The 576,716-nt window shown below is 33.1% G+C and overlaps 1 protein-coding gene across 1 annotated transcript; it reads left to right on the top strand.

Annotated features, from left to right (window-relative positions):
- Positions 1 to 153,797: 153,797 nt before the first annotated feature.
- On the top strand, positions 153,798 to 458,282 carry LOC118186274 (two pore potassium channel protein sup-9-like). The gene is made up of 4 exons (XM_085823322.1): positions 153,798 to 154,051; positions 226,071 to 227,434; positions 436,662 to 436,979; positions 456,824 to 458,282. Exons 2-4 carry the CDS (start codon positions 227,152 to 227,154, stop codon positions 457,339 to 457,341), a joined length of 1,119 nt encoding a protein of 372 aa, XP_085679448.1. The 5' UTR covers positions 153,798 to 154,051; positions 226,071 to 227,151; the 3' UTR covers positions 457,342 to 458,282.
- Positions 458,283 to 576,716: the final 118,434 nt, after the last annotated feature.

Here is a 576,716-nt window from a genome sequence, read left to right on the forward strand (position 1 = left end):
TTTGTCACGCACTTTAAATTTGCTCCTTTAAATACGCTTTTGACCAAGAACTAAACGTCTTAAAATTATTTACTATTCATAGAGGCTTTTCAACTAAGGTTATTGAGCAAGTAGTTAAAAGCTTCTAATCCCACTGCCTTAAAAATCTCTCCCTTGTTTTCAGAGATTATAAGAATTCAGTTATCATTCTTTTCTTATAAATATATAATAATTGCGCGTATTTTACAGAAGTTTAATTTTCGAGTCGTTTTCTCTTCTATCAATAAAATTCGCAGTTCCGAACTTAAAGAACCCTTCCGAACATGAGTTCTAAGGATTCGTTGCCAGTTGCGATTTAATTTACATTAGCCAATACTAAGAACATAACTGTACTAACATTTCTCGCTAATGTACATTAGGCATATGTTAGAAAAACGAATCGTATAAATTAACTGTTGCCGCTGGTCAGAAAATCATATTTTCCGTTTTTCAGCAGTTAAAATTATTCAAAAGCATTTTTCATTTGCGAATTATATTTTCTTTATGTGTTCAACATTTATAAAAACCTCTTAGTTATAATCGAAGATACTAATTCCAATCCATGTTTTCCCCTCGACTTTTAAGAAAATTATTACATGTTTTCATATTTCATCCACAGTTGGAGCCAGCAGCTTCATTTTTTTCCTCTTGATGTTATCTTCTGAACACAGGGTTCTCTTTCTCCATCTGCACTCCTGCAGTTGAAGATAAAGGCCCTATGTTTACACCCTCCAAACTAGTTCTGCAGATTTACGAAAATCATGCTGATTCTTTTTGCCTTAATAGTGTTACGAATTTGGTATTTAAAAAGCTAATGTTAGTTCAATTACAAATTAAATGGTTTTATTTCTCGCGCAGTGCAGCGCGTGACGAATATTAAAAGAAAGCTAAGCCGGAAAAATTAAAAATACAAGAGCGCGTGCGTTAAATAAATAAATATCTCTTTTTGATTTCGAGAAAGTGCTGGAAAATTCTAGCGCGTGATTTTAAAATCTTATAAAAGGAGGAAAACGTTTCAGTTTGTAGTAGTTGCTTAGTTTGTTGTTGTTTAGAAAACTGCCGTTGTTGATTATAGCGAATTCGCGGATTAGCGTTCTTTAGCTGTTTTGAATTACGTTCTATTGTACATTTAAGTAGTTAAAAGATAACTACTGTGAGATATTGTGATACTGCATGATAATTTGAGAACATTTAAGCATTTCTGTTGTGATAATAATAAATTTTTGTTCATTTTTCATCGGACTTGTGCATTCATTTCATAACGAACCCGTACGCACGCAACAATTTTTGGTGTCAGAAGTGGGATTTTGAATGCCAATCACAAGAGCGATGGAAGAACAGTTAAAACAATTCATGGTAGCCTTTGCTACATTTAAAGAAGAAATGAATGACTCTGTTAAAGAAGAAATTAGGTCCGTTAAAGAAGAAATGAAGTTGGGCCAGGAATCCGTTAAAGGAGAAATGAAATTGGGCCAGGAATCCGTTAAGGAAGAGATGAAATCTCTTAAAAATGAGATGAAAGCAGGTCAGGACGAAATGAAAAGAGAAATTACCTGCGTAATAGAAAATTAATTTGAGGCTATGGAAGGCAGAATAGACGCGGTTGAAACTAAAGTTGGACAAATAGAAGAAAGAGTTTCTTCGGTAAAAGAACAAGTAGAAGAAAGAATTTCTTCTGTAAAAGAACATATAGAAGAGAGAGTTTCTGCCGTCGAACAACAAATTGATGATAGGGTTTCTGCTGCCGTCGCCAAAGAAGTTGACAGCCTAAAGAAGTGCATAGCGACGGTAGGAAACAATTCTGAAGGTTTCAAATTTTTATCGATGCCTACTCGTTCCGTTCTGAAACTATCTACATATGATGGGAAGACCTCCTGGCAGGTGTATAGGACACAATTTTCTATCGTTGCGGATGCGAATGGATGGGATTCCCAAGCTAAGGCCTGTCATCTCGCCGCTTCTCTGAGAGCAGACGCAGCGGATATCCTGCAGACGCTTCCCGAAAATCAAAGGCTAGATTTCGAAGCTCTATCCGGCGCTTTGGAGCTGCGCTTCGGCGAGAAATGTTTAAAAGACTACAGCAGGCTCCAATTAAAATCTCGTCAACAGAAGCTCACCGAAACGCTTCAGGAGCTCGCCACGGATGTTGAAAGGCTGTCACATCACGCCTTTTCGGAGTGCCCGACAGAAACAAGGGAAATCCTGTCCCTGCAATACTTTATCGATGGCATCCGGGATCCTGAAATAGAGAAAGCTCTTCGAATGGCAGATGTAAAGGATGTAAAAAGCGCTCTGTTGTACGCCGTGAAATTGGAGGCAGCCCAGCAAGCAACTCTTAGAGATCGCTACCCAGTCAGAGCTGTGCGAGTCCACGACCCAGGGGACCAATTGATGGCTCGTTTAGATGATTTATCCAGGCAAGTCGATGCTTCGATACGGAGTAGCAGTGAGAACAACGTGGCTGTAAGATGTTGGAGATGTGGTTCTGAAGGTCACCTACGACGGCATTGCAGAACACCCCAGGGCACGGATAATAAAACGGATGAGTTGACAAGACCAGTGAATGCTTTAAGACGGAATAGTGGTGAAACGAAACCGACCCTAAAGTGCTGGAATTGCGGTGTTGAAGGCCACCTACGGAGGAACTGCAGAACTTCCCAGAGCATGGAAAATAAGGCATACGATTTAAACAGACAATTAAATGCCACGGGAAGGAAAAGGACTGACAAGAAACCAAAGTGCTGAAACTGTGGAGCTGAAGGCCACGTACCAAAGAATTGCAGAACACCCCAGAGTACGAAAATTGAGACAATTTCTGAGCAACAACGCAGGAAACAAATTAATGACCATTTCAAGGAACGGAGGTTGCCAGATAATGAAAAACCCTGTTTTAAAGCGCTCAAGATCTCTATAGTGAGTGGCAACAATAACGGACTGTCCATCAATGGGAATATCGATGGAGTTCCTTGCAATATGATCATTGACACAGGAGCTAATGTTACCATCATTCGGAAAGATTTAGCTGAACAGTTTAAAGATAAACTTATTTGGACGCCATCCTGTGTTACCCTTCAGACTGCGTCTGGTGACAAGATCGAGATAGCTGGGAAGTTAAACGTGAACATCACGTTTGGAAGTGCCGCCTACCATCACACGGCTTATGTGTCGGATATCACAGATCCATGCATACTCAGATTGGACTTTTTAAGGAAATACAATTTTTCCCTAGACTTGAAAAACAACAAACTGCTTTCAGCATCTGATGGCATGACTATCCATCCTCAAAAGGGATCCTCACCTAGAAATGCCGACGCCTTGTCCGAAAGACCCAGCTCAGGAAGTTGCCGAAATCGTACTAGGGCCAAAAAGAAACGCAAGACTACCAGCTATTCTCCATCCCAGATGCTCTTCGGTCGAGACCTTCGTCTGCCTTGTGACCGCCTGTTTGATCGCCGTACGGATGCTCCTTCATCGCCTGAGGAACACATCCAAGATGTTCAGGCCCGTTTTGAAGTTATGCACCGTTCCGCACGAAAGCGAGTGAACTTGGCGACGGAGAAGGTGAAGACCACATACGACACGAGAGCTACTGGACATAAATTCAAACAAGGAGACAAGATGTGATTGTGGAACCCGATTCAACGAAGAGAACTCAGTTCTAAATTACAGTCACCTTTGGATGGTCCATATACAGTCCTGAAGAGACTGAATGACGTCATGATTCGTAAGTCTTCGAACTCTAAACCTAAAGTCGTTCATTACGACAGGTTAGCTCATTGCTATGGCTATACTACATAATTGTAAATAGTGTAAGACCATGGTCCTTTATGTTTTTAAATGTGTATTTGATTTGATTTGTATTTACTATTTGTTTTGTATTTAGTATTTGATAGCATTTGATTTGTTTAAGTTAGTTATTGCACTTATTGTTCATGTTGTTTGATATTGTGATGTAATGTTTATGCCACAGTTGTAAGTTTAGCTTCCTGTCCAGGGATTGTACTGCCCGGGACGTGCAGTCCTTGGGAAGGGGGCAGTGTTACGAATTTGGTATTTAAAAAGCTAATGTTAGTTCAATTACAAATTAAATGGTTTTATTTCTCGCGCAGTGCAGCGCGTGACGAATATTCAAAGAAAGCTAAGCCGGAAAAATTAAAAATACAAGAGCGCGTGCGTTAAATAAATAAATATCTCTTTTTGATTTCGAGAAAGTGCTGGAAAATTCTAGCGCGTGATTTTAAAATCTTATAAAAGGAGGAAAACGTCTCAGTTTGTAGTAGTTGCTTAGTTTGTTGTTGTTTAGAAAACTGCCGTTGTTGATTATAGCGAATTCGCGGATTAGCGCTCTTTAGCTGTTTTGAATTACGTTCTATTGTGCATTTAAGTAGTTAAAAGATAACTACTGTGAGATATTGTGATACTGCATGATAATTTGAGAACATTTAAGCATTTCTGTTGTGATAATAATAAATTTTTGTTCATTTTTCATCGGACTTGTGCATTCATTTCATAACGAACCCGTACGCACGCAACAATACCTTCAATAATGCCGGAATATATCATGAATATCCAGGGCAGTTTAAACACTTATAATCAAATAGTTTATATGAAAAACAAAAGAGCAATAGTTGTCCGATGTTCGAAGTTGGAGTTAAAGGGCAGGAGTGTAACGCCCAAGATATTTTATAAACATATCTAAGTTCAGAAATCAAGCTGCATTCGTAAATCTACTAAAAAGCCTATTCTCAAAGATATAATTTGGATACAATAGCTCAGTTTCAGCGAAAGATGCAGCTTTTTAATATGATGATGATTTGTTGTTGTCGTTGTTGGGTCTCTGATGAAGCATATTCAAATAGTCCCGTAGACAAAAATTATAGAGACATAGGATTTTTGATGCTGAGGGACATGAATAATGAGCAATGCCCTGGCCGGTACTCGGACCTCTCGAATACTCTCCGAGTGTGCTGACCATTACACCACGAAGGCCTGCTAAGAAGGCGTTTGAAATACCGTATATACTCTCCCTTTTAAAGGGCGATTGGGGATTAGGGGACCCAGTCGCCAAATCCCGGAGGTGGAGAATCATCATCCACCACGTTTTTTATTTCGGGCGCCACTGTAGAGTCATTACGTTATTTCGAAGCAGGAGATGTGAAAAATGAGCAATGCTCTCGCCGGGACTTGAACTATAGAACTCTCGAATACGCGTTGAGTGTGCTGACCACTACACCAGGAAGACATACTAAGAAGGCGGGAGAAATACCTTATAGTATATAAAGGCTTAAATTAGCATCGTTTAGCAACATTATAAATTAACATTTGCTACTTAGTTTAAGTTAAATAATAATGAAATATCGTGTAGAAATTTCTTGAAATTTTAAAGTTATTGCATCAAGGAAATGCTTGCCAAAATATATTATGACCTAATAACAATATTACATTTTACACTTATTTTGTTTGAATTGGATTTTTGTTACAATGATGAAACAAATGTGTGACCTTTCATTCTCTGGTTTACTTATTTGTACGTAGTAAAGGAAGTTTTGTAGTACAAAATTTTCCGGTATGATATTCCAACAAAAATATTCACCTTGACCTCTCCCGAATCCATTTGAATGATGTTTTTGCGTGACATCTGCACATCTGCAGAATAAAATACTCTTTTCCCAAAATAGATCGTAAAATGGATTCAGAAGAGTAGTTTTCATGACTTTTGTACGTACGTACGTATGTATGCATCTTGTATAACTATAAAACAAATAGCCTCAGAACATTCACATTTTGTACATGGGACCTGTAGTTGTGCATCTCCTTTTTGGTTGAAATCGGCCGTACCAAACGTATATATATATATATATATTCAATCTGTTACCCGGCTCGGTAAGTTCAATATTTTTATTCTTTCATGTTGAAAAATTATGCATTTTTTAAGAGTGATTACATTATGTTGTTCTTGTGTTTCGCTTAAGGCTTTTTTATGCCTTTAGTTAATCTGCATTCATTAGTTGTAGAATCACCAACAATTCTGAAGTTCTTTAAGTGCTACTAAGCCTAACGAAGCTTCCAATTTTTTACATTTGAATTTTTTAGAAGAATAGTTATTTAAGTCAGTTTCTACGCCAACTTTAGTGTCTTTTTGCAGAATGGGACCAAAATAAAATTGTCAGTTTTGGGCACCAAAAAATCTGCCTTCTTGCCCGCTGTCCGAGTTGGTTGTTTTTGAATAGAAACTCTTAATTTTAAATGTTAAAGTTTTTTTAGCGGTTTTAACTGTATTTCGTGTTTTATGTTTTTCTATATTTTATAATTTTTAATGAAATATTTCGAATTTTATGTATTTCTGCCTTGTCGCGAAGTCAGAACTGAATTAATTGAATGAGAAATATATCTCTAATGAAATTGGAGGAAATCAATTTAAATGAAATGCAGCAAAAATATGTACAATTTAATACGCTATACAAGGAATTCATGTTGTGTTCTGAACGTCCGAAAAATTTATCGGATATGTTTCAGCTTGCATACCACATTTCAGCATTATTTACAAATTTGCTTATTTCTTTCAAAGGTAGTTTTTCCGTCTTTAGAAAGTCTTCATTTGATTTCGAACCAAAACAAAAAAAAAAAAAAAAAAAAAAAAAAAAAAAAAAAAAAAAGAAATTGTACATTTATATTTTTGTAGCCACAAAAAGGAATAAGACCATAATATCTTATTTCAGTAAAAGGAAATTTGATGATTATCACGCGAACAAAAGTATTTCCTTTCTTATTTTACGTACAATCATTAAATTTTTGAACTTCTACTACGCATGCGCTGATTGTATAGAAATAAACAAAGAATCTCTGTGGTTATAATTATCGGACTATCTCAATTAGCATAAAAAGGAACAAAATGATGATAGATATTTTTGCAGGTTTAGACTAATTTGAAAACAATTTAATTATTCTGAATAAACACAAACAAATTAACTTTTATTATGTCCGATTATTCTGTAATTGCATTATTAAAGATGAAAAAAGGTATAAAACGCGAAACTAAATTTCAGGATATCAAAATACGCAATAATTAGGAAAAAACTATCTCATTTGGCTTTAAATAAAACAAACATAAACAATAAATCTATCGTTAACGCAATTATAAGCCTTTCCACTGACAGTAAAGCAAAAATATTTCTTTTCTTAAGTGAAAATAAATATTTTCACATTCTTATGATTTACATTTCTTGTTATTATTAAGTATTTTCATATTGCGGACAAAAGCTTCGAGAAATGTTCTTGAGATATTAAATTATTTCGAATATTTGTGCCCATTCATTTCCATGCAGAAGTACGTTTCCTTTATGACTTTGATCTTTCTTTTTATTCAGAAAGATTATTAGTCTTTTGCAGCTTCACCGGAATTTTCTTTTTCTCCTACTTTTGGAATGATAATGAAATGTAACGGCAAAGGAAAGAATTGTGAAAAACCTTTCATCTTTGGCGTTTGAATTATAGAGTTTTTTGCACATAGTATATTTATTGTAAAATGTATTAATTTTTATTCCTGCGTTCTTAGATTTAATTGAATTCGAATTTAATTTTGATTTGGTATTTTTTTCTTGAGGACCTTTTGGATTTGTTTCCTTTCTGTTTTGAATTTCTGCGTTATACTAATTACGTTATTAAGAGCAAAATTGACTACTGAATTATCAGTTCTTAAAAAATAACAAAGGATAAAATTTACTTTCTCGTAACATATGGTATATTTTATCATCTATGCAAAATAAGATCCAGTCTCGCATTCTAAATCCAGTTTAAAATTATGAGGATCATAATCTCATACAGAAGGAGAAGTCTTCTAACGTCCTTCACTTTACTTCCTACAAAGCACAGCCGAGACATGGCCGAACGGATAAAATTGTTTAAAACTGACAATTTAAGCCGTGTCCAAATCCTGGCAAATCGAATTGCTAAATTTGTATTTTTCGCTGTTTTCCCCAAAAGCAAAACAAATAAGAATCAGTCGTGTTCCTATTTATTTCTGCGGTGTCCGACCCCTTAAACGCGTAGTTTTTACGTTGTTGTATAATGTATTTCTATCGCCTTCTTAGCATGCCTTCGTGGTGTAATGACCAGCACGCTCGGCGCGTATTCAAGAGGTCCAAAGTTCGAGCCCCGGCGAGGGCACTGCTCATTTTTTCTCTCCCTTGCTTCGAAATAACCTAATGTCTCTACAGTGACGCTCGAACTACAAAAGATGGTGGATGATGATTCTCCAGCACCAGGATATGGCGATTGGGTCTCCTATTCCCCAGTCGCCCTTTAAAAGGGGGGTATATAAGGTATTGCTCCCGCCTTCTTAGCATGCCTTGGTGGTGTAAAGGTCAGCACGCTCGGCGCTTTTTCGAGAGGTCCAAGGTTCGAGTCTCGGTGAGGGCACTACTCATTATTTATCTCTCCTGCTTCGAAATAACCTAATGTTTCTACAGTTTTTGTTGTTGTGACTTATCTCATTTGTCTGTCATTATAACATCAGCACGAGCCCACGAAATTCATCGCAAGGTATGCAATATTGCGCATGTCGCTCGCAAGAATCTTGAGCAGCATACAAGTGACAGTACAACTTTTTTAAGTTCTGTCCCCACTTTTGATTGAGAGAACCCTGGAGAGAGAAGGGTTGATAGACTCTTCCCCTCTTACTCTATCACCAGCCTCTCAAGAGGGGTTTCCGCTCGCCGAATATTTAGAGTTTCCCCAATTCCGCGCAGACACTATACACTTACAAAAATCCACGCGTTCTACGGAATTCGAACACAGGCCCTTGGGTACGACAGTCAGCGTCGCTAACCACTATCTCGGCTGGACTTCAGTTTTCATGTTTTCTTGCTGTATTGAGTTAAACAAACAAACAGGCATAATATATTCTAGATTGCACTTATCCATCAAAAGGTTGTCTATAAAGTATAATGAAAGGATCTTATTTGTGAAAAATTTGTTACATCCTGATTACAGTTCTAAAATGTTGCAAGCTGTCCAAAAAGCGTGGCGACAAAATTTATGAACGTATGTTAAAAAGTCTGGCATATTATATAGCAAAAAAGAAGAAAAGAAGATTTAACAAAAAAAGAAGAAAAGAAGATTCATGTTCGCACATCAACTACTCTGTACTCATGAATACAAATCAAAGCGCTCTTTTGAACATTACGCTTGTAAGGTATTTTTCTCCCTCCTATCCGCATATCTTCGTGGTATAATTGGAAGCATACTTGACGCGTATTCGCGAGGTCTAGGGTTCGAGTCCCGGCGAGGGTTGTCGTAGTTATATAAAAAAAATAAACAAGCTTAGTTGGGAATAGTTGCACTAAGAATAATCGTTTTGTTTGGGAATACATTAATGTAAAAAAAAAATCTGATGTGGCCACCACATAAATTCCTTACACAGAATATTAGATTATACGGAGTTTTTGCTGCATTTCGTTTAAACTTATTTCCTCGAATTTCATTAGATGTATTTCGCATTCAATTAATTCAATTTTCCCTTTCGCGGTGTGGCAAAAATACATAAAACCTCGAAATATCTTTATTAAAAATTGAAAAATATAGAAAAATTATAAAACATCGAATACAGTAAAACAATTAAAAATATATAATTAAAATTAGAGAGTTGCAGAAACTGACTTAATTCACTATTTTGCTAAATTTCAAAAGTAAACAAACATGGCTGCTATGGTAAAAAAAAAAATAGGCTTATCTTGCGCTATTTATATACCGACTGTAACAAATACGGAGGTACACATCTACATGTTATAATAGTCATATATGCAAAATTTCAACGTTCTGGGGCTACTCGTTTTTCTGTTATGCGAGATACATGCATGCACAAGTAAATACGTATAAACGTCACGAAAAAAAAAAAAAAAAAAAAAAAAAAAAAAAAAAAAACTCTTCTGAACTCGTTTTGGGGGAAAGAGTGTTTTATTCCGTTCTTACGCACAGGTAACATGCAAAAACATCGTTAAATTGCATTCGATAGCTGTAAAAATGGATATTTTCATTAAAATATGATACCCAAAAATTTTCGCGATTACAGTACTTCCTTTACTTCGTACAAGGAAGTTAAAACATATTTTCACAATTTAAATTTATAACAAACGAACCTGGTTGGAGGATGAAAATCTTTAGCTTGTGATGAAGATTTGTGATCAAGTAATTTCTCTCCAAAGTTACAAACTTTATCAGTACTGAAACCCTATCACTGTCAAGCTATCAATTCTTAACAATTAAATACAGCGAATGAATTGTGGATTGGTTGATTTATTTTCATCGAATGTCCTCTACTATATTTACAGTATTTTTTTATATGTTATTCTATTTTTCTTTATTTATTGGCAGCACTGATCTTATCTCAGTTATTGATAGTTTCATTCTTTCTGCGTTTATTTTTGTTGAAGAAGTCGACGATAGGCAACACAGAATTTATTCTTTAGTAATCATCATATATACTCGTATTATTTCTATATTAATATTATTTCTGTATTAAAGGATTTTCCCTCTACCTATACAACGATATTAAGCCAATCTATCTCAAAGAACATCGAGAAAGATTAGGAAAATAGCTTAGCATAACAGTTACATCAAAAGATATAGTATAGTCTAGACGATAATAAAATACCGGAGAACTTCCGTACAAATTACAAGCTTAGCAAGGGTAGAACTAGTCTAGACAACGGCATCTAAGGTACTGATATTACAATACAACACTTCGAAGAAAGATTTATTTATAAACATGTCATAAAATCAGCAAAAAATTAAAAAAGAATTGTATATCAGTTAAGTATCATATTGCGTTTGAAAAATATTCTGTACATAAAAATTTTAGTAGAACTAACCTAGCAATGGCATTTAAAGTCTTAAGATTACAATATACGTTTTGAAGAAAGATTTGTATACAAAACATGTCATAAAGTTAGTAAAAAGTGAAATTCTATATCAGTTAAATTTCATATGGCATTAGAAAAATACTTTAAATATAAAAAATTTAGTAGAGCTAATCTAGCAAAGGATTTAAAGTCTTGAGATTACAATCCGACACTTTGAAGAAAGTGTATACAAACATGTCATAAAGTCATTAAAATGTTAAAAAGAATTCTATATTAGTTAAGTTTCATATGGAGTTAGAAAAATATTTTATATATTAAAAATTACTGCAAATATTCATAAAAGGTACTAATTAGATATATTATGAATAAACTGAATTTTAACTTAAATAAGACAGATATATTATTAAATAAAGATAAGTAAATGTTATAAGGAACTGGATTTATTAATTTTAAATCCCTTAATACGTTAACGAATAGCTGCCAAATTAAATGCGAAAGAAAAATTGAATATGCCTTGCTGAATAGGAACACACTGGCATGTATAAAGTAAGATAAAAGTAATTTCTCTTGCAGTGAAAACACATTGCTTTTAAATTATAAAATTGATTGATTAAATTTTACATTGATCTTACGCATAACCGAATGGTAACATATTGGCATATGAAAGTAAAAATATTTTATTTCGCTTAGTGGCAGCACATTGTTCTGAAATCGCTGAGTTTGTTATGTTGGCATTAAATATAAAATAAATGGAAAAAATTGAAATTCAAACTTCAAGGTGGACATTTTCCGATAGAGGACTACACTTATTTGAAATTTGGGGGCTCTAGATGCGCCGTCTTTAGACAATGCACCAATTCTTAATAATGAATGTACATGAGAAATTTTATATTTTTTCGCCGATGGAGTATGGAAACTCAGTTTTTACAAATACCGAGAAATGAGACAATGGGACATCCTTAAATCAGCTTGAATGGTATGTTCCTTTTTATGTCTAAACTCCACCTTTTCTTTCCCATAAATCGAAAGTCATATGATCTAATGTAGATGCAAATGGATTTCTTACTTTGACCTCTGTAATTCAAAGTACTGATCTCTCAAGCTTGCATAGCCGCTAAACTAAAGCTTGTAGTTGCTGTTGCTATCCATGAATATGATGTCCATGAATTTCGTGGAAGAATGGTTGCCAGTGCCTCAAAGAGGTGGACTTCTATTTCAACCCCAATTTTGAGGGACAGTCCCTCCGAGGGTGGTTCGAGAGTCTCCGACCCCTCTGCCTTACCATTAATCCCCAGATAGGACTTTCGGCTTGCCATATATGTAGAGTGCCCCCCTGCCACAAAGTCACTATACATTTATAAATATCCATGCCTTCTTCGAAAAAAGCTTCTAGTAATTGAGTTAACTAAAACCTCAACTAAGCATTTCGTAGGAGCCATTAACACGACATAGTTTCTTGCACTTTTTTATTGAGTTCGTTTAGGTGTTCAAAATTTATGTGAAGAACCCAGTAATCGAACCCAGATCTTCGATTTTTGCAACCCGTAATTGTCTACCAACTTAGGTGAATGTTGAGAATTGTCATCAAAAATAATTTAAAATATTCTCTAAATTAGAGGACAGAACTCCTCTTTCGATGGGCAACAAACATCAGTATGAAGACAAGAAGATTGATGGTCTCATCCCACTTAATCGCATAAAATTGAAAAAAAGATGCGGCTAAGTTTCAAATTCAACTTTTTCCTAATGTCATGACAATTTGGACTTTAGAGGTAGCTATTTAACATAAGAACTTTTTTATTGGTAAAACAGTGTATTATTTGAAAATCAGATTTTCAGATTGAACTTCGGAAGCAAAGCCTCAGACCCTTCATTTCATTGCAGCTGCGCCATCAGCAAAACTTACATAATTTTTCCATAAATTCTGTTTGTATCGAAGTATTCGTTAATAACTTTCAAACTACTCCTTCAAAACTGTTACCGCATAACTTGGACTTCATATTTAAATTAAATATTTTTGTGCAATTTCTTCCAAAATGGATTCTAAAGGAATGTTTTCTTGACGTCTGTACGAACATACGTATGTATGTATGAACATATTTTGTACAATTCACGAATGGTTAGCCGTAGAATATTAAAATTTTGTATATGGGGCTATTATGACAATCAGTTGTTCAACTCCTTTTGTTATTGCAATCGGCAGTACCAATATCAATATATATACTGGTTTATATGTACATATAATTAATATATATGTATATATGTGTAATATTACATACCGCTCCATTATTGTAAAAAGACGACTTGGAGAAAGAAAATTGTAACTGATTGGCGGTGGTTCTAGGCAAGATGCAGCAGCACTGCGCAGTTAGCAAGATGATACACGAAGACCACACATAACGATAAATTCCCCACATAATTTTATTCCTTGATAATGTACATCATCACTGTGGGTGCGCTGTGCACCCTGCCCAATTTTGTACAGCTTACATTTCTTAAACAATGAAAGAAAATTGGAAAAGTAAACTCTGCATGGTTAGGGGCAGCGAAATGAAGCAGAAGTGCAGAGCGAAGAGAAGGAGTGGTCACGCAATTAACCTTTTTATACCGAATTCCATTTCATAGAGCATGACAGATTGATGTCCAGAATGTCGGGTTCAGATATCGTGGATAAGTGCGCAGTACAAATTAGATGACTAATATTTTTCGTTTAGTTAGAAAAATTATTGCTTTTTTATATTTAGAATGAAGGCAGGCGTTAAAGGGTGATCTTTTATTTGAAAGGTTTTAGAAGATAGATATTTTATATTTTACATGTATACAACTCATCAGAATACAATTCACCCTACACACATATATATATAGATAGATATAGATATACCGAACCTCAAGTTTTTACTCGGTCTTTATTTTCGAAATCGTTGGTCATACTTATATACTTTCAATTATAAAAGTAATTTGAATAATTTGTCATGTTTTTTCAATTATTCAAGTTTTGTCAATGTCGAATTAAAAAAAATGACGAATAACGAAATCTAACTTTTAATGCGATTTCCCACTTTCTATACATATATTTGAGAAAGATTTATTTAGTTATGAAGAAATAAATTTTAAGAAGCCTACTCTCTTACGACAAAAATAGACCATGCTACTAATATCAAAATTTGTAGTTTTTGATGTCATTTTCAACTTGCCTTGAGAGATCGGTTATTAAAATTAGGATAATTCGAGGTAGTTAAGTTTAAATGTAGTAGAGGCAAAAATATGTATAATTTAGTAGACCGTACAAGGAAGTCATGGGGTGACCACGTCAAGTTTTTTTCTTCTAAATTTCTACTAAAGTTGGATGTAGTATAATTATTCCGGTTGCATACTATATTCAATTTACATGATTTTGCTTAATGCGCTTTAGTTGATGGATTCAATAAATTAGACGAGACTTTTTTCTGTGTAAATTTTAGAAATAGAATATTTTGCTTAAAATAAAACCCTGAACTGATATTTGAGTTTAATAGATCGTTATCACGAGAAAAGCACTAATGCTTATTAAATGCTTAAGAATTACCTGAATTTGAACTTAGGAGTAAGGGATAGTCAGAACGGGGAATTTATGTATTTGAATCTGAGAAAAGTTTACATTCTACTAAGAAAATAAAATGAAAAGTATCAACTTATCGTTTTCTGAAATAGCAAAGCTCTCGTCTGATCTTGAACTATTGCTTTACTGTTGAAATAACATTCCACTTTTTTTCCAAGAATTTAACTAGATATTGTGTTCATGAATCTTTTCTTTGTTAAAATTGAATTGCCTATGCAGATAAAAATTTCCGTTCTTCAGATTCGATGAAAGAGCAAGGAGCAGCAGGATTTTCCTCCCAGCTTTATAGTGCCATTTGAATATTTTGCTTCACCCTTCACATAATACTATCTCAAGAGATATCATTTGCATTTCTTCCTGTGTAGGAAAATATTTGGGTTAGAATAGATAAACCCGGTTAGGAAGAATTTTCCTTACGGTGCCTCTCTTAGCCAGTCTAAAAATTGCTTTCATTTCAAATTTGAATATATCCTTCATATTGTCTTTAAATTCATTAAATCCTATAACGTTATGAATTAATGTTTTAATTTTAGGGATTTCTGTCGTAGCGTTTGCTCGACTCGTATATGGGCGATCAGAACACTGCATCAGAAATTTTACACTAATAAATAACTTATTAAAACATTAAAAGCATGCTGTAGATACGGATATTAAAATTTAAAGATATAAAAATAACGATGTTCTAAAAATAATTGGATAAATTTGGTAGTCAAAATATTGGAGCCACTAATGAAATTTTTTAGAAATTGAAAATTTTGCAAAAAATGTTAAAATAAAATGACATTTGATACAGAACTAGCACATCGAATAAACGTAACAACACATTTATTATAAAGTATGAAATAGTTTCGTAAATTTAAAACATTTCTAAGCTATTAAACCAAAATAGTCTGCGCTACCTCCCCGGAATTAGGACTCCGTACTACTAGCCAGACGTTTTCTATTTCAGAAAACGATAAGTTGATACTTTTCATTTTATTTTCTTAGTAGAATGTAAACTTTTCTCAGATTCAAATACATAAATTCCCCGTTCTGACTATCCCTTACTCCTAAGTTCAAATTCAGGTAATTCTTAAGCATTTAATAAGCATTAGTGCTTTTCTCGTGATAACGATCTATTAAACTCAAATATCAGTTCAGGGTTTTATTTTAAGCAAAATATTCTATTTCTAAAATTTACACAGAAAAAAGTCTCGTCTAATTCCAGATACACAATGAAAAGGAGTTGTGGTAAGGAGAAGGAAAACATATAGTTCAGATGCCGATTTCGTACACAAAGCGTTTCTTCATGCTAGTTATATGAAAGGAATAAGGAAACAATTCTAAAATCAAAGGTAATCGAGAAAGCTATTTTCGGTTTACTAATTAATCACAGATCCTCAAAATAAAACGATTAATTTAGTAAAAAATTTTGTTAGCCGAAAAGTTGATGCGCAGTTAAGAATCCCAAATATAAAACAATAATAACAGGGTTTACTCAAAACGACCAAATTAAGGTCACTAAATATTTTGTTTCGTGTTCCGAAGAAATAGTTTCAGCTGAAGGGCAATTTTAGAGAATTAGGTCTAATCTACTTAGAGCTTTGTATATGTTAATTCGCTACTACGTTTTGGGATCTTAATGAAGTGAGAAGCCAGATACATAATACGGGGTTAGAATGATAATACGGGACCATGGAGTAGTTTAAATTTTTGAACGCGATGATAATACGGGGCCATGGAGTAGCCACTCCATGCCTAAGTTTAATGTTTTCTTAACATTTGAATTTTCTAAAATTTTAGTAAGATAAAAATCAATGGCTTTTTAAATATCAAATAATTTTGTTCTGAATTAGAATAGTATATTTATTAAAAATAACTAAAGGGACATCAGCCCAGTAGCGAAAGAGCGGCAAAGTCGCTGAACACAGGTAGCTCCGCCCTGGGTTCGATTCCAGGCGAACGGGCTGACTGCAAGTGTGCTTTAGTGGTTTTTTTCCATGTGTGACGTGTATACAAGTCAGTTTCCGTTAGTAAATCCTCCACAAAGGCATCCATCTCCTTGGGCAGATAGCTTTTGCATACTTTGCTTTGATTAAATAAATCAAAGCAAAACGAGAATCAAGGCTAACGTATCGAATCTTGATCATAATTTTTAAATGAATAAAAGAACGTATAATTTAAAAATTTAGTCCAATTGTTTCGAAATATAGTTGATCATAAGTTGAAATGTTTTGCACATTTATTCTTTAAAGAGGCAGTGATTTATGAAGATGGTATAATTGGATTGTTGGCAACTAATTATTTCTTCATATTTGGTGATCCAGTGTAACATTAATTGCTGCATGATCTAATCGAAATCGACCTTATTAGTAGTGGAAGAAATACTGGCATTATTGCTGATGAATTTACTAGCTTTTATTGCAGCAAAGTTGAATTTTCCACAGTGTAGCCAGATTAATGAAGCAGTATCTATAAACAGAATTGGAGACAAGGACTAACAAAAAATGAGAAATAATATGCAGCTGATTCCTTTTCCTAGGGGTTCTCAACCGGTGGTACGCGTACCACTGGTGGTACTCAAGAGAAAAATAGATGGTACTCAAAGAAGCAAAGTATTTTTAACTAATTAAATTCAAAAATTAAAATCCCAACTTCCATCCTGACTGACTGTTTTTCTTTAACACTTGTAAATTTATGAGATCTGAAGTTTTGTTCAAGAGTGGTGGTGGTAGTAGTACTTTATAGTGGTGGTACTAAAGATTTTCAGTTTTTGTTTAGAAGGTACGTGTTTGTCAAAAGGTTGAGAACCGCTGCTTTAGACTCTTCGCAGTGTATTGATTTCTATATGAGGAACATTTGTTTGTTGGGCACACTCTGAAATTTGGTACCTAATCGATTTTGAATGTTTCCACATTTTACTCTATAGCATCAACTTAACATCAACATAACAAGTACGTAAGAAATGAGGGTTATAAAAGAATTTTCGCTGACTTGACAAAACATATTTCATAACATTCATGAATCCGTTAATGTAAAAGATTTCTAGTCACGAAAAAGATATTACAAGCAGGAGGAAATTTTATTTAGCTCCCCACAAAAGCCATCTATCCTCAAAGCAAGTACTTTACATAACTTTCCATAATCAATTCCGAGTCGCTAAGATAACGTCGTCGTACACGAGAGATTATTCATAAGTATTCAGGACTGGTGCAGCTAAAATTCGATCTCATATCTTACAAATTTAATCCTTCTAAGAAATGCAAAATTTATTAAAGCTTTTATTAGAAAATTAATAGAGCAAAGAAATTAAGTCTATTGTAAGAATATTTCCTGTTCATTCTGAAAGTTTTATAACTATGCATTTTAAGTGATTCTGAGAGCCATCGTTAATAAGTAAAGATAATTTCAAAAAATTGCATTTTTAATAAAATATATATCATCAGAATTCATCACACAATTAGCATTCTCATTCTCTAAAATTTTATGATATGTCATTAGATGTTATATCACTTCGTGAAATTTGCTTTAACAGCGTTTTTTTATTCTTTCAAGATTCATGTATTTGTAACTGCTTCACGGACTTGAACTTTTTTTTAAAAAAGGAGATTATTGCTAAATTAGGATCTATTTCGATTTCTTAAAAAGAAAAAGATTAAATGCCCATTCGAAACTATTCTCAAAATGCTCTCATAAGTGTAGTTTTAAATATAGCCGACTTAAAATTCTCACTTTACGGCTAACCTTAGCAAATATTTTCCCATTTCCTTATACGAATTAAGTGCTTGGACAGTTTCATTAATGAATAGATAGTGTTCACATGTGACAGATGACGGAGGACGGGGACAGCTGGAGTCTAACAAAGGTAGGCAGGTATATGTCATACGCCCTCCACTATCTTATACCGGCAGCTCCCGAGGTCCAGGAAAACATAGTGTCCGCAATAAACCCGAAGAATTCAATAATTGGACTTATTGATGCAGTAGAATCTTGGCGTACGTGGCAAACGCAGGCTAAAAGTTACTTCGTAGCCAAGTATCGAGTTGGGTGGCAGAAGAAAGGTTCTGCTTGTATAGAAGCATAAATAACATATTTTTTGGACAGTGGCGTAGCTAAAGGAGAGGGAAGGGGGGACATCTGTCTCTGGGCTCAGCATCCAGGCGGCACCAAATTGATGTTAGAAAATTTTCGAATTAAATGTTTCTCATTCTTGACAGTAGAAGGGGACGCGAAATCTTCAGTTGTTTCCGGGCGATGAAAACCCTAGCTACGACTCTGCTTTCGAATCCTGCCAGACTGACAAGAGAGATATCTCTCCAATCTAAATTCAAATTCCAAAGTCTAATGAAGATTAAAATAACCTTTCTATTAATTCAAAAGGCGTTAGCCCAGAAGGACTATGAATTTCGTTTTGGCATTTTGCATCGAATTATTATAAACGGCGTATCAGTTCTCAAATTATTGCCACCAAATGTTAGAGCCTTGCATTATGTTTAAAGAAATTAAATAACGAAAAATTTGCATAAATGTATGTATGTTTCTCGCATTGTGATAAAACAACTGTACCTAGAGCCATCCAATTTTGAATAACGTAATCTTCCACTCAAATATGGGTATCTGGAAGCCCTAATTTGAAATTTGTTTTATCATCTATTTGTTTTACTAGGTATTTGTTTTTATTATCTATTTCCTATTTTTTAAAACTTGACGAATTTTTGATTAACAAACTCAACGATTTCAAAGCGAGGAATGTCAAAAATGTACAAAACATTTTTTTTCCTCCAGCGCTCGAGACTGTGTATCGGAAACACTAAAATTATGATCTTTTAAATTTTTTTGTGATATTGCTGTTGAATTGAATTCTATGGCCTAAGTGAGAAAAACGTGATATTTAATAAATAAAGGTAACATACGAAACGTTAAGAAATACCTTTTGGAAAATCTGGGAACTTTCAGATTTTTTTCTTTACATTTTAAATTTAACAGTATGCATCACTTGTACTACAAGATGAAGCTCCACCACTTCCAGATTGTTAAATTACATAGACTGAAATTCACATTCAATTAATGTAGGCCAAGTCTACTACACACAGTATAGTCTACTTAAACTGGCTCAAGTAATTAACGGCGTGTATTTAATGCTGACTAGCAAAATGGATAATGCGGTAATAAACTTTGGCAGAGCTCGCAATAGAACATAAACTCTAAGTGAGACTGTCAAGAGCTGTTACTCTAAAACTTACTTTCGGCTTAAATACTGTACGACTAATTTGCATTCAGGCGAATATTACACAAGGATGGAGTTAATTCATAATCAATACTCAGAATAATCGGTTAATAAATATAAAATCCTTTTGCCAATTCCTTCTCGTATTCTTTTCTCAAATGTAAGGCATTCAAGTTATTCTTCACCTTGATTCTGCCCTTTCATTCTTCCTCTTTAACATCCCTACTAAGACTAGCTGGTGTCAAACTACTAAGCTACTAAGACTAGCTAGTTTGCAAGAGCATGGGGAATCAATCCCCATGCTTTTGCAAACTCTCTTCAGGATTTCTCAGTGAGTTAATGCTCTTGTATACTCAATGAGTTAATGCGCAATCTTGATGCAGCGGTTCGTTAAAATATTGTATTTCACATTTAACTCTTATAATCTGCAGTTTCCGTATGGAAAAGTTTCCTTCCAAGAATTAACTGATTGAAAACTTTAGTATTTATAATAACAAATAAAAAAACTGAATTTCGTTGGTATTCGATTCTTTGTTTTTAAACTCTATAATATTTCCTGATTTCGTTTCTCCTTCATACCAATTGCTCAGTTTTCATCTTGAATCAGAAATTCTTATTATAATGTTTTTCAGTCTACTGTCTGAAGACTGAAACAAAGAAATAGTTTTGACTGAAAACCTTTCTGAGTTAAAGGAAGTCCGCTTTAATACAGTCTGAACTAGCAAAATTTTAATGCATGTCTTATCCGTAATACGAGAAATTTCGTGACTACCGTCATGTTACGGTTAATGCTTTGTTATTTTAAAGCAAGTTCTTCAAAAATCATTTGCCATTTTTTAAACTTCATATGGCTGAAATGTTTTACTTGCAAAGAGTTTATTTATAACACAAATAAATCATAAAAATAATGTAAAATTTAATATTGTTGCGTTCTTTCTTATTCTTCCACTATTGTTACGATTTTTTTCTTCCTTCACGTTCGTTACGGGGTTCGTGCGGATTTCGAGGGAATAATAGCAACACTACTTGATGGAATATTGAAACAGTCTTTATTAACCAGTATTGTCAGGACAGCTTCAAAACACGTTTTACAGTCGTCGATGAACTCCTATAAACACGCTGACACGATCAGCGACACATCCGTCAGGTTATCAGGCTATCACTGTGGAGACAGCTTCACTGCAAAGCACCAGAATACAGCTTCCGACTCTGCTCGGTCGTTCTCGGAACTCCACGTACTCTCGAGATTCCACGCTACAACTCGCGATGCACTCGACGGCACACAGAGCACGGCTCCCGACTCTTCGGTTCAGTCGTTCCCGGAGCTCTCTCGACGATGCACACGCTCTCTCGACACACACGCTCTCTCGACACGCTCTCTCGAACACGCTCTCTCGACGATGCACTAACCGCGATACAATAAGAGACTCCTTCAGTGAACTCGACGGCCCACTCGGCACTCGCTGCCCGGCTGTCAACTCGATCGACTCCGCAGGTATTGACTCGCTAGACATTAACTCCATACTGGCTATCTCGCAGTCCAGACGAAGCACTCTTACTCGCCTTCTAGATGAAGCGCACACTCACTGACTGCGGACCAGCAGGGTTTATATAGCTTTCGGCCTGTGTTTGAGAACATTCTGGGCTAAACTGGTAAGAATTCGTTCCAGAAGATTCTTCATCCGTTCATGGGATATTGCCAATTTTGTCGCGAAATGCACGATTTCTCGACAAATGTGGCAGCCCTGCCCTTCCTACTTTTTATGGCAACCCTAAAACTGCTTTGCGGGGAAGCCATCTCACCGCGCCTTGACATTTCGTAACAATATTTTAATGGTATTAATTTTATATTTTAATATTAGTAATGCTATTTTAATATTTTAAAAATTAATTTAATTTAATGATTATTCAAAAACGTCAGCTGATTTCTTTAATTGTCTGATATCTAATAGTTCACATAGCAAAAATGGAAATTCAGAAGTGTTAAAACGATACCTAAATACAGGTGTTAAAAGGATCAGTTGCAATCTGAAATCGTTTCTAATACTTCTAGATTTCCAGTGTTTCAGTGCTAAGTCGACTGTGTTTGGCTCCAAATGATTTCGTTCTTCAGTGAAAGGGGTTGGCTTAGAGAGATAATGTGAAGGAGTCATGTAACTTGCATTCTTAGTTATATTAGTCCCTTTCAGGCGCTGTCCCTTTACAGAAGTGGTCGATGAGATCGAGTTCACTGCAGGCACTAAGAGACTACTCTAATTTTATTTTAAACTTGCTTTATTGAACAGGATTATCAACAAAAAGAGACAGAACATTTTTCGCTTTTTTTATGTTAGCATGAAAGCGACTTTGTTAAAGTTTCCTGAAAGTTTTTTTTTTACGTACTGTAAGTACCCTCTAATTTTAAGTAAAGTGGATGGCTAAGCCCAAAAGTAGTCTTTATGGTGACATCAGTGTTGTATTTTTTCTCTTTATTTTTTAACGCTACCATTTTCAAATACAATTATATTGGTCTTCTAGAGGTTTTTCGTTTATTTTTTAAGAGTGTTAAGGTGTAATAGCATGGAAAAAAATGAAGTCCGTGTGCACAGAGTAATGGTTGTTAAATGGAACAGTAGACCGTTGATGTAGCTTTTCTTTTAAAAGTTAAAACAAAAAGGTAATGTGATGTCATTAGACTATTTTTTTACTTTCTTTTGGAATGTTCTTTAGTTTGCTTTAGTTACTTCTAAAAAAAAAAAACGGTGAAAACAAAGGTGAAAATGTTGAGCGATAATAGCCAGTCATTTATTTCTCTTTCCTTTTCTTACTATTATTGTTGTTTCGATCTCTCCGCGTTTATTGTAACTTTCCCCATTTTGGCTGTAACGTGGTTTTGTTGGCTTAGTTACCGCAATGCTTCGGAAGCCCAAAGCAGAAAGAAAGAATAGAAACTAGTTTAGGAAAGATATCGGCTACTTTGCGACGTTTCTGTGGGAAGATTATTTCAAATTCAGCAGCTGTCTTAGTAGCCGCTTTTCTTCCCCTCAGTGCTACACGACAGCAAAAATAATTTTTAAAATAATAATTGAATAATTAATTTATAAATAATTAATTAATAAATAATTTTACGACTGCTAATAAATAATAAATAATACGACTGCTGCAAAAGAATGAATCTACTCATTCAACAAAACACGTAATTTTTTCCTTTTTTTTACATACTATGCATTATTAAAGATTTAAGTGCTTATTATAAAATTTAAAATGACCGTTTGGAGAATGGGAGCAATAGCGATAGGTAAAAATAAATGTTTCTGCAAATAAAGTATTAATTGTCAAAACACTGTAGGTTTTACAAGTATGATTTAATAGAAGTCAAATTAAATTCTTTTTATTCTGAAGGAAATTTGACAAAAACTGCTATCCTAAAAATCTTACCTTACTGAAACGAACTGTTAATTGCATTAATATAATCTAATGTATAAAGCAAGAAAAATTAATTTAGCTGTTAAATGCAGTAGGAGAATGTAATCCAGTAAAAATTGCTAAACGTTAACTCATAATTCATTCTTTAGGCTAATTTTTCTTACTTTGTTTCTTAGGTCCGATTTAATTTATATGATATTTCCTTTCTGTGTCAAATTTCATGCATATAATTTTCAAAATAATTTCTTTTAGAGTTCACAGGAAATATTGGCAATGAATTCTCTAATTAACGTTACAGTAATAAAAGCAGAAAAATCTTATCTTTCTTCGTGTAACAGTAATCATCTTAATAAGAGTTTGGGGAAATCAAATAATGGTAAAATTATAATCTGAAGAATCCATATTCTATATTCCCTTCTTATCTACTGAAAAGCAGTTAGTTTAATGTGTTTAATGTAATAAAAATGAGATGAATATTCTTTCCAACAGATCCAGTACCAAGCGCTTCGTCTTGCAAATATTGGGTCGTACCTTTGACCCAATTGGATTCATCGGACCTTTCATAGTTCAACTGAAACTATTACTTCAAGAGCTATTGACAGCTGGAGTGGACTGGGATGATGAACTTCCCTCTTCACTGGACTACAAATGGCAGTTGTGGTGCAGCGATGTTGAACATTTGAATAAGGTCGCAGTTCCTAGATATTATCTTTCTCAATTCAATTTATGTGATTTTATTTAATTTGATATTCATTCTTTTTCAGATGCATCTATAGCGGCATTCGGGGCAGTGCTATATTTGAGAGCACTCACTAGAGACAATAGAGTTATCACTAGTTTTATCTGCTCTAAGAATAGAGTCGCCCCTCTCAAATCTATCACATTCCCACGTTTGGAATTGCTAACAATAATTGTACATGCAGGATTGACGTATAATGTGTTCTTTCCGGACCTCCCTGCTTCATCTACGACAATAATTTTCTGACAACGACGATGACGGTCAGGAGACGATGTGGTAATCGAAAACGTCTTCTCTAAAGAGGAAGACAGTTGATGATAAGAAGAAACCTTTAAACTAGTAGGTGTACTGTAAATGAGAGCAGTTAATCACACGGAGCGGAAAGAAAATGTCTCTCACATCCAATTAAATACGGTGCTAACTAAAATTTTCACCTTTCACTTATCCAAATTGTGTTAAATACCGTAACTTCAGACGCTTTGTTGGATGCTAGGTTTCAAAGTAGGTTTTGGGCAGAAAACGTTTTAGAGAATATCGACTATCCGATGTGGTGGGAACTAAGATGATAACGGCACAGGAAAAAGATTGTGAATGCTTAGGCAGAGTGACTAGATTTACAAGTTAAAAACGAGCACCGGAAAGTGCTATCTTTTGTAGTAAAACATTTATAGGCAAGTGTAATACTGGAGCTGGTTTTTTTTTAAATCTGCTGGGGTGAAAATTAACTTTCAGAAAGGTACTGTGCAAGTCGATATGAACAAGCTGATTGAAAAAGAAATAGAACTGTCGGTCTTGGACGTGAAGTGACTGAATCTGGAAGAAAAACTAGTTTGGAGTTTTATGCGTGGATGTCATGTTATGTATTCTATTAATTTTCTTTCCAGCTCTGTTTAAAAAAATATGAGTTTGTTAAAAAGCTTCCATTTTATTTGAAAGCTAAATGTCTGCCCCCTTTTTTTTAATGACAACTGAGCTAGGTGTAATGACTGCAGCCGAACACAGCTCACAAATCATGACCGTTGTTTTTACGATGGCATCACAGCCATAAGCGATGTACTCTGGAAGAAGCAACAGCTCAATCCATTCGTACTTCACATTAATACTCCTTTTTTCGAAGAAAAAGTTCCTCCTCTTTCTTTTGACTCGCCGTCGATTTCGTCGATGCATTCCATCCACAAAAATGTTGAGTTATTTTATGGGGTGGATATTTCACTATTCGCATTTGAAGGAGGTATTTATTTTGATGCTGTCTGGGTTACATTATGAGAAACAATTTTGAAAAAAAAAAAAAAAAAAAAAAAAAAAAGATAAATATCATACTATTGAGATACTGGAATCTCTAGTAAACAGTTGCTGGAACGTTGTTATACAAAATAGTATAAATATTATAATATAAAATTAGGCTTTAGCATTCCCATTGCACATCCAATGTTTTTGATTGATCACCTAATATCCCATACATAGGGAGAGAAACAGAGAGCATTGAAAAATCAGTTAAATTGATTTTTGTCCAATTGTTTAGTTTAAACAAAATATAATGATACTTGAATTTGTTTGAAACTTCAGTTTATATTGAGTTACGACCTGTGTTAGTAATTTATCACTCCTGAAATTTAGAAACGTATCATTCGTTTGTTTTCATGTGACATTCTTCAACTTATTTCTTAAATTTTTTCATGTTACAGGAGTTACAAAAAAGCTTTACGTTACAATTTTTATAATTCATCACCTTTATTTAGTTTAAATACACCTTGCACAAAAAAGGGGACAGTTCTATATCTGCCTTTCTAGTAACGAAATTTAACTTGAGTTTTTCATGTCTCGAAAGCGGAACTTAGGATATATAATAGATTTATATATAGCATTTTTAGCATAGGTATTTGGACACAAAATCCGACTTTTTCTGAAGTGGCATATCTATTTTCCCCATCTGTTCTACGACTCAAATTATATGTAAATATTAAATTTTGTGAAATTTGTTGAGAAAAGCACAGAAAAATTTAAAACTTTATCTTGGCCCAGTTTTTTTCAGTTTGCTCCAAAGATAATTCATTTGGAGAAATTCTTAATTTATCACAACCTGTTTCGCTTTCCCTTTTTTCACTATGCATGAGCGGAAAAAAGTGCGCCATTAATTTTTTCAAATAATTTTAACAAACTGTGTAAAGTCCATTTGGCGCACAAACATCATCATTTTAATAATTCATTAATCAGCTATACTTTGGGTCATATATTTTCTTTATTGTAAACAGCGGCAGATAATTTTGAGGATAAACAGAAAAAAATATTTTACTTAATGACTTTAAACAGCAGACAAACGTGCTACAATTTATCAAACGTATTCCCGTGTACAAAAATTAGTTGCCTTTATTTACCTTTCATTAAAAGATTCAGTCATGGTTTCTTAATGTCAAGATTAGTTACAGTTAAAGGATCTCATCTGAAATAAGAATTAGGGCGGTTTATGCGTATATTGAGTCAAGGAATAGTAACTGATTCTTCTTAGGAAAATCTACTGAAATATTGTAACAAGAAACATCTAAACATATCTTGATTAGTTTGGTCAATAACATCATTGAGGTTTTTAGCAAACTTTGTGTAGCCTTATTTTGAATGTTATCAACGGTGTTTTCCGGGGATGCAGATTTTCGGCAATTCATTAGCATAAACATCTTTAGGAAATGTATGTATTTTGAATAAGTAGAATTTTTTAACGCAAAAAAGAAAGTGTGTACTTTGTTTTTGATATTAATTTGCTATTACTTCTTTCGTAAAGGAAATATTTTTGAGCTGATGTCACTATAAGGTATTTATCCGCCTTCTAAGCAGGCCTCTGTGGTGTAGTGAGCGCGTATTCCAGAGATCATGGTTCGAATCCCGGCGAAGGCGTTGCTCATTTTTCCTCTCTCCTGCTTCGAAATAATCTAATGTCTCTACAGAGGGGCCCGAACTAAAAGAGTGGTGGATGATAATTCTCCACACCCAGGATTTGGCGATTGAATCCCCTAAAAACCACAGTCGCCTTTTAAAAAGAGGAGTATATAAGGTATTTCTCCGGTCTTTTTAGCGTGCCTTCGTGGTGTAGTGGTCTGCATTCGAAGAGCCAGAAACCATAAGGAGATATCTGAGATCTTATAGATATCACAGAAGAATATTAAGAGGAAACACACACACGTTGATATCTTGGTTAAAATCAATTTAAAGGTTTGCAATACGCAGAAGAGTAAGAAAACGAACTGCCATTTTTGGATTCTTTAACAGACCTTTGCATGGATGGAAGCAAGTTTAATTTATTCAGTTGCGATGGTGAAGATAAGATTTAGAGAAAAAGGAAACATGAAATCAAACTAGAAAATTTTGTTCCTATGGTTTAAGCATAATTTGTAAACCATAGGCACCAGAAACTGGGGGTATATATTGAAGGATATCATCTGAATATATTGAACGTTAGTTTGCTGTCTGATAAACGGATTAGAGTTGAAGGTCAAAAGGACTTTTCACCAGGATAACGATTATCAGTGCACTGCTTGGGTCCTGAAAACTGGTCTCTGTTACCACTTTTTACATCAACTTCATTTACTTTTAAAATCGCCTGGAATAAATCCTATTGAATATACATAAAAAGGAATAGGAACACGTAATTGAGAAATTTAGCAAACAGACATGGATCGCAAAAAGTTCAAGGCAATTTTTACTAAAGATATAATAAAAAATGTCAAATTGTGAATGAAAAAGAATGAAAAATTGGTTTTATTGCTTAAGCCATTTGTATACTTGAGTCTTGTTACAATGTATTTTGGGAAATAAATAATCATTTTGGTGTAAACCTTCGTTCTTTTAGGATAATGTTTGTAAATATTTACTATCCATATTACTAAAAACTTTAGAATTTGTGAGTATATAAGTTCGCAGTACTTGTGGAAAGACGGTGACAGATTCACAAAATTTTAAACGCATGTAGTTTTGTATCTGAGAATGTGCAACTCAAAGCCAAAAATTTGAATTTTTTATTTATTTCATATTTTTCGCTAATTTAATAAATTTTACATTGAAGAGATTCATAAAGTCAACGTATATGTTCTTGTGCGTGCAATTTATTATAGTTATACATGCGCTTTTATGACTGATCTTAAATGCGGTATATTAAAATTTGAAAACTAGAGAAAGAGTAAGAATGAGAAAAGTAAACATAAGAATACTTTGTTGTGTAGGATTTTAGTGAGTAATTCAAAGGTATTCATTACAAAGACATTTCTTTACTTGCCATAATATATTAATATTAGTTTAGATAATTTATTTTACTTTTTAGTACATAAAAATATCTTCCGGTTTAATAATTAAATACACTGCTCTCGCCAGGACTCGAATCCTCGACCTCTCGAATACGCAATCTAGTATGTGTCCAGTTACGCCCCGAAAATATACAGAAAGGAGGAAGAGAATGGCTTATGTAATTCCCCGTTTAAAGGGCGACCCATTCGTAAAATCCTGGTGTTGATGAATTGTCGTCCACCACCCTTTTAGTTCGGGCACCAATGTAAAGGCATTACGTTTTTCGATGTAGGAGATGTGAACAAATGTGCAGTGCCCTCGCCGGTACTAGAACCCTGGGCCTCTCGATTACGTGTCGATTATGCTTCCAATTACACAGAAGCCATGCGGAAAGGAGAGAGAAAATACTTTATATTCTTTTATTTTGATTGAAGAATTTGAAGATAAGGAATACAGCGATCGTTTTGTAACAGTTATCATGTATTTTATTTCTGTTGTAAAATTCCTGTCAACTATTCGTCTATGAAATGAATTGTCAATGTCTGAATGAATGTCAACAAATGAATTGTCTATAAAAAACTGCTGCTTTTTTATTTGTTTAATTTCTTTTATGCATCTTTTTAGATTCATTATATTATTTGAATAAAACATGTAGCAATGATTAGGTAATTCTTCAGCTGATATAATTTTTGTGTATTCTGAGTTATAAAATAAATGAGATGTAACGTCCTTAAGTGAACCTAGCGCGAGAATGTCGCTATCGTAAATAAATTTTAAAGAATGCATTTATTCTATTGTGGCATTTATTCTGTTGACGAAGTAGATTTAATTCAGTTCAATAAGTTTAAATGAAATGCAGGGGAAAAATGCGTACAATTTAATATTCCGTACACGGAAGTCGTGTGGTGCATACATCAGTTTTTTTTTTTTTTTTTTTACTATAGCAGCCATATTTGTTTACATTTCAAACTTAGCAGAATAGTGAATTAAGTCAGTTTCTGCACCTTCAGTGTGTTTTTGCCGAGTGGGACAAAAAGTAAACTTTCAGTTTTGTGCACCGAAAAATCTGCTCTCTTGCCCACTGGCCGAATGGCTTGTTTTTGCTTTGAAATCTAATTTTAATCGTAAAACTAATTTTAATCGTAAATCTAATTTTAATCGTAAAAATTTTTTTAATTGTTTTAACTGTATTTGGTGTTTTATCTTCTATATTTTTCCATTTTTAATTAAGGTATTTTGAGGTTCTATGTCTTTTTTGCCTTGCCACGAAGTGAGGACTGAATTAATTGAATGAAAAATCTATCTCTAATGAAATTCGAGGAAATAAATTTAAATGAAATGAAGCTAAAATTGCGTACAATTTAATATTCTGTACAAGGAAGTCATGCGGTGAAAACATCAGATGTTTTTATACATGTGGTTCATGTTATAATAAGAATAAGAATATTCTAATGTTATAAATATATTTATGTTTATTCATATAGGCGTATGCTATATTATAAAAAAGATTTAGTTCGTTCTAATGTCAAACGTTAAAGGAGATAATAAATTATAAATATATATGGTAAAATGTGTTGTATCATAAACATTCTAATAATTCTGAGGCATTGAACTGGGAAGTGTGAACAACGGATAACATTAATATATGTATGCCTTATGTGCCAATCATAATCTACCTTTCCAAAATAATTCAAAACTTAACATGAGAAGCGTAAGATTAAGAAATTCATTAATTATCACATTTATTGCAAGGATTAATCATTTTGGTCTCGAAGCCATTCTGTGGAAAATACATTCTACGTCGAATATAATTAAACGAATCATGTTTATCTTAAACTTTGGCTAATGACCCGTAAAAGATCATAACCCTTAACGATCAAATTATTAACTCTGATGGAGTGGCGAAGGAAATGTAAATGAGAATTAATAAACTTTAATTATTAAAGAGAGAGTTTGCTGATTATTCAAGATATAAGTTAAACCATTTTGCGTCCTGAGAGGCAAATATTATTATAAAAAGGATATTAATTTTTGAAATAATATGCAAGAGATGGCCAACAGAAATGAGTGTAGATTAGCAATAAATGAAGGAAATGTGTATTTGGGTACGGGTAACTGTTTTGTATGAAGTTCTAATATATTTATTTTGTAATTAATATATGCTAAATTTAAAATTAATATGGTGACCATTATACATCAAACAAACATTTGTTTTATTTATCTATACATATAATAAAAGAAAGAGTTTGTATGTGTGTGTCTGTGTGTGTGTCTTGTACTGCGCATAAGCTAATATGCGCAGGGCTACGAAATTTAGTACATAGATGCATCTAGACAAAAGCCAGTGCACCTCGCCTTCAAAATTCGAACCAGTGTCTTCAAAATTCGAATAAGATTTTTTTATTTTGTCTTTTTTGATAAAATCGCATCATTTTGAATAGTTTCATTCTTTTAGAAATGTAGTTTTGGCAACAGTTTTTCATTCAATGTTTTGTATATTGGACTGCTGACTGTTGAAAATCAGTACTACTGCCACTTGGAAACATGAGGGCGATGATGCTGTGCAGTTTTTATATTTAATGTTTCTCTTAGATACTGGACGTTTGTCGAGAGAAGGCAACGAGAAGTTGGTTAGTTTATTTATTAGGATATTTAATATTTGTATTAAGGCATATTGCTTATTTCATTGTAATTTTTTTATATGTAATACATTTTTATTGAAATTTCTGTCTTTATTTTTGATGAAGTTGTTCTGCAGAGTAAAATTCTGTGCAGTTTTTAAATTTAATGTCTGGTGTTCCCTTTAGGCGTTTTTCTGGTACATTTAAAAGCCAGACGAAGGCTGGCCGCATAGCAGCTAGTTATTACTAAATGGACGTTTGTCCCGAATGGGATCTTAGCCTCGAAACAGGATTTTACGTTGAAACATTATAAATGGAGTATCACGTTTCACGTTGTTGCTACCAAATATTATCGCCTCCTAATATATTAAAATAAATTAATTACTGAAGAATCTGCTGGCACGTATGCATATTTTTCCCATTGTATAAAATCAACGGCACCTAGAGCCGTCAAATTTTGAAAAACCTAGTCTTTCACTCGAGCAGGGGAACCTAGAAGCCCGAATTTTGAATTTCAAATTTATTTTATTAATCTAATTCAAAATTTAAAAAAAAACTAGTTTTTAAATAAAACTCAGCGATTTCAAAGCAAGCAGTGACAACACCGTGCAACACATTTTTATCTCCAGCGAGCGAGACCGTCTGTAGGAAATTCTAAACATAAGGTCTTTTTTTATATTTTGTGATTTTGCTGTTTAATGAAATTTTACGGGGCGTAAGCGCCAAGAACGTGCATTTAATAGCTAAAGTAAACATACAAATCGTTAATAATAAAAAGACAGAAATGTTTTATAAAGCCATCCTAGTAAGAAAATTGAACATTGATATGCTGAGCTGAGAATAGACTGAACACTGAAAACCGTAGGTGAACACTTAACTCTGCATCGTTGGAATACCAAGCATCTGCTTTCAAAATTTTTGTAATTTTGCTGTTGAATTGTATATGGTGTAAGCGTCAAGAAAATGATAAATAACAATAAACTTAAAAGGCAAAAACAAATAACGTAATGAAGCTAAAAAGACAAATAAATTAGTAAAAATAGCGTAATAAACCTAAAACGACAAAACAAAAAGTGGAGATGAGTGTAACAGCTGCTGGTAGACTTCGAGCTCTGCGATAGCGTAAAAAACCTTGAGAAAGCCTTTTGAGTGGCCTTTAAAATCTGAAACCTTCCAGATTTTTTTTCACTGTGTTTGGAACGCCTGAGTGTAGAAAATAATTAAGCTGAATTTTGCTGTCACCATATCATCGCTTCCAAATGTTTCCAGAAAATGTTACAACTTTCATCACGCCGTATTACGCATTTAATTTCCTTTTATCATTTAAAAAAATTAATTTTTTTCTAAAATTTTGAGTTGAAGGTTTCCCAAAATGGCAGATGTGATTGGATAAATGACGTGCTTTAAATCTAGTTTTTGAGATGGAATTGCTTCTATAAAAACATTTGAATATTGCGAGTATTCATTGAGAAAATTCAAAGTATTTAAAAAAGTCAAGAATGAGCGCACTCTGAGATAAATTATATTTCACATGATAAGCAACACGTCGATCAGTTCAAAAATTTTATCCTTACGTATCATCGTTAACTAGAAATACAAATGAACACGTTCTGAAATCATTGAGAGTCTGGCAAGCAGTTTTAGAAGATGATTCAGGTTTGTGATGCGTTCTTTCTATAAAAGATATTTTTCTAAAAACAACACTGAATGAGGAGATGCTTTCTCAAGGCAAAAGAATTTTAAAACGACTTCTTTCCTACGATAGAAATGGTTTTACGTTTTCTTACAAAAGCAACTCAGAAATGAAGAGAATGGTGATCAAAAGCTGAAGAAAATTAAAAAGATCATATCAGATTCGTCAAAGGTGATGTTCACTACTTTCATATTAATGAAAGGACATATAGGTATTGTTCACCAAAAACTTAGAAATTTGTAAAAATTATAAAACACTTTCATAATTCTTCGTATGTAAATGGACTTATGGCGCTACATATAGGAAAGAAAAATAAATAATTTTCTTTTTTAAAGAGCATTATGTGTTACTATAGCTAAACGGATGAAAGAGCAAAGCGCTTATCAACCATAAGAATTTGATAATTCTCTATTATATACTTCGGGAAACTTATGTGCTTTTTAGGCAAAACTATAATGGAGAGAAATACATAAAACATTTTTATTTTTATGATTATTGTAATACATGAACCTAGAATATCACATATGAAATTTCCTAAGCTCACAAAGAAAGTTTGCCAACATAAAGCTGCAGATATATATGAGAAAGAAATACACACATGATTTTATACATTTAGAAACAACTCTATCAGTAAAAATCAACTGCTAAATAATGGAATATGCTGCAAAAAATAATTATATGTAAAATTTTATACATTATAATATTTTCTAGAGCATAATGCGAGTCGCATTAAAGAAAGAATGACGCAGTGGAATGGGAGCCATCTACTTCCATTTTTGGTCTTAAATTGCGCTTTTTTTACCCCTTTCCTAGCAATTAATTTCAGTACAGCAAAATCAGAGCAGCTGCGTAGACCACGCAAGCGAGCAGAACGGGAAGCGACACGTTTAAGATGAAAGCCCAGTTCAGAATGATGCAGTAAGTACCTGCGTCATGAGCGTTATGCAGTAATCATATCACATGGGTTTATTTTAAAATGGTCGAATTAAGAGAAACTTACTATAAGCTGTTAATATTTTTGGGAGAGAAAGGGAAAACTGCTTTATTAAAAGAGATAATGAAAGGGCTATCTTAAATTTAAATTAGAATTTTTATTTAAATTTTTTCGATCTACCATACACATGCCACCTTTTTCAAAGCAAAACTGGCTAAGAGGCAGTAAAATCGTTTTTTGGAGTTAAAAAAAAAACGTTACGACAGTGAAAAGAGAATGAAGAAAATATATTCTGCAAAACACAAATCATAAAATAAATAATAATTTTGAAATAATTGCAGAATATAAATTGTGAATAGTGTACATTCCCTAAAATTAAGCGTAATTTTTAAAATCCTGCTGTTATTTTCCATATTCATATACAAAATCATTTGAATCATGCCACACATGTACCTCATTCTAAAACTAATTTTAAAATTCTTAATAATTATTCAGACTATAAAACTAAACTATAATTACCACAAATTTAAATAACCTTCCTCAAAATAAAATATTTCAAAAATTAAAATTCGTTACTAATGTTATTTAATATAATTATTGAAAAATTAAGTTCCTAATACCATAAAACCGTAATTGATCTGTTCATTAAAAAAAGTTTTATATTGTAGGGGTTTATTTAAATTTCCTAATAGTTATTTTTATTTTTGAATCTTTTATTTAATTTTGTTAATCTTTTAATCTTTTAATTTCTTAGTTCCCACCTATAATTCTCTGCCAGAATGAGTTTTCAGGATTGCGTTCTATATAAATGAGACAGATCCCGTATTTATGTTGAAGTGCCCGTCACTTCAGTAGAAGAGCTTAGAATTTCTTAGTAGAGTATGTTCTGGCTACGTCGCGTTGCTTTAAACCAAATCGTACTACTCTCGGCCGTATTTATTTATTAAGGATATCGTATTACAATATTTCACCGATTAAGGGTGTTTTATTGCTCTTGGTTACATTTTGCGTTCACACAAGTTTCGTGGGCCAAAGTGTTTACCTTGGAGATACAGATATGGCGATAAAAGTCTATGCGTCATTCATTCTTTAAAATCCTCCTTGAAATACAATATTACGGCTTATAGTTAGAAAGAGATCTTGTCAGGAATACAAAAATGGGCTGTAATCATTCAATATAGCTTTTTTTCCTTCTATTGCTAGAATCAATCAGCATTTACTCAAATCATTGTGGCTCCAGCCAGTTAGGGCCTGTCGCGAGACAACGTTGGGTCCCCTCTTTCGTTTTTTGCCCTAAAATGTCAGCCAACATCCAGTCAGAGGAAGACGCAGAACAAGAAAAGCTAGCCCCAGATCTTTACTGCATCCCTTTTACAATTTCAGACAAAATCTGATTTTTTTACTCCCGCAGAAGCCTTGAAGAAAACTCTGTTTTATCCCCACCAAAATTCCACATGTTGAAAGATACAAAAATTAAGCTTGACGACCCGGATGACTTTTATCATTGTTCTTTTAATTATTTTCAGTCCCCACAAACAAAAGGAAGCACAACTGCTGCTACAGAGACTGTTATTTCAACACCTGCAAAGTGAGTAACCCAAACGTGTGAGAAAAAGAAATTTGATTACTACTAATTTCTGAGAACAACACGGAGATAAGGTGTCTCCTGCCTTTTTAAATGCCACCTCAAAAATTCATTCGACGGCCCCTTCATTTGAAAAAACCATTTATTTATCACATGTACCATCCATAAAGCAAAAGCGAAGCAAAGAGGCCAATTATTTCCTTTTCTCACACCCAGTAAACGAAGCCTCCTGTAGCGACGGATACTTTAGCAGCTCTTTCTCATTGTAAATCCTATTCGTAAGCCACCAAGACAATCTGTTTAGGGAAACTGATCAAATCTTTCGAAACCCGCTTCGGTCCAGATATTCCGAAAAGTCATTCCATGCTTCTTCGGAGAGAAAATCTAACCATCGAAAATAAATACACCTAAAGCTTTTAGCTGCCAAAAATAAATATCCACTACCATGTCAGCGAATTATTTTAATTAAATAAAAATCTTAATAGCAAGTAAATAAAAACCTTAATAGAAATTAATTAAATACTATTAGCACAATTAAAATTTGCAACACAACAATTCACATAGCATAAAATCAAAATGGTTGGAGCGGCCATAGTGGCTCTTACGTGCCACAGGAAGAGTGGCCAAGGAATGCTTTGATAAGCGATGAAGAAGAAATTGCCAAAGCAGTAGTTTCATTTATACGATTAATGTCAATACTTATATGATTTTTTAAATAACCGTCTATTAAACCACAGAAAAAACTTTAGGCTGATGGCTTAGATTTATCGATTTGTGAATAATTGCAAAAACAAAAGAAATGTGAGCTTACTAGATTTGAACTAAATGATGCAGAAAAAGTAATTATCCGTTTCATATAAATCAGTAATCTCAGCGGAATGAAATATAAAAGGCTAGAATCTCTAAACTCTTTTTGGCTTCATCTCGGCATTATCTTTAAGAAAAAATTATTGGATTTTATGTCAGCGTTTGTCTGTTATGAACTTGCATTACTTATAAATGCTATTTTGTCAAAAATGTGAATCCTCCAGCGCCGCCATTTCCAACAGATCGAGTGAAAGTTTTTGCTGCATTCTAAAACTGCTTAAATTAACTTTGCAGTTCCTTTACTTCTTCAAGACAAAAAGAAAGCGGGAATTTGTCATTTTACATGCGCAGTATACTTCATCGCTTTCATACTTCATCGTCTTGTTTCAAGACATGGAAGACTCTCAGTAACTTATACAGACAATGGAAATAATTTCATTGATGCAAGTAATGCTTTTGCCTTAACAATTACGAGCGTATTATTTAGAAGTTTATACCACCTGGTGCTCCATGGTATGAAGGATAGTGGCAGTGCGTCATTGGTATCAGGAAAGGAATGTTTAGAAAAGTCCGTGGGAAAACCAGTCTGAACTATGAGGACATGTGCAATGTTAGGTGAAACTGTGAAGTTATACTTAATGATGGACTTTCAACGGTTGTGTCGTTAGATCTAAATCTTACAGCCGTTCACCAAATGCCGAGCGGTAATGTCGCGAACCACTGGTAATTTGGTCTGGGATTCGAATCCAGGCTAACCAGGTGGCTGTATTTGCGATGTTTTCGGGCTATGCGTAATGTGTATATGAGCCAGTTTCCATTAGGAAGTCTTCCACGAAGAAATCCCTGTCTTAGGCAGTTTATCCTCGAGTGCTTTGACAAAATTAAGTAACCAAAACTAAATCTTACAGCCATAAATACCTCCACATTTTTTAAAAGAAATTCAAACTTATACAGTTCCTAATTTCAAACATGATATTCATACCAAGTTTTCAAAGAGCAGACTGGGTTACATCCAAAATGCACCAAGAACATCTTGGAACTTTAAAAGTATCAAACAAGAAGGCATCTAGAGTTTGATATCTTAAAGGAATAGACAGAGATACAGAGATTTACTAGGCAGCGATGCCAGAAAAAATATTTTCGTTTTTTGGTAGAATATTGGGACTGTTTCCTGCTACAGATGGTATAAGTCAACTTGCCAGTGTAAAACCTCAATATGTGTACTCATTTCGAGCGGTTCAGAGTTTTTATCCAATGGAGACTTCGTCGGCGGCGGAGCCTTTTTCAAATATCAATAGGAGTTCCAATCTGAGTGACACCTGTAAGGTTGTCTAAAATTACAAAGCCTGAGAAAAAACGTTTTTCCCAACTGGGAAAGCAAAGAGCTGTCAAAAGTTACTAGATACGGAAGGAAAGTTCAAATTTCAGATCGCCTGGATTTTATTTTTAACTTCTCTTTACTTTTCTTATTAATTAAGAGATAGCATTTTACATTTTTTGCGTTTTATATTCTGTTATTTTACTGGTATTCTTCATCTATATATGCAATTGTGGTGACAGGAATTTTTCAAACTTTTTTATTATTATATATTTGCAAAATTCAATTTAATTTTCACATTGCAGGTGGAAGGATGATAAATCTCTCTCTATATAATCGAAATACCACTGACTCATCACCAAAACTATACAACTTGAAATTTTGCATATTTACTCATTCCACGACGTAGACGCACACTAAACGGATTTTGCCTAAATCCTGTCCAAAATGGATTTTTGTTATACAATAGAAGCTTTTCATACATTCAAATCCAAGTTCAGAATTTTCTTTTATTGTTGCCAAAACTAGATATGAAATACAATGTTGCCAATGAATGGATTTTCCTTTAAAATTATTAAATTGGTAATTAACTTGCATCTAACCAAAAAATACGAACATTATTTATATGATAAGATTAATAATAACATTTATATTGAACTGTTATCATAAGTTTCGTGAAATAAATGTTTTTATTAAGAGAAATAAATTATTGTGATGAAAAATAAAAATGTTGTTGTTATTTATAAAAATTGCCATAAACAAAAAATCAAGAACAAATAATTATAATTGATTAAAAAATTTGATAACAAAGATAATAACGTTTATTTTCATGAAACCTATGATAACAGTTAAATAGGTATAAACCTCAGTTTTATGTTGGCAATTTTTCGTGATGTAGGTCTACTCGGGATCCCGTCGCGTTAAATAATGGAGACGCATCCCAATACACAGTAACTCATGAGTGATGTAAAAATCTGTGTGACAGATTCTCTGACTGTATATTTCCCGACTTTAAATTAAAAAATATTACATTTAGACATTTCGTCCATATATGAATTCTAGGTTCGTATTCGAATAGATAGTGTGTCCAGCAAAGCTGACGGGTATCAGCTAGTGTTAATATAAAATATAAAATGCAAGATAAGAGGATGATAAATATTAATGCACTTGCATCATCAGTGCGCCATAATTGTTCTTCACGTTAAACATTTTTTGTGGCAACAAAGATATCTCACTTGAGAGAGTTGTTGATTACTTTTCAGAATTAGGAAGAGATTAGAATAAATGTTTCATCTTTGATCGCATTAGAGTTTTTCTTCAGAGCCTTACTAGTTTTAAGTTCTTAATAGAATTTATTTTGACTTGCGAGTCGGTTTGGGAAAAGAAGAAACTCCTTTGGAACAAAGAGTGTCCCTGTATTTGTCTTTCTTACAAATATACAGTTTTATTCCGATCTTGTAGAAACTTGTCAGACTTGACCTCCAAAAACAAGAAGAGGTCTATATAAGATTTCTCAAAAACCGCCGCACGGGGCTCGCATTATTTACATACATATATTTTACGAAATTGAACGAACTTTTGATTGAAAGTTCAATGATTTTAAAAGCTCTGTATTGCCACTCTTCTCTGAGAGTAAGATATTTGCGTTTCAAATTTTAAAAGACAACTCCATCAGTATAAAAAAAATGCTTTTCCACTCAAGAAAACGAAATATTTTATTTGTCTTTCGATTTTAATAAACAAAGTTTAAGAAAACTGCTTTGCAGTTTCCCAGAATAAAATATTTTTTGAGCGTCTTATTATAGCGTAAGAAATTTAATTTTCATTTAAAATTCATTCTGTTTTAATTATAAAACTAAGCGCGATATAAAAGCAATAAGCATTAACACATTTCAGTTACTATTAATTAATGGCTAGAACCTTTAAAATACAATAGCTGAATTCAGTAATAAATATCCCTTTATATAGTATATCCGTTTGTTTGCTTGTGCGTAATGTGGATATTATCCGATTGCTTGTTCGTTTGTTCTTTGCAATATGCATATAACGAAGAGTGTCCATTTCTTTGTTTGTGTATATACGTCGTTCATACAAATCTACACTTTTATTCCGATCGAGATGAAATTTTCAAGATTCACCTTCAAAACAAGAGGAAGGTCATTGTGCACGTGAGATTTCTCTGAAATGTATTTAAAGCAGAATTTAAGTGACCGTTATGTACGTTTTCTCCAAAGTTTTCGAAACCATGAAGAAGCAAATTTGAGGGCTTTTTTTCAAAAGCTGATTTTCAAAAAAGACATAAAGGATTGAAATCTTTCAAACCACCGATCAACGTATAGATACTAATTCATAATTACATAACTAGCTTAACCCGAAAGGGGTTTTCTCCGTAACATTGCCATATTTCTAGTCATAGTCTCTATTGATTCAGTAATCAGGAATGGATAGAAATCAAATTTTGCTTGATCCGACATAATTTTAAATACTCCTGAGCCCCCCCCAGAAATATTGTTACACAAGTTCCCACCAAACCTGTGCAACGGAACAAGGCTTACCTTGAAGAATCTAATGTCGAACATACTATAGAGGCCACCATAGACAGCGGGTATGCCGCAGTTGAAGATGTATTCATTTCTCCTCACATTCCGTTGATACTCAGATATTCAAATATGCTGTCAGAGTTCAAGCGATTGAAGTTTCCTATCTGCTATGGTTATCAACAAGGCACAGTGATAATGAGTTTGTATAGCTGGTATTAACTTCTAAGTACCATGTATCTTAGAAAGACCATGTGTTTCATTTTACCACTTATACATAGCTTGTTCATGAGTCGGCATGCCGTATTGTTTGTTTGTTAACGCTTCGGACGGCCACAGAAGAAACATTGTGTACCCTCAAGCTTTGCAATAAAGATGCGAAAAATAATGTTTGTTTTCTATCTAAATAAAATCTGCAGTTTTATTCGACTTTGGTAAAATTTTCCGCAATTCACCTTGAATGAAAATAAGAGTAAAAAAATTGTCAACTTGAGATTTCGAACAAACTACCACTGTCTCTCTAAATGAAGCCACTTTACTCTGCCCAACGGCCGGGCAACGTCGGATACTTTAGCTAGTGATAAATAAAGAGGGAAAGACTGGTTAAGGTTGTTCCATGTACCTAAAGAAGTGAATGATAAATCTAAATTTAAAAAAATCCTATTGAGATTTAATTGCAATCATTATTACGGCCAAATATAAAATTTTTTGTTCTTTCTTTTTTAGTCTCGCTGAAGTGTCTGGAAATTCACTCTCGTTTGTCTAGCTATTAGCAGATTATGTTTATTTCGAATTGTGAACAATTGCAGCTATGTTACTTTAACACCTCTAAGCTCCCCCTTCCTTAGTATTTTCCTTTTTGTCTTTTCTCATTCTCATTCTTCACATACCTTTTATAATGATAACGTTTTCTTACTCTTCTCACACCTTTTTCATGAGCAGTAATTATAGTGTTATGATTTTGTCACATGATACCTACTGTGCATGTCTGACAGATGCCAATTTGGCTACATAACGTTTCAATCCAGAAACCTTACAGAATACCCCGTGAATGAATTTTCGACCAAAAACAAAGTTGAGAGTTCAATTAAAGAATGTGTAAGAGTTTAAAATGTGAAAAAAGTAGAGAAATATTTTCATCTAGATGTCTTCTAGGAGGGAATCTCGAAAAGTAAAGGTACCCTGTACGCCAGAGGAAAAGAAAAGTTTTGGTGAGCAAGTTGGCAACACAGGTGTTAACCTTGAACCGTTAGCTTTCTCCTCGCGGTCGTTCGGCATTTCAACGTTTAATCTGGTTGGAGTAGGTCGTGTTTAAAATGGCTGCGCCGATTCAGAATCCCGCCAAATGCGAAGTGCGCTCCGTCATACGATTTCTTTAGGCAAAATGTCAGCGACCAGCGGATATTCACAAAAAAATTGTTTCTGTTTATGGAAACATTATGAATCGACAAAATGTAACGAAATGGTGTCGTCATTTCTCTGAAGGTAGGACCGATGTTCATGGCGAACAAAGAACAGGTCGGCCATCTGTGATCTCTGATGCCCTTCTTCAGAGAACAGAGGAAGCAATTCGTGCGAATAGACGTCTCAAATTGAAAAAATTGCATCAGATCATACCGGAAGTGTAAATGGCAACTCTTTATGAAGTTCTGACTGTCAAGTTAGGGTACAGGAAATTGTGTGCGCGCTGGGTTCCAACAGGCGGCAACCTTCTATGACTGTGGGATACAAAAGCTTGTGCACCGACTTAACAAATGTTTGGATAACGGGGGTGATTATGTCGATTACAACAGAATTATTTTATAAAGTATATAAAAATTATCTTATGCCTTGCAACAGACTTTAAAAAAGTAGAAACCTTATTCGATGGATATAACGTGAAAAGTATTTTTATTGAACTAAAACAAACTCATAAGGATCAAAACATTTCATTCCCTAAAAGAATAATAAACAGTAAAATCGCAAGTTAATCAGATTCCCTACTTCCTCTTCCCTGAGCAGCAAAAATTTTAAAATTTGCATCACGAAATTAACCTTGAACAGAAATCTCTCTAGCAGCTCAGTCAAAGGATTTGGATAAATCAGTGAATCATTTCAGGTTTTACTATTCAATGATCATGTACATTATATGTATACATGAAAGACATACTCGTTTTCCTAGAGCTGGAAGTCACATCTGTTTAATATAAAACATATAGTAAGTTGGGAACGAAGCTAAAAGAAAAAAAAAATGTCTGAAAGCTTTGAGATTTTATATTACGTCCAAGGAGGCAATTTTTTTTTTATCATTTGCATACACATGTATGTTTTGAGAACATTTGGGCCAATGTTCCTTTGGGCTAAAAATATTTTAAAAAGGCCTACCTCTAGAATTTCCGATATACAGTCTCGCGCACTGGAGATTAAAATGTTTCTTCCGGTACAGTGTTGCCATTATTCGCTCTGAAATCGTTGAGTTTGTAAATAAAAATTCATTAAAGTTTTACCATGCATATTTTATATTATTTAATTTATTTGAATATAATACTGGACAATAACATCTAGCTTCAAGAATTTGAAAAGGGAGGGCTGTTTATAGTGATTCGATGCAAAGTGCCGTTTCGAAACTAATAGCCCTTCTGGCCTAACGTCCCTTTTGGCTGATAACATAAAGGTGCTTCCTTTTATCAAGGAAATGTAGAATATCGATCCTAATATCCTAAGCGGAATGTTGCTAACGGTTGGTAATGTTTTCATTAAAACCTGCAGAAATTCTGGGGAAAATATGAAACATATTAAAATGTTTCAATTGAAGGTAAACGTGTAGTTCGTTATATCCGATTTATTTATTCTCCGAGGTTCGCTATAAAATTATAAATTGATATTAAGTGTATAGGAAAGTTGAGGGGACCAAATGCTTCTTTCGCTATATTATAATGTATTTCTCTAGCCTTCGTAGCGTAGTGGTCAGCACACTCGGTGCGTATTCGTGAGGTCTGTGGTTCGAGTCCCGGTGAGGGCATTGCTCATTTTTCATGTCTCCTGCTTCAAAATAACCTAATGTCTCTACTATTGTAGAGACCAGGGGATTCGTTGTAAGTCGGATTCCTTTTAGTCAGTTTCCACTGTTCTAAATTTCAGCTATCCACGTGGGTACTGGTGTGTTAGACGGCTACTAGTAACGCACCAGTACTGGTTTTTATTTACTCCTGGAATTAGTCCTAGAACAGAGTAAGTCTTTTTCGTTCAAAAACGAGTTTCTGTTACGCATTTATAGAGTTAATTATCAAAATGCATTGCTTTATCCTACCCTTTTCCCTGTATTTTACAATTTACATATCATTTTTTTTTCTGTCTTTCTTTCTTCTAACAATACACAAAGTAACTACAGTCGGTAAGTTTGTACATAATAACGGTTTGATGTTCAGCAGGAATTTTCTTTTAGCCAGAATTTTTATATAATCGTAATATTTTTTACTATGTTATATTTGTTGAAATAAAACGGTGTTGAGTGTCATGTCTTCATAGATATCTTTTTTTAAATAACGAAGACAGATGAATAGGATTCCTTGAAACTTATTATTAGAAATTACAGCTCTTACAAGTAAGATAAGTACCTACCTATAGACTAAGCAGGACAAAAAAGAGATAAAGCTGAGTCACATAAGGAATATCGCAGATTATCAAACTCAATTCCAGATTTAATTCGAAAGCAAAAATCATCGAATAGAAAGCTCAGTAGAGTGAAACAAATCAAGAGTCTCGATACTGCTTATTCAAGGCCCTCCACAACCTCTTTCTTCTAAGATTATTCAAATATGATTTTCTAAAACGTCCATAATTTTGCTAAATTTGTAAAAACCAGGGTCATAGGGAAATTATTTATCAGAAGCCCATTATCCTTGTTGCACTTGAACTATCCTTTGAAATTCCTCGTCAATCGACTCAGCATTAAAATATGTATTATATAGTAAACCCTCCAGCGGCCGAGCTGTACTTTGTATTCGGAAAGAAAGTTATTAAATATTATGAAAAATGAGATATTTGTGGAATGGAAACCAAATTGGGAATTGTCTAGAAAAATAATGGTTATATCGGATTTTTGAAAATTGATAAAAGGAGAAAGCTGTTTAATAACACAGATATGAACCAAATTATTACTGTTCACGGGCGATTCCTAGCATATTTTAAGAGATTTGATCTTCAAGAAAATAAAAAGTATCAATTTTGTAAAGTAAAAGGTAATAACTGCCACTTCCTTAAACCTTGTAGTTTTACCAGAGACATAGCTCAGAGACACCAGTTTGATATAAATGGGGATGTTGAAAATTATGAGAAATCTTAGCAAGTAGCTGAAGAAATTATGATGATAATTAATCAGAATAGAGAAGCGATAGAGATTTTGATTGGATAATTTGATGGAACACGGCTGGCTCGCTGTTCTCCGTTATTGTTTGACGGGTTTGGGCACTGTTATGGCCTTACGGCTGGACTTGTTTCATTTCTGGAATTTTCACCCCTTGTAACAACAACAACTACAACCAGCGGCAAATGAAGCTGCACAGTGGTAGTTTGATCCGGGCTTCATGTACCAACGAACGGACTGGCTGCCTGAGAGTTTTCGTCATTTTCCCCATGTGTAACGTGGATACGAGCCCGGTTTTCCTAAAAGGTCCTTCACGAGGCAACCCTCCCCATCCGTGTCGTGCCTTATGGAGAAGCCGGGAATAAATGAATAATATTATTATATAATATACGAAATAAACCTTACAAACAAAATAAGTGGCCACAAGTTCAAAATGATTTTTTTAATGGGTGGCCGCTTTATTTAATAGCCATTAATCTTAGGCCACTACAAGGGAAGTGATGGCCATTAACCTTAGGCCACTACAAGGGAAGTGGTGTCCATTAATCTTATGCCACTACAAGGGAAATGGTGGCCATTAACATTACGCCAATACAAGGGAAGTGGTGGCCATTTCATTACGGAGGCATCTAATAGGTTACCATCGTTGCCTTCTACGAATGAAAGGACAGTTACAATCATGCCTTCTCCCGGATTCAAACCCGGGCCTTTAGGTACGGCAGTCAGGGTCACTAACCACTGTATAGTAGAAATTTATTACTTTAATGAAAAATTAGTTGCAGTTTTTTTTAACATGTACATTTGTAGTATGATTGATTGGTAAATATTCTAACTGTAATAAAAAATTAGTTGCAGCATTTAAAACGTGTATTTTTATGGTATGATTATTGGTAAGTAATATGTACTGAATAATTATGTATTTTATGTCTATTTTAGTTGGGAATTAGTTTCTGTTTTCCATTAGACGTTTTATTTTAGAATATGTGCTTTATATTGTTGGAATTTGTATTGACTGGAATTGTTTAATAAATCTGTAGTTTTGCACAATTTATAATTGTATTGAAAAAATTTAAGAATTAGTTTTCTTTCCTTCATTTTTTTATCATATGGGAGCCAAGTTATTATTTACAAAACATTTGCTTCTGCGGATAATAGTAAACTAGTGTACATATTGCAATGAACTTCCCAACTGCAATTTCGTGATTGCTTTGTGAATATCTGCGGCACAGTGTGCAAATTGCTATGGACGCACATAAGTAGGTGTGCAAACTGTTAAGGACACGAAGTTATGATGCACAAAGTGGACAAGTAGTATTTACGTGAGCAATTAACTTAACAAAAGTGTACTTCGAATTTATGAAAAGTTAACTTAAAACTCAGTTTATATGAACATTGAATAGTCTACACAAAATCATATACTTTGGGCTATGGGACTATCAATTGCCTGAACTAATGTGACTGACCTACTCTGTGGATAACTGCAAAAATAATACGGACACACATCATTAGGTGTGTAACTGGTACGAAAAATGAAGTTATGACGTATTGAAGAATACATAGGTTTAAAAACTGGTTAATATATAAGTTCCACTCTCCACAACATAGATCCTATGCATGACAATGTAATTATTAATTGATTGTATATTTATTTTTCATACGGATTATTATGTAACAATTATTGTATAGATGGCATTGTGAATTTCGAATTGTATTATTACTATCATTGATTTAGTGAATGCCGCCGGCGGTGGATGGTAGATTCTTTTCCGTCGCATGGACATAACTCTGATTGGTGTAGAACCTTAGGTCAGATGTCCATGCGACGGCGTTTCGGTCACTAACCACTATATCGACTGGACAGCAATTCAGAATGAAATAAAGCACACAATAAATAAACATCAACTCAATGTATAAAATGCACTAGGTAATTAAAAACACAAGTAAGTAAGGTAAAAATGCATAAACTATAACATGTAAACAAATTCAAATTCTAACATGAGTTTGCAATGACGCGACTTTCTGTTATTTGTGTTGTAGCAATTACACTGCTATATTTCAGTAACTATCTGGCCTGTAGGAAAAAGACAATTATATTATCAGAAATTTTTGAAACTGGCCAACTGGTATTCAATCAATCTAGGACACAGATTTATCAAAAGATTAAATTTTAATTAGTTTAAACAGCTTCTAACCGAAAAGTTTCCTAAAACCTGTTCTATTTGATATATTACCTAAAACTTTTATGTTTTAAATGTTCTCTCGGTTAGCTAAGAAGTGCTGATCGCATCTTCGATGTAATTTTGTACTTTAAAATTTTAGCAAAAAAAGTTTCCTTTTAAATATTACGCAACACGGTTCTCCATCTCAGAAAATTGCTTCAAGGGAATTCTTTGCACAAAACGAGAAACATGCAAAAATACTGACTTCCAACTTTTCTCCCGGCTGCTGTTGAAGTTATTGATTTATGGCTTATAAAAAAAGCGAACATTTTCTACGAACTTGGGTGGTGAATTTTACGAACGGCAAAAATGAAAGGCACCAGCTGTTGATCGCAAAATCAAAATTGCTCGACACATACAAGGAGTGGTCCTTTGATGAAAGGGAACTCGTAATATCAACTAACGGAAACTATGTTGTATTTTTATATGATTCAACTTTCCGTAGTGATGGAGTTTCCTCTGAAGTACAAAGTTACAAAGATTTCTTTTTTTAACTATATTTTATTTTACTTTGCAGTTCACAGAGTATAAAAATATGTTTGGAGCACGTAAAAAAGTATTTCGAGAATCAATCTTACTTGAAGCTTAAAAAATAGCGTGCTTGACAACTATTTTGCACATTGCGTCCAAATACAATTTCTTTCACTTACGTAGAATCTTCCGCTCTTGCCACTGCGTACTATGGCGGGGTGTATCTGGTCGTACGTGCGGCTGGCAATCGGAAGATCCAAAATTCAAAAATTTTGTCGAAGCTTTTGAAATTATAATTCATATTTTGTCTTTACTGCTAAAATTTATACAGAGGCTGTTCGCACATTTTTTAGACGATTTTGGTAAGCGGTAATAAAAATTCGTTTGCTGCAAAAGAAGTAATTGCAATCGTACTATGTTTTTAAAAGTAAAATTTATCTTCTGTGGCTTGAAAGTTTTGTTTTTATTCAAAATGGCGAATATAACAAAGCAGTGGTTCGAAGGCTACATTTACGCTCTTTCCGAAGAGAAACATGCATACTCCGTTATCCAAAAACGATGTGAGAGTCATGGTTTTGTGATATCCAAAGCGTCGATGGGTAATATCATCAACAAGAAAGGAAAAAAAACGTCAAATTGGAGCCTCAAGTGGGACAAAAATTCCAAACAAGTCTCCAAGGGCATCTTCGACTATTGCAAAGGTACGTTGTTTAATGTTAAAAGAAAATCCCCCTAGTCAAAGGACAATTCCAAAGTCATTAAAATGCTCGGTGTCCACTGTAAACAAAATGATAAACGTTGATTTAAATCTTAAGAAAGCGAAAAAACGCAATGTGCATCGTCTTCTTCCAACGCATGTCGCTCAACGCAGGACACGCTGCAGAATTCTATACGAGAAACACTTATCCAAAGAAAAATGGAAAAAAATTGTCACAATAGATGAAGCATGGGCGTATTTAAATGACTGTAACAATAAAAGAGCCATTTATTATCATAAAAGGGGAGAAAAAAATTAACTATATGGTTCAAAGAATCGAAAGAAAGTTTTTCTAATGGATTCATGATTGTTGTTGGTTTTTCTTATAATGACAAGTTAAAAATAAAGAGAGTGCAAACAAATGTCAAGATTAACTCCAAATACTATCAGGAACATATTTTATCGCCATTTTTTCTGAATGAAATAGCATCGCTTTACCCACAGTGCCATCCATCTGTGAGACTCCATCGGGACAAAGCTAGCAGTCACAAATCAAAGTCCACTGTAAATTTCCTAAACGAAATGGAACAAAAAACTTTTATCAAGGCCATAGCCTTCACTGATATCCCTACTAAATCTCCCGATGTGTCACCCATGGAGTTTTGTGCTTTCGGACTTTTAAAAACTGCATTATCCAAACGTTGTCCCAAAACCCTAACAGGACTCTGGAAAGCTGCTGGGGAGGAATGGGGTAGAATACCTCTTCTGCCACTTCAAAAGACATTGTTATCCTGGAAATTTCGGTGTCGAAAGATAGCTCAGAATAAGTGATGTCAAATAGAACATTTAAAACACAAGAATTTTATGTAATTTAGTTTTGTGAATACAATATACATCGTCTAGAAAGTGTGTGAACAACATCTGTATTTAACATCTCTTTACACACTTACTGAAACTATGTGTGAATACGTTAATCGATATTATGCTGCTATACCGTGGATGTTCGAGCTTTGTTTGAAAATTTCATTGTATTTACAGAAATATATTACCTGAAACTTTTATGTTTTAAATGATCTATTTGATAACCCTTATCCTTCCCTATCTTTCTAAACCGTGATTTCTAAGATAATAACGCCTTTTGTAGTATCGGGAGAGGTATTTTATTTTATTCCTCTTGCCCTTTTTTAAAGTGCAAAAGAGCAAAAATAAATCAGTGATACATCAAGCAATTTAATAGAGATACGAGTGAAGGGTTTCCGTTTTTAGAAATCAACAGTGAAATTTGCCACGTGGTTACTTGTTTTGTCTTTATGCAGTTCTCTTGATTGATGGCTCCGTAAGTGAAGAGTAGGCATTTCATATTTAAAAATTGGGCATACAATTTGTTTCTGATAATACGTGGAGTTAATATTAACATACTGGACACAATGGGTCGACAAAATGTGTACCAAGGGACTAAACACCGGGGACTAGACAGGACTAAACACCGGGAACACTAGCTTAGGGACTAAACAACTAGATATTATTATTAAATAAGGTCGTATTCTGAGACTGAAGAAAACATGTGACTGCTTGTGACGTCATTGTACGCCGAACATTTTTCGTTAATGTCAGCATTTTAAATATCTAGCTGCTGTTTTTTGTGTTAGGTTAGGATAATTGACACGATATATTATTGCCACGTTAATGAGATACATTCCGATGACCTCATTGGTCACGTGGCTTATGTATACCTTTTGTAAACAAGCAATGCAAATGACCTCAGAGATCATGTGACTTATGTACAACTAATGCAAACAAGCAAGGTCATTCTTTCTCTTCTTCTCTTGCGGAATGTTTCTCAATATTTTATTGATATTGAGAAAAAGTTGTTATATTATATTAAATTAAAATCGTGACGTCATACGTATTCGTATTGACCTGAAGTGCCCGAAGTTTGTATTTCCTGGTTTGGCAAAAAAAAAAACAATTAATTACGAATTGGTTGTTGCTTTGAAAGAATGAACTGATTTCATTCACATTGAAATGTTTTTATGCACTTTCTTTTCAGGCGTACATAGAGCTCATAAATTTTACTTTGGTTGCAGCTAGCAAATTTCTATGCAGCACATTAAATTAATAGTTCATTTTATTTTCAGTTTTTCAGTATACAGAACTTATAAATATTGATTTGGTCGTAGTCCGCTCATCTGGCGGAGTTGCCCGCTTGTAATAATAATAATAATAATAATAATAATAATAATAATAATAATAATAATAAACTGAAAGTTTCAGATTTTAAATTACAACCAAAGGGACGTTCTTTTAACATTTTGTGGGTTGCCTTTATTTATTAAATATCATGTTCTTCGCACTTAAACCATAAAATTCAGTTCAACAGCAATATCGCGAAACAATTTTAAATTGAGAATAGCTTTAGAATTTCCGATACGCAGTCTCACGCGTTGGACATAAAAATATTTTTTTTCTGTACAGCGTTGCCATTGCTCGCTTTGAAATCCTTGAGTTTGTTATTCAAAAATTCGTTAAAGTTTTACAAAATATGAAATCGATAATAAAACAAATTCCAAATTTTAAATGTGGGCTTCCAGATGCCCATATTCTTAGTAGGATTACGTCATTCAAAATTGGATGGCCCTAGGTTGCGTTGTTTTATCACAATGCAAGAAACATACATACATTTATGCAGATTCTTTATTATTTAATTTCTTCAAATATAATAAAGGGCGATAATATTTGGCGGCAACAGTCTGTAAAATGAAACGGACATTTAGAGTGTTTCGACGCAGAATCGCAAAAACGAAAACAATGGTCCTTCAGGAACAAAGCCCCTTTGGACTAACAAATAGCATGCAACGACAGCAAGTTATAGATAAACAACTCAGTTTTCCTATGTTATTAGTGCCACTATTAAGAATAAAGCATATAAAGAAGATAACGAATATGTATTTATGTGTATAAGGGATATGTTTATGCGTAAAAGTTTCTCTAAATTCAATAAAGTTTATTAATGTGTAACTTGAATAAGAACGACATGTACTACATATGTCACATTATCATATCACCATTAGACATGGCATATTGTGAAAGAAATTTCAATTTCTCTAAAGCAGTATTAATTAACCAAACATCATTTGCAATAGATAGAATGAGATGTTTTACGTATCTGACCGATCATCCTTGAGTTCTCCAGATTTGATCAAGATTTAAAAATTCAAGAAACAAAAAGTCTGAAAGCTTTCATATTTTATATTACGGCCAAAGGAGCGCTTTTTCAACGCTTTGTGTGTTACTTTAATTATTAAATATCATGTTCTTTGCACTTAAGCCATGAAATTCAATTCAAGCAATATCACAAAATAATTTACAAAAGAGTCTATCTTTAGAATTTCCGATACACAGTCTTACGCGCTAGAGACAAAACTGTTTTTTTTTTTTTTTTTTTTTTTTTTTTTTTTCATATAGTATTGCATTGCTCGCTTTGAAATCAATGAGTTTGTTAATCAAAAATTCATCAAAGCTTTACAAAATATGAAAAACATATATTTTCCGATTTGAGTGAAGTATTAGGTTTTTCAAAATTTAATGTCTCTACGTACCGTTGTTTTTTCGCAGTTCAAGAAACATATATGCATTCATACAGATTCATTAAAGTTTTACAAACTAAAAAATAGATAATAAAACAAATGGGAAATTTGGGCATCCGGGTGCCTATGTTCGGGTGAAGGCTTACGTTATTCAAAATTTGTTGGCTATATGTACCGTCGTTTTTTTTACAATGCAAGAAACATACATACATTCATTCAGATTCTTCATTATTTAATTTTTTTTCAATATAATGCGGGGATCTTATATTTGGTGGCAACGATTTGAAAAATGAAACGCCCTTTATAGTGAACTAACGGAAAATGCCAAAACGAAATTAATAGCTCTTCTGGGCAAATACTCGCTATAGTCTAATAAGATCACGGTACACAAAATGGAAAGAAACTCGGTTTTTAAAGAAAACTAAAGAAAATCAGTTTTTTCCCCTGCATTTTAAATCAAACATATTGTAATGAAAGGAGTAAAGAAAACTTTCGTTTTTTAAAACCTACGGATTTTAGTTTCATAACACACTTAGTTAATTAAAATTTTTGGAACAATGTTAACACAGTAGCAGACATATCTTTTAAGAAATGTCAAAAGTCTTGTTTATTTCCAGAATAAAAATTCTTACTCTATATTCCTTTTGTTTCCAAAATAAATAAAGCAATGAATCCTTTCTCCGAGATAAAATAAAGCCGTTTTAACATAAATCGCTGTGCTGAATAGCAACTGTACCTTTGGCTCAGGATAATCCTATGGAGAAAATATATAGCAGGGATTTATTTAGGAACTTGGTGAACACATAGCAAATGTCAAATTGGGAGCTATAAACAATTTTTCGAAAGTCTCACAGGCCAAAAAAAGTGTTAGAGAGTTAACGTAAAGAACAAGAAATAGTTGCCTTTAAATGTAACTGAATCTACTTTGGATCTGATCCAGATATTGATTTCTTATTCTGAACATAAAGAAAAATCTACCACAGGAAAAGAACCTAAAGCGATTCCAATTTTTCCTATGAGCTTTTAGAAATTTTAGAAATATTAGATTAGAAATATTACAAAGCTTTTAGAAATTTTAGAAATATTAGATTAGAAATATTAGAAAGCTTTTAGAAATTTTAGAAATATTAGATTAGAAATATTAGAAAGCTTTTAGAAATTTTAGAAATATTAGATACATACTTGCAACAAAATGAATCATCTGAAGAACATATTTGCGGATTTTGTTTTTGGAGCTGTTTACGCCTAATCAGTAGTATATACATTTCAGAGAAAATCACATTTTACACAAGGTAAATGAGTCGAACCTCGAGGCTTTCGAATACTCGCCGAGTGTGCTGACCATTACACCACCAAGGTAAGAAGCCTGAGAAGCACCGTATACAGTTAAGCTCATTAAGTCGAGCATTAAGATCTCTGAAAAAGTTACAGGAAATAATATATGCACACAATTAGTTCGTATTAAAAATATTTATACAAAGTTCGAGCAAAAGCAAAAAGAATTTTTTGTCCCTTTCATAGATTTTGACTACTAATCGTGTACCAAAGGCATTTATTAAAACATTCTGTATATACAGGGTGCGTCAGAAAAATGTATACACACTTTGAACTCTCATAGAAATTTTATTTTCGACCTTACAAGGTCAAATTTCTCGAAATAGTAAGGTAATGCTCCATTTTGAAAAGTAAGTGTACTTTCTGGTCAAACTGAATATTCTAAACGGAGTTTAAAGTAAATCTTCAAATGGTAACCTTCAGCATGGATAAATTTCTGAGCACAAGTCAGGGCTGATTTCGTACTTTGCACCAAAATGTCCAATGAGATTTCTTACACATAACCTTGACGCACTTTGGGATGAGATTCAAGTGTGTGCACAGAATTCCCATTGGGCATTTTGGTGCAAAATACGAAATCAGTCTTCACTCGTACTCAGAATGTATCAAGTTGAAGATTACCGTTTGAACATTTACTTTAAACATCATTTACAACATTCAGTCGTCAATCTAATATCGTCGATTCAGTAATTAGATTTAAATTCCGTAATTGTTCAAAAGGAAATAAATGCTAAGTTTTTTCGATTTATATTTTGTGTAATTTGAATCCCATGTTATATATCTATCTAAAATATTTTTGCCGTTTTATCCAACCCAAAACAAGCAAGCGAAAAACATTTTAAGAATGATAAATCAAGCATTTAATGATTTATCATTCTATTCGAATACAGGGAAACATAATAAAGAAAATATGTTCATGAAATCCTGTACGAAATATCGCTGTTTTCTATTTTCACTTCAAACGAAACTAGTCCCTAAACTATGTTTATTCGGATTAAGGAAGCTTAAATAAACTTTCTTTCTTTCATTTCTTTGTTAATTCAAACCTTTTAAATATTTTGATAGGAATAAGTTTCACATGTTGAACTGAATCAAAGGTTATTATTCTCATGGAAGTAATTTAAGATACCCATTTAATAAATGGTGAGTACAAGCATTAATCTCCCAGACCTTTTATTAGTGCCGCAATATTCCTGCTCAGTAGAGTATATTTATTCTGTATAACAGACATATCTTTTCATCGTGTATTCTCACTGATTAAACCGGTCGTCGTAATTGCGCAATCGTATTTGCGCAAAAGTATTTACCGGAACAAAGTGGTTATTTCCGAGAATACTGAAAGGGGATGTGTATGAATAACAGTCACGTACAGGTTTGTGTTTTAAGTTTTCTACCAAGTAGTATTCTGAATGGAAATATCTTACGAAAATTGTTATATTTTGATAAGAAGTTCATCATTCATTGTTCAAGTGTACGAAATGTACTTTACATCAGTTTTAAGCACGATGCATTAATTTGTCAATTTATATTTCTGAATATTTAGGGTGAAAGTTTTCCTTTCGGAACGCTGTAAAATAAGAACTACTGGTCTGAATCACCTGGGATTTAACCTGAATACACCTAAAGCAATGGAAATTTGTTTAGAAAAGGAAACGAATACTTCCTAAAGTGCACCAACAGAATAGTGAGTACTTGTCAGACATGGAATATCTTGTGCCCAAGGCGAAAAATATTAGCCCCTAGAACTCGCATGAAATTAATCAGCATTTACGCGAGCCGCGTATTAAATTCCCATTGTTCTTCGTCTGAGTGAGTCGTTGTGACTCTGTTATTAGAGGATCGCACATTGCTGTCAGGAAATTCCGGACGTTAAAATGATTAAGTTCTGGTCCAGTCCCTGTACCATCGGAACATGATTGATTAGGCGTGAAGCCTTGGCAAGCAGTGGTTTGCAAAGCTGCAGTGCATCTGCAGTTTCCATATCGTTAATACACGCTTCTTAGCACGATACGTAAAATTCTACGAAGCGTGCCTCAATGTTATCCATACAAAATTATACATGCTCAGAATTCGCTCTGTTGAACTGCAACAACAAGAAGATTTTGCTTTACAATTTCTTTCTTAGACGTGGACAATGGATGGTCAGGGAGCATTTTCTGGTGCTGTCAGTTTACAAAACTACTGTATTCATTTCCATTGCAGTTACTGCTTCTTCTTTCTGCAAAGGGAATAGTGTGTTGAGGATTCACAGTAATGTGTCGTTGGTCCATTCTTTTTGGAGGAAATAAGTCCTGCTGCCTTGAACCTGTTGAGTCACTGGTCAATGGCGTGAGTCTTTTTTGCACAACCACATTATTCGGGAACTAAAATAGCGTAAGTGTGTATAACACATTCTGTAGCAAGATACCACTCCTCCAGATATAGCAACATTAATAACACAGCTGATAAACATCCAAGAATGATCGTCTGTTCATTTTCAATAGTTTGGTCACCAAATTCACCTGTCTTTAGCCGTTGCGATTTGCGATTCACTTCATTGTGTAGTGTTGCCGAATTGCGAGGTTGGTGAACTTGAAGGTACGCACTCTGTACCACGTCCATAGCATCGAGCTAATGTATTCCGATCTGTTGTGGACATACTCTTTTTCCGCCTTCAGCTCATAGCAGAATATTGTCGATTGCATACTGAACATTTCTTGCACGGGTTACAGATGCTTATTTTATGGCTTTCTTTTTACGATATTTCCATTGAATCTTAAATCATCTACTATTGAATAAAATATAATTTCCTCTAGTTGAATATTTTTGGGGGTTTGATAACATTAACGAGTTTGATTAGTTCAGCGCCGTCTTGTATACTGATAGCATATTTTACTGTTCCAAATAAAATGCCATTGCATCACACACATTCAGGTCACATTTTAGGTCATTCTGACCCATTCTTACGCTACAGAATTTTAAAATAAGAACTTTAATCACCCTGATATTTCTTATATTATTTTCTTTAATTTGTAACATGTCCTTGTAAGAGAAGTCACAAATATATGAAATACTTCTTTATCTGTATATTCATTTATGTAACATTTATGAAATCTGTATATATTTATATTCACGTATAACAATCACGTGAAATTGTATCTAATATGGTTAATTCTTTTAGAAATGGAAAAGGCAAATACATTATAGTGCATCTTTACGCATGCTAAACGTATAGTATTCACACCAAATGTACTATCGTATGGCTCCACACTACTCTAATGTTAACTCCTAAATTCGTAAATAGAGTCAGGTGACTTATCGTCTTGTCTTAACTTTTAAGTAAAAGATAAAAAGCTCAGAAGATTTAAAATGAACTTTTTATTTATTTTTCAACCTAAAGGCTACAAAGGCTAGTAACAATAATGAAAAATCAAATCTCCACAGCTTACGGAAAATTCCAACAAATGTTCGGGTAAATGTATTAAATACAAAGTAACTTTCGCCTACTAAGCTTGGACTCAGCCCTTTAGCTTCACGAAGTGATAACAACTAACAAAGCTAAAGACGATTTAAGCAATTCAAATCAGTCGCAGAGAGAAGTAATACAGCGGCGGTCAACGATAGTCGCTAAAGGTTCTCTGTTGAACTCAACAACCTCTGTGCTTATAAACATAATTTCCATCTTGCTAGAAGCCGACAGATAAAAGACGAAGTGAAAGTACAGATAAAATAATTAAATAGTAATAACTGATTAATGTATGTAAATTTCGACAGTACGAGTCGCAGTTTAATCATAAAATGAGGTATATAAGAGAAGGTGCTTTTGTCAAACATTTTTGATTTCATATTATTGATAAGAAGCTTAAAAAATTCTATGTTAACACAAGAAAAACCTCAGTCATAAGATTTTAATAACTATTAAGTTAAATTCTAAGCTGCAGGTAGTTTTATAAATTTAAATTTTGTCTTTTTTCTACTAGTAATGTAAAATAACTAGATCAAACCCATTTTAGGTGTGAACTTTTGGGTATGCATTAAAGTCCTTGTCCCTGTGTTTAAGATACTTTGGTCTAGTTAAGTGAGGCATTTTTGGAAATCTTACCATTATAGCTAATGAGACAAGTTTTAAAATCTATTTTTCCTCAAACTTTACTCTTCAGTTCAGTTTTCCATTGATAAACGACATGAAGTGTTTCGATTAATATAATTTATCTAGAAATCTTTGTAAGTTTCTTTTGTATTCACGACTTAGCTTATTAGTCTGTAAATGCGATTTTGTGTTGTTTTCCTTTACCCCTTACCTTTCACGTTTCACTCCAGGCTATTGGAGGCATTGGGAGTTCTAAACAAATGTGGATGCAGCTTTTAAAACGTCTGTGATTTTGTTGTTGAACTAAGTGTATGTGCTGTGCCCTAAGCGCGAAGAAATGCTTATTAATAAAACTAAATGGACAAAACAAATCCTGCAGAGTTACAAGAGCAGAGTGTTAGATTGCGAGCTCAGCGAGTGCGTAGAAAGACCTTAACACAGCCTTTTGGATGATGGTTAAAATCTGAAACTTTTCAGACTCGAAAGTCTTCGTCCTCGACCTCAGCTTGTCTGAAGTAAAATATGCACACTCCAATATGTCATTTACATAGCAAAATATAAAAGTGATAGATACGCTTTATCGCAGTATTGAAAAGTTGTTCTGTACAGCTGGGAAAAATGTACCAGACAGAAATATGATTAAAGGTTGTTTGGGAAATGTGGTATGGAAAATAAAAGTAAAATTTGAATTGGAAACTTAAACATTCATTTTTTCACATGTTGTTAATAGTATTTGTTTATTTTATAGTAAAAAAAAATTAATAAGACATTTCTGTTGTTTTCCGGAAAAATATTCACACATTTCTCGTTATCACAAACGTACAGCTAAATTTAAAAACGATATGAATTTCTTTTTTCATTGATCACATATAACATACTAGATCAGCCAATAATATTTGCCTACCTTCTATGTCTGGCTAATCAAAAAGTAAACAGTTCACTTCCGGTGAATTATTCTAATGAAATGTCTCGGAAATTCGGAAGTGTAATGTTCTTAATTATCCGAAAAATAAATAATTTAATAACGAAACGTTTCTAAATATAAAACACGATGCATCTGTAATTCCAAGTAGAAATCCTGTTCCTTTGTTTTATTAATGTGCCTACTTATGTTATATGTATATGTGATTACGGCAAAGCCTCGAGGGCTGTCTGCCTAAAGGGAGGGATGCCTTCGTGGAGGACTTTCAAGGGAAACTGGCTCGTATACACGTTACACATGGGGAAAACCACGAAAACGCCCGTTCGAGGGATTCGAACCTCGGACCGAACTACCAGTGTTCAGCGACTTTACCGCTCGGCCGATGGTGGGCCTCTGCTTATGTTATGAGTAGTCTCTTTGCGTAAATTTATACTTAAATCTTTCTTTATGAATTCATTAGTCCTTTAAACTTGTTTTCAGCTGCAATGCGTTTTCAAAAACCAATGGCAACTAGTAAGTAATAAATAATATCAGTAATAAGAAAAATAAATATTTCTCTTTTTTCATTGTGATACATGTAAATCCTTTGAATAATATTTTGTAATTTTAAGTTAATATGGCCTCAAAATTGTATCAAAATTTGATAAATGCAAACACATTTAATTTAATTAATTTGTATTTCATCATTCAGTTTCTTTACTTACAACGTCAGATTCATGTAATTTATCAGTTTATTTAAATTACAATAACAAAATGTTTATGTCTGAAGAAATATCGTTAATTAAGATACTTCTGTTATCAGAATTTAATTGTTTGAGAATAATGAATTGGCGTAATTGCTGCCAATTAAAAGTGCAAATGCGATACAAAGAAACGATCGTAATTAAATTTTCTAATTTTTATTACAAAATTTTATAAGTTATTATCGTAAATGTTATTATTAAACTCAGATTTATATTCTTATAGAATTAGTTTCTTGTTTAGATTAAGGTGATGTAAAGCACAATTTTATAACGCAAGCATATTAAAAATCTGTTTCTTACTTTATGATATTACATATTTTATTGTTTATTATTTAAAGTGAGTTTAGAGAAGTTCTCTATTTACTGGTTTCCTCTTTTCCATGATTTTGTTAGTAGCTCCGAAGCTTTTGCAGTCCTGTGAGACTTAATTTGTTCTTTGAACTTTTAAAATTATTATTTACCTGACTGTAGTTTAATGTTCTATGTGTCATTGTATTATTTTGTTTAAGTATGATTACGTTATTTATTGATGTATTGTATTGCTGATGTCACATTTTTCCTTTGTATCATTATTATTTTTAAGTATTATTTCATTTGTATTATTATTTAATTATTATTAAGTTGGTTTTTTTCTTTTAATAGAAGTATTAACATAGTTTAATTATTCGTGGCACATTTTAATATTTTTATTATAACAGTATTTGTATTTTATATTTTTCCTTTGCTTTCTCCAGACCTAGGTATTATGTTCTTATTGTTGAACTGCATCTCTTTGTACTATGAGTTGTTTACTTATTCTGTAAGTTATCATAAAATATTTCGTGGAACACGAGGAGTTTTGTATTTATTTTCTTAATTAAAAAATATAATGTTCTTTCCTCATTAAATTTACGCATCGTTTATTGAAAGAGATATAATTCCGTCTTTAGAAAAATATTTAGGAGTAAATTAAAAAAAATTAAATAAGTCAACTGGGATGCATGCAGTACACGTTTAGTTTTAGGTCAAGTGCACCTAAAATCATAATTATCTAAATTTCATAATTAAAAGAAAATTATTTTTCTCTATATATCTTCATCCAATAAATGCTGTCTTAGCGTTGAATAATTGAAATGAAAACTCGCGTTTCAAGATTCTGCACCACCTAACTCCTATTCCTATACGAATCTTATAGAACGCAGGAAGAGTGATTAGTTGAAAGAGTGAGATAAGTTCCTGCACCGAAGAGACACCGTTTCCATGGATACGATCCAAAGCAAAGAAACGATCTCAAAGAGTAACGAATCAGTTGACAGGATTCTCTTCGAATGTGAAAAGGAATTCGTGGTGAAGGAAGTAAAAAAGAATATTACAGTATTTGTGAAGAGCTCTTAACAGTTCCTTTAAATAGAATATTTAATTTTTAATATGGGTCTTTCGTAAATAAATTTCCACCATTTGATTTCAGTCCTCAGTTTCGAATCGCTTTCGCTGCTGGAGTTATAAAAATTTCAAAAGAAAACTTCGATTATTTTTAAATAAAGAATAATAAATAAGATTTACACATCAGCATGATGATAATTTACTTCTTGTCCAACGAGCTTATAATAAAAAAGGCTTAAACAATCTTTTTCATAAGAAAAATGAAATTAAATTTTATAAAATCTTTATTTACTCAAAATGATAAATTTTACATTAAAAATATATAAAAATATATATCAATGATCATCTTAAATGTAAATCCTGTACGTATTAAATATGAAAAAATACAGTCGTAAAAGTTTATGCTTATACATAAATACATTAAGCAATCTTTTCGATTTCATGACAAGTCATCAACATGAAACATGATGCTTCTTAAATCTCCATATTGTTCTAAATAATTCAGGGATTTTTAGGTAGCATTCCTTAATTGCGTTCTTAGTTCATGGTAACACAAAGTACTGAAATTTGCAGAGTAAGAATATCCACATAACAGAATGTATGATAATGTTACAATAAAATTTTACAACAATTTATATTTTTAAACTTACAGAAATAAAATTAATAATCTATAATTTTCTCCATAATTTTTATTACGCAAATGTGATAGTGTCTTTTTAAAAATAGTGAAATAAACATGTAACATTTATTTTAAATAATTCGTTATTATGCTAATTGTTTTTCGTAACTTTTGTTTCTTTCCTCTGTCTCGCTAGAACACTAATTAAGTATTTAAATATTCGGTGAATTTGTAATGTAGGAACACAACTTCGACAACACAATAGGAGAGCAGTTTATATTCAAAGAGGCTAATATCTCTGCCGCTGTAAAATTTCGTGAGTATGTTATGATTTTCGCTAGTACTTAAGCTTAAAATTCGCTAATAAAATTCTCTGGAATCGGGCTGTTAGGCATCTAAGTCTGTTTATTGCGTTGTACATATTGTTGCGTTCTTACGGATTCGTGGATTTGGATTGATTAACGAGAACACTTGCTGAAGAATGAAAACACAATTCATTAGCCAGTATTACTCAGGACAGCTCCAAAAACACGTTTACTTTGGTCGACAAACTATCACAAGCACGCTGAAAGAATGATCAAAGCAGCCTTTATGTTATCAGGCTATAACGGTGAAGACAGCTTCACGGCTAAGCACTAGAAAACAGCTCCCGACTCGGTTCGGTCGTTCTCGAAACATAACGTACTCTCGAGACTCTCCATGCTACATCTCGCGATGCACTCGGCGATATACTCGATAGTCACAACGATGCACATTCGCGATGCACCAACACGCGACATACTGACGAGACACTAGACTCAGTGTCAGTGTGTCGGTGTCCGCCGATAACATCGCGGCAAAAACATCGCGGACGAAAACGTCGCAGAGAAAACAACGTAAGGCGAAAACGTCGTGCTACAAAACATCGTGGGAGAAAACATCGCAAAGAGAAAACATCGCAGTTCTAAAACATCGTGGTACAAAACATCGTCGTCGAAAATAAAGCGGTTCAAAAACTTAGTTAAAAAACATCGTCGTCGAAAATATCGTGGTAAAAAAATAAAGTATCTACAAATCATCGCGTGAGGATAACATCGCAGACATTCGTTTTTCAGACTTTAATAACTGTAAATGGATATTCCCATAATAATTTGTGAGCGCAAGATAGAAAGAAGGATAATTTGTTTTTCATATTTTATATTAACTAATAAATTGTTGCTGACAAAATAAGAAAGAAACTTAAGCATAGAAAATTAATGCAACTTATAGCACTTAATAGAATTTTAAGCCGGCATAGTTAACTAACAAAAACCATTAATAAATCATTTTTTATAAAATTTTTACTGGTAATTGTTCATATAAAATATAATCTATAAGTTGCATTTAATTTTCTATGCTTAAGTTTCCTTCTTACGTTTTCAGCAAAAATTTATTAGTTAATAAAAAAATGTGAAAGTAAAAACTATCCTTCTTTACATCTTGCTCTCACAAATTATTATGGGTATATCTATTTACAGTTATTAAAGCCTGAAAAAGCATGTCTGCGATGTTATCATCATGCGATGATTTGTAGATACTTTATTTTTTACCACGATATTTGCGACGACGATGTTTTGTACCACGGTGTTTTAGAACTGCGATGTTTTCTCTTTGCGATGTTTTCTCCCACGATGTTTGTAGCACGACGTTTTCGCCTTGCGTTGTTTTGTCTGCGACGTTTTCGTCCGCGATGTTTTTGCCGCGATGTTTTCGGCTGTAACCCAGTGTGTCGCGTGTTAGTACTCACTGCTACTCCGCGTACAGGCAGGGTTTATGTAGGTTTCGGTGTGCCTTCGAGAACATTCTGGGTCAAACCGGTAAGCATATTTCACAAGTGCACATCTGTGTAGCCACCGAGGGAGTGGCTTCTAGGATGGACCAATGGGAATCCAGTAATATTTCTGTAATGTCACATGACCTTTCGCGTGCTTTAAGAATGAAACAAGATGGTTGATAATATTTTGTCATGCGATTTTCTGTACAAAAGCATCGTCGATTTCTTCTGAAAATTTTCATTGCGAAGTTAGATCAAATATAAGCAATAGTGAAGATTTCACTACCTGGTTGAAAAAATTTGAAATAAATACAAACACATGTTAGATACTCCGCAAAAGTATTCATGTGAAATATTATTTAATAAGTGGTAGATAAAATGAAGAAAGAAATATGTAATAAACATCTGATCCCAAATGCTATCTTTACATAAAAGTATGCATGCGAGAAAAATATTTACATCAATTATATATGTAAATAGAAGTCAGAATTTTTTATTCTAGTGTCTATATGAAAAAGATGTTCTATAATAATGCAAAATTTTATTCAAAGTGAACTTTACTAATTTGCATTCGTATTCATTTCGTGTGTTAAATTTCACATTTAATAACTGTTCACTCTTAAATGTACTGTTTACACAAGAAATACTCATCAAACAGAGTGAATTTATCTTATTCACAACGAATATATTCAATTTATTCACATGTAACTTTTAAAGTTAACAATGGATATAATCAGATCAAGCACAATATATATTCTGAATCTTACACTTTAAAAACCAAAAGAATGCAAGCACTGAAATAAGGAAATACATTCATTGTAACAGTCCTTCTCAGTTCAATTAAAAATTATGTCAATAATATATATGTGAAAAATACGCTCAATTAAAAATGCGCTTGAATTCTCTTAATCCACAGGTGTTAGTAAATGCATAATATTCGACGCTAATTGCAGCTTGAGTCCTTTTTTCGATGTAAAGAGCGATAATATGCCGTAAACATCCATCCAAATATTAATGCGTGATAAAAATCGCGAAAGGGAAATGTCAGCGATTCATTAAACTCATAAAAACGAAAGAACTAGGAGATTTTCTACTATTACGCCATACATTTATGACTGCGAAACAAATGCAAATTAAAACGTAAACTTTCGCTCACATGCATGAAGATTTAACGTCACAAGAGCGATAGAAGCTCATTGGTCTATTTTCGAAACCCCTCCCTCAGTGGCTACGCTGATGTGCACTTGAGAAATATGCAACCGGTAAGAATTCGTTCTAGAATGTTCTCCATCCGTCTATGGCATATCACTAATTTTGTCGCCAAATCGCCAAATAGGAGATTTCTCGCCAAATATGGCAAGCTAAAACCCGTCTTACGGGGAAGCTATTTTACCGCGGCTGGGGATTTCGTAACCATACGTATATGCATCTGTGATTCGAGAACTTTGAAAGTATATTCCTTCTGTGTTAACGACTTTTCTCTCAGTCTGTTGCCCTTTTTAGACCCCACCTCAATAGATGATCAAAACAGGACACCCAATACTCCAGCAATTCGTGACTTTTTTTAAATGTCTTTTCTCCTTCAGCTTGGAAGTATTACATACAAGTATAGAATTTCATTTCCATAGGAAATGGGCGTCTTTTGAGGGTCGAAAATGGAATCTTCTAGATAACAAGAAGTGTCCAAAACTATTGGAAAAAACTGAATCTCATTTGTCAAGCTGCATGCTTACAAAACATGACAAGCTTTTATTAGCCAAGAACAGAGAAAGATGGAGAGACAGAGTATACGGCAGTAAGTGAAGAGTAGAAATGGAAGAGGTAGAGCAGGGATGGATGTTGTAGAGCTGGGATACTAGTTAGATCTGAGGTTTTGTCTTGTGATTACCAAAAACAGCCGCTAAGTCTAGTGACATTTGCAATATGGCCTCTTGATACTTTATTAGTTTACTGGATTTCAGCAGGAGACTTTTTCGCTGTATTTATCAGTTCCTTATTGAGTCCGTTAAAGCTCCTTACACATGCGAGTTCCATCATTTGAATAAGTCCAGTTGTATGGTTTATATTAATAGTATTTTTACATTCTGCTATTTGATTAAATGTACCCTTTAGTGTTTAATAAATGGATTGGGGTTGAAATTTAATGTTTGTTGCTCTGTTGCTGCTTTTTTAGCTTATCTTTCTTTCCGGCATTTAGCTTGATAATTTTTATTTATCACTTTTGTTTCTAGTTTAAAGATTCTGCCTTTGAAATTAATTCCTGTAAAGTTATTTGGAGTAGCATGGTATCTTAAATTAAATTTCATTTAATTATTATGATATAAGAATAGAGATTATTTATATAATTGAAAGATACTTTACTTTCTTCATATTTGTTAGCTTTACAATAACGTATAGGAATAATAATTGTTTAAGAACATAACGCAACTTAAGATTATTATTTTTTTTGAAGGATCAGTTACTTAAAGCAGTCACAAGAAATTCTGTGTAACTAAACAAATGTACTAGAAAGTCTTCATTTTGTTATGTAGATGGCCCACATCTTCATTCACTGCTGTATGCTATTTGTCTCTATATTTACTCTGTCCTTGGTTAATAAAAACTTGCCAACTATTGTAGCACAGCAGCTTGGTAAAAGAGAATCACTTTTCCCCAGCGCCATTGGACGGTTCTAGGGTTTCAAGAGACCCCGTTTCTCGACAACAGAACGAACCTTTTTCTTAAATGGAAACGACATTCTGGATTTTTTGAGATTTCGAAACTGTAAGGTTTCGAATAACCATTTCGACAGAAATTTCTCCCTGGTTTCTCGAATATTCTTTGCCTTTCTTCCATCAGTTATTGAGGTGGCTTTCAAAGTAAGATTTAAGTCATTTAGCCATAGAAGATATAAATTCTGAATGTTTTCGAAATTTCATTTGAACTGTTCTCATCAACCTACAACAAGTATTGGGGAAGAAACGTCTCTAGAAAAAATAACTGTTCTCAGAGTATTCTCGAACATTCGATGTATTTATTATTCGAGTCAGATTATTTTGTAGAGACATTAGGTTATTTTGATGCTAGAGATGTGAAAAATGAGCAATGCCCTTGCCGAGACTTGAAGCTAGACCACTCGAATACGCGTCGAATGTGCTACCTTTGCACTACGAAGGCATGCAGAAAGGAGGGAGAAGATACCTTATATTTTCACTATTAAAATTATTACTGTTTTTACTTCCTTGTACGAAGTAAAAAGGAAGTATTGTAATCGCCAAAAGTTTCAGGCAGCATATTCCAACGAAAATATCCATTTTGACCGCTATCGAATGCAATTAAATTATGTTTTTGCGTGATATCTGTACGTAAGGACAGAATAAAAGAGTCGTTTCCTCCAAAAAAATTATAAAACTGCTTTAAAATGAATTCTGAAGAGAATTTTTCGCAGCGTCTGTACAAACGTACGTACGTATCTCGCATAACTCAAAAAGGAGTAGCCTCAGAACGTTGAAATATTGTATATAGGTCTGCTATAACATGTAGATGTACACCTCGTATTTTGGTTGCAATCGGCCGCACCAAACGTATATAAATATATTTTTATATATATCCACTCTGTTACCCGGCTCAGAGATCTCAGTTTCTTTACTCTTATATATTTGTAAATTGTACACTTTTTGCTTTAAAAATGATTGAATTATGTTGTTTTTATCTTCCGGTTAAGGTTTTTATGCCTTTAATAGATATGTAATATTTTTAGAACTATCAACAATTTTAAAGTTGTTTAAGTGCCGCTCATCCTTTTTTTTGATGGCGACCATTGATTGTTTACATTTGAAACAGCAGACTAGTGGATTTGTTGCCAATCTAGAGAAACTTAGCTTCGCAACAAGAAAGATAACACCTTCATTTATTATTGCCATTTAAATCATGCTTAATTCTTTCTGGAATTTTTTCGAGGAAATAAGTGTTTAAGATTTACTTTGTTATTTTTAATATAGATATTTTGAGTTTTTATGTATTTTTGCCTTCTCGCGAAGTGAGAACTGAATTAATTGAATGAGAAATACTCAATCGTCTGTGAAAAACTGTTCTTTTTTGTTTTGTTTGCTTAATTTCTTTTATACATCATTCTAGTTTTTATAGTATTTGAATAGAATATGTGGCAACGATTAGATAATTCTATTCTTTAAATGATATAAATTTTGTACATTATGAGTTATAATATGAACTAGGTAAAGTACTGGTAAGAGAATCCAGCGCCAGAGTGTCGCTTTGGTAAACAAATACTAGAGTGAATTTTAAAGAATGCATTTATTCTTTTGTTGTTTTTTGCGTTGTCGGCGAAGTGTATTTAATTCAACCTAATAAGTTTAAATGAAATGCAAGAAAAAATGCGTATAATTTAATATTCCGTACAAGGAAGTCATGGGGTGTACACATCAGATTTTTTTAATCTTATGAAAAATTCTTAATTTACATGAGCGCAGTAGTTTTAACAGTAGCATAAATTTTATTTTCGAATTGCTTAGTTAGAAACCTTTCTCCAAAATTAAGAATGCGGGATAAGAATTTATCTGAATTACAGCCCAAAATACTTTTATCAAAAACTTTAAATGGACAACTAGGTCATATGTGTTTGAACAGGATTTATGTATCAATTACTTTTATAAATAACGTTAAAAGGTATTCCGATTTATTATTACTACTATTTATTATATATCTTTTAGCTATAAAGGGAATTTATTAAAAATTTATAATCAAGAAATTTTGATTTTTAATTTAAATTATGGCCACTTGTATAGAGAATGACACAGCAATACATATGCACATAAAGACATACATTCTCGATTATGCATATAAATATGCGTGCACGTGTTTTTGTGGTAGTAGTCAAATTGTGCAGGGGAAACGTAAAATTAATACCTCCCCTATGGCGAGTAGAAAATTTAAATCTTCATTCATTCATTGCAAACATTAACCATAGACACAATATGTGAAAAATACAAAGCCCATGAGAAAGAATCACTCTTTGCGCATTTTTGTGCCTTTTGAGTAGAATGTAACGTTACAAGAAAAGTAATACAATCAGCCTCTAATGAATCAAAATAAAAGAGAGAAGATCTTTTGAATCAGAGTTCTATTAACAAGCAAACAAAAATCAAATTGCTTGAAAAAATTCAAAAGAAGGTTGAGAATTGTTTGGTTCTTGTTTTCGTATCAGGGACACAGAAGCAGAAACAAAGCAGTTATAACCTTAGAATGGTATTCATCATGTTTAGGAACGTTGAAATGAAAACTAAAGTTGAAATGTTTATTGAAAGGAAACGTTTTAATAACGTTTTACGTTACGTAACGTTACATAACGAGACGTTTTAATAAACATCTTTAAATTCAATAAAAATTTCTTTATCATAAATATTTTTAACATTCAAGTCTGCCGACTACAAGTTAGAAAATGTCTGACGAATTAGTTAAAAAAAAAACAAATATAGGGCAGGCAGAATAAAAAATTGTGCACGTGATTAAAAATCACAACATTGTAAATAGTCCTAACATTGAAATATCTAAAGAGATCCAAACAATCTTTGAAATATATTTTGGAACCCTGAAATATAACTGCAGAAGTATTCGATACATGGTTATGCAGATAGACCTTTCAGAGAGAGTGCAGGTTATAACAACTGGATTTGGACAAATACATGAACTTCTATAACACGGATTACTAAACAGGCTAAGCCGCCGGAAATTTCCGCTAAGAGCCGGAAATTATATAAAAATCTCTTTCTTGATGAAGGTCTTAAAAGTATACTTTTTTTCGTTTTACAATAAGTTGATAAGGTATTCTCCCCAACCTTTCTGCATGCCTTCGTGGTGTAACTGTAGCACATTCAACACACATTTTTCATTGCACATTTTTCACAACACTTGCTTCGAAATAACCTAATGACTCTACAAATGGCTAACTTAGATAAGTTTAAGGATATGTTATTGTTGTGGTGGTGTGACTTATCTCACTTGTCTGACAATAACATTAGAAAAATTCCACGAAATTCAACATGTCAAGGAAAGCAAGATCGCGCCTGTTGATGGTAAGAGCCTGGAGCTCCATACGGGTGACAGTACGAATTTCGGTCAGCTTCGTCCCTACTTTTGAGGGACAGCACCCACCTCAGCCTTCTCCGGGATTCGAACCCTTCAGTACCTCAGTAGGCTTCCCTAATCTACCGTCTAGGTGGTATTTGAGGGTATGATGTATAACAGTGTGTTACAAATTTTTCTTTTCCAGTATCGTACTATGTCTACATTAATTCACGTTATGACAATATGTCTATTCAAATATTCTAGTGTTGAAATATTTTTCATCTAAAAAAGTTTTGAAAAACATTAGGAAGGCTGCCATACTGTTTCCCTTTTGTGCAACTGAATGTCATCAAAAGCTTACGAAAGTAGACTTCTATCAATATGTTAAGCGCAGAAGTCAACGACAGCCAAAAAATTCAAATTTAATTTGAGACAGCAAAGTCTTCCTTTTGTTCTTGAAATTCTCGTTTGATATTTCTTAAAAAGTTTAATGTTTGAAACAGTTTCTCTAAATACCAGAAATTACTAGTCAATTATTATTACATTTTGCAAAACGAAGTCATTGAAGTGCTAAGCGTTTGGTTTCAACGTTATAAAATGCCTTACCTACGATTCACATTTTAAGATGCTGAAAATACTAGTTAGAGTCCCAAACTCTAAGATGATCGCATTTAGTAGTAATGGTCATCTCGCGTAGTAATAATCATCGCGTTTAGTAGAAGGAAAGCAAAATTTGTTGTAAGACAGTGATGCCCAACCTTTGGTCTCTCGCGAGCACATTTTGGCCTATGGCGAGTACATTTCCAAAAAAATCAACATTTTTGTTAACCATATTTCCAATCTTATATGACACATCTGAAATATTCATTTCGGATTAATAATAATATTGGTTGAATTTTATGGAAATAAGAAAAGCGGAGATCAAAATTATTCTTCAGTGCATTTAAGTTTTCCAAGTATTTCTCTGTTCCAATTGCCTTGTGGTTATTAATATGGCTTGATAAATTCTGAAAAATAGGTGAATTTGTTTTCTTTCTGATTTATCCACAAATTTAACTTTATCTGAAGAGTAGTTACAGTCCCAGTCAATTGAAAAAGAGTTTTTTTCTTCTCCCTCTAGATCTTCGTTCAGTTTGTTCAGTTTAGCTGTTATATCTGTGAGAAAATACTGATCGGATAACCAATTATTATCATCCAATTCTTTATAGATTTCGTTTCCGGACTTTAACAATTGCTTTATTGGCGAAAGAAATTCTACAAACCGTTGAAGTACTTTTCCCCTGCGGAGCCATCTAAATATCGGAATGTAGCAATAAGATTCCATTTTCGCTATTAAGTTCATAATTTAGCAATCAGTTATTGTATAACGTCTTGCAAGATATCTCCTATGACTATAAATGCTTACCATATTTTAACAATTAAGAAATATAAATGAATGGTTATTTTTAAAATATTTTTTGTTCGTAGTACCTAATCGGGTTGGCGAACACAAGGTTGGGCGCCGCTGTTATAAGGGAACTGAAAAATATTGGTTATTGACTACATTTTTTACTAAGGCCATTTTCTACCAAGTATAAAACATGTTTATGGATATCGTAGGCTTACTTCATGTGTTTATGTACGTAATATCGCAATTTCACATATTCTGTGGGTAACGTCTTAAATTTGTTGAAAAAATATTGTACACAAATGTTCATCTTATTCAATTTGTACGTTCACCAGAGACTTCGGTAAAGCAACGTGAAAGAAATTTGAGCACTATTGTCTATTGGCTCTGTAGTCAAAAAGACTGACGTCTGAGCAACTCGGAAACAGAAGAACAGCGTATTTAATTTTTGTTACAGAAATGCGTACTTCCTTTACAAAAAAGAAAAAGAAAATTATTTTTAACCGAAGAAAAGATTATTAAAGAAACATACAATTTTAAACGATTTCATTTTTTGTGTTATAATTTCATATTAGTCTTGAAATAAATATGTTTTTAAATATTTTATGCTAATAAATTGTTGCTATGATAAATGTTTAATAAATATGTTTCTTTTTTAATTAGCGCTGCAGCAAATTAAAAAATTACGATTAAGACATGCTTCTAAAACGATTTATTTGATGGCTGGTTGCTTATCTTAATGTCTCTTTTGCACGCATTTGCTTGAATATTGCACAGCACACGAGAGCCAGCTGCCTGTGGGAGCGGATGCCTTCACAGAGGACTTTCTATGGGAAATTGGTCGTACTCACATCACAGATGGGGAAATCCAGTCATGGAACTACCGGTATGGCTTGGGTTCAAACGACCTGTATTCAGCTGTACCAAGCCAAACGCTTAGCTACCTGTATTCAACCGTCTAAACCACTCAGCCACTGATAGTTGTCTGAAAGCTAGGTCCTTATTCTAAATATGAGCCGAATAGCGTGTACTTTTATAGCATATATATATATATAGTATTTCATGAAGTAACTCTGTTGTACGTTCAAAATATATGTCTTAAGAACATGGTTGTTATACTATATTACTATGCACTGTTTCAGCACATCATGTAGAACGTACTTCTTATCACACGCTGGGAACGTTTCGAAAAATAGCAATGCATCCTAAAAGCCCAGTTGAACTTTTTAGCACGTCGTGTAAAGCGTACTTTATGTCACATGTTGGAAATGTTTAGAAAATATCAGTCTTGTATGTTGAAATGCGCGTTCTTAGAACACGGTTGTAACGCTCGTCATTTTAGCATATCATGCAGACAGTACTATATAAAGTACTTTCTGTATAAATTGGGAACTGGGCTAAAAGTACCAGTGTTGTACACTGAAATATGTGTCCTAAGAACACGGTTGTAACAAGCACAACTTTAGCCCCTAGTGTAGAATGTCCTTCATAGCACATTCTGGAAATATTTCGAAAAATACTGATATTCAAGGTTGAAATGTATGTGCTAAAAACATGACTAAACACACATTGCTTTAGCACGTCATGTATAACGTACTTTATAAAACATGATGGGAACGTTTTAAAATGCTCCAGTGTTGCACGATTAGATGTACGTTCTAAGGACACGGTTGTTATAAACACAGCTTCAGCACGTCGCGTAGAACATACTTTGTAGTACATGCTGAGAACGTTTCGAAGAGTATTAATATTGTACCTCGAAATGCAAATGCTAAACCACGGCTGCAACGTGTCCCAGTTTAACACGTCCTGTAGAACGTCTTTATGCTACATGCTGGAAATGTTTTCAAAAGTATCAGACTGTACGTGTAGAAAAGCAATCATAGTTTAACCAATCATGGCAATCAGCAACCATCCATTTATTCCCAAAATAGCCAATGTACGTGCAGATTTGCGTATAGATCTAAGGACACGTTAATCTTTAGCACGACTTGTAGAATGTTCCAAATGGAAGCAATACATACCGTCATTAAAGGAATGACACGCTCCCAACGTTCTGTGTTCGTTCCGGTGCTGAGTGGGAATACATTCTAGTTCTAAAGCCCTAATTTTTCTGTTTACTAACACAGAATACCCCAGTAACTATGACATATCATCATATTAATAATAAATAAACTTCAAATACCCATTCTTTGCGTTGCACTCATTTCAGTTTATTGAACAAAATTCCATAGGCAAGGAAGTGAAACCTCACGAGTTATTTATGCACTATAAAGTTTTTGCTATACTTGTTATAGATGTATGAATTCGAGTTTCATAGCAATGTAAGTATTTCGATATTATTAAGACTATTATCATACACTGATAAATCTGGGCGATTCATGTTCATTATAGAGAACGAAAGAGATGATAAAAGACTGATTTATTTAAGTAAGACAAAGAATGCGAAAACTTTCAAGACATCTTAAATTCATAATACGAAAACTTGGTAGCACTAAAGGAAGTTATATTTTTATCTAGTTAATACAATAACGTAAGTTTAAAATTTACTTTCTACGTTTATGCATATTTCAGATTTTTTTTTCCTGAGTCAAAAGAGTTTCTGTGAGCATTACGTCTCCTCTCCTTAACGAGCTTATGCATTAAATGCCATTTAATTGCATTCTGACTCTCAAGAGAGGTAATCATTCCATCCTATTAAACGGAAAAATTTCAGTTTTACAAAGCGGTTGTACCATGTAGATAATGCTGCAGAATTTTTAAAATAGAAAATTAAAACTATCGCTCAGTAATCATGTTTTACGACACAGGAGGGAAGGGGAGGAATTACCAGAGATGAGAATTCTGGCTGTGATGGAATTATGGCGAATAAAATGGATGCGACCTAACGAGGAATAAAAAGCGTATTTTATGGCGAATCTTTGCAAATTGCGTCTTGCTTCCCAGAGCATTTTGGAGGCCGTAAATAAAGCAGTTTGTGCTTTTTATGTCAAGTAGATATAGCTAGAAATTAGGATTTTTTTCAAGTCATATGAATGACTCGGAAGATATAAGCATTCCAAGTATCGAATGCATAGACTGATTACCACAAATATTTATTTGTTTTTAAATTTGAAATAAATCTTCCAAAAATAACCATCTTGGAGTTGTATATATTGGGCTGACCACAACTGTTATTTTGTGGTCAATTTTAGCATGGGGTGAAAATTTGACATTTTCGATCTATTTTACTTTTTACTGCCTTGTGCGAAGTAAAAAGGAAGTACTGTAATCGCAAAAAGTTTCAGGCAGAATATTTTAACGAAAGTATCCATTTTGACCGCTATCGAATGTAATTTAACGATGATTTTGCTTGACGTCTGTATGTAAGCACAGAATAAAAAATTCTTTTCCTCCAAAACAATTATAAAACTGCTTTAAAATGAATTCTGAAGAGAAATTTCCGGGATGTCTGTACGTACGTACGTACGTATCACGCATAACTCAAAAACGAGCACACTCAGAACGTTGAAAATTTGTATATAGGACTGCTATAACATGTACATGTGCGCCTCGTATTTTGTTTGCAATCGGCCGCACTAAACGTATATAAATATATTTATATATATATTGTTACGAAATGTCCAGGCGCGGTGAGATAGTTTCCCCGAAAGCAGTTTTAGGTTTGCCATAAAATGGCAAGGGAAGGCAAAGTTGCCACATTTGGCGACAAAATTGGCGATTACCATGAACGGATGGAGAACCTTCTGGAACGAATTCTTACTGGTTTAGCCCAGAATGTTCTCTAACACAAGCCGAAAGCTACTGCTCCGCAGTTAGTGAGTGTGCTTCATCGAGAGATGTGAGTGCCTTGCCTAGAGTGCGAGATAGTCTCGAGTTAATCAGTCCCTGCGGAGTCGATCGAGTTGATAGCCGGGCAGCGAGTGCCGAGTGGGTCGTCGAGTTCACCGAAGGAGTCTCTTAGTGTATCGCGGTTAGTGCATCGTCGAGAGAGCGTGTTGAGCTCCAGGATCGACTGAACCGAAGAGTCGGGAGCCGTGCTCTGTGTGTCGTCGAATGCATCGCGAGTTGTAGCGTGGAGAGTCTCGAGAGTACGTGGAGTTCCGAGAATAACCGAGCAGAGTCTAGAGCTGTACTCTGGTGCTTTGTAGTGAAACTGTCTCCACCGTGATAGTGTGATAACCAGAAGGCTGTGTCACATCGTGTCAGAGTGTTTATAGTAGTTCATCAACGACTGTAAAACGTGTTTTGGAGCTGTCCTGATCAATATTGGCTAAATAAAGTGTGTTTCGATACTTCATCAAGTGTCGTCGTTACTCACTCCAAATCTACGAACCCCCGTACGAATGTGAAGGAAGAAAATAACGTAACAATTGGTGTCAGAAAAGAAAAACAAAACAATTCTAAATAACGTAACAACTATAGTCAGAAGAATAAAAAAACGCAACAATATCCACTCTGTTACCCGTTCTCAGTGATCTCAGTTTCTTTACTCGTATATGTTTGTAAACTGTGCATTTTTGCTTTAAAAAGGATTGAATTATGTGGTTCATAGCTTCCGGTTAAGGGTTTTATGCCTTTAAGAAATCTGCAAGCTATATTTGTAGAATTATCAACAATTTAAAAGCTATTTAAATGCGGTTAAGCCTAATGTTTAAATAACATGGCGGACATATTTGTTTACATTTGAAACAGCAAATTAGTAGATTTGTTGCCAATCTAGAGAGACTAAGCTTCGTAACAACAAAGATAACGCCGTCATTTATTATTGCGAATTAAATCATGCATAATCCTTTCTGGAATTTTTTCGACGAAATAAGTGTTTAAGATTTGCTTCGTAATTTTTAATATAGATATTTTGAGTTTTTATGTATTTTTGCCTTGTAGAGAATTGAGAACTGAAGTAATTATTGAGAAATACGAAATCGTCTGTGAAAAACTGTTTCTTTTTGTTTTGTTTTCTTAATTTCTTTTATACATCGTTCTAGATTTATTATAGTATTTGAATAGAACATGTGGCAACGATTAGATAATTTTTCAAATGATATAAATTTTGTGCATTCTGAGTTATAATATGAGAATAATTTTTATGAAATTTTAAAAATGCCTTACAATACATCCTGCAAGAGATCGCTCAACCAGAGCTCCAGTCAACTAAAATGCTTTTGATCCCTACTCATAGATGGCGCCACACGAGCACCTAATTTATTCAAAGTTTACTTATTCTACGGACGGCGGTACGGGAGACTCCGTCGCTAGTAATCTCTGAGTTCTAGCACAGCATGTGTACAAGTACTTCCATATTATTGGATACAACTTACTCGAAAATTCCAGAAAGGATTATGCATGATTTAATTCGCAATAATAAATGACGGCGTTATCTTTTTTGTTACGAAGCTTAGTCTCTCTAGATTGGCAACAAATGTACTAATTTGCTGTTTCAAATGTAAACAAATATGTCCGCCATGTTATTTAAACATTAGGCTTAACCGCATTTAAATAGCTTTTAAATTGTTGATAATTCTACAAATATAGCTTGCAGATTTCTTAAAGGCATAAAACCCTTAACCGGAAGCTATGAACCACATAATTCAATCCTTTTTAAAGCAAAAATGCACAGTTTACAAACATATACGAGTAAAGAAACTGAGATCACTGAGAACGGGTAACAGAGTGGATATTGTTGCGTTTTTTTATTCAGTCATATATTGTCATTATTAGTCAAGTATCATATATTGGTAAAGGCCGTTAATGGTTGATTGCCTCTTACTAAGTGATAAGACATAGACATAGTTACAATATGAACGAAATATAACGCTGTTAGGTGAACCTAGCGCCAGAGTGTAGCTATGGTAAACAAATGTAGTGAATTTTAAAGAGTGCATTTATTCTATTGTGATTTATGCGTTATCAACGAAGTAGATTTAATTCAATCCAATAAGTTTAAACGAAATGCAAGAAAAAATGCGTATAATTTAGTATTTCATACAAGGAAGTCATGTGGTGTACACATCAGATTTTTTTATTTCCATAAATGCAAGAAAATGGCTGAGACTCACGAAGAGATATGCGAAGTTTATTCTGTTAGTTGCTTAATTGAACGCATGTGTCAGAATTGGTTTAAAATTTTCCTTCTATGGATTTCCACTTGAAGGTAATCAACGTTCTAGCCGATCATTTGAAGCTGATGATGACAGAATTAAATCCACAATTGAATCGAGTCGTCATATATAACTGAGGGAGAGATTGAAAAAAGTTTAAATGTATCATAGGCAACAATTGAGAATCATGAAAGATGAGATGTCTTGGACTATTTAAGAAGCCACATGGATTGAAAGAAATTCGTTTAAGACAACGAACCACTATTTGTGATACACGTTTCAAACGCAGTGAAGGGATTCTTTAAGTGAGTTATCACTGGTGATGAGAAATAGATCGTCTACACTAACAGTGATTGAAAAAGATCATGGTCCAAATTTGATGAATCAGCACAAATCATATCGAAATTTAAATCACATTAGAAAATGATTATCCTGTCTATTTGGTGGGATTACAAATGTGCTAATTAGTCTGAGCTAATTCCATTCAACCAAACGATTGTCTGAAATTTTTTACTGCCAACAGCTCATAAAATTGAAGGAAGCAATCAGAGATAGAAAACCAGAATTGGCAAAACAGTAACTAATAATGTTCCACCACGGGCAATGCGAGACTCACACATCTCGAACGCAGCACGTACGGAATCACTGAAACTTGGTTGGGAAGATGCCACATCCCCTATATAGCCGCAGCCTTACACCATCAGTTTATCATTTATTTCGAAGTTTACAAAACTTCTTAAATGGGAAAAATTTCAATAATAACGATGATCCGAAATCGCACTTGGTTGAGTTTTTCTGATGATAATGACCAGAAGTTCCATGAGCACGGAATCATGAAGTTACCAGTAAAACGGCAAAAGTTCATCGAACAGAATGGCAGATGATATTTGACGGATTAAAGTTCATTTTTTGTATAATAGAATTGAATTTCGCACTGAAAAACTGAATTTGTTTTCTTGCAAACCCAAGAGTTCAAACATGCTTTCACTAACAGTATTTAATAACGGAGGTTCCAGCACTCGTTCTTGACATCCTAACAATATATCGGTTTTGGGCAAATAAAGTCCAAAAGTTTGTGATCCTCTATTTTGTATTGGGTAATAATATATCATGGAAACTTTGCAGCTTAATCTTAACCAATTTAAACTGAATAACGAATAAAATATCTTTCAAATGTATTGATTTGAAAGCATGTAAACTTGTCTGTAAATAACAACCTTAACATTACTTTCTTGAAGTACCTTAAATATATTATCAACAGATTTATCTACGAAGAAGACGACAGTTTTCTTCGTGGATAAATTATAGATATAATGCAGTCATTAGGTCATTTTGAAGCAAGAGACATGAAAAATGAGCATACCCTTGACGGGACTCGAATCACAGAGCTCTCGAATACAAGCCGAGCGTTCTGACCATTACACCACGAAGGCATGCTAAGAAGAAGGGAGAAGTACCTTATATACTCCATCTCTTAAAGGGCGATTGGGGATTAGGGGAATAAATCGCCAAATCCTGGCGGTGGAGAATCATAATCCAACACCCTTTCTTAGTTCGGGCGCCAGCGTAGAATCATTAGTCATTTCGAAATAAATAAAAGACATGATAAATAAACAATACTCTTGCTGGGACTCGAACCGCGGACCTCTCGAATACGCGTCGAGCGTGCTGACCATTTCATCACGAAGACATGCTGCGAAGGCGGGAGAAATACCTTATAACTTATTATAAGAATAATTTATGCTAATGCCTTATTTCAAGGCTTAACAATCTTGAAAATAACTGTTCCTTCAAACATAGTGAAAAATTCGTTTCAGCCGTTTCTTTAGATTAGAAAAATTAAACAATATGCGATAAATATTCTCCTTTAAATAGCGAAAATATGCCTCAGTCAGAAAGGTTATAAACGTTTTAAATATCTTTCTTTATGCTCTATATATTCTTTTTAGTAAAATGTTTTTGTATAAAATAATAATAAATTATAATAATAATAATAATGCTACGAGTACCTGCTTCGGTTCAGAAGTTTGTGGTGCTTACTCTCTAAAAAAGAAATGCTTTGTATTTAAATTATAATGAATTCAGTCATTCAAATAGTTTTTTCAGAAAATAGAATTAGATACAGAGGATTTTCAATATTTTCATTTTTGGTCTTTACCGTCTTCATGCTTCAGAAAAATTTCTGAATTAAGAAAGAAATACACATATTGCTAAGAAAAAATATTTAGCTTTAGAGGAAAAGAATAACAAGGAAGTTTTAGCTTATCTCTTTGAAAGGCTAGATTTCGTGTAATACAGCAAGAAAAAAAAGATTGAATAAAATAAATATTATTTGCTAGCCCAAAGGAGTGTTAGCCCAGAAGATCTATTAGTCTCAAAACAGGATTTTGCGTTGAATCACTGTAAAAGTCTGAATCACATTTTAAATTGTTGCCACTAAGTATTAATACCCTGTATTACATTTAAAGAAATTAAATAATGAAGAATTTGCGTGAATGAATGCGTGTTTTTCTCATTGTGAGAAAACAGCAGTACCTAGAGTCATGAAATTTTAAATAACGTAGTCCTCCATCCGAATATGGCAAATGGAAGCACGAGTTTTTGAGTTTCGAATTTTTTTACTGTCTATTTTATATTTTGTAAAACTTTAACGAATTTTTGATTAACAAAAACAATGATTTCATAGCTAGCAATGACAACACTGTACAGAATAAAAAAAAAACATTTTTATCTGCAGCGCACAAGACTGTCTAAAGATATACTGTTTCTAAATATTTTAACCCAAGGTAACATTAGCTCAAATGCGCTAGAAACGTGTATGTGTATGTAAATAATAAAACGACCCTTTGTGTGCAATATAAAATCTGAAAGCTTTCAGATTTTTTTTTTTAAATTTTCCTTTTTTTTATTTGCTATTGTTCTGAATAACATTTGCAGCAATCAGATGTTTAGTCTTTTGAGGTATCAAAAATATTTGATTGCCTGAGTAAAATACTACATTTCTGGCTTACTATAAAAAATTATGTTTATTCGGCATAGAGGAAAAAGGTACGCTTTGATTCACTCAAGGTTTAACAAATAGACACGCAATTTAGGTAATTATATTTCATGACTAAAAATGAGAATAATCAAATCATACAAAGTTTTTTAATAATCATTTATATATGCATATCTCATTTTATACATTAAAAAATGGTAAGGTATGTAAACAAACAGAATTTAGCTTAAAAAGGGATGAAAGAATTTGTGATTTTCACGTAAGTTCTCCAGTGGCGTTCCATACATTCACTTAAATGATTAATCACATAAGGGAATAATTGTTATTTTTTCTAGAAATTGATTTTCACCTTCTTTAACGTAGTTGGAGGGATACATGTATAAATATAGCACATCCAAAATCATTTCAAAGATTTTTTTATATGTTTGGAAAAGTATGAGTATAATTTCCACTTATTGCGAGCGATGCTTTCGCTCTTGAGGTACTCATCCAGTAGGTTTGATTACTTAGGCGCGCATTTTGATCAATAAAGATAAATGTCAAACTAACTGCTGCAGAGTAAGTCTCATAATGGAGTGAAAGGGTTCATCCCGGTACCTCTGAGCCGTCACAATACTTGCTGCAAATAAGTGCAGCTCGGCAGAACTGGCTTAAAGAAAGTCATATGATATTTCATGCTCCCTTCAACAATCTCGATAATTTCATCCAACAAAAATGCAAGCAGTGCACCAGAGAAAATTTGAATAAGAGCACAGAATAATTCAAATAGCATTCAAAATTTCGTATTTCAAAGAACTGAAATTTACGAAACCTAATGCATAAATTGCATACAGAAATGTATAGAATTAGGATGATTTTAAAAAAAAATTCTGACTTTGATTTTTAGTCAGATGTATGGTCATCAAATGGGGCTTATTCTGTATCGGAAACTGTAAATTCGATATCAAGAATAATAAGGTTATCAAGTATTTGCTCCCTTTTTTCCGCATGCTTCCATGATATAACGCAATAATTCATCACCACCAAGATTTAGCAATTGGGTAACCTCAACCCCAGTTGTTTTTGAAAGGGAAAGTTATAAGGCATTTCTCGAACCTTCGTAGTGTAGTGGTCAGCACGCTCGACGCGTATTCGAGAGGTCCATGGTTCGAGTCTGGCGAGGACATTGCTCATTTTTCATCTTTCCTGCTTCGAAAAAACCTAATGTCTCTACAAAGTAGGATATAGGGAATTTTTTCTCTCCTTCCAGCGTGCCTTCGTGGTGTAACTATGACTATACAAATAGCGCCATAAATAAAAGGTGGGGAGCAATAATAATTCATCACCACCAAGATTTAGCGATTGGGTAACCTCATTCCCAGTTGATCTTTGAAAGGGAAAGTTATAAGGCATTTCACCAGCCTTCTTAGCATGCCTTCGTAGTGTAGTGGTCAGCACGCTCGACGAGTATTCGTGAGGTCCGTGGTTCGAGTCTGGCGAAGACATTGCTCAGTTTTCATCTTTCCTGCTTCGAAAAAACCTAATGTCTCTACAAAGTAGGATATAGAGAAGTATAGGGAATTTTTCCCCTCCTTCCAGTGTGCCTTCGTGGTGTAACGGTAGCAGACTTGGTGAGTATTCTAGAGGTCTAGAGGTCCGGAGTTCGAATAATGGTGGGGGGCACTGCAGATCTTTCACATCTCCTGCTTCAAAACAACCTAATGACTCTACAAATTCATGAATATGTTAAATTCTGTTGAGGTTGGTTATGGAAGATTATCAATAATAATCTCAGTCCAATAACATACAGAATTCCGGTTTAGCTAGACACAAGAGTTTTCAAACGTTACTTCTTCATACGTATGTGACACTAGAAAACTGTCCAATTAATTATATTGAATTTGCAAAATCTGTATCCATCACTGTTTCTTGAACAGTTTCCATATCCTTGAGCTAATGAAAGAACTGTAAAGGTATGTTTTGTTTTAGCTGCAGCGCTTTAACAGCGAAATTTTTTATTATATATATATAGCATAAAATATTGCTGCTATCCGCCAGAGAGAATTTGTGCTTTCAAGGACGATTTCATAAGAGAAACTGGCTCGTTTATACGTTACACAGGGAAGAAACCACGAAAACTAACCTTGCTGCCAGCCCATTGACTTAAGATCAAACACAGGTCAAATTTCCAACATTCAGTGGTTTTTAACCACACTTCAACTGATGGAGTCTGTCAGGTAGTCATATGCATTAGCTGCAAGTTACTGCATTAGCTTTGTTCTTGTAATGTTTTTAAGGCTGACACTTCTCACACATTTTAATGTGTGAGAAGAAGGAACTATGTGAGCAATTAGCACGCATATGTTTGTTAACTGCTCACATAGTTCCATTTTTAGCGGGTTCTCATATTTCCACATATGCTTCTAATTAAAAATTAATGAAACAAAATTATTTATAAAAGCACTCACTTGAATACATATATCTATTGTTTATGCTAAATGCAAAAGCTTTATTTGCGTGGTAATTAGCATAGAAACACGTAAAATATTTGAGATTTTTGAATTATACGGTAAACGTAATCGAAAAATCATATTTAAGCGAACGTATTACGTACCGAACTTTGATGCATTCATTAAACTTTAATTTAGACCAAGGTTAAAATGAGACTTAATCACCATACTACAATTAACTTAAAGCTTTTCAACAAATTAAATATGTTTTGAGCGCTTTCTGTTTCAGGAAAATTCAAAGCCTTTTTGACTCACGCAGAAGGAATTAGTTACGTAAAGAGTATCTCACATTTAAAGAAAATTAAAATTAATTCCACAAAGTCTTCCGAACTCTAAACATAAAAGACCCATGTGAACAATTTCATTAGACTCTAATGTCTTGATAATTAGTTCCCTTGTATTCTTTTTTAAATTCTGCGACTCGAGCTGAATATTCTGGAAACAGGTAATACCTTCTGATAGTCTTTTGCTCAGGGATATCCTCATTAGAAAATAGAGCACATTTAAACTAGACTAAAACTTTCTTTTTCTAGTGCCTTTTCCGTGGATTCCCTATAGCTGCACATTTACGTTTTAGGTGAAGTTTAAAAAAGAATAGTTTTCAAATATTGTTAGTTGGTATTATTTTTTCAAAAAATGCATTTACTCAATAATGAATATTATTAATAAATAATAAATGTTAAGAATTATGCATTTGAAATTAAAATGATGATGCTCATGTATTTTTCATCAATTAGCTAATGCTTTTAGATTCTGCACATGCATTGATATCCCCCATTTGCATGTAGATTTATTTGCAGTGCTTAGTGCAATTTAAAATAATAATTTTAATTATATTTACAAGCATAATTTGCTTAGTAAACGTTTATGAATATTTATGAGAATATGAACTCAGAAAATGCATCTTACTAATTTATTAGTCCAAAGGGACTTTGTTCCTGAAGGACTATTGTTTTCGTTTTGCGATTTTGCGTTACTATAAGTTTACTATACGTTTACTATAAATGTCTGTTTCCTTTTCAAACTGTTGCCACCAAATGTTAGAGTACTGCATTATATTTGAAGGAATTAAATAATGAAAAATCTGCATAAATGCAGGTCTGTTTCTTGCAATGTGATAAAACAACGACACATAGAGCCATCCAATTTTGAATGACCTAATCCTCCTACGAATATGGGCATGTAAAAACCAAATTTGAAATTTGTTTTATTATCGATTTTATATTTTGTAAAACTTTAACGAATTTTTGATTAACAAACTCAAGGATTTGAAAACGAGGAATGGCAACAATCTTTGAGGGGGGGGGGAACCTTTTTTTATCTCCTGCGCTCGGAACTGTGTATCGGAAATTCCAAAGATAGGCTCATTTTAAAACTATTTTGCGACATCGCTATTGAACTAAAATTTATGGGTTAAGTGCGAAGAAAACGATATTTAATAAATGAAGGTAACACACAAAACGTTAAAAAAACGCCCCTTTGGACGTAATTTAAAATCTAAAACCTTTCAGATTTTTTTTTATTTGAGTCAAGATTTACTTTTATTTTTATTTTTGAGGGTAATTTCATTCTATGCCCTCAATGTTGTTGTCTTGTCTGTGTATTTCATGGGAAAAGGGTTGACAGAGACTTAAGGAGGATGGACGTTTCCATTCCAGTTTTGAGGAACAGCACCCCAGGGGGTGGTCCGAGGGTCTCCCAGCGCTCTCCTCTGCCATCAAACCACATAGGAGGACTTTTGGCTCGTCATATATTTAGAATGCATCCATGCAGCAAAGAAAATATACATTTACAACCATCCATACCTACTCGGGAATTCCAACCCCGTCTCTTCGAAACCACAATAGGCCCCCTAACCAATAAACCATCTGGGCGGCTATGCCCTTAACGTTACAAGTAAATATTTTATTTGGATTGTGAAAGGCTAATCAGGTGTCTTTATAGGAAAATGCGCAAGGTTTAATATCTTACAAGTTCAAATGTGGGGAAAAAGACTCTTAAGAGAGAAGACAAACACACAAATATAAAAACACTGGATTTGTGGTCTGCAAAAATTATCCAAACAGCTTCCGTAACTAAAGTAGATTTTCTTAAAGCTTTTCATATTTACAAAGAATTATCTTTTTTAGTAAGTGACCTTAATTCCAATCCTGTCCTTCCCAACGCTGTTTAAATTCTATTAATATATAATTTTTTAATTTTCACTACTATTTTAGCAGACAGATGGTGCTAGGTTCTCATTCTCTTTACTTCTTTTGGGTATGAATACAACCGTAGTTTTCTCTTCATTGTAGATTTATTTGCTACTGATGAAGAGGGAACCTATACCTGCTTGACCTCGAAATCGATAGAATTTTGACTAGAATCTACGCCAAAGATAAGGTTTTTTCTTTGCCTAATTTTAAACACTTAAATTTCAAAAATGAGCATTTCTTCTTGCTCCTTAGTAGCAAATGGACGAACGCCTCTAGAAACTTCTATTTATTTTTTCGCTTAAATAAAAAATCTGAGCCTACAGTATTGTGACGGGACAAAAGTTTCATACAGACTGAAACTCTGTCAGAAATTCAGCAGAATCATTCAGTCTACGTAGTACAAAAAAGTCTTCATTAGGTTTGAGAAGATAGAAAAGCTATCCTAAAAAAATAATCTTTTGAGAAGTATATAGGAATACGAAAAAGGCAAAAACTTATTTTTAATTCTTAACGGCGATGTTTTTTAATTATGCTATAACCTCTCGTAGACTTGGTTAACATAAACAAACGAGACCTAGAAGACTGTGTGAATAATTGTTCTGAAGCCTTATGTATAACAAGTCCAAAGAAGGATGTAAGGAATAGTTTATTCACTTAATATAAGTTTTTCCCCATTTGGGCGTACACAAAAGCCAACACTTTGGGCTTAACTCAAACAAGTAAAGATGAACTTAAAATTAAGTGCAGTAAGTTTAGTCTAAACGGTCTCAGGATAATTTAATGTGTAGGAAAGCTCTGACTCGTAAAAGACGGCGTAAGCAAGCCGAATCGCTAGAAGCAATCAATGCCACAGAAATCTAATCGCTAGTAATTCAAGATAGCAACGTGGCCCTCAAGCAGGCATTACACGCTCTAAAACCTTCCCGTAAGTACTAGTTCTTTCTACCTCATTTGGATGCGTGCTTTCTAGCTTATTAACATTCTGGAGAGAAAGCATGGATGAAAATAAGAATTAAAGGAGACTTGCTTTGAAATAAAAACTAACTGTTTGATATATTAAATGAATCTCCACAAAACGTTTCACAAAGCTCAAAATGCATATTTAATTTCATTAATATTTAATATCATGTTATAATGAAAGATGCTTTAACTACAGCTGTTACTCTTAAGTAAACATGGGAATTATTTATTTAGTGTTCTTGAGACATATTTGCATACATAATATAGAATATTTTTCCTGTTTTGTTACAGAAGTAAATAAATAAGTTTGATTAAATATGTTTGTGTGAGAAATAAAATCCTTTAGTCTTTTTTAGGTTCTAATGTACTTTACGAAAGTTTGATTATAAATTTAAACTACAGTTTGTTAAGAAATTTGTAGAGTCATTAGATTATTTTGATACTACAGACTTGAAAAATGAGCAATGTTCTCGCCGAGACTCGAGCCTGGACTGAATACACGCCGAGTGTGCTACTGTTACAGCCCGAAGGCATGCAGAAAGGAGGGAGAAAATATCTTATAAAGTATGTTAGTAAACTGGCAAGAAATATAAAACTTTTCAGCACTTGTTGAGTATATGAATGAGAAGAGATTTAAATCTATTTTAATTTTACCATATAAAGCAGCTTTCGTTTTCTATAAATTGTTTATGAATAACGTAGTAGGTATTTACCCCCATTCTGCCCACGCATATTTCTGTCAGTAGATAATGCATATTCAATTAAATATATCTGAAATTTTACATGAAAATAAGTCATAAACGGCTTTTTTTTAATATATATTTTTTTTATACCTGAAATTTAGAAATCGTGCTTAAGCAACATACACTGAATATAAATTTGAGTAATTTAAAAAATTGTACTTTTCGAATTTTCTATTTTTTTATTTCATTTATAACGAATATGTTCAAAGTTACAAAACACCAGTGGAAAATATATTTAGAATCAACGTTTAACTTTGGTTGCACGAGTTCTTCCTCATTTACTAAAAAAAAAAAAAAAAAAAAAAAAAAAACTAATTTACAGTATTTTATGTTTTAGATTACCCTTTTTCTAAATTATTCAGCCGAATAGAGTAGAGACAGGTACACCTAAAGCAACAAAGCTTGGTGCCCATGTTATGGGATAGTTGAAGGTGTGAGCCTTGAAGCTTTTAAAAATTAGATTTAGAATTATTAATTTAATGCTGAAAGTATGCTTTCCAGAATTCTTTTTGTGAATCTTTGCATTATTAATTAACAAATTCTCAGACTTTCTCTGTCTGCACAATACGATAAAACATAATAGAAAGATTTCAGATGAAGTTTGTTTTGAAATTCTGACATAGTTCAAAGGCGAGTTTTAAAAAATAGCTTGAATTTTTTACTTAATTATACCTCCTTTAGATTTAAAATCTCACACCCTTAAATCTAGAGTAAAGTCTGTCTTTAAGTTTTCTCTACTAACAACAATCTAGAGCAATTTCAAAATAAATAAAAAATTAGTATAACTCAGTCGATCAATTTTTTTGTAATGCCATATGATAAAAGAACATGAATTGAGCGAATTTGAACTTCTTTTCAACAATATGGTCGAGTGTAACTCGAAGCAGTTGTTTCCGCTCTTCGGAAACTTAGTTGGTCATCAGGCGCCTTTCTGTGATCAGAAACAAAATCGTGGTTTCGGCCAGCAGACATTTTCAGACTATTTTACTCCCTTCGGAAGATGATAGCGTTTTGTACACAGGCGGTTTCGCAATGTGTCGCCAGTCTATGCCATACTATTTTTAGTTCCTTGTACGAAGTAAAGGAAATCGCAAAAAAATTCCGAGTATCATATTTCAATGGAAACATCTACTTAGACCACTCTCGAATCCATCTGAATGATGATTTTGGGTGACATCTGTACCTACGGACAGAATAAAAAACTCTTATTTTTGCAAAACGGATTATAAAAGGGATTTAAAATATATTCAGAAAAGAATTTTTCGTGATATCTGTACGTGATATCTGTACCTAGCAAAACTAAAAAAATTACTAAATAGTAACCGCAAAGCGTTGAAATTTTGTATATGGGACTACTGTAACATGTAGTTGTGCATCTCCCTTTCTCGTTGCAAATCGGCCTCCCAAACATTGCCATTCCGTTACCCTGCTCATTGAGCTTACATTTTTAGTGTTATATATTGGTAAATTGTGCATTTTTTTCTTTAAAAGTGATTAAAGTATTTTATTCTTATGTTCCGGTTAAGGTTTTTCAGGCTTTATTTACTATGCATGCAATAATTGTAGAATAATCAATAATTTAAAAATTTACGTCGCGCTAGGCCTAACGAGGCGTTTGTTCACATTTTAAACTCTTAGTAGAATAGTGAATTGAGTCAGTTGATACAACGAAATTCAGTTCCTTTTTTGCCCGGTGTGATGCTGGATTTGGTGCACCGAAAATTTAGTTTTCCTACCTGATTACCGAATTTCTGGTTTTTGCATACAAATTGCAAAGTAAATTGTAAAAATCATTTTTCTTTAACTGTATCTGGTGTTACAGTTTTTAATGAACTTTGAGTTTTTATGTAATTTGTTCTTGCTGGGATGTGCGAACTGAACTGATTGAATTAAAAATATATTTCTAATGAAATTCGAGGAAGTAAGTTTAAAGCATAAAATGTGTATAATAGAATAGACCTTACAAGGAATTTAAATGGTGTCCACATCAGATATTTTTACTTCAGTATTTGTATGACTCTAATATATATTATTCTTCTCCTTTTAATATTGATTACCTCTATGTAATTATTAATCATACAATTTTTTCCTTGCAGAAAAGAATTATTTCCAAAGAAATCAGGTTAACTAGAGAAGTGATACTCAATTTTATAGTAGTAATTTGCTTTACTCCCTTTCTATATTAAGCTTTGTATACAATATTCATTTTACTAATGTATGTTTTCTTTGTCTGTGTTTTACGGCTTACTTATGTCAAAACAAAGACTATCAGCGCAAGCGGCATATTATTAAGAAAATGCATGTTTTTCACACATTCTTCATTATACATTATTAAAACGTACATATTTTTTACACTTTATTCATTACTCTCTTCAAAGTATCTTCAAAATTATCTCTTTTATGTACAGAATGTCTTCATTAATTACAGTAATTACAATTATAATATCATTTGTGAAAAATGATGCCTCGAATTTAAGCAGCTCTGAGTATTTTGTGTTCTACTTTTAAGCAAATTCTTTTCCTTTTTACATTTTGAATTCTATAAGCATGCAAAACGATACAGGCAACGAGATTTTATTAAAACATTAGATATATATTATAATACTAGAAAGCCCGGCGGTTATACGAAATGACCGCTGTTCTAGATATTATAAATTGTAATTAAAATGATTTGTGCAAAGGTGTCTGCTAATTCAAACTGAATTACCCAGGGCAGGCGGCGAGGACGTCCCTTTGCTTACTGCCCCACGAGGTTTCCTCCTTCTACTTGCTTAATTGCTTAAAGTAGAGTGCAATGAAGGAAACCACTGGCGGTACATTTCTTAAGAGCCACCGCTAACTCAATAAACAGACGTGATTTAAATAATAAAATGTTAATACACATGTCAAAGATCTCTTTGTGCAAAACATTTCTTGTGTTGATCTTTCCAACATTTTCAAGCTCGCTTTGCAGAGCGTTCTACGTCCGATCTTTCACGTTAGAGTTCTACGTCCGCTCTTTCTTCACGTTAGTATTACATTCGTTCTTTCATGAACTATTCAACAGGCAACATAAAGTTGACCGTGTAAAAATGAAGGCTCAGGTAAAAAAGACTTATCAATGGTCGTAGCAAATGCAAGTTTTACAGGAAATTGTCTACGTGCCCTGGGCCGTGGCAAATTCACCCTATTGGCTAGTACCGATACGCAAGTAACCTTTCTTTCTATCTTTTCACCGACAGCGAGGCAGCCGGTCCACTGAGTAGTTAGCATATCGGCCAGGTAGCCCCGCTGACGGAAATAACTTGATCAACATAACACACTTATATATACATATTGTGCTCAAGGCGAGTGCTGGGGGCAGTGCAAACAAATGCTGGACGAGACGATAGTGCAATGATGAAAGAAGGGTGCATTGCGGGTGAGAAGAACAGTTTCAGTTACATATTTACAGAGTTATGGATAGGTGATTACAAAAGACATCCACAACGTGAACAATAAATGAGTACAATGCAATATATGAGCAATTAACAAAGTGACTGATAAACAGTAAAACGTAATATCTAAAATAGGGCTAAATTCTAAATAGCAATACTAAAAATGATAAGAAGTAAAATACTAAAAAGCGAAATAATACATAAAAGAAAAAAAGGCAAAACAGTGAAAACAATACATAAGTAAGGCAAAATACATAATTCAAGGTTCATAAGTCAGGTTTACAGTTCAAGGAGATAAGTATATACAGGGAATAAGAAAAGCCGAATAAGCTAACTTAAGATAAAATTAGTTCATTACAGGTACAGAGCATATAGGGGCTGTGCTGGTGAAGAGGATGGCAGGTGAGAATTACTCCAGCCTGTCTAAGATTTTGCTTGCAGTATTTATGCAATCACATACGCGTTTCAATGCATTGCGATTTTTCGAAGTAGCTTCGGCCCATGCATGGATGTGATTTGCTACTGGATGGGTAGCTTCGGCCTATGCATGGATGTGATTTGCTAGCCTAAGATGATATTTGGCGGTCTCCCTGCAAGCGAAAACTATTGGCGACAAACAGACACTTAAGCCGCATATAATAAAGACATTTATTTATTTCATTTTATCTGTTTTTTCGTCGTTGCCGGTTTTTGACGGTTTAATATTTCCGAATTTTATTATATATAGATGTTAAATTTATTTATTAAATGTTAAATGCACGTACTCTTGTATTTTTAATATCTCCGGCTTAGCTTTCTCATCACATTCGTCAGGGCCCACCAGCGGCCGAGCGGTAAAGACGCTGAACACTGGTAGTTCGGTCCGAGGTTCGAATCCCGCGAACGGGCTGGCTGCATGGGCGTTTTCGTGGTTTTGCCCATGTGTAACGTTTATACGAGCCAGTTTCCCTTAGAAAGTCCTCCACGAAGGCATCTCTCCCTTTAGGCAGATAGCCCTCGTGTGCTTTGCCATAATTGAATAACCCAACATCACCTTCGTCACGCGCTGCGATGCGCGGGAAATAAAACAATTTACAGTTACGCAAGCAACCAATAAACTATCGGCGACAAACACTTAAACCGCATATGTATAAGATTTCATTAGTTAAATCAATTGATCACACTATTGCTTTTGAAGTCATAAATATGAAAATAAGTAACTACACCTATAAGTTATTTTCTCCCTTCTTTCTGCATGCCCTTTGTAGTGTAACGGTAGCATGCTCGACGCGTATTCGAGAGGTCCAGGCTCGAGTCTCATAGAGGACATTGCACATTTTTCATGTATTCTGCTTCTGAAATAATCTAATGGTTCTACACATTATTTGGAAAATAAATAATTATATTAAATTGGCATTTTTATATTTTTAAGCCTCTTGAAAAACTGATGAAATTACATGCTTATTCAAGTGACTTATTTGTCAAACTTATATTATGCATCAACATTTAAATGGATTAGGTTCTTGGATTATGAACTTAGTTTACCATCACATGATCTGAGACGTTGCGCTAAAAACGTAATCACTAGAGTTCATTAACTCTCATGCGGCGATCTGGAATGTAACTGAAACATTAGCATCTTAAGTAAGAAAATTTTTACATGTGTAATAAATTACAAGTAGTGATAGATCAGAATATAAAAACTGCTTTGTAATAGTAGAGTAGCTGAGAAAAAAATTATTAATTGCACGTTTTGTTTCTTTTGCAAAATTTTAAATGTTCGTAGATTGAAACTTTTCTTTAATTAATAATTCTCGTAAAAGCTGATAGCAAAGCAGAACCAGATCCAACTCTTTTTTTTTAATACAAAGAATTGTATATTCTTAAGAGTTATTCCTAATTAGTAACAAAGAAAAAAATCAAAGCATAGTTCACTAAATCACCCAAAATAGAGGAAGACGGCTATTTCTTTATTCACCTCATTCAATTAGTAAAAATTTAACTTCTTTCTTTACTACCTTGATTTCATGCTATCGTTGCTCTGCATTCATTTCTTTCTTGAACTCAATTTCTAAATTTTAATGATTAAGAAGGAGTCCTATTAAAAGGCATTTAAAGGGCAAATAACAGCAGTTAATGAATTATAACTATTTAAGAGTATAGTAGAGAATGAGAGGTAATGAATTGCTTAATTGTTCTGCTTTTGGGTTTTATTTCAGTTGTTAAAGATTTTATTCTCAAAAGAACATTTTAAGGACATGTGTTTGCTACTTTTTATGGATATATACTTAACTTATTATTAGTTAGTGATTTCACTTACTTAGGAAAGAAAAATCAACACACAGTTAAAGGATTAAAGGCTTTACTGACTCTAATTGTATGTTGAAGATAAATAATCACTCTTTAAGCGTTCGCTATATTGCGCGTAAGATTTACGTCGCAAGTGTAAATTTATTTTGCCTTATTTTTGTGAATTTGTAACATAAAACCTTTTACTGATGTTCAGGTCCACATACTTTAAGCAGAAATCAAGAAAGAGAGTAATTTTTCTGGCACAGAGACACTGCTTTCCAATTGTGGAGCAAGCAGCTCTACTTCCAATATTTATTTAAAGCTAGTCAAGCAATCATGGCCAATTAAATATCTTCAGAATACTCAGAACAGTGAAACAGAATCTTAAACAGACATTGCATATAATGGAGCTACGCTACATCTGTTGCTGTTGTTGTGACTTATCTCACTTGTCTGATAGTAACATCAGAACACGCCCTCGAAATTCTTCATGGCAAGGAGTGCAAGAATGCGCCTGTCGTTGGCAAGAGGCTTGAGCTCCGATATTAAGACTTTACTCAGTTCCTCCCTCAATTTTGATGGAGAGCAACCCAGGTGGACGTGTCCGAGGGTCTGCCACTCCCTTATTCTTACTCACTTTTCCAGTCTTCCTCTTAAGAGGACTTCGGTTTGCCGCATATTTAGAGTGCCACCATAACGCACAGAAGCTATATATTTACAAACATCATACTTTCCCTGGATTCGAACCCGGGCTCTTTGGTACGGCAGCCAGCGTCGATAACCACTACCCCGGTTGGGCGGCACACTTCATCTCAAATTGAAAAGTGGCAGTCCACATAAGTTTAAGTGTAAGAAGGGAGCACCTTCAAAGCCATCACAGCCTTAATTAAAGGCAGAAAACGAATGCATTTTGCAAAGTTTATTTTATTTGCAAAGTTTATTGTTGTTTTAAACTCACGCAAAGTTTATTTTACTTAAATCTTTGTCGTTAACTTGTAGAGACATTAGGGTATTTGAAAGCAGGAGACTTGAAAAAATAGCAACGCCCTCTCCGGGAATCGAATCACGGACCTCTAGAATACGGGCCCAGCGTGCAGAGCACCACACCACGAATTCATGCTAGGTTGGCGGGAGATATACTTTATATACTCCCCCTTTCAAAAGGCAGCTGGAGTTTTAGGGAACCCAATCGCCAAATCCTGGGTGTGGAGAATCATCATCCACCACCCTTTTAGTTCGGGCGCCACTATAGAGACATTAGTTTATTTGGAAGCGGGAGACTTGAAAAACGAGCAACGCCCTCACCAGGAATCGAACCATAGAACTCTGGAATACGCAGCCAGCGTGCAGACCACCACCACACGAAGGCATGCTAGGAAGGCGGGAGAAATACCTTATAAGCTTAAATAAATTCAAATTAATACGGGATATAGTTAAAAGTATAATTCATTAGAAGGAATTTATTTTAAAAGATCCGGTTACAATAACAGTTAGATTTAGCTAATATATTCTGTGCAGAATTCTTGTTTATAATTTAAGATAGTTTGAAAAGTAAACTTGGAATTTATACTGAGCAAATTCTATAACCTGTCAGTTATTTGGATCTAAATGAGAAATTTAATAACTGGAGATAGAAATCTTGTAATTTGAAAAATGTAAATAAACAAACACATCTGCTTTTCAATTATTAAATTTCCTTAAATATACATACTTTACTATATTTTATATAAAAATACCACTGAATTTTCGCAATATTGAAAATGCATGAATAAAGCAACTAGAAGAAACATGGAGCAGTTCTTTTTTTTGTGTGCCCTGTCAACTTCGGAGATGGCATAGCTGTACCAAATAAAAATACCAGCCAGGGCAGTCAAGTTTTTTCTCAAGAAAATTTAAGTGACATGCATAACATCGATGTTTTTGTTGGCGGCATAGCTTTTCATCTCAGGTTCCTTCGAAGTGAATTTAAATTTTCCGTTTACTGACGCGTGTAAAAGCTTTTAGCATAGTCTTTCTGGTCTCTATTTCATGCACTGAATTTGTTCAGAGGGGCAAAGCGCAAATTCAGATTTGGCTTTCAAATTTCGGATTTCAGTTGTGAATGTTCGAAACGCACTTTCCGTATTTATTTTGATCTGTTATACTAAAATATTTCATAAATTCTGAATTCTTTCAAAATTTGTTATAGTTTGGTAATTTTTCAGAAAACAAGGTTTAAAAAAAGTAATTATATTTAGTATAATGCTTTATAATTTGTTATATTTAGTATATACGGATAACTTATCGCAGTTAAAAATAGAATACGGAGTAAGTTGTTTTTCACTTGATGAGATGGATATGACAAGAAATTTCATCATGCTGTTTTTTAGAACCTTTTTGCAGAATTAGATTCACAGGAGACAAAAGAAATGGTGTTAAATGATTCAGAAAAAGAAAAAGGTAATCAAGCTATAAAATTATTATGAAAAATTGCTCGTCGTAACCAGTGTTTGCGATTTTTACGTTGAAGTATAATGGAAATAAGTTGCACATAATTTCAGCAAAGTTTATATCAAATGCGAAAGAAAACCATGTACTCATTGGATCCAACAAAATTTTGAATTTAATAATTTACTATGTAGTGCATAGTATCAATTAATTAACTGACTATATTCCGATACTGTCAGTCGAAATCACATACATAACTAAAACATAGCAGAATGGTGGGGAAAAATTAAAGAAACCGCTATAAAAGATCAAACAACTTGAAACATTTTGCAGTTAAGAATATGGAACTTGTAAAATATACTTATTTTCTTATGCCTCACCTATTTTCAAAGTGCACAGGTGCCTATTTCTGCAAAATAAAATATAAACAAGAACATAGTAAATGCAATGCAAAATGGAGTGGAGAAAAAATGGAATTTCTTTACTTGTAGAAAATATTAATAAGGTGTGTGATTACCCCTTAAAGAACATGCGAGCTTTACAACGATATTAATACATCGCTGCAATATATTATGCAGAATGTTTAGCGGCACTAAATTGTATTCAAGGTGAATGGTATATTGAAACTCTGGGCAAGTGCTATTTGTGGGCTGTGATGACATGCGCTAGCCTAATAGTACACACCAACATATTCTAGCGAACTTAAATACACACAATTATATCGGCCACTCCATGCGTTAGATTTCTTCACCACCAAGATAATGAGTTACTACTTTAGTTTTTTTAAACTACCTTTATCATACATTAGGGGGATATTATTATCGTTTGGATTCCTAAATAACTTCGCATAACGTTTAAGAACTTCATCTTTGTATATTCCAAACTTAATCTTTGCAGTTTGGCCATGTCTGTATATTTCAGTAATTATAGTTGCACCGATGAAACTGTATAGGCCAGCAATGCCAGTACAGACGTTTACAGGCATGTTGCCTGTATCTTTCCTACTACCATTGCAATGCATCTGGAATTACTCTCCAAAAAGAACACAAGACTCATTAGTAACCTGTACAGTCCATTGTATTTCAATTATTAATTATTTCAATTTCAATTATTAATTAGTCCACGCTTATTTTTGTAACAGTGCAACCGAACGCATTTTGTACCTAAGTCAGTAACAGGGTTTATTGCATTAGAGCCTTTTTTGTGCACCCTGTCATTCACGATACACTGCAGCGAACTCCTTTAAAATTTGGGTGACGTCAGTTGTCTAAGTGTTTTAGCAAACGTTACCAAATAAGGTTTCTGACGTCAGGGTTTTGGACTTATGTTTCTAAATATATCACCAGTATTTCTTCATATTATCCGTATTCTTAACAGGATTTTGTCTAATTTAGGTCTTTACAAACTTGTGTCAGCATCTCTAACACTTAACATCCTTGCCAGTGTCTGAACTACTTCCATTCCACCACGTGCAAACCATTTCACACAGCCTGTCAAACACTTTATAGCCGACATTTTCCATCTTTTACAGAGAAAGGATTCATTTCAATACTTGTACAATCATTAGAACTTTGGAATACGAAATCTTGTTGCACTCCTTTCCCACATGTGCTGAAAGGAACGTATTTTAGAGTAGTGAAGGTGAATCCCATTGGGCTACGTGATAACGTTTATCTAAAGTTACCAACCAACAACTTTTCATTTTCATAATAAATATAAAATTCCTCTTTTGTTTTCATTTTCATTTTTCCTACCAGTGCAAGAACATGATGTATAATAGAATTCCGATACAGTCACATTGGATTTTGATGATGAAATTTGTTCCATCTGCTAAGTTGTAAACTCATGGTAAATTAATCCTAAAGACTAAATTAAATTAATCCTAAAGTTTTAAAATTTATGTTTAAAAACGTTTTACATGCCCTTAAAAGAAGGCATAATGGAAAAATATATTAAAAATTGAGGTAAGACGATGCAATTTGTTCATTCGGTTCCTTGTTTTAATTCAAGAAGGATACGTCTTTTGCATCTCATATTGAAAGTGTTCTCAAGTAAATGCTTTCTTTTTCGAAATGAAGAAATACTTCGAGTGCAGGCGAAAAATTTCTGAATTTTAAAATTTTTTACTTTTATGTTCTGGTTTGTTTGTTTATATTTTAAAGAAGAAAATATTTAATAAAATACATTTTGCTTTCGTTTTTCTTCCATTCAGTGGTGGAAGTCATAAGACAAGCATACACTAATGAGCTACAAAACAAAAGTACTAAAGATTTTCTGAAAGAAAATGGTATTTTTCTTTCATTTAAGGAGAGTATTCTTCTAGACACCACACCCTATACTAATAAATATGAAGCATTTTATTTCTTGCTGTTGTTCAAATGCAGTCCAAAGCATGGTTGTACTCAATATATTAAGTTTTCCCAAGATATGCATAAAGTTTTCTCTCTGTTAGAAATATCAACTTTATTACGCTTCTGTTCAGTTTAAAAGCGTTTTATTTGTTACCTTTCGTGAGTATAACTTTTAAAATTAGTCCTTCGAAAGCGAAGTCTTTGAAACACGGACAGTAAACCCAACAGATTATCCCAAATTGATCAAATTATCCGGAATAAGTGAATAAAATAGAAAATGTTGCTCTGCAGGATGTTTTTAAGGCAATTCATATTAAGGTGCACAGCTATTGACCAATCATGCAGGAAGCAAACCTATTATAACCATTGGTGAACACATGTTTTCTTTTTTTTTTATGTTGTAGTCATTAGGTTGTTTTGATGCTGGAGCGGTAAAAAAAAAAACTCAATGCATACGAGCCGAGTGTGCTATCATTACACCACGAAGGCATGCAGAAATGAGGGAGAAAATAATAATTTTTTTTTAAATCTTTCCTTTTAAGGGGAAAATAAAAAAAAGGGCGATTGGAGATTTTAAAGGGAAAAAGGACGATTGGGGTTTAGGGGACCCAATCCTTTCAAAGTCTCCATACCATACCATTATGTAGTTGCAGTACATTCTTCATTATAAAAATGGAATAAATGTGTTTCATGGTTACATAAAACCTTGCTATAAAATAAATTTAATGAAACAGCAGAGACACTTAAAAACGCGCTTGTAATACTAAACTAATTTTACTAAATTTAACCAAAGGTTAGAACACAAGTAGGTTCACAAAATAAATCAAAAGGAACCACAGACTTTTATTTGATGACAAAAAAACGTGAAACAAAGAAATTTAATGAAATAAAGTGACTGAAAAAAACCCATTAAAAATGCAAGCTGTAGTAATAGGAAACGAACGAAAAAAGGATGAATGTCCTTAAGTCATAAAAAAAAATTGTTTAGCATTTCTATAATTCATTTTGCGGTTTTGCGTTTTTAGCTTCCTTAATTATCTGTGTTTCTTTTTCGAAAATCTTTTGTTAAATGCATTCACAAAAGAAATCTCTAGGGAATTCGCTTATGAAAGACAAATCTAATATATTTTATTCTGTCTGATTATGAAAAAAAAGTGTGTTGTAATGTCTAACCGACTGGGATTAAACAACTGATGCTTTTTATTTTCTAGTCGTTGAATTGTTCGTAAAAATTAGGTTTCTCTAAAGAAATATTTTACTCATGACCGACAGTTTAAAAAATAATTAATAAATAAAAAAAAATATATTTACTTGAAACTATGAAGAATTTAAGGAAAAGGTAAACTGCCACTTCACCTTGAGACAATATTAAAATTTAATTACACTTATGGAACGTAGAAAATTTTTTTAGCAAAAACAATAAGAAGCAAGTAAAAGCGTAATAAATACGAATAGGAATTTTAAACAAGGTATGTCATATAACCGAAATTTATTGTTAATTATAAAATTTAATGTTTACAGAATGAAGTGGAAGAATGAATCTATAATTTTTTTATATTAACTGATATTATAATTAAAATGATAAAACAAATATTGGTCTTAATTGATTTTTAATTGAAAGACAAATGCTATTGCTAGAATAGAAGAAATTAGGATTATAAGGTTTTATACTGTTATTCTGATAATTAATTAAATACATGTTATGTTAGGCGTAAGTGCAGGGGCCATCTATTTTTTATCCTAAGATTTTTTTTAAGTGAATAAAATATTTTTTACAGTATCTATCCAGGTTTAGGTTGTAGTGCAGCGGAAACCCATTGTTTAACCATTGGTAATGTGGGTATTGTCCAACTGCACTATCTATCTTTATTTAAACATTATTATTTTTTTTTGAAGAATTTTGACATATTTACAATTTTTACATACGGTTACAACATAATTGTGACATATGGTGCCTTTCGCACTCGAATACATAATGGTAAATATAGAACATAATTGTAAAAACAGAACATAAAGGTAAATACATAACAAAAAAGGTAAATATATAACATATTAATACATAATGGCATACATATAACAATACAATTTACAAACATATATATATAGCATGATTATATACATAAATGCAAAGAGCATTTTCTTCTGTATATGCAGAGATTATGAGTGCATGCAGAAATCATTTTGTATATGAATTATTTTTCAGAATATTTTAGGCTTTCTTTCGTTGGATGCAAAGATGTGTTGCATGGTCCTCTAGACTTTTTGTAAATTCTAGTCTATGTTTGTGTCAAATTTGTCCTTCAATTTTTGTCAAGTAGGTGATTTTGTCAATTCTAATTTAAATTTTTGAAACTTACAGTGTGTTATTATTTGCTTATCTCGTGTTGCACAATTCCTCTCCTCTACTAAACGAGGAATATGACTGAGAGTTCTATTTTTTTTTTAGTTGTTTGATTTTTAATGCTATTTGCAAGCACTGATGTCTCAGGAAGTTTCAAGTGATAGGTCGCCCCTTTCCCTACAGATATACAGTATTTATCCAGAAACGTTACCTTTTTGGACCCTCGGTGCCGTTTTGTTTACGAGGTGCTACTGCTGTTCGCTGCAACCGACATCGCGAGCCCTGGAACCGTTGGTGGTGTCATCAGTTGTTCCGTTTTCTATTCGTACTTTGGTAGGTCCAGGATTTAACCCACTGCCTGGATTATACATTAAACATTTAATATAAACATTGTATATATGGTTATATAAGGAAGACATTATTCTTTTCACGGACAGAGTCGAGTACGTGGCCAAGGCAGTGCTATATGCCATTGACTCTAATTGTCTTCCTATCCCTACTCCTTCCTATCTGTTTTTGTTCTTGTTTTCTTTCTCTCTTTTTAACACTTGCCCTGAAAACGACAACAACAGAACAACACAACAACAATAGGAACACTTTGGACCTGTGGCTTAAATAATATTTTTGCCAGCTTGGGTTGGAAGTGGGACATGGCGTTTAATCCTTTGCACTCGAAGTTTTCCTCACAGTCTACCAAAGTTTGGCGTTGTACTCGTTGTACTACACTGAAGATCATGCGATTAGAATCTATAGTTAAGTTTTAGTTACATATGATTAAATGTTTCATTGAATTTTATTGAATAAAATTTTCGTTGAATTTATTTCGTTGAGTATTTAGTCATTTGCTTGGCCGATAAAAAAATGCTATTCATCATGGTGAAAAATGTGATATGTGTATGGCCAATGAACCGACATGATCCCGGTAACCTAAATCACAGTGCGACAACCACATACTCGGTCTAATTAAGCTTATGAGTTCAATTCAATCATGTATTGGAGTAATAATTGTAGTGCTTTTTGAATGGTACTTCATTTTAGTACAGTAGGATTTTATGTACTCTCCATTTGCAATGGTACCTTTATAGTTTAAGTTATGTAATCAAGTTCATGAGTGTTTATTTAACATTATTGGCGCCTTGAAAATTCTAATTAATTAATTGGCTCCAGAACAAGTTATATTTAACAATGGTGCCACTCAAAGTTGAAAATGTTACATTTGGTTCAGAGAAAGCTTAAAAATATTACATTGGTGCCTTGAAAGAGATACGTAATACTAATTAATTCATACTTCATAAGGCATTTCTCCCGCCTTCATAGCTGCCTTCGTAGTGTGGTGGTCTGCACGCTGGGCGCGTATTCCAGAGGTTCCTGGTTCGATTCCCTGCAAAGGTGTTGCTCATTTTTCATCTCTCTTGCTTTCAAAAAAATTCCTAATGTCTCTACAGTGGCGCCCGAACTATAATTTTGGTCGATGATGATTATCCCTAGCCAGGATTTGGCGATTGGGTCCCCTAAAAACACCAGTCGCCCTTTAAAAGGGGTATATAGGGTATTTATCCCGGCTTTGCTTCATACCATGCCTTCGTGGTGTGGTGGTCTCCACGCTAGGCGCGTATTACAGAGGTCCGTGGTTCGATTCCCGGCGAAGGTGTTGCTCATTTTTTCATCGTGCCTGCTTTCAAAAAAGTACCTAATGTCTCAACAACTTTATTACGGAAATGAATAGTTACACTTATTCATCTACCATTTTAAAGATTAAAAATAAGAGATTCAGCATAAAAATTTAAACAAAGTTTGGGTATAACTTGCTCAGAAATAAGCAAAACATTTCATCCCTTTTATATAGATGGAAGATATTTAAATTACTTTAAAAAAAACTCTTCTTTGAAGATGAATATACAAGTGATGTATAAAGCCAAAATTAATATGAGTATTAATCTGTGGTTAAAATAAAAATTTAATATTTGATATTGTGCCATATAAACCCCTACTTTCCACACCTTAAAAATTAAAGAAAAAGAAAATAAGAAAAAAAAATGAATTAGAGAGACAGAGAGATCTGCTCTGTTCTGTTATTTTCATTTTATACGGATAAATCATGGATGTAATAAAATATCATACATGTACCGCACTGAGCTTTCTTTAGAGAAAAATTGAATTTGCACTGCGTAATACCCAATACAAAAGATAAAATTATTTTTTTTTAAATTCCCATAATGAAAAAGAGTAAATTTATATCGCATATACTTGTGTGAGTTTATCCGTGCTGTATCTGGTTTTATTAGAAATCATATTAATTTGTAAAAGTATCTAAACAGTGTGATAAATAAAACTAGTATTTAATTGCAGTAAATCACTTAAAGTAAATCTTCCTACATTAAAGAATTTCTCCCTAACATACAAGCATAAATTGAAGAAGAAGAAATTTAAGGTATTTTGACATTTAATGACTTACCTGCAAAATAAACTCGAAAATACTTTCAAAAATATAAAATATTTCATTTTATTCTTAATGACGAAGGGAGGCGAAGATTCACCATGTTGCCTTCATGCTAAATCTAAACATTTCTAAAATTATTGATCGATACAAGCTCGTAATTACAGAAGGTCTTATTCGTTTGTACGATATTACTGAGCCCTTGGGCGGAGTTTCACAAGTTTCTGTTTTTAATTTTACTTCATGACAGAGTTAGAAAGCAATTACCCGTCTCCTGAACTTTTATAGAATCTTTTGAGCCTGATCTTGTGTTAATCAAACTCGTTCTTTTTAGCAGCCGGAAAATGCTTGAAAGCTGGAAATGGTAATTAATTTCCATCATAATGATTAATCTATCGTCAAAAGATGAGGAAAATAATTTTTTGGGTCTCAGATTAGAAATTTTTAACTAAACACGTTATTTTCTGGGACCTAAATTGGTAACTGTCTCATTAAACGTCACTTTTTTAGTTGTTTTGTTGTTTGTATATCAAGGAGGCCATTGAGAGAGTAAGATAATTTAATACAACTTTAAATAGAACCAGGTCCTAAAATACTGTCAATTTGATGGTCTGTTTTCTTTAAATTAATTAGTCGATAATAGCGTAGCTAAGAAGAACAGTTGTAATGTGAGTTTAAACGGAGAATGAGTGAGAACTTTGAGTTTGAGTGAGAACATAATTATAGGATAAAGGTTCGGTTTCTAAATTTGTTTCTTGGTTATGTTCTATTAAATGGATAGTAATTATACTAAGCAGTTATAAACAGATTTTTTCCTTAAAAGCAGTTTATTTCTAATTAACATCTGTAAATTACTGCTAAGTTTGCCAGAATTAGATTACGTTTGAACACCGTTGAATTTTCGATATTCTTCTCTGAGTGGAAAAATGTTTTTGTTCTCACAACATATGTTTTTCAAAGCCTTTGTCTCTCCATTAATTCTATTATTTTCACTCAATCTTCTCTGAAAAAAATCTATTCGAAAATATAGAATAGTACTAAAGGATGTACTTTTAATCTGGTTTATTAATAGATAATGCTACAACTCCAGAATTATATAAATATATTGCTCGTTGCCTAGTTTTAATGTTGCAAATATTTTTCAGTAAGATAATTTTTAGTGTTTTCAGACATGAAATGCAAAACGCGTGACAATGGCTTTCCATGACCGTGATTTTTAACCTTTCTTCACATTTATAGGATTTACATTAGAAACAAAAACATTTCAAACAGGGCAATTTACACTGGTTTCGTTTTTCATTGGATCATTATATTCTGATTGAGTATTTCAAATTACGTTGTTGTGATTGTTCTGAATTATCTCATTTGTCTGACAGAATGACTAACAGTCTGGCACAGTAACATTATAACAAGCCCACGGAATTCATCGTGGTAAGGAGTACAAGATTGCGCCTGTCGTTGGCAATAGCCTTGAGTACCATGCAGGTGGCAGTACGGGCTCCAATTTTGATGGAGAGCCCACCGAGGGGGCGGGTTCGAGAGTCTCTCACCCCTCTTCTCCTACCCCCAAGTCCTCGAAAGGACTTCTGACTCAACGCAAATTTGGAGGGCCTCACGCCGCACGGGTACTATACATTTACAAACATTCATCTACGGGATTCGAACCCTAGCCCTTCGGTATGAGAATAATGTTCTCAGTTTTTTTTATTTAAAGAAAAAAGAAATCCTCGTGCACCACAAAGTATCACACAAGACTTACAAATTGTAAGTAAAAAAAATTTTTTTGTAAGCAATAAAATCAATTTTCAATAATTTAATGAAATTAAACACGAAGGAAAAGAAACACAAAAAAAAGCAAATGCAAAAATATATAAATGTATATAATAATCAATTACAATGTTTAAAACAAAAGTCAAAAATTCGTCAAAAGCTCGATAGGCCGAAGCTGAAGTTACAAAATGATAACATTTCGGTCACCAATGAATTCCAATTAATTTTAATCTGCATTTCAATAGATTTCTTGCATTACAAAGCAATGAGCAGTCAAAAAGCAGGTGGAAAACACTTAGCTGAAAGCCAGGATTGCAATAACACAAACTGGAAGACGTCAGCTTAAACCGTTCGAGATAAACTTTAAACTTACCATGTCCAGACAAAAATTGAGCAATAAGTCCTTACTTTTCAGGCTTTCAAAAATATTTGGGAAGCATGTTTTCGTATGTTGCCAGTTGAGCGGCCGTTTTTCAAATTATTAAATTGTGTAATATAAAATATATGAGTGGCAAGTGTTTACAAGTAGAACTTTAAGAAGTTATTAAGGCACTTTTGTTCAAAAAAATTCGACAGTGCACTGTAAATTATAAACAAAAATTACGAGGGTTGGACTTTAATAGTGGCAACTATTTATTTACAAGGAATACAAAAGTGATTCATGTCACCATGTTTTACAGTCCTTCAATATAGTCGCCAGCATTGTGTACAACCCGTTTCCAACGATGTGGAAGTCGCAGAATACCTGTAGCAGCGCCTGTTTTGTTGATAGTTTGAATGGACCAGTCTACTGCCGCAAGAATCTCAGGAACAGTTTGGAAGCGAGTGCCACGAAGTGGTTCCTTCGTTCCTTCATCTTAGGAATTAAGTCATAGTCACAAGGGCTTAGATCTGGGGAGTATGGTAGATGGTAAAGCACTTCCCAGCCCCATCGCTTGAACAAATCAGTCACAGCTTGCGCTGCATGCGGCCCAGCATTGTCATGCAAAATGAGAGGAGCGTTCTGCAGAAAGTGTCGCCGTTTTTTTCTCAGAGCTGGTCGGAGATTGTGCTCCAAAAATGAGCAGTAATAATGCGCAGTGACGGTCTGCTGTGGGGAAACGGTATGCGTTAGGATGACACCATCCGAGTCGTACACGAGAATCACCCTAACTTTCACATTGCTGGGGTTCTGACGAAATTTCGGACGTCGTGGTGACCCGTGATGACGCCGTTCGTTTGATTGTCGTTTCAGTTCTGGCTGGTACGATCGGGCCCAAGTCTCATCCAGCATAATGATACGGCGTAAAAAAGCATCTCCTTCACGCTCATAGCGCTCCAGGTGGGTTCGGGCAACCTCGTATCGTAGCCATTTCTGCATTTCCTTCAATTGATGTAAAACCCATCGTGAAGCAATTTTTCTCATGGACAGGCGTTCCTTCAGAATGTGCAGCACAGTTGTATGTGCTAATCCTGCTTGTCCGGCCAGCTGACGAATCCTTTGGCGGCGATCACTGTCCATTAGTGCGGCAACAGCTTGCACGTCTGCATCGCTGACACTCGGACGACATGGCCGCAGCATGTCTGCCACGTTTTGGCGTCCTTCATTGAATACTTTCACCCATCTTGCTACGGTTCTGTAAAGCAATGCAGATTCCCCGCAAGCCTCTTGAAGCCTTTGATGACACTGTCGTGCTGTACGACCTCTGGCACATTCAATTTTTATCCAACATCGTTGTTCTTGTTTTGAAAACATCCTGACAAAACTTACTTTAGACCGTGAGCTAATACAAGAATCCGTTTCTTGCGGCACTCCGCATGCGCGTGACATAGGCAGGACGAGTCTTTTTGCTGAGAGGTAAGGTAGGTATGTAGTTGAGTGTGGTATAGGCGATATTCTTTGGTTTAGTTGCATAGCTTTTTTTCAGCTGTGTTGCCACTATTAAAGTTCAAACCCTCGTATAAGGACACTAATCAAGTTAGTAGTGGCTAGCGCGTCGTGTAGTTGCACCACAGGTCCCGGGTTCGATCCCTGGGAATGTTTGACTCAGCCTTTCATCCCTTGAGTTGGTCGATAGAGTGAGTACCAAGTTCATTTGGGGGCTAAACACATGGAGGTAGGGAGTACCTCCATAACTAAACAGCGAGGGTCCCGAGACAAGCTGAACACTTGCCCAGGGTATATGCTGATGCATTTCGGGGCCCGAAGGTCAAGAATGCAGAAAAAGGGCACTGCAGGCAGTGGCCCACTAGGGCTTTTGCGTCCACTGAGTTTAGTTTAATGAAGTTAGTATTTTGGGGGCTCGATATTCATTTACTAAAAAAAGGTAAGAAAAACACGAAATACACATGGAAATAAGGAAATAAGTAAGGATAAATATGAAATGAAGGCTAGCAATACTTCCATTTAGTCATTTAAATGACTTAAAACAGAATTTTGACATAAAATTACTTTTGCATTAGAACACATAAACTGAGTTTTAATGGATATTTCATATTAGATTAATAGCTATCTTCATACGAAATATCTCACTATCTGAATTGAAGCGATACCACACAGTAAGATTTAAAACTCACATGCCCATATTGAATGAGTTCTAAATTATATATTAGAATTGTTTTTAAAATACTTAACGACTTGAATTTATTGTAAATAATATTGATCTATGGTAGCTGACATTACTACACTGGTCTGCAAAAATTAAGGACGAGACGGTTTTTTGAATATAACATTGTACAAAAGCTTTCCAAATCAACACATTTAATACCGTAAGATCCCCAATACGTAAGGACATGAGTAATGTAAGCAACACTTACTAAAAGAGAAATCAGAGAGATAAAAAGAAGCTTTATTGAAAAAGTAGCATGGAGCGCAATGCGACTGAAGGCCGAAACATCCCTGTGATGGGTATCCAGCAAGAAACATCCGGTCTTTAATAGGGGACATGATCTCCCCTGACTGCTAGGCAGGTTTCACAGTGTCTGCCCATGCTGAGAATGAGGGTGTCAATGAGTTGTTGAGGCATTGCTGCCCATTCGTCTTGCAGCGCCAATCGAAGCTCCGGAATCGTTGCTGATGGTAAGGTACGAGCTGCCAAGCGTCTGCCTAGAAAATCCCATGCATGCTCGATGGGATTGAGATACGGAGATCGTGCCGGCCAATCCATACGTTCAATATCCTCACTCTCTAAGAGCTGTTCGGCAGCTACTGTGCGATGACATGGTGCGTTGACGTCCATGAAAAGGAACTGCGGACCCATAGCGCCTCTAAAAAGACGCACATATGGAAGAAGAATCTCGTTATAATAACGGGTCCCGTTGAATGAACCTGCGTCGAAGATGTGAAGTTCTGTACGACTACCAAGCATGATGCCTCCCCATACGAGAACACCGCCACCTCCATACCTGTCCCTTTCAATGATGTTCGAAGGATGATTGCGGCTTCCCCACTCTCTCCAGATGAGTATGCGATGAGAATCGCTACTCAGACTGAATCTGCTCTCATCTGTAAAGAGTACTCGTCCCCATTCATTGTCTCTCCAATTCCGATGTTCCCGGCACCACAGAGAACGCCTTCTCCGATGGGCAGGCGTTAGAGGTACACACCGTACAGGGCGTCGTGCAAACAGACCACCGGGCAGTCTTCTGGCCACGGTAAAACGCGATATCGGTCGTCCAGTCGCTTGTGTCGTGTGTCTAGCGATTTCTCCCGCTGTCTGCCTCCTGTTTCTTCTGGCCTGTAAGGCAATATACCGGTCATCTGCGGGCGTGGTTCCTCGTGGACGACCACTACTAAACCCCCGGATAGCTGTTCCTGTAGTTTGAAATTGTCTCCAAAGTCGTGAAACGATGCTGTGAGCCATTCCGAACTCTGCAGCCACACTTGTCACACTGCGGCCTTCCTCCAACTTCCCAATGATTCGACCTCGGGTAAAAGCATCCAGATGTCGTCTAACAGATTGATTATTCGCCATTTCTCGCTGAGGCAGCAACTCGGTGTGATTTTAACTGCTATACGGCGTGCAATCTCTTTGCCAGAAATACTGATCTTACACCGACAACCTGCTTTATACCACTCAGACACTCCCCCATTACGTCTACCTGCATATCTGCGTATGTGCTACCGTACATCACCTTACTTAATCTCCTGATTGGTCTTTCTGTCCGTTCTGCCTCTTCGTTTGGCTGATATACTAATTTTTCGACTTCGTCCTTAATTTTTGCACACCAGTGTATATTATTTGTCGTTTCGGAATATCAGGAAATCCATTTCTTGGCCAAAATAATCCATTAAATTTGTTCCATTACTCTGGTTTTTAATAGATTTAATAGAAATGAGTTTTACGTTAAATAAATCTTTACTAGAAATGCAGAACTGATTCACATCACTTGAAATTAATTCAAGATTAAAATCAATGTATTATCATAACAACCATGTGATTATTTTTTCTGTTACATTGGTTGTATTAGTCTTACTCGGTTATATCTTATTGGTTATATTTTACTCATGTGTCTGGACATTGTGATTCAAGTAACTCTGATGCACTTGAAATATATAATTATGTAATTAAGCCTTCTTAACTATTTCCAACTGCTCATTGAGCATAATCTTTATCCTAAATAATATTAAACACTTGTTACATAACAAATTATAATTAAAAGTATTTAATTCTTAAGAACCTCGCTTTAAAAACCTTAATCATTAAAAGGTTTTAGTTCTGGAAGAATTAAACCGCAAACTGGTTTCCATGTTATTGTGCAGGAATTTTAATTACTAAAATAATCAGACTCACTCTACACTTACTTAGATTTTAAAAGATTTCTGACAAATGTGTAAAATTTGAGCATTTTCTCAAATTTACTCATATTTTGTAAACTTAGATTGAGTAAATGAATTTCAATGTTGAAAAGTTATAATTATGTACCTTTTCCTAATTTTATTTATGCAGACTTAATGTAGATTTAACTTAAAAGTTATACTCATAAATATATTTTTCAGAACTCTCAGATTTTTAAGTTTTGCTTCGCTTAAAACGTTCATATTAATTCAAAGTTTGAATTTTCTTTATTAATTATTCATATTTTAGAGATCTCATATAGAGACTGGAAATTCGAAAGGTGTGAGAAATTTTTTAGGATTTAAGCTCGGATTTGAGGAAAATCTAGGATTCGTACAATATATATTTTCTGATGTAAAGATATTGCATTACAGCTTTTTTCGCGTTCGAAAAATGCATTCTTTTTACTTGAGGCTACAACGCAACATTTACTGAAGCCTTTCTTAGATGGAAATCTTAGAGACGCTTTGAAGCTAATGCTGATAATATTTTCTATAGTATAAAGACATCAGTATCTTAAAGTATAGGTTTCTTATAGATTATTTTATTTGTCCTTCGTAAAATAAGCGGAAAATTTCAAATATATAAAATGAAGGGAAAATATAATCGGAGCATAACAAAAGAAGAAAGGCATCGAGGATAAGCTGCAATAATCGTCAAGCTTGCATGAAAAGTACTACATGCTAGAATACAGCAATAATTAGGAAAGCAACGAATGCGCACAAAGGTAATATAAATGACGCCATCTGCTCGTGCATGTGGGAAGAATGCACGACGGGTTTCTCATTTGAAAACTGCATCTGAAAGTTGGTTGTTTATGTAACGCTAGTATTACGCGTCGTGTAAGAAGAAGAAATCTTTGCCAACACTTGTCGAAATTCGACAGCAACAGGATCGTGTCTATTGGAGCATGGTTTCATGTTCCTCTATATTGCTTCTGGTGCTGTTCTGTTGTTGTTTAGGCTCACTTGTCTGACGTAGTCAGCCCAAGCCTACGGACTTCCTCGTAGCAAGGAGCGTTAGATTACGCCTGACTTTGGCAACAGCCTTGAGCACCATACAGGTGACAGTGTGATTTAGCTCAGTTCTGTCCCAATTTTGATGGAGAGCACCCCGGGGGGGCAGGTCAGAGGATCCTCATCCTCCTCCCCTTCCACCAAATTACATGAGAGGACTTTCTGTGGCACGGCAGTCAGCGACGCTAACCATTATACCGGTTGGACGGCGGTGCTGTTCTAAATCACATGATTGTCCCCAGGTGATAAAATCTATTCCAGGGTCCAGGAGTATAGTGAGCGCATTTAAGATCTCCATTTGCCCCGATAACTAATGTCCTAGAGAACAGATATGTTATTACCTCCATCTTGCGGGATCATTCAGCTACTTCATGTACCCTGAACCAGGAAATTGTCTTGTGTGCAGCACGACGAATATCCGGAAGGACAGTGCAATGATGTCTGCGGCATCTCAGACTGTCAGTACGGTGGCTATTTTTGCAGCACAGAGAGACGACCCTACAGTGCTGCGACGAACGACGGCACTGGACATAGGAGAGGCAATACATAGTCTTTTCAGATGAACTCAAATTCTGCGTATAGAATCTTGATGGAAGTACCCATGCGCAAATGCTTGCATTCGCCATTGTCATACGGATCCATTATCTTATGTGCTGCTATGGTGTCCTGCCATTGTGGGCACATCCCGGTCGCTTCTTGTTCGCATTGTCGATAATATGGCGTATAGGAGTTACATTTCTGACATATTAAGGCCTGTAACTATGCCCTACCTTCGAGGTCTGCGTGACCCAATCTTTCAATAAAATAATTATGGCCACGTGTTGCCCGAGAGATAACTTTTCTCGATGCAGAATGTGTTCGACTGTTGCTTTGTCCATCACATTTTCTAGATCTTTTATACCCAATGAAAATATTCTGGGTATAGGTTGCCGAGAGACTGGAACGGCATCACTTGCGGATGCGATTGATGAACTGTGACAGACAGTTGAAGCAGCATGCAGTAAATTACCTGTATATGTCAGTTCAACTCCATGCCCAACCAGATTATTGCCGCTGTTGTTGCCAGAGGCTACAAATCTGTATGCTGAATTATTCACGATATGTGTCAGAAATCACTTGCATGTTTACTTCGCATTATAATATATACGTACAGTAAATATGATTCTGCTATTTGTTTTTCTATCTAGCATGGCAATGATAATGGCAACAGTTTATTCATGATGCTTAATCGACAGTTCGAATAAGATAAATATTGTTAAGAACATGTGCTTCTACCTTACAGTGCACTAAGCTTTTCGGCTTTGGGACATAAAGTTCGAGCTGAAATTTGAAACATAAATAAATAAGTAAATTTCGTGATCACAATCAGTATACCTTTTTATTCATAATGGAATAAATATAATTAATAACAGGAATTTATCAGGATATTATAAAATTTAGAAGTTTCCTCTAATAAGAAATTTCTAGGTAGAATATTGCGAAAAATTATTACTTCTTACCGTTTATGTAAACTTGAAACTACTAATACACTACTAGGAACTTGGAATTTTACTTAGACTAAAGCATCATAAATCTGAAAAATTATTTTATGAGCACACACACACAAAAGAAAAGTCAGAAAGATACTTATTTTACTGAGCCATCCTAAAGCTTTGACGATATAATAACTATTCATAAAGGAATATGCATTTCAATTTCAAATTTTGCATGAAGTCTTAATTAAAATTAAATAAATTATTATTCAGTAGCTTTAATTATTTATGTATGCCAAATGAATGACGTATCCAGCTACACCAAGAATTATTGACGTAAAATGCATTATTCATTTCACTGGCATCAGGAAGTCTCTGAACTGAATCTATAAAGAACAACGATTTTCCTTGTGATACGGAAATAATCCTGCTGAAATTTTTATGTGGTCCTGCTTCTCAGATTGCTTCTTACATGTGGATTAAAATCCCTTATTAAACAATCCAGCCTTATCTTCTGCTCTTTATAAATGCAATTTAAATTACTTTACAACAAAGCTAAAATTAGTTACTACATTAGATCCATATAGAATTTCTAACTGTTCTGAAGGTAATATTCGTTTCTGCCTAATGTTGGTTAGATTTCATTTAAAGTTGAATAATGAATAAATTCCATAATGAAGAAGATCTGTTTTGTACTGTAAAACCTTGTTTATTACATATTAATTTTAAATAACAATTTCCCTTACATTTTTAATTGAGAATATAGCTAAAGTGAGAAAACGTATGCTGGCATTTCTTTATTTATTTACATGAAAGAATATTAAGTATGGAAAGTTTTCTTGCTTTACTTTTGGCTGCATTATTTTGTGTATTATTGACTGTGAATGAAAAACGGTGTACTGACATGTGTAATATTGTGGTTTTTCAGACACAACATTAACTGGTTAATCTGAAGCTGAGCAAATATGTATCATAAAATGAATCTAACATGAATAATACCAAAAGGTAATATTGAGGCTTTTCGAGGTATAAGCTAATCTTAAAAGTAAGTGCTAATCAAATTAACATTTGTGATCGCAATTTAGTAGAAGTACTTGCGTTGTGCTTTTACCTGTCGGGACCGTGCTCGAAAAAAAAAAGATCTCTCAGATGAATGACAATAGTTATACACAAGAAAAACATAATACATATTAAGGATTAATAAGCAAATTTATTTCCTCTCTAAAAGATAAGATGTGGTACAATTATTACCTTCTTTCCTATACAATCCAAAAAAATCCTATCCATCTCACCAATAGTTATTTAATGTCCATGGCTATTATTCTTAATTAATAATTACTTTCTAAATTTTCTAATTATCATTCAATTTATGTTAAAAAAATTTAAGTTGTGAACAGTGAATAAAATTCTATTAGGGAAAAACAATTAATAAGCTAGTGACATGCTATTAGGAGACGCCTCAATTTTCCAGCATGAATAAAGAGATAGAAAGAAACTTATCTGGCTGGACGCAATTTTGAAGGGACTGAGCTCCTGCACTGGAACTGGAAACGTTGATCGTTGCAAGCGGAAATATGGCAATAGTCAATGAGAAACTAAAATTCAGCTATACTTCCTGAGCGCTAGCAAATTCCGTGGCCGAAACCTGAAGTAGAACTACCCATATTCACCCAGCTCGTGGTTGTTAAAGAAGCGCAAGAAACTTGTGAATCTTTCAAGCACGTAGCTCATACGCTCAACATCAGAAAACCACATCTAGTCATCTCTAGTCAGTTCCATCCATTTGCCACCGCAAGTTCATACTGAAGTATCACAGAAACGCTCCGTCAAGAATATGACCTCCCATTCTACTTATTTAGGATTATGCAGGAGGAATAGGACCTTATTTCTGTCGAACACATACATTAAAACAACATAGCCAAGCTTTACGGTCTTAACCTCATATTGCGAACAGTATGATGCAAGATGAAGAACTCGCAGGAAAAACATTCACATGTCGTCTTAAGTACTAAGCAGACTCAAAGAGCACGAAAGAATAACCACTCACCCCTAAGTTGTTTCAGACAAAAGTGAAGTACTTTAGATTATTTTCTCAATATATTTCTAACACATATTTTACGAAGATAACAAAAACTAGTCCAAATTTTTCAAATATCCAAACATATTCACGGTCGGGGAGCATGATTGTACTACTCCCCCTAGCAGCAGCCGACGCACAAAACATAGTACATCTCAGACTTCAAAAGAACAACTTCTTACCTCGACGACGGTGAAGACAAAATTGACCGATATTCCAAAATCTTACATTCTCACAAAACAGGCTACCACAAAATCTAAAACTTTACACCATCCTTAAAGACCACAATTTTCACCTTTTCGCACAAATTGTACAAAGCAACCCGACAAAAAAGTTCCTTCTAGAATATTCGAAAGAATGATGCGGCAGAATTACTGTCCTTACCTGAATCTTTCACAAGAATACGAAGCTTTCCGAGTTAAATTTAATAAAAAGAAAAATATCATTAAAGCATTGGTTTTTCCAAAAATTAAAAAAAAAAAAAAAAAAAAAAAAAAAAATAGATAACAGAAGTAGCATTTAATAAATTTACTGATCCAAAGAATTAAATTAATTTTGATTTTTCCCAAATAAAAAATGTAATTAAACGTTTCTCATCATCATCAACACAACACATGTAAGCTTCTGTTTGAGACAAATAATTCGTATTGTATCTGTGCTTGTATTAAAATTTTATGCATTCTACTGCCATTTTTAACAGGGTGCTGCGAACTGCTTTAAATAGATTATTATTTCGTTCAAAAATGCCGTTTTTTGTTATCAACAACCCTCTGCTTATTAGCTCAAAAGCGCGTTAGCCAAGAAGTGCTATTAAACTCGAAACCGCATTTTGGATCTAGACACTTTAGAGCTAAATCTTTTCTCAGATTATTGCCGCCAAATATTATCACCCTGTCTTATATATAAAGAAATTAAATAACGAAGAATTTGCATTAAGGATTTTCGCATTGTGAAAAAAAAGGTACCTAGAGCTATTAAATTTTGAATAACGTAGTCCTCCACCCGCACAAGGAAGCCCAAAATTTGAATTTAGAATTGGTTTTATTATCTATTTCATACATTTTAAAACTTTAACAAATTTTTGAACAAACGCAACGATTTTAAAGAGAGCAGTGGTAATGCTGAAGAGAATAAAACATTTTTATCTCCAGCACGCGAGACTGTCATCGAAATTCTAAAAATGTGCTGTTTACAAATATTTTTTGCCCAATGAGTAGTACAATCATGCTCCCCGACCGTGAATATGTTTGGATATTTGGAAAATTTGGACTAGTTTTTGTTATCTTCGTAAAATATGTGTTAGAAATATATTGAAAGAATAATCTAAAGTACTGCACTTTTGGCTGAAAAGACTTAGGGGTGAGTGGTTATTCTTTCGTGCTCTTTGAGTCTGCTTAGTACTTGAGACGATATGTGAATGTTTTTCCTGCTAGTTCTTCATTTTGTATCATACTGTTCGCAATATGAGGTTAAGACCGTAAAGCTTGGCTATCCCAAATGCTCTCGAAACGGCTTTCGAAATGTGCATGTGTGTGTAAATAAAAAAAAAAAAAAAGTCCCTTAAGGAGTGTTATTATTTATTAATGTTATAGGTCTCTCAGGTATTAATTTGCAGAAGATAATATGAGCAATAGCCTAAGCTCTCGCTGGATTTGCTACCAATCATATTATAAGAGACAGTAGGAAATGGAAATTTTTCTCCTTTATTGTTAAGAAATTTAAATGCACAAACTATGGGAATATATCATTTCTATGAATTTCTGTTTCATTTATGTATTCTGTTTGGGATAAAAATATTGACTGAAATCTGAAGCATTTAAGCTTAGGGATAAAGCGTATCACGAGCTCATTTGCATGACTGTTATAAATTATGCTAAACTGAAACGGATATTGAATCAGATCAGGAGGAAGTTCGAATATATAATGTCTAGAAAAGTATCCATTTCCGTTATACAAGGTGTTTATAAAATCCCGGACCCAATTTGATGTTTAATAACTCATAAAATAATAAAGATAGATTAAAATTAATAACATACATGGTTAGATAGACTCAAAAATTTTCATGACCCTTGTCAATGAACTTCCACGTGTGCCCCCTTCGTCGCACGAAGAATATCAAGTTGATATTCAATTTCACGCCAGGTACCGGCAAGCACATCGGCATCCACAGAGGATATTGCGGTTGTAATTCTGGCTTTTAGGTCATCAATGTTCGACACTCTCCTCCTGTAAACGTTGTCCTTTATAAATCCCCAAAGGAAAAAGTCCAGCGGCGTTGTATCAGGTGATCTGGGTGGCCAAGGAATCAGACCTCCTCGCCGAATCCATCTTCCTGTAAAATGGTCATTCAAAGAACTACGAACGATGGTACCCCAATGAGGTGGAGCACCATCTTGTTGCAAAACGACATGTGGCTGAAACTTTTCTAGTTGTGGAAATACGAAGTTTTCCAACATGTCTAAGTATACGACTGCTGAGACCGTCTTTTCTGTAAAAAAGAAAGACCCTAGTGACTCGGTCGTGCATTAGTCCACATTACACATTAACATTTTGGGAATCCCTTTGTGCCTCACGGATTTCATGGGGGTTTTCAGATCCCCATATGCGCACATTATGGCGATTAACAATGCCAAAAAGATGCCAAAAACAAAAGAAAGAAAAATGCAATTAATAAGCAGACGATATTTAGAACAGTACAGATATTCAGACTGGAAAATGCTGAAAAATGGAATTATTTATATAACTATCACGCACAGACGATATTTACAAAAGTAAAGATGAAAAGGAAAATATTTAAATTATTCCCTCAATAAATGTCATACGTTTGTTTGTATCTTCATTATTTTATGAGTTATTAAACATCAAAAATGGGTCTGGGACTTTGTAAACACCCTGCATTTTGAGCAGAAATTATTTGAGCAAAATTTGACACGATAAATACTTTAATCAGGAGTTAAAGCGTCAAGAAGAAATAAAAGCAACAACTACCTTTTTTTGGGGTGGGTAGAGATTAAAGGTTCTGAATTCTCTTGCTCTTCGAATGGCTTTTCTGCCGTCTAGCGGAGCTCCTAAATACTAGAATTTTTTTCTTTCTCGCTCTTTCGACTTACAATAGGTATTTCTTAATGCGATCACGTATCTGCATGGCTATTTAGGCAACATTAACTGAATGTATCATTAAACAACGAGAAAAATATCCCTAAAAATAGCAATGAAATTTATTTTTTAATACAAAACTATCAAAAAGCACATACATAGATATTTTCGCAGCATTTTAATTAGAAAACGCAAACGTTTATTTATGAAATGTTCATAACATCTTAATGTGAACGTTTATTAAGACGTTTTATCTGTTTATTTTAAACTAATAGTTAATTCTGAGTTCAGTTACTTTTCTATCACTTTCGTTTCACCCACGCTTTTTATGCCAGAATATAAATGAGATAGCGAGCGTTTCTTCATATTGAGGGAGAAAGAGGTGTTATTTAAGTGAAGGTTACGGAAGTAATTTATTAGAGCGTGTTCTGCCTGTTCCAGGCTGCGTTTTACCGTGACTATTAGAGATTTGATTCTGTGGCGTTGAGTGGTTCTAGCCTTTTAGCTTTGTCTAGTCGGATTTCTACAAACCAGACCCTTTTTTGCGCGTTTAAATCCTGTGAGTCCTTAGCTAACATTTGAATTAGTTGAACATTACATATTTAAGCTAACCCAGAAGTGTTGGCCTGTGCAAACTCAAGTTGGGCCATTATTATTTCTTTGTTTTAAAATAAAAGGGTTGTTTTAAGCCTTCTTCTGACTTTGTCTGTCTGCAGTTTAAGGTAAGAGGATTATTCCTCTGTGGTCTTTCTAGAGGTCACTAGTTTATGCTACCGAAGAAAGTGTGACTCTACAAACTGTTTCATTTCTGGAAATTGTGACCCTTGCTATACCCTTGCTATAAACATTTCTGGAAATTGTGACCCTTGCTATACCAGTACCTTATTATTTGGAAAGTATTCCTCATTGGAAGAGAACACACCAATGCAAAATTTTAAACTAAGTATAAAAGGAAACTTAGTTTGTCGTATATAGTTTCAAGGATTTGAAGCGGAAAGAAAAATTCTGCAGATACTTTTTCCCCCTTTTTTTTTTCTGAGATTTTTTTCTGTTCGCCCTCAAAATCTATAGAGTTATTCAAAATCTGCGTCAAACTTAGACTACTCGTTTCGTCTAAATTAAACGGTTAACTGAAATCGAAACTAAGCTGCCTGGCAAATTAACCCCTCACCTGGCGATGTTTCGCTACCACTTCGCAGTTATTTTATCCGTTTTCAGTCTTATTTGGGAATTTTATCTTTTATTTGGCGACCTTACATCAGTTTAAAGTATTTATTCTATAATAGTTTGATCGTATTAACCGAACTGGTGATCGTAACTGGTGGAGTAAGGCCATGTATTTTAAATGCTTTCGAATACAAACGGACAGGGCTTTGATAAATCGATAATGATATCCGAAAGATAATATTAACCGCAATCAAACTAAGCTGCGTCTAATGTACTTGCCTATTTAGTTCAGTGAATACGTATTACAGTAAAACTTTATTTTTTTATTATTTATTACTGTGAAGGGGTCGTTTTAGATAGGGTCATAGAAGAGTCCTGTATAGTTTAAAAAGTATTTATTAATAGGTTTAAGTTACACACGGACATTACATTTAACTTTAAGAAAATTACAGAGCAAGGGTCTGATACAACCTATCAAGTGGGACGCTTGGCTTTTACTGAAGTACTTCTCTGGCTACTCACCATTGGGCAGCCTTGTTGTAACAGTTAATCCAACAGTTTATGTTGAAGGATTGGTTACATTACATTATTTCAAGACCAAAAAACGTTAGCCCAGAAGAGATATTAATTTCAAAACGGCATTTTGCGTCGATTCACTTTTCAAATTGTTGACACCAAATATTACCGCCATGCATTATATTTACAGAAACTAAATAATGAAGAATCTGCATGAATGTTTCTCGCATTGTGAAGAAACAAAGGTAAAGCCATCAAATTCTGAATAACTTAGTTCTCCAACTGAAGATGGGCACTTTGAAGCCCGAATTTTAAATTTCGAATTTGTTTTATTATCTATTTAAAATTTTTTAAAACTTTAACGATTTTTTGATTAACAAACTCAACGATTTCAAAGCGAGCAATGGTAACACTGTACGGAGAAAAAAAAATATTTCCAGCGCGCGAGACTGTGTATCGGAAATTCTAAAGATATGACCTTTTGCTGTTTTTAAATATTTTGTGATATTGTTGTTGAATTTAACTGTACGTGTTTTAAGTACGAAGAACGTGATACTTAATAAATATAGGTAAAACATAAAACGTTAAAAAATTACCCTTTTGGGCGTAATATGAAATCTGAAAATTTTCAGACTTTTTATTATTACCGAATTTTATGTTTCAGTACTTTTTATTTTCTTTCTTTAAACTGATTACTCAACTGTTCATTAGGAATGGTTGCTTCTGATGACTTTGAGGATGGGTGCAGTAACACTTTAATTAAACTATTGAATTTGTCTTTTGAATTCAATTCATACAATGTCTGACAAGGGTTAGTGCAACGATAATTGACATGCATAAGAGCACAGGACTCATAAAATAAGATAATAAAAAAATAAAAATAAGAAATTTAGAAAAAAGGATTTAAAATGAATAAATGACTGAAATAAAATCATTGCATAAATCTGAAAGCCTTCAGATTTTATATTACGCCCAATGGTCATTTTTTTTCATTTACAAACACTTACAGGTTTCGAGAGCATTTGAGCTAACACCACTAAGGACTAAAAATAATTCCAAAACAGTATATCTTCAGAATTTCCGATAGGCAGCCTCGCGCTCTGGCGAATTTATTCCCTACAGTTTCCTCAATGCTCGCTTTGAAGTCGTTGAGGTTTTTAATCAAAAATCAAAAATTCAGTCTTACAAAATATAAAACTGACAACAAAACAAATTCAAAAATTACAAATTCGGACTTCCAGTGCACATGTTTGGGTGGAGGACTATGTTATTAAAAATTTGTTGACTCTATGTACCGTTATTTTTTTACAATGAAAGAAGCAACATACATTCATGCAGATTCTTCATTATTTAATTTCTTTTAATATAATAGAGGGGGGATATTAATTGATGGAAACAATTTGAAAACTGATACATCCCATTTAAGTGATTCAACGCAAAATGCTGTTTCAAGACTTCCAAAATTAAGCCTGAACATGAAGAGTTCTTGGCAGTTATTTTCGTATTTTAAATTATTTGATTTATTAAATATTTGTTTTTTTTTTTAGTAATAAAAGAATTTCTCAAATTGAAAAAGCATTTTCTTAATTTTGGAAATTATTTAAAAAATAATGCGTTATCTTCGAGAACAAAATATATGTATGTTGCAGAACAATGTTATTTATTCGAAATTTTTTTGACACTCTAGTGTGTGGGTGTCAGCTGACAGGGAAAACTTGCCATAACAAAATATAGATATGAAGTTTATGACCTTTTTATATAAATATATTTTAAACTATAATTAATATTGTTTTAATGAATTTAACGTTTTTTAGGAAAAATTTAATAACAGTTACTAAAAGAAATATACTTTTTTTTTTTATTTTCTAGGATGGGGAATTCAAAATTTTACATGTTTCAGCTGTTCAGTAGGTGCATCTCCGTAAAGAGTTGAGTGTCACTAAAAACTTACAAAGCTAGACTAAGTGCAAATTTTCTGCATGCTATAATGCATTTATATTTTCATGATGTATAAATTCAAGTGATTGTATTAAGTTGAAAACGATTCCTTTATATCAAGAATTTTAACGGAGAATGCATTGTGTGGAACAGGTAGTCTTTTGCTGAAAAAATATATGAGCACAGTATTTAAGACATGTATTTCAGCAATAGTTTTAGAAAAATGTAATGTTTAAATTTTATGCACTTTACTTGATATTAGGATTTTTGATGTTGAGAGACATGAATAATGAGCAATGCCCTCGCTAGGAGTCGAACCTCGGACCTCTCGAATGTGCTGACCACTACACCACTAAAGCCTGCTAAGAAGGCTGGAGAAATACCTTATATACTCTCAATTTTAAAGGGCGATTGGGAATTAGGGGACCCAGTTGCCAAATCCTGGTGGTGGAGAATCATCATCCACCAGCTTTTTGACTTCGGACTCCACTGTTGTCAGACAAGTGAGATAAGTCCCACCACCACCACAACAATATATCCTCAAGCTTATCTAAGTTAGCCATTTGTAGAGTCATTAGGTTATTTCGAAGCAGAAGAAATGCAAAATGAGCAATGCCCTCGCCGGGACTCGAACCTCAGACCTCTCGAATACGCCCTTAGTGTGCTGGCCATTACACCACGAAGGTATGTTAAGAAGGCAGGAAACTATATTAATAGAAAGATGAATTTTTATTAGATTAGTAATTTGTTCACAAATGCACAACGATTTTTTATCACTCGAAGAATTTATAATTTAAATGATATGGTGAATCTAACTTCGAGATTTATCACACTGGTTTATCACACATATTAGGTTAATTAAATAATACTCTTCTTATTAATATTATCTGTAATAATTTTGATAATTTTAGCATACAGAGTTTTTTAATCTCATGTTGCTTACATGAAATATGTTATATTCAAAACTATCCTATTCCAGATTTGCTGCTTATCTTATTAACTAACTCCGTTTCGCAAAGAAGATAAAATTTTAATTATAAAAAGTATATAACGTTCTCTTTCAACATTCGCAAATATCGCATACTTATGCAAAAATAAAATTGCTAAGACTAATACATGAAGTTTGACCTTGGAATAACTTGTCACCATCAAATCTGTTTTAGATAATTTCGGTAATAAATTATTTTAAAGTGAGCAAACTCGTTAGATTATATAAAGTGCTCCTAAAATTAATTCGAAACTCGTTTAGGAGTTAGAAAACTGACAAGGAATGTAATAATTATCATAATATTTTTCTTTTCTTATTAAAGAACGAAAATTCATAGATAAATAAATCTTTGACGAAGAAGTTCTTTTAACCATGAAATCTAGCTTTTAATTTGTGTATTTCAGTTTCATCGTGGAACTGCATCATTTTAAAATTAAACTGATTTTTGACTTTTGTGTTTTTTTTTTTTTTTTTTTTTTTTGTATTTTTAAGTTTAATTAATGCTTAAATTTTGTTTGTTTAATTTATGTTTTGAATAATTGGTTTATAAATAAAAATTTTGCTGTTGAAAAGTAAAAAAAAAGTTATAGGGAAAATACATAATGTTTCTGGTTATAATGTTACGGTAAATAAATATTAATGATGCTCGGTAATTTAAAATTTTCTTAGTTTTGTCTATTAATATTAAATTCTTTGTTTGGAACAAGAAATAGTGGCAAGTTAGAAGGGTGCAGCCAGACTGACGTGGATCGACGCATCTGCCGACAAGCGGTGGAGCACCCGCTAGCCACTTCTACTTCCTGTAGCATGTTCAAGACAACATTGATGTTTTCATATCGACCAGAAACATTTACCGACGATTTTTGACTAGTGGCCTGCACTCGTGGCGTTCATTAAGAAGATTGCCATTGACCCCCATCACAGAGGCCAACGTCTGCAATGGTGCCGTGCTCGAGCGATATGGACGATGGAGTGGCACAAGGTCGTGTTCTCAGATGTGTCACGCTTCTGTTTCTTCAATAACAGTCTCTGCGTATGAGTGTGGCGTTGGTGTGGAGACGTGTCGAATCCGTTAGTAATTGTGGAGCGGCCCACCACGCGACAACGGTGAAAGAAGACATTAGAGAATCACTGATACATCAGTTCAGAAAGAAAAGACTGTGTTATAAAGTGTGTTTCAATTTCATTTGTACCCCCTTGTTATCAATGGAGGGTTTAATCCGGTTCTTTCTGGGCATCACGTGAAAGTTTGAAAGTTACCTGGATTAAATATTGAAAATACTGAAGCTGGTTCATGCAAATACCATCTTCTCTTCCTAAGTAGCTCAATGAATTCTTGGAACTTTAAGATTATGACTGCGTTTACAAATCACTTTTTAAATTTGCCTATATTTTCCAATGTTTTATCGATATTATGTTACACTGTTTTCTTCCAAAAATTAGATGTAACTCATAATTAGAAAAATCTTATATGATATAATACCTTCTTTGGAGTATTGTACGTACCAGAGATTGAACTATTGTCTTGCATATGTATTTGAGTAAAATTTAAGGAAATATTAAAAATGAAGATTTTCGACTTATGCTTACGTTGTTTCTGTATCTCCCATAGTACGCCTTTAAGAAATAATAATTGTTTTTGTACCTTTGACTTATGCTTATGTTTTTTTATATATCTACCACAGTACGCCTTTAAGAACTAAAATTTTGTTTTTTTAATTGTGATTTCTGCTTATATTGTTTATCTATCTACCATAGTACACCTTTAATAAATAAAATATGTTTTTGTAACTGTGATTTGTTCAAATAAAATTTTCCCTATGCAACACAAATATTTTCATGAAAATATAGAAGCATCGATAACAGTTTAATCTGTTCCTTTCCATTCTTTCATTGGATATACAGGCTTCTTTTAAATATTTCAGGGATCTGAATGTAACTGATTTTATGTATTAATATCACACTCTTTAAACATCTCACCTTAAATCATCTCCCCATTTCACCTTTAAACATCTCACCTTAACCTTAAATACTTTTGTTGTAAAATTTCACAATCGACATATAATGCTTTCCCATCTAGGGAAAGATTCCTTGTATAATATTAGAAGAATTAAATGATTCGAGAATTATTAGAAATTTCTATTTTGCTTTATCAACGTGCAGATCCACATAATTACTGCTACTTGCAAAATTTCTTCATTCTTTTTTTATACAGATTTATTTGCGAACAAATTTGCAGTTACTAATATTTTCCTGTTAGGAAATATTAAAGCATTTAAGGAATTTTTATTCTATTTTACTTTCCTCCTGTATTAAACTCATAAAAAATCAATGTCATTAAATTTATTACCTCAAAGGCAAACGGATCGTTTAAAAAACTGTCGGTAAAGTGCCAAAAGATGGTCTTTAATCTTTAACCGTTTGATGATCTCGACCGCTTACACATTTTTGCGTTGTACCCCTTTTCCCATGCAAGAAACGACTAATGCGTAATTTAATGCACATTAAAGAGGATGCTAAATTTAAAAACGCAGTTTTCTACTTTTGAATACTATGGGTTTTATCTACATTTGTGTACACTAAAGGGAAGCAAAACGTTTTCTTTGATTGTCTTATCTATATCTTGTAATAAGCATTTTTGTTAGTTTCAGCGAGATTAATACGTCATGTGTTTTTATTAATATTAAATTACTTAAATATGCATTCATGAATGTCATTCTACATAGAAAAATAAACATACTTTCCAGGTTGTTAAAAAACGTGGATATTTCAGCGACATGTTGAAATGTTTCGTTACTCTAAACTCGATATTTTCCAACATAAGCAATAATTTATAATTGCTATTCATTTGTAATATGATATCGATTAGCTAAAAGTCTTAGATATTTTAAAAGAATGAAACTTCGATCATCGCCGAAGCAGTTAAAATAAAATTAAAAGCAAGTGATATATAGCTATTTGTAACACATTTTCATGTACAACAAAATCTCTGGTAACCGGCTCAGTGGCACTTTGCCAAGCCTAAATTTATATCCGAATTTAGGGATATGAGGCCAAAAAAGTATGTAAACAGCTAGCTGTTCGTTGACTTAAATATTGAAAATACTTTTTTAATGGCCGGGCGCTTTATCAAATAGCCATTAATTATTTAATAGCCTTGCGTTACTACAAAAGCCGGAAGTTGTGGCCATTTCATTAATACAAAGCATTTAATAGGTGGCCACCGGAGCCTCCTATGTAAGGACGGACAATTCCAACTATGCCTTTCCCGGGTTTCGAACCTGTGTCCATCGCTACGGGAGTCACGGGGGATTGTATAACAAATCTGTAGTTTCGAACAATTTGGAATTATATTGAAAAAATTTAGAATTAGTTTTATTCCCCTCTTTTTTTAATCATCTGGGAGCCAAGTTTTTATTTACAAAACGTTTGCTTCTGTGGATAATAGTAAAATAGTGTACATATTACAATGAACTTCCCAATTGCAATTTCGTGATTGCTTTGTGGATAACTGCGATACAGTGTGCAAATTGCTATGGGCACACATAATGAGGTGTGCAAACTGTTAAGAACACGAAGTTATGATGTATCGAAGTGAACAAGTAGTATTTACGAGAACAATGAACTTAACTTTCCACCACGCGCGCTTGGCAATTTTACATGAGCACACGCGCGACGTATTTTTTACGATATCCATTATTTTACCGTTTTTGGCACGAGAAACTACAGAAGTGAGTGAATATTGATAATAAATTTGATAAGAAATAAAATATTAATCTTATTATTACAAAATACATATAATATCACATTCAAATATAAGTGACTTTTTTTAAGTTCTTATGTTAGTGAGATGGGAATGCAATGATGTATTTCATTACAGAAAATTTTAAATTTATTATTTACGAATTATATTTTAAAGTCGAAGCTAATTTTAATATTCACCAAAGACAAGTATAGACTGTAACGTTGCGCGCCTCCAACTTGCACGCAACCAAGAGGTGACTGTGACAACTGGATAAAATACAGAATCTTGTGAAGGGTTTAAGTCTCTTTTTATTCAACGTAATAAATTACAATTGCGTGCTCTTGACGCTCACAGATTGCGCCTACTTGGCGGTCAAATAAAAATAATAACCTGAAAAGAAACTAAAGACAAGATTCTAACTACGAGGCTCTCTAAAATAACTAACTCACCGCGTTTCACAATACCGCTGCTAATTCAGCAGACTTGAAGCTCACTTGAACGATTAACACTACTTCCCGCCAAGCACATAGGCCGAAACGCGGGGTTCTTCAATTTCTCGCTAACTACCTCCGCGCTCGTGAAGTAAGAATATCACACCGAACTCGTTTCCTTCTATTTAAATCAGAATACTTCCGCTGATAATTTGAATCCTTGCGCGTTCTACTAAAATTTACATATTCTGGCATTGGCAGTTCCAGGGGAAAGTAAGGCTTGACAGGAAAGATAGTTTAAACTTAAAATAAATGTTAGTTAAAATAAATATAAACCCTACAAGACAATAAAAAAGGAAAACACCTTGCTAGTAAGTTTAGCATTACTTACTTCTGCAAGGAAATTTAATTCTTACTGGTTACAAAAACGCACTTTAAACTAACTTTTATGTTTTTATTTATTTCTAAAAAACAGAAATAAAAGAAAATAAGGAATGGAAATCGCTATTGTTCTCACGTCCAAAGGTTTTCTTGTCTTCCTTTTCTTCATCAGATAATTCTTGAAGAACCCGAGCAAAATCAACTGGTTGCACATATCTTTTTGCCATGAAAACTGATATAAAATTTACAGAGCCATATGTATTCCAATTAAAATAATACATGGCAATTAATAACACAAAATTACAAAATATTTGAGAAAAAAATATTTTCCGAATTTTAAAACACGGCTACGCGCGTGTCGTAAATTTTATGGAAAAGCTGCCACGTAGCACACAAGCCGAGTTAAAAAAAAAGTCAAATGACTTCCTATTGGCACATTCCATGATGTGGGAAAGGGTAGAAAGGAGGAATAGAAATGAGCTTCAGACGTCTCAGCTTCGATATGCGAAAAATGTGCATTAAAAACAGAATTTGTGGTAAATTTTGCGCATACGCGCGTGCTGGAAGGTTAACAAAAGTGCACTTCGAATTTATCTAAAGTTAACTTAGAATCCAGTTTATATGATATATTTATATGACCATATACTTTGGGCTATGGAACTATCAACTGCCTGAACTGATGCGACTGGCCTCTACTACTAGGTGTGTAACTGATAAGAATATGAAGTTATGATGTATTAAAGAAGACATAGGTTTAGCAACTGGTTAACATACAAGTTCCGCTCTCCACAACATTGATCCTATCCATGAAAATGTAATGATTCATTGATTGTATATTTATTTTTCACACAGATTATTATGTAACAATTATTGTATAGAAGACATTGTCAATTTAGCATTGTAATATTACTATCATTGATTCAGTGAATGCCGCCGGCGGTGGATGGTAGATTCTTTTCGGTCGCACGGGCATAATTCTGATTGATGTAGAACCCCCCCCCTTAGGTCGGAGTTCCATGCGACGGCGTTTTGCTTACTAACCAGTATACCGACTGAGCGGCTTATTAAAATTCAGTTCATTCTAACATTCAGTATTTTGAAAACTCAATAGCAATAATAAAAACGTTCTTTACCGGGATCAAATAATATCTATTCTGGAAGCGCACGTACTCTCATTTATTACTGATTATATTAGGTCGTTGACTCTATAAAGAAATACCAAACCGTGTTATAAGATTAACGTATATTAATGTCGGCTTTCAGAAATGTAGAAAATGATGCTATAGCAAATACTTATCAACTATAATGCTACTGAAGTTATATTTGTCAAGAAATATCTTATTCAACTTAATAGTCCCCGCTAAAATTCAATTTAATAGTCCCCGCTGAAATTTTGAGTTGTTTAGGAATCTGGATACAGTATGTAAGAAGAAAGTTTCCCTACTTTATGATAATCAAGGACTTTCTAAACTAATTCTTTATCCGATTATTATCTGAAAACAAAATTCTGTGGAAAGTGGGAAAAGAACTGCAAGAATATGTAAGAAGAATGTTTGCCTGCTTTATGATAATCAATGACTTTCCACGCCGATTCTTTATCCGATTATTTGCTGAACATAGAATTCTTTAAAAACAGGGAAAGCAACTACAAGAATATATAAGAAAAACATTTGCCTGTCTTTATGATAATCAATGACATTATACGCTAATTCTTTTATCCGATTATTTGCTGAACACAAAATTCTGTGGAAAGAAAGAAAAGAAGTACAAGAATATGTAAAAAGAATGTTACTCTGCCCCATGATAGTCAATGACATTCTACGCTAATTCTTTAATCTGATTATTTGATGAACATAAAATTCTGTGGAAAGAGGGAAACGAATTACAAGAATATGTAAGAAGAACGTTTGTCTGACTTATGATAATCACTGACTTTCTGTACTAATTATTTTATCCGATTATTTGCTGAACATAAAATTCTGTGAAAAGAGGGAAAAGAATTACAAGAATATGTAAGAAGAATATTTGCCTGCCTTATGATAAACAATGACTTTCTACACTAATTCTCTTAACCGATTATTTGCTGAACATAAAAGTCTGTGGAAATAGGAAAACGAATTACAAGAATATTAAGAATATCAAAAAGTCTTAATTTTAAAATGATGCGTAGAATATCAGATCGGATTTTTAAGAATAATAAAATTGTGTAAGAGTTGCTTTAATGCACTTTTCCTAACTCTCATACTGTTACGAATACTGTATATACATAAACAATTTTAATGAAATTATATGTGTAATTGTATTTTTTTTCTGTATAATGTAACCTGAAAATCTACAGAGACGATGCTGTGACGGAAAAATCAGACTACAGGGGCAAGTCTATTTAACAATGAGTAAATGGCTGTCTAAACTGACGAGATATCGCCAAGATGACGATTGTTTTGGCAACTAATTTTTATCGCAATTACTTTCTACATGCAGCTTCAACCGTACCTGGCACTTAGATGTAACTTTAACAGCATATGACTTGCAGTAATTTCGAGAAATGGAGTCTACTGGAAGTTTCTCGGAGGCCAGGTGAAAACTATATAAGACCTAAGAGAACATAGTGTTCATTCAGAGCTGAAGCTGGAGTATTGAGATATCTTTGAGAGCTTCGCATATTTAGACGCGCTTTGCATTGCAATGTGTTTAACGCTCTTAGTAGTTTTAATTGTACTGATCGCAATCTGTTATACTGTGAATAGCTCTGCGAGTATTTTTGTGGATAGTTCCATAATTATTAAGCGTTCCTTTTGATAAAGTAAATTTTATCAAGCTGTTAGCGGTTCTGTGTGCTTTCAGACTTTACGAAGCAATATGTACGCAACAATACATTAAATGGGATTTGAGTTGGCATTATTTACCAACACGTGTTTACTCTCTCCAAATTGAACAGTTCTCCCTGTGAAAACAAAACTGGAAAAAATTTGTCTACTCATCTAAAACATGAACATGAACCAAACCCTTTTCCCTGCACCAGGATTTTCTAAATCCCTCCCCAGTGACTCGATTGTTTTATAATTTTTCTTTCTTGCTCTAGTAAAATGTTTATTGCTTATTGGTGAATTAAACAAATTTCAATTTTCATATATTTTTCCATTATTCTGAAAGTAACGAAAATACACACAAATATATAAAAACAATAGAAAAGTTTTAACGGGAAGTTTGATGTTGTTTAGGGAGGAATAAACGTGTGTCGCCACAAAACGTTGACTGGAATACGGCAGTAGATCCTAGCAAGGTTTTCCCGATTTAGTCTAAATTCCGTGTCTTCGCTCTCATCTAAAACATTGTTTGGGTCTGTTGCCGACTTAAACAGAATCAAGCCTAATCGAGTTTGGTGGCACCGCAGATAACATTAAAACAGGAACTAAACTAAGACAAAATACTAGATTTCAGTATCATGTGTTACCTATCAAGACATTAAATTACTAAATCTCGATGTCATCTATTGAGAAATTATAGTAAAGTTTCTTGTTACAGTAATATGTTTGGTTAGTAATTTCATAAATTTTATTCGAGTTTCGCTTTCGTGACCCAGTGCCGGGTCAAGAGCCGGCATTTGGGAAATACTGACTTAGACAAATAGCTCTCGCCTATTCTGCAAAGCGTATGCACGCAGTGGAAAATGCAATCTATTAAATAACACCAACAACTCATTCAGCGGAACCTGTACTAAGCCGTTCGTTTAAAAGACACCAGAAAACTTGATTCATAATGCTTTGAATTCCATTGCATTGCTCATCATTCCATCATCATGCTGATAGTGCACTTTATCTCAGTAAGCTAGATTATCAGGTAGAAAAACATGTTGTTGAAAACAGTGAACCAAACAAGCTTTTATTTCTAGTGTATTTTTAAACATTAAATGCGTAATAAAAATATTTTAATACTTTGTTTTTTCCTCTTGCAAAACATCATTTCATCAATATCAGTAGAAATATATTTAAAAATAATTGTTTAATTTTGGCAAGAATTCTTTTATTTGGAGGAATTTCCATATTTGTTTGCTAAAAGGTTTAAAAGGTTTTGCTAAAATATTAAGTTACGTTTTAGGAAAAATATAACCAAAGAAATGTTTTTAGTAGATATTCGAGATATATCAAGCAAATGAATGCACAAAAACAAGAGATATACTCTAGTATGATTAAAAAACTCTGACAAATATCATCTTTATTAATTTCGAAGGATATATTTCAATGCATTTCAAATGACTGACTCAAAAGTTTAAAATTAATCGACATTTTTCACATAAAAAATAATGCAAAACCAAGCTTGAATTTCGCTAATATTTAAGAATGACTTACACTTTTGAATATGAAATAATTAGTTAGCCTTGCGGAAATTGCTTTTAAGTGGCAAAAATAAATTTTTTGAGTAGCTAAAGGCAGTTCTGAAAAGAGAATAATGTACGCGAAAAAAAAACTTTTTAAATGATGAAAGCAAAATTATACCAATTTTTTTCATATATTTTACTATATATTAAAAATAACTGTAATTACAGAACGACTATGAACGATTTTGTTTTTCTAATGCGGTAAGGTACATGTGATGCTATTCTTTCTCGATTAACTGTTAAATTTACACTAATAGGTCTCAGTCTTTTTGCATGTACTTGTAAGATGCTTAAATGATTTTAAGCCTTATATAAGAGATTTATAAAAGAAAAATGTTTGATTGTACTTCAGAATTTTCATGAGAAATAGCGATATGAAAATTTAAAAAGACTACAAAAATAGAAAAAAATATAAAAATATTTTTCATATAAACAACCAAATACATGTTCAGTATATTTGCATATTTTATTATTCACATACAATTTTAGAAAATTTTGGTAAGAAAATTAAAGTAATGAAACTTCATAAAATATCTTATGTAAAGTACAAGCCAAACATCAAAACTTCTAATTTTCGTTTTCTTAGATGGGAAAATGTGAATAACAATAAAACGCTTTTCTTATTTAAATTATATTAAAGCAGATAATTAAATTTCCGAGTTATTAATGTAACCTAATATATTAAAAAAGACTTCATTAAACATAGGCTGCGCTGTATGTACACAATTTTTGATTTTCTGTTTTCTTGATTTAAAGCTCATTTTCTTTGGTTGGGATAGAAACACTTAAATCCCATGTCAAGCAATCCCCAACTTAGGATGGACTTTTAAAGATTTAATAATAATTATTGTATAAAAACTTAAAGAAACATACACCTAATATTTTCCCTGTAAACAAATACTTGTTGTCAGTCTTTCTTTAGAAAAATTCAGTTTGAAATTTATAACATCAAACAAATGGAAATTTTATTACGATCTGTCGGAGAATTCTGAGTGAAAGAGTGGAGTCTAAGAAAAAGCTATAAAATTCACCTTTGCAAAAAATGAAATTCTAGAACGTGCTAGAAAACACATAGAATTCCCAATTCGATGCAAATAAAGCTTTGCGATGTGTAAAAAGCAAAGCTTCACATTTTGTAAAAATGTCTGATGGAGTTTCATTTACATAAGACAGTTTTCAGTTTATTCGCTACTCTTAATAAAGCAATAAAATTGTAAAGCTTAAAAATATATTTAAAATATTTTTGTGATATTTGTTTATATAAGTTTCCTCAGAAAATGTAAGATGAAAATTACTAGAAAATGTGAACAAAATATTTAGCATTTTTTAACATTTGTTCTGTTTGAAACTGCTATTTTGCTAGTTTTAACTGATAATTTCTAAACAGGAATTATTAGAAAGCCGTTTATATATTAACGAAATATTTCGACTCGGAAACTGGGAGGAATCCTAAATTGTTAAGAAGTCGACGGTGGAATAATTTCCATTCAAATCCATAATAGGCCATATTTCCTATTCTAAATTATAAGGTATTTCTCCCGCCCTCTTAGCATGCTTTTGTGGTGAAATGGTTAATGCGGTCTGTGCGTATTTCAGAGATCCCTGGTTCGAGCCCTGCGAGAGCATTGCACATTTTTCACCTCTCCTGCTTCGAAATAACCTAATGTCTTTACAGATACTTTTAGTTCTATCACGGTAATTTCCTTGTTACCCCATTCTGTTACAATAAGATTGCGTTCCATCACACTAACTTTTTATTAATATGCTAGATTAACAGACATATAAACTTAACATAATTTACTTTCTTTTGCACAAGAAGTTCGTTTTGGTTTAGGACCAAAGAATTTACTCCCTGTAAACATATTTTAGATTATAATGAGAAGCTATTATATAAAATAAGCATAGAATTTTAATTTCTATCTAGATGAAAATCTAATCAGAAATATCCTCCTCCTCAGCAGTCTCAAAATAAATTTTCCTCCATTGATCCTTAAACACCATATAGTAACCATTACAAAAAGTCTATTTTTATTTAAACAATTACAGCGGATTTAATTCAAAAGCGATTGATTAATTCAAAAGCAATTAATTCATTCATAAGTAATTTGTTCTAACATACATTTCAATAGAGTTACAGGTAGTCAATTTACGACTGGTTAAAAAATTAGTTTACCTTGAGCCTGCTAACTGAGATAGTGGCTAGTGATTCTGACTATCGTACTGAAGGATCCGGCTTCCAATTCCGGAATAGGTATGGATGTATGTAAATTTATAGTGGCTATGCGGCATGGGGACTCTTTAACTATGCCATGAGCCGAAAGTCCTCTCGAGAGGTTGTGGTAAGAGAAGAGGGGGGCACCATTGGACCCGTCCCTCAGGGGGGATGTCCCTCAAAACTGGGGGCGGAACTCTATAGTCAGGCTTTCACCTATATATTGCTCAAAGCTCTCTCGACGAAATTCACTTATGACTCTTTGCCAAGATGAATGTTGTAGGCTTGTGCTTTGCCAGACAAGTGAGATTGGCAATAACAACAACAGATTATCTTGATAAATTTATAATATATTAATTCGATTTATAAATTTTTGATAATGCAAAAATTTTCTAAGGGAGTTTTTATAAAATGATTTTAACAGAAGTAAGTTCTAGAGATAAAGGAAATTAGGCATTTAGGCATTTTTAAGTCTTAGATGAGAAAATGCTATTGTACCTTTGAATTACATACCTAAGTTTTATTTTCAGACCGAAAGGGAAAAATTATGTAATATTTCCCTTGTCTTAAATTTTATCTTGCACCCTCCTGCCAAATCTGTTGAACCTAAACATGCAGAAATCATAAAAAATTACTTTAATTACAAAGCAGAGAAAAACAAAATTTAATCTTATTTAATTAATCGTAACAAATTATTGATGCCTGTGTTCATTCACGCAGTGTTTGGGCAATGTTTAATGAATAATAATTCATGTAATGAAAATGAGAAATTCTGGGTAAATATCAATGTCAAAATTATAGAAATAAATTAATGTTAACAAAAGTTGGCTATTATATTACTTCTTTAGTTATTAATCGAAGTGGAGAGTTTCAGATTGCTATTTTCCTCAGAGTAAGGCAGGGAACTATAGGTTTCAACACTGTGATAAGAGGATTTTCTGTAAATAATGAAGTCTAACTTTTTATACAAGCTTTTGTCACAGAGCAAATTTTTAAGTATAAAAATATTTATTACTCTCTCCGCATTTAATAACAAATTACGTATGTATTCAACAAAGAATTGGTCATCAAACATAGCGTTTTGTAGTTTACGATTGGCCAAAATTCAAGATTTTTCGACTAAGCTTAATGAATAACTGCGAGATAAAACCTCCTTGCTTAAAAAAACAGTATTAAATTTGCAGCTGTTTGCATGAAATTACTAATTGAGTATATCTACCTTTTTATCCACCAATATTCTCTAAAATTCTGCACCTAAGAGTACGGAACGTTTAGTATTTAACATATTAAAGCATAATAAATATTTCACAAATTTGAATTTTTGCTCTACGGGGACTTATTTCAACTGAAGTGCTTCCTCATACAGTGTTTAAAACGTACTAAAAAATTCCGTACCTTATTTTGAGAGACTTTGTCATTGGAAATTAAGATATATGTCATAATTTCGAAGCACAGTCGCGATGGCTGAGTGGTAGGGCGAGAGGAAGAAGTTGATACTAAACTGAGCCAATTATCAGTTTTATTTCCAGACTTTCAGGCACACTAGAATAATTCCTCGTAGACATTCCTCGTAACATTCCTCATAGACAATATACTCTTTAATCATAACAATTACGATAATTTCTTATATTCAATTTACACAGTTTAATAAGGGTGACATCATTTTAGACGGACAAGCAGAGCATAGAAGACACGTTAGGAATGGCGGAAGCTAGGAAAGGAACGCAGCAGAATAATGGCGTAATTAGTTGGCCATTTTATACCAAAGTAGGTGAGATTCTAGAGACAAGCTATGATTGGTTAATATTAGTTTTAGTTGCCCTTTTCCAGTATCGTTATATAATGTAGAAAGATCTCGAATTTGGAAGAACTGATGAATTTAAGGGGGAGAGCACCAAATCTAGAATGTTAATTGAGGTCGCCAATTATTTTTTTTTAAAGCAGCTATCTTATTTTGTTGTATTTTACATATACATGTTTAGGAATAAATATTAAATAAAATATTGTCTCTGTGTTTCAAATATCATTTGCACACGTTTTGCTTGGAACAAAATGAATGTTAGATTTGGCTCTTTGGATCAAGTATCCAGTTTACTGATAATATAAATGTCCAACTATTCAATGTCTACAGCCTTTTTTACCTTGAACAAAAAGGTTATATTACATGAGATTAAAAGCTTCCATGTAAAGTATTATTCAGAATAATATTGAACAATATTGAACGCATGTTTGTATAATTCTACGTTATGATATTAATCCTAAATTCATAAACCTATGCCATATTTTAGCAAGTGAAGACCGTCCGGTCCGTTTCCTGTCATATGTTTCCAGATCAAAAGTAGCAATTTACTTTATATCTGCAGGCAATCACCTGCTACGTTTCGAAACTTAAAAGCTAGCCTCAGTTCTACTTTTACTTCCCCACATTTCTCTCAGAAAGCTAAGTAGTAAGAAAACATCAGCAACTTTATGACTCGCGTGCCTCCTGGCAATTTTTCTTACGAAGAGAGTTAGGTTGGCTGATAAAACGTCTCACTTGCGTTATTTCTACAATTCCAATTTAAGATGCAGTCAGCCCTTCAATCGGAAATTGCTCAGCGGAAAAGAAATCGATATTCGGAGAATTTTCTTCTTGATCACTACAGAAATACCGTGTTGCAGACCTTAATAATATTAGCGAATGAGAAAGCAAAATAAAGACTAGCTTCCAAAGCTACATTTTTTTGTAGAAAATGTATGCTGTAAATCAGATTTGTGTAAAAGTTTTAATGGTATTGCAAAGAGGTGTTGTTTTTCTGGTTTTTTTCCTATGAAATAAAATTGAATTATTTAGGTACACTTTAGTAACGTAATTAATAAAATGCCTCGGATTATTTTTAAATACAAATAGTCTGCCATCTTGCATTAAGAACAGATAGTATATTGTATTTCAGGAGTGCTTATCCCGCACTTTAACATAAGTCGGTTTATAATAATGACTTTAAATCGGTAAAGGAAACGAAAAGGAGTTTTACGTGTATTTTAATGAACTCTCCTATATGTACCTTTCGAACTCACTTTTTTTAAATCACTGCAAATAAATTATTGCTTTCTGCTTACGCATTAGGAATAGCTTTGTTTCTTAAGCTTCAAAGCTTTGTTTCTTTGTTTATAATAATGACTTTAAATCGGTAAAGGAAACGAAAAGGAGTTTTACGTGTATTTTCATCAACTCTCCTATATGTACCTTTCGAATTCACTTTTTTTAAATCACTGAAAATAAATTATTGAAATAAATTTAATTCATTTACGTTCTTATTTCCAAAAAAAAGCAAATGTTAAGAAATCTTAACTTTTTAGCACTTAATATTAATATGTAAACAAAACTTTCTTGATTAGAACTACTTATCATCTAACACCTACCTCCTAACGTAATAAAGCAGAGATATCTTATATTAATAAATTTGGTTTTCTATGTAGATATTAGTAATTCATCGAATGAATTTATTTGGAATGATAGCAATGAAAACCTTTATTCCATTTCATGATTTCTAGCATTCAGAATTAAGATTGAATTCAGAATTAATTCAAAGTTAAGATATATTTGTTAAGCATATCTCAAGGTTACTCTAAACGCTTTTAGATACGCGCAGATAAAAAGTGGCAGAAAAAAAAAACCTTTCGCTAGAACATTTCGAAATTTTCTAGAACACTTTTCAAACGGTGGTAATAATTATCAAATATTATGTAACTACTTTGTGTAAATGTAAATATTTTGCATATTGTAAATAGTATGCAACTATGTATATGATAACGGATTCAGATAATTCTCACTCCGTTGACAAAAACAAAGTAGGAAGAGGAAAATTTCGTAATAACAGAAATGGTTTGCAGAATCAATGTATTAAGGAAACTCTACGTGATGTATACTTTGATAGAAGAAAAAACGACAAGACGTTAGTTAAAAAAATTAATTCAAAGCGTTTCCGAAAAATTTAAAGATAAGACTATTATTTACTTCTGATATTATATTGGCCATGTGCTCTCTCTACAAGACTTGCTAATGATATAGCTTCTACAATAATTTCCCATTTGACTGCACATTCTTTATGAAGAACTTGAATAGATAGAGAGCGATAGAACTGTATTTAATGATGGTTTGAAAGATGATATTATTCATCTAATCAAATTGAACTTTGGGAGACGATACCGTGGGATATATGTCTTCTGTACTTCAATGAACTGCAGTTCCGTCACGTGTTTCATCTTTTGGATGGAGTTACACAGGGCCCAAATCTTTCAGTGGGCATATCGAGAAAAAGTTCGCTGGCTGTGAAAAACTTCCACTGGTTTGCGTTGAACTTGTTATTGAATTCGTTTCTCTAGTCGATTAACAAGTGTTGAGCAAGGTTCACGTTTGTTTACTTGATATTTCTTCTGCTATAAAGCCAGGTATAATTTTAGAAGATTTAGCAACTCATCCTGATCCTCTTTTACACCAAAGACGACAGCAAATGGAGTTCTCAGACTTTACTTGATCTTAGAAAAACATACGCAGTTGATGCATTTTATTCCGAATTGTTATATACTTCTCTGTTTTAAAACTGAAACCAAAAAAATTTCACAGACTGCCCAAAGATAATTTTTGAGAGTATCAGAACATTTCGATATCTTACTTAAAATTTTCTGCATAAGTCATCAATCCAGTAATTCAGCGGAACGAGTGTTTTCTTTTCCAGAAGTTTATCCTTCTATTGCTAATCCCAAAAATTTGATTCTAGCAATAATTGTGGATGAAAGAATACACATCAGAGGCTAGGGCTGCACTAATTGCTGAAAGCTCAATTATTAGCCTAGAGGAAAACTATTCGAAACTTCACCGCACCAAAACTCAACTTCAAACGAATTATGTCAACATGATTTGGCGGTATATTTGCAATATCTCTCCTCTTCTAAGGAACATAACGGATGAGAACATTAAAAAATCTATTAAAGCCTGGTACATCGCTGCAACCGGATTACTAAAGCTTTCCTTGTCGCGTCCAACCTATAGAGTTGTGTGCTGAATTGTTGACCGAAGCATTTAAAAAGGTGTGTGGCACTGATGCAAGAGATGGCGTGATTAGTACGAACCTCCTACAGAGATATATTATACCAGAAGATTTTCTTAAAGACTGGTTTTAGTGTGCACTCTTTGAGTAACAAATATTAAAAATGGTAAATATAGTATTCATTGTTTTCTTATTAAAAATGGAAAAGTAAAATTATCAGAAATAGCGAAATACTTCCATTTTTACAAAACATCGTTCTTTTGAGCTTTTGTCGCAAACAACTAATATTTTGAAAATATAGTGGTTGGAGCAAAATATAGAAACATCCAAATAAAAAAACACACTGCTGCGACTAATACGGTGTAGGAAAACCACTTGCTTTCAAAACAGAGTGCAGTCTTCTCAGAATGGATAAATAGAAGTCCTGCATTGTTTTCCAGAGAATCTTATACTATTCTTCTGCAAAATATTGGCAAGTTCAGTTAACGAAGATGACAGTCAATAGCACTCACACAGATTTCTGTCCAAAATAGCCCACAAAGCCTCAAAGATATTGATATCTGGTTACTGTAGACATGGTAGACATGGTAGATATAAAAATTAATTCACCTCCATACTAAAAACATAGCTCTGGACGATGCGAGCTGAGATCACAGGAGCTCTATCATTTTCGAACACGGCATCACCATTGGGGAGCACAATTTATACCATGAGGTGGATGTGATGAGCCATATTGGTCACATAATCCTTGGCAGTAATGGGGCCTTTCACAGTAATGATGGGTCCCATGAAATTCTATGACACGGCTCTTTAAAACATGACTGAAACTCTGTCATGTTTCCCTCTAGGTAGCAAACAGTCTCTATCATACATTTTAGTTGGCATTCTCCAGTCGTCAGCTCGCTAAAAAGTCCGAAATAGTGTGAAGCAAGACAGATGACAAAATGACTGTCTTCCATTGCTCCAGGGTTTATGACTTCAGTGCTATTTTCTCCTCTTACAGGCATTTTAAGCGCTGATGATTGGCTCTTTTAATTGCAACTCGCCCCCAAATACCCTGTCTTTAGAGTTCCGTTCATATTGTTTTGGTGCTGACAGGGTTTGTGAACGGGACATTAAGTTCAGCAGTCACGTTTTGCTACTACAGGCCTCTTATGTTTCATCACAAGCCTCTGCCATGATTACTCAACATACATTTTGGACCGCGCTATGATTTAGCGGATGCAGTTTTTCTGGTTTTCCTGTATGAGTTACATACTGTGCCTCTCGAAAGACTAAACACTTTAGCTACCTTTTACGAAAGCATCCAAAAACGTACGAGCAGCAAAAATTTGCCCAAGTTCAAATACATTTAGCTTCAATGTGATGCACTCACAACTACACAGAACATTATCTCGATAACGAATGACGATTGCAACTCATTGATAGTTTTGTACAGGTGACGTTATTGAGCACACGCATCAGCGCTACAAACAGCTATTGCTAGAATAAACATTTCAATTCAAGGATGCATTTTCATGAAGTTTTTCCATATTTTTTGTTCAAACCCTCTGAAAGTGTTAAAATGACTTCGTCTTCGTCATGCCTTCACCTCACATTAAGAACAGAAGCATTTCGATAGTTTTTAATTTAGTAATTACAAAAAATTGATCAAAACCAGCAAATTTTCTCTATTTTTCAAATGTTTGAGTGCGATGCTCCAACGGAAGACATACTTATGTATAAAAACTCTTTATTTCATTTCACACACCTGGGCGATAGACAACTTTACTGGGATATAGCGATATAAATATAAGAAAAGGTGTTTTTTCGGCTCACTTCAGGGTAAATGTTTGAAAGCACAGATACAAACTTAGAAAAGAAACTAGTTTCATAGAAGAAGTAGTAAAATATTTTTTAACTTCATGGAATTTTATCTGTATAATAAACACATGATTTGAAAACGGAAGAAAATATGTGTAATTTTCCCATTTTGATACAGACTTTACGAGTTAAATAAATTTACAGAGAGAGAACGAAATTTAAAATTTATTTAATTTACGATAGCAACAGGGAGAGCTGCCAGCTTATGTAATAAATTGCCAGAAATAAATTTGACTTAACATTTTCAGAATAATGAATCTTTGGACTGGATAAAATATTTTATTACGGCTAAGCTCACTATTGCTACTGGATGGAAGCATTCTTTTACAAATGGGGAAGTAAAGTAACTTCTGCAGAAATTAATCTTCTGTAGAACACCTAATTTTTTAGATTACAAGACTGAAGTAATGAATAGTACCTCTAATTTCTTTAGTTTTAACGAGATAATGTCATTGCTACAGAAAATGGAATAAATTTTAAACACCTGATCGATGAGATAAAGGGTGTAACACATGCCATTGTAAATGACATTGTAGCGCTATTTATAAACCTTACCTCTTTTACTTTTCCAATTTCGTTCTTTTTTTTACCACCAATATTTGAAATGTTTAAGAAGATTTTCCCTGACACCGTTAAACCTTTTATATCCGATTCTCGCCTTCGCCATTGCTGCAATTTTAAATGTTTTAATATTATGATATTGCTAAGTTTTTAATTGCATAACTGCCCAGTGGTTTATTAATGTAAACATCCATAACTGTTCTTCAAAGAACAATGCTTTAAAGATTTTTGAATAAACTGCGCTGTCATAACAAAAATTGTGATAAAAATTAATAAATAAAAAATACAAATAATGCAAACTCTTTGTATTCAATATTTTTATCAGATGGATGGGGCTATTTTTAGTACGATCAGCGTTTACTCTTTTTTTACGGTATCGATCCTAACTTTCTGGCAATTTGCCCCATTCTAACGACTCTTTACTTCACAATCCCTTTTATTCAGCTATCATGTTTCCTGTTACCCTTTCTATTGATTAATAGGTAATTTTAGTTGAGTTCGAATTTTTCTGCTGCTTTGCATGAGGTTTCGTTAAAATATTTTTAACGTTCTTTTTGACTGTTAAGTGTCTCGCTCCATATCCCCCGTAAGCCTTGGAATTTATCCTGTTTCTGAATGTAAGTTCTATCTTACAGAACCTTCTCTGTTCTTGGATGATTTAAGAAACTGGAAAGAACTGCACTGGAAAAACTAACATAATAATCCTCTTTCTGATGTTGCATAAAATTTAAAAAAAAAAAAAAAAAAAAAAAAAAAGGTGTAAAACAAGAACAACCACTCGTATTTATAAAAGATTTCACCTTCTAAACTGAAATACAAGGAATATAAATATATAATTTAACTAACTGAAGCATATATGCTGATTGTAATTGTAAAATTTCTAAAACATTAGATATTCGGGGAAAGCACAAAGCCACTATTTGGTATATAACAGAAAATGTAAGCTAAAAGTTTACTGTGTAATTTAAGATATATAAAATGCATTGTTAAAATATTATATTGGATGTTAAAAACGTCAAATTTTCTTTGTGAATCCAGTGAATCCAATCTACTTTTTAATTAGTACAAAAAGTGTACTCGCAGAATTTCTTATACCTGAACGTTAAAACTTACTTTTGAGGTTGATTATTTCCACTGAAAGATAAAAAAAATACACTTAATACTCCATTGAGTATAAAATAGAGTTAACACTCACTATAACGATTCCTCACGTCCTACAGATCAACGATTAATGTAATGCAATATGACGGAAATTAATATAATGTAATAAAATGTAATGTCATATTATGTAATACAGTATTATGTGCTATTATATAATGTAACATAATATAACGTAATGCAGTAGAATATATTACTATATAAAATTATATAGTATAATGTAATATAATATGTGTGCATTTTAAAGCCGGTGAAGTTATGGTGTTGAGTACCCAGAAGCTAATAAATTCAGACACAACGACCAATGAGAGACCAATGAGCTTTCACGTACTACACGATCATAACACTTGCAAGTGATCCCAATCCTACTTCTTTTGGCGTACTCTTCAAGTATCCCTTCGAGTACCCGCTGGGGTACGTGTACCTCACTTTGGAGCCTCCTCATACAGATAACTATAATAGAATGAGTGGTCGTTATAACGAAAGTTTGTTTAATATATCACCAGCTGGGAGACTCTAGGAGTATTATATAGCAAGGATTTGTCACGTATTTTCATGATTATACTGAAACTGTAACAATTTTTAATCATTATACTGAAACTAATTTTATAAATGAATATGAATAAAACTGCACCGCTCATTTGTGAACTTATTTTGTAAAGACCTTATTTTATTCTAACAAATTATTTTATATTTACCATTGTATGTTATATTTAATCTTTCCTTTTCCTTCTGATTTCAGTGTTCAGCCAGAATACAAATTGTATTGATTTAGTATGCAAATCTAAGTGAGTTCAGAATGAGCATTTAAGCAGCGATATTAAGATTTCGTGAGGGGTAGTAGCGGAGTTAGTTCCGAGTTTATGCTGCGTTTGTTTTCAAATAGCTCTATCGTTGGTGTTAGCCACCTTCCTCAGATTATATTGATATTCTAGGCTCCGTACTGCTGTGTCCAGCCGATTTAGCGGTTTAAATGAATAAGGAGCCAGTCGTTTACCCATCTTAGTTTACTGTGATTTTACATTTTTATTTTCTGTTCGAGTTACTTAGCTACAAGTGGTGGTAATTATGAGCACCGAGTGAGTGCAAAGTTTGTTAAGTTTAGGTAAAATAAATAGGTGATTTAATTAATCGTCTTACTACACAGTTTATTTAAAATGTTATTTAATTAAATGTCATTACTACGCAGTCTTTTTACGTAGAGTGTACAGTGACTGCTCCCGAAAAGAACGCGAAGACTCTATAATGTCATATAAATTTCTGCATATAAGATTTTCGTTTTTGACAAATTTCAAAAAGTAAAGTAACTAACAGTGCACAAATATTAAGTAATTTTAATATTTAAATAATAATTATTTGTCAATGTAAAATGCACTAGTGAGACTGTAAGGATCTTAAGTTTTACTAACGTTTATTTTATTTTAAATCTTTACTATCACTTCTTATTTTCTACTTCCGGCCAGAATTATAAGCGTTAACGTATTTATGCAAAGTTTATCTGGCGAACGCCAAGTACTTAAGTTGTGGCTTTTTGCCAAGCGAGAGAGAGGAAGCAGTTAGTCGAAGCAGGCCGCTTACCTTAGAAGTTTTACTCAGTTGCTGGTTGCCTTCCAGGCCAGAGGTTTAATCCCCTTGATAACTTTAAACGTATTGTAGTGTTCACAGTTCTCTGCACTACATACGGCTTCCTGTTAATATAAGGCCAATCTTCCACGTTTATTATTTTACAGTTAAATTAGAGTTTAGTTTTATTTTTATATTTTTACGTTTAGACCGCAAGTAGTGGGTCTTTGTATTCCGAAGTACGGAAGTTATTGTAAAAAGAGAAAAAAATAAAGGGTTTTGTATACCCTTCTTGTGTATCCTGTCTACTTCCCACAGTTATTGAACATAGCTTTAGTAAGCTTTCTGTTCCGAGTCAGGTCCTTGCATGTTCCCGAAGAAAGTAAGACGGAACATTGAACCTGATAAGACATTATACAAAATGAAATAAGTAAATGTAGTGTAATGACAGTATGAAGTAAGTATTTAATATTAATATTTTTGCAAAATTTGTATATATGTAAATAATTTTAGGGAAATTATTTATAACTTGTAGTATTTCTTGTATAATGTAGCATGAAAAGCCTCAGAATGCGAAGCATCACGGAGAAAGTAGGCGCACAGGGGTAAGTCCATTTTACATTGAGGTAAATGGTTATCTCGCCAAATTGACGAGACAGCGCCAATTTCGCGATGGTTTTGGAAACTAATTTTTGTCGCTACAGTTTTGCGAAAAGTATATCGCCAAACGTCGTCATACTTTGCGATCATTTGGCGATATTTTAGTCTGATCTCTACAATCTGTTTCTGGTTCGATCTCTATGTAACTGTAACTATGTCTAGTCCTTGGTATTTAATTTATATATGTAATGTCTTCTTAAACGTTCGAGTCCTTTCAAAATTTAATTTTGCTATAGTTAAATACAGGGTGTTTCACATTGAATGGACACAAAGAAAGTATACTTGTGATTGCTGTAATTGCTTTATTCTGATAAATTAAATTTACAGTGAAACTATAGACATCCAAGTTTCTATAGATGTCCTATGCTTGCCCCTCCAGTTCCTGCCACCCTCGTGATAGCATAATGACTCGAGCACTTTCGTTATTCGCTCAGTTGTTATAATTCCTGGAGAAACGGAGGCACAATCACTTCATCTTTAACAAGATTCTATAGGAGAAATTTTCAGCCGGGATAGATCTTTGAATCTCGGAGGTCAACAAAGCAATGGCATATCTTCTGACACAGCACGACCAGTCCAGCGATAGGGTAGACTACCGTTCAGATACCGGCGTAAATTTTTATACCAATGTGGTAGAGTACTGTCTTACTGCAGAATGAAGTCTGAGGGAACATCCACTCCTGGTATATCTTGTTAAAATGAACCCGTTAATTTGTTTCCACGAAGATTAGTAATTCCCCGTTTTTCCACGAAGAAAAAAGGCCCAGAACCACAACTGTTGCAAATGACACCGAAAGCGTTCACCGTTGGAGAACCATGCTCACGTTCCATTATACAATATGGATTCTCTGTGCTCCAAAATTGTAAATTATGGTGAATAAACGTTGCCAGAAATGTGAAAAATGATTCATCCATAAACACGAGTCTGTTCATACCGTCAGCTTATCTTGATAATTATCACAGAAAGTTTTACGTAACGATTTATGTGAAGGTTTTAATGCCTCCAATATTTGAAACGTGTATGGACAGAATAGCAGACGTTTCCGTAATAAACGCCAGATCATTGAAGCACACTGAGTTCAGAATTCGCAAGACATGTTCATTTTGTGGGACTTTGTAAATACGTTTCATGACTCTCCTCGGTTTGGCTGTTGTTCATCCTGGGCGGATTTTGCTACACAAGCAGCCCATGTCCTTCTGCTTCAACCCAACTTTCGATGTTGTGACGATGCGATATTTCTTTAACCAAATTTCGTGCGAAAATTTGAACTACGATAAAGGGTAAAGTTTTGGCGTATTCCAAAATATAGTTGTTTTTCTCCTGCATGTATGGCGCCATTTTGATTAACAGTGCTTCAAATGGCGATTTCGTAACCGTAAGATGTTTCGCTGTTGAGTGTCAATACACGCATAATTGTAGTTTCAGAATTAATTTGTTTCAGCTTAATAAATCAATTACAGAATTCATACTATGCTATCATTTTTGTAAAATCAAATTTTTCAGTAACAAAATAATGATTTGTTAACATTTAACTGAGTTCCAATAGAAGGCAGAAATGGCATTTTATTTCTCCTTGTGCCAATTTTTAGCCTTTCCTTATTTGTTTATTATTAATGTGAGTAGTTTGATTTAATTTCTGCATTTATTATTAAATATTGAATAACATGGCATTTTCCGTAAAACAGATTATTGAAATTATTACATAAGCTATAATGCCTAAAAATATACAGCGATCGCAAAAAAATTTTTTACACTGAATAATAGAACTTTTATAGAATAAAATTTGAAGCTAGTTATTAAATTATCGAATTTTGGAATTTCTTAGTGAATTACATCATATGTTTTTTTGGAGCCAAAATCCTTAGCATTTTTGTAAGCATCTATACCTAAAGTGCTTTCTCATAACTAAAATATAGAGTCCTCAAAATTATCTCTTCAAGTACTTTGAGAGCAGATTCAGTTTAATATGACACTCTGTTTTATAATATACTAGCAGCTTCGCTGCCAGCCTTCGTCTGGCTTTTAAATGTACCGGAAAAATGGCTGAAGGGTACACCAAACGTTAAATTTAAAAACTGCGCAGAATTTTACTCTGTAGAACAACTTCATAAAAAAACGTTCTTACGTATAAAAAAATTACAATGAAATAAGCAATATCCCTTAAATATTAGTTATCATAATAAATAAATTAACCAACTTCCCTTCGCAAAATCTTAAGAACTCAAATGGTATAAAGGAGGTTAAGAACTTTGTTTGCTAAAAAAATCACTCAAAACTTTTCAATATCTTAAAAACAGTGAAATGAGCAATAAATAACATAAAAGAATACAAAAACAAAAAATTCTGAAAAGCAAAGTATAATTAATAATATTTTATCTGATTTTTTCAAGAGAAAAAAATTAAAATGAAATAAGCTATATCCCTTAAACAAATATTAATTATCCTAATAAAAAATTAACCAACTTCATAAGAAATACGATAAAAAATTGATGCCAAACGCATATTTCTAAATGAATGAAATTATTCAAAATGATGCGATTTCATCAAAAATCTATCAACAACAAAAGAAAGGAAAATTGTTGCCAAAATCACATTTTTAAAGATGTGAAATGTGAGAAGTGTACTCGGAAGCTTCACTTAAAGAATTTTTTAAAAATACAAAATATTATCATTTTTCCAAAAATTCCTTTTGTAAAAGCAGTCGCAAGGATGTAAGTTTAACATGTCCAAAAATCAAAGAAAAATAAACTGTAAATGTTTAAAAATAAACTTTTTTAGAAAAAATCCCATTGAAAAGGTGTTAGCTCCCTTTGTTAAATAAATTCGTATTTAATCAATTTATTGAAACATGAAATTTATTTTAAGTTCGTAAAATAGTTAAGTGCCTACGTTTCATGACGATGTGAAAATGGAGTGTGTAGAGTAAAATCTCGCTCTCCTATAGCCCATTATGTTTCAAAATGACGCGATTTCGTCACATAAAATTAAAAAAAAATTCTAATTCTAATTTCGAAAAAATCGCTTCGAGGTGCACTGGCTCTTGCCTAGATGCACTTGTGTACCAAATTTCGTAGCCGTGGGTCTATTAGATTACGCGCAGCGCGAACGAAAGACACAGACACCATCTTCCTTTTATTATATGTAGAGATAAGACATTAAAAATTGGAAGCAGGTGTTTAGCAGGGTGAGTGAGCAGAATGCTGAGTTATTCTCCAAAGTCAGACAATATTTTGCATCTCGGAAATTCCCATTAAGATTATTCTGATTAGTATTTTTCGTTTACTTATAGATAAAATATAGTTTCTTGTTTTGCAGCATTTTCTATAAGTAATGAGTTATCGCTATATATCGCGATACATCTCAGACAACGTTCTATCTTTTGGCGATTTCATATGCTATACCAATATTCAAATTCTTTGATCTATTTTGTGATCGCAGTATCTGAATACAGTGGATATTAGGGAATGATGAATGTATCCAGTACTAAAGTTTTATTGAATGATATACCATATTTATTTTTGTATCACAAATACATATTTAGGCCATGTTAAATAATATTTTATAATATTTTACATAAAGCATATATATATGTATTCCTTTATTTCAGATCATTCTGGAATTTAGTTTATACTTTTATTAGATATATCTAGTTAAGACTGATCAAAATTAAATTCTGGTATATATTTCACGTGAATAAATGAGAAGTCTTGTATATCTGATTTTATTTTGTTGGTTTAGAATTAAAACAAAATTTATTCATAAAACAAATAAGAACTTTTTTATAAAATAAATTAATAAAATAATTAATATATTTAGAACTCATAAAACATTTAATGACCTAAATGGAGAAAAATAATTTATTATATACTTTAATGAGAACAAGTTATTTAAATGATTTCCTTCACATATTTCATCTGCAGTTTTTACATAAATGACATAAAATCAAAGATGAAGTATATAAAGAGAATTATGTAATATAGTTTACCCATTAAAGTATGGGGAAAATTATTTTTATCTTTTAATTCCTTATATAGTTTAAGAGTTTAAAGTAATTAGTGTTTATAAAGAAATTTTTTATTTTATTTATTTATTTGTTATTTTTTTCTTTTTGCAGTCTCAATTATATGTTATAAAATTTGACTTGAAAAAACATGCCAATTAACGATTATTGGAGATACTAAGGCAACAAGAATCGGCGTAATATTCATAAATCCTGCAAATGTACTAGAACCGCAACTAGTTTCTCAAATTTATGAATATTACGCTGAATTTTGCTGTCTTAACGTCTCTAATAATAGATGCTATTAGTCAACTATTGAACTGAAAAATCATTTTTTAAAAACGAGCATTTGCCATTTTGCTTGCAATTTTAACAACGAGCTTGTAAGAATTCTGTTATTATTTATATCCTTTCGACAATTTGTATATTTACATTAAAATTTATGTATATTACCTGCGATAAATAATTAATACATTTGACATTAAACTATCTTGAACCATATACCCTCATTCTTTATATTTTCCAATGCATTATACAAATTCTTTAGTTATACAATATTCATATTGTATATATATTAGTTATACAAATTATTATATATAATAAATATATATAATAATTTAGTTATACAATATTCTTTCACCATCAGCTTGACAACGCAGTTTTTGAATTTTTAATCCTTCTTGTGATTTTACTTTGCAAGAGCAGTATACGCTTGACTTGCTGCGAATACTTGTGATATCCCCTATAAATTATCACATCTTACATGCATTCTGTCTGGCGAATTACGCGCCTAAGTTAAGATAAACTCAGTGGCGCAACAGCCCTAAAGCTGCGTTCAGACGAAGGCGTAAAGGGCATAAGTGTTTAAAGCCGAGCTCCGTTGCCAAGGCAACTAGTCTGTGCTACGTCATAAAATCTGGTTTAGGACTCATAGCATAGGCTTCAAAATTTTCAATTTTACGCCGAGTTTGGGATAAGCGTCGACCAATCAGAGCGAAGCTAAAACGAAGCGGCGTTCTACAGAAGATTTCGTGGTCACAAAACAGAGCGAACGCGGGGAAATCAATCGAACAGGAGAGCAGCGCGGGAAACTTGTAGACACATCCAACGCATGCGCAAATTTAGCTTCTCTCATTGGCCACGGCTTACACTCCATTCTCGCAGGTGTGAACGGAACTCCCGTATATTATGCCCTTATGACTATGCCTCTACGCCCTTTACGCCGCCGTCTGGATGCAGCCTAATGGGCCATGGCCTGCTGTGCCCTGAAATCTGCTTTCTTGACCTTGTGCCACGGGGTGCATCAACATATGCCCTGGGCAAGTGATCAGCTTGTTGCAGGACGCCCAGTGTTTAGTTCCCTAGCAAACTTCATACTCATTTTATCTACCCATTCAAGGGATGAAAGCCTGAGTCAACCTTACCCAGCCCGGATATCGAACTCCGGACCTGGGGCGCAGCTGCGCAAAGCGCTAGCCACTGAATTACGCGTCTAGTTTAAGAACAATTCTAGAACGCCACTTAATGAATACTTCATGTTTTAAATGACGGTGATAAAACAAATGTATGCAAAAGGTAAAAAAGAAGTAGTATGATGTATATTGCTAACTTCAAATTATGTTTATGCGCCAGTTATGAGAAGGAAGAAAAATTAAGGAGAGCAGAAATTTTCCCTTCTGACTGAGATCAAAGCTAAACAGATATTCTTCCAGATAATGTAGAAAATCGTCTAATTATTACCATCTTGTAATTTTTATTTCCAAGGATTTGAAGAGTTTGATTTATAATCCATAAAAATTTCAAAATTTTAGTTTCAACACATACGTTTCTAGATGTTAAAATTTTAATCCAATCGTCAACAAATTATGCAATTTTCGAAAATTCGAAAAAAGAGGAACAGAAATTAATTTTAATTTTCATATAAACATCATTTAAAAATATTTACTGTTTTACTCGATGGTGCAAAAGGCAAAATTCTGATTCTGAAGTTTTTTTTAGTTTGTTCCGAACTTTTCCGCCTTTGTTTTGTTTAATTTGTTTTAATTTGTCCTTCGTTAAACGACTATCTATGCAAAAATTATTTAAACATTAATTTCAAATTTTTAAATTCATCATTTTTATTTCAGAGCGAAGAGGTTTTTTTTTACATTCTATGAAATTTCAAAACTTTACAACTTTCAGACGGAACGTTTTCTGCACTATTCAACGCTGCAAAAAGCAACTTCCTGAGGTTTAAGTTTATCCATTAAAGGACGATAGGTGCGAAAATTTGTTTCAAAATTAATTTTAAACGGATCGGGATCGAATTGTGAAACAATTGATTTACATATTGTATTCCCCCAACTCCTTACGCATGTTAATGAGGTAGAAGCAGTATTTAATGGGAATTTCAGTCATTTCCGTAAACTAGTTCAGAAGTTCTCAGTAGAACGTGTTCTGTTTTCGGACCACGTCATTGCTTTAACCCTTTGCGGCACAGTGTGTCTAGCCTGGACACACCTAAAAACTTCCTTCTGTACGCACAGAAAAATTGGATGAAAAAGAATTTATAGGTTACTCTGAACCTTCTTTATTTATAGTAGATGTAAGCTCAACACAAACCAGTCCATATATTTTAGCCATGTTTAGTTTTTTAAGAGCCTCATTTTTCAAAGAAATCTTCCAGATTTTTTTTAGGGTATAAAAGGAATTGTTTGAAAAGAAATTTTTGTGTTATTTTTTGTCTGTATGCTAATCTTCTTATTCTATATTAGTTTTAAATTTGTACATTGAAATCTTGTCTAAAATCAAACGGTGAACCCTAGGTGTGCCCAGACCGGGCTCACGGATAATATAGGGCAGCTGAGAGTCTGTATTACATTGTTCAGAATCTATGTTGAATTGTCAAAAATAATGTTCAGCGTAATATGTTGCAAAGTATAGTGTATTAAGTGTAGCATTGAGTTGTAAATGTGCCTTAAGTACAGTGCAATGATCAACGCAATGCATATTATGAAATGTATATTGTAACGAGTATGTGTAGCAATGTGTTAAAATGCGATGGAGCCAGGAACATATTTAATTTCGCATGGCAGAAAAATCTATATTTTGCCCTTGTATGGCCATGTACTTTGCCCTTGTATTGTTTTCGGTGTGTAGCTTCAAATAGTTGCGGGTTCCGGACGATACCCGACTAGTCTATGTAAGCCGTCTGAGTGTCCGAACCTATTCTCACCTATCACCTATGACCTATTTTTTTTTATCAAAACTCCGACTTTAAAAGGTAGCGTGCCGGAAAGGGTTAAGCCTATCTTACTACGTTCGGTCCTAGTCTTACGTGCCTGTTAATATTTACCGGTGAGGTTTAATTACGGCCCAACTCGGTTAGTTATTTCTGGACAGCTTCGGCTAAGTTTCAGTTAGTTAGAATTTAGTTAGTTTCTTATTTTATATCTCAAGTTAAAGCCAAGCCTGAAGGAGGCTAACTATATTATTGAGTGGAATAAAAGGTATTTTATCCCGTCTTTGGACTTTGTTTTTAGAGTTGTAACAAGAACAGCGAATAGTCGGTATACTCTTCTACAATATGGTTAGTTGCCAAGGAGACATAATTTAAATAGAACTTTATAAGGTATCTATTTTACCATTTATCTGAAATGTAGCGAATAGAGTTTTTATCTCAGCCATTAATATAATTAAACTGATAATTTACAAATGATTTTGTTTATTATTCGAGAACTCAATAATGAAGTATACACGTACTTCGTATTCGTTTTTGTTTTGTCTCTTCAAAAAAAATAATATTGAGCTAAAATACTAAGTTATCAGAGAATCACTTCGCGCGAGTTAAAAATTTGGATGATAAAATTTCTTATAAAATTTACAGCATAAATATGCTCTTTTATGTTTTATATTCTAATGACATAATTTTTTTTCCAATGCAGGCATTGTAAATGCACTAAATATTATATAACATTTAATAATATAAGCAAATATGCAATATATATATATATATATATATATATATATGTAACAGCCAACTCTGAAAATCCAACACATTATGACCACCTACTCAATAACACTTTCCGCAGGTTTCCAGAGTTTAACTGGTTTAAAAATTGTCGGCAATTTAACCTAGAAAATCGTATCCGCATCATTTTCTGTCTACGTTTACATCTATCTCCCATATTATGTTTCGATAATTTATAGTGCGGTAAGGGAAAATTGTATGTTCTGTGAAAGCTAATGTCGTGCAGCCTGATTTGATTTTCTTATAACCGATTACGCGTTAGACTTTTAAATTAGTTTCTAAGAAGGCGAAAAGACGTTATTTCAAGATTCAAGCTAATGGACAGCTCACTTGTCATACAGGTTTGTACTTGAAATTAAATGTTTAATGTCTTGCTGCCTAGGGAGACAAGCACAAAGGTGTGCTTCACTGAACTATTAAATACTCATCAATCAGTAACTGAATCTATAATTTGGTACTTATCCGGAAAGGCTCTTAAGTTACATGATCACGTGAAATATCATTACAGTGGTTTATAATTTAAACAATTCCAAGACTAGCGCGGCCCAGTAGCATTCACAGAATATCGTGGAAGCAAGAAACAAAAGTCACTTCCGTCGATCCTTAAATATTTATATTTCTTCGCTTTCGTATTTACGTAATTCCGACAACTAAATTCGGAAAAATTGTAGCGAGCTTCCGTTCTGGTATGTTATTGTTCATAGCTTCTTAAAAGATGAATTTTCTATTTATTCACTATAAACAAACATGATCTTCTATCATTCATAATTATTCTCATATAAGAACTTTTCTTAATTTTATGAACACACTTTTATACATTTTATTAATTTTAATGAACACACTTTTATACATTTTGAAGTATCACATACTAACATTATGAAAACTTTTCATTTTATGTCTTTGTTACATTCGAAGTACAAAGGTTCAAAAATTTATCCCTCCCTCCTTCAAAAAAAAAAAAAAAAAAAAAAAAAAAAAAAAAAAAGGCTTTTTCCTACTTTGATTACTTCTAGCATCATTGCTAAAAACATTAAAATGGATTTTGTAGAGCCTAATATGTCTTTAGACTAATAAAGATTTGAAATTTTCTAATGATTTTTTTTCATAGTTTAATCATATATCATTTTTCTCCTATCACCTCTCTTAAGTTTTAAGTAAGGAACCGGCATAAATATTACATTGGAATGAAATTTTTAAGATATAAAATAAGACAAAGAAATTAAATAATTAATAGGTAACAGGCAAAGATAATTAATAGGTAAGTTCAGAGAAATGGTTTTTCAAATTGGACAATCACGGAATAAAATGTTTCAATAGATCTAGCAATTATAAAATTTCAATTTTCCTCTAAAATAAATAAATTAATTAATATTAATATTTCAAATAAAAGTTCAAGACGTGAATTTCCGACTACATTGTTACACCTCGAAGAAGAATTTATCATTAAAAATATCAAAAAGTTAAAAACATTAAAAATTCGGGAATGATAAACTTCACAAAAATATAAAAATCATTCCTATACCAGGTATATAATATACCACGCTACAAATATATTTTATAAATTACAGCTGCAAGTAGTAAATATTCATAACACTTTCTTGTTAAATTCTCTATAAAATAAATGCATTTAAATTTTTATTAAACAGACATTACTAATAATGTCATAAAGTCTGATATGTAAACACATTTCTTGCTGCACTTCAACCAAACTTATTTCTTCAAATTCAATTAATTTGAATAACAGAAATCTCCAGCCAAATTAAAAATATCATAAAAAATACAAATTTTGAAATAAAATATCCCGGTCAACTTTTGTCGTATAGGAGTCAAACTTATTATAATCTCATTTTTCGGTCACCCAGCTTTTCGAAATATAAATATAGGAAAAGGAAGACCCCATTAAACGTTGGATTTTTTTTATTTGTCGAAAACAACATATTTTTTTAATTTGACTTTTCCAAAATATGAATATTTGCATCATTTGAAACACACCTGTAACTGAACGTAAATAACTGTGACCAACGATTGCGAAAATAAAGGAAGAGTAATTACTTTAATTAAATCGTGTAAGGGGTAGGTAAACTGGCTAAAAAAAAAAATGAGGCCCATTAGAACGGGAAAATAAAATTCTATATTTCCCGTTCTACTGGGCCAAATGACGAAATTCAGATTGCGTTTCTCATGTCTCGAAAGCGTGACTTGGGATGGATATTAGATTTATGTATAGCTTTAATCTAATACAAGTTTTATTACACAAAATTGTAGTTTTGCTGAAAAGACATGCCAAATTTTTTCCGTATTTAGATTTTACGTCTAAAATTATGCCTAAATATTAAATCTTGTAAAATTTGGTGCGAAGTTTATGGAGAAGTTCAAACATTTATCTTGGCGCATTTTTTTCGGTTTGTGCTAAGAATGGCGAACTTTTTTTATTTTTGGCAACCTATTTTCCTTTCCCTTTTTATATTGTGCATAAGCGGAAAAATAGCCACATCGTTCTTACTTTCAAATAATTTTAACGAAGTGCGTAAAACACATTTGATGTTAAGACACAATAACACGCCGAATAAATACTAATTCAGAAGTCAAACAACAAAAATCAGCTCTAATTTACAAAAAATTTGTAAATTAACGCTGATTTTTGTTGTTTGACTTCTGAATTAGTAATTAACATTTGATGTTATTATCGCTTTCAACAAATATGGCAAATTTCAAAACGAGCCAGTATGTAATTTTATGTATAACGTAGAGCATTTTGGATAAAACACTCTAATATTTTGCAGATGTGCCTAGAAATACATTTACTTTAAGATGATATGATATGATACGATATGAGGGATGCTGCCCGAACCTCCTGGCAGACTTTACGTCGCCTTATGGCCTTTTTGCGGGCTGCGCCAGAGCAATCTAGAAACAACACCTTCAAAAAAGACCACCAACATTTTCTTTAAGATGATGGTAAAATTTTATGGGTTATAATACGAAAATGATTTCGAAATATTTTTAAAAAATAAATGATAAAAAATATGCGAATTATATTTGATAAAGCCTAAATTTCGAATTCTAGAAGAAGAAATCAACTAAGCTTAATAAAAATGATCTGTTGATAAATATATATCAAACTCAATTAACATTGAGAAGGTACAATTTTGAGAGCTAATTTTGTAAAAACTACTTTTGCAATTTGGCAGTGTGGCATAACTTGTCGTAGAAATGAAATATGGAAAAATATTGGTGTGTCACTTCAGAAAAAGTCCGATTTTGTGTCCAAATAACTATTAGAACAATTGCTATATATAAATCTAATACATGAATTAAGCCGCGTTTTCGAGACAAAAACGCAATTTTAATTTTTTCGTTAATCGGCCCAGTAGAACGGGAGATATAGAATTTTAATGAATATTCCCCCCCCTCCTTTTTTTACGTAGTGTACATAGATGAATACACGTTTGATATTGCCGACTGTAATAGAAAAGGAAAGTGCACAACTAGATGTTATGGCAGTATCATATACATAATTTCAACTCTCTAAGCTAACGTTTTAAGTTAACGCTAGGTACATGCATACGTACCTGCGTACAAACATCACGAAAAAATCCTTTTTGAATCCACTTAAAATCCATTTTATAACCCGTTTCAGCGAAAAGAGTCCTTTATAGTGCATGTGCGTATATGCGTAAGGCGAAACAAAATCGTTCAAATAGATTCAGGAAGGGTCAAAAATGATATTTCAATTGAAATACGACACCCGAACTTCTTCACTCTTACAATACTCCCTTCATTTAGTACGAAAAAGAAAAGTATTGGAATTACTAAAAAGTATAAATACTTAAATTATTAACAAGCAAATCTTTATGCTTTTAAATCTTTGAATTTCTTAATTATTCCTTAAATTTGAAAAATAAGTATTATATTTTGACAAATGGCAACAATCTAAGAATTCGAATTGCAAGCGGACCCTTGGGAGACAGAACATTGAAATTCTGTTTCCTGCAGTGGAAACACATTGCTTCTATATCTATCAGAGCTATAGCCAATAATAAGGCGATTAATGTTAAGAGATAAATTAAATATTTTAATCCAAAAGCAAACAGTCTAAGAATCTGCATCAAGTGTACTGATTTTATTCTGCTAGAATAAGGATTTTATATTTTAAGTGAAAATAATACACGACTTTCGAAATGTATTAAATTAATAACAGGATGCTAAAATTTTCTAATTAAACTCTTGTTATATAAATTTGATTTTGGAGACTTGAAAATTAATTACTGAAATTTTAAATTGTAAGATGTAAATTTTGTGCACTTTTAATTAGAAAATTTCAAAATCATAAAACTAATCGTAATTCATTTAATTATTTTTGTGTAATGGATTAAAAATGTACATATATACAGGTATAATATTGGACATGTATAAAAGCAAAAAGACAATATAAAGACATATAAAAAAGGTACATAAGACCTTCTTTTCAGTTTTGACAATGGTAAATTTACAGCTTCTTTTCAAACCATTGAATCAGTTTACATAATTTATGCATAAAACGACACAAAATTCTGAGGAAACAAAATGTCTTGAAGTTTTGTTACATTACTGAAATGACCATGATGATTAAAAAATTATGTACATTAATAGCATTATTTAATGTATAATTGGTATGAAGTGCTAACAATTAAAATGCAGAAAGAGAACAAGTTTGGGTTTACTCTGAAAGAAATTACTTGTTACATATAAATGCACTTTACTGCGTCCCTTTTTTGCGGGAATTCAATAAATTCTTTACTTTCCGGATTTCATCCGGCGAATACAACACAACACGACTGTATTCACACATTCTTCCTAGAGAAATACGTCCAGGAACATCCGGCATTGACAACTTCTCTTGTCCTGTTTTGAATCTGGGGAAAAGTGACTTCCCATCGCTCTCGAATCTCCACCCCCTTCCTTGTCAGAGCCATAATGGACTATCCCTGGCTCCCGAGCTTCCAACCGAGCTCACGCCGGTTTAGTAGGGTTGCAGAAGTGTTTCTAGGTAGGAGAGCGTTCCGCTGCTCGATTCTTTAAAGGAGCCCAGCAAAGGCTAGCTGAAGTTATGTGCAGTTGTTTTGGCGCCGAAGGATATTTTGGATAGTTTGACACTGTTTCTGGTTTTTACCAAAGTTGAGAGTTAGTTTACTTCCGGTAAAAGGCGTTTTAAGCGATGAGAGATTAAAGCTGTTTAGAATGACGTGAAAGTTTTTATGCAGCGGAAGATGCATGAAGCTTGTTTTCAAGTAAGTTTCTTGCATTTTTTTTTTTTTGTTGCTTTGAATTAAACTTTTCATTAAAATAACACTGCGTGCTTGGGATGAAATTATTTCTTGAATGTTTGAGTTTTCAATCATAAAAATGCACTGTAATTTATAAATGTATTTAATTAAATTTGTCTGAATTCAAAATCAGTTTACATCTTTATCATGAACATAAGAAAAGTTAGTTGTGCTAATGAATTACCATAAATTATGTCATTGTTTAAGCATAATGACATGAAAATATGTATACGTTTTAAACAATCACATATTACATTTAAGTACTTATTCATTGCTATTAGATTTTATGGAGAAGTGTATACAATATTACGTTTCGATTACAAACTATATAAATGCAGTTTTTAAAGTATTCACAAACTATATTCTGCGCTTTGTGTATTTTATATCTGAAAAGGAAAATATTTTAAGAATGTGCGCCCACCAATAATTAAGTATTAATTTAAGCTCGAACGTATTTGATTCGCACTGGATTAACGTCTAGTGGTTAAAAGACCCTAGAAGTGAATTTAAACCCGAAACATGGATTCCTTGCTTACTTGCTGTTCCAGCTTTCGAGTGGTTAAAACCGCTGAATACTAGTAGTTTGATCCGGGCTCGAATCCAGGCAAACGGTTTGGATGCAGGGCTGGTTGATTTCCCCCAAATATTGCGTAAATATGAGCCAGCTTCCCTTAAAAAGACCTCTATGAAAGCATCATTCATTCCCCTTAAGTTTTAATATTTGCTTTATGGTAATATAAATGCCAGCCAACTTCTTTATGAAACGTTTTGAGAAACATTAAGTCGTGAGCTACTGTCATAGAGAAGCTCCGGTGAAATTTGTTGTATTTTATTGAAAAGAAAAACGTTTCATGAAGCTCAACAAGACATAAATGGAGTATTTATTTAATATATGTAGTTAATATTTGTGTATGGAAACGTTCGACTTAATCTTAACTTGGAAGCTGATTATGAATTAGTGAGGTTTATCGATTTATTTTGAACTAATATTTCATTTTAAGTTGAAAAGCCTTTCCGTTAGTTTTAGAGCGTGTCCTGCCTATTCCAGGCCACGTTGTGCTGTGATTATTAGCAACTTGCATTAGCAGCGCTGATGTGTTCTTCCCTTTAGGCTTGTCTTGCCGGTTACTATAGACCAGAGCTCTGCTTGCGCGTTAAAGTATTTTATGAGCGGTTAGGCTAACCAACCACACACTGAAATTATTATTTGTTGCGTATTTCGTTCAAGCCCGAAGTTTTGTTTTTCTGTAACCCAAGTCAAGCCATTTGTTAATTTTATGCTTGAATTAAAGGGTCTTATACACCCTTCTTCTTATCTGTATTTTAGTTTCACAAAGGCTAGAAGTTAATTCTTCAAAAGTTCTTTTAAATGTTTATGTTCCCAAAACGCCACAGACTGTACAAGCTATTCAAATACAGTAATTAATTTTTAATTTTTTTAATTCAGTTTAATAACTGGATTAATCTAAAACTGTGTTGATAAAATACATTTATACAGGAAAATTTGAATTTAATGTAATGTATTTCTACTTTCGTCATTATTTTTCTCAAAAGATTTATTCTTTTCAAAAACGCGATGCCTTTATGTGAATGTGGCATAAAGGAGTAATGAGCATATTTTTAGCTTAAGACATATGCAGAGCTGTGCTTTCGCTTCTTTCTCTAAAATTTATGCTTTATAATCAGCTATCGAATTTATAGTCGCTTCTGTACCATTAGTTTAAAATCAATGAATAAAGCAAGAAAGTTTAGTTATCAGAAATACGGTAAACTCGGCTGTCGAAAGCGAATAAGGCTTACATGGGGTACTAAATTCAAGCCTCTATTTGTCCTACAAAATTCAATTGAAGTCATTCAATATCCGCAATTCAATTCAATGTACTACAATCAGCATAGGAATCAGAATCCATCCACTGATGACTATGGGCAATAACGTAAATGCAACACCCATGGATATTTGAAATAGGTAGATAACAATAATGTCTGCCTGAAAGCAAATTTAGAAATGTTTACATTACGAACCAATTTTATAAACTGTCCGGCGCTTTATGAAGGTGATGAGGAAATGTTAGGAAAGGAATATAAAATAAGAAAAATGATTCATTCTCGAAAACTCATTAATACTATTCATAAGTAAGTGATAAATAACAATGTTCACTATCCCGTTGAGTCAAATTTTTAAACTGTGATTAACAGAATAAGAGCATGAAAGTTTATAATATACTAAGTACATATCTGATTTTAATCAATATATTAAGAAAAGACAATTGGCAAAGAGAATACTGGTAGAGTACAATGTAGATAAAACAGTATTCAAAGTTATTCGCTGGATTTAAATCCAAAATAAAATGTATAAATAAAAGGCATGAAAATTCCCTCGGCAATTTCCGATAAAGCGTTTCGATTTCTGCAAGTAGATATATATGTTTGCGAGGTCTTTCAGACGTATTGCATGTAGAAATGTAGACTTTCGTTAAGAATTTATATTACTTACTTCTTGTTTTTTTTTTTTTTTTTTTCTTTAAAATCTTTTTATTTGTAGAGCTTTTCTTGATTGGAGTTTATTGTTTTCTAAATGCAAACTTAGAAATTTTGGATATAATTCAGTTTTTAATGTTTCATTAGTAGTAACTTTAATAACTCGAACGGTTTCGTTTCAGTTTATATAAACTAGTATAAAATTCAGTTTGTATAGTACCATTATTTTAGTGATTCAGATTCTTCACAATACGCCACTCTTATTCAAAGTATTAAGGCTGAGAGATGTACGAGATCTCCCAGGCGTACTCTACTTAGAAATGTAGACTTTTCCTTTCGCTAAGCATTTATATTATTTACTCCTTGTTTTTGATCATTTTCTTTAAAACCTTTTTATTTGTAGCACTGTCATTGATTCGAGTCTTCTAATGCAAAATAGTTCTAGTTTTCTAAATGCAAAATTAGAAATTTTGAATAGAATTTACTTTTTAATGTTTCATTAGTAGTTACTTTAATAACCTGAACTGTTTCGCTTCAGTTAATATAAACTAGTGTGGAACTCAGTATCTTGTATGGTACCATTACTTTAGTGATTTAGATTCTTCGAAATTTAATTGTCTTAGACAAATTATTAAAGCATAGGAATGTATAAAATTTTATGGAATATGTTTTTCAAAATTGATGAAATATTTCTTGCCTATTTTTATGAAGGATACTTAGATAAATGTTTAAGTATCTTTGATAACTAAACTAAGTTGTGTTTTAGCTATTTCTAGCTTAATATTCCTGTCCTAAAGACGAATTTCATTTTTGTGTTTTTTACTTAAGATCTAACACAAGAATTAAAATTTAAATTAAATGTTTATTTCTAGTATAGCTAAAAATACAATTCATTACTTTTTACAGAGTTTTGGAATAAAACAAATTAAAATATATACAATCTAAAAACCAGATTAAACGTGAATCATCCAGGTGCCAATTGGTTAGCGCCTTCTAAGCGCAAACACGAGCGAAGCCATTCTCCGAAACAAACTTAGCCAACCAGTGAGCGATTTAACATAGAAACGGAGTTGCTGAGTTTAACGATTTATATCGTCACGTTTTTAACTTGAAATCCAAAGCAAAAATTAAAAGTTGCATTAGAAATTTATTTATACTACAACCTACATTTATTTATACTACGACCTGCATTTATTTATACTACGAATGACCAACTACAAATTAATACTTGTAATACAAAAAGTTATTTACCTCTCCTTGCAGTATTTTCCATCACAAAAAAATTGAATAGTACAATAAAATACATAAATATCAATTAAGGGCTCACCAGCAGCCAGGCCATAAATTCTCTAAACACCGGTAGTTCGGTTCAGATTTAGAATCCTGGCGAACGGGCTGCCTACATGGGCGTGTTCGTGGTTTTCCTCAAGGTAATGTCCATACGAACTAGTTTCCCATAGAATGTACTCCACAAAGGCTTCCCTTCCCTTAAGCAGGTAGCCCTTATTTGCTTTGCCGTAAACAAATAAACAAATCAAACAAAATATCAATTAACCTAGTTTGAAATGTTTCGCATCTTCTAATATCAAAATATGACAAAAGCCAGAAAACAATTTCCGAAACTGGCTCACTCGCATGTGAGCTATTTATGACAGGAACAGTTTTGCTGACGCATTGACAAAATCTCACTCCTCCAGTTGCCGAGTGGTTAAAACCGCTGAATACTAGCAGTTCGATTCAGGCAAACGGTTTGGCTGCGGGTTGATTTTCGTGATTTCCCCCATGTGTTACTTAAATATGAGCCAGTTTCTCTTAGAGAGACCTCTATGAAAGCATCACAGAACCCTTAAGCAGATAACTCTCGTGTGCTGTGTCATATTCAAATAACCTAACTTCATCCTTTTTCTCTCTCAATTTTCACATTCGCTTACTATTTAAATGGCACCTATTTGTCGTTTAGTGAAAGTGTTGGGAGATACAAAGTAACAGGATAATATTAACTTCAAATTAACGCCTTGTTTAAAATAAATCTCACATATTACATATGTGTACTCATTAATGGCAATCGTAAGTCCATACTTTAGAGAAGCGTTTTGTAATGCAGATGTTAAAAATGGCAAATAAATTAAAATTATGAAAAAATTAAACTTTTATGCATTTGTGACACTAAATCGCATTCCCACTCAAAGTGTCTAGAAATGCTTTATCGTATAATCGTATTTAGTGTTTAATATTTCTAGAAGATAACTGCAAAATGCGAATGTGAATAATTTTGTGTATTGTTGAGAGCGAAAGCTTTCAAAAGATTTCACTAAAGGGAGAGATTAAATGGAGTTTTCCAAAAGGAACATGATGAGAACAGTAAAATATGTGCTTTTAAAACTAATAAGATTCAGAAGTCTAAACTGTTGTAAATCTGCAAGGAAGTATCCTGTTGAAATATTATATATAACTCTGAATTCCTTTAGATAATTTATGGTAACAGTTGATGGATAACCATAAAGTATCTAATCAAAAATATCAGTCTCAAGCAAAGACAAAATCAAAAAGAATTTGTTGAGAAAAAAAAAAGGCCATTGAATATCTTTCAAAAATCTCATTAACATAAAAGCACATTTATGCAAATCGAAATGATTGCATTTTAGATATTCCTTTTTAATATTTCCTCTCGAATTGTGACATTTATGCAAAATTTTAAGCAGAAGTTACAATTACATACTTTTAAAAATAGTTCATTGTTTAGATACATTAACACGCCGAACAAATATTAATTTAGAAATCAAACAACAAAAATCAGCGTTATATTTTCAAATTTTCACCGGACTGGTTTCGATGGTTTTACCGAACCCTCATCTTCAGCTGCAAACGCGCAAATGAACGAAGTAAGATATAATGATTAGATAAGATAAGATAAGAAAGCCTGGACAGGAGATAAGCTACTGGCGCCATCTGTTGATGAAACCAGAAGTAAAACATAATTTCTTTAAAGGCCAAAGGCAAAGATGGACTGGAATTAGGGTCGTTAACTAGAACAAAAAAATTTTTTTTGAATGTGAAATGCCTCTAGAAAATCCAGTTCACCAATGAAAGATGTTTTTTGAATAATTTTAGCAGCAGAAAAATTGAAAGAGGGATTTTCGGACCAACAATGGTGGGCAACAGCAGACTTCTTTGTTTCTTTTTTCTAACATATGCCTCATGTTCCTTAACGCGAAATTTTAAGGCTCTCTTAGTAAATTAAACCACATTGACAAGGAATCCTGTAAATACCCCAGGAATTCATATCCGGAATGGGGTCATTGAGTATGGAACTCGGAATTTTATTGATGGGAGAATGAACGACCTGAAAGTTAAATTTCTGCAAAATATGTGCAACTTTATAGCTAATTAATGGGAAGAAGGGAATGGCAAAATAATTTTTATAAACTCCTAGAACAAGAGTGTGCCTTTTGATGTGTTGAGTTGAGAATTTTTTAACTGCTTGATTAATAATGTTGGGTGAAAAACCCTTCTGTCAGTAGCTATTGCTTTTAAATAATTTAGTTCCTCATCAAGGGATAGTTTGGATGAGCAAACTTGAAGAGCACGGGAAGCATAGAAATAAAATGAAGCTAACTTTTGTTTATTGGAAGTGAACTGAATAGCAGGATCAGTGGAATTCATGGTTGAAAGAACTATATTTAAATCATCTTTATTACCTTCAAACAGGGTAAAAGTAAACCATACCGGGAAGTTTAAAGTTTCAAACAATTTTGATTCATAATAATGCATGTAGATATCAGCCAGGATGGGACTGAGGGGGCTTCCCATGCCTAATCACTCAGTTTGCTTGTAATATTTATTTTGGAAAGCAAAGGCCAAACCAGACTTCGCGAATTTCATTTCTCTTGCATGGAAATTGATGAGCTAGTTTCTCTTTGTTTGAAACAAACGCATTTTGTTTTATTTATTAAATGATTGGAAAGGATCGGAATTTTAATTAGTTTTTTCGTACAGCTGCCCTGTACTGTAATTCATTACTACAGCAGTTTAAGTACAGTAATTCATTACTACAGTAGGTTAAGTTGGGATGGACATAAGACGAGCAAAACTGTGTGAAGCCTAAAATTTGGGAATGAAAGTTATTTACCTGGACGTTTTTCTTCTTTCATATAATAGAGTGCGAACGAATAATTTAATACCTAGCTTTTAAAAAATGTTGAATAATCCTAAAATTTGCTGAATAGTGCGAAACACCGAATTCAAAAAATGCATTAATGAAATATACTTTATGCATAAGCCAAATCCAGATGTTGACACACTTGTTAAAGATTATTTTAACATTTAATGGCTGTGGCTGCAAGAATCGATAAATCAAAATGGGAAAACGATCATTATTTCAGAAAAGTCCTTTCCCCCCTCTACGTTTTATTCTTATTCTCTGATGAATATGAAGCAAAGCTAATTAAATCTGTCAGATTATAACAAACCACAAATAAAATTTTGAAAATAAAACACGCAAATTAATAAAATTTAAAAATTTTGAGAATAAAACACGTAAAATATTTTAAAATATAAGAAAATGCATTTTAAATATTATTTACAGTAAAGAGCATATCTATCTTATCTTATTATTAAATATATATTATGTATCTTATAAATGTATATTAAATATATATATTATGCATTTTATTAATATATATTATATACATAGATATTATGTTATCATATTAAAAAACGATAAGAAAAATATTTCGATGTATTTCTCTTATCGTTTTTAAATTGGAAATTTATTTTTTATTTAAGTAAAATAGTCTGTTGCCATCTTATAAAATTGAAGCTTTACTACTGGGATTGCACTAAATTTTAAGTTAAAAATTAGAATTTTAGAAGTTCCGGGCGTTTGTTGTTTCATTTCGTTTTTTGAGTGTTAAAAGCTATTCTAAAAATTATCAAAATATAAGAAATCTTATGCAGAATTTTCGCACCCCTGTCCGTGCTATCACTATATATGAGGCACCTCGTCCTCCAGAGCAGCTTAAGATCAAGTCTGGAATTCCTATGTCAGAATAACGGATTTTTCATATTTCTTGGACCCAAAAGCTTTGTAATCTTTATATATTTGAGTACATTTGATTGATATTCATTCCTTTCTGCCTGGAATTGCTCAACTGGGTCTCTTACTTGTCCCCAGTCTCCTTCATTATAAAGGGAATGAATTATCCTATTCGTGATTCCGTGAATGAGCAGTTAAAATGTCCTGCTAACAGAAGGAAAGTCTGTGGTTCGAATCCCTGTGTAGGCATGTGTTTAAAGTAGATTCGTCACGCTTATTTCTCAGGAAAACTTAATGTCTCTGAAGTATTACCGCTTAAAACAATTTATATAGAGAGACAGATAGATACAGGTACAGATATAAATATAAATATATATCTTATCTTCATTTATATCTTACTGCAAAACATTATTGCAACTACTAGATTTTATTTTAATATAGAACATAAGAGAAAACTAGAAATAAAAGATACTATGTATCGTAATATAGAAGACAGAAACTTACTTTGTATTAATAGCATAAAATAACATTTGTTGCAAAATACTGTTAAAAAATTCAGATAAAATGATCTTTTAAACATTTAACTTAACAGTTTTTAACTTTGCATTTTTGTAACACCAACGAAAATGAAAGATTTTATTCATTGTCGTCTGATAACATCGTATACTATGAGGGATACGATTTTTTTAACCCGAAAAATAATTAGAAGCATTAAAATATTGCTTTAAGGAAATTGTGAATATTGAATATTGTAACGCAAGTAACGCATATATTCAAGTATTCTTTTCAAGCGGAAATATATATTAGTAGCAAAAGTTTTGCGTTTGCTCAAGGAGTGTAAATATAATCTTACAAATCGATATTTTATCGATAAAGAGTTATCAATTAGAGTTCATTACATAGATTGCGAAATGTTTAATTAGATAAAATCTATATAGTTGCTATTTTTAATAAATATTTTCAGTCTGTCAGTTTCTATAAATCTGTAACTGCTGACACAAGCATCTTTGAAATGGTGGTGGGGGAGGAGGGAAAATGCCAGCCCAGTCATTAAATTCTTTTTATAATATCCCCTCGAATTCTGTGGAGGAAATTATAAACCCTTATATTTTCAACGAGTGATAACTCAATAAATGCTTTACTAATCAGAGGTTTGCTCTGTATAGACAGTATAAAACTAAGATTTTATACTTGCAATGCATTTTTTCAGCTTTTTGATGCATGATGGAAATGCATGTTGATGATGATTTATGGAAATGTATCTTCTAATATAACATGCACAAGTATGTACGAGTATATTATATTAGAACACTCTGCATTTTGAATTACATGACTACTATGAATTTTTAAAATGACAGCTTTTTCAAACAATTTATATAAATATTACACAAATTAACGATTACCTTTGAATTAAAAAAAATCTTTCGCACTCTAGAGTACAAAATTTATCGATGGAGAGCAGTAAGAGTTTGAAATATTTAATCAAATATAGTTTTAGTTTTTTCCCGAAGGTAGAAGTAAATGTCAGTAAAATATTTATATTTTTAGCTTTTGTCCGGAGTAGAAGTAAATGTCAGTAAAAGTAATCATAATTATTATTAAAACTATTCCACTAACGCAAATTAAAGTAACTGATTTTTTAATTTTTTAATTTTTTTTTTTTTTTTTTTTTTTTTTTTTTTTTGAGTAAAAAATAACATATATCGTGACCTAGTTACGAAGATACAGCAAAATATTTACGAAACAATAAAATTGTTTGTACGCTTAAATTTTTTTTATCTCTTTTGCTGTAAAAGAAATATTATGGACTGAAATAATTGATATGATCTAAAGTGTATTACAAATTATACGGCAATGACAATGTTGAAATAAATTTGAAATTAATCACAGTAAGATTAGTTCCGATATTCAAGATTTATAAAATATTTTATACTGGAATATATATGGAAATCCTTAGTCTTAACGTATGATAATCTACTAAGCTTCGTAAGCTAAGCCTTTTCGGAACTGATAATATTTTCTTTCCGCAAAGTTAATTGGTTTTTCGTGTATGATACCTTATGTTTGATAGGACTGGTGTCATATTGATAACATTTATCATCTCGAATATTCAAGACGACATCTGTTACTAATTTTGCGCTGATTTTGGCCAAGTTTATGTTCAGAAAGTATTTCTCGCAATCTGCTTAATTGATTATAACTGTCTGTTAAGATCGTTCACAATTCAAGACTTTATTTGGCAGTCTTTAAGAGTCTGTTTGATTGCCAGCACTAGCAAATGTAACGACCACGTGATTCTCTTCAAAAATACGTACCTCGTTCACTATTTCAGTTTCCGTTGCAGGTTAAACTACTTCAATGCGATGCTTTGTGTTTCGATACATTCCTATCGTGACACGTCTTGAATCTGCCGCTATTAAGACATATTTTAGCCTAAGACCAGTAGAGAACCAAATGTTCTTTCCATACCTCGAGTTCAGGGACGTCATTGCTTATAGAAGTTTGGAGAAGTGAAAGGGCGTAGAGTTTAATTGATTTTGATTAGACTATGAGTCAGTAACGTCACATGCTCAAAGATTTATGGTAGGAAAGAACAAACTTTGCAGTACAGTATCATTGCTTCAGTATTCATACGCACACTGTTGTGATTTCTTTACAACATGGAGTTTCGTTTTATAGCCCTGTTAATCTTTTTAAATTCAGTTGTGTTATAGCTCATTAAGATATCACCTAAAAAGCAAAGAGTTGCAAAACTTGTTGCTGATATTATTTAGTGGATATATAATTACATCTTTTGAAAACATTATATAAGGTATTTTCCCCGCTTTCCCAGCGTGCCTTCTTGGTGTAGTGGTTCTGCACACTGGGCCGGTATTCCAAAGGTCCGTGGTTCGATTCCCGGCGAAGGCGTTTGCTAATTCTTCATCTTGCCTGCTTCCAAAAAATACCTAATGTCTCTACAATGAAATTACTAAAAAAATTAATATGAAGAAACATTTGTAACGACAATGTAGCACAAGTGAAAGATCAGATAGTTAAGTGTGAACGACTTCAGGAAATAAAAGGAACAGATTATAATTTTTTGGAGGTGCTGAAAATGAAGGTTAGAAAGTTTGGAGTTGCAGAATAGCATTTCAACATCTTTAAGTTGTACTAATTAAACTTTTCTTTTGCATTTTCAAATTTATACTGAAAAGTGTAGTTGCATTATTGTTAGCAATTAATTAGAAAGAGAAATCGAAAAAATATTACATAACAGAATAGAAATATAGTTAATCAAATATAAAATTAAATAGAGTATTTTTAACTGGCTATTACGTTTCTGAAAATTGATATTTTTTCCGAAAAATGTTTGGGCTCTCTTTGAGATATTCTGAAAAAATCAAAAACAATGAAAAAAAATTGTTCAGGGAATTTTGGATTGTTCTGCTTTTATATTTAATAAAGTACTTTCTCTCTCACGCGTAATGGGAAAAGAAGATATATAATTATTTCAGAGCTTAAATTTATTTTCAAAAATAAATGCCTGGATAATGTTAATTCCATGCACAGCGTTACCTAAAATATAATGATAAACATGTTTAAAAATCGAAACCGCTATCTTTGTTACAAAAAATACCTTAGCAGTTTTTAAAAATTATATCGTCAAATGCTGAACTGATAAAAGGTCAGTTTTAAAATTTTTCATTTGAAAAATTATTAAATATTTGCTGTTAAGCTGGAAAATTATCCAGCTTAACAGCAAATATTTCTAAATTTCGTGCACATCTTTATCAAAGAAATAAATTAAAATATATATTTAACATCTAAATTCTAAGCAAAAAATGCTATAATATTTTAAATTGCTAATTTGAGAAATTGAAAATAAGTATAATTTGGCTTACAGCTTTTATTTGTGTAAAATACCGCATATTAATCGTATCTAGCTTGTTGCGTTATATTTTAGAAAAAGTAAAAATTGAAATTTAATATAGAATTACTGTTTTAGAAAAAATATTATTGCTTGTTTAAGTTTAAATGTTTCATTTTTAAAAATATTTCTGCTATATTTTTAAATATTTTATAATTTTTAAACTCTCATTGAGCTATAAAGTACTACCGAAAAAATATACTACCTACTTTATACTATCGAAACAAACCCATGCATGCTTGTATTATTAGATGTAATAAATGTTCTTGACTTCTGTGCGTATTTTGTGTTTAACTGGATAAGATATAACCGCTGTTCACATCGACGAATGCCCCGTATTATCTTATTTTAATTGTCTTGTGAAAAGATACTCGAAAGAAAGCAGCCTAATGACCTAGTGGACAACAAGCTGACATTTGATATATAAAACTGACAAGCATTTTCGAAAAAAAAAAAAAAAAAAAGAAAAATATCTAACTAAATTTTAGTTTAATATTAAAAAAAATTAATACAAATGCTACTAGCCTACTGTTCTGTTCGAAAGATATGCGCTGAACAGTATGATAGTTTCCGAAGCTAAGCTGTAAGCTATCCTTTCCTTACGCATCCCTTCCTTCGAGGAGTAAATAGAAAGCACATCCGGCTAGCAGTTGGCATATCTTTAGTTCAAATCCCGGTGAGGGTACTGCACACTTTTCATGTTTCCTTCTTCAGAAAAACGTAATGATTCTACAAAGTTATCTTCAACAGAAAGACATAATCGAAGATAATATGAAGCAAAGTAAATCATATAATTCGAAATGAAAACAGTTTTTGAATAGAAATAATTTTTGATGACAAACTTTGCAAAATATATACATCAATTATTAAGTAACTGTTATCGTCCGTTAACATTCAATAATTAGTTGTGAATATTTTATCCACATATTTAGGATAAAGAATATAAGTATGTTACATCCATGTCTGAATAATCTCTCTAAAGGTCATCTGAATGCAAATTAAAGATAAGCAAACTGCGAGTTAAAACAAATGGATATTTACTATTCTGCAGCATCGTTTCTCATGTCGATGTCGCAAAGATTAGGGAATAGTATGGTGGTTTTTCTTTCAGGAGATTTAGCAGTATATTTTTATTACTACTGCATAGAACCCGTTCGCGTTTATCACTTAGAAAATCTGCAGCTTCTTTCTGTGTTAAAAATGTAGCTTAGAAGTAGAAAAATCAGTTAAAGAATATGATATATTATTTTCCTCACTTGCGGGCACTTAGTCGACTGAGATTTGACCACTTTATTGAGGAATAACCTAATAAGGAGGTCACCGGTACCACCTATGAAGTTACGGACAATGACACACATGCCTTCTCCGGGATTAAAACCCTGGGAATGTGATATATATCGATTGTAGAGTCATTAGGGTATTTTGAAACAGTAGTACATGAAACATTAGCAATGCCCTGTTCGGGACTCGAACTTGCACCTCTTGAATATCCGCAGATTGCGTTAATGTTATACCAAAACGGTATGCTAGATTGAGGCAGAAAATTCATTATATACTCCCCCTTTTAAAAGGCGACTGGGGATTAGGAGACCCAATCGCCAAATCCAGGTGGGGACGGATTACTGTCCGCAAACTTTTAGTTCGCCAACGATTATACAGTCATTAGGCAGGAGTGTCAGGAGACGTTAAAAATGAGAAATATCGTCGCCGGGACTTGAATCTGGACCCCTCGAATACGCGCCTAGTGTGCTACTGTTATACCATAAAGGCTGGAAGGAAGGAGAAAAACCTTATATACACCCCCTTTTTAAAGGGTCCCTTTTTTGGGGGGGGGTCCGCAATCGCCCTAGTGGTGAATCGCGAAATCCTAGTGGTGACGAATTATTTTCCACCACCATTTAGTTCCAACAACACTTTAGAGTCATTAGGAGTTTTTTAAAGCAAGAGAAGTGAAAAATGTGCTCTGCTCTATCCTTGACTCGAACCTAGACCTCTCGAATACGAGCAGAGTGTGCTAGTGTTGCTATACGAGGGCGAGCAGAGTGTGCTAGTGTTGCACAACGAGGAGGGAGAAAATAATTTATAATACTTCAAATTAAATTATTATTTAAACTTTCTCGCTATTTGGAAATAACTTCAAATAAAATATTTCGTATAATTTCGAGAACTAAATATTGTGGTCGTCTTTCATAAGAAAAAAAGTATTTTGCTAAAATCCTCTGAAAATCATTTTGCGTCGCCTACTTTACTGTAGTCAACTTATTCATCTGCAATTAGCGGTATATAAAAGTTATATTTGGCAATTATTGAAATCGAATTACGTATTTTTGATATAACTACTTATATTTCTGAATTAAAAATATACATTTATTTCATAAATTGCCTGGGAGCCTAAAAGTGTCAATATTCAAATTATCTTTTGAATTCTTTCCTGATCTATGGTAATACCTTTTAAAAGAATGTTTGGAACACTTGAAAGTATGTGACAAAAGTCTGTAAAATAGAGAAAAATAATATATAAAATATTTGTAATCGTATGTAGAAGTAACATATTTAGATTTTTAACTGCACATTTTAATTGTGATAGCACAAATTGCAAGGTCAAGAAAACGTTTTTAAGGCATCTAAGAGAGTAGCGGAGAAAAGCGACAAAAAATAAAAGCGAAAACTTAATCTTTTATTTAATGTGATATATTAAATATATCACAAACTTTTTGTGAAGTAACATGTAAAACAATCTTTCTCTATAAAAATTGTATCTACAAAAATCCTCACACGGATTTTATTTTGGCAATCACTTGTCGCAGACATTTAAATCCAAATTTTTGACATTTTTAAATTAAAAAAATCCATTTTATAAAAATTATGAAATATAACTTATTTTTTTCCGATCCTTATAACCATTATACATCACTGTCTAGGGAAATTCTGTGAACGTTATGAAAAATTTAGCACAAAACGTTTAACTTCCGAACCATTGTAATTGATCCAGGTATTTCATATTTAAATCGGGAACCATATTCAGGGGACGTACACAAACTGAAGAGCGAAGAAAGTGGTTTATTTGTTTAGCCCAAATGAGTCCCAATGGAGCTGTTAAGTATCAAAATAGCAATTTTCGCCGAATCAGTTTTCAAATTGCTGCCACCATATATTATCGTCCTGTATTGTATTTAAATAAACTAAATAATAAAGGATCTACATTAAAGTATGTATGTTTCACGCAGTGTGAAAAAAGGTACCTAGAATAATCAAATTTTGAATAACGTAGTTCTCCACCCGAACATGTGCACCTGGAATCCCGAATCCCGAATTTGGAATTTAGAATTTTTTGTCTATTTCACATTTTGTAAATCTTTAATAAATTTTTTATGTGCGTCTATGTATTCTTAAATAAAAAATACGCTTTCCGATCTTTTTCTGCCTTCAAAGGCGGATACTAGCCGTTATGAGATCTGGCCACTACTAAGGCCGGAAAGAGTGATTACTTTATTATGGAAGGATCTATTTGGTGGGGCACCGTTGCCTCCTATGAAAGGACAGGTAATTTACATTCACACCTTTTCCGGGATTCGAACCCGGGTTTATCGGTACTGCAGTCAAAATCACTAACCGCTTTTCATCTTGGCGGCAAGAAAAAAAATATATATCTAACTAAAATAATATATCTTTTTTTAGAAAAAAAAATATATTAAGAAATTAAACAACGAACATCTGTATGTAGATTATTGTGAAAATTGTTGACCAATATATTTTCATTTTTTACTTCCTTGTACGAAGTAAAAAGGAAGTACTGTAATCGCGAAAGGTTTCAGGCAGCATATTTCAACGAAAATATCCATTTTGACCGCTATCGAATGCAATTTAACGATGTTTTTGCGTGATATCTGTAGGTAAGGACAGAATAAAAGACTCTTTTCCTTCAAAAAAATTATTAAACTGCTTTAAAATTAATTCTGAAAAGAATTTTTCGTGGCATCTGTACGAACGTATGTACGTACGTGCGTGCGTACGTACGTATCTCGCATAACTCAAAAACGAGTAGCCTCAGAACGTTGAAATTTTATATATAGGACTGCTATAACATGTAGATGTGCACCTCGTATTTTGGTTGCAATCGGCCGCACCAAACGTATATAAATATATTTATATATATATCCACTCCGTTACCCGGCTCAGTGATCTCTGTTTCTTTACTCTTATATGTTGGTAAATTGTACATTTTTTGCTTTAAAACTGATTGAATTATGTTGTTTTTATCTTCCGGTTAAGGATTTTATGCCTTTAGTAAATCTGTGTGCAGTATTTTTAGAATTATCAGCAATTTTAAAGTTGTTTAATTGCCGCTAAGCCTTTTTTTAATGGCGGCCATTGATGTTTACATTTGAAACAGGAGACTAGTGGATTTGTTTCCGATCTAGAGAAACTTAGCTTCGCAACAACAAAGATAACGCATTCATTTATTATTGCGAATTATATCATGCTTAATTCTTTCTGGAATTTTTTCGAGGAAATAAGTGTTTGAGATTTACTTCGTAATTTTTAATATAGATATTTTGAGTTTTTATGTATTTTTGCCTTCTTGCGAAGTGAGAACTGAATTAATTAAATGAGAAATACTCAATCGTCTGTGAAAAACTATTTCTTTTTTGTTTTGTTTGCTTAATTTCTTTTATTCATCATTCTAGCTTTATTATAGTATTTGGCTAGAACATGTGGCAACGATTAGATAATTCTGTTCTTTAAATGATATAAATTTTGTGCATTGTGAGTTATAATATGAACGAAATATATAAGTTAACTGTTATATAATTATTAATACTGTTAAGTGAATCTAGCGCCAGAGTGTCGCTATGGTAAACAAATACTAGAGTGAACTTTAAAGAATGCATTTATTCTATTGTGCTTTGTGCGCTGTCGGCGAAGTAGATTTAATTCAGTCCAATAAGTTTAAATGAAATGCAAGAAAAAATGTGTATAATTTAATATTCCGTACAAGGAAGTCATGTGGTGTACACATCAGATTTTTTAAATAGAGATCTTACTTACAGAATCTTATAGAATTCGTGTTCTACTAAACATTGGCAGGTTTAAGTGATGGCACGAAACTAATTCACAGTATTATATGCGTTAGTAAAAACGAAAAATATTGTACATTAATGAGTATTTGTATCATTGCGAGATTGTGATTAAAAAGCAATAAAAATTCGGGACAATATTAATGACATATTTTTAGAATTAAAAAACTTCTAAATTACTTATGTGGTGTGGTGTGATGTATTTAATTATGGCAAAGCACACTAGGCCTATCTGCCTAAGGGGAGGAATGCCTTCGTGGAGGACTTTCTTAGGGAAACTGGCTCGCATACACGTTACACATGAAGAAAACACCCATGCAGCCAGCCCGTTCGCGGGATTCGAACCTCGGACCGAACTACCAGTATTCAGCGACTTGACCGCTCAGCCGCTGGTGAGCCTAAATTACTTATGTGATAATTCTTTTGGCATGTCAAATGTAACAAAATTATAAATTAAAGGTCACTTGTAAATCATTAAAAATATTATTGTTGATGTTGTTGTCCTGTCCATATTACATGGAGCAATGGTTGCCGCAGCCTACTCCGAAGAGAGGTTGGACTTCTGGTTTTTTACCCCCAGTTTTGACGACGAGTATCTCGTGGGAGATATGGGGGGGTCTCCAATTCCTCTTCACTCCCACCAACCCACACGAGAGGACTTTCGTTTCGCCGCATATTTAGAGACTACACGTTTACAAACGTATATCGACACTATATGTTTACAAACATCCATGATTACTGCGGGATTCGAAGCCGTGCCCTTCGGTACCGTAGTAGGCTTCCCTAACCACTATACCGTACGGACGACAAAAAAATCATTGAATGGCTCTTTTAAGAGACAAATATCAAACACGAATTACTCTTATTTCTTTATTAACCAATGCGAATTCAAATCAATGCAAACTGAAAATGACTTTGCAAGTTTTGAATTGAAGTAATTCATAAATATTTGTCGTACCAGAATCAAACCTTCTGTGTTTTTTTAAGGAAAATTTATATTTCATAAATGTAAGTAAAGGCTTCAGACAAGTGTATAAACAGTTTGTTTTCGCAATTTTTGCAAAACGGACTTCTTTAAATGCAAAATACCAAGACAAGACTATTTGTGTCATTGAAAGCATCTTTACAATTAGAAGTATATTTATTTCTACTTTCAACGGATGCGAAAAGAGTTCGAATAAAGACATTTATGGACGCGCCGTAAATGCTATACATCTACATCCCATTTAATATTAAACGAATTCAACTAGAACTGTCTAATTAAGAAATGGCCCAGCGCAAATTTTATTTATGCAAATAAAGATCAGGGGATGCCAATCAAAATGACGCACGTTCATAAAATCGCTACATTTCAATTAATCGAGTGTACTAAAGAAAAGAGAATTTAACTTCCGTTTTGCGACTAATAATGAAAATGAAGGGAGGGGGGAAATGAAGTCTGTAGTTCGAGTACCACTTTTATAATCAGGCATAAAAACAGCTTTCGAAGCATAGAATTCTCTTACACAACAGGTTCCGTTAAAAATAGAAATATTTTATTGGCCTAATCGATATCCGAGGGAAATAAAGGATTGCCTTAAAACGAAATTGATTCTAAAGCAGATGAAATGTTAGATTTTGAATGGCAGTCATTTTGAGTTTTGTTTGGAAATGCATTTTCAGTTTTTCAATAAGATGGTAAGATTGATGTGATATTTACGACGTTTTATTCAATAATTTAAAGCTGAGTTTATGTTAATTTTGTTCACTGAAACTTGATTTTAGCAGCAAGCTCTCTTTAAATTTTTATTGACTATGTTACTTACTTTATAAATGTTAGCTCTGTGCTGTAAATAAAACTTATGAGATTGAAGTATAAAAATTAATGAAGAGTATTTCTTATTTTTTAATCTGCCTATTAAAATATTCCACTAATTGTTAATACTTAAAACGAAATTTACAAAATGCATTGAACTTAAATTTTTTATGTGTGTAAATAAGAGCTGTTTTATACGATTAGCGGCTTAGCTAAAGTTCTGCATTAGATCGCGTAGAAAATTACACGTTAAACTACTTTACCATTATTTTAAAACGTCATATTTAATATACGACTTCTTTATGCTCTAATGAAGTTTTGAGCATTGAATTTTGAAGAAATGTGACAAGTTCGCCAAGAAAATCAATAATATCCAATAACTTAAAAAATCCATACTATCTTCAGAGTACACTTTTAAACCCTGTGAGAGTTGTTTTAGTAAATTTATGCATACGTTTGTAACAAAATAAATAAAATTGTTTTTTGGAGGGGTAATATCGCCGTATAATTGAAACATAATTATTAATTTTTCTAGTAAAATAAAATTTGACATTTACAAAAAGTACGGTTAATAATTACAAGGAGTGCAAGATTGCACCTGTTATTGGCAAGAGTCTTTAGCACCACACAAATTTGCTTAGTTCCACCCCAGTTTTGAAGAAGAGCACACAGGGAACACTCTTCTAAGGTTTTTCCTCTCCTCTTTCCCTTCCATTAACCTCTCGAGAGGACTTTAGGCTCGCCGCATATTTAGAGCGGCCCCATACCGCACAGACTTTATGCATTTAGAAACATCTATGCCTTCTCTGGGATTTGAACCAAGCCCTTCGAGACGGCAATCAGCGTCACTAACCACTATCCCAATTGGGAGAATTAATGCATTTCTTTGTGAAAAGCCGGTTTCTTTATTTATTATCTTCATTTGCGCTTCATTATCTAGTATTAATTTCATTGACATTAACAAAATCCTTTGCTTTTGAAGAAAATGAATTTATTTGATAAAATTCCTTCGCGATCAAAGTTTTTTATTAATATACTTTTATTATTGTGCATTTGAGTTTAAAAATTTGGTAAATTAAAATTTTAATTCTAAATATAATTAGAAATGCTTTATTAAATCTGTTTTTTTGGGGGGTTATATATATGTATTTTCTCTATCCTAAAATTAGAAGTATGTGTATTATAAATCACCCTGAAAGATATAGTTTCAAAATTAATTCCTATAACATAATTTTTGCATCATACTTACGACGCATATATTCACACCGTGCAAAAAGTCTTTTCGTCAATAATAATATTAAATTTTACAAATGAAAGCCTTAATTAACGATCGGAAATTCAGAACTACAATTTCACTAACGTCCATATTTCAATCTATGTATCTCAGCTTTTGTCTATAATTAGCTTGATGTTCCCCGCTTTTCTTTCTTTCTTAAACATACGATGCAAGTGTGAAACGTACAAATTTAACTGCAGAAGATGAGGTATGTTTCTGGATTTAGATGGATACTTCCGCTTTAAAAACATTTTATCAAGAAACAAAGAAGTGTTAAAAGCCTTTGAATGCAGTCACATATCTATGCATAAGCTGCATTATGTTCTGAATGATGCCGATTACTTTTAAAATGACGCACTTTAGATTCCTATATTATAAACAGTTCTATTTTTAGGAGAGAAAAGGGAAATGTCCAATTTGGAAATGCCAAATTAAAATGAGGAATAATAGGGACTATTGCCAAATTAAAGATTTTATATTGATTCCTATTTTATAACTTGCATATACATTTATGTAAGTTATAAATGTATATATAACACATGTACAATAAGTTTTAGTTTCAATGCAAACGTTTTAGTGCATCTCAGTATATATGTATATATATTATTGCGAAATGCCCAGCTGCAGTAAGACAGCTTCTCCACTCAGAAAGTGGCTGGGTTGACAGATTTGGAGATATTTGACGACAAAATTGGCGATATGCCATAGATGGAGCGAGAACATTCTAGAACGCATTTTTAGCGGATTTTCCGAGAATATTCCCGAAGGTATTTCAAAGCTATATATACCCTACCTGTCCTGGGAGAAAGCACTTTAGTAAAGTATATTGAGTTCAGAAGTTAGCTTGAAAGCGATCGATCGAGTCGGGAGCTTTAGTGCTTTGCCGTGAAGTTGTCTTTACGGTTATAGCCTGAAGGCTGAGTTTTGATTGTTTAAGCTTGGTTGTCGTAGTTTCTCGACGAGTGTAAACGTGTCTTTGGAACTGTCCTGTGTAATAATGCCTATTGGCGAATAAATTGTTCATTAAATGTTGTCATCAATTATTCCAAATCCACGAACTCATTGAACGCAAAAGTATATATATATATATAGAGAGAGAGAGAGAGACATACAGAGAGAGAGAGAATAGAGAGAAAAAAGATAAACAAACTAACCATAAGTGATTTTATGAGACCATTTTCGCAATCACTGATCCTAGACATAAAACATATTCATATGACTCATTCTTAGGTTTAAAAAACAAAGAAAAGAAAAAGAAAAGAAAAGAATTTCATAAAATTTCGAAATGTGACTATTTATACGGCTTTCCAGTCTCTGTACATTAAGTACCGTTTATACTCATTTTAAAAAATAAAACACAAAACGATTGACTTTCATACTACAAATGTGACACAGACTTTTAATATTAAAATTTCGACCGTTTTCAGGGATCTTACACAGATCGATTTGTGAAATCTTCATATTTGTTTGTAACTAGAAATGATTCATCAGTTAGAAAACGTCTGACAGTGATAGATTAAGAAACAAATATTTATATACAGAATTACATAAAAAAGTTTTTATTTATAAGTATAATTTTTTCAAGAAGGAGAAACGATTTTTCTGTTCATTTCGATTCCAGTGAGTGCAAGTTCGAATAAGTGTGGTTTCTATTTGTGCTTCCCCATCCATTATGCTTATGGTAACTTGATCTCAAATCCAAAAATAAATTCCTGCGATGCGTAGAAAAATTATAAGTATTTATAAGGAGTTAATCAAACTCCATCCATGTGATCTTGTGGCATATTATTCCATGAAATTTAAAACTTGAGTTCGATTTCTAATGAGCTCATATTGAAAGTTTAAGAAGATCCCGCTTCGAAATCCATAATACCTCTACAATCTTTTGATTTAAAGAGCATGATCAGAGAGTAATATTTTCTTTCGTTTCGTTTAGGCTTTCTACTAACAATTCAGTTCGGTTCAGTTGACGATGAATGCCAACACCTGGTCATTACCACTGGTGAACAGGTGTTGTCCCACATTTACCTTAAATAGATTTATTAGTCCAAAGGGGTTTTGTCTCTGAATGACTATTGTTTTAGTTTTGCGATTTTGCGTTGAATCACTATAAATGTCCGTTTCACTTTTCAAACTGCTGCCACCAAATGTTAGAGTCCTGCATTATATTTGAAGAAATTAAATAATGAAAAATCTGCATAAATGTATGTATGTTTCTCACATTGTGATAAAACAACGGTGCATAGAGCCATCGAATTTTGAATGACGTAATCCTACTGCGAATATGGGCATGTGGAAGCCCAAATTTGAAATTTGGAATTTGTTTTATTACTGATTTCATATTTTGTAAACCTTTAGCTAATTTTTGATAAACAAACTCAAAGATTTTAAACCGAGTAATGGCAACGTTATACAGAAAAATACTTTTATCTCCAGCTCGTGAGACTGTGTATCGGAAATTCTAAAAGTATGCTCAATTTAAAACTGTTTTGTCATATTGCTTTTGAACTGAATTTTATGATTTAAGTGCGAAGAGAGTGATATTTAATAAATAAAGGTAACAGACAAAATGTTAAAAAAACGCCTCTTTGGACGTAATTTAAAATCTGAAACTATTCAGATTTTTTTAATTTTTAAGTAATAATAATCGAACTAATTATATTTTTATTACAGTACATAATTAAGCAGCATAAGATTTCTACTGACAGTTCTGTTCAAGTTCTGATCACTCTGAAGTTAAATCCAAATGCTGATGGCAGAATTCTCCAATTTTTGGCATCACTCCTTACGCAAATTTATCCTCTTAAACCTCTTGACAGCCATTGTGGAATACTAATATTTAGAGTGCAAATCCGTCAGAAAAGAGGAACCTATTTCATTTTCTTCTCTCACAATAGGAAGTATGTTATCTTCCATTAACGCTGTAGCAAGGAATGCTGGAAAGATTTAGCATAGGAAATAACGTGTTAATTAAAATAAATGTTATCTTCGCTCCAACCTGTGTAAGCCAATCGTGTTGATGGTAATATATGCATAAATTATAAACTTCAGTTCATATGTGCGCACTCCACTGCTGGATGCGAATCTTTTCTTGACGGATATCTTAGAAATATTTCTCTAATTTGACATTTTACTGAGATATGCCTTATACTTGATGTTGCGAATGATAGTTATTATGTACTCGCTGAAGATCTTAAGGTACTCTCTTTCTTCAAACTGGTTGTCAGATATGTCGCTGGAAATGTTTCTGAAATGCACTTACAAATGTCAGTTGTCGCAGTTTAGATGGGCTTCGTAGTATGTTCCCACAAATTCATAAAGGAAATGGGGTAATGTTTGTTTCTCAGTCATTAGATTGATGCTGCTAAGAAAGCACTTATACAGGAAACTCAAGAGAAGATGTGATTAATTATGTGATGTGTGGACCTACTAATTGAAAAGACAGAAAGTGGCCAAAAATAGTGACATTACGAAATTCTGAATTATTATGTAAGTAAGCAGACTAATTTATATAAGAAATTCTTTAAACCTGTTGAGTGACAGTAAGCCCAAATCAAAATAACGCTTTTGGAAAATCTACGGACTCCTCCCAAAATTTGTAAACTTTTAAAGGAAAGGATTTTATAACAGGGGAAGGTTTATGGTTACTAGAATATGCATATAGTTAAATTGAAAGAAATATAAGTATTTTTATTTAAAGTACAACATACTTTTACAACCTTTAAAAAATCTACGTACATTAAAATGCCTATTGGAACAGCAATTTGTAAAATAATATATAAAATTATTAAGACATAAATTCATCATTACCATCAAGAAAAATTAATAGAATAATGAGAAATAAATCAAGGAAACCAAAAGTTTAAAAGCAAGCAATTGTGACCTAAATATAACTTAGGAAGTAATAAAAGAGTTTTGTTGCACATAATTAAAAATATGTCATAAACATCTGGGCACATACTGTTACAATAATAAATATGAAAAGAACAGTTTATAATACTACTTAGTAACGCCACGTCTGGTAACACTATTGTCTCAGGATATACTATAGCAACTATAATAGTAGTTATAGTCTTATAAGGTGTTTCTCCCACCTTCTTGGCATGCCTTTGTGGTGTGGTGATCTTCACGCTAGGCGCATATTCCAGAGGTCCGTGGTTCAATTCCCGGGGAAGGCGGTACACATTTTTCAATCTTTCTTGCTTCCAAAAAATACTTAATGTCTCTACACTCTCTAAAAACACTTATTCTAATGCATGTCATTTACAAGTTATTGCAATAAAAAGAAGCTGGAAGTAATTGATAAAGACACTGTTGGGAAATTGCGTCCACCTCACATCTGCTCACTGCAGGGAAGGAAGAGAAATGCAACTGTATAATTTAATCTCTAGTGAGGTTAATGTGGTTATCGCTGTTGTTATCCTTGCGGTTGTAATTCTCAATGTGGTTGTAGCTATAGCTTTAGCTATCGTGTAACGGTGTTTTAAGACCCGAATACTGATGTGGATGTAGTTATCGAAGATGCGAATGACAGTGAGAGTCCAGCAGAGTGTGAGATTCAAGTCCTGGCCAGTGCATGGACTAGAAATTATCATGATCAACTTAACACCTGTTTATTATGTTTCTTCCTATGCCGTAGACTGGCATACACTGTTCGTCTGTCCTATTAAGTCCTCGACCCATCAAATGTTATATTATTCAGTTGCAGCCTATGTTCTCTGTGACTCGCTATGCGACCAACACCCAACAAAAATGAGGACTCTCTAGACGGCAAAATCTCATAAAAATATAGAGCTAAAGTGACAAAATTTTGCGAAGGGAAATAAAAACTTTTCGTACTACCCTGTCTTTATTTATAAAAAAAAAATAAATTTTAATACTATGATAACATGTTGCAACACTGTTTATTTAAATTGGACTCAGATATGAATTTTCATAACAAGCGTAAGTCTAGACACACTGGAAAAAACGGACTCGAATCTTATGAACAGAAGGTTTAAATGATAGTTATGCCGCCCAAACGGGATAATGGTTAAAGACTCTGACTACCGTACCGAAGGGCCTGGATTCAAATACAGGAGAAGGCATGGATGTTTGTAAATGTATAGTGTCTTTGCGGCATGCGAGCAACGCCGAAAGGCCTTTCGTGTGGTTTGGGGGTACAGAAAGAAGAGTGGAAGACTCTCGGACCCATACCCCGAGGTGCTATCTCCCAAAATTTGGGTAAAACTGGGCAAAATAGTGCTGTCTACTATATGGTGCACAAGGTACTTCATTCTTATACTCCTTGCCACCATAAATTTATTCAGCTTGTTCTGTTGATGAAGTTAGACAAGTGAGATTAGTTACACTTTACAACAACAAAGACGGTTTTGTTTGAGAAATCTAATATTATAACATCATCATTTGTTATCAGTATCACATATTTCTGAACAATTTTGTAGCTTTAAGCCCTAACAAATAAAATTACACAAATCTATTATAGTGTCCATTATGTTAACAAAACGAATTAGGAGACCCATTAACGTAAATGAACAGAAACAAGATCTTAGGCTTATCGCCTACTATTTCAAAGTAAGTAACTGAATAATTTTATTTCAATAGCACACTTAAGTATTCTGAACGTTGGTAGAAATATCGTTATAGAAAAATGTTCAAAACTTAATGACTTTCATCTTCATTAAACTGTAACCAAGGCGCTGAAACATCCATGAAATTAATTCTTTTTTACGACACAAAAAGCTGAATTTTCACTGTCTTACCCATTTGAGAATTATCAAGAAAATCCACCGAGATCCACTAGTAAATGATCTCTAAAAAATCTTAAAATTATAGTACAAGTTTTAAATAGAAACATAAAAGAAACGAAATGAGTTTACATTTAATTTGCTTTGTTTATATGTCTTATAATATTGCTATGAGTACTAAAATGCTGTGAAGCAGTGTTGTAAAGACCAAGTAAACAACTGTAGATTTCATCATCATTTAAAAGTTTATTTTTTTCAAGATATATATATATACATACAAAATGCCATACATACGAATATTTAAAAATACACTTCAAAATACACTCCAAAAGCAGTAAACAGACAGATGGAGGGTGGGTGTTACTCAAGAAAAGCGTAGGTGATACAAAACTACAGACACAAAGAATTATTGCATCACACAATCAATGATTCGGTGTCTGTTTTCTGACAGTCTTTCCTCAGGGCGCTTTTGGCATGGTGATAATGAGGTTGCCTGTCATATTCTTCTGCTTATCTTCTAAGAAGGCATGGGTGTAAACTGTGTAATTTCTTTGCGACAAGGAGACATTTAAAATACTATCAAGCCAAAAATCCTCTCGAGGCATGGGAAGAGAAGTAAAAGAAGCTCGGATTTCAGAGGTTCTGAATTAAGAATAAGAAAGTTAAGAACTGTCAACAGCCCATAGTCTGAAAATCAAGTTGATCATTCGCCTCGCAGTCGATGCAAAATTCTATTTCTCAACCATCCTGTTAGCAGGGCCTCTGTTGGCTTGAAGAGCCGGCTGTTCTAGACGTTTTTGCGGATTTTAAACCTGGAGAAGTATATAAAGCTTTAAAATTTCCATATGATCTGTAGGAAGTTTGGTTGGTATTCATGTGTTGCATAGTCTGTTTCCAGTACGACCTTACGGCTAAATGTTGATTTGGATAGGCAAAATGAAGTCTCGCCCTTAATTCAAATCTGATCGAGTCCTGGAGAAGGTAGGGATATATGTAAATACTTAATGCTTTAACACTATGGGAGCATTCAAACTGCTGCTAAACCGAGAGTTCATTCGAAAATTAGTTGGTAGAATAAGAGGGAAAATAGAGATCGGCGGCTCCTTCTCGCGAAATTTGGAATGGAGCCAAAGAACAGTGAGATTAACTGCCGACCTGTTAAAACCCCAGTTTTGCTCCTTCATCGTAGCAAAAGGCTACCTTCCAATTATTGTGTACAACAGCGACGCAAATGTTGCAAGTAGTGATTTTCAAGATCCAAAGAAGCGATCTACTTTCTTAATATTACATGTAAATGTCTGTCATTTTCAGTATGTCTCTGAATGCTTTGGCATTAGTTGACGTCCTTATTTCTCACGTAAATATAGCTTAATAACTATTGGATCACATTTTAACTACAAATTGTCATTTATATGTATATATGTAAATTTAATGCATATGTGTTTTATTATCATATACGAATTGAAAGCCAAATAAGAGAATGCATAAACTATTGATCAGTAAAAAATCTATAATGTTTATGAAAAAAATATTTTTTAAATCTGAATGCTTCAGATTTTATATTACACCCAAAGGGTCGTTTTTGTCACGGGGGACTCAAAACGGGACTTGAAACGTTATACGGATTTTCATTCGAGGCAAAATACCGTTAAGCATTGTAACGTATTTGCGTTGCTACGCTACCAACATAATGCCAATAAGAAATGCAAAGAAATCTCGCGCATAAAATATTCGTGCTTGAAAATGCACTCGATGTTAATGTTAATGGGACGCTTTGAAATCGTTGAGTTTGCTAATTAAAAATTCTTTAAAGTTTTACAAAATATTAAATAGATGATAAAACAAATTCCATATTCCAAATTTGGGCTTCCAGATGCACATATTTGGATGGAGACTAACGTTATTCAAAATTTGATGTCTCTAGGTGTCGTTGGTTTTTCACAATGCGAGAAACGTATACATACAGTCATGCAGATTCTTCATTATTTAATTTCTTTAAGTATAATGCAAGGTTCTAATATTTGGTGTCAGCAATTTGAAAAGTTATTCAGAATTTTATAGGAAACCAACGCAAAATGCTTAAAGGAAGTTAATAGCCCTTTGGTATATAAATTCAAGAAAATACCATTACTAGAATTACTATCGTCTCTTTTGGTAACACCTTTACTTCAATTTCGGACCAAAACGTGATGATGGAAATTTGTTTCCTTGTTTTCAAATAAAGCGAATACCTCTGTAAAATATTCGTTATCTGAAAACGATGATTATTGCCTTTTTTACAGATATTTAAGCATTTTACGAATTGTTACGTTGAATACGTTTGGTTAAAAATTTGATTTAATGTTGTCAAGCATTGAAATTTGTCTGCTGCTTATATATACATTTTCTACATTTCAAACTTTGACATTTATCGACATTTATTACTCGGATTTTAGAAGCTTATCCTTAAATATATCTTCGGAAATCTTTGCATACGGAAAGGAAAGGATTTATATTCAAACATCTTAGATTTTTCTAGAAATGGCGATGCGTGCAAATACACGACTTGCGAGGATTTTGAATAAATCTTTTTCCAGAATATTTGCATGTTGTTAAAAGAATTCAGTATGCGAAAGGAAAACTATTGCTCAGAATAAATAAAGACTCCTATTTTTATAAAATGCTATCATGCAACATTAGTTTGTCAGTTTTAATAAGAAAAGAAATTTTTAAATACATTTTACATAATTTTATACCCATGGTTACCTTAAACGCAAATAATATCTTGCCGATAGTCGATAAAATAATCGATTTATTTCAAGGGTTTATTTCAATCGATTGTTAAAAATAAATCACCTTATTCGATTAATCGAACGAGTTGATTTATTTTTACCGAAGTGAAACTCTCATTAATCTACGGTACTAGTTAATTCCGAAAAAGGCTGAATTCCCGAAAATATCGGTTGAAAAGAAATAATTTCCGCAGTATTTTCTACAATTCGATTTAAAATTTCCCTGAAGTGAGATAGCTGCATTATAAAATAGTTTTGTTCTCCGAAGTTTTGCTAGATTCTCAAATTAATAATTGGGAATCATTCTATGCAGTTTTCGGCTTTATTTTATAGCCCTTTCAGTTAATACCTCAGTGATATATAAATATTGAAATAATTTTGAAACCAGAGTCAGGTTTGGGATCACGTGATGTTTTCGAAACTAGTAAATATACCTTTAGTAAAGCTGCATGAATTAATTTTTTGTATTGCTGAATGAGAAACATCCATACTTCTACAGTTCTACAGTGTTCTTTTGCGAGTAACGCCTGCATATCTAAAAGCTGCAAGAGAAATTTTGAATTTTTTATCATTAAAGTATACAGCTATGCATTCCATCTATATTTTCCATTTTTTTATCATTAAAGTATACAGCTATGCATTCCATCTATATTTTCCATTTTGGGGGAAAACCTTTGCGTTTACGTACTGCCTTAAATATTATCTGTGCTCAATTATATAGCTATTATCAATATTATCTGTATAACGCCGTGTACTCTTTGTTAACATAAAATTTACGTGACTTTGAAAGACTTGTAGAGTCACTAGGGTTTTTTTGAAGCAGGAGACGTGAAAAATGTGCATTGCCATTGCTGGACTCAAACCTGGAACTCTCGAATACGAGACGAGTGTGCTACTGTTAGACCACGAAGGCATCCTGGAAGGAGGAGAAAATACCTTATATATTCTCTCTATTAAAGGATGGCTTGTGGTTAGGGAATCGAATTGCCAAATCCTGATGGTAACGAATTATTGTCTACCACCTTTTATTTCAGGCACGATTTGTCATTAGGTTATTTTGAAGCAGGAGAGGGAAATATTTGCAGTGCCCCTTCCTGGACTCGAACCTGGACCTCTTGAATATGCGCCGAGTGTACTACCAAAGGCGCGCTGAAAGGAGGGAGAAAATACGTCATAAATTGTTCAGTTGAGTTACCACTAAGTCTTTTATAGTACTGCAGAATCAGGAGAAAGACCCTTTATTAACTCAAATAAAGTTTAACTGTCGGCACCAACTCGTGTTTACAGAAGTCAACACTTTTTGCTTAAAGCTAAAGGTAATGGATAAACTTAAAATTGAAGTTTAAGTACAGCCTATCGGCTTAAAAGTTTAACTATCGCGCATGGTAGCTCTAATCGAAGTCGGCGAAAATGAGCCTAATGGCCAGAATACCTAAACGCCGTAAAGTTCTAAACTCATAGTTAGCAATGTGGCCTTCAAGCAGGCAGTGCATGCTCTGATTTCACCATCCAACACCTTTCTTTAAATGCTTTCTTCTTTCTACCTAATTTGAATATCACGCGTGCTATAAATTTGCATTCTGAAAGGAAAATAAAAAGAGGCTTGATAGGATAATAATAATAATCATTTAACTTAATAATGATAAGTTATTTAACCTAAAATGATAAATAACTAGTAATGATAAATAATTGATAATGATAAACAATTGATAATGATAAGTCATTTAACTTAAAGTAACGGGTTGGAAACTGAAAATGGATCCTATAATCTAATAGTGAATTTTACATTCAATATTGGTCATAATTCTCTTTCAATAGTCTAATGCATAAATATGAAACTTTTACGTTAAATAATTCATACAAAAGGTCTAGACATCTTGCAAAACAGCCCTTTAATGTAGTAAAAATATATGTTTACTAGATTAAATTAGATTTTAGAAATATTCTTCATTTTTATTATGCATAAAAGAAGGAATAATTCTATATTCTTTTTGTACTACAGATTCATATTTAGAGGATATAAAATAAGGTACAAAAAAGAGAATTAGGATTCAAAATTGGACAAACCTATGTGAGCTACATTTTGATGGATTCTTGTCACTGGATTTTCCAATGCATCGAGCTTGAATGGAATTATTTTCTAAGCTTTTTTGGTCTGTGAAGTAAACAACAGAACAAAAATGCTAATACCAAATCAATATTTACACAGTTTTGAACACAGCATGTGATCCGAAATCCTGGCCTGGTTTCAAATTTATTCTATTGCTTTATATTAATTTCTTCCGCTTTCCTAGCGTGCTTTCGTGGTGTAATGGTTAGCACACTGAGCATTTCAGAGGTCCGGGGTTTGATTCCCGGTGAAGGCGCTGTTAATTTTTCCTCTTTCCTACTTCCAAAAATATCCTAATGTCTCTACAGCTTGTATTTCACTGTCTTATTAATTGAAAGGGCTATCATATTTTGCAAATATATACATTACTTGCTGGATTTTTTTATATAAAAATCCTGCTCTATAACTGTAGTGGATTAAAATAAAAGATTACTTGCTGGATTTTTTTTATATAAAAATCCTGCTCTATAGCTGTAGTGGATTAAAATAAAAATTAGGAAAATTTAAAATTAAAAAAATAAATTTATTAAATCTAGGTAGCTCTTCAAGTTTACGAGACAGCCTTTTTTAATTGTAAGTTTGACTACCCATTAGTGATTCATAACTTAGATGAATAACGTCTTCGAAATTTATATTTATAGTTCTACTAGTTTTTCTAGCAATTTGCTGTATTTTTGTACGTTATGAATTTTTTTTATATTTTATGTGTTTTAATTTATTTTGCTTATTTGCATTCCTTTACTTTAATAAGGTTTTCATTATTATTTTAATTTGAATTCGAAGACGTTGAATAGCCATGTCTGGGAAGTTCTTCAAAAGTATAAGACAACCTGAGAAAAAATATTTTAAAAAGCAAATAAACATACAACTGTTTGAAGTCTTACAGTGTCAAGAGGAACGAAACATGTTATTTGGCACTCATTAATCAACCCGGTTTAATGTTTGTTTTAAATATTTATCCTTTGACAAGTTTTGTTTGAAACATTAACTAGGGGTGATTAATGATTTCACAAAAGTTTTAAAAAGCATTTACATCCCGTATAATTATCCTTTCACCAAACTAAATTTTCATTTTTACTTTTAAGACATATATATTATATATTACTATATTTTAAATATTCCTTACCCTACACTTTTTCTTTAGATAAGATAATCTTAACCTTTGTTCCTTTTGAACTTAACGTTACATATAAATAAGTTTATTTTTCACATCTTTCTGAGAAAGAATTTAAATAATTTCTTTCCTACCCATACGGATCGTTGCAATCATATGCATATTATTTTTAATTCTCTGCATAGTTTTGTCAAGCATATACATTCCAGTCATAATTTTAAGTAATCTTTTTATGCTTCTCAGAAAAACGCGTTGGCTAATATTATTTCCGCAATAAATTCCGTATTTAAAGAAATCACTGTATTACATTAAAAACTTTTGAAGACATTTCATTGCTTCTAACTTTCAAATAAATAATTTTCGTATTACGTTTTTAGAAAAAATCAGCATTGTGAAGATCTCATATTAAGTCTTCCATTTTTAGTTTTTAGGATATTAATTTATATATTATATTTATTATCATTGTTTATTAGGATCTAAATTTGTGTTCATGGTAGGCTAATCTATCTATTTTCGTAGTCAGCATTATCTTTCTGAAATTTTAATTTAAACACTATGTTTATAACCAAAAGGATAGTTATATGAAACTGAATAAAATTGATTTTCCTGCATCTGGTTTTAAAGTACACTTTAAATAATTTACATTGGGAAGACGAAAGCTTAAATTCAAGCAACTGACAAGTATAAGCTGAAAAGTTAGGTATTATTTATGAATCAGTGCATGTGTTTGCATAATTTAGTATTTTGATAATTGCTTACGTATTTTAAACATTATATTCTTTTTATTTAAGAGCAATTCATTTAATTTTTTAAAAAATAATAACATTAATTCAACTTTGTCCTCAAATATTCATCTAGTGTACTATACAGATTTTCATTAGCACTCATTTCGTAATACCTTCGATATGACATCGTCTGATATTTCTTTAATGTTACCCAATTAGGTGTCTTAATACTGATCTCATTAGTTTTAAAATTAATAAACATATTATCCTACATGAATTATTTTGGGAATAAGTATCAATGTATATATTTTAATTATAATGAGTGAAAGCTTTTGATCTTTCACTTAAAATATTTTTTTGATTCTTTCCTATCTAGTACATATATTACTGTTCATTGGTAACTAATGTTAGGACGAAATTTAACCTTTTAGAAATAAAGAATTTGAACAAAATGGAAAGTCTAAATAGGCAGGCACTTAATTGCTAGCGGTATATCTTGAATTGAAATTGGAATACTTAATTACTAAAACGTATAAATGGAACCTATTATTAAACTATATATTACGTGACTAAACTCGTATTTCCGAGGAGCTGTTACAAATGCCTTATGTAAAGAAGTCAGCAGCTGGGGCTAATGTATATGTATGTCGGTACCTTCAGTGGAAACTGGGTTTAGAAACGAATTACTTAATATTATTAATCAAAGGGGAGAAAGGAAAATCATTTTTAAAAAGATCATCAATATTCCTAGCAAACGAATATTCTGCAGTCTTGGCGAATGTGATCAGTAGTTATTGTAGAAAGAAAATCCAGGAATAAATACATTAAAAGTAAATAAAATGTTATACTTCCGCAAAAGACAATAATCCTTCATGCCTAGGGTTTCAGAATGCTGTGTTATCAAGTGCTAAGCAATGCAAGATCATCAATTTTGTATGCACGGGGTAGCCATAGGAAAACCTCCTGATATATGAACCTGTCACAATCTATGTTCTTGGCCAATCGAAATGTAATTACATATATTGTTATTAGCAGGTATGTGCGAGAGATTGTGAGGATTTAAAGCAATAGAGCACTCACGGTTTCGGTTTCAGTAAACATAATTTGAAATTTCGAATGGCAGCACCCACGTTTTTTCTACGCAAATAGATCAACGCATCAAAAACCTTATAAATGGCTTTGGAACAATAAACGTATGACGAAAAGTGTTGGAGGAAACCCTTTGCAAAGTAGAGCATTTTAAAGGACCAGTGACAACAGAAGAGAGGATAGGGGGAAACTTTTATTGAAATCACAAGTTTCCATCATGTATAATGTTTTTAAATAGATCCATCTCCCGTAACTTTGAAGTTTTGTGGACACTGCGAACTCACTCCGATGGATTTCGAAATCTAAGGTGTATAAATCAAATGCACAAGATTTGTCAGAACTGAAGGATCCCATAAATCTTTAAGTTATACAGATTACTCCTGCAATGTTACTTCCCTCGTTGTTGTCAACAATCTCCTGCATGCAGTGCCCTATCGTCTGATAATGTGGACACTTTGAAAACTTGCAATTCTAATAAGTATTTTCTCTGACAAATATGTACACGAAAAAAGTGGGTGTTGCCATTCGAAAATTCCAAAATGTTTTCAGTGTAAGCTTAGCCGTGAGAGCTTTGTTTAAAATCATCATAATTTTAAACGTGGGTCGATAAAATGAGTATTAAGTTCGCTTGGGGACTAAACACCGCGGGTCCTGCGACAAGCTGACCACTTTTCCAGGTATATGCACGTGCAGCCCGGGCTCCATGGTGAAGAAAGCATGTATCAGGGCATTGCAGTCCATGACTCACTAAAGGCTGTTGTGCCACTTAGTTAAGTATAGAATATTTGTTCATGTGAAAAATAAAAATTATGTCCTAACCATGAAGCCAGTTGTGATTTGCAAGTTTTGAAGCAACAGTCTTTTGGGCTATGACTCAAGAGTGAACTGGATTTTATCTTGATCAAAACCATAATTCCACACGCTTTCATATATATATATGTGTGTGTGTAATTAAAAAAAAAACTTAAAATTTATAAATTAGAAGTTTAGAAGTAATAGATTACACCATCCTGGAAAAATTCTTGAAATCTTTTTAATCTTTTTCTTTTAATTTATAAATTATTTTAAGTTTTTGTTTAGTTAAATCTTAAGCATCTTTAATGTTTGATCTTAAAGTACACTTGTATATAACAGAATCTTCATGTTGTAGTGTATATATTAAACTGAATATGATTAATTTAATTTTTTAAATTTAATTTTATTGTTGTGTAAAAGCTGTCTTTTCTATTCCATATAAACTAAACTAACTCCTACAATGAACTTGGCGAAATCTCCCACAGGTGTAAATGAAATATCAGCACAGAAAAAGGGTAAAATCAATTCCAACTAATAACGAAAGGCACGATCTTCTTGCTTTACAATAACATCGTCAACACGCCGTGAAACTTAACGTAAAATATAAATCAATTCAAATCTAATTAGAATAGGGATGGATTAGCATGCTAAATATGCCTAACTTAGGTTGACTCACCACAACCTAACAGGCGTGACAATTATCCAAAATAGCCGAGGGGTATACTAGCGTAACAGCGAGATAACAAGGAAAAGTGGGCTGGCTTGCAAAACCCCGCTTTGAATAAACTCAGATAGTCACCCGTTTACTCACTTTACTTAACTTTAAATTTGCATCCTGGTGAGGGGAAGATGAGGAGTTTGGGAAAGGTATCAAAGTTAAAATAATTCGTTACTCAAAACAAGGGAAACCCTAGAGTTGAATAAATATAATTCGAATATCCGCGTATTTTATATTAACAGTTTTTTTCTTAATTTTTTTTTTTTAAGTTTATGAAGTTGAAGGCCATTATGATTACAATTTGCAACAGCAATTAGTTGGTTAAAACTTTCGGCTCATCAGTACCCATTCATTTATTTGGCCACTCGCAGATAGACATTTTGAATTGTGACAGCTTCATTTCCATCTGAGCGGCCAGGGTTCTCGCTTAGAAAGCACACATTTCCCAAAACTACTCTGAGAACAAATTATTTTTTGATTTTAATGTAAAACCTCTCCTGATATTTCATACCTGGATTTGTTTTCTTTTGATATATTGCCTTAATTGCTTTGACCTATTTTAATATGCACTTATATATACGTTTTTACAGATATCACAAAAAATATTTTAGGCCGTACATATACGGCCTTGCCGCTTAGAGGGTTCGTTCATACATATGATCGAATTTTTCCCTTTTAATACATTCCATAGTTTCATAACTTTAAAATGTCGTTGCTGAATTATTAGAAAAAGAACTTTATTATTTATTAAAGGATTTTATTTAGTTCACTATGATTGATTGTAGGATTTACAAGTTTTCTTTTTTTTTTTTTTTCCAAAAACGTTTTTCTTCGTGATGTTTTCGGTAACAATAGGTTAGCTTTGCAATCAGTAACGGCAACACATATTTTGCCTTTGTATAGAACTTAGCTCGAAAGTCATTGATTAATAAAGCAGTCACAGAATAATAAATTCCAGAGAAGCCAGTTCATATATTGCCAAATGTCAAATGTGAAAAATAACCAAGCCTTCTGTTTAGATCGTGCCAACCAGTTTTGAGTGTAGATTTATTGGATGTTTACTATGTTGGGGGATATAAAATGCTCCTGATAAAGGAAAAAATGGCTTAGTTTACTGTTAATACAACGGATAAGTACTCGAGATGGATGTGGTAAAAAATATGCATTTGACAATAAACAAATCAACGACAAAAGCAATGACAATGATAGTAGCAATATGATAATTTTGCACAAAGTGTATTAAATAATTATGCTACTGCATATATTTCTGACATGTTTTAAGCACGTCTTGAATAAGTTTGAAGTACTTGATTTTAGTATTTATTTTAATGGGGGTAGATCAAACGTTGTTGTCTGACTTTAAGCTTAAATATTTAAAAGCAAGTGAAATATATATACGTACAACGCATAAGTTTAAAAATGTTAATCAAGTTTACTTGTTAATTGAATTACTCTCTCCACCAATCTATTAATAATATTCTGAATTTTCTGAAATATATTTTTTCGGAGACATAAGTTTATTTGTTTCTTGATTTCAATTCACTTCTAGAAGCTACTTTTGCTGAGTAGATCAGTGTTTCCTGTGAAGCATCATAAAAATTACATTTAATGGTGTTAGAATAAGAGAAAGTAGGACAAAGAAAGTGTTTCATCTTCACTCACCTACTTTCATCGCAAAACATTACTTAAGCAATGTAGCTATATAAAGCATAATGGAAGAGTGCGCCATCTTGCTAAGATGGTATTTGTTAATACAAGTTTGGTTTTTTTTTTCAATGCAGACTTAAGTAGTTTCTTTAATGTAGCAAAAGAAGTTTCATTAATAATTTTTAATGTCTAAACTTTACGTACCGTACTCATGAATTATTAGTTACTTTAAAATATTTCTTTTTTCTAGTTTGTTTGTAAATTGTCTACTGTCTAGACACAATTAAAGAAAATATTAGTATTTAGGTTAAAATAACCCGTGGAGTAATGGTTATTAAAGAAGTCAAATAACAAGAATCGCTGCAATATTTACAAATATAAGGCTGTTTCTTGTTGCTTGACTTCTCCAATAAAAGATTAGTAGTTAACAAAATCTTTAAAAACTGTTAATTTTTAATTTCTTCTGACCGCTTAAGCCTAAACTGTAATGGCAACCTTTTATTCCTATTTATTACTAATAGCAAACTTTTACTCCTATTTATTTACTAATATTTAACCAGTTTGCATTTTGTAAGTATATTTAAGCAGTTCAACACTTTGAAAGCAGCCTTATGTATTTGAAGGAAATGGTCACTAACCCGCACCCCGCATGAGGCCTCCAAAGCAATTTTATACGGTCAGCGAAGATGAAAATATAATGGTCAGCTAAGGTTTTAATTATCTGAAGACCGAGTTTATTCTGTTTTCATTTTCATTTAAAACCGAATATGAATAATGCATCAGAAATTCTATAAATGTAGCTAATCAATTTACAAAGTGAAATAAAACTTATTCAAAGATTTGAAAACACGGCTTTGGTTAACTTTTATTCCTGCTTACCAGTCCCCCCCCGCCGGCGGTCTACGCAGAGAATTCTGTGAAGCTACTGTACCTAGGCGTACGGGGGGTATAAATATAGTGCGGTTTCAGAAGCGTGGCGGTTTCAGAACCCCAAAGGAAGATCGTTTCATACGGTTGGACTGAGGGAAGACTGGCCAGACTACTGAGGAGAAAAATGAAAATCCTATCAATTCTATCAACTTCGCCAAGCGGTTGGTCCGCCGGAGGGGGTGGTGGCGCTTTTGTGAGAAGAGAGGTAAGAAATCTTCACTCCGTTTAGTGTGGTTGGCCCATAGGAATAAGGATCTGAACACGTGTAGTACTGGCGGAAGCATTTAAACGACCAGTTTGATCTCCAGGTGTATATGTTCCTCGCATGGAGGTAGGAAAGGGAGGAGGGGCCATTCCGCGCTAGAAGTGAAGCACTGCTTTGAAGCTTGGGTCACCAGACGGGGCGTTCTTTGTTTACATTCAGAAGCTCGCTTGACAAGATTCTGATAGTATTTCGACACACGACAGTTCCATAAAAATCGAAAAAGGGACACTCTCGCATGAAAGAAACATTCATAGTGTGATGGATAATAGCAATTTGTATAGTTTACTGACATTTACGCAAAAATCACATCTTGGTTATTTTTCGATAACTAACAACAGCGATTTTGATTATGAATTTGTTTTATAAAATTCTAAGCTGTTGTACTACAAAAATATAGATTTTAAGAAAATTGCTAAAAGAGATCTGCCAAAATTTATTTTCTAGAAGATTTGAAAAGTTTGAAACTTGATGGCTAAATTTAAATATAAAATTATGTATGTTAAAATATTTGTAATTAGGCACATAGGTCAGATTAAGTTTTTATTAAATAGAGTAACGCATGCAATGGCTATCTGCCTAAAGAGAGAGATGCCATCGGGGAGGAATTTTGAAGAAAAACTGACCTTTGAGTGGGTATTAAAAATAATACTTATAATTTTCATTCAAATTATATTCATATATATTTTTTTATGTAAAACTTTCGGGTGTATGCTAAATTAGCGTAAATTACTTTACACGAAAAATATAGTGAATGCACAGAAATTAAAGTTTTGCACATGCCGGAAATGATAAATTATTTATACGGGTATTTATGCATGTGCTTGCAAAAAGCATGTATCTGCCTTTGACAAAATACTTAAATATTCATTAAATTATTTATAAATGTATTTGAAATGAAGAATTTATTCACTTATAAACAACTGTGAAAGTACTGTGAAGAAATCTAATGATTAAATGTATCTAATTTATAATGATTATAAATGTTATCTAAATATATAATAACCTTAATATTGAATTGTAAACAAAAATTGAAATCCTGTTGACAAATACGTTATAAAACTATTTAAGCAAGAATTGTTCGTATTGGAAAGCAATCTGTTAAAAGGTATTGTAAAGCAAATGCTATAAGATGCGCACTTAAGAACGTAATAGAGTTTTGGAATATGTATTGTTGAAATGAAAGGTAAAAAAAAAAAAAAAAAAAAAAAAAAAATCTGATAAGTATAATTAAAAGAATTATTCCCTTTACATTTTATAATAACTCAGTTACAAGTTTTAAATAATACTTAAAAAAAAAAAAAAAACTTATTTTATTCCCTTTCAGAAATGTTCAGAGAAAGTCAAATACTATTTAATACCTATTTAATTATTAGGAATTAGCGAAATACTTATTTAAAGTATTTCGCTAATTCCTAATAATTCTCTAATTTAAAATGAACCGAATAGAGCATTAATTATAAATTGACTTACATTTTTCGATTTAAAAGAAGCCAAAAAATCATGTCGTATTTAAGAAAGTATTTTAGGAAGAAGCTCTATAAATAGAAAAGAAATAATGCATAATTTAATTTTAATAATACAATAAACTCTGATCTTAATTTTTGTACCTTAACCGAATAAAATCGAATTACCTTAATTTTTTTTTTCTAATGTAATTAACGAAAACTTGTGAAAATATTTCATTCAAATTAAACCATTCTGAGAAAACTGTCCTGTGAAAAGTATAGCATTTAATTCCGTTCAGAATGAAATGTTGTTTAAAAATATGTTGTTTTCACATACTTAGGACTCTGAAGTGTTGTAGAAAAAGAAAATATATACATTTATATGTATATTTGCGACGTAATTACAAAATATTTACACCCGAACGCGTCAAATCCCATAGAACTCAATGGTAAATGACCCAATGTTTTGGTCACCACGTAGGGATCGCCGGTGCTTCAGAGCAGGGTACGGAGAAACTTGTTTAGGGCGACTCCTTCTTACTTCCTACCTCCATGGTTCCCCGCCACGGTGAAGCCTGGGAACTAGAAGTGGTAACCTCGCGGGACCAGGAGGTAGCCGAGGTTGTAGAGATATTCAAAGTATGTCATCTCGGATCGGAAGCCCAGGGTGGTAGCATACGTTAGCTTTTTCCTCTTGGGGAACGACGATTGACGACCCTCCCCTTGCCTAATATAGGGGCTCTCAGCTGGTTCTTGTTTGTGTAGGTTCTTATGACGGAGCAGGACGATAAATCTTTTATTCCTACTTGTCAAAAAATAAATATGTTCAGTTACAAGTTTTTTGCACTAAGAATAACCGCTTTGTTTAGGAATGCATTTATATATGAAGAGATTTTTTGCAAAATTGAAAATTAGTAAGAACATCCGATTAGCCGATGACCATTCACAATCTGTGATGAAGGTAATTTCTGCCTTAGGCAGCAAACAGGATAGAAACCCCATCCAGTGACAAGCTGTAGTCAGAAATAAAAAAAGAAGTTTCTAATTATTTACATACAAACGAACGTATTTTTACTTTCTTATACGAAGTGAAGGAGGTATTGTAATCGCAAAAATTTTAGGTATCATATATCGACGAAAATATCCATTTGAGCTATGATTTTGTCAAAAAGGAATGCAAATTGGATTTAAAATTAATTCAAAAGAGATTTGTTCTTGACGTCTGTACGTACGTACGTACGTATGTCTGTGTCTCGCATAACTTAATGAGTAGCCGTAGAACGTTGAAATTTTATATATGGGACTGCTATAACATATAGTTGGACACATCCCGTTTTCATTGAAATCGTCTGCACCAACCCTATACATATATTCCCCCTCTGGTACCTGGCTCTGTGAGCTTAGTTTTCATATTTTTATATGTTGGTAAATTGTGCGTTTTTTGCTTTAAAAGGGAATGAATTACGTGGTTTTTATGCTCCGATTAAGGTGTTTATGCCTTTAATTTATCTTCATGCAATGGTTGTAGGATTATCAACAATTTAAAAATTTAAATGGCGAGCTAAGTCTAATGAACCCCCATTTGTTTACATGTGAAACTCAGTAGAATACTGAATTCAGTTTCTGCACTTTGAATGTTTTTTGCCGAATGGGATTAAAAGTAAACTTTCAGTTTTGCACACCGCAAAAAATCTCTTTTCTCAAAAACTGTAATTTTAATTGTACTTTTCGCTCAATTCAGAAGGTAGCAAGTATTTTAAAATAGAATAAAGTTAGCTTAATGGCGTTTCAAGCTTACTTAACGCTCAAGCAAGCTCTGATCGTAAAAAATGGCGTGAACAAGCTTAATGGCTAGAAGTGCTAAATGTCATATAAACCTAATCACTAGTAAATCAACAACGTAGCTTTCAGGCGGGCAGAATGCACTCTCTCTAAATTCACTTTCCAAAACCTTCCCTTAACAACTTTTTTCTACCTCATTAGAATACATGTGCGCTACTTCATTTATATTCTGGCAACAAAGAGTGGGTTGAAAGAGAGAGTAATCGAAAAGTTACTTCGAAATAAAATTAACTTTTAAATAACTTAAATAAATCCCCACAATCTAAATTTAAATTTTACAAATATCGCTATTTCCTTTCTAAATTTCATTAATTTTATGTCCAGAATTTTAATACAGGGTGTTTATAAAGTCCCGGACCCAATTTGATGTTTAATAACTCATAATATAATGAAGATATAAACAAACTTATAGCATTTATTGATGGAATAAATTATATAATTTCATTTTCAGGTTTGAATATCTTTACTTTTGTAAATATCGTCTGCGATTGGGGCTAATTTCAGATAATTTCATTTTCCAGTCTAAATATCTATACTTTTCTAAATATCGTCTGCTTATTAATTGCATTTTTCTTTATTTTGGTTTTGGCAACTATTGCAGTTTTATGTTTACTTTTGATGTGTTTGTTCTAGTACTTTTGTATGTGATGTTTTATTCGACCGGGTATTAAGGAGAATGCATACACCACAAGAGAAAGCACAGATTTTATGGTGGTTCATAGAAACGAAATTCATAATGCAAATACTGTGAAATTGCAGAAGAATTTACCAAAAAGATCCTCCATCCAAAGCAGTATCTTGCGGTGGAAAAACTTTTTTCTAGAAACTGGAGGTATCGCAGATAAGAAACGTTCCGGACGTCCCTGCATAAGTGATTTTGATGTTGAGCGTGCCAGAGAGACATTTCTACACAATTATAGAAGATCTGTGAGATCAGAGGCAAGATAATTGGATATACCAATTTTGACGGTGTACAAAGTTATTAAGAAACAAATTAAGACTGCATGCATACAAATTTCAAATTGTTCAAGTTTTGGAACCGGACGATAGGCCTGACTTTTGCCACAGATATGCTAAGGAGGATAGAAGATGCTGCTGAATTTCTGAAGCGCATAATGTTCTCCGATGAAGCATCCTTATGCTAATTAACTTAATAGAAAAGTGGTGGTGGCCACGTCCTCCGTCACTATCTCACTATCTTTCTGGCATTGTTAATCGCTATAATGTGCGCATATGGGGATCTGAAAACCCCCATGAATACCGTGAGGCACAAAAGGATTCCCCAAAGGTTAATGCGTGGTGTGGACTAATGTACAACAAATGGTGCACCACCTCATTGGGGTACCATCGTTCGTAGTTCTTTGAATGACCATTTTACAGGAAAATGGATTGGGCGGGGAGGTCCAATTCTTTGGCCACTCAGATCACCTGATACAACGCCGCTGGACTTTTTCCTTTGGGGATTTATAAAGGACAACGTTTACAGGAGGAGAGTGTCGAACATGGATGACCTAAAAGCCAGAATTACAACCGCAATATCCTCTGTGGATGCCGATGTGCTTGCCGGTACCTGGCGTGAAATTGAATATCGACTTGATATTCTTCGTGCGACGAAGGGGGCACACGTGGAAGTTCATTGACAAGGATCATGAAACTCTTTGAGTCTATCTAACCATTTATGTTATTAATTTTAATCTATCTTTATTATTTTATGAGTTATTAAACATCAAAATGGGTCCGGGACTTTATAATTACCCTGTAGTTTCAGTAGATATTTCGCTTTAAATGTACTAAAACCACTTTCAAACCATTTTCTTCTCACTGCGCCGTGAAAAGAGAGTCCGCGCCAGGCTCATTGCGGAACTGGGTCTCCTATTAAGTTACGACATACGACATTTGTGGAATGCGTTGTTTATAATATTCGCAGTTAGTATGGGATCTAAGAGAAACGGTCTGTTGGAATTCCACTTTTTCAAGTTGAAAGGAGAGACGCTTGTGTTATTCTTGTCAGGAATAATTTTGATTCTATCCTTGACCAGATACGGTTTAATATAAGATTACGTCTTGTTCGATTTTTTGTATACATTTATGAATGAATTACAGAATTTAATGTTAAATTTTTCATGTGAAATACTGTTTTTCAACTCAAATATGCAATAAGGCAAATTATTAATATTTTCATTGCTTAAAAATTATGCATTAAAAAGAAGCCACACTTCTGAAAAAGGAAATATTTGCTTATTAATAAAATTTTTTCATCTAAACCTAATTTAAATATATATATATAAGTTTTTTAGTTAATTAACACTTGATTATAATGCAAGAAATGCTGGAGAATTACATTAACTGAGTTCTTGCAACTTCTAGTTTACTTCGAATTTAAAATTTATCTTTACGTACATAAAAAAGACATTTTCTGAAGTAACCAATAATTTTTCAAAGGACAGGTAAAAGGAAAAAAAAATTAAATAAAAATTAAAAAAAATCTGAAAGTTTTTAGATTTTAAATTACGCGCAAAGTAGCATTTATTTAGCGTTTTGTGGCTTAACTTTATTTATTAAATATCATGCTGTTCGCACTTAAACCATAAAATTCAGTTCAACAGCAACATCGCAAAATAATTTTTAAATGAGCATATCTTTAGAATTTTTGGATACGAAGTCTCGCGCGCTGGAGATACAATTTTTTTCCATAGAGGGTTGCCAATCCTCGCTTTGAAATCGCTGAGTTTGTTAATCAAAAATTCTTTAATGTCTGACAAAATATGAAACCGATAATAAAACAAATTCCAAATTATTGCTTCCAGGTGCCCAAATTCGGTGGAGGATTACGTTATTCAAAATTTGATGGCTCTAAATACCGTTTTTTTTGTCACAATGCGAGAAACATGCATATATTTATGCAGATTCTTAATTATTTAACTTCTTTAAATATAATACAGGACATTTCGTTTCCTTATGTGGTTTACTTGTTTCCCCAATAGGGCCTATTAATCTTGAAATGGGATTTCGAGGGGCTATACTATAAACAGTGGTTCATTTTTCAAATTATTGACACCGAATATTACTGCCTTGTATTATTTTTAAAGGAATTTAATAATAAAAATTTTGCGTGTAACTATGTACGTTCCTCGCAACGTGAAAAACCGACGGTACCGAGAACCATTCATTTTTTAATAAAGTATTCATCCCCCGAACATGTACTCTCGGAAGCCCGAATTTTGAATTTTATATTTAATATTTTGTACAGTTTTAATGAATTTTTTATTAACAAGGCTCAACGATTTGAAAGCGAGAAGTGGCAACACTGTATGGAATAAAACGTTTCTATCTCCAGCGCGCGAGAATATCTATCGCAATGTCTAAATGTATGTTCGTTTTAAATACTGTCATTTTGCTGAATAATTGAATTTCATGAGGTGCAAGTGCAAAGAACTTTATTTTTAATAAATAAAGTTAACAAAAGAAACGCTAATAATAAAAAGACAATAAAAATTTACAAGCTGCCTTATTACGAAAACTGAACATTGATATAATGAACTGTGCAAAGTCTGAAAGAACAGAAAAATATATACCAGCATTTAACACTGAATCGAGAATGCTTCTTATAAACTTTTCTTAATTTTTCTGTTGAAGTGTATATGACGTCAGTGCGAAGAAAACGATGCTTAACAATAAAGTTAAAATGACAAAAAAGAAATGGGTTAGCTGGAGTGAGTGAGACAGCAGACTGCTAGATTGTGAGTTCGGTGAGAGCGGGATGAACTTTAACAAATCCTCCTGGGCGATCGTTAGCATCTAAAACTTTATGATTTTTTTAAATATTTTTTTCAAATTTGTAACTCTTTTTTATACGTTTCAACACGAAAACATTTTTTATTCACGTGGAACATCCCATTGCTGTATTGCTTAAATCATTCAAATGCATGTAATGATAATATACGTGGCCTGTTTCATGAACTAACGAATTGTATCTAAAAACGTTCTTCTAAAAGTTTCTTCTCATTAATTAATTTATCACTAGTAGTCTAATGACGTACGTCAACTTGCTAACAACGACGTCAGACACAATCAGAAAATGGAAATTATAAAAATATACATGCTATATATGCACATTCTTCTGAATATATGGGAGCTGGAATATCGAAAGAACAAAGCGGCATTTAAAATACTAGCTTAGAAGTGTAATTATTTCATAATATATTCTTGTAATATTTGGTCACAAGCATTAGGAAAATTGTTTATACATGAAAAACTATTAGGGGCATTCAGTTGAAAAGGTACGAATCGACAATATGGATATATTGAATTCTTTATTCACGAGTAATCACCAGGCCAATTATTCGCTGTATCACGAGCCGAAGGATTCCGTTTTCCCAGAATTCCTGTAGCTGTGGCAAAAGCCAGTCCTCCTCTGTGTCTTTCAAGTCTTTGTCCGAATTGAAGAGATTTTCTTTGAGATGTTACTTCTCACTAAGTCGTTCACCTTGTGGATGAGTTCGGCCATGATTACCTTGTTTGCCTGGCCAGGTCTAGGGTCATCATTCAAACACTACAGGCCTTCAAGAATACTGGCACTCCACTTTCTCACTGACGTGTCAAACACGCAGTCTGCCCCGTAGAAGGCTACCATTTAGCGATGGATATCGGCCGATTTTTATCCCCTTCCAAAGTCAGAAATCTGATAAAACTTTGCTGCTCCACAATCGTCGAATTTTGCAATGTGGAGGTCAAGATGTCATCACACGCACTGTCCCATCAATTGGATGGAACACATAATTGCCTGCTTCATTACGGTGGTGCATGGGCGGGCGCCTGTGCATGTGCACAACCAGTCAACATTCTCGTCCTTAGATGTCTCACTACGTTATGCCAAAGCGGCGTAATCAAACTACAGAAGGTTTAGTATTACGAGGTTTCGTACCCTTTCATTTGAAAACCCCTTATATAAAACGGGTGCAATAAAAATTAGACAATAATAAGGAAATGTATAACATAATAAAATCTATTTGATACTGACAGAACGTTCTGAGACGTAATTAAGATTTGACTTGTCTCGTTTTATAACATGGTGTTATATATGAAGAATGACTAACGAAAACGTGCTATGGAAAATTGTTGCATTTCTTATCAACCGAATCGAATTCATTTTAACCTAAAATTGTGAAAAATATTAATTCTATTACGTGATTATTTATCTGTAACTGCAGTTGCAGATGACTGGTCCCATAATCTGCTCTGAGATACGTAAATGAGAATCTTTGTCATTTTTCGAACAGTTTTCGTATCATTATTTCCTCGAGAATAGTACCTGAATGAGGCAATAATAGTAATTACCATAATTGGGAGCAGACGACATTTTTAATCTTAATAAGAAAAGTACTTTTTCTTCCCAGCATTAAGAAAATACAATTGTTTTAAACTATTATGCTGTCCTTTGTTAACATGAGATGCTTTTCTTCTAAAATATTTACATTAGCTAGTTAGCAGAAAAAAATATCCCTTCATTATGGCTGAAGTATAATAGGAGCGCTTCTTTCAAAATAACAAGAATAATTTTTTCTGTTTTCTTTGTTTGCTGCATTTATTTGTTTTTGTTATTAGAGAAAATGGTTTAGAATCCTACGAGCACATGCGAGTTTTCTAAGTATAAGAATTACAATTTTAAGGCGAATGATATTCAAACAGAAAAGAGTATAGCATTATGCTGTCTATTCACATATACTCTTTATGTGCATTTCTAGTGTACCGTTACCTAGAATTAAGTGGGGAATTTTTTACATTGAGGGCAGCACAATTTTGAAAAATTGAAATACAAGTTGTTATATTCATTAATCTTTAACAAATTAAATGGAAAATATGTAAAAATCTTGCAAAATTCGTGAATATCTTACAAAATTAATTTGTTTACTTTTAAGGCTTAAAAAGAAATTTCTACCGAAATAAAATGTTTTTTCATAATTCTCAGGGTGCAGCTACAAAAGCCTCTACAGAAGCTCTTCGTACATTTTCAGACGACGTTTTATTTACAGAAATATTTCCCGCAAATCTTTGTGTTCTAAATGTTCCATTTGATAACTCTTATTCTTCATCAACTTTCTATACCGTAATTTCAAAGACAGTAAAGCCTTTTCTAGTATCGAAAAAGGCATTTTATCTCCTTCCTTTTCAGCAGCTTACCAGAGTCTAAGGAAGGTTGTAGGTCGACGTTTAAACAATTCGCTTTTTAAGAGTACAAATATCCGTGGATGATAAATCAGGAGATTTAGTACGGATATGAGTGAAGGATAACGCTTTGATATCTGTTTCTTGTTCCAGTTTTTCCAGTAAATTAACAGTGGATTATGATGTATGGCTGCTTGCTTTTTCTTGAAACAGTTCTATTGGCTGATGGTGCTGCGGGTAAATAGAAATTATTTCGTATTTAAAAATTAGATATAAAATATTTTCCTGATTATATGTGGAGTTGATCTTAACATTTTTCTCCATTCTCTTTATTTTTAACTTACCGTTATATAAAAAATAGCAATAGTCATAAATCCTTTAAAAACTTTCTTTAGGTTATTTGAAACATGTTTTAAGGATTTTTTCCTCCTCTTTAAAGATAATAAATGGATACCTATCTATTCCAGTCATTCAAATATATCCAAGATTCATCTGTTGTGATAACGTTTCCGATTTTTATCCGGACAAATGTTCCTCATAAAGAATTCTGCTCCGCTCTCTGAGTTCGGTGATATGTCGTGGAGAAAAACGATTCACATTCTATTTTTTTGCCTGTTTAAGTTTTAAATTAGTATTAATCACTTTGCTTACAGTTGCAACTGAGCACTTTAATAATTTTGCGACTGTCCTTTGACTTGGTAGATTTTCTTTTAACATTAAACCTTTGCAACATTAGAAACATTCCGTTTTTTCTTTGGATATAATATCTGGTCCAATTTCTCCACTTGAAGTCATATTTTGATTTTCTTCTTTTCTTTTTGACAATATTACCCAGCGTAGCTTTAGATATCGAAACACCATGGCTTTCACAGATTTTTTAACATGCGACATGCGACGGAGGACGTGGGCACCACCCCTCTACCAATATGGTTAATCGGTACAGCGCCACGTCCAATTTTATCTACTGCCTAGATACATGATATATAAGAACATACGGTGGTGCTACAGATAGACTGTGCAGAAGATACATATATATTCAAATGCCTAAATACATCTTACGTAGGAACATGGGGTGCATGAGATGTGTAAGAGGACATTCATAAAAACATATCTAAGGTGACACACATTGGGTGACGTACACATAGTTATGAATATAAGGTGTATAGGTGCAGAATGAGTTACATGTTACAGGATGTTGCGAGATATATGATACAAGATGCTGTAGATACAGATATATGCAGATGCCAAGATACATGATACGAGGTGCAGAGTGATGTGAGTGCCAGGATACATGGTAGAAGGTGCGAAATAAGATGCATGATACAGGGTTATGCGGGATATATGTTACAATATGCAGAAGATACAAATATTGGCAGATGCCAGGATGCACGATACGTAGAACATAAGGTGCAGTAGATACGTCAGGTGACAAATATAAGGATATGCATAAGGTGACAGACATACACATACTTAATAAAAGAAATTTAAAAATAGGCGACATATTATAGGATGATACGAGATATATGATACATATTACATTATGATACGAGAAATATGACATGCAATACAGGATGATATGAGATATTTGTTAAAACATAATGGGTTACATTTTATAACATAGGTTACGTATTGCAGGATGTTGCAAGATATATGATACCAGGTGCAGAAGATACTAATATAGGCAGATACCAAGATACATGATATATAATACATATTAAAGACTGATACGATATATATGACACATATTACAGGATGATACGAGATATTTGTTAAAACATCCAAGGTTACAAAGCAGACACGAATAATTTTCTTCGGAAAGAACACAAACCTAGCCTTACATCAATATTATCAGTGGGGATATGAGGTAAGCGTATGGCTTTGATACCCGTTTCTTGTTCTATTTTTTACAAGAAATTAACAGTGGATTTTGACATGTGGCTACTTTCTTTGTCTTGATGCAATGCTACTGATTGATGGCACTGTAAGTAAAAAGAAGATATTTCTCTTTTGAAATTGGGTTCAAAATATGTTCCTGATAATATATGGAATTGATTTTAATAGTTTTCTGAACTCTCTTTAATTTTTATTTGCTGTTATATTAAAAATCACCAACAAACCTAAATCCCTCTGAAAATCTTTTTCAAATTCTTTGAATCAGGTTTTAAGATTTTTTTTCTTATCTTTGATAATAGTAAATGGATCTCTTTTTATTCGGTCCTTTAAATATACCCAAGATTCATCTATCGTGACAACATTTTTCCGTTTTTGTCCGAATAATTGTTCCTCATATAGAAATATTCAGCGTCTTCTGGTTTCGTCGATACTTCTTGGAAAACGATGATGATGACGAAAACGAAAATGATTATATAACTGCCCTTTGACTTCTCGGATTTTCTTTAAACAATAAATTTGTCACCGTTGTACCATTCGAAACATTCTGATTTGTGTTTTGAACAATATTTCTCTTTGAAGCCAAATTTTAAGTTTTTCTTATTGACACTATTATCTATCGTTGCTTTAGATATTGAAAAATTACGGCTTTCAGAGAACGTTTTAATGACTAGTTACAAATAATTTTCTTCTAAAAGAGCACAAACATAACCTTCCGTCCTTTCAAGCAGGCGATTTATTTTAGCAAAACATATTATTCTAAAAATGTGAGAAAAACCCTTGTATATATCGACAAATAATAAATAATTTGTATATATAATAAAATAGTATGAATAAAGTTATACTACATATTAATACTTCAGCTAGCTCCAAACATTATTGATTAATGATATCGTACTGAAATTTCCATATAAGCATTCGGAACTTCTGGATTTAACTTATTAGCGAATTATGAACTGTAATTGATTGGAAATTTTGCTTTTGAGAGGGAATATGAAAATTAAAATCTCTTATAATTTTGAAAGCATTTAAACGTCTCACAAAATTTAATAAATAATAACTCCAATAATATTTGAAAGTTACTTTGTAACTGTTTTTATCCATAATTAATGTTAAAATAATATTCTCCATATTTATTTTGTTAAAATTTGATAACTGTATGTAAAATCATTATTCGAGAAAATAAATCCTTTTCATACCGTACAATATCATTGAACATTCATTCGTTTTTGTAGAGCAAGCAAATGCAATATGAGATATGTCCGCCATTGCAGACTGCTTTCAATCTGTTGCTACAGTGATAAGAAGTATATAGTAGTTTCAGAATCCTCAGTATAATCATGTCCATTTTTTTTTCAATTTTTTTGATTGTTTGAATACCAAACGAGCAATAAAATTACAAAATCAGCACAGTTTCATAAAATAAGTTTCAGAAACCAGAATTCAAGAAATTAAAAACTAAAAATATTTATATTGCCCATATTTTTAACTTTGCTCACCGAAAAATCTGCCTCCTTGTCTACTGCTCGAATTGCTTGTTTTTGCGTAGAAACTGTAATTTTAATTGTAAAAATTGTTTCTTTAATTGTTTTAACTGTATTTGGTGTTATATGTTTTTCTATATATTTCAAATTTTAATGAAAACATTTTGAAATTTTATGTATTTTTGCCTTGCCGCGAAGTGAGAACTGAATTAGTTCAATGAGAAATATATCTCTAATGAAATTCGAGGAAATAAGTTGAAATGCAGGAAGAAATGCGTATAATTTAATATCTCATAGAAGGAAGTCATGTGATGTATACATCAGATGTTTTTATTAAAATGTAGATACATATATTGACTTTAAATTCGTATTTAATTAAAATGAAGTTCATGAAAACAATTTAGAAAGAAAAACGATGTGTTGAAAGAAAATTCAAAAAAATGGTTTGGTATTTTTTGTTGTAAATTATTATAGTTATTCCATGAAGTGGTATAATGTAGGTACATACGGAAAATATCTGCTTAAAAATAAATGTACTCATTGAAATAAACTGAAAATTTATATTTAACTATGTAAGTTATTCTCTCCCTCTTTTCCTTCGTGGTGTGAAACTGGAAGCACATATGAGTCTCGTGTTCGGGAGGTCCTGCGTTGAAATCTCCGTTAGGGCACGGGAAAATTTTTTATGTTCCAGCATCGATACAATTTAAAGACTGTAACTAAATAAAAATGCATGAAACATTAAATAGTATATTAATACAGCATAAGTTTCGGCACATACTTAAAATATGCGCTTTTTTGAGAGAGTAATTTATTAATTTTCTGCGACAGGATGTCTTCCAGAGATGCTGGATCATTTTAAAAAGACGAATATATAGTCTTAATCCTCCTGTGACGCGTCGAAAAATGAAAGTTGAAGCGGAAGTCCATGTTTAATGGATACATGTTTTGTAGTTTCTATCGAGTGGATCGCAAAATCCGTTTCCTAATGCTGCTTTCAAAACAAAGTTTTATGCATGTATCTCCCTTCCTCTCAAAGCTCCTGATCCATGATGGAAAGGGCCACATATACGGTACGAAAGAAGGAAAAAACAGAGCTGCAACGAATAGAAGGATAACAGCGGTTATGTTGTGAGGAAAAAATCCAGTTACAAAATTGAATCACATTTCAAGGTAGCCATAGATCTGAAGGCTGGAGCGGCGTTACAACTGATGCTGATGTTTCAGATTTGGCATTATGTATATTTAAAGTGGTATATATTTGGCCATGTTTTAAAAAATACAATAGGTTATAAAGAACAATCTAAGGTAATTTAAAATAAGATTCATACACTTCTGTACATAAATTACTATATTTTAAAACGGTAAAATATTCCATATTGTTATTTAGTTATTTTAGACTAGAAAGCCCGGCGATCATACGAAATGACCGCCGCTGTTCTAGATATTATAAATTGTAATTAAAGATATTTGTGCAAAGGTGTCTGCTAATTTAAGCTGAATTACCCAAGGCAGGCGGCGAGGACGCCCCTTTGCTTACTGCCACACGGGGTTTCCCCCTTCTACTTGCTTAATTGTTTAAAGTAGAAGGCAATGAAGGAAACCACTGGCGGTACATTGCTTAAGAGTCACCAATAGCTACATAAATAAAAGTGATTTAAATAATAAAATGTTAATTCACATGTCAAAGATCTCTTTGTTCACATCATTTCTTGTGTAGATCTTTCCATCATTTTTGAGCTCTCCTTGCAGAGGACCACCCATTATTTTAAATTTTACGTCCGTTCTTTCACAAACTCTTGAACAGGCAACATAAAGTTGACCGTGTCCAAATGCAGGCTCAGGTAAAAAAAGGCCAACACGTTTAAGCGTTTGGCCTTGAGACTTATGGATGGTCATAGCAAAGGCAAGTTTTACAGGAAATTGCCTACGTCTCAATTGAAACAGCAACCCTGTGCGGTGGCAACTTCACCCCATTGGCTAGTACAGTTACGCAAGCAACCAATAATCTATCGGCGACAAACAGACACTTAAGCCGCATATAATAAAGATATTTATTTATTTCATTTTATTTGTGTTTTCATCGTTGCCGGTTGCATATTTCCGAATTCTATTATATAGAGATGTTAAATTTATTTATTAAATGTTAAATGAACGTGCTCTTGTATTTTTAATTTTTTCGGCTTACGTTTCTCATAATATTCGTCACGCGCTGTACTTCACGGGGAATGAAACAATTTACAGTTACGCAAGCAACCAATAAACTATCGGCGACAAACACTTAGGTCGTTTATCTCTTTGTACACAACATTTCTTGTGTAGATCTTTAAATAATATAAATTACATTTTTCTGTTTACATTTAATATAAATTTTTCTGCTTACATTTAATATAAATTTTTCTGCTTACATTTAATATAAATTACATTTTCTGCTTACATTTAATATAAATTACATTTTTCTTTATAAATTACATTTGTCAAGAAGGAGTTAGAGGAAGAGACTTCTCGCTACCTTACTTCACGCGCGCTTTTTAGTCAGTTGCTGTCCGCCTTTAAAGCCAAAATTTAGTCCTCTTGATACTGAAGACGTATTGTAGATTTCCAGTATTCTGCGTACTACATACGTAAAGATTAAAAGGCCAATCTTCGCATTAAAGGTCTTAGTAAAGCATTTGAGTTTAGTTCTTACTTAATTTAGTTAGTTTGTAGTTCTTATTTTTTTTACATTTCAGACTTAAGTACTGGTTTTTGTATCCCGAAGTGCGGGAACAGCTGTAAACTGTGAAGAATAAAGGGTAGTTAAATTCTTCCCACTTGTGTTGTATCTTCTACACTTTCAGAAACATAGGTTTTAGTAAACTCCGTGTTCTTACTCAGGACTCCAGCATGTTTGCCAAAGTACAGTATAATCTCGATTATCCGCGGCCAGATTATGCGCGGAGCGAATTATCTGCGCCTGCTGCACAAAGTTTTTTTTTTTTTTTTTTTTTTTTTAACAAGCGTAAAGCAAAGAAAACAAAAATGTTCACAAAACTGAGCGAAACATTAAATTTGCTAAACATCGCGGTTATTTATAGCAAAAATATCCCAGGCCTTCTCGAAACCTTCCCATCTGATGAGTAAGTGATTTCTTACTCACCCTTGCAGTGCCCGCTCCACGGCCCCCTCTCGTCTTAATCTTACTGATACGTCTTACTTAATCTTACTGATTTTACAGTTATGCTTTTTTAATTACATAATACATTACAGTATTAAAACAATATGTTTTAATTTTTCTGTGCATCCTTGACGCCTTTCATAAGTACAAAGCTCTTCTCTGTTTTCATTAACAAAATGCATTTTAGGTTAGTTTTGAGTGATACACTAAAATATTAAGCGTTAGTTAAACATTTCCTCCTGTTTATCTTACGTTTTATTGTACATATACATTTTCAAAGTTGGAATAACTGTTTTCTCTTTTGCTATACCCGTTTTTAGCTTTTTTCGGATTATCCGCGATTTTTGTTATCCTCGGCGGTCGCGCCACCCAATTCCGCGGATAATCGGAGTGTACTATAGTTAGAAGAAATAGTAGTCCTCATAAAGTAACCACAGTTTTCAGTTATAGGTATATAAAGTCTTTCTGGTTTTACTGTTAAATATAAATTGGGTTATTAAAGCAGATATTACAAAAAATAATGCTGCGTTGAATCAACTTGGTACAATTACTTAATACAATTACATAAATTTGACTTTGGTAAACCAGTTTTTTGCACTCTAAAACTATATTCCGTGCTTTTATTCTGAAAATAAGAATTCTCTAAATTACAGTTTGAACATTAAATATTACAAGTTATTAAATGAATTCAGCATTACTTGAGAAACTTCCAGAAAATAAGCATCATACTAGAAGCCGCAAAATTCTGTATTCCTTTATGTTCTTTCTTTTAAACAATAAAACTATTTTACATATAATCATAAATAAAAAAACTGTGAAAGACACTTCATAATCAAAAAAAAAAAAAAATATTTTCTGTGTCCTTTCGTTGGACTGCGAAAAGCACAGTTAAAAATTACCAATTATCGAAACACAGGTTTTTTTTTTTTTTTTTTTTTTGCTTCATTTTGTAATACAGTATAAGCTATACTGTTACGAATTTTGTACATATGTAAATAAGTTTAGTAAAATTATATGTGAAATTGTAGTCCATTTTAAATAATGTAACTTGAAATGCTTAAAAGGGACGAACCTCTGCCGGAAAAATAAGATTACGGAATGAAGTCTATTTAACATTATAGAAATCCGTACACACGCAATAACATAACAACATATAAGATTTCGCAATAGATTGATGATAGCTTCATAAAATTTTTTTTTACCAAAAGAAACACTTCACAGTTCTGGAACTTTCCACAAAAATACTCGTGCAGCTCGTCTTAGTATCACAAAGCACAACAATAGTTATACTTCAAGCTCCTAAAAACGTTAAACACAATGCAGTACAAAGTGCGTCTAAAAGCCGAAGCTCTCATGGATACCTCAATACTCCGAAATCAGCTCTGAACTACCAACTTAGGGCTGATACTTCTCTGGTCTCATATAGGTTTCACACGGCCATCGAGAAATCTTTAGTACCTTTCATTTTTGGAAGGCATATTCTGAAAGGAATTAATGGAAGACATACATGGTTGAAGTTACATTTAAGGGCTGGACAGTTATTTACAGGACATGTAGACATACAGTTACATACAGAGACCAACTAGTTATTCAATTACAGTATTAATTAGTTATACAGTAACTGGACCGAAATGTCACCAAACGGTCGCCACGTGTGACGACTTTTAAGATTTCTTCCCAAATTTGGCGACAAAAATTAGTCGCTTGGCGATATCTCGCCAGATAAGCGAGATTGATATTTACTTAATGTTACGTAGACTCGTTCTGCGTAATCTTCTTTTTTACAATAGATTTATACCCTTCCTGTGCAGCAAGTTATAGGTAGGCTGGCAGTGGCGGTATTATGCCTTGGGGAACGTTCTCACGGGCGGCTGTGGGACCTTTAGTTATGGTAGAACAGGCCATGAAAGCTGCGGAATATCTGAACAAAAATGAAGTGAAAATCAGTCGCATCCTTACATGGCGTCTATCTTCCCAACTGGAAATGGAATCTTCCAGCAGGACAACACCCTCGAACAAGGCTCGAATTGAGTGGAGTGGCTCGAAGAGGATGAATTCCAGTCAATGTCCTTGCCACCTAACTCGTCGGACCTCAACCCGATAGAGCAGATTTGGGATTTCATAGATTGGCAGCTCAGAGCTCAAATACGACCATGTTGGACTATCTCGTGACCACTGCTTATGCAACGCGTTACTGAGTAGATGATCATAATGTTTTGGATCTTCAGTATATCGAAGCAGAAAAATATTTCGATAGATACCTATCACATAGCGCTAAAGCAATTTAAAATGATTTAAACCTGACAGCAAGTATTCTGCATACGCACCCTGGTCTAATCACCTTTAAGCGATAGACATGCAGTCTTTTTTCTTTTGATAACTTCGTGTCTTTAATGCGAAGTCTTCTTAAATGGTTTTCCTTTTTGCTATCTCAAGTGCTATTTTTAAAATATATTCTTAAATGCTGGTTATTTGAAGTGCTTGAATATGAAAATATATCCAATTTGTATAAAAGCTTTACACAGCAATAACTAGCATATATTTAATTATTAGACTTTATATAATTGGTTAAACTTATTTTTCTCATCGTATCTAAAGCAAAACGGTTTACATAAATTTACATGAGTCTATAAGAACTCGAAGATTTTTCGAATATCCAGACGTTTGTTTTCTTTAAAACTCTAATATTATCTTGTACATAAAATAGAAACCAATCAACTCATATTAAAAAAATGCTTTTTTCTGAAGAACGTTAAGTATATTTTGCACTTATCACTTAGAATTTAATAATGTTAAGCTTCGTAAGAACAGTTTCACATCATAAGAATCTTTCACTTTTTCTTTATGAAAAATTTATTTTGTGAAGCAAATAAATGTTCTGTAACTTCTTAGCTAATTTAATTTTATATTTAATCTTTGTAACTGACTAGCTTTTACTTTAATGTGGCTTAACGTAATTTGGTTTTAATTTATTACTTCGAAGTTGTCCATTGTTTTCAAGATTTTAAGAGCTAAAGGATTTGATATAAGTTGTAACTGTATTTCTAAATTGGCACCTGGTAATGATTAATCTCTTTTAATAACTTTAAAAGCGAAAAGCTATTGATTTTTTTACGTTTTCTATGTTACTTAAAGGTGCTTAAACTTAATCGTTTTGCTGATTTTTTGGAGAGATTTTTTTATCCTCCTTCCTGTAAAATTACTGAATCTATAGTTTCTGGTTTAGCTGGTATATTCGATAAGTAAAAATTTCAAAATTGCAACGAATTTGATAACTAGAAAATATGTCTGAACTCCAGAAAAGTTCGAAACCATTTTTCTAATTTAAATCTGTATCGAAATTCCAAAATTCTGGAATATTCTTATATCCATTTTCGAAGAGGAAACTTTGAATCAGAGTGACATTGTGTCGCAAAATGTATGAAGTACATCACGGGACAGTTCAAATTGGGGCCTGACTGCATAGCTAGCAATTTGTATGCTTTTACCCCTAAGCCATTGAAGTATAGGGGCCGACGTTTGGGGGATTTCTGTTTGTGACCATGGAAAAGAGGGACTAGCGATTGGAATAATGTTGTTTTCGAAAGTGTGAAAACATGGAGCCGTGACTTGCACTTTACTTCGGACCTTGTCCGGAGATCTTGGTGTCGCGATGGCAGAAGAAGAGAAGGTTTCAGACAAAATTATGGTAGACCCCCTTTTTGACGAATCGAAAAAGCACCAATATTTTCTATTGGAGGATGGTGTCTCTTTTTAGATTTACTTTATTGAAAGGTGATGAGTTCCTCGCCAGAGAAGAGTCGTCGTCGCCTGGCAGTTCACGAAGCCAAAGCAGAGGGTACTATATTTTGAACAGTGAGAAAGGAATAAAAGCCATGATGTGAACAGCGACGCTGGCTGGAAAAGGGAATTTCTATCTTGCACTTTTCTGACCAAATTTAATTTTGCATTTTTCTTCCTTAGATGCTTTGTATCGGAGATCCTTAAGATATGTTTCCGGTGAAGATATGTTTCCGGTCCTTTTGAGAAAGGAAATGTCACCCTGAACTTTCCCTTCAGAACGTATAAAATCCTTTTCTTACAAAAATATCTCTAAATTTTATCAACAAGGTTTAACCGGAGGATTGTCTGCAGATACTAATTTTAAACTGTAGGGAATTAAAAGTAACTAGTTGCAGTAAGATTACTTATAACTGATATGTTAAATTATAAATACGGTGTTTTGCAGTTGGTTTGAGTAGAAATTCTTAAGAAACGAAAAACGAAATAATTATATATATATGTAAGATATAATAAAATACGACGGTTGTTCATCCAAATAATTGGTAACCCCAAAATTGACTATTCTAAATTTGGTGTTCTTCCCCGTAAGTTCATCTTTTTTCCCAAATCTGAGACCTTTCCAAATTATATAACGCTGCTGACAAGAAGGATCTAAAACCAAGAATTAACCAACTGCAGCTCAATTATACTTATGCACCTACTAAGTATAAATACTTCTTCGCAAGCAACTACGGCATTCCTTTACCTAACTTCTGCATGAAAACATCTCTACGTTGCTATGTCCTCCTTTGTTCTTTATCTAAGATGATGCAATGTGTATAGAAAAATGATTGTAATTGTTCATGTTCAAAAAGTATATTGTCTATAAAGAAATGATTTTGATGTGTATAAAAATAAAGATGGTGATTCGCCGAAATTAGTTTTGTCAACGTTTCCACTAAGCCATGACGACTACGCTAAAATTCCAAAATTATTTAATCCTAAAAAATTTATTTATAAAAATGCATAAGTGAATGATTGTTGAAAAGCAGGAGACATACTTATCAAGGGGAAGTTGCCTCCAAACCTAACTCTTCAATCATTCAATTCGTGTTTCGTCATCCATGTAGGCAAGGGTAAAAGTCAAATCAAAAGTAATATCAAATGTGGTGAATTACTAAAAAGAAATTTAAACAAGTGGAATTTTGAGAAATGAGCAATTAAAAGACAAGAATTAAAATTTAAAAAATTAAAAAAATAAGAGTAGAAAACCAAAGTTTAGAAACTCTTGCCTACAGAAACTTCCCCTACACGAATTATGCATATAAATTAAAACGAAACTAGGCATTATCTATAAACACAATACATAAATAATTGCTAAAAAGGCAAGTAAATAGTAAGTTATAATTTAACTTACCAACTAGTTTGTTTTTGGAAGTTGGATACACACACACACACACACACACATATATATATGTGTGTGCGTGTGTAATTACAAAATTTTATTTTATTTGTAAGAGATAATAAGAATTCTTACCCCCCGCCGTGTGAGACGGAACTAACTTTCCGTGTATTGTGTTGTCAGCCAGTCATTTAATGTTGTTTTAATTAGTAAACCTGTATATTTTTGACTCTAGTGAGAACCTTAATAACATGTTGAAGAGCTGCATTTAAAATTATCTTTGCAAGCATATTTCTATGACAAATATTGTTTTTGTTCTGTTTTGAAACATAATAAAAAAAAGCTACTGTTGTGAACCACACGTATTACCTGTAAATCTCCTAAATGAAATTGGTACTTGCGGAACTTTAAAATTACTTAACGATCTAAATAAATATTAGTTTCCTTTTAACTGAAACAAAAATTTTCAGTTAGTAGTTTTAGGTTTTGAAAAATCATTTGCTTACCCTGGACTATTCGGCTATAGCTTTTAATTTTTCCACAATCCTGTACTTTATTTACGCTATAATGTTCGGACATTGCTCTCTTACTTATTTACTTTTGTTTGAATTGTATGGCCTCTTTATTAATGTTGCACACTATTCAGATAATATAACAGATAATAAATTATAGAATTCAGATAATAAATTATAGAATATAATTTCAATGAAATGAAAAAGTTACCACTTTTCTTTACGCAGTGCATCATAACAGGAAAAGATAGGAAATTCTTACAAGTATCCATTCTGTAGAATTTATTATTAGCAAAATAAAATCTATTTAAACGAAACTGTAATTAGGGTATTTTCCCTGAATTTGTGCTCGTGATTTTCCTGTTCTAAGGAGACAACCTTTGGAATATTTAAAACACGTCTTAACTTCTTCACATTCGGGATGGATCGGGTGATCCTTCCACCCTTTATCAACGATGGAAAATCAATAACACGAGTTCCAGATTTCTCAAGCAAGAAAATACTGTTGGCACGCAGCAAACTGTTCTATGATTGTACCAATAACTATGCGCATACATTATTTTTAAACTGCTAATTTAATTTTGAATAAATTTCTCTCTTGCTCATTCTTTTATTTAATATACTGTAATTTAAAGAAGCAAAAGCATTTTAAGTTTGCATTATATATTTTATTCTTTAATAAAACTGCTTTTGTTTTTTATATTAATTTTTATTCTGAGTCATGCAGGGCAAGATATCGTCAATTTGAGACGCCATTTTGGTTCCCATTGATCGGTCACCGGTCGATTTAGTCTTATCTAAATAAAAAATAATGCCGCATGAAATGAATTAAATCCTGCAAAGATTATTCGCAACAGAAAACTGTCTTTTTAATCTCTTGCACTACTGCTACTAAAATCCTGACTGTCGTCGTTTATGATTGTTGCTATTGTTGAATTTTTCAATTTTTGCTCTGATTTTTCATAATTATTGTTTAATTCATCTGAATTGCTTTATTTCTGCTCATTATATATTTCAAGGTAGGGATACGAAACTTCATTTACTACATTTTTGACTGTCAAAGTTTGGATCTATGCCTCCCTCCTCCCAGCATATCTTTGTGGTGTAACAGTTAGCACACTCGGCACATAATCGAGAGGTCCAGGTTCGAGTCCCGGCGAGGTCATTGCACATTTATCACTTCTCCAGCATCAAAATAACTTACTGAATCTACAATGGCCCCCGAACTATAAAACAAAGGTGGTGGATGATGATGCTTCACCCCCAGGATTTGGCAACTGGGTCCCCTAATACACAGTCTCCCTTTAAAATGGGGACTATATATAGTATTTTCTCATTCCTTCCAGCATGCCTTCGTGGTATAACGGTCAGCACACTCAGCGCGTATTCGAGAGGTCCAGGCTCGAGTCCTGGCAAGCGAATTGCACATTTTTGATCTTCCAGCATTAAAATTTAAATAGCCTAATAACTTTACAAGCTTAGCAAGAATTTGATTTAGCATTGTAAAGCATTCAAGTAAACCCTGTCCTGTAATTTTTATTTATTTATTTATTTTTTTTTTTTTTTACAGTTCAAATTTTTTTTAATCTTTTGTCTCGATTTTTCGAAGTTTTTCTTGCTCAACTATATATTGTTCTAATTCAGTCAGCTTATCTTTGGTTAGTTTAGTAAACTCTTGACGCCTTGTTAATTTTGGGAATGCGCAGATTTGCTAAATTAATAAAACTGCAAATTCAGATTCTCTCTTTGACATTTAAAAAATTTTTGAGGAAGATTCGTTGTTAAAATCCACTTTTACAGAAATGGTCATAAAATCTGTCTAATATAGGTGAATCGATGACCATCTCTATATTTGTAAACTTTTGTTGTCCTAAAACAAAAGACTTTGAATTTAAAATTACCGTTTCGCATTGAATTTGCTGATAGTATTGTAGAGGCATACAGTGTAAAAAGAAGCAGTACTTTAGGGTGTCGAATGGTGGTGGTGGTGGGGGGAAATTTTAAAATCCGATTTTTTTTTATTTCTACAGTTTCGTATTTCTTTATTCTGCAATTATAAAACCAACAGAGCAATTAACATCAAAATAGTAACTTCCAGGCTTGATCGCAACTATTTATGATAATTAAGCAAATAAGTTCCTTTTGGCGTTTTTATATTCCAAAGGGGGGTTAGCCCAGAAGGGCTGTTAGTTTCTAAACGGCATTTTGTGGTTAATCACTCAAATGCGATGCATCACTTTTCAAATTGTTGCCACAAAATATTATCGTCTGTATTATATTTAAAGAAACTAAATAATGAGGAAATCTGTATGAAGGTATGTATGTTTCTGCCAATGGTATAGCAATGTTAAAAAAAGAAACGGTGCCTAATGTCATAGAAATTTGAGTAACGTATTCCTCCACCCGAACATGAGCACCTGGAAGCCCGAATTCGGAATTTACTATTTTATATTTTGTAAAACTTCACTGAATTTTTGATTAAAAACTCAAAATTTCATACCGAGCAGCGGTAACAATGCAGGCAGTAAAACATTTTTATCACCAGCCCGCAAGACTATCTATCGTATATTCCAAATCTATGCTATTTTTAAATATTTTTAGCCCAAATTGGCGTTACTCCAATACTCTCGAAAAATGTATGTGTCTATGAATTTAAAAAGAAAAGAAGAGACCCATTTGGGCGCGATATAAAATATGAAAGCTTTCAGATTTTATTTTATTTATTTATTTTTGCTCCTCTTGGTGGCAAGATAAATATTTTTTTATGGAATATTAAAACAATAAGCAAATAGCGGGGGAAAAATCCCTTTTTCTAGAAATTCTTAATTTGTGAGGTTAAGGTATGTAAAAAAAATATTTTTGTCCTTATTTTAAAATCCTTCCCATTTATTAGAAGAATTACAAACTTTTAATGAATGCGACAGATTTAAACAAATCTTAAAACATATAAAAGCGGGTAGATCATTAATTTGTTTTATGCTTAAAGAAATTATGGAAATAACAACATCCTTTAATTGCATGTTCTTGTTATTAGCTTAAATGTCTAATGCTTTGTCAAGATGATCAATTCATTCCTTAATTAAGCCATTTAAGTAAGAATAGATTTTGAGCATTGTATTGCAGCTAAGGATGAGGAATATTATTTTAAATTATTCTTATTGCACTTCATAGCAATTAATTTAATGTCTTAGCTAAAAGTATTATTCATCAGAGTAAGTGATGCTTCATTTTAAATATCCATTCATCAAAACAAGCAAGATTAATTAAATTCTGTAAATGTACTATTCAGTGAAACTGAATGCTGATCATTGAATACGTATCGAATCAATGTGTATGGATTGCAACATTAAAAGTTCAGCATTTTGCAGTCACCTATGCTACATTTGAATCACCAAGAGAAAAGGTATTGCTAGGGAACCAGGAATTCACGGTTAAATTAAAATTCTTCTTCATGATGTATTCAACTTGGAATTACTGACAATTGTGTCAATAAATAAAAAAGCTGATGTGTTGTTCACCACATGAATTCCTTGTATGGAATATGAAATTATATGCATTTTTCTTGCCTTTCATTTAAACGTATTTACTCGAATTTCCGTAGAGATATATTTCTCACTCAATTAATTTCAGTTTTCACCTCGCAAGGCAAACATACAAGGCAAAAATACATAAAAACTCAAAATATCTTCATTAAAAATTTAAAGATATAGAAAAACGTAAAACACCAAATACAATCAAAACAATTAAAAAAACGATTTTTACAATTCAAGTTACAGTTTCTATGCAAAAAGCAGCCAGCAGGCAAGAAGGCAGATTTTTCGGTGCACAAAACTCATTTTCGTTTTGGTCCCACTCGGCAGAAAGACACTGAAGGTGCAGAAAGACTTAATTCACTATTCTGCCAAGTTTCAAATGTAAACAAATATGGCTGCTATGGAAAAAAAAGACTTAACCTGCACTTAAACGACTTTTAAGTTGTTGATAATTCTAGAACTAGTGCATGCAGAGTAACTAAAGGCATAAAAACCTTAACCAGAAGATAATAACAACATAATTCAATCATCATTTTTAAAGCGAAAAATGGAGAATTTTCCAGTACAGTGAAATTCGTTTAACACGAAACTGAGGGGACTGAAATACTTTTTCGTGTTAAAGGAATTTCGAGTTAAAGGTTATTGTCCCAAAAAATATATATTCAAAAAAGATAAGTTTATTAGATTACATTTTATTTACATAGATATGTGCATATGCATGTATTTAATAAAAAATCAATGAAACAAAAACCTCCACAAGAATTAATTTACTACAAAATTATCAAGTTTTTTGAAAACCTAAACATTTATTGAGGTTTTAGAAAATAATCTGATATTTTTCTTTGCATTGTCATTTTTAGAATCAAATCGTCAACAAATTGTTCGATGTTGCCCATTTTGTTATTCATTTCACTACTAGAATGTGCGTCTAAATAACTGCGTATACTTTTCACGAAGTTCCTCATTTCGAATGAAGTGAGAACAGGAGCTGCATTATTCATTTCATTTTCGTCGTCGGAATCTGCATCAATGACATTTTTTGAGCTTTGGACGAACTCCAAATATCTTTGTCTGCCATAATTAGCAGACACATTTATCTGCCATAATTGGGTGTACACACATTATCATCATCTACTGCAACGAATGCTTCTGATTATACAGTAGGACAGTCCAATAATACAGAAAATTTCTCAAACATTCCATTAAGTATCGGCTCAGTTTCAATATCCGTCTTCTCCATTTCTTTTAGCGCGAACCAAACTCACTGACTTTTACATACGCTAGGGTGTACTCGTGACTGAATTTCAAAGCCAACTGATGAGAAATGAGATATTTTTTGTGTGGCGTTTGTAGAGAGTAGCTTAGATAAGCAAAATTGGCTCATGTCAAAGGCTATTCCGAGGTTATTTCAAAGCCAAATTAGCCTGCTTTCTAAGAAAAGGTGAATCCATTTCTCTTTCATTACACACCTCTGTTAAATCTCGAAGCTGGTGTTTTCCGCATTTTGTTCATTCCCAGAAGGGAAAATATTTTTATATTAAACAATTTTCGTTTCTTGTTAAAAGAAACAAAATGCATGAAAATATATAGTAGTATGTCGGGAACATTCTATTATTTCGTTTTAACCGATATTTCGTCTTAAGCGTTTTCGCGTTAAACATATTTCACTGTATATAAGAATAAAAAAACTGAGCTCACCAATCCGAGTAACAGAGTAGGTATATATATATATATATGCATATATGCTTTTTGTGCGGCCGATTTCAACCAAAAAGGGAGATGCATAACTACACTTTATAACAGTCCTATATACAAAATTTCAACTTTCTGAGACTACTCGTTTCTGAGTTTACATACATACGTACGTACGTAAGTACGTACAGATGCCACGAAAACATTTCTTCTAAAATCCTTTTTAAATCAGTTTTGTAATTCTTTTTTTTTTTTTTTTTTTTTTTTTTGAAAAAGATGCCTTTATTCCGCCTTTACATACAGATTTCACGCAAGAACATCGTTAAATTGCATTCGATAGTGGTCAAAATGCGTATTTTCGTGGAAATATGAAACCCGGTATTTTGCGTGATTGCAATACTTCCTTTACATCGTGCAAGGATCCTTTACCTCAGCTACAACTTGTTGCTCTACGAAAAATCACTTTGTTTGTGAATACATTTATACATGAATAGCTTTTTTTTTTCCCACAGTTGAAAATTATTAAGGAAAGAACTCTATTGACAGATGATCATGATTAGGTCCGCGATGACCATGTCCGTGATAAGGAAAATTTATTGTAATTTCTCTCCAAGGCTACAAATTTTATCAGAATAGAAGCACTATCAAGTGTCAAACTTTAGTAAGAAATAAAGCAGCTTAAAAGTATTTACATACAAACATACACAATTTTTATTTATGCATCGAAGAAACATTTTTTATAAATAAGAAAATGAAACTGATTGTTGTTTTTTTATTCTTAAGTTTTGCCCCGGTTAATTTTCTCTAAAAACTTAGAACGTTTTCATAATATGTTTACTTTTATTTTAAATTAAAGTAAGCTATTTAATCATTAAATTAAAGATGTTAGAAAGAATTGTATTAAAGGAATGTTAGTTTAAGAATTTAATGATTCGTTTTCAAAATATTTGAATTATAAAGCATAACCAAGGAAATGCTTACGATTTCAGTTAGATAATGAATATAAATTTGAATTATTTCCCTTTATGATATTATGGTTATTTACGTATGTTTTAAAAAATATTTTGTAAGAGAAATCTAAAATTTGATTAAAATATGTTTAATTTAATAATAACTATTTTTTTATTTTTTTTAAAAATTCTGCCTCTTCAGCTGCGTTCTTCTCATGTAATAGGCCCGCAGAGAATCTGGCATTTCCGCTATAGTGGACTTGAAAAGCAGCTTGAGTTTTTTAAAATTAATTGTGCCCATAAGCCACTCCCTTTTTACATGCGTTTTTAATTTCTGCTGTTATGTTAAAATCATATAATGGTGAATTATATATAAACATGTCTACACATATCTTTGTGATAATATGTACTTTATGAAATTTAAAACTAAATTTAATTTCATGGGTATAACTATATGCTCAATAACATGTTTTCAAGAGGTGCTTGCGGAAATATTGCATCAAACGGCATGAATCTAGTTTATAAATAGAGGCATGCACTCTTTCTTGACATTTTTGCAACAAACACTTACTATTCTCAACATGTTGTTGCTTTCATACTAAATTATCTAAAATATTTTTGAGTTCTGAGCATTCATTGCTCTCATAATAAATATGTATTTTAGAAGACTAAAATTCAGCCATTTTCATTTGTAATAATAAGGGAATAGGAATTATTATCTCATTTAATTAGGATTGCAAATTAGCATCTGTAACAGTAATAAATTAGCTTATTTATAGTGTAAAAATGCTGGAAAGTTATTATTACTGTTATTTCATAATCAGTAGAAAATATTCAATTAAATGTATGGATGATATCCAAACTAAAATTCCGCAAATTGCAAATAAAGTTTGTCCGAGACAGATTATTACTTATGATGCTTTATGTAAATTCAACATTTGCTGCTATGAAAAGTTAATAACAAAATATTTTTATTACGGTGTGTTAGTTATGATCGCCCAATAGCGAAGTGGCTAACGCGTCGCGCAGCTGCACCACAGGTCCGGGGTTCGATCTACGAGCTGGGCAAGGTTGACTCAGTCTTTCGTCCCTTGAGTGTGTCGATAAAATGAGTATCAAGTTCGCTTGGGGACTAAACACCGGGTGTCCTGAGACAAGCTGACAACATACCCAGGGCATACTTTTATGCATTCCGGGTCCAAGGTCAAGAAAGCAGATTTCGGGGCACTGCAGGACGTGGCCCACTAGGGTTGTTGGGCCACTGAGTTAAGTTTATGCTAGTTATATTCATTCAAACCCTTCAGCTCCTGCTGTGGATGAAGCTAGAGCTTCCTTCAGTTTTAGCATCACAGTAGAAATTTCTGCTTCTAGTGTAGATATTTTGAGCACATGAATTAACATCACATTTTATTTTGAGAGCACGCATGTTTTTCTTCTTTTCCGAATTTCACAGATGCAAAATAGTGCCATAAGAAAGGCATCAAAAGCGCCTTTTAAGTATTAATAGATATAACATTAAATGTAATAAAAACTTTATTAATGCCAAAATGCACAGATAGAGTTTAACACTTTCGCATCGGTAGAGGTCAAAATCTGTCCCTCTCAAGCATCTGAAACGCCCGTGTATGAGAATTTCTTTTGTAATGGATTTCTTTTCCCCTGCCAAGTAGAATGCTACAACGTTAACAACTACCTACTTAAGTGAAGTGATTATTCCCTTAAGGTTCTTTGTGCAGTGTTCCCCATGGTGTGTATTCTCTTTTAGGACAAGATTGCTACTGCGAGCATCAACAGCTAAACGTTGACGCTAAACAAATTGCATTCAAATACGAGAGCTACTTTAGTAGGTTCAAAAGAGTGATTGCAATATCATTTAACAACTCTCAAAACCAATGAGACACGTACTAACGTGAAGGGGGAAAGCACCAAGGAGAAAATGAACGCAGGCGTTTAGATGATCTGTCGATGTCTGAATGCACGGGTGGTTCGGGTGACCTCGCTGTAAAAGGAGTAAAACAGGCAACAAGGATGAAAAAGAAGACGAGGAATTCTTTGATCAAACCGTGAATCAATCATATCAACCGTAAATCATGTAGCACGATAGAGGCCAAACTGAAAATTTTTGATTAAATACTAAATTTATGTACTGGCCAGATAGTTTTCAATGAAAAAGTGAAAAATGACCTTTATGGAAAATACTTTAAAATAAAGATAACAGTAATTTTGGATCAATCTTCTGCGTTACTTGACATTTGTATTTAAATAAATTCTTCACTTATTTTAATGTATAATCTGCAAAATTTGGTATGGCGCAAGATGAATATAAGGTAAATATTTATTTTCCATATGTATCATAAATATCTGTGATTGCTTACGCAAATTTTAAAGTAATGTAAATATTATTCGACCAAATTAGAATATATCATATTCAGAATTTAATGGCCATTTTGAAATGACATTATGGCAGATAGCGTTAATGTGCTCACTTTGTTTGCCGATTGTGGTTGTAATCTTTCTTGCTTTTTGTTTTTATTTAATCTAATGTTTTGACTGCAATATAAGCACATGTGTTTTTTCCATCTGTATTATATATTGAAAGGTTTCACATGAAATACCGTTGTACTTAAGAGAAGCTTGAATTATGCATATCACCTCCTTGCGATCTCTGACATTATCTTTCAAATGGTGCCATGTGAGCACTTCACGTAATAAAGATCCTGAGATAAAGCTAAAAAAAGCATCTTTCAAGTCAAGCGGTAACGAGAGTGATGATTAAAGTAATAGCGGAAATAAAATAAAAGTTAAAAAAATAAAATCCGAAAGACTTCAGATTTTATTTTACGCCCAAAAAGGCGTTCTTTTTTTTATTTATTTACATACACATATGCATTTCGAGAGCATTTAGGTTAAAAATATTTAAAAACAGCATATCTTTAGAATTTCTGATAGGCAGTCTCGCTCGCTGGAGATAAAAATATTTTATTCTCTACGCTTTGAAATCGTTAAATTTTTTAATCAAAAATTCGTTAATGTTTTGCAAAATTTGAAATAGACAATAAAATATATTTCAAATTCCGATCACCATGTTCGAGTAGCGGAGTATGTCATTAAAAATTAGATGACTCTAAGTACCGTTGTTTTTTCACAGTGCGAGAAACATACATAACTTCATGCCCATTCTTCCGTAATTAGTTTCTTTAAACACAATACAGGGCATTATTACTTGCTTGCTACAATTTGAAAAGGGATACATCGCTTTTAAGTGATTCAACGCAAAATGCCGTTTCGACACTTATAGCTCTTCTGTGTTAACGCTCCTTTGAGCTAGTTAGTGGTACTTAAGAGAACTAGTATTACTGCGTGTTTTAACATACAATCAATCAGTAATTTTCAGGCTGCGTCTTCTAATAATTGAAGCTTCTGATCTTAAGTCATAATGTTCTTACAGTATATTTGCAGTATTGCTTCATTGGAATCAAACTATCTGGAATTGGTTTATAGTTAGTGACCCCATTCATCACCAAGTTAGATTTGACTGAAACAAATGCAATTTTTTCGACTCTACTGATAAGTCATGTAATAGAAATATAATTAATCTTCTACAAATGTTTTTGAAAACATTGTATCTAAAATTCACTTTAAAGTCTAAAGAGAAATTTTCTGAAATTATATTGATTGAAGGATATGTAGAAATAAAAATATAACAATTTCACATTTTATTAAATATTTAATTTACAAAATAAAATATATGTTAAATGTCTTATAAGGTATTTCTCCCACCTTCTTACATTACCTTCGTAGTGTATTGGACAACATGCTGGGCGCGTATTCCAGATGTCCGTGGTTCGATTCCCTGCCAGGGCGTTGAATTTTATGATTTCTGCTTCCCCCCCAAAAAATACAATGTCTCTACAGTGGCGCCCCGAACTAAAAGGCTGGTGGATGATGATTCTCCATCCCCCAGAATTTGGCGACTGAGTCCTCTAATCCCCAGTCGCCCTTTAAAAGAGAGAGTATATAAGGTATTTCTCCCGCCTTCGTTGTGTAGTGGTCAGCACGCTGGGAGCGTCTTCCAGGGGTGCGTGGTTCGATTATCGGCGAGGGCGATGCTCATTTTTCATACCTTCTGCTTCCAAAAAATACCTAATGTCTCTACGGTTTTATAACACTATTTTATTTGAAGCTATTTCTAAACACACAAACAAAAATCTTTATTGTTAAAGTATTTATTATGAGGCAAATGTTTTAATATATTGAGAGTTTGGCAGTTCATATGTTTCAAAGTAAATTAAGATATATATTTGAAGTTTCGCCGTTTATTCCCGATTCAAAACATATATATTGAAACTAAGTTCTATCAGATTGTGAAAAGGAAAAAGGAAAGGAAAATTGCTTTTGAAGAAATCATCCGCATTGCGATCGTAGAAGAAATGCCGTCACTATGATAAAGCGAACTAAATTCTAAACAAATTCTTTCTCGAGAGTAAGAAAATTTATTTCAAGATTTTTAAAAACAGCCTTCTTTTTATGTTCATACTGGTTTCATATTCGTATTTCATGAAATATTTCTTCACTCTCGTATTTTCATTTCTGGCTCCATTTCTTTAAGTGTTCTTTTCAATCTTAGATTTTAATCTTCTCTGTGAAATTTAAGATAAAAAAAGAAATATCATTTTCATAAAAAAAAACAGCTTCACACAGATTTAAGAAAATTTTTATAGGAGTGAAATCGTTAGAAAATGAGATTGACAAAACAAAATTATTTAGAAAATAGCACTGTTCTTATGCTGTTAATATTATTTCTAAACTTTTTGCTGAATTTTGAAAATGCTTCAGAATTATTATAATTATTTATTTTTTATATATAAATGCAAACCATTTCTTTTTATAGCATTTTTCCACAGATACCTGTTTACATTCCATATTTTTAAGTATTTAAATTTTTTACAATGCCTTGAATTGATGATAAATATTGCATAACGCTTTACGCATTTTTACTTCCTTGTGCAAAGTAAAGGATGTATTGTAATTACGAGAAATTTCGGGTATCAAATTTCAAAGAAAATATCCATTTCAACAGCTCTTGAGGCCATTTGAATGATGATTTTTGTGGCATCTGTATGTACGAACGGATTAAAAGAATGTTTTTGAGGGGGAAAAAAAAAAGAGATTGTAAAATGGATTCAGAAGAGATTTTTCCTTGATGTCTGTACGTACGTATGTATGTATCTAGCATAACTCAAGAACGGGTAGTTGTACAACGATGAAATTTTGTATATGGGACTGCCATAACATGTTATGTACCTCCCTTTTCGGTTGCAATCAGCCGCATCAAATGTATATAAATATTTATTTAAAATTTTAAAATATTTATTTAAAATTTCCAAGACACTTTGTCAAAAAAATTTTTTAGCGTAAAAGTTTCAATTGTCTGTTTCGGCGAAACGCGTAATGGGGTTAGCTTGATTCGACGTTCAAACAATGAAATTTCCCTTGAAAAGCCTGCTTGGATATCGAATTGGGCTAATTTACCATTTTCCGCTTACTTTTTAACTTTTTCTGTTATTTAATTTTATTGTATTTATGTTTACATGTCTAATGATTTGCTTTTCATGTGTATTGATTTTTGAAAACGTCTTTAACCTTTTGGAGCGGCAGCTCTTGGTAACTTTTAGGCGAGCTTTCTACAATTTTTATTTTTATTTTTTACTAATTTTGCAGCATATTGCGCAAGATGTTTTCTTGACCAAAATTGTTTTTACTGCTTTGCTTGATAAATTATTTATTTACATATATATAGTATGAACACCTACTTTGTTACCCGCCTATGTGAGCTCAGGTTTTATTCTTATGTACTAGTAAATTTTACATTTTCAGCTTTAAAAGTGATACAGTTATGTTGTTCTTATATTCGGATTAAGGGTTTTATGCGTTTAGTTAATTTGCATGCAATATTTGTAGAATTATCAACAAATTAAAAATGTTTTAAGTGCTACTAAACCTAACGAAACCCCCCATTTGTTTACATGTGAAATTCTTAGTGGAATAGGTTATTGAGTGGAATAGGTTCTTGCACCTTCAGTGTCTTTTTGCAGATTGCGACCAGAAATTCAGTTTTTGTGCACCAAAAAATTTGCCTTCTTGTCCACTGGCCGAATTGCTTGTTTTTGAGTATAAACTCTAATTTCAATTATGAAAATTTTTTAATTGTTCTAACTGCCTTTGGTGTTTTATGTTTTTCTGTATTTTACAATTTTTGAATTAATGAAAATGTTTTTAGCTTTTATGTATTCTTGATTTGACGCGAAGTGGTAACTTAATTTATGGAATGGCAAATATATGTTTAATGAAATTCTAGGAAATAAGTTTAAATGAAATGCAACAAAAATGTGTATAATTTAATACGCCATAGAAGGGATTTATGTGGTGTCCGCATCAGATTTCTTGAATTACAGTCATTGCTGTAGATGCGTTTTGAAATTAAATGATTTAATCAGAAAGAACAAGCTTTAACATTCATGTAATATGTCAGTTTCCTATATTGTATAACCGTATGCTGTTAAAAATGTTTTTATAGCACTATACAAATGCTTTTAAAAATCTTTATTTCTTATTTAATTTCATATTTGTTTTGAATTAATAATTTATTTTTTTGTTTTCTTTCAGGAATTTCGAATTTCAGTGCTATGGAAGTGACTATGACCATACTGATTAACAACGAATTTATTCGGAAATTTCTCTAGAAATTACCCAGTGCCGTTTTAGAAGCAATAGTATATTTTATAAACATTTCTCTCTTTATAAAACAAAATTTAAAAAGATATAAATATTTTAGCATTGTAAGCTAAAATTACTTTTAACATAAAGAAAAAAAAACCATGTACTAGCTATCAAATGTAGAATTAGTTGCAAAAATTTTAATAATATTATTTTTCTTAAGTTTGTATATGTATAGTCATATTTTAAATGAGTCTAAATGCTTCTTCAAATTGGAATCTAACACTTGGATGCATTTGATAATTTGTTTTAACGAGATGGCTAGAACTAGGATTTGCAAGAGAGATTTAGTTGAAGATTTATTATCACATTAGCAACCTGTTTCAATGAAATAATTATAAAATTCATAAAAAATGCATATCAGTACCAAGTAATGCATTTTATCTTGGCGAATAAAGGCATTTCCTTTAAACATGTATATGACTACCTATTTTTATAACGTAAGTAAATGCGAATATACACAAATATTAAATCACGTGGGCTCAACATGTGCAGATTCATAGTAGCTACAAAGATATTTAATTTATGCTTAATTTGTAAAACGAAAGAATGATATATTGCTAAACCGCAATTAAGTTTTCAGGAGCAAAACGAAATGAAACTGTAGATTTTTCAGTCTGATCACTATAAGGGAACCAAATAGAGTATCTCTTTAGCTATGAGGCAAACATCATTTTTTATGATGTGAGAAACATTCCTTTGCATTTGCTTTAAGAAAATTTACATCCGTACTAATTCCAGTTCAATGTGAATGAAGTTATATCCTCCTGACTGGACTGCATGTGATACCATTGTACTAAAGATGCATAAGACTCCGCTTTTACTCAGTGAACGTTAATTTATAATGAGGCACTGGAACTCGAGCTTCCTTTGTTTCCTTAGAAGGATGTAATGAATACAAACTCAGCGTGATGCACGGGGAGTTACTAATCACTATGTAATCCATGCTTGAGGGAAGACCTCGAGAGGAATGAAGAGACAAAACGTTCGTACCTTATCTCTCATAGTATGTACGTTCACATACCTTCTTATCGGAGCAGCCATTTTCGACGCACTTGAATCCGAAAACGAACAGGTCCAGAGGAACACTTTACACCACGTCGAAGGCTTGCTCATCCAAAAGTATAACATCAGTACAGAGGACTATCGCATCTGGTCTACGGTCATTATCAAGGGAGTACCACACAAGGCTGGAATACAGTGGAAGTTCGCCGGAGCTTTTTATTTCGCCACCACAGTGCTGACTACTATTGGTAAGCAAATTATCATTGATGTAAGCATGAACACATTTCCCGCTTACTTCTATATTAATTAATAGAAAGTATGGTCTATCAAAACATAAATAAACGATAAGTAGACGAAATGTTCTGAATGAAGTGATTTTCATGATCTTCTTTCATTAAGCTTTGTTGAAACAGGGAGTGTTTAACGCAGGAAATCTTATAATGGTGGTCTATATATTAAGTTCTGATAAATTATTGATTGAAAAGTTTTGATAGCAAAGTTTTGATTGAAAAGTTTTGATTTAGGATAGGGAGAGAGAATTTCTGACATTTAAGAATTTTTCGCACTGAAAGACAAAAGAATGCTTAATTCTGACTCAAGAAGTACTCTGATTTAAGAAGCTTAGTATAGAAGGGCTAAAGAGTTTAAATAACTACTATGTATTTCAATTTTCTAATGTAAGTTTAGTTTGGGGTGGACTGTATTTTTTATCTATAAGTTGCTGTAAAAATACCTGAATAAATGACAAAGAGAAATTAAAATAGATTTTATATCATAAATAAATCTAAATAAATGTAAAACAAAATGAAAGTAAAATGCTACATCCTTTGCAGGGTTCTGCTGTATTTAGAAGGCTTGTGTGAATGTCCTGTAGACACTACTAGACTTAAAGCAAGTTATCGCTTAGTCAGAAACAAAGTATAAAGTTGAAAGAAATGTTGCAATAACCTTCTTTTCCACTTCAGTCTTAAAGGAACAGAATACACTACTTGCGCGACAAATGAACTTCTGAGACTCGTGGGTATTTAAATCAACATAAAATAAAGTTTATTTTAAATGTAGATAACGTAGCCGGAGACTACACATAAAATAGTCTACTTAACACTTGGAAAACCGAAGCCTTCAGTTACCAGTACGTTTAAAATACCCAAACGCCCGTTCCCGTCCATTACCCGTCTAGTCCGTTTTTCTCCCTCCCCGTCGATTAACGCACAAAAAGGTATGAAGATTTCTAATGACAACCTTTCTTCTTCCTTACAAAGAAGCTTCCATTAGCCTTTTAGGACAAGCTGCCTACAATAAAACTGCACAATGCATTTGAAGAAACTTCACCTGCTACTCCATATCTTAGGGGGAGGGATAAAACAACATCGCAATCTCGACCGCTTTTGGTGACCGTAGTCGATAGAATGACAGGCTGTCTCCGGCGTTTTGGCCTTCTTTCGGGCTATCTCATATATTTTAGCGGCGTATACTTTTGAACATCAGCTAGCAAGACGCTAAAGCCGATATACAACTTTGGCAGCTGGAGATATTAAGTAACAGCACGACGAATCTCCCAGAAGCTCTTTTCTAAACATTCACTTTCTCATGCCAAAATTGTAGACCAACTAATTTTCATTTCGGTGAAGGATATAGAAGGAAGAAGTTAAATAAGGCCATAACTCATAATAATTGGTTAAGCAATTTAAAGAACCTAACAAATTAATAAATTGAATGAAATAGTCATCTTCATACAAACACAGTAATTTGATTCAAAAAATAACATCAGGACTATAAAATATTTATGCATTTGTTTGTTAAGCATTTTAAGTAACGTTTCTTTACAAACCAAAAAAGTTATTGAAAGCTTAAATCAGAAATGTTACACATTATGTGAATTTTAGAACAATATTTTAATTAATAAGTAAAAAAAAAACACTGTACTTTTCTGCCACACGTAAACCGTGAGTTGTGTTAAAGTATAACTATTAAAACTAACAAAATATGAAGTGAGATGAAAAAACTGGGTAACTCGAATATCCTGTGATTTATTTAATACTGCTTCACCGGATTCTGTTTTAAAGGATTTGGTAAAAATTTCACTTTGAGAGACTTTTATAATCATGAATTCTGAGAAATAACTTTAAAACTTTCTCGAACTGTTGGCATTTATTTGAGCTTGTATAAATCTCAAAGGATTTATAAGCCAAAATATGCGCTACGAAATATGACTTTAGAATTTCAGATGAGTTTATGGAAAAGAAGAGACGGAATTATGTAAACATGTTGCATATCGATTGCAGATTAACCGCAAGTAACTTTCCCAGGAATGACTATTTTGGAATTTGTATAAATTTTAATTTCATTTACAGGAAGTATATACTCAACGAATTTTCCTGCCTGATTTCCACTGCCCTCATAAACGTCACGTACACCTTGTTACATAATAGATTGCCTCTGTTTGAGTAATAAATCAAATGTGTTAGCTTGAAAATTTTCTGCAATAATGAATCACATTTTGACATCGAATGACGGATCATCACTTGATATGAATGACTATGCAAACATATCAGTCGATAAATTGAAAGCAAATTAACGACGAGTTAAGTGTTGAACAAATAGATCCGTTTCTTGAGATAAACTGTTGGAAAAGAGGAAATAATGAAACCTGTAGAATTAGAATACCCACAAGAATACTTTTTGAATTTCAATGTCCAGTGCAGACAGAACGAGGAATCAAACGTATATTTTTAATAAATTAAATATATTAAAAAAGTTAAATCATTCTAGAGTATCTCTTTCTGCGTATAACAAACTCTCGTATACTTGCCTCACCTGCCTGTGAAGTTCAATTTAACACAAATAATTTATTTTCTGGCATAAATGTCTTTCACACTAAGCATTCTCTCATACAGCGACAGAAACGTCTAATCCTCTTTCCGTAAAAATGTAGAGTAATTGGCATTTTCTTGAAGCAGGAGAGGTGAAAAACGTGCAGTGCCCTCGCCTGTATTCGAACCCTGGACCTATCAAATATACGTTCAGTGGGCTTTTAATTACACCACGAAGGCTTGTGGAAAGAAGGGAGAAAATTCCATATCACATTTCATTAGAAAATATGCTTGACAATATAAAGCAGGCACAGGGACAAATATATTTATGTTCAGCCGCATCCAGACCATTCTCATTGTTTTATATTCTAGAGGGGTTTTGCGACAAAAGCTTTGCCAATGGATCTGTTGTTGCTGTTGCTGTTACCAATCTCATTTATCTGATAATGGTCAGCACATGCCCACGGCATTGATCGTGGCAAGGAGTAAAATGCGCCTGTCGTTGGCAAGAACCTGAGCACCATATTAATGGCACCAAACTTCAGCTCAGTTCCACCCCCATTTTTGAGACAAAGAACCCCGGGGGATTTCCCACCCCTTTTCCCTTACCAGCAACCTCTCGAGAGGACTTTCAGCATCTCCTCATGTTTAGAATGCTCCATGGCAGCACAAATTCTATGCGTTTACAAACATCCTTGCCTTCTCCTGGATTCAAACTCGGGCCCTTCCCTACGTCAGTCAGGGTCTCCAACCACTATCTCGGTTGAGTGGCTGCCAATAGATTTAAACACTAAATTTAAATCTCAAAATTTCAACCACTAATTACTTTTTCATCATTTTAATATTAAAGGTTTATCATATTTCAATTTGGCACTGAGACTCAATTTTTACTTGCAGCTCGCGTTTCAATTTTCTCCTCACGAACACGGGTTTGCTGTGCATTAATTAAATGTAAATTCAAAAAGCCTCTAGCCAAGAAAAGAGACTGATTGAAAAATCGTTTTTCATTTTTTCTCTTTATAGAAATATAATTAAGAATTTCCTGATTAAGATATTTTCTCGTTGAAATATACCTTATTTGTAGCTATCAGTTTTAATAACTGTGTTATTCCTTGATGTTCCACTACTGAAACAACTAAAATGGCTCACTAAGGAGTATCTGAAGAATTTATTATCCGAAGAACCATACTTTTTTCACCATACCTTTTTAAGAGATACCGTCGTTAGTTTTGAAAGGAATATCCTCGGCTGTATGACAGGTTTAATGAAAAATATATTACTTTATTTTAAACCCAGGCTTCAGACATCCTTTATTACCTAAATTTGAAACAAATAAACTCTAATATAGTAAAATGGAAAAGGAATATTTTCCATATGAAGTAATAAGAGAAACACGTGCCTTTAAATAACCATTACACGGTTATGAGATAATGTTCACATGGGAGAAGAAAGCGTGTTTTATATTTAAATAAGGAGGAATTTAAATATTTTTTGTTTAATCTTTGAATGCTTACCTCGGCTTATATCTTTAAACAAGGAGGAGTTGTGAAAAGAGCTTGTCTCATTTTTCACCTGCAAAGAAAGGCGAGACTTTATCTCATTACAACGTCAAAAATAACATGATTTTAAATTTACTTCATTTTGAAAGTTATGATATTCAAGGAGCGTTTTAATATAAAGTATATTTTAAGTAGCTTTCTAATGAAGTTATGAATACAATTCTGCTTGCAATTGCATATTTGTTAGGTTTTTAAATCTATAAAAATTGTATGTTAGTGACAGCAAAATGGCGTTCCCATTGCTAATGAGATTGATTCCGAATATTTGAAATTTCCAGTCGCATCTGATTTGTCCACTGGCACAATGAAGTTAAGGACTAAACATTACGTTATTGCAATGTGTCGCATATCATGATGAAATACACATTATAAAAATTAAGACACCCTTCTATAAAACATAATGTAATATTTCACATAATGTAAACTTCTATAAAAGTAAGAATACAGAGGCAAGTCTAATCAACGTTGAATAAATGGCTATCTCGCTAATTTGGCGAGATATCGCCAAGATGATAACTGTTTTGGAACCAATTTTTTGTCGCCAAATTTGCCACGAAATCTCCAAAAGTCGCAAAACTTGATGTGAGATCTCTATTTGAAACATTCGTTTCGGAATCAGATTGCATTTAAAAAAATTACAAACGTTCTTTAGGTGCTCTGCTCGATATTGTACTTAGCAATGGTGGCAGCCTTATTCTGCGTCAGGGTTCTAGTTCCAGAGAAAGCCTAAATATTTGCAAATGTATAGTGTCTGGGCTCATGGGGGAATATAAAACAATCCATAGATAAAAATTCTCTGTACAAGTTTGATGGTAGGGGAAGAGAGAACGAAACCTATGATCATTCTTTAGGAATATTCCTTCATTCTCCAAAGAGTTTCTTCCAAAACTACTACAGTATTTCCCCTTTCTCACATGTGTAATAAGTGCGGTTACTGTGGCGCAGCCTGGACAACATTCTTGGTGATGAGACGACTAATTATTCGATTGTTATTGAATTATTGAGTTTCATACGCATGCATTAAGTTGAAAATGCCTGGCCATTTTAAAAATTAAAAATAGCAACATATTTTTAAATTTTATTGCATTTTTAAAATTTTATGGTGAATTCTAAAATTTTTCGATGTTCCCTGATATTCGCTGAAGTTTGGAGATCGCTATTTTGTACTTATTTTACGTATATTTTGCATAATTTCACAATAATTGAAAAAATGACAAAATGTTTTATAAAATTAGGAATTTTACTTTCTCTTGAGAAATCTCCAAGACAGAATTCTGAAGAAGAAACAGGCATTTTAGCTGAGCACGAAATATTTATCTTCTTTACAATTAATGCATTTCGTTAGTTAACAGTAATATATGTTAATGATTCAGAAAGTTCTAGAAAACTGAGAAATATTTATGATGTGGACAGTGTGTATTTCTTTATTTATTGACAAAAATTAAGCTTTGCGGGACATTCACTTTGATAATTGAAATTTGATTAATTTCAAAGACACTTTCTCATTTTCCCTTTAACCTCTTTGCACTAAATACTTTGAATCTCGAAATGCATCCCGTATATTTTATTGAAATTAACACCACAGAAAAGATGGATTGGGATGTTACCAGCGTTTTTTTTAATGAAATTAACTTCCAAATTTTAGATTGGAAGTAATAATATTTACCAATAATTGCACTTGAAGAGTAAATACTTTTCGAAAACAGGCTTTTCAGAATAGTTTTTGAGAGGTAAAGGGTAAAAAAGAAAAGCTCATTATATTTTAATTTCATAACTTTTACCATTTGGTCCTTACGAAAAAAAGGCAATCTTTTTAAAAGAATTGTTAAATGCTGATGGAAAATATTTTCATTAAATTGCAGTAAGATAATTTAATAAAATTCAGCCAATATTTCTTGGAAGAAGACGTAAAAAAATATACATCAAAAATATAAATCATAAAACTCAATGAATGGGAAAACTATTCAATGAAGTAAAAGAGTTTGTGCATAAACAAATACTTTGTATCTAATAAGTGAAGCTTTAACACCTTAAATAAAATAATAATAACAATAAATAATGCACTTTTTAATAAAACACTTTTACTTTTCTAGTTTAATGAATTTTTTCATCTCTTCTTCTTCTTTTCTAATTGAGATATTTTTTTGTATCTTAAAGACCCCATTGAAGATCAGGATCATGTCACCTAATTTTTATGTCATTCTTTTTTCTTTATTTTTTTTCCCCTTTTCTTTTCTTTTTTCTTTTTGCTTAATTTAAAACAAATTGTTGAAGCGTATGGGATATTTAGTATGCAATTACTGAATACAGGGTATTTACATAGGTCATGTGTTATTTCTATGTTTGTTGTTTTGAAAATGAATTACAAAAATTCATGATATATGCCCATATCCATGGTCTCATAGGACTATTTCCATAACTAAAGAATTATACAATAGAAAATCATTTTAAATTAACATATGTAAATATGCTTCTTATGTTACTTGCAAATTATACAGATTTTCACTAATTTTTGTGGGATTCTCTTTTAAATCAGAGAATGAGAGCACGGATCTTGGCATTGTACATACCTTTATTTTAATAATAAGAAATAAAAATAATTGAGATAAATTAAGTAAAGATGAAGTTAACAGTATGCCGGATTCATATAATGATGCACAATCACAGACAGTCCTTTTACACAAACATTCGTGCGTAGCTTTAAATAGTATGATCATCTAGAGTCATCACAGCTAAAGGCGAAAAATTAAACGAAGACCGTCTGTCTTCTCCAACTCTTGAAGACGAGTGAGCCGTCTGCTCACATCTACGTCTGGAAGCGATCTACTGCTGTCTGGAATGCTTCGCGCTGCGCTGTACTGCGATATCGTCATGCTGGCAATTCTAATTCAGCATTGGGCGTTGATGATTCCCACAGCTTCGGCCAGCCTGAAGAGGCATCGTCCTCGATGTCTGTTGAGTGGACATCACTATCATGTACCTGCAAAGAGAAATAAAAAAAAAAGGAAAAGAAAAAGAGTATCAGGTCCTTAGGTTTTGAGCTGATACAACATTAATCAATTTGACCATGGCTTCATATGGTCAGCCGCAGTAAATGTCAAATTCGGTCCTTCATGGCATCCTACTTTTTCGACTTCATATCTGTCATTTGGTCTAACAGCTATGATTTTATATGGTCCATGAAACTTTGGTCGTAGTTTCAAACCAGTCCCATATTGAGTTCTCTGAATGGCTACCAAATCGCCAATCTTGTACAGTTTCGGTTTCTTACATTTTTTGTTGAATTGTTTACGATTCTCTTCTTGTATCTTCAAAATGTTGTTTTTCGCATCTTCTCTCATTTCATCACATTCTTGCATCAATTGCTTTAAATATTCTTCATTCAATATCTCACTAATTCTCAGATCTTCTTTATTCTTCATTTTCGTGCCTATGAGAAGCTCAAACGGTGAATATTTCGTTATTCTCGTAGTTGTGCTGTTGATTATCCTCTGAACATCTGGAACATACTTAAACCATTTCGTTGAATCCTCATGTGATAATTTTGACAAAACAGGAATCAAAATTCTATGGATTCGTTCAATCTGTCTGTTACCTCTTGGAATACCGGTAGTAATTTTGACCTGTTCTATGCCTTCTTCAGTACAATACGCTGAAAATTCTTTCGATGTAAAGGCACTACCTCGATCTGAAATGATTCTGGCTGGATTTCCAAATGCAGTCTGTTGTTGCTTCAATTTTGAAATAACTTCTTGCGTAGTTGGTGATTTCACTGGATAGAACCAAGTAAATTTCGTAAAATCGTCGACAACAGTTAGAATGTGTTGGTATCTCTTGTTCGTTGATGGAAGAGGTCCAAAAAAGTCGATATGATATGTACTCAAGGGAACGTTTTCTTTCGGTACAGAATGAAGAAATCCTTCTGCTTTTCCTTGCTTCTTGTTGTACAGTATACATTCTATACAGTTAGCAATTACTATTTCAACTTTGCATTTCAGTCTGGGAATATAGAATTCTTGCTCTACAGCATTCACGATTTTATCTACAGCAAAGTGACCTTTTTTTATGTACCTTCTGTATTATTTCAGTCTGTAAGGGATTCTGGCACTTCTAGCAGATCTTTACCATTTTCAAATTTGTACAAAATATCATTTCTCAAGAAGAATCCATTTTCTTCTTCCTTCTCAACTAAATTCTTTATCAGTTTCACATGTGCATCTTCATTCTGTTGTTGTGCTAACTGAATCTTCTCAGTTACATCGGATGTGTATGATGTTAAAATTAGAGCGTTTCTACTTAAAGCATCAGCATGTTTCATTTGGCTTCCTGGACGATGTACAATTTCGTAATCGAATTCTTCAATAAACATTGCCCATCTTGCAATTTTAGGAGTTAATTCTTTCTTATCTAATTTTTTCTGAAAAGCACTACAATCAGTTACAATTTTGAATTTACTCCCTAACAAATAGTTTCTAAACTTCTTCAGAGCTTCTATTACTGCAAGGGCTTCTAATTCGTAACTACAGAGTTTCTCTTTCTGCGGTGAAGTCTTCTTACACATATACTGGATTGGGTGATAATTACCATCATCAGACAATTGGAGTAATACCGCACCAAAGCCTTGACTACTAGCATCAGTATGAAGTTCTAATGGATATCCTTATCTAAATATGTGTAGAACAGGTGCTTGAGAGAGAATTTCTTTTAATCTGCAAAAAGCTTCCAGTTGTTCAGAATCGAACTTAAACCCAATACCTTTTCTAAGCAAGTCGCTAAGAGGTTTAGCTATTTTAGCATACTGAGGAATGAATTTGCGAAAATATCCCGTTAGTCCTAAAAAGCTTTGTAGTTGTTTACAGTTACTTGGTTGTGGAAAGTTTCGAACAGCAACAGTTTTGGAAGGTGATGGTCGAATAGTTCCGTTTTCAATTACATGTCCCATAAATTCAATTTTACGCTTTAAGAATTGGCACTTTTTGAAATTTATTTGTAATCCATATTCCGAAGCACTTTTGAATTCTCTTTCTAATTTGTCTAAACATTCAGCTTCATCATTAGCCGGTATGACTATATCATCCATATAAATAATTAGTACACCTTCATTTAGCAAGTCACGAAATACTGAATAAATATACCTTGGAAAAACATTTGGACTAATACATAAACCAAAAGAAGCTTTAAGAAATTCGTAGATATCATTATGTGTTACAAAAGCGGTATATTTAGTGCAATTTTCATCTATGTCTACATGGAAAAAGCCATTTTTCAAATCTAGTGTCGTGAAGACCTTTGACTGTTCTAAACGATGAAGTACTTCCGGGATTAAAGGCAGTGGAAATTTCTCTTTAATAATCTTCTTATTTAATTTCCGATAGTCGATGCATAATCGTTTGGAATTATCACGCTTGTTACACAAAACAATAAGAGCTGCGTAGTTAGAGTTGCTAGGTTTTATGATTTTTTCTTTCAGCCATTCCTTAATTTGATCGTCAACAATTTTTTGTTCCGCGAAAGACATGTATCTTCTATTTTGACAGACAGGAATTTCATCACATAAATTTATTTGCATCTTGAAGTCAGATTGTCTATTTTTCCGAGGCTGGTATGAATTAATTAAATTACACAGTCTTTCTTTATGTTCTATATTTGAAATATGCGATAAATCGATCTCGTTGACAGAAATAGCATTCACCAGATGTGAAAGGTAATTAAACGTCGATCTACTTCCGCTTTCGGGGTTTTTGTTTACATTAACAGAAACGCCAGACGATTGAGAAAGATCATAAACATTCTTCAATGACACAGCAATATTCAAATTTCCCATAACGCAACGAACGTTAGAATTTCGAGATGACTCAGCAGTTATCAAGTTTACATTACTTTTATTCCGATGAGAAATTATTTGAAGGCCATTCTCGGTAAAAGAGAAGTTAAACTGATTCAATGCATACAAACTTAATACAATTTGATTACATGATGACTTAACAACATAAATTTTCGTACGAAGTAAAAAACTATCAATTGAAATATCAGAAATGAAAAAGCTGATGGGGTACGTTTGCTTTGATTCAATTCCGTTTAATGTGATATCGCTACAATTTAAATTAGGAGAACCAATCTGCTTGTGTAACTCTACGCTGCATATCGTTACATCTGAACCAGTGTCAACTAGACTATCAACTAAATGATTATTTATTTCTACAGTCTTCATAATTCTATCCTTGTCGGAAATTCGTTGTAATAAAGCTGCTTGTTGTGTCTCGGGGTTCCGCTCTGGACAGTCATTTGATTTATGCCCAAAAATTTTACATTTAACACATTTTATATCCTTTGATTTGTTTACACAATGCTTTGATAGATGCCAAATTCCTGGCAATTAAAACATTTGACCTTATTAACATTAGATTGATTTCGGTTTGATGACGCAAGCTTACTTCTATCTTTAACTTGAGTGTCTACTTTCGGTTTCGGATTTTTAAACTTATCATTGTCCGATCTCATTTTATCATAAATTTTAAGCCTTTGTTTCGCAACCATATAGTATAGTTTTAATCACCACCGAATCGGGAATACCATCTATAACATATTTAATTAATGAAGCATCTTCAATGTTACCTCGCGAACACATTTCTTTCATTTTCAAAAAATACTCATCTAAAGATTCATTAGGCATTAATTTACGTTTACATAACATTTCATGCAATTCAACAGAATTAAAAGCTTTACCATATTCAGATTTCAAAAGCTTTTTTAACTTACACCAGTCATTAACCTTAGGTTCACTCTGAATAAATAGTTTCGCTTTACCTTTTAATGCTCTTTTAATAAAAACTAATTTATGCAAATCACTAAATTTCAAAGAATTTATAATATCTTCAAATTCATCAATCCATTTATTAACATTTTTATATGCATTACCAGAAAAGAGATTAACAATACTTTCAATATCCGAAAAACTAAGATGAGGTTTAAAATTATCTTGAATTGGAAGCTGCATACTGTTTTTTACTTGAGACTGATTAAAACCAGGATTGTCTCTTTGATTATCATCAAGCATTACTTCAGAAATTTTATAAATAGTTTCATCTTCAATATCACTATTTTCTTCATGCAAAATATTTTCAAATAATACAGATAAATCACATAGGAAAGAGACAATTCGGGTTACTACTTCCGATTTCAAACCTTCTGAATTTATGCATAGTACATTGCAAACTTTAATTAACTCATTCAAAGTAAAACTATACTGCATTGTATCTATTATCTTATTAAATTCTTCAGAACCTGGTTTAAATATAAAGCCAGAAAATTCACGTAATCTTTTCCGGTTATTTCGATCTCCATCAGTATTAAAAATAAGCTTATGCAAACTTTTGATTTCAGAACTTTTCTTTAAAGCTGCTTCCAATTCTGGAATTTCTACTAGCTTCATATTGGAAAGAAAGTTTTGTACTCACCCGACAGATTATCGTCGTCAATTGGGGTAATCCACACACTTTATACGAGTAATCCAATAAACCGAATAACTTGTAAGAATAGTTCACTCAGTCAGTTCGCAGTTCAGAACACAGTTCATAATGTCACTCGCACACTTTCGAGTTCGAGGCCGCACGCTTGGTCGCCACGTTGTGTGAGGTTCTCTTTTAAATCAGAGCATGAGAGCACGGATCTTGGCATTGTACATACCTTTATTTTAATAATAAGAAATAAAAATAACTGAGATAAATTAAGTAAAGATGAAGTTAACAGTATGCCGGATTCATATAATGATGCACAATCACAGACAGTCCTTTTACACAAACATTCGTGCGTAGCTTTAAATAGTATGATCATCTAGACTCATCACAGCTAAAGGCGAAAAATTAAACGAAGACCGTCTGTCTTCTCCAACTCTTGAAGACGAGTGAGCCGTCTGCTCCCATTTACGTCTGGAAGCAATCTACTGCTATCTGGAATGCTATGCGCTGCGCTGTACTGCGATGACGTCATTGCTGGCAATTCTAATTCAGCATTGGGCGTTGATGATTCCCACATTTTTATTAATTTAGTTTCTAGGAACTTCTAAAAGAATTCTTTTATTTTGACTTCCTTGTAAGAAGTAAATGAAATATTGTAATCGCAAAAAAATTGATCTAAGAGTTATTTTTTGTGACGCCTGTACGTATGTACGAATGAATTACGCATAAGTCATAAACGAGTAGCCTCAAAAACTGAAATTTGTTGAACTGAAATGTCGAATGTTGAATTGAATTTGTCGTTGAAATTTTGTATATGGGACTGTTATAGCATGTAGTTGTGCGCCTCGCTTTTAAAGTGTTTTTATGTTCCAGTTAGGTTTTTATGTCTTTTGGTGATCTGCGCGCAATAGTTGTAGAATTATCAACAGTTTAAAAGCCTAAGTGACGCTAGGCCTAAAGAAACCGCCATTTGTTTATATTTCAAACTGTTCGTAGAAGAGTTAATTAAGTCAGTTGGTGCACCAACTATAGTGTCGTTTTGCCCAACGAAGGCGAAAATTAACTTTGAATTTTGTGCACCGGAAACTTTATCTTCCTGTCGACAAAATCTCTCACTGTAAAGGTTGCAGTGAAAGCATTTTGAAATTTTTGAATGGGTCCTACGCGAATCGATCAGCACATTGAAAAAACATAAATGGCGGTGGAAGATACACGTATTACGAAAATAGCCGTCATGGAAAATTTGCAAAGAACGGCATCGTATAGGACCAATGACAACACAATAAAGGGAAAGGGGAAAAACAGTTATTGTAATTACAAGTTTCCAATGTGCCCATCTTCCAGACGAAAAACACCTTTCATGCGGGAGATTGCTGACAACAATAATTAACGTAACACTGCGGAAGGTATCAGTTTTTTACATCACGTTTTATGCCACCTTGCAATTCAGATAAATCCCATGAATTTGATGAGTACGCCTTAGACTTTGAATAACCCCAGAACCAGAAATTCATCAAAGTGTGGTCGGGGAATAGCGGTGGCCTCGAAACTGGAAAGTTGAGGGAGATGGTTCTATCCTCCAAAGTGCTGCTTCAGCGCTTCCCGAAAACATGTGGAGATGAGTAGCGGAGCGCCATCTTGCATCCATACCGTGCTATGAAGATTTCGCTGGTGAAATTCTGGAATTACGTAATTTTGCAAAGTTATTATATACCGAGAACTTGTGATGGAGAAGAATTCCATATCTGTGGAAGTATCCTTTTCGAAGAAGTACGGACCGAGAACGAATGTGCTTGCAATGTGTGCACACACACAGTCACTTTTTGTAACGGAGCTGGTGCCACAATGTGAGGATTTGGTCTACCCAATGACCGCAGTTCTTGGAGTTTGCGTTTTCAGTGAAAGATAAATGTGCTTTACCCATACATAATATCCTAACCACTAACTATTATCTTCATCACATCTACTGAGGAAGAAATTCGAAAAGTCGACACGCTGTTGCTCGTGTCCAGGTTGCAATAGCTGGATGCGCTGGAATCGATGAGGAAACATCCGCGGAACAGAGCGCAAGGGCTGTTCCGCGGATGTTTCCTCATCGATGAAGACTGTAGTTTTCGCTATATCCAAGCTGTGAGCAACACGTCCTGCTGTATGAAATGAACTCTTTTAGAATTATCGGGAAAGTGCATAATACTGCATTAATCATATTATGTACTTCCTCTACATTTTCATTTATTATGTACTTCCTCTACATTTTCCTCTACATTTTCAAGCCGAAATACGTGGTCATCCGGATGGCGGTCCTTGACATGTGCTTCTTGTTTCTTTTTTTATCAAATTACGTAGATTTTATATGTAACATGGGTCTCGTCTTAATCTATGATTTCGCTGAAAAACTTGCTCTGCTTCGGCATCATTTTCCTTTTCAGATAAAACAATTTCATCAGTTTACTCGTTGATTGCCTGTAGGTTTCAACTTGGAAGTTATTATACCTGAGCAGCTAACCCTTGCAAAATGAAGCGTGCGGTATTAAGGCCTATACTTCCCAGGCTCTCAACCTCGCCTGAACAATTGATTGAGGGAACAACCTTCTCAAACTGCTTATTAAATTTTTTCCACATTTACACATTGTGTTTTATGAATGGTGATTCTACTGCTTATCCCTGTGAAATATGCAAAGTGCATCAATGTACCTGTTCACCATGTCGTTATTTGTTCTTCCCAGTGTTTTCTTTTGCAAATGTTTCACGCCAGCAATATTTGTCTTGCGTATATCGTAACAACGCCATTTATGGTTTTTAAGTGGAATAATCATTTTGCGTAGGAAAAAAGTGGGTATTGCCTTTCGAAAATTTCGCCATTTTTTCTCTTTAACAGTAGCCGATATCTGTTGCCTTAAATAATCACATTCTCGAACGTACCTTCAAACAACAATATCTGAAATTTTATTTCGATTGCCTGAGCAAATAGACAACTAGAGTTTCATATACCGGGGAAGTTCTTTTATGAACATTTTGTACACACATGCACACACACATTCATATACATGTCCCGTTTTAGTGCAACGATTATTCTTTAAATGTCGTTAAAATTATCAAATTATCACTTATAATTATTAATTAATAATTGTGATTAATATCATTTATTTAAACCTGAGAAAGATGTGCTTATTAGCATATCTTACTCAGGTTTAAATAAATGTGAGGTGAATAGAACCGACCAAGATTCACCCACTGAATATGCACCATTACAAGAACCTAATTTAAAATGGTAGTCGAGCAATATATCAAATCAATTTTAATATTTAAAAGAGGATGAATAGTTTTGTTTGTCCTAATTTGGCCAAAACATATAAATTCCTATTTTTATGGTCGGTATTTCCTACTCATTTATTTCTTTAACATCGTCTCTCCCACCCTCAAGCAAATTCGATTGATACACTTCTCAACCTTAAGGATACAGTGAGAGCCTAAGAAGTATGGGCATTAATACCAACACCGTCTCGAAACGATCTAGAATGTGTTGTAGTACTGTATATATCATGCCCCTTTCTGCAAGTGTTAGGTACCTATTGAGGATAACTCTCAATTGTCGGTGTCCAGAGATGGTAGTTCGATGTAACTGGGCAGTCGGAAATAGTATTCTCGATCTCCACTTCTACTGCATAGAAAGCTCATTTTCCTATAACCAAACATTTTAAGGAAGCTCATAACTGACGCACGGTTCATAAAGAAAAGAATGAGCTTGGGGATGCTATGTTTGAGAGTTGCTCTGATGTTTAGTATGAAATTAAATACTTTTCTTCTCATAACTTCATTGTTCCAATTTAATTGCTATTTATTATAAAGATGTTGTGGTTAAAGAGATATTGTATAATTAATTTTATATGAAGACATATATTTATATAGAAATGACATATATTTATATGAAGACATATATTTATATGAAGACATATATTTATATGAAGACATATATATATATATAGAAAGATGTATTTATCTTTTATCTATATACTAGCAGCTTCGCTGCCAGCGTTCGTCTGGCTTTTAAATGTACAGGAAAAATCGCTGAAGGGAACATCAAACGTTAAATTTAAAAACTGCGTAGAATTTTACTCTGCAGAACAACTTCATTAAACATGTTATTACATATAACAAAATTACAATGAAATAAGCAATATCCCTTAATACAAATATTAATTATCCTAATAAATAAATTAACCAACTTCCCTTTGCAAAATCTTAAAAACCCAAGTGGTATAAAGGAGGTTAAGAACTTTGTTTCCTCACTCAAAACTTAAAAACAGTAAAATGAGCAATAAATAACATAAAAGAATACAAAAAACAAAAATAAAAAAAATCTGAAATGTTTCAGATTTTAAATTACGTCCAAAGGGGCGTTTTTTAACATTTTGTGTGTTACCTTTCTTTATTAAATATCATGTTCTTCGCACTTAAACCATAAGATCCAGTGCAACAGCAATATCGCAAAATAGTTTTAAAACGAGCATATCTTTAGAATTTCCGATACAGAGACTCACGCGCTGGAGATATAAATGTTTTTTCTGCACAACGTTGCCATTGCTCGCTTTGAAATCCTTGAGTTTGTTAATCAAAAATTCGTCAAAGTTTTAAAAAATAGGAAATCGATCATAAAACAAATTCCAAATTTCAAATTTGGTCTTCCACATGCTCATATTCGTTGGAGGATTACGTTATTCAAAATTCGATGACTCTATGTACCGTTATTTTATGACAATGTGAGAAATATACATACATTTACGCAGATTTTCATTATTTAATTTCTTCAAATATAATGCAGGACTCTAACATTTTATGACAACAGTTTGAAAAGTGAACCGACATTTATAGGAGTCGGACGCAAAATGCCAAAACGAAAGCAATAGTCCTTCGGTACTCAAGTCCCTTTGGACTAAAAATTCTGAAAAGCAAAGTATAATTAATGATATTCTATCTCATATTTTCAAGAGAAAAAAATTACAATGAAATAAGCTATATCCCTTAATACAAATATTAATTATCCTAATAAAAAATTAATCAACTTTCCGTTGACGAACAAAAATCTTGCAAAATTTTTCAATATCTTACAAACAGTGAAATAAGCAAAAAATAACATGAAAGCAACTCAAAAAACATAACATTCTGCGCAGAATTTCACTCTGCAGAACAACTTTATCAAAAAGAAAATCAATAAAAATGTATTATATATATATAATTAAATGACAATGAAATATGCCAATCTCTTAAAAACAGTGACATAAGAAATACGGCGAAAAATTGTTGCCAAACCCATATTTCTAAAAGAATGAAACAATTCAAAATGATGCGCTTTCATCAAAAATCTATCAACAATAAGACAGGAAAATTGTTGCCAAAATCACATATTTACAGATGTGAGAAGTGTACTCGGAAGCTTCATTTAAATTTTTTTAATACAAAATATTATCATTTTTCCAAAATTCTTTTTGTAAAAGCAGTCGCAAGGGTGAAAGTTTAACGTGTCCAAAAATCAAATAAAAATAAACTATACATTTTTAAAAACAAACTTTTTTACAAAAAATCCCGTTGAAAAAGGTGTTAAGCTCACTTTGTTAAATAAATTCGTATTTAATTGATTTATTGAAACACAAAATTTATTTTAAGTTCGTAAAATAGCTAAGTGCCTACGTTTCATGACGATGTGAAAATGGTGTGTGTAGAGTAAAATCTCGCTTTCCTATAGCCCATTATGTCTCAAAATGAAGCGATTTCGTCACAAAACATAAAATAAAAGAATTCGAATTTCGAAAAAATCGCTTCGAGGTACACTGGGTCTTGTGTAGATCTACCTATGTACCAAATTTCGTAGCCGTGTGTCTATTAGCTTACGCACAGCGCGAACGAAAGACACACAGATAGACTCTTTCTTTTATTATATGTAGAGAAGATGGAAAGGTGACTTTCTCTGTTTGATTTTCGTAGGTAGAAAGTAAGAGATTCGGATATGATGGACATATTCTTAGGAGATAACGTGACAGTGTAAAATACTATCGCAGTACCCTAGAGTATCCTGTATGCTTCTAAGCCTCTAAAGAATAGATCAGGAATAAATTCATAATAATTTATCTAGGTGCTATATAAGAAATTAACATCAGTCCAAATCGGATGTATGTATTTCGGTTTATGGCGGGACTGCCGTTGAAACATAAAGTTTCAAGCGGAAATATGTGACCTGTTATCATTTGCGATATTTTTCCCATTTTCAACTGACTTTAATTTATAATTTCATGAACCTTCGTGTTTATTTAACTTTCAACAATATTTTTATGGGGTTTCTCAGCAATAATCTGGGATACCGCTATTTAAAGCCAAGTAATACGCATATACTGCTATCCTACATTTAATGCAAACTTTTACGTGTGTTTGCAGTATAAGCAAAACTACACCATTAGCAGAACATTACGGATGAAATAATATACATATGTTATTTCAATTCATATTGCAAAATATTTGGTCTAATATGCGCTGTAAAAGAATTGTAAATTGCCTAAATATTATACAGTAATTCAGAAATAATTAACAAATTGTACAACAGTTCGCAAACAATTAACAAAATTAATTGGAAACTGCATCAATATTATACAAAAATTTTATTTTTGCAGTGATCACGTTATAGAGTTAAGTGAATGCTTCTAATATTCCTACAGATTAATGTATTTTTTAAAGAAGCCTTAAGTTTATCTGTATCCCGCGTTAAGAACACAAAAAAAGCTGACTAAGCCGTTTTATTCAATAACATTTTTAGGCATATTCCCATGGCCTCACCGAAATTGGCTTAAGTTGTTAGGAATATGTTGAAAGATGTTACTGAAATAAATGTTTTACCTGTTTTTAGCAGTCTATCCTGTTTAATTTTATTCCAACTCTTAGTTAAACATTTTGCTACTTTTAAGTTTCGAAAATTGAACCATTAGTAGGAAATAAATATCTTTATAATCATATTATTAGCCCAAAGAGTCAATTTATCCAAAAGAGCTACTAATTTCGTTTTGGCGTTTTGCGTTGGTTCACTGTAAACGGCGTTTCAAATTGTTGCCACCAAATATTACAGCCCTGCGTTATATTTAACGAAATTAAATAATGAAGAATCTGCATGAATGTATGTATGTTTCTCGCTCTGTAAAAAACAACGGTGCTAGAAACATCAAATTTTGAATAGCGTAGTCATCCACTCGAATAGGTGCGTCTGGGAGACCAAATTTGGAATTTGTTTCGTTATGTATTTCATATTATGTAAAACGTTAACGAATTTTTGATCAACAAAACGATTTCAAAGTGTTCCATTAATATTAACATTACGTGCATCTTCAAGCACAGATATTTTATGCGTGAGATTTCTTTACATTTCTTACTAGTATTGTGTTGGTAGCGTAACATTGCAAAATGTTACAATGTATAATGATATTTTGCGTCGAATGAAAATGAATGTTTGCATCACTTTTCAAATCCCGTTTAGAATCCCCTGTGAAAAAAACGCCCTTTGGGAGTAATATAAAATCTGAAAGCTTTCAGATTTTTCGTTTATTTCAATATTTATTTTATTAAAATTTTACTTTAATTTCCAAAACAATGCTTATATATAAAGTCGTAAGAATGTATATTACGATATACACATGCGCAGCAAAGGTTTCGCTAATGAGGAACTTGCCTGAAGTAAGAAATGAATAAAACCAAAATTTTAATTTTAACAAAATAAATAATTCCATGAAAATGATAAAAAAAACATATTTAGAAAGCGAAATTTTAAGACTGCTCCTAGGATTAAAATCTATATACGTGTCTCGGGTGATATGTCTTAATTTGAAGACCCCGCATTTTTTGCTGCTGCGAAAATGATTATGATTTCATTTACCTGCTACATCCAATACTTGAAATACTACAATGTTAAATCGAATAGTTTAAATGAAGCTAATTTCAGAAAAAAAGCTTCATTATGCATTATTACATTCTAAAATATGCGCATATTAACTAATGGAAATCCATTAAAAGAAGAAAGTGCGTGAATCAAATAAGAGTCATTTCAATAATAAAGGGAAATTAGGCTTTCAGGGAATATTAAGTTGAATTAAGATAGAAATATTACTTAAAATCAGCTTTTAATTCGCGACCGGAGGATATTTTGCATCATTATCATCCTCTAATTTCGCAAAATAGCAAGATTATTGATATCATTTTAAGTCATTAGAAAAGAAAGATGAAGCAATTCAATTTCACGTAATTAAAGAAACATTATTTGAGTTATTTTGCCTCCGCCCACTTGCGTCAGAAATTTAAAGGTAGTGTATTACAAGAGGTATTATGATATCCAAAAATAAATGGTGCAAATTTCTTATCTCCAATTATGCATTGTTATAAACTAGCCAGTTTCCAGAGTATTATTATATAATGTTCCTCGATATTTTGTCTAGATATAACGTCTAGGAACCTAGTGAACTAAGTAGCGAATTATCGCTGAGCTCCAATAGTTACTACAGAGACGTGAGAAGGGTTAAAATACCCTTTTATTTACTCAAAGAAATAATAACAGATGGCTCCTTCTTGGGCTTACAGGAAAGCCCCACATTTGATCTAGTTTAGTATTAGATTAGTTTCTTATTCTCTTATCTAAATCAAGATAAGAAAATAAGAAACTAATCTAATACTAAACTAAAGAGACTTAGCCGAAGTTAGACACGGCCGGGCGTAATAAATTCAAGAACGAAGGAATCAGAAGGCAAACACGCGCAAATAAGGACTCCTAAGCATTCTCTGAAAAAGTAATTAGAACTTCCTTTAAATACTTCTTCTAACTCATTTGCATTCAACGTGATTCTAAAAACTCATTCTAGTATGGTGTTGTAAGCGGGAAACAAGACTTAAAGGAAAGGTTTTCAAAATTAAACATAACTGTTATAAAATTAAAACACGCCTTGTGAGTCATTAGAACTTTTTTTGAAGCAGGAAACTGAAGAAATGAGCAATGCCTCCGCCGGGACCCGAACCACGGACCTCTCGATACGCGCCGAGTGTGCTGACCATTACACCACGAAGGCATGCTAAGATGTGGGGAGAAATACCCTGTACCGCGAATCACTTTTCAAATTGTTGCCAGCAAATATTATCGCCCTGTATTAAATTTAAAGAAATCACCTTATGACTTTACAATTATAATAATAGTTGAAAATTCCGAATCATCTGTAAAGAGTATCTGTAAAGAGTACCTAGTTGGCGACGCTGGCTGCCGTACCGAAGAACCCGAGTACAAATACCGGAGAAGGCATGGATGTTTGCAGATACAGAGTGTTTGTGCGGCACGAGGCACTCTAAATATGTAGCTAGCGGAAAGCGCTGTAGAGAGGTTAGTGGTAGGGAAAGAGGAGTAGGAGAAACTCGGACAAGTCCCCCTCCCAGGGTGTTCTCCATCATAATTGGGGGGGGCAGAAGTGAGCGAAATCGTAATGTCATATGTACTGTGCTCAAGGCTCTTAACAACGACAGACGCAATCTTGCACTCCCTGCCATGACAAATTTCTCGAGCTTGTTCTGATGTTACTGTCAGACAAGTCAGATAGACAACAGCAACAGAAATCCCGTGAAAGGTATGAAAAATATTTAAATGTTTCTATTGAAGATATATATGTAGTTCGTTATATCCGATTTATTTACTCTTCAAGGCTGGCTAATAGGAGTATAAATTAATTTAAGTGCCTAGGAAAATTGAGAGGACCCATTTTCCCCTTCGTTACATCCGAGGGTTCGTTATGAGTCGAATTCATTTCAGTCAGTTTTGATTATATTAATTTCAGCTATCCATATGGCTACTGGTAAATTGCTGCTTTTTTTTTAATGTATTCCTTGAATTCGTACTAGGACAGAGACAGAGCAAATGTTTTTTTTTAAAAAAGGAGTTTCTGTTACGTCTTTATATAGTTAGTTATTCAAATGCGTTGATTTATCCCAACTTTTCCCTTTCATTTTACACTTTACTCATTTTTTCTTGTGTTTCTTTCTTCTAGCATTACACGACGCAACTGCAATCAGTAAGTTTGTATTAACGGTTTGATGTTTAGCAGGAATTTTTATAATATACAAGCCAGTTTCGTGTAGCAAGTCCTTAACGAATGCATCCCTCCCCTTAGACAGATAGCCCTCAAGTGCTTATAGCCATAATGGAAAAAAATAAACAAAACCAGCTTCTTATAAATTAAAATAAAACTTATAGTTATTCTTTCAGAATATCCTGTATATAGAATATCATTTAGGAAAATACTTTTTCAAAACGATGAAGCGTTTTTATTTTACGTAATTAGTTCCTTTTTTCCCTGCCAAACTAGTTTTCTGTATAAGGATTAGACACTCGAATCCTATGAATTTGGACAAAGAATCAGAAACTCAGATATTCAACTTTTTCCCCTCACAATTTGGAATATTAACTAGGAAAATAACGTCTTATAATTTGTAAAGAATGATTTTGAACCAATAGAAAACCTTATTAATCCTCTAATAGTCACTTTAGCGCATCCAACCGTTTTCTTTATAGATTGCAATACTGAAAAAGATAGAATTATTGTTTATTTAACTTGCAGTTATATTGCTTGTTCTATTTAGAATTTTATTCTATTTTCTACACAATTTTTCCAGTAACTCAAACAATTAATGTGCTTGATCCTGCGGATATATTTGTCCCTAATGCTCTATACCGTATGATAATAAAAGACTGTATTTTGAATAATTAGAACAATTTCATTCTGCTAACATTAATGATTTTTCATTTGAAATTTTTCATCTATCACTTTGAATTTTTTAATAATTTTTACAGTAATTTCTTTTATCCTTAATAAATTTGTAGTCAGTTATACATAAATAATATGGTGTGTTGGTGTATGTGATTACGCCAAAGCCTCGAAGTCTATGTGCCTAAGGGAAGGGATGCCTTCGCGGAGGACGTTCTAAGGGAATTACGTTACATATGGAAACACGTTTACATATGGGAAAAACCACGAAAATGCTCATGCAGTCAGCTCGTTCGCAGGATTCGGATAGAACTACCAGTGTTCAGGGACCGCTCGGCCGCTGGTGAGCGCATAAATAATAAATAGTAATATGCATACATAACAAAATGTATAATTAAAAAAATAATAATGCTTTACTTTTTCAATACAATTTAAATTTGTATACAGGTGTAGCTATAGAGTTCTGATAGATGCAGGAATTTGTATGTAGAAGTATTGTTAAGAAATAACTGAGACATTTAAAGATAAATACTATGAAGTAACATTCAACATAGTAGTGAATGCAAGCAAAACACTGAACTGTTTTACAGGAAATGACAATGCTTCTTAAGTCAGTTTTTATATCAGGCAGCGTAAAATTCTAAAACGTTCTTTACTACGAATTTTGTGTTAAAGTATAATATTCTTTAACATACTATTATGTAATAGAAAAATAAATAATAGTTTAATACATTTCTAACCGAAAAATTTTAATGAAGCATTTTATGCGCCATGCACAATTCCTCAAGACATGCTTTCAAGAAGCCCTTTCGAGAAGTAAAAATTAACTATTGAAATTTGGGTGTATTTCTAATATCGCAGTGAGGCTCTCATAGTCATTCCTTTTAATTACTTGAATATTTTTTGGCAAAATTATACGGTTAATGTTATGACTGTATCGTTTCGATTTTACACTTCATTTATAAATTTGCTTTTACGTGTACTTTATAAATATAGACGTAATCTTTAAAATATTATTCTTAAATTTCTTTTTTTTATAAAAAACGTGTTTTTGATTTTGCTTGAATTATATGCTTTTAATATTAAGTAAGTTTCATTTGCTTTCTTCTTTTAATGTTTATTTTGAAACCAAGGAGTCGAAAATTTCCAGGAATTTATAATATATATGGGATATGTATTTTGGATTCGAAAATATTCGTCCTATCTCTACACTTTACAAGCTTAATACAGTAAATAAATTCAGAGAAAGGATTATAAAATAGCGCTATTAGGATAATACACATTTCATTTAAATATTGTAAGATTCCTGTGTTTTAATCTATAGCTAAAGTTGAGGAACCTTAAGGGGACTCATACACCTTAAAACCCATAAGATGTTTGAATAGGTGACTGTTGCAAGAATTGGGATAACTTATTTATTTCAAAAGCAATTACTACCAACTTTTTACAGCTGACTACATAATATAGCTGCTTTCTGAAATAGTAATCAGAAAGTTTGTGTTGCCACAAATATTTTTATAATTTAATCCGCTTTGTGACAAAATTTTTCGTCATGTTTCCAACTTGCGCGCACAGTTTAAAACATTCTGTTTCATAATTTAATTCTATATTTAATATGTAGCTTTTATAACATTTGGAAACTACCGTGAACCTAAAATTCTAAAATGTCATGTTGTAACAGACCTATTTAAGTGTAATTGAACTATTTTATTCACGCCATGAACTCATGAACTGTAACCGAACTATTTTATTTAATCGCCATCTCGTGGCGATGAATGAAAAAACGTCAGTCGACCTCCAGCCGCCATGATGATAACTTACTATGTTATGTTATTCTCAATGTTTGATGTTCCATTTGGTATAAGTTTCATTTTTATGTATATTTCTTTTGTTTGTAACCGTTATTGTGTGCTCTGTTAATAAATCCTTTTAAAGCTAGCCGGCATTAGTGTTTATTGAGGAAGGGCTACATCACAATGTTAAATTTTTATTTTATTTTGAGTTGAGTTTATAAAATGTACTTTATTAAAAAAATTTGTAATGTTTTCGTCCATAAAATTTTTCAATATTAAAATATTCATCAGATTGTTGGTTCAGTTAGAAAATAGTCCCCATATCAAGAATTCCATCAATTTTCAAGTATGTACAAATAGCCATTTTTAGAATATCGTGCGCGCAAGGTGGAAACATGGCGAAATATTTTGTCACAAATAGGATTAAATTACAAAAATATTTGTGGCAACACAAACTTTCTGGTTACTAGTTTCCAAAGCAGCTATATTATGTAGTCAGCTGTAAAAAGTTGGAAGTAATTGCTTTTAAAATAAATAAAATATCCCAATTCTTGCAGCAGTCACATTCGAAGATCATGAGGGGTTTAAGGTGTACGAATCCCCTTAAGAACAGTGCAGCGGGTAATAGCTTAGTTCAGAGAGATAGAAACGTAAACGTACGAAGGGTTAATTACCCTTTATTATTCCAAATAATGTTTAACAAATGACTCCTTTCTTTGAGTTTACAATAAAGCATTCACTGGGGCTTGAACTCAGGAAACTAAGAACTAAAACTTAACTAAAAGATACAGCTGAAACAATCAAGAATTCTAACAGGGTTGGCACTTTAATGCTAACTAACGGCGAAGCTATCAAGGGCCTAAAGTACGGCCGAGTGTAATAATAGCTTAATAGAGAGAGTAGCGTAAAAAGAGGAACGCGCTCTAGTCAAAATCTCTGGCTCTCTCACGAAGTCAGTAGAACTTCACAGTTAAATACTTCTCCTCATTGGCATTCAATACGTTCTGGCCGGAATTTGTAAATTGAAATTCAGGAAGGTAGGAAAGTAACTTTTAACTATAAATTAACTGTTAGAAAAATTAACATAAACCTTACAATATCAATAATAGAGACAAATGACAGAAATTTATGCGATAGAAATTTATTTTATTAGATTAAAAGAGTCTTCTCGAAACGACATTTTGCCTTGAATCACATAAATCCATTGTCTCGCTTTTCAAACTATTGCCACCACTGTTGTTTCAAACTGTTGTTGTTGTTACTAATATTATCGCCCTGTATTATCTTTAATGAAATTAAATATTGAGAATCTGTATCTCGCTTTGTGAAAAAACAGCCGTATCTAGAGCCAGCAAATTTTGAATACCGCAGTCCTCCACCCTTTGCTGCTGTATTAATTTTACACTGAAGGTGTAAAATTAATACAGGTACCTAGCTAGGAAAGTCTCATCCTGGGTTGAACACGTCGAAGCGTAGCCATATCGATTCCTGATACCACAGATAAAAACAAAGGCAGAAATGTCCCAGTTTTCAAAGTTCATAAAGCTATGATATGGAGTTCTAAAGGATGTGAGATGCAATTCAAAGGTGAAAGTAGGTTAAAGATAGCAGAGAACATAGGCACCTGCATGCCCAAATTTGGAGTTTTCAATTTGTTTTATTATCTATTTCATATTTTGTAAATCTTTAGCGAATTTTTGATTAACAAGCTTAACGATGTCAGAGCTATCGGTAGCTATACTGTACGGAATAAAACATTTTGTATCTCCAGCGAGCGAGACTGTTTATCGGACGTTCTCAAGATATGCTGTTTTTCAATATTTTTTGACTTTGCTGTTGAATTGAATTTTATGTGTCTCCCGAAAAGCATGTGATATTTAATAAATACAGTAAACGCACAATAAAAGTTAACTATAAAATAAATCTGAAAGGTTTCAGATTTTAAATTACGTCCAAAGGAGCGATTTCTATCGTTTTGTGTGTTTCCTTTATTTACTAAATATCTTCGCACTTAAATCATAAAATTCACTTCAATAGCAATGTCGCAAAATAATTTTAAAATGAGCCATCTTTAGAATTTCCGATACACAGTTCCCGCGAGTTGGAGATAAAAAGTTTTTTTTTCCCGTAGAGTGTGACCATTCACGCTTTGAAATCCTTGAGTTTGTTAATCTAAAATTCGTTAAAATTTTACAAAATTGGAAATAGATCATAAAACAAATTCCAAATTTCAAATTTGGTCTTCCAGATGCCCATATTCGTAGGAGGATTACGTCATTCAAAATTCGATGGCTCTATGTACCGTTGTTTTATCAGAATGCGAGAAATATACATACATTTACAAGATTTAATACAAGATTTAATTTCTTCAAATATGATGCAGAACTCTAACATTTGGTGGCAACAGTTTGAAAAGTAAAACGGACATTTATAGTGATTCAAAGCAAAATCGGGAAACGGAAACGATAGTCCTCAGAGACAAAGTCCATTTGCACTAAAAATACAAAAAAGGTTTTGTAAAACCCTCTAAGTAAGATAACTGAACATTAATATTATGAACTGAAAAAGGCTGAAAAAAAAAGCAGAAAATCTGTGCTAACACTTAACACTGCAACGATAAATCTAACTTTATACCACTTTGCTGCTTTTAAATTTTTTGTAATTTTGCTGTTGAATTGTATATGACTTAAATGTGAAGAAAATTAATTATGTTTAAAATAAAGCTAAAAAGGCCGAATAAATGGGCTAGTAGGAGTGAATGCAACAACAAACTGGTAAACTGCGAGCTTAGCGAGTGAGTAAAAAACCTTAATAAATCCTTTTGGGCGATCGTTAATATCTGAAACCTTTCAGACTTTTTAATTTCGATTTTTAACATCATCGCCGCTTAGCTGTTTCAGTCATTTCTGTTGCAAATAAGAGGAAAGCTTATAACAATAAGTATTGAAATCGAAATTAAGTAATTACTCGGCAAGACATCTTCATTTCGCACATATGTTCAGCCTGAATAACAGAATTTCGCTCAAAGAAAATTACTCTTAGCTATTATATTATTCTCTCTTGGAAATATGTAACATGTTTCTGTGTTATAAAAGATGCTGAATTTATAATATCTTAATCGTAACACAATATTCCTCCGTGAAGTGATAAAATGCAACACCTAATAATAAATCCTACAAATAAATTATTCGCTGATTTGTTGGAATTTAACGGCTTAAAAGCTTAGAAGAGTAAGTAATCTGATTACCGAAAGGAATTCACACGTGAAGCTCATAAATACTTTTGCACGAGGTAGTCGAGAATACAAATTTATACCAGTTGCGAAATTCTTTCGTCAGATTGTCTTTTATTGCAAATAACCCAGGCAACACATTGGGAGGCATTCGTTATAATTACTTTCAGTTAAGATTTAAATCCGCATCTTCTACGGTGATTTTGAATGCAACTTGGGGCAACAAGAAGTCGGGAAAGGAATTTGCAATTAAGAAGTGTTATTTATATTTGGTTAGATTTAAATAAGGAGTAATTTCATTAAAATTTTTTTATTCATTAAAATTTGATATAGACAGTATTCTAAAATGAAATGAAATTCTTTTTATTTTTTGATGGGGAGGAAACATTGAAAATATTTCCTTTTCTCAAGAAATTCAACCTATTATTTTGACTTTTTTATAAACTATCTAACCTAGTGTTGTTATGCTAATGTTTTCTTAATTATCTATATATATTAGAAATAAAGAGATTTAGAAAAGTTGGCGTTAAAGAGAATTCTTTTATTCTGCATTATTTAGAAAATTTGCATATATCGTCATGAGAAAATGCATCATATTTTTTTTTTTTTTTTAAATTTTAAATTAAGGAAAAATTTCATAGATGAAGAGGAGGCCATTGATACATTATATGGGAAATGAGAGAATTCGGATGTTGGTTTTTGTTTATATCATGTATTATGATATATATTTCACAGAAATAAAATTAAGAAAATCTGAAAGCTTTTAGATATTATATATTACGCCCAAAGGAGAGTTTTTAACGTTTTATATGTTACCTTTATTTATTAAATATCATGTTCTTCGTACTTAACCAATATAAAATTAAATTTAATAGCAATATCACGAAATATTTAAAAACAGCATACCTTTAAAATTTCCTATGGAAAGTCTTGCACGCTGGAGATAAAAAAAAATCCCTACAATATTGCCATTGCTCACTTTGAAATCGTTGAGTTTGTTAATCAAAAATTCGTTGAAGTTTTACAAATATGAAATACATAATAAAATAAATTCGAAATTCAAAGTTAGGCTGTCCAGGTGTCCATATTCGGGTGGAGTTATTACGTTACTCAAAATTTGACGGCTTTAAGTACCGTCGTTTTATCACATTGCTAGAAATATATATATATATATATATATATATTCATGCAGATTCTTCATTACTTAATTTCTTTAAATATTGTTGCATTCTACGGGTTCGTGGATTTGCAGTGATTGATGACAACACTTGATGAAGAGTCAAAAGATAATTTATTCGCCAATATTACATAGAAAGGCGCGTTACAGTCGTCGAAAAGCTACGCTACGAAAAACACTCTGAAACAATCAGCAACACAGCTTTAAGGCTATCTGGCTATAACGGTGAAGACAGCTTCACGCAAAGCACTAACGTACAGCTCCCGACTCGTTGAATCGCTCTCGAGCTGATATTTGAACTCAAGACACTGCTACTTAACTCAGCATATTTTAGATAATCTTACGGTACATTGCCATTCCTTTTACAGGCAATGTGTTTATAGCTTTTAACCTGCCTTCGAGAATGTTTTCGAGAAAACCGGTAAGAATTCTTTCTAGAATGCTTTCCCTCCGTGCACATAGATTGTTTTGTCGCCAAATTGACGATTTCGCGCTAAATCTGGCAGCTCTGCTATTTTTTGCAATTCTGGCAACTCTAACCCGAATTGCGGGGAAGCTATCTTATCGCAGTTGGGTCATTCAAAAGAATATATTGCAGGGCGATAATATTTGGTGGAAACAATTTAAACAATTTAAAACGTGACTTGGCCACCGTTCATATGGGCTAAAAATACAGCTGTAGTTTTTTTCCCAGAAAAACTTTCATTTCCTTAGTCCTAAAATCACTAATCGCTGGAAATAATTTGCGTGAAACTGAAGACACCGAAAAATTCATTTTATAATTCATATTTTTGTTAATTCTGATTAAATGCCATAACAAGCATTACGTAACAAAACTGCTAAAAGAAAACTTAATCAAATTAACTAAAAAATTATACACAGTTAAAATATGAAAGATTTCCAATTTTCTTTTTTTTTTCGATTGAAAAATAAACTAATATTATAATAAAGAGATATTTCCCCCCTAATTATATGCAGGTATAATCTGTATCATAGAAAAACAATTTTATCAATTTAATATAAAATTTATGGTAATAATTAAGTTAATATTAATTGTATAATAATTTAAATTTCAGATAATTATTTATAGTTAGAACATAATTTTTTATATAAAAATCATCTTTACCTTAATCAAAAGGTAGTTTTTTACCAAATTCTTTGATAGCTGAAAGATCTGATCTGTTTAAAATATAAACTTATTGCCTTTTATACAATAATAAGCTAAAAATAACCACCTTTTTTAAAGCAGATTTTCATGTACCCAGCGCTATCCAAGAACAAAATATTACTAAGTTAACTTCATATGAAACGTTAGATGCTCAGAATGTAGCTCCAAATAATTACAAAAAAATAATTACAAAAACGTTTCACTGACTTTCCTTTTACGGAAGCAACTTTGCCCTTTTGTAACATTTGGGTGAATGACCTTGTTTAACCGCAGCTTACTTGCTTTTCCGATCTCACGAAAAAAAGTTCATCGATTGACGTCAGATGCACCTTTCAGTTGCTCAGTTTTCCAAGACTTTAATGATTATCCTTTGATCTATGCCAGCTGTCTGTGGAATGTTGAACGAGTTATATATTGAATTATTGAAATCCACTTTGAAGAAACTACTGAATTATACTGTAATCAAATTTAATGGCTTCTAATGGTCTTGGTTCAAAAGTATAGTACATGTGTAAATAAATGAGCGAAAAATTTATAAATAATGCAAAATTAAAAATTTACTCTTTCTCACAGAGAAAAACTTAGCAAATAACGTTCTTTGTCGAGAACGTGAAAGTGGTAAAGGTAATGTAATTTTTATCAGGTTCCTTTACAGGATGTTTGGATTTAACATCTTGTCTCACAGTAACATCAGACCACCTCCACGAATTTTATCGTGGCATGAGTTCAGAATTGCGTCTATCTTGACATGGGTTTTGGCCACCAAAGTTATAGGTTAACAGTACGACTTTTGCCCAGCTTCATACCAATTTAAGCAAAATCTTCTGAGGGTTTCTCACTCCTGTTTGTTTATCATCAAGCCACTCGAGAGATCTCACATTCGTCATGCATTTTAAATATCTCCATGCCGCCAAGAGAAAAAAAAATCTGAAAGGTTTCAGATAAGATCATTTTCCTTTGAACGTTTTTCAAGCATTCTGGATTTCAGAGCACGATAAAATATCTTTATTGCTGCGTCCTAGTATCCTGGTCATTGCTTTATTTCTCTTGACGTCCACCCCACTTACTTTTTTACACGCCATACAGTCATTTGTGTTCCGCCCTTAGCAATTGTCCACCAATGTATGTACTATATACCCACTCACTTACCTTGCCTTTATTTTTGCAAACATTGGTCGTAGTCGTAAACTGCCAAATACAAAAGTGTTTCAAATGATGAAAATATTCATATTTTGGCAGTGTCAAATGATCTCCCTATTCGGTTACAGCCGAAAACATCGCGGCAAAAACATCGCGGACGAAAACGTCGCGGAGAAAACAACGCAAGGCAAAAACGTCGTGCTACAAAATATCGTGGGAGAAAACATCGCAACGAGAAAACATCGCAGTTCTAAAACATCGTGGTACAAAACATCGTCGTCGAAAATAAAGCGGTTCAAAAACTTCGCAGTTTAAAAACATCGTCGTCGAAAATATCGTGGTAAAAAATAAAGTATCTACAAATCATCGCATGACGATAACATCGCAGACATGCTTCTTTCAGGCTTTAATAACTGTAAATGGATATTCCCATATTGATTTGTGATCGCAAGATGGAAAGAAGGATAATTTTTACTTTCATACTTTTTATTAACTAATAAATTTTTACTGAGAAAATAAGAATGAAACTTAAGCATAGAAAATTAATGCAACTTATAGCACTTAATAGAATTTTAAACCGACATAGTTAACTAACAAAGGCCATTAATAAATCATTTTTATAAAGCTTTTACTGGTAATTTTTCATGAAAAGTATAATCTATAATTTTCATTTAATTTTTTATGCTTAAGTTTCCTTCTTACTTTCTCAGCAAATATTTATTAGTTAATAAAATATGTGAAAATAAAAATTATCCTTTTTTACATACTGCGCTCACAAATCATTATGGGAATATCCATTTACAATAATTAAAACCTGAAAAAAGCATGTCTGCGAAGTTATCGTCATGCGATGATTTGTAGATACTTTATTTTTTACCACGATATTTTCGATGACGATGTTTTTAAACTGCGAAATTTTTGAACCGCTTTATTTTCGACGACGATGTTTTGTAGCACGATGTTTTAGAACTGCGATGTTTTCTCTTTGCGATGTTTTCTCCCACGATGTTTTGTAGCACGACGTTTTCGCCTTGCGTTGTTTTCTCCGCGACGTTTTCGTGCGCGATGTTATCGGCGGACACCCCCTATTCCTATAATATTCGGGGACGTTTTATATTCATTACGAAGAGATAAATTTAGAAGGAATTTCAGAAAAATTGGCCGGGATAATTAATTTCAAAAATTGCATTTTTTGATATCATTTTCAACTTGCGTGGAGAGATCGATTAATTAAGTTAGAATAATTCGAGGAAGTAAGTTTAAATGAAGCCCAAGAAAAAATTAACATGATTTAATAAACCATACATGTAAGTCATCTTGTGTCCACACCAGACTTTTCTAAATAATAAATATATTGTATTCGTTCCGAAGCAAAATATTTAAAATATATACTCCACCAAGAGTAAATTTGAATACTTAAGTTTTATCTGGAAAGCAAATAACAGGAATAAATTCCTAATAACTATGATGTTTCCAACTGAGAATAATAATGTGTAACTGATTAAGAGGAATTAATGGTTCATTTTTTTAAGATCATGAACCAATTTTATCACATGATCTAACGAATTTTACTCACATGAGGCAAAGAGATTACATATTAGACACAGTTTTGCAGTTCACAATATTTATAATTTGTAATGCATTAAAACATTTTTATATTCTTTAAATGCATAGCGTTTACGTATCTTAATCTAGTGATTTATGTTTGATGAGTAACAATCTTTCTAATCCTAGCTGCAATTTTCAATCTTTTTATCTTTAAAAAAAGTTTTTAAACTTACTAGTGTTTTGTTCAAATCCAAATAGTAGTAGCTGCAAAAAACACTTCTTTGTGCCGATTGATTTCTTTTCTTTGTCGGTTATTTTTTAAGGAGTATCGAAAGCAAAAACGGAGTTTTCTGACTTTGCTATCTTTGACAGCACCTTCGGCTGCCAACTGACTTCTTCAATCACGTTCTTATAACAACCCTTTCCACTTTCTTGGCATAGACAGACAGGAATTATGATTGGATCGAAGTTGTTAGATTCGAGATCATTTTCGCCTCGTCGAGTTTCGAAAGGCAATCTTTTTCCGATAAGGGATCGCGTATTATTACTTTTATTTTTGTTCCGTTTACAAAGAAATTCAGTGATTTGAGAAAAGAATTCTTTCTTAACTTTTTAAAACTTTTTCATGTTACTATTAGGAAAAAAACATTTATTTTAAACTTGTAAAATTAGTCATGTGGTTAAAAACCGAGAATTGGTTTTAGCTGGTTTGAAAGGCGCCTTTGAGTTAGTTCTTCAATATAGTATAGTTCTTCCTTCTTCTTAGACACGAAAAGATGCTAGGTATAAACATACACACCTCGCACCCTGTAAAAAAGAAGACAGTATTATATCGCCCGTTCTAATGGGACGGTTGACGAAATTTAACTTGAGTTTTTTATGTCTCGATAGCGCGACTTAGGACATATATTACATTTATATATATTATTCTTCTAACTTAGGTATTTTGGTGCAAAATCGTACGTTTTCCTATTTATTTCCATATTTCGATTCTGCGCGTCAAACTAGGCTCAAATATTACATTTTGTAAAATCTAATGAGAAATTTTGCAAGAAATTTAAATATTTATCTTGGCGCTCTTTTGCCAGTTTTCGCCAAGCATACTTTACTTGGCGAAATTCTTAATTTATAGTAGTAACCTATTTTACTTTCCCTTTTCATTGTGCATTGTTCATTTTTATAAATTAATTTAACAAAGTACGTAAAGCACGTTTGGCGTTAATACCGCTTATAAAAAGGCAATATATAAAGTAACTTATATGTTTTGAAATTTGATTAAATACTATAATTTCTTGCAGGTATGCCTAGAAATACATCTACCTTACGATGATGGTAAAAGTTTTAAAGGTTATAATGCAAAACACACAATTTATAAGAGTTACAAATTAAAAAAGCAAATCAGAAAATATCTGTGAATTTCATTTGATTTGATCAAAAATGTCGAACTTTGAAAGAGGAAATCTGGTAAGTTTAATAAAAAACAGAGATGTTAATAAATATATACCAAACTGAATTTGCATTGTGGAGCTAAAGTTGTGAGAGCTAATTTTTTAAAAAACACTCTTACGGTTTTTACTAAAGTTGACACTTTGGCATAATTTGAATCATAGATTCAAAATATGGATATAACTGGGTATGTTATTTCAGCAAAAAATTTCAAAAATATCAGAAAAAGTTCAGTTTTGTGTCAAAATATCTACGTTAGAACAACGCTATTTATAAATCTAATGTATATCCGAAATTTATCATTAATCCTAAATTTCATTAATCAGCCCAGAGAGATATAGAACTTTCCTTCCCCCTTATTTTTGGAACGAAATATATATTTTGAAATCATTCCCCAAAATGATTTTGAAATCATTTTCTCCCAAAAATTGTTCAAGACAGGTAATTTAAAAAGTAACACTTGATGTTGTAACATAATGCGTTTGCATTTTTTACTGTTTCGTTATCATTCTTAGCTATATTATCAGCATGGAATAAACATTACGAGGGATCACTTAAAATTTCTTCTGAAAACAAGGCATAAGGAAAGAAATAAACAATAATTTTATAACATAGGGAAAACATCAGAATTCTTTTGAAAGGTTATACTTTCTCTTAGTCATGTGAACTTGACCACCTGAGCGGCATTTACATATCATTTGACATTCATGTTAGAAAAATGCCATTGACACATACACAGCAAACTTGTATACCTATAATTTGATCTTTAAACATTTAAATACCTGCACATTTAATAATTTTGCTTTTACATTGATTTCATATGTTCTCATTTACTACAACGCTTGAAAAATAAGACTGTATACATAATCATTGATACTGATGTGTTTTGTTATAGTTATTATCAAGTTTCGGTGTTGGTATAATTATCTGATACTGCTTTTAAATGTGAAGCTACATTCGATTAATTTCAAAAAACCCATATCGGATGAAATCTAGAAATTTGGGTAATATTCAGTTTTTGTATCCAATGATACTATCATCTGAGATTCACTATTTAATAAACATAATAATAAACATAATAATATTCACATTAAATTTTATTGACATTCCAGTGTAGAAAACTGAAACTATTTATTGAAGTTTGGTTAAAAAAGTCACAGTTTTAATTTTCTCTTTAAAATATTAATTTCGTTAGAGTAATTGGAATCATTATTTAGTAATAATATTCTTTATTAAGAATTGTGCCAACTAAAATTAAATAGCAGGGAACAATTTTAACTATCCATTTAAATTTGCAGATTATGTAAAAATATTTATTTGCGTTTTGTCATCCGTTTTGAGATACAGAAAAATGTAATTATTTAATTTGAAAATTGTAATTTACCAGAGCCTGAGGATATAATGAAAAGAAACTAGTTACTGGAAATGAATGCTTTTTTTTTAATGTATTTAGATATTTATTGAAATCTAGGAAATGAAAAAATAGTTATTAACTATCACTATAGTGCTTATTAGGAAATATTTTCCTATTCCTTCTCTATTATAGCAAATCTCTAGGGCGAAATATCATACTATTTATTCATACCATAAAAAATTTAATACTATATATTAAATGTCAAAAACTCTTATACAGATCCTTTCATTTAAAATTCGGCAGGTACAGGTGAAGTCAGTGCCTGACTCTAATTTGATTTGTCGCGAAATAATTTACAATATGGCAGATAATGGGCGTTTGAATGTTGAACAAGAGGTGAGCGTTGTAATGTTTCTTGAAAAATGGCGAATTTAGTGGCAACACAAAGGCGATTTCATGCACACTTTAGTACAACATGGGCTTCTTGTAAACAGGCCATTCAGAGCTTGTTGTGTCAACAACTGGAAGCCACTGGTTCTGTATTAGAGAAGATTTGGCAGCACCCAGGAAGTATTCTGATAATGGCAACAGATCTTCCTTTATACACTGAGTGAGTGGTTCGAGATCGGAATTGGCTCACAGTGCGAATGATGTTCTTGCTTTCCTTTATGAGATATTTAATGTGAAAGTAGTATCACATCTGCTTCCTTAATATTTTGAAGTTACGAGAGAGTGGCCTCTGCATATGACGTACATTAATTCATGTGATTTCTTGATGTTGGACGTTTTCAAAGATTAAGTATCTGCAACGAAGCATGTACATGTGGAGGAAATCAAAGCTCTTACCATGCGGTTTTTGAAAACCTTTGCTGGAAGATCAGGACGAATGCAAAAACTTTCGCTTGCAAGAAGTAGTGAATCACAACGGTGGACACATTGTGAACTAAGCTCACTTTTCATGCTCAGAGAGTTAACTATGCATTCATTTTGTAACATTTGCTAATAAATATATGTGCAATTAAAAACTTATGCAAAAAACCGCAATAACAAGATTACGACATTTCGTGGGTCCCTCTCCACATGCTTTAATAAAATGTCTGTAACAAGCTTTTTTTTATCGAATGGCGGGCACTTGGCCTTTTTTTAGCATTGACCACTCCTAAGGCCAGAAGTGATGGCCATTTTATTGTGGAGGCTCCTAATAGGCAGCCACCGTTACCACCTGTCATGAGACAGACAATTTACATCCACTCCTTTTCCAAGATTTTATCCAGGACCCTAATCCCTATACAGTCTGAAGGCATCTGTAGGAAACTAATCCGCAAAGGAATACTTATCTTTAAATATCAATCGAAATCAAAGCATATTTTATTTCCTTTTATCTTTTTGTTTCCTTGAAAGAAATCAGTAGTGTGGACAAGAACATTATACAAGAAACTACTATTTAAGGCACACAATATAGCAAAGGATTGAGGAACTATGAAATTTCAAAAGAACTTATTAAATTACAATACAGATTATGATTTTTGCAGATGAAGTTGTTGAAGCATTTTCCCCTTGTTTCTTTCATTCATAATTATTTAATGCAATTGTTTAATACCCAGTCAGTTTTACAGAAAGTAATTAGTATTCCCGTCAACACAAAAAGCGCCTAAATGGAAATTATCCATTATCCTTAAATCCTTTCACCGCAAGAAAGTCAGTATTATTTTAACTTACAATAGGCTCAAATAGCGGGCTTAATGCATATAAACAAAACACGTTATTTATGCACCAATCGGTAAGTAGCCTGCTTCATTTATTCATGTTACGTGCTTTCTGACGCCTAAACATTCAAAGAAGAGCTTCTTTAAAACATTGCAGCGAAATATGGAAATTCTCTATTCTGCGTCCAATTTATCTCTTCTTTGTTTCTCTTTTAAGATTTGTTTTTTCTTAAAAACAACCCTTTGCAAATGCTTCTTTTCTGGTAAGCTGTTATCGCAGAAAGTCACTGCGTAATTACTTTACTTGCATTTATTTTGCTTTGGAGCTGAGAATTTTTTTATCCATTATATATCTGTTAAGAATCTCAAACTTATTGTTAGTGCTTTTAAAACCTTATTTTCATATTTATTTCCATATGTCGTAGGTGAAAGTTTCTTTTTGGTCTTACGTAAGAAGTTCCAGAAGTATAACGCAGTCTTTATATATAGTTCTTTATTTATTATTATCGTATTATGTACTTACACTATGTTTTACTTGTTTTTTAATATTCTATGTTTAATTAATTAATTAATGAAAATATTTAAGATTTGTAATACAAAAGTAAAGTTCTTATGGTATATTTTCATCATTATTTAGCGATAAAATTCTCTAATATGCCAGTTTGGAAAGCATAAACTTATATTTATATTGTTAGAATAATTTTGGCAAGCAATAACTGAAACATTATGTGCCATATATTAATTTTATTACTTATAATGGAAAATTACAAAGGCAAGTGTAGACAGAACAGGCAGAGATGAAAGAAAACAGCAAAATTAAAAAGAATCCACAGTATAATCTGTAATTCTATTTTGTGTTTCGCCTCCCAACATCTCTTCGAGAGTGATTCAGCAATAAGCGCAGGGTAACTATTCAGATGTGAGGCATTCAGTTCTTCATGAAGGTTGCGCGCTTTGCAAATTGGGGTTGAGGTGACGTTCATTCGGCGCATATGTTTTAAAAGGCAACATAGCCAGTAAGAAGACGGAAGAAAGCAACAGGCTTCTTTCTGGGACATAAAGAGCGTCAAAAATTCTGTTAATCCATACTTTATGGCTGTTCATTTCTATAAAGTCTTTCCAAAACGTTTCTTTGTAGTAAGTTTTTATTTCTGTATTAGCAGTGTAAAAAGGAGTGTGGTTGTCAGTTACCTGGAGAATATTGGCCTCTTTCTTTGCAAAATATCTGCCTTATCATTTCCATGAAGACCACAGTGTGATGGAAGCCATTGCATGACAAATTCTTTGCCCTAACTTAGCTACGTTGTTTAGAAACTTCTGCTATTTTAAAACATCTTTAGATTTTGGTTATCCAAGAGAAGAAATGGCTAGAAGAGCAATTTTAGAATCAGAGAATATGACAACCTTTAAGAAATGTCCAAGTTGACATTGGAGTTGGAATAAGGGTATGCGTATGGCCATGATCTCAGCATCCAAAGCAGTCCTATTTCTTCCAACGCGATTATAAAATGAAAGAAGATAACTATTTTGTTCTTTTCTGTATGCAAACCAAACAAGCAAATAATATTTGTAAAGGAAAAGAGTGCTGACGAAATTTTCGAAACTAATCTTTGTCTTCTTGTTATAAGAGGTATAACTTTATTTGAAACTCAAAAATATGCATTTTCATTTCTACATTTTGTAAGATTTCATTCAACACGAAGACCGTTACACCTCTTTTAATACAGACACTTTAATATGAACAGAATAATGAAACTGCTTTTTATGGGAAATAAAATTTAAGAATGCGTACATTACTGAATATGCTGTTCACTGGATTCATACTACTAAATATCATTGATAGAATTAATCGGTTATATCGCATTCAGTTGTTACCATACGAAAGGGAAATATTTCATTTTTCAGGTAAATTTGAAAAGTATATTAAATTATAGAATATTTCTACATTTGTAACAAAAATTATATTATTTTGCGTTTTACTAGCCCTGTAAATAAACTGAAATCAGTTGGAGCTCTTAAGACAATTTTTTTATATATTTAGGTGTAATGTTCAAAAACGTTATGTATCATAATAGACTAATTAAGTTCAGATCTGTTCAGTTGACAATAAATTGAAACACCTGATACTAACGAGTGTCAGATTTTAGTCTGTCGGAAAGGGATACTATGCAGTATAATTAATGAATCTAAAAGGAGAAAGGTTCAATGCAGTATTTCACACACCTCACAAATTTTGTGAAGCTTCCTTCCTTTATGGTGTGTGCGAATGTCTATTCTGTAAACCATTTCTATCCCTATTCGCTCCAGATTTACCGAGTTCTTTGAATGATAGCCCTGATAATGCCTTGTTTCAGTTCCATTAAATCAAGGGGAAAATAGATGGGCCTCCATTTCTCTTTGGAAGAGCACTCTGTGAATGCTTCTCTTAAAAGGCTGTGAAAGGGTTTTGTGTCATTAGCAACGACTAATCCTGCCGGGATAACAGTTTCGAAATACAACCATTTGGGGTGTTACATCCGGAATTTCTAACATCAGTAAAAGTTTTGAAAATTCTCTTTCCATTACCATTATTTACATTATTCGTTTTCTTACGAATGTAGTGCCAAAGTAAAATGCGTGCTTCATTCTATGTCACCGCATAATTTTAGAGTGAATCAATTTACTTATGAATTCAAGAGATCTATTAAGCACATCTAGTGTAAAGCTTAGCATTTGTTACAATAATCTAAAGATTTTTTTCCCACTTGCGGGCTGCAGCTGTTTATAGGCATCGGCCACTACTAAGGCCGAAAGCCGTGCTCACTTTGGTACAGTAATTTAAGTACCAAACTGAAATTTCACCATTTTGGAAATGCAATAATAAACTTATTATTGCGTGCAGTCTCACATACTTGAAGTTTCTGGAGACTTTATAATTTCATGCTTAGTCAACCGTAATTTAAACTATTTTTGTGACTTTGATCTGGAAGGTCGATGTTACCGGTAAAATAAGATGATGTCACTTATAAAATCAGACTACGTGCACGGTGTACGCCTTGGGAAAAAATCACATTCGTTTCAGTTTCAGCTGGTGGAACCACCGTATTACTAACTGATAGAAATTTTAGCTCGTCTCTTTGGATTCGGCTGGAGAGGTTTCTCAGTTTTATTTACGCTTCAATTTTGATTATCTCATACAATCTGAAGTTTATATTTCTATTTTGTCAGGTATGAGAATTATTTTCCATTCAGGTATGAGAATTAATTTCTGAACCAATAGCAAATGCAGTTTTAGATTTTGACTTTGCACGGCACAATCGATATTTTCACTTTATTTTGACTTGTAAATGCGTGTATGTTAGCTAGTAGTAGAAGCACTGATGGTAGAAACTGCCACGTCCTCTCATTCGACCTATTACAAACAGAGCGCGCCGAGACTTAAATACTAAAACTATTCGCCCTTTCTTCGTTTTTGAAAATATTGCCACCAATATTCTAATGACGTCAGTCCGTGACTACAATGAAACTGAAACTTGTTGTTAGGTTATTCGAGATTTTGGGTTACATGCTGCAGTGGGTTGAAATTAAACTAATGAAAAGTTTTTTTTTTTTTTTTTTCTAGACGCTGATATGTATTTTACGACAGGTTTACAGATCGTGTTTTCTTGTGACAAACACAACGGCATCATGGACAATAAACTGAGAATAAGTTGGAGCTCTTAAGACAATATTTTATATATTTAGGTGTAATGTTCAAAATACATTATGTAACATAATGAGATTAGATTGTGAGATTAGATTATCTGAATATTGCAAAGTCTGTCTAAGGAGAGGGGTGTCCTCGTGGTGAACTTTCAAAAGGAACTGTCTTCGGAAAAAACCCAAAAAAACCTACTATGCAGCAAGCCGTTCGCTGGATTTTAACCTTAGTCGCACTATCAATTTTTAACGGTCTTAACCACTGGTGAGGCTAACTTCAATAACAAATTTTAAAACTCCAATTTATAATATCTACTTCTTCAGTTGCTTTTTGTAAGGAAAAGGCACTGAGGTTATTAGATGGAAGAAAGAGGTATGGCTAGATATTTGGAATTCATACTATTAATTAAAATTAAATTACACCAATTGCCATTTTCCTTTTTAATTTCCAATCCGCTTGCAATTAACACTATTTGATGTGTATTTTGTTCGCATTTAAAAATCTTCACAAGTATTTGTGATTAACCCTTTGCGGCACAGTGTGTCCGGTCTGGCCACACCTAAAATTTCCTTCTGTACGCACAGAAAAAGTAATAAAAATGGATTTATAGGTTACTATAGGTTACTCTGAACCTTCTTTATTTATAGTAGATGGCAGCCAGTCCAGTCCATATATTATAGCTATGTTTAGTTTTTTAAGACCCTCATTTTTCAAAGAAATTTTCCAGATTTATTTTAGGGTATAAAAGGAATTTCTTGAAAATAAATTTCTATGTTATTTTTTGGTTGTATGCTAATCTCCTTATTCTATATTAGTTTAAAATTTTTACCTTGAAATCTTGCCTAAAATCAAACGGCGAACCCTAGGTGTGCCCAGACCGAGCTCACCGATAATCTAGGAAAACTGAGAGTCTATATTCTTTGTTTCTCCGAATCTCATCGGTCAGTTCATTGACAACAATGCTCGTTTCAGCACTCTTTTCGAAGCTCTATTCAATAAGTGTGCCACTTTGGGCACACTCACAGAATTAAAACGATAAGTGCTACCTTCACAAAATTTTACTTGTGTACTCCTCTAGACCTACTTAGACTGCCTACCTTTTTTTTTTTTTTTATCAAAACTCCGACTTTAAAAGGTAGCTTGCCGGAAAGTGTTAAATATGAAGGTATAGAGATGTGCAGTGAATTGCAGTTATGCTCTCGAATTTCTTTTTTGATTCATTAAAGAAATGCATAAAATTAAACAAAATATCCTAAACTGTATTGCGATTTTATATCATGTATTATAAGTATTGTTAATATTGGGATACAGAAATATTTTTTCATGTTCATCTCAACACATAAATAAATAGCAGTTTATATGAGCTAGGACATGCTATTCAGAATAAAGCTAAATTATTATTTTTAAACAACATTTGAAAGTTAAAGTGTTATACACATTAAACTCTATTTTGTGCTTTTAGTAAGCTATTCAAAGTTAAACATCCTTCTCCAACGAAACACATTTCTAAACTATATTTGTTTCGATGAAGCTGAACAATCTTTAGTAGTAAATGATGCAACTCTTGACAGGTGTTTTTGAGTCAGTTGATCTGGAAAAACTGAAAGTAATGATAAGCTTGAAGAAAAGAAAGAAAGCCCAGATTTTAAAGAAAAAAGGAGAAAAAGAATTCTTCTAAAAAAATCTGAGATACATTCCTAAGAGTTTCTTTGATAAAGCTCTTGAATTATGAAAATTTTGTAGTAAATTACAGATAAATATATCACCAACTTGATATCCTTTTTAATAAATGAAGTGTTCTTTTAAACTGAAATTATATTTAATGGAATGAAATTAAAAAAAAATAGCTATTATCACTATCTTCCAGAAATTTAGAAAGACTTTATCTCTTTATATAAGGTTCCTTTTGTTACTATGTTTACAGTTTTAAAAAATTTGGCTTGCTGATTAGAAGGCAAATTATTTGCAATAAGTTAAAAAAAAAAAAAAAAAAAAACTCTGAAAGCTTCATATTTTATATTACGCCCAAAGGAGTGCTTTTAACGTTTTGTGTGTTATCTTTATTTATTTATTTATTAAATATCATATCCTTCGAACTTTAACGATAATTAATTCAATTCAACAGCAATATCATGAAATAATATTTAAAAATAGCATATATTTAGAATTTCCGATAGAGAGTTTCGCGCACTAGAGATTTAAAAATGTATTTTTCAGTGCAGTGTTGCCATTGTTCTCTCTGAAACTGTCGAGTTTCTTAATCAAACATTCGTTAAAGTTTTACAAAATGTTAAAGAGATAATGAAACAAATTAGAAATTCAAAGTTCGACGTCCAGGTGCCCAAGTTGGGTTGGAGGATTACGTTACTCAAAACTTCATGACTTTAGCTGTCGTCGTCTTTTTAACAATGTGAGAACATACACACATTCATGCAGATTCTTCATTATTTAATTTATTTAAATATAATACAGGATGATAATATTTGGTGGCAACAATTTAAAAAGTTATCAGGTTCTGTGTTTCTCCTTACTTGCTTGGGGAACATTGAGGAACCTGACTCGGAACAGGGAGCTTACTAAAGCTATGTTCAATAAATGTGGGAAGTAGACAAGATACTCGGGAAGGGTATACGAAACCCTTTATTTTTCACTCTTTACAATAATTTCCGTACTTCGGAATACAGAGACCAACTACTTGTGGTCTGAACGTAAGAATATAAAAATATTTAACTAAACTCTAACTTAACTTTGGAATAATAAACGTGGAAGATTGGCCGTATATTAACAGGAAGCCGTATGTAGTACAGAGAACTGTTAACACTACAATACGTTTAAAAATTATCACGAGGATTAAACCTCTGGCCTGGAAGGCAACCAGCAACCCAGTAAAACTTCTAAGGCAAGCGGCCTGCTTCGACTAACTCCTTCCTCTCTCTCGCTTGGCAAAAAGCCACAACTTAAGTACTTGGCGTTCGCCAGACAAATTTGCATAAACAAGTTAAAGCTGTTAATTCTGGCCGGAAGTAGAAAATAAGAAGTGATAGTAAAGATTTAAAATAAAAATAAACGTTAGTAAAACTTAAAATCCTTACATTACTTCCCGCCAGAGTTAATTAGTTTGAAACTGAGGTCTAAAACGACTTTGTTGAAAACTTTTAGCTCTAGAATCTAACGCGAGGCCAATCATTTACAAACATTTCTCACTAGAAACTAGAAATTTAAAAAAAAAAAAATTTGTTTTTACAATATCAGCTCCATGGCCAACCAATTTTTCATCTGTACTGCATCTAAACAGGAGCTTTTATTCAAATCTGGTTCCTTCCAGAGATCTGGAAGGAAAACTAGTTTAATGAAATGTTACACAATGAAATGGCAAGTAACATAAATATTTACATTTCTCTTAACATTCTTATTTCATTCATGACTTTATTTTAATTATCTCTCCCCGTGCTCTCTGACATGTGCTGTAAAAGAACACCAAACACGAATGTGTTTATGTATACGTGTTCAACACTGCCTCCTACAATCAAAACACTAACGTGTTAAAATTCAACATAACAAGACCTCGTAACACACCCTATCTTCAACTCTAAACCCTGAGGTACTATTCTGCAAGTGGCTAAATCTGAAGTGTAGCGTCAGAGAGCCTAACTACATTCATTCAACCTTTAACACATATTCACCATAATTTGGTCTTTTTTCAGTCACACGAATAAGTTTTAAAATTTTTTTTGCATTACTTTCACTTTTACCATATCATAGTATTTCTTAACATTTAAAATAACAGTTCACATTGTATATAAGAACATATTAACATGCCGTTAATTTTACGCATTTTAAAACATACATTAGTAGTACATTGTTAATTTCTATTCTTTTCCAAGCAAGTGCCAATTCTACATTGAAATACTACATTTCAAAAAGTCTTTCAGACTAAAACTTCTCTCTTGCCAGAATGTTTTAAGTAAAATTTATACAATAACTTTTACAATATTTAAGTAGTTACACAGTCCTATTATACATCAACTTTAGTTTTACGTGCGAGTAATTGAAAAACATAATACCAAAATCGGTAACAACTCATTTCTCGCCTTTTTGGCGATAAAGGTAGACCTCACATGAGGTAAAACTTCTTGAAATCTGCCACTTGCAGTAAGAATGAAAGATTAACTTAAGTTTGCAAAGTAACATAAAATTTTACTTACCTTTGTGATATTCGGACATTCTTTTCTGAGCCCAGTCCTGGAAGGTAGCGCAGATTCTCGTTTGATTTATCCTCCTTCTTGTGCGGGCTCGCCCTTCAGTGCCTTCCTCTAGAAGCTTTCTTTTTCCTCCAGTTCGGTCACCCTTGAATACCTTCTTTTTCGCCTCTGGCTGTGGTCTTGGCCGTTTGATGGCAGCTGGTCTTGGCGGAAACGGGACACTTCTTTCGCGTTCCTGCTTGGACCTCGTTGCTGGCCGTTCAAATTTTCCTTGTACCTTTTCCTCCGCCGCTGGTGGCCCTTCCGCAGTTCGGCGACATTTGCTGCGAAGAGTCCTGTCCGATGAGTAGATCTTCCGTTTGGGAGCCGGGTTATAGTTGCCGTTATTTCTCCTGGCTTTCTTTGCATTCGTCGTACTTCTCCCTTCTTCATTCTGGCGGTGTTCGTGAGCTCTCTTTTCTGGACGGTGGAATGGCTTCTTTTTCTTGTTACCTTAAATTTTCCAGCGGGGACACTTTCTTTTCAATTGCTCCTGCCTCCTAATGGCTTGCCCTTGTACTTGTCGTTGTTCCACCTCTGGAGCTTGTTCCTGCCGTGCCGGATCCTGCAAAAGAACTTTGAAAATTTGCATTTTATTACGATCATAGTAGGGTTTTATTTGATCAATGTTTGCGGTGCATGTTTCACCATTCCTGGCTTTTAACACCACTACAGCGTGAGTTATTTTTTCTATGACATATGGTCCTTCAAATCGTGGAAAAAATTTGGCGGTTTTATCTTCTGGTTCTGAAGAAAGTGAATGCTTAATTTTTAACACTTAGTCCCCTACTTTATAAGTTACTCCCCGTCGTTTCAAATCATAATAAATTTTTTGTTTTCTCTGTGCTACTTCAGTATTCTTTTTTGCTTCTTTAATTAATTTTTCTATATCACCCATTTTAAATTCTGTGGCTCTTTGTTGCACATAAAATAATTTATCTAACGGCGTTATAATCTTTCTGCCTAAAAATAACTCAGCAGGTGTTTTGCCCGTTGTATCATGTTTTGCGGTCCTAAGGGCGAAAGCAAATTCATTGACATAGTTATCCCAGCTTTTATGAAAATTTTTAACATAACTACGGATAATTTTCACTATATTTCTATTGACCCGTTCCGCTCTATTTGATTGCGGCCGCTACGGCACCATTTTTAAATGACGTATGCCCAGTTTTTTGCACATGTCTTCAAATACATTACTTACAAATTGAGGACCATTATCCGATATAACTTTTAGGGGCGCCCCGTATTTTAAAATATATTTATTTAAAATAGAATCAGTAACTAATTTCGCGGAGGCTCGTTTTAAGGCAACAATTTCGGTCCACTTACTAAAATGATCAACCATAACAAGGAGATAGCGACTTTTATTTAACTGACTTTTTGGGAAAGGGCCCAATAAATCGATGCCAATTATTTCATTTGGAAATTCGGATTTAATACTATTTAGAAACCCGGCCGGACGGAAATTAATATAATTAACTGCTTGACATGTTGGGCAGGACTGGACATACGCCTTTGTTAACTTTTGCAGTTCAGGAAAATAGACTGCCTCGCGTACGCGTTGTACAGTGTTTCGAATACCAGCATGACAAGCTAAAGGGCTGTCATGGAGCTCCTGCGGGATATTTAATCTAAGACTAGCTGGGATAACAGGTCGAAATTCGTTGTTGGAATTCGTAGTTTTTGTGTAGAATAATAGACCATCTATTAGTTCGTAATGGGCCGCCCTATTTCTTATCGCCACAATATCTTGGTGGCTAAAATTTTCAGGATCCTTCAAATACTCATAAATACTTCCAAACTCAGGATCCTTACCCAGTTCTGTTATTACAGTTTCTCGGGAATTTATTGTACACGCTGTAAGCATTGCAACTTTTACGGTATTACCCTGTTCATCTATTTTAATTCTTGATAGGGCATCTGCTACGATATTTTCCTTTCCGGGGGTATGCTTGATTACCAGATTATATTCTTGCAGCTTGAGTGCCCATCTTATTAACCTTGGGGATAAATTTTTCCCTGAGTACAATCTAGTTACCGCCGCATGATCAGAGTACTGTTATTGGCGCCTTTCCAAAATAGACTCGGAACTTTTGCACTGCTAACAGAACTGCAAGTGCCTCTCTCTCGGTCGCGGAATAGTTTCTTTGTGTTTGATTTAAAGTTCGGCTAAAAAATGCCACGGGCTGCTGATTTTGTGAAAGTACCGCTCTTAACGCATAATCCGAAGCATCCGCTGAAATTTCTAAATTCTCATTCTTTTCAGGAAATTTCAACACAGGGGCTTGCGTTAATGCTTGCTTTAACTTTTCGAACGCACTATTGGCTTCGGCCGTCCACGAGAATCTTGCCTTTTTCCTTTTTAATTTTAACAATGGTTCCGCAATAGCTGCAAAATCTTTTATAAAGGACCTATAATATGAACAAAGTCCTAGAAAAGAAGAGAGCTTCTTCGCCGTGTTTGGAGTCGGATACTTTTGCACAGCCATTATTTTTGATTCGTCTGTCTCGATTCCTTTCTGAGATATTTTGTAACCTAAATATTTTAATTCAGGGGCTGCAAATTTGCACTTTTCGACATTAACTTTTAGACCGGCCTCATTTAATAAAGTCAACACCTGTCTTAAATCCTGTACATGTTGGTCGAGATTATCACTAGTAATAATGATATCGTCTAAATAGATAAATGTGGACTTTCCAAGAACAGACCTTAACACAATGTCCATACATCGCTGAAATGTTGCCGGTGCCCCTGAAAGGCCAAACGGCATACGCAGGAATGCATAAGTGCCAGACTTGGTTATAAAAGCAGTCTTAGGCACGTCCTCAGGCCTAACCCCTATTTGAAAATAACCAGTCGTTAAGTCGTCATATATTTGGTCGACGTTATGTTCCTTAGAATTTCTTCAATAATAGCTAACGCATATACCGGATATTTAGTTATGGAGTTTATTTTACGGTAGTCAATCGGGAATCGCCACCTTTTTGGATGTGTCAATGGATAGTCATTATGTTTCTTACATAAACCCACCGAGCTAGCATAACTACTTGAGATGGGCGTTATGATCTTTTTACGTAGCATATCGCTGATGTGCCATTCTATAATTTTTTCCTTATTCTTATCATACCGGTATGCTTTGTGGCGAACTGGCATTGAATCTCCGGTGTCAATACTATGGTTAGTAACTTGAGTAAATCCTGGAATATCACTAAATAACGAAGCAAATTCACTTACCACTTGTCGGATTTTTTGTTGCTCTTCCTTAGGCAGGTGGTCAAGGTTTAACATTGGTGGTTCTGTTTTCTCTTCTCGAACTGGTTTCATCGTCAGCTTAAGGGACGCTTCATTAAAATCCAGCGTTGCTTGTGCCTCTGAAAGAAAATCTATTCCTAAGATAATATGTGCTTGCAGATTCTTTACTATGAAAAACATAACCTTTACTTGTTCGTCCTTGATACGGACGTATAGCGGTAATTTACCTAATCACTTACATCTTTCTCCTTGTGCAGCTAACACTGTCGTATTATCCGAATTATATATGCGATATTTACGAAAATACTTCCTAAAAATATCTTCTGCCACACAGGAACACTGCGCGCCTGTATCCAGGAGTGCGGTGGCTGGGATATTATTCACCAACACTTCAATCTTCGGAAGAGTCAAATTTTTCACCATTACTGTATTTAACTTGAAGGAAGAGGGGTTTTCTTGGCCTTCGGATTTCTGCACCCTCCCGTCAGCAGAAATCCGTTTTAGTTTAAATCATTTTTCATTTCCATGCTTTCCTTCTTTTTCCACTGGTCTTGAGACTTTTTTCCTGGATTGCTATTGAACTGTCGACGTTCGCCGGCTGTTTTTGAATGCTCGGGTTTCCTTGCCCACTGATTCGCTTTGCTTCCGTAGCCGTGTGCTTGACTTTGATGTGGTCTTGGCGCACCAAATTGGTTTCGTTGTTGATATTGGCGTCTTCTTTCAATGTCCGCCGTTCTCCTACTTTCAAACTGAATTGCTAGCTCAAATAACGTTTCCAGTGTAGTCTTAATTCAATAAAGTCTTGCACTTGGGGAAGTAACCTCGGCAAAATCACTTGAATTATCTCAGGATCCGGACAGTTTCCATACAAGAGTTTGAAGACGCGAATTTTTTCTTAAAATAAAGCTTGAGAGATTTTCGATTCTTTGCTGATATATGCTGAAAAGTTCCGTTTCTAATTTCGCACGATCCCTTACGACAGGGAAGGCTTTTACTAGGGCAGTCTTGAAATTTTCGTAAGTATAGGTGGGACTTCCTGCTTGACCCAAGAGACTTCTGCCGATACATTTGAACCAGTTAAGCGCTTGGCCCCTCAAAGCGCTGGTAGCTAAGGGAACTTTTTGAAACTCGTGCACGGGGTAGAGCATGAAGTGGTCATCCAATTTTTTCAAAAAACTGGTTACCGGTGAGTTTCCATTAAATGTTACTTCTGGTTTCATCGAAGGGCGCATGGTCTGGACGATGTAACCAAATCCTTCCAGGGCGGCAGCTGGCATTTCTGGATTCTGAGCCGCTTCTGCAGGCAGCACAGGTTCTTCTTGAAACTCGGCCATGGTTATTCTTCTTCGTTGGGCGCCACTATCAGGTTCTGTGTTTCTCCTTACTTGCTTGGGGAACATTGAGGAACCTGACTCGGAACAGGGAGCTTACTAAAGCTATGTTCAATAAATGTGGGAAGTAGACAAGATACACGGGAAGGGTATACGAAACCCTTTATTTTTCACTCTTTACAATAATTTCCGTACTTCGGAATACAGAGACCAACTACTTGTGGTCTGAACGTAAGAATATAAAAATATTTAACTAAACTCTAACTTAACTTTGGAATAATAAACGTGGAAGATTGGCCGTATATTAACAGGAAGCCGTATGTAGTACAGAGAACTGTTAACACTACAATACGTTTAAAAATTATCACGAGGATTAAACCTCTGACCTGGAAGGCAACCAGCAACCGAGTAAAACTTCTAAGGCAAGCGGCCTGCTTCGACTAACTCCTTCCTCTCTCTCGCTTGGCAAAAAGCCACAACTTAAGTACTTGGCGTTCGCCAGACAAATTTGCATAAACAAGTTAAAGCTGTTAATTCTGGCCGGAAGTAGAAAATAAGAAGTGATAGTAAAGATTTAAAATAAAAATAAACGTTAGTAAAACTTAAGATTCTTACAAAGTGATTCGCCGTTTATAGCGAAAGGCCACGAATGTTGCTTTGATACTAATAGCCTTTTTGGGCTATCGCCCCCTTCTGGGAAAAAGGCTATGATTTTTATAATATAGCGCTCTAATTTGTTCTATCAGTGAATTGATTCTCGTTGTTACTTTTGGAAACCTCTTCATATTACGCGAGGAAAAGGCTTAGCAACCCTTGCGTGATTCACATAACTCCTAGCAGAACATTTGTCTTATTTTTAATAAGAAGTCTTAACTGGAAAATAATTTTTTATCATAAACTCAAGGTTTCTTTGAAAATGGAAAGCGATTAACCCTCATGTTGCATTCTGTAGATTCCATAGCTACATTAATTCAGGCTTATCATAATCCAGTGAACAGTAAAGAATATATCAAATTTCTCTCTTTCCTCTATTCTTTGTTTTGTGAGTGTGTTTATGTGTATATGAGATCACATGTTCCAATATGGACATTTACTTCGTTTTTACGACTTCAGTTAGCAAATCACCCTTTTTGGGTAATGGTTAGGTATCTGGAATGGTTTTGGAGTTTAATTTCTGATAATCTATGCACAGTCTGATGGAACCATTAGGTTTAGGGACCAGCAAAGCAGGACTGGCATAAGGAGATTCACATTTCTTAATACCCTGAGCTAGTAAGGAATCTAGATCCTTTTTCAACAACTTATTAGTGTCATTTTTTATTGTTGTTCGGCAACAGGTAAACTTTTCCCAATCTGGAGTCTATACCCAATAAAAGCAGTGGATCTCCCTCTGGCTGAAAGCTACTTTCATATTTTCTAACAATGAGTTTATCCCGTTGTTCTTTCGTCAGATTTTTCCTTCCATCATGTCGAAATTTCATGGAATCAGTTGTTTGCAGCAATGCAACAGGAGTGTCAGGAGACTGTTGTTTCTGGAGATATTTCGTTCTGATATCTTAATACGTTTGAACTCACTTTAGTTTCAGATGCTTCTTCGTAAAAGGGCTACTGCTTCTGTGGATTTTAGCTTAAATGCCAAGTGCCACACTGGATGTTCAGCTCTATTCTCGCAACTTGCAGAAAATCAATTCTAAGTAACGTCATATTACCTTTCGCTGGTGGAAAAGCAATAAATTTCATACAGATTATCCTTCTTTCAATAAGATTACAATCGTAGTCAAAGCTTGCACATTTCTTTCCTTGCCTTCTGCAAATACCGTCGTGATATTTGTATAGTTTTAAATCTAAATCCTCGAACTTTTAGCAATTTATAGAGCGTTTCTCCTGCAATGGAATTCGATTCTGCTATATCGGCGGGAAAACCTGCTCATTCTCCACAGACAGTTTAAAAATTGAGCTGTTCCGTAGATTGAATAATTCAACTGAATTCTACTTTACACTATCGAGAATATCACTTTACGCTATCGAGAATAGTAGTTTCTTTTTTTTATCTTACTAAATTTATGGCATTTTCATTGTTTGAAACCAGCACATCCACAACCCTAGCAATTTATTCTGTCTTGTCTAGAATTGGTAAATTTAAATTTGTTAAAGTTTGCATTTTTAATCTGGTCAATGTTTGTAGGAAAAAGAGGTTTAAATTTTCTTTTTGGAGCAAATTTAACATTTTCATTAAAATATTTTTTTATTGGGAGCTGCATTTCTCCATGTCAAGCCTCACATTTTCATGATAATTGAGCTCTTCAGTGAGCTTTAACAGAGTATTCATTTCTAAACAAAATGTCCCCGAAATGTTCTTGCACATCGGAAGGTGTTCTTTTCTTTAGCTGATCTGCAATGATCAAGTGTTGTAGTTGCTCAAAACTAGAGATATTCAGTTCTTTAAACCATCCTTCCAAATAAGATTTCAATTAAAAAAATAAAGTTCTTCCATGTAATTTCTGAAGATTTTCTGTGTTGAGAAAACATTTGTAGAAACCTACTAGCTATAAGTCTGTATCGATTTAAAAACTTACATTTCATTTGCGTAATCTTTAGAATATTCTTTGTTTTCTCTACCAAAACTAATTGATTTATCTCAGGTGGTAATGATACAATTAAGTATGGGATGAAATTAGTTTCAAATATATTTACGAACTTCAATTGACGCTCAAACACTGTTAGAAGACCTATCTCATCTTCTTTTGGGTTACATTTTGGAAGAATGCGACTTAACTTAAGCTGATCTACAATTTTAGAAACAGATTCTTTCGGCATATTGTTATTAACTTTGAGCTCAAGTTTTAATATTACTAATTCAAATGCGCGTTCATTCGCTAATTTTTCTTCTTTTTCCGCCCTTACTTCAGTATCAGAGCTCCCAATAGCGCGACTTTTAAGTTATCTTTAACTCGTAGTCCAAGCTCTAAAGCTAATATTTTTATGCAGCCTTTGCCTTCTCAAAATAAATTTATGAAATTTTTTTAAATATTAGTTCCCAAAACTCAAATCTAACTTAGTGTTGTTTTCGTTAATAGTTAAATACTTACAAAATTAAATAATCTTTTACTCTGTAATAAACTATCATAAATCAATTAAACTTTACACAAAATAAATCTCTCGGCGTAGTTTTTATACAATAAAACCAAGACCACTGGATAAATCCTTCGTATGTCGGAATAGCGAAATCAAACTTTTTCATATAACCAGGGTGCTAATTTTCTTCCTTTAACGCAGGAAAATTTAGAGCAAACATTTGTGCCAGTAATTTGGTAATCATTTTAAATTTTCGAGGACCACCATTGGACTGCCATTTTCTTTGGAGTGTAGCGTTGTTTTGCAGCTTTTCTTTCCATCACTCAGCTTTGCCAGATCACACTCTGGCATTAGTCATTTGCAAGTCGAAATTAAATCGCGCCATTAGAAGTTCAACCAACTTCTAATGGCGCGATTTAATTCGACTTGCAAATGACTAATGCCAGATTTATGTAGTTCTCTGGCTTAGATACTTTTTAATTCCAAATTCAACTTTATATTATTTGCATATCCGCAAGTGACAAAAATCGGACTGCAAGCACATGTGGTGACTTCTATTGAAATTTATGTTTATTTAAAATCTTTACAACGCTTAGCCATATATACATACACGAAGAGGTAACAGTCTAATAGGATCAGAAAGACATACAGTTACTATATTACGCACTTAGAGTTACTATTACGCAGTTAAGACCTCACCTTGTGAGCAACTTATATCACAAAATATGCAGTCTGTTATCTCTCTACGAGTTTTCGCTTTCCATGAACGATAAGACTGTTGCGTTCTATATGTTCGTGGATTTGAAGTAATTGGTGATAACATTTCACGAAAAATCGAAACACAAATTTTTCTCCAATTTTACACTGGAGAGGTCCGAAGACACGTTTACAGTTGTCGAAAAACTACGACAAACATGCTGAATCCGTCAGAAATACAGCCTTTGGGCTATAACGGTAAAGACAGCTTCACGGCAAATCACTAACAGCTTGCGACTCAGTCGATTGCTCTCAAGCTAATATCTGAACTCAACCACTACTACTACACTCGAGATACTACTACTGAACTCACGATATTCTACTACACTACATTACACTGCTCAAGATCATCTACTCGTACAGGCAGGATATATATATAGCTCTAATCTATCTTCGAGTATATTCTGGGGAAAAAAGCTAAGAAAGGGTTCTAAAATGCTATCGGTCTTTCTTTAACATATCTCGAATTTTGTCGCCAAGTGATCGATTTCGGGTGAAATTTGGCTACCCTGCCTCTCCCTGCCACAATCTGGCAACCTTTACCCTGCTTTGCAGGGAAGCTATCTTACTGCAGCTGGCCATTTCGCAACAGTACATTTGCAGAAAAATTATATTCCTTTAAATGAAAATAATGTATTAGACAGAAAAAAATTTTAATATGCATTTATTTACCTTATCATAAGTAAAGTAACAACTATCTATCTTTTCGTGACTATTAAAAGAACGGTTTAGTCTCTTCTACAGGATTTTGTCACCTATTTTTAATGTTCCTAAATTAGTAATTATATAATTATAAGAAAGTAATACAATTTTAATATGTCATAACATATTTATACAGTCTAATTAAAAATAACTCTTGCAACGCTTGTAAATACAAAACCAATAACCTGAAATGATAAATTTATATTTCACGTATTTCTTGCAGTTGTTTTTATTGAAATAATTTGTTCAGTTATATTTACGAAACCCAAATCGTTAAAAACTAAATATAAACAAGGGCAACTTGTTTTCCACTCTTCATTTTTCCAAATGTGTAGAATATTTTTAGACCTAGAATCATTTGACCTATTTTATTTCAATCTTACAAAGGGGCTGAATATATTTCCTAAATTTCCTGATCTCTGTAAAACAAAGGTGCAAAGTATGTTAACAAACCATGAATAAAAAACAATAATTACGAAAATCTTGTGGAGATATATTTTTCTTCATATTTTGTACCGACCATGATGATTGCAGATACATCTTATGCAGATGATGTAAGCGTTTTACCTTGAAAATAACACTCATATTAGAAAATATAAAATTTAATTTTTAAATGTAAATTCTACATTGGTAAGTGATCCGAAGAAGAAGAAAAAAGTCAGTATGCTAATATTTTTCCATGAATCAGATTTAATTCTGATATTCTTCGAAAGGTATTGGCACAGAGCCTTGGTCAATCAACATTTGTAAGATGGATCCCAATATGCCAGTAAAGATGCTATTTTAGGCAATGTAATGTCGCGAACAACAATTATGCATTACAAGGCCGCGTATTGTTAATGACTGTCTGGACAGCAGACTTTTTTTATTCTAATGCATGCATTATATGGGGAAAATGTATAAGTACGATCACGTTTAAATGGAACACCGTGGCTTTTTGCGTAATCCACAAGGCTGGCAACAATACCATCGTCATGGCAACACCCTACTGACGCCTTCTCATAGCCAGCGCTGTTTCTAAGAGCGTTTACCGAAAAGTGGTTTCTCGAAACGAGTGGGATGCATTTTAATTAAACACCCGCCCAGGATTCGCAAAATAATGATTTCAGATTAGGTATTCTAGGAAGATATAAATCCTGTTTTCTCGGCATTCCTATTTTTGATTGAGCGCAGAGAAAGAAAAACTGATTAGTGATTGTGACATCTTCGTCCAGTATTGTAGGATTATTAATAACACAATATATGCAAAATATGCAGAACATAATATTTCTTAACTATAATATACAAAGTATATCTTCGAAGAAAATATTTTTTATTTCATATTTTATTATATTGTTGAAAACTTATTTATTATTGCACAAAGTTTTCATCCTCTGGTTTTAGGCAATTTTTATCTCTCTCTTTATATATACTAATTTAAATACTAATATATTATATATACTAATTTAAATACTGATTAATTTTTTTCTTATAATAATTCATTGTTTGAATTGAATTTCTGTTTCTTGAAGATGGTATATAAAAAATTATAATATGTAAAAACAATATATGTGTGTATTCGTGTGAAAAGCAGCTCAAAACCTAATTTAATTGCGCTTGAAATGCAGCAATAATAGCTGCTAATAATACAAAATAAATTTAAATAAATATTATAAAAAAGTCTGAAAGCTTTCTGATTTTATATTACGCCCAGAGGGATGTTTTTCTAAAGATTTTTGTGTTACCATTGTTTATGAAATATCATGTTCTGTTCATATGAACCAACGCAAAGTGCAAAAACGAAATTAAATAGCCCTTCTGGGAAAATTGCCCCTTTCGGCTAATAATACGTTTAATATTATGCCATATTCAGTTGAGAATAAAGCATATACAAAAACTATAAACTAGAAGCACTCTATAAATTGCAAGAAAAAGACGATAAAACTTGCCAAAACTGAAAATGAAGTAAGAAATTTACAGTTTTTAGCTACATTGTCATTAAGGAGTTGGTGTAACCAAAGAAATAAAGAAATAAATAAATCGATCTGTTTGTTAACCAACAAAAGTTTAAAACTTAAAATAATCTCAGAAAACAATTAAAGTATTCTGTGCTTTTATCAGTCCAACCTCTACAGGCCGAAGTAACAGTGCAAAATCTATAGCATCAAAAATATTTTTTAAAAATTAAGAAAGCATAAAAACATTACTTTGACTAGACCGAGTCCAAAAGAACTATCAAATATTAGCAATCATGTCAAACTGTCAAATATTAAGAATCAATGAAAAAGTAAAAAAGCTTAAATAAAAAAAAATTCCATTTAATTCGGCAGAGTGCAGAAAACAGAAATTTCGAAGTAGAAAAAATTATAAATAAATAAAAATTTTGTTTAAAAATAAAAGTATAAATAAATAAAAATTATTCAAAAAAATCTGAAAGTTTTCGGATTTTCATTACTCCCAAAAGGTCGTTTTTTTAACGTTTTGAGTGTTACCTTTATTTATTAAACATCATGTTCTTCGCACTTAAGCCATGAAATTCAATTCAACAGCAATATCTTAAAATAATTTTAAAATGTGCGTATCTTTAGAATTTCTAAAGCGCGCTAGAGATAAAAATGATATTTCCCCCTTACAGTTGCAGAGTTTCCTCACTTTGTAATTCTAAGTTAATGTTGGAAGTGAAGAATCTAAGAACTGATAAGCGAATAATCACTTAAGTTCGGTGACAAGAAACAACAAGATAGAAGGGTAACTAACCCTTTATTATTCCAATAAGATTTAACAAAACTCCGCCTGGGTGTGTACAAACAAAGCCAGCACTTGGGCTTGAACTTAAAAGACTAAGAATTAAACTAAAACTAAGATTGTAGAGTCATTAGGTTGATTGGAAGCAGAAAAGATGAAAAATATGCAACCGCCTTCGCCGGGAATCGAGCCACGGACCTCTGGAATACCAGCCCAGCGTGCTACCGTTACACCACGAAGGCACGCTAGGGAAGTGGGAGAAATACCTTATAAGATTAACTAAAGAAAAATAGCAGAAGCTATCAAGTTTCAAATCGAGTTGGCCCCTTAACTTATTTGACTACGAAGCTTAGCAAGAGCCTGAGTACGGCCGAGCGTAATAACAGTTTTGAGAGGGAGAGAGTGGCCAAAAAGACAGACGCGCGTAAATTATAAACTCTGATTTTCTCTGACTTAGTAAGTAACTTCGTGGTTTAAATACTGCTCCTCCTCATTAAATATTCAGCAAGATTCCAAAACTACATTCTAGCCGGAAGTTGTAAGTTGAAGTTAAGAATTTTAATAAAATTAACATAATCCTTACAGTGTTGTCATTGCTCGCATTAAAATCGTTGAGTTTCTTTGTCAAAATCTCATAAAAGCTTTGCAAAATAAGAAATAGATAACAAAAGAAATTCCATTTTCCAAATTTGGGCTTCACGATGCCCATATTCGGGTGGAGATGTACGCCATTCAAAATTTGATGGCTCTAGGTACCGTTGTTTTATAACAACTCGAGAGTTCCAAGTTCAAGTCTTAGGACGGGCATTTCCCATTTTTCCATCTGCTTTAAAATAACCTAATGACTTCAAGCTGACTAAAGAGGTGTTTTATGTGGTATATAAATAATTCTATAGGCCAACATCTATGTTTCTAGACGCAAAATAGTTTACATTCAGTTGATCAAGCACATCTTCTCCGACTTAAGTTAGATTGCAATTACGGTTTTATATATTTATATGCTAATATTTTGATATCGTTCCCAACAGAAAATAAATGAAAGCGTTTGGTAAATTTTTAGGTACAGATAAAGTGACATCTCCTGTTCATTAGCTGTTTTCATTACTGCTCAAATACACGTAATTTTTTCTATAAACTGGGATGAGATTTGACGTTTTCTCATTTCCAGTGATAACAGAATAATCCATTTTCTTTTAATTATTCATATTGTTCTGTTGATCAATTATCAGCTGCCACATTCGGATAGTTTTCCGGACAGGTAATATGAGTTTCGCTGAATTGGCATAGCTAAGAATAACTTGTTTCAGATTCGGTAAAAAGGAACTTGCATTATGTTTTGGAATCTTACATTGTAAACCCTAGCTGGATAGACTAAGTAGCGAATTTTCGCTATGCCTTAGAAGAAACAGTTGACTGCAGAAGAAGGTTTAAATAATTTTTTTAACTTATCAGAAAATGCACTCGCTCGCTGCTCACAATCTATCACCACTTGTGGCTAAGAAACGTGATAGAAAAATAAGCATTATCGGACAGAAAAATAAGCATCACTAGCCCCCGATAATGCTAGTGATTTAGTGACAATTTGGTTTAAAGTATATTTACTTTGATCTTTATTTATAACTACTTTTGAATTTCGGATTTGCATACAATGGTTTTAGAACATTTTTTTTTGAATGGTTAATTTGCAAAGTTTTATGGTTTTTTTTAGTAATCAATTTGATACAATGTTATGTTTTATTCCTTTTTCCAAGTGTTTCTAAAGCGTGTAGGGAAAATTCTAGTACATTCGAGATCCCATTTTCGGTTTTATATATGAATTTTAAAGTTTTAAATGAAAATTTAATTGAATCATTTTTCGGGTTTTGATCTCAAATGAACTAGGAAAACGAAATATGTTTTCGAAAATAATTTATTGAAATTTATGAAGCTTTAATTCATTTTCTCCTGATGAGTTTTCAATTGGAGTTTCAGTAAAAGGTGATTAATTTTTATATATTTATAATTTTGTATATTTTCTCTTTCGCTGTTTTATTTTTAGAGTTTGGTCTACTATGAATTCTTATTTTAATTTTTATTTGTTTATATATTGTGTAAAGTCTCTTATAAATGGTTGCAATTATTAATATTGTTGAGGAATTGCTTTGCTTTGATTCCAATTTAATATTAATTTTAGATGCTTAAAGTTTATTTTTTTTCAATCCTGCAGCTACAGCGCAGGATGGAGTTAAAAAATTTGCTTTTTAATTTTTAGCCTATCATTATGTATCTTGGTGTACTTATATATATATTTCAATATATGTATAAAAAGAAATATAAAAATAGGCTAAAAATTAGAGTTAAACTCTTTTTAAAAATTTGTTCTGCGCATAGCTGCAAGATTGAAGTAGAAAAAAACTTAAAGTATCTAAATTTATTATTAATTTGGAATAAAAGCAAGGCAATTCCCTTATAACATAATAATTGCAACTATGTATAAGGTTTAACACAATATTTAAACAAATCCAATTAATGAACGAATTCATAGCAGAACAAACTCAAAAAATAGTGTGTATTTAATTATGGCAAAGCACACTAGGGCTGTCTGCCTAAGGGGAGGGATGCCTTCGTGGAGGACTTTCTAAGGGGCTCGTAATACACGTTTACACATAGGAAGAACTCACGAAGGCATCCTCCCCTAGGCAGCCAGCCCGTTTGCGGGATTCGAACCTCGGACCGAACTACCAGTGTTCAGCGACTTTACCGCTCGGCCGCTGGTGGGCAAACTCAAAAAATGAAAATGCGAAAAGGAAAATATACAAAATTATAGAAATAAAAATTCATCTCTTTTCATTGAAACTCCAATTCAGAACTCATCAGGGGAAAATAAATTAAATTTATAAAAGTCTATTAATATGTTTCGTTCTTCTGCTCCATATGAGATCAAAAACCGTAAAAAGATTTCATCAAATTTTATTCAAGACTTTAAAATGCATATAAAACTGAAAACTCGAATCTCAAATGTACCAGAATTTTCTCTACACATTTTAGAAACACTTGCAAAAGAGAATAAAACATAACATTGTGCCAAAGTGACAATTAAGAAACCATATAACTTTACATTATGTACTCTAACTGAAGATGATCAAACTGTGTTCTTGCTGAAGAAAGTAAAATCCAAACTGCTCTGGAGAAGCCGAAAATTTGCAGTTCATGGAAAAAGTATGCGATTAGGTTTAACAAGAAATATATATGAAAACAATGATTAAAAGCAGTTTTTTCCTTTACTTTTTCTATTATTGTATATATATATATATATATATATATATATGTAATGATATTTTTAAATCAATTGATTAAATTAAATTCTAATAATATTGCTTAATAATGTGTTGGCGATTCTCTCTACCTAAATTGCATCCCTATTCCTAAATTTTTGGCGAAATCCTTTCTTAGTATAAAATATATTAACCTGTTGGCGCTCGCCAAATCGCCAAAGTCATAAATCTGTCATATTACATAAAGTCCTTAAGAACACTCCTGATGAGAAGATAGCGTCACCTCGTGATTTCAATTAATATCGCTGATTGGTTGAGCCTCGTGACGCACACATATGTATAAGTAGGGCTTCTGCTCAAGGTACGAGGAGAACGCTTGTGAGATGGATGCTAAAATAAACCTACCAGTATATACTACTATATAAACTTTATATTCCAAAATTTGTCTCATTCCTGTTGCGCCGGCTGCACAAAACAAATAATGTATGAGAAATTACATTTTATATATATATATATATATATATATTGGTATTTATTGAAATACCGCATATCTGTGGAATAGCATGGAATAAAAGTATTATAGAAGAAAAACAAAGAAAATTGCATTTAATATAACATTACCTATCTAATTGTAGTTATATATTATATAGTGTTTAATCCTTTGCGGTTGTAATTTACTTAAGATTTATTTAGCTGAAGCCATAATTAACTTCAGCAGTAACTTTAATATGAAATAGATATGAATGAGATAATAATTTATAGAAGAAATGCAAAGAAAATTGCATTTAATATAACATTACATATATAATTGTAGTTATATAATATATAGTGTTTAATCCTTTGCGGTTGTAATTTACTTAAGGCTTATTTAGCTGAAGCCATAATTAACTTCAGCAGTAACTTTAATATGAAATAGAAATGAATGAGATAATAATTTTAATATGGAAATGGGTACGTTTCATACGATTCTAGACTATAATACTTGGAACCTTAAGATTAGTAATTTTTTTAAATTTATCTTTATACTGATTTAAAATTACTTTGGACATTATTCTTAAGTTTGGTTTACTTCACATACACATAAAATCCTATTTATATAAAAAAAATTATTAGTTCAAATTTTACATAATTTCAAAAATTATCCTGAATTATGTTAAAAATTGGAGGAAACGAGAATATTAAATTCTTGAACGCGACCCCATACTGTCCGTAGAGCTTAGGGAGGGCTTCTGATAGAAATATATTATAGAACAATTATATGCCATAGCGTGACTTTCCGGGAAATTTCAATATCGATTTGGGTGACTTGGTAACGGCTATATTTTCATTTTGTGCCTCGCATTTGCAGGTCTCGCCCCACCCTGAGGGCGTTTAACCAACCCCTATCTGTGTCTCGCAGGGCCATTTACATACCTCTTGTTATCGATCTGCCAAATCCGTAGGGGGAAACAGTTGTATTCCACGTGCTGCCAGGAACACCTATTCTCGGGAATGACGTCAGACGCACTTAAAGAAACATTCTTTGACCAACAACAGAACATCTTTGCAAGAGAGAACTAAAGGAGAATCTAACGCAGCAAATTAAAAAGATGCAAATCACGATTATGGTTTTACTTTTGCAGTGTTCTAGTGGCTGCTATCACACGGCGGTTTGTTTCGGAAGAACAACTGTTTGGAACAATTTTTCTGCTTTGTCGCAACAGCCAATCACCATAGATCGCTTTGGGGTTAACACAGGGTAAACTGGTTCCTCATTACAAACAAGCTGATAGCATTCGAAGCGGATTGGTTGAAAACGAACAACTTGCAATTTTTTTGGAAAGAAAGGAAAAAGTCGCACGTCTTTCTTTCAATAGTAAACTAGTGAAAAAAATTGTCCGAAACAGTTGTTCGAGTGAAACAAACGTCGTGTGATATGGGCCTAATACATGCACTAATATAAAGCAAACGAACAATTAAATATTTATTTATACGATGTTTAGAGTAATCATGGCCGCTCAACGGGTATAGTGGTTACCGTCGCTGACTGCCGGGAAAAAGGGACCGGGTTCGAATTCCGGAGAAGGCACAGATGTTTGAAAATGTACAGTGTCTGTGCGGCATGGGGGCACTCTAAACATGCGGGGAGCCTAAAGTCCTCTCGAGAGGTTATCGGTAGGGGAAGAGCGGTGGGAGGCCCCCGGGCCCGTAACACTGGGTGCTCTTTATCAAAATTGGGGGGGGAGGACTGGGCTAAATTGCATTGTTACCTGTAAGGTGCTCAAGGCTGTTGCCAACGGCAGGCTTAAACTTGCGCTCCCTGCCTGGAATTTTGTTGGCTTGGGCTGACTATACGTCAGACAAGTGAGCATTAGTCAACAACAACAAAGTAATATTGTTTGAGATGTTTATTTGATGATAAACGCAATGCAGTTTGCTTTCCTTAAAAATAAATGATGTTGCCAAAATTGGACAAACAATGAAAGAAAAATATATCAGAAAACAAAACTAAATTAAGATAGTATGTGGTGGATAGATCTGCACTTTTTCTTAAAATGAATGCACTGTAAATCTCATTTCTTGTATGTAAAAAAATGTGAAACGAATATTGGACTCCATCTAAGTTGTATCTCAAATGCTTCTTTAGTTAAAATTGCAAAGAAACAATTCAACCCTTTACAAACTTTTAGAATGGGAGCGTTATTGCTTTATTAATGCTATAAGGTATTTTCTTCCTCCGTACCGCTTCCCTTTGTAGTATAAGTGGATAGCATGTTCGGCTAGGAATCTTAGAGACTGGGTTTCAAATCCAGGCAATTACTACATATTTTTCATGTTCCTGCTTCGATATAACATACTGGCTCTGCAGTGTAAAGTATCTAATAAAAAATTATGTCAACATTTTATTGTTGTTAAATTGTTTTATTGTTTATTAGTCCAAAGGGGCAATTTGCTCTTAAGGACTATTAATTTCGTTTTGGCATTTTGCGTCGAAAACTTAAAAAAGGCTGTATCACTTTTCAAATCATTGCCACCATTTATTATCGCCCTGTCTTATATTTAAAGAAATTAAATAATGAAGAATCTGCATAAATGTATGTATATTTCTTGCACTGTGATAAAATAACTGTACCTAGAGCCATCAAAATTTAAATAACGTAATCTTCCATAGAATATGGGAATGTGGAAGTCCGTCTGAAAATGCTCAGCACAAGACCTCGACACTCATTGTGGTAAAGAGTCAAATGCCTCTGTCATTGGCAAGAGCCTTGAGCACCATTAGACTAGAGCCCGACTAGCTCAGTTCCGCCCCCAATTTTAAGAGAGAGAACCCCGGGAAGAAGAGTCCGAGGATCCTTTACCACAAACCTCTCGAGAGGACTTTCAGGTCACAGCATATTTAGAGTACTTTCATGCCGCACAGACACTAGATATGTACAAACATCCATACCTCAATCCATTATCCATTAAACATATACTCAATAAACATCCAATTAAACATATACTCAATCCATTATCATCAGAAAGAGTTCCATTTTCCAGTTTTAAAAGCTGCTCACTATATTCGGGGTCATTTGACCTCATGTTCATTGTCAGTAGGAGTTTCCTAAATAAATGCCATGATTTTGCTAATTTTATGATAGTTTGTATTATTGCGGCTTGTGGAGCATGAGGCAATACTGATAGACACTGTCTAAAGTCACAGCTGTGTGTCGGGATCGTGTTAATATTCAAGAGCCTTGGACCCAAAGAAGTCCGTGACCACCTCTTCGAGGCGTGAACAGTTGTTGAAGGATTTCCCTCACAACTCTGTTCCTAAGCTGTATGAAGTAGCTGAAAATCAAATAAAACTACAGGTAATTTGAAGTAATTTTTGTAAATTACAGTTCAGTTGTAAACCATTTCAAAAACAGATGATTTCTAATGCAAACAAATATTCACGTTTCCCCTAACATGCTCATTTTGCGTTCAGATGAAAATTCAGTTTAAACTACAATGTCGGAATAAAATCGGGCAAAATTTTAAACTCTTTACGCGAAAGGATATTTATCATAGGAGTCTAGGATAAACCTACCTGATGAGATGTACTACGCACAACACGTTAGTTGGTTTCGTCTCCTTTAATTTCTCAACGTTTGCGAGTTTCTAGGTAATTCATATGTAAACATAGTTAAATGCATAATAAGCAACAATTGTATGAATTAAAAATATTTAAATGTTCTTATATACCATGATAATTTAATTAAAACAATGATAGCTGCATGTATGAAATCAGTGTATATGGACTATTTGACTGTTGTGGCAACTTCACCCCTTTGGCTAGTGCGTTTACGCAAGCAACCAACAAACTATCGGCGACAAACAGACACTTAAGCCGCATATAATAAAGATATATTGCCAAACCAGAAAACAAAAACTTTTGACACTTCAGATTAATACGTATACGTTTGACGTCATGATTTAAATTTAATGTAATATAACAACTTTTTCTCTATATCGATAAAAGAATTGACGTGGCAACAACATAAAGTGTCAATTATCTTAACCTGAAACAAAAAAGTTGCCATCAGGAGCTATTTAATTAAAAGCATTAACGAAACATTTTCGAAATACAATGACGTCACATGCAATCGTGGGCTTCCTCCAACATCAGAATATGGCCTCAGATGTATCAGATTTTGATATAATAATAATAATACATTTATTTATTGACAATGCTATTTTTATTTCATATTCTGTAAAACTTACAAATTTGTTACTAACAAACTCTATGATTCGAAAGCGAGCGGTGGCAAAACTTTTCAAAATAAAGCATATTTTTATCTCCTGCGCGCGAGACTTTTACCTTTCGTAAAAATGAGCGCAGAAATTAGCATTTTCAGAGTTTCTAAGTAATATCTTGGTTGATTAAAGTCGTACAAAGATGAGAATGGTCGAAATGGCTTCCCAGGAGGTTTTGGAGTCTGGGGATACATCTTTCGAAACTCAACACCGTTCCGGAGGACATGATGCCTCAAACAAACAAGCAAAGAAACAGCCAGATGGACACATATTTTAATAGCATAGATTTTTATCTGATCTACAAGAAGCATTTTAATAATAATGCTTACTGCTCATGGCATCAATAAAAGGTTCAATGCTTGTGTTTTGAAAGAAAGGAAAATATTAAATACGTTTATTTTAGCTCTTTATTTTTAGAGTTTTCCACTGTTGCAGCTCAAGAACGACATTATCTTTGATCCTGAGAGCAGAATACAGGAGATCACCCTTTTAATACTGTGGGGGCTAATCGTAAAGCTATTCCATAATTAACGGTTTGTACCGTAAATGTTGTCAGTTGTAACGTGAAACTTATTTCTGGAATTTTTTGTTCATCCCAATATTATTACTATCATACAGTACAATTAAACGATGCAAATATTTGTGCCTGAAATGTTAGTGAATTTTACTTTACGCAATTGATATCTTTTGCTGTTAAAAATGCGGAAGAAATAATCCTATTTGTTTAAACTAATTAAGAGGTTAACGATTAACGTGCGAGATTATTTCAGCAGGTTCTATCAGAACTTAAGTTTCCTTTTAATGTAAAAAATAAGTCACGCGTTTAGTTAAATTAAACAAATTCTGATTTCCGTGTTTCAAGCTTTACAACTTAAGCAACAATTTCAATTAAGACGAGAAAACTGCGTTGTTTGTCATGTTAAATTATGTCATTTCTTTACCATGTAACTCATTTAATCAAGAAACACAGTCACAGTCTTATTTTCTACCCGATAACGAGCTAGAAAAGGGAAATTAAGAGTCAAGTTTTTCCGCCTCCGGAGCTCTTAGAGGTTAATGCATGCGCGGGTTTCACGGCAATCTTTAAGGTAGGGCGGATTCCTGGGGCTTAATAAGTTCACCGTTGCAATTAACCTGTGCACGCGACAGAGCATGAACAGTAGTCCCCTTTTATCTCCCAGCTAAAACACCCACGTTGCAAATCCTTGGCTATTTTTATCTTTCTTTCATGCTCTCCAGATGAAAAATTGCAAGAGATGAAAGACTTGATGATGTGGAGAATGTGACGAAACAGCTGTTAATAACACTTAACGTTCATTTTTGTAACACTATTTTATGTTCGAAGACAAAATGAATAAGTAAGTTTTAAAGTAAGTTTAAAGTAATGATAAGTTTTAAAGTAAGATATATTATAGCCAACAAAAGCTAAAATATTCTGATTTCTGATGAGTTGCACTTCCATTCTGTTTCTCAATTTAAATTTATACACCTTTAAAATATGAAAAATTTGCTTTTGATGGAGCATAAATCCATGTCAGATGCTTTTCAGTGTGCCGAGTATTTTTTAAACTAAGCAAGTCTCGCGCTTGGAATAATATAGAAAATTTGACTAATTTAAAATTCCAAATTAATGCTCATGGGATGATTAACAGGTTCTTATTGTTGTTCATAAATTTATTATGGATGAAATTTCTTGTAGCAGTGTCTTTTTAATCTAATAAAGAATCATTAATAGCCAATTAGAGCTTTTAATACATTCGAACGATTTTATTTCGAATAACTCATGATTCAAATAAAACCCCAAAATTTCTTATTATTAATCCAAATGGGATATTAGTTCCGAATAAGGTATTAGTCTCAAAACTGCCTTTTGCGTTGAAAAACGGCTGTATCACTATCCAAATTGTTACCAATAAATATTATCGTCCAGTGTTATATTTAAAGAAATTAAATAATTAAGAATCTGCATGAATGTGTGTATGTTTCTCGCATTGTGGAAAAAACGAGAGCTAGAGCCATCAAATTTTGAAAAAGGTAGAAAAGTAGTCCACCCGAACATGAGTAACTGGAAGTACGAATCTTGAGTTTCGTATTCGTTTTATTATCTGTTTCATATTTTTTAAACTTTAAATAATTTTTAATTAAGGAACTCAACCATTTCAAAGGGAGAAGTGGCAACACACTGTGCGGAATAAAATATTTTTATCCTCCAACACGCGAAACTCTCTATCCGAAGTTTTAAAGAAATGGCTGTTTGTAAAGATTTTGAGCCTAAATACTCTCGAAACGTGTATGTATGTGTAAATGAGAAAAACGCCAGTTTGAGAGTAGTATAAAATATTTCATATTTCTAAAAATGTTTAATAATTTTTCATTAACTAATTCAACGTAATCAAAGCGAGTAGTGGCAACACTGTTAGGAAAAAATTATTTTTATCTCCAGCGCAAGAGATTGTCTATCGGAATTTCTAAAAATATGCTGTATTAAAATATTTTGTAATTTTGCTGACGAATTCAATTTTATGTGACGTAAGAGCTACGAACGTGATATTTAAAAAGTATAGTAAACACACAAAACGTTAATAATAAATGAACAAAAAAAAGTTTTGTAAAGCCATCTTAGTAAGAAAACGGAATATTAATATAGTGAGATGAGAAAAGACCGAAAAAAATATTAAAAAATAGAACGAAAAATCTGAAGGTTTTCAGATTTTATATTACGCTCAAAGCAGAGTTTTCAATTTTTGTGTGTTAGCTTTATTTATTAAATATCATGTTCTCCGCACTTGATCCGCGTAAAATTCAACTCAACAGCAATATCACTAAAAATTTTTCAAAACAGCATATCTTTTGAATTTTGATGAACAGTCTCGTGCGCTGGAGATAAAAATTACTTTTTTCCTACAATGTTACCATTACTGCCTTTGAAAGCGCTGAGTTTCTTAATCAAAATTTAGTTAAAGTTTTACAAAATAAGAAATAAATAATAAAAAAATTCGAAATTCAAAATTCGGGCGTTCAGGTGCCCATGTTCGGATAGAAGATTATGTTATTCACAACTTGATGGCTGTAGATACCGCCGTTTTCTCATAATGCAAGAAACATACATGCATTTATGCAGATTCTTAATTATTAATTTTTTTAAATATAATACAGGGAGATAATATTTAGTGGAAATAATTTAAAAATTGATTTGAAGTTTATAGTGAAACGCCACAAAACGCCGTTTTGAGACCGATAGCCCTCTTGTGTTACCGCCCCTTTAAATAGAAGCTATCGAGATACAACATGAGCCAAATAGTAAACAAATTCTTGAAATAAAAATGCCTGCAGCTCAAATAAAACGCCAGTTGTTCTCGGCCGTCATGATAAAAAGAATCGTTTTTAATTAACTGTTTTGGAGAGAAGAGCACTATGATATTTTCTTCATATAGTCTTGTTTGCTTAAAATTTTTGCTGGTTTTAAAGTAACATTTGGGGGATAGCAACTGTGACAAGTGCCTTGAGCAAATTAATTAGTAAACAAATTGAAAATAAAGTGCAGCTGAAATAAAACGCTAGTTGTTCTTGGTCGTGAAGATAATGGAACCTTCTTTAACTATTTTATTGAGCGGATTCCTATAACATTTTATTCTTATAATAAAGTGAAGCTGAAATAAAACGCTATTTGTTCTTGGTCGTAATAATGATGGAATCTTCTTTAACTATTTTGTTGAGCGTATTCCTGTGATATTTTATTCTTATAGTCCTGTATGCTTATAATCTTTGCTGGTTTTTAAAGTAATAATTGGGGGGATAGTAACTGTGAGAAGTGGGGTTGAGCAAAATTGTAAACAAATTATTGAAATGAAAGTGCAGCTGAAATAAAACGCCAAATTTGTTTTGGTCTGGATAGTAGAACAGTTTTCTTTAATTAACTATTTTGGAGAACGGAGCACTATAACATTTTCTTCTTAAAGTCTTGTTTGCTTTCTTCTCATGAGCACTGTAAGGTATGGATAGCTAGCTTTTAAGGAAATAGATTAGCATTGAATAAACTTGAACATATCATGAGCTGTTGCACAACAGCCCATATGTCTGTTCCGCAGTCGCGGCGTTAGCTCCACATCTGTCCAATTGTAAGACAGCTAGCCACTCCAATGCACTTCATAGCTCTTATCCATTTTGCTTCCCAGCATTTCTCACAATTTTTTAATTGTTTTGTAACGTTTTTGTAATTGTATAATTGTAGTAAACGTAGTACTATTATACCCATTCTGTACAGCAATTTTAAATATATACCTGTAAGGATTAACGATTGTAATATATGCCTAATAATGTAAATGTACACGTTGAAGTGATACGTAGTCTGTAAATGATTTCCATATGCCTTATAAATGAATGTTAATATCATTATTTTAACATTAAATTTCATTATTGTCTAGTTTATCATTGTCTACATTACTTTTGTAAAACTATACTCTAATTTATTGTAAAATAACATCATAATGATGTCTCGATATTGAAAACATGTACTATCTTCAAGAGCTTTGTTTGCTCATGTAATTTCACTATTGGCAACATTTCATTCTTAAATTTATTATGCACTTTGTGTAACCCAAATGTATATTCGGAATTGAATTCTGCTTTTATTTTGTACACAATAGAGTGCATTTTTATTACATTTATCTGCACATTAAGACAACTAACTATTGCATTTCACATCATAGGTTTTATCCTCTTTTGCTGCCCAGAATATTATAGAGTGTTAACATTATTATATTTACATTTAACTACATTTTTATATAGATGCATATCATTGTCTGCAATAGTGTGCCTGAACCTTATGTATTCTACATTGAAAACATGTACTCTCTTCAAGAGCCTTGTATGCTCATGTTATCACTATTTTTTTTTAAACACACAGTAATGCTGTTTATATTCTCATCTTAGCGCTGGAGTTTGACCGGAAGTAGTTCAAATCCGATGCGTAGGTTTTGCAAACAAACAACTGCAAAAATGTAGATGCGTACACTTTTGCAGTTGTTTGTTTGTTTTAACTGCTTATGCCAAAGAAAAAAAAAACCTTAATGCCTCATTTAAATTTTAGCATTAAAATAGACAGATTTTCTAATTGAATGTGTCTGCGAAGTTACCGCTGTTGTAACTAAGTAACTGCGATAAAATATTGTACGCCTTTTTGATGTGTCTTCACTGTATATGCTAAATCTTAACATAAAAGAAAATTTACAATTATTTGGATTATTATTTACATATTAAAATTTACAGTTAAAGGAAACATTTCTCATTTTTCAGTTAATTTTAGTTTAAAACTTGTTATCTATGTTACAAAAGTACAATTTGTTTACTATATGAAATAAAAATTATTGCAAAAATAATTTGTTTTGCTTACAAATTTAATTGCAAAAAACTTTCTGAATTAGCTACACATTAAATGACCTATGACTAATTAAAATGTATGCTTTCATAAACGCAAATCTGTTCTCAAAGTGGGAGCAAGCGAAGCTGTTACATATTTCTCCGAGTCAAAAATAAATTTGTATGTAAACTCCTTACCGAAATAACTCCCCAGTGTGCAAGAAAAGGAGAAAAACTCTTGCAATGAATAATGCATAATGAATGGAAAGAATGAGTTGTTTGTAGTTTCATAAATATTTTGATCTCCATAATAGCCCATGTACCGAATGGACTTACATATAAAATGTGCGTTTTCGAAGATATTTTTACAAAGAAACGAAGGGCTTATTCCATCAAGATCGCTTCCCAATATGCGTTTTACAGAAATAAGATATGCATATGACATAGAAATACCTTTAAGGATATTTTTGGAAAACGAATGTCGTTTTATACTACAGAAAGTACAAAAATTAAAAATGTAATCATCCTCATTAACAAATTATATTTTATTGAATAATTTCATAGAATAAACTTTAGAATGTAATTTCTGCTGCTTCTTTCTTTGCAATATTTTACGAGAATTTTACACTAATTAAGAAACAAAACGATACAGTTTAATACTAGAAATGGTATTTGACGTCCCCAAAATATTCCTTAAATAGCAGTAATAGGTGATGAAAAATGTAACTGAAGTTCTCTATTCAAAACTCTTCAGCAAAATTAAGATCTTAATACTCGTATATTTCCTGGCTCTATCCAACCAAGTATGTAGTAGATAACGTACAAGGGCATGTACGAAAGTTCAGTCTTAAGGTCTTATGTATATAATTCCTTATCTTCCATTTTCTCCAATTCCCGCGAGTAAAGTTTTGCCATTCTCAGCATTCCCTTTTAAGAGTAAAAATCCGTCGGTCGGAAAAATGTTTCAACTAAAAGGCTCAACGTTGCGGAATTTCCGTTTAATGACTGAAAAGGAAAATCGCGCCGTAAATTCATCGCAGATGTCACTTTTAAAAGAATCATTTTAATGGGAATAATAAATGCCTATGCTTTCACTATTTTAAAAAACTGTTGTCTTTTAAAGAAATTGGAAAAATTTAATTTACTTGGGATTTACAAATAATTAAATTGGATAATTTATTGTACAATTTCTGCCTGAAAATTTTGCCTGGATACCGTTATTGTAGAGATGAAAAGCAGCTTTTAAAGTGAGGTAGATGAAACAATTTTTACCGTTTTCTGATGAAACTGTATGATTGACTGGCTTGGTAGTCATTTGTGGTTAATCAAACTTATTTCATAATTTTTGTTACTGTTCTGATCAGTAAAATCAGTTATAATGAAAACTTTTTAAATGTTTTTAGTTTTAAAGTTCTGGTTAATTTACGTGACCTAGTTAATTTACGTGTTCTAGTTAATTTACGTCCTATTAGAACTTCAGTTAAATGGCTAGCGACTATTCGCTAATCTTCTTACAACTTTAAAAAATATGATGTGTACACCACACGATTCCTTGCACTGAATGTTAAATTATACTCATTTTTTCCTGCATTTCGTTTAATCTTATTGAATTGAATTAAATCTACTTCGTTGATAGCGGATAAACCACAATAAAATAAGTGTACTCTTTAAAATTCACTATACTTATTTACCATACGGATACTTTGGCACTAGGTTCACTTAACAGCGTTACATCTCATTCATTTTATAACTCAGAATGCCCCAAAATTATATCATCTGAATAATTATCTAATCGTTGCCACATGTTTTATTTAAATACTATAATAAATCTAAAACGGTGTATAAAACAATTTAAATAAATAAAAAAAGAAGCAGTTGTTGTTGCGAAGCTTAGTTTTTTTTTTTTTAAATTGGCAACAAATGCACTATTCTGCTAAGTTTCAAATGTAAACAAATATGACTGCTATGGTAAAAGAAATAGGCTTAGCCGCACTTAAAGAACTTTTAAATTATTGATAATTCTACAAATATGGCATGCACGTTAACTAAAGGCATAAAAACCTTAACTGGAGGATAAGAACAACATAATGCAATTATTTTTAACGCAAAAAATGCACAATTTAACAACATATAAGAATAAAGAAACTGAGCTCATGAACCGAGTAACAAAATGGGTATATGTATATTTATTTACTTTTGTGCAGCCGATTGCTCAAAAAAAGGGAGCTGCACAACCACATCCAATAGCTGGCCTATATGCAACATTTCAACGTTCTGAGGCTAGCCGTTTTGGAGTTATGCGAGATGCGTACATACGCCACCAAAAATATCTTCTGAATCCATTTTAAATCAGTTTTATAATTCTTTTTTGGGGGAAAATAGTTCTTTATTATTATATTACAGATGTCATACAGAAACACCGTTAATCGCAATTGATACCGGTTCAAATGGATATTTTCGTTGAAATATGGTACCTGGAATACCTAGAATTTTTCGTGATTACGATACTTCCTTACTTCGTACAAGGAAGTAAATCTGAGTACAAAGAAGGTTTCAAATACCCTTTTTATTCACTCAAAGAAATACCACAGACTGCCCCTCTAATGTTTACAAAAAAGCCCCCACTTAAGCTTTGAATTAAGATAGAAAATAAGAAGCTAAACTAATTCTGACTAGCTAATCTTTAGCCGAAGGTGGACAAAAATAATTAACCGAGTTGGCCCGTAATTAAACCTCCCCCGGCGTTTCAGGCACGTAAACGGTCGAACGTAGTGAGTTAGACTTAAAGAACGACGTGGCCCGAAGGCAGAACGCCCTCTACTGAGAACGTATGAGCTCTTCTACGGAAGTGACTGAACTTTCCATTAAATACTGGTCCTACTTCATTTACATAAAACGAGATACTGAAATCTCATTCTGGCAGAGAGGTGGAAAACAAGAATTTAAAGGAAAGGTTTTCCAAATTGAAAATAACTATTAGAAAATTAAAATAATCCCTACAAATATTAAGTAATTATGATTCAATGAAAATAGTTTCCTCAAGATTTGCTCTACTTAAGTGCATTTAAACCATGCCTAGAATGAATAAACGTTCATTTATGGCTCGAACTGGTAACATCGTTTGTCACATCCTCGTTATTGTTAGTAACAACTGAAGGAGGCAAATAACTATCTGTAGTTAATTCAAATTTTGGTTGTAACTGTTAATATTGTGAATTCGAATTTTTTATGCATTTACTTTAAATTATTTCCCTGAAATGTATTTTACCTTTTTTCTTATATTAATATTTGTTTGCTTGTGTAATATCGAATTTTATATAATTAATTTGACAGCATCGTTTTGTAGTAAAAGCACTGTTCTAAAAATGAAACGTAATGTTACTTTGCTGGCTGCACAATACGACTTATATGCGTTTTAAGAAATTTTATTGCTAAGCCTAACCGTGTTAGTTTATCAGAAGTGAAAACGAGTTCCACTGTAACCATGGAAGTATTTACTACAGACAAACATTTAGGATCACAAAATTGGTTGCGATGGAAGTGGATGGTTGAAGGTTTACTTATGACAAAACAAGGAGCTCTCGATGTGTGTTTTGAGAAAACAATCAAACCAAATTAGGTTGCCGAAGGTGTTTCCTTTGAAGCCCGGAACAAGTTAATCCAAGAGATACCCAAGTTTGGCGAGAGTAATAGAGAGACATTATTTGAATATTAAAAAATGCAGTATTTTAGTTTTTGCGATGGTTAATCAGAAACATTAGTCTCATTCTTTCGACATTTAGCTTCTTAAATTCCTTAAAAAACTACTTTAAAAAATAAAGAAAGAATGGAATGAAAATAAAAATAAATAGAAATTGCTGGGGTTCCAAAGGTACTAATAATTTTAGATAATAAGTAAGACTTTACGTATGAAGAATGATAACTCAATAAGCATAAAACAATTATAAGGTAAATATATAGCATATATATATATTATAATTTAAAGCAGCAAATGTATGTAAAAAGATTAATTCGATAATGTAAATAACAAAAAGCAACTTGAATTGCTTTCTGTTATATTTTATGTTGAATACCAAAATATCTTCTGCCATTGTATTAGAGTCTGTACTTTATAGTCCTTTTCCTATTTGAATATAAAAATAATGCTATTAATTTAGGCTAACATTTTCAATTTGATGTATTAGGTATTCATATAGCTTCTTGAAGCATCTGCCCATTGCAACTGGCAGCAAAATATATCCTGTTTTCGTTCCAGCTGCAAGCTTTTAAGAACGCTGCTTTATAGTTTAATCTTACTTTACGGGTCAAAGGAAAATGTTCATACCCTCTCGAGTTAACAAATAACGTGCAACTAAAGCTCAGAAAATTATTAGTTTTTATTTACACATTTAAATCCAAATTATTTAAGAGTTAACTATAAATTGCCTAATCTGCGTCTGAAATTAAAATGCGTGCTTTCATAAACTCAAATTATTTTTTAGACCAGAAACAAGCGAAGTTCTTACATTCTAAGGTTTCCCCATAACAAATGTTTTTAAAGTTTGATACCTTTCCAGAACTCCTCAACTTCCCCTCGCATTTCCTCGCTAGGATGTAAATTTAAAGTTAAGCGAAGTGAGGTTTTATCGGGTGAATCTCTGAGTCTATTCAGAGCGTGTTTTCGCTAGCCAGTGCACGTTTCGTTGCTATCTCGCTGTTACACTAGTAAGCCTCTTGGCCATTTCGAATTATCTCCACGCCTGTTAGGTTTTTGTGAAATATCCTGTTAGTCGTAAATTAACGTGATAATCTTGCACTATTTTATTTTAGATTTTAACTTGAATTATATTGTACGTTTCAGTTTCACAGCAAGTTGACGCTGCCATTGTAAAGCACAAAGATCGTGCCTTTCTGTTAATCATTGGAATTAATTTAAAAGTTTATTTTTCATCCTTTTTCTATGCTGGTACTTTATTCCTGCCTGTGCGAGAATTTTCCAAGTTCATTGTAGTATCTAATTTAGTTTAAGTGGAATAACAGAGACAGATCTTACAACATATGTCTCTTTAATTAATGCTCTGTTATATATTGCTCTTTAATGCTGTTTCAGATTTTTAACATAATTTTTATTAAACAATTATGCGCTATATTGCTTTGCACTCTAAGTTAATAGCTTCCGATGATTAATTTAGTTTTACAAACAATTGCGTTTTGTGAAAAAAGTCATATAATGCATGTCAGTGATAATAGCCTCTTTTCTCATTACCTGCGCAATGAAACTTGTCGAACGCATTATCTCTGCAAAGAAATTGTCATTGATCAGTGATGATTGTTACCAATATCGCATAAAAATATCCTTTTTTAAAGTTAAAGATTGAAATTTAGAAGTGTTATCTTCAGATTATTTCTACTTTTATAAAATTAAATGATGAAGGAACATATAATAATCATTTGGTAACAGTCATTTCAACAATGTTACTTATGCAGGAAAAATATTAAGAGGTTATTCTTAATTCCCTTTATGGCAAGAACATGTTAATAATTTCTAAGCGATGTTAGTTTTACTTGTTGAAATATAGGGAATTTTCGCCTTTACCACTGCATGCTCTTGTGGTATTACTTGTAAGCACGTCCAGTAAGCAATGGAAGATCCATAGGCCGTATTCTGGCTTATAACTAATTTTTCATGTTTTTCTCTAGAGAAAGATCTTAATAGAACTACAAAAACTCCGAAAGTGCAGGTCACAATATGCCGGAGTTAATAAACAATATTTTTAGCCAAAGAATGTCTAGGACCCAAACTTGCAGCAAACCGACAAGTCCTCTTGATGGCTTCGGATATCTGGTAGATCCCATGCGAGAATCTGTAATACTCGATTTCCTCCTGCATCAGTTTAGTAAAGAATAGGAAGGCCTATGTAACAGGTTCTAAGCTCAAAGCACATGAATCTAGCTGCTTTAAGTATATCAGGAAATATTAAGTGAACCCCGCATTAAGACAGGAGTGAACCAAAAATAGCAAGAAGATCAGAGTTTCGTTTTCCGGCCAAGGTATAACTGAATTTTCACAATTTCCGCTCCAAAAGGATCCTAATAACTCTAGGAAGTTTGAATTTGCTTTTATTTTACCTTCTGTTTTACATGTATTTTAACATTTTATACCATTCTTTTATTTGACCAAATATGCTCATACGTATTAGATATGCGATAAAATACTCTTTATGATATTTAATCACCAATATAGGATAAAAGTAGTATCGTGAGAAAGATAGAAATATTTCTGTTCATTGTTACAAACGAAAAAAACAAACTTTCGTTTATTTAATTTCAAAATATGTGAAAAATATGTACATTTTCATAGTGGATATTTATGCCAGAACATGGAGTGTTGCCTGCATATAACCTCAAGTTAATGATTTTTATCGCCAGATGAGAAAATTGCGAATATAGTATGTGAAATATAGACATTAATAGTATTAATACAATTAAACTAAATTTAAATCAATAGAATTTAATTAATTAATTATAGTTTAAATTAATTATAATTAATAAAATTTAAAAACCATGTTATTTAATAAATTTGAGATGCTCAAACCGCAATTGAGATGCTCAAACCGCAATTTATCTAAATATTAACTTAATTGTTGCTCATAATTTATTGTCATGAATTTTGGTGTTTTGTATATTAATCAAACGAAGGATACAGAAATACAGAAATAGAGAAATATCATGAGAGTCCAAAGCTTTGTTTCGTGAGAGGTGAAAGAGACTTGATCTGTCAAAAGTGGGACTGAACTTACAAAGTTCTACTGTCAGTCATTTGGTGCTCAAAGCCCATGTAAACGAGTGGAGCAATCATGCGCTTATTGCCAAGATAAAATCCGTCGATGTGTTCTGATGTTACATTTAGACAAGTCGTAACAACGACCATCACAGTAGATATTTGATTATAGTAGTGGAAGGACTAGATACGGTGTACATGCATCAGCAATTTTTCTGTAAATTGTTTCATTCATAAGTTAATTTCATTAAACACAATGAATGTACCAATTCAAAGCGCCAAGATTGAAAACAAGATCTAATCTTTCAAGTATTTATATTGTGATATCTACTTTTTCATCTTCTGATGTGACAGCTGAAGTACGTGTAGGAACCATACAGAAGAAGTATTAAAAGAACGCTTTGTTAAAACTATTTAAAACTCACAATGCGTCGACTTGACGCCTGATAACTTGATGCTCGGGTGTTAACTCAAATAGCAAGAACTAAACTAAAAATTGAAAGATATATTAGCAAGCAGTAGAATCGCATCGAAGTCTTGTGCACCAATGTAATAAATGTTACGCCACTTTAACCAGCAATAAATGCACAACCTTGAAGCTCACGCTACATAGGTACAGCGCGCTTGCCCACACTAGCTAACTTTCCGTTCTAGAACTCGGTATTTAAACCTTTTCTCCTTAAGGTAGAATTTGTATTCTTTCACGGCGCGCTACCAAATTTAAATATTCTGACATTGGCAATTAGGGGAAAGAAGGCTTATAGGAAAGAACGTAAATTTAAATTTAACTGTTATTCAAAATAAATGTAAATCTCTAAAATCTGATAACTAAAATCGCACAAGCATATCTTTAGAGCCTTATTTTAATGAAACAACCATTAAAGTATGCGTGTTCTAGGTGTTGTGATTTTTGAAAGTTCTTGAAAGTGATATGCGGTAGTTAAAAACGTGGTTCCTTACCAAAAGAATACACTTGCTGCAAATTGAAAACATAAGACTCAATGGGTGCCTTCCTTGAGTTTAACACAACAGAGGAACATATCATGTCAGATTATAATATGTTAGTAAAACCATATGATGAATAACAGATTAGTGTACTTGACTGGTACATGTGTTGAGTCTGCTTGGTAGCCCATTTAGTTAAGCAGGTACTTGATGGAATGGTAAATTATCCGGGATACTGTGATAGATTCAACCGTGCTAGATTTGTTACAATCCAGTCTTACATAGCCATATACCAGTGGAGGTTTCCATGTCTTGAAATCGCCACACCACCCTGAAATGTTTCACGGTTGTTGGCCACGTCAATAAGGCACATCCGGAAGACGCACAGTCTTCAGCAAATTCTGGAAGACACATTCTCTACCCACTTCTGGAGGACATAGAGTCTTCACCCAATTCGGGATTCTACCGTGGGATTATACACTTTACCTTTTGAGACTCACCGTAGCCGCAAAGGAGAAATGCAAATTTCCCAATACTAGGAACTTACACATTTTAATGGTTCTAAGAAAAGCAGTTTTATGTAACAAGTTAGCATTCGTAAACAATGACAGAAACTTTTTCTGAAGGACGCACAGTCCTCACCCACTTCTGGAGGACATAGAGTCTTCACTAATTCGGGATTCTACCGCGGGATTATACACTTTACCTTTTGAGCCTCACCGCAGCCGCAAATGAGGAATGCAAATTTCCCAATACTAGACACTAGCACATTTTAATGGTTCTAAGAAAAGCAGTTTTATGTAACAAGTTAGCATCCGTAAACAATGACAGAAACATTTTCTGAAGGACGCACAGTCCTCACATACTACTGGAGGACACACAGTCCTCAACCACTTCTGGAAGACATTGGGTCTTCACCTAATCCGGGATTCTACCGCAGGATTATACACTTTACCTCTTTCGTCTCACCGGAGCCGCAAAGTAGTAATGCAAATTTCTCAATACTAGGGACTTGCATATTTTATTGGTTCTAAGAACAGCAGTTTTATGTAACAAGTTAGCATCCGTAAACAATGACAGAAAATTCAAATCAAGCCTTATCAACAACTATTTTTAATGTTAATTTGTAAAACAAGAAACTGAAGATATACGAAGTATATTTCGAAAAAGCTACTCCTTTCAACTATTATAAGCAAAAAAATTAGTAAAATAAAGAACAAAATATAAGCAGCATTATAATAACAAGGAATGAAGAAGCTGTTAACTTGTAGATCTTAGATAGCAAAAAGTGGCTAATGAGCAGGAAAATATCAGTATAAAAATCATATAACTATGAAGGATGAAGAGAAAATGTGTAGATCGTAAATGCCGAAACATGTCATGAGTGATATTAAACTTTATGGGTTGAATCAAAAGTAAATAAACATTTAAAGTTTAAAGCAATTCATGGACAATTAAAACAATTCATGAGCGATCAAGTTCATGGACAATAAAAACAGCGAATTCATTTTTCAGCTTTGCGGTTAAAAAAATACTGCGCAAAATAAATAAATGAATTAGTACAAAATTATAAAATCTGAAAGTTCTCCGATTTTGAGGGCGTTTTTTGCATTTATAGACACATACGCGTTTTGAGAGCATTTCGGCTAAAGCCACTTTCCGTTAAAAATATTTAAAAACAATACATCTTTAGAATTTCCGATAGACATTTTCTCCCGCTGGAGATGAAATGTTTTATTTCCTACAGTGTTGCCAATGCTCGCTTTGAAATTGTTGGATTTTTTAATCAAAAATTCATTAAATTTTTACAAAATGTGAAATGGCAATAAAACAATCTCGAAATTCTAAATTTAGGCTTTTAGGTGCCCATGTTGAGGTGAAGGACTATGTTATTCAAAATTTGATGGCTCTAGGTATCGTTGTTTTTTCACAATGCGAGGCACCTGTATACGTTTATGTGGATTCTTCATTATTTAGTTTCTTTAAATATAATAAAGGACGACAATATTTGGTGGCAAAAACTTGAAAAGTGGTTCGACGCAAAATGCTGTTTTGAGAATATTAGCCCTTCTGAGATAAAAAATCTAGAAATTAAAAGCATTTCTAAACTAGAATTTAAATTATATGCATTTGGAGCAAAATAATTCCTGATTGGTACGAAATATTATAATAAAATTATTTATGTTCAAATTGTTACAACAAGTTTTCTCTCATTGCAAATATTATTTACTTGGGACAAGGGAGCAGACATAAGATCTCTTAGAAGTAAGTAATCTCTTGACTCAGAAATGGTGCAAGAAAAAAAAAAAAAAAAAAAAAAAAAACACTTCTTAGGGGGTTCTTTTTCCAATACTTTTATTTTCTTTTGAAATAAGATACTTTATCAAAGCTAAGCTTGATGTTTTTCGTAAGAGTCATATGAGAAGTGGTAAAAGCATGGCAAATATTCTTTATGCATTTTATATACTTTTATGGTTTTTTTAACAGTCGGTTTAGATTTATTTCTTGTAATGGAAAGCTACCCAACTTAATGAATACCGTATTAAGTCTATGCCAAATGTATTAAACGTATTAAAATACAAAAAAAAAAAAAAAAAAAAAAAAAAAAAAAATCCTGCTTGTAAAATATTTTTTTTTATTATTATTAAACTGCGTTATTTATTTCATTACATTATCCGCCTGATAGCTCAACTAGATATTTAATTTTGCTGAAATGCGAAACTTTCAATTTTATAATGCTGTAGAAAAAGCGTACATTTCAAAAACTACATTTCTGTTGTACATACTCTTACGACATGTACAGGCGCGGTAAGATGGCTTCCCCGCAAAGCAGCTTTTGGGGTTGCCATAAAATGGCAAGGGAAGGCAGAGTTGCCTCATTTGGCGAGTAATCATCCCTTTGGCGACATTTGGTGACAAAATTGGGAGTATACCATGGACGGATGGAGAACATTCTGGCTCGCCAAATGTGGCAAGCCTGCCTTCCCTTGCCATTTTATGGCAACTCTAAACCTGCTTTGCGGGGAAGCCATCTTACCGCGCCTGTACATTTCGTAACAATACATTTAATTGCTTCGCATTTCAAATATGTTGAGATCACCTTAATTTACATTAGAAGATTTTCAATATATCCCCTGGCTAGTGCTCGTTTGTAATTCTTAACTACACCATTTAACGATTTAAGGGGAAAATGTTCAAAGATTTCTTTATTCTGACTATAAAATTTTGGGAACAAAAATTATTTACGCTTTACATCTTTAAACAAATTCCATATAAAATGGCTGCATTTTTACTGCATAATTTCAGCGCTATTTTTCTGAAACCTGAAATGCATGTAAGTAAACTGAAAACTAACAACTCATCCCGTGAATTTGTCAATTTATGCTAAATCAGAATGATATTGTTGCGTACGTACGAGTCCGTAATAGATCGAATGCACAAGTCCGATAAAATGTTAATAAAGTTTATTCTTATTGCAAGAAAATACAACAAAACGCTGGAATTTTTCTCAGATATATTCGTACTATATGACAATATCAGGAATACAATGCAATGCAAAGAGAAATCTAATCCGATCTTACCGCAAATTCGTAACAATAACAATAGCTAACTAAACTGAGCTGAGATGTTCCCTGTCTGGGCCTTTTTATAGCTTTAAATCAGTCCCGAGAAGTTTCTAGTAATTTCTGCTTCGCGAGATTTCTAGAAAGCAAAAGAGCAGAATTTTGGCTACGGCTAACATAGTAGTCAATTACATTTATTCAAATTAAATAGAAACTACAGAGATAAACATTTCTTCAATGTAAAGTTCACGTGCTCCTTTACTTTTCCGGCATAGTTTTCTCTTAAAACTCGTTTGCATTGCACGGGGATATTAAACAATATTAATTGTAATTCTACTAACATTAGCTATCTAAATACAAAATTCGTAACAATATAAATGATAATTCCTTCAGAATTATTATTAAATTCAAACCTAAACTATATAACCTATTTTCACATTATCTACAAAAGGCACAAAAATGTATATGTTGAATAAACTAATATGTAACAGATTATTGGATTTTGATAAATTCATCTCTTGCGATGCATGAAATATTTTCTTCGAAAGTACCTTGTGGAATTCACATGAACAGAGACAGCATTTCTTCAGTACATCTAATGAGTAGAAGAACGTGCCACATGTAAGAGATGCATTTACGATTCCTTGACTCAATTATGGACGAAGCAATAAACAATTTCGTAGAATTACGATCATTCAAGTAAATTTGAGTATTCCGAGGTACTTCATGATTAGTAATATATAAAAATGTATGTTGAGCTGAAATGAGTAACTGCGGCATTTAAAAAAAATGTCTAGTAAAGTCCTTAGAAATATTAAAGCACATTATAGCAATATTAATCTGTCCATTGACAAAATTTTCAAAGGTATCAATTAGCGAACATTTAAATAAAAAGACAAATGCCGGAGCCAATCAGTGATCAAAATTGATAAGACTATTCCGCAATTCTCTAAGCCTATACTATACAATATATATATAAGAGTCCACCACCATAGTAAAGAGTTGTGCTGCCAAGCGCTTCTAGCCATTAATCTTCTTCACGCCGACTTTTAGAAGTCAGAGCTATCCTGGGCTTTAATTTATCCTGTGAGCCGTTAACTTACCGCATTTTAATTTGCATCGTTATCTTTTAAGTAAGTGAAAATCGTTGGCTTCTGTAAGCACAAGTCGGTGCCATCTGGGTTTGAGTTAATAACGGGTTTTGTACACCCTTCTCTGAACACTGCCGTACTTGAGATTAATTCCTCATGCACTCCTCTAGTGTCTCGCTAGTTAATGCGTGCAAAAAACACAAGACGCTACGCAGTTATCAGAAACTACATTTCAATCGATATTGGCACAAGATTTAACCATACTTTGGGCCTTACTGCATAATATCCAGTTCAAGACAATGTATGGTCTTTTTCTTTTGTTTTGTTAAACCCAGTTAACGTTAAATATGGGTATGGTCGGCGATAGGATAGTTAGTGACTAACAGAAGTTCTTGCTCGACTGATATAGAATATCTGCTTCAGCCATGTGAAAGTTAACAAATTCTCTTAGATAAACGGTATTTTACAAAGATGTCCGCATAATAAAACCATGCTAGAAGAATTTGTTTAGGTAAGTAATTGTTTCGAACCTTAACTTTCTACCAATGAAATTTAAATGTTGCTTTGAGACCATCCATTTGCAATGAAGCAAAAATTTTAGATCTGTATCAGCAGAAACATTAGTGAAAACTTTAAAAAAATACAAAACTTAGATATTTACCCGCTATAAAAAAAAAAAAAAATGTGAGAAGAATGGCAAAACGGAGAAACTGGGAGACGTCTGTTTCATTTCTTCTCTGAATACAAAAAGAATTTATGATAAACACCATATAAAATAGTATCGAATAGGTCATGGCCTCTTCAATACATACTTCTAGGTAAGAAATGCCTTATCCTCAGATACAATATTTCTGTATTAAAGTGATTTATGAATTAACTTGGGAAGCATATGTTGGGAAAGGGAACATCATATCACTTCCTCATCAACTGAACTGATATTTACTAAGACGCAAATATTATATAAAGTTCCCAGAAACCAATATCAACGAATATATCTCCTATGTAATAAAAAACCAAATAGTTAAGGAAATCTTTATTATTAAACAATGCGGAATATAATAAAATTCATATCTGGCCGAAAAGATCTTTATATAAGAAATATTTCATATCGGAAAGTTACGTGCAGTAGCTTTACACTGCATTAACTAACTCCGGATAAATGAAATTTTAGCAAAAGAATTTCCACACAAAATGAACTTAAAAGGAACTGCAAAACAAGGGTAAAGAAACTGAAAAAAAAAAAAAAAAAAAACGAACTGCACATAGCAAAATACTTTACATAACATAAAATAACTTTCTAGTAAATAATTTTACTTAAAATAAATTTTTCGTTGACAATCTTTGCATAAACTAAGTTGTATATAATGGATATTATTATGCACAAATACTTTCTAACAAATAAGATTTTTATTCAAATTACATAAGAATTATCGGAGGTTTGTAAGTTAAATATTTTTATAACTACGAAAGTGGAAAATCACCAACTGCGAAACATTTTTCACGGTACTCGGCAATTTCCTTGTGGATGGGTTGCAGTGTGAATAATTAGCTTAGTTAAACTATATTCACATTACTTGTAGCTAAACATTGCATGCACAATGTACTTCAACCTGATCTGATTTCACAACTATTCATTTACACAGAACATCTAGATTTCTACTACTACTATGTTTAAAATCAAAACTCTTGTTTCTTTCACCACATTTCATATTCATCTGATTTAGCAACACGTCACTGCGTATTTATTTATCTGGAACGACGACTTAACAATCGTCTGTTTCCCACTGTTTAAAACTAAAAAAGCGTAACTCTGGTTGAAATCAGCAGAATCGGCCTTAAATAGAATTTCAGGGTATTAGTTTTAGAGTTGCTTCAAAGATCTGTGCAAAGTTAACAGATGTTTGGCGTTAAGAAAATGTTCGCACTTCGGAGAAAAGTCTATTTCAATATCATAACTTAATGATTATCTGTGGACCCAGGTTTTGCCTTTTAAGCTTTCTACGTATCATAATCATTATGTTTGTCATTTTATTTAAGAAAATGTAATTCTTTAGTATAGTAAAAAGAACCACAGAAAGTTTATTGATAATGGTACTTTCCCAAGTTTAATTTTTATTGCAGAAAAAAATTCTTTGACATGTTGAATAATTTAATTTTTTTAACGATTTAAATTGTAGCTCAAAAAGACTTTCTCAAACTGCACTCGCTTTTCATTCGCTTTCTTTCGGGGAAAGGGAACTCAAAGGAAATAAAAAGAGACGCGTGTCTTCATTAAATATTTAATTTAATCTACATTTTCCCTTCTGTAATTAAAAGAAGCTTTATTTTTCCTTCCTGATAAGTGTTCTCAATTATGAACTTGAATTCCTAGTTTAAAAAATTGTAATTAAAAAGGGCATTAAAGAAAAGAAGTTTCAAAACATTTTGCCGCATAATAAATAAGAGCATTTCTTCAAATCTGATATCTTTATTAGCCAGCGAATAGAAGCTTTGAATGTGTTAAGCTGCCAGATATCTGAATCGCTTTTAATAATTATTATATTATTTAAATCTGTTGAATAATTATTTCATTATACAGTTAGTTGTTTCTTCATTATTCCCAAGCCTATTAAATTGGTCAGAAAAATATTAAAATATATGCCAAGAGGCTTTAATTGCTTCTTTAGTCAAAGTAAGGGAAGTTCGTATTTCGTAAGCAAACATACGAAAAACTAAGCACTATCTTTAAAAATTACTTTTCATTTCATTTTACTAAAGAAAATGGAAGTGTTGTAGTCATAAAAAATTTCGGGTATCATATTTCAACAGAAATATAAATTTGTCATTTCCCGAACCCATTCGCATGATTGTTTTGCATGACGTCTGTCAGTACAGACATAATAAAGAACTTTGTTTTTTTCCCTAATGGTGTAGTAAAATGGATTTAAAATGAATTCAAAAAGGACTTTTATGTGAATTCTCTTCGTACGTAGATGCGTAAGATTGTATCTCGCATAACACAAAAAATATTAATCTCTGAACATGGAAAGGTGGTATATGGGACAGCATCTAGTGGCACAATTTGCTTTTTCATTGCTATCAACAGTATAAAATGTATATGTATATAGATAATAAGAGTTTCGTATATATATTTAAATATATGTATATATGTCAGTAAAATTAACAGAAGCTAATTAGTATTCAATTACAGTAAAATATGGCAGCCGTATAATTAAAACCTGGTAATAAAAATTTTTGTAATAAGAAAATTCACAAAATAATAAACGATAGTGCAGAAATTTGATGTAATTATTATTATTGTTCGAAAATTAATTAACTAATCAAGGGAAACAAACCAATTCCCTATCAATTAACAATAATTAATATAAGCGAAAGTGTTTCGTGGTTCCGAATTAAGAATCAAATTCCAGTCAAGAACTAAATGCAATAGCACAGAAAATGAATATATAATTAGTCATTCTGTTTGACTTAAAATAAAGCCAAGAATCGAACTGAATTTCTGTTTAAAGTAAAAATTGTAAGACCCTTGCACCAGAAAAGTTATTCCCCGACACCCTCGCCGCTGAGGATGTATAAACAATGTAAAAAACAGTATAAAACAACTGACACATGTACAAACTAATACATTCTTATTATACTTAAGCGAAATATAAACATTATGTGCAATTAAATACAGTTAATATTTATTTAATAATCAATATATATTTAATTCGGTCAAAAATTAATTGAAATAATTTAACTGGGCCAAAAAGGAATTCAAACAAACTTACGTGTTTGCTAAATTTGAATCGGAGACAAAAGGTTTGTAATTTTCAATGGTCGTAGCGATGGAATGTGAGCAGTTTTATAGTTTTTTTTTTGGGGGGGGAGGAGAGGAACGCTATTTTTGGAAGGTGAGAAAATGAGTTGGTGTGTGGGCTATCGTAAAGTAGGAGAAAGGAACTTGCTACTTAGTTAAATTTGTCTTTTGAAATTTTATCAAACAGAAAAAATTAATGTATTTCTGGCTGATGATCTTAATTGTAGAAAGAAAAAGAAATCTTCACTAGTAAAGGGTTACTTACTAGTCTTAGAAATTTGAAATATAGGCCCATTTTATAGTAAAGCAATAGAATGCCAGAAGAAAGGAGTAATTTTACATCCGACAGAAAAATTATAGTAATTTCAAAATTTACAAATCTTTAATTGACAGATATCAATAGATTCCGCCTTTTGATGGTTTAGGAATAAATTATCACAATGCTGCCAGTTAAACTATTTAGACTGAGTATTTAATTCTTGATATTTTGAGACAAAAATTAACAAAATGATTTGGTACTAGATTATTTTTAAGAACTTTAGTAAGTGGTAAATTCTCGTTGTGAATATCTAGTGTATATGTACAAAGACTTAATTTATCTAGTGAATATGTACAAAGACTTATCATGTGAACTAATTAGTTCACAAATATTATGTACTTTTTGCAATAAATATGATTCCATAATAATTTTTGAAGAGAAGATATTTAAAATTTTCTTTTCATATAAAATTTAAAAGATATACAATTTACACAATTTATAAATAATATATTATATGCATTCATTCTTCTCATCGTAGGTAATTATCAATACATTGACATATTTTAAAGTAATTTAAAAATTCAATACAAAACATTATGATATAATACTTTAAATAAACAATTCAGTATAAATCTATAATAGTTAATTAGAGGTTGCCTGTTCGCGTAGAGCAAAGCCATCGTACTTTTTTTATATTTTATATATATATATATATATGAAATAATAGCAAGGAAAAGATGGAGCGGTATTTTTGCGGACGTATATCCATATTGAAGAGGAAACATTATGTTTGCGTAGTATGCTAATATGTTGAATTCGTAATATCTAAGAAACTTGGCAGTCGAGGCAGTTTTAATTCCATTTTTATTTGCAACTGACTTTTGTGGCCACAGTTTGCTTGACACTCTAGCTGTGCCTATTCAAGAACAGTGGCATTTCTTATATGATTGCAATAGGAAGCAGCATAGCGAAATTACGTCCATACAGGGCAAAGAGAGAAGTTGAAGTGCGTAGGTATGCAAGAGGGAAGCGCACGAAGAGAAAGGTTTTTGTTTGAGTTAAAAAGTTTCAGTTTCCAATTATTATGTCATCAGCGCTGCGCAGGCAATGCAAAATGGATGATCTAGAGATGACGCAATTCAGAGAAGTTGTTATGAGTTTTAAAAGAGAGAGGGAGAATTAAAGTTTAACCATTAGTTTAAATTATAATTTTGATTTACACATTTTTTATCTTACAGATATATATCTGTAAGATAAAAAAATATGAAAGTAGACTTCTAAGTTTAATTCACTATAACCTCTTATATTTGTTATTTTATTTTGAAACTTCATTGCTAAGAGCGCTGTAAATCTAAATGCGTCATTCAAATTAATCATGCGATCTTACGTAACCCTTAATGCAGATGCCTCTTGACCAATCACTAAATTGTAAACCAAAACTAAAACTGAAACTTTTGACTCCCTCCTTCTTTCTATGAACTGATGCGTCACTTTTGCTTGTGCTTTCCTCTTGGCCAAAGGCCTTTCTGCAATCATGTGTGTGCTGCTACTTTCTCTTCTATGGTAATAATACCAAAATTGTAAATGTTTTTTAGAATTTAAATAAAAAAAGAATTTAATCCGGATCGACTGCTTCTTCTTCAAAATGGATGGACGCTCTAAGCATCAAGTATCTACGCAATTAGTATTTCAACGCATCTACGTTATCAGGTTCAATGTTCCTTCTAACCTTCTTCGGGAACATACAAGGACCTGACTCGGAACAGAGAGCCTACTAAAGCTATGTTCACTAATTGTGGTAAGTAGACAGGATACAGACGAAGGGTATACAAAACCCTTTATTTTTCTCTATATACAATAACTTCCGTACTTCGGAATACACTGACCCTCCACTCGGGGTCTAACGTAAAAAAAGTATAAAAATAAAACTAAACTCTAATTTAACTTTAGAATAATACACGTGGAAGATTGGCCTTATAATAACAGGAAGCGTATGTAGCACAGAGACTGTGAACACTACAATACGTTTAATTTATCAAGAGGATTAAAACCTCTGGCCTGGAAGGCAAATAGCAACTGCGTAACTTCTAAGGTAAGCGGCCTGCTTCGAACTCACTGCTTCCTCTCTTTCGCTTGGCAAAAAGGCCACACTTAAGTACTTGGCGTTCGCCAGACAAACTTTGCATAAAAACCTTCACGCTTATAATTCTGGCCGGAAGTAGAAAATAAGAAGTGATAGTAAAGATTTAAAATAAAATAAACGTTAGTAAAACTTAAGATCCTTACATACTTCCCGCCAGAGTTAATTAGTTTGAAACTGAGGTCTAAAACGACCTTGTTGAAAACTTTTAGCTCTAGAATCTAACGCGAGGCCAATCTTTACAAATATTTTTTCGCTAGAAACTAGAAATTTAAAAGAAAGAAATTTGTTTTTACAATAGCAGCTCCCAGGATACACAAATTTTTTTCATCTGTTACTGCTTCTAAACAGGAGCTTTTATTCAATTCTGGTTCCTTCCAGAGATCTGGAAGGAAAACTAGTTTAATGAAATGTTACACAATGAAATGGCAAGTAACATATACAATTATACTGCTCTTTAACATTCTTATTTCATTCATGACTATTTTAATTATCTCTCCCCGTGCTCTCTGACATGTGTTGTAAAAGAACACCAAACACGAATGTGTTTCTGTCTACGTGTGCCACACTTCCTCCTACAATCAAAACACTAACGTGTTAAATTCAACATAAAGGGACCTCTTAACACACCCTAATTTCAACTCTAAACCCTGAGGTACTATTCTAAAAGTGGCTAACTCTAAAGTGTAGCGTCAGAGAGCCTAACTACATCATTCAACCTTTTACCACATATTCGCCATGATTTAATCTTTACAGTCACACAAATAACAAATTTTTAACATTACTTTCACTTTTACCATATCACGGTATTTCTTAACATTTAAAATAACAGTTCACATGTATATAAGAACATATCAACATGCCGTTAATTTTACACATTTGAAAACATACATTAGTAGTACATTGTTAACTTCTATTCTTTTCAAAGCAAGTGCCAATTCTTTCTACATTGAAATAATACTACATTTCAAAAAGTCTTTCAGACTAAAACTTCTTTCTTGCTAGAATGTTTTAAATAAAATTTATACAATAACTTTTTTACAATATTTAAGTCTTTACACAACGCTATTATACATCAACTTTAGTTTTACGCACGAGTAATTTAAAAACATAATACGAAAATCGGTCACAACTCATTTCTCGCCCTTTTGGGCGATAAAGGTAGACCTCGCATGAGGTAAAACTTCTTGAAATCTGCCACTTGCAGTAGAGAATGAAAGATTAACTTAAGTTTGCAAAGTAACATAAAATTATACTTATCTTTGTAATATTCGGACATCCTTTTCTGGGCCCCAGTCTTTAAAGGTACTGCAAATAGTAGCTTGGTTTATCCTCCTTCTTGTACGGGCTCGCCCTTCAGTGCTTTCCCTCTGGAAGCTTTCCTTTTCTCACCAGTACGGCCACCCTTGAATACTTTCCTTTTCTCCTCTGCTTGTGGTCTTTGCCGTTTGATGGCAGCTGGTCTTGGCGGAACCGGGAAACTTCTGTCGTGATCCTGCTTGGACCTCGTTGTTGGCCGTTCAAATTTTTCTTGTACATTTTCCTTCCGCCGCTGATGGCCCTTCCGCAGTTCGGCGACTTTTGCTGCGGAGAGTTCTGTCGGATGAGTAGATCTTCCGTTTTAAAGCCGGGTTATAGTTGCCGTCCATTTCTCCTGCTCCTCTTCACATACGTCGTCCTTCTCCCTTCTTCATTCTGGGGGTGTTCGTGAACTCTGTTTTTCTGGACGGTGGAAAGTCTTCTTTTTCTTGTTACCTTCCATTTTTCCGCGGGGCAATTTTCTTTTCACTTGCTTCTGTCTCTCATTGGCTTGCCCCTATTAGTCGTTTTTTCACCTCTGGAACTTGTCGTTTTTTCACCTCTGGAACTTGTACCTGCGGTGTCTGCCGTGCCGGATCCTGCAAAAGATCTGAAAAGATTTGCATTTTATTACGATCGAAGTAGGGGCTTGATTTGATCATTATTTGCGGAACAGGTTTCACCATTTCTGGCTTTTAACACTACAACAGCGTGAGTTATGTTTTCTATAACATATGGTCCTTCAAATCGTGGAAAAAATTTGGCAGTTTTATCTTCTGGTGCTGAAGAAAGTGAATGCTTAATTTTTAAAACTTCATCCCCCTACTTTTTAAGTTTACTCCCCGTCGTTTCAAATTCATAATATAATTTCTGTTTTCTTGTGTGCTACTTCCGTATTCTTTTTTGCTTCTTTTATTAGTTTTTTCTATATCACCCATTTTAAATTCTGGGGCTCTTTGTTGCACATAAAAATAATTTATCTAATGGCGTTATAATCCTTTCTACCTTAAAAATAACTCAGCAGAGAGTTTTGCCCGTTGTATCATGTTTTTGCGGGTCCTAAAGGGCGAAAGCAAATTCATTGACATAGTTATCCAGCTTTTATGAAAATTTTTAACATAACTACGGATAATTTTCACTATATTTCTGTTGACCCGTTCCGCTATATTTGATTGCGGGCCGATACGGGACCATTTTTAAATGACGTATGCCCAGTTTTTGGCACATGTCTTCAAATATATTACTTACAAATTGAGGACCATTATCCGATATAACTTTTAGGGGGGCGCCCCGTATTTTAAAATATATTTATTTAAAATAGAATCGGTAACCAATTTCGCGGAGGCTCGTTTTTAAGGGAACAATTTCGGTCCATTTACTAAAATGATCAACCATAACAAGGAGATAGCGACTTTTATTTAACTGACTTTTTGGGAAAGGGCCCAATAAATCGATGCCATTATTTCATTTGAGAAATTCGGATTTAATACTATTTAGAAACCCGGCCCGGGCGGAAATTAATATAATTAACGGCTTGACATGTTGGGGCAGGACTGGACATACGCCCTTGTTAACTTTCGCAGTTCAGGAAAGTAGACTGCCTCGCGTACGCGTTGGATAGTTTTTCGAATACCAGCTTGAGAAGCTAAAGGGCTGTTATGGAGCTCATGAAGGATATTTAATCTAAGACTAGCTGGGATAACAGGTCCGAAATTCGTTGTTGGAATTCGTAGGTTTTTTGTGTAGAATAATAGACCATCTATTAGTTCGTAATGGGCCGCCTCATTTCTTATCGCCACAATATCTTGGTGGCTAAAATTTTCAGGATCCTTCAAATACTCATAAATACTTCCAAACTCAGGATCCTTACCCAGTTCTGTTATTACAGTTTCTCGGGAATTTATTGTACACGCTGTAAGCATTGCAACTTTTTACGGTATTACCCTGTTTCGTCTAATTTAATTCGTGATAGGGCATCTGCTACTCTAGTTTCCTTTCCGGGGGTTATGCTTGATTACCAGATTATATTCTTGCAGCTTGAGTGCCCATCTTATTAACCTTGGGGATAAATTTATTCGCCTGAGTACAATCTAGTTACCGCCGCATGATCAGAGTATACTATTATCGGGCGCCTTTCCAAAATAGACTCGGAACTTTTGCACTGCTAACAGAACTGCAAGTGCCTCTCTCTCGGTCGCGGAATAGTTTCTTTGTGTTTGATTTAAAGTTCGGCTAAAAAATGCCACGGGCTGCTGATTTTGCGAAAGTACCGCTCCTACCGCATAATCCGAAGCATCCGCTGAAATTTCTAAATTTTCATCTTTTCAGGAAATTTTAACACAGGGGCTTGCGTTTAATGCTTGTTTTAATTTTTCGAAAGCACTATTGGCTTCGGCCGTCCACGAGAATCTTGCCTTTTTCCTTTTTTTAATTTTAACAATGGCTCAGCGATAGCCGCAAAATCTTTCATAAAGACCTATAATATGAACAAAGTCCTAGAAAAAGAGAGAGCTTCTTTGCCGTGTTTGGAGTCGGATACTTTTTCCACAGCCATTATTTTTGATTCGTCTGTCTCGATTCCTTTCTGAGATATTTTGTAACCTAAATAATTTTAATTCAGGGGTGCTGCAAATTTGCACTTTTCGACATTAACTTTTAGACCGGCCTCATTTAATAAAGTCAACACCTGTCTTAAATCCTGTACATGTTGGTCTAGATTATCACTAGTAATAATGATATCGTCTAAATAGATAAATGTGGACTTTCCAAGAACAGGTCTTAACACAATGTCCATGCATCGCTGAAATGTTGCTGGGGCCCCTGAAAGGCCAAACGGCATACGCAAAAATGCATAAGTGCCAGACTTGGTTATAAAAGCAGTCTTAGGCTCGTCCTCAGGCCTCACCCCTATTTGAAAATAACCAGTCGTTAAGTCTAAAGTCGTCATAAATTTGGTTGATTTTATGTTCCTTAAAATTTCTTCTATGATCGGCAACGGATATACCGGATATTTCGTTATGGAATTTAATTTACGGTAATCAATAGCGAATCTCCACCTTTTTGGATGCTCCAAAGGATAATCATTATTTTTCTTACATAAAACCACCGGGCTAGCATAACTACTTGAGATGGGCGTTATGATCTTTTTACGTAGCATATCGGTAATATGCCATTCTATAATTTTTTCCTTATTCTTATCATACCGGTATGGTTTTTGACGAACTCGCAATGCATCTCCGGTGTCAATACTATGGTTAGTAACCTGAGTAAATCCTGGAATATCACTAAATAACGAAGCAAATTCACTTACCACTTGTCGGATTCTATCTTGCTCGTCATTAGGCAGGTGGTCAAGATTTAACCTTGGCGGTTCAACCTTTTCTACACGCACTGGTTTCATTGTCAGCTTAAGGGACGCTTCATTAAAATCCAGTGTAGCTTGTGCGCCTGAAAGAAAGTCTATTCCTAAGATCAAATGTGCTTGCAGATTCTTTACTATAAAAAACATCACCTTTACTTGTTCGTCCTTGATACGGATATACAAAGGTACTTTACCTACGCACTTACATTGTTCTCCTTGCGCCGCTAATACTGTCGTATTATCCGCATTATATATGCGGTATTTGCGAAAATACTTTCTAAAAAAGACTTCTGCCACACAGGAACACTGCGCGCCGGTATCCAGGAGTGCGGTGGCTGGGATAATATTCACCAAGACTTCAATCTTCGGAAGAGTCAAATTTTTCACCATTACTGTATTTAACTTGTAGGAAGAGGGGTTTTCGTGGCCTTCGGATTTCCGCACCCTCTCGTGAGCAGAAATCCGTTTTAGTTTAAATTATTTTTCCTTTCCGTGCTTTCCTTCTTTTTCCCCTGGCCTTGAGACTTTTTTCCTGGGTTGCTATTGAACTGTCGACGTTCGCCGGCTGTTTTGAATGCTCGGGTTTCCTTGCCCACTGATTCGCTTTTTCTCCGTAGCCGTATGCTTGAGTTTGCTGTAGTCTTGGCGTACCAAATTGGTTTCGCTGTTGATATTGGCGTCTTCTTTCGACGTCCGCCGTTCTTCTACTTTCAAACTGGATTGCTAGCTCAAATAACTTTTCCAGTGTAGTCGGATTTCGTAATTCAATAAAGTCTTGCACTTGGGGTAGTAACCTCGGCAAAATCACTTGAATTATTTCAGGATCCGGACGGTTTCCATACAAGAGCTTGAAAACGTGAATTTTTCTTAAAATAAAGCTCGAGAGGTTTTCGATTCTTTGTTGATATATACTAAAATGTTCCGTTTCTAATTTCGCACGATCCCTTACAACAGGGAAGGCTTTTAGTAGGGCAGTCTTGAAATTTTCGTAAGTATAGGTGGGACTTCCTGCTTGACCCAAGAGACTTCTGCCGATACATTTGAACCAGTTAAGCGCTTGGCCCCTCAAAGCGCTGGTAGCTAAGGTAACCTTTTGAAACTCGTGCACGGGGTAGAGCATGAAGTGGTCATCCAATTTTTCCAAAAAACTGGTTACCGGTGAGTTTCCATTAAACGTTGCTTCTGGTTTCATCGAAGCGCGCATGGTCTGGACGATGTAACCGAATCCTTCCAGGGCGGCAGCTGGCATTTCTGGATTCTGAGCCGTTTCTGCAGGCAGCACAGGTTCTTCTTGAAACTCGGCCATGGTTATTCTTCTTCGTTGGGCGCCACTATCAGGTTCAATGTTCCTTCTAACCTTCTTCGGTAACATACAAGGACCTGACTCGGAACAGAGAGCCTACTAAAGCTATGTTCACTAATTGTGGTAAGTAGACAGGATACAGACGAAGGGTATACAAAACCCTTTATTTTTTTCTATATACAATAACTTCCGTACTTCGGAATACACTGACCCTCCACTCGGGGTCTAACGTAAAAAAGTATAAAAATAAAACTAAACTCTAATTTAACTTTAGAATAATACACGTGGAAGATTGGCCTTATAATAACAGGAAGCGTATGTAGCACAGAGACTGTGAACACTACAATACGTTTAATTTATCAAGAGGATTATAACCTCTGGCCTGGAAGGCAAATAGCAACTGCGTAACTTCTAAGGTAAGCGGCCTGCTTCGAACTCACTGCTTCCTCTCTTTCGCTTGGCAAAAAGGCCACACTTAAGTACTTGGCGTTCGCCAGACAAACTTTGCATAAAAACCCTCACGCATATAATTCTGGCCGGAAGTAGAAAATAAGAAGTGATAGTAAAGATTTAAAATAAAATAAACGTTAGTAAAACTTAAGATCCTTACAACGTCTCAGTTTCAACGCATCTACGTCGTTCTTATTTCAATGCCTTCAAAATTGTTCTGCCATTATATTCTTCTGCCAGTTCTAATTATGAAACATTCTGCACGAATTAGTTAAGGTATGTTCACAGTGAATCATGTCCTGTTTCACCGAAGATTTTGATGCAAATTTGTGCCACATTCTCAATCAAATCATTCATGTCGTGTCATCGAACCACAGTTTCATTACATATAAATACACACTTATCCAACTTAAAAGTTCTTACTCGGTATTTATTTTAGAGATCGTTGGTTGTAGTCATATACATCAAATTACGGAAGTATTTTAAATGACAAACCTGACAGGGATATTTATTTCAAAATTTGCAGTTATTGACGTTACTTTCAACTTGTATTGTGGGATCAGTTTATAAATTTGGAATAATTCGAAGAAATAATTTTAAATGTAATGTAGCCAAAAATGTGTATAATTTAATAACCTGTGCAGCAAAGCCATGTGATTTCCATATCAGATTATGAAACTTTATATTTCTTTGAATCGATCAAAAGACATTTTATCCTTTTTCAACTGGTTTAGTTTAAATCCATAAAGTTCTTTCAATGATAACACTAGTTTTGTTTTTGGTATTTTCATGGATTGGGTATTTGGAGATTAACTATAATAAAGAATGAGTAATGTAATCGTAAGAAAATTCGCAAGCATAAATAAACAAAATTTTACCATTTTTACGCTACAATTTACTACTTAATTAGTAGAAGAAGGCAGTAAAAATGGCAGTGCTCTTAGATTTTTTCCATTTGTCCAACAGTAAACTAAGTTCAAAACTTCCACCTTGCTCTTATTGTCATTCAATGAAAACTGGAGAACACTTTGTTTGCCATATTATTATTAAAATGTTAGTCTCCGAGTATCTTATTAATTCTCCTATAGATCAGAAAAAAACTAAACGTTTTTTTAACAATGCAGCTAATTTGGTATTGTGAAGACTTCAGTAATTTCATTATTGTTTTCAATTATTGAGAAATCAAATCACTTATGTTTCTATTTCCAACTGGTTGCCACAAAGTCTAAAAATGTGATAAAACAGAAAATGTTCGGTTAGATTAAGCTCAATATCCGTTGTAAGGAGGCTGTTGTGATCATATTTCCTGTTGCGATCGATACAGGAAAGTGCCTACCGAAAAATCAATATCCCATTGTATTTCCTTTTGCCTTCAAAACGCTATTTTCGGCTTTCACAAAATAACATATTTGACTTTTTTATATGTCTAATTTATGAAGTATTATTTTATTTCATTCAAAGTACCGTTAGCTGTCATTTAGAGTGAAATCGCAAAGCAAATATTCTGTGGTATTGAAATTTAAGCAGAATAGGAATAATGTTAAATATTTATTATGCTTATTGTTGAAAAATTTGGTTGAATAAAGTTTCGATTAGTGTTTCCTGAGTTGTTACTAAATAAGATTTAGCCTATAAAACGAGAAACTTCCAGAACTACATTTGTTTCCTCTTAGCTTCTACGAATGCTTGGTACACCAGCGGTGGAGCGCTAAATTCGCTGAACAAATCGCGGGCTTCAAATCTCGGTCCGAGATTCGAATCCCACGAACAGGTTGGTTGTACAGGCGGCGTATACGTGTTTTTCCTCATGCGTAACGTGTATACGAACCAGTTTCTCGTAGAAAGTCCTCCACGAAGGCATCCCTCCTCTTAGGCGAGATAGCCCTCGAGGCTTTGCTATAATCACATGAACCAAATCTACGAATGTTTGCTTCTGCGCATCTGTACATGTCTTCGAGGTTGAAATACGCAGAAAAACGTATTTTAAGAAATGTAATTCATATTTTACTAACCGTTTTACACCTTTGTGAAAAAAATTCCACTTCCACATAAATAGTTACTTTCAGCTATGTAATTTGCTTTTCACGTTTCTAAGGTATTTTGTGTCCGCAATTAAAGAAACAAAGCGCAGGAATTACGTTCTGCCCCGTTACGTTGTCGTTGGCATACAAAGTCTACCCCGAATTCTGTTGCCGTGGCTGACGGCAGCATTCGCAGCTGTAAAGCAAACACTAGACACTTTTTCTTAGAATGTCTTCTGCGAAATCATGCTTATTACTATGCAGGTAACTTTATAATTATTGATTAATTTAATTCCCATAACGTGCAAATAAAAAAATTAAAATGCGGCCTTTTTTTCCGAACTTTTTAGCCCAAAGGATGTTAACCCACAAGGGCTATTAATTTCATTTTGGTACTTTGCGTCGAAAAGTTTAAAGGTCCGTTTCACTTTTCAAATTGTTGCCACCGAATATTATCGCCCTATTTTATATTTCAAGAATTTAAATATTGACCAAGCTGCATAAATGTATGTATTTTTCTCGAAATGTGATAAAACAACAGAACCTAGAGCCATCAAATTTTGGATAATGTAATCCTCCACCGAATATGGGCATCTGGAAGCTATAATTTGGAGTTTGAAATGTGTTTTATTATCGATTTCATATTTTGTCACACTTTAACGAATTTTTGATTAACAAACTCGACGATTTCAAAGCGAGCAATGGCAAAACTGTAAGGAGAAAAAAAACATTTTTGTATACAGCGCGTAAGACTGTATATCGGAAATTCTAAAGATATGCTCATTTTAAAATTATTTTCCGTTATTACTGTTGAACTGAATTTTATGGTCTAAGCGCTAAGAATATGATATTTAATAAATATAGGTAACACACAAAACGCTAAAAAAAGTCCGTTTGGGCGTGATGTAAAATCTGAAACCTTTCAATTTTTTTTTTATTCTTAATTATATTTATATCTAAAATAACGTTAGCAAGTCTTGTAAAATTTGCCACTGAGTGAGTTTTTTTTTTATAGACGGACGGTTATGCATGATGGCTCTAGAAGTATAAATTCAAAACTATCCAACGGATACACTCGCTTGTATTCACATGAGAATTCAAAGTCCAAATTTCTCGATTCAATTCAGGTGCAAGAATAAATTAAATTTGTTGCACACGAATTAACTCATCTTAATGTTTTATTGGGATTATGTAATATGAATAACTGAATAATTATTACAATCCTTAGATCAGTGTTAAAATTTTAAGGCACTTCATTTATTTCTCCCATTTACTAGATTAATTAGTAAGTGTTCTCTTACTTTCATGACTGAAGATATTAAAGCACATACAAATTCTTTAAGATTTGTTTAAATTAAAAATTGTATAATAATATATGTTACATTATTTATATATATCATAAATGTTACATTATTTTCAGAGTCGAAGGCATTTCCTCTCAAGTATATTTCAATTTCCCACATGATTTAACTCGAAATACGATGATCCAGCATATTTATAAACCTACTATTATAATGTATTTCTCGCGTCTTCCTGATGTAGTGGTCTGCACACTGTGAGCGTATTCCAGAGGTCTGTGGTTCGATTACCGGTGAAGGCGTTGCTCATTTTTCAAGTCTCCTGCTTCCAGAAAATCCTAATATCTCTACAGTGGCGCCCGAAATAAAAAAGGGTGGTGATGATGATTCTCCACACCCAGGATTTGGCGATTGGGTCACCTAAAACCACAGTTGCCCTTTAAAAGGGGAAGTATATAAGGTATTTCTCTCGCCTTCTTAGCGTGCCTTCGTGGTGTAGTGGTGTGCTCGCTAGGAGAGTATTCCGGTGGTCCGTGGTTCGATTCCTGCGAAGGTCAAGTCTCCTGTTTCCAAAAAATCCTAATGTCTCTACACTACATATTATTACTTCATTAAAATGCAGTCACTGTTAAAAGTGTGATTTCAATGAGGTAATAATTATTATAATCAGCGAGGTAATAATAGCAATAATTAATTTCAGTGCTGTATTTTTCATTCAAGCGTTCGAGATCTGTTTACTACTTCACCGCGTAAAACGGAATGTGATTATAGAATTATGTGGTCTTATAATGAGATGAAATAAGGAGCCAAACCAAAATAAAAAGCACTGAATTTTGCTGCTTTCTAAGAAATAATTAATATAAAGAACAAATTTAGTTTATTTATTCAACCAATTTAATGTTTTACATTTTCTTTGAAACGAGACATGATCGTAAGTATGGGGAGCATCCCTGGAATGTGTGTGAATACAATTTTTCTGTTTAGTATTCCAATGCACAGTGTTTTCGTCCATGTATTGTTAAACATATTTCCGATATAATACGGGATATGTGGTCTGTCTAACTTATGGAGTAATAAAAATTAAAGCGTAACATGTAACATCTGAGAACCTCAATTACAGAAATTTAAAAAAAAAAAAAAAAATGCTGAGTAGTCAAAATTTTTATGAATTTATGTTTTTATTAAACATTAAGCATTAGGATACTACTATAAAAAATGTAAAGCGAGTGTGCATTTTACGAATTTAAACTCATTTTTTTACATAACATAACTTATAGAAAATTGATACGTAAATATTCTTTACGGAATTTTTTAAATTGCGCACTGAATTTCTGATCATCTACAATCTGGAAAAAGTTGCTGCCTGCTGGACCCCTATTCGCAGCTGAGACATCGATCCATCCGAGGTGGAAAAGAAATAGATTTAAAATGTGCCTTACAAGGAAACGAAATTTTTAAGGCCTATTCTTAAAAAAAAAAAAAAAAAAAAAAAAAAAAAAAAAACATGTGTAGCTTCAGTAAGATTAAAAACAAATAAAGACCGCTTCATGAAATCGTAAATGGCTCTACAAAATGCTTCATGAAACATGAATTTAAATTAATATGAAAATTAAATTAAATAAACATGAAATTAAATATGAATTTAAAAATATTATAGAAATACGTAAAATAATAATAAGTTCTCAAGTTCTCAACAAATGATGTTTTCCTTAATGCTTTATTTGACCTACGCTTATGCATAATTGGTTGGCTTTAAAATGCTGAAAAGAAGAAAAAACATTCTGCATTCATCATATATTCTGTATGTCCCCGGAGCAATGTTTTGAGTAAATTCTTGTTCGATAAAATAGTGTTTAATACATCTAGTTTCATTTCTATCTGACAAAGTCTGATGTGGCCACAAGACTTTATTGTACGGCCTATTAAATTATATACATTTATTGTTGCATTTCATTTAAACTTATTTTTTCGTATTCCATTAGACATATATTTTTTATTCAATCATTTTAGTTCTCAATTCGAGGAAAGGCAAAAATGCATAAAAACTAAAAACATCTTCATTTAAAAATTGAAAAATACCGAAAATTCTAAAACACCAAATACGGTTAAAAACAATTTTTACAATTAAAATTAGAGTTTCCATGCCGAAAGAAACAATTTGGTCAACGGGCAGGAAGAAAAAATTTTCGGGACACAAAATTGAAAGTTTCCTCCAACGGGGAGAGAAAGACGCTGAATTTGGTGCATTTACTGATTTAATTTACTGTTCTACTAAGAGTTTCAAATGTTAACTAATTGGCGGCTTAGTGACACTTGAATAACTTTTAAATTGTTAATAATTCTACAACTACTGCACACAAATTAACGAAAGTAAGGCATAAAAACCTTAACTAGAACATTAGAACAACAAAATTCAATCACATTTAAAGCAAAAAATGCATAATTTACCGGGTAAGACACGTGGGTAAGGGAGTACGGGTTAACAGAGTGGATATACATATATTACACTTTTGGTAATTACTACATGTTTAGGAATCCCATATATAAAATTTCAACGTTCTGAGGCTACTCGTTTTTGACTTATGAGCGATGTATTCATATGTGCGTGCCTATCCTCATACACAAGTCACGAAAGAATTACTACTGAATCTATTTTAAATCCATTTTTCAATCCATTTTGGGAAAAACAGTCCTTTATTCTGTCGGTACATACACATGTTAGGCAAAACCATTGTTCTTATTAAATCGAGAGCTGTCAAAATGGATATTTTTGTTGAAATATGATACCCGATATTTTTCGCGATTACAATATTTCCTTTACTTCGTACAAAAATAATAATCTGTCAGTAGAATTTTTCTTTGATGCACAAGCAAATTGCACTGATGACAGTTAAAAAGAACATCATAATCCTATTATTTAAAACTCTAAATTGAGAAGACTGTTTCTTTTTAAGTACAGCGTATGATCGAAATCAAAATTTATATTTTACTTAAAATCTTGATGTTTAGATTAAAATTAAATTCTTCAAGCATCTTCTAAAATATCAGACACTTCGAACAATAAATATTTCTATAAATCTTTATGTTTGTGTAAGTTTTCCTTTCAATTTAATGAATTTTAAATTTAATTATGCGGCCGAGAGTGAGAACGTTAAATAAACAACAGCCTTGACGTAATTTTGCTAGAATAAATTATTGTTTATAATAGGTGTCACAAGCGTTAGTTCTAGGCATACACTTCCACTCAAAAATGTTTTAAATCATGCAATTATTCATGCGTTATTGTTTTAAAATTTAAAAGAATTAGTTTTGTAGAAACGAGATCTAGCATTTTATATATTTCTCCAATGACTATAAATATATTTACTAAAAGTTTATTCTCATTAAAAAAAACACCTGGACTCCTGTAAGAAAAAATTAATAAGACGTTTAATTTCAAAATTGGGGACCAATGCACTTTGTTTAGCTTGCCTTCAGAAAAATGTTAAAAATTAGATTAATGCTATTCGAAGTTAATTTTTTCCTCTTTCAAGTCATTCAGGGATATTCTTTTGAGATTTAAATTTGTGCAACTTTACTTAATTTATAATTTTGTTACACATCAAAATAATTTTCATCAAAGAAATTCATAAATTTTCAAACGCTGGAAGTACATTTTTAATATTCTCATGCATTTACATTTTTTTCATAATCAATCCAATAGTGACAAAAAGTTTCGCAGAAATGTTTCCATGAAATTCCATTATTTTTTCATTAAATTCCTGATACTATAATTACTTTGCCATTATAATTTATGTAACTATTGTCATGGCTTGGCTTGGTGCTGAATCTGAAACCTGTCTTTTACAATGTGAATTATACAGGGTGCTCACTAATATTCGGTACCACCCGTTTAACTGCCGAACCGCTGCAGCTATAGACATAGACGTGATGTCTAGGTGTAGCAAAATAGCTGTGCGCTACTAGATGAGACTGCTTATAGCGGAATCTGGCGAAAAAAGGCGGAATTAATGCCAATATCTCGAAAACAATACGGGATATGAAGAAAAGGTGAATTACTAAGTTGTAGAGCATCGTCGATTTAGTACGGAAAGACACCTTGTGAATATGAATGCTAAAATCAGAATGCTGAAAAAGAACATTTGTTTCTTCGCGACTACCAAAACTTTGACGTCACGAAAATTCGACGAAATGAGAATAGATTGCCCTTTCGGACGAAAAACGAGCCCGCCTTTCAGCACAGTGTTATCGCTTGTAATTCATAATCGAGAGGACCCTGTGGTTCAAACCACGCGGCGTGCATCCCTCTATTGATTGTCTTTTACAAACAGAGTGCACAATATTTAAATCGTGCACAATGGTGTCACAAAACGCCAAAACGCACCAACTCAACGTAACGTGATCTTTCGTCACGTCACAGTGAAGGAAATTGTTAATAAACGAATGCGCTTTTAAAACGTTATATTCTTAACACTCATGTCCGCGTGTCGTTTCGTACTAAATAGATAACACTGTACAACTTTATATTTCACGTTTTCTTCCTATCTCGTATCGTTTTCGAGATAGGATCGTTAACTCCGCCGTTTACTACCAGGTGGCTCTGTGAGCGGTCTCATCTATTAGCGCATAGCCATTTTTACTGTACCTAAACACCACTTTATGACTATAGCTGTAGCAGTTCGGCAATTAAACGAGTGGTGCCGGACTTAAGTGAGCACTTTGTATATGATTCATTGACGAACATCGTCTTTTCGAAAATATTTTTATTGATCAAAATACTTTACAACTGTTTTCATTGCAATGCTTATTTCTTAATTTATTAAATTAAGAGACTGTTCCCTAAAGCGATATTTCATTGTTAAATTCGTACAAATGTAAGCATATGTTTGTACGATCCCAGAACACGATCTCAAATTTTAAAAATAAACATCTGTGTCAATTTTTGTAGTACGGGTGTCAAATGTTTTGAGTTTTATTTTTATAATTAGTTTAAAATTTTACTAAGGGAACGGGAGCCATATACATAATTAGCTTTCATAGCTTTTACAATTATTTTGATTTAAAAATACAATACTATGGTTATTTTCCTTTGCATATTTCATCGAACTGCATGAAAAGAAATGAACTGAAGGAAAAACCACTGCTTCGAGATAAAAATGCAAATCTTGTACGGCAAATACGTAAGCGTTCACGTGTGTGTAGACGTACCCAGCAGAAAAACAGGCTTTATAAGCGCGTGGAGGGTAAGACGAATTGCGTTCGCTAGCATACCTCGGCGAATTTCTTGGTGTTATCTTGCGACAATAAGTTAAATTCACATCGGAACAGTAAAAATGAGTAACCAAAAACATTTAGATGATTGAATTAGGTGACGAATTGTGGGGAGGCTAGAGGCAGGCAAATCGCAAGTCCAGATATGCAGAGAGTTTAATTTAACGCCCGGCGTCGTATGTAACCTATGAAACAGTTCCAGGATACTGGATCCATCGAGAGAAAGCCTGGGCAAGGTCGTACAAGAGCCACGACGGCCAGAGAAAATCGCTGTTTGTCCATTTTAGAGAGGCGTAACAGAGGGGTTACAGTTTCTCAGCACTCTCGCGACCTGTATGCAGCCACAGGAACCCGTGTAACAAGGGTGACTGTTTTCAAAAGACAATGAGAGAGGGTTGTTTGCCAGAAGACAGCCTCTTTTTGTCCCGCTCTAGTCTACAGACAGCTGAGTACGATTAGAATGGTGCAGGCAGCATAGGGATTGGAGTAGGGAGCAATGGGAAACCGTTCACCGACGTGTCCCGTTTTAGCCTAAACACCGATGCTCGCCGTACTTTCATATGGAGAGAACCAGGGACCCGCTACCTACTCTCCAATGTCAGTAAAATCAATAATTATGGCGGTGGCGGTGTAATGGTGTGGGCAGGCATCAGGTTGAATGGCCGCACACCTCTCCAAGTCTTTGACATAGGCTCTGTGACTGGTGTGAGGTGTAGGGATGAGGTCTTGGATCCCTATGTTCGCCTCTTCCGGGGTGCAGTGGGCCCCGAGTTCAGCTTACAGGACGATAGCACTAGGTCACATAGAGCTTTCTGGTCGACGAATTTTTCGAGAGTGAGAATATTCGCCGGATGGTTTAGCCAGCCAGGTCCCCAGACCTCAACCCTATAGAACATGTCTTGGACGCTCTGGGTAGGGAAATTGCAACTATCAACCCCCTACAAAAACCCTCCAGGGACTGAAAACAGCGTTGCTGAATGAGTGGGAGTAATTGCCACAGGCCCTGATAAACTGCCTTATTTCCAGTATGAAATCACGCTGCGAGGCCTGTGTGGCTGTAAGAGGGGACCATATCCCCTATTAACCCATTTTTTCTGCAACCGCTGTTTCGGACCTTTAGACTCTCATGAATGTTACACGCGAACATGTATGTCTATTGTAACTGTTGAATTAACAAGTTGTAGAGCACTTGTTAATTCAATAGTTACAGTTTATTTTGTTTGTATTATATCAAACTATGTTCACACCAAATTTTATTAAAATCTGTCCAGTAGTTCTGGAGATCGTAAATCAAATATGAAAATTCTCTTAATTTCTTACACCAGTGTATTTTCTAATTGGAAGTACACGTCTATAGCCAACGAAAATAAAGACTACATGAATATTTTATGGACATGGTGTAATTGACATATGTATGTATGTATGTTAATTAGGTTGTAAAGGATGATAGTTTAACATTTGCAATGCGTTAAAGCATAGCATCACAAAGACATCATTGTTAAAATCCTAATCAAAACTTAGAGATGAGCAACAAGGCCAGCGCTATAAAAACAAATCTTAAGACTGAATATGTAAAGATGAATTAAGTTGAAAAATGAGCTATTTGAGGCTTGATGCCATTATGGCAATCCTTAATATGGGCATCGTAGTATTTTTTTCTTACGACTCCGTTATTACATATGCATATCATTTGCTTTTGCTACTTTGCTAAACATGATTATGGAAATTTGTTTCTGTTACTCCATCACCTGTCTCTGACAGTGGTGATTCGCTTCAATAATTCTGTTGCTAGATTCTAAGTAAAATTTATATTTCGTCTTCTAAAACCATCTTTTGGAATGGCTTGTGAAGTGTCTTAATCTACGTTTTACACTTATTTAGCCGGTTTTGAATATGTAGTATATGTGAGACATTTTCAGAAGGGTGTAGTTATAAGGATTTCCTGCCACCTTCCTAGCATGCCTTCGTGATGTGGTGATCTGCGCGCTGGACGCGTAATCCAAAGGTGCGTGGTTCGATTCCCAGCCAGGGCGTTGTTAATTTTTCACTTCTGCTTCCAAACAAAAAATACATAATGCCTCTATAGTGGCGCCCGAACAGTGACGGGATGGTGGATGATGATTCTCCACACGCAGATTGGCGATTGGGTTCTCTAAAACCCCAGTCGCACTTTAAAAGAGGGAGTATATAAGGTATTTTTCCCACCTTCCTAGCATGCCTTCCTGGTGTGGTCGTCTGCACGCTGGGCGCGTATTCCAGAGGTCCGGGGTTCGATTCCCTGCCAGGGCGTTGCTCATTATTCCCTTCTGCTTCCAAAAAAATATCTAATGTCTCTACATAGTATTATGCGAATATTATCTTTTTGATTTCGTACTCAGTTAAACATGATATGGAAACTAGGAATATATTTTCAGTCACAGTTAGAATTAAGTTTAAGGAATTTTGAATATATTTATACCGCAAATATTCACCCGATAATGAGCGTCTGCGTTCCATTTCGTTGGCATTGACTCAACCGTTATTTTATAACCTATTTTATCCATGTTCTGGGAATGAATGTATTTTCAGCTCATCAGAGTTTCATTCGGATGGGGAACAAAATCAATAATTCTGCTACATAGGGTAATAAGACAACTAGTTATTTATATGCTTTAATATTGATCTTAGAAATATATTTCAAACACAAAATTTCTTATATACGATGAAGAATTTTATGAAAATAACCTTAGCGTGTCTTGTAGAATACGAAAGAATAAAATCTGTATGTTGAATGAAAGTACCTCTGCGTGAATACCGTAATCTTTGTGCAAATCGGAATTCTAAGAGAGCAATCTAGTATTTTATATGTTCTTTCAAAGTAAAGATTCCCTTAGCAGAATATTCATTATCCATTGATTACTTAAAACCCAAAACCATACTTATTCATGTAAAATCGGGAAATACATTCTAATCTGAATTCACTGAGTTAAATTACACTTTTATCTATAACTGACTTAAATTCTGCATTTCAAGATAGCTTCAAAATGAAATACTATTCATTCTTATTTCCTTGTGCGAAGTGAAGGTAATCATAAAAATGGTAAAACTTGTAATCGTAAAAATTTTCTGGTAGCATATGGTCACCGAAAATATCCATTTTGACCGCTATATGGAGTACAATTTAACGATATTTTTGCCTGACATCTGTACTTAAGGACAGAATAATTGACACGTTTTCCCAAAACGGGTTGCAATAAAAGTATTTAAAATTGATTCAAAAGAGATTATTTTCGCGACGTCTATATGTATGTACATATGTATGTATATCTCAAGAGTAGTCTCAGAACGCAGAAATTTGTGTAGAGAACTGCTGTAAGATATAGTTCTGCGCCTCCCTTTTTGGTTGCAATCGGCTGCACCAAAAGTGTATATATATATATATATATATACATATATATTTGCGGATTCTAAAGTTGAAAGTAAATTGGAGTCAAAGCAAGGTTGTTTCTCAACAATATTAATATTAGCAATCGTGTAAAAGAGGTTTAACGCAAAATCTTTTACACGATTCCTCAACAATATTAATATTAGCAATCGTGTAAAGGAGGTTTAACGCAAAATCCTTTACACAATTGCTCATATTAATGTTGTAACCTTGCTTTGACTCCAATTTACTTTTAACTTTATGATCTTGAAGTCTAGTTTTACTTCAATCCTGCAGCTACAGCGCAGCACGGGTTTAAAAATTTGCTTTTAACTTTATGTTATGTTTCCTCTTGTTATGTTTCTTTTTGTGTATATATACACCCACTCTGTTACATGGTTGCGTGTTTTTTATTCTTAATTGGTAAATTGCTCATTTTATTGCTTTAAAAATGATTGGATTATGTATTTCTTATCCTCCGGTTAAGATTTCTATGCATGCAATAGTTTTAGTTCATCTGCATGCAATAGTCGTAGAATTATCAACAATTTAAAAGTTGTACCGTCTCAGAGTTACGGCCGGAAAATTCCGTATAGAAGACTGCCTTCTATATTCATTACAAATGAAAATTTCAGCTAGCTTTTAATGTATTTGATTTCGGTTTGGCTGTATATTGGAAGAAAAGGAATCAAGATACAAAATGAGAGATTCATTTTTTAATTAAAATCAAGAAAATACCACCTATTCATGACATTTTGAGAAACTTTGAAATTTCAGGGCTAAACTCGTAACACTCGGAGGGAAGTGCGGCTAAGCCTTAACATAGCAGCCATGTTTGTTTATATTTGAAACTTAACAGACTAATGTTTCTGCACCTTCATTGTCTTTTTGTCTAATGGGACCAAAAGCAAACATTCAGTTTTGTGCACCGAAAAATCGTGCCCGCTGACCGTATATATATATATTTTTTTTTTCTGTAGCAACTGCAATTTTACTTTTTAAAAATTTGTTTAATTGTTTTAACTGTATTTGGTGTTTTATATTTTTCTATATTTCTCAATTTTTAATAAAGATATTTTGAAGTTTTACGTATTTTTGCCTTGCCGCGAAATGAGAATCGAATTCATTGAATGAAACATATATATCTAAGGAAATTCGAGGAAATAAGTTAATATGAAATGCAGCAAAAATGCGTATAATTTATTATTCCTTCAAAGAAGTCATGTGGTTTACACATCAGATTTTTATGATATAAATTCAGTGATTGTGAACAAAACAACATTAGTCGTTAAATGTTCAAGGGTCCACCTTTTTTTTTCTCCAAAATATACTAAATTTTCTACTAGTGTTTTGCATGTGAAGATGTGAAATTTTTAAATATCTGAATTATCATAAATACTTTAATATTTGAAGTTTCTCTCTATGTTTGAAAAGGAAACATTAAAAATTTCGAAGAAAAACACTTCGATGTGTTAGTTGTTTTCGGCTTGCGGATTTTGCACACTGAGAAAAGTGGAAATATTGCCGTCTTGCCAACTATTTATTGCAAGCTTCTTACCCAAGGACTGCAGAGAAAGAAATACACAGATACACCTTACGTATTTAAATATTTTCTTTTATAATGAGTACGCCAGTCACCATGTAACATTAATTTAAATTGAAATAATAACATTGCACATTTTTAGCCCAAAGGGCCGCTACCCCGGAAGGACTATTGGTCTCGAATCCGCATTTTGCGTTGAATCAATATGAACGATTGTATCACTTGCACAAGCTCTGCATTATTTTTAAAGAAATTAAATAATGAAGACTCAGCATGAATGTATGCATGTTTCTCGCACGAAGAAAAAATAATGATGCCCAGAGACATCAAATTTTGCATAACTTACTCCTCCACCCGAATATGGCAACTGGAATGTCGAATTTGTTTCAGATTTTTTAACCGTTAACTAATTTTTGTTAAGAAATTCAACGATTCCAAAGCGAGCAGTGGGAACACAGTGTACAGAATAAGATATTTTTATATATTGCATATTCTAAAGATACGCTGCTTTTAAATATTTTTAGCCCAAATGTTCTCGAAACGTGTATATATGTTTAAATAAAAAAAAACTCTCTTTTGGTCTTATTATAAAATCTGAATTTTTTTTTTTTTTAATTATTTGGTCTTGCTATTTTGAACAGTTTATTTTAAACATGAGATTTTCCATTCTGGATCTTTAATCTCCTGACACTAAATCTTAAACTTGTAAACTATCATAAGTGCTTTAAATAATATCAAGTGTTAAACTGAAACTTAAATAAAAACTGAAAACTTAGGTCTTTCTAAGTATAAGGGAAAGAAATAAGAATCTACTTGTTAAATGCACTGGCTGTTTCTTAGTTTTGAAGCGAAATCATCAAAACACGTCGTAGATTGAACGATATCGCATTGTTTAGGAACGAAGTTTTATGAAAGAAAATTCCACAAGAGAATTTGTAAATAAATCACAATGTAAATCACATTTGTCCAAATGCAAAATGTTTAACTTGTTTATAACGAGCATCGCGTAGCATCATTAGCTTTGTTTTAAGCAAGGGAAGTAAAAACGAGAAACGCCCTCTCCGGAACCTCTCGAATACGTACCTAGTTTGCTACAGTTACACCAGGGAAGCATGCTGGAAAGAGGGAGAAATTACTGTTGGCAGCTTACGGTTTCGTAATAGATTGAAAGCATATGTCCGATAATAGTTTAATAAAATTTATTTTTATCAACAGAAATATTTCAGAACTCTGAAATTCTCCACAGGAATATTCGTACAAGTGTTTACAGTATCACACACTATAATCAGTAGTTATACTTCAAACTACAAAGAACGTTAAACACAACGCAATGAAAAACTCATCTAAAGCGAAAACTGACTCGGATACCTGAGTTCACCCAGAACTAAAATACTGGCAACAACAATGACTAAACAACTGAACTCAGATGCTGTGTCTCCGGGGTTTTATAGTTTAATGTTTTATAGCATAATAATTTTAACTCGTATATTTTTTCCATACTTTAATCCAACCATTTCTAAAGAAAAAAAGAAAACGACTAAACTATAACAAATAATGATTAGAAATAAAATATTCTGTGATTCCCTAACGCGCGTAATAATCACGTCCGTTCACATAACTTCTTTCGTTTCAAACATTTGTTTCAAATTGCTATTGATATCCTAGATATAAAGTTTCATATTTGATTCAGAAAATACATTTAAAGTAATAATAAGGCGATTATTTAGACATGTAGGGGGATTAGATTTATAACTTTGTAACTTGTGCTTTTGTAGCAAAGCGTCAGCTGCAGCTGAGAGAGTATTAATAGCCTAAACGTTGAGTCGTTCTTAAGTCTCCGTTTATCATATCCGAAGAAATATATCATTACGATGTATATTAACCTCTTGAGCTCTTATTATGTCAATTTTTGAATATAATATTTCATGAATGTAAGGAAAATTAGGACACTACTGTTAACATTTTTAAATATTGTATGAATTTTTAATAATCATATTTTCTGATAATTATCAACTCGAGATTTATACTTTTTTACAATTTAAACCATAAATCGAGGCATTTGACTTCTCAATGAATGTAAATCATATGTTTCCAGTTTTCACTATGATATTCTTTACATTATGAAATCAAAAATTAAAACTTGAAAATTCAGACTATGATTTTGATTAGGACAGTAAAAGTTTGATTAAACTTTACATAAATATTTGTATTAGGCTCACCACTAGAAAAAAAATAAATAATAAAAAAATCTGAACGCTTTCATATTTTAAATTATGCCCAAAGGGCGTTTTTTAGCGTTTTCTGTGTTACCTTTATTTATTAAGTATCATGTTCTACGTACTCAAACTATAATATTCAGTTCAACAGCAAATCGAAAATTAATTTTAAAATGAGCCTATCTTTAGAATTTCCGATACACAGTCTCGCGCGCTGGAGATAAAAATGTTCTTTTTTTCGTACAATGTTGCCATTGCTCGCTTTTAAATCGTTGAGCTTCTTAATCAAAAATTCTTTAAAGTGTTACAAAGTATGAAATCGATAATAAAAACAAATTTCAAATTCCAAATTTGGTCTTCCACATGTCCATATTCGGAGAAGGATTACGTTATTCAAAATTGGATGGCTCTAGGTACCGTTGTTTTATCATAATGTTATCACAGTTATTCAGATTCTTCATTATTAAACTTCTTTAAATATAACACAGGATGATAATATTTGATGGCAACAGTTTGAAAAGTGATGCGAACATTTACAGTTTATCGACACAAAATGCCAAAACGAAATTAATAGCCCTTCTCAGCTAACACCCCTTTGAGATAAAAAAATTGTTTTAAATTAAAATATCAGAGCATACAACCGTTTCCTAAAGACAAAATTCAAAAACATTGCCTTTCTTAGGAGCTTAGTAATCGAAGAATTCAAGGAAATCTGATATTCCTTTTAGTAAATCAGAAGCCAAAAACAAATAATCCGGAAAGGATTAAAATACATGCTGTGAAAATCCATTTCATACGAATAAAGCACCCCGACGCACGTAACATGACGTCAGTCAATTCACTCTTACGTAAGAACAGAAAGCCATTTAAACTAAAACTCACCAATAAAAAATAAAGACTTAGTGAACAGTTTCTTCTCTCCCTAAGCTATAGTTTTTGCATTCAAAGAATGTTTGTGCGGTAAGTTTAGTATTCATCGTTCATGTTCGTTTTTATATTCAACTTATAATTCGAAACGAAACCGGATGCTCTTGTAATGAAAGTAAAACAAAATTACTTTAGAACTAAAGTTGAAAATAATTCATATATATGAAAAAGGAAAAATTATATCAAGAAGAGGGACATATACACGTAAATAATGATTTATTATTCAAAGAAAGATGCAAATGAAAACCTAAAAATACATAACTTCTCTGCTTGTTGAAATCAGGCCCCACTGGCATAATTCACAAGTGCACATCAGTATCGCCACTGAAGGAGGGGTTTCAAAAATGGACCAATGATCTTCTACTGCTTTTGTGACGCTGATTCTTTGAAACTGCGGATATGACCACATGTTGTTGTTTACGTTTTATTTTACATTTGTTTCTCAGTAATATACTATGTATGGCGTATAAATGCAGCTACTATTTTAGTAGAAAAATCTTGTAATAATTTCATTCAATATGTTTATGCAATCGTCAACATTTTACGTACGTGAAACTTATCACGAACTGATATTTAGATTCATGTTTATGGCATATCATCTCTATATATCGAGAAAAAGACTCGATACAATTAACTTCGAATATTATGCGTTTCTAACAACTTAGGATTAAGAGAATTCATGCGTACAATTTTTTATTAAGCTGAGGATAACTGGAAATGTTACAATGAATCTAATATTTTCCTACCCTAATGTTTGCAATTTCTTTGATTTTGAAGCTGTAAGGCTCAAAATATATATTGTACATTATCTGATTGTACATTTTATTAACATTAAAAGCTACAAATGAATAAATTAAAAATATTCGTTGAAAGTAAGATAAATTCATTCTCTTTGAAGAGCATTTCTTGTGCAGGCAATACATTTAAGAGTGAACAGTTATGAATGTGAAATTAAATTCGCTAAATGTGTAGGAATGCAAATTAGGAAAATTTGGTTTGAATAAAACTGTGCATTGGTTAAGTTATAGAACATCTTTCCATACAGATTGCAATAAAAATTGCTAAGATTTCTACTATTTACATATATAATTATGCTTACATTTAGTCTAACTTCGCACTGAACATTTTTATAAAAACCCACAATGCTTTAATTATTTTGTACAGGAAATTGTATGACAAAACATTTTCAACCATCTTCCTTATAGTGCGGCAACAATCATGTGAAATGACAGAATTATTACTGGCAACCCATTGGTCCATTCTAGAAGCCACTGATTCGGTGGCTATACAAATGTGCACTTGGCTAAATATGCGTCTCGCTGATGTAAGAACATGTCTTACATTCGTAATTGCATTTAACTAATTATCACAGTTATGTGATGTGATTTAACTAATTATCACAGTAATGTGATGTGATTTAACTAATTATCACAGTTATGTGTTTCAGTTTTGTTATAATAAAGATTACCTAATGAAACAAATGCTAATATAAACTTATTACTTCTCGGGGAGAATAACTTCATTCATTCGTAATTGGCAAAATATGCTTGTAAATTAAAAACAGTTATGTGTCTCATTATGTCATTTTTAGTTCTTCAAAGAATATGCTGTAAAATGTACAATATATCAAAATAGATTCTTAATATATTTACTACTGCAATTACATTTTCAGCCGTTCGAACAACTGAAAGTGATGCTCTCCTCCGACGTTATTAAGTTTTTGGGTTATCTCTAAATATATTGTTCCGTAACTCCTATGAGCACTCATGATTCAAGTTACAAATAATTACTTTAGAAGAAAGTAATTTAATTTTTCTATTGTTACTCCATAATGTCATTATATGGGACGTAAAGGGAAACTAATTATTGAACCCTTTCTATAGAACGTATGCTTCGGAATTGGAGGAATTAATGAGGAACGATACAACCTAATACCATCGATGTACGTTGCCACTAATTGTTTAGTAATGATTATTGAGCGATAACATTCTACATTAATGATGATTTGTGTACAAAGGCTTAGTCTTTCCTATTACTCTAAGTCACTGTAATAGGCTTTATGCATCGAGTGTAACAGGCTACATGTCAAGTGTATAATTAATGTTTCTACGACATAACAGCGCGAGTATTCGTAATATACTAATTTGAAAGGTGTTATAAATTAACTAAATTTAAACAAATAATTACTGCAACAAGGTATTGTGTTACTCATTTTTCATAATAATAAATGATATTTTTAAATATATAATACACGAACACCAAACTGAAATAATATCAGGAATTTAGGTTAAAATGACAAGCCGAACAAGGGTTATTTGATAATTTAATTTTTATTTAATTTTTCAAACAAAAAAATCAGCTCTATATTTGTAGATTTTGCGGGACTAGTTTCGATGGTTTGACTACTTTAATAACTATTAACCAAGTAGTTAAACCATCGAACTAGTCTTGGAAAATTTGCAAATATATCGCTGATTTTTGCTGTTTAACTTCTAAAATATTAATAATATTACATTTAAAAATACATATTAAAAGAAATTAATATTACCAGTTTTAAATGGAAGTGGAATACGTAAAATCGATTTGTTTCCGCCAGCTTCAAAGTTTTGGTTTAATTTTAGGAATTTATTTAAAAACTTTCCCGTACTTATAAGGTTTTCGTCCATTAGCAACTGCAACAGCTTGCTATTATCGAAATGTAATTTGGTTTCTTTCCTTTAATAGTCAATAAATAATGTACATGTAATAAAATACACTAATATTTATAAAACTAACGAAATCATTGCATTACAAGCTACTTTAAAAATGATAAATATTTTACTGATACTATAATTACAATAATACGTTTTGTGTCATCACAATCGGGTCCTTTTTACGTATTTCTTCATTGAAAATGACTTTTAGGCTGGCAGACGCCACTAAAACTTTTAAATGCTTGTTATCTATTTTTCTGCAAGTACAAACATTGACAATAAAAGCTCTTCGTGTATCAAAAGCATATAATAACAAATAATGCGTGGCAACAGGCAGAGCCATTTTAAGAACCAAAATGTAAGCCCGATTTCAACTGAAATATTGACAAACTAAGGGGAGAGGGATAAGTCTATTACGTAGAAGAAGAACTTCTACGCTTTTATTATATTCTTAAGTATGTTAGAAATCTGATATCAGACAGCAGTCAGGAAAGATGTATATAAATTGGAAAACAGGTGAAAAAGTTATATTCTGTTTTTTCTAATAGATAATCTTTCAAATGTACGATTTTCGAGATAGTTTCCCTCTATGGCAGCTTTAATTGATTTCATGGAGTCTTAATATGTCCTATAGACACCAAACTGTATGTCTTACTAAAAATCATTTCTTAATGTTGATTCAAGCCTTATACTTAAATAAATGCAGGCATTTTCATGATTTAAAACATCTGGCTTTTTAAAATTCCAAAACTAATCCTAATTTCAGAATCTTAAAAAACATTTTGATTTTTTTTCCATCAGCAAAGATTTTTATCTCCGTTGTTTTGATTATTAATTCAGAATTCTAAAGAATATTTTATTAACACGGATTTGGTCCACGAGCAATGATTCTATCCGTTGTTTGGTCATTAACTCAGAATCCTAAAGAACATTTTATTGACGCGGATTTGGTCCACAAGTAATAATTTTTCTACCTGTTGTTTTGATCATTAACTCAGAATCCTAAAGAACATTTGATTGACGCGGATTTGGTCCACAAGCAGAGATTTTTCTTCCGTTGTTTGGGTCATTTCTCCAGTTTACCTCGAATGTCTAAGCCGTAATGCAAACATATTGAAGAGATCTAAAGTATGTCGAGACATTGGGTATTTTGGAAAGATGGAAAATAAGTAATGCCCTTGCCGGGAATTGAAACGCGGACCTCTTGAATACTCGCCGAGCATGCTGACCACTATACTACAAAGGCATGCTAAGAAGGCAGGAGAAATACCTTCTAAGTATAACCTTATAAGTGTAAGTTGTGAACAGGAGGCATATATTAGAAAAAAGGAAACACAGAAGTCTTCTGCTGCCCTTTCTGCTGCCGAAATTATTCAAAAAACAACTTCCATTGGTGAACTGGATTTTTTAGACGCATTTCATATTTAAAAAAAATCTTTCTGTTCTAGTTAACGACCCTAATTCCAATCCATCTTTGCCTTCAGCCTTTAAAGAAATTCTGATTTAGTTCTGGTTTGACCAACAGATGGCGCCAGTAGTTTATCTCCTATCTAGGCTTTCTTATCTTATCTAATCATTATATTCTATCTCGTTCATTTACGCTTTTGCAGCTGAGGATGATGTTTCGGTAAAACCATCGAAACTAGTCCTGTGAAAATTTGAAAATATAACGCTGATTTTTGTTGTTTGACTTCTGAATTACCTTATAAATGTATTTAAATATTTTGAGATATAAAGTGTATTTAAATACATTTTTTGCCCGTAGTTGAAAAGTGCTGTATTTTCTAACTAGTATATTTTGCGTCTAATCTCATCGGCAACAGCTGTCTTACAGTGGCATTCGGAGTAAGCTTCAGTATATTTGATTTGTATTTCCTTCATAAATATAGTACTATAAAACATGATTTATTACTTTATAATTTTAACAAGAGGTAATGTTTGCTTAAACTACAAAAACGGGTATGAAAAAGAATTGCAGGAAAGATTAAGTAATTCATCAACAATTTTTCTAATCATTTCTATTTCTTTTAACGCTTACGTTAAAGAATTACTTTGGATAAAATATTTTAAATACTAATAATACTGGAAGATAATTTCACTAAAACTTGTGCGCTATAATTGAATTATATGTATTTTAAACTCCCTTCCTCGCCCTCAACATAATATGTTTCCAAATTGTATTTGTTTACATAATAGTAAATAAAACGTTTTGATGCTACTAAACAGGTACTATTATTAATAACATAATTTTACAGCGTGATTACAATTATTAAATTATCCACTGAAGGGTTGAATAGCAGCTATTAGATTATTTTCTATTCATTTGCCATTGTTAAATTAGAAATTAGCGATTTATTCTAAAAGGTTTTACGATTCCGTGAAGCATTTATTAACAATTTGCTATTTGAATCCTGCAGCTGGATCAGATTTTAGAGATAGTGGGAAATACTGAGTATATATAAATTGATTGCTTATGATATCTGTTAAAGCTATTGCGTGAAATGTTACTCTTCCCACTTTATATGAATTCCGCAAAGTTTAGTATTTTACGAGAATTATTTACTCCGCCGATAACCAAAATGATAATCTTTTTTTTTTCTTACATATCCGGTGAGATAATATAGGTGGGAAAATACAGTTATTGCTTTTCAGAAACAGGGATTAGACGTACGCATTCGCGATATCTATTTTTTCAACTAATTAATGAAATGCTGCTCATATTTAATGTAAACAAATATGAGCATACTTAAAGTTTGTTTGTCTAGGATGAGTAGTGCAATAATTTTCAACAGTGCTGAAATCCTGTGCCTTGTTAATGATTTCGGTTGCAACCTGGAAGGTCCAGCCAGGGGACAAAGAGGTAAAAGAAATCTTTTCATCAGGGTCAGGAGATGGATCCTTTGTTATGTATGAGTGAAAGAATCATTCTCCTCCCTGGGAGTTCAGCGCAAGTAAACACAAGGAGATATATAAGGTGGTTTCCTGAGAAAAAAAGAGACTTTCCTGTTTGAAGCTATGGGCATGTTGGCTATGGGCTATGGGCATGTTCAAATTTTTCAAGGAAAATAATGAATAATTGTCGTATTTATATAAATTAATATTGTTGCTTGCGTACTGGTTCGTAACAGATTTAATGCGCACAGCTCCTATGATAGGTTAATAAAATTTATTCTTATCGAATGAAACACTTCAAAATTCTGGAATTTTCTACAGAAATACTCGCACAGGTATTGCAGAATCACAGAGTACAATCAGTAGTTTCACTTCAAGCTACTAATAACGTTAAATACAATGCAATGGAAAGCCCATCTGAAGAAAAAGTTAATCCGGAAATATCCTCGAGGTCACGCTGAACTAAAAACTCGCAATAATAATAACAAAAATTAACTAACTAAGGGCAGATACTCTCTCTTCTGCCTTATATAGTTTTCAACCGACCGATGAGATATTTCTAGTACTTTCCACTTCTTGAAATTGCTGGAAAGAAATATTGAGGTCGGAGGTCAGTATACGGTTACAGCTAACATAGTGGTCAATTACAATATCTATTACGGTGATACAGGGACCGGACCAAAATGTCGCCAATGGTCGACAAGTTTGGCGAATTTCGGCGATTTCTCACCAAATTTAGCGAAGTCGCCAAAACCGTTGTCAGCTTGGCGGTATCTCGCCAAATTACCGAGATACCCATTTACTCAATGTTAAATGCACTTGCCCCTGTGTTCTTACTTTTCCGGCACAGCTTGTCTCTTTAGATTTTCCATGTTACATTAGACAGTAAAATAAAAAAAATTTACAAATGACTGCACTAAAACCATCTGTATATGTAGAAAATTCGTAACATTACTAAGAGAAGCTCTGAATTTTTTTTTTTTTTTTTTTTTTTTTTTTTTTTTTTTTTTTTATTTTACATAAGGTCAATAATGTCTGTAAAAGAAAAAATGTCAAGACCAAACTTAACTTTTCCGTTTCGGAAACAAATCAATTTTGCTCAAGCTATTAACAATATGTGTAACAGTTGCAGCATTCAATAACAGTGGACAAGTATTAAACAAAGTAAAGTATTTAATTATTTTAAATCTAGGAGAACGTATGAAAACGCTCTTATCATAGAAATAATGCATTATTTTTTCTAGAAAACTAGCAGAATGTTCATTTACAATACTTGTATTTTGTTTCTCCGACATGTATCCAGTTTTATCATGAATTACTGTTTCTTCAGAATCAATCGGAAACTCCAAGGAAGTGGAAAATGAATTACTAATTTTCACATTTGTTCTTCGATATGAGAGGCTCAGGAAATGAATTCTGTCTTTGCGAAGGAACGTCAAGGGAATTACTTTTTCCTTGGAAGTTCTATTAAATGGGTCAACGGTTAAAGAGCGTTTAGAAGATTTGAACGAAAAATGTGATTGAGTTTGACTTCTTCCTTTAAAAGGTAAAACTGAAATTGGATTTTCTTCCAGCTGCTGAAAATACATTCCAGAAGAATATTTGCACACGGTTTTCAAGAAGTTGTTTATATGTATATATATATATATATATAATTTATTTATGTATTTATATGTACACACATGTGTATTACCTTTATATCTATCTATATATATATAAGCGAAATACCACTGACTCATCGCGAGATTTCCAAAACTATTTACCCGATTGACTTGAAATTTTGCATAGTTACTCATTCCACGATGTAGACGCGCAGAAAGTACGAATTTTGCGAAAATCCTGTGCAAAATGAATTTTTCTTATACAATAGAAGTTTCTCATACATTTGGTTTTCAAATCCAAGTTCAGAAGTTTCTTTTATTGTTCCCAAAACTAAGTATGAAATACAATGTTGTCAGTTAATGAATTTTCCTCTAAAATTATTAAATTGGTAAATAACTTGCATCTATCCAACGAATACAAACAACATTTAAATCATAAGGTTAGTAATAACATTTATATTTAACTGTTTCAACACCTTTCATGAAAATAAATGTTATTATCAAGAGAAATAAATTATTGTGACGAAAAATAAAAATGCTGTTGTTAATTATAAGCATTGCCATGCATAAAAAAATCAAGAACAAATAATTATAATTGATTAAACAATCTGATAACGAAGATCATAACATTTATTTTCATGAAACTTATGATAAGAGCCAAATATATATAAACCTTAGTTTTATGCTGCCAATTTTTCGTGGTGTAGGCCTACTAGGGATCCCGCCACGTTAAATAATGGGGCGTATCCCAATACACAGTACCTCATGGGTGATAGGGAAATCTGTGTATGACAGATTCACTGACTGGCGCTATACATCCAGACTTAAAAAATTTACATCAATCATCAATTCGAAAGTAGACATTTTGTCTATATAAGAAGTCTAGGTTCACATTCAAATAGATAGTGTGCCTAGCAAAGCGGGCGGCATCAGCTAGTATTTATATATATATATATATATATGTGTGTAAAGCTCATGCATTAAAAACTAATTAAAATATGGCTTGTTAAACGTTATAAGTTCGTGGACATTTTCACACGTCAAAGAGCGTGAAAATATTTCAAACAGCATTTTCTGAGTTTAGATAATATTGTTTATTTATTATGTCTTGTAACCAGACATATCTGGCAGAATACGGACGCCGCACAAATATTCCTGTTCTTGAAATGATCGCATTTAGAAATGGGCTATTTAATGCAAAGCGGCTGCAGCTTTTAAGCGCATTTTCTTTACTCTGTCTAAGAAAACTGAGATTACCTTTATACAAGGTAAAACTTAACATCGTCATAAATTACATCAGACATTAATTTTACTAATCCCTAAAAGAAATGTTGTTTTAATAACAGTACTTTTCCTGTAATATTGTGAATCGCTTATATAGAAAGACACCGAAACTCCTCTTATTTATAGGTTCTGCAAAAACTACACTTTCGCTTAAGATCTGAAAAGTACCGGCGCCGACCATCTACCGGCTGCTCTTTAATTAAATATAATTTATGTTTTTTTAAGAGATGAAGGTTTCAACGATATATATGTTTTTGACAGTAAAGCTAAACAACAAAAAACGCTTATGCCCAAAATTGTATTTGCTAACTATTCAGTTCTACTCCTTAACTCCTATGGTTTTGCAAGCTGCAGGTTAAAATTCCCTGTATTGAAAACTCCTCGTGTTCTGCAAACTGCAGTTTAAAAACCACTGTACAGAAATATTATAAAGCAGTTTTGCCTACATTATAGAAATGTAACCTCTTGAAAATCAAAACCCCCGAGATGACCTTTTATTTAAACAACCACAACCCCCGAAAGGTTCGAAAATGCGGGGTTGTTTTCTCTCGTTCCCTAAGCTATGCAATAACAGGTGCAAATGCACTGTATTAGTTTATTGTAGACAGCTCGTCTTAAGAGGCTAACAGAAGCTTCTTTGTTAGGAAGTAGAAAGGATGCCATTTTGTGCGTTAATGGACGGGAAGGAGTGAAAATTGCTTTGAATCTCGAAAGGAATTTCGGCCGCTTCCGTATTTTAAGCATACAGGTTACCGAAGGCTTCAGTTTCTTAAGGGATAAAAGACTTACTGTTTTAAATTTATTTCAGGAAAGTCTATTAATGATTTTACAAACTTCAGGAGTATAATTTCATTTATATAAGCTCTTCATCATAGTCAGAAGCGCGTTTCGTATGTAGAAGCAAATACAGACTAATTAATATCGCAAAAGAATCAACAGGAAGAGAGGCAAGAGCTACCAGACTGTCAAATTACACGTATATAATATAAATATACTGTACCTTTTTACTCAATACTATAAGCATATTTTTGAATCTATATTGCCAGAATATCTGCTTTTGTTAAAGAATTTCTTAGAAAAATGTTTGTTTGTTATGTAAAAAATTAGCAGTATGAAAAAGCTCGTTATTCAAGAAGAGTTCTAAAAGATACAAAGAGCGCGTTAGTCACCGAGAACCGAAATTAAGGCGATTATCTAATATTCAGACGTGATATAAGTTTAGTGCCTTTTGTTCATTTATGTGTATGTGTACTGGTTCATTTGTATATATAAGCATGTATATAGAATTTTAAAAGTATTTAAGCCGTAGGAAAATAGCTTTAAGATAGTTCTTATTTGTTATAAAATATTCTCAAAAATTCATGAATTTCATACAGTTTCAGAATAAATCATGAGTGTAATAATAACAACAAATTCAGAACATTTAAAACTGTTGTTTCAAATTACCTTTCCTTGCTTTCACGTATATATCAGGAATTAGAAACATTCTCAATACTTTTAAATTATATAACATAATAAAATCTTTTATCAACCTAAAAGAAGGGAAAGTCTTTTCTCTTTTTTGAAATACTATGAGTAAATATTTGTATTGAACATAAAGATAGTTTTTATCAGTTGTTTAAAGATAAACTGTTTGCTATTTATATTTTAAGAATTCTGAATAACTCCCATTCTCTTAATCGAATTTCTTCCGTTTAAATGTTTGCAAACACGTTTTTTGTTTTATATATATTTTCCATTTGTGCCCCCCTCCCCCTGATCGAGTGGTTTAGACCGCTGAAAATTGGAGTTGTTAAACGTAAGTCAGATTTCAGATAAACGGGCAACTTGTATGGTTGATTTTTGAAGTTTTCTCCATGTGTAACTTGAATATGATCCATTTTCTCCTAGAAAGTCCTCTACGAAAGAATACTTATCCTTAGACAGATAACCTCGTTTGCTTTGCTATATTCAAATAACCTAACCTCGCTAGTGGGCTGTTGCTTCAGAAAATAAAAACTACTAAAAATGAAATAACTTAAAATAAAAGTTAAGATAAAAGTCTAAAGTTAAGATAAAATTTTAAAGTTTTATCTAAGTTAGATAAAAAGATAAAATAATTTAAGATAAAATTCCACTTTATTGCAAATAAAGTAGTTGACATGATTTATGGGCTCCTGGACAAAATCAGTTCGAATCATGTTCCATTCCAGACTCAAGACAAATTCAGACAAGGAGTGTAAGCGAATTTCCATCTTTAAAAATTAGAAGACAGTAGCTTAGCTCAAGATAATAATATTTAGCCTGCGTAATGTGTTAACAATTCTTAGCTGTATAACTATCTTCATCTGAAAAACAAATTGTATTCAGAAGGATATTTTTCTTCAAGATGTATGCTGTAACTGAAAAAAAAAAAAAAAAAAAAAAAAAAAAAAAAAAAAAAATGCAATGCAGAAAATACAATATTAAGGAGGTAAAACGTCATTATTCTCAGGAGAAATAAATGAATGGAATTTTTAAACAAACATTGAATAAGGCACTCTTTCTAAAAGATGAGGCCGCTTGTTAATGTCATTAGTGAAGAGAACTTCAGATTAAGATAATTAACACTATCTCATATCCTTACGGCTTTCTGGATCTGGAAGATAATAGCTGCCATATTAAATATGGTCTACATGTTTGCCATATTAAGTAAGCAAATTAGTTTGATTTACCTACGACTAGATGTAATGAGAACATAAATTCATCGATGTCGCTGTTGTCACACTAGCTACCTCTTATTTGGAACCTTCTGTTGTTCAAGACGACAACTGTTGTTGTTCTGTTGTTCATTATTTAAAAGTATTTTTACTCATTTTATTCATCAGATTGTAAGGGAAGTATTTATGTATGATTTTAAGTATTGACTTCAAGAGTAAACAACAAATACTGGACGTTGTAAGTTGTTGATAGAACAACGGTAGATTTCAGGAAGCATGGAAAACAGCATTTGTTATTTTATTGAGAAACCAAAGATAAACTCCATTTTTTCAAATCACTTTAGATCCACAGGCTTTCATAATGTACCGTTTGTTGGAAAACTAATTTTGTGTAGAATCGTGTTCCATCTTTGGGACAAAAAATATGCTTTCCGAGTGATAACACTGCTTTAAAAGTGGATACATACAAAATTCTAGGCTCAGTTTTGGTCTTCTATCTATATATGAGAAATGCTCTGTACAGGAAAACTATAATGTATTTTCTCTCCCCTTTCTGAATGGCTTTGCTCATTTTTCATCATCCCTGCTTCAAAATAGCCTAATGACTATATAGTGGGTAATAGAACTAAAATGTGGTAGCAGATGTTGATTCTTCCCCACCAGGATTTGGCGAATGGTCCCCCAATCCCCAATTGCCTTTTAAAAGCGGGGTATGTAAGTTATTTTATCCCTCCTTTCTTCATACCTTCGTGGTGTAACGGTAGCACACTCGGCGCGTATTCGAGACATCCAGGTTCGATTTCAGGTGAGGGCACTGCTTATTTTTTATCATTTCTGCTTCAAAATAACCTAATGCCTCTTCAAGAAAACAAATCCTGTCGTGTTTCTCGAGCGTTTGATAAAACTGTCATCTTTAACTCATTAATATTGGGTTAAATGATATTCAAATTAAAGGAAAAACCCTTTCGCAGCTTTGGAATGCAGTCAGGTGTAAAAATCTTTTATTAAGAATTTATCAGCTTTGTCAAAATATATTCTTTAGGAATTTGCATATGATTTAACTTTATTTTCTGTCCTCTTAGCAAAGACGGGTTATAAATTTCTTCAATAAAATCAAGGTTATTTTTGTAAATAACACTGGACCTCAGAGCAGCATCAATAAATTTGGTATAAATTTAGTCTAACTTCAAACTGACGTCTCGTTTTAGAGTATGCAAAGTTTTGCAATAAAATCGTCACCCTAGGGTTAATACTTAAAATGTGTAAACGGCTTTTTTATAGTAAATAATGTTTTATGAGAAATTAAATCCAAAATTATTCTTAGGCAGTAAATTTTGCTTTGAAAGAATGATATAATGTGTTTGTAAGCTATATAATGAATTCTGGAATTACTTAAAAATCACAGAAATATTCTTATAAAAAAAAGTGGGAATGAACTTAATATCTTGAAACTGTATGCCTGGGACAGTTCATTTTGGAGTTTACGAACAATCTGCTTATCATCAATTATCCAAATTTTGAAATACGGTTTCCTACGCAAGAATATCTACTTCCGAATGGTTTGATTTTAATTATGGCAAATCACACCAGAGCTATGTATCTAAAGGAAGGGATGCCTTCGTGCAGGACTTTCTAAGAGAAATTAGCTCGTATAATTTACATATGGGGAAAACCACGAAAACGCCTATGCAGCCAGCCCGTTCGCCGGGATTCGATCCCCGGGCACAACTTCAAAGACATTACCGCTCGGCTGCCTTTGGGCCCCCTACTTACGAAAGCATTTTCATGAAAGCAAAAATAGTTCTTATACTTGCAGATGTTATTATTACAGATCTATGTGACCTCTTTTCCGAATAAACTAGTTCTACAAGACTCTAATTTATAATGTTGGAGGATCAGAAGTTTGAATATCATAAAATGTTAAAGAGATGACCTAAAAAATGCTTCTGTTTTAATTGAAACGTACTTGTGGAAATTCCCAATTAAAACATTGTTTGTTAGCTTTGTAGTTCCTTTGAAAGAGCTTTTTTCATGTTCAACACTTTACCTCGCTGATCCAGTATATTAAAAGTAATTTACATTGAAGATTATTAATAACATGCACACATAATATCTGCTAGTATACATTGCAAATAATATGCATGCATACATAATGTCTGCAAGTATACATCGATACTGAAGTACGCAGCTATGGAAGTAAAAGCAATTTTGAAAGTATCTATTCCACTGTCTCTGGAATCGCTTTAACCTAACAGCACTAAATCGCTTTCGAGAAAACAGAGACTTTTTTTTCCAATTTAGTATTTAAAAGTGTGCGAATTAGAACTTCTGAGAACAAGTTTAGAAACAATAATTAGTAAACAAATTATAAATAGTAATGAATTTAAAAATCTGAAAACGTTCAGATTTTATAATTATACCCAAAGGGGCGTTATTTAACGTTTTGTGTGTTACCTTTATTTATTAAATATCACGTTCTTTGCATTTAAACCCTAAAACTCTATTAAACAGCAATATCACAAAATATTTAAAAGAGCATGTGTTTAGAATTTACGACGCACAGTCTCGCGTGCTGGAGATAAAAATGCATATTTATTCGTACTCTGCTGCCGTTGCTCTCGCTTTGAAATCTTTGAGTTTCTTAATCAAAAAGTCTTTAAGGTTTGACAAAATATGAAATAACAAATTTCAAATTCTAAATTTGGCTTCTAGATGCCCATATTCGAATGAAGCAGTATGTTATTCAGACCTGGATGTTTTTAAGTACTGTCGTTTTTTCACAGAACGAGAAACATATATACATTCATGCGAATTCTTCATTATTTTATTTCTTTAAATATAATGCAGGACTCCAATATTTGGTGGTAACAATTTGAAAAGTGAACCGGCATTTATATTGAGCCGAAGCAAAATGCCAAAACGAAATTATTAGCCCTTCCGGGCAAATTGCCTCTTGGGGCTAATAAAAGTTTTTAATTAATTTAAAATTTTTAATAAACGATTTTATTAAAAGTTTAAGTAATTTTTTATTTACTAAAACATTTCAGTTATAATCTTGAAACTATTTTCATAATTTTTTAAAGAACTTTTGTGGCTTAGAGTTACATATCCATATTAAATATTTAAAAAAGCAAAGAATGTAGCATAATTTTCCAGACGCCGTGCATATTATTTTCCATCAAGCCATACAAAAAAAAGCTAAAGTTTTATATCAATGTCGTTAATGATCTAGGTATTATATTGTTTGTACAGCTTGACCTTGAAAGACTAATTCATTCACTCACGCTCTCCAAAGTATATAAATATCACCATAAGAGCTGTGCTTCAGAATATAAGCACTCTTTCCGTGTTTTCTCTTAACTCTAGGGAAAAGTGCTTTGGAAAGGTATTGTCATGCAAAAGAGTTATATTTTCGCTTGCTGAAGAAGGAGTAATCGGCCTACGCCCAAATTTTATTAAAAATAATTTTTCGGAGAATTTGAAAAGTTAACTAAAATAATAGGACTCAAAGAAATAAAATACGGTTAATGAATTTTCTATAAAATATGTTCGCCTACATCTATGATTAAAAATATAAGTTGCAACTGTCGCTATCACTCGGCGCAATGAAAAAAGACTGGCACATGCGCAAAATGAAACTTTGCCCATGCGTTAAAAAGAAAACGATTTTATTGAAATAACACTATAAGTTTATTCACAGTGAGAGAGCAAAATAATGGGTTAAAGAGAAATTCGCTGCTAGGTTGAACTACAAGAAACAGTACGATTTTTGTTGATAAAACGTTTTAACTGTACCATAGCTTGTAGTGAAGTTATGGGAGTGTATGAGGCAAATCATTGTCATAAAGAGCTGCTATCAAATGGTTCTAGCAATCTGATAATTGTCGCATAGAGACGACTGATATTTATCGGCAGCAAAAATCATCAACGTCAATTACAGAAGGCGTAGAGCCGTAGGCTAATGAAACGATTCGCAATGATTTCTCAATGACAATCTCAGGAACTACGTAGAAATTAGAGTCAGCTGGAGAATAATTTACCATTAATTAATAGGTGTTGATGAGCAGGTGCTCTTTAATGGCTATATAAGCAAGTAGCAGATTTCTGTCATCAGGGTAAATGGTATTTATTTCCTATTTTCTCGTGCCTCAGTGGTGTAAGTGGAAGCATGCTCCAAGCATATTCAGGAGGTTGGAGTTAGCATCCTGGTGAGGACATTATACAGATTCCACGCCTAATGCATATAAGCTAATGACTCTACAACTAGTGTCAGAATAAAAAGGTGGGAGACGATAATTGGTCACGACCTGGATTTAGTGATTGGGTTCTCTAATCATTCCAAGTCGTCTTTTTAAAAAAGGGGGAGTATATATGCTACTTCCTTCCTCCTTTCCGCATGCTTCGTGGTGTAATTAAAAGCAAGCTCGACGCGTATTCGGGAGGTCCCGAATCAGAATCCCGGAGAGGGTATTGTACATTTTCCCCGTCTCCTGCATTGATATATTATAAGGCATTTTTTTCCTCCTTTCCGCATGCCTTCGTGGTCTAACAGTAGCAAACTCGGCGCGTACTCGAGAGGTACAAGTTCAAGTCCCGATGATGATTTTTCACCACCAGGACTTGACGAATGTGTCCCCTAGCTTTTTTAAAAGGGGTAGTATGTAAGGTATGTTGTCCCTCTTTTCTGCATGCCTTCGTGGTGTAATGGCAACACAATCGGCGCATATTCGAGAGGTCCAGGTTCGAGTCATGGCGAAGCATTGTACATTTTTCACATCTCCTTCTTAAAATATCCTAATGTCTCCGTAATATGATTGATTATCCTGCAGTGATAATGACTCTGTAAGGAAATCGAGTTTTTAACGAAACATTAAAACAAGACTTTACAGTAAATGAACGATTGTGCAGAAAAACATGATGTAATGTATCTTTCACCATACTTAATTCATGCTCCGCGAAACAAAAATTTCTTCTTCTCCAGCATACAGGTCTAATATACATTGTTTTTATTTACCGTACTATATTGTATCCATAAAAAGTAAAAAAAAAAAGAGGTATTAATCAAATGAAAGACATTTAAATGACTTCTAATGGAAAATTAGAACATTTATCAAATCTAAATATAACAAAGTGACTTAATAAAGAATGGTAAATAACAGTGTTGCACACCCTCCTATGATAGCTGTGAATTAACATACAGAATGGTACTAACGAGTAATAATTATCAATTATACAGCACCAGATGTAAATTAAGTCCAGAATGCATTGCTTTGACATAAATACAATTACAAATAAATTTAAGTAACATTTTTCTCCTATATGACGAACAAATACTTCAGTTTTCAGCTTGCTTTGTAATGTATCTAAATGGGCTGCAAGCATGGGATATGTCATTAGGTAGACCTCGACATCCAGGATTTTTAGGTATAATGAAAGTTCTTATCTTAAGATTCGGAATTTTCCGGGTTTTTCCGGTGTACGAAGTTGTACAAACATTAGGAAGTTTTCATGCTGAGAGACGTGAAAAATGAGCAATGTCCTCACCGGGACTCGAACCACGGACCTCTTGAGTACGCGCCGAGTGTGCTAACCACTACACCACGAAGGCATGCTAAGAAGGCGGGGGAAATGCCTTATAAAGTAATTGTGAACCATGTTGCCACCGTTATGACTTCCCTCTTCTTAGGGCAGATAATTTGGATGGTCTTTCTCACAATCATTAATTCAACAGCCAAGGAGAAAGTGAAAATATGGGCGAACTTTTTAAAGGCTACTGAGAAATATGCATGAAGAATAAATCACGCAGTAATTTTATGATCAATTCTATGTAAGAAAGCATTGAAACATGAGAACTAGGTCAAATATTTCCTTATACCAATTGCGTAACTTATTAAACATATTATATTGCGTAACTTATTAAACGACATAAATATTAAAAATATGGATAATTTAGCACCGAAACCCCCTGATGCGCTGTTCTAGATAATACAGAATAGCCTTTTTTTCCCGTAAAGACAGGAGAGAGAGCTTTTTCCAAAAGAATAATAACGAATAAAGAATAATAACAAATTAAAACGGTTCAGAGAGTTTTTTTCTTTTGTTATCTAGCTGGTTCATAGTTTTATTAAAAGGATTAACAAACAGCGCTGATCCACCAACTTTGAGCAGAAAGTTAAGTGAGGTCACAGTGATCAGCACCGATAGTTCGACCCGATTTTAAATACCGGGAAATGGGCTCGCTGTGTGGATATTTTCGTGTCCCCCCCCCCATGATTAACATGAATGCGTGCCAGGTTTCCTTAAAAAACGTCATCCATGAACTTCTTTATGTCCTTAAGCAGTTAGTCTCTGGTGTGTTTTGCTTTAATAAAATCAACTCCTTTTCGCTCTAACTACTGTTACATGAGGTTTGTTTTGAAGCAGGAGACGTGAAAAATCTGCAGTACTCTCTTCGGGACTCGAACCCTGGACATCTCAAATACACGCCGAGTGTGCTTCCAGTTACACCATGTAGTCATGCGGAAATCAGGGAGAAAATACCTCGCATACTCCCCTTTTACAGGGCGACTGGGAAATCCTGGCGGTGACGAATTATCTTCCAGCACCTTTTAGTTCGGGTTCCACATGTAGAGTCATTATTTATTTTTTTCTTCCCCGTGAAAATGTGAAATGTTCTCACAGGGACTCGAACCTTGAACCTCTCGAATACGCTGCCAATTACTCCATCAAGGCATGTTAAAAGGAAGGAGAAATACCTTATGACTGCACAAAACCGGTGAACTGGCACCTCTTCAACTTGAAGAAATCAAAGACTAGATCTTATTAGTTGCTTAAGAACATTAACTGCAAAGGACCATATGGTGTCATTTCAACAAGGGTATGGAATCCTACTGTACAAGGAGAGATAATTAGTTAGAATTCTAATAACTGTCACGATATTTACAATTAAGTAAAATGTTTCATATTTACGGTCAATAGGTTTATTCGCGCGATACTACTGCGTTATTACCATTCGAAGCTATTGATCCTGCATTATTATCGCTTGGAACTAAGAAATGTAATTTACTTGTATTTACTGATCTGGTAACACTGTGGCATTCCACTAGCATTTATGTGTCTCTTTGGTGTCAGGAACTTATTTCTTACGTGGTGCAATTGTTTCTGTAAAGATTACCTGTGATGTATCTATCAGAATTTGCTAACTCAAAATTATCAGAGTGCGAATCTTAAATAGCTATGATTGATACTTTAAGAGCAATTTTATCATATTGGTCAAATTTGTAAATATCCTGTATCATACACTTACATGAACTGTTATTATAACATTGTATTGCAAACTTACATGAAATGCTATATTAAGTTTCGAGGTCTTAAGAATAAAGTATTAAAATTTACTTTTGTCTTTACATGTGCTATGGAGATTTTGCAAATATTTTACTAAAACTTTATTTGAAAAAAATAAATGGTTTCGAAATGCTCTTTTTTCTTTCGACATACAACCTTGTACTTAAACACTCGGGTGTGGCCAACACCTCCTTATAGAAGGAAGCCGGGACACTGGATTGTGACGTCACGCGTAGTCGTCTATGTCGAAACCCCGAGAGAGCAACGAAACAAAACAGGCTGCGCGCTAGTGCCGTACTTAACGTTGATTTCACTATTTGATATAGATACTTGGGTGGGATTTTATTCAGAGATTCAATTATATATAATGAATAATTTAATTACTTCAAAATTTAACACAATAAAATTTGACATAAATTTAAGAATTTTTTGTTTCTTATTTCTTGACTTTAATGAATTATACTTCCTTGTAGGTTTCACAGCAGCATTTAAAAAGTTAAAAATCAGCCATACTAACTCAAAAAAGGAATTTCTGACTTTTCCCTCATAATTTAATATCGCTTTATATTTTTCTAATATTTATGAAAAAAACCCAAATTATCTGCATACAAACTATTACTTATCATTTCATTTTTCTTCCAATCAGTAATTTGTCTTTAAAAGAAAATGGTATAAAAATGCTTTAAATTTTGTCTATAATATGCTATGTGTCTTGCAAGTTTCAAATAAATTAGTATATCAGAGGTTTGCTTAGCAAATAATTCAATGTGCAATTTAAAATTATTGCTTAAATCTGTAGAACCAATAATATTAGTTGTATATGTACTTAACTGTATTGTGTTAGTTATATAGCTGAACTTGAAAATAAAGATTCACAAGTGAAAAATAAAAAAAATTTATTTACAATTTTATGCAAGCAGTCAGCAAACAACACAACACCTAAGTTATAACATACAAATAAGTTAAAACCAGCTGATCTCTTTTTATCAATAAATTATTCAAACTTTCTTGTAAAAATTGAAGCAGAAATCTCATTAAGCATATTGCCATACTAAGAAATCTCATCAATTCTTATTTATTAACAGGTGTGAAAATTTCAAAACTGCTTCTATATTAATTGGGTCTCATCAGAAACAATAAGATGAGACTATGTGACCTTAATATTTAAATTTTGATACTGCAAGTTCAAGTTTCTATTCGTTAAATTTCAACCCATTTTGTCTGGCAATTACAAACACCGTTATTAACTTTTTACAACAGCCAATTAATAGTTTCAAAATGTATTACGATACTGCCATAATATGGATAAATATCGGGCAAACACTTGAGAAGACCGTCCATTACCATTTAAAACACTTCAGGTGCACAAATGATATTAAATTTTATACGATGGCTATTATTATTTATGAAGCATATAAAGATACATTCAACAGCAAATGGATGTCAGCATCACCAGTATATGTAAAAACATTTATTGATGTTGTGTAAAGGAAGTGATTATCAGTTAATGTTTCAAATATAGAAAATAATAAAAATGTTTTACCTATGCACCAGTATCCAATTTGAAAGTATCTGGTCACTACATGCAACACAATTTTGTTGTAATTTTTCCAAGCTAAAATCGTGATCTTCTAAGTTACTCGCTATCAGGCTTGTTTAATTTAAGCAAAGAATATATCAAAATGATTTGTCCAGAAAGCCACCAGTCTTAATTATGGGACACCGGTAATTTCAAAATGCACATGAAAATCACAGGTTTGTGAAATGAGTGCTTCTAATCAGAGACACCCTTTATTCAGCCAATTCCCAGAATAATAGTAGGAGTTATTACAAACCTGTTATTTTGTCGCCATGCTGAAACACATAACTGTTATCTTGATAAAGTAATTTATCATATGGTAACATGAAAATTATACTCAAATGATATAAGTAATGGCCACTTAAAGACACAACATAGACCCTTTTTTACACAACAACAAATTAAAGACAAGGAAATGAATTTTTCAATAATTTTAAGTGTAAAACAGTCAGTACATGCCCATATAAAAAATATAAATTATAATGACCCATTCTCAGTATAAAAGCAGCAGTTACCATAAACTTGTCATCTTGTAAGCATGCTGAAACACAACTTTTATCATGAGAAAGCATTTTACAGTATGTTAACACCAAATGATAACCACTTACTAAGCATTAAGTGGTAGCCATTTAAATACAACCCAGATACCATTTTATGCAGCAAACACTCAACAGCACGAAAATGAATTTTTCAATATTATCATCTTTCAAGTGCTCTGAATATAAAACAGTCAGTGCATGTCCATATGAACAAAATTATAATGACCCATTCCCAGTATAATAGCAGCAGCTATTATAAACATACAATTTTCTAATCATGCTGGAAACATATAACTGTTACCTCGATAAAACATTTTACCATATGTTAACACAAAAATTATATCAAAATGATAAGAGTAGTGGCCACTTAAAACATAACCCACACACATTTTTATGCGATGACAAATTAAAGGCAAGGAAATTCCTTCTTCAATATTTCAAGTTATAGAGTGGATATATATATAAATATATTTATATACGTTTGGTGTGGCCGATTGCAACCAAAATACGAGGTGCACATATACATGTTATAGCAGTCCTATATACAAAATTTCAACGTTCTGAGGCTACTCGTTTTTGAGTTATGTGAGATATGTACGTACGCACGAACGTACGTACATACGTTCGTACAGAAGCCACGAAAAATTCTCTTCAGAATTAATTTTAGTTTCAGTTTTTTTAAGCAGTTTTATAATTTTTTTGAAGGAAAAGAGTATTTTATTCTGTCCTTACGTACAGATATGGTGCAAAAACATCGTTAAATTGCATTCGATAGCGGTCAAAATGGATATTTTCGGTGAAATATGCTGCCTGAAACTTTTCGCGATTACAATACTTCCTTTTTACTTCGTACAAGGAAGTAAAAAGGACATGCCTTCTTCAATATTTCAAGTCATCTAAATATAAAACAGTCAGTATATGTTCATATCAACAAAATTATAATGACCCATTACCAGTATAACAGTGGCAGTTATTATATACATATCATTCGGTAAGCATGCTGAAACATCACTTTTATCAGGAGAAAGCATTTTACCATATGTCAACACCAAACTTATACCCAAATGATAAAAGTAGTGGCCGCACTAAAACACAAACCGAGATACTTTTTTACGCGATGACAAATTAAAAAAAGGACATGCCTTCTTCAATATTTCAAGTCATCTAAATATAAAACAGTCAGTATATGTTCATATCAACAAAATTATAATGACCCATTACCAGTATAACAGTGGCAGTTATTATATACATATCATTCGGTAAGCATGCTGAAACATAACTTTTATCAGGAGAAAGCATTTTACCATATGTCAACACCAAACTTATACCCAAATGATAAATGTAGTGGCTGCGCTAAAACACAAACCGAGACACCTTTTTACGCAATGACAATTTAAAGGCAAGGAAATGCCTTCTTCAATATTTCAAGTCATCTGAATGTTAAACAGTCAGTATCTGTCCATATCAACAAAAGTATAATGACCCATTACCAGTATAACAGTGGCAGTTATTATATACATATCATTTTGTACCCATGCTGAAACATATCACTTTTATCAGGAGAAAGCATTTTACCATATGTCAACACCAAACTTATACCCAAATGATAAAAGTAGTGGCCGCACTAAAACACAAACCGAGACACTTTTTTACGCGATGAGAAATTAAAAAAAGGACATGCCTTCTTCAATATTTCAAGTCATCTGAATGTAAAACAGTCAATATCTGTCCATATCAACAAAAGTATAATGACCCATTACCAGTATAACAGTGGCAGTTATTATATACATAACATTTTGTAAGCATTTTGAAACGTATAACTGTTACTTTGATAAAGTATTTTATCATGTTAACACCAAAATTATACCCAAATGATAAAAGTAGTGGCCACATAAAAACATAACGCAGACACTTTTTTACACAACAAATTAAGGGCAAGGAAATGAATTTTTCAATATTTCAAGTCAATTATAATGATAAAGAATCTTACCATATGTTAACACTAATTTGATATCCACATTAATAATAAGGACCACTTAAAATACAACCCAGACACTTATTTACATAGATGCATAGAAATGAATTTTTCGTTACTATTACTTTTCAAGTGATCTCAAGGTTAAACAGACAGCATACATGAGTAGAAAAAAAATAATAAGGAATTCACAATAATGTGTAACAGTAACTGTTAGATGCGAAAATATTTTTTCAACAGAAATAAATCTGAACTAACATCACTAGGCTTTGCAATTAATTTTTTGTGTCTTGTTACATGCATTAAAGTTACTAAACTTACTAGTCTATGAAATACAGCATCATTTGAATTAAAACCTACATTTTTTAAATGTTTAATTGCTAAACACCCATTATATTTTTATTTATGCTTTAAAGTTTTCAATTTGCGCTCTTTTGCAATGCTTTTCTGGTTTAGTGTATCATTCTTTAATTTGCAATAATTATTTAAAAATGTGTTCGTTGATGACCAAAGAATCTGCTTTAACACTTTCTGTGACTCATGAGCTTTAGGGCAATCATCTAGATTTAAAAAAATGTCATTTTCTATCAGTATGTCTAGAGTTAAGTTACATGCTATATCCCTCTGATTTGCAGAAAATAAAAATTCATTCTCAAATTCTTCAGATACAAGTTTTTGAATAACAACATAATTATATATTACTGAATTTAGTACATCAGGATGAGGATATAGAAGTCCTCTATCAAATCTTTTTATCCAAGACTGTCCTTCATTTTCTACAATTAATTCTTTATCAATAGTTAGATTGCCTTTACAAATATCACAGCTTAATAGTTTCACAACTTTATAACTACAGTAACCAGCTATATACATTAAAATTGGTATGTCATTTTGAACATTTTGTATATCTTCATTTGTAATAGTTATTCTTCCTGAGAAAGTGCATCCAATATTTTCTTGCTCCAGAGATTCAATACACAGGTTTTTACAATTTAGATAAATAGGAATTCCTCCATACTTTGATGATTTAATAACAGTTGGCAGAAGACTTTGTAATCTTAATTTTGCTTCAGTTTCATATACTTGCCTTATAGAAATATTATGTTGTGAACCAGCCAGCTGTCTATATTTTCCGAATCTATTCTCTAGGAGATCTGTCTGAACTTTTCCTGGTAAAAAGTAAGTAAATTTTAGCTCCTCAATGCAATACCTTGCCATTTCGAGCAACGAATAGCTAGTATGTGTTAATGCAAAATGTGTTTCCTTAGTTAGTCCACCACTAGAACAGCCTAAAAGTTTCCACTGATCTAACCACTCAAGTAACTTATTTAAATAAATATATCTAACATCATCATTTTGCACAGTTAACGGCTTTTGATACTCATTCATCTTATGGTGTCCTTTAAAGATACTTTTGACATTGACTATTGACCACCATGTAGATATAATTTTAATAAATTCAGCTGTTGTTTCGTAATTTAAAATACTATTTTCTTTACCAATAACCATTATTGCCTCTGCAAGACGACTGTCAAATATTTGTAATGCTAGCTTGACATTTTGTCTTTCCAAATTGGTTGGATACAGAGCTTTCAGAGTCAAACCATAACTATATTTTACAATTCTGCCTGCCTCTAATGAATGGAGACTTTTTATGCATGCAAATGCCGCTGTTTCGACCTTGGAAAAATTTTCAAAATTTGGATAAAATAAACATTGCCCAGAAGTTTTTTGATTTATCCAGTTGTTCCTGACACACTTCAAGATGTGCACTGAGTCAATAACAAAAAATAGTGGCCGAGATAAGTCTGCAGGGTTTTTATACACAATACTAATTTTTGGAGGCATACAAAATAATGACATGGCTTTTTTATTTATTGAATTATTGTCAGAGACAACTGCCACAATTCTATAACCTATATTTTCTAAACCAATTATAATTTTCTTAAGATATTGATACAGATCCTCAGCATTTAATGATTTAACTGGTAATATATGTGCCACATCCTTGAAAGGTGATAATAAGCTACGTATCATAAAAACATAAGCACTTGTAGCAGCTTTTTCACAGTTGTAGGCCATGCCACACAAATTTCCTCCTTTAAAATCGAAACATGAATTTAAATGCACTTCATCCATCATAATAATTACAGTTTTATCATTTTCTTCTAAATCCTTGCATCTTTGTTTAACATATCCTAAAAAGTCATCATTAAATTGCTCAGTAATAGGATTAAGAGAAAACATTGAACAAATTCTACGAATAGTACGTGGATGGGGAATAGAAATGTAACCTGAATGTCGTAAAAACTTGTATGCATGCGGTGAGATCGAGTTTAACAAACTGCAAAAAATAAGTAAATCTGGAGTATATCGATACTTCTCTTTCTTTACATTTAGTTTATTTACTTGCTCTGAAAGGAAGTTCAGTTCAGTTTCTTTTTCAGGTAACACTCTTTTCAATTCTGAAAGCATATCATCCACAATTTGTATAGAATTCTTAATATATTCTTCATTTTGTAAGTTATGAGACAGACTTTCAACTTCCTTTAGTACTTCTAGAAACATATTTACATTACTAATTTTTAGAGGGAAAACAAATTTACCAATAGATTTTATAGCGATGTTTTTAATATAAACACATACTGTTAAATCCTCATTTATTACTACCGATTTCTGAATTTCTGGAGCTGGGTCACTTAAAATATCAAGTAACATAGTTGAATTTTCAGTATGTACAGTTGTCCAAAATGTTTCTAAAATCTGATGTTCTAGGCAATTATTGAATTCAATTAAACTTTCAAATGATCGTTCATTATCATACCGTTCTTTCATTTTCAAACTTTCTTCTATCGCTTTCTCCAGGTATTTCTCTTCTAAACGAGCTTTCTTCTTTTCTAGTGACATTCTCGATACAGAATTTGATGACATGTAGGATGGGCCATCAGGGAACTGAGAAGGTATGCATCCTTTTTTCAAACGTGGCCTAGAAATTGGGGCTTTAATTAACTTCGCTGATTTCTCATCATACATTTCAATTTCTCGTATTATTTCATCTGATCGAAAATGTAATTCACATACCTATAAAAGAAAATATTCAAAAATCAACTTGTTGTGAGTACAAAAGTTAGATGTATGTTAATATTTAGTAACAGAAGTCAATAAGCCCTATGATTTAAATAAATAATTTGATACATTAATACGAATTAAAAAACCAGTAATATCATTTCAATTACGTGTATAATTTAAGTAATTTGTAAAATCTGGAATGCTCATCATAATGATTACAGCTTTATTTACATTTAAAGAAAATTATATATTTGAGATAATTGTTTACAACAAACACTGGTTACCAAATACAAATAATTACCTTGAATACATCATACCAAACTTTCATATATCATTACAAAAATTTTAAAATGAAACCTATTATGATTACTTAGTAGTTCCTTGTCATATAAATTATGATAAATTTGGAATAACTACAGAATCTGCCTGCACAGTATACTAGAAAGCATTTACAAATTATTGGCATTTATGTAACTACTAAATTTAGAATTATTCCTATTATATGGAACTTTATTTCATTCATAAAACTTTGAAGGAAAATATTTTTTTGAAATGATTAAAACAGGCAAGATTAAAATCTTTCAAACATAAAACTTCTTACCCACAGATCAAAATCTAATATCGTAAGCATAAACATCACATACCTATCAATAAAAGTAATAAAAAAATGTAAAGATACAAAACATAAAAAATGCAGTAAAATTGAACTTACTCTGGTATGTTTAGTAGGTTGAAAGCCATCTTTTCTTCGTAGACTCCTTATCCATTTCATCCGGAGTTCAGTCTCATTTGGAAACTTGAATACAGCCACTTTTAGTCCGTTTTTATAATTACCACGACATGTGGCTACAGCACATTTATGAGGCATCGTATGAAATTATAAAAGCACGAGACAATATATAAAAAAAAGCACGAGACAATATAAAAACTCTGTCGCTAACGCAAATAACCGCTCCACGTTCGTCGCTCTTGGCTCAACTACGGGGCTTTGATTTTGTTTGAAGGAGCGAGGTGAGTCAGAGACGACTACCTGTGACGTCAGAGCTTCCCCTCGCTTCAGTGTCCCGGCTTCCTTCTATAAGGAGGTGTTGGTGTGGCACCGTTCATATTAGATGCATGCCTGCATGACATATGGTACGTTAAATCCGAAACTCGCGCATATATAGTGGGATCAAAAGTGAAAAATCTCAAATATCTGAGCTTTGGATATAATATATTGAAACTGTTAAATCATGTTGCTCGAAAAATTCAACTGTTTTTGGAATTTATTGTCTGTATTGTTATATGATAATTTTTAAGAACAAAGCCATCTTGGTGTTATAGCCATAAATTTTAAATTCCGTTTTACACCAAAGGAAATATTCCCAGATCTCTTGCATTTATACGCTCTAGCTTTAAGAATAGTGATTAATAAAAGAAAAGACGTCATTTTTAAAATTATAAAGAAATGTAAAAACAATAACATGTTCATTAATTTTTAATGTTTTACATTTTTTCAAATTTTGGAATGGATTACGTATTTTTCATTCATATAAGGACGATTAAGTATTATTGTTTCACGCTATGTTTTAATTGTAAGAAAATGTGATTGAAAATGATGTATTCAGAACACGCGTTTTGTCACGTCTGCTCTAATTTATAGTCGTAAAAATATTTTGGAATAAATTGGAATTTTGTTGCATGTCCAAACCAAAGATATAAAAATTATTACTAACGCAAACGATTCGATAAAACTGAAATAATCGCTCAAGTCTAAAGTTAATGCATCCTCTGATAATAACGTTTTATATTTTTATTGCATGATTTCAGTGTTCAGAATTGTTAACTTTTGAGAAATAATCATAGAATTATGTCACGTAATTCATCAAGACAATTTTATAATGAAATTTTGCTGAAATCTTCGGTCACAAGGAACTATTAAAATTACGTAAATATACTTAATAATATATTTTAAGCAATTTCCGATTTCGAGAACCTGTTTAAAAGACATAAGAAATTCTAAATTAATAATCTAAATTCTTCTAAATTATTTTAATAATATAGCATTTTGAAATCAAATCAACAGCGCTTCCTCGAGTCATGAAAACGCAATATTACCCACTTTAAAACATATATTTTTTTAACCTTAACTGCACATAAGTAAAGTTAAAAAAAACTAGAAAATTAAAATATTTATTTACAAAGAAAGCCTTTTGTTCGGGATTAAATCTTTTTATTGGTTCTTCAAGCTAGTAAAACACGCACTTTACTGTTTAATGTGCAAATTGCCCCTGTAAATGAAACCTAGCAGCAGTAAAAGTTCTTTTTCTTTTGTTACCGATCCAACGTTCAACTTCGGAAGTCTACCCACGTCTGTTTTAGAGTTATTTTTATTGAAGAAAGGCATGTAAAGTAGTTCATTTGCAAACGATGTTTTCGGTACGTGAGCTTTCTGCTTTATGAATTCGAAATAAAGAACTTGCGTAAAGGAATACCAGATACAGGAAAGTTTTCATCTTCATTTTCGAATTCACCAAGGGAATTCTCAAAAAGAAGATTCGTAATTTTAAACTCCAGTTTTTATCGACCGGCATTTATTCTAAGTCGACGCTTTGTAATGAATATGTAATTTTTTTCTTGCATTAAGTCATCTTTTGTTGGACGAAAATTATGTAACAGAATAATCTTTTTATGAATGTGAGAATTTAGCTAACTGTTTTGTAAAAGAAAAAAAAAAAAAAAAGAAGAAGAAGAAGATTTATTCAACGAAATTTTATCACTCTTTTATTATTTGTTGATCCTTTATTACTTTAGATGTACAAATTCTAGAAACTCTGAAAATAGGTTTTCTCGCTTTAGATGTCATATAATGCAATTACGAGACGTATTCAAACATTCGAAAAATGAGTACAATTAGATTGCAAAAATTGAATTGTTTTTAAAAAATGCTTTTTCATTATCTTAAAATCGTATTTTAAGTTACAGCCCAAAGCGGCAGTAGCCCATAAGGACTGTTAGTCTGAAAACGGCATTTTGTGGCGTTTTACTATAAACGGTGAATCAATTTGTAAATTGTTGCCACTAAATATTATCTGCCTGTATCATTAAATAAATTACATAATGAAGAATCTGCATAAATGCATGTATGTTCCTCGCACTGTGAATAAACAGCGGTGCCTAAAGCCATCAAGTTTTAAATAAAGTAATCCTTTGACTGAACATGGGCAGCTGGACGCCCGAATTTTGATATTGTTTTATTATATATTACGTAATTTATAAAACTTTAAGGAATTTTTGATTAAAAATCTCACGGTGTTGAAAACGAGAAATGGCAACACTGTACGAAAAAAGAATATATTTATCTGTAGCGTTCGAGACTATCTATCGGAATTTTTAAAGATATACTGTTTTTAAATATTTCAAAGGAGGGCGGCAGAATGATTCGTAAAAACGTGAAGCATTTCAAAGCGAATTTTAATGATATACAAATCACAGTGGTCTACGTGCAAGGTAATATTAGATTCGCTGTCCTGTACGCAAAACCGAATCTCAGTATCAATTATATACTCGATGCCCGTTTTCGGATTTTGGAATGCAACAAAGAATGTAAAACGGTCTTGGCCAGAAATTTCAGTATCCATTCGGATTTTTCAGAAGGAAGGCAATTCGCTGAAGAACTTCAGTACATGAGCCTCGAGTTGTGAACGAATCCGAAACTACTATCACAGGATATAGGACGATCGATGGAATCTTTTCAAATAAAAGCATGAGAACGGATGTGTACATGAGTACATATATTTACCAGTTTCCGTTATATGGAAAAACAGAATAGTTAACAGTGATCAATAAGACTTAAAAGGCGGTAATAAATAAACCATGTCATTGATATCACTTCTAATGGTAATTGGTAAAATACCGCCTCTTTGGGCATGATTTAAAATTTGAAGGCTTTCAGATGTTCTTCTTCTATATTGTTACTCCTATAAGCAGTTTTTTGTGGTAACAAAATACAAACAAATACAAACTTCTGTGTTCTGTCACTGAAGAAGGAAACTTCGTATTGAATAAAACTATTCTGCTGAACACGGTTTACTGAATAAACCTATCTTGCTGCATTCTATTGACATCAGCATTGTCTTGAATCTTCGGCCAGAATCTCAGCCAAAATTCTGCAGGCAATCTTCGAGTTCAGACAACTTCTCAGACAATCACCGAAGAGAACTCTTCAGGTGCAAAAACAATTATGTCACAACGCGAAAAAATATGGGCGAACGCAAAATATGGAGTCTATTTTTCCTATAAAAAGATAATTTAAGGGTTTATATTTGAGCTGTAATGTGGAGTCGAGTGTTGTCTTGAAGAATACTAATTGAGTAAGCATACCAACCATGTCTATTGATTTAAATCTCACAATGTAATGTTCTTAAGTCACGCAGAAGGTGACAGCATTTATTTGTGCTTCGGTGCAAGATTTCGGCAAGAAATGTTTCTTGTTTGTCTCAGGAAACCGCTTATGTGATAGTTTGTAATATTTAGTCAATAGTGTTTGGTTCTGTGACTTTCGGTCATCACTTCCGAGTCACACGAAGCACCCTCCATATTAGAGATAACATAACTTTCTTTCCTGTGTCGAATCAAAAACATCAAAGTTCTACAGCCCGTTTAATTTTGTAATTATCTGAGATATTCAGCACCAAATTCACAACAAAATTTTATAAGAAACGTCTTTGAAAACTGAGAGACGAAAAGGGTAATTCTGGGCTCAAAAAAAAAAAAAAAAAAAAAAAAAAAAAAAAAACGTGGAGCAAAGCTAAAATTCGAAATCATTATTCTCACGTTTTTTTAGTGTTAACATTCGCACCAGATCATGAGTTACCAAATTTGGCTGACAGCTTATAATTCATCAGGTCTAGTCTGAACTTCTAATCTGAAACAAATAACATATTAATAAACAACTTTTTCCAATGAACATATTAAAGTCACAGAAAGATGCTTTGATAATTCTTTTTTGAAAATGACTGTGAGAACAAAATTTTCTCACTGATGGACTTAATGCTCTTTCATTTAATCGTAAGTTGAATCGTCATCGAATAGTCGCATGGGGGATTAAATCCTCGCAGAACTGTTTTTTCTCTCTCTTTTCTGACGACGAAAGCGAACGGGAGAGTCGGGTTTTGGTCTCTTTAATCTCGTATCGAAGTGTAAAAGGTATACGATGTAGCTGACGCTAAAGAAAGCATGAGGTGCATAGGATGAGGTATATCCAATGCTATATTTAATGGACGTTATGGAAATCATCTCAACGGATCTATTTTACAAAAATAAGCAACACAGCGTGAACATTGTAACATCAAGAATGCAAGTTGGAGTTAGTAAGTGATTTCAGAGAGGAATAGTGAACGATGACGACTGATTAACTTCGGAAACCATTTTCATGCGCAAATAATTAATGAAGTCATAATGTTCTTACATGTATATTTAATCAAGAGTGCAGCTAACTTTATTCATAAGTAATTAAATAAACTAGTTTGGTAAAAATAAGTATGCGTATTTTTGAAGGGCACTGTACCTGGAAAGGGTAAGTGAAATGTTTTATTAATTTCTTTTTATAGGGTTAACTCGCGCAATGTACTAATTTTAGTAGGCCAGCAAAACATCATTGTAGCTGATGGCATCAGCATTGTAGCAACTAAGCACGACATTTTTTTTTTTTTTTTATTTCATAGTTTCTTTTTATACATGTTTTGCCCCTTGTCATTTTACTCAGAGACTGTAATATATATATATATTAATAATAATAATAATAATAATAATAATAATTCACTTTATATTTTTAAGGCGTCTTCGTGATATTATTATTGCAGTTTTGTTACTTTCTGTTATTTTTATGAGAAAGTGAGGTATGTAAATAATAAGGTGGCATCGCTGGAAGTAAGTTCTGATGCATTAAAGTACATTAGAATTAATGATGAACGAAGTATAAGAAGACTATAGTTATGAATTTTTTTACATTGCTCATGTAAATAAAGTTGACATACTTTTCTGTATTTGCAAAATATGTCTTCCCACCAAATGACTGAATTACTCGTTTTGGCATAAAAACTCTAATTTTTAACTGTAAAAGTTGCTTTTTAACTCTTCTTAACTGTATCTGGTGTTTTAGGTTTTTTTCTCGTTTTGTATTTTACAATTTTTAATAAGTATTTATGCATTTTTGCTTTGTCGCGAAATGAGAACTGATTTTGTTTGAAAAAGAAAGCTATGCTTAATGAAATTCGAGGAAATAAGTTCAAATAAGTGTTAAGAATTCCTGATTACCTCGAAGGGGAAACAAATCGCTCTCCAGTGGGTGCCTGACCATTTTGGCCTTTACGGCAATGAACAAGCGGACTTCTTTGCAAAAAGAGGTGCCAGATTACAACAACATACTAATACAGCCATTTCTTACTGTAGGATTGAACTGCTTTTGAAAAGTTTATTTACTTCTAATATCTTACGAGATCTTCAGACTCGTACAGCATTAAAAAGTTGGAGAGTGGTAAGTTCTCTTATTCCCCATAGTCCAAGACGCATTGCAGTTGCGGCTTTCTTTCTGTCTACAGGACATGATTGCTTTGCCGCCCACCTTCACCGCATAGGTATTTCAAGCGATCCTGTTTGTTCACTTTGTAATTCTGAAGAAGAAATGAACACGGACCCCTGCTTCGATGTGGGACCCTCCGTGGTCTTACAGAAGAGCCGAGATACTGGAAGACAAGAGCGCTGCTTAGGCAATCACTTCCGTCTTTTTGTTCTTAGTTCTATTATTTGTTCCTCTTATAAGGTATTTCTCCCGCCTTCTTAGCGTGCCTTCGTGGTGTAGTGATGTGCATGCTGGGCATGTATTTCAGAGTTCCGTGGTTCAATTCCTGGCGAAGTGTTGCTAATTGTTTTACATCTCCTGCTTCCAAAATACCTAAAGTCTCTACACTCTGTTTGTAAGATTTTAGTTCTTTGTAATTTTTTGCCTAGCTATTGTAAATTAAAAAAAAAACGAAATATTCAAATGAAGTGCAACAAAAATGTGTATATATTAATATGCTTTATAAGGGAGTCATGTGGTGTCTACATGAGAGTTTTTAATTTTATAGTTGTACATAAGTTGTTAAGTACAGATAAATCTCATCATAATGTTGCTAGGTATAGATAAATCTTAAAGTGAATAAATTCAAACATACTGAAAGGGCAATTCGGATTACACCAATAAAGTATTTACAGATAAAATATTTATCTCGACGAGCTAAATTTTGTAGCATCTTCTTAAAACTTCTTCTGGGTACAAAAATTATGATCATCTAGGGAAGAAAATGCACGTGTTCACCATTAATATTCTATAAGACAATTTGTATTTTTTGCATATTTAACGGGAAATAATCTTTTAACCCACCCGATGATAATGCGAGAAATTCTTCCATTTTCAATTCAGATAAAAATCTAATTCAGCTCCGGATGAATCAATGAAAGGGTAATCACGAATGTTATAAGCTATAAAAAATGCATAACTGTAACTGAGGTAATTATCAGTTTGTTCCTTTTCACAAAATGGCAATTGCTAAGCCACGCAAAAATGTATAGATCAAGGAGGAGCATTACTGCAAGTTCCATTCTTCGATGGTGTAATCAATCACTTCGTGTGTCCTGGATAATGGGCAGAAAAACATGAGAAGCGGTCTGACAAGAGCAACAAAAAACCTGTTCGAATGATACGTGCGATAATAAGGGCTAAAGGATGGGTCATTACTGATAACCAGTTCTGCCCTAGTTTTGCTTTGTGTCACCCTTCATAATCTGTCTCTGACAGCCATCTTCATCAGCTTACTTAGGCTCCTACCGCTTTTTCCGAGCACAGTATATAGAAAGTCGCGACTTTTCTTGGATGGGAATCGATTATCGTTCTTTCTTGATCATCACTCCTACTTATATCTATTTTTATACTTCACGCTGTATGTGTGGCATATTTAAACAACTTATTAAAATTCAATGAAAAATTTTTTATTCAACAGTAAGATATTTATAGGAGCACTTTAGAATTTTTTTTCTCTTTTGAAATTTTGGTAATTTAATTTAAATTTAATTTCATTATGATGAAATATCTTTTAATGCTTTGTGTTTGGAAGTAAGCAATAAAATATGTAAGTTTTGGAAATTGTGTTTGGAAGTAAACAATACAATTTGCAATAAAACTTTTGTTAACTGTATGTAAAATTCAATCAGTTAATTTAGAGTTTTAGTTGCTATGTTAATTCACTAAGTTTCTCAATTATTTTCTCTACCTAAATAGGTAAAAGCCAAAATAAAATTTAAAAAAAAAATTTTAAAACTGAAAGCTTTTATATTTTACATTACGCCCAATGGCGCGTTTTTTAAACGTTTTATGTGTTACCTTGATTCTCTAAATATCAGGGCCTTCACCATATAAAATTCAATTCAACAGCGATATCACAAAATATTTAAAAACAGCATATCTTTATGATTTACGACAGACAGACAGTCTCGGGCGCTGAAGATAAAGATGTTTTTTTTTTTTTTTCCGTACAGTGTTGCTTATGCTCGCTTTGAAATCGTTGAGTTTGTAAATCAAATTTCGTTAAAATTTTGCAAAATATGAAATGGGTAATAGAACAAATTCAAAATTCAGCCATCCAGATGTTCAAGTTTAGGCTGAGGATTACGTAATTCAAAATTTGATAACTCTAGATGCTTTTCCACAACGCTAAAAACATACATCCATTCATGCAGATCATTTTAGGCCTCCTGGACTAATACTGGGCTAATAATGGGCTTTTGCTCTAATTTTGCAACGTATGAAATTGCTTAAAATAAAAAGAAAGTTTAAAACTTCATTGAACTGGCCAACCAGTGCTCACCGATTTTACTGCTCCTGCCTGGTGGGAAAAAAAAAAAAACAACGCATTCATAGGTTAAAGTCGATTAAGTAGGCAAGACTGTACCATGCAGAATAATTTCATTTGATCTTAATTCATAATTCTATGATATAATGTAACAATAATTCAATTTCAGCTGCCACTAGTAGACCATACATAGAATATTAAAAAGAACTGCATTTACATATAAGATATAAGCAAACATACGATACTTTAAGCAAGAGTATTTTGGTAAAACAAATGAAATTACAACAAATCAAATTGTATAATATGCGCAGTATTTATTTTAAAATATTCAAAATCTGCAACTGAAAATACAGTTTTCAATAATTATTTTACCATTTTTACCAAATAGGCAAAATGTAAACTTGTAGAAACATTAGGTTACTACGAAGCAGAAATCATGAAAAATGAGGACTCGGACCTTACGAATACACGCCGACCATTACACCACGCAGTGTGCTGACCATTACACCAGCAAAAATACCTTATACACTCCCCCTTTTAAAGGACGACTGGGGATTAGGGAACGCTCTCGCCAAATCCTGGTGGTGAAGAATCATCATCCACTATCAATCTTAGTTTGGGCACCACTGTAGAGATATTAGTTTATTTTGAAGCAAAAGACATAAAAAATGAGCAGTGCCATCGCTGGGACTTGAACCTCGGACCTCCCGAATACGCGCCGAGTGTGCTGACCATTACATTACGAAGGCATGCTAAGAAGGCGGTAGAAACACCTTATAAACTGAAGATTGAAAAACTGCTAAGAGGTCCTCGAATTTTGTGAATCCTTAATCACGATCAAAAGAAAGAAAAGGAAACATTTTTACTCACTGTTTAAAGTTTTAAGTAAAGCAAAATTTGAAATTCGCATTTAATGGAGATCAAATTTATAAATATAGTTTATACAGGTATATACTGAGAAGATACAAATAGAATTTTAATAAATGAAGTACAAACTTAAAATTTTATTGAAATCCGAGGTCCCCCCCTTAATATCATTTGTCATATATATTTGGTTAATTGTTCAGCTTTCTTTTAAATACTTTTTGAGAAAATTTTTAAAAAGCGCTCAGCTACCCTGAAATAACACTGGGGATCAGGATACATTAAAACTACAGCAATCGCTCACTACTTAGTTGTTTCTACTGGACGTCAATATACCAATATTTCCAAAGTTTTGAGATGAAATCTTTTAACGGATTTCTTCAAGTTAAAATTCAACTGAAGAAAATGTGCAATATTTCGAATTAACGAATCTCGAAATTCGTAAAATTCTGGAAAATAAAATATTCAATATTCCATTTCTACTGAAAATTTTAAAGTAGTAAAATCCTTAATACTTGTTATGCATTCAGAGATGTTGAAATTGGGCTTTTGTTTGAAGAAAATTGGAACCTAAAACACTTCGATATACCTTTCTTCAGTGTTCTGCTCATTATCTACCAAAATCATTAGCTCAAATTCTTCACATTCGAGAGGCGGCAGATATTTTATAAAACTGCGATAAATATTTGGTCCCTTAAATGTACGAATATTGATTCGATTTCTTGAACTATCTGCTTCAAAATACATATAGTTTACCTATTTTCCTCTCTGCCCTATCTCTAAACTGCAGATTTTGTAGATTTAAAGGTCAGTAACTTGAGAGCTAAATAAACAAAGATAAGAAATAATCAAGCATCAGATGAAGTAGAAAAATAAGCTCCAGGAGTTACCAAAATTGCGTTTATAAAATCAATTTATTTCTCAGAGTATTAGTATGCATAAGCGTTAGCATAAAAGTGTGCTAGGTGACATGAGAGAACTCAAGAAAAAATTTGGGAAAGGCTTATATGGATTCACTTTTAGAGCTATAAATTGAACCTTTCAACAACATATTCTTCTTCATTTATCAAAGGCTACTTTTTATAATATGTTTTTTTAACCTTCTAAATCATATTCTTTCAATATAACCCGCAAGGGAACAAGAAAGAAAAGGAGTTTGAAGCTAAGAGGAAAAAGTAGTTACATGTCTTCCGAAATGAACCGAGCTTCCTTTTGTTATCAGCTTCCAACATAGTGATGCCAAAAAATATTTGGCAGTAATAAATTGTCGTTGCCATAGCAGAGAGTTTTTCTTGCGTTATTGGTATGTCGTGCTTCTGTCCAGCTACACGTTTCTTTTAAACATTTTTATTAAAAAAATGTACACTTTATTCTCTATTTTGTCAACTGAAACATAACTATCGTTAAGGAAGAAAACAAATGAAATCGTCAGTTTAGTTTAATTGAAAATAAATACGTAATTGAATAATAATTGAAGTAACTTAATGTGGCAAAATTTACAATGAAAAGTTTAGATAGTTGTTTATTGTACAAAATAATTTTTTACACCGATAATCATGGATAATCGATCTTGGGTGGAGTATGTTGTTGTAAGTGTTGCTTCTTTGGAGATAGAATGTTCTGAATAGGCACATTATTGGCGGAAAGATAAGGAAAATCTTTTCTTTCCTTCAGTACTGCACTTATGATCACAATTTGAAGCTAACCATTACGACCCAATATTTACAGCCTTACAAGCTCAGGATGACACATCCAGCAGCATAAAATGAGGATGATTCTTAGAAAGTTCACTACATAGGGTTGGATATTCCCCTGGTTCTCGAATGGGTGAATTCTAAATACTGTTTTTTCGTTTTTAACCTAATAAATCTTTAGGACCCGTGTTGGACTGACAATTTATAATCAGGGATCCATGCATCTAAGCGTCGTTATTAGCTTCTGATGCATTATGTCACTAAATGTTTTCCTCAAATGTTTTTTAAAACATTGCCTTCCTGCTGCCATTTACCGTTTTAAAAAATCTGACTTGCCGTAAGCGTTTGAAAGCCGTCGGGTTACATTTCTTAAAAAAATCTCTCATTCCAGTTTGTGGGTGTGGAAATTCTTTGATTTTTTTAATTGAACTCATAATGTGAACATATTTAAATATATATTAATATAGTTAAATTTCAGCATATTTAGGGACACACAAGCGATATGCGTATAAATTTACGTGAGATTTCCAATAGCCCTTATAATAAAATTAGTCTTTGCAGTTTTTTTCCAGAACAGGGTGAAATAACAGGTTATAAAATAATCATAAATTAAAGATAAAACATATATTAGCCAAATTTTTTGACAGGGAAGTCAAATCATACAGAACTTCTGAAACATATGTATGAAATATGAGCGGAAATCCTTTCCTTAAGATAAAAAAATTTATACATAGAAGATAATTACCAATATGTGTTCATGTCGTATCAATAAAGTAGGCTTTTTGAGCTTTTGATAGCATTACGTTAAGTAAAAATAATGTATTTAACTTATTTTGTCCTAGATTCATAATTCAAAAACAAAAGGAAATTCCTTGAAACAGGTTGTGAGACAGTACAATTTAAACATCAGTTAGCTAGCTTTACTTCGGATAAGCTTCACGAAATAAACCATGTCTCATACTTTCACATAATTGTAACACAAAGTCAAAAGAAAAAATAAAAACACAGAAAATAAACAAATTCCTATCAATTTGTTTACACAATTTTAAAACGAATTGTTCCTTACTAAAAGTTGAAATTATCGCTGAGATAATAAAACTTTGTATTATATTTTACAGGGAAATAATAGTTTAGTAGTCTAGATTCATTTTGAAATCACACAATTCATGCATATATTCTAAAGGCAATTTAAGAGAATTCGAAAATTAAATAAATATTCTTTGCTGTAGGGGCAGTAAAGTTCCGTAAAAAAAAATATGAAGTGCTTTCCATATTCTGTAGGGAGGAGGCAAATTTTCAGGTAACATTTATTAGACAAAAAAATGAAGCAAATTTGTAGACACCAACTAATTATCTAAGGAAAGTTAAGTCATATCCCACTAACATTTGGCATGCGGGTAGAACAACAAGGCAAATGAAAAATCACTGGATTGAAATGCAATGAAACAAACTTGTCAGTTGAAAAATGCGTTGATAAGCTATTTTTCTATGTAGAACAATAAAACTGCAAGTCATTTTGTTGTTGGGACTTATCTCATTTGTCTCACAATAATATTGGCAAGAGGCTTGTGCACCATTCAAGTGAGAGTACGACTTTCTCAGTTTCACCCTCAATTTTGATGGAGAGCACCCCGGGGGTGGGGTTGAGTCGGAGGGTATCCCACCCCTTTCCATCATGCTCTCGAGAATGACGTTTTACTGGCTGAACACATATTTAGAGCTTAACCACATATTTAACGGCTGGCCACATATTTAGAGTGCCCGCACGCCGCACAGACACTATACATTTAAAAACATCGATGCGTTCTCCGAGATTCGAACCCGGGCCTTTCGGTACGGCAGTCAGATTCACTAACCACTATCCTGGTTGAACGGCATTGAAATCATAAAAATAAGAACATCAGCAAGCAAATAACATATAGTTTAATATAACCTACAACCATAAAATTCATAACATTAGCAAGTTATATCTTGTAAAAAATCATTTGTTTCAAAAACATAAAGTTCGTATTGAAAGGAAGAAGATTAATCCCTTGAATATCGCATATAAATAATTATATTACCTACCTTTAAACATAAATTTATGATTATGTTTCTCATTTTAATGCTTAAGTATTAATTGGATATTGCCAAACATGATAATAATAATTTGTCTGTCGATTTAGTTATCACAATTTACATCTTACTTCCATCTTTAGAAACCGATTAATATTTTAAAATGTAGAAACTCGAAACTTAATTCTACTTGTTCTCTGTTTTTACTGCGAAAAGAAAAACATGCAAAAGAGACTCTGCAGTCAGATTAATCTCATACAGTTTATTATAATATGGAATTAAATATCAAATTAAATGAGTTTATCAAGTTATTGAAATATTTCCTATTCAACACAAATGGAAATGTAGTAAATTAACTAAAAAATCAAAATATGTTTCTTGCATTCTTATCTATCGATAATATTACAATAAAAATGAGATAATATAACTTCATAATAAAACTTCTGATTTGTGACGACGCTCCTAGAAAGAAATCAAATTAATCGAAAGAATGTAAACTTTTTTGCATTTATTCTGCCATTACAAAAAGAAGCTAAAGCGAAATATTAAACAATAGAAGTTAAAATGGGTCTTTAACAAGAAATGAAACCTCGGTCCTCTTGCTGACAAGTGTGTCACTCTTTTCCCTCCATAGTTGGATGAAAGAATTTGCACGCTCTATTTCTCACATCTGGAGCGGAATATACTCTCATTTTTACACAGTTTTGAGAAAGACTTATAAGGTATTTCTCCCCTTCTTAGCATGCCTTCGTCGTGTAATGGTCTGCACGCATATCCACAGGTCTGTGGTTCGATTCCCGGCGAGGGCGTTGCTCATTTTTCATCTTTCATGCTTCCAAAAATCCTCTACAGACTCTACAGACTCTGAGATGTCTCTACAGACTGAGGCATCTAACAAAGATCTCATAGTTTTTAGTCAAATTTAAATGCTATTTAATATAGTTTTAGAATGCTCTATTGCTCGTTCAATTTAAAAGCTATAGTATAAACTAAGCGGAATATACTCAAATTTATACACATTCTTGATGAAGACTTCGACACCTAACAAAGATTATATAGTTTTCGTCAAATTTAAATGCTACATAACGTCCTTTTAGAATATTTGATTGCTTGTTCAAGCTATGGCATAAACTGAGTGGAATATTCCTCAAAGTTATACACAGTAATGATGAAAATTGGAAGCCTACAAATATTCTATAGCTTTTAGTCAGATTTAAATGCTACTTAATATATTTTTACAATCGCTTGTTTAAGCTATAAATGCTATTTAATGTTTTATTAGAATGTTCTATTGCTTGTTCAAGTTAAAAGCTATAACATAAACTGAGGGGAATATACTCAAATTTATACACAGTTTTCATGAATACTGGGGCACCTAAGAAAGATTCTGTACATTTTAGTCAAATTTAAATGCTATTTAATGTACGTTTTTAATGTTCTATTGCATATCCAAGTTAAAAGCTATATTATTAAGATGAGTCGAAACCCCTATACCGAATATGTTTAACTGGCCATTTTGGATGCACCTTTTCCCAAAATATGTCATAGATAAACGTTTGAAAATTTTTGTGTGATTAAAGTTTACCTTTCTGAGTATACTGAAAGAAGCTTTTGAAAACTTTTGCGTTTTAGAGTAATTTACTGGATATTGTATTAGGCAAAGTAAAATTTAGCATTTTTTTCACAAAAATGTAACTGTTTTTTCTTAGTTTATCACAAAAGTCTCATTTTAGTAAACATAATAAATAAGCCACAAAACATGCACATACCTGTGGGCTGTAGTTCTTGAAAAAAGGTAGATCGAGTATAAAAAATCACATTTGTAGAATAACGCATTTTTGTGTAAAAATGCTTATTTATCAAAGCATTCGATGATAAATTAAAACTGAATTTTTTACAGTACTAAATTTCATAGAAATGAAAGTACTGTATTTTTAGAAAGATAAAAGTGTGGAGAATCTGAAAATGTAGAAATATAAAATCACCATTTTTTGACGATTTTGGACTTCCAACAATCCTTAACAGAATTCTTGACATTTTTATATGCGTTGTAAATATTGAGCTATCAAAGCATTAGTATTATTTGTTATAAGTATTGTATGCGCTAAATTAAATAACTGTTGTTGCAAAAGAAAGTGTAAACAGTCTGTACAGAAAAAAGTGTAAACACATTTTTCTATGTAATGAAATTTCATCAAGCAAGTTGAGCTCAAGAAAGTGAAAAGAATTCTCAGACTTTGCATGATTTGATTTAAAATAAAAAGGAAATAAAACATCTTAAGCTTTTATTTTAAAGGAAGCATGTTGTATTTTTATATTTAAACATCTCTGAAGCAAGAGTAATGCAATTTTTTAACAGTAAGAAACTTGTTTCAAAAGATCATCATCCTAGAAAGAAGCACGTAATAAGATAACTTTTACAGTGCTAGTTTTAAGTCTTTGAAAAGACACAAAATATGTTACTCCATTTCGTGCAGCTGTTTACTTCGTTAGATTAAAAGCAGAATATTTTGAATTGCATCAGTTTTCATTGCTTGTCTTGGAAATAACATTTTTCAAATTATGTAAGTGCTATTACTCTCTGATATGGTTAATAGATACAACATTTTAAGTATCTGTTTCAAGAGAAAATTCTGAAGCTAAGTGCATCTGTTGAAATTAAGGGAAACGGATAAATATGATTTCAAAGTATTTGTAAAATGCCTTTGTAGAATAAATGTTCCATTTTTCTTCTTTTCCCTTTGCAGTTGAATGATATTTATGTATCTCCAGAGGATTATTTTATAAAAGATACTTTCAAAAAGGACATTGTGTCGAATTCCGCCATGAATTTGAATGAGAAAATTACTATATTTTTTCATTCATAAGATATTAGAAGAGTTCAAGAAGAATTATATTAGAGACAGTTTTCTGTATTTTCATTTATCATAATGAATTTTAAAAAATAAGTGATTAATATTTTCTTTTCTTTTTCTTTCTCTTAACTCATCTTGTCACTAACATCACAAACTTAATTGTTGCGATCTGAACTGAGTATTTTGCTGAATACAGATTAAAATGGGAAAACGCTGCAGGTATTAAAGGAGAAAAAAGTGCTTTATTATTAGTTTTAGATAAATTCTGGAGTCTAGATATTAATAGAGCTTAGATTATTTCCTAGCGTGTGCAGATTTTCTATATTAATTACATACATAATTACTATAATAATATAGTAATTATGTTTACAGTAATAGGAACTTAAAAGTAATTATTTTTTCTGTAACAAATATTTCAAATAAGTAATATATATAGAAATTACTTGATGTTTAAATGCAAATACTTAAACAATTTCAGCAACTTAGAAACACTGTAGAGTCATTAGGCTTTTTTGAAGCAGGAGACATGAAAAATAAGTAATGCCCTCGCCGGAACTCAAACCTGGACCTCTGAAATACGCGCCGAGTGTGCTACCATTACATCACGAAGGCATTCTGGAAGGAGGAAGAAAATACCTTATAAACTACCCCTTTTAAAGGGCGACTGCGAATAAGGGGACCCAGTGGCGAAATCCTGGGGATGACAAATTATTGTTCACCACCTTTTAGTTCGGGCGCCATTTTAGAGTCACTAGGTTTTCAGACTCGAACCTTGACCTCTCAAATACTCAACGAATGTGCTACCGTTGAACCGCGAAGTCATCCTGGAAGGATTGAGAAAATACCTTATAACATAAGCAGCATATTGCAACAGTTTTCATTTTCTGAGAGCCTAAGTCAGCTAAAGTTATGACAGGTTTGAATATCGTCAGATATTTTACTAGCTTATTTCACGACCCTGTAAAGTATCGAAAGTCAGCCAAACAGATATCGGTTTTAAATGTGCGAATACTGCTATATTTTTAGAAGAATTTTAAGCTTTAATGGTAACATGAATGGCACGTGCATAAATAATTACTTCATATTTCGATGCTCATTTTTGTTAACCGATGTACTCATACAGAAAATCTTTCCAATCACATTTTCGGGAAAAGCGTAACTTCGCTTGAAATCTGCAAGTACGCTTACAGGGTGTCATATCGAGCCATGTTCATTGCAGTATATATCACATCCTAATGCAAAGTCGCATTTTCAGGTATCACTTATTTTGTCAAATTCGATTTTGTGTTCGTTGGAATTATATTGCGAGGGCGGGTTGTACGATGTTGATCTGCCTTCTCGTGTTACTGGTAAAGTGACAAAAACCAAAAAGCTAACTTGCTATAGCTACGTAGATTAAAATATGTAAAATATACCGATATGTTGGCCCTTCAACGCTATTTTGGCGATTTTCCGGAATTTAAAACTGCTGTTTTCTGTGTTTGTAAATGATTAGTTATTGGAAGAAACCTGTAAAATTATTAAATGATCAGTTATTGGAAGTTGTTGTTGGTGTATTTAATTATGGCAAAGCACACTAGGGCTATCTGCCTGAGGGGAGGGATGCCTTCGTGGAGGACGTTCTAAGGGAAACTGGCTCGTATACACGTTACACATGGGGAAAACCACGAAAACACCCATGCAGCCAGCCCGTTCGCGGGATTCGAACCTCGGACCGAACTACCAGTGTTCAGCGACTTTACCGCTCGGCCGCTGGTTAGCCCAGTTATTGGAAGAAACCTATAAAATTATAAATGATCAGTTGTTGGAATAAACCTATAAAATTATAAATGATCAGTTGTTGGAATAAACCTATAAAATTATAAATGATCAGTTATTGAAAGAAACCTATAACATATATATATATATATATTATAAAGTACTTCTCCTGCCTTCTTACCATGCCTTCGCGGTGTAGTGGTCAGCACGCGGGACGGGTATTCGAGAGATCCGTGGTTCGAATCCCAGCTACGACATTATTCATTTTTTATTTCTCCTGCTTCAAAACAACCTAATGTCTTTTAAAACATAATAAATATTAGCTGCATACGGAGACTTATTTTCCATATGTTTACTCATTTTTAACTAATTTGTATTTTAATTAAGAGTTATGCCTAGTAATATTATTTATTTCCATGTTAATAATATTTTACGGATGTTTTTAAGACGGAGTAATTTAATAAGTGATAACGAAAATCTTAGGATCTAAAATATTACGCTATAATTTGAAAATCATCATATTGTTATAAAAGGCATCATATTGTGGGTTCGGGATATTGAAACAATTAGTGTCCTTTCAAATGAAATTCAGTTCACTAATTACGATTAAATTGAATGAATCATATATATTTAAATAAAAATACGGACGCCCAGACGGTATAGTGTTTAAGGGGAGTTTATTGTGGTACCAAAAGGCCCGGGTTTAAATCCCGGAGAAGGCATGGATATTTGTGAATGAATAGTGTCTTTGCGGTATGGGGACACTCTAAATATATGACGAGCAGAAAGTTCTCTCATGTGGTTTGGTGACAGGGGAGAGGTGTGGGAGAACCTCGGACCACGCTGATGGTGAACTGGTGTGGAAATAGAAGTCCAACCTCTGTGAGGCTTTGACAACCATTCTTCCACGAAATGTATTGACAAGAGAAAAACAATAACAAAAATATATTAGCCTCATATCCCTTCTAACGTTCTTGAGCATTAATATACGCGTAATTAAGATCTGGATATCAATTACGATTCTTTAAAACTCAGCTTGAATTTTTTTCAAAGCTGCATATGTAAAACACTATTGGTGATTTTTTTTTCTTTTTAATTTTAAACCAAAAGGCGTGAAGTAAATTGACGCCTTGAAAATAATTATAAGCATAAAGTTATTTTATTCATACCCGCAATGCAATAAAATTTTATTATGCATTGTCGTATTGGAAATAATGCTATTAAAACCGGGGTTTCTAAATTTTAAATTAGAGGAAGCTACAGGTTAGAAATCACGATTTTAAAGCGAGCTTAACTTCTCAAACAGCCACAGTCATAAAGTTAAATCCATTTAAAAGAAGAAAAATTGATTTTGAATATATATAAACGTTGCAAATGATGTAACAAAAAATTTCAAATTGTTTAAATCTAACTAGTTGTTTAGAGGAATATATATATGAATACTTTTATTGCAAACTCTATGCAAACAAAAAATACTTCTGCAACAAATAAATCAACTTTCTTGCCGTAGAATATTTTTTTTTTGTAAAGAAACCTTAAAATTTATAATTTGTTTATAAAAAACTTTTTTTTCTGATTACAATTATAGAATAAATTCGGTAGATGTACGTTTTAATAAAAAATGAAGTGTTTTAAGAAGAGCATATGAAGCTACTTAGAGTTGGTGTGAAGAATAAAACAGTAGTTTGAAAAATAGAATCAATGGTTTGTTTGTATTAATAGCTCATAAACAACTTATACATCGGGTCAGCTGTAGGGAAATTAAAATAAATATATGGAAATTATTTTAATGCAAACTGTAAAATTGTCAGTAACTTTGGTCTGAAAATAATAATTTAGTTTCTATACGTTGAACATACAGAAATAATACCTTAAATCACTTAATCTAATCATTTGGATATAAAGGAGATTTTTAGGTATGCTTTCTTTATCCAGAAGAAATAGTCTGAACATATTCATAATGCCTTTCGGAGAATACTACGCATAACATTAACATAGCCAGTTTTTCGAAGTATTTACCTCTTCTTTAGCCACTACTTATATAAGTAGTATCACTCTGGAAATGACGTGTAGAAGCACAATTATTTGTCTTTTGTTTATTACTGTGACACATATACTGTTATTTTTATTACATATTAGGGGTTAACAGCCAGAGGCGAATTTGTTCAAGCGGAATTTCTTTAGATAATAATAACAATAATAATTGCTGTATTTCCTACAATCTGCAAAAAAGGTACTTCGGGAACGCCTCTATTCTATGAGCCGAAATTTAGACTTAACTTATATGTGTTAAAATTACTAGGTTCATTACACCACATGACTTCCTGACTTCCTTGTATTGCCTATTATATTATACATTTTTTGCTGCACTTCATTTAACCTTATTTTCCCGATTTATTCTAATTTAATTAGACGATTTCTTTAAGGCAAGTTGGAAATGACGTCGAAAATTGCAAATTTTGAAATTAAATATCCCGGCCAGTTTTTCTCGTATGCGGGATTCAAACTTCTTATAATTCTTTTTTTTTTTTTTTCCTTTTTTTTTTTTTTTTCCATAACGATTATAAAACTTTCCCAGATTTAAGCATAGAAACTGGGAGCTCGCACTGGAAGTTAGATTTCGTTATAAGTCCAAAATTAATTAATCGTCTTAAAATTCTCTTTAAGTTTTTCATTGCCATAATATAAGTATTTTCGTCATTTAAAACACTTCTGTAATCGAAAGCATACGACTACGGTCAACAATAGCGAAAATAAAGGCCGGTTAAGGAATTTAAGGTGGGTACGGGAGTGAGTATATATATATATATATATATGTTTGTTACATCCGGGGTTCTAATCAAAAAGTGAACAGCACATCTATATGTTTATAGCAATGTCACATGTAAAATTTCAACGTTCCACGACTAATCATTTTTAAGTTATGCGAGATACATGTATACGCACGTACCTACGTGTAGATGTCACGAAAATAATCCTTTTAAATCCATTTTAAATAAATTTTATAATCATTTATAGAAAATAAGTCCTTTATTCTGTGCGTATGTACACCACGGGAGTTGAGTGGCAGCAATCCTGGCATTCTGGCTAGGTCAGTATCTAGACAGACTCGACTTCTGGAGAACAGTTAGCAGTCTTCACATTGACTGGAACCATCGTTTATTCGATAGTAGGTTCAGGCTCGGCAGGGACCATATGGCACTGTCTTTATCTGCCCCTTGGTTGTGGGGACTCCAGATGGTTAGATTTCGTAGGTGGCCCTTGGGGGATTTTCTCCCCTTGGTCATTACTGGAGGACGGTCGATGTCTAACATGCATTCTAAGTTTTTTTTCGTGGATTCGTTGCAGTCCACCTTTGTTCTAAACGTTGCAAAACCCAGACTTTGTGAAACTAAAATTGCCTCCCCCCGGTGTTGACCGGGGAGTTATGCCTCGTAGTATCGCCTATAGAGGAGTTGGGGTGATTAACCGTGTAAAGAGGTTATCACACTTGCCTACAGTCCCTGCTAGACGGGACTTTTCTGAGAAACGAGATTCTGGTAGCACGGGAGGATTCCTAGAAAAAAGAGCCCCGCTTGAAGCGAAGTCCCGCCTAGCTACGGAAACTATGTTGCGGCTATGCGGGATGTTTTTCAAACCTCACCTAAAATGTCATGGCTGGACTTCAGTCCCGGGTAGAAACAACCCAATCAGACTAAAGTTCTGTTTCTGAAGCCTCACGTGATCCCAATCTGAGCGATAATCGATTAGTGTTTGGCGTTCAAGTCTTTGTAGTAAGTAAAAATGGTAACCTAGCTATATAGGTTTTCTGGAATTGTGCGGGTTCTGAGAATTGTCCCTTTCGACGTCAAGTCCCGCGTAGCCGATACATAATGTGATTGGGACTTTAGGCAGCCTCGATCAAGCCAGGTCCGGGTGCCCCTTCCTCCTAGTGAGTTGTCCGTATGTACAAATGTCACACAAAACAATTGTCCAGTCAATTCGGGAACCGTCAAAATGGTATTTCCGATAAAACATGATACCGGAAATTTTTTGCAATTACAATACTTCTTTTACTTCGTACAAAGAAGTAAAAAGAAGAGGACGAAAGTAAATTTTAAATTACGTTTTTTTCGCATTACGCGGGTAGTAGCAGTGGTTAATGAGCAGATTTCGGATATTAGTTAAAAATGTTTTCTACATCAGTGTTAAAAATACTTTGAAGATATTAATTATGTTCCCAGAAGAAATAGAAATATACTTGGAAGATTATTCAGAAGGTTTTTAGGAAATACAAGTAATTAAATAATCCTCGTTCGCAAAGAACTTCAGAGGAGTAGTTACATGATTCTGCAAGTTTTACTTTCAGTTCTAAATTTCTAACCTTGACATAGTGCATCACCAATACCATTATTTACTATTTTATATTACAAAAATTGTCGGACATCTTACTTACAATATCGTAATATTTATTTTGATATAAAAACTAAGGCATGTGACTGTACCAAAGTGAATGAAGACATAATTTAAAAAGCATTTCAACAAATTTATATTTATGCAGAATAGTTTCTTACGAGAAAAATTATTCATGCAGGAGATAAAAATCTTGAAGCGAGATATTATCAGTTTTCTTTGATTATTATCTCAACGGTTATTGCAGTTTTTAGCCCGCTTCATATCACAATAGCTTATCTCTTATTCAGCAGGAAGCTTTAATAAAAAAATAAAGAAAGATGGAGGAAACGAAAATAGAAACTCACATTTACGGTGGATATATCTTTTCCCATGAGCTTCTAGACATTTCGTGATGGATAGTGCGGAGAAGACCTGACAGTATGAAATAAAGGATTGGTGGATGGCTATTTTTAGCGTTTGAATTTTCAGTGTGCCACGTTGACACACCTCCGTAAGATGAACGAAATGTAGAGTATGTCTATTGCTCCGGCCTTTCTATGACAACTCAAATCAATAAGATGTGTCGAAGACGCGTGCTTGGAATACAAATTATTAACATTTTTAAAATATATGAAGGGTAAGCAAATGTATTTTGTTTTTAAATATGTAATATTTGTTTGCCTTCTGAGCGTGACTAGACTAGGCAATTTATAGTGGGAAGTAAGAATTCAAGTATGATGGATATGGCATTGTTTCTATCGTTTAAGGTTTTTGTATATTAAATTAAAGAGTTTAGAATAGAAAGATGCGCATTGTTGAAAAAATAAACAAATAAATAATTTATTTTTGGTGAACAGACAAACATACATATCATAAAAGGAAACATTTAAATATATTGGGAATTTTTTTTACATTAAAATGGTTTGGAAATTGAGTAAATTATAATTTTTATATTCTGAAAGACCATACAAGAAAGACGATAGTTCTAAACATTAGTCACATAATAGTATTCCAAAATATTTTACTTAATATCGCCAGTTAAATGCGAAATAATGATCCAATTTTAATTAAAGAGACACCGTTTCCTCCACTTATATCAATTTTAGTATGAATGATTATATCAAAAATAAATCAAAATCTTAAACTTACTTTCAGATTCCAAAAGGAAATTTTCAGATTTACTGGAGAAACTGGAAAATGCAGTTGTTAATTAGTTTAACAACTATATACTTCAGTTTCCATATGAGCCTTGGTAATCTGCTTATCACTTCATAAGCAGCCTTGCTGTTCATATTTTAGTTCGCACGATTTATCCGTGTTTTGGAATTTTACGTTTGACGATATATGTAATGCTTTAAACTGATTAATAAATTGTTCAAGTTCTAACGCATTTTATAAGGCTTCTTCTTACATGTTCTTATCTTAGCGCCATTTTCAGATCTGTGTTCCAAGATAGAAGAATGGCAACTGTCTATTGGTGCTTCGTATATTAGTTTATGGAGACATTTAATGTTTATGGAGACATTTATTTCAGATATTTTAACTATAAATGTGCAATGATTTCAATCAAGTCATTGGTCTTTTATTAGAAATTCAACTATCTTCACAAAATAATAATAGTATACTGTGAATGGAACTGTCGCGATAAACAGAAATACTCGTTGTCTGAGAAAGTAGCTTTCACGGTAGACAATGTTTCTTCTTCTTCTTACTAATCCGTCTGATCTGAATCAGATCCGATACATTAAACGCATTTACCTTCATACCTTCCAGCTTGAAATTAAGCAAATTCAGCAGATCTTTACGCCCCAAGGCACAACTAAGTAGATGTTGTGCAGTAGCTTCATAGCTTTTACATTTGGCGCAAGTGGAAAAGTGGGAAAGTAGTACCACAGGAATATCTGAGTGTCCTTAAATCTTTTGAAGTCAACCTAGCCAGAGCCGATTGGACCCTTTTGTCACCCTTGAAATCAATGGCAGTACTATGATACCATGAGTGTGTCGGCAGCTTTCTCCAGGAATTGTTAATTAAAGCCTTACTACTCGAGTATAGCTCAAGGTACGTCAAAGGTTCAGCAATAACCTGAAACATGAAAGTACCCTCCTTTGCTAGTCTATCAGCTCCTTTGCTAGTCTATAAGCTGTAATTTTAATTTATATGAGATGGTATACATTGTAGATGGAACACAAAAGAATGGTACAAGGTCTTGAGTTTTTCAATAACTCCTCTCAGATCAGTAATATTTCTCCACTTACCTACATATTGGAGCCATGTTCATTCTTACTGCCGTTTGCATATATTAGAACTGCCTGAACATGTATTCTATTAATAAGTTCCATAGCAGCCTGTCTTAAATATTTAGGAAGTTAAGAGGACTTATTAGTCAATAACTCTGTACGAAAAAAACATACCAGACAATCAGTCCATAGGGGATATAGTGATAATCAGTCCATAGACAATCAATCCATAGGGGATAGTCCGTGAAGCCATCACAGCAAGGTGTCAGGAGTGGGGTTTTAAAGAATTCAGTTCAACAGAAGCATGTAATGCATCCAGTTTCCTGGCATGACTTGAGAGGCGTAGTCCTTTGTAATTTTTGATTATTTTACCAACACTTTTGAAAGATTGCAGTCTGATGCTGATCACGAAAACTTAAGAGTTTTCTAAAGTATTTAGTAAGATTAGGGATACTTCTCAGCCGCAAGGATTTGCAAATCAGCCTCGTTGAGAACGATTTAAGTTAAAGTACTGTTGCTGTCCTGTAATAAGGGGTGTTTGATGCCCGAATATACTGCGTAATAAAACAATTTTTATTATCATCTGCCATAAAATTGCCTTAATCATAGAATTAGTCAAAATGGTAAGGTTTGAATCTGGTGATTGATCACTCAAATATATCTGAAACATTCAAATATATCTTCCCTTTTGGACAAAATGCCAAAGAGAATTAGGTTATGATAACTGCATAAGATATTTTCTCCCTCCCTTCAGCATGTCTTAGTGGTGTAATGGTTAGCACACTCGGCGCGTATTTGAGAGGTCTAGGTTCGATTCCCGGCGAGAGCACTGCACATTTTTCCCTTCTCCTGCATCAAAAAGTCTTAATGTATCTACAACTGATTAACGCAAAGCAACTCGACAGTTATCTGCCCAAGGAAAGTGAAGCCAACGTGAAGGCTGTTCAAAGGGCAACCTATTGAAGTTGCATATTTGGAAAACCATTAAAATCACCGTATTGCTAGCCCTTCGCTGGCGTTTAACCTAGATAAAGCTACCAGTATTCAGCTCGTACTGCTAATAGGAGTATTTATCCGTTACATAATATATGAAATCTTAACGTGTTAAACAAATTCTGCTTAGAAATACTGAAGATTCAAACTTTGAAAATAATAGTTCAGAAAATGACGAAAAATCCTCAGTGTTAGATGACTCTGAAATTATCTTTCCTGTGTTTTAACTTTCATTCCTTTCTCGGTATAATCTGACAGCTAGAAGCGATTAGTCTAACATATATGTATAATGCATGCGCATGGAATGAATCACAATACTGTGTACATACGTGCCTATTGTTGCAATTTCGCCAATAAAAGTATATCTGATGCATGATAAAAGAGGGATATATTTTGGGAAGAAAACTGCATTAAAATTGCGTATTATTATACTCAAATGATGTTCTGTCAAAATAAAATATAAATTATGTGCAATGGTAATATATTCAAATTTATTATTAAAAACAGTATTTCATTCAGTAATAAGAACAAAATTCTCATTTATGTAAAATTAAGCATTGACTTGACATTAGTTTGTCAACAGTACTGTGTATATTATACCCTATCTAATGGCTATATTATATTTTAATGAAAGGAACTATTAGATTTATTTTTGTTAAAAATATTTACCTTATCATTATATACAAATAATTAACGTTCCGTTATTTCCTTTATAACTGAATTTTTCATTATTCATTGGGAACTGATAATGGTTTGTTTTGGTTTAATTCATTATGGTAAAGAACTCGAGAGCTATCTGCCTAAGGGGAGGTAAGCCTTCGTAGAGGATTGTCTAAGGAAACCTGGCTTGTATACGCGTTACACATGATGAAAACCATGAAACCGCTCATGAAGCCAGCCCGATCGCCGGGATTCGAACCCCCGACAAAATTTCCTGTGTTTGGCGGCTTTACCGCTCGGCCGCCGGTGAACCAAGAGTGCTTTGAAGTTATTCCCTATGTTAAATTGACAAATAAGCAAAATAGTACAGAACAATTAAAAAAACACATCATTTTTCTTTAAAAGTTTTTGATTTATAATTTCTCATTAATGAATTTTATTGAAATTATTATTTTTGATTTATTTTATTTTTTAATGAATTATATTTACTATTATTTATCTGATTAATGGATTTATTTTATTTATTATTTAATTTTTTTATTTATTATTTAAACCTATTTAGTTATTATTTTTAAGTTAGCAGCAGTTTGCCACTAGTCAATTAAACGAGCATTTAATCTTAATAAAATAATTACAGCTATTGGGATTAAAATAAAAGACGAATAAAAGTAATTAGCATATGAACTGAGAGAAATTCTTGGACCACTTCTTACTTCATTAGTCAACCTACAGCTAATAGCATAAGCAGTATGAATGTAGTACATCCCTTAGGAAAAAAGCAAAATAACTTGTACCCACGAAACTGATTTGCATGAAGCCCACTCCTGTACATCACAGTTTACCATGATCTTCCTAAACAGTTTCCCTTGTTTCCTTACATCACTTTTTTATCTAAGCATTTACATGTCCATTAATTATGATGCGGTAAATATGTTCTACAGGCTCAGAATATCTCATACATTTTTATCCTTGATCTTTGATGACCTATAAATCTTTTAATAACGACCTCTCGGCCAACCATGATTTAATTTTTCTCCTCTTTTTGTCGCTTATTTGCTCCTCTCAGTAATTTAGTCAGTGATGACCTTAATTACGTTATGATTTTTGAGAGTATAGGGAAATGAGAAGTTAAAACACGTAAAAAGTGTAAGATAAGTGTAGTGGTATCACGTCAAGGCTATTAATGTCTGAAACTGGTGTTGTGGTCTTATGCCTTTTTTTTTTTTTTTTTTGGCTCTGTCACTATTATTTTTGAAGCCATAATGTAGCCTAAATGTTAGATTATCCTGTCCGGATGAGAGTTTGTTAATTAACAAAGTGGCAAAGGTACTAATTTGCAAAGATGACGAAATTTACTTGTGCATGATTATAGCTTCCTCAGATTTTATATATTTTGTCCTGTCTAATTATGATTTTTAAATATATTGATGAATTATCAGTATGTGTTTTACAGGTACATTAATATTTTTAAAATATCTGTATTTACCACTTATTTCTAAGTTCATGCTGCTCATTTCATGTACAGATGCTTATAAATTTGACTTGTGTATGTTCATACATTTTATGTTGCTTTGAATTTACACTGGCTTCCAAAAGTTTATACATACATAGCAAATTAGCAATTTTCGAAAGCGTAGTTGAATTTATGAGACTGAAAATCGGTATGGATGCAGGTGACAGCATACAGATATTGTACGTTGCAGCCAATCATTGCTGTCTAAATATGTGTTAATTAGGAAGTGACTAAAGATGTCAGCATTCTGAGGGATTTGAGGGAGTTCATTTAAATGCTCATACGAAGTATATAACTTTAGTAGGATAATATTGATAATTTTTTTTCTTTCTATGCGTATTGTCTAACACATTGAAGCACTGCAATCCATCAGCGATATTGCTCCTTTCTTTTGGCGCTCCTCATTCGGCAATTTTTCGAATGTTGGACCAATTCTAAATAGAGTAAATGTTCATATACCTGTGCCTAAAAACTACCGTATTTCTATAATAGCAAACCGGGATCAACGATCGACCTCCATATCCATTACATCCATTATTGCAACATCATTTCATAAAACAATATTTGCCAACCCTTGGTACGCCTAAAGCTTCACGCGAAGGGAATGGCGCTCAAGTACCAAATCCTTGTATTCTAATAACTAGTTTATACATACATATATAGAGTGATATATAAAATATAAATTTTAAATGTCAACATAATATGTAAACATTTATTATTTTTTAAAAATTTCTTTTTCCTTTTTTTTTTTTTTTTTTTTTTTTTTTTTTTTTGACAGTTTTTCGCAATTTTTGTAATAAGACCTTACATTTGCGATGAAAAAAGGTCGAAGAATTTCAAATGCATGTGCAATTTTTCATCACCTATAAAAGAAATTAGTCACATAATTAACCGATTTTTTTGATCATCTAGTTATATTTTGTGAATTTATTTCGGTTTGTGTTCTTTTTATTTTTGGTTATCTGTTAATTATTTGGTCATCAATTACTAAGAGAAGTTTTTGCGTTATTTTATTTTTCTAGCCATATTTTTTTTTTTTTTTTTTTTTTTTCAGTTTTGATCGTTTGTCTAGCTGCTGTTTACTTAACCCATTAACCGCCAAAACTACAAGGACTGTTTCTTTTCTCATGAAAATAATAACTTATATTAAATTAAGCATTTATAACATAAATTTACATTGAAAATAAACAAAATGCTCTTACCTGTGGAAAACGCGAGTGTTGCGTTCGCGCAACGTCAGCGGAATAAGACTACGGATGTTTAGTGAGTAGTATTGTGCTCGTGTGATGTTTCTTTTGAGTGGAGCGCAGGATTACTTTTTAGCTGTATAACGTTTTATAAATCTACAAATCACTTTACGTGCAATTAATTTAATATTAAAATATACATTGTATTTCTTTTACAAATACAGGTTATTTCATTTGAAAGATTCAATCATGAAAAGCTTGATTACAATCATGATGTGAAGCTACATTACATACTTTGCATCTATAAACAGTCTGGCTATGGTACTCTTTACAACAAAGTCTTTTGTTATCAACGGACTTTATGATAAAATGTCTACATCTCCATACGATGGTTTTTGAAAGCTGAATTTACTAGGTCTTCCTGTTGCTGATCTATTTCTGGCTAATTCTACACTCACAATAGGAGTTTGCAAAAGGAATAATGCATTCTCGCGTCTGGAATCTAAAAGAGACTTTATATTTCCAGTAGTAAAATGTGGTGATATTTAGTAAGTTTAGATAACGTCTCACCTCATATAATTTATCAGTATTGTCAATTTGACTATTGTCAAATGCAAATTCTGCTTCATATTCCTGTACTGCAAACGTGATATCAGTTCTCGTACAACAGGAACAGAAATGTCCTTATCAAAAGACCAATAAATTTTTTCTTGAGGTAAAGAATGATATCCTGTAAGCAATAATATTCCAATAAATCTTCTCATATAGGCTTCAGATGCAATAAATTCATTTTTTTCTGAGCGTATATATTTGTCTGTTCAACGAGAAGAGAGTAAATGTCTAAACCAAAAAGAAAATCGAAAATCTGTGCACTAGTTTTACCTTGTGTTTTGTCTTTTATAATTTCTCTTCTATTTCTTTCTTCATGCTCTTCCTGAGACATAACTAACAGTTCCTTTTTTATCCACTTCAAGATTTCAGTCTTCTGCTTTTTAAACATTTTAGTATGACTATAACTGCTTTTAGAAGGCTGAAACTTACTTCTTACGTGAATTTCAACTTCCCCAGCAGTATCATTTGGTAAAATATCATTATGATTATTTTAAACATTGCCATTCCTTTCTTCTTCGTCACTGGCCTCTGCAATTTCTGTGGGAACAACAACAATATCAGTTTAATTCTGGTCATTATTAACATTATCATCGTCTGTTTCTTCATCAAAAAATCTTTGAAGGGCTTCTTCTAATGTAAGATACCTCGTTCTAGGCATTTTTAAACAACCAGAACATGAACCAGAACATCGAAAGGAATGAGTGAAAAAGGAGATTGACTACCCGTTTCCTGCTGACGTTGCGGCAACGCAACACCTGTTTTCCCTTGCTTCCCAACACAAATATAAACATTTGACTGATGTAATGTTCTGATAAACGGTGACCTTGACTAAAAATAGATCACTAATAATGACGGCGATTTTTTGTTAAATATTTTCAGCAAAAATACCCCGTCGAAAATTTTCCTTAAATTTTGCTTAAAGTATGAGATTAATTATTATAAACAAAATGATTGTTGAAGGCAAATATTTTTTACAGAAATAATCTTCATAATATTCCCTACACAAAATCATCTGCTGGTATAAAATATTTTAGGTAGTTATATTTATATACGCATTTATTTTGATCGTTGCGTCAACGCAACACCAGCGGCTAATGGGTTAATGTCTCTGTCTCATTTGTTAATTATTCATCAAACACATGGAGGACTGTAACGGTTTTCGTACCTTTTACATTATGTTAGCTTTATAATTTTTCATAGTCTTTCTTCACTGAATAACATCATCTTACAGAAATTAGATTATACTACTTATGTTTCGGTTTTCACTATTTTTCATTTAGAATTTGATGATTCTACGTAGGCATTATCGTCGAATCACTTCGTGGCACCTAGTGTCATCAGTTATGATGCAGTATGTTACTTTTGTTTCTAACCCAAATGGGCGTTATCCTAGAAAAAAGTTTAGTCTCTAAACGGCATTATCGTCGAATCACTTTTTAAATCGTCGCCACTAAATAATATCGCACTTTATTATACTTAAAGAAATTAAATGATGAACAATCTACATGAATGTATGTATATTTCATGCATTGTGAAAAAAAAGACGGTGCCTAGAACCATCAAATTTTGAATAGCATAGTCCTCTACCCGAATATGAGCACCTGGAAACTCGAATTCAGAATTTGGATTGTTTTATTGTCTATTTCAAATCTTGAAAAACTTTAACGAATTTTTGATTAAAAAACTAAACAATTTCAAAGCGAGCAATATTGTAAAGAATAAAACAATCTTATCTTCTGAGAGCGAAACTGTCTTTCTAAAATTCTAAAGCTATGCTGTTTTTAAATATTTTTAGCTAATATGGCGTTATTCCAAATGGTCTTAATGTATGTGCGTCTGTAAATTAAAAAAACGCTCATTTGGGAGTAATATCAAATCTAAAATCTTCCCGATTTTTTACTATATTGCTAAATTTATTCGTTAAATTGCTTCCTGAAATCTTATTGTTTCTGAAAGGCCTTTATGCTTTTAAATACATTTTAAAGAAATATTGCATTCAGTAACATTTTTTTTTCAATTTGATTTCACTGAAATATCCCCTTTTTAAAAGAAAGTAAAAATGCATTTATTTTCCTCTAAAATCTGTAAATGTTTAGTTAATTATTTAACTAAAAATTTAATCAATTAAACTAATAATTAATTACTGAAAAATCTTATAGTTTTTATATTGAAAGAAAACATAATTTAGAATTCAGTATTATCCCCTTAGAAGAAGATTAAAAATTTGTACTGTGTACTGATTCGTATAAAATACGAAAAAGGTCCGTTTCGCATCAAAATAAGAAAACGGAATAGTTACTTTTCCGCTTTTGCTTTAAGTAAACAAACACAGTAGAAAGAATCTCGGTTCAGAAAGCAAACACACAGCAGCATTACATCCCTTTCTTTTATTATTATTTATTTAGTTTCAGGTCTAGAACTACTGCCACTGAAATGTTTCGCAAAGTTACCAGTAACACATGGTGGTGAAATATAAATAACATTTTTTTCTGCTATCTTGGCTCTTATCCCTGCAAGTGATGCGGAAAAAAGTGTTAAATTCAGTTATTTCTTCAGCTGAAGTATATTGGACTGCTAGACGATATTTCTTTTTAAAAAAATTAAAAAGATACGAAAAATATTTGATTTCCAAGATATCTTTCTTACAGATAAAAAGGGTAGACGAGTGATTAAGGAGCTGAACGCTGGTAGTTCGCTACAGATTAGAACACCCAAGCCAACAGATTAGGTACATGCTTGGAGAACGGGTGTTTCCCCATGTGTAATGAAAATGCGAACCAGCTTCCTGTATAAAATCCTCCTGGAAGGCATCCCTCCCCTTAACGGCCGCCATATGCTTTGACATATTCAAATAACTATCTTATTAAAGATTTTTCCTCATTAGAAAATCCTTCAGTTATATAGATTACTATTGTAATTTTGCTTTCTGCATGCAAATATATATTACCAGTTGTATTATTACTCAAAAGTACTATTTAATATTTCAAGTTCTTTTTCAAGTGCTACATTTCTCATCCTCGAAAGGCTTGTTTAAAATTGCAAAACTAATTTTTTATAACAACAGAAAAGCATTTTTACTTCCTTGTACGAAGCAAAGAAAGTATTGTAATAACGAAAAATTTCGGCATCATATTTCAACGAAAATATCTATTTCGACCGCTATCGAATCCAATTTAACTACGATTTTGCGTTATATTTGTACGTAAGGACAGAGTAAAAGTACAGAATAATGATATTCAGTTCCGCATGGCTCAACCTATGATAGACGCCATTTTGACCGCACACCATATAATGTATGTATATTTAATATATTGTCTAGATGTAAATAGCATTGTTTAATAAAGCGTGATAAGTGATTTATAATCTGTCAGCTTTGTAAAAATTCAGTTAAGCAGCATCTGAAAAACTGCACCCCTATTTATAATGTAGATATGTACTTCAATTGCTTTAAAGACCACTGAGATCTCATTGCCCAAGATGCCTATGACGAGCAACGACGACTGCGGAACTGATTATGCGACCTAGAACAAACACATCTCTAAACATCTGAAGGGTCCCGATGTTGTCGCTCCTTAAATTACATGGAAGATAGTTTTCTAGAAGTTAGGGAATGGGGTAACACCTGGTGACGGATGGTGACAATCAGGCGCTCCTCTTATTTTATTATTCATATGAATGTCACTTGTTTGACTCGAAAGTAAATGTGAAATCACTTTTTCCAGCTCCTATGATTAGTTTTCGTTTTTTACATTACTAACACCACTCCACTTCAAGTCCAAGAATTTTTTATGGAGTAAAGTATATATATATATATATTCTCTTGAAGAAATCATCATAGAAAATATGTTTTCTTTTTATTTATTAATTTATTTATTTATTCATTGAAAAGTACACTTGTGACGTTCTGTAAAAAGAAATTTTTCTTCACCATTATGTTTCGACATTTGCTAATGCCTTAACAATGTATAGATTGAAACAAACAGGTAGAAGCAGAAGCTAGGCCAGTATCTCTGGAATATTACAGTATTATCTGTGTAGTAATAGATTGAGGTATTGCTGTAGCTAACTGCTTGTTAAGCTTCCACTCTAGTTTCAACTTACGAGTGTCTCCCTCTCCTCTTTCCTACCATCAACCTCTCGAGAGGATTTCGGCTTGCTGTGTATTTTCAGTTCTCCCTTGCCGCATAGACGTTATACATTTAAAAAATAGATGCCTTTTCCGGATTCGAAACTGGTCCTTTTGGAAAGTCAGTGTCATTAACCAATATGGCGTCTGGCTAGTAGACTGCAGGGCAGTCAGTGACATTAACCGCTATGGCGTCTGGCTAGCAGATTGCAGGGCTGTCAGTGACATTTACCCTTTGTTGCATCATGTCCACTCTAGTAGACACAAGTTTAAATTTGTTTATTCTTCTGTAAATGCCTTAAAGATTCCATTCCTGGGTTTATTCATTCTATATTATTAGAACTTTCAACTCTCGATCATAGATGGCTGTATAGCATCACTAAGTAAAGCATTGCTATTTGGAAAATGGCTGCTACTTCTGTTTCTTAGTTAGTACAATTTCACATAGTAAATATTATATAATATTGCTTACATTTTCTTATACTGCCATTTTTTATTCATAATTAGTAATTTTAGACATTTTGTTTTAAATGTCAATTTGAGAAAATTGTGGAATGGATAGTTAAAGATAGAAAAGAGTGAATTGAAACCCAAATGTACTGCTTATTAAGCCAAAACACCACTGGAAATGTTTATGTTTGGCAAGGAATTTCTAGAACATTTGACATTTGAATCCAATACGTATAGGTTACAAAATCGTAGCAAAATCAATTCAATCACAATCGACGAAATGAAGTTATTTTGGGGGATCTGTATGTACATGTAAGTTGTAGATTTACCATTTAGAAGATGGTAATGATCAATTGCAAACAACGCAGGAAATGATTTCAAATGCAATGACCGTAAATCCTTGGGAAGAGATTTGCATGCATGTACGTAAATGCATGCTGTCTACTGTAGTGAACAAACTGTAGCAATTATTTAAAACGAAGTTTGAATAAAATTAATTTTTTATTATTATTAAGCTTATTTTAAGCAAACAAACAAACATTTTCGTTTAACTTCTCTAGATTATTTGTATGCAACAAAGGGTTAACCACTATGACGTCTAGCCAGCAGATGGCAGCAAACATAATAGAAATGCACTACCAAAGCAGAGATGCATGTAGCACATAATCTGCTGATAGTCAATAAAATGTAATTATCGAAACTCATTATCGAAACAGTGGCGAATTACATTTATTTGATTTGATTTTTAAGGTACTTATGAACGTATATTTTGTTTAGGGTTTGTTCTGAACTCATTTAATTAATATCTTAATGGTATGTGAATGTTTGAATAATATATTACTTCACAATTTTACACGAAGTAAAATAAAATGTTCATTTTATTACATTTAAATTTTATATATCTCATTCGAGAATAAAACTTCAGTATCTACACAGGAAGAAAGATCAGCGTGGTGAAAAACTGCACTCAATTCTGGAATTTTCATTTTGTACTTAGGTGAAAGTTGCTTGTAATTTACAATTGTAATAAAGCTTGTTAAGTCATGACGTAATTTCATTCAATGATTCGCAAAACATTTATTTATATATCCGTGCCAAACCAAGAATATTGCAGATATTTCTGTTATTTTTAGAACTAAAATGATGTAAAAAATCCTTCAAGCATAAATCACCTATCATTTGAAAGCAGATAATATTCATATTCAAAGCACAATGAATCAAAAATAAAAATTAAAGAATGGACTATTGTTGGCGAAGTCACATAATCTATATCGTCACTAGCATCATCAATCAAACCTAGCAAAAAATGAACCAGAAGTTGTCAAGATACAACAAAAGCTGCTTTCCTTTTGAATTCTGATAGTTTTATCAAATATTGTGAAAGAAAAACATATATATATATATATATATACATATATATATTGCAAAAGCCTTGTCACATTATTAGCAAAATATTAAAGTATGTATAAATATCATGACTCATTCTTTTCTAATTATAGTGTATAAGCCATGTATAAATTGTAAAAAAATATTAACATTTTCTATACCTGAAACGACCTTTCCTAATTTTGTAATAAGCTGATGTGTGGGAGTATAATAAAAGTCTACTGAAAGAGAATATTCATCAGTGAAAACTACAGTGTCTAGGATAAAGTAAACACAATGTGATGAGGTACAGAAGGCAATTTTTTAGAAAAATTAACTCTTCGGCAAATTTCGGGCATTGCGCGATATATAAAATATTAATTTATCTACCAAGCCACTCTCACATAATGAATTCTCAAAGCGTTGCCGTTCTAGAAAACATATACTTTATATTTTGTATTTAATTAATGCTGTAATTGTCTAAAACGTTGAACGGTTTAAAAGTTATAAACATATTTCTTAATAGTTTGAAGTCTTTCTTGTTTTTAATGCTTTGTGAAATGAAAGAAAATATGTTTTTGTAATTAAAAAAAAAAATATTTTCATCACCGTACATTTCATGTATGTCTCAGTAAAAATATTTTATAAACTTGGCCCTTAAGATTATATCCTGAATTAGACTGGTTTATCATTTACATGGATATTTCATTCACTGAGTGTTCACCAAACGCCGGCGCGGGAATTTTTTCTGCCCAGTTTTTCCTTTTATATACCCAAAGGTACGTAGAGAATTGCTTTCGATGGGGACGTAATAACGTCTGTTTGTGTGACCTTAACACAGATTCATGCCCAAATTTGAGCTACGAAACATTGGCCATACTTTTGTTCTCCAGGGCGGCAGTACAGGCTACTGGATCAAGGTTATGTACAGTTAAATTCTTCCTGTGAAACTATGATAAAGAGATTGTACTACAATGGACTACGATGGACTCCTGGTCATTGTGACCTTTTAGGGTAATGATTAGGACGAAAAACTTGCAAGAAAAAGGTACAGAAATTGTTCAAAATATGTCGATAAATTGTCCTTAATATTCTGCCAAATTATATATTCATAATGTTTTTAATAAAATGGAGAAGTGAACCTATGCTATGTGCCTCAACCAAGAGCTGGAGATCTGGAAAGAAAATTGCCAGACAAACCACGGGGAAAAGTTGTGGCCTTGAAACTGGTCACGATTCTTGGAGAGTCATCTCTATCGTGTTGGTATATTTACCAGTTCAAACTGCCCACTTCAAGGCTTATTTTAAGAAATGTATAGGACCCACATACGAAGGTGCGAGACTCTGCGTGGAACTTCTGAGATGGAAAGGTATCAGAGCGCTGGAGGCCAAATCGCGAGATATTGACATTTATGTTGTGTGATCATAGAGTTTTGTTCTGTTTGTGTAACGTATGCCGTTAGAAAGAAAAAAAATCCATCTGTCTAAAGCAAAATGTCTGGAGTTTTAGCATTAAATTATTTTTAATAGTAGTTTAAAATACATTTTAAATATTTTTAAACTGATAAATCTATAAATATTTTAATTAATTTTGTACTTACATAGGCAATTTTAGTAGAATTATAAGTAAAGTTAATGTATTTCTTTTCTAACCTGAAAAATCTAAAGATGGGCTATACCAGAAAAGTAAGAATACAGGGGCAAGTCCATGTAACATTGAGTAAATGGGCATATCAGTAATTTGGCGAGGTGTCGCCAAAAGTCGCCAAACTTGTCAACCTTTTGGAGACATTTTTGTTCGTTCCCTGTATCAACATAATACGCATTGTAATTGAATTTAATGTAATTGAACACTGCATTAGCTGCAGCTGTAATTCGACCTACATATTGCTTTCCAGTAATTTCGAGAAACAAGAATACTACGTAGAAACATCTCGTAGAAACTCTCGTAGAAACATTTCGGAGGCCACATGATTGGTGTATAAGGCCGTAGAAAGCATCTGCTCTCAGAGTTGTTGTTGTTGTTGGGAGTTATTAGTTCAGCGTGAGTTCGGAGTACTGAGATATCTCCGGGTTAGATTTCACTTTAGATGTCCTTTGCATTGCGTTATTTTTAACGCTCTTAGTAGTTTGAAGTGTAACTACTAATAGTACTCTTAGTACTCTGTGATAGTGTGAACACCTGTACGGATATATCTGTAGAAAATTCCAGAACTCTGAAATGTTTCTTTTGATAAAATAAATTTTATCAATTTATAATCCGGACCTACGTGCATTTAATCTATTACGAACCCGTACGCAGGCAACAATGTATATACGAGGGCTATCCAGAAAGTAGATTACGTTTTGAAATAAAAAAATAAACAAAGTATAGGAAACAAATTTTATTATATACAGATGAAAGCCACACTCAAATACTACTTTTCTACATAGTCACCATACAAATTAAGGCATTTATCGTAGCGATGTACGAGCTTGGAAATTCCTTCGTCGAAAAATTCGGCCGCCTGCGCCTTCAACCACTTCGTTACCTCTTCTTGCCTTCCATCTTGCACAAAACTTGTGGTAACCAAGCTTTTCGCTGATGATTTCGTGCAACAAACTTCGCGAAATTTGTGGAAAACTCAAAGAAAGTTCCGTTATTGTGAAATTTCGATTTTCACGGACTTTAGCATCGACTTTTTCGAGAAGTTCGGCGGTCACTATGCTGGGTCTCTCACTTCGATCTTCGTCGTGAACATTGGTTCGGCCATTTTGAAATCTTATGACCCACTGACGCACTCCACCTTCAGTGATAATGTTGTCCCCATACACTTCACGAAGCTGCCGATAGATTTCTATCGGTTTACAGTTTTTTGCAGTCAGAAACCTTATTACTGAGCGCACCTCGCAGCTCGCGGGATTTTCAATTAACGCAGACATTTCAAACCGTCACAGTATCTGAACGGAGCACAGCACGAACCTCTCACTAGCACGGCTAGATGCAGACTGAGCTGCGCAACGCTCTAGCGGACACAGACGGAAACGTAATCTACTTCCTGGATGGCCCTCGTACTTTTCATTAGAGAAGAAAAAACAAATATTAGTGTTGTTTTCATGTTTTAATATCAAAAATAATTTTTGACTGTAATAATATAATAAATGCGTGTTATTTTCTTTGTCTTTTCTATGTATCACAAGCAAATTGAGGAAATATAGTACTGAAAATAAATTACTTCACTCTCTATTTACTTTTATTTTCATATACATATAGCAATGAATTAAGGAAAAATTATCATACCTTATAGATAAAAAAGATCTAAAGCTTTGCGGAAAAAATACGATGGTAAACTTCTTTTTTTCATAGAAAATTCGTAATTTGGTCCTTCTTACTTTATTGATTTCTGTTGAAAAGTTTTCTGCGTTTTCAACTTCTGCTTTGCCTTTTTTAATACTTAGGACATATAATTTTGTGGTCTGAATTTTAGAGTTGGTTCGAATTATCTGTGATTTTTGCAGTAATTTGCAAACGGATTATATATTTATAAACTTAAACTATGGCTAAATTTCCGTGAAAATGACAATTTATTAGTATTTGGGAATAGCAGAATCTCAGTTTCTTTGTTCAAATTTCTTTTATTCTTTTCAGAAATGCTTTCCAAAATTCCTGCCACTGAATGCTAGTCTGTGTGTTTACTGAGGTTCTCTTTTGACCTCTTTGGTGTTCCTCAACCCCCCTCTACTGTTTCTCTTTTTCAATTAGCCTACAGCCGTTGTAAGTCTCTTCTTCGATACACTTTCTGGCGTTTATCGCGTAAAAAAACCTCTCGCTTTATTGGATTTTTCACCTTCTTTTTTTTCCTTTACTCGTTTCTGAAAAAAGAAGCTATTCTAAAATTGCAATCTCAAAAATAATATTGGCTTTCACAGAATATTGTAAAGAGAGGCTTCTTTGTCAATACTTACTCTCGACTTGGGGTGTAGTTGAATAGGTTTTCCTCAAAATAGAGAGACGATGTGGAGGGGTGATTTTAGTAAGAAGCCTTACGAGTGTAATGAAATATGAAATTTAATCTGAGCATGTGAGATAGGATTTTTGGTATGTCAAGTATAGAAAAGCAATAAAGTTGGGGAAGTTTTAATCTCGTAAAAGATTTAATACTTCTTAGAGTCTTTAGGAGTGGATTTTCAAGCCACTATAACGAAACATTTCTTTTCTGCCTGATTAATTTTTATGACTGTGCAATATTTTTGATACTCAGGTACTAATTAGACAGTGCCCTTCTGTTTAATATGCATTTTCATGTCTTCAGCCAGACTCTCAGTCATTCACTAAACTAAAAATCATAGATCAAGGTATTCAATGTCATTTATGTAAAAGCATGTGCTGGAAATTAAATATTGTCGGCATTCTTTACTTTCTTTCCTTCTTTGTTCTCTGATGCAGCTGAAAGTATAAAATACACTTAAAATTTGCAATAAATACACAATGTGAAATTAAAATAGCTTTCTGTCATCGGTGCCTAAAGGGAAAAAATTGAGTTTACCGGTGCTGATATATTTCGTTAACGTTCTCTCCGAAAATACATTATGTTACGCTACCATGAAAATTATGTTACGTTACCACGAACATTATATTTCATTTCCACATTTTGTTACGCTGTCTACATTTTGTTACGCTACCACGAAAGGTCATCCGTTCACCTTGACAAATGTTTAAACTGTGTTAAAAAAATCTCCAATTTATGTTGTATGTGCTTCATGCATAACCAATTCTCAAAATGTTGCCATTTTTCTCCCGTTTAGCAAATATTTAACTGAATATTTATATATTCCGATATAGAAATAAAGATAAATAGCCATATTATGCGTCACTTGAACTGTGACAACGTGAATTTCCTAAATGTAAAAGTAAATCCATTTTGACGTTAAGCATATTTAATTAAGAAAATTGTGCATGACTCGGTAGATATTTAAATCAAATTTAATTTAATTTAAGATATCAAGCGAGTAACTGTCTTTCCAGTTTTCACTTAGATCTTTAAATAAATCAGAGACTTTCTGAATGTAGTTTAATTAACTCCGCTTAACTTTGGCAGTAGATTTAAGTTTGTTTCTCTTTCGGTTTGATGTGGAATATCGATATAATTGAAATTTAAACGATGTAATTAGATTCTTTTTAGAGTATAGCTGAGAAGGGTTTTGCAATTGGTAATTTATTTAAGCCATTGGCAATGAAATTTCATTATAATTTTCAATACCAAGACGCAAAAACGTTTACAACTTAGTTATAGATTGAGTGAAATATAAACAAAATTGAAGCATAATTTTACTCATTATTTGTAGGGGTGAAAAGCTAAATAAAAGAATTAAAATAATTTTGATGATCTTATCTAACATCTGCGTTTAAACTAACACTAGTTTTATATTACGTTTATTGGTAAAATGAGCCTTTGCCAAACAAAATTTAAACTCAATGGAGAAAAATGAATTGCTCCATGCTATTTTTCCAAGCAGATTTGATATTAAAATCTTACTTGATAGACTGATATACTTAATAAAATTTACTTCATAACTATTATTCGATTGATACAAATTCACTGTTATGAATATTATGCTCTCACTGTAACTGCAGTAGATTCCAGATTTTGTAGCTTGGTGTTTTTTAAACATAATGAGTCATTTTCAGTAATATTATCTTTTTGTGTAACAGGAAGACACTTTCTTGTATGCTATTCATTACAATTTTGCAGCTACGATAAAAATTTGAATAAATTTCAGATTTTTAAACAACTTTGTTAAACGTTGGGCGTTTCTTCGTGTAAGATAATTACTTCTCGTAAATTAGCATATATAAAGAAGTGTATCTGCTTTTTATGTACTGAAATATACGTAAACTTCGAACAGCATATAAAACTTTTATAAACTACTAGAAGATCTCATTTTTTGTTACTAGACAACTTTCACTTGCAGGTGTATTTTGTACATTCTAAAAGATATAGTTTGGTATATTTGAAGTACTCGACGGCTATCTACCGAAGGGGAGCGACCCCTGCACGCATGGAACATGTGCTATAGGATACTGGCTCGTATACTCGTTATAAATGAAGAAAACCACGAAACCAGCCCGTTCGTTGGTCGCAGCCATCCCGTTCACCGGGATTCTAATCTCGGAGTAAATTAGTACTATTCAGCAACTTTATCGTTCTGCCGCTGGTGGGCCTCTAAAAGGTGTAATTCGAATGCTAAGAGTCTCAGTTTCGAATTTTAATGTATTTTTTAGATAAATATAAATATTCAAATATTTGCCTAAAGTGTTAAAATCTCCCATCCAACAACATGAATTTTACACCGAAAAAAGAAATAAACAAATTTTCTATAGTTAATCATAGGTGAAAATTTAATCACAGTTTTGACTTTAGATCGGTGAAAGTTATCCGAAACCTTTTTTTCAATCAGTGAACTACATTCCTCGACGTTTTCACTTTCACAAAATTTATCTTATTTAGTTAATGACATCCCTGTCCTTAATGGATTCTTAATTCTAATCCTGCTCTTCCTAAGTATTTAAAGTTCTAATATCTGAATTCCTCATGTCTCATTTTTGTTTTCCTGAACAGATGGCACTATGCTCATGCTAACTTTATTCCCGCCTTATATTTATGGTATAAATATGGTCATCGCTCCTATCTTCCTTGCCCAATATAGATTCTAGCCCTAATGATTGGAATTTATTTAGGCTTTTAGAATGTAAGATGAAAGAAATGGTGCAAGTTTCTTCTTTTGCTGTTAAGTTTTATGTACTCGTTCATGATTGACTAAGACTAAACTTCATTGATTTGACGACTAGATTTAGGATTTTAATGGACATTGATTGATTCCAATGCCCTGCCAAAGTCTAATCTGGTAAATACATTCCAAATAAACTATTTCAACATGAGTTGCATCTCATCGGGTAACTTCATCATGATAAAGTCTCTTCCTGACTTATTAAATTTCACGAGACCTCATCTTCGGACACTAAGGATGACAGCTCAAGTTTCTTCGGAAAGCAGCTCCGACGCAGCTGATTCCGACTCTAGTGACACGAAATACCACTGACTCAAACATTCATTTGGCTATAAAAACTGATAATTCCAGTCTTCAGTCAAACCACCCTGCAACTGAGATTATGCAATTTGCTCCTCCCAAGAAAATACCTGATAAACCAGATTATCCCAGCATTCAGCCTGTGATGAAAATAGATGACAGCACAGAACATTCGGTCTCTATTAAATCCACTATGGAGGAGGATTCCGTTTCCAATATTCAGATGATAGCGAAACCGCATCTTTAATCTCCTCATGTTCCGTTATTCGGTTTCATGAGGTAATCAAACGCTGCGTTGGAATCACCACCCCAACATTTGTGGAAAAAATATGCGTTTACCTCTCATCATTTGCCTGCAACTCCAAGTCACTTAGAAAGCATTATTGTCCATCTTCAATGAGAACAAAATCAGAGACTACATCTGCATCCTGATGACTCGATAATGAAAGACTCCAAAGGCCATCCAGTCATTAAGTTATACAAATTGACTAAAGAAATAAAGAACAGTACCACATGATTAACCACTTAATTTTCTTCGTTGATTCTTCTCAGAAATTTACAATGAATATATCATCAGCACCTTTTCCCTCAAAATTAAGCAGTACGAGTCAGGGAAAACTCTAGAAACATGTTATAGATGCTAACTATTCAGTTACTGAAACTAAGGATGTAATTAAGACATTTATATCGCTCCTAAGATCCCGTATCATTCACTTACGAGCTCTCAAAAGATTCACAGACTTTTTTGGGAGTTTAAATTGTAGAAAAATTCTCAAGGATTCACAGAGTCTTAACAGATTTTAAATTGCTATTACATTTGACTGTAGCTCCCGTGGAGTCTCGGCACTCGGCCTTCAAACGAAGAATGAAATTCATTTGAGAGCGTTCCGTTGAAATGCTGATACCCTTATCAAAGTTATGATCCGAGCGTTACCGGCGGATTCTAATCCTGAAGAATTTAAAACGGAACTTCCTCCCAATGGTTATCCAGTGGAAAATGTAATGCAGTTCGTATGGAGGAACGAATTGGAGAAACGAAGTTACCTGAATTTTTCATCTCAGTTAAAAGACCTGATGGTGGACGTAAAAACTAAACGAAACGAAGTGCAATATATCTTAAAGTTCGTATCAGGTGATACAGAAGCGGATAAAATGTGCAATGTTTGGTCGGCCACGACCAAAACTTCCGTAACAAAGTGCCATGGTGTCTGAAATATAGTCAGGGTCACGACTTTCAACTGTACTCTAGGGAAAATGAACGCAAGTTAGTAACGACTTGCGTTCACGGAAAGTTAAAGCATATGGCTTACTCCTAGATCTGTGAATTTCACTCCAAAATTCACAAAATGTAGATGAAAGGCCAACTTCGAAGCCGACCAAACCTGCGACGATCTATGCTTCGAAAACCTGCTGGACGTGTGCAGAAGCACCGACTAAAACCTTAAAACATCAGACATTAGCTTTAATGTGTATGTCAAAATTAACAAGTTCTTCACTAAACTCACGGGGACCGAAAAATACTAGAAGATCAAGACTTCTGAGGGAAAGTTTCTGACTGTACTTAGTATTGTGAAAATGATAACAGGTGAGTAATTTTAATTTTCTGTTTCTTATGGAATAATGAAAATCTCATAAAGAATTTCAGACACGGTAGATGGCGCCGCTCCTCACACATGTATTTCCCGAATTATTTGAAGAGTAGTCAGGTCTGTTTTCATGTCTTTTATGTTTATTGCCTCTCTTGTTTCACTGTAATTCCCTCACTTCTTTGGGATATCATCTTCCAACGATCTGCCTACGACATGTTCGACATTACTTCAATGAGGCGGACACGTCGCACTTTACGTAGTATTCAAGGCACATTCGTAAAATTAAAATTCAGTCTTCTTTTCAGATCTTACTCTGGAATCCTTCAATACAATCCTTTCGGAAACTGGCCTGCATCAGCGAAGGTTGTTTTTCTACACGTTCCTGACCTAGCCTTACCACGTACTCCGCCAACAGATTGTTTCATGCTCACCACGAGATCTACTTGCGATAAGAGTGTTACTTATTTTTCAATAATGTTACTCATTCAAGTAGGATTCTCAACATTCCCGGATTCGATGAAAAGAGGGTATCTTCTAATAAAGTTTAAAGAAAGAGGTTATTTACGATACCAATTTCATGGCTGGGAAACTAGTGCAAGCGAGATTAAGAAAAATAGAAAAAGATTTCATTGCCTGGATGCATACAAAATCTTCCGATATTGACCAGTTCCTTGATCCCAACTTGACGCATCAGCCCAACAAATGATTTAAACAGAACCTAAGATAGAAACATCTTCTCCTGAGATTGGGAAGAAAAACCGAACTACTAAAAAGCCTGTATTAGCCATCCCAAGTAAAGGTTTTAAATATGAAAACTTTTCCGCCGCTCACTACCAAGAAAATACTTGCGTTTTCCCCAAGAAACCTGCCAAACTACCCATCCAGGCTGCCGTCCCCGTGATTACTGCATTAAATACATTTTACGTCTTACTTGCTGAAGTTACTAGTACTGTAAATATAGACTCTGCAATGGGGATTCAGAAAATGAGCCTGAATTCTTAGATGTTGTTTCACATATTATATCTACTCAGAGCAAAGAAAAACTGCCGTCGATCATGTGACTGGACGTAACTCGGGAACAAATCTGACGACTTTTATCCCTTTATATTAATAAAGATTATAGGGGGCAGTAATCCAGATAAAATATTGCTCTCATATTCATCTCCAAGGCTATACATGTCTAATGAAGAAAGAAATTCGTTTAGCACATTAAGAAGTCTCAAATTCCTCTTAAAGTGGTCCTCAGAAGCCTTCCTGCTGATGCGGAAGAAAGAGAAATCCCGAAGAAAAATATCCTCTGTTTTTCGTGTAGGCACAAATTTTGGACACGGGAAGAGGTATTTATTCTCTCAAATACCTACTCAGTTTATAAATATTGGTAAGGCGTTGTGTATCAGATAATAGCCCTATGATGTATTTTAGATGTCAAAGATTTGGCCATAACTAAATCTTTTGTAACAACAAGGCAAGATGTCTTGAAGTGTGGTAATGATTTATGCTTCAGCTCCGAAACGACGGAGCATACTCAAGAAAACTATCATGACAATCATGTTGCACCTTCAAATAATGCTAATTTTACTCGATGCCTCGCAACAGATTCGTAAAGGAGCCATCCGTAAATACCTTTGACGGAATCAAGATGACTGTTGCTAAGAACAGAAAGAAGTTCGAATCATGCATTCTCCCTGTACATGCGCTGAGCGATCTTACCATGAAGTCATGGGTGTTATTGTGGAAAAGGATCTCCCCAGTTTTCTTGAAACATTCGTACATATTGCTGAAAAAGGCAGGATTGTGAATTTACTAAGAGAGGAATTGAAAAGAGCATTATCTCTGCTAGAATTATTCGTAGCTGAAGATTTGTAAAAATCCATTCAACGTAAAATTTCTCGTTTACACTTCGCTTTCCTATCTGAATTCCTACTTAGTAGGTCTGTACGCACGTTAGAGGAAACCTGTTTCCTTCCTTCTTTCTTTCTCCTTACGAGGAAACAACTCATGTTTTCCTACTCCTAGATGTATATAATTGCTTTTAACGTGATCTGCCCATGATACGTTAATTGATGGAGCTTATAAAGGCTGAAAACATGCAGCCAATTAATCATATACAATCTATTTAGCGCATTCTCTTTCTTTGCAGAATTTGTTTTTCATGACGAAGAATAGACTCATATCTGATCGTCCTCAAAATCCATGTACTTTTAATTAAAAACTTACTCGAAACTTGTGAAGAAACTCATATACGAGTAATATTGCTCATTTCATCCCGCCTATCTTAACCAAGTTACTTTAAGGGCGAAAAATTAATTTTGGTAAAATTAAAATGTGAAATGCAAGAATCAATTTATTTTGCTCTTTTTGGTCTCGGCATATCCCCTTTTTTACATTAAATACAACTTAAATTTAGTATATTTATTTTGCTAGAAATGTTACTAATCTCAGCATTAAAATATAAAATCGAACTTTATACGTGTTACGGTCACAAAGAAGTTTTAGTACTTAGGGTTTTGAATAAATTACATTTGCATTTACTTATTTTAATTATTTAATTCATACTTCGTCCATCGATAAAAATGTAACAGTTATAAATATACACTTACCATCAAATTACTAATAATGTATTTTATCAAATAAATATATGATCTATAGTAAAAATATTAAAATGCAGTGCTGAAATTTTCAGATGTTCGTATCCTTATGATTATCGATTTCCGTTAACCTGCACTGCTCAAAACAATTAACGGATGTTGAGAGTTCGGCATGAAACAACCATATAATCGATAGAACGAAAAAAAAGAGTTATAAAAGAAATTTTGACGTTTACATACATCGGAAAAACAATTTTCGTCTGCGATTTCGAAGAATTATGAGTTTTCTCTAAAGAGTGGAAAGAAGTCTGCAACGTTCTCTGTGAAAGCGGAAACTAAAATCACTCACCATACAGTGATACAGTGATGCTTTGTAGCACTGAACACCGTGTCTTTACAACATAACTTAGCTCAATTTGTAAACTGGAAGTTGGGCGGTCATTTAGAAACTTGCCAAACTAAAAACCGTTGAAACCTTTGGATTATACCAAAATGTCATCTATAAACTATGAAATCAGCTTTAATCAGCATGTTATCGTGAATCAGCATTTTAATGTTTCTAGGAAACTAGAAACATTAAATGAAGACAAGGCACTATTATAACAAACGGAATAAAGACTGGTATAACAGAAACAGCAAGAATAAACAACAATGTGAATGCTACTCTTTTGCAACAGCATCCTCCTTTGGGGTACTCCCACCAGTGTTTCATCTCAAACTATTCGAGACCAACTCCATGGTATTTGTTTCTATTGATCACAGAACTATGTATGGATTGTGATTTTAGCAGCAGGAACCGTGTTGCTCGCCGCAGCTGGGTACAAGATTATCTCAGATGGAATCGAAAAGAATGGAAGAATGTCCTTCTGTCGGGTGAGTTCCACTTGATAATAAACGCAACTTGATAATAAACGGTGTGTCATTTTGAGAGAACGCAGTACTCAGAATAACCTAGCACTTATCAAGAAAACGTCCGATTTGAAGAGGCGAAATAATTGCCTGGCTGGTATTTTTGTTAATAGCCGAACATACATGTACTTCGTCAGAAATGGACGACAGAGACCCCACCGGTATACCGATTATAGCCTCGGACGTTGTGCCACGCGCTGCAGTAGTCGAGGATGATTTTATTCTCATGGATAAATAATACTAATTCACATCATGCTGGTTTAATAGAAGACTTCCTTTTGACAAAGGAATAATTCAAATAGATTTACCATCATGCTTCTGAGACATGGACTCAATCAAAAATATTTCAGACAATCTAGGGAGAACGCGTTCTGGCCACTTAGCATCCCCAGAAACAGTTCAGTAGCAGAAAATTACTTTCCATAAGAGAAGAAATTATATTCATAGATGTTCATCACTGCTTTCAGTCAGAAGCCAACATACTCCCTACTAAAATTCCTTTTTATTCGAGAACTCACACGGCTTGTATTTATTATGATATTAGCACAAAATACGCACTTTCCGAAGGAAAACGATAATAAAATTTAGTTATCCCTTGTTTTGAAATAATTTTCTTTCCTTAAAGCTTATAGTACCAATGAATCTTACATCAGCTAGTAAAATCGTCCGTCATCCGCAATTTTTATACAAAATCATTACATTCCGTAATTGTTTCGAGGCAGTGTATATTAAATCCCTTCCCTTCTCTTTAATTGAAAATTGGGATGCTTTAGGCTTTGCTTTATATTACTTTATACATTCGAAATATAAGCATCCATTACACAATCATTGTATTTTATAACAATTATCATAGTGCTTTTCGAGATTTTTCTCTTCTTGATAACTGCATAGATGTTACATGTGCTCATTTCAGGTCTAGCAAAGAAATATCTTAACTCTGTTCAGATAAAACTGTCATATAGAGTACATCTTTTAGAGGAAGGAAATGTGAAAAATGAGCTGCGCCGTCATAGGGGCTCGAACATGGACCTGTCGAATAAGTTATAAAGTTTACCTTTTAATATTAAATACTTTTAAAGTCAATACTTTTATACAGTTCCGTTAATCCCCAAGTGGGGATTAACAGATCATTCGCTAAACCCCTGTGGGGGTGACTGATCGTCCACCACCTTTTAGTTCAAACGCCACTCTAGAGTCCTAGGCTTCTCTGAAACAAGATATGTGAAAAATGTACATTCCCCTCGTTGGGTCTCGAACCTGGACTTCTCGAATACGCACCGAGTGTGCCGTCTTACATAACGAAGGCATGCTGGAAGGAGGGAGAAAAATCTTATAAAATATTTTAAAATGAACTATAAAGTATATTTATTTATTGATATTGTAAAGACTTTACCTTTTGTCAGCATGTGGTGTTGCGTGGCCCCAACTTGCCCGCAACAGTAGTAGTGACTGCTGTGAACTGGAAATTACACAAACTCTTAAGAAGGGTTTAACTCCCTTTTTATTCCACTTTAGAAGTTACAGATGCGTTCACTTGACGCTCACAAACTACGCCGACCCGGCGGTTAAATAAAAATAGAAAAGTACAACTAAAAATAAATAACAGGATGAATAAATAACAAGTCACTACCTACGAGGCTCTATAAACGTGACTAACTTAACCGCGTTCTAAGATACAGCTGAGATTTCAGAAAACTTTCTGAATAAGAAGTTGAAAGATTCAACTAACTGCCGAAGTAGGCACACAGGCCGAAACGAGCGGTTCTTAAATTTCTACCAAGCAACCTTCACGCTCGTGAAACAAGAAGCACACTTACAAACTCGTTTCCCTTCTATTTAACTCAAAATTACTTCTGCTAAAAATTTGAATACTCTGCGCGTTCTACTACAATTTACATACTCTTGCATTGGCAATTCCAGGGGAAAGTAAAGGCTTGACAGGAAAGATAGCTTAAACTTAAAATAAATGTTAGTTAAAATAAATATGAACCCTACATTTGCCGCTGCCAGAATTTGGTAAACTTGGAAGCAGGTCCTAGAAACGACCTGTTGAAAACGTTTCCACATTATGAACTAAAATTCAAGAGCCCCGTTTACATAAAACAAACTGTTTTCTCAAAAATTAGAATAAATTTCTGTAGGTACATAATTTTACCATATCTTCTTACAGGAACCTTTCGTGGTCTTCAGCAATCAATCTTTTCTCTTCCTTCCAGCATCTGGAAGGAATAAGTATCAGTATCTTCTAAATACATTATGATTTACACTTTCTTAACACTAGATAAAGTTTTCGTTTTTGATCGTTTTATTTTCCTTAATTAACTGCTTAATTCACATTCATTCAAGTATTCAAACATGAATTTAACTTTACCCTGGTTCTCCACCATGTGTGGTGTCAGACGGGAATATTCGTGTTTTAGTATTACAACATTTCCCCTAACCACAATGATTTGTTAGAATTCAACGAGCAAATAGACACACCTTAATCGACATACTGAAACTCGATGAGCTATGTTTAATATTCTTAAAATTCAAGTGTAGGTTAGGAACCCTACAAAACGCATTCATTTTAAATTCCCCCTCATTCATCTTTAGACATGCAGGCTTTCGCTCTAAAGCATGATTTTATCTACAGTTTAATACTTAAATTTGAATTCATTTCTTTCGAGTATTTACTTTTAGCATCTAAAATTTTATGCTTCTAGACTAAATTCTACTTTTACATAACTTTCAAGTATTTACGAATATTTACAAAATTTTAATACATATGATTTTTATAATTTACCATAAAATGAATAAGATAAAAATAAATTTTTACTTCACGCATTCTTCGCCAAGCTGGCGGCACTGAAACTAAATTTTTCATTAATACAAGAATACGAAGTTATTTTACTTTCGGCCAAATTTTGGCTTTAACATTACAGAATTAGTCTTTCGACCAACAGGAACTGCTTGCTCTTAGATTTTATACTTAAAGAAAATAATACTTTTGCCTTAGCTAAATAAAGTAAAACGAAACTAAGTCTCAACCGAGACAAATTGACTTTTGGCAAAACATAGAACTTCGTATTTACGCATAACATTTCGGAATAAAAGAAAAAAAAATTATAGAAGATTTTAACTTATCTTTGAGTTTTCGATGATTGGAACTCCGACATCCTCTTCTGGCAGAACTGATCCCACGTTATGGAATTCATAGAAGTCAATCGTCTCCTTTGAGTTCTTCGAGTTTCGTCCATGGTGATTTTTCTTTTTCGCCCTCTGTATGCCGGCCTCTTGGAGTGGTAGTCTTCGGGTTCCTGTCTTTTCCGTTTTGCCCCTGGACGGCTGGTCTTGGCGGCCTCCGGTCTCGAATCGTGCTTGAATTTCTTCTGTTGGTGGTGGATTTTTCGTTCCTCCTTCTGTCTTTTTGTTCTCATGAACGGCGGCCTTGTTTGCTCCTGACTATCTGGCCCTGGAAGTGATTTCCTCGACGCAGAATTTCTACTGCGGGACGTTGTAACTGGTCTTTTCCTATTTACCAGAGATTCTTTACGCGGCGGCGTTGATTTCTTGTATTTCTTAAATGCTGGAATCTGAACATTTTCCTTTCTTCTTTTCGGGACCATAGCATGACTTATAGAAGGGCTAGGTTCCTCTTCTGTTCTCTGCTTCTTGGGTGGTGGAGCAGGTGGCCTTACTCCTGGACCTTCCACTTCTTTTGCGCTTGAGTCCTGCAAGAAACTTTTAAGGATTTCAAAATCATTTTGGTTATAATATTTTTTCACCTGGTCGGGACTTGCTTTACAGATATCCCCTCTCTCGTTCTTAAGATACAACACGACTCCCTTGATTTAATGAATTACATTAAATCCTTCAAATTTTGGGGCCTTCAAATTTTGGAGCTAACTTTGCAGTAAAATTGCCTGGGGCACTTGATAAAGATCATTTCCGCTTCAACACTTTATCCCCAAATTTAAAAACTGCTTCACGGCGTTTTCGATCATAGTACAGTTTCTGTCTATTTCTTGCCGTATCCGAACTTTTAACCGCCCGGTCAATGAGTTTCTGTACATCTTTTTGTTTGAATTCTTGCTCTCTTTGTTGCACAAAAAATAATTTATTTAGTGGCGTAATTAACTTCCGTCCTAAAAATGATTCTGCTGGAGTTTTTCCCGTAGTATCATGATTTACTGTTCTTAAAGCATAAGCTACCTCATTTATGTAGCCATCCCAGCGCTTGTGATGTGTGCTAACGTAACATCGAATTATTTTTACAATATTTTTATTAACTCTTTCTGCGATGTTTGCCTGTGGTCTATACGGAACCATTTTGATATGGCGTATGCCAAGTCCAGTGCAAATGTTTTCAAATATTTGGCTAACGAATTGTTTACCATTATCGCTAATGACTTTTATCGGTGCACCGTATTTTAAAATGTATCTGTGTGAGAATGCATCTGCGACTGTTTTGGCTAACGCGCGTTTAAGTGGAACAATTTCTGTCCATTTTGAAAAATGATCTACAATTACTAAAGGAAAACGATTTTTATTTAACTCACTCTGGGGGAAAGGACCAAGAAGATCTATGCCTAAAATTTCATTCGGAAAGTAGCGCGAATGCTATTTAAGCACCCGGCCGAGCTGTAATTAATATCATTTATTAACTGACATTGATTGCAGGACCTGACATACGCAGTTACTATTTTGTATAATTGCGGGAAAAATACCGCCTCGCGTATCCTTTTTAAAGTCTTCCTGATCCCTAAATGACCCGCTGTTTTCGCGTCGTGTAATTCCTTCAAAATGCTTAATCGAAGCGAGGTTGGGATGACTGGTTTATATTCAAAATTTTCGTTTGTTGTTTTCGTATAAAATAATAAATTATCTATTATTTCATAGTTTTCTGCTCCACTTCTTATCGCATCGATATCTGTGTGTTCAAAGCTTTCGGTGTCTTTCAAATACACATAGATACTTCCAAACTCAGGATCAGCTTTCTATTCAGCAATAATTGTTTCTCTAGAATCTAAAATTTTTGAAGTCAATACAGCGCATTTGAGTTCATTTCCTTCATCGTCCAGTTTTATACGAGATAGTGCGTCAGCAACATTGTTTTCCTTACCCGATTTATATTTAATTACTATGTTATACTCTTGAAGTTTTAAAGCCCATCTTATTAACTTGGGCGTTAGGTTTTTCCCCGAGTAAAGTCTACCAACAGCCGCATGATGCGAAAAGACTGTTACTGGCGGTTTGCCGAAATAAACTCGAAATTTGTGTACAGCCAATAATACGGCTAATGTTTCTCTCTCTGTAGCTGTATAATTCCTTTGCGTGGAGGTTAAAGTTTTACTAAAAAATGTCAAAGGATGGCCATTTTGTATGAGAACCGCACCTACGGCATAGTCCGACGCATCTGCTGCAATTTCCAGGTTTTCGTTCCCTTCCTTGAATTTCAAAACAGGGATGTTGATGAGTGCTTCATTTAACCTTTCAAATGCAGTATTTGCCTCTGCTGTCCTCGTAAATTTCCTTTTCTTTCTTTTAATTACTAACAACGGTTCAACAATGTTCGCAAAATATTTTATGAACAACCGATAATAAGAACATAACCCAAGGAAAGAAGAAAGTTTCTTGGCGGTGTTGGGAGGTGGGAAATTCCTGATGGCTTTTATTTTTTAATCCTGAGTTTCTATACCCTTTTGCGAAATTTTATACCCCAGATATTTAAGTTCTTTAGTCGCGAACTTGCATTTTGATGCGTTAATTGTAAGACCGGCATCTTTTAATAATTTAAAAACCTCTTCTAAATCTTTAATATGTTGTGCCAACGTACTACTCGTTATAATTATATCATCTAGATAGATTAAAGTCGATTTTCCTAGGAGAGGCTTTAGAACAATGTCCATAGCTCTCTGGAATGTTCACGAGGCCCCACACAATCGTAACCTATTAAAATTCTTCTTAAAAAAAGTATCACTCATAAAATTACCTTCTGCCCCTGTATCGATGAGGGCTTCTGCTGGTACATCGCCAACCAGGACTTGTTTAATCGGTAATTGTGAGTTCTTTACCACGACCGTATTTAGGTATCTTCTTGAGGGTTTTTTCGAAACTTCCGGGGTCTGGACCCTCGCTTTTACAGGTCCCTCTACTCGTTTAAAGCTTTTCTTTCAACTTCTGCCTTCTGGGTACGCGGACGGTTGTTTTCAAATTTCCTTTTTGGGCCTTGACCTTCGAGCTTCGATGAGTTAGCTTGATAGCTCTTTCCCCCATAAGAGCGATTTGTGTTTCTGGTCTGTTCATTTGAGGATTGCCTTCGGAGACCTTGAGAATACTACGTCCCTCTAGGTTTTTCCGCTATTCTGCGATTTTGGAACTTGACCGTGTTGTGTAGCGAATTTAATTTAATTAAGTTTGTGTAGCGAATTTAATTTAATTATGTGGTTCATAAAAATCAAAATTTTAATTTGTAATTATTCAAAATTTGAGCTACACAAGTTTGGTTATATTCTTTCTTGGCTTATTAATTCTAGTGTAATATAGTTTGGCTTCCCGAGTTTACGCGAACTGCGTCTTCAATCTTGTACACGCAAACAATGGATTTAGGTGAATTTTTTCACGTAATAAATTCAGTTTTTCATGTCAAAAATTAATATGATTTCTTAGTATTTAATATCATTAGTTGCAGAAAAATTAGCTCTTTAATTTGACATAACTTTCGCTTTTCTAACTTTAATTGCATTTCAGTTATGAGCTTTAATTAGTAGATTTTTCTTCGTTTGCTTGTGATTTCGTTAAAGGGGGATGAAATGCCCCCTTTCCGGTTGAAAAGTAACTTTTTGCGAGTTTCAGCATTCTTTCGTTGTGACCGCTTGCAGGATTGCTGAAATTCCTAATTTCCCCTTCCACAAGGCGGGGTTATTTTGGCGAGGGTTTGGCGACATAGAATTTCCGTTGAGGTTTCAAAGTAGTGGATTTGGCGAGTTTGCTAACATGAGAGAATGCTGTTGTTGCAACTATTTTAACTTTTGGCGAAGAGTGGGTTGTGCCAACTTGGCAATCCAGCGTCCTCCCTTTTAACGGGTTGTTTCGGGGGACGAGCACACTTTTGACACTTTTTTTTGCGTTCTTGAATTGCCTTCTGATGCGGTCCGAGGCGGCTGCCGATTCCGCCTAGAAATGGATGGAACTCCCGTTGGGACCTACGGCCCCTTGGCTAAGCGCCTTGAGCGCAGGGCGTAGGTTTGTCCTTTTGTCTCTTCAATAATTCAAAAGTTTCCTTCTTCAATTTATTTTCCTTCATGTGAAAAAAAGAAAATTTTAAATCCTTACTTGATCTACGAAAAGATAAAACAGAAAAGGGTGATGAATGCACCCAGTTCTCAATATATTTTCACCACCAATGTTCTTGAGATCTCCTAGATGTTGACTCATCGTTTCCCTCTGAAGATGTCCGAAGTTGTCTGAAGAATTTGTTCATCATTACTCTCCTCGTCTCTCCAATAAGGGACTGATCAACTGAATTGGCCATTTGATCCTCTTCGTTCTTCATAAATCTCCTCGTATTCTCCCCATCCGAAACTGCAATATTTACAAGAAATTCAACGACTCCATGCATTCGACGAACATTTTTTTTTCTCTCCTTTCAACAGCAGCAGTCCTCATGAGCTTCAATGTAAGTTCTCCTTTCCCCTTTTTGTTTATGCTTGGTTAGTCAAGTATTATAGATTTCTGCAGTAAAAAAAAAAAAAAAAAATCTGAAATCTTTCAGATTTTAAATTACGTCCAAAGGGCGTTTTTTAACATTTTGTGTGTTACCTTTCTTTATTAAATATCATGTTCCTCGCACTTAAACCATAAGATCCAGTGCAACAGCAATATCGCAAAATAGTTTTAAAATGAGCATATCTTTAGAATTTCCGATACAGAGACTCACGCGCTGGAGATAAAAATGTTTTTTCTGCACAACGTTGCCATTGCTCGCTTTGAAATCCTTGAGTTTGTTAATCAAAAATTCGTCAAAGTTTTAAAAAATAGGAAATCGATCATAAAACAAATTTCAAATTTCAAATTTGGTCTTCCACATGCTCATATTCGTTGGAGGATTACGTTATTCAAAATTCGATAACTCTATGTACCGTTATTTTATGACAATGTGAGAAATATACATACATTTACGCAGATTTTCATTATTTAATTTCTTCAAATATAATGCAGGACTCTAACATTTTATGGCAACAGTTTGAAAAGTGAACCGACATTTATAGGAGTCCGACGCAAAATGCCAAAACGAAAGTAATAGTCCTTCGGGACTCAAGTCCCTTTGGACTAAAAAGAGCTTGAATTAATTTAATTTGTTGAAATTAAATTGTTGTAAGTGATAATTTTATCCTAACTCTATAGAAATCATATTTTTTCCCTTGGTATATCGATTAAATAAAGGCATTAAATTTAAATAAGAATTATAGCCTTATTAAAATTATGGTAACTTAATAGTTTTGAGAAAGAAGTTCTTCAGGAATTATCTAATTGAATTTTGTTTGTATTTCTCATTGGTGAGGTTGATTAGTAATAGTGCCTGTATTAGAGCATTCTTGCTCCTCTCAGTACTAACCTGTTGTATAAGTGTAAAGGTGTCACTACATATCTTTATCCGGTAAAACCATATTTAATTAATCAAAAAAATACATAGAGAGGTTAAAAATTTGCTTTAATAGTGTTAAATGATGGTATGGAGAGCAATATTATGAAATATTATTTTTGTATTGAGCAATTAGGTGTGAAGTGGATAGTGTAACTTGTTAATTTTTTTTAAATTTTATTATTTTGCTCCCCGGGGAGGGTATTGTTCTTAAATTTATAGTATAATTTTTTTTTGGTATGTTTTACCTGTTTTTGCAATATTAAATTTAATAATAACTACAAGGATGTTATACATAAAAAGAAAACGTAATTACTCAGAAATGTTGGATGTGTGAAAACAATGGTACAACTTCTGTTGAATATATTTAAATATTTTAACTAATGGATATATCAGTCATTTGCTTTAATAGTTAAATAAATAAGTTTTTCTAGATCATTCAATGGTTAAATTTATTTTGTGTATTCATGATTTTTACCAGTCTTTACTCAAATGGATTTTAAGGGTTAATCCGGAATAAACACAACGCAAAATTTTCAACTTTATTGCTACTAGTATTTTTCTGTGGTAAGAGTATTCTGGTGTTATGGTCAATTAGTAGGGTACCTTTTGGTAAACAAGGAAAAGGTAAATTCAAAAAAAAAACAAAAACACCATAACATTCTTGGTGCCGTGACTCTTCGAACCAAGCTTAGCACTTAACAATTTTTGTTGTGCTGTTTTTTTTTTTTTTTTTTTTTTTGCACCACCTTTTGGCTTGCTCCTATAATTGAACTTAATTTTGACTTGAGACTGGTGATTGTCATGTGTACTATTGCATATTTATGTGAAGTTTTCTTCCACATGTCTAGGCTTTTTACTGAAACCCTATTCGTTAGTTAGTTACAGTGACAGACCTATACAGTGGTCGTATTACTGTGCTTATTTTATACTTATTATTTGAGGTTGTATACCAGATATGTACTACTGATACACATTTGGACTTTGAAACTATTGTATCCAAACACAAGCATTTTCACGCAGTACCTGTTTACTTAAGTATTTTCTTTTTGTGCATAATTTTGTATTGCATTTTTACATATTGATTTTGAGGATTACTGTTTCACACTTTTACAACTGTATGTTTGCAACATAAGGTTAAAAGGCACGCGTGTTAATCACACATTGGGATACATCCCTACTTTATGTGCTGGCATTTGCTGATTGCAGTTTAAAATGCCAAAGAATGTGTCAAAACGAGCAGCCAGAGCGGCTAGTAATGGTGCAATAGACTGGGAGGAGAGTCAAGAAGTAATGGCTCTATCAGTTTTTGGTTCTGACCCTCTGGATTCTGTTCCTCTGTTCTCAGGTGCAGATAAGGGAATTAGTCTGAATGACTTCTTAGATAGGATTGATCTCATTGCCACTCATGTGGGTTGGTCAGATGAGGACAAGTTAACAGTGATCAGAGTCAAGGTGGCAGGTGAGGCTGCAGAATTAATTAGGAATAATCCTAGGTTAAAGAAAGAAGCCAGTCGACTATGTTGTGAAAGCGTTGAAAGAGAGGTTCAGTTCAGTGCACAATTTGCAGTCTAACATCCATGCTCTTATTCAGGCTTTTCAGAAACCACACGAGTCCGTGCGACAATTTGCAGCACGTATAGAGAGGCTCTTTCGTACACAACTGTACCAGTGGAAAGAAGCAAAGACCCTGCAGCAGAAGCACAAAGGCAGGATTTACTTCTGTCAGTGTTTATCGAAGGATTGCAGTTGCATTTGCGACGCTTGTTGCTGCCACAGAATCACAAAACTTTTGCATCTGCTAAACAGCTGGCAATTATTGAGGAAGACATGTGGGCTAAGAGCCATTCTAGTAGTGATTTTGCAACAGCTGAGGTTAGAGCAGTGAATGCTGCTAAGCCAGCAGGCGAGAAGTCCTTTACAGCACCATCAGTAACCAACTCAGAGCTCACTACAGCTTTTAAGATGCAGCAGGAAAATATAGCTCAGCTTACAAGAATGATGGGCTCTCTTCAAACACAGGTGCAGAGTTTAATATCACAAGGTACTCGTTCAAGACCCATATAGTCTCGTTGTTACAGATGCAACAGAATAGGGCCAGGATAACCAAACAGCCAGGATACATCCTAATAACACCACACCAGCTGTTTCGGGTACTCCAAATACCAAAAGTGTGGCTACAAATGTTTTGAATCCCCAAGCACCAAGTTTTAATTTAAACTAATTCAGGGTGGGGAAAAACCAGTCTCCGTTTCGTCTCCTAAAACTCTTTTGGAGGTGCCATCGGTTTTTACAGTATCCACTAGTGAGGCGTCTTTGCCTATTGTTGAGGGATTTATTTTGGAGAATAAAGTAAAGTTTTTATTGGACTCAGGGGCAACTGTAAACATCATAGAAGCTAAAAACATTAAATGTTTTGGAACCAAAATCTCATTGCATTCATGTAACATATATTTAAAGGGTATTATCAGGGTCAATGTTCTTTCTAACCTTCTTCGGGAACATGCAAGGACCTGACTCGGAACAGAGAGCTTACTAAAGCTATGTTCAAAACTGTGGGAAGTAAACAGGATACACAAGAAGGGTATACAAAACCCTTTATTTTTCTCTATTTACAATGACTTCCGTACTTCGGAATACACCGACCCGCTACTTGGGGTCAAAACGTAAAAGTATAAAAATAAAACTAAACTCTAATTTAACTTTAGAATAATAAACGTGGAAGATTGGCCTTATATTAACAGGAAGCGTATGTAGTACAGGGAACTGTGAACACTACAATACGTTTAAAATTTATCAAGAGGATTAAAACCTCTGGCCTGGAAGACAACAAGCAACTGCGTAACTTCTAAGGTAAGCGGCGTGCTTCGACTCACTGCTTCCTCTTTCTCGCTTGGCAAAAAGCCACAACATAAATACTTGGCGTTCGCCAGACAAACTTTGCATAAAAACCTTAACGCTTATAATTCTGGCCGGAAGTAGAAAATAAGAAGTGATAGTAAAGATTTAAAATAAAATAAACGTTAGTAAAACTTAAGATCCTTACATACTTCCCGCCAGAGTTAATTAGTTTGAAACTGAGGTCTAAAACGACCTTGTTGAAAACTTTTAGCTCTAGAATCTAACGCGAGGCCAATCTTTTACAAATATTTTTTCGCTAGAAACTAGAAATTTAAAAGAAAGAAATTTGTTTTTACAATAGCAGCTCCCAGGATACACAAATTTTTTTCATCTGTACTGCATCTAAACAGGAGCTTTTATTCAATTCTGGTTCCTTCCAGAGATCTGGAAGGAAAACTAGTTTAATGAAATGTTACACAATGAAATGGCAAGTAACATGTATAATTATATTTCACTTAACATTCTTATTTCATTCATGACTATTTTAATTATCTCTCCTCGTGCTCTCTGACATGTGTTGTTGTGTGTGAACACCAAACACGAATGTGTTTCTGTCTACGTGTTCCACTCCTACAGTCAAAACACTAACGTGTTAAAATTCAACATAACAAGACCTCTTAACACACCCTAATTTCAACTCTAAACCCTGAGGTACTATTCTGAAAGTGTCTAACTCTAAAGTGTAGCGTCAGAGAGCCTAACTACATCATTCAACCTTTAACACATATTCTCCATGCTTTAGTCTTTTTACAGTCACACGAATAAAAAAATTTTAACATTCACTTTTACCATATCACGGTATTTCTTAACATTTAAAAAAACAGTTCACATTCTATATAAGAACATATCAACATGCCGTTAATTTTACACATTTGAAAACATACATTAGTAGTACATTGTTAACTTCTATTCTTTTCAAAGCAAGTGCCAATTCTTTCTACATTGAAATACTACATTTCAAAAAGTCTTTCAGACTAAAACTTCTCTCTTGCTAGAATGTTTTAAATAAAATTTATACAATAACTTTTTTCAATATTTAAGTCTTTACACAACGCTATTATACATCAACTTTAGTTTTACGCGCGAGTAATTGAAAAACATAATACCAAAATCGGTAACAACTCATTTCTCGCCCTTTTGGCGATAAAGGTAGACCTCGCATGAGGTAAAACTTCTTGAAATCTGCCACTTGCAGTAAGAATGAAAGATTAACTTAAGTTTCCAAAGTAGCATAAAATTTTACTTATCTTTGTGATATTCGGACATCCTTTTCTGGGCCCAGTCCTTAAAGGTATTGCAGACAGTTGTTTGATTTATCCTCCTTCTTGTACGGGCTCGCCCTTCAGTGCCTTCCTCTGGAAGCTTCCTTTTTTCACCAGTTCGGTCACCCTTCAATACCTTCTTCTTCTCCTCTGCTTGTGGTCTTGGCCGTTTGATGGCAGCTGGTCTTGGCGGAACCGGGAAACTTCTTTCGTGTTCCTGCTTGGAACTCGTTGCTGGCCGTTCAAATTTTCCTTGTAACTTTTCCTCCGCCGCTGGTGGCCCTTCCGCAGTTCGGCGACATTTGCTGCGGAGAGTCCTGTCGGATGAGTAGATCTTCCGTTTTAGAGCCGGGTTATAGTTGCCGTCATTTCTCCTGGTTCTCTTCACATCCGTCGTCCTTCTCCCTTCTTCATTCTGGGGGTGTTCGTGAACTCTCTTTTCTGGACGGTGGAACGGCTTCTTTTTCATGCTACCTTCAATTTTTCGGCGGGGAAATTTTCTTTTCAATTGCTCCTGCCTCTTAATGGCTTGCCCTTGTACTTGTCGTTTTTCCACCTCTGGAGCTTGTGCCTGCGGTGTCTGCCGTGCCGGAATCTGCAAAAGATCTGAAAATATTTGCATTTTATTACGATCGAAGTAGGGTTTGATTTGATCAATGTTTCCGGAGCAGGTTTCACCATTTCTGGCTTTTAACACTACTACAGCGTGAGTTATTTTTTCTATAACATATGGTCCTTCAAATCGTGGAAAAAGTTTGGCAGTCTTATATTCTGGTGCTGAAGAAAGTGAATGCTTAATTTTTAAAACTTCATCCCCTACTTTATAAGTTACTCCCCGTCGTTTCAAATCATAATAGAGCTTCTGTTTTCTTTGTGCTACTTCCGTATTCTTCTTTGCTTCCTTAATTAGTTTTTCTATATCACCCATTTTATATTCTGGGGCTCTTTGTTGCACATAAAATAATTTATCTAACGGCGTTATAATCTTTCTGCCTAGAAATAACTCAGCAGGAGTTTTGCCCGTTGTATCATGTTTTGCGGTCCTAAGGGCGAAAGCAAATTCATTGACATAGTTATCGCAGCTTTTATGAAAATTTTTAACATAACTTCGGATAATTTTCACTATATTTCTATTGACCCGTTCCGCTATATTTGATTGCGGCCGATACGGGACCATTTTTAAATGACGTATGCCCAGTTTTTGGCACATGTCTTCAAATATATTACTTACAAATTGAGGACCATTATCCGATATAACTTCTAGGGGCGCCCCGTATTTTAAAATATATTTATTTAAAATAGAATCAGTAACTAATTTCTCGGAGGCTCGTTTTAAGGGAACAATTTCGGTCCATTTACTAAAATGATCAACCATAACCAGGAGATAGCGACTTTTATTTAACTGACTTTTTGGGAAAGGGCCCAATAAATCGATGCCAATTATTTCATTTGGAAATTCGGATATAATACTATTTAGAAACCCGGCCGGGCGGAAATTAATATAATTAACTGCGTGACATGTTGGGCAGGACTGGACATACGCCCTTGTTAACTTTTGCAGTTCAGGAAAGTAGACTGCCTCGCGTACGCGTTGGATAGTTTTTCGAATACCAGCATGAGAAGCTAAAGGGCTGTCATGGAGCTCCTGCGGGATATTTAATCTAAGACTAGCTGGGATAACAGGTCGAAATTCGTTGTTGGAATTCGTAGTTTTTGTATAGAATAATAGACCATCTATTAGTTCGTAATGGGCCGCCCTATTTCTTATCGCCACAATATTCTTGGTGGCTAAAATTTTCAGGATCCTTCAAATACTCATAAATGCTTCCAAACTCAGGATCCTTACCCAGTTCGGTTATTACAGTTTCTCGGGAATTTATTGTACATGCTGTGAGCATTGCCACCTTTACGGTATTACCTTGTTCATCTATTTTAATTCTTGATAGGGCATCTGCTACGATATTTTCATTTCCGGGGGTATGCTTGATTACCAGATTATATTCTTGCAGCTTGAGTGCCCATCTTATTAACCTTGGGGATAAATTTTTCCCTGAGTACAATCTAGTTACCGCCGCATGATCACAGTACACTGTTATCGGCGCCTTTCCAAAATAGACTCGGAACTTTTGCACTGCTAACAGAACTGCAAGTGCCTCTCTCTCGGTCGCGGAATAGTTTCTTTGTGTTTGATTTAAAGTTCGGCTAAAAAATGCCACGGGCTGCTGATTTTGCGAAAGAACCGCTCCTACCGCATAATCCGAATCATCCACTGAAATTTCTAAATTTTCATCCTTTTCAGGAAATTTCAACACAGGGGCTTGCGTTAATGCTTGTTTTAATTTTTCGAAAGCACTATTGGCTTCGGCCGTCCACGAGAATCTTGCCTTTTTTCTTTTTAATTTCAACAATGGCTCCGCGATAGCTGCAAAATCTTTTATAAAGGACCTATAATATGAACAAAGTCCTAGAAAAGAAGAGAGCTTCTTTGTCGTGTTTGGAGTCGGATACTTTTGTACAGCGATTATTTTTTATTCGTCTGTCTCGATTCCTTTTTGAGATATTTTGTAACCTAAATATTTTAATTCAGGGGTTGCAAATTTGCACTTTTCGACATTAACTTTTAGACCGGTTTCATTTAATAAAGAAAACACCTGTCTTAAATCCTGTACATGTTGGTCGAGATTATCACTAGTAATAATGATATCGTCTAAATAGATAAATGTGGACTTTCCAAAAACAGGTCTTAACACAATGTCCATGCATCGCTGAAATGTTGCTTGGGACCCTGAAAGGCCAAACGGCATACGCAAAAATGCATAAGTGCCAGACTTGGTTATAAAAGCAGTCTTAGGCACGTCCTCAGGCCTAACCCCTATTTGAAAATAACCAGTCGTTAAGTATAAAGTCGTCATAAATTTGGTTGATTTTATGTTCCTTAGAATTTCTTCTATGATCGGTAACGGATATACCGGAAATTTAGTTATGGAGTTTAATTTACGGTAATCAATCGCGAATCTCCACCTTTTCGGAAGTGTCAAAGGATAGTCATTATTTTTTTTACATAAAACCACCGGGTTAGCATAACTACTTGAGATGGGCGTTATGATCTTTTTACGTAGCATACCGGTGATATGCCATTCTATAATTTTTTCCTTATTCTTATCATACCGGTATGGTTTTTGACGAACTGGCATTGCATCTCCGGTGTCAATACTATGGTTAGTAACCTGAGTAAATCCTGGAATATCACTAAATAACGAAGCAAATTCACTTACCACTTGTCGGATTCTTCCTTGCTCGTCATTAGGGAGGTGGTCAAGTTTTAACATCGGCGGTTCAGCCTTTTCTGCACGCACTGGTTTCATTGTCAGCTTAAGGGACGCTTGATTAAAATCCAGTGTTGCTTGTGCGTCTGAAAGGAAATCTATTCCTAAGATTATATGTGCTTGCAGATTCTTTACTATAAAAAACATCACCTTTACTTGTTCGTCCTTGATACGGATATACAACGGTACTTTACCTATGCACTTACATTTTTCTCCTTGCGCCGCTAACACTGTCGTATTATCCGAATTATATATACGGTATTTGCGAAAATACTTCCTAAAAAAAATCTTCTGCCACACAGGAACACTGCGCGCCTGTATCCAGGAGTGCGGTGGCTGGGATATTGATCACCAACACTTCAATCTTCGGAAGAGTCAAATTTTTCACCATTACTGTATTTAACTTGTAGGAAGAGGGGTTTTCGTGGCCTTCGGATTTCCGCACCCTCCCGTCAGCAGAAATCCGTTTTAGTTTAAATCCTTTTTTGTTTCCATGCTTTCCTTCTTTTTCCACTGGCCTTGAGACTTTTTTCCTGGGTTGCTATTGAACTGTCGACGTTCGCCGGCTGTTTTTGAATGCTCGGGTTTCCTTGCCCACTGATTCGCTTTTTCTCCGTAGCCGTGTGCTTGAGTTTGCTGTATTCTTGGCGTACCAAATTGGTTTCGCTGTTGATATTGGCGTCTTCTTTCGACGTCCGCCGTTCTTCTACTCTCAAACTGGATTGCTAGCTCAAATAACTTTTCCAGTGTAGTCGGATTTCTTAATTCAATAAAGTCTTGCACTTGGGGAAGTAACCTCGGCAAAATCACTTGAATTATCTCAGGATCCGGACGGTTTCCATACAAGAGCTTGAAGACGTGAATTTTTCTTAAAATAAAGCTTGAGAGGTTTTCGATTCTTTGTTGATATATACTAAAAAGTTCCGTTTCTAATTTCGCACGATCCCTTACAACAGGGAAGGCTTTTAGTAGGGCAGTCTTGAAATTTTCGTAAGTATAGGTGGGACTTCCTGCTTGACCCAAGAGACTTCTGCCTATACATTTGAACCAGTTAAGCGCTTGGCCCCTCAAAGCGCTGCTAGCTAAGGTAACGTTTTGAAACTCGTGCACGGGGTAGAGCATGAAGTGGTCATCCAATTTTTCCAAAAAACTGGTTACCGGTGAGTTTCCATTAAATGTTGCTTCTGGTTTCATCGAAGCGCGCATGGTCTGGACGATGTAACCAAATCCTTCCAGGGCGGCAGCTGGCATTTCTGGATTCTGAGCCGTTTCTGCAGGCAGCACAGGTTCTTCTTGAAACTCGGCCATGATTATTCTTCTTCGTTGGGCGCCACTATTAGGGCCAATGTTCCTTCTAACCTTCTTCGGGAACATGCAAGGACCTGACTCGGAACAGATAGCTTACTAAAGCTATGTTTAAAACTGTGGGAAGTAAACAGGATACACAAGAAGGGTATACAAAACCCTTTATTTTTCTCTATTTACAATGACTTCCGTACTTCGGAATACACCGACCGGCTACTTGGGGTCAAAACGTAAAAGTATAAAAATAAAACTAAACTCTAATTTAACTTTAGAATAATAAACGTGGAAGATTGGCCTTATATTAACAGGAAGCGTATATAGTACAGGGAGCTGTGAACACTGCAATACGTTTAAAATTTATCAAGAGGATTAAAACCTCTGGCCTGGAAGGCAACAGACAACTGCGTAACTTCTAAGGTAAGCGGCCTGCTTCGACTCACTGCTTTCTCTCTCTCGCTTGGCAAAAAGCCACAACTTAAATACTTAGCGTTCGCCAGACAAACTTTGCATAAAAACCTTAACGCTTATAATTCTGGCCGGAAGTAGAAAATAAGAAGTGATAGTAAAGATTTAAAATAAAATAAACGTTAGTAAAACTTAAGATCCTTACAGTATTGCTGCAGAAAAAGTAAAAATAAATAAGAAAATGAATTTAACTCCCTTTTTATTCCACTTTAGAAGTTACAGATGCGTTCACTTGAGGCTCACAAACTACGCCGACCCGGCGGTTAAATAAAAATAGAAAAGTACAACTAAAAATAAATAACAGGATGAATAAATAACAAGTCACTACCTACGAGGCTCTATAAACGTGACTAACTTAACCGCGTTCTAAGATACAGCTGAGATTTCAGCAAACTTTCTGAATAAGAAGTTGGAAGATTCAACTAACTGCCGAAGTAGGCACACAGGCCGAAACGCACGGTTCTTAAATTTCTACCAAGCAACCTTCACGCTCGTGAATCAAGAAGCACACTTACAAACTCGTTTCCCATCTATTTAATTCAAAATTACTTCTGCTAAAAATTTGAATACTCTGCGCGTTCTACTACAATTTACATACTCTGGCATTGGCAATTCCAGGGGAAAGTAAAGGCTTGACAGGAAAGATAGCTTAAACTTAAAATAAATGTTAGTTAAAATAAATATAAACCCTACAAGCATTTGAAAGAAATCCTCAAGTAAAGTCAAATTTTAAAACATTAATTAAAGTTAAAATAAAAACTCATGTATTAAATAAAATATTTTATATCGAAAATGGGCTTGGGAACTGCAAAAACAAATTCATGTTTTATTTAAATTTCTGAATTATTTATACCGTATTTCATTTTTCCTAGAATAATAGTTTTATTTACTTCGGAATTAAAGATGGGAAGGATTAATTTTAATGCATTATAAATTATCCTAAATTAAGGTATTGAAACTTTAGACCGCATCATGTAGCTTAGCTTTCATTATCAACTCATTTTCTTTGGAATATTTATGACAAAATAAGCTCTTAGCTACGGATTTCTAGTAAACATTTTCAAATAAATTAAGAGATTTTCTTATTCCGTTCTAAAATATGCATCTCAAAACTTCTCATTTTTTTTTTTTTTTTTTTTTTTTTGTGATTGGGCTTATAATTAAATCATTTTTAAACTGTTTTCTCAGAATACTTCTTTAATGGATAATCAAAATTTGCATTGAAGAATTTTTACGCAATTTGGTTTCACCATTAAATAAAAAGAAGTTAACTGTTGCGCCATAAAGATACAACTCATTTGCAAATTAATGTTTTAGAACTATATTTTTTTCATTTCTTGCATTTCATAGACTAAGAGCAAGAAAAGTAATTCAGATAAAAATTTATAATTCATTTAATGAAGATTTTTCTGCATAAAACGATTTCTTAGCTTATTTAATTTTGTAGTTATTTATGAATATCGTAAAAATAAATAGAACTGCTTCTTTTAATTTCTTAATTTATGTATAATTGTAGAAGATGTAGAATAGGGCACAAAATCGTTGCAAGCCAAACGTAAGTCCATGCAAATATTTTATAAGGCAATTATTATTTCGTAATTTTTGACTTTTCAGGTGGTAATATTTTGAACAAGACAATATTTCCAAACGACTTACTAGCCTATGATAAGCTTTGCATTAAATATTATGTTCCTATATTTTCACACGCAAATAATGCATTAAAAGAAATAACATCATATGGACATAGAAGTTCACATGTTCACAAAAGCCAATAAAAAAGAAAGGTAAATAACATTATCTTTGTGGATATGGGTCGACCACCATATTAATGTACAACACATTAAGAATATTACTATTAAGAATTTTGACATTTTTGCTATTTAAAGGACTTTTTTACTGTACAAAAAATTGGTATCTTCAATTTGAAACAGAAATGTATTTAAAACGTAAACGGGCTGTAAAACTAATTAAAAGGTAATTAATGAACTGAGAAAATACTATTAAGATTTCAGTTGTCATGTTATATTATAGACAGTGATTTCCATAAAATGTGAAAACGCTTCTGATATTGAATGACATGTTAGCTCCAGATACAAGTATTAATACATATTTTTAGAAAGATTTGTGGTCATCACATCATTTAGCTGCTAAAATCCACATTTTAGTCTTTTCTTTAAAAACGAATCAATGCATTAATACCGCGTTTTCTTTTCTCATTAGAAAGAAAATATTTTTTTTTCTATATTATGTAAGCTATTTTGAAAGTCATGGAACCAGGTTTTATTACCTCAATATAATATATGATCCTTAGCAGTTATCTTGATATCCTAGACCTTGAGAGCTGAAAAATATAACTCTTACGAATATCAAAGCATACTCAGATGCTACTAAACACAACTCTTTTACGCTTCTGCACACAGGAGTATGCTAATCTGCAAGCAGCATTTAAGAAGGCCCTTTAAATTTCTAATATGATGCATTATTTTGAAAAACATGAAATACAGGTGACAGGTGAATGCAGGACCCGGACACCCGGACGGCTTAATATGACAAATCGGGTGTCGTCCGGTACCCGCACCTATTTAGAACAACACAACCCTGGCGACTTCCTGAAAGGGCTGCATCGGAAATATATTAATGGAGAATATGTGGTATTGACGTGGCCAAACAAGGGCGTGTGCATATATATGCTTCAGTATACAATTAATAAAATGTTTCATACATAGAAATACAGTGAAATGATTGATTTTTCCTTCAGAAGTACAGAAAGAAATGCAAGGACCAGAAGTAAATATCAGCGGATATTTAAGAAGGTAAGGCCGCCCAATCTAGCCAGTAAATAAAGTCCATAAATAAAGAAAATATTAGATCTACACTCTGTCCCAAAAGTTTATAGACTCAACTATATTATCTGTTTTAGAAAAATGGAAAGGAACACACGCACCAAATAAAACTAAATTTATTTACGTGGCATTCGACTTAAAGTTGTCAAAATATTCAAATAAAATACCAGTTTGTATCTTAGAAAAAAAAACGCAGAAGAATATGCGTCCCAAAACATTATAGAATATTAATAACATTTTAACAACTTACGATGAGTTTCAAATTACTTAATACATCAAGGTCGTCCCCATTATGACGTCGAATACGATTTCTCCATTGAGAGAATTACGTTTTGTAATAACTCTTGTTCCAACCTGTACCACGCACTCTCAATGGCTGCTTTTAAGGCATTCACCGAATAAATCTTCCTTTCATTCTCGTAAATTCTCCAAGACATACTACCCCACACATACTTGACCAGGTTAAAATCGGTTTTCATTGATAGTCACTCAAGAACAGGGATATTTTCCCTAAGTAAATTTTGTAGCATTAGATATATGAATAGAGCATTATATCGCTGTTGCACCAATTCTGTCCTCCAGTGTTTTCTACAAATGGCATAAGATGGTTACTTAGACGAATCTTGCCGACCATCTAGAAAGGTTAAACGTACTTGCCCGTTGACACCTAAAGCTTCTCACACCATTCTAACCCGTGAAAGTGAGCTGAGCTTAAAACTTATAGGAAGCCTTTTGAAGAGTATTTAACTTGAGGTTTGGCGCAGTGCGTAACAATGAAAGGTTTTATGGTCATAGGAAATACTCTCCGCATAATATTAATGAAATAAAGACTCTCGTACCAGTTATGTACTTAACGCTTGCTTATGATGCATCTTTCAGAGATCATGTCTTTCTTAGATAATAAGAACGTTTTTTTTTAATATTCTGCTACGTTTTGATGGTTGAAAATATACTAAAATTAAGCTTTCTGAAAATGTGTTAAAAAAGTTTCTTCAAAAATACTTTTAAATACTGATTCTAAATGGTGTAATATGAAACGCTTTGCTATAACCATGAAACACAAATCTGTAAATATGCCAAAGTAGAAGCTTGTTTTTCTCCAAACCGCTTAGTTCATGCGTTAGTTCAAACTCATAATATGAGGAGGATGTAGGAAAATCTGGTGTTAGTCCTTATAGTACTGCCCAAGAATCGTCTGTACAATTCTGAAGCGCATCAGATCACGCCATTTTGATTGAAAGATGGTCTCTCTTGAATGCTTCTTATACAGCTTGTACAAAATTATTGACAAAATTCAATTTATCTTGAAATTTCGTGAAATAGTCATTCAAATTTCGTTTACTCTGTTCTTAAATAATGTTTATTCTATACATTTCTGTCTGAAAAAAATATTCCTCGTTAGTTACGAGACATTTCTCGAATAATTTAATTTATTTGTAATAGTGTTAATAGTTATTTTACATTGAAATGATAGAAGTTGCTATTAAATTTCCGTTGGCAAGAAAAATTTAAAAAATTAGCTAAAAATCATGAAGACTTTAATAATTCAATAAATCAGATTTCAGTGTCCTGGGTCATTAAGTGAAATTTAATACATTAATAATAATAATATATGTTTTCTAAAAATTAGGATTGAAATGTAATTTTAAAGAAGGAATACGTGTTTTGTTCATTGCCAGTCTAAAAGGGGAGTGTTAGCCCAGAAGGGTTGTTAGTCATTTTGCGTTGAATAACTTTTCAGATTGATGCCACCAAATATTATCGCCCTATATAATGTTTAAAGAAATTGAATAATTAAGAATCTTTATGAATTTATGTATTTTTTTACACTGTGATAAAACAACGGTACTTAGACCCATGAAATTTCGAATAATGTAGTCATCCATTCGAACGTGGCAGCTGAAAGCCCGAATTTTGAATTTCAAATTATTTTATTACCTGTTTCATGGTTTAAAAAACGTTAACGACATTTTGATAAAACAAAACTGAACATTTCAAAGCGAGATGTAGGAACAGTGATCAGAAATTCCAGAAATACCCTTTTTTTAATATTTTTGTCCCTAAAGCTTGTACATTACGTAAATTGGAAAAGCCGCAGAGATAAAACATTAGCAACCGCTTTCGCCGGGAATCGAACCACGGACCTCTGGAATACCGGCCCAGTGTGCAGAACCACTACACCACGTAGGCACGCTAGGAAAGCGAGAGAAAATGCCATATATACTCCCCTTTTTAAAGGGCAACTAGGGTTTTAGGAGACCTAGTCGCCAAATCCTGAGTGTGGAGAATCATCATCCACCACCCTTTTTAATTCGGGCGCCACTGTAGAAACATTACGTATTTTTTGGAAGCAGGCGAGATGAAAAATTAGTAATTCCTTCGCCGGGAATCGAACCACGGACCTCTGGAATACCGACCCAGCGTACAGAACTACTACACCACGAAGGCACGCTAGGAAAGCGGGAGAAAATACCTCATAAGCTCTCAAAACCTGTTTATGTTTGTAAGTTAAAATAATGCGCTTTGTGCGCAAAAGCTTTCATTTTTTTATATTATTTCAGATTTAGTCAATGTACTAAAGATAACAAAGAACTTCAAGATATAGAATTGCCTTTTTTATTTAACAGTGCTCAGATATGTTATCATACGTAACTCAGTACCAGTAAAGAATTATTTTTTTAAATTTAGAACTTTAAACATTAAGGAAACGAATCATACATACATTCTTATCTGCTTACAACACTATCTGAGTTAACTTTATAAGAATAAAAACTCAATACCCGTTATAGGCAGATGTTTAAAACATAATTCTAAATTTTGTAAGTAATTTAATTAATGATCTTCAGAATTTTCTACAATAATCATCAAATCGTATCAGCAATTAAATCAGAGATAATACTAGCATTCGTTTTGAGGTGCTCATTTGTATGCAATTTCAATTTTCCATGTACTGATATTTTAAAACTCTTATCGAATAAATTTCAAAATTGTCTCATTGTGAACACATTTTACAATGAATTAGTCCGCATAAAAGAAACAGGTAATTGATAATAACAGCCAGTTGCTACGATTATCAAAAGAGAAAATAGACATGGAAACTACTTTATTCTTACCTGCGACTTCAATTAACGATAAACTGTTCAGACTGCAATTAACAAAAATCTTGTTAGCCTGCAACTAACAGTAAGTAATCTATTAAGACTGAATTTTTGGAATTTATAAACTGACCGTTGTGGAAAAAATAATCAGCTGCCTGTTAAATGGTCTCTTTCTCTCATATTTGGTTTTTTATGCAAACTATTTTCAAAGCTATAAGACTTTAATATATTCATTACTATCTGTATCATTTATAACAACTCTATGCGTTTATCTTTTAGGCTACGGACACTCCACACCTGCAACTTGGGGTGGCAAGACCTTCTGCATGTTCTACGCTCTGGCTGGTATTCCGTTGGGACTCGTGGTATTTCAGAGCATTGGGGAACGTCTCAACACATTTGTAGCATTTGTGCTTAAGAACTTAAAGAGAGGACTGAGGATGAGGAACACTGAAGTCTCAGAGACAAATCTCATCTGTCTCATCTCCATCCTCTCCACTGTCGTCATGACGACGGGAGCTGCAGCCTTTTCCAAATACGAAAGATGGGATTACTTCGACTCTTTTTATTACTGTTTCATCACGCTCACCACTATAGGTAACGTCATATATTTCTTTCTTGCGACAGTTTATAGCTGCATTTCTAAAGATTTCTATGCAATTTAAAGACTGTAAAAATATACTTTTTTATGCACATGTAATAATAGAGGCGATCTTGGGGTCCATATTTAACGTGCATTTAACGTTAACGTTCATTTAATGAATCTAAATTTAAAAATATCTTTAACTTAAGACACAATAACACGCCGAACAAATACTAATTCAGAAGTCAAACAACAAAAATCACATTATATTTTCAAAGTTTTCACAGGACTTTCGCAGTACTCACATTATTTCCTATCTTGTTCATTTGCGGTTTTGCAGCTGAGAATGGTGGATGATTGATTTTTAGATTACTTTAATTGATACTGCCAGTAAGATTTGGTCTTTAGATTATTGATAGATTTAGAAAATAGATCATCGATAAATTTATGTAGATTTGGTCTTTAGACTGTTCCATAGATTTAAATAGATTTGGTCTTTAGATTATCGATAGAATTATATAGATTTGGTGTATAGATTATTGATAGATTTAGAAAATAGATCATCGATAAATTTATGTAGATTTGGTCTTTAGACTGTTCCATAGATTTAAATAGATTTGGTCTTTAGATTATCGATAGAATTATATAGATTTGGTGTATAGATTATTGATAGATTTAGAGAGATTTGATCAGTAAATCATCGATAAATTTAGATAGATTTGGTCTTTAGATTGTTCGATAGATTTAAATAGATTTGGAGTTTAGATTATCGATAGAATTATAGAGATTTGGTCTATAGATTATTGATAGATTTAAACAGATTTGATCAGTAGATCATCGATAAATTTAGGTAGATTTGGTCTTTAGATTATTGATAGATTTAAACATGATCTATCAATAGATTTAGATAATTTAAAAGTAATATATCGATAGATCTAGCATAATCTATCTTTAGATTATTGATAGGTTTAGATAACTTTGGTATTTAGATTTGGTACAATTAATATTTGGCTTAAAGTTCCAATTATTTTTCATTTTCATGTTATATACGTTACTCAATAACAATTCCATTGAAATTATATTATAAAATGAGATTCTAAGATTTCAGAATTCGGAGTAGTTTATAGACTATTTTATAACTACTACTGAAATCGAAATGGCCTGCAGTTTATTTAATTTCTTTGTAGCAATTTCGAGAATTCTGTAAATTAATAATTATTTCGCAACTAGACGTGTTTGTAAATCTAAGAAACTTAAAATTGAATAGAATTTGAGCTAGAGAATACGAAGATTTACAGAAAATGACAAAACAAATATAATTGTACATATGCTGCAACTGAAAATTTCACGATTAAATTTCACGAATTTCTGAATGTAAAATGCTTCCTACTGTTAATGTACTGTCCTAAGATTTCTGTGATAGCATTTCATAATGTTTAATTTTGATTTTGATAGATATGATATAAATTTCGCACTATGCGATATTTTCTGCTATTTATAAATATATACCATTTAAGAAAGAACTTATATGGTAGCCCTACGCAGAGAGGTAAATAAACTCCTTTATAACAATACTACTTAATTTTGAAATTATTTCAGCGTGCTAACATTGCTTTTGTATGATGACCTTCTAATGATTACAGGGGGAAAATGTTTTCCTGCATTTTGTTTAAACTTATTTCCTCGAATTTCATTAGAGATATATATTTCTCATCCAATTACTCACTTCGACAAGGCAAAAATACAGAAAACTCAAAATATTTTTATTAAAAGTTTAAAAAAATGTAATAAGACATAAATACAGTTAAAGCAATTAAAAGAACAATTTTTTAATTAAAATTAGTGTTCATACGCAAAAACAAGAAATTTTGCCAGCGGGCAAAAAAGCAGAATTTTCAGTGCACAAAATCGAAAGTTTACTTTTGGTCTCAGTCGGCAAAAAGACACCGAAGCCGTAGAAACTCACTTAATTTATTGTGGACGCTATATATGAGATAATTTAATAAATTAAATAATAAATTTATTATATATTAAGCCTGATTTAATTCGCAATAATAAAAGAAGACGTTATCTTTGTTCTTGCGAAGCTTAGTTTCTCTAGATTGGCAACAAATCCACTATTCTGTTAAGTTTCAAATGTAAACAACTGTGGTTGCTATGGTAAACAAAAATTAGGCTTAGCCACACTGAAACAACTTTTAAATTGTTGATAATGCTACAATTATTGTACGCTGGTTAACTTAAGGCAGTTAATTTAAGGTATTAATTTAAGGCAATTACGCTGGTTAATTTAAGGCAGTAAAACCGTAAGATAAAAACAACATAACTCAATTATTTTTAAAGCATAAAATACCCAATTTACGAACGTTCCTTTATTCTGTCCTTACGTACAGAATGTCACGCGAAACCATTGATTAAATTGCATCCGATAGCGGTCAAAATGAATATTTTAGTTTAAATATGGTACCCGATATTTTTCGTGATTACAATACCTTCTTTACTTCTTACAAGGAAGTAAAAGAAGAATGAAAAGAGGAAAAGTATTATTCAAAAATTTTTCATCCTGGTTTATCTAATATATTTTATTTTAATATTCTTATATTTTGTCTTAAAATTTAAATTAAATTTTCAAGTGAAAATTATTTTGGAATGTATTTTGTGACTAATAAATGAAAGCAGTAGCTGCGATATTCAGATTTACTTACAATTAATTTTCTATTTCGATCATTTATTTGTGCACCTGCAAATAAACAAAAATTTTACAAACAAACAAAATTTTTAAGTTACCATAAAATATCACTGTATAATTTCACCGTTTGCTAATAAAAGAATTTAGGAAACTTTTATAAACAAATCAGCATTTTAGCAATTTTCAGTTGTGAAATTAGTATGACATATGTTTTTTAAGCTTACGCATGGGTGCTGTGGAGTGCCTAATATTTTTGTTAAGCTAAATTTTCGTTTCTAAATTTATTTTATACTTTCTTCTTTTCCTTCTTTTAGAGTATAAAAACTTTAAGATTGTAAAATAATCGAAAAATAAAAACTTATGTCAGGTATTAGAAGTTTCGTTTAAAGCAAAAATTGCATTTAAACTATTTTTTATTTCTCTTACGTAACATGATTTATCACAATTCTTGTCCTACGAGCTGAGTAAACATAACGGAACAAAAAAAAAAAAAAAAGAAAATGCCTTACAAAGCGATATTTCAAGGAAACATTTTTCCACATTTTCTGTCTAGAAACACCTCATTTATTTACCAACAAAAAAAAATTGCAAAGTAAGAGTGTGTTAGTAAAACCAGTCTTTTTTTTTTTTTCCATTATTCTTTTACTTTTGGAGGTATAAAAACTTCTATTTGCTTCCGAGTTTCGAGAAAAATTCAGGAAAAGAAGAACTTCAGACCAAGAATGTAAATAACTTCTCAGCTTCGTATCAACATGTCCACACATTTTAAAGTCAGTTATATTTTGAACATACCAGACAAAATCTCGAGTCTTTTTTTTTCCTCCAAAAACTTAGCTTTTGTGTTAAGGTATATATATTCACTTCATACTGTAGTAATGTGAAACTTCTGAGACATAAGTATCTAAGGATGAATCCTTAAGCGGTGCAATATCTGTTACCAGTATTTTTTAGCAATTTATGACTTTGACTTCTTTGAAGGACGAATGATCTGTAGCCCAACACAAAATATGTCGTCTAATTACCTCAGGTATGAAGTGAATTAGGTTAATTCCCGTCTATCGCATACTGTATATAGTAAGAAATATTTATGAAAATGTTATCATACGTTTTTTGGTATTAAAGCACGTAATGGTACTTTTACCAATCTAAAATATTCAAACACCGTGGTTTCTAATATAAGTTCTGATTCTGCTCGTTTCATACGGCTACCATCTTCTGTCATAATTGGTAAATCTCAGTTACACGAATGAGTGAGTATATTTACAAATGCTTTTTCTTCAGTACTGCCGTACTGAAGATCCCGCTTTTGAAACACAAAAGCAGGCATGCATTTTTTTTTAATGTATTCTTCTTTATGGTATGAGGGCTGTAAATATATGGTGAACCGAAAGTCCTCTCGTGTGGTTTGGCGGAGTGGAAGATCCTTCGACCATCCCCGGGCTACTGTTCCACGAAATTGGGGTAAAGTAGGAATCCTTGAGGCTGTGGCAACCATTTTTTCCATGAAATCTGGACTTGACAACAAACAAAAGAAAATAATGTTGCTCTTTCTTATTAACATTTCTTGCATTATTTTTAAAAGCTTAAATTTTCATTGATCTTTATTGACATGAAACTTTAAAAAGACAAAAAATAGTGGAACATTCTAAACTCAGTTAGGATATCCTGCCTAGAAATACTGGCTGGGTTTATTTAATTATGGCAAGACATACGAAGGCCACATGCCTAAGCGGACTTTGTAGAAAACTAGGGGAAACTAGCTAGTATATACGTTACAGATGGGGAAAGCTAAGAAAATGCCTATGCAGTCAGACCTTTTTGCCGTGATTCGAACCCCGAACCGAACTACGAGTGTTCGACGACTTTACCGCTGGGCCGCTAGTGGGCCCGTTCTGCCTAAAAGGTCAATGAAATTATGATACGTAAGTTACAACTGAAATAAAAACTCAAAAGTGTGTGAAAAGATAACATTCAAGTTAGAACTATATTAAGCTAGGCAATACATAAAATGAATAATATTAATATCATCTGTAAATTATTAAGGCTAGAGGCTCATCCTAGACGTTAGTAATAGCGAATGCTGTTTTCTAAAATTATTTCGATTATTTAATTAATTCGCTTATGTATAAACCAGCATCGTTCATATTTACTAAATATGTAAACAACTCATGCATTTATGAAATAAATTGCAAAATCACGTACATACATATAAAGTCGAGAATTCTTATTTAACTAAAGCAGAAGCTGTAATTTAATATTTAAGGACTTATATTTTTATCTAAACAGTTATTCAAATGACATAGTATTTATAGGAAGGTTTTAGATGTTTTAAACAGAGCGTGTTCCGCCCGCTGAAAGCTACGTTACTAGTTGCATTCTTCGATTGCAGTCTGTCTGCAGCACAGCTTGTCACGTCGGCATAGGTTTGATCCAACTTACGTGTTATTTATTGTGTGTAGCTTTTGTCTAACTTAGTTTAATTTTAAGCTGAATGCATTATGTTTTGAATCACGCCATAAATTCTGGCTGGTTTTGTAAGCAAAGAAATGCCTTTTGTTAAAGTGCTGAGTTTTAATAAAAGTGTCTTTTACACCCTTTTTACGTCCTGTATCGGGTTTTTGGACATAGCGATAAGAGTGTCTTAGGTTCAGTTTCAGTCTCGAAATTTGTTTAAGCTTTCAAAGAAGGTGAGATTCTAAAATTTCAACTAAAAATCCTGATTTATTTAAATTATTACAGAATTTTAATCTAAGCCGCTTAACGCTAGATTTTATTATTTTATCTCATAATTTAATATATATATAAACTCAACACTCCAAATAAATAGATACTAATATAATCAAACTGTAAATAAAGTAATAAATGTATATATATATATTTATTTATTTATTTATTTACAGTGTTGATTTTTTTAGTATCACGGTTCATTACCTCATCATACGCATCTTATATATATGCGGCTTAAGTGTTTGTCGCCAATAGTTTATTGGTTTCTTGCGTAAATTTAAATTGTTGTATTCCCCGTGCAGTGCATGACGAATATTGTGAGAAAGCTAAGCCGGGAAAATTAAAAATACAAGAGCACGTGCATTTAACATTTAATAAATAAATTTAACATCTATATATAATAGAATTCGGAAATATGCAACCGGCAAAAACCGGCAACAATGAAAACACAAATAAAAGGAAATAAATATATATCTTTATTATATGCGGCTTAAGTGCCTGTTTGTCGCCGATAGTTTATGGGTTTCTTGCGTAACTGTACTAGCCAATGGAGTGAAGTTGCCACGGCACAGGATTGCCGTTTCAATTGAGACGTAGACAATTTCCTGTAAAACTTGCCTTTGCTATAACCATCAATAAGTCTCGGGGCCAAACGCTTAAGCGTGTTGCCATTTTTTTTTATCTGAGGCTGCATTTGGACACGGTCAACTCTATGTTGCCCGTTCAAGAGTTCGTGTAAGAACGGACATAAAATTAAAAATAATGGATGGTCCTCTGAAAGGCGAGCTTAAAAATGATGGAAAGATCTACACCAAGAAATTTTGTGTACAAAGAGGTCTTTGACATGTGAAATAACATTTTATTATTTAAATCGCCTTTATTTATTGAGCTAGCGGTGGCTCTTAAGAAATGTATCGCCAGTGGTTTACTTCATTGCACTCTATTTTAAGCAATTAATCAAGTAGAAGGGGAAACCCCGCGGGGCAGTAAGCAAAGGGGCGTCCTCGCCGCCTGCCCTGTGTAATTGAGTTTGAATTAGCAGACACCTTTGCTCAAACTATTTTAATTACAATTTATAATATGTAAAACAATGGTCATTTCGTATGACCGCCGGACTTTCTAGTTTAAAATAAACAAAGAAACAGGTCCTAGTGAAGTATGCATTATAAACACAACCTTCTATTTCCTAAAACAGTATTGTTAGTCAAAGGGGCAATTTGTCCTGAAGGACTATTAATTTCGTTTTGGCATTTTACGTTGGTTCAGTATAAATGTCGGTTCACTTTTCAAATTGTTGCCACCAAATATTATAGACCTGTATTATCTTTAAAGAAATTAAATAATGAAAAATCTCCATAAATTTATGTATGTTTCTCGCATTGGGATAAAACAGAGATACCTAGAGCCATCAAAATTTGAATAACGTGATCTTCTACCGAATATGGTTATTTAAAAGCCCAAATTTGGAGTTTGAAATTTGTTTTGTTATCGATTTCATATTATTTTGTAACACTTTGACGAATTTTTTATTAACAAACTCAACAATTTCAAAGCGAGCAATGGCAACACCGTATGAAGAAAATAAACAAAAAACAAAGCATTTTTATCTCCAGCGCACGAAACAGTGTATCGGAAATTCTAAAGCTTTGCTGATTTTTAAATTATTTTTAGACATTGCTGCTGAATTGAATTTTATTGGTTTAAGTGCAAAGAACATGATAGTTAATAAATATAGGTAACGCACAAAATGTTAAAGAAACGCCTCTTTCTAATTTTTGTTTTAAGTATTTAACTGGAATTTAAAAAATCATTATCAAATTATATTGAAAAACTAAATATGATAAGTTTAAACGCTTCCTGTATATAGAAGTATGTTAGCAATCAAATGTATTTATATTTCATGGTTACTTACCATAAGACTTGTAATTCAGTCTAATTTTAAATATACGGCTTATTTTAAATAATTATTTTGTTTAAAATATCGCGTTCGATATATTTATTTCATAACAGTTTACATTATTTTGCTGGGTAACGACCTCTTGCTCATGAAAATGAAGAAAATGCATGCGAAACTACACAAGGCCATTTTGTTTCAGAATATATTACGAATTCTCTGAGAGAAAATATCATTTCCAATGAATTAAGCTTTATTAGAGCAATTTCTAGGTTAGATATTGACATATATCCAGAAAATGTTCCATATTTCGTCTTTAAATGCTTTCGCGAAGCAATTCATTGATTACTACGTCTTCACAACAAAGGACATCCAGCTATCTGATTATCTCAAGAAGCGTAGTCTGGTAATTACTGTCACGACAATGTTTGTTGCGCTCACGGTCCAAATTTTCTTAAGGTGCCTAATCGAGTTTGAGACACGGCTCTAAGGGACCATCTGAGATAAGTAGTTAGTTTAACGCGTTAACACACTGTACGGTGGAGAAAGAGGAAGAATAAGCTTACAAAAGAGGTAGTTCTGTGTCTATCTTTTCTACGTCGACGTCGGATAACAGACTTAAGATGAAAGACACAAATTGGGTTATACCTTAAGATGGTATTGTATTTTAGGAACTCCTTAAGTAGCAAAACAATTTAAAGTTTTTTGATAGAAAGGAAGGAGTTTATGTGCGAGGAAGGTATTTAAAATCACTCTTGTGTTAACAGATATATCGCAGAAGAATTAAGGAATTTTATTTAGTTTCATCACAAAGTGGCAAGGACAATTGGTGAAAAAAGCGATATTTTTTTTAATTTAAAATCTTTTCATGTTTTAAAAGGCAAAATTAATGCGAGTATATTATCTACGTTTTATATCATTTATAAATTAATAACGTTGGTTGTTTTTCTGATTATTTACGTAAATAAAATATGTCTTTTTACATTTGTACTCTCACAGCCTTTTGTGGTTACTAAATAAATTATACAATAACATAATATACAGCTGTTTTTAAAACTTGAGTAATTTTATTTATTGTGATGGTGATGATTAATGAAATTTAAGTTTTATGAATATAGTTCTGTGTCATTGTGACATTACTTGTATTGTTCCTTAAATTTGGTTAATATCTCAATGCAGCTAATTTATCGGCTCCCCACGATATTATTGCTAAGCTTACCAGATGACCAAGAACATGTTATTGTTGATGTTGAGACTTATCTCACTTGTCTGACAGTAACATCAGAACAAGCCCACGGAATTCATCATGGCAAAGGGTTTAAGGGGTGTTGGAACCCCAAAATCTTCAAAACGTTGTGATTTCGGATTTTTGCATTTTCAAATTCTCTACACTTTTATCTTTCTAAAAATACCATCCTTTAATCTCTATGAAAATTAGAACTGTAAAAAAATCTAGTTTTAATTGTCATCTACTGCTTTGATCAGTGAGGATTTTTACATAAAAACGCGTTTTTCTCCAAACGGGATTTTTTTATACTCGATGTACCTTTTCTCGGGAACTACTGCTCACAGGTATCTAAACTTTTTATGGCTTACTCTAAAATTCAAAATGTTTCATAGCTCATTTCGGTATAATCAGATAGGTATACTTTAATTACAGAAAAAATTTCAAGCTTGTATCTACAGGTCTCACTTGGATTCCGCATATCATGGAAACCAGAAACAAGACGTCAATTATCGCCCGCATAGCAAGACAATTTCAAGGTCGCAACTGGGGCCAAAACCCCCACATCCAAAAAGTGCTATACCTCACAGTTGTAGAAAAAATAGCTTTATACGCTGCAGTGATCTGGGCGCAGCCAATGGGTACTCGCAAGATCAGGCAACTTACAACGCTACAACGCCCCTTCGCCCTGCAATTAAGCAAAGCCTACCGCACAACCGCCACCAGTGCAGCAACAGTTCTAGCCGGCATATTACCACTCCATATAAAAGCAGAGATGGAGGCAACTTTTACTAAATTGATCCACCTACGCAAAGATGCAACTTTCGCAAATACCAGCTACAGTCCAGTCCAGTTCGAACGTCCCTCCACTTCTACCCATACTCATCCAGCTCTCAGAGGAAGTGGAACCCACATCAAAATTGACAAGCAACAGACTCACACCTCGACACACGCACCACGGAATGGGAACCAGATCTACACAGACGGTTCAAAGCAGGAGAATGGTGTAGGCAGTGCTTTTGTGCACTATGAGAATGGCAAAATTGTACACGACTGGCAAGGACAACTTCGCACTCACAATAGCATCTTCCAGGCGGAAGTACTGGGAATTACGGCAGCAGTGCAACATCTCATAGATTGCCAAATCCCACGAGCAAATATCTATACCTATAGCCTTTCAACTTTACTTGCACTTGAGAACCATCATCATGTCTCACCTATCATACTCAGTCTCCAACATCTCCTTATGCAACACCCTCATTACCATTTCAATCTAGTCTGGGTTAAAGCCCATGCGAATAATGAGGGCAACGAGGCTGCTGACACGTTGGCCAAAGATGCAATTTCCAACCCGACAGCCCAACCCATCACCGTACCTGCGCCCTGCTCTTATCTAAAGGGCCTCCTACGAGAGCAAGGAATGCACCAATGGCAACGTGAGTGGACCGAATGCGAGACAGGCAGACGGACTTTCACCTACCTCCCGAAAGTTTCCGCCGATCGACTCTTTGCCGTAGCACCTCTCACCTACTTCCTCACGGGTCACGGCCCGTTTCCCAGCTATTACAATCGCCACGGCATCTCAAATACAGATATCTGTGTCTGTGGATCAGAAGGGTCACCAGACCATTACGTATTTGAATGTCCTTTGACGGCTGCACACCATCTTCCGCTACCTACAAATAATAGGAACGCCTATCACCGCTTCCTTATAACGCATAAAGGAGCGGTTAATTCAATCTCCAGCATCATGAATACCATCGCGGCATTGGGCACAGACCTTTGCCTACCGTGCTAAAATGACGCTATGGTGTACTGACGATAAGCTCTAAGACTAGTCCAGTGAATTTTACAATATCTGGGCTTCACCACAACTGTGTGTTTAAGCTCCCCTGCCCACAATCTAAAGTGGCAATACTAACAATTCGCAAATATGTGGCATCTCCTTAGAGAGATGTGTTTTGCCTCCATAATGATACGTGTGTAATCCCTTCAACAGCATGTGAACAACATCTTCTTACGAAATGTTAGTGAACGCTTGTGTGCCTCACGGTGCACACATTGCTGGGGCACTGCCCAATAATTAGTGCTACAACATCCTCGTGCCTTTTATCAGTGTTTTTATCTATGTTCTTAGCGATGCTACAATAATCAACGCCTTAGCAATCTAACCGCACTCTTCTTCTGCACACATGAGTATTCATGAACTCATCATTCATCATTCAAGATGTACTTGTATTTATATCCAACAGAACTGCCTTACACTAACATTGTGCTCCAGCTTTCATGTGACTTCATGTACTCCATTCATCTTTTTGTGCCTTAAGTGACTATGTGTATGTACCTGTTTTTTGTGCTCTCTGTTTATGCATTTTACGCATTGTGCTTTGTGTATTGTTGCCTATGCATTTTTATGTTTTTTTTTAAATGCGTCTTATTATCCAAGTATTTTTAGTTTAACTACCTACTATCTGTAACACCACAGCTTTCCTCTTCAATAATAATCCTACTAATGCCCTTGTAAGGCCATGTACTTCCCTTTGACAACCTCAATAATCTCCTGGTGCAGCCTCGTGTGGTTCCAGGAAGCTTTTGCCGTAGTTAGAGGAGGGTTTGGAACACATGCCTGTTTACCTCTGTTAGACACCAGGCGTTCCAGTCCTCCGTAACCTACCTACCTACCTACCTACCTACCTATCTACAGCAGATTTTGAGAAAAGGTACATCAAAAATGGCCAATTTAACATTATCGGTATAGGAGTTTCTGATACCCCTTAAAATCTTTTCAAAATTTAAAATCGCCCACCAGCGGCCGAGCGGTAAAGTCCCTGAACACTGGTAGTTCGGTCCGAGGTTCGAATCCCGCGAACGGGCTGGTTGCATGGGTGTTTTCGTGGTTTCCCCATGTGTAACGTGTATACGAGCCAGTTTCTCTTAGAAAGTCCTCCACGAAGGCACCCCTTCCCTTAGGCAGACAGCCCTCAAGGCTTTGCCGTAATTAAATAACCTAACCTAATCAAAATTTAAAATCTTTTCATGTTAAAGAGTGCGGGAATCCGCCTGTCGTTGGCAAGAGCCTTAAACACAGTAAAGGTAACAGTACGGCTTTTCTCAATGTCGCCCAAATTTTTATGGAGATCACCCCGGGGACACGGGTCTGAAGGTCTCCCACTCCTCCTCCCTTACCACTAGACTCTCGAGAGGACTTTCGGCTAGCATATTTAGGGTGCCGCCTGCCGCACAGACACTATACATTTACAAACATCCATGCCTTCTCCGGGATTCAAACCCAGACCCTTTCGGTGCGGCAGACAGCGTCGCTAACTTTCGGTGCGGCAGACGGCCTATCGTCTTCGGTTGGGCGGCTAATGGTTAGGCGAACACTATTTAACCAAGAATGTTGTGGTAGCTAAAAATACTATTATTTTATTTTTAGTGCTTTAGCCAAGTAGCCCAGCAACGTCATAACGACGTTGCAAACTCGTCGCGGATGTCGTTGCAAAAACGTTGCAATATGTCGTCTTTAATACGCCCAGATGTCTGCGAAAATCCACTGTTTTACAACCGTTGCAAAGACGTCTTTATTACGTCTTTGCAGATGAGGTTTTTATCGCATAGACGTCGTTATTGCGTCTTGCACAAGTGATATTTTGGTTGTGAAAGCATCGTATCATGACGTCTTAAGCCTAAATGTTCACAAAACTCCACCTTTTTGCAACAGTTGTGAAAATGTCGCTATTATGTCCTTGTGTTACATATTGATTTATGCAGAAAAATAAGCTTAATTATTAATATATTTTTCTTCCTTTTTGAAATTTTTATATTCCTTGTATTTTTCTAAAGTTTAAATATTTTAGCATTTCCTGAAAACTAGAAGATAATGCAACTTTTTCTCTTTAGGCTAAATATGCATAATTAATAATATCCTTAATTATATTCAGTACTTTAAACAATATTTTTTAAATAACTTAAATTCTAAGTTACGATTATTTATGATTTCATCATTTTTTCCCTTAAGTGAGAGTAATTATGAAAGTGGTTATTATAAATATATAACATTAATATTAGGTTTTAAGTAAATGAAACGCAATCAGACATAAATAAAAGTAAAGCTATACATGTGGGTAAAAAAAGAGCGTTTCTAATAACAGCATTATCACATTTATTTCTGTTAAATATCAAAGACATTGAAAATTGCCCCTGTCATGATAAATTAGGAAGCAGTTCTTAAGGTAACATAATTAGTATTTTACTTGAACTCAAGTATAAATAAATCTATTCGCGTTTCACAGTAAAAAATATAACCATTAACTTCTACATCTCCAAGATTTACAAATGAAAGACAGTATAAAGTAGTTAATAAAAGTGATAAAAAATATACTTAAATCTAATAATTCAGAACTAAAATTTCCAATTAATAAAATATATTTGTGTTCTTTAAATATTAAGCAATTAAAAGTGCAATAATTATGGATTGCAGTATTTACTAGTAATCCTGATGATTCTTAACACCATCTCTTTAGATCATATGTTAATGTATGTACTTATTTTTAGTTTCTACATTTTAGAATAATAGTAGATTACAATGATTATTTCATGCACTTTTTATAATCAATAACTTTCCTTTTTGTTACTGTACAGAAATAATTGAAATAATATAGTATACGATAAGCTACGTTAAAGTAAGCTCTTCGTTAAATAGCACACGATGAAACTTTTTGTTTCTATTTATTATGAATTTCTTTGTTATCACAAGCACATAAAAAGTAAGCGAAGAAAATAGAATATACTTAAATTTAATAAAAAATAAAACCTAATTTCCAGCATTAATTTATTGAGATAATCTAATAAACATACATAACGGCAATAGAATATACTTAAATTTAATAAAAAATAAAACTTGATTTCCAATATACATAACGACAATATTTAAAAAATGCGAATTACACAGTGTTTGGAAGAATAGATACCAAACGAAAAGTAATAAAACTGCAATTTCCAATCAATAAAAAATATTTAGTGTTTTTTGATAATACACAATTAAATATAACATAATTATAGGCTACAATATTTCATAGAAATGCTAATGTTAACACTAGTTTTTCGATCATACATTTCGTACACTGTTTAAAATCATTAACCTTTTCTGCATACTGTACAAAAGACAACATACTCTAGAATGTGCATTATTATTAATTTTAATAATTAATTAATTGCTTATATTATACATATATCTAATTGATCTTCAGCAGTCATATTAAGTACTGGTACCAGTCCAATAATTTCTTTGTATTTTGAAAATAATGAACTTACCTTAACAGCTTAAATTTTTGTTGATTCTGTATTGATTGCATTTTAAGCAAAACCAGAATGTGGCTTACCGTTGTATGTTATTTTTGGTTTTATATGAATTAATTCTGAAAGCCAACTTTTTAATATGAACACAATAATCGATTAATATGAATGATATGCGATATAGCACTTAAGACGTTATAACCGAAGCACAAAGCTAGTAAGTTTATCCAAATATTGCACCGCTGGAACCACAGCGATTGGAAACAGACACTTTTTCACGAACCACAGAAACACTATTTCACGAACACTATATTCCACAGACCGCTATAGACCACAGAGACACAATTTCACGAACACTGATTCACGATAGCAGATATTCACACACAAATAAGCACAAATTCAGCATTCTCACGATAATTTCACTCACTGAAGGCAGTTGAAGTAAATAGATACAGAACAACGAGAAGATTCACAATGCGTTCTTTGATTAACAGTGCATTACGTTAACTTTTAATATAAGCAATATTATTTATGTCAGCCATTGCTTGATTCAATTTTAAACATGAAGTAAGTCTTTTCAAACGCCTTACAGATGGCATTTTTACCCAATGACCAGAAAGAACTGCTAGAATCTGAATTAATTGCGCAGTTCTTCGAATTTGACAGCTAGCCAAAGCGCGCAAATCTCGAGCTGTTCGTTATATAAGCATTCAGTAAATAATGTATAGGTCTGCTTCTCCTTCCGTCATAGATATTGGACAGCCATAAATTCGTACTTACTTCAAAAATAAGAAATAAAGTCATATTTCAGTAGTGAAATAGTTGCTAACACGTGATTATTGATTTCGGAAATATGATTTTTTGGTATATAAAATGCATAACTTACTTTATAGATTAGTTTCATTTTTAAATATTTTGCTATAATATTTAAAAAAATATTTTAAGTATTAATTATTTTAACAAAATTTTAAACAATTATTTAGCACGTATTTTTAGTACTAATTAAATTTAATAAATCAAATGTATTACTAATTAAATTTATATTAAATTTACATTTCATTTGATGAATCTACCTTAGATTAATATATTTAGATGAAATAAAGTAATGAAACATTGCAAAGTAAATCTTCAGATTCTTGAAAAGGCAGATTTAGTCTCTTTTCATTCTAAAAATAATGTTGATGAACTAAAAAAAAAAAAAAAATGCTAAAACGATCACGTCTAAAAGCGGTCATATCATGACGTTTCAGCGACGTCGACAAATTGCCAAGATACAACGGCAAATATTTTGCGTCTTCTCAACGTTGTAAAGACGTCGTAAATGTTACCACGACCACTTTGCAACGTCTCTGACCAGTTTGCAACGCCGTGTGCTACTTGGGTAGTGTGTTCAATCACGTTTTACTTTTTAATGTACTTAATGCTTTTTAATGCAATGTATTTTATGAAATCATACAACATGTAATGATTTCTGCATATTTTTATTTGAGTACTGAAGCATCATTTGCTAAAATAAATTTTTGCATATATCTGTACATAGGTGGTGATTTCTATTGAAAATAAGCGCATGGAATTTGTAAGGTTTAGGTTTAGTTATATTACCTATATTAGCTGTTCAATTAGGATAAATCATTTCTGTTACATATGAAAATAATTCAGGAAATGTATAAGATTCTTTGAAATTTTTCGAACTGCTGCACTTTTTAAGATATTGATGGGTGCTTCGATATCATTCAAAAATAATATAATGCTCGAAACACAATATTTGGTCGCATATACACGTTTATTATAATATTAAGAACAATATATTAATCGCTCTTATTTGTGAAAATTAGTAAAGTATATTAAAAAGCATAATTTTTAATCTCACTCTGCAGAAACTTCAAGATTTATTTTATTATAATGTATTTTACTATAACTGAAATCAGTTTTTATACAGCTTATGTCATACATTGCATTATTTTTGAAGTCATATTTATATAGCATTCAGATTTCTGAGGTATTATAGCTAATTTCATGGAACTGAATACACGTTGAGCTTCTATTTATCACAGTCAATATTGTTTTCTGTTACATTTACATTGAAAATTAAAGGCGTGAAACGAACGTGCGTGGGAAGTATTTTGAAAATGGTACCATACACTGCATTTAAAATATGAAGATTTTATTCGTGCAAGATAAATTTTATTTTCCTAAAACATTTTCCAATAATATTTCCATTCTTTCTAGATTTTATGCATGTTTAGCATTCAGAAACTGCTTTCATTTTTGCTGCGATTTTGCAATTGAAATTTATTTGAATATTTTAAAGAATGGATAATGGAAAGTGATATTCTAAAAAGTGAATTTAAAAGTGAAGGTACAAATATTTTAAATCGGTTTTTCACAACAATAATCTAAACGCAACGCCAGTATTTGGAAGACGTCATTCTAAACAGACTGTTATTTAAACTAAAGTTTCTTTATTTCACTGCGTAAGGAAAATGGATTTTTTTTGTTTAATATTCAAAGTGTGGAAGCAGGTATTAATTTTAGTGAAATGGTTCTTAGAGTCATTTAGCAAGTATATAATCTTAATGTACATATAAATAATTTTAATTTAAAATGAAAGTCAGAATATGTATTTCAAATTAAAATATCGTTCGAAAATTACATATTACAATTATAAAAATTACTCAACGCGTAGTTCGAAACAATTAATAATGACCAAATAAAATTAAAACTTAACCATATTATTTAAAACAGAATAAATGGAAAGTTAATGTAATTACTGTCGCATAACTTATGCATACAACAATTTGGTATTTATGGTTATTTTAAAATAAGTAACATCAGAGTTTTATCAGAAAAGAAATTTGGAAGCTCGAAATCATTTTGTAGAGCCGAAGGGATATGTATTCAAATTCACCATGTAATGTTTTGATGATTGACAGACTCACAAACGGGAGTGAAAAACCAAACTAAAATACATTAAACTAGAAAACTAACATACATTAAAGTAAAAAAAAATTACTCAAAAAAGCATATTAACAGAAAATGCATAATGTTGATATTATATTGAATATTCCTTCATTTAAGATAAGCACGACAGTGAGTAGATATCGCGCAAAAATATCGCGGCGAAATCATCGCGCATGAAAACGTCGCGGAGAAAACAACGGAAGTCGAACGCGTCGTGGTACAAAACATCGTGGGAGAAAAAAAAAAAAAAAAAAAAAAAAGCAAAGAGAAAACCTCTCAGTTTTAAAACTTCGTGGTATAAAATATCGTGGTCGACAATAAAGCGGATTAAAAAATTTCGCAGTTTAAAAACATCGTCATGGAAAGATCGTGGTAAACAATAAAGTACCTGCAAATCATCGCATGACGATAACATCGCACATACGCGTTTTTCAGGTTTTAAAAGGTGTAACTGCATTTTTGCATAATGATTTGGAGGCCCAAGAAGGAAAGAGGGTGAAATGTTAACATCCCTTCGAGAATAAAAGGAAACAAAACAAGATATAATGTTCACTAAAACAATAACAGATTAACAAATGTGAAAGCAAATAATTTGATGATGAACTAAGCAAACTTCATAGAGTTAACCTCATGCAGTTATTTATCTCCCTTTTTTAAGCATTTTTAGACTATTTTTCAGAAAAATTAACAGTAAAACTTTATAAAAAAAGATTAATTTATTAATAACCTTTGTTAATTAACCATGTAAATTTTAAAATTCTATCAAGTCCTACAAGTTGCGTTAAATTTCTACTCATTTTCAGTTTTAAAATGCTTGAATTTCCTTCTTAGATTTTCAGCAAAATCTTATTAGTTTACTCAAAAACATGAAATGTAGAAGCAAAAATATTCCTTCTTCCTTCTTGCGCTCACAAATTATTATGCGAAAATGCACTTAAAACTTTTAAAATCGGTGTTTTCTCTTTGCTTTCTTTTCTCCCACGATGTTTTGTACCACGACGTTTTCCGTCTTGAGTTGTTTTCTCAGCGACGTCTTCGTCCGCGAAGTTTTCGGCGAACACCCAGTGAGAAATAATAGCCAATTGCCAAAAACAAAATCTAAAATGCATATACTTCTGAAATTCAGTATAAAGACGAAAAATAAAGGTATGCACATTAGGAAAATGATATTATATTTCTTGCATATAATAATAATTACTAATGAAATTTCATATACTCATAAATAATTTAACATAAATAAGGTATTTTTACGAGAAAGTGGAAAAATAAGGTAGTCCTACTTAATGTAAAAGATTTGATATGATCACCACATGACTTCCTTGTACGGCCTGTTAAATTGTGCGCACTTTTTACTACACTTAATTTAAACTCATTTTCTCGAATTTCATTAGAAATACATTTCGCGTTAAATTAATTCAGTCCTCAATTGAACTCACAGCAAGGCAAAAAACTCAGAACATAACGTAAAAACTGAAAATATCTCCATTTAAAAATTGTAAAACACATAAAAATCTAAAAGATCAAATAGATTTAAAAGCAGTTAAAAACAATTTTTGCAATTAAATTTAGAGTTTCTACTCCAAAATATTAATTCGGTCAACGAGCGGGAAGGACAAAATTTTCGGTGCAGAAAATCTTTGAAGCTAACGCCGGTTCCACTAAGCAAAAAGACTCTGGTGCACCAACTGACTTAATTCGCTATACAATTAAAAGTTTCAAATGTACAAGTAGTTGCCACGTTAGGCTTGGTGCCTTTTGCACTTTTAAATATTAAAAAATTCTTCAACTGTTACATGCAGATTAACTAACGGCATACAGTTATTAACCAAAACATTAAAGCAACACATTTCAATCAATTTGAAGTAAAAAAATGCGCAATTTACCAATATATAAGAATAATAAACTGAGCTCGCCTATCCCAGTAAGATGGTGAGTGTATAAATGTACACATACGTTTTTTGGTACTGTCCATTGCAAAAACAAGGGAAGATGCACGCATCTACTATATAACAGTTACATATACAAAATTTTAACGTTCTACGGTTACCGTTTTTGAGTTACGCGAGGTGCGTACCGGCGTATAGAACAACACAAAAAACCCTTCCCGAATCGATTTTGAATCCATTTTATAATCCATTTTGAAAAAAAATCTTCTTTATTCTGTCCATACGTACAAATTTCACACACACACACAAAAATATTTATTGGAATATATTCGAGAGAGGGTAGAGTGGATATTTTCGTTAAATATGATAGCCGACATTTTTCGCGATAGGAATACTTTCTTAACTTTGCACAACGAAGTAAAAATTAATATTTCTGTAAAATAATATATCTAATATGGTACTGAAATTATGTATATGTAAGATATAACAAAATAGCTGTTTCAAAAATATAATTGGCGACCTCAAAATTAGCATTCTAAATTTGGTGATCTGCCCCTAAATTCATCTATTCTCACAGGTTCCAGATTCTTCTATCTGAACTGAAACTTTCCCACTCCCAACTTTCTTCCTGTAAAAGTACTATAACTCTTCCCTTTTTCCGCATAAAAACAACGTCATAATTCAAAATGCAACTTCTGCATTCAAGTATAATTAGAAAACATCTTGTCTGAAAAAAAGGATGATTTGATATACGTAAAATAAATAAAGATTGTGATTTTTCAAGATACATTGTGATAACTTGCGTCATCAGGCTTTCCACTCTGCCACCTTAAACCCACTACGGTATTCTCGGTCATTTATGCAGTATCTAAGCTGTTAAAAGTTCCACTGTTTTCATCTACGCATTTTGGAATCATTAAATATATATATATACAAATATGCTGCTGCCTATAAAAATATGACACTAATAGAGATAACGTTCAACATCGACGTCGAGCAAAGACATTTTGGCATGCGAATAAAATGCTGGGGAAAAGTTGGTGAAATCTGAATCAAACTTTTCTTTGTTTAGAATTAGAATATTTATTTTCAATGAAAATATTTTTAGCAGATTGTGATGATGTGAGAGCTATACTTAACAATAAACTTTCCTATATATATGCATACTTTTTTTCTTGTAGGTTTTGGTGACTATGTGGCACTTCAAAAAGAAAGTGCCTTGCAGAGCAAGCCGGAGTACGTGGCTTTTAGTTTGGTGTTCATTCTCTTCGGACTATCTGTCGTATCTGCAGGCATGAACCTTTTAGTTTTGAGATTCCTTACTATGAACACTGAAGATGAACGTCGAGATGAGGCGGAAGCTCAGTGTGCTGCCCAAGAAGCAGTCCGTTTAGAGGGTGACGTCATTACTGCTAACGGCAGTATCATATCTGGTTTAGGACCGGATGATTCTGACTCAGACGATGATGGATCATTGTGCACATGCCACGCATGTTGTCCTGTCAGGCGACGCAGGGAGATGAACACTGAGACTCCTTATGCACTGAGGAGTAGATCTCTTAGTAGGTCTCCTCATGGGATGCCTCTGCACGTGATAAGTCCCACTGGCACAAGAGACGATATACTGGAATCCTTGCGATCAGACTCAGATCTTTGCATGGAATTTCCTGACATAAGAAAGAAAAGACTGTCCATCTGACACAGGCTCATGCTTAATGATCTTCAACCAATTTACTACCAATAGCATATACCAAAGCATGAAAATATCGTATCAAAATACAATGAAATAATGCGTTATTGATACAGACAATATTTTAAGAATAACATATAGAATCGCTTTTTCTGAAAGCCTGTTGTCTGTTGGAATCGAGGAACTTAGTTATAAAAGAATAACGTTGCTTGAACTCAAGGATAATTTTAGGCGGACGAAGATGGAGTTGGTGAAACTAATCGAGACCGTTTCCTGGACAAATTTTCTTCTGGGGCACACAAATATTTGAATGACAACTTAAATAACCTTGATTTTCTTTTAAGTTCTTCTCTTATTAAGTTCATCTCAGCAGGTACTAATGAAACAAATCTATTTTCATAAAAATAGGTGCCACTTGTTAAAATTCAGCAACTTTGAATACTAAATCTGTGTCTTTCAAACTTTGTAGCTTAGATTTTACAAAGGTTTTGATGGAAACTTACCTCGCGAGTGAGAAATTATTCAAATCTTCTCTGCACAGTGATATTTGGGTGCATTCCTTGTGGTAACTTCGCTTATAATGTTAAGGGTGTTTTCAAGCAATTTTGCTGCCAGATAATATATTATTGATGGTATTTCATTGCACTGATTAAGTGAACAACATAATCACATCTAAATGTAGAAGAATGATTGTAGATATATATACATATATATATTTTTGTGAAATGGAAATGGAAATTAGATGCACACCGTTTTCTGTTTCTTCTTTTTTTTTTTTTCATTTAAACAGAGCTTTCAAGTTCTTTTTATTACATAATGCATCGAATTTTCGGAATTTTTATTAATCAGCGATATATGAATGTCTGGCAGCCTCAGGAAAAACTGGTATGTAATTTTGTATAATAGTTGTAATTAACTTTTATTATATGTTCATGTAATAAAATAGTAAATAACAAACTGTTTGGTCTTTTATTACTTTCCACCAGAACATTTATATGAATTCCAGCTTTTCCTAGTTCTTGAATTGTTCTTGATACAAAGCGAAAAATAATTTCAGCTAATGTTTGTAGATTTGTCACATTAAAAATAAACTTGACCCATATTCCTAGAATTCAATTCTTTTGCTTAGATACTAACTTAAAAATTCAGTAGTAGCGACATGTCAACACGTAGCTGGTTATGGTAGCTTTGTAGAGTCATTAGGTTATTTTGAAGCAGCATACATGAAAACTGAGCAATGCCCTCGCCAAAACTTGAACCTGGATCGCTCAAATACGAACCGAGTGTGCTATCACTTCACCACGAAGGAGAGAGAAAATATATTATATAGTCCTCCTTTTTGAAGGGCGACAGGGCATTAGGATACCAAATCTCCGAATCCTGGTGGGGATGAATTGTAATAGGTTTTTCAGTTCACTCCAGTAGATCAAGATGTGAATAAGATGACCACAAAAAGGTTTGGAAATAACGCAGATAGACATATATCAACGGAATTATGTTAACCCATGAATTCGGTATTTCACTCATGCTGAATCTAAGCCCGCTGCTTGGTTTTCACCAATTCTGCCGTGCTTGATGCAAAATAAAATCTTGGTTTTATAAACAGAGGGAAACTCTGAACTTATGTTGATTATAAGTGGATAAGTAGATTCGAGATTCAGGTGTTTTATAAAGTTCATTACATAATTATTTGTTAGAAACCGTGAATTGTTAAAATTAAAGTATCAGCTATTCAGTTTCTGTTAAATTGTTTAAAACTAAATTTAGCTTAAACCAGATCTAAACTTAGTTATCTGTTATTTATAAGTATATCCAAACTTACGTACAATGATTATTCTTCACATACATTACAAAGTTTTGGTAAAGCCCGTTAGGATAAATCAATTAATAATCAGTTTCCTTTAGCAACTTCATACTTGTATAATTCATACATAATGCATATCCTGGATTGCTGTTTCTGCAAAACGCCAATTTTTCCCTATGTGAATGCGATTTATTTCAAAAAGAACTACTATTTTCATTAGGAAAGAAATGCACCATGATGGAATGTTCATCGTCTCCCTAGCACAGAGTAATGTATCTCAGCTGTCACACTTCGTCCTAAGAAACCTAACGAGAAACATCATAGTAGCAAAATATTTCCTACATAATCGCTGTCATTGACCTGGAAAATGTTCTATACGCATTCACTTTTCTTTTACTTCATACTTTTATTTCTCTATTTCTAGATTGCAATAGTATGGTGAATTCTAATGTGCAATGACTACATCACTATCCCCTTTCTGTCTTATGTGTTTCAGTTGTGTGTTAGGTGACATAAATACAAGTCTGGTGATTTTTCGTAAAACGTAAGTGTCGAGTCAGATTCGATACTCATTACTGTAAGATGCTAACGAAATCAAGTGTACGTTGTATTTTATGTAGAAGATAAGAATTACGCCATTTACATTAGGTATGATAGGTACAACACTTTACATTCTGTTACATTCCTGATGTGAGACTTAAATTAGACCCTTAGAATATACCTTTTTCATAAGTTTATTTAGCAGTAATTCTTCCCTATTCTATTAATCTTGAAGATGAGCATGATAACTCTAAATTACATTTATCAACTTGTGGAGTCATTAGTTGTTATTATGCGTGAGGCATGAAAAATGTGCCGTGCCATCTCCGGGACTCGAATCTAGACCTCTCGAATACGAGCCGAATGTGCTACTGTTATACCACGAATTCATGCGGAAAAGAGGGACAGAATACCTTATATAATGACATACCTTTATTATATTCGCTATATAATCCCTCTAAGGGGGATTATATAACGATTATAATAAAGGGGTGTCATTTGTTCTGACATTTCTTGCCAGGATGGAGATCGACGATGCTTGCCTACGGAAAATTCTTTGGGGAGATGAAGCTCATTTTCACCTAAATAGGATTGTTAGGACTCACAGTTCTCAAATCTGGCATCCGAAAATTCTTTGCAGATCAGGAAATGCTACTACATTCATCAAACTCACTGCTTGGTGAGGCTTCGCGGCAGATTTCGTTAACTTACCACTTTTTAGAACATTTCTAAAATTGGTACACACACACCTATGCCGTGATTATGACAAGAGATCATGGTATGTTGACTAGTTTTGCCAGTCATTACTTCAGCAGAGGGTGTAACTGTAACAGGTTACTTTTACGCAGGCTGAAATACTACTACACATTGGTCTACCTATACAGCGGCAGTTACGCCATCATTTTATGAACTGGAGTTTCATAAATCGTATTTTTCCACTTGCATGGCCGTTTCGCTAACCGAATCTTACTGCATGTTTTTTCCTTTCCTTTTTTCAGAGGTGTTATTTGAAGTCTAGCTTGGTGGATTCGTGACCCTAACGACCTCAAGAGATAACATGTTGCGAGCTGTGCTGAGCATTTCTGGGGACAAGTTACGTTCGGCCATCAATAATAATGTGTTATACTGCACTGCAATATTATCTCTGTAACCCTTTGGGCGGTATATTTGCTCCATTAGAACGGTGTTGCATTGAAATTTCTTCTTTGTTATTAATTTGTCTAGTTCTGTTCTAGTTCTGAATCCCGGCGAGGGCATTATTCCTAGTACATTTTCCACGTCATCCTGCTTCAAAAAGTCCTGATGACTCTCCATTGGATATTTCTGAATATTCTGTTTCATTACATACCTTTTAATGCTTTTTTTTCCTTTCCATATTCACGTCAAAAAAACCCTTCTGTTATTAAAAAAATTTCAAGTGAATTTGAGATAACAATTTAAATTTAATTTTCTGAGTCCATGAATTTTACTTTCCAGTTCTGAGAAGTGCAACATATTTTTAAAGGTTCTTATTTATGATTATAATTATTCCAGAAGAGGCGTGATTGCATTTTTATATGAAGAACGTAATTGATAACTTAATGATCCTCATATAACAAAACGTTCATCAATCATAAATTGAAGTTACATCTGCGCATTTAGAAGTAGTTTGGATATTACATGCTGAGTATTATTCCTATTCACGTTACATTTTTAATTTATTCGCATTCGCTTATGTGTCATAATCATAGAAAAGTGTTATTCATTGCACAAAATGTAGTTTTAGGAAACATTTTCGACATTTAACCAAACAATAATTTTCAAGCATTATAAAATCCAGAAATGTATCTCATTCTGTTTATGTGAGTTCTTTATAGAAGGTTCGCTTTTTTAAGCAGAAACGTTAAAGCAAATTAATTAATCTTTAAATAAAAAAGGGATTTAAAAAAAGTAATTAATTAATATTCTTCTGAACAATTTCAGCGGATTATGATATTTATGAAAATTTTGGTTAACATGTCATGCACTGAGGTCAATTAGTTTTCTAAGAAAGTAAAAACAGTCTGTCTGATAAGATTATAAAAATTAAGCAAATTAATAAAACTCAGAAAAGTCTCAAAACCATTTCTTCATCAGTGTACTTTCCTTTACAACTTACTACGCCCACTATAATAGTTTTTCCTCAAATTTCTTGTTTATCAATGATTTTTCCTTCCCTGTGAAAATTTTATTTATACTTTTTACGAAAATTTAATTAATTATTTAACCTGGAGAAACTTTCTTTCATCGTTTTATGGATTAAATATCCCAGACAAAATAAAACTGTGGAGATAATAAATATTTTACATTTAACCTTTCCCTTTTTTACTGACAACGAACTATCGATTTTATAGTTCTAAATTTATGGAGGCTAATGTATTAATTAATGTTATAGTGTGGTTTTACTGCCAATAAATGCATTTTAAAGTATTTAAATTATTAAATATCAAAGAGAAACTTGAATGATTAAACATTAAGATAATTAAATTTGGGTTTTCTAAAGCTAAATTAATTTAAAGCATTTCACTTCCTTAATTATTAGTCTATGCTTTTATTTCTATCTATATATTCATCTCTCTCTCTCGCTATAATATGCCATAATTTAATGCGTAATTTAATGCGTAATCTATAAATGCCATAATTTAATGCGTATGAGGAATCAGCTTGCAGTCGTCCTGGCCAGGGTTTAAAGCGTAGAGACGAAGATGACAAAATTACCTTTTCTACAAATCACCAATCTTTATTTTTCCGCATATCAAAAACTATTCTATTTTGCAGATAAGGTATTTTTAAACATATTTGAATACAATAACTTCTTCTATACACAGGTTAACGGCGATACGACGTCCGTTTAGAATAAGAAAAAGGACAGGCAGAAAAGCATGTAGTTGACAGCGTGGCAGAAGCTAGGAAAGGAATGACGTAATTTACTCGCGGGCGGTATTTATACCGAAGTAGATGCAATGCAATTGTAGAGACAAGCTATGATTGGTTAATTTTTAGTACCATTTTCAAGAAGCGTTATATAACATAGAAAGGTCTCAAATTTGGGAGAACAGATGAATTTAGGGGGAGAGCATAAAATCTAGAATAGCTTATTTTGACGTCGCTATTTATTTTTAAAGCAGCTATCATATTTTGTTATAACTTACATATTCTTCTTTCAAAAGAGAGGTCGGGTCAGCAGGGTGGCAGAAAAGCATTAGTGAATTAGCGAAAGAAGAGAAAGTTTATCATATGAGAAAGCATCAAGGACATAGACTGCAGGTTTTCCTTGCCCCTCATGATTCATGACCTTTCTCATATACAGATTACGAAATGCTTAACATACATATATACGCAGAGAGAAAAAGCTAGACAGATAGACTGATATGTATACAAACTATATATATATAGAGAGAGAGAAGGAGAAATGCATACAAAGACACAGAGCCCGCCGTCAGTAGCACGGTTTTCTTCTGAGGACTGAGCCGTACCGAATTGTTACCTAGAATCTGTAGCTTGTTAGACGAATAGCCGCTAGATAGTAGAAACTGGACTAAACAACATATACGGCACAAAAGAATACACTGAAAATGTTAGCAAAGACAGCTAGGACCTAATTTTCGTATTTGATGCACAATCTCCAGAACTACTGGACAGATTTAAATAAAATTTGGTGTGAGCATAGGTTGATATGATACAAACAAAATAAGCATTCAACATTTATAATGGTCCCCTCTTACAGTCATACAGGCCTCGCAGCGTAATGTCTTACTGGAAATAAGGCAGTTTATCAGAGCCTGTGGCAATTGGTCCCACTCATTCAGCAACGCTGTTTTCAGTTCCTGGATGGTTCTCGCAAGGGGAGTTGCGAGATGCAAATTGACCTCCCCAGAGTTTGTCACACATGCTCTATAGAGTTGATGTCTGGAGACCTGGCTGGCCAATCCATCTGGCGAATATCTTCACTCTCGATAAATTCGTTGACCAGAAGGGCGTCTTGTGGCTTAGCGTTACCGTCCTGTAAGATGAATTCGGGGACCAGTGCCCCCAGAAAAGGCGAACATGGTGCTCCAAGACCTCATCCCTACACCTCACACCAGTCACAGAGCCTCTGTCAAAAACGTGAAAAGTTGTGCGGCCATCCAATATGATGCCTGCCCAGACCATTAGACTGCCATTACACGGGTCCCTGGTTCTCTCCATATGAAAGTACGGCGAGCATCGGTGTTTAGGCTAAAATGGCACTCGTTGATGAACAGAACGGTCATCCATTGCTTCCCTACTCCAATCACTATGCTGCCAGCCCCATGCTAATCGGACTCTCCTGTCCGTAGACGTGAGCGGGACGTAAACAGCCGGTCTTCTGGCAAACAACCCTCTTCCATTCTGTGTTTTGGAAAAACAGTTACACGGGTTCCTGTGGCTGCATACATGTCCCGAGAGAGCTGAGAAGCTGTAGTCCCTCTGTTACGCATCCCTAAAATGGACAGATAGCGATCTTCTCTGACCGTCGTGGCTTTTGGACGACCTTTCTCTCGATGGATCCAGTATCCTGGAACTGTTTTCATATGTTACACACGACTCTGGGCGTTAAATTAAACTATCTGCATAGCTGAACTTGTAATTGGCCTGCCTCTAACCTCCACACAATTTGCCACCTCATTGCATAATCTAAACTTTGGTGGTTACTCATTTTTACTGTTCCGATGTGAATTTAACCGATTGCTGGAAGATAACACCGAGAAATTCGCCAAGGTGTGCTGGCGAACGAAATTCGTCTTACCCTTCATGCGCTTATAAAGCCTGTTTTTCTGCTGGCTCCGTCTACACATACGTGAACGCTTACGTGTTTGCCGTACAAGATTTGCATTTTTATCTATAATCAGTGGTTTTTACTTTAGTTTAGTTCTTTTTATGCAATTGGATAAAATACCCAAATTCTCTTAACTTATTTCACCAATGTAACTCATTTCACCAGTGCACAGGTTTGTGCAAAATTTAATGAGCATTATCTAGGATATCTAACCAATATTAATGGTAGAGGTTCAAGGCTACAAATGCACGGTTAATTATAGGATGCTATTTTATAGTCGTACAACCTATCTTGTACTTGCAGCTTTAGATATTTACTATTTCTGCTGTTACAACCTTGCAGTTTAAATCTTGAAACTTATATTGTGCTGTTAGACACGTTAAGCACACGGTTTAGGAATTTCGGACTGAGTTTGCACCAAGCACCTACATGATTTTGCTATATTCATGTGCACACTCAGAGGAAGGTAAACAAGCTAGAGGCGCGGATGATTAATAAAAGATACCGATTATATAAAAGATGTACTGTGCTTAATTAAGTGTTAAACAAATTGTGCTTATACATTATATTAAGCATTAAAATAAAAGCCTATTTCAGTTTTAGATGTTAAGTGAGTGCAGATGTGGCAACGAACCAATGACAGTGGAAAAGCCCTTGATTAGAAGTACCAATCTTTGCAGAAATATGAATTGCCTGTTAAATAAAATACTGTTTAATAATGCGGTTTGCCTAATTTTCGCCACTGCTCTACTGCGCAAGTATTATCTGACATGAATATGCGTCTGCAATACTTGCCCTCGCCGGGACTCAAACTTGGACCTTCCGACTACGCACCGAGTGCGTTACTGTTACACTACGAAGGCGTGCCGGAAGGAGAGAGAAAATTCCTTATAGACTTAAGTCTGAGGCATGCTTGTCTTAAAAGCAAACAAAAGCATATTTACGCAGTGTTACTTTGAAAGGATAAAAAATCAAGCACAGCTGATATGACATACTGATGCTACGCAATGTAGGAATAGTACATAATAAATACACAATGCTATGCACTATAGAACTAGTACATGTGATTGAGAAGACTATAGTATTAAAGGCGTTGAACATTACTTATGAGAATTATAAAACCATATAAATAACCCAATTACATATAGATAGATTATCAGGACCTTTGGAATTCCTAGGCATACCTTAATATTTTAAACATAAAATGCATAGAAAGCAATGCGGTTTAACCCTTTCCGGCCCGTTACCTTTTAAATTCGAAGTTTTGATAAAAGAAAAGGTAGGCAGTCCAATTAGGCCTAAAGGAGTACACAAGTAAAATTTTGTGAAGATAGCACTTATCGTTTTAATTCTATGTGTGTGCCCAAAGTTTCACACTGATTGAATAGAGCTTCGAAAAGAGTGTTGAAACGAGCATTGTTGTCAATGAACTGACCGATGAGATGCAGAGAAACAAGGAATACAGATTCTCATTTGTCCTAGATTATCGGTGAGGCCGGTCTGGACACATCTAGGGTTCACCGTTTGATTTTAGGCAAGATTTCAAGGTAAAAAAATTAATATAGAAAAAGCTTTCTTTGAAAAATGAGGGTCTTAAAAAACTAAACATGGATAAAATATATGGACTGGTTTGTATTTAGCTGCCATCTACTATAAATAAAGAAGGTTCAGAGTAACATATAGTAACCTATAAATCATTTTTCATTCAAATTTTTTGTGCATACAGAAGGAAATTTTAGGTGTGTGCCGCAAAGGGTTAAATGTACAATTACGATTCAAGTAGGTGATTATCTCATATTCAGCTGCGCGCGCCGACAACTGAAACCATACAGCTTTGCTATGGTTGAGCACGCCAACAGCAAAATATTTTGCTCTGTGAAGATGGAATACTGTGCAGCAACTTCTGTTTTAACGAATAAGTCTGTGATAATAACATTGATTACTTTTATGTAATAAGGACTCATAGGTTACAAGGAGTCATATGAACAAGCAGTAGCAAGGAGTCATATGAACAAGGAGTCACACGAGTAACAAGAAGTCTGAACGAACAAAAAGCTGCCTTTGCAAATATAATAATAACTTTTCGGCTTGTATGACTGGAAGCCATATTATTAAGAGATGAGTTGTTAAGGATAATTACTATATTCTGAGGATACTTACTATATTTAGCCCATTGAGATGTTCACAATGCGCTAAAAGCGATACGCTTTCTACACATTTAACACAATTAGAAGACATATGAATTTAGAATATTCATGGTATTACAAATCTGTGTGTAAAGTGAAAACGAACCCTTTCCTTCTTCAAAATGTTCTCGATATCACAATACGGATTATAGCATAAGGCACAAGTTTTGATTGACTACGAATACGTATTTGTATGCTTGAATAATTTTTTGGAGGTATCCAAAACAATTATGATTTATTGACATTATCTTCGTGTTGATATATTTTATTCATCTTTCTCAAGATTCAAATTAAACGAGCACTTCGGCCCACAGGGCAAGAAGGCAGATTTTTCGGTGCAAAAAATAAAAAATTCCTTTTGCTCCCACTCGGCGAAAAGACGCTGAAAGTGCAGAAAGATTTAATTCACTATTCAGTTAAGTTTCAAATGTAAACAAATATGGCTGCTATGGTAATAAAAATAGGCTTAGGCGCAATTGAACAACTTCTAAATTGTAGCTCTGCAACTATTGCCTTCAGATTACGTAAAGGCATAAAAACCTTAGTTGAATGATAAGAACAACATCATTCAATTATTTTTAAAGCAAAAACCAATCGACCAATGATCGATGAATCAATAATTTATCGATCCACATTGCCAAAAGCAATTGCAACACACATCAAAAACTTTTTATACATGCATAATTACAAAAGAGTTTGGATTGATAACTCAAAGTGGATGTGTAGAGACATTAGGTATTGTTTGGAAGCAGACAAGATAGAAAATTAGCAACTGCCTTCGCCAGGAATCGAACCACGGACCTCTGGAATACCGGCTCAGCGTGCAGAACCACTACATCACGAAGGCACGCTAGGAAAGCCGGAGAAATACCTTATAGATGTAACTTTAGCTTTGCCACGAATCAATAAAATATTATATAAAAATATGTTTAGGGATTCAAAATATAACGAACAAGCTTTATATTATTATGAATCAATAATCTGCCTATTGACTAAAATTCTTATTTCATGAAATTTTAGTTTACTTTATGAGTCTTATTTGAATCCATGGCTAAGTTATTTGTGCTAAAATTTAGTATACCAATCATTGTAATTTATTATTTCTGGAATTCTTTTTAAAGTACTTTCAAAGCATGTGAAATATATATATTTATGTTGTAAGATATTTAATGATTAAAGATAGTAAAAATTTAATTTTACAGTGCTCATCAGAATTAAAGTGAAATAAAAATTATTAAAAATTAAACTGAAAACAGTTTGCACAAATGCTGTATTCAACATAAATTACCTCGTTTGCTAGTAGATTCTTTTCTAAGTAATGAATTTGAAATCAGATTTTTAAAAATTTTAAACTTGTGATAAAATGTTCTTTCCTGTTTTGAAATAAATCTTTCTTTAACATGGTGTATAATCTTTTCTGACAAAATTGGAAACCTTAAATCTTGATTTCATAGAATTTACAAAACTGTTGGCCAAGTGTTTCGAAATTATGGACTACTTTTATTAAAGCACACTTTTCAGATAGCATAGGATTTGAAGACATATTTGGTAAGCAGTAATCGGCAGCTTAATGCATCTGACACATGCTCATTTGATTTTAATACTGGTGACTTGCCAAATCTTCTGATCGACAGGTACTCGATGTGGGCAAGCATTGCCAAATCCACAGGTACTCGATGTGGGCAAGCATTGCCAAATCCACAGGTACTCGATGTGGGCAAGCATTGTCATATTTTAATAAAATTTCAAAAGCAACAATACCTCTAAACATACTTATTTGTAGGGAGCTCGAAGAAGTTGTTCATAAATCTGTGATCGGCTACAAAAATTCCATAAAAAATATGCAACTCAGTGCGGCCATTTTTGATGATTCCACCTGAAACCGTTTCTGTGAAAACTGGATCTTTCGTGAACAAGTGAAATTCTAGTTACATGTTTCTCGCTTCCTTCAGATCAAAATGCATCTGGAATCACAGTTCAGGTTGTATCTGAACTTGTCAGTAAACAATACGCTGGTACTTTCATTCTATGTTCCACTGAACGTGACGATGACACCATCTCATACAGGCTTGTTTCGAAGTTGAGGTGAGTGAGACCCAGATGGGCTCCTTTGGAAGGCGAAATGAGTGGAGCAGAAACCTTTGGTTTCTTTTACATAAAGTCTAACGTCGGGAAAAGTTTTTTCACTTGATGTGAAATCTCTTGATACTCTAATGATCTAAAACCAAATTTTGTATAGTTGCTTCAAGGTTTCTTCGAGCCAGTAAACGACTACAAGAAAAACTGATCATTCTTGACTACTGGAGGATAAATACCTCGAAGGGACCAAAAAAGACTTCGTCAAAGTGACTAGAAGGAAGTTGATCAATTCGACTACAAGATAGTTCGTCAAGATGACTACAAGAGAAAACGGTCTCCGAATTTAGTTGTTGCTCTTGGACGTCCTTGAGCAGCCAAGAGTGTGATCCAGTCTGATCCAGCGAAGTGTCTGATCCACGTTCTTGCTCTTACACTTTAAAAGATCCTCACATCTTCAGCGACCTGTGTTTGTGTTTACCACTTCACAAGCCTAAAGATTAACTGCCATTTTGCAATTCATTTAAACGATGCCTTTCAGTCATAATATTACAAAACAATCTTAACCAATATGTGAAATCACATTAATTAATAGCTCTTTTGATTTTCACTTCAATGATGCTTTTCAGTCACAGATATACTTGCAAACAATTAACAGAAAGTATTGCACCATTCGACACTAGTTGAAAACTTAAATCGGAAATTATTAATATCACATTTTAAAAATAATGTGTTTAAATAATGCCTAATTTGATACATCTAATTTTTCAGTAATTTAAAGCAGGCACAGCTATCGTTTGCACATGGAGAAGCCAATTTAAAATGTTCCTAGTTTCATTCCAATTCATTCCATTTCCAATTCATTCGGAACAGCTTTATTTAGATATTTTGGAAACACATTTTTGAGTAATACAAGTATATTAGTATAATTGTTTTTAACAGTTTTGAAACCAAAGCGATTCTTGAATTTCATACATAAAAAAATGCAAAATATCGTATCGAATACACTTTTCAGTAAAAACCCTTTATTTTAATCTCAATGTTAAAGTAAGAAATCTTAAAACATTAAATTTTATTAAATGGGTATCAGCTAAAGTGAAAGTATAATACAAGTTAATGAGACTATTCCAGACACTAAAAGGCAGCACATTCATCAGTTTTTAAATATGTGCTATGAGAAATTTGCAGATACACGGTGCATTGATAATAATAGGGAATCATATGTAATAATAATAGTAATAATAATAATAATAATAATTCATATCGAGTTCCCTCTTAAACGAACTCAACTAAATACGTTGCTTTTGTAAATAATTATTATTATCAAAACTAACTGTTCTACTTTTATGTCTTTCCTTTTCCGGCTGACATTTAAATACACTATTAGGATTCTCCTATTTGACTTGCATTTTTCAACTTTTTGGCCGCTGCATTAAGAATACTGTTTGCTCTGTTTAATGATAATAAAAAGGCTTAATTAAAAGTTTACATATAATGAACTGGAGACATCATACAGTTTAACTTCTTTTCGAACTCAGATCTTCTATTTACATTTCTTTTCTTGATGTCTTAGCTATACTTAATGAGTTAAAATATTTTATTTATGTTTTTTAGGCAGTGTATTAAAACCTTTCTCTGGTTTTTTTTTCTTATATGGTGGCTATTTGCGCGTTATTGATGCGAAAAAGGCCATTATTATATACTTTCATTATGAGCTGCATTTTTTGTAAAACACTTTGTTGCTTAAAAGCTGTTGTTGGTGATAGTTTCATCACATCTCATATCATTGGCTAAGAGACTGAGTATAGCTTGTCACTTGCATTGGCTTTCTACTACTAATGAATTTGAATGCCTTTTTTTCCTACACTTTGCAAACTCGTGTCAAATTTGCAATTTTGTCACTTAATGACAAATCGCTTAAACCATTAAAGCAGGAAAATTTTTAATTTTCGCATTATTCACCAGTTTTATGTCCGGGAAAATGAATATAATCAATACTCTAATATCAGAAAGTGTACTGATATTTAGCCTGTTAAAATTATTTTAAAAAATAGTTTATACCATTGAATCTGAGTTTATGAAGCTTTCCATCTGCGCAAAAATCTTCCCATTTCTTTACAGTCTAATGAAGATCCTTTTTGTCGGCTTTTAAACGTCTTGATTTGTATTTCCCTTTAAATCTTCTTTTTTCCTGAATATTGGTAGTTCTGACCTGGGTTGGATGCATGGGCGGTTTCGTGGTTTTCCCCATGTGTAACGTGTATTCGAACCAGTTTCCCTTAGAAAATTCCCCATGGAAGTATTTTCAACCTTAGGCAGATAGTCCGAGTGTTATTTGCCATTATAAACCAAGCCAAATCAAAACTTTCCTGAATAAATGGAATTAATTGCTTACCTCCGCTTCATTGTATGTGGTACCAGGTGTAAAACTTTGTAGTATGTTTTCTGTTGTCTAGTGACATTTTTGGAGATGTTTATTACTCACAGTTTCATCATCTTACAAAAACATAATTCGAAAACATTTTTAAAGCAGATTAGCCTCTTAACCGTACTTTTGTTCCATTAAATTGTTTCAATGAATATATTTGGTTTGGTTTTTAATTTTTAGTTCCATTTAAATATAATTATTCACTCTTAAATAGCGTTATTTGTTTAAATATTTACTTCAGTAGCTTTCCCGATGTCTGAATAACTCATATAAACGTACATTTTGTAAAGACATTAGGTACGTTTTGAAAGCAGGAAAGATAGAGTCACTTTACTTAACCTGTTCCGCCAAACTAAGTTAATGGTACTACACGGTTAGGAACTCATCCTAGTCGTTGCTAGCAATCTGACGGTTAGTCCGCCTATCTACAATTTACATTAATCTTTAGTTTCTTGGATGTAATTATTTTCATTCGCTTGCTTCATTATCTCCAAGATGCCCTTGTTGCAGTAATAGGGCACCTTGGTCCTGTGAACAGTCTATTTACAGGGAAGATGAAAAATCAGCATTGCTCTCCTCCGAACTCGAACCACGGATCTCTCGACTACGCACCGAATGTGCTGACCGCTACACCACGAAGCTATGCTAAGAAGACGTGAGAAATGCTTTATAAACTTCACCTTTTAAAAGACGACTGGGGATTAGGAGATCTGATTGCCAAATCCTTAGTACCAAATCGTGGAGGATATTCATCCACCACCTTTTTAGCTCGGAAGCCACTGTAGAGACATTATGACTTGAATTAGTTATTCTAGTTACATGTCTAACTAATTACATTCTAGTTACATTCGGAAGCCACTGTAGAGACATTAACTTAATCCGGTTATAACCACGTGCAGTGCTGATAAGGACCACGTGTTTCTGAGACTCCTTCCCCTTTATTTTTCTTCTTTCTAGCTATTTCTTTCTCCTGATGAGGAGGGACCTTTAGCTGCCCTCGAAATCGATTGAGTGTTTCAATATACTTACGCTAAATACAAGGTTGTTTTTACGATTTTGATTGTCACATTAGCGTGTTTCTCTTCTATTCTAGTTTTGGTTTATTATTTTACTTATCCTTGCTGCAGATGTAATTGAAGATTCTGCACTTGATTTTTGCATTGTCTGACGTTTCCTTGTAACAAACACTTTAGACATATTAGAAGCAGTGTGTATCTTTTTCCGGTATTTTAAATTTAGAGCCTTCTTTCCATGTAAAAGTAATAACTAACGGTTTTTTCCTTCCTGATTAATACCGTTGCTTACTTTTCATTAGAAATTTTGTTACCATGCATTTGGCAACTTTTCTGTGTTATGGACAAGAAATATTTCTCTTTGGAAAGCAGAAAAACATTTACTACAATCTACAGCTTGTTCTATGCGTTAGTTTAAAAGAATAATAATTTTAAAAGCATCAGATTATATTTCTCATTTCAAATAAACATAAATAGTTTTGATAGCTATGCGAAAGCTCTACATTTATAAGTAAGATTTTCAGAGGTAAACTCAGATCTTAATACAGATTCATATAAACATTCTAAGACCATCTAATTTAAGATAAATTCTTTTTAGCTTATGATGGCATTTCCTAAGCCATGAGAGTGCAGACATTTTGATTGATTATGAATGAGGAAAAAAATCGATGAAACTCAAAAATCACACACATCGATGAACACAAAATCAAAAATATAATGAAGGAAACAGATTGTTTCCATCGATTTCTTGTATGAAATCGGTTTTGATCAATGAACCAGAAGTTGATTGATCAATAACGACCAGAAGTTCATTGACCAATAACCAATTTACTCTAATTATTAAAGAACCCATGCTTCTTTTGAATTGACACATACTAAAGGCTATTATTTGAGAAACATACTGTGAACATATTCTGTCACAGAAAGCAAACTTTGTTTTTTATAAAACCATTTAATAGTATTTTTAATAATGTTTCTTAGCTTTTAATATTTTTATTTTATTATTATAAAAATATAATTAAATGATAACAGTATTGTTGTGTGCGTACGGGTTGGTAAGAGATTGAATGCACAAGTCCGATAATAGGTAAAAATATATTTCTTATCAAAAATATTTAAGATTTCTTGAATTTTCTACCCAAATATCAGTACAAGGGCTCACATTACCACACAGCATAACCAGTAGTTAAACTACTAAGAACGTTAAACACAATGCAATGCTACACGCATCTAAAGAGAAAGCTAACTCGGATAACTCAGTGGGACGGAACTAAACATCTCACAGCAACAATAAATAAGCAACTGAAAGCAGGCGTTCTCTGTTAGGCCCTAAATAATTTTTAATCGGCAGCGAGATATTTCTAGTACTTTCTACTTCTCGAAATTACTGGAAAACAATAAAATGATGGAATCACGATTACGGATAACAGTGTGGTGGATTACATTTATTCAGTTTTAATACATATAACGGTGATACAGGGACTGCACCCAAATGTCTCCATATGGTCACCAAAGTTGGCGACTTTTGGTAATTACCGACATAAAACTATTTACTCAATTACCGACATAAAACTATTTACTCAATGTTAACCCCTGTATTCTTACTTTTCTGGCATAGCTTTCTCTTAAAATTTGTCTCGCGCTACATTACGCAGAAAAAATACAACAATTTTACTTTTAATTGCACTAAAATTACCTATCTACTAAGTACAAAATTCGCAACAATATTATCTCTTTTTACTGTTTGAAATTTTGAGGCAATGAATGAATAAGTATTTTTACATGATATTCGATAAGATAAATCTAATATGAAATACAGATTTAATACTACAGTTCTTAGGAAACAAATAAAAACTTCTTTATTGACGTTAACAGGAGTATTTCTAACCGATTTATAGCACTTGAGCAGCATATTTATTGTAACACTGGATGTTTTGGGTAGAAAAGAAACTCCTAAATCGACTTAAAGTTTTGAAAGTTTTAAGAAGAAAAGGATATGAATATAAAAGCTTAGAAAATTCTGAAGAGACATTTTTCCGACAGGAAAAGGGTTTCAAATTTTATACGAGGCTTTTGAATTCGAGATGCCAATAAAATAAAAGCTTCAAAGAGTTGAAAGGAATTCGTAACAAAAAATGAGGATAGAAGATCTATTTATATCTTATACATCACTGCCATTTTGATTGATTTTCAATTACCATCTGGATCTGTCTATAATACATACAAAGACAAGACATTACTAAAACATAATGATGAAACAAAATGGCAAACCAACGAAGACAGGCCAAATTATATACCTGTACAGTATCTGTGTAATATAAAGTGTTTGAAAAATGGTAGGGGTTTTATGATTGCAAAATTTAGCTTTTTATATGTTGTCTCTAATTAAAAATTACCGAATATTCTATTTGTTTTCCTATTGGTTTCTTGTCTTTCTGCTGATTGAACACCTACAGCTATACACTTCACAACATCCGTCGTAGCATCAAAGAAAAAGGGGTGGCTAAATATTTTATGTAATTAAAAACGTTCATTTATTCCTTAGATGCATTTATAATGTTACGAATTTTGCATTTAGATAGTTAATGTTAGTCGAATTATAATTTAAATTGTTGTATTTCCCCGTGCAATGAAACGCGAAACAAGTTTTAAGAGAAAGCTATGCAGAAAAGGTAAATATACAGGGGCACATGCATTTAATAAGCGTAAATGGATATCTGCGCAAATCGTATTTAAATTGAATAAATCTAATTGACCACTGTGTTAGCTGTAACCATAATTCCACACTCTTTTTTGCTTTTCAGAAATCTCCAGAACCAAAATGTACTAGAAATATCTCGCACCGGTTGAAAACTATTTAAGGCTAAGGGGGAGAGAGAGAGCACCTGCTCTCAGTTGCTTAGTTGTTTAGTTCCACGTGAACTGAGATATCCGAATTAGCTTTCCCTTTAGATACGATTTTCACTGTGTTGCTTTTTAAGGTTTTTAGTAATTTGAAGTATAACTACAAATTATACAGCGTGATATTGTGAACACTTGCACGAACATGTCCGAGGAAAATTCCTGCATTCTGAAATATTACGTTTGATAAGAATAAATTATATTAACCTATTATCAGACTTATGCATTCAATCTATTACGAACCTGTACACAAGCAACAATAGGAACATTTCTTGAGGTATTAATAATCAATAAATTTACTGGCCCAAATATGGAGATAAAAATTACTCTTTTTTTTTTTTTTTTTTTTTTTTAATTCGAAACAAACGATCAACAAAATAAGAGCTCATATTTTTTGTACATTTGAAAAAAAAATCTATTTATTGTATTCAGTTTGCAATGAAGGAAAACTGCTACCATATGGCTATGTAAAAATAGTTATTTTATCTTTAGTATCATATACCCACCGTCATCATTACAACATTAGTAATTCAAAAATAAATTTTACCTGAATCATTTAGTAATAATATGCAGTAACTGGCATTTTATATCATGAGGGATATAAATGTAGCAGTTTTCTAAGATCTCATAAATAATCGATCGCGATTTTTATTATATGTTTTATGTGTGTTATCATATATATCTGAAATAAAATAATAATTATGATGATATTTTGCAGTAACCGATATAATGCGCTAATGTTTATGTACCTCTTATAACTTTGTCTGTCTTTTTGATATTTTGCTGTTTACACTATATATCATTATGTTCAAAAAGGAAATTCTCAGCCAAAAAAGTCGTTTAAAATTGAAATTCATTTTGACTTGTCTTTTATTTATCAACAAAGATTTATTTGATGAGTTAATATCAATATATATTTTGTTTATTTAAATAAAATAAACATATTTGTACAGATTTTAGATATAGATACAAATTTTCAGATATATATTTCAGATATAGATTTCAGATATAGATTTGGCGATAACTCGACAATTTAGCGAGATAGTCATTTACCTTAATATTTAAACAGACATGTATCTGTAATATTATTTTTTCCGCAAAGCTTTGTCTTTTCACACTTTTCATGTTCATTACGCAAAAGATACTACAGTTTCACATTTAATTTCACATGATTATTTATATATGTACAAAATTCGCAGTAATATTAATTTTGAGCTCAATATTTTACTTTAGTAATATTTAGAGCGAAAGCATGTATTGCAAAGAAAATAGCTATTCGTAGTTTCATGAGTAATATACTATACGAAATTGTTTCTGAAATTTGATTGACAGATCAATTTTGGCAGACACTATATTTACTTTTTTAAATCCTTTTTATGGTAAACCTTTCTTCGAGGTATTGGAAAATAATCTAAATTTTTTAAGTTGCTTTTACTTTTTTAATCTTATCCAAATTTTATTAAACACTTAAAAATAGACCTTATAAAGGGATTTGCGCTAAATTCGTTTTATGTCAGTAATCTTCCACGAGAATTTTTATAATATATTTATCGATATTTTGCAATTTAAAACCGGTTATCATTTTTAAAAAAAAACTTACCGATTTCTTTTAACTGGAGTTTTAAAATTCTCAAAACATCTTACAAAGAAGGGAAATTAAAATTCTGGAATGAAACAGTGTACTAAAAGTTGGAAAATGATATAAATTAAACCTTTTTCAACATAGGAAAATAAACATATTTCTTTAGAATGCGAATCGTTTCCAACAAGAACTCTTAGCGTTTTAACCTTAAAAGTGATGTTGTTATTTTTGCCTCGAACAGCTGTTTGATCGCTTTATAATGTGAACCGGAGCCTTGAATCAGTTCATGAGCAAATACCCCATCCCTAGCTAGCAATTACAATTGTATCTAGACTGCTTAAATCAGCAACAGAAGCTCTTAAACTGGAAGATAAAATATCATTTTTAGGAGGGGGGATTGACTCATCTACAGTGCTTGCTTGAAAATGTCGAGATAAATAGTGGCCAGTGTTTGTTAATCATATTTATCTATTACTATTCCGTCTGATTCAACTTTCAATATGCAGTCGAGATAAATAGTGGCCAGTGTTTGTTAGTCATATTTATCTATTACTATTCCGTCTGATTCCACTTTCAATGAGCACTACAGGTCAGTTATGTTATCCTGATCGTTGCACCAGCAAACATTTTTGGTTGCTTATCTTTTCAGCCTTGTTATTAATAAACATATTTAACATTAGTGTATTACCTTTGTTGGGTGCTCCAACTTACAATGTTTTGGGTATGTTGTAGAGCCATTACGTAATTTCGAAGCAGGAGAGATGAAAAATGAGCAACGCCTTCGCCGGGAATCGAACCACGGACCTCTGGAATACCGGCTCAGCTTTCAGAACCACTACACCACGAAGGCATGCTAGGAAGGCGGGAGAAATATCTTAATAATGGTAGTACAAAATTAGCAAAAAGGGTTAGTTAGTTTAGAGATATTTTCAATATATACATGAATGGAGGCTTGCTGCCTTTACATTTCATCAGGTGCGTAGATCTGGTTATATGCTATGATTATGTTTCTCTTAGAATAGAAGTACTCTATGATGGTTCTGATGCCCCGCTGTCCGTAGTAATCCTGAAGAATAAGTAATTTTATTGCTAAACTCCCGATGGTGGCAGGGTTTGCAATGGTATCCAAAGAATCTTGGCCAAACTCTTAGTAGTCCAATAAATGGAAATCGCAGTAAAATCGGGAAATGAACTAAATCCTCACTAATGATTGTTCAACTGAATAATCTAGGCTAGTATTATAAATATTCCTTAAAATGCATTCAAATTACGCGCATTTTGATTTGGATTGCACAATTTAAGAAAAGACTAACTCCAAAAAATATTGTATCCGTGGCGATCTGTATTGAGAGGAATATATGATGGTTAAAAACTATATCTTCATCTAATTCAAAAGAATTAATTTTCTGTATTGGATGACTCTAGATTATCGAATGTACATCCTTGTGTTCACGAAAGTGGTTTCTGAGATACAGAGGGAAGATGTTGTCTCTGCAACGCAGAAACCTCATTCATAGATTTTCTTGATTCATCAGTTTTATTTAATCATCTTACTGTTTTCAGATAGATTTTTGGTTCTCATATAAAATCAATTCACCCTGGCACTCAGATGATGAGAACAATTCTTACAGAATATTACGGGACTTTAAGTAGATTCCTCATGATCTCAGCTATTATTAGTTAATGCTTAAAATGCGAAGGGTACAAGGAAAAAAATATGGTAACTTTATCTTGGCTGGGAACTGGGTACGTAGTAACGTAGAGGACTTTGAAGTGAAACGTCTAAATTTTGTTCCTTCTTTAAATGTCAATTCAAGGAAAAGCATGCATGTGTTTTCTAAATGTGAAATTCACAGAAGAATAAATCTTGAACTTATTTTATCACTCTCAACTTTCGTTTTTCTTAGGATTTTCGTGGATATTTTAGATGTAGAGAACGACCTTCGAAAATTTATAGTTATAATAGCAGTAATTTTGCACAATTAGACAATATTTTAGAATTAATTGGAAGGAAATTGAAGTTCACAGCACTTCAAAGAATATTTGTTGGGAATTCATTTTTTAACTTAGAAGAATTGGAAACAAATGTTTGTGACTGAGAAATAATCATTAATTCTCTATGTCTAACTAATATCTCCGAAGATCCAAGTAATCATGTTCTATTGACTAATTGGAGTAACTGATCAAGATTTAGTAAAAGCTAACGGTATTAATAAACAATTGAGATACAGATTAAAATTGAGTAATGTAACAACGTTTCGTATCAAATACTTAGGCAAGCTGAAGGTGAAGAAAACATAAAATACCATCGAAGAAGATAAATATCGACTGGAATCGACAATAAAAAACATTTAGATTGGCCATTAGCTGGAGTGATAAAACTCATTTCATGGCAAAATGGTAAAGTTATAGTCGTACGCCTCAAGGCCTTATGGGATGTACTGCTACGATCAGTTCAAAGAATTTACCTCTTGGAAATCTTTGGGCATCAAGATGTTGCTGAATCAAATGAAGGCTCAGTTCAGAAATGAAGAAAAGCTAAAGGCAACAGGAAAGGTAAGCTCCATTTTAAGTTATGAGAGCTGTTAGGTAAGCCAGTACGCCTGAAAATGGTGACATTTACTTGTACTCACAAGCTGTTCTTTCTGCTCATTTCAAGATTTAATATAAAGGTTATTTAAACCTTCTTAAAATTATTTGTTGTAATATTGCAGACAGGGCGGTAATTCACTTGTTTGACTAACAGGATTTGAAGAATATGAGTTACTTCTGCAATTAAGACCATATAACTTATAACGTTTATTTATGTGACATAACAGTTATTTTATGTCTGTAATCTTAACTGTCACTTGTGTCTTCCCGTTTTCCCCCCAGAATGCAGCATCATTCCCCTGTATTTAAGTGATGTTTTGATATTGTAAAGTCAGAGAGTTGTCTGCCGATTGAAGGCCTAATTTTGCTGGTTTAGATAAGAGTTCCTGTATTCGGAGTTGCCGCTTGCAGATAGTTAAATTTTCGCCGGTGAATTCCGAGCCAACTTCGCTATTAAATTCCGTTGTGTAACCTTTGGCTATTAGTATTTAAATTATATTTTCTTTTGAATTTCTATTTTGAGTTTCTCGTCGTAAGTGCTGGCTGACTTTGCGAGCCCAAAGCTTACATTCTACTCATCTTATTGAGTTTAAAATAAAAGAGTCGTTACACCCTTCTCAAGTTTTCGCATTTAAAATTTAGACATAGCTATAAATCATGTTAATCTACGATAAGTGTAAGTCACATTTCACAGAAGTAAAAGACGGTTAACCTTATAAACTTTAATATTAAAATTTATATAAACTTCTTTTAAATACGTTAATCTAAGTTGGGAGAATATTATCTACTACAAAGCCAGAATAATTTTCTTGCTAGTATTTAGCCATTGCAGATTTGCAACAGTACTTAACTCTGTAGTGAGCGGTATGCAAAACGTATTTCAAACATGCTGCCTTATGTAAATATACTTGGGTTTTTCAGTAAAAAGCAATTTATGTTGCCACTTTTAGATCCAAGTGATTTATTTGAAATTATTTGTCAAATGTTTGCCAACAGTTGCCACTTCATTTGCTCTTCCATGAGATATTCAAAATGAAACGGTATCTTACAGAACTGTAACTGTCATGAATGACGGTTAAAATGTCTGTCCGTCTTTTTCCGCACTCATGTTCCTTGATGGACTGCTGAACTTAGTCGAACACTTGAAAGTCGAGCTTATAACATATTTCTGTTTATTTAACACCACTAATAAACAGAAATGTAGTATAAGACACATAACATATTCAGGATGGTACCTTGGAAAAGGAAAAATCTGATATTATGGTTTTAATGGAAATAAAGGGCCATAAGTATTTGGTAATCTGAAGGTCTACAAGATAGCACATTCAGTGTTTGCAAAATTTCAACAAATTTATTGATAATATACTAAACATGCTAAAGCCGGATTTGAAGGTAAGTCAAGATAAAATACATCTGACTGAATTTTCGATGCAATTCAATATTCAAATCAGTCGAGCAAATATGTACAAAAGTTATATGAAATATTTGCAAATGGTTAGAATACATGCTTTTATTTCTTAAGAATATTGTGACTGAAATAACATGCCTTTGCAGTAGAATACTTAATGAATGAAGCTCTAAATCTATATCCTTGCATTCTCCTCTGTTAGCAATTATTATTAAATGTGTGGAATATATATCTTGTTGTTATAATTGAATAAGTGAAACTCTTCTCTAACATATTTTCATTTACCATTCACATTACCATAGTTTTTAAGGGGTTCCGTATGTTAATGCAATTACTTCCTATGGAATTTAATTCTGTAAATGAAATCATATCTTTTCATGCAACTTTCCATAGTTAATTAATTTTTTATAGAATATTTGTTAGTATGCAGGTATTCAGTTCGGTTCCTGGGCATTTCTTTCCAGTCTCCATCATGAATAAATCGCACCGTAATAAATCGATCCAATTGCAACAGATTTGGTTTACAGCGTGAATATAAAAATTACAGTTACACTAAAATTATTAATATTACAGTTAAACAAAAATTATGAAGTTAGACTGTCACAAGGATATTTTGCGAATAGAAAGAATAAATTAAAATGCATTAAAAGAATCTGAAAGCTTTCGGATTTTAAATTACACCTAAAAGAGGCATTTTCTTAACGTTTTCTGTGTTACTGTTATTTATTAAATATAATTCTCTTCGCACTTAAACCATAAAATTCAATTCAACAGCACGATCACAAAATAATTTTAAATCAGCATACCTTTAGAATTTTCGATAGAGAGACGCGCGCGCTGAAGATATTTTTTTTTTCCGCACAGTGTTGCCATTGCTCGCTTTGAAATCGTTGTTCGTTAAAGTTTTAGAAGTCATGAAATAGATAATAAAACAGATTTCAAATTTGGGGTTCCAAATGCCTATGTTCGAATAGAGAACTACGTTATTCAAAATTTTATGTCTCCAGGTACCGTTGTTTTTTCGTAGTGCGAGAAACATACATACATTCATGCACATTGTTCATTATTTTATTTCTTTATATAATGCAGGGCTCTAATATTTAATATATGCAGGGCAACAATTTGAAAAGTTAAACGCCGTTTATAGTGAACCAACGCAAAATGCCAAAACGATGCCCATGGTACTGAATCTGACCGATGACAATCACGCACGGCTTCATTTGCCTGGAAACAGATGCCTTAGAGAATAGGACAAATGGCAATTCCAATTACTGTCACTTGTTTATGGTCTAATGTGTTTCGAAAACACTAATCCCATTTAAAGTGACTATTTTATAGTCTATATGAGGTGTATCCATGAGAAGTTTCGCATCTTAACCAAAGGCCTTTTTTTTTTTTTGCTTAACTTTTGTTCCCTGTGTGCAAAGTCCAATTATAAATGTTTGGATCTCTCAAAATGGGAAAAATATTTACTCACTTTTCCCAACTTCAATCTTTTAACTCAAATAATCCTTTTGTTTTTAGATTGTAATATTATTTTCTAATCGGAGTACTTGTAATCGAATAAATCTCCGTTATTAAAATATTCTTTCCTTTTTTTCAGAATTTATCTTTCATACACATTTTTTCATTCTGTAACATTTCATAAAGCATAATCTATTTAAAATTCTGCAGAGGATGCATTTAAAATTTTACTGTCCTTTTTTTCCGATATAAAACGCAACTGAAATACAAACTTGCAAATTATTTCAATAAAATCTCTTTTTATGGGCAGTGCAACAAAACAGTGTTTACGTTTACACTCTAAATATAAATGATTTTAGATTTTAGTTTTTAAAATGCTTCTTTGCTTAATGGGCTTATTTCTTGTTTCACAAATAAAGCTATTTTACAGTACAGGCGGCACTGATATTCCAATATTCTGGAGACTCCGGAAATATTTACAGAATGCCAGATATTTTATGAAACATATCCTGAAGCGAGACACTATGCTAAAATTCAGGAACTTCTGGTGAATTTAAGTTGCACTGATAACACGGCAATTTTTCTTCATCTCCTGCTTATCTTGTGAATTAACACTTTTAATTTTTTCAACTTTTTCATTGCATTCACATCTGCTAGCAATTTGATGAAAATACTTGGTTTTTTAGCCTGTCCAGTTATTCGACATATCTTTCTCTCTATATCTAACAATATTTAACTTTCATGTAAGAAATAAAGAAAATGTTTACATGCCATATTGTCCTGTAAATATTCAAGCGAAAATAAACATATGTTCTGTTCGTATGAAATAAGAAAATATCTGAGAGGAAGAGCTCTGCCTATTAAAAATACATTGTTATTTTAATTATTACATTTTGTATTTTATATTTCGCAGGTCAGAAGCAAACTTTACTTAAATTTTGTTAGCATAATTTAGTAATTTCTGCATGGCAACAATGATGTATATTTAAATGCAAGAATACTGCATAGAAGGGCTATTGCATTACGTCATAACAAAATTTGTTTTATTGAACCTGGATTTATTTTGTAAATAAACCCCGCAGGTATATTTTATGTGCAAGTGACTATTTTAAAACTATGATGCGAGTTTTTAATTAAGAGCTACTTCATTCTAAAGTGTGATTTATACTCAAAGCGAGAAAACTCGTTGATTTGTTTTTCTTGTAAGCTCTATGACTGCTGCATATTTTGATTTAAACTTCCATGAACACTGTTTGTGAGATAAACTATGTTATTACAGTGAGCTGCTCCTATGCCTGTAGCGTGCAAGACTGTGTATTAGAAATTCTAGAGATATGCTTATTTTAAAATTATTTTGCGATATTACTGTTGAATTGAATTTCATGGTTTAAGTACAAAGAACATGATATTTAATAAATAAAGGTAACACAAAACAATAAAAAAAGCCCCTTTGGGCGTAATATAAAATGTTAAACCTTTCAGTTTTTTTTTTTTTTTTTTTTTTTTTTTTACATTTTCTAATAATTAAATTTTAATTGTATTGTTTCTGTACAGGCATTTCATTTATATCATGCACTTCTTATAAACAATATTTGTTTTTTAACAGACTATATAACACTTTCTATTTTAATATTTAAATACATATTTACTTTACTATCGCGCTGTAGCTTGCAGCAAATGCAACTTTGTTTTTAATTTTAAAACCTCTAAAATTTTATTGATGTTGAAACGCAATATTCTTTTCCAACGCTTCATCAAACTTCCCGTGTTTTAATTTTTTGAACTGTTTCTCTTTGTACCCAATGTCAAAATGAATTATTTTGTATTTTCGATTAAAAACATATGTGCTTTCTATGTTTCTAAGCATTTTTTGCTCTACTCAAAATGTTACAGAATGGTTTTCAAGATTTAATGTTTTGCTAACATACTTAATGTTCTGTTTCATTTAACTCTTTTCCGCTGAAAATGCTTATTAAGTTTTGTTCGCTTTTATCATCTTAAAAATGTCGCTTTCCATTTTTCTCATGTATTTTTTTTTTCTATTTAAAGGATTTCCTTGAATTTCTGTGACTTTTTTAATGTCTCTTTCGGTTTTGTCTTAAATATGCTGTTATTTTTATTGTTTTTCATAAATTTGTTTTTCGTTTTATTCACGGATTTATTCCGATTTGTCATTACTAAGCCTTTCATTTGTTTTTGTTTGCAAGGAAAAAGTGATGTACTTTCATTTTCCAATAATTTGAAAATCAAAAACGTTTTATTCAAAACATTTCTTGATAGTTCCAATTTACGTTAACGTAACGAATAAAAATATCATCAGATTGTAAATTACGAGTTTCATGATAAAATGAAAATTAAATTTTTCAAAAGACATTTAATTTCATACAGCTTGGGTTAAAATTTTACTTAATTTCAAGTTATATACAGCTAAATTATTAATATTTTTCATCAGGCCTTTACTGAATAGGTTACATTTGAATGAGTAAAATATATTTGTTCTTTATTAAATAAAAAGACTAATAAACTAACTTTCAAATTATGCATTAAATGCGAACAACAAAATGTAATTCAAATTAAATTTTCGATAGTATAATAGTCTTAAGTTTATAACTAGATTTGAATTTTATGCTACAGTAAAACAAATTAAAGGACTATTTTAAATTAATAAGTTTAATAATAAAGTTGACCTAAAAATAAGCAGTATTCATTAAAAGAGAGGAATATTACTCTATATTGTCTGAGTATTTGATTTATGAGCCTAACTGTTGTTGATATTTTTTCTGAAAATGCAGTAAAGTTAAAAAATATTGAATTTTTTTAGTTAACATTTGCCTATATTTCTATGTGGTAAGAAAAATAACGGCAAATAAAATGCTTTGCATCCACCATGTATTAGATATGAGACTTTCATATAGTATATGAAGCTTTCCTTTAGTAAAGTAATGAATGAAGAAGGTGTGATATATCTGCATCACAGGAAATAGTTTATCAATGGACATTGCTAGGTAAGAAGTATATAAATGAGCTAATTACAGAAATCAATTAGGCAGAAGCCAGAGCAATTGGATGAAGTAAAAAGAGTTGTAAACTCAGTAGTTGTGTTGGTGTTGGGACGTATCTTACTTCTCTGACAGTAACATCAGAGCAAACCTACGAAATATGCCGTGACAAAGAGTGTGAGATTGCGCCTGTTGAGCACGATACGACTTCGCTCATTTCCGCCCGAGATTTTGCCACCTCACTTGCCCTAACACAACCTCTCGAGAGGATTTTCGACTCGATTTCGATTTAGATTTTGCACAGACACTATACATTTACAAATATCCATGCCTTCCCCGGGATTCAAACCCGAAACGTTCGGTACGACAATGAGCTTCGCTAACCCGGTTTTTTCCGGGGCGTTGGAAAGTCTGAAAAAGACCATCAGAACTGAAAATTGGCGAAATATCAATTAATCAACTGTGGCCCTAACATACAAACATTTTAAAGGCTTCTTGTTACCAGTATCTGTTGTGACGGTTTTATTCCACTGAACATGAGTAATTACATTAAAAGGATCCTTTAGCGAATTTGATATAAGTATTCTTTACTTCAATAAAGAATTGCAGGTTCCAGGTTTATTTTTCTGGCTAATGCGATGTGTTATTTTTATAGAAAGCCTTAAATATTTATATTTCAGCTAGTATAGCTTTTAAATATATGAATGCATTATAAATTTACATCATTAGCCCAAAGGAGCGTTATCCCAGAAGATTGCTGCTTTTAAATATTGTGTAAACGGTTCTATCACTTTTCAAATTGTTGCCACTAAATATTATCGACCTGTATTATATTTAAAGAAATTAAATAATGAAGCATCTGCATGAATGTATGTATGCTTCTCGCATTGTGAAGAAACAACGGTACCTAGAACCATTAAATTTTGGAAAACGTAGTCCTCCACTAGAATATGGGCACTTGGAAGTCCGATTTGGAATTTCGAATTTGTTTTATTACATATTTCATATTTTGTAAAAGTTTAACGAATTTTTGATTAACAAACGCAACCAATACACAGCGAGCAAATGCACTACTGTACGAAAAAATAACATGTTTATCTCCAGCATACGAGACTGAGTATCCAAAATTCGAAAGATATGCTGCTTTTAAATATTGTGTGATATTACTATTGAATTGAATTTTCTGTGGTTTACGTGCTAACAGCATGATATTTAATAAATATAGGTAACACTCAAAGCATTAAAAAACACCCCTTTGAGCGTAATATAAAATGTGAAAGTTTCTAGATTTTACTTTAATTTTTTAATTGTATTTCTTTTTCAGTAGATTTCCTTAAAATTATTTACTTGGAACAATGCTTTTAATTTTTAGCAACAATTCATCAAAATCACTCTATGCTGAGGCTCATTTTCCTTGTTACAGCATTCCGATTACCAGTCAACGTTTAATTCTATGCAAATTTATATCTCAGAATTTCTGCTATGGTTTACGAATGAGAATTAATTTCAACATCTCTAGCTGGGCCATCATAATATTAGTCGAAACCTGATGTCCAAATCAATAATCGTAACTTATTTCAATAAATTATTACTGGTTTGCAAGCTACAAACATCTAGGACTTATTAATTAACCTACAGATTTCACATTCGGTATGTTATTTCAAAGTTGAAGTTAAACACAACCTCGCTCAACCTTCAGTTTTAGACGCTATTACATTTATTTTAATGTACTTTCTCGTATTTCGTTTGGATTCTGAAATATACGAAAAGAATTAAGGTGCTTTCTGAAATAGGAAATTTGAACGGATAGTTTGTTTCAGGAATCAGTGAAATGAACAGGGTCAAATATTATTAAAATTCAATTTGCTATTTGCTTTAATAAATTATATTATTCTGTATTTTTATAACAGTGAAGTAAGTTTCAAATTATAGCAATATTCCAAATATGCGGACTAACTAGGATCAAAGTTCATCTAAATAATTATAGAATTCATATAATGGTATCTTTTTTTATCCCCCCCCGTAACCTAAATACGTATAACATACTCCTGATCAAAAAATAAAATGCTGATTGAAACAAAAAACATTTAATGGAAATGCTTGTAATTGAACTAGCAGGCCGGTGTGACATTACTAAACCACAAAGCAAATAATAAAGCCAAGACATACGGAACACATGTATTACAATCTTCACATCGCGAAAGACTAAATGGGTTGAAAGAATGTGCAATGGAGACATCGCGCTAATAACAGGTATATTACTTTAGCTGAAGTGCAAGCTTGACAAAGGCGAAGCCAGTGGCAATAGTGTCGTTCATCGCACGTTGTGCCAGCAACGCCCATTCCTGTAATAATGCATCTCGGAGCTAGTAGAGGGTGCCTGGTGGCTCTATGTGACCTGCTATCCGTCGAACCATCATGTCGCACACATGTTGTAGGATTCAAGTTCCGGTGATCTAGCAGGACACGGTAGATGTGGTATGTTTTCACTCTCCAGATATCTCCGCACCACTTGAGCTCTATACGGACGGCGTTATCGTCCATAAATATAGGTTCGGTATCCACTGCAGCGATAAGGATGCATACAAGCGTCCACTTCCATAATGATCGCTCTCGGCTATGTTTGGAGTCTGATAGCATGTCCCTAGCTCTCGCCATATCATAGCCCTTCAAGAATTGTTCTAGATGTTGAATCAAGGCTCATCTGTAAAGAGGACATGGCCCCACTACTCTGGTCCAACTTCGATATTCACAGGCCCAATTCAACCCTGCTCTGACTTGCAATTTGGACAAAAGGAACACGGGATATGGGTCATTCTGCATCAGCTAAGCTATGCGACGCCAGCTGGGGTTCTGATAGTGATCTACGGAGTTTTGCACACATCAAGAAGAAGCGATCGTCTGACCCTGTAGTAATCCTCCGAGGTCCAGATCCACACCTACTACATGGCTTTTAATCCCTTTCGCAACGATTCCACAGTCTATTGATGATACTACATTTCACTTTCAACTCTCCCGCAAAAGCGGATTGTCTTGCACTAGCATGCAATAACCTGACAGCCTTCCAACGCATTTCATTGGACAAATTATGTATTCGGTTCACTCGGTTTACATGAAACTATCGCTGTTTGGGAGCTGACGCATAGGACCGGCATGCCACTTCTTAAGTCGTTGTGGTGTGACGGCGGAAATGCGTTTTATAATAATTCTGGTTGCCTATTTGCATTCGGCCATGCAACCCCTACCTCTTATGTGAATTAAGCGATTTGATTCTTTTTTAGTCCAAAGGGATTTGAATTCCGAAGGACTATTAGTTTCGTTTTGGCATTTTGCGTCGGACTCATAAATGTCGGTTCACTTTTCAAACTGTTGCCACAAAATGTTAGAGTCCTGCATTATATTTGAAGAAATTAAATAATGAAAAATCTGCATAAATGTATGTATATTTCTCGTATTGTGATAAAACAACGGTACATAGAGTCATCGAATTTTGAATAACGTAATCCTCCAACGAATATGAGCATGTGGAAGACCAAATTTGAAATTTGAAATTTGTTTTATGATCGATTTCCTATTTTTTAAAACTTTGACGAATTTTTGATTAACAAACTCAAGGATTTCAAAGCGAGCAATGGCAACGTTGTGCAGAAAAAACATTTTTATCTCCAGCGCGTGAGTCTCTGTATCGGAAATTCTAAAGATATGCTGGTTTTAAAACTATTTTGCGATATTGCTGTTGCACTGGATCTTATGGTTTAAGTGCGAGGAACATGATATTTAATAAAGAAAGGTAACACAAAAAATGTTAAAAAACGCCCCTTTGGACGTAATTTAAAATCTGAAACATTTCAGTTTTTTTTTTTTTTTTTTTTTTTTTTTTTTACATTCATACCCTTTCTTTCAACGTTTGTTGTTTATTTCTTGAGCACGACTATATTTAGAAGAATTGGTATGAAATGATTATTGGCTTTAATAAAAATAATGGATTATAAGCCAATAAGAAATAAATATACACTTATTGCATTTAGTTCAATGACATTTCATCACATATTAACAATATACTACCATTATCATTTGTAAAATATCTAATCATAAAATCATCACGTCGAAGAACAAATGCTGAAGCATGCTACAGCAACATGAATTACCATAAGTACGTAAATTTTGAGTTATTTAAATATAGTTTGCAATGTTAAATAGAACCTTCTTCAGATTCAGGAGTGAAAACATGCTGTAAAAATACAAGATTTAAATTTTTTTCAAAATTTGAAATTCAATTGTTTATAGTAAATAATTAAAAATATGCATATTTTAGTTATTAGTCATGTTAGTAAATTTTTATGGAAAAGCTATGAGCTATAAAAGAAAATTACACTTGAGTTTTTACATGTCCTATTTTAATAGTTTGTTACTTTGTTGGTGGCTGTTGTTTTAACACTTGTAATTTGCCAATTACAGCTGTACCTTTCAACAGCGTTTGAATTTTAAAAAATTAATTTAATATTTTAAAAATATGATACTATAATCAACAAGAGAAAGAGTATAGTTAAAATTATTTCAAAAAGATTATATAACTAAATGCCTCTTAAACGGCTAGTAGCTGATTGACAATGTTTGTCAATAAGCCTATACAGACATGTTCTGTAAGGATACCGTATTCAACAAAGTTTTGAATAAAACAAGATAATCTCTTTAGTCATGGGAAATATTTTAGTTAAAAAGGCAAAATTTAAACATTTATAGCTGTCTTCTGCGAAAAAATATAAAGAAACCTTTGTTCTACAAAAGTAGAAAAATTGTGAAACCCTATGATTTAAAGGTATTCTTTAGAAATTCACATTACGGATGTATTTGAACTATTGCGCTTCGTAGTAACTGCCCATTCGAAAACGTTATACCTAACTTGTTTGATTTTTATTTCGAAAACTGGAACGGGTACTGTTTCGTTCTTAACCGTTTACAAGATGAAAAACCCTGCATGTGTTTCAGTAACCATAAATACCTGTTAACAAAGCGATTTTATAATTTAATGAAAATAACTTTTTTTAAAAAAGTAAAGGAAAAAGAAAGAAAAAAATAACAATTCTGAGATGGTTAAGATTTTAATTAAGCCCAAAAGAGCTCTATTAATATTTAATATAAATTACCAAAGCAGATTACTAATAGACATTACCCAGGTACTTTGGATATTTGATGAATATGCCTTTAGCCTAAGATGGAAAAGTTATGTATCTTCTGCACATTTAAAAAGTGATAAAGTATATTGCATTATTCGATAAAAATATTTAATGTTTTTAATTCGATATATCATGAATTAAATGCATTTTTATATAAATGAACCATAGTAAGAAGTAAATAAAATAATATTTTTTAAACAGCATCAGTTGCTTTTAAATAGTTTAGTTTGTTACCTAATAAAAGTCTTAAATATGGAAGAATAATATCTTAATTTTTCCGAATGGCAACAGACGAAAATTTAAACAACGTATTAAAGTAAAACACAAAATCACGTCGTTTCGAAATTAATAGCCATTTTAGGCTAAAAAAGTCATTGCTCCTTTTTGAAAAGGAAATATTAAATTTTCAGTATAGCAGTTTTTTTATTATTAAAGCATTCAATATGCTTTGTTCTTTTTCTAATATCTTAAAACTTAAAAATTTAAAGACTTAAAAAATACTTAACTTAAAAAATAATTTAAAAAATATAAAATTTAAAAAACTACAAGTTCGTCCATGTTATTCTTAAAATTTTGCTTTCATCCTAGCCTTACAAATGTATATTTTCTTTTCTCTCAAAGCTGAAAGAAACTATTTCTACTTTTGCCAAAGATCCTTTAATATGATAAGTATACATTTTACATTTCGTTGTTGAAGTTAATTACATTTGGAAAAATTTTTGCTGTTTAGATAAAATAAACCGATCGCTAAAGCATTTATAAAGCATTCTAAAGCAGAAAAGCGGAAAGAAAGAAACAAATCATAATTTAATTATAAACTGAGCAGAGAATTACTCAGATAGCTAAAAGTTTTCCTTTTGCTAACTATAATATCAAATTGAATTAAATTGAGATTTATTTGCAAATTATTCACTGGCATTAGCATTACAAAAGTGAAGTAGAATTTATTATATCCGACTTAAAATAATCAAAGTTTTAACTTTTAAAGAAATTAATTTTTAATGCTTTTAAAGCCTATAGTTTGGAAAATTGACCAGAAACAATTGAGAGATTTTAAGTTTTAATAAATATTCTTATACCATGTTCATACAAGCTAAATAAATACTTGTTGTGAACATGCAACAACATCCGCATAACCTTGCGTACCTGCATATCTTGCTTATCAGATATTATATTAGCAAAATATTAGCTATAGGAAGTATTTGATGCATTACTTTCATATCGTACTTCATTCTAATATATATATGTGTAATGAAAAATAGCCTTAGATTATTTTTATGCAAAGTAAACACTCTTTTATCATGCAAATATATCTTTCACATGTACTCATTCGCTATTTCTTCTAACCGTGTAGCAGCAAATAACTTACCTTAATAAAGCTGTGAAGTATTTTAGATAGTATGAAGCTATCTTGGATTAAGCTGGCCTCTTAAGATTAATCAGAAGAAGTATATAGTTATTTTCAAGACTAATGGTGGTGACTATTTTAGAGAAATCTATATTTTGTTTATGTGTAAAAATGTTAGTTTTCAGCGCAAAAGAAACTCTTGGGGTCTGCATTGACAGTTATGTGTTCAATATTTTCTGCTGCAGAAGAAAAATATTAGTAATTTTTAAAGCTCCATTTCAATGCTTGATGCATGTTTCGTTTACTACACACGGGCGCACCCCGGCGTACCTGAAAAGATTTAATTTGCAAAATAATAGTCTTCGTACTATTTGTAGGGCTGGAGGCAATGCACATTTCGTCGAAGACTGCGCATTATTGCGACACGTTAGGGAAAAACAAGGTAAAATAAAGGGATTTTACTGTCGCAATAAAGAGTTGAGATTTGCAAAGGATTTGATTAACTTTATAAAGAGCAATAAAACTGTACTGGGAATTTTGGTTTGATATTATTTAACTGTATTTTTGTTTTAATCTGTGTTTTACTTTTTTGTTTTAATCTTTTAACTGTATTTTTGTTTGTCTGTGTTGAGTATGCTGCGTTAACCGTGAGGCCGATTATTATCGGCCAGGAGAGTTGGAGCACACTCATATATTAAATTACATTACATTACCTGCTTCGATTCTGGCCATCTGCTAGAAAATTACAGAGGAGAGAGCGCCATGTATTGACAAGCGGCGTTAAGGCGGCCACATCGGTATTATAAACTCCCAAATCCATTTCATGGCCATTTATGGTGTTCCCTTCCCACAGGGAGGGCTTGAAATATCGTGCATATACTAGAAATTTGAAAGAAAAGTAGAGAAATCTGTGAAGCAAGGGATTTTCAAACTTTATTGTGAAGGAGTGCATGCAACTGCCAGTATTCATGTTTTCAAAGTAAAAACTGCGTAAACGCAACTAAGTTATGAATATATTTTATTAATACGTTTTACCCACAGACTATGTTTTCCGAATTATTACATGCAATTCTTTCTATTCTTTAATAAACAGAGTAATGTGGGGAAAAAAGGCATTGTGTAATTTTAGAGCAAAAATCAAGTATATATGATTATCGGATTTAAATAAAATATTTACAAAATATTTTATTTAAAAGCAGTTAAAAGTTTTATTCAAATGAAAGTAGAGTCCTCGTAGTCAATTACTTTTCAGTAACTGCACTGATAAAAAATATACAACGGGAAAAATCAAAGAAAGAATCATTTAAAGCTAATTTAGAGTAAAGAATTAATGAAACTGTAGAGACATTAGGATATTTGGAAGCAGGACATGTGAAAAATAAGCAATGCCCACTCAAAACACGGACCTCTCGAATACGCGCCTAGCATGTTGACCATTACACCACGAAGGCTTGCTAAGAAAGCGGGAGAAATACCTTATAAAATGGCCCACATTGCTTTACAGAAATATAAAATTTTCTCTAAAAATTTTCACATACAAAAATAACATACAGCAAATAATTAATTATCATTTATTAACAAAATAAAATCTACCAATATCAACGTTTAGTTCACCAACGAGCAAGGGAAACAAGAGTTGAAGACTTTCGAGTATGCATTGCCCGATCCAGACGAACACTGCACGCTGATTTAAATCTTGATACATTCCATTACGATGCTTATTATGATTACTGTCTGCACCCAAGTGTGGTGGTTGGAAGATGAATGAATTATGCATGTATTGCACACCTCTCAAATTAAGCACCAAGAATGCGGATGGAAAAGTGAAATTATCTACCTTAGTATCAGGTGACACAAGCTAATCGAAAAATGCAAAATACGTATAAAGAAAAAATATTCATAACATAATTAAGACACAAACACTTTCCTTTACGTAGCATTGCAATGTATGCCGGATACCAACTTGTAGTATCATGAAACATATGACTTCAGTTTTTATATCGTATGCGCGTAACGAGTTTGTAAAACATTCTTTGGCAATTATGTATTTTATCAAAGAATTGTATTTTGGTAATTTGATAGTTTTAAAATTAAAATGTTTACCATATCACAGACAAACGTTTCGAACTAACATTATTGAAGTCATTAGAAATAATTATAAATATTACAAGGAGCATAAGGGCTAACTGTCGATTTCCTAAACGCATTATTGATTGTGCGTATCCTTGGATAGTGTTAGCTGAATATTTCGTACCCTTCTTACTTTGTCGCTGCTAAATTCTTAGGAGCGTTTTCTAATGGGCAAATGTTAAGTGCTCCCAATCCGCTAAGATAGTATTTTCAAACTGAGATTGCCGGCTTGTCGCATGCGCGATCTGATAATAGCTGACAGACCCAAATGTTTTTTAACAAGATGAAAAAAATTATTGCCAAAATAAAATATAAATTTTAAATAAAATTTTAAATTCGCTTACTAATTATTTTTTCAAACCACATAAACACTCTTAATAACTTCGCAAATGAAACAAACTCAAACTCGTATTTATTTTCTACTAGCAGCTACGCGGCCAGCCTTCGTCTTGCTTTTAAATGTACTGGAAAAATGCCTAAAGGGAACACCAAAGGTTAAATTTAAAAACTGCGCAAAACTTTACTCTGCAGAACAAATTTATCAAAAAAGAAAACCCACAATTTTTTTTTAAATGCATTACATATAGCAAATTTACAATGAAATTAGCAGTATCCCTTAATACAAATATTAATTATCCTGATTAATAAATTAACCAACTTCCCGTTGCAAAATCTTAAGAATTCAAATGGTATAAAGACAGTTTAGAATTGTTTCCTACAAAAATCATGCAAAACCTTTATATAATTAAAATTATACATAATTAAAACATAAGATAAAACATTACAATGAAATAAGCAATAAATCTCATATTTTGAAGGGAATACGGTCAGCAGTTCAGTAACCAAAGCAATGAATGAAAAACTGTTGCCCAAACCACATTTCTAAAAGAATGAAACTATCATCAGAAAGCATTAACCAATCAAAATTGTGCTTTGTGTATGACATAATTCAAAATATACAAACCTCTGTGCCACTAGCTAATAAAGAGAGAGAAGGGGGGAAAGAAATTCTTTCTGTTGTGCCTTGCGACACACATGCGCGTCAGAATAACAAGATTGCGATGTGCGTGTTGCGTGTTCAGAAATTAAATGAAAATAAGCAGCATTTTATCTCATATTTTCAACAGTCCAATATACAAAGCATTGAATGAAAAACTGTTTCCAAAATCCCATTTCTAAAAGAATGAACTATTCAAAATGATGCGATTTCATCATAAAAGATAAAATAAAATAATCTGATTTGAATTTTGAAAAAAATCTCTTCGAGGTGCACTGACTCTTGTCTAGATGCACCTATGTACCAAATTTCATAGCCCTGGGTCTATTAACTTTACGCGCAACACCCGTTAACTTTATTTTATTATACTCGTATGTAGAGATCTGAAACCTAATATTTGGTAGCTACAAGATATTTTCATTGTTCGACTGTTTGTAATTCAAATATATTGACAACTAAATATTAGATTTTCCTATTAGTGCTTATTTTAAATTATTTCAGCATGTTTAATTAATCATAAAATAACTTACTTTAATTTAAATACAAAGCAATTATAAAAACGAGCTTAATGTTTCAGAGAAAATTTTCCGAGTAGGATAGAACCTGCGAATAAATGTTGACAACTCAGTCTCTTTCTCTCATTAATTAAATTTTCCTCCGACGCATAAATAAAAATACATAAATTTTGTATGTAAATAATCCTAAACGTCTTTTATTTCGTATTACAATCTTGATAGTTGATGGCGTTTTTATTTTGCCAAACCTTGTAGCATAGGAGAAAAATGTAAATTAGCTTCACAAACTTTGGATGCTCATCACTCAATCGGGTTCTTTGTTTATTAATTTTGTACCGTGAAGAAACGGTGCTCACATATAAATATATTCCCAAAGAAAGAGCTTATTCTTAGCATAAAAATTCGTAACTGATTAATTTTTGACATGTACGAAGAAAGGCTAATCAAATCTGCACATCCGAATCTTTTAATAAGATTTACATCACAGTGTAAATTAGCTCAATTTATAAATTTTCTTGTGAGTTATTCTCGTTAATTTTTAATAGTAGTAAAAATTACGCTATGGCATTTTTAATTATAAATGTAATTCATAATATTATTTATCAGAACTTTTAATTGGAAGAACTGGTTTATAACTGTTACATATACTTGTGAAAGCAAAGAATATAAGAGAACATTTTAGAAGGAGAGAGAATGAAAAAGAATGATTTTTACGGTTTTGCTTTTTGGGGGGAATGGGAGAATGCGTGATCTTCATCTAATGAATGTAGAACCTTCGATAACGGGGAGTTGATTGTCTTGTAAAGAAAACAAACTGGTCCCTTGTGGTGGGAGAGTGGCCGTGGACCTTATTTGGCTGTAACGGCAAAACCTGGCAAAGAGAAAATATCTTTACCCCGGTTGCCGAGATAAGGCTATATTAATTATATAAGAAACATCAAAAGAAAACTCTGCAAATTATCTTTAAGCTAAAATCTCTTCTCTTCAGCCTATCTGGAGTTAGCCTAAATAGGGAAACGAAAAATTTATACGTCCGTTAACCGCATAATTTTTCACCTGCCCGGGCCCATGCCATAGAAACTACTTTACAACAGCTCCAAGTACTTTGCAACTCTCCAAGTCATCCATTCTGCGTATTATGACAAGAGCTCCTTATTTTATGAGGAACAACTCCTTGAAACGTGACCTCAAAATTCACTTTGTTTGTGACTATCGTAACAAACTGAATGACGACTTCTACAAAAAGTCCTCAGGCTGCCTGATCGCAAACTTTATAGCTTATCTTAATTATGAAGTACTACCAAAGGATTGAAACATCAGGCCACATACTGTACGTCATACAGGAAAAATTAATAGTTATTTTACATATGTACTGGCTTCTCGCTTCTGTGTGGTTTTCAAAATTCACCATTTGTATTTCAAGTTCTGCTCTGCACAAATTTCCTGATTGACCCAGTGAAGTCGCATGACAATCAAATTGACTTAATTCCACATTTTTTGTAATTTCACGAGTGACTTTGTTACTTTACTCTTATATTTGCCATATTTCCAGCGAGCATGTTCTGAGTTTTCTTAATTGTATGATGCATCTTAACATACTTTATGTGATCTTAACATACTTTATTTCTGCTGAATTTTTCGCACAGCACCACAGTGGCGTGGTTACAGCATAAGTATTTCACAAATAGGCAGATTCTACTACTGACGGAAAGTAAAACTTTTATCCAGTTGTTATGAACTTGTACATATTTTTACTATGGACAATATTCCGCAGCATCTTTTACAGTTTTTTTAGAATTGCAATATCTACGTTTTCAGCTTCTGGTGTGACAGCTGAAATGCGTGCAGGAACCAGACGGGAGAAGGGTTAAAAGAACCCTTTATTAAAACTCCTTAAAATTCCCCTTGCGCTAGCAAACTACGCCTCGCTCTGTCTGTAACATAACTGATAAGAACTAAACTAAAAAATTCAAAGATATTAACAAACATAAGAATTGTTCTGCAGTGCTCAGATAATCCTGTTTCCTAAAATCGCGTCGAAGTCTAGTGGCAGCTGTGTAACAGCTGTTCTGACACTTTAACCAGCAAAAAATGCAAAACCAGAAGCTACAAAGGTACAGCGCTTGTCCACACTCTCTAACTTTTCCTTCTAGAACTAGGTATTTAAACCTTTTCTCCTCAAGGTATAATTGGCATTCCTTCATATGAGCTACCAAATTTAAATATTCTGGCCTTGACAATTAGAGGAATGAAGGCTTATAAGAAAGCGTGAACTTAAACTTGACTTGTTAGTGAAAATAAATATAAATCCCTACAGTATGTTATTTTATTTTTAATTGCATTACTTGGAACTACTCTGCACTGATACCTTACAATGATGTATGACAACACCCCTTCCCCCACCGAAACTTCCAGCACAGAGGCAAAAACCCCCGCTTTCTTTTTACTTTTGATTACTCTTCGAAATTACATCTTTTGTATTTTTCATATCTTCATGCCCAAAGAAAGATTAATTTAGGTTGCTGACGAGAGCTACTTTTGTAGCTGAAAGCGAGTGTAACAACTAGTTCAAAAGGACTATGAGTTATATCTGCTTAAGGAGCCACCGTGATGTTGTAAGTGCTGAAGTATTCTTTATTCTGTTTTCTTTGTTTCCAACACCAAATGGACGATATTTATAAAGAAGGAGAAAGTTGCCAATAAAGAACAGTTTCTTACTCACGAGTCGTTTATATGGAGTCAGATAATATGAAAGAAACTCACTACACGGCGAGGGGCCGACAGTTTCAGACCACTGCGTTAAGACAATGCAATTACAAGTATCGCCATTTTATCCAAGATTCGATACTGTGACCAGTGGCATTGCAGTTAACCTTTTCAAATTACTATTACAGTTAGATTGGTTAAATATTCAACGATGGTTTATATTTTTTGAGACACAGAACTACATTTTCTAAATATAATTTCATGTTTAATCCCTAGATGTGACTGGTGTTTTAAAAGACCTGTATAGAAAAATATTAATTCATTATGACCAATGTAAATTTGCACAGTTCTTCGACGGAAAAAGATATTACAGCAAATTACTTCCTTATTATAAAGTTTAAATTCTGTATAAATGATCATGATCAGGCAGTGAGTATCTGGTATGTTTGTATAGAGTATAAGATATTTTATCCGCGAAACAAGAAGAATAAAATGTCCTCTCATCGGGATTCGAACATTCATTCTTGCAAAAGTAAGCTGGATGTTACAGCCACTTACAATACCACAGAATGTCTTAGGGAATGTCATAATCCTTCACATTCTCCCTGACTTAAAAGGCTACTGGGGGAAGCACAAAACCCAGTCTAGCAAACCCAGGTAGTGAGGAGTTTGATCATCGGTTATATATTATTATGAGCTCTACTATAGACACCATTTTACATTTTTTGAAGCAGTAAACATAATAAATGAAGCGTACACTGACCGGAATTCGATTCAAATCGTGAATTCAATTGAATCGAAATTGCATCATATATCTAGCAAACCCTCTTTTATGCAATACCTTTGCTACAAATTGATTATCCTAAATCCACTAGCTTCGTAAAAACACGAAAATTTATATGATGATTATAGTGCTCTTTTCTTTGCATTTTTGCATTTTAGTATAAAATATCTGTCTTAATCTTTTCATATCTCCTAATTTTTTTCTCAATTGCAGTAAACTAAAATCGAACCGAAATATAGATCAATACAAATTGCATAAAATTTCTAACTTAAACTACAATTTAAATTTAAACAAGCCTTGTTTTAAACTCAGTTTCAAATGGAAAGTCTTAAGTAAGTAAAACCTTGTATTTATTCTCGTATCAAACGATTTACGTTTGTTACATCATTTGATGGAGCTCTTCATGGACTCTAGATGCGAAAGGTTATTTTAGTTAAAGTATCTTCTTCGGAGCTTTAATGCAGAACTTTCGCAAGGAAATACTTTATTTTTTGCAGTTTGTTTTAGTTTAAAATTCCGCTACGTTCATCAGTAATTTGACACATAGTTTTCCATCCTAAAATGTCACAAGAAAATGATACGCTTATGAATAATGATATCAAAAAGGCTCCCTGACATTTCTGTCATCTATGAATTAATTAAAATTTCATTTTCAAAGAGGAAGGAATATTTTTCGTGATAAAATATTTTCTTTCCTGTCAATTAGTTTGGCTTAAACTGGGTATAACTGAAAATGTAAATTTGAATTTTTTCACCAAAATTAGTCTAAAATTGTTATAAAATTTCGGTTTTGATTACTTCATTATAGCAGTTCTACTTTCTGGAACAGATTTCTTTCATTTTATTCTATGTTACACCTTTCACCCAAACGGGTGGACTTCATTGCATACGTACGGCAAAACATTCGAGACTATCAGGCTTGAAAGGGATGCTCTAGTGGAGGGATTATTAATGATTATTATGCTTTCATGTTGTATAAAGGGAAAACCACAAAGTCACTGGCTAGAAAATAAACCACGGATGAGCTAATTTAGCTAGACGTTGTAGCCGAACGACCTTTGGTGGCCTCCAGATTCAGAATTATTACCTCTTATTATCAGTAACACTTATTACATTAGTAAATTTTCATACCAACGAGTAAACAAACAAATATATAAATATGAATGAGCATAGGTTTAAATCATGTTATGCAATACGGTAAGTGTAACTTTGCTGTGAAACTATGAACATGGAACCTAATAGAAATACATACACATAATAAATTTGTAAAGCATTGTGTGAAGGAAATAAATATATATCCGAAGAAACTTCTCAGCTGATGGACATTTTCGGGGAGTGTCCAATTTTTAACTGCTGACACTTTGTCAGGATCCATACACACTCTTCAGCAGAGAAGATATGGCAGAGGTAAGTAAATTAGGCGGGACTTTAAATAGACTTCTATAAGTTTCTGAAGCACTTTTCTAGGGTTTTATAGATGTTCTTCAAAACTCTACCCCACGATGATGATGTCATCCAGGTATATCAGACAGGCTTTATAGGTGATACCATTCGAAACAGTCTCCATGAGGCTTTCGAATGTTACCCACGCATTACAGAGTCCAAACGCATCACCGTGAACTACCAAATTCCTTCTCCTGCAGTAAATGCTATCTGTTTTAGGTCAGCAGGATGTATCTCTACTTGCCAATATCCACTCTTTAGGTCAAGCGTCGAAAACCACTTGTTTTCAGAAAGGGTGTCCCGAATATCATTCGATTCTAGGAAGAGGATAGCTGTCTGTCTTCGTCACCCCGTTCAATCGGTGATAGTCAACGCAAAATCTAATTGAACCGTCCTTCTGACCAGGACGATGGGAGATTTCCATGGACTTGCTGAAGGCTCGATGACATCGCATTCTTTGCATGTCCTTTAAAAGTATTTTTACCTATTCCTGTTTAGCAATCAATAGACATCTTGGAGGTTGCTTGATGGGTGGATGATCATCTTGAAAGAAGAAAACATCTTGAAATTCTTGAATGACACGTTCGTCAGCGTTCCTGTCTTCATCCCTTAATTGTGCATTCTTCAATAACTCCGACGTAATGCTCTCTAAAGAGAAGCATTCTGGAGCGTTACTGTTTTGTTTAACTCTGGTTACTGGAGTACATTCTGCAACCGCTTGAAATTTCTTAATAACTCTCGCCTTCTCAGTTACATTGGCAACTCTCACCGAAAAAACGATCCTCGATAGGTCGATGTGTGCTAAGGCTACTAGTACTGCCTTTCAGGTGATGCCATAGCGAAAATTTCTGTTTTCGGCTATAGATCAAGGAAATAAGAATTCTGTTCTTACTGGTATCGTGATATCATCTTGCGTTATGATTTTCTGGACAGATTTAACTCCTTCATCATTAATTCCAAATAGGGCTACATCCTTAGAGGCAGAATGCAATTCATTATTTGTGAAGTCGAAGCAAAATTGCCCGACCGTGTACAGAAAGTCCAAACCGAGCATGCAAGGTTTTGTAATTACTGACACATATTCTGTGTGATGGTAGACGACTCTTCCAAAGGTGATGTTAACGTTTAATTTTCCGCCAATGTCTATCTTCTCGCCGGACACAGTCTGGAGAGTAACGCAGGACGGCGTCCAAGTAAGTTTATCTTCCAGTTGTTGAGTCAGATCTTTTCATATGATGGTAGCATTGGCTCCTGTATCTATCTTCAAATTGCAGGGAACTCCACTGATATGTCCCATGATAAAAAGTCAATTACTGCCGCCACTCAGTGCAGAAATCTGAAGTGATTTAAAGTCGGGCTTCTCATTATCTCGCAATCTCTGCCCCGCGAGATAGCCACTAATTAGTTTCCCTGCTTCTTGATGGGAGCGGTCTTAGCACCCGCGCCCTGGAGGGCTCTGCAGTTTCTTCGTATGTGTTCTTCAGTACCGAAGCTCCAGTACTTTAGGGTCGGGGTGTTCTGCATTTACTTCGTACGTAGTTCCAGCACCGCAGTTCCAGAGCTTTCGTGTCAGTTTCCTCTCAGCCGTATTCCGTAACAAGCAGTTCTACTCGTTCTTTGACTCGAGTAGCTTTGATTGGGTGGCGATCTCTACAAGTTGCTTGCTGGGCAGCTTCGAATTTCATAGTGAACACTAGAGCGCTTTTAAATCCTTGACATCCGCCATCCGTAGAGCTTTCTGTATTTCAGGATACCAGATGCCGTCGATGAAGTACTGCAGGGACAGGATTTTCCTTGTTTCTGTCGGGCACTCCGAAAAGGCGAAATGGGACAGCCGCCTTTCTACATCTGTGGCGAACTTCTGGTGTATTTCGGTGGGAACCTATTGATGGGATTTTAACTGAAGACTGCTGTAGTCTTTTAAACATTTTTCGCCAAAGCCCAGCTCCAACATTCCGGATAGAGCTTCGAAATCTAGCCTTTGATTTTCGGGAATAGTCTGAAGAATATCCGTGGCATCTGCTCTCAGAAAAGCAGCGAGATGGCAGGCCTCAGCTTGGGAGTTCCATCCATTTGCGTCCGAAACTACAAAATATTCTGTCTTATAAACTTGCCGGGAGGCCTTACTATCATAAGTGGACAGCTTCAAAGAGGAACTATAAAGCATGGGTAAAAATGCAAATCCATCAGATTTGCTTCCTGCTGTCGCTATGCATTTCTTTAAGGTGTCAACTTCTTTGGTGACGGCAGGAGAAAGTCTTTCTTCAATTTGTTGCTTCACCGCAGAAACTATTTCTTGAATTTCTCGAACTTTGCCTTCAACTGTGTCTATTCTGCCTTCCATAACCTCGAATTTGTTTACTATGATTCAGGTAATTTCTCTTTCCATTTCTTCTTGGCCTCCTTCAATCTTTTCTTCTACAGCTTTCCTCTCATTTTTAATAAATTCCTCAACGACCTTCATCTCTACTTTAGAAGTAACTTCACCAGTTTTCAACTTCACTTTAACGGAATCTTGACCCTCCTTCATTTCTGCTTTAAACACAGTAAAGGCTGCCACGAACAGCCTTAATTGTTTTTCCATCGCTCTTGTCACTGCATTCAGTCCCACTTCTGACACAAAAAAGTGTTGCGTGCATACGGACTGGTAATAGATTGAATGCACAAGTCCGATAAAACGTTAATAAGATTTGTTCTTTAAATATAAGAAAACGCTGGAATTTTCCTCAGAGATATTCGTACAAGTGTTCACAATATCTGGTAGTAATACTCAGTAGAACGCAAATACATTAGAAAGCTAATTCAGATATCTCCGTTCGCGCCGCCTTAAAACAAATCTCAATAACAGTAACCAAGCAAATGAGATTATATGTCTCTTTCCAGCATTTTAAAGCTTTCAATCGGTCGCGAATTCTAGTAATTTCGAGTCGAGAGTTCTAGGAATTTCTTTGCTTCTCGAGATTTCTGGAAACAGTAAGAGAATGGAATTACGGTTACAGCTAACACAGTAGTTAATTACATTTATTCAATTTCAATATAAATAAAAGAGGTATCCATTTATTCAATATTAAATGCACGTGCTTTTATATTTTAACTTTTTCAGCATAGCTTTCTCTTAAAATTTATCACGTGCTGCATTGCACATGGAAATAAAACAATTTTAATTATAATTCTATTAAAAAATCTAACTAAATACAAAATTTTTAACATTATTATTAGCTCATTATATATTAACTTGTTATACCTCGACGTAAGCTAATATTCTGTTGTACCATTAACCGAACTGCAAATTGAGCGTGCGTCTCCTTTGACTGACACCTAGCCTTTCGAGGGGAAAAAAAAAAAAAAAAAAAAAAAAAAAAAATCTGAAATTTTTCAGATTTTAAATTACGTCCAAAGGGGCGTTTTTTTAACGTTTTCAGTGTTACCTTTATTTATTAAATATCATGTTCTTTGCACTTAAACCATAAAATTCAGTTCAAGAGCAATATCGCAAAATAATGTTAAATTAAGCATATCTTTAGAATTTCCGATATACACAGTCTCGCGAGCTGGAGATAAAAGTATTTTTTTCTATATAACGTTGCCATTTCTCGCTTTTAAAGCATTGAGTTTGTAAATCAAAAATTCGTTAAAAGTTTTACAAAATATAAAATCTATAATAAAACAAATTCCAAATTTGGGATTTCAGATGCCCATATTCGCAGTAGGATTTCGTCATTCAAAATTCGATGGCTCTATGTACCATTGTTTTATCACAATGCGAGAAATAGACAATCATTTATGCAGATTTTTCATTATTTAATTTCTTCAAATATAATGCAGGACTCTAACATTTTGTGGCAACAGTTTGAAAAGTGAACCGACGTTTATGAGTCCGACGCAAAATCGCAAAACGAAAACAATAGTCCTTCAGAGACAAAGCCCCTTTGGACTAAAAAAAAAAAAAAAAAAAAAAAAAAAAAAAACACTAAACATGCTTGTTTAATTGGAAGATATTTTCTAAAGGTTTTATTTTTAGCAACATCGTAATTTTTAAAATCATTTCCACTAATATAAATCAAAGTGTTAGCTGCAATCTCTCTCAAAAAATATATCGAAATTTCCCCTTTGCCCTTTCCTGGAAATTTTTGTATTTTAAATGCTAACTCTTCTGAAGAAAAATGAAGTGTCGAAGATTCCGAACGAGATGAAATGGGTGTCGTTAAAATATTTATGCTTGTCATTAAATGTGCTAACGATGCATTTTCGGAAAGCTTAACTGGATGAAGCTGTAAGTCTTTAGATCTCTAATTCATGTTCTTTTTCTAAGTTAAGCTTTTCTAGCTTGAAACTTTCGTCTTCCAGTTCTTTAATAAATTATCTGTTATCGGTTATGGATATGGATGAGTTTTATAATCATGTTGGCCTTTTAGTAGGAAAAGCTTGACTTCGCAATATATCAGTAAATATTACAATTTGTCACAACAGGGTTTTTATTTTACTTTACATAGTCACAACCTGCATATATTGTGTACATTATATACAAGTACTTTTTATCATCTATATTTTTGATGCCAAGAGAACTAACAGTTTATAAAATTTGCTACATTAAACTTCCAGCCTCTTTTGCTGGAAGTAAGTTCTAATTGAATTTTTTATTTACCTTAATTGCGATGTTTACTTTTCAGTTTAAGGCTTAAGAGAAACAGGCAATACAAACCATTCGCTACGAAACAAAGTCAAGTTCTGACATATTGTCTACTTATTTTTTGTTCAAGGAACTAAATTTTAGTTTATAAAAGACACTTATTAAAATTGACACAAAACATACCGCTGATAAATGTATCATTCACAAAGCTTATTACCTTAATATATTGATTGAGCATTTTAAGACCAATAATATTATACCTGATTATATTTATTATGTAAACATAATTTAATCTAACGTTCATGAATTAAAGAAAAATGAAAAAAATTAAATGAACTCACCTAAATTTAGTGCAGCAATTTTGCTAAATTTGATTACATAGCCTTATTGCTTTAATACGGTGCGATTCAAAAATATCTAAGAAAAATGTAAAAGCAGATAGAATGGACCTAAGAAGACAAATTTCTTAATAGAATTTGCATTCAGAAATGTTCCGTTAAAGTGGTAAAAGGGGCTGTTAAGTGACAGATAATAGGCGTCCCTCGGGCCTACACCCCACCGGGATGCTTTTATTCATAATTGGGATGGAAAGGGAAGTCAACCTCCTTATTATCCTTCCATAAAATTCATGCACAACAGCTACAACAGCAGACAAAGACGAACCTTTTTATTGTTGTTATTGCTTAATTGGTTTTAGCAAAATAAGTGGGTGTTCCCATTAAACGAGAAAATTACTTTTATATAGGTCTTTCTTAGAAAAATTTGCTGCCATGCACAAAATTGCAGGTAATAGTTGTTTGATAAACAGAGTAAGTTTTTATATGATCATAACCTATTTTATGTACAAAATAAATCAGTTCATCTTTTTAATATACTGGAATTTTAATATCTGTCTTATATTTTTGACTTCATATTTCCGATAAATCCAACACTAGTGCAAGCTCTCATATCACAATACGGAGATTATAGTACCTCTACAGAACAACCACCATTCTGATATTCTGATTTAATATCTCCAAATCAAGGTTATTTTCCGCATGTCCTTCGCCTGATGCAAGATAGTTGAACATCATTTTATTTTAAGAACTTAGATATTCCTAAAAATGCACTCCAACAACGTGATCAGCTCAGCAAGTTAATAGTTGGAAAACTTGTGTTTCGTTCCCAACTATTCAACTTGTAGAGCCATTAGGTTATTTTGAAACAGGATACGTGAAAATTCAACAATGCCCTAGCCGGGACTTTTGGAATACGCGCATAGTGTGCTATCGTTCACCATTAAGGCATACAGAAAAATCTGATGTGCGCACCACATGACTTCCTTGTACGGAATATTAAATTATACGCATTTTTCTTGCATTTCATTTAAACTTATTGGATTGAATTAAATCTACTTCGCCAACAGCCCATAAACCACAATAGAATAAATGCATTCTTTACAATTCACTCTAGTATTTGTTTATCATAGCGACACTCTGGCGCTAGATTCACTTAATAGTATTATATTTCGTTCGTATTATAACTCAGAATGCACAAAATTTACATCATTTAAAGAATAGAATTATCTAATCATTGCCACATGTTCTATTCAATTAGTATAATAAAGCTAGAATGATGTGTAAAAGAAATTAAGCAAATAAAACAAAACAAAAACAGTTTTTCACAGACTATTGAGTATTTCTCATTCAATTAATTCAGTTCTCACTTCGCGAGAAGGCAAAAGACATAAACACTAAAAACATCGATATTAAAAATTACGAAGTAAATCTTAAACACTTATTTCCTCGAAAAAATTCCAGAAAGGATTAAACATGATTTAATTGGCAATAATAAATGAAGGCGTTATCTTTGTTGTTGCGAAGCTAAGTTTCTCTAGATTGGCAACAAATCGACTAGTCTGCTGTTTCAAATGTAAAAAATCAATGGCCGCCATAAAAAAAGGTTTAGCGGCACTTAAACAACTTTAAAATTGTTGATAATTCTAAACATATTGCATACAGATTTACTAAAGGCATAGAAACCTTAACTTGAAGATTAAAAACAACATAATTCAATCATTTTTAAAGCAAAAAATGTACAATTTACCAAAATATAAGAGTAAAGAAACTGAGATTACTGAGCCGGGTAACAGAGTGGATATATATATAAATATATTTATATACGTTTGTTGCGGCCGATTGCAACCAAAATACGAGGTGCACATCTACATGTTATAGCAGTCCTATATACAAAATTTCAACGTTCTGAGGCTACTCGTTTTTGAGTTATGCGAGATACGTACGTATGTACGAAACGCCACGAAAAATTCTCTTTAGAATTAATTTTAAAGCAGTTTTATAATTTTTTTTGGGGAGGAAACGAGTCTTTTATTCTGTCCTTACGTACAGATATCACGCCAAAGGATATTTTCGTTGAAATATGCTGCCTGAATTTTTTCGAGATTAGTATACTTCCTTTTTACTTCTTACAAGGAAGTAAAAAGAGAAAAAATACCCTATATACTTCCACTTTTAAATGGCGACTGGCGATTAGGGAACAGAATCGCCAAATCCTGGTAGTGAAGAATCATCATCCACCACCTTTTACTTCGGGCACCACTGTAGAAAAATTAAGTTATTTTGAAGCAGGATGTGAAAAATGAGCAATGCCCTCGCCAGGAATCGAACCTGGACCACTCGAATACGTGCCGAGTGTGCTTACCATTACACCACGCGGTACAGGTCAGTTCGACGCCATATTTCTTTTGCTTTTGTTTGACGCCATACTTTTCGTATTTTTGTTTATTTTTAGAATAAGTTTGCATCATCATTTGGTGTTTCACACCCCACATTATGGGAATTCATAGATGGTCTCAGGCTTATTTATCTGTAATCTTATTTATCTCTGATCTTATTTATGTGTAATCTTATTTATCTGTAATTATATTTGTCTGCAATATAACTACTTTGTAATCATATGTTTATTTACCATTTATGTATTTTGCCTTTTTGATGCTGTTTTGTGAAATAAATAAATAAAAAAAAGCCTACCTCATGCCCCGGGGCCTTGACGTTGGCGAGGGAGCTTCTCACTAATCTGGGACCCAAACAAAAATCTAGAACACTTTCACACATATACACACATATATTTATTTCAAATATGCAAGCAAACAATCGCTAATTCAATAAGTAAAAATCAGACATATTACCTATTTATATTACTTCATATTTATTCTAAAAATAAATAAAAATACGAAAAAAAAATATGGCGTCGAACTGCCCCGGCGTCGAAACGTTGGCGTCGAACCGTTGGCGTCGAACCGTCGGCGTCGAAACGACCTGCTTCGACACCACGAAACCATACAGAGAAGAGGGAGAACATACCTTACAAACTGATAGTTTATGGTTTTCTACATTGCAGACTTTGTACTGGGTCCTTAAAATCAAAGTTTTATTGCCTCAGCAGTCGTATAATAACTGATTAAAAACAACTAATATTCTAAAGATAGTTTAAAACTATCTTTAGAATAAATGTAACTTTGTATATTTTCTATTGTAAAGTTCATAGAAAGTTTTAAAATATTCACCTCCGAGAGATAAATTTGGCTATAAAAAAGAATAGTGCTCACAAAAAATTAAATCGGGGTTATATAAAATATAACTGTTATTGTGTTTCGAAAGAAAAAATATCGAAGGAAAAGTAAATTTTAATTTTCGTTAAAGATTGAAGAGTTGATACATGCATGGAATTTCAAATAACATATAACTCAACCAATTTTGATTTATTTCTAAGCTGAAAGTATTTACTCACTTCAGAGATTGAAATAAATTTCTTGCCTGCAGTTAACAGCTTTGATAATGGAAAGTAATATTCTCCAAGGAAACGTAAACGATGCTCCTCGCAAGAGCTTCAGTTAAGAGAGGAATCTAAATTTAGATTCTGAAAGGAATGCTGAAATTGATAGTTATTGTTTAATTCCCTCTTAAACAACTGCATTAATCCCTGAAGCTATTAATATTCCGCAAGGAATGTGTGGGCAATGCATTTTTATTACTCTAGGGAGTCTTAAAGTGAGACCTTACTATTGTTAAAGGGACAATACTCTCCATACAAAATGGATGCAACATACCAAGATAAATTTACTTTATTTTATGTCATTAGTTTTCAATGTGAAATTTTAGTAAAATACCCTCTAATTATTCGAAGCATTTTGCGTTCTATAAGTTCGTGGAATTGGAGTAATTGATGATAACACTTGATAAAGAAGCAAAACACACTTTATTCGCCCCTATTACCCAGGAAAGTTTCAAATACACGTTTGCAGTCCTTAAAAAAACTACGATAAACACGCTGAAACAATCAATAACACAGCCTTCTGCCTATCAGGCTATAACGGTGAAGATAGCTTCACGGCCAAGCACTAAAACACAGCTCCCGACTCAGTAGATAGCTCTCGAGCTAATCTCTGAACTCAAGACATTAGTACTGAACTAAACATACTCTATATAAAGACTACTCTGCGTACAGGCAGGGTATATATAGCTTTTAACCAAATTTCGAGAACATTCTATAGGAAACCGCTAAAAATTCATTCTAGAATTTTCTCGCTCCGTCTATGACATATCGCCAATTTTGTCGCTAAATGGGCTGTTTCGCGCCGTATCTGGAAACCCTGCATTTTCCTGCCACTTTCCGGCAACCCTAACCTCGCTTTGTGGGGAAGCTATCTTACCGCACTTGGCATATCGCACCAATATCTTTTATTTCAATTCTAAGACGTAAGATGTATTGAATGCATGCAAGGATTAGGACCTAATGCATGCAGTATGCTATGTATCTCTGAAATATTTTAGCATTATTAACATGAAAAATAATACATTGTAGACGTAAATTAAATTCATTTTTAAATCAGCCAAAATATTCCATACTCTGTAGCATTTCATTCACGCGAGCGATAGGTGCCCTGCATCAGTCAGTCAGCAAGAAGATCGCACATCCCGTGTATGTTTTTACATCTCATCTTCTCTCTATTCAGAGTCTTTTTTGGCGGGTCCACTGGGAGTCAAAGGCTGCTACAGTGCTCTCGGAAGGAATTACTTTTCCGTATAAGGAATATATTAAATTTGTATATTCAATGCTGTTCCATGCTGCTTCATTAAGATATGGGAGTCAAATCAACAACACACCCCTTCAATATATTTACATTTTTACAAGGCATATATACAAAACGGTTGGTTTGAATGTGTATTTTAAGTTCTTTTTCAATTTTTGTTTATTTGGAATTGTTCCAAACATACCAGTCATAGTTAAAAATATGATGAAATTTCTAAACTGAAATTATTTGACTAGAATATGAGAAAAGTACGAATTTGAAATCAAATTAAGCAGAGTGCTTCCTAATATGATAACGATATCAATTACAAAATTTTTTCTTTCCATTGATATAATTTTGAATTTTGTGTCATAATTTTGAATTAAATCCTAATAAATGGAAATTAATGAAACCTAAAGCCCAAATTTATAGCAACTCATGCCTATAAATGATGAACAGACTGAAGTTGCAAATGGAAAGAGGAATTCAAACAATTCTAGAATAAAGTAAATGCTAAAATGTTTTCAAATAGTATTATGAAATATATTTTGCTTGTCGACTGTATAGCAAAAAAACGACTAAATGCTTAATTACATTTAAAGCAATTAATGATTATATTTATATGTGTTAGACACATAGGGTAAGAGGAAAACATACTTACATAGTTACACAATGGTGAACAGAAAAATAAATTTCTGTGTCTTAAATGAAAAGCACACTGTTTATAATTATATTAATTTAAAATACACTTAATCAGAACTTCCAAAATATTTCATGCAGGATGCTACAGAATATGGAAAAGTAATTCCTTATATGGAAAAGTAATTCCTTCCGAGAGCACTGTAGCAGCCTTTGACTCGCAGTGGACCCGCCAAAAAAAACTCTGAACAGAGAGAAGATGAGATGTGAAAACATACAAGGGATGTGCGATCTTGCTGGTGAGGCCTGGTGAGACTGATGCAGGCCACCTATCGCTCGCGTGAATGAAATACTGCAGAGTATGTCCCCAGTGACGAAGTCGCAAGTACAATGATAATAATATTTACAATATATAAATAAAATGGTGATGTAATCCAAAATTAGTGAAACGCAGAAAACGAGGTACATTGTAATAAAAATATATATATTTACATGTTTTGTTTTGTTTTATCGTTAGAATTTCTGTCACCCCTCACAGACTTTTTTGGCAAGGCCACTGGGAGTGATAGGCTGCTATAATGCTTTTGGCACGCATTACTTTTCTGTACGTAGAATAAATTATATTTTTTACTCAATGCTGCTCCATGCTGCTTCATTAAAATACGGGAGTTAGATCAACAACACACCCCTTCAATGGTGACCCGGACGTGATTGACTGATGCAGCGCTCCCTCCCGTGAATGAAATGCACCAATTACTGTTTAAAAAATTCTTCTGATCAATAAAAATATTTAATTAATTTACATATTATTAGTGTAAAAACCATTGTTTAAAATATATTATTAGCACATGAACAACAAATCACTTTCTTGTGAACAATGCCTTTTATATGAAACTGCTACGAAAGTTTTACATAAATTGAAAGGAGTTGCTGGTAAGCTAAGGTAAGTCTTCTACAGAAATACGAGTATTTGCCGTCGTAGAAACGTTTTCTATTTTAATTATCGTCAAAGATACATTATGTACTACCAAAACATTATAATGCAGCCAGCCCATTCGCGGGATTCGAATCTCGGGACGAACTACCAATGTTCAGAGACTTTATCGCTCGGCCGCTGGTAAGCCGAATAAGAACATTAAGTTATTTAAAAAGCTGAAATAAAGGAATTAATTTTAAGCTGCTAATTACGATATACTACTGTGTGCAGCTAAAATAAATCTTCTGTGAGAAGTTATCTGTCAAGTTGAGATGATAAATAGTTTCTAACTTCGATTTGAAAAGTGTGTTACTAGACTCATGCTTTTTATTTAGCATAGCTATATCTTCAGCATTTAAATTCAAAACTTTATGAAGAAGGACTTAATTTATAGGATAAAATTTAGGGATAAATTCATTGTCAAAATACCCGGGGTGAATATGACTAACATGACTAACATGGATTATATCGTAGCACTATTTATTGAATTTATATAGGACAGGAGAAAAGTATTCCAGTTTCCTGTTTGTTTTTGATTGACTTCTTCGGCAACAAAGCCTCTCTATGGCAATAAGTAATTTTCGATGTGAAAAAAATTAAAATACTTATTGCTATCTTATGAATACCACCATAATAACGAATTTGATAGCATTTCTATATCACAGTATATAAATTTTTGTATCAAGTGTAGAATGAATTTTGTTTCTGTAATATAATTGTAATTGTATTGTAATTTCATGCGTTGGAAGTAATAATGAAACGTGAAGATGAATTTCATTGGAAGCGTTGTTAATGTCCCATGTTAAGTTGAATAATGTTCCGTAACTGATGAGATACATAGGTAAGTCAAAAGTTAATGAAGGGAGGAAAATACGAAAGAAAATGTTTTGCATTACCTGCGTCAAAATATAGAAAAACAACAAAAAATTAATTTAAATTACTTTCACGTTTATGTGCAGATAACGTTAGCATTAAAATCATAAGATTGTCGATAAATTATCACTTGATTAAATATGCAATTTACATGTAACATAGTCTTGGAAAGGAAATATTCAAATCTTTACAAGATCGTGATACTTGCTATAACTTAAAAAAGGAAAATAAATAAATATATAAATAAAAAAGTCCAAAAGCGGGGCGTTTTTTTCTTTACACATTTTGTGTGTTACCTTTATTCATCAAATAGCATGTTCTTCGCACTTAAACCATAGAATTCAATTCAAGAGCAATACCACAAAATAATTGCAAAAGCGCTTATCTTTAGAATTTCCGATACACAGTCTCGCGCATTGGAAATGGAAATGTTTTTCTTTTCCGTACAGTGTTGCCATTGCTCGCTTTGAAATCGTTAAGTTTGTTAGCCAAAAGTTCTTTAAAGTTTTGCAAAATATGAAATAGATAATAAAACAAATTCCAAACTCCAAATTTGGGTTTCAAGATGCCCTATTCGAGTGGATTCGAGTGTTATTCAAAATTGGATGTCTTTAGGTACCATTGTTTTTTCAAAGTGAGAGAAACATGCATACTTTCCTGCAGATTCTTTATTGTTTAATTTCTTTAAATATAATGCAGGGCTCTAATATTTAGTGGCAACAATTTGAAAAGCGAAACGCCGTTTATAGTGAACCAACGCAAAATGCCAAAACCAAATGAATAGCCCTCTGGGCAAATTGCTTCTTTGGCTAAAATTAGATTGTTTTATACTGAAGCTGGTTATTGATTTTGAAATGACAGATGATAATTTGGATAAGGAAGAAACATTGGTAAAAAGATATCAAGTTGGTAACTTGAAAAAGAGATTGCTGTTAATTTGCCTTGAAAGCAAATTATGCAGATATACCTACAATCTAATGCCTAATACGAATGCTGAAAATAACAAAAACTGAGTAGCAATTGCAAAGCAATTCTTAGGAAGTCCAGAAAGAAATTACGAAACGAAAATTGCTGCGTGTCCCACTCTGAATTCAAAGAACTCATCCAGAGAATACTATTTCTTATCTTGGAAATTTGCAGCAGAGAGGAATGCTTACCAAAGCAAAAAAATAGATGTGGGAAGAAGCTTAAAATCGTTTTACTGTATGCACTATATCTACAACTCTCCTTTACAAACTAGAATAATTTTCGAGTAATTATTGAGATGGAATGACGTTGATGAGTCATTGGACAATCGAAATAATATTTTTTTCACATACTCAATTATTCAATTAAAATATTAGTTTTGATATAACTAAAGCGTTTTAACATGGAAATATTTATGTTTTCAGTTCCCGTCATGCATTGTTTTCTTGCCTATTAATTAAAATCAAGCTTACTTTTATTATTTTTCACTTTTAAATTTTTTATTTCATTTTAATTAAATAAAATGACACTGAAGTAAAGCATTTATTTTAAACGGTTTTTAATTAATTTAGAATATGGTTTAGGTATATAACCTGGTTTATAATTAATTAGAGAATTAATCGCATATGAAGCCTGTAAAATTAATGGGAAGCGGTTGTATTCTCTATCTTAATCTATAGTTTTTTCTTAATTCGTGTGTCACTTCTTAGCTTCAGGTAATATATCATTTCTAAAAACTAAACTAAAAACCACAGTAACATAGAAATTTTTTGATAGTTCATATAGTTAAACAAAATTAATCATTTATTGACTTTCTTGAAAAGAGCGTATCTTGTAGTTGATATTAAGGAAAAAGAAGCCTTTTAGTAGTGTAATCTTTATCGAAATGTCATGCGATAAAAGAAAAATGTAAGGTTCCTCTAATAGCATTGCCGTTTTGCTTACCAGAAAAAAGATAACTCGCTACAAGGATTTTTTTCGATGATCCGAAAGTGCTGTGAATTTGTTTCTCGGATGGTAAGAATAAAAACTATTGAAGATTCATGCATTCCTTACATGTCTGCAGTTAGATTCCATAAATAAGAAACTCATAGTAGATAATACTCATTTGGACTTTGAAGAAAATTATCCCAATAAAAAATTAAGCAACTCAGTTAATGTAAGAAGAAAAAATTGTAATTTAAACTCATTAAGAATTGTTTCTAATATAACTGTCCAGCCAGGTCAATCTCAAATCATTTCTTTAGCTGTTCCTGAAGCTTTAAAACAATTTAAAGAAATTTTGCTTTCTCCAAAGCCATCACAAAATAAGTTCCATATCAATGAATCTTTACATATAGTTGATTGTCACAACCACATTCAAACTATTGTTGAAAACAAAACCAATGAGAAATTAATTTTTAGGAAGAATTCTGTTATTGGAACTGCTGTGCCATTTCACTTTGAGGATATTGTTAGTCCCAAAAATCATGAGACTTTTCAAATCAACACACTAAATCTGCAAGAAGTAATTAAACTTAGAAAAGAGGAATTAAATGTATCAGACTTTAAACTAGATCATTTAAATGAACAAGCAAAAAATGAAATGATAGAATTGCTAATGAATAACTATGCTGTGTTTTCAAAATCATATAATACTTTAGGATCTACTGATAAAGTTGTACCAGAATTTAAACTTCTTCACAATTTCCCAATTCAAACTAGTCCTTACCCTATTCCTAAAATTGCAAAACAGTATGCTCAACAAGAAATTGCAAAATTATTAGAAGCAGGCATAATAGAACCCTTTTCTTCAAGTTATAGTTTTCCTGTAATATTTGTTAGGAAAACGAATTTACCTGGTGAAGATAAAAATGCACCAAAATTTCGTATGGTTGTAGATTATCGTCTATTAAACTGTATCACAGAATCATACAAAATTTGTTTACCAAAAATTTCTGAGATTTTGCATAACATTGCTGGTAGGAAATTGTGTACTGGATTTGAAGTCAGCCTTTTTCCAGATCAATTTGCAGGACTCTGATAAAGAAAAGTTGGCATTTTGCACCGAACTGGGTAATTTTCATCCTTGTAGACTTGTAGACCCTTTGGAGCTCGCAATAGCACTTCTTATTTCCATACATTAATTTCAAAATGTTTAAATGACATTAAAGGTAGTAATGTTCAATTTTTTCTAGACGACATTATTATTGCAGCTGATAGTATGAGTGAGTTAAAAGTAATTCTTCAAAAAGTGTTTGACAGATTAAAATCATTTAATTTAACTCTAGATCCAGCTAAAGTGCAGCTCTGTAAATCTGAAATAACTTATTTGGATTTCAATATTTCACAAGCAGGTTTTTCTCCTTCTGAAGAAAATATTTCAAAGGTTACAAGATTTCCTATTCCAAAGGATGTAAAACAAGTTCAGGCTTTTCTTGGCATGATGAACTATTTTAGACATTTAATCCATAATTTTGCTGAGATCACTCAGCCAATAGTACACTTAACTAAAAGACATGTTCCCTTTGTTTGGAATCAAGATTGCCAAGATGCTTTTGATAAATTACAATCAATAATGTTGGACAAACCAACTATAAGGAACATTGATGATAATCATGAGATATTTTTGATCACTGATGCTTCTAAAGTAACTATGTGTGGTATTCTGTTACAAAAGATTGATGATAAATTCTTTCCTGTAGAATTTTATTCGAAACTTCTCACTCCTGCTGAGTCTAGATACCCATCGATCAGGCGTGAGCTTTATGCTATTTTTTCTTCTGTCAAGCATTTTTATGAACATTTATATGGCAAAAAATTTACTATTTTAACTGATGCTAGACCACTCACTTTTCATATGCAGCTGGATAAGCAGCCTGACATTGTTGCCAGATGGTTGTTGTATTTACAGGATTTTGATTACTCTCTAAAACATATACCTGGTTTTTCCAATCCTGCAGATTTTTTTGCTAGAGTTCCTGAAGCATCTCATAGTGTAAACAATATCAACTTATTTCATTCAGATAATACTCAGTTAAGCATCCAAAATATAGTTAATCACCAAAGAAATGACAAAAATATTAAGGATATCTTAAGCCAAATTAACAATAATAAAGCTGATATTTGTGGAAAATATTTTATTGATAAAAAAATGGTGTAGTAATGATAAAATTAAGACCTAGAGCGCATCATTTAAAGACAAGGCATTTAGAAAATAAAATTCTACTTCCAAATTCTTTAGTAAAACCTTGTTTAGAGATTGCTCATGCTCCGCATTTTGGTACTAGTAAAACTTATGAATTCATTAAGAAAAAGTATTTCTGGAAGGGCATGTTTTTAGATACAAAAAACTTTTGTGAAAAATGTCAACAGTGTTTGGAGAATATACCAAGGTCATGTAAAACAATTACAAGCAATATAAAAAAATCTGATTTAGCACCTGGAGAAATGTTAGCAATTGACATTGTGGGTAAATTGCCCAGATCACATGATGGCAAATTTTTCATTCTAACTATTATTGATCATTATTCAAGATATTTAGAAGCTATTCCTCTGGCAAATATTACATCTGCTACAATCATAAGGTGTATGAATCTTTATTTTTCAAAATTTGGTATTCCAAAAGTAATTTTATCTGATAATGCTTCAAATTTTTGTTCAGCTGAATTTGAAAAATTTCTAAAAGATCTCAATATTGAACACCGAAAAAGCTCCATTTATTATCCACAGTCTAATGGAATCATAGAAAGAGTTCATCGAACTATGAAAGAAAGCATAGCTTCTTTATCCAATAAGGTAATCGAATGGTCAGATAGATTAGCTTTTTTCAAACTATATTACAACAATTCTAAACACATAGTGGCAGGTTTTACTCCCACACAGTTATTTTTTGAAATTTTGGTTATCACTTATACACCTGAATAATTATATTAAATATTTCTCATAGCCTACAGAAATTAACACATTTTTATTACTTAAGAAATTAAAATATATAAGTATTTTTTGTAACTATATGAGTAACTTGTATGATATGTATTAGTTATTAATTTTTGATTGTACTTCATATGTGTAGCACTTATCCCAGACAGTGAAATTATGATAAAATAATTTTGACTCTTTTTCATTTGATTTAACTATTATACCAGATCATACTTGTAATGAGTGTTGTGCGTCAGTAAATTTATTGTGCAATGAACTGTGTTTCGGTGAAATTTATCATGCAGTGTTCAGCGTCAGTGAAGTGCATTTATCATGCAGTGTTCATGCGGTGATCTGTGCATTTTCTTTGGCCGGAGGGAATGTGCTAGCAAGCCGGCATCTATCATCAAACTATCGCTTCAAGAATCGTCATCGTTTCGTCCAAGCCCTTGGTGGCAGTTGTTGGACCGGTTTCTTTCTCTTTGCTGCTGGAAGTTCAAGGGTGAAGGACGGGCTTCGGCCTGTCTCTTCTCTGACTGTCTCTTCACCTACGACCTCGTTTCATGATGCACGTTTAACTTTCCTGAAAAGTCCGATGATATGGATTCTGATTTGTAGAAAGCCAACTGTAGTTTTTTATTGAATATATTCATTCTATATACAGTTGCTGAAAATTCATCCTGGGTGGAATGATGTTTTTTAAGCAAGAATCATGAACGATCTCATTGTGCAATTTAAGACTCATCCATTGTCTATCGCCACGTGGTGCACTGCTTCAAATTAATTCACTGGTAGAAGCTTCAAAATCAAAAGAAATTTCAAGATAGGTATATTCCTGGTCTACATATATATTCGATTCCAGGTTTTTCGTGATTTATAGAAAGTGATGCAAATGGATAGTGCTCTGTAGAGTATCGATAAACGAGTGGACGCTCTGTATTTATAGTAGGACTATAGTTATGATCTGATTATTTAATTTTCTTGTTTATTTGTGTGAGCTCAGCAATGAAATTTTTGATAGGAAAGATAAATAGAGTAAATTGTAGACGAATAACTTGTATTTTCTTCTTCAACTATCACAACGTCTGGGGTAAGTACTTTATTTTGCTATCCTCTGTAGGTTAAATCCCTATCATTCGGGTTATTGCGGAAACAACGTGATGTACTCTTAATCACTGTTATAATTCCATCGCTGATAAAATTGATATTCAAAATTTTGGTTATCACTTATACACCTGAATAATTATATTAAATATTTCTCATAGCCTACAGAAATTAACACATTTTTATTACTTAAGAAATTAAAATATATAAGTATTTTTACTACATACAAGTATTTTCACTACATGCTGTAGTCACACCCAGATACAATACTTGAAGCTCCAACGTATTTTAATCACAAAACAAGCTTGCTTGTAAGTGGCAATAATGATCGAATGATGAAAATATGAATAATGATATAAGTATGTAAATGAGTATATATTTGTTAAAAACATTTTATTTTGTCAAAAAAAGGGTTTCAACACTCACAAAATCCATTTTGGTAAGAGTAGATGTAAATAAATTATTCTGAATTATATTGATGGCATTTCCTTACCTTTAACATTTAAACAGGAATTACTTCTAAGGCTTTGCATGTTTGGCTGAAGTAGAGATTAAAAGTTTTAATTCATTATTCAGAAATTTCAGTTTCACTAATCTCTAAATTACGTTTACTAAATCACTAAATTAAATTATCATCGAAATTATTCTTTAAGACTAACACAGGGGTTACAGGCGGAATCGAACTAAAGGTTGTAGAGTTATTAGGATATTTTGAATCAGAAGACAAGAAAAATGAGCAATGCCCTCGCCGGGACTCGAACTTGGACTTCTCGAATGCGGAGTGAGTGTGCTGTCGTTATACCATGAAGGCATGGTACTGGAAGGAGGGAGAAAATACCTTATACATTTCCCCTTTTAAAGGGCGACTGTGGTTTAGGAGACCCATTCGCCAAATTGACAATAATTCGCCGTGACGAATTATTGTCCACCACCTTTTAGTTCGGGCGCCATCTGTAGAATCATTAGGGGTTTTTTTTTCTTTTTTTCTGAAGCAGGGATACTGAAGAAAACTGAATTTCTCTCATCAGGATTCCATCCTCGACCTCTCGAATACGCGGCGAGTGTGTTACCGTTACGCCACGAAGGCATGCTGAAAGGAGGGGGGGAAATACCTTATAAGCTAAAAAGGTGAAGTAGATATAAAGGACGAATCTTGTAAACCAAAAATATAAACTATATAAAAATAAAATATAGTAGCACTTGAATTACTTGAAATCCATATATACGGAATTACAACTATTTGGAATACTTGTTCTATTTAGCCTAACCGAATTATGTTTCCTGAATTTATTTATTTTTACATTCATTTAAATAATATGAAAATGCAATGGAGAGAAATATTTATAGGTTTTTTATAAACGTATGCATAGCTTACTTTTGTTTCAGATAGAATGTACGAAAATTGGCATAAATTTGCGAAAACATCTATTTCCATGACACACAAGACATATAAAAAAAAATCTTATAAAAGTTTGAAATTACCTTAGTTTTTGTAGCTGGAACAAAAATATAGTATAAATAGTATAATATGGAATGGAATGTAAATAAAACAGAGTAAAAAGAATCTGTTAAGTAGATGGACATATATTCACACGAAAATAAGGAATTTAATAAAAGATGTGATCCACCCCTGAACAAAGTAAAAATGTAGCAAAAATTGCTCCAGCTTTTTTACAAACATTACAAAAGTCCTCTACGAAAGCATCCATCCCTTAAGCAGATGGCCCTAGAATGTTTTGCCATATTTAAAATAAAGAAAAACTTTGCGAAATGGAAAGAGCGATGACCATGGTAGTGGTTAAGTGGACCGCCTTGAAATGTGCAAATAATCGAAACCGAATCCTTTCAAACAAGTCAACTTGGATTTTTGATATTTAGTTAATCACTATATAAAACTGTTGCTTTCAACCTATTTGGCTCCATGCACCCCTTTCAGCACACTAGAAGACTATTTCCTCCTCCTTTTTAAAACGCGAAAAATATACAGACCTTTATTTAAATTTTGAAAATTTCATAGCGTGTTTTTACAAGTTAACCACAAAAAGTATAAAAAATTTTGATAAATAAAAACACATAAATAAAGTTAATGAATAAAATTTATGAATCATGAAATAAAAAGTCATGAAATAAAAATTAAGCCTTAACAGCTAAATAAACGGTTGACCATATTCCCCCTGGTTGATAACCCTGATATAAGAGATCCATTTATGAATCGATAATGGCAAAAGGATTCGTTATGCCCATTACCCATACAAGTACTTTCTTTTCAGTGCAGGTACTTGAATTCATATTAGAAAGCATCAACACCAGATCGGTTGTAGAAATTTTGCCTACAACTAAATGTACTTGTGGCAAATCCTCCACTAGACGTATAAACGATTTATCGCTGTTTCTAGATAAGGGACAGAATGTACTAAGGGTGTAACGATCCTTTCATTAAGAACTCAAATAAGTTGGAACTTCCTGTGCTTGCAAATCAGCCAATATTTCTGGCATAAACTTAAAAGTTTAATTTTAAATTGCAACTAAGTTTAAGTCTTCTTAACCAAAGGCTACGTAGAGACAATTAAACGCGTGCCAGTTCCCTCTAACCTACACCGACGTCACAGCAAAAGCTGCGAGAATAAAGACACAACGTAAACAGGAATGCTATTGCAAAATATCAACTAGTATCGTGGCATTCAGCAGGCGGAACACGCATTGACTTAACCAATCTCAAACCCTCATCTAATACACCCGAACTAAAATTTGCATTCTGGCAGAAAAACGGAAAGAGAGAAATGATAGTAAAGGTTTGTAATATAAAACAACTCGTTAAATACGTTACACGGTAGGTTGGTTATATGTCCAAAAATGCGTCAGTTTCCTTTAATCTTCGCTATACTTTTATCTTCCTTGCATGAACCTTTCTTTCGCCTAAACTTCTTCTCGAAGTGAATATACGTAACGCGATTCGTAACGCGAAGTTATCACTGAGTTTAACTTGAGTTTTTTAAGAAGTATAAACTAAGGAGCCCTAAAAATGACTGCATGAGGAATTATTCCCAGATCTTGATATAACAGAGAAGTCAGAAGAAGGGTGTAAAGAGAGTTTTATTCAATCGAATATAGTTGAAGAGATGGCTACACTTATGCTTACATAAAGCCAAAACTTGTGGCTTAATTCAAACAGGTAATGTTGAAACTAAAATAAATTTTAATTAAACTAGCCTAACTGCTTATATGTAATTTAACGCGCAGAAAGGCTCTGACTCTGAGAAGCAGGCGGAAATAAGCTTAATGGTTAGAAGCACTCAACACCACAGAATCAAATCGCTAGTAGTTCAAAATAACAACGTACCCTTCAAGCAGGCTTAACACGCTCTAAAATCGCCTTTCATAAGCTTCGCTTAAACAGAGCTTCTTTCTACCTTAATTTGAATACATGCGTGTTATCTGATTAGCATTCTGGCAGGAAAGCGTGGGTGTAAACGAGAATAAAAGGTATGTTGCTTAACCTAAAAATTAACTGTTAATAAAATTAAATAAGTCTCCTCAAGCATAACTATAAGTAAAACTAAAGGGATTGTCAAAAATTTACTGACGTTTCCTATTTATTTAATAAGGTAAATATTTTCTTATTATATGTGAACCTCTCTTTTCAGTGTACCTTATTAAGGATTAATTTTTAAATAGATTATATTACAAAGCAGCATCTTTGTAAATAAAATATATATCCTTTTAAGAACCACTTATTAATCAAGATTACGTGATAAATTTATGTGATTTTCAGGATCAAGGGGATATATTAAATACAAGAGGTCTCAGTTAACATTTTAATCTCGAAAACATTGGGATTTAATGCTAAGCGTCAAATTGTTGGAGCATTAAATTATAACATCTTCTGAGTGCTCTTACTAGCTTAATCCGCTGTGTAATGAGTTAACTGCTATGTTAGAAATTCATATAAGAATACTTATTTTAGTTGCGTCAAAATAGCATTAATTGTTGTTAAAAGGTTTAACTCTAGATAATGTATCAAGTTTCCAAGTCAGTCTGCTTTTATAAACCTGCATATTGTTAAGTCCATCAACAAATAAAGTTATAATTTAATTATTTATTTAAGGGCGTGAATGTTTACTACAGTTGTATATTAGGTATTTACAATCTTTGTATCCGAATATTTGTCTTGAAATGCTCAGAAGGCATAAAATCAGTATTCTAATACAGCTGTCTTGCAATTTGCGGTCGGAAAAAAAAAGTGTATATTTGATTCGCTTTATTTGTATATTTCAGAATGTTCTATTAAATTTGGTTTCTTCGTTGCAGTTAACTAATAACGGTTGCTTTTTGAAAGCTAGATACGCATAGCCTCTCCCCCATTTTATTCTTGAAAATGTTTTGTTTTGCCACCGAAGGTCGTAAGAATCACTACATGCGTAAGAATCAGTATATGTACTGTGCACATTTAAAAACCTGTATCCTAGACGGGAAGGCGCTGCCTTTTCTACAACATAATGCAAAATCCTCAAAAGAATACTTTTGTACTTCCTTGTATGAAATAAAGGAAATATTGCAATCGCGAAAAAATTCGGGTTTTATATTTCCCGGAAAGAAATAGATAGTATTTAAAGAGAGGTATTAGACCAAGGGTTCCCAACCCTATGCCTGCCAGCACCATGGTGCCCATCGATCATTTAACGCGTGCCACAGCCGCTGTGCGATGAAAATAAAAATGTTTTAGTTTTCACTAAAATTCAGTGTGAAATTTTTCTCATTTTTAATTAAAGAGAGATTGCGTCCAACATAGATACCAGCACAAAGCGAAATGCAACCGATCTCTTATTTTCCTCTCGCATTCGCCAACCTAATTTCCCATACCCATACCTAAAAGCCAAGTAAAACGAACTGGTTCATCTCGAAAGCAGGATTGTCAAATTGGGTAATAAAAATTAGTAATTTAATAGATTTTAAACAGGCAGTATAAAAATATAGCTACATCTGTACAAATAGAATATTACAACACCGAGTCACATCTCTGGTGTGGAAGGCATTGACTTTGAGATTAGTATTTTTTATAAAAAAAAAATTATAATTTGTAGATTTTGCATGCATTACTTAATAATTATTTTCCACAAGAATAAAAACAATAATTCTTATAAATCTTATAAATATTTTTTTTTGTAAATTATGCGCATGTATTATTAACTCTATCCAAATTAACCTTGAAAAAGTAAAAGGTGCCCGCCGTCCAATAGATATTCTAGAATATGCTGTTAGGATCAAAAAGGTTGGGAACCCTTGTATTACACTGTTTAGAAAGAGCTTGAGAAAAAATAAAAGGATGCCTAAGAAGGAATGTAGGAATTATGATTCTTAGTTCATTCTTTTAAAACAATCCTAAAATGTTATATTAATGCAAATATTTGAAGGGATATTAATCCAAATGTTTCAACAAGAGTTATTCAATTATTGAAAATAGCTTTGTACATGAAATACATGAAGCTGAGAAAATTCCAGCCACATCAAAGTTAGACTGAAAATTGCTTTTCTAAATATTCTACATTCTTTAAATTATGCGAAACTTCAACCTGGTATCTGGCGTAGATTTTAATCAAAACTCTGTCAATTTCGATGGCGAACAGACACCACACAAGGTTGCTGTTTTTCCTAACTGGCCTTTCTCTACTCTCTGGATTCTACCATCCTTTCCATAAATTAATAAATTAAATGCTGGTAAATTGAATTCCGTAAACTATTAAATAATAATGCTAATAAATTAAATTATTTACCTAACTAATTAATCTAATAATACTAATTTATTAGTTTAATAAATGCTAATAAATTAAATTCCATAAATTAATCAATTAAAGATGATGGGAAGGGAAAAGTCTTAACTATTCTTATGTAGATTATTTTAAAAGTTTCACAAAAGAAGACATCGAATGTTTTCCAACTGATCTTGTCTTTTAATCAAATCTGCACTTGTAGAAAATGAATAACATTCCTTAATGATTATACCATGATTTCTAATACTAAAGATCATTTACTTAAATTAACAGAGAACTAATTCTATCTAGATCAAGACATGCCTGTAGGCAAGCCGACGTTCCATTTATTTTACTCCGAAATATTTACATTTATTGACGGATTTCGCTTAATATTATTTGATTAACTACAAATGCGAAAGAGAAAACGTTTTTATCGTGGTGAGTTGTTTGATTTTGCTCTTCGATAGTTAAATGGATTAAGAAGCAAAATTTGTCTACTGAATGATTTTTAAAAAGTTGCCGTGGAAAGGATTTCTATTATTAATGGAAGATTATTAACGAATATTTATCTTTTTATATTCTTCATTATATCTGATTTAAATTCGGCATATCTTATTTGAACAGAAATCAGATTATTTGCATAAATTTGGTTTATAACATTTGATTTATTATACACAATAAAATAAAACACAGGGCATCTTTAATATTTTTTCCAAAATACAATATCAGTTTTTTTTTCCTTAATTCAAGTGTACCTCTCCTTAAATCACAAGTGGGTACTTAAATTGCAGTACATTAACCCAAAAACTAGAGATTCTCCATTGAGAAGATATATATTTGGATCAATCTGAAGTTTTCAGAGTTTTATTTGAAGTATTTTCAGTGGTATGCCTCATTAAATATCTTACAAAGTAATGCATATCCATGAATTCTTATTTTATGTTCATAGAATCTGGTCTTCGAAGGTAGCATAAAATTAGGCCAGGGCACTAGAAGACAATCTATGAAATATCACCATGTCTTGTAAGTACCACAGAAACAAAGAAAGGGTATAAAAAGATAATTTAATTAATTCGAATAAAATTTAACAGATGGTACCATTTTGTGCTTACAGAAGCCACCAGATTTGGCTTAAATCAAAGATAACAGGTGAATTAAAATTAATGAAAGTATGTATAACCTAACGAATTCACGTTTTAACTAGCGCGCTAGCTGGCTCTGCCCGAGGTCGATGTAAAAGGTCTAATGGCAAGACTAACTCAAATCTTATAGATCTACTACTCAAATCTAATCGCATCGCGAGAGAAACATTTTGCAAGCTTGCCTTCAAGCAGGCAGAACTAGCTCTGATTTTTACCTTCTAAAATCCTCTTTTAAATATTCTCTACTTTCTATCTCATTTGAATATCGCGCGAAGAAATTTACATTCCGGCTGGGAAATAGAAACGAGATCGACAGGAAAGGATATTAACATAAAATAACTGGTCAGAAATTTTAATGATAATTCACAAGATAATGAATTTTGTTTAAATATATAATAATCTCTATGTAACAAAATTTATCTTCGGTTCAAATAGCTGATGACATATGTGGTTTGAAGAATATTGATTAAAAATCAACTAAACATTTAATTAAGTAACTTTTATTTATACTATTATAAGGTATTTCTCCCACTTCCCTAGCGTGCCTTCGTGGCGTAACAGTAGCACGCTGGGCCCGTGGTTCGATTCCCGGCGAAGGCGGTTGCATATTTTTCATCTTTTCTGCTTCTAAAATATCCTAATGTCTCTACAAGTGGCGCTCGAACTAAAAGGGTTGTGGATGATGATTCTCCGCACCCAGCACAAAAGCAGAACTCACAAAAGACTCACAAAAAAAAACTCACAGATTAACTCACAAAAGCAGAAGATTTATATTAATAATGTTACTACCAATTTGCTTGTTCGGGACGCCCAGTCGGTATAGTGGTCGGAGAAGCTGACTGCGATGCCGAAGGGCTTGGGTTCGAATCTCGGAGAAGGAATTAGGTGCCTCCATAATAACGAGACCACCACATTCGGTCTTGTATAGATTAATGGACTGGGTTACATTTGTAATTTTATCAGCCATTGGAAAAAAATACTGATTTATCAAAACAAAAAATTAATCTAAGTTAAAGCTTTTAATATTATTCTATTTAACTACTTCCTTATTCTTTTAATTAATAATAGATGTATCAGGCTGTCTTTAAAGTTACTAAATACTCATTTTAAAAAGTTAGATGAAACATTGATTCATCATTTCACATGTATATTTAAATATAGCTCTTATTTATACTGAACTTTTAACTATTCTTTAAACTTCATTTCATTCCTAGTTATTTATTAAAATATTAATGAGTTTGTTTGAAACATTTTTAGAATAGTAGTTCGTAACACACCCCAAATCTTTGCCGTTTTAACAATCTGGAAAAGTAATAGTGTTGTATTAATTAAAATAAAAGGAATAAATTAAAACATGCAATGACACTGGAGTCGTAAGAAGTGAATTATAAAATTTTCAGTTTTCCATGAAAATTGTTACCTCACAGTCACTCATTCTCAAAAATTTTGTAATATTTAAAATTGCGTTTGCTTTCCTTTTTCAAGAAGAGCCCATCTAAAACGAAAACGTGTAAATGATTATCTTCTAAGTATTTTGTGTATCTAATCCACTTCTGAATCATTGGCACGCATTCCGAAATTCCCTTTTTAAAACCTGATCCACGAGGATCATCAAAGTGGGCTTACATTAAGCTCAGCTTACATCAAAGTAAGAAGGGTTTCTTACATTTAATGATTTCACATAGTCTTTCGAAATGCCAAGCTCTTTATTATCATATACAAAAATTAAATTAGAGGATTTGCGTAATTAAAAAAGGCTTTTGAAAACAACTTTGCACGCATAATTACATTAAGTCCGCAAACAAAGACTTTGTGAAACTCTCACAAGAATTTACATTTAATGAATTAAAAATAAATATAAAATTTTTATTAGAACATATATCTGCTTAATTAAATCATCAAAATGAAGTACACTCTGTAGAAAAAAAAGGGGGAACAGTTCTATTCCCCCCGTTCTTACTTTGCCGATTGACAAAATTTAACTTGCATATTTCATGTATCGAAAGCGCGACTTAGACTATGTATTACATTTAAGAAATTAGAAAGTAGTCGAAGTGCGTTAAGAAAGTACAATAGTGCAAATAAGTTCAAAATTAGTCCTAAATGTTGCTTAATTTTAAATGAATTAAAACAGTCGAGATGATAATCCAACCAAGCAGTAATAGCACTGTTCAAACATAGGTATTTTGACACAAAATCTTCCCTGAAATGACTTACCGATTTTTTTTTCTTACTTCGATGCTATGCGTCAAAATTTGTCAAAGTGTCAAGGTTTGTGAAAATCGCAACAATAGATTAAAAAAAAATTAGCTCTCAAAACTTTAGCTCCTCCTTATTAATCGAATTTATATAGGGTGGCCATAATTAAACTGACAGTGCTCACAGTGTTCTGTAGAGCGATCTATTTTCAAGAATGACGCCGCATTTTGTAGGAAGATTAAACAAGACGGGGGACGAATGATTCCGCGAAAAAAAATTAGTTCCAAAATTCACCGCTAGGGGAATATTTGGCGTTGTGTAATAGAAAAAAGAGTGTTAACAAATGCAGATTAATACGGAATAAAATTACCTTTTATTATGGATATACCTTATGGAATATGGATATGCCTTACAGTACGGTATGGAAAATCTTACGAAAGATTATCAACTTCTATCCGTACAAGATCAGCCGTGTACAGGAGTTACTGTACCCCGACCATAATAAGCGATTGACTTTTGCTCTCACCTTTCTTGCCAGAATGGAAGTGGATGATGCTTGGCCGTGATAGATGATCTTATGGGGAGACGAGGCCCACTTTTACCTGAACGGAACTGTGAATACCCAGAACTGCCGAACTTGGGATGACAAATCACCACATGCCGTCACACCAATTCCCTTACATTCACCAAAGGTAACTGTTTGGTGTGCGTTCACAGCGGAATTTATCGTAGGTCCATTCTTCTATGAGAACATTACCCCGACAGGACCGGAAACCTGTCCTGTTACCGGAGAGAAATATCGCCACATGTTGAACAACTTTGTTATTCCGGCACTTCAGCAAAGACAATGCCTGGAGGAAATCATTTTCATGCAAGATGGAGCCCCTCCACACGTTGCTGTACGGGTGCAACAGATGCTACGACAGAAATTCACAACAGAAAGAGTCTTTAGCCACTACTTTCCAACTACATGGCCACCTCGGTCGCCTGATCTTACCCCATGCGACTTCTGGCTATGGGGTTACCTTAAGTCCAAGGTCTATCAAGGAGTGGTTCAGGACCTGGCTACGTTGAAGGATAACATATCACGGACTGTACGGGAGATTCCTACAGACATGTTACTTTCTGATGTTGTACATACTGTGCATAGAATGCAATATGTGGTCCACAACAACGGCAGCCACATTGAACTTCATTTGAATGCAAAATAAAAGGTAATTTCCGTATTGATTTTCATTTGTTAACACTCTATTTTCTATTACACAGCGCCAAATATTCCCCTAGCGGTGACTTTTGGAACTAATTTTTTTTTCGCGGAATCCTTCGTCTCCCGTCTTGTTTAATCTTCCTACAAAATGTGGCGTCATTCTGGCAAATAGATCGCGCTACAGAACACTGTGAGCACTGTCAGTTTAATTATGGCCACCCGTTATTTATTAATATCTCTTTTCATATTAAATTTGCCTGATTCTTTCCTTCACAATTCGAAATGTAGGTTCAGTTCAAACAAAATTCACACGTATATTCTGTTATATTTTTAAATTTATAATTTTTAATAATTTTTATAAATGTTTAGAAAAAATGTTTGAATTATAAATCCATAAAATCTTTAACCACACCTTCAGGTATATCTATTTCTAAGCATACTTGAAAAAAAAAAAAAAAAAAAAAAAAAAAAAAAAAGAATTTTTTTATTAAAAAATTTTCAAGGTATACATGAATTTATTTATAATCAATAAGATCACCAAATGTGGTTTACGCACTTTGTTAAATTAATTTGAAAGAATGAACGATGCACATTTTTTCCGTCCATGCACAATAAAAGGGAAAGAAAAATAGGTTACTATAAATTAAGAATTTCGCGAAGTAAACTATTATCGGCACAAACTGAAAAGAGTGCGCTAGCATAAATATTTGAATCTCTTGGTACGTTTGCCACCAAATTTTACAAAATTTTATATTTAAGCATAACTTGAGTCGTAAAATCGAAGTATGGAATAAAAACGATATGCCATTCCAGAAAATGTGCCATTTTGTGTCTAAATACCTATATTAGAACAATACTATACATAAATTTAATATATGTCCTACGTCGCGCATTTGAGACATGTTAAACGCAAGTTAAATTTCATCAATTGGCCCAGTAAAAAGGGAGATATAAAGCTATCTCATTTTTGTTGTGTACCAAATTTACCTCTTAGATTCTTAATAAAAAGTGTTGTACAGCTTTATTCATATCTGCCATTTATAATTCTCTAACAGACTTTTTCAAACATTAAAAGTACAATGATAATCATATATAACTGGGTTACTATTCATGAAGACTTTGGAAATATAAAATTTTAAGTATGCACGAAAATTTTAATAGTTCTTTTCCTGTGAAAAGATTTAATTCCTTATTATTAACGGACTTAAATACGAATAATCATTATTTTTTCCAGCTAAAATGGAGAATTAAGTTTAGGTGACAATTTGTTTTACTGTTATTCATGTAAAAAGTAGATAAATTTAAAGGAGTTTCATATAGATTATTACAACTTCTTGCAATGAAAGTCCATACGTACAGCTTTATCAATGAATGTGATCATCGCCTGTCTTCAAATCGTTAGGATATTTCATTATTACCCTTTCCCACAGAGAATAATAAAGCTCTAATGTATTTCCTTATCACAGAAATCGTCGAAAACGACCGTCTTTATTGCTCTCCTTAGGAGCGAACCAAGAAGTAAGTATTGTTCGTGGTATGTAATGATCATAAAAAGTGGTTATAAGATCAAATGATAATTTGCCCAAATAAAATATGTAAAACACAGAAAAAACATTTTGCTTTTAATTTTACGAATTGATTGAACCTCTCTTATCCGAGTTTGAATCCTAAATTAAAATCCTCATTTAGAAGTGCAATAGAGACTGATAGTTTTGAAAATAATTGTAAGGTTTATCCTAAGTTTTTAACAGTTATTTTAAGTTAAAGCTACTTTCCTATCCATCCTAATTTCAGCTTACAATTCCCTACCAGAATGTGTTTTAAGAATAGCGTTTAATGCAAATGAGTAAGAGTGGTATTGAAGTCGAAGTTCCGCTAACTTCGAGAGGGAGCCTCAGAATTTCTGACTACCTCGCGTTTGCCTTTCGGCTACGTCTCTCTAAGCTGTTACTACGCTCGGCCGTATTACAGACCCTTGATAGCAGCGCAAGTGGAGGCTTTTATGTAAGCACTGAGAAAGGGACCAACTGTTCACCCTTATTTTGAGCAATAAAATGTAATTAACCTTTCTCGAATTTACGTTTCTGTTGCTGAACTAAAGCGATTATTCCCTTGGCTGTTCACTAGATTCCTCCACATTTAGTTGTTAGTAAAAGGGTGGAAGCCCACATAAATTAAAACTAGCCCAAAAAGGCAAAGGTGAGGTAAAAGTAGAATTTGTAACTGAGTTGCAGTATTGAGTTATTATACATTCAGGAGGAAGAAATACTAAACAATTAAAAGAAAATAAATGCAATGCACAGGTAAGCGATGTATTAGATATCAATCGTAGATGGTGGTCTTAAGCTACAAACTCTGTACTTTTTCATTCAACATGGCTGCAAAGCATGAATATCTTTCTTGAAAATGTAGTATGGGTTGGTTTCAAAAGATTCAAAAGGATAGGTAATGCAGCACTTGGAAATCGTGCAGGAAGTCTATATTTTTGGATCTTTATGATAGCTATTGTACGAAATAATTCTTTATACGAGGGACAAATCGAATGGACCGGCTCTGCGAAAAAGATGATAGAAATTCTCGTTTATTGTTATGAAATACCATCAGCAATAAAGAGGCTACTTGCATTAACCTACTGAAAATTTCACTAATACCTTATCATAAAATATTTCTACGAGAACTCATGTTCTGTACTGATTTCATACTAGACGATGCCTTAAACTGAGATGTAGGTTTAAAGCCATGAATCTTTTCTTTCCTTATTCCAGCAGATGATGGTAGATGTGCCTTACATGAACACTCTTGAGCTCTTTCTATACATCTACTATTGTAAACACTTGATAAAAGATAAAATGTAAAGTATAACAAGGATTTTACCTGTATTCTTACCTGTAAGTTGGACCGATAAAACGTTCACTGAATTTATTGCAATACTTCTGCCCTTAATATCATTACATCTTGAAGCGTATCTGGTACCCTGTGTCAAAATTCTTATGCTTCATAATTCTAAAATCATCCAATGAAAAAAATTTATAGTCTATACCAAAGAATATATGGACGGCCTCTGCCCTTAAAAAATGGTATTGACTATCTGGCTCACTATTCAAAATTAAAAAATGACTGATCCTTAATTAAGATTAATTCCTTTTCGAAAGCAGAAAAGACTATTCTCTATTGAGATTATTTCCTACTGAAAAACAAGCATTTTCTGATATTTTAGCTTACAATGGATCAATCTTAGAGCATTGACGACATCTATGGGCAGAAAAAAGAAAACGAATTATTCTAGGCAATTGCTGGAGAGAATCATTTATGTACGCTGGTGTTCAAAATTAAGAGAATTTTCATATTTGGTGAATATTTCCAGATCTGGCGGACAGATTTTAATAAAATTTCATATGGACATTTGTTAATATAATACTTAAACATATATTCCATAAAATAGTCAAGGTAGAGCCGCTTCATCTTGCCTAAGTTTCATCAGAGCAGGAAGGCTTAACATAGAAGTTGGAAGCTAGAACAAGACTAAACTAGTATGGTCTCTCTGACAGTCATAAAACTCTCACAACATGACCTCACATAGGAACCTGATGTGGTTTATTAGTCTCTGCGACAGCTGGATCCACTCCTGAATGAATACGGCTTCCAAGTCCTGAAGCGTTCTGAGGAAAGGAACGCAAGTTACAGTTGCCCTCCGAACTTTTCTAAAGATTTTATGTCTGCAGCTCTTGCTGGCCAATATATCCGATTTTCGGTTAATGTCATGTCTGTCCATAAAAATCATTCACCGGATTAGCTGTGTATGAATGAATCGTTCATAAAAATCAATTATATTTTGTCGTCTGTAAAAATATAAAAAGTGTCCATTTCTTCCAAATAAAGGAAATGGGGCAAAATACACCCCTCAAATGGCAAACATAAATTATAAGACCTGTAGAAATAGCTGTGACATGCGCAAAGGTGAGCGGATAATTTAACATTGAGAAAATTTACAATAATTGCCAATGGTTTGCATCATCATCATAAACACAAAATTAAATATGTTGATATATATGTAGATTCATTATGTTTATTTCAGAGAAGTTAACATGAGAAGTCAATAATGCTCTCTACGGGATTCGCACTTTGGTCTTTCCAAACGCTAGCCGAACGTACCATCAACTACACCACAAAAGCAGGCGGTGAAGAAGGAGAAAATACATTCTTCTTTCATTTAAAGAGCGCCTGGGCAGGAAAGGATACAGTTATCAAATCCTGCTGGTGATGGATTACTGTCAGACATATTTTTAGTTGCAGAAAACTTGCAGAATATTTTTTCACTATTTTAGAGGTGAGAAACATGAGTAATCGTAAATTGTCTCGTCGATATTCGAACACGGGGCCTACCAGTTACTAACCGGAATTAATTCTAATTACACCATAAAGACAAGCTTTAAGAGAATAGAAAGTTCCTTAATTTTTTTTCCCATTTCTATGACGATTGGGTAAAAGCACGCCTAGTCGCCAAATTTAGGTAGTAACGAATTACCGTCCACCAGATTTTATGTTCTTTCGCCGCTTGTAGAGAGTTTAGAATTTCAGGGGGGGGGAGCTGGGAACTACGAAGAATTAGTGATGCTCTCGCCTGGATCCAAACACGGGCTTTCTAATTGCTAGCTTTCTAACAAAATTTACGCTACGAAGAAAGGTTGTAAGGAAAAAGAAAATTCTTTACAGATATAAAAAATATTTCTAGTGATATGAAGCTGTTTGTTTTCATGCGGTGTGATCACAAATTCGCGCACTCTATAGTATGCAAGAAATTTTTGTTGATATAATACACAAAATACAAGCCGCATAAAGCTACGAGGCATTTTGGAGATATTATACACCCAGTGCAACATCATATCATGGCTAACATTTGCTGCGTATAATAATAAATCTAAATAGAAGCTATGTTTAGCAATGTAGTATGCGTGTGCTCTTTCTGCTTTGTTTGAGGCCACTTCATGGAGCACTAATATTAGTAACGAACGTCGCATTGTCCCTCTTTAAATCCTGATTTATATTTATTTTTTTAAGCATTTCTTTATATGTATCCAGTTACGCATATAATATATGTATTATATACATAACTGAATACATAGCTGTATATTTATACATATAACTGTTTGTTGCATATAATATATATACGTAGGTTTGGGCAAAAGTCATGGCAACTATTTTTTTTTTCTTGAAGAAACCAGTCCGGTTGGAAAATGTGACATATACAGACGAAAGAACAAGGTCTTAACTACATGTGTGGACAATGAATAGCACTGAAATATCGTAACACACAAATTTATTACGGTAGTATGCAGAGTAATATGGCCTTCATCGTGCAAAAGAATGATGTTGGCGTACAGCTTTCGCAATGTCCTCTCGTGTTGCAAACCGCCTACCACGTGTTGGTTCTTTAATCTTGGGAATGAGATCAAAGTCACAGGGCGAAAGATCAGGAGAGTACGGTGGGTACTCCAATTCTTCCCATCGCCAACGTCGGAGTAGCTGCCGCACACACTCTGCATTATGTGGTCCTGCAGAGTCGTGCAGAATTATTGCACTGTCCACAAGATCCGGACATTTATCCCGAACTCCACTTCGTACCTATCGCACCAGGAAGTCCCTGTAGTACTGTGCGGTAACTGTTCTACCATGAGGATCAAAGTGACAAACAATGACACCCCTAACGTTATACGCGACGATCACCATCAATTCGACTGGGGAAGGATTCTGACGGACCTTCTGCTGCCTTGGTGATCCAGGATGTCGCCACTCCGCGGACTGACGTTTCAGTTCCGGATCGTATGCACTGGCGAAAAATTCATCGATGGCGATTATTCGTGACAAGAAATGATCGCCTTCCTGTTGCCAGCGTGCAAAGTAGTCGGAGCATATTGCATAGCGCACCCACCTTTGAACTTCCGTCAGTGTATGCGATACCCACCGCGAAGCGATTTCGCGTTGTTGTAGCTTATTACGCAATATCTTGTGGACGGTGCGTTTCTCGATGCCCTCTCTAATGCCCTCTAATTCTTCTCACTTGCCCTCTCTAATTCCAGTAACGTTCATCGTCTGTCTTCATCCATGAGGTTCTTGATGACGGCACGTGCCAAGTCGGTCCGCACCAGTTGCTCACCACTGGTTGATACACGTCCTTGCTGAAACTTTCCTACTGTACGATATGGTAAGGCATTATTCCCAATGGCTTCTACTAATTCACTGTGACATTCCATCGCATTCCTCCCTCGGAGCAGGGCTATTTTGATGTAAGCGCGCTGCTCAACACGGGTTACTTCCATCTCGCACGACACTCACCAATTGAAATTGATTTCAGAGCCCTCGCTACCACAGAGCCAGCTATCACAGAGCCATCTGCTGTTCTGCATACACACTATGCCTGCAGACCTTCCACACGACACATATACGTTTTGTGATTCGTTCACATATCTACAAGAAAAAATAGTTGCCCTGGCTTTTGTCCTAACCATGTATATATTAGACACGTAACTGAATACATAGCTGTATGTTTATACATATAGCTGTATGTTGTATATATATATATATATATATATATATTAAAAGTCCATGTTATATGTACATATTGCATGTTATGTTTAGTTTTATGCTATATGCACATGTGTCATGTATTATAATTCTATGAGCAAACCAAAGCAGCCATCTGAACCACATGTACCATTGTAAACAAAGTAAAAAATTACGCAAATCCTTATGCTCAAAGTATATAAACTTCAGAAGCGGCACTGTTGTTGCCCCTGGCAGCTGTTGCTCTGGATAGGACAGGACTTGACATACATCTGTTTACCTAGGTTAGACATCAGGTGACCCTGCCCTCCGTCACCATCATCAGCGCATGTACATTACTTTAACATATCTTTCTGTTTAGGTTCCTCTGCAGGGTAAAAATCTAGCCGATAAAGTGGATTTTTGCGATGGCCATAATCTGTTTGAAATAGTATAGTTGCCACAAAAATCACCCTAGACCTATATACTTTTATATGTGACAAATTGGTACCGTCTTGCAGGAACCAAAACGTTGGTCCATCGACCTCCAGAAACGCAGTAATCTGTGCAATGGTCTTGGTATACTGTATTTACTGTAGTTTTAAATACCATGAAAGCAACAGTAAAATGCCGCCCAACCAGTATAGTGATCATCCTCGATGACTGCTGTGCCTAAGAGCCTGGTTTCGAATCCTGGAGAATGCATGGATGTTTTTAAATGTATAGTGTCCTTGCGGCATGAAGCACTCTAAATATGCGGCAAGCCGAAAGTGTTTTCGAGAGGTTGAGGGTAGAAGAAGAGGAAGGAAATACCCTCAGATCGGACCCCCAGGGTGCTCTTCATCAAAATTGGGTGAGGAACAGAGCTAAATCGCACTGCCACCTGTAAGGTGCTTAAAGCTGCTTCCAACGACAGGTGTATCTTGCGCTGCTTGCTACGAGGAATTTCGTGGGCATGGGCTTTCGTGGGCAGATAAGTGAATCAGTAAAGCAAGGAATTTCGGGGGCAGATAAGTGATCATTACTCAAAAAACACAGTAAAATACTATTCCACAGTGAAAATGCCTTACTTTTGGGAAAACGACATACCTGCCTAGCAACATAGACATAACACTAAAGCAGACACCGTATAAGCGTTAGAAGAAAATTAAGCGTATACTCATTATTATTATTCCTGGTCTGCTCTTCAGCGATAGACGATACAATTATTACAACTATAATTCAATCTGTAATACGACGTTTACTTGAGATGCATGACTTCTTGATGTCTCTGTATTTATTACGGGTGGATATAAAACAGCAGTTATCATGTTCAAGGATATCAAGTTTGTTTTAATACTCTTTGGCCTTCGATAGCTTTTATCAGTAGTATTATTTAATACATTACGAAAACTTATACAGTTTTATCTCATAATGGAATTGCAATCATTATCTCCTAAGCCTTCAAAGGGAGAAAATGTATTTTCTATAAAATTCTTTTACATTTGTAAAGACTCTCCAGAGACCGAGCGGTAAAGTTATTGAACACTGATAGTTCGGTTCGGCGTTTGAATCCCAGTGAAAGGGCTGACTGCATGGGCGTTTTAGTATGGAACATGTATACGTGCCAGTTTCTCTTAGAAAGTCCTCCACGAAGACATCCCTTCCTTTAAACAGATAGCCCTCGTGAGCTTTACCGCAATTAAATAATCAATCATTTGTAAAGAGGGTAATGGGAATCCTTGGATTTATATTTAAAATTAGGTGTAGTAAATTTAGAATGAAACTCCATAAGAATGATTTTAAGACAGCAGTTCGTTTTACTTTCAACTTTGAATCAAAGCATTTTTATTTATTAATGAATTACGTCTGTACCTGCTGTAGCTTTCAAATAAGTATATTTTGCAGCCATTAAAATTTCAATTTTAACAGAAGGTTTTTAATAATGTTTTTCGCTGGAAATCTTTCTAAAACACGTTGTATATTGTCTCTGAAAGGACAGGATAAAAAAATTTAAAAACATTTTCTCACGGAAAAATAAGTAATTATTTTATCCCAATGATTTGTTTTAGTGTTAAAAATGACATAAATTTAAACCTAAGAGTTCTCCTGAAATTATTGATTATAAAGTGTATCCTCGAAATGTGCATCTATGCAAACAAATACGCAGTACGACGGAACGTATAAATAAATGTACCATCAGTAATTAAAAAGATGTTTTTCTCATGAAATAATATTTTACTTTATGTATAACAATTAAAAAAAACTAATTAAGCTAATGCTTCTAATTAGTGTTAGAAAAATGGTATTCATTTAAAATGGATGCAATGCACTGAAAAATTAATCAATCTTCTCACATTAAAAGATTTTTGGCCTTATGAGCAATACGTTTTTCTCAGATTATATTAAAAATTTAATAATATTAAATATTTAAGAACTCTTTTCTCTGTTAAAGAAAATATTATCATAACTAATATTAAATCTAATTGAATTTTTAACTTTTCAAGCGGAAATTGTTGGTGATGGATGAAAAGTAATATCCCATTAACTGCTATAGCACGGATTTACTTAAATTAAGCTTCTAAACAAAACTGAAGGTATTTTTTTACAGCAGCCTTAAACAAACTTTAATTTAAATCAATTACTCAGAAGATTCTTATAAAGACCGGAATTTTTGTCTGTTATTACTTAACTTGGTTTACTTTGCATTTTCCATGCTTATTTCTTATATGGAAAAGGTTTAAATCTAATCTGAAAAAACACTTGTTGAATTTTCCATAGATATTTCATTCTATATCTATTTTCTATACTTATATTCTACCATATTTTAGATCTATTTAATTCTTTAGTGAAAATGAATTAAAAGATCACTTGTAAATGTATGATAACCGTTATTCGCTAAATTCATGGTTATTAGTAAAGCTTCGTTTGCTGTGATATTTCATACGAGATATGAAGTTTCGGATATATTCGTATGAAATCCAAAATTTTATTTGCTTATGCGTGAATACTGCTTTTTTTGCCATATGAGGTAAATACAGACGCTGTAGAGCCATTAGGATATTTTTTAAACCGGAACCATGAAAAATGACCAATGTCCTCGCTGGGACTCGAACTCTTGGACCTCTCGAATACGAGTCGGGGGTGCTACCACTATACCATGAAGACATACAGAAAGGAGGGAGAAAATACCTTATAACACTAATACGAAAGACATCAATTCTATACAGTTGGCCATGAGGTATTGTTCTGATATGCTATTTATCTGGAGTTGTACTATACGGTCCAAAGACTTGGTTAGGAACGGTCAAATTTTTGAAAAAATTTAATGAAATGACTATGAATTTTTCTTTGATCTCATATGGAATTGTCCCTAAGAGAAATCAGGTAATTTCTTACTGTGTTTTGATACACAGTGGATTTTTTTTATATGGGGTACTGGGATGCTTCTTTCTGTCATTGCTTAGATAAAAATTCTGCAAATTTGGCTACCTTCGCTAATTCTTTGGCTTCAAAAATTCCTTTCCTAGGTGAAAATTTATCTCATCATATTTATTACTTTCAACGGGACGCCTTAAGTAGTTATTTGCTAGTAGCTCACTTCATAGATACTGCATAGATTTCAATTTGTTTTCCTTTGTTCTGTTAAATTGAGAGTCAAATATTCTTTTAGCAATCTTTGGCAATCTGATGCACTAGTAATCTGCAAGCTTAGAGTGAGCTAAAGTAAATATGTACCTTTTATGTTTCAGTTCTTCGTTGTTTACACCTCCAGCTTGGTATTTGTTATTTTAAGTCCTTTGTATACTACCCATACAGTGCTTGTTGGCATTTTATGTAGCAGACATAGTTAAAATCCTTTATGAGACGTAGTGTTAGACATAAAACACTAACTTTTACAAATACATGTAGACTTTTACAAATCCATGTAAGTGTTATTTACTTTAGAGTATAAATTCAAATTTTTAAAATTATTTTTCTGCTTATTTTTTTAATAAATTAAAAATAATAACCAGTTAGTTATCCAATAAGAATACCTTATAATAAGAAAGACTTAACACGTCAGATTTTGTTCAATGTTAGTAGCATTAAAGTCTCTAGAGTGAGATCGAATAACTCTCAGTCTTAACTTTAAACAACAGAAGCTACCCAAAACTGATTGTTGGTTGTGTAGTCTCATAGAGCTGGACGCATGGAACTAGAATCTATGTTTCAGCTGAACCTGAAGACGTAACCGATTTTCAGATCTTTGTAATGACCAATTCAAAATAATTTCATTAAAGGTCTGTGTTTACTGTTACTTACACTTATGTTTGAAGGACATAATCACATAATAGATTATTGACATCTGAAAGGTTAAAATAGTGGTAAATTAACGATGAGTTAAGGAACATGCCATCATATAAAAGCTCAAGCTTATTTAAGCACAAAAATTATGTTAAATATAATTGCATCTATAAAATACATATTGTAGGTACGGCAAAGTTGCTTAGTAATAAAAAAAGTTAAAAGTGTATTTTTGTTGCGAAATCTTAAGAACTGGAATAAATAGTTCAATAAAAAACTGGTGATTAAACCTATTTTGGAATCTGAAATAGCTTAGAAACAGACTGAAAAGCAACAAGGCATATAACTAGGCATGCAATCTATTTTACAAGCTAAGGAATTTGGCTGATATTGCTAAGCTTCCGTAATTCTTTGGCCAGAATTATATATTGCAGTTTCAGCTTTCTGTCAGTGGTGTTTTAGATGTATGTGTCCTTTACTAGATCGTAAAATAAGTGACCGTTTCTTCAATTTAATCCAAAGCCATTGTTTTTGATTAACATCTGGCGATAGTACAGACCATTGAAATCTTGTTAATATTTGTTTAAAATAATGTGTCAGAATCCTTTATTATGGTCACTATGTGAGACGTAAACGTTTCTATTTAAAGGAATTTTAGATAGGTTGAAATGGATATATTTAATTATTATTTCTGCTATAAGAATTCTTGAGATTTATTTGAATAAAATGTATCTTAATCCATATATCAGTCTTGCGGTACTCATCAATACATATTATTTATTCATTGTGAAATGAATTTACTGCAATTATTTACGCTTATGCATTCATCAATATTCCAATTTTTGTAGTTTTTTTGCCCAAGCAAGTGCCTTTGACAATGCCATTTTCTTCAATGTGGGTTTTTTTAATAGAATCGTTGATAATCTTCGAAGATAACAGTCTACTCAAAGTATTAACACAGTCTTCACCAAGCCAGTAGATTCATAAATCCAATATTATTTTAATCACTAAAGAATGCTTAGTAAAAACTTACTTTTATGCTTAAAGGAAAATCTCAGTTGAAATTTTTTCTACTTCTAGGAAATAGGAAATCTAGTTTCCAAAAATGTTTTGACTGTACACAATTTAATATAATGACAGTGGTCTATTTAATGGCATTTCACCGGCTATTAAAATCATGTAAACTATTTGCATATTTTCCCACCAGGAAATATTTATAAGAAAGCATTATCAAATTATACGTACAAATCAGAGAATTGTTTCACAAGATTATCAAATAGCAAGTGATGAATCGTTAAAGGGAAACTACAATTCCCTCTTGAAAAAATAATAAATTATATTTTGTAAGTGTGAAAACTGCTTTTGTTGATAAAATATTAAAGGGAAGAAATAAAAATAAATTTTTTTCTGTGTATAGAAAAAAGCACATTAAAAATTTTAGAAAAAAATAATTATTAATGTAAAAATAGAAACTGCACAAAATAAAAATATCTAAAAATACCTGGGCCATATATCTGGACTGGATACATGCAGTAACTTGACTCAGTTTAAGTGTTAAGTGCCCTGGATTGTAACCTAAAGAATTATTAATGTATAAAGAGACATGACACATGTCATGCATTACATGACACATGACACATGACATATGTCATGTGACACATGTAATTACACTTAATTCACTAAAATTACATATTACACTAAATTCCTTACTCTCTCTTTATTTTACGACTGTTTGTCGTAGACATATATTTCCAGTCACAAGAAGATTTAAGATATTTTATTTCTTTTATAAATTAAAAAAATAGTTTTATATAAAATACGAAATCTGATTTTTTACAGTTTCTTCGGACCCTATACTTTTATTCATGATATTTTTGCTCTCTTTACACATTACACAGAATTGACATGACACATGTCATGCATTACACATGACATGCATTACACAGAAGAAAAGAAGACATGCTAGAAATTATCTAATTAGGGTCCTAATTCTTTCACCTTTTTAAAATGAATGCAAAAAGCACATTTCCAGCATTCTATAGCATACAGACAGAATGATCTAGTTGGATAGGAATGTGCATCAATATCATGTGAACTGTCACTAGCAACACCTGCTATGTGGTGAGAGCTATCAGGATTTCACTAATTAAGACATGAGATTGTTCTGTTTATCCGCATGGGTCTAAACATATGAATATGCCTTATAATTGAGTCAGAGTGAATAACAGGCTTCATCTGTCCCAAAATCCTACTTCGCTGAGGAAAATAGCACTTAGCATCAGTCCAGTAGCAGGCTATGGTGTTGAATGGTCAGCAGTAGTCAGCAGAAGAGACAATATCTTTAGTATCTGTAACACGATGGATAGCTGACTACGACACATCCAGTACTGTTCGCATTACTAGCATCCCGTCACGTTATTGTGTTTCTTTTATTTTTGCATTTTACTTTTTTATATTACACTTATTTTATAAACAATCTGTATACTAAAGAAGTTTGATTTAAAAAGTATACTAAGTAATTTTACTGTATTTTCTGCTCCTATTTATTTTATATGGAACCTCTTTAAAATTTCATCGACGCCTGGAGGTCAATACCGTCGTCATTGGGAACCCCTATTTCAAATATTAATTTATTTTTTGCTCGCAAGGATTTATTTTAATTATTTTATTTTTCTGGAAAATATTATATATGATTACTAAATTCAATTTTTGGTTAATTTTATAATAAATCCGTTGCAGAACTGAGCTTCTTAATTCAAAAGAACCAATGTGCTATTTCCCTTTCAAAGCAAATAAAAATGACTCTTTACTGTACAAATACTGTGGGTCGCATAAAGAAAAAAGATTTATGAATTTACTTCCCAACTGGGATGATGGTTAGAGACGTTGACTGCCATACCGAAGGGCTCGAGTTTGAATCCCGGAGAAAGCATAGACGTTTGTAAATGTAGAATATCTGTGCGGCATGGGGAACTCTGAATATGTGACTAGCCGAAAGTCTTCTGGAGAGGTTCCTTGTAGAGGAAGAGGGGTGGGAAATACTCGGACCTGTCTCCCCCGGGGTGCTCTCCTCCCAAATTGGGGGCGGAACTGAGCAAAGGCGTACTGTCCCCTGTACGGTGTTCAAGGCTCTTGCTAATGACAGGAGCAATCTTGCAGTCCTTGCCTCGATGAATTTCGTTAAATAGCAAAATTTTCAGTTCTTTTTACTTGATTCAATTGCTCTGGCTTCTGCCTAATTGATTTCTGTTAGGAGCTGAGAGTTTTTCTCAAGCTAGCAATGCCTTTTCATAAGTTATTTTCTATAAGGCAGATATATCACACCTTCTTTATTCTTTACTTTAATAAAGGAAAGCTTTGTACATATAAAAGTCTCATATCTTCTACATGGTGGATGCTATACATTTATTTGCGGTTATTTTTCTGATCTCATAGAGATATTGAAATACATAGCGATTACTTAAGAGAAATGTTAACTGAAGAAATTCAAGATTTGTTAAATTTAATGCATTTTATTGAAAATTATCGACAACAGTTAGACTCATAAATTAAATAATTAGACAATTAAGAGTGATATTCTTCTCTTTTAATATACACTGTAGCAAGCAGATAAATTTTTAAGACAACTTTATTAAGAAACTAATAATTTTGAAACTGTTTTTTTACTTAATTTTCTATAGCATATAATTCAAATGTAATTATAAAATTAACAGTGTAATATTTTGAATAGAACTGAATTTAGGTATCAAAAATTTAATTTGAATTATATTTTATCGTTTGCATTTAATATATAATTTGAAAATTAATTTTCTTATTTAATAGATGGCAAAAACAATACTCTACTCATTCAAATGCAGCATATTTAGTACAGTTTAAATGAATTAATTACTAATTTAGTTGCATATAAGTTGAGTTAAAGTAAAAATTTAAAGTAAGTTGTATGCTTAAATGCCTCTTGAAAGGCTTCATTTTAATTTTATCATCATCTTCAAAATTTACATATTTGATGATATTTTCATTTCTGACATTAATGTAAATTGTATCGACTTGGAAAAGTTTTGAATGAAACGTTTCTGTTTTTCAAATTATTGGAAGATAAAAGCACATCATTTCTCCCTAAAAAACATAAACAAATAAATGGCTTAGTAATGACAAATCAGAATAATTTCCTGAATAAAGAAAAAAATCTTATAAAAACATTAAAAGTAACAACATATTTAATACTAAACCAAAAGAAGCATTAAAAATGTCACAGAAATTCAAAGAAGTTGATTAAATAGAAAAAATATCAGAAAAAATGGGAAGAGACATTCTTAAGATGATAAAAGCGAAGAAAATATAATAAGCATCTTCAGCGGAAAAGAGTTAAATGAAACAGAACATTAACTATGTCAGCAAAACATTAAATCTTGAAAAAAATCCTGTGGCAGTTTGAGTAGAGGAGATTGAGCAGATGCTCAGAAATTTAAAAAAAGCACATATGCTTTTAATCGAAAATAAAAAGTAATTCAGTTTGACATTGGGTACAAAGAGAAATCTTTCAGAAAATAAAAGCACGAGAAGTCTGATGAAGCGTTGAAAAAGAATATTGTGTTTTCAACATCACTCAAATTTTTGAGCTTTTAAAATTTTTAAAAAATGCATTTCCTGCAAGATAAAACGCGATAGTAAAGCTGAAATTAAATATGTATTTAAGTGTTAAAATAGAATGTGTTATGCAAATGCAATTTGTTAAAAAAGGAATACTGTTTATATAAGAAGTGCATGACAGAAATGAAATGCTGTACAGAAAACATATAATTAAAATTAAATTATTGAAAATTAAAATTATTTAACCAGAAATTATTTAAAGAATAAAATTAACTGATATGCGAATCTGCAGGAGTTCATTTAATGTAATAAAATATACTACCGACATAGGAGCAACTCACTGTAATAACATAGTCACTCTCACAAGCAGTGTTCATAGAAGTTTAAATCAAAATATGCTGCAGTCTTAGAGCTTTCAAGAAAAATAAATCACCGAGTTTTCTAGGTTTCAGCGCATTAAGTATAACGCATTCTTCAGAATGAAGTAGCTCTTAATTAAAAACAAGCATCAGTTTTAAAATAGTCGCTTGCACGAAAAATTATACCTATGGTGTTTATTCACAAAATAATTCTAGATTCAACAAAAACAAACTTTATTATCACGATAAACAATATCCTTTCTACGACATTCTTTGAATTTAAATATACATCACTGTTGCCATATACAAATTACTAAATTCCACAGTATTACTAAATTCGAATCCCGGAGAAGACATAAATGTTTGTAAGAGTATCTGTGCGGCATGGGGTACTTTGGATATGCGGCGAGCCGAAAGTCCTCCGGAGAGGTTGGTGGACGGGGAAGAGGGGAATGGAAACCCCTTTGACCCACCCACATTGGATCTTCTTTATCAAAATTGGGAGCGGAATGGAGCAAAAACGTACTGTATGGTACTCGAGGCTCTTGCCAACGAAAAGCGCAGTCTTTGTACTCCTTGCAACGGGGAATTTCGCGGGCTTGTATTTTGACTTTATTATCAGATAAGTGAGATAAATCACAACAACAGAGTTATGAATTCGTTTTAGTCCATATTTCAAAAGATTTCCCCAAATTGTAAATTATGTACAGGAATTCTGTTTGTATAGGGCTCTTTTCAAAATGCTTTATTAGATTATTTTTGCTTAATGATTTTATTCTACATGTAGGAACATATAAATATCAATGTATTAACGATAATCCATTAAATGCTGAGTTCATTGATAAACTGCAAGTAACATATCTATCGTTTTTAAGCAGCTTAGAATTAAATACTGTTGGCTATTTAATATCCATTTGCTCTCAGATACCATGAAATTGCAAAAATGGATATTAAACGGTTTTCATGACTAAAAGATTGCAATGATTCACAAAATAATTACATTTTAGAATGTCATTCAAGGCCAAGTAATGACCGTACATTTTATCCAAAACTTTCAGTGCAAGTTTCCAGATCCAGACATAACACAGGTTATTCAACTCCTAAGTTCGACAACCTGTGGATAAGTCCCGATAATTTTTGAAGCTCTCAAAATATATAAAGGAAACGACAGATCAAAATATCAGTAACTGAATATTTTATACAACAAATTTCAAAACTCCTGCGTACATATCCAAGTAGCGTTGAGCGATTTTCTTCAAAAATGCGTGCGAAGCACATACATTCAGCAGCAAGATTTTAACAATGATTTTAAGTACACTACCTAAAATAGATTTTACTGCTTAAGCCTTCACAAACACAAAAATACACGCACGCATAGCACGAAACATATTGTTCATATACAGCTAAATCCGGAAGCTGAAGACCAAATGTGCTTCTTGAAATATCGCACTGCCATCCACCCACAGAAGGCATGGATCTTCGTAAGCATATAGTATCTGTGCGGTAAAGAGGGACTCAAAATGCACCGCGAACCGGAAATCCTCTTGAGAAGTTGATTCTATGGGAAGAGGGAAAGGCGACCCTTCGAACCGCTTCGGACCGCCGAGACTGTACTTGTACGACCAATGGTGATATTATGGTATTCCGTCCACTTCTTCAAGTAAAAAAATATCTTCATTAGTACTTTTTACTTCTACTTGTCGCATTATAAATAAATCAAAAAGTAATCCTCAGAGTGAATCATCATGTACCAATCTTCAAACATTTCACTTAATTATAAGAAGCGAATAAGCAAGTTACTGTTGGTAAGCTAAAATTCGAGAGAAACCTTTGGTTGACACTATGTTTGTGAAATTTTATGTTGGGAATGAACAAGTAGTCAAGATTTTACAGAAAGCAGCCGAACAAAAGTTAAAGAGATCATATGAATTATTAAATTCAAATATTTCTAAATTAGTTGCAGTGCTTATTTTGTTTCATTTTCATAAAACACAACACAAAACACAGGAAGCTTCTACTTAAAAATGAAGGCATATTTCTTCCTGTCGATAAAGTAATGATAAGTAAAAATATGCTATAATGATACCAAATTAGGGAATCTTAGATCCAATCTTATTTATGATCGCAGAAATTAATACTGCAGTCATAAGATCTGAAGAAATCCCAGCTCATTTCCTGTGAAATTTAAGTAATTTTCCAGTCAAAGATCTGACACCTTGTCACATAAGCAATTAGATAAATGAAGCCACAATCAATATTGCCAATAGATCAAAAAGTGTCAAAAAAGAAATGAATGATTTTTAATTTTCAAACGTTTTTCGAGTTTTTAACAAACACCTGGATCAGTTTGCTCAAAGGAGAATGTCACAAATGATCATGTATTATATACATTTTCTGGTGACAGTATAGAGTTTGTATGATTCAACAATCATGCTTCTGTCCAAAAAAATTTATAAATACCAACCATCCATGTATAAACCATTATGTCAACATACTGTAAAAAATTTATGTATGATAAATTATATAAGCCGCCCAATAGGGAGAGAGGTTAGCGAAGCTGACTGCCAGACCGAAGAGCCCGGGCTCGAATCAAGGAGAAGACATGGATGTTTGTAAATGTATAAAGTCTATTCTCCATGGGGGCACTCTAAATATGCAGCGAGCCGAAGGTCCTCTGGAGAGGTTGGTGGCAGGCGAAGATGGGTGGAAGGACCCTCGTACCTGTCCCTTGGAGTGTTCTCCATCAACACTGGAGGGGGCAAAACTGAACAAAGTCGTACTGCTACCTGTATGGTGCTCAAGACTCTTGTCAACGACAGGCGCAGTCTTGCCCTCCTTGCCATGATGGATTTGCCATGTGAGCTTGTTCTGATGTGATTGTCAGACAAGTGAGATAAGTCACAACAACATCAACTACAAAATTATATAAAATTAGACTAGATTATATAGACGGTAAGTATGCATTTTAGAACTGCTATAAAAGTATAACTTTTTTAAACTTAAACATTAATTATTTTTTGTGATATAAACCACTATTTTATGCATTTAGAATTGTTGAGTGCTTAGAAGTGCACATAAAAATTATTTACCAAAAGCCCTTAAAAAAACACACGTAAGCCACCATTTAATGAATCCAAAATGACATTTGACGATAAAATATAGAAATATGTATTTCTCAATATAATATGTTATTCCAAATCTATTATAAATAAATGTTCTTGGTATTTCCGTTGAATTAAATTAAAATAACGAACTGTTATCTGTTTAGTTGAATAATAGCAAGCAATATTTATTCCTTTTGAACAACAAAAGCCTTTTTAAAAATATCCTACACATCAAGCTAGTTTATGAGGATATTACTTAATTTCTTATTTTGACATCTTTTAAACTTAAATATTTGTTTTATAATATTATTCTTCGCAAGTAATTAAATTTCTGTACTTTTAAGCTGAAAACGACCGAGTTGGAAAGAGTCAGATAAGATGTTATTATTAAAACAAACAAAGATAAGCTAAAATTATTCTTAAAAGAATACACATGAGAAAAGGCTTCCTGACAAGAAACATTTTCATTATGTCCCTGCAGGAATAATGAAAGACATTTCTCACTGTTTACTTCCTTTTATTAACTTATAGTCTCTCTTATTACGCAGTAATTTCTATTTACTTGCAAGTCTATGGCTCCACGAAATTTGCTGGTGTTATTTTTTTTGAAGCCAAATAATGGAAAGTTTACTAATGAAAATTACCTATTTTTGATATTTAGAGACCAAAAGCATGCAAGAAATGTTTTATGTAAATAATAAGTTTCTGAATACTGAAACAAACAGACTTACTTTTAAATTTGGAATTTGTCAACAGAAAAATAAATGAATTTTTCATATTTCTTAATTCAATTCAACGTTCTGGCAATTGGATATATGCACTCATGCATTCATACGTGTATACTCATACGTGCATACTCATATATGCACTCATTTGTGTATTCGACTTCTTACTTTGGTTATCACTCAAAGAGCCACAGATATGTTTATGAGAAAACCAAAATTATGAGAAGAATTAAAAAGAAATACTAGTAACAATGCTATTAATGCTTAAACAGAAGTGATAGTAATGCTTAAAAAGAAATGCTAGTAAAAATGCTATTAATGCTTAAAAAGAAATGCTAGTAATGCTTAAAAAGAAATGCTAGTAAAAATGCATAGCAAGGGTTCTCAATCAGAGGGGAATTTCATAGTGTCAGAGGGGGGGAAAGCGTTCAGCATTTTAGTTACCTGCTAAGTATGCAGTTTTGTTTTATGAATATAAAAAAATACTTTTATTCAAGTTTTAGTATTTACCAACATTTCATATATATATTGTTGTTTAATTTATAATACATGTAAGAAAATTGCAGAGTCATTAGGTTATTTTGAAATAAAAGACATGAAAAATGAGCAATGACGTAGCTGGGACTCGAACTTGGACCCCTCGAAAATGCGCCGAGTGTGCTATTGTTACACCTCGAAGGCATGCAGAAAAGAGAGAGAATATACCTTACATACTCCTTTAAACCAGATGGATCGGGTCGTATTCCTCATATTTGTAACCTTATACGAAGTGTGACACAAATAAAACAAGACTGGTCCAATAAATCATTATACTTACAGAATCAATTCTCCTTGACATTATCGCTTTCAAAGCAGCATTCACACACTTCTGCATTCGGTTTTGCCATTCTTGATAACAGATCTGGAACAAGGTCTGGGGAAGGCCTTTCAGCAGATTCTCCGTTTTTGCCTGAACTTGTACAACGGAAATAAAATGGCTTCCCTTTAAGCAAGATTTAACTTTAGGAAATAAAAACGTTACATGGAGACAAATCAGGTGAATAAGGAGAATACCTCATCAGAGTAGTTTTTTGCTGGTCAGAAACTGCTTGCAGATAAGGCCGTGTGAGCGGGTGCAAATTTCATGTGCAACAGCCATCCATCACTCCATAACTGTGGCTTTTTCCATAATTTTTTCATGGAGTCTTTTCAGTGCTTCGGTTTAGTAATGTTGATTAACAGTCTGACCACTGGGAACCCACTCAGTCATTACTATTCCATTAATGTCGAAGAAGACAATTAACATTGCCTTGAATTTTGACTTTGACATGGGTGTTTTGTCTCTTCCCCCTGAAAACCGCTTATGCCATTCAAATACGTTTGCACGAAACAAAGTTTCACCTCCATAAGTCTCAGTTAACATTTGAAATGTTTCCGTGGTTTGTTTCTGAAGTTTCACAAGAAACTTGATCTTCATTCTCTGTTCGGTTTTTACATTAAACATTTTTTTTTCCGAGCAGAACGCAGTTGCACATGTTCACTCAATGACGCAGTACTCCCAACTGTTGTAATTGGTTAAGTCGAAACTGGGCACATGGATAGAGTAGGTGCGTGGGAGGACGTCACCAAAACAGTTGTTGCCAGCTCCACTCTTCTTTCAAGCTAAACACTTAATCTCGTGTTTTTTGTCACACCTCGTATGCTCCCCTTCTTAAAGGGCGACTGGGGATTAGGGAACCCAGTCGCCAAATCATGCTGTTGAAGAATCATCATCCACCACCTTTTAGTTCGAGCGCCGCTGTAGAGTCATTAGGTTATTTTGATAGAAGAGACGTGAAAAATGAGCAGTGTCCTCACCGGGGCTTGAACTTGGGCCTGTCGAATACGCGCCGAATGTGTTACCATGAAGACATGCGGAAAGAAGGGAGAAAATAACTTATAAAATAATCTAAATCTAAATAACTGTATACATTTATTTTTCAGGTTTGGGAATGGGGGGTAATGATCTTTTAGCAATGGTAAAAGGGGTGGACGACACAAAAAATGGTTGAGAGCCCCTGTTGTAGGGAAAGCTTTAGAAGATACCTTCTTCGTGATATCTGATGGCTATTGAACCAGTATCAATTTTGGAGTTTTGAATTATGCTGAATACTACCATCACATAATTGTAAGTTCACGATTTATACTATACTATTCATTAACTATGTAACCAAGACTTCTATTTGGTTACATAGTTAATGTATAGTAAAACAATGCTTAGTTACTCATAAGTAAAGAAGTATTTTATTACATTTGTATTTCAAACAGAATGTATTTGGAAATTGCATAAGCATAATAAACATACTAAATAAGAATTAAAATTTACATTGTACAGGGTGTTTAGAAAGTCTCGATCCAATTTATGGATAAAAACGTTTGTTGGTGAAAAGAAAATTCAGAAGAATGCATACATATCATGTAAGTTTTGTGCATTTAAGATATTTTTTACCAGCTTTGCGCCAATATACCACTTCTAAAAAACTGACCTGAAATCATTTTTCATCTCAAAGGAGCTATTTTAATTACAGTATATTTTTTCCAAACGCAGGCTTTAGCCGTTTATAGGCATTTTCCCCTACTAAGCCTGGAAGCGGTGGCCTATTTATTATGGAAGTACCTAATAGGCGGTCCACAGTTGCCTTCTAAGCAGTGACAGAAAAATTACATGCATGGCTGTCGCTGGGAATCGAAATCAGACACTTCGGTACAGTCAGAGTCGCTAACCAGTTTCCCGTCTGGGCAGCATTTACAGCATATAAAATACGAGATTTCAGTTCGTAAATTCTTGCAGTCTTTCACCGTGTACACTTCGACTCCATAAAATCCTAAGGAAAGAAATCAAGATGTGTCGAGCTCAGGATTGGTAACTAGTGGCTAGCATTCATCGTAAAAAGATGTGTACATAGCTATCTCAGTAGTGATTTAAAGAATGCACTGCTAAGCTAATTACGTACGATGTCAGTAAAAGGACGAAAGGCTCTGAGTGCAACACATCATGTAAACCCAACTATGGTTTAAGAAAATTAATAATGTTTAGAAATAACTGCTACCTGTCAGCAATAACCTACAGTCTTCCTTTCTGCAGTCCCGGTCAGGTATTAACTTTAATTGAGTTTACTTCACTGAAATGCTGCAATACAGTTTTGAGGATTAAACATTGCACAAAGTCTAAAACTGAACTTCTTGAGTTCACAAATCATACTACGAGGCCTTCATTTTAAACAGTGAGCCTCAGGGTAATCAATGTGCTCGAACAGAGAAAAGAAAGATGCCAAAAGGTTTTCAAAAAATGTGAGAAGTATCTCAAAGTAATAAACATTTTTAAAGTGGAATTCCTCAACAAGTTTTCTGAAGGTTATCAACAACTCTGTTTAATCTGCCACAGAGGATTTAGGTTTCAGCTACTTTCTATCCTTTTAAAAGTCTGAGCTGATGTCAATAACTTTCGTACAATGTACATTTCTATTTTCGATATTTAATGTCAAGTAACCTGACACTGGATCTCGTTCAATGTGCTTAATGGAAATTCCGCGAAACATTCAACTTTGCACAAAAACCTAAGTTTCGCATAAATCAAAGAAATTTCCATTGTCAGATTCGTTTTCTTGAAAAACCAAATGGATGAAATTTCCGTAAAATGGATCAAGATGTTTCAAGAAATTTCAGTAAAATGGATCAAGACGTTTCAAACCCGTTTTGTTAAGTAAATTATCGATCAAATGAATGGTTACTAAGCAAAATGAATGGTTACTAAGCAACGACATGATATTATTGAATATTTTAAGTTCATTATATAAGCACATTATTCAATGATTATTTAGTGGTAAAAAAGGATTTAAAGTTTGAAGTAGGAAAGAAAATATTTTTACAAAATTATTCTTCATTAGGGAATTAGAAAATATTTGACATTTTCTAAGCCTTATAAGATGAAAAACTGCTCTAAAGTTCTGAGCGACAAGATGTTCTGATGCTCTGCGTATGAAAGAGTCTATTTTTATCTGACAAGCTTTCTTTAAGCTTGATAAAAATAAAAACAAACTAGATCTTAATGGATTATTTACTCACCTAGCTAAAGATGTATGTAAGAGGTTCATGTATCAATAAATAGGGTTAAAATTCGGCAATGATGAGAAGTTCGTAAATAAAACATGTAAGCTCTAGATGTTCATACATATGAGTGCATTGTTTTCACTCAACTAAATAGTAGATAAAAAAAGAACCGTCCGATTAAATGAACGAACGTTTCTGATCTGATCCCTTAAAAATGCGATCTTGCTCACCTCTATTCAAAGTTCGATTTCATATCTATTTCATATCTATCTCGCTTATCTTGTGATTTCACATAGGTTTATCTTCCAGCAAAGGTGAGCTCGTAAAATTTGTAATCTCTTACCTAATATGTATTGGCAGTAAATAATTTCCCTTATATGTATCAAAATAATAAGTAAATAAAAAAATATGAAATCTTTCAAATTTTACATCACGCCCAAAAGGGCGTTTTTTTTACGCTTTCTGTGACCTTTATTTATTAAATATCGTATTCTTCGCATTTAAAGCATGAAATTCAGTTCAACAGCAATATCAGAAAATAATTTTAAATTGAGCATATTTTTAGAATTTCCGATACGCACACTCGCGCGCTGAAGATAAAAATGTTTTTTTTTTCCTACAGTGTTGCCATTTCTCGCTTTGAAATCCTTGAGTTTGTTAATCAAAAATTCGTTAAAGGTTTACAAAATCTGAAATAGATAACAAAACAAACTCCAAATTCCAAATTGGGCTTCCAGATGCCCATATTCCAGTGGAAATGCACGTTATTCAAAACTGGATGGCTCTAGGTACCGTTGTTTTATCACATTGCGAGAAACATACATACGTTTAGGAGATTCTTTATTATTTAATTTCTTTAAATATAATACAGGGCTGTAATATTTGGTGACAACAATTTGAAAAGTGAAACAACATTTATAGTGAGTGTGTTTATGTAATACATAATATATATATATATATATATATATATGTGTAGTGTTATATATATAATATATATAAAGTGTTTAATGAATCCAGGAGTAAAATGCCAAAATGAAATTAATAGTCCTTCTGGGCTAACGTTCTTTGGGCTAAATATCGACATAAATATCAATAATGTAAGATACATGGTTGTAACCATCAACTTTTTACATCAATAGTTACAATGCAGATTAAGAAAAGTTTAATTTTTTTTAAATCTTCAGTTTCATTTTTGATCGTTTGACACATAATTAAAACTTAAATTCATTAGCAAATTCTTAGGGAATTTTAAGGATGACATTTCCCTCAAAGTAAACTTCACGAATCAGTATGTTAAGTCAATTTAATAGAATTCTTAAGAAAATTCTGAAGTTGTAGTATACAAAAAAGTACACTTTAATGGTACGTTACGTTGAATGTTAATTAATGGTACGTTACGTTGAATGTTAATTAATGGTACCTTACGTTTAATGTTAATTAATAGCACATAAAGTTTGACGTTTATTAAAGAAAATTAAAAATAAAATTCAGACATCTGGGCAGTGATATTAGAAATCAGTATAAGGAAAGTAATCATCTCATAAATGAAGTCAATACAATTATTTACGCAGTTCTATGTAAAAATAATACATTTTTATAATTTTTATCCGATCAGTAAATACTGATTTTGGGAACTTGGAAGACTATTTTATTTCTGCTTAATGTATTACTTGTTAATTTTAAATAATTGCATTCATTTGTGACCTTCTTTTCTAGAGGCTGTTCGCACCTTTGCTTTTCTGTAAAATTAAATTTTTCGGCTTGCAATTTTTTTAACTGGAACCATATTTTTTAACTGCAAGTAAAGCTAATTGACAGTTTCGTTTTCATGCAAAATGTCGCTTTTAAAGAAGCAGTGGAAGAGAGTCTATGTTTGTGTTCTTTCCGAAGAAGTTTATTCGTACCTTGGTTATTGAAAACGTTGCGAAAACTATAGCTTCTCAACATCTAAAGCAACGATAGGTAAATTGTCAGCAAAAAAGAACCAATAGGTCAAAATTTAGCTTCAAGTGGAAAAATTGTTTCGAATAAGTACACAACAATCAAACGGAATGTCTCAAATGTTGCCTTGGTTATTGAAAACGTTGCGAAAACTATAGCTTCTCAACATCTAAAGCAACGTTAGGTAAATTGTCAGCAAAAAAGAACCAATACGTCAAAATTTAGCTTCAAGTGGAAAAATTGTTTCAAATAAGTACACAACAATCAAACGGAATGTCTCAAATGTTGCCTTGGTTATTGAAAACGTTGCGAAACCTATAGCTTAATAAGTTCCCAAGAATCAAACGGAATGTTTCAAATGTTGCCTAACGTAAGATCTTCAGTGTTAAAAGAAAGTTCGCCAAGTCAAAGGACAGTTACAAAATCATTAACATGCTCAGTTTCAGCTGTAAACAAAAATAACACATTTATATAATAATAGTGATAATGCTGATTTGAACCTTAAACAGGCGTAAAAATTATTGAGAATCGTCTTTCTCCGCTAAAAATCGCCGATCGCAGAACGAGCTGCAGAATTTTTTATGAAAAACATTTATCCGGACAAAAATGGAAAATATTATCACAATAGACGAATTTATGGTGTATGTAAATGACTGCAATGAAATAAAATCCATTTATTATCATCAAAAGTTATCTTAAAACATGGTTCAAGGAAACTAAAGAAAGTTTCTAAGGGATTTATGATTGTTACTGGTTTTTCATATAACAGCAAATTAAAAATAAGGAGAGTAGAGAAGAATGTTACTATCAGCTCCAAATATTATCAAAAACACATTTTACACCCAATTTTCAAAATATCAAATATCTTCTCTTTACCCACAGTGCCATCAATCAGTAGAGCTGCATCAAGACAAAAACCAAGCAGCCGCACGTCAAAGTCTACTGTTAATTTCCCGGAAAACATGGAACAAGAAACGAGTATCAAGGCCATATAATCCCTACTAAGAAATAATGTTATGTTTCCTCAACATGTGGCAGCAGAGTCGTCTGTCTAGCTGCGCAACTCAGTTAATGCCAAGAGAATAACATTGACATGGTGGATGGATGTTTGAACTTCCAAGAGCAGAAGCAGGTTATCAAATGGTACTGAAAGTTAGAAAATGTTGTTGCGGTTCAGAGACAGAGCAGATGTTGAGTATGGGATTCATACACCTTCAAAGTTAACAATTACACGTCTACAAGAAAACTTCGATATTCACGGACTAGTGTGTAATGTGAAGAAAGGCTGATCAGAGAGATCTCGCGCGGCTACATGCGATGAATCCTCAGTTTTTTAGCTGAAACTGTTTCAAGGTCACAACAAAAATATTCAAAGCAAGATCACATGAATGAGGTGAGTGATAATATAACAGACCAGTGGATAGAACGCAAGGGACCAGTCGAATTTCCTGCAGCTCTCCAGACCTTACGTTCCTTCGTTTTTTTTTTTTTTTTTTTTTTCTTTCTTATAGTAAAAGATGAGGTGTACTGTCAAAACCCAAGTCATCTTGACACGTCTTGGAATCAGGTTCGAGTGATATGCGTAGAAATCCCATTCTTGGTGCGAGGTACGGAATCATTCGTGATTCGTATTCAGAAATGTATATAGATGAAGGCCATCATTTTCAACATTTATTTAAACACCATTTGAAACATTTTGTTTGATCAGAAAGTACATTTATTTTTCAAATTGGACTATAGGCTTACTTCTTCTAGAAATTTAACTTTTTAGGCAGTAAAATAAATTTTCTATGATAAATTCTAGCCTTTAATTTAAAGTGAAACAACTTTTATATCACGTCTTTTCACTTGGAACAGCTGAAAGATTAAAAATAATTGTAATTTTTATATAATGGTAGTGAAAATGCTTGAAGTAATTTCGAAATTACATTCCAGGTACTTAACTACACAAATGCTGTAATACACATGAAAATTTTGTAATACACATAAAAATTTAATAAATTTACTATATTTAATTTTGACAAAATGAAATATTTTTTTAAATAGGGGAATAATACATGAAGTAGTTTTCACCGAGCAAGTACAGGCAAATTTACGACTATTATTTGATTTATTCCCTATATAATAATAATGGAAATGTCTGAAAAATTATAAATAATATCAGGAAAAGACGTATCGACATTAAAGAGACCAAATACAATCGGCAAAATGGAGCTCCAGTCTGCTGTCAAAAGAACTGTCTCAAAATTGGTAAAATAATCCAGAAAGTGAGAACCGCAATAAAATCGATATGCTATTATTCGATATAAAATTAGATCTATCTTAGGTTATTTGTTATGCGTAAGCCCTCGAACATATCCGATTCAATTGCAATGCTATTATTTAAGCAATACATACGTTCGTATATTTTCTCGTAAAATGGTCCCTAAGCTTATGTAGAAAATGCGACATAATGCTTCATACGGGAATTTAGTATGCGAATGGCTTTAAAATGGGACTTTAATAAACGAATCGAAAAGCAAATCACTAAATTTAAATCTAAATAAATGTTCATGTAAGTGTTTCCGAATTTGCGTTGCTTTTAGGTTATAGCTATCGTTTTTAATTTACTGCTGCAGCTTACACGAACGACACATAGATTATACTTATTTAATGTCTTGTGTTACTGTGAGAGATTTTACAACTATTATATAGTTTACTGTACCTTTTTTTTAACTCACCTTGAAATTCTGTTTTTATCTCTCAAATAAAAACTGTTTCTCTTATTCTATCCTTCTTTCTTAAATTGGAGATAGCTAAAAATCTCATTAAAATGCAAATTTTTTAAGCAATGCTTAAAAAAAAGGGCCATTCTTCTTATGTATATGTATTTTTTATTTCATTGCATCCAAGCTACGTAGGGTGTTTTACATACTTAATATTCTCAGTAATTTTCATAGTTCAATTTGAACATAAACATACGTATTCCATACAGTAAATAGTCTTGTTTTTAACCATATCACCAATATTAATTATTGATAATTAATATTGGTACCGGTATCAATTAAAAGTACCACTATGCAAATAAAAAGCACTTTTACCTCCTATTGAAGGGACGGACAGTTACAGCCATGCCTTCTCCGGGATTTATACCCGGACCCTTCTGTATCGCAGTCGGCTCCCTAACCACTATACCATTTTGGTGGCACATAATCGAAAATAGCCGCCCAGACAGAGAAATGGTTTGACTGCCGTACCGAAGCGCCCAGTTTCGAATCAGGAAGTAGGCTTGGATGTATACTTTTTGTCTCTTCATAGGAAGCAACAAAGGCTCACATAATTAGGTGTTTCCTAAGTAAAGTAGCCATCACTTTCGGCCTTAGTAGACCTACCACCGGCCAAGCGGTAAAGTCGATGAATACTGGTAATTCAGACCTGGATTCGATTCCAGGTGAACGGGCTGGCTATATGGGTGTTTCCGTGATTTTCCTCATGCGTAATGTGCATACGAGCCAGTTTCCCTGCGCCTCAGTGATCTGCTCCTCAATCGATCAGAACTCCGCCTCAATAATCACAAAATATCCATATGTTAAAGGTAAATGCCGATATATAATGTAAAATTAGATCAATAATATTTAAGACTGGCTTAGAATTATTTAAGACTGGCTGTAAAACTCTCCAGATTTTGAGTATGTCACCTATAGCTTCGTTTTCCTCATGAGTAAACGAAAATTATTTATTTTTAATTGTTTAACCATTTTTTTATTTAAAAACATACAAACTCCCCGTTCACCGCAGATGGCTTACAGAAGTAAGTTAACTAAAACATTAAAATTTGCATGCAACAATAAAACGAACAAAAAGCAGAGAAGAGCAGTTTGGACTTCACGAAAACAGATAAGTTCACTAGCCAAGTCACTCCGAACTTTTTCAGTTCGTTCTGCGAGCATAATCTAGGGCCATCAAATGTAGGGCATGCGAAAATCAAATGTTCCACATTCTGAGGTACTCTTTTTGAACATTTACATAAATTGTTTGAACTTAGATTAAAAAGAAACAGGTAACTTGCAAAACAAATTTCTACGGACAACTTGCTTATTTTATGGAAATTCCTAGAAAACACATTTATGACATTCTGAATTAAATTTTGATGCACACTTTTGGATTTTTTTATTTGAGGAAATTTTAATTAACCGTAAATACGTAACAGCTAATGTTACTAGGATTGCCAGTGTTGTAAGATCTAGTTTGTTAAGCTAGAATAAAATGTAACTAAATCTGTTTAAGTGTTAATCCTTGCCGATTCTTGTATTGGCTTGAAGGTGAACACAACCAGGGGAATACTGTAAAAGACCCTTTTATTGAACACAATATAATTTACAGACAGCATGGATTTACATGCTTACGAAGACCGACCACTTGCGGTAAGAACTTAAAGGATAATGTAACATTAAAGGTGAAGAATAATGAGATATTACACAATTCAGTTTAAACTAACAGCCTGACTCCTGACATACTTTCAGTCTGACAAGAATGCGTAACCAGTATTAAGGTTAACAGCTGGAAGAATATATCTTTAAATATGTTCTTTATAAATAAACTTTTGGCTTCAACAGTTTAAATACTCTCTTTCACCCTAACTCATTTACATCCTAGCTGGAAACGCGAGGGGAATAAGAGAAAAAACTCAAAAAGACTGAAAAATTAAAATAACTATTAGTAAAAATAAATCAAACCTTACAGTGTATTTATAGGAAAACAAATCTCAGTTGAAAGCATTAATGGACATGATGATGATGATTATTGCAAGTTCCGTTGAATTAGAGAACTAAATAGAAGCCTAAATGAGGACATAAATTGAAAATTTGATAAAAGGAATATCACAGAAATGAAGGGAATTACTTTGCTTTTTAAAAATAAAGCAATCAATGGAAACAAATACAAAAATAAAGCAATCAATGGAAACAAATACAAAAATAAAGCAATCAATGGAAACAAATACAAAAATAAAGCAATCAATGGAAACAAATACAAAAATAACCCTTGGCGCAAATCTGGAATTAGAAAGAAATTGAAAAAGAAAATGAATAAATTAAAAGAAGATACAAACTCAATGACTAAGAAAGTAGAAACAATAAGGAGAACAGTCGAAACATCTAGAAAATATAATAGTCATTGACAGTAAAAAATTCAAAATTATGAAGAAAATATATGTTAATCAATAAATCGCTACTGTTGGTAAATAAAATTATGCAATTAAGGAAAGATTTGTAAAAGAGCCACTCAAGGATTGCTTTGAAATCTGACCCTAATCTGCATTCCGGGAAAACCATCTCTTCTCAATCCTTAGGATGGATATCTGTTGGGGCTGTAATATATACCTCTATATAAAAAACTTTTGCAGTGATATTACAAGTGAAGCAATGGGAATGCGTTTCCAAATCCTTAAATCTGCCATCATGACTATGAAAAGAAGCCGTAGCCAAATAATTCTGGCAGAAAGAAAATGCCGAAGCGCAACTGAATGCTTTAATAGTTGTGGATCGGAAAATATTTTCTCAAAGATTACTATATGTCTCAATTTAATGCACGCCACCACAAAGCTGAAGCGATATTTTGAGAGCTCTCGAATGGTTAAAAAAATAACAATTCAGATGGCATTTCCCGGTTAAACCCTTGAAACCAGAGATAGTTTTTAAGCCTACAGAGGTTTATCAATTTTTATTTCACGAGCTCCCGAATAGTGAGGAATAACTAACACAGCTGGTACTTATGAAGTGAATCTTTGAAATCAAAGATAGTTTAAGTCTTCAGAATTTTATTACCTCTGTCAGAAATAAGAAAATCATCATTTTCGAATAACGAAACCGTAAATACCTGATCAGGTTTCTCAGACATGCCATGAAAGCGAAGATTGCTCAAAACGCAATAAATTTGCCGAGCTGTCGGATGTGGCAACTGTTTTTTTTATTTATTTATTTACTATGTGCTCCACTCTACGGAAAGTGAAGATTGCCCCGTGGGGGGGGGGGCGTTTAAAGTGAATTTGGCTTGTATCTACGTTACAAAGGAGAAATACCACAAAAACTCAAGCAGCCAGGCCATTCTCCAGTAGTTGAACCCCTTATCGAAATACCAGTGTTCAGTGGCTTTTCTGCTCGCCCAGTCAAGAGCTGTGACAACTGTTCGGAAGACTCGGTGCCTAACTTCCTAAACATAACGAGAAAGCTCAAAAGGTAATCATCTAAGACACAGAAAAGTGATAATTAATAAATTGCAATGATGTATTCGTAATAAAATCAGAAATTTGCTGTACTAGTATTCTGTACGTAAAGTTCAATCTAATTTATTTCATTTACTAGAAACAGAAGCTTTCGTGGTGTTAAAATTATTGAATGAAGAGAAGATCCATGTTGCCTTTCTATAAAAATAATAAACGTTATTCAGGTTAAAGATAGTAAGCGCTATGTGTAAAGAGAAATGAATGCTTAATTTTGTAGCATGATAGACACTGAAGTTAGCGACCCTGTTTTACAACAGCATGAAGCTCGTTACAGTACAGCTATCTGCTGCTTACAGTTTCAAACTTTGTTGACGGAGTTAGTTAGTGCACAGATTCTGTTCGTGTCAGCGTATAGTTTATGTGGCTTAACTACCAAAATCAAGCATTCTCGGACCTATTAGCCTGCCTAAAAGGACGATTAGTCTCGAAATTGCGTAAAAGCCTGTTTCACCTTTTCAAATTGTTGCCACCAAATATTAAGGCTCTGTATTATATTTAAAGAAATTAAATAATGAAGAATCTGCGTGAATGTATGTATGTTTCTGACACTGAAAAACAACGGCACCCACAGCCATAAAATTCTAAATAACGTAGTCATATTTAATAAAACTTTAACGAAAGTTTGATTAACAAAACAATTTTAAAGCGTCAATTGTTTTCAAATGTTATTAGCCCAAAGAATCTCAAAACATGTATGTGTGCGTTAATAAAAAAAATCGCCCCTTTTGGACGTAATATAAAATCTGAAAGCTTTCAAGTATTTTTTTTTTTTTTTTTTTTTTTTTTTTTTTTTTTTATTGGCGACTTTAGCATTCCGCGTGATCTTTTGCCGAGGGTCCTACTTTTCAGTTAATCGCTTACTGCATCTGTAATTGACGAGAACCTGAAAGATTTGCATGTATATTTAATATTTTTACTAGTTTGCTAGAGGTAGGGCCAATGCCGCTACTGATAAAGATAAAATTAAATGCTAGGCAAATGTGACGGATTAAAAATTTACGGAAAAGGACCAGTACATTGTGGAAACATAGGCATATTTGAGAGATATCTCTGAAGCTGCAAATATCCCAAAGAAGCTGTTCCGAGTGTACCAAAGAATAAACAACGCAGTACTGAGTATACAAAGAATTTGTTATTCAAAGTCTTCAGTGATACACATCTGTAATATGTCTTTGGTTATCAAATCTCCCTTTGGTTGAGGATTGCACTTTCCGTGATCTAGGGGCTTAAGGAGAGAGCAGTGTTGTAATTCCCATAAATATTTTTTTTGGATTATTTTATATTTTATTGTATGTATAATTTTGAGTAAAGAGACGCTGGAATTTTGAAAATAACTCAGAGAGAACCGGAGATACGTGCTTGTTAACGCCTATGACACATGATAACAGCAGCTTATCACGAAGTTAGCAATATTTTTAAAATTTCCAGCAAAATATTAATTTAGAAGTCCAACAGCAAAAATCAGCGTTATATTTTCAAAGGACTATTTTTGATGGTTTTACCGAGCCATCATCCTCAGCTGCAAAAGTTGCATAGTTACTAAAAACTATGTTCCTAAAAGTGTAGAAGATACAACACAAGAGGGAAAGGTTTAACTACCCTTTTATTCTTCACAGTTTACAGCTGTTCCAGCACTTCGGAATACAAAGACCAGTACTTATAGTCTGAAATGTAAAAATAAGAACCACAAACTAACTAAATTTAAATAAGAACTAAACTCAAATACTTTACAAAGACTAATAACGCTAAGATTGTCCTTTTAATCTTTACGTATGTAGTACGCAGAATGCGAGAAAACTACAGTACGTCTTTAGTATCCAGGACAAAATTTTGGCCTTAGGCGGAGAGCAACTGACTGAAAAGCACGCGTGAAATAAGGTAGCTTGAAGTCTCTAACTCAATCTCGGCTAAAAGCCACAACTTAAATACGTAACAGTTTGCAAGCTCAATTTGTATACTAAAACTAACCGCGCTTATTCTGGCCGGAAGTGGAAACCAAGAAGGGTGTTACGTATAAAAAAAAATTAAAATAAAAAAATTAGGCCGATCAGATAGTCACCAACACTTAAAACAGATTTTGTCTACTACCGCAATATGCTTACCCAGGTTCGATAAAATAACCATGTTCCGTAAGGATCACATGGGTGACCTACAGTAGACCACAATTTAACTCGAAGAAACATACAATAATAAAAATAATAAACACATTTATTGAATATTCCCACACATTTTAATTTAAAATAGCTGACCAGACTACCCATACAACACATAATCTTAAAATGTACTTATTATTTCAGTCTCATTTTTTAATATAATTCACGTCATACAAAAGCATAGTGAAACCCCTCAATATTAATCTTTTTAAAAAATGAACTCAAGAATTAAATTCATGACAATTAAACATTTAAAACATAGCTAACACTTTCTCAACTATTTATTATTCATAACACTTTCTCAACTACTGATTGATTGATTAAAATAGTCGAATTTTAATCTACATAAAAAAGGTCAGCTCTTTAGAATTTATCACTTCAAAATCCTAAAAATTACTTATAAAAGAAAAGCAAAATAAAAATAAAAATGTTTGCTCACAGAATCCGCGTATACTAGTCTGAGAGCCTCGAGGAGCTGCCGGGATCCAGTCACAAAACGTCGAAAACATAACAGCCAAGCATCATCGTTGTCCGGAAAACCGATACTGATGTGTGTTCATAGCATTACGTTAATTCTCTCATAGCACCCGCACTACTCGGTCCAGCAATATTTAAAACTCAAAATTAATAATAATCAGCCTTCCCTTTTATTTCGAAGACCCTCTGAAGATAACGGAAGGAGATTGATAACAGAAGATGACGACTTCCCTCTTTTTCCATATTTTCCAAAGCAAACTGGAACTTCGGCGCGAGCAATTCAGACTCAGCTCTTCCACACACGTAGAAACGTCAGGGACATGATTAAGACGCTGGACCTAGCCCCAGATCTTTTGCCAATTACGCGGAAATTTAACAGCAAGGAGCCCGCGACGAGCTCGGACCGGTCCCCGCTGCCAGTACCACGGAGATCACCAATATTAACCGTAACCACGGTCGCCCCCAAGGGGTCGCCGAGTAACGCTCCTCTCAAAGTCGATCAAAACTGGACCAAATCTCACAAAAACCTCGCAAAAATCTCTTCTTCTTCTCCCTTGCAACGGCTTAAGAAAACTCAGTTGACACTCATCAAGAAACGCCTCAAAATCACTATTGACTCAAACCACACTAAATTAAAAATTTAATCAATCTTAAAGAAACTTGGACTCTCTCTAGCCAACTAGAAGAAAGGTAATAAATATCCTCTAGAATTCTCAGAAATTCAGAACTTTCTACAAGATGACAGACCCTTTCTTTCCCACGCAACAGAAGAATGTTTCCAAACTATAATTCTGTCAAAAATCGCCACCCCCTTAGAACTATTCGCCTCTGAACGAGCAAAACACGTGTTTTCAACCCCCGCGAAAAGGAAATTGCTACTGGCCCCAACTGACCGCTTCGTGAGAAACGGAAGTAACAAGCCTCGTCCTTTTTTCTGAATCACACTTTTCAGCTAACTTAAAAGAGTTTTGCCGTAAAGAGTTAAAGTTTAAAACATACTAAATACTATACATTAATTTTTAAATAAGAACAATACAAATTCATTAATCACAGTAAAATAATATAAATACTAAATACCTTATGCACAGTAAAATAATACACAACAATTTTCCATAACAGGGTGCAGTAGGGTTTTAAAATAAAATAAACGTTAATAAAACATAAAATCCTTACAACATGACGTATCTGTATTACCGATTATCCCAGTTTTACTACAAGGTGTTTTAACATTATATTTACTAATTTCCGTAAGTAATTATTTCATTTCCGCGTGAATATGTATTGCATATGCATCATACTGTATTGCATGTGAATCTATATGTTTATCAATGATACTTGTAATGTTATATTTACTTCTTGCAGGTATGCGCACTGTTTTTATCTAACTGCATATGCTTCACTAAATTTCGTAGAAGAAAACATTGCTATTTTTTTGTATCAGACTAAAATTTTATATACGTGTATCTTCTAATTTTAATTGAAGCTATAACTATGTTTAATTTATGTTATGTATTATTATCCCAAAGGAGTGGGGTATTTATGTTATGTATTATTCGCTCAAAACGGCTTTTTGTGGAGTTTCATTATAAAGGCCGAATCACTTTTAAAATTATTGTCGCCAAATACTATCGCCCTGTGTTATATTTAATGAAATAATAGAGAATCTACATGAACGTATGTATGCTTCTCGCGTTGTGAAAAAACGACGGTATCTAGAGCCATCAAATTTTGAATAACATAAGGATCCACTCAAACATGGTCACCTGGGCTCCCGAATTTTGAATTTCGAATTTGTTTTATTATCTATTTCATATTTTGTGAAACTTTAACAATTTCTGATTAACAAACTGAATGATTACAAAGCGAGCAATGGCAACACTGTACGGAAGAGAAACACTTTTATCTTCAGCGCGGAAGACTGCCTATAGAAAATTCTGATAGTCTGTTTTTTAAATATTTTTATCCCAAAGGAACATTAGCCCAAATGCCCCCTAAACGTATATATGCATGTAAGTGAAGAAATGGTCCCCTCGGGCGTAATATAAAATCTGAAAGCTTTCATAGTTTTGATTGTTAGTCCAAAGGGATTTGAATCCCGAAGGACTATTAGTTTCGTTTTGGCATTTTGCGTCGGACTGATAAATGTCGGTTCACTTTTCAAACTGTTGCCATAAAATGTTAGAGTCCTGCATTATATTTGAAGAAATTAAATAATGAAAATCTGCGTAAATGTATGTATATTTCTCACATTGTCATAAAATAACGGTACATAGAGTCATCGAATTTTGAATAACGTAATCCTCCAACGAATATGAGCATGTGGAAGACCAAATTTGAAATTTGAAATTTGTTTTATGATGGATTTCCTATTTTTTAAAACTTTGACGAATTTTTGATTAACAAACTCAAGGATTTCAAAGCGAGCAACGGCAACATTGTGCAGAAAAAACATTTTTATCTCCAGCGCGTGAGTCTCTGTATCGGAAATTCTAAAGATATGCTCGTTTTAAAACTATTTTGCGATATTGCTGTTGCACTGGATCTTATGGTTTAAGTGCGAGGAACATGATATTTAATAAAGAAAGGTAACACACAAAATGTTAAAAAACGCCCCTTTGGACGTAATTTAAAATCTGAAACATTTCAGATTTTTATTATTATTATTATTATTATTATTATTATATTATTTGTATCCATTTGGCTGAATTGTTTGCTCTTAATTTTTCATTGGGCACTGTGTACTCCGAAATTTCAGAAATACAACTGTGGTATGGATCAGATTGTTGTCTTACATAAGAATGATTACATATGCATTACAGAGTAGTACACTAATTGTTAAATTCTAAGACGTAGTAAGAGTTTGTTAACTAAAGAATGCAAACTTTGACGAACACGTTTTTAAAATCGGGTCTCTAAGACAAAGGGTACAACACTTAACCTCTTTACTTTATTAGAGACTTTCACATTTCCCGCGGCGTGCCTTCGAGAGTAACTAAGAAATCCAGATGGCAAGCGAGAGATATGTGGCTCTCGAATTCCAGAGAAAGTGTTGGTCATTTTCTTATTTCTACTTCAAGTAAATAAATAAATCGCTATAGCTTGTATACTGGCAATCGAATAAAATCAAATTGTGAACAATAATTTGTCACCACCTAGAAGTCGCAAATGGGTCTTCTTCCTCCTCACTGGCTTTCTAAATGGGGGAGAATGTAAGGAATTATTATCTTACCCACGACGTGCTTTCTTGGTCTAATTGATGTCAAGTTCTGCAGGCAATTAAAAAATCCAGAATTTGCATCTCAGAGAAGGTATAACTGACTTCCGTGTTGTCTAATCCAAATAAATCTCTAATAGTTTTACAACTTACTTATATCTGTGGGTACCTGCAGATATCATAATGAGGGTATTTCTTCGTATCTTAGAATGCATAAGGCGAAAACTTTGTGAAATTGTTATCATAGTAAATTTATTTATAAGAAAAATATTCTAAGAAACATGTGTGCAATCGAATAGAAACTTTATGAATCTGAGGGGTGAAAGACATCGCAGAAGATTTCGTTTCTGACTTAAAGGACCCCGGAATCTACCTCGGAATATTTAGTAATTATTAGTGTATTTTTGTAAATTGATTTCCTTTAGAGAATTAGATAAAATCAATAATAAACTACTGCAGTGAAGTAATTTCATACAGCTAATTTCGATTCACTATAATTTTGCTTTTATGTCTATTCTAATGCAACAGTTTCCAGAATTTAATACCTTCTGGTTTGAACCTATTTCAAACTGAGACGTTGAATTCCTAAATGTAATAATACCTCACATAAAATGAAATGTCTTCAGGAAACTATTTATGGTTAACTGCAATGGGTTACAACTTATCGTCAAATTCTCATTAGCAGTTCAGCTGAAATTTACCTGTTCTGTGCGTTTTGATAACACGCATCAATTGGTAACGACTAACGAAGTCGTCCGTAATGCACCGACCGGAACAGTGATTAAACACCAGTACCACGCCGTCAGTTACTACAGTCTTTGCGTAAACAGATTACTAGTATGACTGCCACAGGATACTGCCCAAATGACTTTCGGTGTAAGCGAATTCGCTGGAATCTGATAACCTAGATTCCGAATAATGATGTCTATTAAAGCGTAATAAATCTTAGTCACTTAAAATACGTTTTAGCTATTGATTTTAATCATTTAATGCAAAAATGCAAATTATAGTTATTTTAAGGGAAATATATTCATTAACGTGCAATCAATCATTATTAAATGAATGATTTAACAAAACAGTGTTTATAACTTTAATTAATTTTGCTTTACTTTATTGGAAGGTGAGAGGGTAACTGTGCATTTTGTGATTGGAACAGGTCAATCATTTAGTTCCCAATAAAGTACAGCTCCTATTTTGAGATTAATGGCCCCTTTTGGGGATAAAACCTAAAATTAAATGCAATTGTATTAAAAATAAAGCTCACAGTTCAAGGGGTTCATAACGTTCGAGCGGCCGAGCGGTAAAGTCGCTGAACATTGGTAGTTCGGTTCGAGGTTCAAACCCCGCGAACGGGCTGGCTGCATGGGTGTTTTCGGGGCTTTCCCCATGTGTAACGTGTATAATAGCCAGTTTCCCTTAGAATGTCTTGCACGAAGGCATCCCTCCCCTTAGACAGATAGCCCTCGAGGCTTTGCCGTAATTAAATAACCTAACCTCATAACGTTCGAACATTCGCAAAAGCGATCAGACAAAAAACATAATTTCTTAAATTAAGCCTTTACCCCTTATGCAATATAAACATTTTATATGTTTATTCGTAAAGTTATCCCGCGATAACTTTACGAAGTGTGGGTTATAAATAAAAAAAGGAATAAAATAAAAGTTTGAAAGCTTTCAGATTTTGCATTACGCCCAAACGGCCGTTTTTTAGCGTTTTGTAGGTTACCTTTGTTTATTAAATATCATGTTCTTCACACTTAAACCATAAAATTCAGTTTAACAGCAATATCGCAAAATAATTTTAAAATAACCATATCTGTAGAATTTCCGATACAGTCTCACGCCTGGAGATAAAAAAGCTTTTTTCTGTACAACGCTGGCATGGCTCGCTTTGAAATCCTTCAATTTTTACTCAAAAAATCGGTAAAGTTTTACAACATCTGAAATAGGTAATAAAACAAATTCCAAATTTCGGCTTCCAGATGCCCATATTCGCAGGAGGATTACGTCATTCAAAATTCGATGGCTCTAGGTACTGTTGTTTCATCACAATGGAAGAAACACGTATAGGTTTATGCAGATCCTTCATTATTTAATTTCTTTAAATATAATACATGGCTTTAAATATAATACATAATTGGTGGCAACAATTTGAAAAGTGAATTATCTCAAAATGCCAAAACGAAATTTATAGTCCTTCTGGGTAAATTGCCCTTTTGGTCTAATAATGAAATTGAAGAAGCAGCTATACTATTTTTATGTTCATATTTTTAAAACTAGATAACAAAATATCTTCTCCCAGTACAGAAAGTAGGTTCCTGATTTTTCAAATTTTAAAAAGAACAAGTCATTTTTAATAAGGAATCTTTTAAAAGGTTTGGTTTATTTAACGATGACAAAGCATCGTTAAATAAACGGCTATGGCTATCTGCCTAAGAGGAGAGATTTCTTCGTGGAAGACTTTCTAAGGGAAATTTTGCTCGTATGCAGGTTAAACGTGCGTAAAATCATGTAAACGCCCATGCAGCCAAACTGTTCGGTTGGAATCGAACCCAGGTTGAAACTACCAGTGAAAGGTTTGAATGAAACGTCGTTAACTGGGAGAAACATGTTAAATACTAATAATTTGACCGGGTTTAGATCTGAGCGAAAGTAGTCACAGCATTCGGTTCTCATGCTTTTCCCAGGCGAAACGAAATACCCCCTTGAATAAGTTCCACGAAACGCAATTTTTTCTTGAATAATTACCACCAAACCATCCCTCCTATTAAGCTGATAGCCCTTTTCAGCTTTCCGAAATTATCTAAACAAATTACAGTGGATACTTTATAGAGATCTTAGGTATTTTTGAATCAGGAGAGTTGAAAAATGTGCAATGCCCTCACAGGGATTCGAAGCACAGACCTCTTGAATACGCATCGAGCGCGCTGATCACTACATCCGAAGTCATGCTAAGAAGGAGGAATAAATATATTCTTCCCCATTTTAAAGGGCAACTGGAAATTAGGGGACCCAGTCGCCAAATCTTTGTGGTGGAGAATCATCATCCAACATCTATTTTAGTTCGGGCTCCACTGTAGATATATTAGGCTATTTTAAGCAGAAGACGTGAAAACTGAGCAATGCCCGCCCTGGGACTCGAACCACGGACCTCTCGAATACGTGCCGAGCGAGCTGACCATTACACCACGTAGGCATGCTAAGAAGGCGGGGGAAATACCTTATAAAAATATAATAAACTTATTATACCTGGTGGACTGCCATCTCCTAGTGGAGTGACGCTTAGAAACGATACCTTTATTTCTCTCTGTGGCTGGTTCTAAGTTGGGAGACCAAGCTTCTTAGTGGTGGTACAAATAGCTACGGTATCTACAGGTGTATTGTTACTATTCCAGAAAATTCAGTACTGGCTCTACTGTGGGTCACACAGAACAGCTCATCATCCGTCTTTCTATTATTTTTATTTTTTTTTATTTTAAGTTACGTTACGTTAAGTAATTGATTTGCTTGTTGAATAGAGATACGATCTCTGGGTTATTCCATTTTAGCTTTACAAGCAACCAGTACGCCTTCGTAACCTGAAATGTAGTCCGACTGGTAAGATATAAATATTTTATAAAAACATTTTTCTTAACGCATCGTATACTGACGTGCATAGTTTAGTTGTTCTCTAACCATATCACAGCGTATATCGTTTCTGCTTAAAGAAAACCAATTAAAATTCTTTCAATTTACATCTCAGTGAATGCATTTATCGAAAATTCTGGAGCATGAAGTTTGTACCAACACGTTTAGTTGTCTAATTGCTTTGTTGTAAACTGCGAGTTAGGTTTTGGCTTTCAAATATTGTGCTTTTTCCCTATCATAACTTTTTTTTTTTTTTTATTACATTAGGTCTTAGGTAAGAAAATTTTACAGAAACTGTGGCATTTTCCAGAATCTGCTGATTTATAAATCAGACAAATAAATGTTCAACAAACTGAGCTTCGGTACCCAGGCCTTTTTTAGCCCAAAGGGGTAATTCGCCCAGAAGGGCTATTACTTTCGATTTGGTATTTTGCGTTGGGTCACTATCAACGGCGTTTCACTTTTCAAATTGTTGTCACGAAATATGGCAGCCCTGAAATATATTTAAGGAAATTAAATAACGAAGAATCTGCAGGAATGTATATATACTTCTCGCACTGTGAAAAAACAACGGTAGCTAGAGACATCAAATTTTGAATAACATAGACCTCCATTCGAATATGGGCATCTTGAAGCCGGAATTTGGAATTTATTTTATTATGTATATCAGATTTTGTAAAACGTTATCGAATTTTTGATTAACAAACTCAAGCATTTCAAAGCGAGTAATGGAAACACTGTATAAAACAAAAAGTGTTATTTCCTGCGGAGACTGCGTATTGGAAAATCCAAAAACATGCGCTTTTTAAATTATTTTGTGATATTGCTGTTGAATTCAATTTGATAGTTTAAGTTCGAAGATATTTCGATTCGATATTTAATAAATAAAGATAGCACATAAAAACGTTAAAAAACGCCCCTTTGGACGTAATATAAAATCTGAAACCTATAAGATTTTAACTGTTTTTTAAAAAATTCTGTTTACAGCTAGTATTATTATTGTCTATTAAATTGCTTCCCGTTTACAATAACAAGAACAAAATAACAATGTAAGGTTCCGAAAACTCTTTCTTCTAAGCAAATGGCTTTTCCTGAAATTTTATTCCGGAAATAATATTTCTTGGGAAAAGATTTTATATCTGGTAAGAAAAAATTCCTTACAAGCTGAAATAAACAGTAAAAACAACGAAAACACATAAAAATGTGCTTTTTCTTCTTAAGCTATCTGCAAAATGAGGTTTGTGTAAACTTATTCTTCGGATTTAAAATTAGCTCACAAAATGTGCTTTCCGTTTATTAAGTGCATTCTAAGACTTTAAATTGTCCATCCATAAATTATGCTGATTTTATTTACGAGTATCATAAATTTCGAAGCGAAAATCAAATTATTTGGCTACCCTCCAGATCAGCGTCTCAGCAAGTGGGAGGTTTAAAGAGAGATTTGAGGTTTAGAACAGAACTATTAAAGTATAATAGGCAATCTAGTGACCATTTTAAAGTAACATTATCTGTTATCTATTTTAGAATAAGCAAAAAATATATTTTAGGACGATTCCTAAGAATAAAGGCTCTTTTTAAAAAAGAACAGAATTTATTATCATACGATGCATTTATAGCATTTATATTCTAACTAAATTAGTTTTCAGAACATCAGTTTAGATTTTAACACATAAAAAATTTCGCTATCGCTCGATATCGTCTAAGCCCACCAGCGGCCGCGCGGTAACGTCGCTGAGGAGTGGTAGTTCGGTCCGAGGTTCGAATCCCGCGAATGGCCCGGCTGCATGCGTGTTTTCGTAGTTTTCCCCATGTGTAACGTGTATGCGAGCCAGTTTCACTTAAAACGTCCTCCACGAAGGCATCCCTCCCTTAAGGCAGGTAGCCCTCGAGTGCTTTGCCGTAATGCAATAAACCAAACCAAACCGATATCGTCTAAAATTAATATTTAAAAATGAAATATTTTCTGCAAGATAAATGACATTTCAAATATATTTTTCCCAAATGGTGGAGGCATTGGCCTTTACAGGCGTTGGCCACTACTAAGGCCGGAAGCGGTGGTCACTTTATTATAGTGGCACACCACCGTAAGAGGCAACGGTGGCAACGTTACAGGTACGCCACCGTTGCCTCTTATGAAGGGGCAAATGTCTTCTGCGGGATTCGAACCTAGGCCTTTCGGAAAGGCATTCATAATCACTAAACACTTTCCCGTAATAACCGTTCAAATATCACTGATGGACATCCTAAGGAAGTATCAGAGCAAGTATTTCTTCGTGGTGCACGCTGGACCGGTATTCCAGATGTCCGTGATTCGGTTTCCGGCGAAGGCGGTTGCTAATTTTTCATCTTGCCTGCTTCCAAAAATACGTAATGTCTCTACAAATGCTTTAAATATAACTATACATTATTGCACTTTTTTATATTTAGAGTATTTCACTGAGTGGGACAAAAATAGAAATTAAAAAAAAAAAAAAAAAATCTTCGTTTTAACGACTTCTCAAATTTCAATAGATACTTATTCCCTTTTGATTAAAAGAAAAAAAATGTCAGTAACACTGAAAACCTGTTGTTACGAATTTTGTGTATACGTAAAATATTGTAGTGAAATTGTTTGTAAAACTGTTGTATCTCTTGCACAATGTAACATTAATTGCGTCGAAAATAAGAAGCTTTGACAGAAATTTTACGCGCCGAGTGTGCTACCGTTACACTACGAAGGTATTCCGAAAGGAGGGAGAAAATACCTTATATACTCCCCCTTTTAAAGAGACATTAGGGATGTATGCATATGGTGGTGAGTGTGTGGTCATAACACACTTTAAGTTCCTTATAATTTATGGTCGGAAATGAAACATTTTGTTTCCAATAAACACTTTTAGCTCCCCTTAGATAGATCTCTTGCTGAGCATGTCTCAGTATTCGTATCCACTGTGAACTTTAATTAAATTTCAGTGCTCAAGTACAATCTCGTTATTTTGTATAAATGTCGCAAGAAGAAACAGTTTTTTGTCAAGTATGCTTGATCAAATCTTTTCCGTAGTTATTATTTTGTAAAGAATATTTCTTTATCTATTCATTTAATTGCTGTCTTAAGATTTACCTCATGTTTATTACTCGAGAATGATTCTTAACGTTCTAAGAGCGAAACAAATTTTAGCTTAACATAATATAACATGTATTGTGCTGCCATCTACTGTTATATTCTAGATGTATAAACTTCACCTTTTCTGTTTGTTCCAATAGAAATATTTTATTCCCCTAAAAACAAGGAAATAACTGAAAGAAACCTATATGAAGAATGTTTAAGAACTTATAATATGAGAAATTTAATATAAAATTTACAAATTTGTTTCTGAAATTCTGAAAATACAGTGTAATATCAAATAATTCGGAGATGATCATTTGTTATAGTGCTGCCATCTGGTGACAGTAATCTAAACTTAATTTATATTTCCTTCATTTTTTATGTTACATAAAATTTCCTCCCCACGTAAGTGTATTTTTGGAAATTGCTGTTCGTAGTCAAATTGCATAGTACCTGTTTATGACTAATTAATTTAATCCAAAGATTTTTCTAAAGATATACATATAAAAACTATTGTTCACATTTCTAAATTAGAGAATTGTGCAATTCTAATTTAATTTGTTTTCATCAATTAATGCTTTTTACTAGTAGTAAAAGCTATTATTCATGCAAAATATTTTTCATGTTTTCATCTTTTCCTACAGTTTCCTTTAAAAATCTTGATAAGCTTATTTCGTATTTAATGGGTACATTTTTTTTTTTTTTTTTTTTTTTCTTTTTCCGATGAGATTAAATTTTCCATTTTTATTTCATTTAAATTATCAAAATTTCAACTTGGTTGATATTTATTTGAAACATATCTAATTCTTACACAATTTTAAATATTTTCCCTTTAAATGAAAATTTAATTTCTTCACACAGCAGGATTTATTATTAATTTTGTCATATTCGGCGCTGTAACATTTATCACAAACTAGTTCTTCTTCAGGAAACTCTCTCAATCGCGAGATTACCAAGAAAAACAAAGCACAATCTTTTCGAAAATTTCATAATTTTAAATCTTATATTTTCAGTCAAGTATACTGGTGGATAGAGAAAATATATATTTCTTCATTTTCGTTTTTAAGACAAAACTGAAATCAAGGGAAGTGTCGGTGATTTGTTAATATATTGTAAATACAATAAATGACATATGGAAAGAAGGGGAGATATTGAATAGTGAAATCAATATTATTAAAATCGAAAAGCTTGCAATAAAAATAGGAGACATTTTGAGGAGCAAATGAAAACAGTTCAAAATTTATATCACCACTTAAATAAACTAAATCAAATGAAAAGAAAATAAAATTTAAATAAAAACATACATATATTTATATATACAATATATCAATAAATTTAGTTTTTACCGAATTATACAGTAGTTCCCCGTTAGGGATTTTCATGATACAATATACTACTTCTTGTACTCAAAGATTTATATCTAGTTTTCAAATATTCGAAGTAAAAAAATGAACTCTATTTGAGCATAGAGCACAACTACTATAATTTTCTTTTGCTTGCCATTAATAATATACTGCCCTTATCTGAAATGAATATAAAAAAAACACAAACATTATACTTCGCCTCTAGTAAAGAGTAAAAAATTGAGCTGCATTGGAGCACCCAGCACAACTACGATAATTTTCTTTCGCTTGTCCTTAATAATGTACTGACCTTATCTGAAAAGAATATAAAAAAACCACAAACTTTATGGCTTCCTTCGGAAGTTAATGCTTAGATTCTTAAAAACTATTGAACTTTCAGTTACTATTTCCAGAACTTGTAATGTAAACAAAGAGAAGGAATAATAAAAAAATTAATCTGTACAGGCAATATGGATCCATAGTTTCAGAGTTTCATTAAGAAAAGATAATATTGCACTACTGTCTGGAGATTAAGGAAAATTCATCTTTTTCTCCTAAAAATTTAATCAGTTTTATTAAAAACTGGAAATATTACATTCTTATTATTCAAAAAAGAGGAAGTATTATATTTTAAGAAATACCAAACGGAATTGAGGACAGAATTTAAAAAGAAGAACATATGTTTAAAAATCCAAATATCTGGTAACCCTTGCCATCGTTCGAAAGCAGGTTTATGTCACTTTATGAAGTGTATACTTGTGAATAGGTTTTGGATTTCGTGTATAACAAGGTTTAATTGTAAGCTAATTTAAAAATTACATACAAAATATTTTAACTATTCTTTTAATACATCTAAGAAATATTAACAACACTGTGATTTATTAATTTGAATTTGTTGCATTTACCAACAGCATAGGGGAATATCATAGCTGCTACTAAATATGCATAAATACATACTGCTGGTGTGCGTAAGGATTCGTAATAGATTGAATGAACACAAAATTGATGATAGTTTGATAAAATTTATTTTACCCAAACAAGTAAAAACACAGTTCACAGTTCTGGAGCTTTCCACAAAATACCCGTACATCTCTTCACAGAATCACAGAGCGGTCGCGGACACTTAGCCAACAACCGCTTACCCGACGGGACACTTAACCGACACCAGTTAGCCAACAAGGCATTTAGCCGACAGGGACACTTAGGCGGCAGGATATTTAGCCGACAGGACGTTTAGCTGACAAGAACAGTTAGCCGACAGGACATTTAGCCGACACGGACACTAAGCCGACAATGAGTCTCGCTCTTCCCAATACTTTTAGATTTCTAATACATCCGCATTTCATTACTACTTTGCTCAACGCATCACACTACATTGATTCTCGTATAAAGTCGTTTCGCTCCTCCCACTTAATGAAATTTCCGTCCCTGTCAGGAAGTAGAGTAATTCGCCCTACTCTTCGCCACGCTGGAACTACTTTTTTTTTTTTTTTTTTTATCTAAAATGCTATTTACATGTTAGGCATCGCATATTTATTAATCTGGGATAGAGTTCCGGCACGGGAATTCGTACTTCGTGCCCTGCGGCCACGTAACAGTAGTAGGTTTGGTTTACGTAGTTACGGCAAAGCCAGAGGGCTATCTGCCTAAGGGGAGGGATACCTTCGTGGAGGACTTTCTAAGGAAAACTGGCTCGTATACATGGGCAAACCCCGAAAACACCCATGTAGCCTGTCCGTTCGCCGGATTCGAAATTCGGATCGAACTGCCAGTATTCAGTGACATTACCGCTCGGCCGTTGGTAGGCCTAATAGAAATAAAGTGACCATTTTACTTATTATATAACCAGTCTCTTCCAATGAAAATTACCTTTTTAGGCTAGAACTTTATAAATGCATGCAGGAAGATTCGAAATTTAATTCATATTCCCTGACGAGAAATTTCAGCACTTTTTCAATTTGGCCAATATACACCAAACAGCACGATACATATCAAACGATGCTAAATTATTCCAATGACTAAGAGTACATATGGGTTCTTTACGAATCAAAAAATGAATTTTACTGATAGGTGAAGAAATAACTTAAATATTGAACTTATGGATAAGTCGAAAAATTTTGTAATTCATAGTAAGTTTCAATAATTATTGGGTACGTGTTAGCTAAACATCACTGTCGGATTAGTGTCCTGTTGACTAAATGTCTTGACAGTTAAGTGTCCCGTAGCTAAATATTCTGACGGCTAACTTTCTGTGTCGGCTAAGT

Source organism: Stegodyphus dumicola, chromosome 9, assembly GCF_044657685.1.
Source record: "Stegodyphus dumicola isolate Sdum_Otavi_A_Nest chromosome 9, ASM4465768v1".
NCBI classification, from domain to species: Eukaryota; Metazoa; Arthropoda; class Arachnida; order Araneae; family Eresidae; genus Stegodyphus; species Stegodyphus dumicola.

Coding starts and splice junctions, on each gene's coding strand:
- LOC118186274 (XM_085823322.1), top strand. CDS start 227,152: ATGAAGAGACAAAACGTTCGTACCTTATCTCTCATAGTATGTACGTTC. Junction 227,435..436,661: donor CACAGTGCTGACTACTATTG/GTAAGCAAATTA, acceptor TTTATCTTTTAG/GCTACGGACACTCCACACCT. Junction 436,980..456,823: donor CATCACGCTCACCACTATAG/GTAACGTCATAT, acceptor TTTTTCTTGTAG/GTTTTGGTGACTATGTGGCA.